The sequence below is a fragment of the Stenella coeruleoalba genome, assembly GCF_951394435.1.
Source record: "Stenella coeruleoalba genome assembly, chromosome: 7".
NCBI classification, from domain to species: domain Eukaryota; kingdom Metazoa; phylum Chordata; class Mammalia; order Artiodactyla; family Delphinidae; genus Stenella; species Stenella coeruleoalba.
The window spans coordinates 117,766,703-118,281,448 of record NC_137153.1 but is presented as its reverse complement, the minus strand read 5'-3'; the positions used below and the strand labels follow the sequence as shown (position 1 = coordinate 118,281,448).

General features: G+C 51.2%; 7 protein-coding genes and 1 pseudogene across 44 annotated transcripts; 3 read left to right on the top strand and 5 right to left on the bottom strand.

The window, feature by feature from the left end:
- Positions 1-41,419: 41,419 nt before the first annotated feature.
- On the bottom strand, positions 41,420-41,781 carry LOC307188932 (elongin-B-like; annotated as a pseudogene). The gene has a single exon. The product of its transcript is annotated as an elongin-B-like (transcript).
- A 50,651-nt stretch (positions 41,782-92,432) lies between these two features.
- Positions 92,433-245,396, top strand: RAPGEF1 (Rap guanine nucleotide exchange factor 1). 7 transcript variants are annotated; one of them, XM_079927718.1, is made up of 26 exons: positions 102,794-103,077; positions 173,119-173,258; positions 173,918-174,031; positions 178,769-178,947; positions 183,099-183,255; positions 195,670-195,758; positions 196,473-196,625; positions 197,063-197,186; positions 197,570-197,753; positions 198,863-199,363; positions 204,704-204,906; positions 207,267-207,422; positions 219,372-219,644; positions 222,255-222,343; positions 227,815-227,923; positions 229,470-229,545; positions 232,399-232,483; positions 234,361-234,453; positions 235,330-235,515; positions 236,305-236,389; positions 236,528-236,622; positions 238,048-238,126; positions 238,213-238,314; positions 239,481-239,578; positions 240,689-240,817; positions 241,237-245,396. In XM_079927718.1, the coding sequence occupies exons 1-26, from the start codon at positions 103,017-103,019 to the stop codon at positions 241,385-241,387; spliced, it is 3,711 nt and encodes a 1,236-aa protein (XP_079783844.1). In that variant the 5' UTR covers positions 102,794-103,016; the 3' UTR covers positions 241,388-245,396. The 7 variants fall into 7 exon arrangements, 6 of the variants coding, with proteins under 6 accessions (XP_079783839.1, XP_079783840.1, XP_079783844.1 ...); XR_013829203.1 differs by lacking the exons at positions 102,794-103,077; positions 207,267-207,422; positions 219,372-219,644 and adding exons at positions 92,433-92,553; positions 98,826-98,941 and having other exon boundaries at positions 240,689-241,139; positions 241,237-241,254; XM_079927713.1 differs by lacking the exons at positions 102,794-103,077; positions 207,267-207,422; positions 219,372-219,644 and adding exons at positions 92,433-92,553; positions 98,826-98,941 and having other exon boundaries at positions 241,237-245,395.
- An 8,663-nt stretch (positions 245,397-254,059) lies between these two features.
- PRRT1B (proline rich transmembrane protein 1B) lies at positions 254,060-280,154 on the bottom strand. Its single transcript, XM_079927143.1, has 4 exons — positions 280,095-280,154; positions 260,096-260,565; positions 259,191-259,334; positions 254,060-258,068 (listed from the first exon to the last, which is right to left on the bottom strand). Exons 1-4 carry the CDS (start codon positions 280,102-280,104, stop codon positions 257,919-257,921), a joined length of 774 nt encoding a protein of 257 aa, XP_079783269.1. The 5' UTR covers positions 280,105-280,154; the 3' UTR covers positions 254,060-257,918.
- Positions 280,155-287,414: 7,260 nt separating this feature from the next.
- Positions 287,415-292,085, top strand: UCK1 (uridine-cytidine kinase 1). 2 transcript variants are annotated; one of them, XM_079925870.1, is made up of 7 exons: positions 287,415-287,633; positions 288,019-288,178; positions 289,047-289,143; positions 289,289-289,431; positions 289,522-289,616; positions 291,324-291,372; positions 291,886-292,085. In XM_079925870.1, the coding sequence occupies exons 1-7, from the start codon at positions 287,526-287,528 to the stop codon at positions 292,065-292,067; spliced, it is 834 nt and encodes a 277-aa protein (XP_079781996.1). In that variant the 5' UTR covers positions 287,415-287,525; the 3' UTR covers positions 292,068-292,085. The 2 variants fall into 2 exon arrangements, with proteins under 2 accessions (XP_079781996.1, XP_079781997.1); XM_079925871.1 differs by having other exon boundaries at positions 287,427-287,633; positions 291,856-292,085.
- A 1,452-nt stretch (positions 292,086-293,537) lies between these two features.
- On the bottom strand, positions 293,538-309,802 carry POMT1 (protein O-mannosyltransferase 1). Of its 4 annotated transcripts, none has more exons than XM_079925869.1 (20): positions 308,417-308,575; positions 307,472-307,623; positions 306,297-306,403; positions 306,077-306,127; positions 305,385-305,531; positions 304,490-304,601; positions 304,065-304,130; positions 303,886-303,979; positions 303,588-303,743; positions 302,658-302,788; positions 302,235-302,330; positions 301,049-301,141; positions 299,430-299,526; positions 297,886-297,978; positions 297,541-297,661; positions 297,135-297,232; positions 296,447-296,560; positions 295,627-295,753; positions 294,644-294,821; positions 293,538-293,591 (listed from the first exon to the last, which is right to left on the bottom strand). In XM_079925869.1, exons 2-20 carry the CDS (start codon positions 307,591-307,593, stop codon positions 293,561-293,563), a joined length of 2,034 nt encoding a protein of 677 aa, XP_079781995.1. In that variant the 5' UTR covers positions 307,594-307,623; positions 308,417-308,575; the 3' UTR covers positions 293,538-293,560. The 4 variants fall into 4 exon arrangements, with proteins under 4 accessions (XP_079781995.1, XP_079781993.1, XP_079781992.1 ...); XM_079925867.1 differs by lacking the exon at positions 293,538-293,591 and adding an exon at positions 293,798-293,978; XM_079925866.1 differs by lacking the exon at positions 293,538-293,591 and having other exon boundaries at positions 293,856-294,821.
- Positions 309,803-313,691: 3,889 nt separating this feature from the next.
- PRRC2B (proline rich coiled-coil 2B) lies at positions 313,692-412,525 on the bottom strand. 23 transcript variants are annotated; one of them, XM_079927891.1, is made up of 34 exons: positions 412,148-412,525; positions 370,307-370,472; positions 369,289-369,466; positions 366,418-366,520; positions 363,869-363,941; positions 359,858-360,001; positions 357,725-357,966; positions 357,140-357,261; positions 356,565-356,707; positions 351,180-351,270; positions 348,512-348,704; positions 348,009-348,041; positions 344,688-344,991; positions 342,909-343,096; positions 340,283-340,478; positions 334,861-335,077; positions 334,381-334,575; positions 332,198-334,249; positions 330,613-330,809; positions 329,910-330,055; positions 329,175-329,316; positions 327,557-327,642; positions 327,021-327,209; positions 326,676-326,873; positions 326,170-326,256; positions 325,396-325,500; positions 325,049-325,241; positions 324,165-324,262; positions 323,095-323,222; positions 322,383-322,623; positions 319,075-319,254; positions 318,400-318,491; positions 315,785-315,866; positions 313,692-314,539 (listed from the first exon to the last, which is right to left on the bottom strand). In XM_079927891.1, the coding sequence occupies exons 2-34, from the start codon at positions 370,419-370,421 to the stop codon at positions 314,405-314,407; spliced, it is 6,888 nt and encodes a 2,295-aa protein (XP_079784017.1). In that variant the 5' UTR covers positions 370,422-370,472; positions 412,148-412,525; the 3' UTR covers positions 313,692-314,404. The 23 variants fall into 23 exon arrangements, with proteins under 23 accessions (XP_079784017.1, XP_079784020.1, XP_079784022.1 ...); XM_079927894.1 differs by lacking the exon at positions 412,148-412,525 and adding an exon at positions 398,616-399,033 and having other exon boundaries at positions 327,021-327,206; positions 370,307-370,476; XM_079927896.1 differs by lacking the exon at positions 412,148-412,525 and adding an exon at positions 398,616-399,033 and having other exon boundaries at positions 327,021-327,206; positions 327,557-327,639; positions 370,307-370,476.
- Positions 412,526-451,323: 38,798 nt separating this feature from the next.
- On the bottom strand, positions 451,324-465,611 carry PLPP7 (phospholipid phosphatase 7 (inactive)). Of its 4 annotated transcripts, XM_079927538.1 has the most exons (3): positions 464,922-465,611; positions 452,704-453,064; positions 451,324-452,503 (listed from the first exon to the last, which is right to left on the bottom strand). In XM_079927538.1, coding segments are annotated over exons 1-3 (813 nt in total). In that variant the 5' UTR covers positions 465,373-465,611; the 3' UTR covers positions 451,324-452,502. The 4 variants fall into 4 exon arrangements, with proteins under 4 accessions (XP_079783664.1, XP_079783663.1, XP_079783666.1 ...); XM_079927537.1 differs by having other exon boundaries at positions 451,324-453,064; XM_079927540.1 differs by lacking the exon at positions 464,922-465,611 and adding an exon at positions 455,627-455,717 and having other exon boundaries at positions 451,324-453,064.
- A 10,575-nt stretch (positions 465,612-476,186) lies between these two features.
- On the top strand, positions 476,187-491,531 carry FAM78A (family with sequence similarity 78 member A). Of its 2 annotated transcripts, XM_079927720.1 has the most exons (3): positions 476,187-476,664; positions 477,283-478,323; positions 490,445-491,531. In XM_079927720.1, the coding sequence occupies exons 2-3, from the start codon at positions 478,001-478,003 to the stop codon at positions 490,971-490,973; spliced, it is 852 nt and encodes a 283-aa protein (XP_079783846.1). In that variant the 5' UTR covers positions 476,187-476,664; positions 477,283-478,000; the 3' UTR covers positions 490,974-491,531. The 2 variants fall into 2 exon arrangements, with proteins under 2 accessions (XP_079783846.1, XP_079783847.1); XM_079927721.1 differs by lacking the exon at positions 476,187-476,664 and having other exon boundaries at positions 477,118-478,323.
- The last annotated feature ends 23,215 nt before the right edge of the window (positions 491,532-514,746 follow it).

The following is a 514,746-nucleotide window of genomic DNA, read 5'->3' as shown; positions in this document are numbered from 1 at the left end:
AGACATTTCAGCGGCTTGAAAAATGGATTGTTCTTTTTGAGGGAAAAAGTGCACAGATGTTTCATTTTACTAAACCGTTCACACGTACATATACCAAAGGGAAAGGACTCTTCCTGTGTTACCAGCCAGAACACGTGTGAGCGGGCGGGACAGGTGTGCCTGGCTTGTTTGTCCCGTTTTGTCCTAAATATTTCCGTGAACAGATTCCAGCCCAGGCTGCTGAGTTTATTCAGGGCCTCGCCCCTGACATTTAAAGCCATAACCTGTTTATATGAAGAAGTGTTGACCTGCTGAAGGTCTTGAGAAGGACAGGGGAGTCCCCAGAGCTTTCCGCAAGCCCAGCTTAGGTGACAAGTAGTGTCCTGTTTGTGGTGAACAGTACCGGAGAGATGCTGCCTTCCGAGGTGTCCAGAAGAACGGGTGGCTCCCACCTGGGTTCTGGTACCACCCAGGTCCTCCACACCTACCCCTGCCAGGCTAAAAAGGCCCAGAGGATAAAGGGGGTTTAGTGATGGGGGAAGCAATAGAACAGTGCCACTCCAAGTATGGTCCAGTAGCTGTGGCATCATGGGAGCTTATTAGGAACACAAATCCTCGGGCCCCACCATGGGCCGGCTGAATCAGTGACTCTGGGGGGTGGGTCTGGCAACCTCGTTGTTAACAAGCCCCGCAGGTGGGTGATACGGGCCCGAGTCTGAGAACCACTGGTCTCTCTAGGAGGCGGCGGTGCTTTCAGGGGCCAGTTTGGGGCAGTAGCGTGAGCGGCAGCGTGGTGTAGCGCAGGAACGCTTCCACACAGCGGGTGATTTTAGATTAAACACCAGGGTTTATCACATTTAAGATGCCATCACTTGTAAGATGCACCCCTATTTCATGATCCCCTAAGAAAAGCGTGCTGCCAGTTAAACAATGCCACACGCTTTAATGCTAATCCTGTGTGACACATGAATCAGTCACACCAGCCTTTCATCGCCCTGAAATCCCTTTCATGTCTTCCAAGGGGGGTTGCAGTCTCTCCTGCCTCAAGTCTTACTGTCTTAACATGTGACAGGCGATCCCTTCCCAGGGCTCCCGGTAACAGAGCATAACACAGCTGCACTGACTTGCGGGTATCTTCCTTTCTTTGGTCTTGTAAGACACTTGTTTGTTGCAAGAAAATCCCGAATTGAGGACATTGGGTGTATAATCACATTTTGTCGCATGGCATTTAAATGGCAAGTAGGCTGACCCCGTGCAGGACATATGGGTACTCAGAGCTCGTGTGAAGTGACGACAAGGTGAGTTGGGGCATGTGCTGATGACAGGTGCATCCTGACTGCCAGCTGGCTGACAGTGCCCATCAGGGAGGTTCACATATGAGGAAACCAGCCCTCTGATGATTGATGGGATTGTGGTAACAGTACACCACGTTGTAAGAGAGCTATTTGGATTTTTAAGTGTTTGCAGCAAATCTGAGAGCGTCCTCGTTGGTCCCAAAGATCCCTCCACCCCCCGCCGAGCTCTGTTTCCAATGGAGAGAGAGCAGACCTTGAGTTCAGAGCCGTGGGCAGGCAGTGGTTTCTACTTAGACTGAGTGACATTATTCCTATCCTCTCTGCGTCATTTTCAGTGATACCTACTCTCCGTGGCCACTGATTCTTGTTCCCCATTTACAGGCATGATAAGAAGCTTCCATGTTAAACTAAGGCACTTAGGCGAAAAAGTGAGACTATTAGAGAAAAATACTAAATAATAGCACACGCCAGAAGCTAACACAGCATCGTAAATGAACTATACTTCAATAAAAAATAAACAAATAAAGGAGAGCACAGGTAGTGTAGCAACAGCAAAAAGTGCGAAGGGCGTGCCTGGGCCAGGGCCTCAACTCTGGCCGCCTACTCTCAGCTGTAGCACTCAGACAAGTCGCTCGTCCTCTATGAGACCTCGTCCCCTCTCCCGCAAGACGCCCGGCTGATGGCCCAGTGATGGCAAGGCAGGAGAGTAGGAGGGGGCGGAGGGCTTGTAGACGAAACATGATTGGCCACGAGCAGATAATGACTGAGGCTGGACATTGGATAGGTGGGTGATGCGTGCTACTCTTCTATTTTTTTTTTTAACTTTCCCTCATTAAAAGGGGAAAAAATATAAGAGTCAGGCTAGTCAACCTTTAGGGCGTTCCCCCCTTTGACCTTCTCCTTCTTCAGTGCCAAGTGGGGGAAGCTGAAAGGGAGGGGGCTGGGCTCTGGAAAGGTGAGAGAGGGGCCGGAGGGTGAGAGACCTGTTCACCAGATCCCCGAACACTCGGTGCCTAACAGACGCCCATGAGAGAGCCTGGCTTTGTGTGTCAGCCGTTCAAATCTAGAGAACATGTTGACCTGAGATGGGCAGCAGTAGAGGCTGGAGGGGGGTTGGGATCAGTTCCACGATGTGGATTGGGGGGAAGCTGGGACCTAATGCTGCTGTGGGCATAGCCACTGGGTCTGGAACCATCCTCTGGTACCCCTTACAGAAAGGAGCATGGCCATCAACGGGTGTGCCAGGCCCCCATTCCTGAGACTGTGCACGAGTGAGCCCCAGCCAGGACGACGAGGTATTTTAGTGACTTAATTACCACCCTGACAGCTCAGCATCTGCTCTGTGCCAGGCGCTTTCCATGTTGTCTGCTTTACTCCCAGGTGGGTTCGTACTGTTCTCTCTGTTGTGTGCTCGAGGCCTGGAAGGCCTGGGTATCCCGCTGCCCGCGTCGTCGAGCTCCATGGCTACTCAACAGCAAAGCTGCCTCCCCAGAAGCAAAGGGACTAACCAGTCCCTGCTCTGCCGAGTGTGTTGTGTCAAGAATTGCCCGAGAAGCACTCGGCCCGAGCTTGGAAACCTCTGTCTTACAGACGCTTCCCTGCCAGGATAAGCAGCGATGCACCTACCCCGTACTTTCTGCCGGCCAGGTTCCTGTTAATCAGCAGGGCGCCCGTTAGGAACTGACAGAATGGAATGAGGAGGGCCGTAAAAGGTTGTCCAGATTTTTTTTCCCGCACTAAATCGGGAATTGGCCTTTTGGTATCGAGTGATGTTTTTACACTTCACACTCCTGACGGAAAGCTGCAGGCACAAAATGATGATCTTTCAGTGTTAATGTGCAAGCTCTCCATCGCATTTAGAGTGTCAGAGTGTGGGCCTGATGCTATATCGAGAGCCTTTTAAGGTCACCCGAGCTGGGAGGAGGAGAAGGGATGGCGACTTCAGCCGCCAGGATTCTCACAAGGTCCCGAACCCCCGCCGACTCGATGGGAGGCGTCTTGGGGCCGTCGGGTCTGCAGACAGAGGACAAAATCTGACGACCCACCTTGCTCATCGGTGCCTCGCAGCGTCTGCATCCCCACTGGCGTGCCGAAGTTGAGCGGTGGGGCTTCCGCTGTCCTGCCTTCGACAGGGAAGGGTGGGCCAATTCCGCTCCACCTGCTTCTTGGGGTGCAGCCGGCAGGGCTGGTCTACCGCAGACAGAGCTCATTCAAGGCCACACCATATGTGCCTCAGAGACGGGCCTGTGCAGGGCGTTCGTGGACAAACCTGTCCTCCAGTTGGTCTGCTCGGGGAATAATTAGGCTTCACTTTCTAGGCCAGGCAGGTTTTTCTCGCCATCTCTGCCATCCTTCCCCCATTCTCATCCCCACCCCCGCTCCTTGAATCCATGGAAGGAACCTCAAAACATCACTCCCAAGTTGCATTTTAAACTGCTGGTTGGCCGTTCCCTATCATTAGTACTCGAAGAGATAAACAAACCTTCAGGTTCACAGGCACATCCCAGGTAGAGCATCATCTTGGTAGCTTTTAGATGATTAGTTACTCAAGAACAGCTTCAGCCTGTCTCTGTGCTAATGAAGTTTGAAATTCCAGCTGCACACTGGCTGTCCTCGGGGACGGTGCGAGCGGTGGCTCGGTGCTAACTGAACAGGTGGGTCCTGCCACCAGTGCACTTCATCTGCATCATGGGTCCCCCAGCTTGATAGAGACAAGAGAGTGAAGTGTCCCTCTGGCCAAGAAGGTACAGGGAAGGTAGGGGACGAGGGGGGCGATGAGGGGAGGGTGGGGGACAGTAAGAGGCCATGAGCTTGCGAGCCAGCCTGGGCCGCCAGCAAGCTCCACCAGCCCCCCACCTGTGGGGTGGGTCGTTACTTAACGCGTTACTCACCCTTGTCTAGTTCTTGGCCGTCATCTCGATCGCAGCCTCGCTTTCTTAATTCCAGAAGGAATACATGTGTTCCTTTTATAGAAAATTAGGTAATGTGGACAAGCAAAGAAGATAATACCCGTCATTCCCACTAGCGAGAGACAATGACCAGAGCGCTTTGGTGTATACCTTTCCAGACCTTCCTGTGGACGTGTTGGTGCGTGCGCATTTTTTGTAAAAAGCAGATCGTACTGCGTACTGTTTTGAAACCTGCTTTTTTCCGTTTAGCAAAGGCTAAGTTACTCCAACACAGAGGCCCCAAAACAGTGGCTTAAAGAGTATAGACACTTACTTGTCTTCCACTTCAGCGCCCCAGAGGAAGGGAGTGCTCCAGACCCCAGGGCTGCTCTCCTCCACGCGGTCACTCAGGGAGCCTGTCCCTCCATCGTCTCACCCACGTGACCTAGGACGTGGTCTGCGTGGTGGAAGCTGAGTCACAGGCACCTTCTGAGTTCACAAAAAGGGGAAAACGCACAGGTGTTGTAAGACCAGACCCAGCACTGGCATGGATCAGTTCCACTTGACCTTCCTTAACAAGAACTTAGTCCCATGGCAGACCTGGCTGCAAGGGCTGCTGGGAGGGTGCAGGCTCCAACTGGGCACCTGTGGGTCCGGCGGAAACCCTTGTCCTGGAAGAGAAGGGAGCAGCCTCCGCCGAACAGCACGCCCTCCTGTGTCAGAAGCGTGAGCGGTGATGCTGCCCTGAGGGTTTTGTGTTCCTTGTCTCATCCGTCCTTGGGTTTTGTGTGGGGGTGGCCTTCCACGCTTTGATGACCATAATTTAGGCAATGAATCTCTCCTGGATGTTTAGGTTTTTATTTTGAAATAATTATGGATTCACAGGAAGTTACCAAGGCACGTATAGGGGGGTCCTGTGTACCCTTCACCGGCCTCCCCCAATGTCAGCGTCTTGCACGACTGTAGTTTCAACACAATGTTCAAACCACGAAGTTGACATTGGTGTGATGCATAGCGCTTGCTTGGGTTTCGCCAGCTGCACGTGCGCTCATTTATGTGTCTGTGTGATTGTGTGTCTGCGTGTAGCTCCGTGCAGTTCTATCGTGTGTGTAGCTTCGCGGAACCACCACCACCATCAAGATATCTAGCCGTACCCTCCCTGCAAGACTCCCTCATGCCACCGTTTTCAAACGACACACGCCTCCTTCCCCATGCCTAACCCCTGGCCACCCCGTAAGCTGTTCTCCGTCTCCAGAATGATTTTATTTCACGAATGTTATATACATGGAATCCTGCCGTATGTATCCTTTTGAGGTTGGCTTTTTTCACTCAGCATAATTTCCTTGAGGCTCATCCCAGTTGCCGTGTGTATCAGTAATCCGTTCCTTTTAGTTGCTGAGTAATATTCCAGTGGTTTCCACACCTTGTTTAACCATTTATCCACTGGAGGACGTTTGGTTGTTTCCAGTTTGTGGCCATTATCAGTAAAGCCGCTGTGGACACTCGTGTACAAATTTCTGCATGAAAATAAGTTTCATTTCTGTGGAATATATATGCCCATGAGCACAATTGCTGGGTCATGTATTAAGTCCATCTTTAGTTTTAAAAGGAAATGCCAAACTGTATCATATTACATGGACACCGGCAGTGTATGAGTAATCCGGTTTCTCCACGTCTTTACCAGCCTTTGGTGGTGTCACTGTTTCTTATTTTGACCATTCTGATAGGTGTGGAGTGACACCTCACTGTGTTTTTCACTTGCATTCCTCCAGTAGCTAATGATGTTGAGCAGCTTCTCATGTGCTTCTGTACCATCTGGGTATTGTCTTAGGTGCACTGTCTGTGCATGTCTTTTGCACATTTTCTAATTAGATTGTTTTTAAATGCTGAGCTCTGAGAGTTCTTTATATATTCTACGTATGAATCCTTGGCAGGCATGTGATTTGCACATATTTTCTCCCAACTGTCACTTGTCTTTTCATCCTCCTAATGGGGTCTTTTGCAAAGCAGATCTATTCAGTTTTGATGAGGTCCAATTTATCAGATTTTTTGATCATGGGTTGTGCTTTTGGTGTTGAGTCTAACCTGCTGGGTTTCAGATGGTTGTTTTGCTGTAGTGATCATTGTTGCTCGCCCTTCCCTCCCCCCTCCCCCCTCCCTGCCTCCCTCCCCCACCCTTCTCTCTCCCTCTCTCCCTCTCTCTCTCTCTCTCTCTCTCTCTCTCTCTGGAGGTCCCCCCCACCCTTCCATCTCTGTCTCTGTCTCTGTCTCTGTCTCTCCCCCTCTCCCAGCAGGGACCTTAGCTGCCTTCTCGTTCAGCCTATTAGACAGTCACTCAGGGCGTCCAAGGCCTGCAACCCTGTTCCTCACTCACCCAGCAGGTCAGTGACAGCGTGAGGACCAGAACGGAACTCCCTCAGTCAATGTGATTTCTGCTTCCCCAAAACTCTTCTCGGGAAAACACTTGAACTGCAGTGTCAAAATGAAATAGATCCTCTACAGCACAGCGTCTTAAAAGAAAGCGTTGGCAGTGACAGACTTGGTTCACCGCTCGGCCTGGGCCCCGGAGAGCAGTGCTCTGATACAGCCCCTCTGCCAGGAGTGATCTCATATCAGGGGTTTTCGCCCTCCCTGTCATGGGATGGCAGTCGGGCAGCATCCTGCGGTCAGATGGGCAGCTGGGGGCCGAGTCCCTAGCACTTACCCAGGCCTGTGTGAGGTTGCTAGGTGAATATGGGAGAGCTTCCCGGGGGTGACGCCCACCCCCATCACAGCTGCCGCCCTCCAGACTGCCGAGCCACCCAGACCGCACACCGATGGCTCTGTTGTGGGAAGGGGGGGGGGGCACAGAGATGTGCCGGGTGCAGGAGCTGTCTGCCTCAGCAGATCGCCCACCCCTTTCCCGTGATGCACTCAGCACCCCTCCCTCTCAGGCAGGACCCCACGTGCCCGAGGACGCCCAGAGTTAGGGTTAGGGTCCCTCCCCCACAGGCTCCTGGGGGCCCACGCTCAGGACAGGGGTTGTCATCACCCCAGCCTCATGCTTGCTGTCACCTCCCTCTGGGAGGACACCATCCTCAAACATGGCAGGGGGAGGGGCACCGGGCTGGGGCGTGGAAAGAGCCTCCAACGTGGAATCCTTTTCAGGAAGCGCCACATGTTCCCCCCTCCTGGCCTCTGGGTTGTTCTCTGCCCAGACATCCTGCCTCCAGAAAGCCCCATGGTTTGCTCTTTTTTTATTTTTCCAGTTATTAATCATATGCTCACCCAACCTATTTCCTCTTCTTAAACACCCAGCCAAACAATTTCCTGGGCCCCTTGCATCTAAGTGGGGCCGTGGGACATGAACAGAAGAGGCAGCTAAAAGAAGATGCACATTCCCCATGCTCTCTCTTCCTTTCCTGAGGCACCATCAGCAGTGACACGTGACAACAGTAGGGTTAGATGATGGAAGGACTCTGAATCCCTGAGTCACTGCCTGGAGGCGAGCTGCCCCAGCGAGCCACCCAGCCAGGAGCTTCTGCGGTGGATTTTGTGTGAGAGAAGTAAACTTCTAAAGCTTTTATTGTGTTACATCACTGAGATTTGGGGTGTTCTTTTTATAATAGCTGCTAGCGTCATTTACCCCACACATCATACAGATACACTGGAAACAATGCCACAGACAGTAAGTTCTTTTTAGACGGTAGAGGTTACTGTTTCTCCTGTTCCTACCTGAGCTTGAGTCCGAGTCATCTTTCACTTCAGTTAGAAGGGGGCACACAGAGTGCCGGCTCAGGCTGTTCTCTTGTTCTCCCAGGAGGAGCAACCTTATTAGACAGGCCTTCCTGGCCGTTCGCTAAATGCGTGGGCATTCCATGCCTCCCTGCCCCTTTCCTCTGCTGTTCAGAGTGCCCACCACACTGGACATTAGTTGTTTGTTTATCTTGTCCACGCCCCCTACAAGAGGGTCCGCTCCATGAAGAAGGAACCGTGTCTGTCTAGGGCACTGCCCTGTCCCCTTGCACACAGTAGGTGCTTAATAAATATTTGCCGAAAGTGGAAAGGAGTAAGAAAGCCAGGCTCAGGTGTCTTCTCTGCTCCTAAGTAGGTGACCGCGGGCCGCCCCTTGATCCCTCTGAGTGTGGGTACTTCATCTGTGAATGGGGCCAGTGACTCTGGCCATCCAGTGCAGAAGTCCTGTGAGCGATCACACCAAATATTTATTGTGCACCTACTGTGTGCAGGTGCTAGGCGCCAGGGATGCCGTTCACATGGCAAACGAGAAAGGGCCCGACAGTGAAGACAGCTTTGTCAGGGACATCCATTGCAGGCGCAGTGAGTTTGTTCTGGGGCAGTGGCCACCCAGGTGGGCCCGTCCCATCTTCTGCCATGGCCTTGGTGTCTCTTTGCTTGCTCTGAAGAAAATATTCAGAGCAAGGAATTCAGAGGGTAGGCGGCAACCCCAAGGGAGGGCTTCCCCTCTGTGAAGCAGCCTCAGCTGTGCATCAAGATCATCTTTTAAGCACAAGAGATTTAAAATGCCATTTGGAAAGCGGAAGTGCTCAGAAGAGAATGTCAGGGTCTCGGGACACCGCCCCGTTTCCCGATCCTATCTGCATTTCTGTGAAACGGGCCGCATCTCCCTGCCTTGATTAGAATCGAGTCCCTTTCTAGCCGTGGCCTTTTGATATTTGACTTTGCACTCGATGCCCCTAAAGCTAACACACACTGGCCTTTCATTTCCAAAGGGTAGTTGGTCGTATTAATGATCGCCCAAAGGCCATAGTTAATTTGCTCTCCTACCTGTTCCTTTCCATTAGTTTGCAAACCAGCAAAGTTCAAGAAAACTTCTGAGCATGAAAGACTAGGGATCTAATTAGGAAGCAGGCAGGTAGTTATAAAACTTTTTAGAACTTAGGGGCCATAGCCGAAGGATGTTTGGGAGATCATACCAGCAAGAGACACTGAATACTGTGTGAGCCAGTCCTAGCCGTGGGCCTGACACACAGGGGCCTGGACAACCTGTAAGTGGGTGAATTGTGACATGTTTAGCCTGTCTTCAGCCTCAGTGAGGGACGCCAGGCCAGGCCATCTGCTCAGGTCAGGGAGTGCCGTACCTGGACTGCAGGGGAAGGGCTGAAGGTGACGAGGGACAAGGGCGGCCCTCCAGCTGCCTCCTTTCTCAGGATGTACATACGCATGATGTGAGGCAAGTGGGATAAGATGAGTCTAGTGCGGTCGCCCACACTGAAGGTGTTTCATTGCTGAACCTTGTACCTGGGCCTGAGCATCTCGAAGTTCAGCACCTCACTGCATAGAGGCTGTGGGTTCTCAGAAGCCACAGCCTGATGACTGAGTGCCCCAGGCAGCCAAGTGCCTGTCAGGGATGCTGTCCTACCACGAGCCGCATTTGTGCGTGGGGAGCACGTGACCACAAGAATCCAGACACCATGGTGGTATCACCCTTCTTGGGATAAAACGGGAGCTCGCCTTGCCTCTGGGGAACCAACCCCTGACGCCTCCCATCAGTCCATGTGCTTCAATTAGATTGTCTCTCATCAGTCTGCCCTTCCCCACCCCCACTCCAGGGGAAGGAAGTCCTGGCCAATCTTAGTATCAGATACACACACAGTCCTACTGTGACTGGTTCAGGGGTGGGCACGTGCTCTAACCCCGCCAAAGACACACAATTATGTCTTGCTGGGGTGCTAAGAGAAAAGTACCACTGGTTTCCATGGAACTTGAACAGAGAGGGTTGAGAAGCTGCTGGAACCGGGAGCTGGAGGGCCCCCTGCAGGAACCTAGCTCACTCCTGTATAGCTTGGGCCAGGTGGGGAAGGGGAAGATCCCTTTACCTGCAGTGTGTGCGGTCAGTGCCTAACATAGGGCCAGCAGGCAAAGAGGAAGTATTCGAAGGGCCCAGATCCACTGTATAGATCAGGCAACGAAGGGTGAATTTGCAGCTGAAAGGCAGTAAATTGGAGACTGGCACTGTGTGTGCGGCCCTGCTCTAGGTGTCTGAGGTATTGCACAAGCCTTCCTGGTTTGATCTTTGCCCAGAGGCCATTTTTTAATTTGAGATTTTTCTTTTTTTTTTTTTTGACCCCCGCCCCCGCCATCTGGAGAGGCTAGGAATGAGAAGCACTTTTATTTTCAAACCCAGCTAGTTACGGCTCCTTTATATTTCCTTTACGTTTAAAAACTGAGAAGTTTCTTTTTAGCGCATAAGAAGCAAGGCAGCTTCTTAGTTTAACAGGGAGCCTGGAAGTATCCTGAAGAGGATGGTTGAGTCCATTGGGCAGGTTTCCTGGCTCGCACTTGATCTACAGGGACAGCGTCGCCCAACTCCCCGCCACTGCCTGACAAGGGTCCCCTTCTCTCCTCACTCCCCTTTCAGCCCTCACCAGTGGCCTCCTTAATCCCCACCTCTAGATAAGAGGTGTGTCAAGAATGTGTGAACTTGTTTAAAAACCAGAATGGGGGCCGCCCTTCTGGTTCCCGTTCATGCTATGGGAGGGGGAGCCGCCCTCTGGGACCAAGGAGGCTGCTGTGCAGAGCAAGTTAGGACAGATGCACCGCAGGGCTCCATGCCAGCCCTCTGCCACCCCCAGCCCTAGAGGTGGAGAGAGAGAAGTCAACGTCTGTTTCAGCCACAGTTACATGTGTCTTCCATCCCTCACAGCCTAATCCGGTCCTAACACGCCCCCTTACTGGCTTTCTTGGCCTTGACTGCGTGGGAAACATTCTATTTGTTCATGGACATCTTTGATCAGTGTCTGACTGTTACCCTGATAGATTGTAAGCACGTCAGTAGGTATATATTAGGAACCTAGGATTTTCTTTTTTCATGGCCTTGTTTCATGGTTAACTGTGCGGATCAAGAAGATTAACTGCAGATCTTTCTCATGCCATGAAGCCCGGGGTCCAGACTGAGGACCTTGCCGTGCCTTAAGTGGGACTAAAATATCGGGTGCTGAGGGCCAGGTGGAGAGCTGAATACGTGGATATGGTCAGGTAGGCTTTGTTTTCTGTCTGGATAAAGTTTACCTTTTCTGTACTATACAGCATGAATAGCATCATGACTTAAATGTCAGTGTTTTCATGACTAATTCCGTGTCCTTTTAACATTCTGGCGCATTACATTTTCCCCCTTCTGTTGGGGGGGGGGACGGCTTATGCTCCGCCTTTGTCGGTCTCCCCTTCTCTTGCATTGCACTCAAGGTCAATGTCTTGTTTTGACGCGAGACATCGTTTTGATTCGGGCTGAACGTATTCTGACTTCAGGACATGGCCAGAGTCTGCTGTTTGCCTTCCCCAGTAGCCACACTTCCATTCTTCCCTTCCTAATAAGGCTCCCAATTTGAGCCTGGAATAAAGACTTCATATCCCAGCTCCTTTACAGTTAAATAACCATTGAGATGTGACTCAGATGATGTCCAGCTGCTGGAGGGGGTTCTTAAGTGGGGGACAAGGGGAGGGAGGCCTTTTCTGCCCCTTCTTTCTTCCTGATGGTGGAAGTGTGGACATGATGGCTGGCCTCAGGCAGCCAAGCTGGACCATGAGGTAGAAGCCACGTGCTGAGGATGCCACAGCAGCAGGATAGAAGGAGCCTGGCTCTCTGGTAACTTTGACATCCACCCCTGCTCTTCTTTTATGTAGGAGAAGAGACTAGAATGTCTTGTTTAAGGCACCATTGTTCTGGATGTACTTTCACTTACGGCTGAGTTTGATCCTATGGGCACAAGGACAACTGGTGAAGTTGGGTTTTTAAAACAATCCTCAGTAGGAGCCTGTTTTCCTCTTTCTCTCTCATCTTACTGGGGAGCTAATTGAGAGTTCCAATTAATTGCCGTTTTCGTTTTTGTTTTGGGGGGGGGTATGCGGGCCTCTCACTGTTGTGGCCCCTCCCATTGCAGAGCGCAGGCTCCGGGCGCTCAGGCTCAGCGGCCATGGCTCACGGGCCCAGCCGCTCCGCGGCACGCGGGATCTTCCCGGACCGGGGCACGAGCCCACGTCCCCTGCATCGGCAGGCGGACTGTCAACCACTGTGCCACCAAGGAAGCCCGAGAATTTCATTTTTTTTAAATAATTTTTGAATTTTATTTTATTTATTTTTTTATACAGCAGGTTCTTATTAGTCATCAATTTTCTTTTTTTTTAATTTTAGAATTACATTTATTTTTTTGTGCAGGTTCTTATTAGTTATCCTTCTTTTTTGGGGGGTACGCGGCCCTCTCACTGCTGTGGCCTCTCCCACCGTGGAGCACAGGCTCCGGACGCGCAGGCTCAGCGGCCATGGCTCACGGGCCCAGCCACTCTGCGGCATGTGGGATCTTCCCGGACCGGGGCACGAGCCCGCGCCCCCAGCATCGGCAGGCGGACTCCCAACCACTGCGCCACCAGGGAAGCCCCCATTGCCGTTTTTTGTTCCTGAATGTGGTGTTTGTCACAGCGACACCCACACCCAAGGCCCTGCCAGTGCTGAGAGCTCTCCTTCTCCTGTGGCACGTTGGCTGCCTTTCTCAAGATCGTTAACACCCCTGTTGCCTCTTTGGAGACCCACACGATTTCGGTTTCTGCTGGTGTTTAACACTGCTAAAGGTTATGGAATCCATCTTTAGTTAAGAAAAGCCACTTAATTAGCATGTCTTGGCCTCCTGAAGATGAAGTGGCTGCACACACGTGTTCTGAGTTGCAGCAGCCCCGCGGCGCCCCGTCTCCTCCTCTCCGATTTAATCTCTTGGCCAGTGTTGGACACATAGAACAGGCTGGGTCTTTCATTCTCTCCTCCCAGGCCCCCGGCCCCTCGTGCATTTTTCATGTCGACTCACTACTCCTGCAACTCCCTCTGCCCTGTAAACGGTATCGATCAGCTGATGAAGGCTTCAGGTAACAGCAGACCACTGATTTTCCAACTCCGGGTCCTCGCTTCTCTTCCTCACCTGGTACCGTGTTCCCCGCTTACATTTCGCCACTAGCAGAGGATTTCTCCACATCCTGCCCACCACTGGCCCCTATCTGGCCCTGCCCTTGTTTTGCGGGTGTTTTGGATAATCAAGAAGATGAGCTTAAAAGAAACCACGTCCGCGATTAGATGCCACTCGGGCCCCAGTTCCTCGCCAGATGGGCACCTCCACAGGGCTTCTTAAGGGTGCTTGCCTGCATGGCGGCAAACCACCACAGAGCAAGAGACCGAGAGAGAGCAAGCAGGAACCCGCAGCGCCTCTTATGACCTAGCCTCCCGTGCCATCTCTTCCGCTTGTTTTCTCTTTGTTAGAAGTGAGTCACTAAGGGAAGCGGAATTAGGCTCCAGCATCGGAGGACATGCCGCACACTCTGTGGACATATTCAAATTATCACACTGTGCCCTCTGGACACAAGTGGACATGCAGACATACTCCCCCCTGCAAAAAGGTCTCAGCCCGTCACAGCGTTGGCTCCAAGTCCTGGTCTCGTCATCCAGGTCGGAGGGAGCTCCTCACGATAGTTCCTTAAGTGCAGCTCCCGGAGTTCACCTCCTTTCCACCTGGAGACCTGCGAGCTAAGAGCCAAGTGATCTGCCCCCACAGACCCGGGTCAGGCATGGGAGAAAACACCTCCCTCGTCCCTAGCTCCTGGGGCAGCGCTGGGCACCGGGGGTGCCTTCACTCCCTAGACAGTGAGTGAGTGAATGAATGAATGAGCGGTCTGAAGCCCCGAGACAAAGCGGCATGGCTGTCCCTGCCTGTCATCCACATCCCAGCCCAGAAGTCACCTCCACACCTGTCGCTCAGCTTACGTGCTTCACTGCCCGTGTCAATCCCCAGGATTGCTCTCTGCTCACTTCCTGCTGACTTTCTCTCCCGACTGGCGGGTGCCCCCACCCCAGGGGCAGGGACCTGGATCCTCTTGTTCACTCTGCGTCGCCTGCACCTAGAACAGGGCCTGGCAAACAGTAACGCTCAGTAAACGTTTGTGGAGTGAAGGAAGGGAGCAGTCAATACTCAGGTGCTGGGCGGGGCGGCCTGACATGTGGTCCCGGGTGCTGGAGAAATCAGAGTGGGGATTGCACAGCAGATCACATGGCATCAGCGTCCGTTTTCTGGGGGCTGATGATGGAATATATCCTGTTCTTAGGAGACACGGTCTGACGTATTGAGGGGAGCAGGTTGGAATGTCTTCAGCTCACCTTCGAGTGGCTCACGAAAACGCATGTATGCGACACCCCAGCCCACCTCGTGCAGGACCTCACAGCAGTGTCCTGTGTCCCCCTGGAGTGAAAGGCAGGGACTGAGTCCTGTGTGTCCCAGCGCCTCATCCGGAGACTTACTGACTGAATGAGGGAGCCCTGAGCTCACCTCTCACTCTAGCCTGAGCGTCCACCCTGTAAAGTCCCCCATTTGTCCCCTTGCTCCTCTGGCGGGTGACTGGTACCAGGCGTGGAGGGATTCAGACAGGGACAAAGAGTTTGTTCCTGAGCGTGGCCTTGAGTGATGTGGTCCGTGTGGACCCAAGCAGGTGCTGCCCAGCTCCCTGGAGAGGCCCAAGGGGGCCAGCATCTCCACCTTGAGCTAATTCTCCCCCAGGGGCAGCCGGAGCCGTCGCTGCCCTCCAGCTCCACGGATGGTTCTCTGACCGTCATCGAGCAAAATCCTTCACAACCGATTTCAAGGGGTTAATGGGAGGGCTGAGTGGAATTTGCTTAAAACCTCAGCCCCACTTAAAATAGCTTTTTAAGGCATTTAGCGGCGAAGTCCTTTGATTTCCCCATCCACATCCTTTCTCGCTGTTATTAAATACCAAGATATTCTGGTCCGAGTTCCGACTCCCCCAAGCCCTGATTCATGCAGTTGTACATGCCGAGGAGTATGAGACATTGTCACCTGCCACCCGTGAACTTGGATGGGCGGTGACACAGGCAAGCGTGCCGGCAGGCGGCTGGCATTTGGGCTTAGAACAGCTCGGTCTGCAGGCGTGGCCAGTACCCCAAGTTAAAACATCAGAAGCCACGCATGTGACCAGTGACAGCATCCCCTGTTGAAATCACTTCTTGGATTTTCTTTTTCTTACCTCGATTTACATGCATTTCTAAATGCTGGCTCCTGGGCCTTTGAGAGTCTCCGCCACTTTGAGGGCAGGTGCTCCAAGCCCCTCTCCCAGACAGGACTTTCTGCCTGCTCTTTGGACGTTTCACTTGGTTTTGGCCACTGGTTTTTCATTTCCACCCAATTTTGAACGTATCTGCTTGTCTTTCAACCTGATATTTGGGTTGGGATAGGCATGATGATGAGGCTGATGGTGGTGGTGGTGGTGGTGATGATGTAACAGGACCAATAGGACACTCAGGGAGGCTCGCCGTGTGCCTAGCGTGGTGCAAAGCCCGACTGTGGCTTGGGTTCTGGAAGCAGGATCTGAGATGGATGCAAGATGTTTATTAGCATCAGCACCTGCGAAGGGGAGAGAGCAGAAGCAGGATTGGGCGGAGGGAGTGGCGGAATGGTGACACTGGCCCTGTGAGGACTCAGCTAGCCCGGGGGGAGCTCAGACGAGCACTGTCTTTCCAAGGGTCCCACGCTGGTCCCAAACAACCAGACCTATACGCCTGCCTCTCTCAGTCACTGGATGCCGACTGTCCCCAAGAACACAGCCTGGGGTGGAGAGGCAGACCTCTGCAGACCAGGCCCCCCCTGAAGGAGCTGAGAGCCGGGCCCTTCTGGTGACCACACTGCAGCAGCTGGGCAGCAGGTCCTTCCTGAAGATGACACGGGCAGCGCCCTTCCATGTCCGCCACAGGCCCTTTGTCTGCGTGATCCAACTTTGCCATCAGAACAGAACCCTGAGGTGCTTTTGCAGATGAGGCAGCAGGCTCAGAGAGGTTAAGTCACTTGCCCAAGGTCACACAGCTCGCATGCTGCCGGACATCTTCCTGGCTGCAGGGCCCAAGTTCATAACCATCATCGCACTACCTCTCAGGCTGAGTAGTAGGATTTTAAAGATGAAATTGAGGGGAGCAGACACCATGCTCTGTCTGACCGCCCGGCTCCCTCCTGGGAAAGGGCTTATTGTGTTCTGGGTTTCCCTTTCCACAGGGTGGCCAGCCGGTGATTCCACCTTTCTTCCTGTGCCACGGCTTCATTCGACAGTGAAGCTGGGATCCTGGCTCCTCCCTGCCAGGGTGACTTCTAGGACAGATGGCACATGGGTCTTTATCTTCTCTCTTGGTTCCAGACCTTGAGAAGGAGCGAAAGGCAGTCATTCAGGCCCTCCTTGGTACCAAGATGTGGGGTTTGCTGCGACCACTGGGAAACATGAGGCCAAAACCATGAGAAACGATCCTGAGACGAAACCCCCAGGGCAGCCGGGGCAGGCAGCACGTTGCAGGCTCTTCTCCTGCCCCTCCAGATAACCGGCTGCTTATCTCAGCGTGTGTATTGTTCTAGTGATGGAAGGAGGTTGTGTCTGGGGAGAAGGGTGTCACGTAAAACTTGGTCCGAGTTGCCCCTCTGGCCTGGGCTGTGGTGAGCCCAGTAGTTGCCTGGGAGCCCGAGTTCACCCATCCTGCTCGGGGTTCCCAGCATGTGAGTCCTAGAAGGACGCCAGCTCTTCCTGTCACCTCCCGCCCCCTCTTCCCCACCTCCCGCCCCACTAACTGCTGGGCCAGGCATGGGCCTGGCTCAACCAGTTGGAGGCTTCGGATTCTGGGAGAACGGAGCGAAGATTCAGGGACAGTTCAGGGCCCATCCGGTGGCCTTGGTGCCAGCCCGGGTGCCGGCAGCAGCAGCCGCCTGCCCAGCTGTGGTTCCGGCTGCGCCGCCAGCCTCGGCTCCTGTCGTTCTCATTGATTCTGGAAGCTTCCGACATCCCTCCATTCCCATGCTTTCCTGTATGAGATGCCTAAGTCCATTTAGCTCTTGCAACCAGGAGCCCTGCTGTCTGAAAGCAGAAGCGTCGCAGCGTCTGCCAGCACCCCCAGAAGGCACTGGGCGCACGCGCCTGGAATCCTCTAAGCTCAGCGGCTCGCGGTAGTAAGTTCCCTCTTGAGAGAGGCAAACAAGCACGGTCGGAGGCCTCCTTGACCCGAATGATACCTCGATTTTGTGCAGATTCAACAGACGTGTTAGATAAAAGTCAGCTGCCGCTGTTGTTCTGTTGTTACTGTTGGTCGTGGCCATGACAGTAATTTGGGATCCGTTTAAAGCAAAGCACTTGGATTCTTAGCCCAGCCCCATGTTTGGTTTCCAGGCTGAAAATGAAACATCCTTCAGAGGGAAAGAAAAGGGTAGGTCTGTCCTTGGCAAAATCAGCCTCATTTTACGCAGTGAGCTGGGACAGTGCCCCAGTGAGTTCGGGACTGGCTCCATCCCAAACGCCAGAGGACCCAGGCTTTTGAGACGTGTGGACGCGCCGTTTGCTTAAAGGAGAGAAAGTGGGGGGAACAGGAAGTGAAATTCCAGATCTGTTTTGGCCCCCAGATCATTAGTTGTAATAAAAGCCGGAATTTTTCATACAGGGAGGGGGATGGTGAGGGGGAGAGCAGCGATACGACCTCTGAGGTCGCAGGTCGAGGGTGCGAAGGAAATGAGACACAGAGTCACCGGGGCCTGACAACTTCCAGTGAGGTGTCATCACCAGAAGCGCCATCCATGGGGAACTAGAAGTGGGGGGCAGGCACCCCAAAGCTGTACCTGTCCTTCCTCCCCAAGCTCAGCTCCAGCCTGGGTCAGGGCAGGATCCCAGGCTCAGCTGCCCACCAGCTTCCCCCTTCCCTCTCTAGGGGGACCTTCCCCCTGCCCACAGTCTCACTGCCCAGATAAGGGACTTGCCCCAGGTCACAAGCTATAAGGTAGAGGAGGTACGGTTTCACCCCAGAGCTGTGCGCACCAGAGCTTTGCCACTTCTGGGGCTCGGGCCCTTCCCTCCAGATGCATGCAGTCCAGTGGGGGTCACAAGGCCCTCAGGAAAGAACAGACAAAGGCTATGGGGAATTGAGAAAAGGGTCCTGGGTATCAAGGAGGGCTTCCTGGAGGTGGTGGCGTTTGAAATGAGCCTGGAAGGACAGGTGGATTTTGAGCAAGAGGTGCTGGGGTTGTGAACATCTGTGGGAAACCTGCAGGCTGGTCCAGAAAACTGGGACAGGAGCTGCCATCACTGAGCGCCTGGCTCACCCAGCACCTCCTACCAGAGGCCGAGTCCCGCAGCTGGAATTCAAAAAGCCCTGCCTTCCCCCTACCCTAGGAGAGAGATAGGGTAGCAGGGAAGCCCAGTGTCCAGGGCCCCGTAGAGTAGGGAGGCCATCTGAATCGGGGATCCATGGACCCCAGGGGTCTCTCCCAGCTCCAGGGCCCCATGACAGGCAAGTTGACTTCATTGGCAAACTTGCACAAGATGGGGGGGAAGGTCTACAGCCTCCATCAGAGGGGGCCAGGACCCAGAAGGTTCTACAGCGCTGGGATGAGAGAAGGGCCCCAGACACTTTGGAGCATCTCCCACTAAAGAGAAAACACAGCTATTGAGCAGAAAGGTTCACTCTCACAATTAGGAAAGCTGGAGGTCGGGAATTGCGAATCCCTTAGTCACCAAGCACTTTCACATGGTCTTCAGAAGCTCTGGGAGGGGACACCACCCCCAGCAGCAGGGGCTCTTCAAGCCTGCGTGGGGCTTCTCCCCTCTTTCCAGCGGAGGCTTGGCCGCGATGAACAACAGGCCCTCTCAGGCCTGACACAACCTTTCTTCCCATAAAATTTCTGGCTGAAAATACCTTCATCTTTAAGGCCTGCCTCTCCCAGTGGAGCCAGGCTCCCTCTGACAAGTCTGCCAGCTGCGTGGTTAGTTTGTATCGATTCTGCTCTGTGCAGGGAGAGGGTGGGGGGCGGGGGGGCGGCACCATTCATCTGCCCCCAGGCCAGTGGGCCAGCGATGGGGAGGGTCAGTCTGGCAGGACTGGAAATCTTCGGTGACCAAAGGCTGCTCACACCTGCCAGGGGGACAGAACAAGCTGAGGGGAAGAAGAGGGCCGCCCGGCCCAGGGGCTTGGGAAGAAGGGTGGTCCAGAGCCCCCAGGGACCGGGTAGAGGACCCACAGCTCACCTCCCCCAGGGGACAAGAGCTCTCAATGTCAAAATGTGGACAGAGGACAAAATACCCACGATGGGCTGAGGCTGTCACACAAGGACTAAAGTATTAGGACTACAGGAGCTCCAGGCGGTTTACCTTTAGCCTAAAGTCGCCTCCTCCTCGTCTGCCCATCCAGCCGGACTTCAGCCTCCTGGGATGCATTGAATCATTGGTCCCGATTCCTCCCCTCCCTACAGCAGTGTGTCCTCACCCCTTGCTGTGGCCTCCCAGTGGGCAAAGTGCACTTCCTCCACCCCTTGACCCTGGGCGTGGCCTTGGGACTGGCTTGAGCCCGTGAAGATAAGCAGATTCACCACAAGCAGTGGCTAGCGTTGTGCGCGCACAGCAGGGCTTGCCTCTTGCGCTCGGGTGACGCACCTCGCAAAGAGCTGCCCCAGAATGAATACGGACAGAGCAGACCTGGATCTACCCAGCAGCCAGGAGCAGAGTCGGCCAACGGAGCCAGCCCAGATCAGCCGGTCCGGAGCCGCTTCCTCGCTGTGCCCCTTACTACCTCTCCATCAGCTTGGGCAGGACATCCTGTGCCTCACCTGGAATGTGGGCCTAATAATAGCATCTCCCAGATTAGTTAAGGGAACACCAGCACCCGCACAAACCCCAAAACGTCAGTGATATAATAGAAATTTATTTCTCGTTCATAGTTCTAGTTATCTACCACTTTATTTAAAACAAAAAAACTACTTTGAAAACTGTGGCTTACGACAGCAACCATTTTATTAAACCTCATGACTTCGGGGGCCAGGGATTCAGGCAAAGCTTGGCTGGGGGAGTTTGTGTTCCATGTGGCATTGACTGAGATCACTGGTGGCTGAGCTTGTCTGGAGGGTTCAAGGTGGCTTCACTTGCCAGCCATCTGGTGCCTTGGCATAGACACCAGAAGCCTGGCCTCTACTGGTCCTCTCCCTCTCCCTGGGGTCTCTCCAGCAGGGTAGACCCTCTTCACACAGCAGCTCAGCCCCGAGAGCCTGTGCTCCAAGAAACAGGATTGGGGCCAGAAATAGACATGGTATCATTTCCACTGTATTCTGTTGGTTGAAGCAGTTAGCAGGCCCACTCATTTCAGGGGAGGGAACATAGACCCCTCCTTTCAATGGGAAAAGTTCACAGAATGTGTGACCATCTTTAATCTACTACATTCGTGAAAAGTGCAGTCAGCAGCCAGGAAGAGCTCTGTTCCAAACAGTGACTCAGGGACCCAGACCAGGAGGGTCTCTGCTCCATACACTGACTCAGGGCCCCAGGCTTAAAGGCACTCTGTCATTTTCTACATGTAGCTTCCAAGGTTGCCCTGGTGTCAACGTCCAGCTGGCAGATCCTGGCAAAGAGAAAGCAGGGAGTTGACACAGGAGGATTTTATGAGCCAGCCCTGGAAGTGGCATCTATCACTTCCACGCATGTTCCATGGCCTGAATTCAGCACATGGTTCCACCAAACTGCAAAGGAAGCTGGGAAATGTCCTCCGGCTATGTGCCTGGGAGGAAAGGGAGACAGGCTTGGCCAGCCCACTGGTCTCCCTCTCAAGGTTATATGAGGAGTAAATGGCCCAGTACATGGAAAGGGTGCCTGGCACCCTCTCAACAGCCCTGCACGGCCCTCCTCCACGCCTCTGAATGCATCACAACGTGTGCAGGATTCGCATCGCTGGTTTGCATCACCCTGTGGTTTCCTTGGACATGGTGGTATCTGCCAACCCCCCCAGCATCTTCAAAGGGAAACATCTCCCTGTGCGTGGGCAGCTGTAGGTGTCCATGCCGTGTATCTCATGGCTCCCCCGCCCCGGCCATGCTGAGGGGACCAAGAGTGGCTAGGCCCTTACTGGTCACTGGCCCACAACGGGACCTGGTGTAAGAAGCTTTGCCTAGATAGGCTGGACCAACCAGAGAGCCGAACTGAGAATGACGCAGGGAGAGAGGGTCACGAGGTGGAGCGAGGGCCTGGAAAGGGCCAGGAGCACGCTGGGACGATGAGGAATCAGAAACTGCGAGAAAGCAAAAACCCAGAGCTACAGAGAAAAGCTCTAGAGAAGACAGTAAAGAAGCAGGTGGGTAGCAGGAGCTCTGATGAGATGCAGGATGAGAAGCAGAGACCAGGAGACACACCTGAGACATGCTCAAAGCAGCTCGGCGTGGGGACCCGGCTCCCGTCTCTGAGAAGCCGTCTTACATCCTGCCTTACATCCTTACACGGAGCCCCAAAAGATCCCTTGGTCTTTACTAATGAGCACAGTGAACAGGGTATGGTTGTGGCTGGAGGCAATCATCGTTCTGGGTCGGGGGTCAGCAAACTTTCTGTAAAGAGCCTGATCTTAAATATTGACAGCTTTGCTCGTCCCTGTTGAAGCTGCCATCATCGTGCAAAAGCAACCATGGACAATATGTGCTGTGGCTGTGTGCCAATAAAGCTTTATAGACACTGAAATTGTACTTCATTACATTGTCACATGTCCAGAATACTATTTTTCTTTTAATTGTTTTTTTACTACTGTATTTAAAAATGTAAAGCAATTCTTAGCCACGAGCTATACAAAAACAGGCTTTGGGCTGGATTCGGCCCACGGACCATAGTTTGCTGACCCTGTTCTTGGTTCATAAGGGCCGAGGATGCCATTCTGTTTGGTCACCAACACCTGAAATGCCTTCCCGGGTCTGCGGAGGCCTCCCCCTTCCACTGTCAAAGCTGACCACGGCGGATGTGCCCCAGACTCAGCCCATCAGTGGCACCCACCCCGACCTTGACCAGAGGCGAGCGGTGAGGACCTTGCGGAATCAGTCCTGGTGACGGGTGATGGCTCCCCGGGCGCAGTGGTAGTCAGAGCCCCCACGGCACCTTGTGCCCAGCGGCAGTGCGGCGTCTTCACTAACCCATCCTGTTGGCTTTGGTTCTTCCCTCCTGGCTTCCGGGGCTCTGAGCTGGGTCCTCAGCCTCTTCTGGAGAGTCTGTGAGCCCTGCACCCTTCTAATGAATCCCTGTTCTGCTTAAATCAGCTAGAAACGAGTTCTATTGCTTACAAATAAGAACACTGTTAGTTGTTGGAATTTCTCTTCGTGATTTTCTCTAGTGAATTCCCAGGGCAATAAAACGTGCTATAACGTTCTTTTTTAATAAGTTTTTTTTTAAGTTATTATGTAAATAATACATGTTCATTATTTTTAAAGGCAAGAAATAGAAAATATCACAAAGAAGAAATAAAAATTCCTCGTAAGCATGACACTCAGAAAGCAGCACAGTTACTGTGGGGATGCAAACCCTTCCAGATACAGATACAGATTTTTTTCTTAACAAATACCAGGTTATACTACTATAGGCCATAGTGTAACTGGCTCTTTTACTCACGAGCCTCTTGTGAGCATCTTTAAACATTAATAAGCATACGTTTCTGTCTTTTCAAATACCTAGTGTTCCATCACATGCGTGCCCCCCAGTTCACTCCACCAATCCCCCATTAGTGGACACATAGGTTGTTTTCAGTTTTTCATTACTAGAGACAATGCTTGGATAAGATGATGTGGGCTGAATTATGTCCCCCCCTCCCCAAATTCATGTGTTGAAATCCTAACCCTCAATACCTTAGGCTATTTGGAGACAGGGCCTTTAAAGAGGTAATTAGGTAAAATGAGGTCACATGGATGGGCTCTAATTCAATGCAAGTGCTGTCCTTATAAAGGGGAGATTGGGACACAAACAACACAGGCTGATGGAGGACCATGTGAGGACACAGCAAGGAAGTGGCCGTCTGCAAGCCAAGGATAGAGGCCTCAGGAGGTACCAATCCTGCCCACACCTTGATCTTGGACTTCCGGCCTCCAGAACTGTGAGAAAATGAATTCATGTTATTAAAGCCACCCAGCCTATGGTTCTTTGTTGTGGTAGCCCTAGCACAAAATATAGTATCCTTTAAACCTTTGAGTACGTTTTAATTTTTTCTTAGGCTGGAATCACAAAGACAGGATTACTAAATCAAAGGGAGTACACTTTTTAAAGACTTTTCATTTTGAAATCATGATGACTCAGAGGAAGTTGCAGAAATAGCAGAGAGAGTCCTGTGTACCCTTCCCCCAGATTCCCACAATGGCGGCGCCTTACATAATTACACTACAATACCCAAACCAGGAAATGGGCTTCAGTACGACGCTGTTAAATAAACTACAGGCTTTATTCAGTATAGTGGCAGGTCTTGTATGTCTTTCCATAGATTGATTCCTCAGTATTTTATTTTTTATTGTATTGTAAATGTTACTTTCCATTTCATTTCTTTTTTGTTTGTTTCTGGAATAAGGAAAGTGAGTATTCTGACATCGTTTCCAGAATCTTGCTAAATTCACTTATGAATTCTGGTAGTTTGTTGTAAATTCTGTTGGAATTTCAGTGTATATGGTGATATCATCTGTAACTGATGACAAGTGTGCACTTTTTTCCTTCACTCCTTATATATTATTTTTTTTCTTGCTTTACTGCCTTCTTAGAATTGCCAGTACAATGTAGAATAAAAGTGATAGTAATGGGAAACTTTGTTTCACTTCCAGTCTCAGGATTGGGGTTAGGGGAAGTGGAAGTTTCTGTAATCTACCATTAAGTATGCTGTTTGCTGTAGATTTTTAATATATATCATTTATCACGTTAAGGACGTCCCCTTCTATTTCTAGTTTGCTAAGAGCTTTCTTTTCGTGGGTGGTATCGAATTCCATCAAATCATTTTTTAGCATCAATGAAGATGATCATGTATTTTTTTCCTTTATTATATTATGATTGATTTTTGAACGTTACGCCAACCTTGCATTCCTAAAATAAATTCTACTTGGTTTTGATATTGTTTTATTTGATACGGTAATATTTTGTAAAGCATTTTTGCATCTATTTTCTTGAAAATAATTGATCCGTAATATTCCTTCATTGTAATGTCCTTGTCAGGATTTAGTATTAAGGTTATGGAAGCCTCATAAAATGACTTGGAAGTATCCCTTCTTTCTGTACTCTTTGGGAGATTTTGTGTAAAACTGGGGTTATTTCTTCCTTAAATGTTTAGTAGAGGGGGCTTCCCTGGTGGCGCAGTGGTTGAGCATCCGCCTGCCGATGCAGGGGACGTGGGTTCGTGCCCCGGTCCGGGAAGATCCCGCATGCCGCGGAGTGGCTGGGCCCACAGACCATGGCCGCTGGGCCTGTGCGTCCGGAGCCTGTGCTCCGCAACGGGAGAGGCCACAACAGTGAGAGGCCCACGTACCGCAAAAAAAAAAAAAAAAAAAAAATGTTTAGTAGAATTCACCAGTGAAGCCATATAGAAATTTCTTTGTCAGAGAGTTTTAATTTTGGATTTAATTTCTTTAATAGATAGGTATTTTTCTTGTGATAGTTTTGATAAGTTGTGTTTTTAAAATATTTTGTCTGTTTCATTCACTTTTCAAATGTATCTGCATAAAGCTCTTCCTGATCTCTTCCCCAAATCAGTTTCAACATTAGATCTCCACGTGATCACAATAGGTTTCTGTGCGATTATCAGTATTACTCCATAATACTCCTATCATAGCACTCACAAGTTATATCTGCATGGTCTGTGCATGTGTCTGTCTTTGTCCCCTTCTTCCCCCACACTGAGCCGTGAGCTGCCCCCTGCCTAGAGCAGGGACCAGACGGAACTCCCTGACTAGACAGGACACATCACAGGCACTGCTGAACTGGGGCCAAAGTGAATGATTGCATTTCAGGGGCAGCCCCCCACTGCTGCTGAAGCAATTGACTGCTATTGAATGAGTCTCAGACGTCTTTGAAATGAAGCTTTCAAATGTTGTTTGCATTGAAATATCTAACGGCTCCCCAGGTCCACCGAGCCGGAGAAAGTCATTGATAGATTAGTCTGAATGAAGATTAATCAATAATTTATGCTGATGGTTTTCCTCCTGCAGCAGGGAGACCTGTTTTGATAGGATTTGACAGGGTCAGGCACACCTTGCTTTAATGAAACCTGATACAGAAAATTAAAAGGAAAAGAAAATGCCCAGCAACCCACCAACAATTGTTTACCCAAGATGGACTCAATCTACAACTGATGAAGAGGGCTGGAGAAGCAGATGGGGATGTGGACAAAAGTCCAGACTCAGCAGATGCTCCTGCGTGGCTGCCCCGTTGGAGCAACGGCAAATGTAAATACGCTTATTGGCATCTTCTCATAATGTGGCCTTTAGGAGGCAAGCCGTTTGCACACAGTGATGGATGACTTTGCTGGCAGGAGTGAACGCCACGTCTAGAAACCAATATCACTTAGTCCTCCCTTGGAGGAGCCAGAATGCTGAAATGGGCATCCTCAGGGCAGAGTCATCAAAAGGATCATGTAGAAATTGATGATCGTCTTCCCAGCAGAAGGGAGACAGTCCTGAAACCTGGTGGAGAAGCGTCATCAGCGTGAGCTTTGGGGTGGGACTTCCCAAGTTTTCTACCCTCCAAGCTCAGCAGGATCTCCTCGCTTTTTGTTTCATTCTGTTAGAGAGATCCCAGTGGAATCTTCCAGTTTTCAACCGTATCCTCCCTGTCCTCTGGACGTGGGTGTGAACCTTTGAGGAGGTAGGCCTAGGGTAAACTCAAGTAACTGTCCAATTCAGAATGGTATCTCCACCAGGGGACACTGAGGTTTGTTTCTCCATCAGGCTAGTCACCCAACGCCCTCTCCCCAGTGGACAGCTTCTCACTCAGGGGTCCTCGGTCCCACCGAACATTTGCTAGACATGGCCAGCCGTGTCTCAGAGCCTGAAGTGGATAAGCCCCAGGTGGCAAATGAGTAGCACACAGACCTGCCTTCTCACTGCCTTGTCCATGGCAGACATTACCAATCCATCCCTGCATGTTCTCTTGATGGAGAGGAAGTGGGAAGCCTGAAGCCCAGCCCTGCCCGCCCATGCAAACTAGAGGAAGTTCCAGGTAGACAGAGAAGGGCAGGAAGTGGAGAAATGCAGAGGAGAGGTAGGAGGGGAGCACATGTGTCCCCGTGCCCCCTCTCCAGACTTTGGCCCAAACGGATGCTACATTGGTCCAGAGGAAAACTGGGAGCAGGGAGGTGTCTGTCCAAGTTCACATTTGAGACTCTGGGAGAAGATCACTTCCCAGGCTGCCCGCAGCCAACCTGGGAAACCTGGCCCCTGCAGCTCCCCTATGGCCTGGATGGCTTGCAGCGACCCCACATGCCTGGAAGCAGCTGACAGTCTGTGGGACCAGCTCGCAAAGCGGTGAGGATCCTGCAGCCGAGGCTGTGGTGGTTGATAAGAGGCCAGGGGTCACTTGGAGCACACGGGGGAGACACAGAGGGGCTGGGAAGGGGGACTGGGCCAGCCAAAGAGCAAGCACCTCAGGGCCCAGGCAAGAGGGACCACCAGGACATTACCTGAAGCTTCACCAGTAGTGCTCAGTCCTGAGGGCTCCTGGGCAGCCACTCCCAGCAGAGAGTGGCGAGGATGGAGCTGCTGTGCACCCACAGACCCCTGCCCTCAGCCGCCATCCCATTTCCTGCACCACAAGCAGCCAGGTTGGGAAGGAGTAGGGCCGTGTGGTACTCGGAAAGTTCGTTTGCCCAAAGCGACTGGTTGGTTGTTGGATGAGGTTGGGTCTATCCGACTGGAACTCCCGATTCCCACTCACGGAGTGAGCAGAGGAGAAGTGTCTCAGTTTCCGTACAGTGGGCAGAGGAGACCAAGTAGGAGGTCCCACCAGCAGCTCGCCCAGCTCCAGCTCCCAGGCAACTCGTGCAGCTGACCTTGCACATGTCCCTGGAGCCCCAGCTGGTGTCCCCGGGCTCAGACTCTGCGGTGGTCGGCAGGCTTCCAAGCACTGCTCGTCCTCTCCCGGCACAGCCCTGCTCGTTTCTGCAGGCCCAGCATCTGTCCCACCTTACTCGGAGGCAGCACTCCGAGGTGACTTTGGGAGCCCCCAACCCAGGCCAGACACACGTCTGCTGTCTTGGAAGGGCTGTCATTGGAGGCGCCCCCTTCCCCTGAACAAGGGATGGACACAAGACCCTCACCAAGCCAGCTGACCCCCGCTCCCTGGGATGCTGAGCCCTGAGCTGAGCTGAGTGATCCGAAGGCTGGACGCCGGCTGGAGCCTCTTCTCCCTCAGAGCCAAGAAGAGCCTGGCCTCGCTCCTGTTCCCCTCGCCCCCGAGCTGCCTCCCACCTGCCCTTTCCGCCACCGACTTCTTCACCTTTGCTTTGTAGTTTTCAGTTTAACTTTTCTTATTGTAGCAAAATATACATAACATGAGATTTACCATTTTAACCATTTTTTTAATTTTTTTAAATTTTTTAATTTTATTTATTCATTTTTGGTTGTGTTGGGTCTTCGTTGCTGCGTGTGGGCTTTCTCTGGTTGCAGTGAGCAGGGGCTACTATTCATTGCAGCGCGTGGGCTTCTCATTGCGGTGGCTTCTCTTGTTGCAGAGCACGGGCTCTAGGCACATGGGTTTCAGTAGTTGTGGCACGTGGGCTTCAGTAGTTGTGGCTCACGGGCTCTAGAGCACAGGCTCAGTAGTTATGGCGCACGGGCTTAGTTGCTCTGTGGCATGTGGGATCTTCCTGGACCAGGGCTCGAACCCATGTCCCCTGCATTGGCAGGAGAATTCTTAATCACCGTACCACCAGGGAAGCCCAATTTTAACCATTTTTAAGTGCACAGTTCAGTGGCATTAAGTACATTCATGGTGCTGTGCAAGCGTCACCACGATACATCCACAGAACTTTCCATCTTCCCAAACTGAAACTCTGCCCCCATGAAACACTAATTCCCCGTCCCCCTCCCCCAGCCCCTGCACCCACCGTTCTACTTCCTGTCTCTGAGAATTGGGCCACTCTCGATACCCCACATCAGTGAAATCACACAGTATTTGTCCTTTTGTGTCTGGCTTACTTCACTTACATAATGTCTTTAAGGTTCATCCACGTTGCAGCTTGTGTTGGGATTTCCTTCCTCTTTAAGACTGAGTAACATTCCGTTGTGTGGACGGACCACGTTTTGTTTATCTGTCATCCGTCAAGGGACATTTACGTCGTGTCCGCCTCTTGGCTGTTGTGAATAATGCTGCTGTGAACACGGGTGGACAAACATCTGTTCAAGTCCCTGTTTTCGATTCTTTTGAGAATATACCCAGGATGGAAGGACTGGATCACGTGGCAATTCTATGTTTAATTTTTTGACGGCCCCTCCACAGTGGCTGCACCATTTTACATTCCCACCAGCAGCGCACAAGGGTCCGTAGCTGTCCACACCCTCACCATACCTGCTGTATTCTGGCTTTTTGATCATTGCCGTCCTGGTGGGTGTGAGACGTTTACTGCTGCTTTTGATTCTGGGAGCCCCATTTCCTTCCACAAATCCTTCTTTATTCTTCCTGATATTAGCCAGAGTCACTTTCTATTGCTTAGATCCCAATAACCCTGACTGATCCAGGAGGGGAGACTGTCACGTGTGTCCGAACCACGGGGCCACGAGAAGCTCATGGAGCCAGCCCCCTCTCCGCTGCAGTAGGACCTCCAGCCCCCTCTCCGCTGCAGTAGGACCTCCTGTGGGCAGGGCCCTGGGGGAGCGGGGAGGGGCTCCGCCCATGCTCTGAGGGCTCCCCTGCTCGACAGGAGTACAAGGCTATTTGGAGGATGAGCTGTGTGCCTGGAAAGCACACCCCCCACTCCCTTCAATCTGAATATCCAGGGTTGGGAACCTGAATGTACAGTAGCGTTGAGAACCACGGACCACAAAGAGGCTGCAGCGGCTGGCCCGGAGGGTGTGGCTGAGGGCGGGCAGACGAGGCTGGGGGATGGGCACAGGTAGAAGCAGCATCCCAGATGATGCCCCCACAGACGACGGAGCACAGAGGGGGCCGGAGCACGGCTGGGCAGCCCAGAACGAGAGAAGGTAGTCCCCAGGTCACCCAGACGCCGACCGTGACCCAGCCGCCACTCCCTGGCCTGGGTCTCCGGGAAAGTCACTTCCTCTGAGTTTCACAGCCCTCGTCTGCTAAGTGATAATGAAACATCCCGTCCCAGCCAGAGCAGCTGGAACCTGGGCGCGGTGGGCTGCCGCCGGGAGCTAGGCCAGCAGCGGCTCCCAGAGGTCTCAGGACCTTTCGGGGTCCTGAGACTCCATCCCAGGCGGGGCTTGGGGCCCAGCTGTGCCCTGAGAGGAGGAGGCCACGGCAACCGTCTGGCCCAGGCGGCTCTGGCCCTGTTGTACCTTGTGCTGCTGTGTCTCCCGCTGAAGTGGGTTGAATGGTGGCCGCCCCCCGCCACAAAGACGTGTCCACCCGGAACCTCAGCTCAACCTTATTTGGAATAAGAGTCTTTCCAGCTGTAATTAAAGTAAGGATCTTGAGATCATCGTGAATTAGGGTGGGCCCTAAATCCAGTGACAGGTGTTCTTATAGAAAGGAGAGACACAGATACAGAAACACAAAGGAGAACACAGCGTGTGAAGATGGAAGCAGAGACCGCAGCGATGTGTCCACAAACCAAGGAAGGCTGGGGCGTGCCGGAGCCTCCAGACGCTAGGGGAGGGGAAGCAACAGATTCTCCCTCGGAGCCTCCGTCTGCTGACACTTTGGACGCTGGCCTCCTGAGCTGTGAGAAGGTACATTTCTGTCGTCTTGAGCCACACGGTCTGTGGGCGTCTGTTACGGATACATCGCCCTCCCAGGTCCATCTCCAGCTTCTCTGAGGGCAGGGGTGCCCAGTGGCCACCCACCCACTCCACTCCCGTGCTCTGGCTCTGCCCTGCCCTCCGCTTATCCAGCTGTTGAGGCCTGGACGGAGCAACTCAGAACCTCCCGTGCAGGAGCCAGACCACCCGCCACTGGAACGGGGGCGTGGGCTGGGAGTGGCCGTCTCGTCAGCTCCACAGGAAGCTTGTGATGTGTCTGAAACTATCCCCACCCAAGGTGACCATCTCATGACAAACCTGGCGCTGGTGTCAATTATTCACAAGGAGCATCTTGGAACGCGCTCAAAACACACGGGCCAGGGTATTTTGTTGTTACCCCCTCCCCTGCCTTTAAAGACATTTGTCAGATCTGCGCCTGGCAGAGAAACAGAGAGACGGGGCATTGGAGAGGGGCGGGGAGCAGAGCGCCCAGGGCTCCGCCAGCACGGGCAAAGGGCTCACACGGCGGCCCCTCGGCGGGCCTTGAAAGCCACGTCGCCGCTTCTCCGCACAGAGAGAGCTGTCGGCCAGCCGCCGGGGCCTTTGATTCCTCTCTGACAGGGTGCTGACAGATGGATCTGGCGCCCGTGCATAATTCATGAGCCCCTGAGCAGCTGTGAATTCTGAGCAGACCTCGTCCACCGCGAAGCTGGGCTGGAGCGAAGGGTTTGGGGAGTGGGTATGGGTGGGGAGACGGGACCCGCCCCTGCCTGTCCCTCTGCTGGTCCCCCCACTGCTGTCGCCCCCACATGCTTCTCCAGGAGGTGGAGAAGAGCTAAAGCGAGGTTCTGGGGCTGGGAGAGAGCGGTCCTCGGAAAAGCGGTCCAGGGTCTGCCGTCTCAGAGACAAGGGCCACGGGGCACAGCCCGCTCCCTCCGTGTCAGCCTGACCGCGCCCTTCCAGAGGGCCTACGGAGTCAGGGCTGCAGGACCCCTCCGTCCTGCAGACCCACGAGCTGGATGACCTTGGACAGGTCACAGGCTGCCTGAGCCCCGCCCTCTCCCTGTAGCATCCCAGTGGCAATGTGGGGTGAGGCGCTCTCCCTGCAGGGCGAGCACCCTGGGCCGTCGCTGTTAGGGGTGATGGATTCTTCTAGCTCATCCCGTCTTTTCCACTTGGCTCCCCGGGGGTGATGGCGCCACTTCCTGGGGTCTGGCCACAGACAGGCTTTAAGGACCCAGTTCACACGCGGATCAGGATCCAAACCAAACAGGAACAGAGCCACAGCAGGCGAAGGAGGCCTCTGCAAGCGCAGTGGCAAGGAACCTAGAGGCAGGGCTTCCCAAGCCCAGTGAACCGTCAGACCACCTGGAATTTTTACCGTGCAGCACCCGGGCCCCTTAGGGATTCCGAGTCAGAGGTCTGGGTGGCCGGGAATCCACGCGGGCCTCCCAGTCATGACCCCGGTGGCCGCTGCCCGGCCAGAAACGGCTTCCTCAGAAGAGGCCCCGGCACAGAGTTCCCCAGAGTATTTTCCAATTGGAGTATGGCTTGCGGTGTTTTTGCAGAACAAGTAGGTTGTCCTTATTTTTCCAATAGTTCCGTTTGGTTGAGGACATTGATATTGTTTTCCCCCTCATCGTATTTATTGTTAATAGAATTTTTTTCCGAATTACAAAAGGAATATGTACATAAATGTTTCTTTTATTTTTCTCCATGCTTTTCTGTATCTGACATTTTTCACATTAAAAAAGCAATATATAGCCCATGCCCAAAAAAAGTGGGACATAGAAAAGCAGAAAGAGAGCTATCTCCCACAGTCCCTTCACCCGGAGGTGACGGCCATGAATGAGCGGGTCGGTCTGTGGCTTTCCAGGACTGTGACCGTGTGAACACAGAGACATCCTATTTTAGTGTATTCCTTTTTTTTTTTTTTTTTTACTGTGGTAAACTATACGTAGCACAAAATTTACCATTCTAACCATTTTTAAGTGTACAGTTCAGGGGCATTAAGTCCATTCACATTGCTGTGCAGCCGTCACCACCATCCATCTCCAGACCTTTTCATCTCCCGAAACTGTAACTCTGCCCCATTGAACACTAATTCCCAGCTTCCCCTCCCCCAGCCCCTGACAACCACCATTCTACTTCCTGTCTGTATGGATTCGATTTCTCTGGGGACCTCATACACGTGGAATCATACGGTGTTTGTCCTTCTGTGTCTGGCTTGTTTCACATAGCAACATATCCTCCAGGTTCATCCAAGCTGTAGCATGAGTCAGGATTTCCTTACTTTTTAATGCTGAGACATCCTATTTATGAAATGAAATTACGTCGTGTGGTACAGACTGCTCTGTACCCACTTCTATTTCGCACAGCGTTAGATTGCAAACATTCTCCCAGCAGGGACACCCTCCTGGAAGCAGCGCTGGCCCAGGAGCAGCAAGCTCTGACCCTCTGGGTCGGGGGGTCCTCAAGACCACCCCCAGGACTGGCGATTCACTGCAAGGCTGGCAGGGCTCAGCATATAGTTGTGTCACAGCTATGACTTATTACAGCAAAAGGACACAAAGCAAAATCAGCAAAGGGGAAGGCGGATGGGACAAAATCCAGGGGAAGCCAGGTGCGGGCTCCCAAGAGTCTTCTCCCAGTGGAGTCAGGCAGGATACTCTTGTAGTGTTGTCCCCCAGGGAAGCTCCTTAGAGACTCAGCGCCCAGGGCTTTTATTGGCAGCTGGTCACGTAGCCACCTTCTGCCCAGCACGTGCCAGAAGTGCAGATTCCCCGGGACTTCCCTGGTGGTCCAGCGGTTAAGACTCCACGCTCCCAGTGCAGGGGGCCCGGGTTCGATCCCTACTCGGGGAACTAGATCCCACATGTTGGTGCAAACCACATGGTTTGCACCAACAATTTGGGCACAGTGAGCCACTCTTATATATTAGGGAGTGGTGGGCCCTCTCCCAAGATCCAAGTTCCCAGATGCCAGTCCAAGGCCCGCCCTGCATGCAGGCCTTTCAAAGGGTAGCTGTCTCAGGCCTGCTACCTCTTTCCTGCACACACACCAAAGTCTAGGGTTTTTAAAGTCCAAGATTTAAAACAAAATTGAAGACCATTTGGCCATGATGGGCCCCTCTCCCACAGGCCGACTCAGCTGGGGCAGAACAGCTGTATCTTTAGGGCAGGTGGGCAAGGTTTAGAATTGCCATTATTGGGCTCCCCTGGTGGCGCAGTGGTTGAGAGTCCGCCTGCCGATGCAGGGGACGCGGGTTCGTGCCCCGGTCTGGGAGGATCCCACATGCCGCGGAGTGGCTGGGCCCGTGAGCCATGGCCGCTGAGCCTGCGTGTCCGGAGCCTGTGCTCCGCAACAGGAGAGGCCACAACAGTGAGAGGCCCGCGTAATGCAAAGAAAAAAAGAAAAAAAAAAAAAGAATTGCCATTATTCTCGTGAATTAGCTGTAAATTTGAAAGTCGGAAGAAGTCTAATGAAGACACCTAAGACCTTTACACTGAAACATACAAAATGTTATTGAGAGAAATTAATGAGGTTATAGAGGAATATACTATGTTCATGGATTGGAAAACTACAATACTGTAAATATGCTTTCCCCCCGATTAATACCTAAACTCAATGCAATGCCGACCAAAATGCCAGTGGTTTCTTTTTGGTAGAAATTGACAAGCTGATGTAAAATTGTATATGGAAAAGCAAAGAGCCAAGAACAAACAAGAAGATCTTGGAAACAGAGCAAGATGGCACTTATTATGAGGCCGTGGTAATTAGGACAGCATGGGATTGGCACAAGGATAGACATTCTGACCAGTGGAACAGAGAGAGATTCCAAAAACAGAAGCTCCCCCCACCCACCCAACACAGTCAGCAGGGGCACCCCTAGAGTATAATGGCAAAAGGAAGTCACCTCAAAAACATACCTCACAAATTACAAAAAACACAGTCCACGTGGATCACAGCTCTACATGTGAAAGGCAAAGCAATAAAGCATTTAGAGGATACATCTTTGTGACCTCAGAATAGGCAAAGATGTCTTAAATATGGCAAAAAAAAAAGCACTAACCATAAATTTTAAAACTTAATAGATTGGACTGTTGTAAGAATATCTACTCAACAGAAGAACCTACTAAGAGAAGGAAAAGGTAATCCACAGAATAGAAGTTATTTGCAATGGAAGGACTTGTATTTAAAACACGCCTATAAACCGGTAAGAAAAAGACAAACATACCAGGAGAAAAAAGGGCCCAGAAAAATGGTCAATAACCATATAACAAGAGGCTCAACCTCATTGGCCATCGGGGAAATGCAAAGAGCAGCCGTGGTGTGATCCCACTACACATGCCCTGGAACAGCTAAAATGAAAAGATGGAGAATACCGAGAAGTTGGCAGGGATGTGGAACAACTGCAGCTGTCATGCATTGCTGGTAGAAGGCAGATTGAAGCAACACTTTGAAAAACTGTGTGGCAAATCTAATACAGCTGAACATATGCATACCCAATGACCCAGCAATTCTGCTCCAACCAGAAACGCATAAACGTGTTCAGGAAAGACATGCCTCAGACCATTTATAGCATGTGTATAATTACCCAGAGGCCCAACAACAGCAGCATGGGTAAAACATCGTATTCTCACCCAAAGGAATACTATACAGCGATGAGAATGAGTCATCTACCATGACAGGCAACAACGTGGGTGTATCTCCCAGGCATGACTTTGAGTGATACGGGCCAGACACAAAGAGGACGTGCTGTACGATTTCACTTACAAGAAATGCACACATAGATGGGAGGGGCCTTCTGGGGTGCTGGTTGCACGGGCGTCCCGTGTGTGTAAATTCATACACTCGTGGGCACTCATTCACGTACTCACATATGCTCTGGGCACTTTTCTATGTGGGTTATACTTAAAGGCAAACAAACAAAAACTTGGGGGGGGGGAAAGTGGGGCATGCCCTGGGTTACCATACCCCACCAGGAGCCTTCTTCCTTATTTGACATTGTGACCTCTGACCTGGGGGGGGAACCTCTGAGGTGCCTTCACCTTGTCCCTGGAGGCCTCCAGTAGAATGTATTTGTTCCCAGCTGCAGTCCAGACTCATGCCAACAAGCCAGTGGATCAAAGTGTCATCATTTTTTGCTACCTTCTAAAGGTTCTGGCAGTCCAGAAAGTTCTAAAACCTCCTGGGTGAGACCCAGCCCTGGCTCAGGGTCCAGTTCCAAGACTAGGAGTCCAAGAGGGACCAAGGGAAGAAATTGGGACGGCCCCACCCATACCTCCCCTGGGATAGAGGCTCCAGCTCCCTCCTGACCCAGGGCTGGCCCTATAGCCTTACACACCAAAGCCAGGGCAGCCCAATTCCACCACAGACGCGTCTAGTAGCAGAGGCTTTAGCGGCCAGTGGCAATAATCCCAGCCCTGCCTCTTACTGACTGTGTGACCCCCGGCAAGTCACGTCCCCTCTCTGGACTTCCATCCCCTCCTCTGTGACTAGTAACACCACCCACTGAGGGGGCTGTTGCAGAAATTAACCTGAATCACTTAGCACAGAGCCTGGCACGAGGTCAGCCCCCCGGCGCGTGGCACCTGGCACGTCACTGTGATTACCGTCACCGTTGCCTTTCTTACGCTCCTGTTCATTTCCACTTCAGATTCCTCTGCTCTGGATGAGGACCCTGAGCTCCCGTTTCCTGAGCCCCGTAAGGTAGGACAAACAAAGGCGGAAAACCAGTTTCCGAGACGAACTCTTTTTAGCCAATATGGTCAGCACAGCTAAGCAGGTCCAGTGCCGTACCTGCACACTGTTCCTTCCTTTCTCTGACACACGTAATATACCCTCGATGTCGCAAGGACCTGCGCTGCCTCCCAACACCCACAGCGGGTCGGGGAAATGCGCCTCTGCGTGCTTCACGGAGGAAGGTTTATTATTGCAGCGCTGGGATGCAGAAGCAGCCCGAGGGCGTGGTTTGGGAGCCAGAGGCAGCTGGAGCTTGAATTTCATTTGGCTTCTTATGAAAATGGTGCAGTAGATTCCGAATGGCCCCCCTCGTCTTCAGATCCCAGGGCAGTTCTTCTATGATAATACAGTCCAGCTCCAAAAGCTGTTCTCTGGAAAGGTTTATTAAAACCCCCAGCATTCTCCCTGCTGTGGTTCAGGCTAAAACCCAAAGTGCAGGAAGCCTTAGGCACCAGGGCATCACCGCTAATGCCCAGTGGATGTACCGGCATCCACTCAGGTTGTCAAAGGCTGTCACAGTCCCCTAAGTCCCTCCGTGAAGCCCCCAGACTATAGCTCTAGGACCGATGGGCTAAGGCCCCCAGGGAAATCAAATTGACTTCTTGACTGCCAGGGTAGGAAGGCGTCCGTCAGCTCAAGGCTAGCAGGATATAATCCAGCAGGGCAACGTGTGACAGGCAGGCCGCTGCGCCCCTGCCCACACCTTGACAGACATTGCTAATCAACCCCAGTGCCCTTTCCCACTGGGCCCAAACATGGCTTCTGGATCCTTCTTAGCCCAGGGCTCCAGGCAACCAGTGAAATGTCTGCCGTCCCCGGTCAGGAGGAAGAACCCCAGGCTCTAGATCTACCCGATTCCCCGTGATACCTCAAGGTGGTCATTGAACTCACTGGCCTCTATTTTCTGGTCTCTAAAAACGGGGATGAATTCAGGGGCGGGGCTGGTCATTCATCTGGCTTCGAATGCTCCCCATTGGCTGAGAGCCACTTCCTGCCATGGCTGTGAGACCCTGGGCCACTTCCAGGCCTCTGTTTAGTAAGGTGGGGACAGTGTCAGGCCCATCTCAGAGGTGCACGCGTAGGAGGCACTTAGCCTGGTCCCTGCAAGTAAGAAGTGCTGAAAAAATGGGGGGCAGCCTTGCTGTTTTCTTACTCAATGTACTGAAGGGCGATCTTGCATCATTCATGCCACTAAATCAGCCGAAGAAAAAGAGTCAAAGTCTCCTCCTCCCTTCCCCCTCCTTCCCCGCCCCCAGTGTGTCAGACACACGCAGAGGAAAGACTGGTCCATCTCAGGATGCTGACCGGGAACTTGGGAAGCTGCTTGGACACCGTCAGGCCCTCAGAACTGGATGGTTCACTGTGAAGGGTCCACTATTCCATGGATATGAAATGACCTGCACCCCCTCCACCCCTCCACCCCTCCATATGCCCCATGGCAACTGCTTAGAGTGTGGCCGGGCCCAGAGGGGTAAAGGTGCTCAGTGGAGCTGAGGGCAATCCAGGAAGGCTTCCTGGGGGAGGAGAGGTGGGCCCCACCTGGGACAGGGTCATAGGATTGTGACCCTTGGAGTGGCCACCATAGTGGCCACTTGGTCACCTAATTACTTCTTCTACCAGGATGGTGTCAAACCCCAGAGGAAGGTGGCATTGAGGGAGGGGAGGAAACCCTGGCCATTTCACGGGCAAAGCACTGCTCCCGGGCCATGACAGCATGTGAGGACATCCATGGGGACACAGCCAGGCCACCTCCCTCACTCCTGCTTAACGGCCAAGAAGGCCCCCCTACCTTGTCTCTCTTTCCCCTCCCCCTCTCCATCTCCCTGCTTTCCCTCCTCGTCTTGCCCTTCTGCTTGTCTGCAGGAAGGGGAGATGGGGACAGAGATGCCTGTCACCCAGCTTTGCCCTATCCATCTCCCTCTCCACGCCAGGCCCTGGTCAGCCTTCCCCCTCCGCCTTCTGGGCGGAGACAGGCGGCTCCCCTCCCGGGGAGCCTGGGCCGCCTCCCAGTGCCCTCCGCCTAAGAATGTTTGGAAGCTGCCTCTGGGTCGGTGCCAGGAGCTCTGCACAGACTGGCAGGTTGGCCAGGGTCGCTGCTCCTGTAGGCAGGTCCTGGAAAATTCCAGCCGTCCCGTGGCCTCAAGATACTGGCTGTCCAGAGCTCCCCCCTCCCCAGTGCTCTCACCGGCCAGGCCCTCAGGAGCACCAACAGCACTGGGAGAAGGCAGCTTGGCTTACGGAGAAACATAGGTTCTGGGGCACAGTGACCTTGGCCGAGTCCCTCGGCCTCACTGGGCCTCCACTCCCTCTACAAGCCAGTCGAGCCGTGAACACGGTTGGCCAGTCCAAGGGCAAAAAGTTAGGTATTTTCTCAAAGCAGCCAGGTTGGTAGGAGTCTGGAAATGTCTGTCCCTCCCCAGGCCTCGAGCTGTATTCCCGTAGCCCTGCTGCTGCTGCTGGGGAGATGAGGTTTTGGGGCTGATGAATTTTTCAAACACTCTACCAGCTCCTGGTATAGAAAGTAAACACAGCAGCAGCAGCAACTAGGGAGGGCAGGGCGAGCCGCATGCCGGGCACCAGCCTAAAGGCTTCACCTACGGAGCCCATGTGGTCCTCAGAGCAGTCCTGGGGGATAGGAATCGGCACCAGTTACCACCCACATTTCACAGAGGGGGAAGCTCAGAGAGGTCAAGAGGCTTATCCAAGGTCACACAGCCAGGGAGTGGAGAAGCTGGGATTTCACGCCTTATCTTTGGGGGACACCAGCCCCTCCTCACTCCCCCTCCTCCCACCCCCTCATTCGTCACATTCAGCCTGAAAATCTCTTGCCCCAAGAGCCAGTCCTGAAATGTCACCGTTACTGCACAGTTCCCATGGCTAATGGCAAAGTCTTTCTCATCAACACTGCCTGCTGCTGGGGAGAAGCCATTCTGTGCCTGAACTCTGCTGTCAGAAGGGGATTGGGATCCTCTCCCAAGACCAGAGAGAAGGACCCTGCTTCTAGGATGGAGGTGAGGGGACAGTGCAGGGAAGTTGTGGGCTGAGAGTCAGGAACCGAGACTATTAAGGACCTATTTCGTGCCAGGCAGTTTTGTGAATGTCTTCTCATTGCACACAGTAGGGATTTCCACCCCCAACCCACAGATGAGGAAACTGAGCCTCCAGAGGTGAAGTGAGCCCCTCGAGATTGTGCTGCTGGCTTCCATCCCAGCTGGGCATCTCCTGGGGTCTGAGCAGCTCTGGGGAAGCCATGGGCTCCCGGGGCAGCGGGTCCGGGCAGGCGTAGGTAGCCGGCTTCCTGCAGGGCGCCCAGCCCCCTTTGTTCTTCCCAAAGGCTCCGCTGGCCCTGGACGCAGAGGGGCGGGTGGTGAGTGCCAGTAGCTCCTCTCAGAGTCATTGGGCTGGACTGGAGCCGCTGCCACCCACTATGCCTGCAGCCCAGAGCCTTCCAGATCTCCACGGGGCCCCGCCTGCCCGGCCAGCTCAGCGCAGCTGCCGCTTTGCATGGCTCCGGGGCAGCCAGAGGAGGTCCCCTGCTCCCACCCCGGGGCGAGAGTAAACAGCAACCGGGCCTGCAGAGAGGGAGGGACAGGCAGGATCGCTGGCCCCACTGGCAGCCAAGCCCGCCCCGCGCCAAGCCCTGCACCCAGGGCTCCTTGGCCTTTACGTTCTCACTGACTCCTCCCACTGCCCTGTTCAGGGAACAGGTGACACCACCTCTCAGAGGTGGTGACTTACCTAAAGCCACCACTGAGTCAGTCAATGGCAGAATGGAAATGCGAACCCAGGGCCGGGTCTAGGAACACTCTCGAAACCACTGAACCCCCTTGTCAGGAGTCCTGGCCACTCCAAGGAGCACAGGCTCCTGCTCTGGTGGCATCACTCCTTTGAGAAAGCCTGGGGGCCAAGCCTGTGCTGGCCTCTGGGGATAAAACAGTGACCAAGTAAGACAGCGTCCCCTCTCCCGGGAATCCTACAGCCAGGCGGGCACATGGCACGTGTTTCAGAGTGTGGCATCAAGCTGGGAGTCCCGCTCGGAGGGAAAGTGGTGAGGTTTGGTGAGAACCCAGGACGAAGGGCCCTGGGCCGGCCTAGGAGTCAGGGAAGGCAGGAAAGGAAGGCTCGATCTGACATCTGATCATGTCGGCATCCAAAGACAGAGGTCGGCAGCTGGGGGAGGGGAGGAGAGAGCCCTGGAGCAGAGGGAGCCGTGTGTGCAAAGGCCCTGTGGTGAGGGGTCGCGGACATGGAGGATTCAGGGGACCACAGGCCAGGGCAGCTGGAGGGCAGGGCCGGGCTCTGATAGAACGTGGTGAGGGTCCTAAAAACAGCAGGGTTTGTCGGGGATTTGTTGAGCACGTTAACAAGTCGACTGTCCTGCGAGGTGTCTCCCCTGCAGAAATGGCCCCCAGTGTAGTGTCCTCTGCCGCTTCCCTTGTTGACAGATGTTGTCTCTCTGCTACTGTGGGCCCCCCGCTCTCACAGGAGCCGAGGCCTTCTCTGCTCAGCTGCGGGCCGGGCACAGACCGCTTCGTGTCTGCCTGTTGCTGGAAGAGCTCTGTCTGAGCAACACGTCTGGTTTTCGCAGCCACTCTTCTGACCCCCGCGAGGGATTCTGCTTACTCTTTGCTGGAGCCTGGCCTCTGGGTGGTGCCTGCCCTCATGAGCTCCCGCCTTTAGGCACACGCCCTCTCACAGAGAAGTCAGGTGACTGCCCAGCAGCAAACATCCCCCTCCCCCGCCCCCTGCCACCGCTCCACACACACCCCCTCCAGTGTCCGGCCTTGGGGAATCCGAGGGCGCTGCCATCAGCCAGCTGCGGTGTGGATGTCCTCCCAGGGTCCCACCAAGAGGTTGAACACCCATAGGTGACCAGTCCTGGTGACGCCCTGGCTCCCTCCCTGGGCGCTTATTCATCATCCCACAATTAATGACAAGTTATTAATTATTAATGACAAGCGTTGAGCACTGTGCTCAAGGGGCCCGTGGGAGAGACATCCAGGTGAAGAGAAGCTCACACTACCATGGACCAGGTGCAACAGGCCCTGAAACAGGCCCAGGGTGCTGTACACCCTCCATTCCAACCTTGAGCACCGCGGTGGAAAACGCCTTCCCTGCATTTAGCTGACAGCCGTCTCCTTGTCGCTTTCCACCTCCTGATACTAATTCAAACGCCACCCAGGCTCCTTGGCTGCAGGATCCTAGATTTATTCTGGAAGCCGGACCCAGAAGGGCAGTCAAGAGGCCTCTCTTCCGCCGAGGGAAAACAGAACACTCACAAAAGTATTTGTCAAGCAGATTCATGCTAAGTTGGTTTGGTGTTTTTAGTTGGCCGGGGGCCTAGAATCCGACTGGCAGCAATGGAGCGGACAGATGGGATCCTATATGAAGCTACTGATGCGTTCAACTTAGAAAGAGAAGAAAACCTTATTAGTCAAGGTTTCAAAGGCTGCGACTTCACAGGAAGCCTTCTCCGGCCCAGCCAGCTGGGCCTGCATCCCTGGCTGGTACCGCCCAGCTTTGCCAGGCCCTGCTCGAGGCTCCCAGCGTCTCAGCCAGGTGCCAGCAGCCGAAAGCCGGCCCCATGCTTGTCCCCCAAGAGCTGCTGCTTCCTGAGTCCCCGGGGGTTTCTGTCTGCCCTCCCGCGGGCTGGACCAGGCAGGAAGCTCTCCAGAGCTACCTCCCTGTCCCATCCTTGCTCTGAGCTCAAAGGGACCTGTTCTAGGTTGAAGTGTGCCCCCCACCCAAATTCATAGTTTTTTGGGGGGGACACCCAAATCTCTTTTATTGCGGGGGGGAGTGGAGTGGTCTCTCACTGCACGGTTCGTTCATTGGCGCGGCCTCCTGAGTCCGGCGGCTTCGTCACAGCCAGAAGCTCGCGTGCGCTAGAGAAGGGCTCGATGCGCAGGGCCTCAAAGGCTTCACGTGCCCTGAAGGCTATAGCCCCACAGTGGCTGGGGCCTGAGGCTGTGCTGTCTGGCTGGTGAAGCCACACTCGCCCAGTGTCTTGCCATCGTCCGGAAGCTGGTCGTCCTAGTACAGCTGCTGCTCCTCCGGCAGCCGCTCGAGGATGCCCTCGACGGTGCGGTTCAGCTCGAACACGGTGCTCCATTCCTCGGCGTCTGTGAAGATGGTGGGCTTGTGGCGCCAGATCACGCGGAACACGTCCGTCATGGCTGCTGCCGCTTCCCCTCGATGCGCCGGCGCGGCCGCACCTCCAGATTCGTATGTTGAGGTCCTAACCCCAAGTATCTCAGAGTGTGACCTTGTTTGGAGACAAGGTCTTTGGAGAGGTCGTAGTTAAAGTGAGGTCCTTAGGGCGGGCTGTACTCCAAGATGATGTCCTTACAAAAGGGGGACACGTGGACACAGACACACGCACAGAGAGAAGAGACTCAGGTAGAAGGCGGCCATCCACAAGCCAAGGAGACAGGCCTGGGGCAGATCCTTTCCTTGGGGCCCTTGGGAGGAGCCAGGCCTGCGGACACACTGATCTCAAGCTTCTGGCCTCCAGACAAATGTCAGTTGTTTAAGCCGCCCGGTTTGCAGTACTGTGTCAGGGCAGCCCTGGCAAAGGAATACATGACCTTACCCAAGAGGCCTCCCATCTCATGGGCTCCACCCCCCAGGATCCCAGCATGGCCTGGACACAGACATCTGCCCGGCCCAGGGGTGCTCACCAGGCCTGCTCTCCTGTCACGCCCACCCGGCCCCCGCCACGGCCATCCCCTGGTCCGTATATCCCCTCGCTGTGGCCAGGTGGAAATCTCCCTTCCGAGGAGCTAGAGGAGTGGTCTGGGCTTGAGTTCATCGTCACCTTCTGAGAGCCCTGGCGGAGGTGTCCCAACCCACAGGGCTGAGCCAGCCACCCTGGGACAGAGCCTGGGAGCACCCTGAGTCCAAGATGCCTCACCTCGCCCGACATCTGCACACCTGCAGTGTCCCAGGCACTGGGCAGCAGCATCGATGACACTAGGATGGATGAGACTGGGCTTCCCTGTGGTTGCAGAGCTCACAGTAATCCTTTACGTATGCTTTCAGGAGGTCAGTAAGCAAAGCGTATTATACAGCGTTGTATCCTCGCTCGCCAGGGTGGAAACCACCAAGTCAGTCCTCCTACGGCTCATCGCGAGTGCCCACTCCACGCCATGCGTCAGCGATCTCACTTAAGCCCTTCAGAGATCCTTCCAGCGTAGTTAACATCATCCCACGTCACAGACGAGGAAGGCGATGCTCAGAGAGGTTGGGAGCTTGCAGAAGGTGACAGAGTTGCTAAGGGACCCATTTGGGGTTCAAACTTGACCCCAAAGTTTGTGCTGAGACCACCCTGGCAGGCTCCCTCTCCAGGCTCGGCCCACACGCGCTGCACAGGGTGTCGTTCTGAGGACCGGGAGGGCAGTTCCGCCAGGCCGTGGGCTCTGGGGTCACCCCCTACCCCCAACCTGTCTCACAGCACCTGGCGTTTCCGAATTTTGCTTTATGAAAAAGTTTCGAGTCGCACGGCCACTGAGCAAACAGAAGAGCGGCTTCGTTCTACAGCGTGTGGAGCTAGTTTTCTGTACTCGTGACAGCGTCAAATCATTCTCCTCTGGGAGTTGGGAGGGCGGACAGGCAGCCCTCGTCCCACCACACAGTGTTTGCGCTGGACCACAGATGTGGATAAACCCGGGACCCCGCCCTCGGCCCCCCGATGGCTGTTTGACAGCCATCACACAAAACTCTCAGGTCCTGTGTGGGTGCATATCAAGGTCTGTGGGCACCCCAGGGGTGGGCCTGGACCTTCCAACCACGCCCGGCTTTTCCGTCGCCCACACCCCAGCAGCTGCTGCCCCCCTCTGCGGGACGATGAGGGTGAAAGTACTTGGAAAGAGGAAGGAGAGCTCAGCTTAAGGGGGCTTCCGGTCCAGGTGGGCAGAGGGGCTGGGAGGGTGGGGGAGATGATGAAGAGTTTGGGGTGGCAAGGGCCCCCCTCTTTTCTGACTCGGACAAAGCTTTCTTAGGAAACACTGCACTTAATCTCCCCATTTCGAAGCGAGGAAAACTGAGGCCCACTGGTCACAGTGGAAGGTCCTGGGCCAAGCCAGGTGAGGGGCCTCCCCCTACACTCCCAGCCCACCTGGGCACCAGGAAGCCTCAGGTCCCCCTGCCCCTTGCCCTGCCCCTCCTCTCCCCAGGTTCCCATTTCCTGTCAGGCTCGCTGATCCATTCAGGTCAGAGCCACGGGCTGGAGGCCAGGCAGAGAGGTCACTGCTAACTGCATGCTAATGACAGCAGGGACCAATCAATCTCCCCCTTAATCAGGCAATCGATGTGCACTGCAGGTGTGTCCGATCCAGGCCTGCAACGGAGGAGTAGGGAAGGAGGAGGGAGGGGGAGAGGAGGCTGGGTAGTGGGGAGCTCGCTCCCAGCCCCGTCCTCTTCTGCATCCCAGAGAGTCAGCTGCAAATTGAAATCACTGCTCAGGAAAGAACTGAGGGGGAAAGAGAAAGGGGAAAAAAGATGGCATCTTTTTAATCAAGGCTCAGAGCTGCCGTCGCTAATGAATTCAAGGTTCTCGGGAACCCCAGGGCAAGTCAGGGAGGATAGAAGCCAAAACACTTCCTCCTTCCCCTCCCCTCCGTCCCCTTAATGGGGGGGGGGGGCGCGTTTAAACCTTCGACTGGAGGACCAGGAGGTTCCCCGCGTCCTCCTGCCTTTTGGAGTTGGAAGGGTCACCCAAGGTCACGGCCAGGCCCCTCCCACCCAGGACTCCTCTGTCAGGGTCCCTCTCAGCCTTGCTTTAAGAGGGACTGTTCTTAGGAGAGGTGCCAACAGGCTGTTTCCTGGTTCTTTCTCTGAATAGCCCTCCTTTGCACCCGCTGGAGTTTTCAACCTTTACCACTGATTGCGTACCTACTGTGTGCCAGCTTTAGAGACAACAGCGCCCTGAGTTCTCACAACCCCCTCATGTATGTAACCTAGTTGCTAAGATTATCCCATTTTACAGATGAGAAAACCAAGGCTCAGTCAGGATCATGGAATCTGCCAACATTTCAGCCAAGGTGGGAGGGCGGGGACACGGCCCCTTGGCCTCCAAATTCTCTTCCCAGGAGCCCCACAGTCACTCCGGCTCCAAGATCCTAGTTAGGATCATGGCACCCCACACACACACACCCCATGCTCTGAGGTGCCCTGATGCTGCCCCCCAGCTCTGCAGCTCCTCAGCCCCCCACCACCTGCCTCAGCTTTTCCCCGTTTACAGATTAGCCTAGGATTCAGATCTAATTGTCTGTGGCGTTCCTTCATTTCCAAAGTGTGAAGGTACCGAGTTATGGCAGTTGGCACTTAGGCTGTGTTTGTTCCTTACCGGCTGTGTGCTCATAAGCAAGTTGCTGGCTGTCTCTGGGCTCAGCAGACAGCGTGTGTGGCGTGACCCAGCTACCAGGCCCTGGCCCACTGTAAGGCCTTCCCTGTGCCTCGCTTCCCCATCTCGACAGATGAGGCACCTGAGACCCAGAGAGGTTAACTAACTTGCCCAGGTTCACCCAGCAAACCCAGGGCAGCACAGGCGCTGAGCACGTCCCTGTGCCCAGAAATCCTGAGAACCTTCCACTCCCACCTCTTCTCCTCGCCGCCCCCAGAGCTGTCAGAGGCAAGAGCAGAATGAAGAGCTGGCCGGAGAAGGAAGCGGGTAAATGATGCTGGTTAAGGAATTCATGGCCTGGGAGATGTATTCCCAGAGCAGCTCACTTCAAAAGTTCTGTCGCTAAGGGCTCTTCGCAGGGAAACTACGCAAAAACTGAGGTTCTAGGCCACGCCCATGGAGGGGAGAAGGTGGGCCTCATCTGCTTCTCCATCAGGCCTGCCTGGCCTGACCTACCTTCCCAAGTGGCATGCTCTCCCACCGTGCATAGACGCTTGCACTCACACACACGCAGCTACAGCCTTGGGAGGCCCCGGCCCCCAGCCTGAGAAACCCCCCCCCGGGGCAGCTTAATCACAGTGGCAGGGGTTGCTCCCGGCCCCTCTACCCAGGAAAGGCCTCGTCCTGGAGGAACGGCAGCGAGGCACCAGAGCTTCGCCGTGCGAGGTGACCGCCAGCTGCCACATTTGAATTAGAGCTAATTTAGCGAAATACATGTGAGCAGAGTTTACGTTTCTCTCGCGTAACTGAAGTTCACTGTCCATTGGCTCCGCTGCACTTGTCACACCTCAGGTGGTCCGTAGCCACACGTTATAACTGAGGCTGAGCCTGAGAGCTGCCGCCCGCCCCGGCCGGCCGTGCGGACACAGCACATCAGAAGGTGCTACTGGACAGACTGTCTCCTAGAGACGTGGGTCTTCCTCTTCCTGGGTCTGCTTCGCTCTTGTCTCTCATTGGGTATTCCTCTGGTTGCTCCTCCGGTACGTGGTCCAGCATGACCGTCATCAGCACTTCATCACGCCCTCTCCTCTAACGCATCATCCCAGTCCCTCCTAGGTCAGAATCCCAGGAGAGAAAGGGGGATGGCTCAGCCCCACCTGCAGATGAGCGCGGCTCCCCAGTGCAGGCAGCAGCGCCCAGGGTGTCAGGGCTGTGCCTGGGAACCCAGCGCTGTGGGCAGGGTATCCTCAGAAGGGATAGGGCTCCAGCGGCCAGAGCACTGAGAGTGCGAGAGAGTGAGCGAGAAGGGACACCATATGTAAATGCCACTGGGGAGGGGGAGGGGGGGACGTGCCTCCCTGCTGAAGGTCCCATATTCCCAGCAACTCTAGGAGAGAGGTCCTCTTGGTCACGTTCTACAGGTAAGAAAACTGAAGCCTGGGGAGGGAGAGCTAAGTAATTTATCCAGCATCACACAGCCAGTAATTGACAAACCCTCAAGGTCACGTTCCCTAAGATGACCGTCCTGAGAACATGGCTGCCTCTCCGAGACCAACAGGCTGGCACCAGTACGGGCTGCCCATGGGCTTCCCTCTCCCCACACTCAGATCTTCTTACTGTTTTATCTCCCATGAGGAGAGAAGGGTCCCCACCACTCTGTAAAAGTAACCTCACCCAGACCACAGTTGAAGGTCACCAGGCCTAAGTGACTGTGGTCCCGCAGGAGCCCTGGCCTGGAGACAAGCCTCCTTACCAGAGTGTGCAGGGCACAGGGTGCGAGGACGAACTGGCAGCCGTGTTTCTGCTGCTGTCAGCATCGGAGCTCTGGGCGGTGTGTATTCACGACCCCCAACCTCAGTAGCTCGACACAATGAAGGTTTCTTTCTTGTTTGTGGCACATTCCAATGAAGCTTATTGCAGGAGGGGAGACTGTGCCCCATGCAGTCATCCAGGGACCCAGGCTTCTTCCAACTCGTGGCTCCACCATCCCCCAGAGCAGGAGCCAGCAAGCTTTTTCTGTAAAGGGCTACATAGCAAGTATTTTAGGCTTTGCAGGGCGTACAGTGGCAACTACTCAATTCTGCCATCATGGTATGAAAGCAGACATAGACAACACAGAAAGGAATGAGCATGACCATGTTCCAATAAAACTTTATTTACAAAAACAGAGGGAGGGCCATAGCTTTCCCACCACTGCCCCAGAGCCTTGGAGTCCCTCATTGGGCCCTCTGTATCTGACGAGGAGACCAAGAAAGAGAAAGCTATGGGGGATCATACAGGAGGCTTTGAGGGCCAGGCCTGGAAGTGGCATACATTACTTCCCCCCACAGAAATAAGTGGTTATTTCTGCATGCCACTGAGATTTGGGGGTTGTTTGTTATGCAGCATTATTGTAGCAATAAACGATACACTCTTTTTTTTTTTTTTTTTTTTTTGGCTGCTTTGGGTCTTCATTGTTGGGTCTTCGTTGCTGCACACGGGCTTTCTCTAGTTGTGGCGAGCGGGGGCTTCTCTTCGTTGCAGTGCACGGGCTTCTCATTGCGGTGGCTTCTCTTGTTTCAGAGCTCGGGCTCTAGGTGCGTGGGCTTCAGTAGTTGTGGCTCACAGACTCAGTAGTTGTGGCTCGCGGACTTCAGCACGCGGGCTCTAGAGCGCAGGCTCAGTAGTTGTGGCGGACAGGCTTAGTTGCTCCACGGCATGGGGGATCTTCCCAGACCAGGGCTTGAACCTGTATTCCCTGCATTGGCAGACGGATTCTTAACCACTGCGCACCAGGGAAGTCCCAACGATACACTCTTGTTCTCTCCATTTTGAAGATGGAAAAAAGGAGGTTATTTGCTCAAGGTCTGACAGCGGGTAAATGGCAAAGCCACTCCAGGAGAGCCAAAGCTTTTGTCTAAAGATTCGACATCTGCTTGATCCCCTCAACTATAATGGTGTCTAGCACACAGTAGGCGCTAATATTTGTGGAGTGATAGAATCCTGCTTTTGAGTGGTCGTGACCGAGAGGCCCTTCTCACTCTCAAGGACAGCATGAGGGCATTGACTTCCCTACAGCGGGGAGAGGGGGAAGCCCCTGAGCCAGCAATCGCAACTCCCCCCATCGACAGGAGCCTGAAATGAAGGCTGACACGAGGGACCCATTCCATTCTCGCTCACTCATGCACTTTGTTCTCTAGCAGACCCGGGGGAAACGGGCAGAATCAAAGGATGAGGAGAGAAAGGCTTTTTTAAAAGCCCTGGGCTTCTGACATGATGACAGCCCCTTTGGGAAAGATACGGAGAAGAGGGTGCAAGGGGCAGGGGCGGCTCAGAGCAGGAAGGAACTGCCCAAGGGCCATGTTGGAGGATAATGGAGGGAGAGAAGCTTGACCAGGCCCCTTCACAAGCATCTTACTGGCCCCTGTTCACCCCAACCCTGCAGCTCCAAGAGCTCCCCAGAGAGCCCCTACTCTTCTCAGCATCAGCTCTGAGAGCAGCGGAAGAGCTTTCCTCATTGGCTGGATATTACACACACACACACACACACACACACACACACACACACACACACACACGGAAGTGATTTCACTTATCTGATTTTCCCCATCATGCACCCATGCTCCAATAACCTTATGATTTCATCGTGTTCCTGCACCTGTTCCTCGGCAGGATGGGTGTACCTCTAATTGAAAAGAAATGCAGAAGTGCACAGGCATGCGTGTGCACCACTCACCCCACAGACCCCCCACACACACAGAATCCCATGCTGACGGACCGGCTTGGCTCCCTGGCTGGTTTGATGTTATCCAACAGCCTGACAATGCAAGGCAGCCACCAGATAAGGCGTATCTCTGGTTCCCTGTCTCCTGAAGACTCCAGAGCCCCAGTCCCAAATGACCCTCTTGTCTCTCCAGGAGTCCATGCAATTTTCAGAATACTCCGAGGTCTTTCTGAAAGCAGAGAAGCTGGTGCCCCCTGTTGGCTGGGCCTCCAGGAGAAAGATGGGGCTGGGCCACCGACTCCTTTACTGATTCTCTAAAATCTTCTGTCGCAGGTTGACAGTGTCAGCATGTGCTGTATTTATGACCATCTGACTCAGTACTCGTCATACTGCATAATGCATGGCATGCAATGGGGACTCCATAAATGTTTGTAGAAATTAATGGAGCTCTTTTTTTTTTTTTAGGTTTTTGGGGTTTTTTTTTTTATTTATTTTATTTATTTATTTTTGGCTGCGTTGGGTCTTCATTGCTGCGCGCGGGCTTTCTCTAGTTGCAGCGAGTGAGGGCTATTCTTCGTTGCGGTGCTCGGGCTTCTCATTGCGGTGGCTTCCGTTGTTGTGGAGCACGGGCTCTAGGCGTGCGGGCTCAGTAGTTGTGGCACGCGGGCTCAGTAGCTGTGGTTCGTGGGCTCTAGAGCGCAGGCTCAGTAGTTGTGACGCACGGGCTTAGTTGCTCCACGACATGTGGGATCTTCCCGGACCAGGGATCGAACCCATGTCCCCTGCATTGGCAGGCGGACTCCCAACCACTGCACCACCAGGGAAGCCCTAGTGCAACTCTCAGAGGTAGGGGAAGATTGCAGTGCTCTGCTCCATCCCGGTAAAAAACCGTACTGTCTCTGATTCTTCTAGCATTGATTCTCTGGGGGGTAGAGTTTCACCGTAAGTAAAGAGCAGAGCTGAGCTGGTTTCAGTGTGTGTTTCAGTTATGGGTCATCGCTATGAATCTGATGGACTGGCGGTTAAGAGCTGGACTCTGAGGTCAGACAGACCTTCTCTTGAACCCCGGCTCTGGTACATCTATGGCTTCGGGCAAGTTACTCAATCCCTCTGAGCCTCCCATTATAATGACGATAATAACCGGACCTGCTTCAAAGAGTTATTCTGAGGTTTCAGTGAGATAAAGCATAAGAAGTGTCAGCACGGCCATCGCACGGTGTTAGCACTCATTCGTGGCGGTCGATGGTCTGCTGATGGTGGTGATGACGAGGGTGTTCTCGCACGGTCCAGGCTCGGCTCTTCTGGACAAGAACCAGGTCCTCTGAGAGCCCACGGCTGGGTGATGAGAAAGAGAAAGCTCACGGGGAACAGCTAGAGAAGCATTGCTTGCTAAACTTGGCTCTAAGTTCAGTAGGAGGTCAGAAGAGCAGCCTGGGCTGAAAGGAACAGAGTGAGTGCAATGGCCTGCAAAGAGCTGGTGGGCAAGGGGAAGGGGTGTGAGCACAGATCCTGGGTCTGGAGACACGGGGTGGGTTTGCTTTCCACCATGAAGGTGTCGTCAGAGCACAGTGGGTGGGGGAGAAGTGCCCAAGTTTCCCACGGTGAGGAGTTATTGCTTAGGGGTTGCAGTAATGTAAAAACAGTCCCACCCTCCAGTAGTCCGGCATTGGTTGTGTCTGACCAGCAGCCTTTGTCTGGTGTCACCTCTCACTCTGTATCCTCCCTTCGCCACCCCGCCACTTCTTGTCTCCCCTGGCTCGGAATTCCTGAAAGAAGGCGGAGAGGCTTCAACTGAGCCCAGGCAGAGGCGAGGCTGCTGGGCCCCTGGTCCAAGATGGTGGTTCAGCACCACGGAGAGTACCCAGGGGGCAAGCCCTGCCTAGACGGTGGGCTCGAAATGCCAGTGATTTCCATGCCCCCATAAAAGCCCCGTCTCCTCTCCTCTGACTGCTGGTCACCGCTCTCCTACTGTGCCCACTCTCAGACCTCCGCTCCTGGCGCGCGCGCGCGCGCGTGTGCGCGCGTGTGTGTGTGTGTGTGTGTGTGTGTGTGTCTCATACTCACAAAGCCTAGTTCTCAGCGTCCCAAGAGGTCAACAAAAACATCTGCCATCCATTCCGCAAGCGTGTGCCGAGTGTACTACGTGTGTCGGGCAATGTACTGATGCGAGGCCCCGGCTAACCTGCCAATGGGAGTGGGCCACAGACGACCTCTCTGGTATCAGCTAATGCGCATTTTCCCCAAAGTCTCTGGAAGCTCCGGGGTGCCTTTGCCAGAAAAGCAACTCTGAAGAAGCGAGTGCTGGGAAAGCTAGCAGAACAGCCACACCCTACCAGTGCCCCTGTGAGTTGCTAGTTAATGCTGAAACAGCTGCTGTTGACTGTGCCCTGGTTCTGCAGTGACCACCGAGGCAGGTAGTGACGCATACGGGTGCAGGGAAGCTGCAGGCCCTCCCTGTGAGGCGGCGCCATGATTACTTGTGCTCAACAGGCAGGTGCAGAGCGATGAGGCCAAGCTCCCTAAGCCGCCCAGCTGACCAGTAGTAGAGCAGGACCGGACCTGGTTTCTGACTCCTTTCTCCTCTTCCTACCCTCCCTCTCTATAGGAGCAACTTAGATGGTCCTATTAGGTTGAAATGCCATTTTCCTGAGTCAACAAATGGCTGAATGTCAGAACTATCATATGATTCATCTTAATATCTTCTCCTTTGAGAACATCCCCCCCCCCCGCCAGCTACCTGCTTCCCTCCACAGATTCCAGGCCACTGGGTCTGGCCGGTACTGACCTTCCAGTCACTCCCCACTCTCCCAGTGGGCAGGCTGGGGAGAGCTTCCCTCCAGGGGGCACTGTCTGCTCAGAGGTGGCCTCTCTGAACCAGCGAAACCGTGTGACCCTTGCAGCAGCTAATGAACACAAGTCACAGAGGAAGGCAGCTTTGTGAAATAATCCTTGATCTGGGAGGCTGCCTGGTGCAAGCACGCGGCTTCATCAGAACGTTTCTGGAGGGGAATTGATCGTGAAACTCACTGGAGTCTCCAGTGGTGGAGAGGGGTGAGGAAGGTGGCAGAGTTTGGGGTGGGGGGCTGTTCCGTCTCAGCAATCAACACTAGAAAGGATTCTGTGAATATCAATTGTCCCAACGCAGTCTGGAGGCTGGTCGAGGACACCAGAAAGCAGGAAAAGCCAGTCGAGTGAGAAATAGCCCGTCGTCCTCTGCAGCTGGAGAACAGAAGGGTTACTGGCATTCATTTATTCATTCATCCAACTTCTAGTCAGTTAAACAGTATTTATGGAGGTCCTTCACACGCTGGAGCCTTGCTGGGTGCTGGGACAGTTACACGGGTGACCGGACAGGCATAGCCCGGTTTTCAAGACTGAATGGAAAAGCCATTTAGAATCTAGCTCGGAGATTTTGAACCTATTTCCAATGGCCTGAGTTGCCCCACGTCTCCCCTGACCTCCGTTGTGTTTCATCATCATGTGTTGGGTCCTTACCCTGTGCCAGGCACAGTGTGGTGCTCTCGGTACATCCTGTCAATGCATTTGGGGAGGAGACACAATTATTCTGGTGTTACAGTTGGGAGAGCAAGGCTCCGAGAGACTAAAGAACGCACCCAAGTTCCCCAAGTTAGCAGGTGGCGACCTGGGTTTCAAACCCAGGCCAGTCTAAGTCCAGAGCCCACTCTCTTAGCCACGCTGACCTGCTGTCCCATGAAGGGAACAAAGCTTTTTAATGCTGTGACCAGACTGTCCATTTCCCTCGGCCTCTGCATCCCCACATCCTCACCTCTTCCAGCTCACAGCCCTGAGGTAAGCTTCTCTTGACCCTCCTTAACCCTTTGTGTCCTCTCACTTACCGTTCACCTGGACGATAATTAAGCAAAATGAAAAGATTTAAAGGAAAACTGAAGTTCTTTGAAGACACGGAGAGGAAACTCCTGATGTCTAAGCATGCGGGAGTGACTCTGGCCTGTGGTACCCTCTCCTTGGCACCCCCAGCTGAGAGCCCCTCGGGGCCCCCCACCTGTGCCCTCCCATCCTGTCCTGAGGACTTGCGGACAGCCAGCCAATCTTCAGGAACCCTTCTAGCTCTTACTATCTGTGGGACCTCCTGGACACTCCTCACCCTGGGATCGGAAGGTGCAGCACAAGGCAGGGGTGGCCCTGGGTGTGCCCTTTCTCACCTCCTTTCCAAGAGCCTGCCAGCCTCAACGTTCATTCTGCAAACAGTCACAGTGTGTCTGCCCTGGCTGGACACTGCAGAGGCAGCAGGAGTAGCCCAGTCCAGTCTTTGTTCTCATAGACCTGAAAGTCCAACAGGAAAGACAGGCATCTAACAGATAATGACCCCAATAACAGATTATTTCCAATTGTGATGAATTTTCTACAGCCAGGGGATGAGTTGAATAGCGTCCTCCCAAAAACCATGTCCACCTGGAACCTCAGAACGTGACCTTATTTGGAATAAGGGCCTTTGCAGATGTAATAGAGTAGGGATCTTGGATTGAGATCACCCTGGATTAGGGTGGGCCCTAAAGCCAATGACAGTGCCCTTCTAAGAGACTGAAAAGAAGACCCAGACACACAGAGGAAAGGGTGATGTGAAGATGGGGGCAGAGATTGGAGTGATTCGGCCAAAAGCCAAGGAATGCCAGTCATTACCAGAAGCCACCAGAAGTGGGAGAGAGGCGTGGAACAGATAAAGTCAGAGCCTCCAGAGGGAACCAACGCTGTAGGGAGTCAGGGGCAGTCCCTCGAGGAGGTGACGTTGGAGCAGAGACCTGAGGTTGTATGGGAGCTAACGGCAGAGAGCGCGCCAGGCAGAAGGAATGGCAGGTGCAAAGACCCGGAGCCCGGAGGGAGGAGCTGAAGGAAGGACCCAGGAGGCCGGTGCCCTGGGGAGGGAGGAGGCCAGGCCAGACGTGTCCGGAGAGGGGGCAGAGACAGCCCCGGAGGAGCGCGGGCTTCCTGCCGAGAGAAGCAGGATGGTGCTTCAAGCTGGGAGTCTGACTCATCTCGGCCCCGTGGGATCCGAGCCTTACTGGTCTCTGCCCTTCGCACACATGAGGTGCTGGGTAAATATTAGCTGACGGGTTTCATCGTGTGTTTGAGTGTGTCTTCAGTGTGCAGGCCACGCCACCTCCCAGGACAGCAACTCGCACCTGCCCCCGAACCCTGGCTTCACCCTGTGGGCTGCAGCTTCATTCCACCCTTTCAAACACATTTCCTGGAAGCCCCCTCCGGGTCCCTGCATCCCTGCATCCACCCTGGGTCCTCTGTCCGTGTTAGACAAGTTCTGAGTTCCTGTCACCCCCTCCAAATTCCTGGCGCCCAAGCTCATCATTTTAACAGGGGACTTTCTCTCCTTTGGTCGTCCTCAGACTGAATTAAAATAGCGTCACCACGGAGCCGAGTCAGATGTGCCCAAGGAATTCCAAGTCTCCGGTGACTTCATTAGCTCCAGTGCCTTGAGAAACTGAGCCACGGTGCTTTCTTGTCCCGGCCCCTCCCTCCTGTAGAGGGGGCCCTCATTAGCTGGGAAAGATGAACCACTTAATAGTTCCATTAACTTGGTGCTTCCAACACGTTTCATCTCTGCCTTTCTTCCCGCTCTGCCCTGTCACCTGTGGTTCTCTGCCTCTCTGCTCATTAGCCAGGGGTGCCTCCGAATGACAACTCCCCCCTCGCTCTCCCTGTCTCTCTCCCCCTTCCCCTCCTGATTCCCCATCCATTTCAAACCTGAACACTTGGACATGTTGAACCAGCACCTTCTCCTGTAGTGAATCTAAAATGCCCACTGGCTGGGGGGTTCAGAGTTTGGGATGTGGGGAGTGGGGTCTGGGTCAGAAAGGCCTCCACTACCGTTTTGTTTCTGCCACTTCCAGGCTGTGTGACCCTGAGTAAGTTGCTTCACCTCTCGGGGCCTCAGTTTTGTCATCTGTCAAGTGGGGGGTAGCAACAACCCCGTGTAGTTGTAACAATGAGATGAGGCGGCTTGTTTAGGACCGCCGCTCAGTGCCCAGCACACAGTTAGACCTCACAAAGGTCTGTTGTGGCCGCTGCCCTCACAAGGGTGGACGTGGACCTGGGAGTAGACGCGTGGACGTGGATGTGAAGGAGGGTAACGTTCTGACCGGCGCTTGAGCTGAGCCTAAGAGGACCCGGACGTTCCATTAGGTGAGAAGCACTTGTGTCCCGGGTCCAGATCAGCCCGGAGGGTCGGCGAGTCTGAGGGCGGCAGCCCGAGCACCCCTCCTCGGTGGCGCATTTACTGAGCTCCTGATTCACGCAGGGACCAGCCCTGCCAAGCTGCACAAGCCCAAGGGGCACCGTTCCCACACAGCCCGAGGTGATGGGCACCCCCTGGGGTTGTGCGACACGGCAGCCCTGCATGGGCTGTGCGGGCAGGGCACTGGGACCCCGGCGATGGGCAGAGCAGCTCCTACGCTCACGAGAGCCAAGGCTATGCGGGAAGGAGACGGGAGACCCGTGACATGGAGCCCCAGCCATGACTCGGAGCTTCCCCACCATTTCCCAGGTGTCGGGCCCCCAGCGTCCCCGCAGAGGTGGCTGCTCTTCCTGCATTTCAGTTGCGTGGTCCCAGTGGGTCAGGAGGGTAGCAAGCAAGCTTGCCATCCCCTCACTTAGCCCACGGCTCTCCGAAGCCAATTAAAGCGCATGCTAATCACCTACACAGGGAAGAGCAGACCTGGGGTCAGATGAAGCAAAAATACCCACATGCTTCATTGTGGGGAGGGGAGCTGTCACCCTAATCCGGCTCTCACACCCGTACCTTCTGGGCAGGTTTCCTTTGCAGGAACTCAGGCAGCTGAGCCTCGCACAGGGTCTCTATGGTGCTGCAGGATGCAAACACCCACCCACCCAGCCAGCCACCCACCCATCCACCCACCCACCCATCCACCCAGCCACCCACACAACCACCCACCCAGCCACCCACCCAGCCACCCAGCCACCCACCCACCCATCCATCCACCCAGCCACCCACCCAGCCACCCAGCCACCCACCCACCTATCCATCCACCCAACCACTCATCCACCCACCCATCCACCATCCATCCATCCATCCACCCACCCTCCCATCCACCCACCCTCCCATCCATCCACCCTCCCATCCATCCACCCATCCACCCACCCATCCATCCACCCAGCTACCCACCCACCCATCCACCCATCCATCCACCCAGCCACCCACCCAGCCACCCAGCCACCCACCCACCTATCCATCCACCCAACCACTCATCCACCCACCCATCCACCATCCATCCATCCATCCACCCACCCTCCCATCCACCCACCCTCCCATCCATCCACCCTCCCATCCATCCACCCATCCACCCACCCATCCATCCACCCAGCTACCCACCCACCCATCCACCCATCCATCCACCCAGCCACCCATCCATCCACCCTTCCACCCATCCACCCGTCCACCCATCCATCCACCCACCCATCCACCCACCCACCCATCCACCCATCCATCCACCCAGCCACCCACCCATCAACCCACCCACCCACCCATCCACCCACCCATCCACCCATCCATCCACCTACCCATCCACCCACCCAGCCACCCAGCCACCCACCCACCCACCCAGCCACCCACCCATCCACCCAGCCACCCTCCCATCCATCCATCCACCCTCCCATCCATCCACCCACCCACCCATCCACCCACCCACCCATCCATCCATCCATCCACCCACCCATCCACCCATCCACCCACCTAGCCACCCACCCATCCACCATCCACCCATCCATCCATCCACCCTCCCATCCATCCACCCTCCCATCCATCCACCCTCATCCACCCACTCAGCCACCCACCCAGCCACCCACCCAGCCACCCACCCAGCCACCATCCACCCATCCATCCATCCACCCTCCCATCCATCCACCCTCCCATCCATCCAACCACCCAGCCACCCACCCACCCAGCCACCCACCCAGCCACCCATCCAACCACCCAGCCACCCACCCAGCCACCCATCCATCCACCCAGCCATTCATTCAGCAGATACTGATGGGGGCTCCTCTGTGCCAGATGCTGGCGACCCAGCCCTGCCACGAGGGCCTCACTCCTAGGAGCAGGCAAGCATCAGTAAGAACATTAGAGAGAATGTTGAGAGATGATTCACTCCAGGGAGAGGAATAAAGCAGGGCCACTGGGTCAGGAGTTGCGGGGTGGGTGCTGTCAAAGAGGTGAGTGGGGAAGGTGTCTGAGAATCGAGGTTCTAGCAAAGTCTTGAAGGAGGCGAGGGAGCTGGCTGGTGGGATCTGGGTTGAAGGCATCAGGCAGAGGCGGCAGTGGCTCTCCTGGCTTCACGTATTCGTGCCCTAGGACCGCTGCGACAAGGTACCACAAACTGGGTAGCTTAACACGACAGAAAATTATCCTCAGTCCCGGAAGCCGGAAGTCCAAAATCAAGGTGTTGGCAGGGTTGGTTCCTCCTGCAGAGTCTCTGAGGGAGGATCTGGTCTAGGCCTCTCTCCTGGCTTCTGGGGGCTCCGGACATCCCGTGTCTTATGGACGCGTCACTCCACTCTAACGCCATCTTCCTGTGGCCTCCCCCACATGGCTCTGTGTCTCTTCTCCTCTTGTTATAAGGATGCCAGTCTTTGGATTTAGGGCCCACCTTCATCCAGCAGGACCTCTTCTGAGCTAACTACATCTGCAAAGACCTTATTTCCAGAAGAGGTCATATCCACGGGTGCCTGGGGGTTAGGACTCAATGCATACCTTTTGGGGGACGCAGTTCAGTCTACAGCACTTTGGTTTTCTTGAGTATGGCTTCAGCCCAGGACTGGCTTTGGACGTACTGAGCATCCTGACCCCGGTCCTGAGGAAATGGTGAGGATGTGAGGATGGTAACAAGTTCCCATACCTGGCACCCTCCCCCCAGGCCAGGCCCTGTGCTAAGCTGCCCACACAGTCTCACCCAGAGTTCACAACAGCCCGTGAGGCAGGGCAGGGGGACCCACTGTACACAGCAGCCCGTTCCTGCACCTGCAGAGCTCGGGGGAGGGGGGTCCCTGCCTTTTCTCCCCTCCACCCCGTGCCCTGTGGTCCCCCTCAGCTAGGGACGGCCTTGGTCTCAGGGGGTCCCAGGGGCCACAGTGCCCAGCGTGGAACCCGCCTCCTCGGGCATCTGTCACGGTTCCCAGTTCGGGTCCCAGGGCGGGTCTCGGTGAGGTGGAAGGAAGCAGCCACTGCTGTCACCTGGGCCTGGTGGCCCTGGGGACAGAGCTGTGAGGGAGGGCTGGGGAGAGCCCTGGCTGACTGCGTGCATTACGGCACTGAATCCTCTCAGTGGCCACGAGTCAGGGATTGGGGTTACCCTGGTCTGCAGAAGAGGGAGCCGAGGCCCAGGGCGGCAGCACCGCACCCCCAGCGTTTCTGCTACCGGCCTGCGGCCACACCCCCTCTGTCATGGTCACAGCCCCCACTTGCACATCAGCCCAGCGCCTGGCACGTAGGACTCAGGTGGTAAACGGAAGCTACGGTTATTACTGTCATCACCTCTGGTTCTCCTTTTCGTTGGTATCCGGTGTTTTAGCTCCCCGGCGGCAGGAGGGCGGATCTGACTGGTCCCCCACCGACTCCCAGTGCCCAGGCCAGGACCTGACGCCTGGTGGGCCCTCGGACACATCTGTCACTGCCCGAATGGTTTCATCTGGGCCTCCTACCTTGTAAGCTCCTAGAGGGCAGGACCCTGGTTCTAGCCTCACCGGTCTCCACAGGGAGCCCAGGACAGTGCGGGGCATTCGGGGAGCCCCAGAGGGTACCACACAGAGCAGGAGGTGCCTCGGCGGGAGCTGCAGAGCTGGTGGCGGCGCCTCCCCTGCACGTGGGGCAGCGTCCCTGCCTGCCCGGCTCGCCTGTGGGGACCAAGTGAAGCAGCAACCTGCCAAACGAGCCCAAACCACTGGGCTGCATCGGGGTCCTGCACGTGGGTAACCACCACAGGTCACAGTCCATGGCCTGGCTGCGCACGAGGCCCTCCTGCGTGCTGATGCCGCCCGCCGGCCCCCACCCGCCTCTACTCCCTGCCTCCCCGGTGGCCTCTGGCGCAGGTGCCACACCCGTCCAGTGTTTCTCGCCTCTGCACCTGCCACGCCCCCCTCCAGCCCCTCTCTGTCTCCTGGGAAACTCCAAGTTGCACTCAGCACCCAGCGGAGTGGCTAAAAGCCAGGAGGCTGACAACACCAAGTGCTGGCGAGGCTGCAGAGCGGCTGAAAGTGGCGTGTGTTCCCACAGGAGCACAAGATGCCTCCTCATGGGAGGACTGACCACCGTTTCCCGTAACGTCCAGCATCCACCTGCCCTGGGACCGGTAGTTAGACTCCTGCGAACTCACCCAAGAGACTGGAAGACACGTGTTCACAAAAGACGTGCTTGAGAGTGTCCACAACAGCCTGATTCATGACGGCCAGAAATGTCCACCAACAGGTGAAAGGCTAGACATCCTTATTACAGGATGCTGCTCAGCTGTGAAAAGGAAGGAACTGCTGGCTCACAAACATCATGGACAGCTCTGGAGACAAGCCCAGCGAGTGTGTGGGGGGTACGTTTAAAGAAACCCTAGATCAGGCAAAAGTGGTTTATGGTGACAAAAATCAGAACAGTGGAGGAGGGGCGTTGACTAGAAGCGGTGATGGGGACGGTTTGTATCTTGCTCTGGCCGCCAGTCACATAGGCATATAAACTTGCCCAAGTGCATGTGTGAGATCTGGTACACTTTATTGTACCTGAATTAGTCCTCACGTATGTATCTGTATGTACTATGTGTGTGTTTGCATGTGTGTGTGAAGGGGTGGAAAGACCTCGCTTCTCAGGCCTTACCCTCCCCCACCTGCTTCCCCTGTGTCCCCCTCCCCCACCGCCAGCCGAGGCAAGAACCCCTCCCTCGTGCTCCCCCGTCGGCATCTCCGTCTCGTCTTTGCTCCACTGTAATCATGGGTCTGGCTGCGCCCCAGCCTTCAGGGCTCCGCTGGTGGGCGCTGGTGGTGCGGCATCCTCTTCATCCGTGTGCCACCCTGAGCCCAGCATCGCTCCTGCCGCCTCTGGGGGCTCAGTAGGCGTTTACCGAACAGACAGATGAGGAAGTGATCGCTCTGTCTTTATATTTATGGTTCCGCTACAGTCTAGATACATGTTTATGTCCATAACCTCCATTTCCCGTTTATATCGATCTCTGTTAAATCCATATAGAGCCGTAAACTCAATTTCCAGTGCCTCTGTGTCACTAACTCTCTCTGTGAACCTAACTAAGCTCCTGGGACGGTACAGGCACCAGTCAACCCACAGGTCCTCAGGGTCCCCGTGGGCTGACAGATCAGCAGCCTCTGCCAGCCCCTCCACCCAGGCTGGCCTGCTTCCAAAGACCCTGTGCCACCTCCCCCTTCTCGCCTTTCTTGTCCCCTGCCAGTGTGGGTGTCTGCCCCCTGCTCTAACGTATCGCATAGAGCTCAGGGGTTCTGAGGTCAGGCTCTGAGCTGAAGAGTGCTCGGTGTGATTTCTGGCTCTGCTGTGTGACCTTGAGCAAGTCACTTATTCTCCAGGCCTCAGTTTACTCATCTGCGAAATAGGACAGTATCAGCACCAGCCTCGTAGGGATGTCAGGGGGACCAGGTGACGTTTTGCTCGTAAAGCTCTGAGCTGGGTGCATGAGGGGAACTGGCCTGCCAGGCACACCCTGTGTGCCCCCCAGGGGTTGTGTGAGGTGAGGGGGGTCTCCAGATGCAAAGTGATGCCAGCCTTGCCCCACCCCTGCACCCGGGCAGCCTCCGGTGGCCTTCTCAGCACAAAGAGCGTTTTCAGCTCAGACCAAATAGCCCTAAGCTAATTTTAAAATAAGGCTCGCATGGCGGCTACAATTAATAATACTGTTATATACTTGAAGGCTGCTGCGAGAGTAGATCTTAAATGTTCTCACCACAAAAAAAAAGATGGCAGTTATGAGAGGTGATGGAGGTGTTAGCTAACGCTATGGTGATAATCATTCTACAATGTGTAAGTGTATCAAATCAACACATTGTATATCTTAAACCTATACAATGTTATGTGTCAATTATATCTCAATAAAGCTGAGGAAAAACATTTTAGTACAAAAAATTAGAAGGACAAAGGTTTTTAATAAGTCTGTCATTTAAATTGAAAGAAAATTAACAAAGGGATTTATATTTTAAAAAGAATCGGGGGACTTCCCTGGTGGTGCAGTGGTTAAGAATCCGCCTGCCAATGCAGGGGACACGGGTTCGAGCCCTGGTCCGGGAAGATCCCACATGCGGCAGAGCAGCTAAGCCCGCGAGCCGCAACTACTGAAGCCCGTGCGCCTAGAACCCGTGCTCAGCAACAAAGACAAGTCACTGCAATGAGAAGCCCGCGCGGCGCAAGGAAGAGTAGCCCCCGCTCGCCGCAACCAGAGAAAGCCCGCACGCAGCAACGAAGACCCAACGCAGCCAAAGTAAAAAAAAAAAATAAAAAATAAATTGGGAATTCCCTGGCAGTCCAGTGGTTAAGACTCTGTGCTTCCACTGCAGGGGGCATGTTGGGTTCAGTCTCTGGTCGGTGAGCTAAGATCCTGTGGGCCATGAGACTCAGTCAAAGAAAAAAAAAAAGAAGGCGGATTGGAGACCACAGACCACCCACCCCCACCCAACTACAAGAGAAAAAGCAGAAATGAAAACTTGGAAAACATAGCAGCCAAACGCTGGTGTGAAACTCGGTTCTGGGCAGAAGGGGGAACCTGTCCTGAACGTGGCAAAGCTCATTTCTCTTTCCTGGTGGAGGCAGCGACCAAAGGCCATTTACCTGAGGAAGGACAGAGAGGCGGGGCCATGTAATCAGCCCACAAAGCTGGGACCTGGGTTGTTGCCCGGGCTCCACCCCTTCCTCAAAGCTGTGTGACCTCTAGTAAGTCACTGAACCTCTCTGAAGTGTTTGTCTGTTTCGGTCCCAGGTCCCTCCGCAGGGCTGGGCATAAGTGGGATGCTTGATACAGACTCGGTAGAGAATGAAGGACAGTCTGAGCTGGGGTGGGGGGGAAACTGAGGCACGGAGGAGTTGCTTAGGGTGACTGCAGAGGAGCACGGAGATGCAATGCCAGATGTCACCCCAGACGCTAAAGGCAAAGTCCCTGTTGGCGTGTGTCTTCCCTCTCCTGTGTACTCTCACAGCCCTGATAATCACACAAGAAATGTATGTCCAGGAGAAATTAGGAACTATAGGAAAATACAAAGAAAAGAAAAACCACCCAAATCCTGCCACCCTGAGCCAGGTAGAGGTGAGACTGCAATGCACCTTCTCGGCCCTTCCACGCACGTGTTCACATATGCCCTGGTGGGCACGATTTTATATACACGGGATCAAGTTCCTCCAGCTTCAGGCCCAGCGCTGTTCACACAATGATAATTGTGCACATCTTTTTACATCAATAAAAACACACCTCTGGGGCTTCCCCGGTGGCACAGCAGTTGAGAGTCCGCCTGCCGATGCAGGGGACACGGGTTCGTGCCCCGGTCCAGGAAGATCCCACATGCCGCGGAGCGGCTGGGCCCGTGAGCCATGGCCACTGAGCCTGCGCATCGGAGCCTGTGCTCCGCAACGGGAGAGGCTGCAGCAGTGAGAGGCCCGCGTACCGCAAAAAGAAAAAACAAACCACCTCTGGCATCATTTTTACTGGCTGTGTGATACTCTGTTGTGTGGACAGATCCTAATTTAATCAGTAAATCCCCAGTTGGGGTAGAGATCCCTTAGTGGTGTTTGTTTGTTTTCAGATATAAACACGGAAGTAGGTGCCCCCGGCAGGTAGACATCCTTCTCTGAATCACCCCAGGTGACAGATGCTTGCTATTCCCAAGGCAGCCTCATTCCATTGTCAGGTGGCCCCAGGGCTGGGGAATCCTTCCTGAAGTGGACCCCGAATCTGTCTCCCAAGCACTTCCACAAGCTGGTGTCAATGCTGCATTGGGGTGACTCGGACTGTCCACCCCTTGGCCTCGGCCTCGGCCTCCCCACCCGAAGACAGCCAGCATTTTCCCAGCTCACCGCACACCCGCCCTTTTCTCTCACTCAGTTCCAGGGAAGGATGCCTTCCCCACAGGCCTTGGGAAGCCTCTCAGGTGAGTGTGAGGTTTGCAGGTTTAGAGGTCCCTGTCTTTAGAGCCAAGCAGAGCTGAATTCAAACCCAGCTCCACCACTTCCTGGCTCTGTGACCTGGGGAAGGCCCTTGACCTGCCTGAGCCTCACTTTCCTCATCTGTAAAATGGGTTTAATAACCGTGCTGACCTCATGGGGCTATTGCAAGGATTTCACAGTGCCATCCTCGTAAACCACTTGGTTTTGGACCAGCTCCTGGTAAGGACTTAATAAACAGTGGATAATGATGCCCTAGACAGCGGGAATTCCTGTTCGCGAGGATCCTGGGGGAGGCGGGCTCAGCTGGGCTGTGGGGTGTCCCCGAGACACGCAGCAGCCCCTTGCCCTCTGGCTGTCAAGTGATGAGCTCATCTCTCTTATTGGGGAGGACCCCAGCGCGGCTCAGGGGCAGGGGAGGGCTGCAGGCACAGAAAGTGATCAATACATTATTTAACAGCAAGAATATGCAAATGAGGAGAAATTAATGAAGGCACTTCCTCCGCCCCCGCCCCCCCAGCCCCCACTCTTCCTCGACTCTGCGATTGCTGACAAATTCTCTAGAAAATATCGAAACAGCCTCCGGCTGGAGCCTGCCACAGCGATGCACCGTTATCTATTATTGATGTAAACCCTGACAAGTTCTCTTTTTGAGGAAGGGGAGCTGCAGAGAGAGCTGCTAATCCGTGTTTAAAGGGAGAGACTCTCGTTTCCCCGTCCCCAGTGCCACAGGAGCAGCTGCAGACTGCAGCCTCCGCCATCTGCCCCTCGTCCTACCCAGGCAGGGAGGGGGAGAGGGCTGGGGACCTGGAGAGAGCAACAGGTAGGGAGCGCTCTTGCCTCTCACCAACTTTCCCTTGGCTGTGCCTCAGTTTCCCTTTGTGTGCATTTGCCAAGGCCAGCAGTTAATGGCATGGCCTGGGGATAGTGGCGGGTGGGGGAGAGCTGCGGGGGTCCTGCCAGAAGCCGGACAGCTCTGACTCTCGCCTCTGGGCAGTGAAGGAGGGGCACGCCCGGGGCAGAGGACTGTCTGCGGTGCTCCAGCATCTCACTCTAAGGACCGAGGACCCTAAGGTCCATTCTGCAAAATGGTGATTTTTACATGTTTAATGTTAGAAATACCTCAGTCATCCAGAAATCGATGGATGGACAACTCGAGTGGCCTGGAATATTGAAAAGAATCCGAAAGGGAAGCTGAAAAATCCTCCAAAGGGGCCACTTCAAGGTTGCAAAACCCAAGAATTCAAGTACGTGCCCTTGACCCACAAGTGAATTCCTCGGGCCCCATCAGCCTTATTTCAGACTCGTTTCTAACAAGCATGGGATTTTCTTCTCGTTTCTTCTGGCGGGTGTGAAATGGCGATACTTGGAAAGGCAGAAGGGGGCCATTGTGGAGATCAGACGCTATAAACAAGCACAACTCGACAAGGGGCAGCCAGACCAGAAGGAGGGGAGAGGGTGTGTAACAGGTGGAGGCCAGAGGTGAAGAGGCAGGGCCAGCCGGGGCCACTTACGGGGGCCAGTGCCCTTGCAGGGACCTCTGGCTTCACAAAGGAGTTGGATATTAAGCAAGTCTGACTTGCTTGAATTTAAAGCAGTTAGGAAAAGGGCTCCAGAGACCTCACTGCTGTCTTACAGCAGAGGGATCACAGGAGGCAAAGATAGAGAATTTGACTCACAAACTCGAGTGCCTTTGTGGGAGCAGCCAGGTCATGTAAGTGAAAGGAACAGGAGGGGTGTGGTCACAGGGAGGAGTGGTGACTGTCGCAAGCTGGGGACCACAGGCCTGGTCTCAAAAGGGCAGCTGGCCCTGAGCTCTGGTCACCCCTGCAGTGGAAGAACTGGACCCATTTCTTCAAAAGAAGGTAGAAATAGAATTTTAAGATGCGAGTCCCAATTTTCAAACCTGGACAACTCATTTTTATTTTCTAAACAGTGAACAGGCTAAACAAAGCCTGTCTGTAGGCTGAGCCCAGCCTGAGAGCCGGGTCTGCAATGTCCCATCTTCACAGACAAGGAAAGTGAGGCCTGGAGAGGGTCGATGACATCTGTGGCCAGTTGCCCAGCCTGGTGCCCTTTAAACAGTTTGGTACCTTTTCCAAATTAAGCGAGAGGAGCTTGGGCCCGGAGCATCTCATGCGAACATCAACGCGTCAGGCCTGTGCTGCAGCCCCTACACATTCGACCTTGTGAAGCCTCCACAAGAGCCCTGTGGGGCGGGGATGACTCTTCTCCTTTTATTGACGAGAAAAACACTCCCAGAGGAGTCAAGCGGCTTCCTAAGGTCACATAGCTACAGGGTATCACTTCACTATAAAATGGAAATCAGGAACTTCCCTGGTGGTCCAGTGGTTAAGGCTCTGCACTCCCAATGCAGGGGGCCCAGGTTCGATCCCTCGTCAGGGAACTAGACCCCGCATGCTGCAACTAAAAGATTCCTCGTGCTGCAACTAAAGATCCCGCATGCCGCAACTGAAGATCCCTCACGCGGCAACAAAGATCCCGTGTGCTGCAGCTAAGACCGGGTGCAGCCCAATAAATAAATAAACATTAAAATGGAGATCAAGGGTGTGGGGGGGCGAATACAAAATTGCATAGTTGTTGTATGTAGTAGTTGCCCGGAGCTGCTCTGACAAATGACCACAGCCGTGGTGGCTTGAAACAACACGTTTGTTGCCCTCCAGCTCTGGAGGTCAGAAGTCCCCACATCACGGCGTCAGCAGGGCTGGTTCCTTCTGGAGACTCCAGAGAGACTCTGTCCCTCGCCTTTGTCAGCTTCTAGAGGCTTCCTCGGCTCCCAGCCCCTTCCTCCACGTTCAAAGTCAGTCTCTGTCTCTGACCTCTGCTTCTGTCCTGTCATCGCATTTTCTTTCTCTGCCTCTGACCCTCCCGCCTCCCTCTTATAAGGACCTTTGTGATCACATCGGGCCTACCCACACGATCCAGGATAATCCTTACCTTAACCCCATCCGCAATGTCCCTTTGCCGTGTTAGGTAACGTACTCACAGGTTCCAGGGACTAGGATGTGGCCTTCTTGGGGGGAGCACCGTTCTGTCCCCCACAACTGTCTTCCCTGCAGAGTAGAGGGGTGGGGAAAGAGACCAACAGTAGAGGGTTCCTTTAGAAAGCTCGGGCTTCAATTCGAGGGCAGACAGATCCCCCTGAGAGGATGTGGGAAGCCCGTGCAGGGGGCCAGTCCCCGGTGACCCCAGGAGCAGCTCAGGGAAAGCTGGGGCAGAGGGGCTGCCACCTCCAGTCCTGCCAACCCCACACCCCAGGTTGGAGCGATAGTTACCCAGTGTCAGGTGCGGCCTTGATCACCTTTCACCCCCTGTCAGCCCTGATGGGGGTTGCTCGCTGGGGAGAGGGGCTGGGACCTGAATCCCACATTCTCTGTTCCAATACCCGCCCTGGGCTCGAGGCCTCATCTGAGCCCGGCGTCATGGTCCTGGAGAGCTCGGGAACTCCCTGGGTGGGCAGGGAGCGCCAGGTCATTTCACGCAGGGATGCGGCTGTAATCGAGGCAGATGGGGCCCAGGCCCATGCAGGGCTGTCGGTTTGATGAGATGGATATTAAGCACGCAGTCATTTAATTGCAGATATGAAAAGGTGGCTGGGGACATGGAGTATTTGAGAAGTGAGAGCCTCCATGTGCGTTTTCTGGAGAACTGGAGGTCCCTCCTTGAAGGAATTATACAGGCAGTTGGAGAAGGAAGAGGAGAAGAAGAGGTGAAATCTCTCTGAGATGCACCCCTCCCCTTCCGCACTGCACAGCTCCCATCCCAGCCAGTACAGCTGTCAGCACTGTGGTCTGGCCTTTACCCTCTGATTCGCGCTCGTTCTGGGCTGTGAGGTGCTGACTCCCTTCTCTCGATTTGGGTTTCTCCAGTTTTTTGCTTCTACGTCCCTTTCCTGACTGCTAACCCCGCTTCTCCCAGGGGGAAGGGGCCTGGCTTTGGGAGCGTCACCTCCACTGCTCTGCTGCTAGTGTCCAGGGGACCAGGTGGGACACCTACATGCAAGTCCCCCCAGCTGGGGTACACCAGGCCCGAGCTTCTCCAGGAGCCCAGGGCCCTGGAACTCACGAAGGCCCCGTATCACTCACAGCCCGAGAGCCGTGTCCCAAGTCTGCCTGGTGGTGGACAATGGCCCTGGGCAAGTCTCACCCCATCTCTGAGCCCCAGGGTCCCCATCTGAAAAATGGGGAAAATGGATCAGACGGTGCCCAGGGCCCCTTGCTGCTCGCCTTGTAGAGCCCTTTCTTGTATCATAAAAGGGACGTCGTGGGTGTCGGGCTGTCTTCCTGGACTGGACTGCAGGCTCTTGGGGCACCGGGTGGCCGCCCCACAGGAACACTGGCGTGAACAGCCTGCGAGCTGCTGCGGGGAGCTCGGCCTCCCGACGTCCGATGATGCTCGTGGTAGGGCTGGCACCGCCCCCGTGGCTTTGGCCCAAGGCTGCAGGCGCCCCGCGGGGATGTACCATCCTGCCACTCCATGGGGAACTGCAGACACTGTGTCCTTGTCTGTGGCAGGGAGAGAGCCGAGGCCAGCGTGGGACTCCCAGGGCTGGCGCCTTCCCTGAATTCCTAAAGGGCCCCCAACCCAGCTGCACGTTCTCACCCGCTCCTGCCCAGAGGAGAGTGGTCTGAGCGGGGCAGCCTTCAAAGAGGGCACTTGGGAATCTAACAGCTCTGGGCTCAAGTCCTGCTCTCTCTCTTGCTAACAAGCAACCTTGGGCAAGTGGCATAACCTCCTACAGCCTCCGTTTTCTCATCTGAGAAAAGAGAGATGAGAACCCCCTTCTCAGGGTCCTTGTGGGGCTAAATGAGATAGTAAGGTGCGGTAGAGTGTTTAGCATGTAGTAAGTGCTCAGTAAGTAAACGGTGCCTATTAAAATGATGAAGTTGATCGATCAGCCTACTGGTTTCAAGGCTAGGCTGCTACTGACTCACTCGGTGACCTTGGGGAAGTCCTTCCTCCTTGGGAAGTGGGAGGGGGGCAGCGGTCCTAACAGTCTCTCCGTCCCTTTCAAGCTCACATTCTGTGACCTGTACCAGCAGTTACTCCCCCGTCACTCCTCTCTAGCACTAGATTGTGGCCTTCGAAGGCCAGGACCGCCTTGCCCCTGGCTGCCCAGCAAACAGTGCCCAGTAAGGACTGGTGGGCAGAAGCAGGAAGAGCCACTGGGGGAAGTGAGCGATGGCTTAGCCGGGGTGGTAGAGGCAGGCGAGGCCACCCACAGCGAAGGGAGGGGGCGGCAGGGGGCAGCCCCACAGCTCCTGAACAAAGGTCACCTTTTCTCCCATCAGAGGTCATCCCTCTCTAAATATCAGAGCCCAACTTTCAGATGAGCCAAGAAAGCTCCCTGGATTTAAGAGCTTATGGAGAGTTTAATTAAAGAACCTCGTTGTTACTTTAAAAAACAAAAAAAAACCCTGCCTGCCTTGATCCTTTTTTGAAAGGTGTTTTCTCCAGCAGAGCATCCGGGGAAGTGGAGGGCGAGAGGAGGAAGGGACTGCCCTTGACCTGCATGGGCAAGAGGCCCGGCTCCCTAGGCGCCCAGGCCCTGCTGTCTGGGAGGGGTTTGCCTCCAGGAAAGATGACTCTGGGTTCAAAGAGGGCTGGAAACCTCCCCGCCCCGCCCCCAGGGCCCGGCTGGCCCGTTGCCATTCTGTCTGTCCTCTCTCCCCTGGAGAGGCTGGGTGTGGCCGCAGTGTCGCAGCCAGCAAACGGCCTGGGCCCTGGGCACGGAGCTCGGGGGCAGCGAGCTCTCTCCAGCGGGGAGTCTCCTGAGACCTCACAGACGACCCCATCTCCCCTCCGCTCGGCCGGAGTCTGGCTCAGCGAGGCCCTGAGTTACTGCAGCCCCTGCCTGACCCCTCCTTTGGAGCCCCTTTCCCCACGGCCACTGGGGCCCCCAAACCCTGGCGCTGGCCGTTAGACCTCTCCGTGTCTCAGGGGATGGAGTCATCTGTAAAATGGGGGCTTTCACAAACCGCGGCAAGAGGCAGCGAGGCACGGGGTACCGCGGAGGCCTTCGCATGCAAAGAGCAGAACCCTTGGGCACCGGGGGATGTTGGGAGTCGCCGCGCGTCTCCGAGAACTCAGGAGCAAGAGGCTGCCAGGCCTGTGGACAGGGCGGAGCCTGAGACCTGGAAACCAGGCCGCCCGCCCACTGGCTCCTTTCTTTGCCGAGCCTCCCTCTGGAAGAGCTGCCCTGTGCCCTCTTGTGTTTTTCAAACCCCAGAGAGGAAAATGGCTGCTCACCAACCCCAAGTGGACCTAGTGCCCTTTCTTGGTCCCGCCTCCAAGCCCCTGGGAAAGCAAATTGGATTGGTCCTCCTTGGGTCACGTGCCCACCTGGCCCAATCAGCCACACACACAGGCTGATTGCTCAGCTGAGAACCCAACCCTGAGATGAGGGAAGAGGGGTTCCCAGAGTCCCTCATCCTCCAGCAGGAAGTCGCTCCCAAGGGGTCCCTGACAAGTGGCCTGTGGCCATGGTCTGGGAGTCTAGAAGAGCTGGGGTGGGGGTCGGGGTGGCGGGGGAGTCTAGCGCAGTTCAGCACCTTGGACAAGACACCCCAGTTTCTTACTTGGCAAAAGAGAGTGTGCTACCACCTGCCCTGCTGCCCTATCTTCCTCACAGTGAGGCCAGCAAGGGGCCACTGAATGGCCAGCAGTAGACTCACCTCATAAACTCCTTACCCAGGGCGTGGACAAGAGCAGACTGTCTATCCAAGGTAGAGACTGACGCAGGCGTTCATGTGGGGAAGTGTTCTAAAATGTAAGTTTCCTGATTATTCAGGTGTGGTTAGGCCAACAGATCAGGAGACAACTGCCATTGAAAAGATGGTTTGTGGGCTTCCCTGGTGGCGCAGTGGTTGAGAGTCCGCCTGCCGATGCAGGGGATGCGGGTTCGTGCCCCGGTGCGGGAAGATCCCACATGCCGCGGAGCGGCTGGGCCCGTGAGCCATGGCCGCTGAGCCTGCGCGTCCGGAGCCTGTGCTCCACAACGGGAGAAGCCACAACAGTGAGAGGCCCGCGTACCGCAAAAAAAAAAAAAAAAAAGATGGTTTGTTATACTCACAGGTGGGAAGAGGAAGGACCTGCCATACCATGCAGGGCCACACCAGGAAGCACCAGCGTTGCTCAGAAGGCAGAAGGAGTGAGGGGAAAACATGGGCAAGGGTCTTTTTGTGGTTTCTATGGGAAGGAACAGGTGAGGCAGCACAAGCAGGCTTAGGATTGGATAGTTTGAATAATTTCAGTATGCGATGGGGCCTGTGGGGCTATGTTAGCTGGCGCCTGGCCCTGGGGGCATTAGGGCAGGTGGACATTGGCCCAGAATATGAGAGCCCCATAAAGGAGGTTGAGGGTGTGGACTCTGCGCTGGGTGGCTGCATATGTAAGGTGTGCTCACAGGTGAGTCCCTTACCGTCTCTAGGAATTGGCTCGCCCTGGAAGGGGCAGTCCCTGCAGAGTCTTCAAGGCCCCAAGATGTCAAAGCATCCAAAATACAGACAATAAAAAGGCATGATTAATACAAAAGTGTGGATGTCTGGGCAGAGACACCCCAGGGTCCAGACTCCTGAGCAGTGACTGGCCCCTCAGAGGGTCCCATCTGCCCAGCTGAGGAAAGACTGAGGTGCCCTGAGGAAGGGTGCTGGCGTGGGATGAGTCAGCCCCGCTGTCCCTCCCCAGGGCCCACGTTATCCTGCCAGACATGCTCTCATTCAACTCTCCACACCCAGCCCTGGTCTTCCTCACCAGAGTGGCCTGGTCCAGCAGCACCCAGTCCAGTGCTAGGTGGGGGCTGTCAGGGGCATCTTTATATAGGCTGGCCGGTGAAAGCAAGGGTTCAGGAGTCAGACTGGGGGTAGAGACTAGGGTGGGGAACCTAACCTCTTCAGACCTCAGTTTCCCATCTGCAAAATGGGACTAATGACATCTAATCACTGAGTACTAGGGGTGTGCTGTGGGTGAAATGAGATGGTGCTTGCAAAACTCTTAGCACAGGGCATGGCACAGAGCAAGCCCTCGGTAAGAGGTAGGTAGTAGTAGGATTATTTTAAAGGCCCTTTATGGCCTGTCTGCCTCAGCAGCCTCATCTCTCTTTGCTGCCCACTCACTCACCCCTCTGCTCACATGGACATCCTAGAGTTTCTTCATGTAATATGCTATCATTTGCCTCCCAACCTTTGCACATGCTGTCCTCTTTGCCCAGAATGCTCTTCCCTCCTCTGCTCCCGACTCCTTCCCTAGCTCACTCCTGCTCTAGCTCAGATATTCTCTTCTTCAGAATGTCTTCTCTGACCCCAATTCCTCACCTTGGGAGATACCCCTCTCACAGGAACCCAGAGCACTCTGTCCTCATCCCCTGACTCGGCACTGACCACACGGGATTGTAACCACCTGCCCTCCTCCTAGACCAACTAGACTGAGAGCTCCCAAATTTGTGTTAGTTTCCTGTGGCTGCCACAACAAATTACTCCAAACTGGGTAGCTTATGATAAACCCACAGCTAATATCATTCTCAATAGTGAAAACCTGAAAGCATTTTCTCTAAGATCAGGAACAAGACAAGGATTCCCACTTTAGCCACTTTTATTCAACATAGTATTGGAAGTCCTAGCCACAGCAATCAGACAAGAAAAAGAAATAAAAGGAATGCAAATTGGAAAGGAAGAAATAAAACTGTTACTGTTTGCAGATGATATGATACTATACATAGAAAATCCTAAAGATGCCACCAAAAAGCTACTACAGCTTGTCAATGAATTTGGTAAATTTTCAGGATACAAAATTAATATATATAAGTCTGTTGCATTTCTATACACTAACCGAAAGGAATCAGAAAGAGAAATTAAGAAAACAGTCCCATCTACCATCGCATCAAAAGGGATAAAACACCTAGGAATAAACCTACCTAAGGAGGTAAAAGATCTGTACTCAGAAAACTATAAAACACTGATGAGAGAAATTGAAAACGGTGCAAATATATGGAAAGATATACCATGTTCATGGGTTGGAAGAATTAATATTGTTCAAATGACCATACCATCCAAGGCAATGTACAGATTCAGTGCAATCCTTATCAAAATATCAACAGCATTTTTCACAGAACTAGAACTACTAATTCTAAAATTTGTATGAAAACCCAGCCAAAACAATTTGAGAAAGAATAACAGAGCTGTAGATATCATTCTCTCTGACTTCAGACTATACTACAAAGCTACAGTAATTAAAACCATATGGTACTGGCACAAAAACAGACACATAGATCAATGGAACAGAATAGAGAAACCAGAAGTAAATCCATGCACTTATAGTCAATTAATCTACAACAAAGGAGGCAAGAATATACAATGGAAAAAAGACAGTCTCTTCAATAAATGGTGCTGGGAAAACTGGACAGCTACATGTAAAAGAATGAAATTAGAATACTTCCTAACGCCATACACAAAAATAAACTCAAAATGGATTAAAGACCTAAATGTAAGGCCAGACACTATAAAACTCTTAGAGGGAAACATAGGCAGAACACTCTGTGACATAAATCACAGCAAGATCCTTTCTGACCCACTTCCTAGAGTAATGGAAATAAAAACAAAAATAAACAAATGGGACCTAATGAAACTTAAAAACTTTTGCACAGCAAAGCTTAAATAAACAAGATGAAAAGACAACCCTCAGAATGGGAGAAAATATTTGCAAACAAATCAACTGACAAAGGATTAAACTCCAAAATATACAAGCAGCTCATGCAGCTCAATATCAGAAAAACAAACAACCCAATCCAAAAATGGGCAGAAGACCTAAATAGACATTTCTCCAAAGAAGACATACAGATTGCCAACAAATACGTGAAAAGGTGCTCAACATCACTAATCGTTAGAGAAATGCAAATCAAAACTTCAATGAGGTATCACCTCGCACCAGTCAGAATGGCCATCATCAAAAAATCTGCAAACAATAAATGCTGGAGAGGGTGTGGAGAAAAGGGAACCTTCCTGCACTGTTGGTGGGAATGTAAATTGATACAGCCACTATGGAGAACAGTATGGAGGTTCCTTAAAAAACTAAAAATAGAATTACCATATGACGCAGCAATCCCACTACTGGGCATATACCGAGAGAAAACCGTAATTCAAAAAGACACATGCACCCCAATGTTCATTGCAGCACTATTTACAATAGCCAGGTCATGGAAGCAACCTAAATGCCCATTGACAGATGAATGGATAAAGAAGATGTGGTACATATATACAATGGAATATTACTCAGCCATTAAAAGGAATGAAATTGGGTCATTTGTAGAGACGTGGATGGCTCTGGAGACTGTCATACAGACTGAAGTAAGTCAGAAAGAGAAAAACAAATATCGTATATTAACACATATATGTGGAACCTAGAAAAATGGTACAGATGAACCGGTTTGCAAGGCAGAAATAGAGACACAGATGTAGAGAACAAACGTGCGGACACCAAGGGGGGAAAGTGGCAGGGGGTGGTGGTGGTGATGGTAGTGCAATGAATTGGGAGATTGGGATCGACATATATACACTAATATGTATAAAATAGATAACTAATAAGAACCTGCTGTATTAAAAAATTAATAAAATAAAATTCAAAAAAACCCCAGGGCTTCGCTGGTGGCGCAGTGGTTGAGAGTCCGCCTGCCAATGCAGGGGACACGGGTTCATGCCCTGGTCCGGGAAGATCCCACATGCTGTGGAGCGGCTGGGCCCATGAGCCATGGCCGCTGAGCCTGTGCATCCGGAGCCTGTGCTCCGCAACAGGAGAGGCCACAACAGTGAGAGGCCCATGTACTGCAAAAACAAATAAACAAACAAAAAACCCCAAAACACTAAAAATAGAACTACCATATGACCCAGCAATCCCACTACTGGGCATCTACCCTGAGAAAACCATAATTCAAAAAGAGACATGGACCACAATGTTCATTGCAGCACTATTTAAAATAGCTAGGACATGGAAGCAACCTAAGTGTCCATTGACAGATGAATGGATAAAGAAGATGTGGCACATATATACAATGGAATATTACTCAGCCATAAAAAAAGAATGAAATTTTGCCATTTACAACAACATGGATAGACCTGGAGGGTATTATGCTAAGTGAAATAAATCAGCTAGAGAAAGACAAATACTGTATGTTATCACTTATATGTGGAATCTAAAAAATAAAACAAACAAATGAATAGAAACAAAAAAGGAAAAAAAAAGGACACGTGATGCATTTAGGGCTCACCTAGAGAGTCCAGGATGACCTCCTCATTTCATGGTCCTTAACTTAATCACATCTACAAAGACCCTTTTCCCCCCAAAAATAGCATTTGCTCTTTTGCCATATAAGGCAATATTCACAGGTCCTGGAGACTGGGAAGTGAATATATCTTTGGGGACCATTTTTCTCACCTGACCACAGGGCCCATGTCTAGTTCACAGCTGCACTGCCAGTGCTTATTCGCAGTGCCTGACACATCGTTGGTGCTCAGTAAACACCCATTGCTGGGACAAGTGGGGTCGGTGGTAGACAGGGTGGAGGAGGGCTTTTTCCCCTTGGTCAGGCTGGACGGGGCAGGACAGGAATCATAGGCTCAAAGCTGGAAAGAGCGTTTGATTCAACCTCTCCATTTTTCTCCTCATGTGAAGCCCAGAGGAGTAGAGACAGGCCAAGGCTGCAGAGCTAATTTGTGCCCTAGACACTGGGGAGCATGTTTCCAATGCCAGGGTCCCCGTCATTGGCACCAGCCTCACAGTTTCGCCAGCCAAAAGTGACACAGGCCTCGTCCACCGGCCCCCAGGGGCACTGGTGGCTGCTGCCTACAGAGGAGGGATGGACAGGGCTTTCCACCACCGCTCATGCTGGCCCCCTGGCCGCCCTGCCTCCTGAACCCCATTTTTGTGGCTTGACTTTGGAATACGGACTGTACGCCCTGCTGGCTTCCCTATTTGTTAGTCAGGCTTTTGGTCGGACACATCCCCCTGGAAGCAGCCTGGGGTCACCTTCACATCCCGCCCGCCCCCACCAGAGGGTCTCCTGGCCACAGAGGAAGACGGGGAAGAAAGGCAGGACCCTGGGGAGACCCCGATCAATGGGGGTCTTTCTTCTGGCGCAGCAGCGGCCCAGCAGTGCCCGGCTTCCAGGCTGCCTGTGTGCAGCTGTGGCTCTGCTGGCTGGAAGAGAAAAGCTGGACCCTGCAGAGGGACTGAGCCATTGTGGAGAGCCTGGGCGGAGCTCAGGGTGCCACAGAAGTTCAGCACAGGCCAAGCTGGTGGGGGAAACAGGCCTGGGCCAGGGGTCCGAAGACTGGGCGTGCAGCCTACAAGGGGAGTACACTTGCTGCCCAGTGCCCTCTGGGTAAAGCCAGGCCCCTGGGACACCAGGCTGCTCTGGAGTCAGGCAGACCTGGGCTAAACCCTTGGGCAAGGTATTCCACCCCTGGGTCTCAGTTACCACATCTGTAAAATGGGGATAATAACAGTGCTTCCTTATAGGCTGCAAGAGGAAGGAATGAGATGAATACACCTGACTCATTTTAAGGGTCCGATTATCAGTCATTCCCATTACAATAACCGCCCCCAGCTTTCTTGCTACTCTCCCACTCCACACTCTAGCCAGACTGAACTGCTTTTTGCTTTTGGAAGCTTCCATGCTCTCTCTCCTCCAGGCTTGTGTATGTGGAATACTCTGCCAGGTCCTCTTACCCAGCTTCTAGGTCTCAATCTCCATGTCACCTCCTCCAGGAAGCCCCTGTGTCAGGCACTCTTGCTGTGTGCCTGTGCTTTCTGCATCCCAGAGCTCCTGACTGTCATGGTGGTGTCTGTTTGATTGCGTCTCCTCCTCTAGGCTGTGAGCCCGCTGGGCTCACATCTGAACTGTGCGCCCCTGTGTCTCCAGCACCAGGTACCTGAATATAGTTACACGTTGCAAATGAACGTGCTTAGCACACCAGGGAGCTCCGTCTCCAGTGTCGGGGGTTGTTACGACCGAGTTGGGCTGACAGGTGATGAAGTAATGGGACTGAAAAGTCCCTGGTGTCTGGGAGGGGTGGAGGGAGTGATGCTACCTTATTTTCTTGGAGTTTTCAGCGGAAGGTGAGATACTTCCTAGGAAATAGGGTCATTCCCCACGAGGCTCGAGAGACCGCCTCGCACATGGGAAAGTTGTGGATTCCAATTCAGATCCCCCCTCTCCCACTTCCTCCTCCAAGGCCGACGGACTCCCCTTTGATAAAAAGCACACACCACAGAGGACTTTGAGAGAGTTAAATGTGATATTCGAGTACCTAGCGCAGAGTCTGGTGTGGAGCAGGTGATCAATTTTTTAAAAGCAACATATGTTAATTTTTTAAAAGACACCATAAGTCACAAACCTGTTTTACATCTTCGCCCTCTGACTTCTTTTCACCTATCCCCAATACGCAGTTCTTAATTCCTTCCCTATGACATTATCTTCAAGATAATGTTTTCAATATATAATTTATTGGGGTTTTTTTTCCCCCTGAGACAGACATCTTCTAGTTTTGATCTAAAGAATACAATCAATGAAATTAATATTTAAATCTAGAAAAAATCTAAATTTAGTGACTGATCTCAGGGATTTGAATTAACAGAAAGATTTTTAGACCTTCCAGGCTCTGCACGTTTCCTGTGATTCTCCTGGGCCAAGGAGGGCAGGAAAACTGCCCCCCTCCCACTGCCCCAACCTCACAGCCAGAAAGCTCCCCAAGGAAAGGGGCTGTTAGTGATTACACTGGGACGACAGCCATGAGCCAGGACAGTTGTGGCAAACAGGGAGCCCTGGTACCTCTCCTGACAGCTGTCATCACTAAGGAGTCACAGTCTCCTCCCCACAGAGCCCCACCAGCCTCAGAATCCTCTCCAATCCCAGGCTGCCTGTCTCAATCCACCTTCCAGACCGCTAGACGGGACGCTCCATGCGGTCAGCAAGTATGTCCGTTTTGTTTGAAGTGTATCCCCAGAACGTGGTCTAGAATGGTGCCTGGATGTGGTCGGTGCTCAGTAAATGCATGTGGAATAAATGAACGAGTCAGGGTTGGCACGCAAGATGAAGCCCTTTGCCGAGCCTGCAGCAAACAGCGGTGACTCCTGCTTTAACATCATCATTACCTCCAATAAACCCTGTATTTCTTCACTTTGGGTCTTCCTACACACGCCTCTGAATTCATTAATGAAAACCGTTGTTTGAAAAAATCCTTAGCAACCAAGAGGCCCTTCAGTAGATGACTGGATGAACAAACTGTGGTACGTCCATACAGTGGAGTATTACGCTGAGCTGTGCAGCCAGGAGAGTTAAAGGCATATCACTCAGTGAAAGAAGCCAATCTGAAAAGGCTACGTATTATATGATTCCAAATAGATGACATTCTGGAAAAGGCAAAACTATGCAGACAGTAAAAAGATCAGTGTTTGCCAGGTGTTGTGCAGAGGAAGGAAGGAATAGGCAGCCACAGGATTTTTAGGGCAGTGAAAATACTCTATACGGGTACATGTCATTATACCTTTGTCCAAACCCACCGACCGTACAACACCAGGCGTGAATCCTCATGTAAACTATGGACTCTGGGTGACAATGATGTGTCAGTGTAGGTTCATTGATTGTAACAAATGTACCAGCTGGTGGGGATGTTGATAGTGGGGAGGAGGTATACAGGAAATCTCTGTACTTTTCTGCTGTTTTACTGTGAACCTAAAACAGCTCTAAAAATATAAAGTCTATTTAAAAAAAAAATTCAGTTCTTACACTTGTTTTCTAGCCAAAATTGGAATGACTGTAAGAACACTTACCACATCTGAACTAATTACTGAAGTCTCCTGGCATTTAGAGAGACCTCTACTCCACTGCCAGGATGCCCTGAGACTGGCCCCTCTCCCCCTTTTAAAGTGCTTCTTATCATTCAAAATATGGAACAATATAAATGCAGAATCATTCTCCAATGTGTGTCTCCAGCTCTGCCCTCTCCCAGGGGGGCTCCCCCATCCTGGCTTCCTTCCAGCTCTTTGCAGCGGGTCCTCACCACCCCTCCTGCCACCCTGCGGGCCCCCCCCCCACTCACGGCACATATCACCCCCCAAGTGTGATGTATTTGTTTACTTGTTTTTCTAACGGCTCTCTGGAGGAGTAATTGACATACACATATTTAAAGCGTTCAATTTGATAGTTTTTTTTTTTTTTTTTTTGCGGTACGCGGGCCTCTCACTGTTGTGGCCTCTCCCATTGCGGAGCACAGGCTCCGGACGCGCAGGCTCAGCGGCCATGGCTCACGGGCCCAGCCGCTCTGCGGTATGTGGGATCTTCCCAGACCGGGGCACGAACCCGTGTCCCCTGCATCGGCAGGCGGACTCTCAACCACTGCGCCACCAGGGAAACCCCCTATTTGATACTTTTTATGCCTGTGAAGTCATCACTACCATAAAGATAGTGACCATACTTGTTATGGGCTGAATTGTGTCCTTCTAAAAATTCATATGTCCGTGTCCTAACCCTCAGGACCTCAGAATGTGACCACATTTGGAGATGGCGTCTTTGTAGAGGTGATTACGTTAAAATGAGGGCACTAGGAAGGGCGCTAATCCAACATGACTGGTGTCCTTACAAGAAGAGGAGATTAGGACACAGACAGGCACAGAGGGGAGACCACGTGAGGACACAGGGAGAAGATGGTTGTCTGCAAGCCAAGGAGAGAGGCCTAGAAGGAAGCAGCCCTGCCAACACCTTGATCAGACTTCTAGCCCCGAAGACAGAAAATAGACTTCTGTTGTTTCAGCCACCCGGCCTGTGGTGCTTTATTCCAGCAGCCCAGCAAACTAATACGCCACCCCTCACCCCCCAAAAGTTCTCTCGTGCCCCTGTGTGGTCCCTCCCAGCCCCCAATGTCCCCACACAACCACTGACCTACTTTCTTTCACCGTCGATTAGTCTGCATTTTCTAGAATTGTATATAATGAAATTCTCTAATAATTTTTTTTTAATCTAACTTCTTTCATTCAGCATCATCGTGCGGTTGTGTGTATCCGTAGTTCCTTCCGTTTGTTTGCTGAGCACTAGTCCTGTGAATTGATGTGCCGTAGCTTTTAAATTCGTGACAGCCAAAAACTGGGGGGAATCCGAATGTCCATTAACAGATGAATGGACATGGACTTGGTTTAATGTCTTCCTCCACTTGGAGTGGACACTCCATGATGTCAGGGACTTGGTTTATCGCTATACCCATAGCACCCAGGAACCCGTGCTGGCACACAGTAGGCGCTCAATAACTAGCAATTGCATTAATCATTTAAAGGCTCGTTCCCATGGAGAGGACACGCCCTCACCCCTACCCCCCGCAGCCGGGCTGACCTCCCTCCCTGCACGACAGCCCCACCGGCACACCGGCCTGAGCCATCTCTGGGCTGCATTGCTCCGTCTCCTGCCCGTGTCCTCATGCCCCAGATGGCAGGTTCGTCTCATCCCCTGCCTGCCCACCATCGCCCCCCACCCCCAGGGGACCTGGTCCTGGGCTAGGCACAGGGTGTAGCCCCCCGGGAAGCATTCCTGTCAGCTCCTGCCCACGAGGTTGCCCCTTTCACTCGTGCTCTGCCCCTGTGGTCCAGCTGTTCAGTTAGCTCATCAGCTGATGTTCGCATTTATTCGACAAACAATCACTGGGCACCTGTTGTGAGGCCGGGGCAGACAGACGCCGAAGTCACGGTCCAGTCTGGGAAGCCAAGATTGAACAAATAACACGTAATCACCCTCTTAGAGCTGCTGTCCTGTGCCACGAAGGGCGGGGGTCCTAAGAGGGGGTGACGGTAGTGGAGGAACTTCATTTCCTTTGGGGGTTCTCTGATTGGTGACGGTCAGGCCAGCGAGTGTTGAGGGGAGACTGGGGGCGTGGGCTCCACGTGGGCAGGGCTGGAGGATACCAGAGGTTGGCCCATTGCTGTCGCTGAAGGAGGGTCCATGTGGCCAGAGAACGGTGAGCAGAGGTGAGGGGGCCCCCAGGGAGGACGGGAGCTCAGGCATGGCCTTGAGGGTTGGGGCAAAGATGTGGCTTTTGTTCTGAGCACCCCCTCTCTTAGCGTTCATGCTGCATTTCATGCTGTGCCGAAAGCCAAGGCCGTGTCCCTCTCAAGCCACAATTCCGTCTTGCATGTCGAGACTCTCAGTTTTCTTACAGCTCCTAACGCTACGAGGTCCACGTGAGGCAGGCCACGTGCACTTCTGGATTGATCAATGGCTGACGCGATTGATCATCTCGTTCTCGTGCTGGGGAAGGGGAGACTGTCGTGAAGGACGCTGTGTCCTTCAGAGGACGGTGGTGTCTGTAGAAAGGGTGAGCCTCTCCTTCAGAGCTGGGCTGTGGGTTAGGCTGGAAGAGAGTTTTTTTACAGGTAAAGTGGGCTTTCTTACCACGTGACTTTATTCCCCAGCAGAATAGGGGCCATTAAAATGCTCTCAGGAGTGCTAGGGTCAAAGGCACCCTCTTTCTCATGTACCCTGAAAACTGCTTAAAATGTGGAATTTATTCAAGTAAAATGGACTCAACTCTGCATTCAAATGAGAAGGTTGGAAGCACAGATCAGAAAATGATGATGAAAAACAATGTGCATGTATATGTGAGCCTCTTCTTCCTTTGTTTCTTTTTCCTTTTTCCTCTTTCCGGTCTCACTTGTTATTAGCAAATTCCCTTCCACCAGACCCTGGTCCCCCGTCCCTGGAACGCCACATGGGCTTCTAGTAGCTGTTCTGTGAGAAATATCGCAGATTTGGGCTAGGAAAGGGCCAGATCGATTATGTTAAAGGGTGGTCTTGTGAAGAACCCCAGAGGGGAAGGTTAGGCTTCCAATCCAGAATGAGAAAACAGGAGGAATGTGGCTGGAGCCAGTGAGGTCCTGAAAATAGAGCCAGAAACAGGGTAGAATAGAGACTTCATAGAAAAGCTGGGGCCTCCAAAACTGGATGTGCAGGTGGGGAGTGCCTGCAACGTGAGAAGGAAAATTTTAAGATTAAAAAAGAACAAAACAAGACAAAAATAAAAGTCTGCACTCAGTAGGGAAAAGGTAAATTGAATTTGCCAGCTAAAAATAGAAATAGGTTCAAGAAAGGAGTTCATAACATATTTAGAACTCAGAGGGACCTCAGGAATTATCTAGTCTAGTAGTTTTAAACATTTTGGGCGTTAATTTTAGCATCAGAGCTCTTTTTCCAGAATTAAAATATACAAAGCCTGTAAGAGCTGCTCTGGCAGGAAGTGGGGAGCAGGGCTCGACACCAGGGGACTCCTCAACTACCCCTGGTCCCTCTGACCTGCAGGACCTTTGGGGCACCTCCAAGGGGCATTGATTGAAAAGCACTGATTCTGGGCTTCCCTGGTGGTGCAGTGGTTAAGAATCTGCCTGCCAATGCAGGGGACACGGGTTCGAGCCCTGGTCTGGGAAGATCCCACGTGCCGCGGAGCAACTAAGCCCATGTGTCACAACTACTGAGCCTGCGCTCTAGAGGCCTCGAGCCACAACTACTGAGGCCCGCGCACCACAACTACTGAAGCCCATGCGCCTAGAGCCCGTGCTCCGCAACAAGAGAGGCCACTGCAATGAGAAGCCCGCGCGCCATAGCAAAGACCACTCACCGCCACTAGAGAAAGCCTGCATGCAGCAGTGAAGACCCAACGCAACCAAAAATAATACATAAATTAAATAAGTAAATTTATTTAAAAAATGGAAAGAAAAGCACTGATTCTGCTCTAGCTCCTCACACTGCGGGGAGAGAAGCAAGGTTGGGGGTTGGGGGGGTGCAGTGAGCCCCGGGAAGCCAGCTCTGGGTTTGCAGCTGCCCTTGCTGCCTGACATCACGATAACAGTAGTACAGATGCCACCTGGGGAGGTGACAGCCACGTATGCACGCGATGCCGCAGGCCTCACAAACGACCCAGCGACTCTGATCAGGGGCTCTGTGGCCAGACTGCGTGGGTGGAGTTGGGGAACCCCAGCCTGGCTCCTGCGACTCGGTGGGTCAGTTTGACCCTCAGTTTCCCCCTCTGTGCAGTGGCGATCGTTACAGCCCCCATCATGGTGGGCTGTGGGGTAAAGGAAGGAGCTGAGTGCATGTCCAGCAAGGAGCAGAGCACCTCGCATGGGCTTGTGGGGGATGGGGAGGTGTATAGATGTGGCTGCTGTCGTGGCTCCTCGGCCCCCTCCCCTCCCAGGTCCTCAGAGGGCAGAGGTGAGGATTCTAGGGGAGAATGCTTCAAAGCACCAGCGCAAAGCTCTGCACAGACTCCAGCTGAGAGTAAGCACCTGACAGATCATAGCAGTCACCAATAATTATTACTGGCACCAAGCCTCACAATAGACCCACAAAGTTAGCAAGACGTTATTATTGCCATTTTACAGGTGTGGAAACTGAGGCACAGAGGAGTTGAATGATCCTCCCAAATCCCAAAGCTGGTGCGGGGCAGGAGCCAAGCGGATCTTGGATCTCCTGCCCAGGGCCCGGCGCACCACCCCAGAGGCGGGGGGCGGGGAGAAAGGCGGGCCCCTGAGGAGTGAGAAGCAAGGTCGGCCACTGCCCGGCCAGCTCCTGTCCTTGTGCCCGGCCGACGCATGGAGCCGGGCCGCACGGTCCTTCTGCGGGGCTGTGTCGCCCCCTAGTGGTTCCACACAGGACTCTGGCCACAGCCAGGCCGTCCAGAGGGACACTCGCCCTTGCCCTTCACACACTAGAGCTGCAGAGGCTCCTCGCGTTGCCCGGTCCTGTGCGGGCAGGACCACTCAGTGACCCCCAACCAGGACATAAGTCGGCCACCCCCGGAGCAGCCTGCAAGACCTCACCAGGCACAGGGAAGAGTGTGTGACTACAAATTGGGCTGGATCAGGTGCCTTGGCTCGGGTGTGCGTGTGTGTGTGCGTGTGTGTGTGTGTGTGTGTGTGTGTGCGTGTGGACCACGTGGAGGAGGTGTACATAGTTGAGAAGGAAAACGGAAAGACAGAACTCCAGTGCATATGGTGTCCACTCTAGTGCATTTAAGGTGTCACCTTAAATGGAGTTTAGGAAAATAGTGGGACTCCTTGCAGGTGTGTGTTTTGCGATTACCTACATCATCATGGCACATTCTAAGAGACAAGAGACAGGCAGGAGTGTAAACTGACGCAACCACTTGGGGAAAATGTTTGGCAGTACCTACTGAAGCTAAGGACACATACACCCTAAGACCCAGCAAAGCCGTTCACTGGGTATATACCTGGACTCAGGAAACACACACACTCTGTCCATCAAAAGACAGGTACAAGGTCCACGACTGCTTTAGTGGTAATGGTCCAAACCTGGAAACAACCCAAATATCCATCAATGGAAAAACAGATGCACAAACTGTGGTAGTTGTACACATTTCCTGTAATGGAATATTAGGCAGCCATGTAAAAGGGCTACACGCACAGCATACATGAATGTCATAGGCATAACGTTAAGCAATGGAAAGACCCAAACTTCCCATTTATATGAAATTCAAACCCAGGCTAAGTGAATCTGCGGTGGGAGAGGCCAAAGCAGTGGCTGCCCCCAGGAGGTTGGTGGGGGACCTGTGTGTGCACTTAAATGTTGTAGATTTCATCCTGGTTGATGGCTATACAGGTGTGAACACATGTGAAAAATCATCAAGCTGTACACTTAAGACCATCCTGCTTTATTGTATGTGTGTTAAACCTTTAAAAACTCTAGCAATAAAATGAAAGCCGAGAGACATGGCGGGAAGGGGGGAGCGCTAAGTACGTGGCAGCGCAGGGCAGTGGTGGGTAGGACTCTGAGGCCTGATGGGCCTGAGGACTGCTCTGGGACCCTTCTGGGACAATCCGTGTGAAGCCGGACAAGTTCCCAGGGATGCTGGCTTTTGTTCACTGTTTTCAAGACCCCAAAGCATCCTGCTAGAGGGCTTCCTTTCCTGAAATGTACTTAGTTGATTTCCTAGTTCAAAGCTATAGGATAGGGTTGTGGCTTTTTGCCCCTTTCTTTTTGCTTCTCTGTATTTTTACCTTTTTTTTATCCCCCTGTAATGAAAGTGTTATAGCTTTTGCAATATGAAAAAAAAAAGCCAATAAAAGCTATTTTAATTAGAGGGGAAAAGCTGTGAGCGCAGATTCACGTTTGTGGGTTTTACACGAAGGCACATTTGGTAGCAGGGCCAGACTCTAAGAGCATTCAAGTCACGTGGGCTGGGAAAAGGGTGGGGGATTTGGAGCCTTTTGGCCAAAGCTGCCTCTACCTGCTTCAGCTGTCTGTGAGGTAGCAGGCTTTCTATGGACACAAATGCAAAAACACGGCATGCCTCCATGGATCGCCGTGCTACGTCGTTTCTTGAGCGCTTACTCAGCTAAGTCACTTTTCCTCCCTTAGGTTTACAACAAGGTAGATGGCTCAGAGTGGCTTTGGTGACAGTGGGCTTTGATGGCCGTGGGTGGGAGCCAGGAGCGCTCTCTTCCAGTCCTGACCTCTCCCTTGACCAGTTGATATTCTGTGAATCATCTCCCTTCCTTGGACCTCCCTGTCTCCATCCTTCCTGTGAAGGCATCGAGCTATAGTATCACTCCCTGCCTTACAAGAATGGTCACTATTATTATATCCATTTTACACTCCAGGACACAGATTTTTTTTTTTAATATTTATTTATTTTCTTGGCTGCATCAGGTCTGAGTTGTGGCACGCGGGATCTTTGTTGGGGTGCTCGGGTTTCTCTCTAGTTGTGGCACACGAACTCAGTAGCTGTGGCGAGAGGGCTTAGGTGCCCTGCAGCATGTGGGATCTTAGTTCCCCAACCAGGGATCGAACCTGCGTCCCCTGCATTGGAAGGCAGATTCTTTACCACTGGACCACCAGGGAAGTCCCCCAGGACACAGATTTTGAAACATTTAAATAACTTGACCAAGACCTCCCAATCCATAAGTGACAGCATAGGGAGTCACAGGTAGAACTCTTTGGCCCGGTACTGACCTCGCCAACCCAAGCTGATGCTCCCTCCAGTTCTAACCTTCGGGTTGTCTTATTCTACCTTTCTGGGTAAGGAAAACTGTGAAAATTAATGTTTTCCCCCCTCTAGCAAATGAGAGGTTACACAGTTTGTTTTTCAGAGCAGCAAAAGTGAGAGTAGAAAGGATTTCAAGAAGACTTCTCAGGTAAAGACTAAAGGAAGTGTTATATCAAAGCTAGCAATGGTGGATTTTTTTTAAACGTCTTTATTGGAATATAATTGCTTTATATTGTTGTGTTAGTTGCTGCTGTATAACAAAGTGAATCATCTATACGTATACTTACATCTCCATATCCCCTCCCTCTTGTTTTCAAAATCTAGAGCATTGTCTTTTCATTTTAAAAAACAATCTAAGTGATGAGCTGGTGCATTTGCCTCGTAGGAATTTGTAAATAAGGAAGGTGTGCCTCTGTTTTTCATTCTGACACCCTGGGTTGTATGTAATATAGAAATAAAGTTTATCCAGGATTTTTATTGGCTATGCCCTTTCTTAATTTAAAGTGTGGATTAGTGAGGAGAGAAAGGGATTGTTAGTCAGAGGATGAATCCATCAGGTGAAAGTATAAATTGATACAGTCTTTCTAGAGGACAATATGGCAACATGTATCAATGTTTCACATATGCACATTTCCTGACCCAGAAATGTCACTTCTAGCAAAGATATATACACAAGGATGCTCATAATAACATGGCTTGTAATGGTAAAAATTAGGAACAATGTAACTCTAACAACGTGGAATTGGTTCAATAAAATATGGCACATCCAGCCGGTGAGATACAGCACAACTTTTAGAAACAGAGGTGCAGAAACTGATCAGTGGGTGTTTCCCGGCGGGGGCGGGGGGGGGCGCCTACTTTTCATTGTCTAAATACCTTTGTGATTTTTTTAATGTTTTATTTTGAGATAACTAGATTCACACATAGTTGTAAGAAATAATACAGAGAGATCCCAGGTATCCTTTATCAAATGGTTAACATCTTGCAAAACTCTTATACGATAGTTCAACTACCATACTGACATCTACACAGCCAAGATACAGGACATCCCCATCACCACAGCTATCCTACCTGTTTTCCATTTATAGTTACACCCGCTTCCCTCCTGCTCCCACCCCCTCTGTAACTGCTGGCAATCACTAATCTGTTCTTCACCCTTATAATTATTTTATTCCGCAAACTTCATATACATGGAATCATACAATATATAGCTTTGCGGACTGGCTTTTTTTAATTCAATGTAGTTCTCTGGAGATCTATCCAGCTGTTGTATCAAGAATTGATTCCTGGGCTTCCCTGGTGGCGCAGTGGTTGAGAGTCCGCCTGCCGATGCAGGGGACACGGGTTCGTGCCCCGGTCCGGGAAGATCCCACATGCCACAGAGCGGCTGGGCCCATGAGCCACGGCCGCTAAGCCTGCGCGTCCGGAGCCTGTACTCCACAATGGGAGACGCCATAACAGTGAGAGGCCCACATACCGCAAAAAAAAAAAAAAAAAAAAGAGTTGATTCCTTTTTATTGCTGAGTTGTGTTCGATGGTGTACAGGTTTTTGTGTGAACACAAGTTTTCATTTTTCTGGGATATATGCCCAGGGGTGTAACTGCTGGATATGACGGTTGCATGTTTAGTTTTCTAAGAAACTGCCCAGCTGTTTTCTAGAGGGCTGTACCCTGTTCCATTCCCACCAGCAATGTATGAGTGAGCCAGTTTCTCTGCATCCTCACCAGAAAAAGTGTTCTCACGTTTTTCATTTTCACCGTTCTGACAGGCATGCTGTGATACCTCACTGTGGTTTTAATTTTCATTTCCCTAATGGCTAATGATGTTGAACATCTTTTCATGTGCGTTCTTGTAAGTTGTGTATCCTCTTCAGTGAAATGTGTTTTCATGTCTTTTGCCCATTTTCTAATTGGATTGTTCAGTTTTAAATTTTTTTAAAAACTTTTAAAAACATTTCTATTTATTTTTTGACTGCGTTGGATCTTTGCTGCTGTGCGCAGGCTTTCTCTAGGTGTGGCGAGAGGGGGCTACTCTTCATTGTGGTGCTTCTCATTCCGTGGCTTCTCTTGTTGTGGAGCACGGGCTCTAGGTGCATGGGCTTCAGTAGTTGCAGCGCGTAGGCTCAGTAGTTGTGGTTCGTGGGCTCTAGAGCGTAGGCTCAGTAGTTGTGGCACACGGGCTTAGATGCTCCACGACATGTGGAATCTTCCTGGACCAGGGATCAAACCCATATCCCCTGCATCCACAGGCGGATTCTTAACTACTGTGTGACCAGGGAAGTCCTGTTCATTTTTTTAAAAATGTTGAGTTTAGAGAGTTGTGTATTCTGTATACTACTCTTTTATCAGATATGTAGTTTGCAAGTATTTTCTCTCAGTGTATAGCTTGTCTTTTCATTCTCTTAAAAGGGCCTTTAGATCCAAATGGTTTTCCCTTTTTTTCCTCTAAAAGTTTTATAGTTTTACATTTTACATTTAAGTCTGAGATTCATTCTGAGCTAATTTTTGTACAAAGTATGAGACTTAAGGTGATGTTCATATTTTTGCATATGGATGGCCACTTGCTCCAGGACTATTTGTTTAAAAGGCTCTATTTCCTCCTCTGAATTCTTTTTTTGCACCTTTGTCAAAAATCAGTTGGGCAGGGACTTCCCTGGTGGCGCAGTGGTTAAGAATCCGCCTGCCAAAGCAGGGGACACAGGTTCGAGCCCTGGTCCGGGAAGATCCCACATGCCACGGAGCAACTAAGCCTGCAGGCCACAGCTACTGAGCCTGCACGCCTAGAGCCCGTGCTCTGCAGCAAGAGAAGCCACCGCGGTGAGAAGTCCGCGTACCACAACGAAGAGTAGCCCCCGCTCTCCGCAACTAGAGAAAGCCCGCGCGCGCAGCAACGAAGACCCAACGCAGCCAAAAATAAATAAGTAAATTTATTTTTTAAAGAAATCAGTTGGACATACTTGTGGGATCTATTTCTGTTGGGTCTATTTCTATTATCTATTGGGTTCTCAATTCATGTGCATTTATCATCTATTAAAATTCATTTTACACTTGCATTGATGATATATCCTTATTAACATGGGAAAATGTAAGATAAAATCTTACAAAAGGGCAATTTAGTATATTCTGATTTTTGTAAAGCTTTTTTTTTAAAGAGTGCTTTAATGCCTGTACATGGGGTCAACTCATTAGAAAGACCCTGAAATAATGTTTTCCAATCTGGGTTCCTGGGGTTACTCTCAAGGGTTTTAAGAAAGCCGGATTCAGTGCCTTTACCTCGCTTATTAGCTGTGATGTTCCGTGAGTATAATGTAGCTCTTCCTGGGGACTTTTGGCTATGGAATCCCTTTCTTTCCCTAAGAAGCTTTTCTCAGGGCTGTTGTTCAAAGGAACACACTTTCAGAAACAGGTCTGAAAGGTTCCCTGCCAAAATATTAATAGTGATTATCACAGAACTGTGGGATTTAGGGTGGTTTTTCCTTTTCCCTTTCTCCTTTCTAAGTTCGGTTAGCTGAAAAAAAAATTACAACAAACGTGTTCATTTTATAAACCAGAAAGATAATAAAGATGTTTGGGGGTGGAGGGGGAGCAACTAGGTGCCAGAGGACTGGAAGGGAAGGCAGCTACGAGCTGGTTTGCAGAAGCAGGAAAGAAAGCCAGGCTGGCAAGAACCCCTGGGAGGATGGGAGAAGCAGAAAACACAGAGGGCACTGCCAGTTCACCTACAGGAGGGAGATGGGGGCTCAAATCCACACAGATCACAGCAGTGCTGCGTGGTGATGGAGAATGTTGTCATACAAAACACTCCCAGCATGCCCTTGGGAAGACCTGGCAGGGGACCGCTGGGAAGGGCTGGTCCTGACGCCACCTGCACCGGCGGGGGTGGGGGGCGGGCATGAGTATGAAGGTACATGTGATGCTGGGGGCTGTTACATCTCTGAGACTTCATAGCAGAGTATTTTGATTAAGTCAGCTTAAAATGAGGCTCCTGCTAATTGTATCCACAGACCACTCTTTTTTCATTTTCTCGTTTATTTATTTATACCCTGCCTTGTTCTGGGGAAAAAAAACAATTAAGAATAGCTCACAGCGTTCATAAAATAAGACTAAATAGTGTAAAATTAAAAGCAGATGGAAGAAGACAGGAGAACAAGGATGGGTGCCAAGAGGATCCAGCAAGGAGGCTTCTTCTTGGTCCTCTTCCCACTGTCCAGGTGGACGAGATGGCGCAGTAGGATTCCTTAGGGTGCAGGCAAGGGGACGGCCAACCTGAGCTGGGGTACCAGGTCCCACCATGGGCCCAGGCCCTGTCCGAGGTATGCTCTCAATACATATCTATTGAATGAATACACACATTTGACATCAAAAAGTCAAAACTGGGCTTCCCTGGTGGTGCAGTGGTTGAGAGTCCGCCTGCCGATGCAGGGGACACGGGTTCGTGCCCCGGTCCGGGAGGATCCCACATGCCGTGGAGCGGCTGGGCCCGTGAGCCATGGCCGCTGAGCCTGCGCGTCCAGAGCCTGTGCTCTGCAACGGGAGAGGCCACGACAGTGAGAGGCCCGCATACCACAAAAAAAAAAAAAAAAAGTCAAAACTGCCTCAGGTTTCCATCGGTGACTCTCAGGTTGTGGAACCACTGTTGGGACAGAGCTGAGATTTCCCAGGATTAAGATTTGCGTGGCTTGGAGACCAGTGTTTTCTCAGGAGAAGACCTTGAAGAGGGAACAAACCAGCCCTCAGAAGCAGACTTTCCCTCATACCCATTAGGATGGCTATTATGAAAAGAAAAAAACAAAACAGAAAATAACAAGTGTTGGCGAGGATGTGGAGAAACGGGAACCGTTGTGCACTGTTGGTGGGGATGCCAAATGGTCCAGCCACTGTGGAAAACAGTATAGAGGTTCCTCAAAAAATTAAAAATAGAATTACCATATGATCCAGCCATTCTACTTCTGGGTATATACCCAAAAGAGTTGAAAGCAGAGACTCTGAGAGATATTTGTACACCCGCGTTCACAGCAGCATTATTCACCATAGCCAAAAGGTAGAAGCAACCCAAGTGTCCATTGATGGATGAATGGATAAACAAACAACAAAGGAACAAAATATATATATATAATTATTATTATTCAACATCAAAAAGGAAGGAAATTTGTTAGATGCTACACATGCTACGACATGGATGAACCAACCTTGAGGACATTACGCTAAGTGAAACAAGCCAGACACAAAAAGACAATACTGTATGATTCCACTTATGTGAGATACCTAGAGTAGTCAAATTCATAGAGACAGAAAGTAGAATGGTGTTTGCCAAGGGCTGGGGGTGGGGGCGGAGGGTGGAATGGGAAGTTAGTGTTTAATAGGTACAGAGTTTCAGTTTTGCAAGATGAAAGAGTTCTGGAAACGGAATGTTGGTGATGGTTGCACAACAAGGTGAACGTACTTAATGCCCCTGAACTGTACACTTAAACGTGGTTAAGACGGTAAATTTTATACTGTGTATATTTTGCCACAAAAACAATTAAAGAAGAAAAGCAGGGGATTTCCAAAAGGAGGCTGTGAGCCGGGAACTATGGGTCTACCAGCTGTCACATCTAGGGGGTATGGGAGAGCAAGGGGTGCCAGAGAAGGCTAGGGACTTCCAAGAAGACAATTTTAGCAAGGCCCCTGCTCTCTTGGTTGGCTAGAGAGACTCAAGGTCTCTCAGATCAGCATAGCTCCTGGGATTTCCCTGGTGGCGCAGTGGATAAAACTGCGCTCCCAAAGCAGGGGGCCCAGGTTCCATCCCTGGTCACGGAACTAAATCCCACATGCATGCCACAACTAAGAGTTTCCATGCCACAACTAAGGAGCCCTGGAGCCATAACTTAAGGAGCCCTGGAGCTGCAACTAAGACCTGGCTCAACCAAATAAATTAAATAAATAAATATTTTTTTTAAAAACAAGCAAACATAGCTCCTGCCCCAGAGAAACTACCTAAGGTCATAGTGTTTATTGATTTAGTCAACAAGTACTCATGGGGCACCTACTATGTGCCAGGCATCATGACACAAACCCTGTCCTTGTGTATATTGCATTCTTTTAGGGGGAGATGCCCCCAAAGCAAACAAGAAAGTATAAAATCGAGATAGGAACCAAAAGTACACACCAGTATGATTCCATTAGATAGCATTCTAGAAAATGCAAAAGAATCTAGAGTGACAGGAAGCAGATCGGTGGTTGCCTGGGGCTGGTGGTGGATGAAGGGGTCAAGTGCCAAGGGCACGAGAAAAGCTTTGGGACTGATGGAAATGTTCTGTATCTTGATTGTTGATGGTGAATTCATGGGTGCGTACATCTGTCCAAACTCATCCCACTGTACACTTTAAATGTATGCTGTTTACTGTGCATACATTCTATTTTGCTTGATAAAATATTGTTTTAGTTGAGTGATAAGCTACAAAGTAGTGGGTTTCTCAAAGGTCACATTTCAAGTGAGGCCTGAAGGAAGAGATGGGGCCATCTCGACAAGGCTGGAGGTGGGGTGGGGAGGAGTGTCCTAGGTGAAGGGAACAGGATTTGCCAAGGTCCAGAGATGTCAGGAGAGCCCAGCACATCCGGAAAGCTCGAGTGGCTGAGGAGGACCAGGGGTCCCGGTTGTGTCTGGTGGGCCTGGTGAAGGAGAGGTGAGGTTGAAGATGAGAGTGGATGGTTGTACTTTGTGCTGAGGGTGATGGGGTGTGGCTGAGGTTTTTTAATTGGGACATTGACACAATCAGGTTAGCATGGGGAAGATTTCTCTGGCCGCAGTGTAGAGAACGAGTTGCCACAAGGGCAAGAATGAAGGTTGGGGCCTATTAGGGCGCTGTTGGCATAACACAGGTGTGAGATGGAGGCCCAGATGAAGAGCAAGGAGAGTGGCGGTGGGGTCGGAGTGGAGAGGAAAGCCTCGAGGCATTTGTAATTGAGTAAATGCGGGTTGAAAGAAGGCAGAGGCAAGATGGACGCCCAGGCTTCTGAACTGGGCAACCCATGGAAGGAGGTGGCATTTCCTGAATAGGAAACCCTGGAGGAGAAACAGGTTTAGGGGCTGAAAGGCTGAGTCCAGGTTTGGACATTTGAGTCTGAGCTGCCTACAAGACAGCCTGGGCAGGTGTTCAGCAGGCCGTGGACACTCAGGACAAAGTCTGAGCTGGAGACTCCAGGAGGCATACACACGGGGTTGGAAGCAGGGGCTAGGGCAGATTAACCTCCCAAAGATGCTCACAACATCATCTTCCATCCCAGGTGGTCCTTTTTAGTGACCTTGGCATCCCCCACAAAGCAGTGCAGTCCATTGCTCCACCCCCTTGAATATGGGCGGATCCTGTGACTGCTTTGACCAATAGGACGTGGGGATGGAAGGTTTGACCAATGGGACATAGGGATGAAAAGTTTGACCAATAGGACATAGGGATGGAAGGCTTGACCAATAGAACGCAGGGATGGAAGGCTTGACCAATAGAATGCAGGGATGGAAGGCATGCCCCGCCAGGTCCAGGAGTGGCCCTTAACTGTCCTGGTAGCTTCTGCTTCGAGGCTCTCAGAGGCCTGCCACCATGTTCCTAGTGCGTGTTTTCCAAGACCGCTGTTCTGTAAGAAACCCAAGCCATGTGGAGACAAAGAGAGTGGTCGAGGAGCACTGAGGCCCAACACGTTCCTGAAGAAGCCACTTTGTAAGTGAATGTTCCAAACCCTGACCCTGACTGATGCCACTGAGATCAGATGCAGGCTGTCTAGGCGAACTCTTGCTGGTACCCAAGAGCTGCACAGATTTAAGCTATTAAATCCGGAGATAGTTTGTTATTCAGCAAGGTAAATAATCAACCAAGACAATAGCAAATGGCCCACTGAGCAAGCGGATCCTGCGACAGGGGGACAGGTAGAGGAACGGAGGGTCCAGACTCACCTCTCAGAATAATCCCAGAGCCAGGAGGAGAGCTTTGAGGTATGCGTGTCGACAGTATAGCTTCTTCTTCATTTCTACACCACTCTTTCCTTCTAGATGGAGAGAGCTCAGATAGCATAATACTCGTAGCCTCTCTCTGCTCCTGCACCGACTCCCACCCCCCACCCCCAGGAGGAGTTGCTCAATTTAGAAGGAGAAAGTGGACACGTGTGACTAAGCCCTTTCCTGCCTCTTCCCCTGCTCTGTTCCCCCCACACCAAGTTTTACAAGGTAGCCCTGCAGTTCCTTGTGCATCTCCCCTCTGTCCTGTGAACTCTGGCTACCTTATTCTCCCCAGACTCTCAGCATTGTTCCTCAACTCAGGGAGTCTGCCAGGCTCTGCCTGGGTCGCCCTTCCCTGCACTGCGGCCTGGAAACTCTCTCCAGGCATTAAGCTGGAACAATCTTAAGGCTCACTTCATTTGTATCCATCCTTCAGGGGTCACTGTCCTTCCTTCCTTCCTTCATCATTGAACCTTGATCAGTTTATGAGGTAGGTACTCATATCCCCATTTTATTATCCCCATTTTACAGATACACCAATATGAGGCAGGCACCAGCATTACCCTCATTTCACAGATGAGTAAACTGAGACTTAGAGAGGTTAAGTGACTTGTACAAGGTTGCTTAGCAAGGAGCAGGACCAGAACTTGGACCTGGTTCTTTCTTTCTTCCAGGATCTGAAACACCGCACTCTACTATCTCTCCAAACGCATGCCATAACCAAATGTAACTATTCCAGGTCATTCTCCACTGCCCAGGTTGTTGTATTTCTGTATCCTTATCTAAAACAATAGGGAATAAGAACCTGCCCTGCAGAAATAATAACATGAATGAGCAAGACATACTGACCTTGATATTTATTGCAGTTTTGTTCATAACTTTAAAAAATTGGAAACAACATGTGCCCATCAAGAAGAGGATGCTTAGGGACTTCCCTGGTGGTCCAGTGGTTAAGACTCCACACTTCCAATGCAAGGGGCATAGGTTTGATCCCTGGTCAGGGAACTAAGATCCCACATGGTGCTGCGGTGCTGCAAAAAAAAAAAAAAGAGAAGAGGATGCTTAATACATGCTGGTACATCCATACAGTGGAGTGCTGCACAGCTGTGAAAAAGTATCAGGAAGATTCATATGTATTGGCATTAAAGATGTTCAATCTCTCTCTCTCTATATATATATATATACACATACATATATATGTAAAATGATAGCACGTTGTTTTTTTTAAAAAATCTATCTATCTATCGATATCTCCAGTCCCATGCAGGTCCATGAGGAGGAGCATTGCTCTGCTCCAGGCAGCCATTCAGGGACCCAGACTCCTTCCATCTTCCATCCTTCATCACAGCAGAAGGAGAAGAGAGAGAGTAGAGGATCAGGTGTGGGAGATTTTTATGGGCTGGGCATGGAAGTGACAATCATTACTTCAACCATATTCCATTGTCCACCCTTGAGCATATGGCCACTCCTCACCACAGGGGAGGCTGGGAGATGTCGTCTAGCTGTACGCCAGTAGGTGGGCTTGGTGAGCATCTAGCCAGCCTCGGCTGCACCAACTGATATGTGCCTTTTAAACTGATGCGTATAAAAAAAAAAAGTATGTGCATGGATATATTTTTAATATGGAAAAGTCTGGAAGGATGTATTAAGCCGTTCCCTCTCATGAGTGAAAGGGAGACTTTCACTTTATATGTCTGTATGTTATTTTTCAAAATGATGGCACGTATTTTCTGTGATTAACACTTAAAGATTTGTATGGGACTTCCCTGGTGCTCTAGTAAGACTTCGTGCCCCCAGTGGAGGGGGCCAGGGTTCGATCCTCGATCGGGGAACTAGATCCCACATGCATGCCACAACTAAGAGGCTGCATGCCGCAACTAAAGATCCCACATGCCACAACTAAGACCAAGCGCAGCCTAAATAAATAAATATTTTTTTAAAAAACCACACTTAAAGATTTGTAAAATAATATTACTTTGCTTTTCTTAAAAATGGCTTTGAGCTACAGTAATCAAGACAGCATGGTACTGGCACAAAAACAGAAATATACATCAATGGAACAAGATAGAGAGCCCAGAGATAAACCCACGCACAAATGGTCACCTTATCTTTGATAAAGGAGACAAGAATATACAATGGAGAAAAGACAGCCTCTTCAATAAGCGGTGCTGGGAAAACTGGACAGCTACATGTAAAAGAATGAAATTAGAACACTTCCTAACACCATACACAAAAATAAACTCAAAATGGATTAAAGACCTAAATGTAAGACTGGATGCTATAAAACTCTTAGAGGAAAACACAGGCAGAACACTCCATGATGTAAATCACAGCAAGATCCTTTCGGACCCACCTCCTAGAGAAATGGAAATAAAAACAAAAATAAACAAATGGGACCTAATGAAACGTAAAAGCTTTTGCACAGCAAAGGAAACCATAAACAAGACGAAACGACAACCCTCAGAATGGGAGACAATATTTGCAAATGAAGCAACAGACAAAGGATTAATCTCCAAAATATACAGGCAGCTCTTGCAGCTCAATATCAAAAAAACAAAAAACCCAATCCAAAAATGGGCAGAAGACCTAAATAGACATTTCTCCAGAGAAGATATACAGATTGCCAACAAAGACATGAAAGGATCCTCAACATCACTAATCATTAGAGAAATACAAATCAAACCTGCAGTGAGGTATCACCTCACACCAGTCAGAATGGCCATCATCAAAAAATCTACAAACAATAAATGCTGGAGAGGGTGTGGAGTAAAGGGAACCCTCTTGCACTGTTGGTGGGAATGTAGATTGGTACAGCCACTATGGAGAACAGTATGGAGGTTCCCCAAAAAACTAAAAATAGAACTACCATACGACCCAGCAATCCCACTACTGGGCATATACCCTGAGAAAACCATAATTCAAAAAGAGACATGTGCCACAATGTTCATTGCAGCTCTGTTTACAGTAGCCAGGACATGGAAGTAACCTAAGTGTCCATCGACAGATGAATGGATAAAGAAGATGTGGCACATATATACAATGGAATATTAGCCATAAAAAGACACAAAATTGAGTTATTTGTAGTGAGGTGGATGGACCTAGAGACTGTCATACAGAGTGAAGCAAGTCAGAAAGAGAAAAACAAATACCGTATGCCGTATGCTAGCACATATATATGGAATCTAAAAAAAAAAAAAGGTTCTGAAGAACCTATGGGTAGGGCAGGAAGAAAGATGCAGACATAAAGAATGGACTTGGGGACACAGGGAGGGGGAAGGGTAAGCTGGGATGAAGTGAGAGAGTGGCATGGACATATATACACTACCAAATGTAAAACAGATAGCTGGTGGGAAGCAGCCGCATAGCACAGGGAGATCAGCTCTGTGCTTTGTGACCACCTAGAGGGGTGGGATAGGGAGGGTGAGAGGGAGACGGAAGAGGGAGGAGATATGGGGATATATGTATATGTATAGCTGATTCATTTTGTTATACAGCAGAAATTAACACACCATTGTAAAGCAATTATACTCCAATAAAGATGTTTTTTAAAAAAATGGCTTTGAACCAACGGAGTTTAGAAATTTAAATGTTCACTAGGGGGCAGGAGAGATGTGTGTTTTGTGTGCTTCTGCTATTTGCTAGTCGCCATTTACTACATTTCTTGCATAATTTCCTCCTTCAGCAGGCCATGTGTAACGTTTGCTGAACTGTTTAAGAAAATGACAGCACGGCTTCCCTGGTGGCGCAGTGGTTAAGAATCCGCCTGCCAATGCAGGGGACAAGGGTTCGAGCCCTGGTCCAGGAAGATCCCACATGCTGCGGAGCAACTAAGCCCGTGCGCCACAGCTACTGAGCCTGCGCTCTAGAGCCCACGAGCCACAACTACTAAGCCTGCGTGCCACAACTACTGAAGGCCGCACACCTAGAGCCCATGCTCCACAAGAGAAGCCACCGCAGTGAGAAGCCCGTGCACCGCAAAGAAGAGTAGCCCCCTCTCGCCACAACTAGAGAAAGCCCGTGTGCAGCAACGAAGACCCAACACAGCCAAAATTAAATAAAATAAATAAATTTTTTTAAAAAAAGAAAGAAAATGACGGCACCCAGGCCTCGCACACTGGCGGGCTTCAGCTGTGGGCTCAACCATCCCATTTTAATCGGATCCTCGAGGCTGTGGTTACCTTATGTGTCAGGATTGAAAATGCGTGTGTTTCATACTAGCTTTCGAGCACCCAGAGCAAGAAGTCTGTTAACTTGCCCGAGAAAAGGCCAAAGTACCGTGAAGCCGATGTACTGCCTGCTCTGCTGGGATCAGTCTGGGAGATACCACATTTAGATCACGGAGTGATGACCCAGACATCTGTCCCCACCTTTTTGAGGGTGTATGTGGACACTTCCCCAGTCTCCCGAGCACGGCAACCAGATCTGGGGTTAAACCATTTGGGGGCATGGGGGAGTGTGGGGGAACTCATGCTCACAGGAATGAATAATGAGCAAAATCTCAATGAAAACAAAATCACTAATGTCCTCTAAAGTCACTAAAACATTTGTCTCCTCTATTTGGACTTTCCTGGTGCTCCGAATCGGGATGAATACCCTCACACCCAGACAACATGGTGGGCACCCCCCACTGGAATGTTCATCATAGCCAGTCTCATAGAAGAGTTTGTTGGGGACTGAGAGTTCCACCCCCAATTCCCATGGAGCTCCTGGAGACCAGGAACCAGATCTTGTTTGTCTTTGTTTTTCTCACGAGGCCAGGACGCTGAGGACATGCCATCTATGTGAATGGAATGGAACTGAACTGAACAAATACGGAGCATCATGTAAAATACTGTGGGGTACCTAAAGAGAAGTCTGGGTTAGGCAAGTTGTAGCACAGTGGTTAAAACATGAGCCTGGGGGGAATAAAGTTAAAAAAAAAAAGTGGAGCAGACTGACTACTTACTAGAAGTGTGTCTCTGTGTAACCCACTCAGCCTAGGGACTGGAGAAGATGGACGTGGCTGCCCTCCTTCACCAGACCAGGAGGGTTAGAGCCTCGCAGCTGTTTGGACTGTGTAACCCTATCCACCTGGCCAGCCCCAATTGGACCGGGGGTGAGCCTCTGACTGGAGCTGGGCCAATCAGATCATCTGTCTTGGAACTCAGGTTTGGGAATGAGCATCCTTCATGGGTCTGGTCTGTTAGCTGAGGTGGGAGAGGAAGGGACCTGGGGGTGGCCGGATAAGGGGCCGTGTGGGCAGTTCAGGTGCCGGTGAGGTATTGCACTTCCTGCCCTTCGGTTCTACCCGTGAGACACCTGCGTGCTTTCTAATAAATTATTTTCGCCGAGCCATTATTAAATTGGTATCTGTAACATATGACCAAACAAATACTCCCTGATCTAGATCCCACCCTCCCAGGATTACTGTGAGGGCTGAAGCAGTGACCAGCCGCAAGCAGCCCTCATACCATTGCTACTATTATTAATGGACTCCACCTCCCCTTCTGATCTGCAATAATGATGTAGTGAAGACATCATCTCTGTCCTCAGGGAACTGACCATGTGGTTGGGGAGTTCAGGCAGGTACGTGTGAAGTGATTGTCAACAATCCAATCTGAGATGAGCCCTGGAGCCACCAGTCTCCTTTGGCTGTTTTTATTTATGTATTTATTTATCTATCTATTTACTTATTTATTTTTGGCTGTGTTGGGTTTTCGCTGCTGCAAGCGGGCTTTGTCTAGTTGCGACGAGTGGGGGCTACTCTTCGTTGCGGTGCGTGGGCTTCTCACTGCGGTGGCTTCTCTTGTTGCGGAGCACAGGCTCTAGGCGTGCAGGCTTCAGTAGGTGTGGCACGTGGGCTCAGTAGTTGTAGCACACGGGCTTAGTTGCTCTGCGGCATGTGGGATCTTCCTGGGCCAGGGATCAAACCAGTGTCCCCTGCATTGGCAGGGGGATTCTTAACCACTGTGCCACCAGGGAAGCCCCAAAAGCCCCTTCTTAAAAAGCCTCTCTTAGCAGGCTCCTGGCCACCTTGCTGTCCCTTCCACCGTGGATTCTGCAGAGCTGTGTAGTGGTCATCTGGTTCATCCTTAGCTGGACTGTTGGGAGAGGGCCCAGAAGCACCCTTGCAGGTACTGATTGAGTTCCTTCCCTGTGTTGCTGTCATGTACATAAGCCAGACATGGTCCTAGTACTAATAGTGTTTTTCATTTTCTGTATCTTATGATGTGGTTTTTTTTTACATTGAAATTTTATTTTTATATTTACTTATTTATTTTTAATTGAAGTATAGGTGATTTACAATGTTGTGTTAGTTTCAGATGTGCAGCAAAGTGATTCAGTTATGCGCGCACACACACACACACACACACACACACACATATATATTGAGTATAGTTCCCTGGGCTATGCAGTAGGTCCTTTTGGTTATTTATTTTATATATAGTAGTGTATATATATTAATCCAAAACTCCTAATTTATCCCTTCCTCTCCCCGTCCTCTTTGGTAACCATAAGTTTGTTTTCCATGTCTGTCTCATGAAGTTTTGACATCTTAAAAGTCTTGCTGGCTTGGGAGAGTCTAGCCAATTCTTAGAGATAGGTGAGGGAGCACACCTTTCATATGCAAACCAACCCATCCCCAGTCACCTTATGAGAGGACATGCCTGCCTTCATATGGTTCTCTAACTTCTTGTATCTGTTATATAACTCTCACACACCACACCAATATTTCCTCTGCCCTAGGTTATCCCAGGGCCAGGCAACTAGAGTGCACCCCTTTTTCCAGAGCCCATTGGAATTATTCACACTAGTCAATCCTAACCTGTTTACCCTGCCCTGCCTTGCCTTTCCTGAAAAAAAACCCAATAAAGACTCTGTCCTAAGCTTTCCCCTCACTCCTGCTTCTGCCTCCTGACCACCCTGGTGCTCCCCATGTGGTCCTGCATGGTGTGGTGTGCCCCCTTCTCTCAGGAAATGTAAGTAATAAATTCTCCTCTCAACGGCGTTGGCCTCTCCTTGTTGTCACTCAGTCACCTCCATAAATTAAAATCCCATGGGTACAAATGAGACAGTCCATGCTTGTAGGAGCTCAGAGTGTCCTGAAGGGGACAGACATTAAACAGATACAAGAAATTAAAGAACTGTATGGAGGTGTGTGCTATCAAGGAGACATATAGGATTCTGCAAGGCTCTTAACCCTCCACGGTGCCAAGATGAATGTCCATGGATTTTGCCTCATCAGCATCTCTTCTCCAGATATTGCTTTGAGAATCACCCGTCCCCACTCCCAGTTGCTGGTTCTGTGGCATCCACTCCCCATGTTTCTTGCATTTGGTGCAATTCTCAGGCCTGGCCGATTTATGCACCCTACTCCCCCACCCCCCACCTGCAGTCATTGGCTCAGCGACAGGCATGTGACTCAAACTAGGCTAAGGAGAGTCAGCTGGTACCCAATTCAGCCACTGCACAGAGAGAGATCAGTTGGGAATAGAGCCAACGCAGAGGAGTGATGTCGTAGTTTCAGAGCCTAGAGGTAGCTGTTGGTCCTGGCTGTAACCCTGGTTTGCTAGTTATGATGTCCAACAAACTCCCTTTTTGCCCTAACTGAGCTTAACTGGGTTTCTGACAGTGAAATCCAGCATCCTGACCAGTACAGGGAACTGGCCCTAATGGGGTTGGGGGGGGGGGTGTCAGGGAAGGGTTTCCCGTAGAAGTGGCAGTTAAACTGAGAAGTGAAAGATGACTAGGAATTAGCCAGGCAGAGAGGAGGGAGAGAGCATATTCTAGACAAAAAGAGCAGCATGAGAGAAGGCTGTAAGGTAGGAAGAACAAAGCTGTACGAATCTGTTTGCTTTCATTACCTTGCATGTGTTCTATTATAGCTATAAACACCTTTGATGAATAACCTTTATTACATAAGCTCCATGACCCTTATTAACAGTAATGTCCATTTATAAAGTACTTTTTAAAAAAATATTATTTTATTTATTTATTTTGGTCATGTTGGGTCTTAGCTGCGGCAGGCAGGCTCCTTAGTTGTAGCTCACCGGCTTCTTAAGTTGCGGCATGTGTGCTCCTTAGCTGCGACTCACCGTCTCCTTTGTGGCATGCGTGTGGGATCTAGTTCCCTGACCAGGGATCGAACCTGCGTCCCCTGCATTGGAAGGTGGATTCTTAACCACTGCGCCACCAGAGAAGTCCCTATAAAGTACTTTATTGTTTGAAAATGTCTCGTCATTTGATATGTCATGATTTATTGAATATATTTGGTTCCACTCTCACGAACCCCTGACTGGGCCTACTATTCAGACTGATTTTCTGCTTTGCACCCAGACTTTTGGACCTAAAAGACTGACTCAGAAGCCTAGAAGAATTGGGGACGGCTTTGGGAGTGGGGTGAGAGGTGGTCTGGGGCCAAGGGCCAGTTTTGCCTGACGATGCAGCTGCCATGAGAGCTGAGCAGTGTGGCTCTGGCTCAGAGCAGCCATTCATCAGCTCGAAAAGAGAGACGAATTTGTCAATCTTTGGCTTTGCCTTTGACCCCTAGAGAGCTGGAACTGAGGACTCTGGAAATTTGGCCGCCACCCAGGGCCAGCTCTCAGTTACAGAATCAGCGGGCCCGCCAGAGTGTGCCGGCAGATGCGAACAGGAATCTCTGCAACGTCAATCACCTTTCCTTCTCCCTCCACCTCTTCCAAACCCTGTTCCCATCACCAGATTATTTATCTGAGGGAAACAGGAGGGAAAACCGAATTTGTTTTGTGTTACTTCTTTGCACTCCATCTTGGGCCAAGAATAGCGAGCAGGGGGCAGGATGTGAACATCCCTTGTGTTACTAAAATTTGTTGTTATTTATACTTGCATTATATGATTTAACTTTGACTCCCCAAGTTACAAACTCTTTGGAGGGAAGAATCGATCGTGCACATTTTTGTAGGACCCATAGCAGCTCACACAGTGCCTAGCCCTAAGTAGGATCTTTGATTCTTAAACCAATGACTTTTTCTGAACTCGTCACCATGCTAGAAAAGGCCCACAGCTGAGACCCAGGCTGGAGGATAGCCTGGTCCCCATTTGGGGGTCAAAAGAGTAGAGCAGGCAGGGGTCGCTGTGTCCTAATGGGTTGGACCCAGACGTTGGCAGGGAGACTCTGGGCCTCTGGGGACACTGAACCTGCAGGGGAGTCTGGCCCTGACCTGGCCAGGTGGCTCCTGCCGTCAGGGGCTGCTGAGTCTCAGGTAAGGGGACAGGTCAGGTCAGTCCCCGGCCTGGAGCCTCTGGGAGGGCAGGGAGCACTGGCCAGGTGACTCAGCAGCAGGGGCTGCCGAGACCCGGATGGAGGGACGGAGCGGGGATTGGTCCCAGGCCTTGCCATGAACTATGGCCCATCAAGGGGCTCTGAATCCTGGGTGGCGTCAGTCATAGGCCTGGCATGGAGGCTAGAGTTTGGGTGGGAGCTCTGTGTTCCAAGTTGTCAGGGGGCATGCCAGGCTCTGGGCAGGGGAGGGCACTGAACCCTGGATTGGGGTGTCAGTCCCAAGCCATGGTATGGAGACTACAGGCCAGCAGCCGGGGGAGAGGGGAGGTGGCTGAGTCTCGGGGGAGTCTCAGTGGCTGGCTTTCAGCCAGCAGGGCAAGCTGAGTCCTGGTTGGGATCAGACTCAGGCTTTGAGCTGGAGACTCGGGTTCCACGGCAGAGGAGGCTGAGTCTGGGGTGGTGTCCAACTCCAGGCCTTGGCATGGAGGCTCCGCGCGGGCAGGGGACGCTGAGTCCCAGGTGCAGGCCGGTTGTGGGGGGTGGGGTCGAGGGGGTGGGTCCCTCGCCCTGGCTTGGAGACTCCGGGCCGGCAGGGGGCGCTGAGCTCGCGGCGGCGCGGCAGCCGCCCGGCAGGTGGCGCTCTGGCCGCGGCCGAGGCCAGAGGGCGGGCGGCGGCGGCGGCGCGGCGCTGCGGCCGGCTCGCGGGCCCGGGGAAGCGGCGGCGGCGGCGGCGACGGCGACGGCGGGAGCGGAGGAGGCGGAGCGGCGGCGGCTGGCGGCGGGAGCGGCGGCGGCCCCGGGCGGGCTGGGGCGCCGCTGGCCGAGCGCACAGGCCGCGGCCCGCGGAGCCCGCCATGCCGGCGCGGGTCTGAGGCGCGGCGAGCCAGGGCCGAGGCGAGCGGCGGCCGCGCCGGCCTGTGGCCCCGCAGCGGCCCGGCGCGGGCCCGATGAGCGGCGGCCTCGGCCTCCGGCGCAGCCCGGAAATGTCCGGCAAGATCGAGAAAGCAGGTGAGGCGCGCGGCCGGCGCGGGGCGGCCCGTGCTCGGGGCGGGCGGCCGGGCGGCCGGGCTCCCGGGGGGCGCGGGCCCGTTGCCGCGCCGGGAGCAGAAGTGAAAGCGCCGCCGGGCCTGCCGGGGCGCGTCTCGGGCGGGCGGCGGGCCGGGCCGCGCGGCGCTTCTCGGGGCGCACGGCCGGCGGGGGCCGGGGTGCCGGCGCAGGGCCCCGCGGCCGGGCCGGTAGGTGCCCGCTGCTCGGCCCGCGGTGTTAACTTTGAGACAACGGATGGGACCGGGGACGGGGCAGGGACCGCGGCCGCGTGCCCGAGTGGCCCGGCGGCGGGCGGTCGTCTTTCAGGCAGTGAACAGAGCAGAGCCATAAAATGTGTCATTTCTGATGAGCCTCGAGTTTATATTTAACCAGAAGTATCCACTTCGGAGGCTTCAAAGGAAGTGGGCAGGATGTGTCTGGGCGTTTTCAGGGCGCGGGGGAGCTCTCCTCTGGTATCAAGCTGAGCCCTGGAAGCGGGGCTTGTGGGGAGCCGGTTGGGTTGGGGGTGGGTTAGAAGTCTTGATGCCAACCCCATCCCTTTGTGTGCTCCTTAGAAATCTCGGAGCCTCGCCTTCCGGTTAGCTGGGTTTTGCTCAGACGGGCAATAAGAGTCTCCAAAGATTCTACTCGGGCCGTGCATCTGAGGCCCAGAGCTTAATTAGCGACACCTTGCAGGGCGCATCCTTGAGTCGCAGGTGAGGGAGGCGGGCGGTCCTGGGCTCCCTAGCGGGGACATCACTGGTTGTCATAACCTGGTACCTTGTCAGCCAAGCTTGGCAGCCAAGCTGTGGAAGGTGGGAGCTTAGGGGGATGGATAGGGGGAAGGTTACACTGATTTTGGAAGTTGCTGGTTTCCCAGGTTGAACCAGGACACTTTTCGGAGAGGCGCCTCGGAAGTGGACCGAGCCGGCCGTGTAACTTGCAGGCTGTGGCTTGAGCACAGGAAGGAAATTTTCGTCGCCTTCTTTGAGGGTTTTCTGTGTATCCGGCTCTGTGCTGAGCACCTTAAACGTATGTCTTATTAAATCTTCGTAGATTCTCTGTGGCAGAGAACGTGGTCCCGGTTTTGACAGGGTTGGGGGCTCAATGGCTTCTCGTAGGCCGCCCAGCCAGAGGACAGCGGGCCGGGCCCTGATGCCCTGCTCTCTGAGTGGAAGCCTGGGTGCCCTCCTTGGGGGCAGGGCCCTTGGCTTCAGGTGCTGCTTCTTGGGTGTTTCTGTCACTGTTCTTCAGGCCCAGGGCCGTGTCCAGTGACCAGGAGTTTCCTCCCAGCACACATGCCGTTCCAGAAATACCTCTGGTTAACGTGTGCAGTGTTTCTCAGGATGCGTCGTGTCTCTGAATGGTATTGATGGGAAACTTGGCTGGTTTATTTTCAACATTAACAGGGTTTTGTCTAATTATAAGGATAATTGAAAAATTTGTAAATCACGAAAAGCCAAAAGAGCACAGTGAAAAGCACCTGCCACCCCACGGGCTGCTTTCCCCAGCTCAGCCCTCTCAGATGAGCTGTCACGTGCATCCTCTACTCCCTGGAGAAAGGAGGCCTGAGGCCAGTTCTTTTTGGCCCAGGTTATCCCTGGGCACCTCCATCTGCCGGGGGCTGTAGTAGATGCAGAAGCCAGGGGTGCCTGCCTTCGGAGAAGCTTGTCTGTGGGTGGGAGAGCTGGCCCCAGCATCACCCCTGGACTGCCAGGCCTCGGGAACTGTGGAGCAGCAGGAGGCGGGGCCCGTGGGCACAGGTGAGGGGTGGCCTGTCTGCTGAGGGCATGGGGAAGGCTCTGGAGGAGGGCGAGTGTGCCCCACTTGGAGGTGGGGGAAGAGGCCAAGCAGGGGTTGTGGAAGTCTCAGGAGGAAGATGCATGTGGTGGGAGGCAGCTGAGCTGAAAGTGCTGAGGTTGGCAAGACCAGAGATGGCACGTCACGTGGAGCTAGCGGGAGGTCTGTCCTTCTAGTGTAAGGTCTTCTGCTGTGATTCACACACAACTGTCAAGGAAGCCTGGGACACTCTGGAATGAGGGATACACCTTCTCAGTGGTTTCTGCTGGTCATTGTGGGTGGCTTTCAACTTTGCGTTTTGATGAGATTTCCCATGCGGTTTCTGTTGGAGTTTTCTAAATGGACCTACTGTGAAGTCACCCGCAAAGTGTTTCTTAAAGGAAGGGTCCTTAGGTGAAGTGGCGCCTCCTGTTAGCAGGTGAGCAGTCTTTGGGAAGTTATAGAGCCTGACACCCAGTCAGTGCTCATTGTTGTCAGGTTTCGCTATTTTCTGTTGACTTGAGCAGAAGAGTTGCTTACATGTGTTCACAATCTCTTCTCTCTGATAATAGGACCAGTGCTTTCACTTCTCAGGGCTTAAGGGAGCCCAGGTTTTTTGAGTGTAAAGGAAAACTTTGTGCATCCCTTACAGCCCTAGACTCTTGCCCATCCTTCCCACCTGATACCTCCCGTGAGCTGCAGCCTCTTCAGCCTCTGGGGGAGATCTTTTTGAATCTGTCGTGCTGCTTTGCAACCTGTTTACTTACTGAGCAGTGCCTGCCTGGGATGGGGGTGTCATACATTACTGCCCTCCTAGGAGGGCCTACCCTTCTGTAGGGACCAGATTGGCTGTCTTCGGTTATCTGCTCTGGGCCCGGTGGGGGATGAAGACAGTCTGGGTTCCAGAGGGTGGCACAGGATCAGCTTGCTAGCTGGTTGGGCCAGTCCAGTTAGGCTTGGTGGAGAAGGGTTGAATTTGGAAGGCCAGGAAGAATGCTGGAGTGGAGGGGGAGGCTCCTTGGTGTCTTCCAGAGATAATGGGGAGGCGGGGAGTGAGTGGAGCCAGACACATTAGGGAGCTCCCGGGGTGAGCTTTCGGGCAGGCCTGGCAAGGAGAAGAGGCGCTTCCCTGGGAACGAAGACGGACTTGCTCTGGAGGACCCACACTGGCGGGAGATGTGTGCAGTGCTGAGGCCACTTTGGGGGACCAGTGAACCTGGTTCTGGCGTGTTCGCAGTTATGGTGGGTCTCAGTGTGCTCATGCTTACTCCCAGTAAATGCACTAAGTGGAGGGAATTGAAGCCTTAATGCTTCTGGAGCTGAAACACCTCTCTTGCCTGGTGAACAGAGGTGACAGACTGGTGGCTGTGGGCTGGGTTCAGGCAATAGATGTGTTGTGTGTGATCCATACATGTTCTTGGAGAAAAAAGAAAGAATTGATGGTCAGTATTTAACAATCAGGAAATGACTCACAAAGCTCAGGTTTCTGGTTCTTTTGGAAAATGAGCAGCTCTAGTAACCCTGGGCGCTTGTTCCTACGAGGCCACTGTGGCGGGGACCTCCCACTCCTGCCAGCCCCAGCGCTGATTCCTGCTTCCCACTTGGACTGTTGACGTTTGAGTTTGCATCCCTCTCCTTGCAGAAATCACTCGTGTTTGGTGTTTGTTTGCTTTTTACCTGGACTTCGAAGTCTTTGCCCCATTCCTTCATGGATTCATTCTTTGATCCCCTTGCTTGGCACTGATCGAGCTCCTGCTGTCCGGTGCTGTGCAAGGCTCTGGGAGCCAGCGGTGAACTTGGCGGGCATCATGCCGCCACACAGGCCCTTACCTCTGGCAGTGTGGGGAGTGCTGGGGGGGTTACAAGGGATCCCATCAGACTCACGGTGGGAGCTGCCTCTGTGAGGGGCTGAGATTTTCAGGTGAGCCGTTAGCTGGGTGCAGCAGGGGGCGTAGGGAAGAAGGTGGCCTCAGTTTCACCGGTTGTACTCATTAGAGAGTCTCAAGTGCTCATTCCTCAGTTCATTTATCAAACAGTTTTTCCAGAACCTCCCAAAGGCCCAGAGTTTCTAGTGTTTGGGATACAAGAAAGATTTGTGCTTCCTGGGCCATACCATCCAACTAGGGCAGACAACAAAAGTAGATGTCATGAAGATATAAATTACACAGGTTTTTCTATTTGTTTGTTTGGGGGCGTTCTTTCCCTGCTGTGTATTTCCAGCAGACCACTGGGAGTCTGTCTAGGAGTTTCATCAATTACCGAACCCTCCGGCCACTCTAGGCCCCCTGTGGCCTCAGGCTACTCTGAGGGGCTGCTGAAGTGGCAGCAGGCTCAGCCAGTGCCCTGCCCAAGGACTGAATAAATACGGTGTCTCAGGCTCAGGTGCTGTGTATTTCAAATGTGTGAAGATGCTTTCATTATAAATTACAATGAAAAATTCACACTGTCTGCTGTCATAGTAACTTTTTGTCATTATGTATTTTCTCAGAACAGATAAAAAGTACAAGTGCAGTCTGTCACACGAGGCTGCACATTTTTGGCCTAGGAAAGAGTCCTTGTAGATCAGCGGTTACTGTATTTTGATCAATTTTAAACTCCTTTCAAATTTTACACTTCCTTTTTTTCCCCCCACAATTATCAGTCTTTGTGCTCAAAATGTATCCAATCAATAAATACAGCATTCTCATGGCACCTGCTAGTCATTCATTCCCTCACTCCTGTGGCACTTACTGCGACCCTCCACCCTCCTCGTTGGCAAACACTGTGCTGCCTTGCGGTGGCCTGGAGCCAGCAGGAGCCTGGTCCTCCTGGGCTCTCGGTCCACTGGTAACATCGAGACGGTCTTGAATATTTGTGCAGTTTCTATAGTTTCCGCCTGGAGTGCATTGACAGATGACGTCATTTCAGTTGATCCCTAAAACAAGTCCTGAGGACTAGAGCAGGGCCAGTTATCCCCGTTTTACCCTGAGGGCAGTTCAGGCCTGGGGAAGGTTGGTGATTTGCCCAGAGTCACACCGCTCTGGTGCGGTGCAAGGCAGCGGGGCACCCACCTCTGCTCCAACTCCGCCAGCCCTTTTCCAGAGCACTGCTTAGAGCTTCCCATGTTGCTGGAGACACAGTAACTTTATCTTAATTACTGTTCATGTTTCTAAGTTTCTTTTCTGGTGTTACAAAAAAAAAAAATGTTAAATTAAGGTAGGCCAAATGCAGTCTTTAGGCTGCGTATGATACTAATATCACCAGCAGTAATGTAAGGAGATTAAAATAGCACAGGTGCAGGCTAAATATGTCTTAAAAAAGCAGCCGCAGCAACCCCAGTGTTTCCTGGTCTCCTGAGCAGCTGTTGGCAGAGGTGGTTTGAATGGGATTCCTTGTAGCCAGCAGACCTGATAGGAGGCCTGTAAAGATGAGTCATGGATGAGTTTGCAGAAAAATCATCTCCCAAACCAGCCCGGATTGGAGAGTGCCTTGAGCACAGGGCCGGCTGGGGCTTACCTCAGTCCAGCTGAGTGTGTTCCCGTTGCCATAAGAAGATGACGCGCTGGAAGGAGTAGCGGCCTGGCCGGCCGCTCCGCTACCGCACCCACGCGGCCCCGACTGGGCGCCTGGCTGCCGGGACAGGTGTTCCTCTGACTTGTCATCCACCTTGCCCCAGAGGCTGTTTTATGATTTAAAAAGAAACAAACAAACAAGAACAGTTTGTGAATTATTAAGGCATCTGTCATCTTAGTTTGTGGTCATTTGTTTTAGACCATTTACGCAATTGTGACCCTGGGAGATTCGTTCCCTTTTCTGGGTCTCATTTTCTCCATCAGTGCCATGAAGCGGGGAGAGGGAGAATCTAAAATTAGTGCTTCCTTGTTTTGTCTTAAAGCATCAGGCCTTTTATAACAAATAGGAAAGCTCTTAACCAACCGTCAATGGGGAGCACTTTGGACACAGCAAGTCCTTACCGCTCAGCTGTGGCCCCTGAGGCCCCTCCTTGGATCCTCCACCAGCACAGTGTGAAGACCCACTTCCTGGATGCACTCAGCCTCCTCTTCCAAATCCGCCTTCCTTTAGGCTCTTCGTGCCTTCTCTTCTTCTAGCAGATAGTGAATTCCGTGCGAAGACCCCAGATAAGCCCTTTGGATAGAACGATATTGTTTAGCTCATTCAGAAACCAAAGCCCCAGTTTCCTTTCCTCAAGTTAAAAATCAACAAATACAGTCTTAAGTAGACCATTAGCCCCTCGAGGGAGTGTGCCTGTCTGGTCCACCACGGGGTTGCCATCACTGTACCTACAACGTAGTAGGTGCTCAGAAACTATTTACTAGTGAATTTAGTTCATGTTGTTAAAGAATGAACTTAGATTTCTGATTCCAAGTCTCAAAATCAACTTTAAATGGAGCTTCTTCTGGGTTTTGAATTGCCAATTGAGATGTTTCTTGGTAAGTTAGTAGGACCAATACTCTGATAAGGGTATGCATTTAGTTGGGGTTCTTTGTTAACCATACACATTGATCAGTGTTCTGGTGTGTTCTTCCGAAAATTGATGAGGGGGCTGAGATGAAATTCCCAGAACACTCTGTGGGGAGAGCTCTAGGGAGTGATGAGAGGCAGAGGCTCGTGCAGCCCAGATAGTCTGGAGCTCCCGTTTGTGGTGACTCTGCGTGGTTCTGGGGGTGCACGGGAGCGAAGTACTCTTAGGCAGTGCTCATTCGCGTCGAGCAGTTGTGATTTTGCCTTTCATTTACAAACCACAGCACATGCCAGCTCTGCTCCGCCTGCCAATGTGACCGGCGCCATGATGGGAGGCCCTGTCCGTACTTGTTACTTTTTTCATTTGGCCTCTGAAAGTTATTTCGGACCAGCTCCCTGCACTGTCAGCTCTCTGTTTATGGGTGGTTGTACAGTACATGCTGTCTTCGAGGGGCTGGAAAGGCAGGCTGTTGGTGTTCTGCTGGCGCCCCCTTTCTTCTGTATCAGGACTCCGTAAGCAGAGTCTCTCTTGCCACTTCTTCCTCTTTGTGAGTGAAGATGCAGTGGAGAGACTTACCTAAATGGATTAGAAATCTGGCATCAGATGGTCACAGTTCCTCTTTCTCCCCACTTTTCTTTTCCAGGCTGTGGTTTGGAAGATAGACGATAGTTCTCTGAACCTGTCCTGTCCTGCAGTCTGGACTGTGTCTTCCTAAAATACTGTTACTATGTTGTAACAGCTCAGACCCTCCGTTCCCATTGGTCCCTTAAAGATCCTCTTTCTCCTTTGCTTTTCATTGGCTTGCTGGCTCCGCACAGTCATTTTACTGCAAATTAAGTTTCATGATCAGGAAACTCTACCTTGCTTTTACAGTGTAGACGAAATGGAGCTGTCAAACCCAGGATGGTGTATGGTGCCTCCTGGGCCGGTCACAAAAGGGCGGAGTTCAGGCATTTGGTGTGGACTTGACTAGACGCACACTGTGCTGTTAAGGATGGGAGCAGCCCATGGTCCCCCTGAGCAGAAGTACGGTGCTTGTAGCCTTTGGAAGAAGGGAGGTGTGGACATGGAATGAGAAGACAGGACAGCGGAAGTCCAGTGGAATGAGATGGCGCCGCATAGCCACTTAGTTGGCCCAAAACAAGCAAACAGAAAAACAAACAAAACCTCTGGCTTGCAAACAATGGTTGTATTTATTTGCTGGGTCTGGATGATCACGTGTGCCCTCTCTTCTTCAAGTGACTGTGAATAAATAGATGGATGGTTATGCATGGGTCATGGATTTAGCTGCTCTCAACCTCTGCTTTCAATAATAAATACAAATAAGAGTAGTAGCTAACATTCATTAAGCACTTACCACGTGCTGGTACCAGGCTCTGTTCTGTGCATTTTACACACATGGTCTCCTTCAGTCCTCACAACAGGAGAAAGGTACTGTTACGTTCTCCTTCTACAGAGGACAAAACTCTGACACAGAGCTTTTCTTTTGTGCGTGGGATCCTGAGATCCAAAATAGCTGAGATTTGCCTGTGGTCATACCAAGTTGGGGCCACGACAGGACTAAAGCCCATTTGATTATGTCCCATTTATCCATATTTTCATTGGCTGTGATGACATTGGACATTGTTCTCTTGGCTTTTGTGACTTGGCTCAAAATGAGCGTCCACATTTCCAGGGACTTCTCCATCACTGAGGTGGCTGCTACACTGAAAGGGCCACCTGATAATGTTGGAGGGGATGCTTGAGATGACGTTCGTCCCCTGGCTATCCTGCTCCAGCTCTCAGGGGGCCAGGAAGCTCTGCTTCTTGCTGGGTGACCTTGGGCAAATTGCTTAATCTTTCTGAGCCTCTGGTGCCTCTGTTGTAACCCGATGCAGTGGGTGGGTGGGGGGGACAAACCCATTTCTAAGCCTTTTCTTATGCTGATTCTTTGTGAGTCTAGTCTGCAGTATAAAGGGTGGTGTGTGTTAGGGCTGTTTTGTTGGTTTTTACTGACACTAGTGTTGCAGGGCATGTAACTATTCATCATCATGGTAAAACTTACATGATCCTTTGTAGCTTTCAAAACACTATTATAGGCATCAGTTTTTTTGCTCTTGTTTTCAGTTTTGTTTGTCTGTTTGTTTTGTTATTAAAAGGTATTAGAGTAACAGCATTTTTCCCAGATGAGAAGGGTGACTGCTTACGATTGTTGAGTACTTCCTATGTCCTTGGGAGTTTTACCTTTTTATTTTTTTTAAATTAATTTATTTGGCTGCAGCAGGATCTAGTTCCTGGACCAGGGATCGAACCTGGGCCCCCTGCATTGGGAGTGGGAGTCGTCTTCTTTTTTAAAGATTTATTTTATTATTTACTTAATTTATTTTTGTCTGCATCGGGTCTTAGTTGCAGCACGCGGGCCCTTCGTTGCAGCACACAGGCTTCTCTCTAGTTGTGGAGTGCGGGTTTTCTCTTCTCTAGTTGTGGTGCACAGGCTCCAGGGCACGTGGGCTCCGTAGTCTGTGGCACGCGAGCTCTAGTTGAGGCGGGCGAGCTCAGGAGTTGTGTCGCGCATGGGTTTAGTTGCCCCGTGGCATGTGGGATCTTAGTTCCCAGACCAGAGATCGAACCCGCATCCCCTGCACTGTAAGGCAGATTTTTTATCACTGGACCACCAGGGAAGTCTCTCAGAGTTTCACCTTGTGATACTTGTATGATTTAATTAGGTCTGTTGTTATAAAGAGAGAAATGGCAAGTATTGTGCCATTTGACAGCTGAAGAAAGGGAGGCAGGTGGCAAGTTGAGTGAGAGGTAGAACTGGTTGGGGAACTTGGGTTTCCTTCATCCCTTCTCTTCCCTGCCTTCGTGTGTGCTCCCCTGGTCCCCCTGAGAGTCTGGATCTGGGGTCTGCTGCTCTTCTACCACAGAGCCACAGGGAGACTGGCTGGAAGGCACTGTCATTGTCTTTGGTTGGAACCTGCTCTGGGGTTCCCCTGGGGCTTTCCAGCCTCTCTGCAGGACTGTTAAGGTGGCTTCACATCTGCCTACAGATTTGCGAAGCAGCTCCTGCTTTTTCCATTATAGAGGTGGCTTAAAAAGTGCATTTGCTGAAAACATTGCAAGGGACTCTACTTTGGATGTAAACCAGTGAGAAGTAGCCCTTAGTAGACATAGCTCTGTCCACCCACCTGCACACTCACCCATCCATACATGCACCCGACACCTCTTCATCCATGCAGCATTGGCTGAATGCTCACCAAGTGTCCAGCAGCCCTCCAAGGCAGTGGGGGTACTGAGAAGTTTGGAGGCATCTGTGCCCTTAGGGAGTTGAGAATCTGGCCACCGCATGTGCTGTGTGCAGGAGACTTTCGATCTAGGGTTTCATACTTTTCTTAACACTCATCCATGTTAGAGGCAGCCTGAGCCTGGGCTGGAGGTCAGGAGACCTGCTTCATGGCCCCTGGGTCTGCAGCAGGGCCTGGATCAGTCCCTCTGAGCCCTCAGTCTCCCCATCTGTGAAATGAGAGGGTGGACTCGTGGAGCAGGGGTGGGGAGCTTCGACTGAGTCCTAAAGCTGTAGGTTTGGATCCCAGCTCTCCCGTGGAACGGTGGAATCCTGGGCAAGTTGCTTTGCATGTCTGAGCCTCAGTTCCTTATCTGTAAAATGGAAAAAAATTATAACAGTGCCTACCTTATGGTGTTGAGAGAGGATTCAACGAGATGATGTACAATAAAGCATGTTAGCAGAGTCTTGACACAATAAACATTAGCTTTTGTTTCTACCTCATGTCCCCTTCTGCTCTAAAATTACCGTTTCCTTTAAAATGGTCATGATAAGTGAAGTTCGGACCTCAGCACTCACAGAAGAAGGGGAGATCTCTGGCTACTGAGGTATTTCCTTGCAGGGTGTCTGTCTGTCTGTCCGTCTCTCTGTCTCTCAAGTTGAATTCCAGGGAATAGGTTTTTAGGACTAAGTAATAAACCTCCAAAGAGATAATTTATGGGAAGAGTTGATGGCATTTCATTTCAGCTACACACGTGGCCCCAGCACGTGCAGCAGATGGAGGAAAAGTCCTGATTATATACTTTTGTAAGTCTGTCTGAAAGGAACGGGCCTGTGCTTGTGGGCAGCGGCTTATCTCAGAGCCAGAGCAGGGCTGAGCATGGTCACCAGCAGGTAGGCTTTTGCTCCATCCCTAGAGACACCACCTCAGTTTCTCCTTGTAGGGGTGACTCTCAGGGTCCACTAAAGCATCTTTGTTCAACACTGAACGTGAAATTATCACGAGATGTTGCTTTTGTTTTGTGACAGGTAAAACACCACAAGCCATTCAAGGGCCTTGTGTACAGGTAACTTACAAATTCCATTGAACGTGGCAAGTGGGGTGGTTTCATACCCTATAGTCCCCTTCCTTGATTAATTTTCACAGTTAAGATAAATGCAGAAATTCTAGTGTATTGTTCTGAGTCTTCCTTAAACCTGTGCTCTCTTGGGCCTTTCTGATAAGTGAAAGTAAATGTGTGTAGTCTGCTTGCAGTTTTGTCAGTTCGTCCAGCTCAAAGCACACAGCTATTTGCAGAGAGACCAAAGCCCAGTCAACCCTTTTCGCTCGCTTCAGTCACTCGTCCCGGGCCTCTCATTTAATTACCATAGCCACACCAATGTGAGCTCTGCCTCAGCTTGTCAGGAGTACCTCGCAAATACTGATTCTCTGAGGCCATCAGAAAACCAAAGGTGCAGATCAAAAGCATGCTTTCCCGCATGAGCTATCCTTGTTTTATTCTGTTTATGGGGAGCTGTCTGTTACTTACCCTAAATGTGCAAGACTGTAAAATGAAGTTTTTATATTTGACCAAGATAGGAATTGGAGTAGGAACCTGGGCTCCATTTCAGGCCTGTGTTGCAGGGAGGCCAAAGTACTGGTCCCAGCTTGGTAGTGAAATGCACCTGCTACTGGGGAAGTTGTGTAGACTAAAATCATCTCGGGGAACATATGAAGTCACTGTCACCAGGAATGCTTGGAACTGTGGCATTTTTTGGATGAGGGAGAGAGAACCAGCCTGAGTGTCTGGAGCCTTCCCTTCTGGCCTGGCACTGTCGCAGATGTGCTGTGTCCTCTGGGGAAGGCCACAGCCCCTCCCTGGACCTTGAACGGGAACAGTGGTTCTTGAGCTTTTTAAGATCCTAAGTGCTGCTAAGGATCTGATAGAAGCCCTGTGGACCCCATCCCCAGGGAGAAAGATTATGTGTGGATGTGGTTCTACCAACACTAAATTCCTCCTACTGTATGACAGATAATAATTTACACACACCCCAGGTCTTGGAAAGATCGAATGGAATCTTGGGTATCTGAATAATCAGGACTTAGTTTCTCCTAGTTCAGTCAGACCTGGGCTCAAGTGACCGTCAATATTTATACATTTCTGAAGTTTTGTAAGGATTCCATGAGATGATGCTTGTAAGCTGCTTAGCATAATGCCTTTGTGGTTAAAAGGAGAACGCTTTCCCCTTCTGCGTGAGAATGTCTTAAAATTTTACATGTAGTAAAACTGACCCTTTTCTGGGTGTACAGGTCTCTGAGTTTTAACTCATGTGTAGATTTGTGTAACCACTACCACAGTCAGGATTGAGAACAATTCCATCACCCCGGCGTGAGGGGGGGGGGGGACTTTTTGCTGACCCTTTGTTGTCAAACCCTTCCTCCACCTCTGGCACCTGGCAACCATTGATCTGTTTTCCATCCCTATAGTTTTGTCTTTTCCAGAATATGATATAGCATGTAACTTTTGGGAATTGGCTTCTTTTACTCAGCATACTGACTTTGAGATTCATGAAGTTATTGTTTTTATGAGTAGTTTATTGCTTTTTATAGCTGAGTAGTATTCCATTGTATGGATATAATCATTGTTTATCTGCATAGAATTTGACTTTGGTTAACTAGCTCTGTTTCCTAGAAATAAAGATGGCATTTGACCAACAAAAAAATCAAACAACTCAATTAAAAAACTTGAGTAGACATCTCCAAAGACATGCAAATGGCCAATAAACACATGAAAAGATGCTCAGCATCACTAACCATGAGTGGTATGCACATCAAAACCACAGTGAGATACCACCTCACACCCATTAGGATGTCTGCTTTCAAAACATCAGACAATAACAAGTGTTGGCAAGGATGTGTAGAAATCGGAATCCTTGTGCATTGTTGGTGAGAACGTAAAATGTTGCAGCCATTATGGAAAACAGTGGCAGTTCTTCAAAAAATTAAAAATAGAATCACCATATGATTCAGCAGTTCTCCTTCTGAGTATATACCCAAAAGAAATGAAAGAAGCGACTCAAAAAGATATTTGTATATGCAGTTTCATAGCAGCATTAGTCACACAATAGCCAAAAGGTACCCATCGTCAGATGATGGATAAACAACAGTGTGGTATGTACACACAATGAAACATTATCCAGCCTTAAAAGGAAGGACATTCTGACACACATTTCAGCATGGATGAACCTTGAGGACGTTATGCTAAGTGGAAGAAGTCTGACACAAAAGGACAAATATCGTATATGCTTCCACTTGTGTGAGATACCCAAGAGTAATCGAATCACAGAGACAAAGTAAGTGGAATGGTGGTTGCCAGGGGCTGGGAGAAGGGAGAATGGGGAATTATTGTTTAACATTTAATTAATGTTTAAATTCAGTTTTACAGGACAAAAAGAGTCCCGTGACCTCAGAAATCCCCAACCTGTTTGGCACCAGGGACAGGTTTTGTGGAAGCCAGTTTTCCCACCAGGGTGGGGGGCGGGGATGGTTCGGGCGGTCACGTGAGTGACGGAGAACGGCGGGTGAAGGTTTGCTCGCCTGCCACTCACCTCCTGCCCTGCTGTGACTGAGTGGTAGCGTGACAGCGTGAATGTACTTATTACCGCTGAACTGTGGTAACACTTAAAAATGGTTAAGGTGGTACATTTTACCACAGTTTGTTAAAAAAAATGCTGTGGATACCAATTATTTTTGAGTATTTGTGCAATAGTTATTTAATCTTAAATGTCTTATAATAAGTTATATTAAAACATTTAAAAAGTGATGGCATAAACCAAGTGTATTACTAGGGAGCAGTGCTTATGGTAAAAATGACCTCTGGTTTAATTAATTACGTCTGGGCTGGGAGGACCTCTAGGTGAACGATAAATACTTGGTGGGATGCAACACCCTGGGCTCCCTGAGTGCAGTGGCTCTCGTAACTGGGTGTGCTTCTTTTTTGGCTGCGTTGGGTCTTCCTTGCTGCGCATGGGTTTTCTCTAGTTGCAGTGGGCGGGGGCTACTCTTCATTGTGGCACGTGCGCTTCTCATTTTGGTGGTGGTGGCTTCTCTTGTTGTGGAGCACAGGCCCTAGGCACGCGGGCTCAGTAGTTGTGGCTTGTGGGCTCTAGGCGTGCGGGCTTCGGTAGTTGTGGCATGCGGGCTCGGTAGTTGTGGCTCGTGGGCTCTAGGCGCATGGGCTTCAGTAGTTGCGGCGCACGGGCTTAGTTGCTCCGTGGCATGTGGGATCATCCCGGACCAGGGCTCGAACCTGTGTCCCCTGCATTGGCAGGCAGACTCTTAGCCACTGCGCCACCAGTGAAGTCCCTGGGCGTGCTTCTTGAGGGAGCCTGTGAGATTATGAGACGTGGGCTCCTGTGGGGTGGGAAGCTTTTAAGCCAGGGTGGATCCCCTCCCCACTGGATGTGGCACTTCTCAGCTGTGCTGGGCTCCTCGAGGACCCTGACAGAGGGGACTTGTCCAGTGCTGCCCTCTGGCAACCTTTGGTTCCCGTCCTTTATTCGTCTGAGTAGAACGTTGCCAGGAGTGGAAGAGAAGTCCAGGGACCTCAACGTCTAGTTGAGCCCCAGAGCCTGGGGGTACTGTAGCCTGGCACACAGTGGGTGCTCAGTGCATGTCAGCTCTTAGTAAAGACCCTCACAAGCCTCTCAGTGGCTTCCATCTGAGACTGCCTGGGTACCATTGTCGGCACTTACTCTGGGTGGACAGCACAGATGGCATTCACTCTAGCACTGTTCGGCAGGATTCCAGGCTGCTGGGCACATTCATGAGAAGGTATCACTGGCTTGGGGGAGGGGAAGAGAGAGGACGATCTATGGAAGCAAGATCAAGGCTTTTCTCTGACAGTTTTAAGGCCAGGAAACTCTGTTAGATGGAATGGTGCCTCCATTTGGGAATTGTCGCCTCGAGATTGTCACAATAAGGTCTCTGGTCCCATGAGTATCATTAACACATCTCGTGAATCTGCGATGATAGGCAGTCGCCGTGTTTTTTGATACTCTGGCACCAACACATGTAAGACATTTTAGTGATATAGTAACACTTCTCAGGAAACAAAGAAAAATAAAATACATTAGCAGGGTTGATTATAAAACAACATATCCTGATTTTAAAAGTTAAACTGTGAAGAAGTATACATTTTAGAATCAAGGAAATACAACAGGAAGCATTGCTTCATTCTTTCAGCTGCTTTCTTGAGCAGCTGCTGTCTTTAGTTCGTGAAGGTAGATGCTGGGGACACAGTGATAAATGAGCCAGGCTGCTCTCATGGAGCTCACTGTGCCTGTCCAGGTCTCCCCTCTAGGCGAGGTCTAGCCTTTGATTGAAGAGTCAGACTCTAGAGTTTTGCTTATAAATGTAGCTCTCATCTAGCCTCACAGTTAGGTGTCTGGACACCAGAGGAAAATTACTTTGAGGATCACTGGGCTCATGCAGACATGACAGATGGGGTAATGATCACACATCTCGGCTTACACCTGCTGTCCTGGCATAATTATTAATAGCGCCGTCCCTGTCACTCCCAAAAGTGTCCTGATTTGGATGGGAAAACACTGAGGGAGGGATCATTTACAGCTACTGAGTTCCACACATTTGTGTTGGAGAGGGTCTTGCTTTTGCAGTGAGAGAACTATTTCAGAAATATGGCCTATTCCAAGGCGGGGCCAGTCCCATGGAGTCCACGGGAGGGCCAGCTGAACTCGGTTTTTGTGCCCTTCTCCCTGTGGGCATCTGCCACTTCGTATGTTCCAATCACTCAACTCATGGAAGCATCAAAATCTGGGACAGTTTGGTTTATAAAAACAATAAACGTGTACATAAAACAACCAGAGCATGTTTTCCTTATGAGAAAAATTAGATTAACCAGATCTTAAATTTATATTCTTTGGAATGGATGGAAAGGATCTTAGTGTTCGTGTCAAGAGAATTGGAAAAATAATTACATAAGTATATACTAATTATATATACAAATGTGTAGTATATAACATATATAATAATACATGTTATTACTTATATATAATAATATATATAAACATATGTAATTATATAATAGTTATATAGGAACAGTAATCTGGGTTAAGTTAGAGATTTTCTTTTCCCTCTTGCTATAGAAAGGAGGGTAGGGATTGAATTTTTGTAAGAAGTTTTTATTTTTATTCAAGTGATATAGTTGATATTTAAAGAAAACAGCCAGAAGGGTAGGAAGCTTTGTGCTTATAACAGATTGGCAGCTTGCAGCCTGTTATATTAGCAGGTATTGATGACAGGATTGTCTGGGTCAGGTGGTCCCTGTCCTGAGGACCTGCTGGGTGTCCCAGAATGCCGCCTGCCTTCTCCAGTAGGTCTCAGACTTTAGCACCTGGAGGCTGCTGTGCTCCAACCCCCGGTTTCTACTCCAGTAGGTCTGGAGTTGGGCTGAGAATTGGCATTTCTAACAAGTTCCCAGATGATGTCGATGTTCCTGGTGGGGTAGGTGTTTGGGGGTGGGGGCACCCTTTGGAATCACTGCTTAAAGTTAAGTATGGAGAGGAACGGAAAAGCTCCTAGGGATTCGACCTGAAAAGTTGCCCTTGGAGGGGGAGGAGGGATATAAAAAACAACTTACATGCATTGATGCCAGGAGCTGTGCTGAATATATTTAATGCCTTCAACAGCGCTGCAGGGAGGTGATAGTGGCTTCATTTTACAGATGAGAAAACTGAGGTTTATATGACTTGCCCAGTTGGCATGTGGAAGAACTGGGTTGAACCATTGCCTGGTACTGAAACAAACCCTTTTTTAAATGGATAAGTGACAAAGACACCACAGATTGAAGAAGATTCTAATAATACAAGCACAGGTGAACAGCAAGAGAATGACGATGTTCACAGTTCTTCTACTTCCAGTACCTGCTTTTGTCAGCAGCTTTGTGAGGTAAAAAACAGCAATCTAATTAGCTCTGACAAGAAAATGGCCAGGAGATTGGCAGCTGGGAAGAAAACTCTTTGATGAATACCACACTAAATGTATATTTTTCCTTGGGATATTAGCTAATTCATTGGTTTGATATATTAGTCGTCATGATTAGCAAGACAATTTAAAACTAAGTATCTAGGACTCAAGAACCGAACTCTAAAATTTAAATTATGTTTAAAGTCAGTACTTTAAAAACATTGTGGTAGGGCTTCCCTGGTGGCGCAGTGGTTGAGAGTCCACCTGCCGATGCAGGGGACACGGGTTCGTGCCCCGGTCCGGGAAGATCCCACATGCCGCGGAGCGGCTGGGCCCGTGAGCCATGGCCGCTAGCCTGTGCTCCACAGCGGGAGAGGCCACAACAGTGAGAGGCCTGCGTACTGCAAAAAAACAAAAACAAAAACATTGTGGTAAATGTTTACAAGCTTCTTCTGAATTGTCTTAATGTGTAAGTGTTCTGGTAGCACGTAGACACATCCATCTCAGCCCTCCTTTTCTGTATCCTCTGCTCTTCCAGACTCTCAATTTTGGAATATCCTAGGGCTGAGTCCTCCAGTCTCTTCCTACGCAATCTAGTCCCATGTCTAAATGCCATCTAAATACTGGTCATTCCCAAGTGTATGTGTCCAGACCCCATCTCTTCCCTGAACTGCAGACTGCCCACTTAACATCGCCACTCGGATGTCTTGTAAGCGTCAGACTTGATGTGCCTGAACCAGGGCTATTGGTTCACCGCCTTACCTCCTGCCCAACTGGCTCCTCCCTGGGTGCGCGTGACGGTAAATAATGCCATTTTTGACCTAGTTGTTCAGGCTCAGAAATCTTGGAGTCCTCCCGACTCCTCGCTCATAGCCCGTATCTGATCCATCAGCAGATCCTCTTGGGCTTGCTTCAGATATATCCGCCTCTGGTCCCTCTTGCCAGCTCCTCTGCTGACTGAGGCTCCAGGCCACCGCCGTCTCTCCCTGTACCGCCGTGGTGCCCGCCTAACTGGCCTCTTGGTTCCCACTTCACCTCACAGCTGTCTAGTCTTCCTTCCTTCATTCAACAGCCAGAGCGTAAATTAGATCAGATCAGGCCTGATCAGGATTGTCCCGTGGCTTCCCTTTACACTGTGAATAAAATCCAAAGTCCTTAGCACAGCCTGCGTGGGGCACCCTGTACTCTGGAGCCTGGCTCGCTCGTGCCACTGTCCCTTGCTGCTCTGTCCCAGACACTCGGGTTTTTGAGCTTTTCCTTCGAGTGTTCTTGGAAGATACCAAGCATACTCCTGCCTCAGAACCTGCACTTGCTCTTCGCTCTGCCTCTTCACCCCCCCACCCCCCGGGCATTGGGGTTAATGGCTGCCGAGAGCCTGTGGTCAGAAGCCGCTTGCTGGTTATGTGACCTTGGGGAAGTCCCTCACGCCTCTTCCTCTTAAAAATCTTCCTCATGGAGAAAATGGAGCCAATGGTGGGGTCCTTATGAGTTCACGCACAGGAAGCGCTTAGGTCCTGAGTCTCGGGAAACGTGAGCTGCCCTTCGGGGTGCATTTGCTCCCTAACTCCTTTCGGCTCTCTGTTCGTGTGTCACCCCGAGCAGCCTCCTCTAGCCACGGGGGTCCAAAGTAGTACTCCCATCACATTACCCCCTCACTGTCCCCTAACCCTGCCTTTGCTTTTTTTTTTTTAATATAGCACTTATTTGCTTCTTTTTTATGATCTCTCTCATTAGGAGGTAAGCTCCTTGTCAGCTGCTGTTTCACCAGAGCTCAGAAGGCACACGGGTGAAGCTCACAAATTCTTGTTGAATGAGTGGATAAAAGCACACGTTGGGTGTGGGCTCAGCTTCGTAGTGGAGAAGGTTGTGCATCTTTAAAAGCCTGGAGAGCGTTAACCAGAGGGCACTGCTGCGACTCCCACGCCGGCCCCGCCCCACGTAGAGGCCTCTTAGTCAAGGTGGAGGACCGCCTCTGCAAGTAGGGTGCTGTAAAGGGCAGGAGGCCACAGACCCTGGGGGCGTAGTGGGCTAGCGGAAGGTGGTGGGAGCCTTTCCCCAATGAGGGCGTTGCCTCTTCTGACCCTGTCATGTTCCAGGCAAAGCAGAGAATGTGCGTCCTCCTTGATGGTTGCCCATTGAGAGTCTGTTGGGTGTTGACTCTTAGGTTTCATCTGCTTTGCTGGGGAGGAAGGAGGTGGGATTCAGTGCAGGCAGGAGCAGGTTCACACAGGGTACTGAGTCTTTAGCCAAAGTAAAGGCCCCTGAGTGGGGATGTGGGAGATGGAGGGGGGAAACATAGTTCAGGGGCTGGATTCCCAAAGGCCTCAAATGGCCGTCTGGGCACTTGACTTCCTCCTTGGGGTATTCCAGGAAGCATCAAGAGCTTAAGAAATGTTCTCCACACATATTTAGACTTTCCCCCGAGTGTTCAAAATAGTACGAAATAAGTGGCAGAGGAGAAAATTACTATTTTTGTTCACTTAAAAAAATAGTTCCTTTCTCTCAATTCCAGGTGGAATTAATAAAATTGAGGGTGTGGGCTTTCTCCCTTTCATATCCTGCAGGCTAGTTCCTGGCCCAGTCCTGACTTTATGTATGTATGTATAGCTGCGTTGGGTCTTCATCGCTGCACGCGGGCTTTCTCTAGTTGCGGCGAGCGGGGGCTACTCTTCGTTGCCGTGTGCGGGCTTCTCATTGCGGTGGCTTCTCTTGTTGCAGAGCACGGGCTTTAGGCGCGTGGGCTTCAGTAGTTGCGGCACGTGAGCTTCAATAGTTGCGGCTCGCGGGCTCCAGAGCACAGGCTTAGTAGTTGTGGTGCACGGGCTTAGTTGCTCTGTGGCATGTGGAATCCTCCCGGACCAGGGCTCGAACCTGTGTCCCCTGCATCGGCCACTGCGCCACCAGGGAAGTCCCCAGTCCTGACTTTAGAAAGTACAACAAATAAGCAGCTTCTTCTTTAAAAGTCTGGATGCTGATTTAGCAGCGAGGACTCTGCCTTAATTGCCCTTCCTTTAGTGAACCAGCATCGTCTGCCAGGGTCCCTGAAAAACCCAGAAGCTTTCTCATGGGGCTGCCTTGGAATTGGAGGTTCTGCCCCCTGTATTTTGCAGGTTAGGTCACACCCCAAGAAAGATGGACTGGCAGACTTTACAGTTCATTCTGTAGAGTGTCAGTTCTGGGCCTGCCTGGACAGAAACAAAGTAGCCTTGTGTGTGATACAGTATCAATATTCAGTGAGGATTAGTACTTTGTTGTTGTTGACACACCCCTGCCAGAAGTAAGGCAGCCCGCGAGCTGTGGAAAAACACCAGACTGGGATCCAGTGATTAGGGTTGTCTGGCTGTCTGTGAAACCGTGGGGAAATGTCTTTCCCTCAGAATGAGGAACCTCAGTTTCCTTGTTTTGGAACGAGAGGGTTGGACTAGCTCTGTGGATCTTAACCTTTTGGAACTCTTTGAGACTGTAATGAAAGCCATGGACTTCTCTTCCCAGAAAAATGAACACACGTGATTTGGTCAACACTTTAGGCGCCCCCTGAAGCCCATGAGATGAAACCCTGGACCTCTAAGGCTCTGCTGCCTCTGACCCGCATCCACCTCCCCCGTTCTCATACCTCCAGCTGCACAGGGCCTTTGCACATGCTGCTCCTGCCCAGAATGCTTTTCACCCATTTGCTTGGTCAGCTCCTGCTCATCCTTTGAGTCTCACCCTTCCCTGACCTCCCAGATTAGATTAGGTTGCCCTGCTAGACATGTTCCCCTCCCGGAACTTCTCAGCATTGATTACAGTGGTAACTAAGTGATTCTTTGCTAATGTTGTTTGATTCTCCCTAAACTCCACGTCGGCATTTGTCGGATGAATCTGAGGCCTCTCAGGCCATGGCATTCTGAGACTGATCTGTGAGTGTGCAAGAGTGTCGTAAGAGAACCCCGGTCTGTGTTTCCTGTGATGCAGTACTCGAGATGTGCCTTCGCCTTCAGTGATTTCCGCAGCGCTGGGCAGGAATGTCACTTCAAAGCAGGGACTAGGGCACCCAGAAGACTGACTCCCAGACTTTTTGCCTCAGTGCTCTGCTGGCCTGACCTCCAGGCTGGTCATTGCCCTTTGTTTATACTCTGGACTGAGCTGGAACTCCCACTTTGGAACATTCCCACAGTGCTTGGTGCTTCCTTGTATTGTTGTATTTTTCTCTGGAGGGGAAGTGACCAACATCAGACTTTCCTCCCAGCACACAAATTCCATGCACAAAGCTTCATGTCAGCTACTGGGCACCGGCTCCAGAGCCCAGCTTCCATCTCCTGCCCGCACACCTGGGGGCGGGGTGGGGAGGAGGTGGTGAAGGTGCACACTACGGCGATCACTGGCCTTCCCCTTCTGAGCAGTGAGCAGTGCCTTGCAGGACTCCCTGACGCAGGTTTCTTCTCAATCCAGTTGCATCTTGCATTGAGGACAGGACTCTGTAAAATGTTTCAAACTTCAGTAACCACAGTGTTACCTCCTTGGTTTATGTCGCTTGCATTCCATAATCAAAAAAGTATTCTGATGATACAAGTGTTTGGAAGTGAAATATTATTTTATTTGCGCTAAGGGAATGAGTTATTTATCAGAATGTTGCAATGGATCTTACTGGGATATTTAAAAAAACAAAAAAATCTCTGTGACGGTAAATAATTTTTCTTTAATGTATTGTCTCTAAAGCTGGATGTTCATAGATAACGAAATTAAAAAGAAAAAAAAACCAGCAACGGTAACTATTCTTTAAGTGTGCCAAGCACCTTTAAAACATTTTATTTAAGCTTTAGACTGCCTATGAAGTAGGCAGCATATTAGTACATACTTTACAGAGGTGAAAAAATCAGGTCCAGGAGGTGAAGTTCCTGTCGCCCTGATGGAAAGTGCCCACATAAAGATTCAAACTGGCTCAGCTCTCCTCCAGAGCCAGCACTTTCCACTCCTCCACCGCCTTGTCCCTCTGGTCAGGAGGAAGAGGTAGGAGGTTTCCCGGCCAAGAATTAAAACTCTTGGGCTGGATCTGGCTCTCTCACTGAGTGTGTAGCCTTGACCCCCGCCCTGCCCTGCCCCAGGCTTTTAGGAGGAGATGATTTTGTCAGTCTGTGTCCTTAGGCCCTACCCTTCTGTGAGTCCGTGATTTGGGGCTTGCAGTAGTAATACCTCAGGAGTAACTTGGTAACACGCGGTCTGACTGAAAGCAGTCCATGTACCCACAGCACCCTCGGAGGATTTGCGTGGAGACACGTGGTGCTGGCCATGCGGTGAGCTTTCCACTTCTGGTGGTCTTTCACTTTTGATTCGTCTCATCTGTTTGAGTCCCATGTTGTCTCCCTAAGGTGTGGACTGGATGGGTCACTTGCCCATCTTGGATGGTGAGCATATTCACCCTTGGGGACAACTCTGGAAGACACTTTTTCTGAGATGAGAATTAGGGAGGAATTCTTAAAAATAGGTGATTCGATTTATCTTCCCCAACCCCCAGCCCCCATCCAGTTCACACAGAATCATTTTGGGAGGCCGTGGTTACCCTAGAAGCAGTTTAACCACAGGGTCCTCACTTCAGAGCTGCTCTCAAGGAAATTTCTAGTTTGTTTGGAAGGTTCATCAGAAAATTAGCTGTTAGAATGTGGCAGCCCCTAGCTGAGAAATGGCAGCGTCGGCCTTGAGCCCAGGTTTCCCTGGTGACCTGTTGTTCTGTGTGCACGCAGGCACATGGGGAACTGACCCAAACCCAGTTCCTGACTTCAAAGGCTTTACAGACTAGTGGGGATAAAAAAGATACGGATGAAACTCCAGGTTGGGGACTTTGCCTGAGCTGAGGGGTGGGGAAGGTGGATGAAACAGCACTCGGCAGGGCCCACACCTCTGGCGCTTGCAGGAAGGAGAGTTCATTTACGGATTAGAAACTCCGTTTGGGCTTCCCTGGTGGAGCAGTGGTTAAGAATCCGCCTGCCAATGCAGGGAACATTGGTTCGAGCCCTGGTCCGGGAAGATCCCACATGCCGCAGAGCAACTAAGCCCATGCATCACAACTACTGAGTCTGCGCTCTAGAGCCCGCGAGCCACAACTACTGAGCCCACGTGCCACAACTACTGAAGCCCTTGTGCCTAGACCCCGTGCTCTGCAACAAAAGAAGCCACCGTGATGAGAAGCCCGCGCACCACAACGAAGAGTAGCCCCCACTCACCGCAACTAGAGAAAGCCCACGCACAGCGACGAAGACCCAACGCAGCCAAAAATAAAATAAAAATAAATAAATTTATTAAAAAAAAAAAAAAGAAACTCCTGTTAACACATTGTAGGGTGTGTTTGCGGGGGAGGGGGGCGGGGAGCCTTCATTTGTTTATTCCTTCATCTGTCTGCCCATTTGTTCAGTAGTTATTAAGCACCTGCTGTGCGTGGGTATTCTGCTGGTGCTGGGCGGCATCGTGTGCAGAGCATTTGACAAGTTAAAACTTTCTTTAGGTGAAAAGAGACATTAAGATGCAGGTTCAAAAGTAGAGCCTTTTTGATCTATTATGCTTTTGTAGCTATTTTGAACTAAATGTCTTCTGGAAGAAATGAGGTCAGATATAATATCTGGCATTGCAGACTTGCCTAAGGAAAATTGTTACGGTTTTTGGAAGGAAACGGAAGTCGCTTCAGAGTGTACCGAAAGGGTGGGGTGTTTGCTGATGGAGTTGGGGTGGGTGCTGAACTTGAATTGGATCTTTTACCAGCTCTTAGGTTTCAGCGGCCCCCTCTGGCACGGTTGGGGTGCGAGCCTTTGCTCTTTTGCAGTTTGTGGTTGCAGTTTGATTGGAAGGTGAGTTCATCGTATGGTGTGAGGGAAGCGGGGTTGGCCGTGGCCTTCACTGAAGCATTTGCTCTCTTTCCTGCCTGTCATTGGAGGAGTGAAACAGACCCGTGCTACTTGCTTTAAGAAGTTTGGAATCTCAGGCTGTGATTTTGTAAAAATGATTTCTGTGTTGGTAGATCAAATAGGAAACCTTAAGATCTTGTAGAGATTTGGATTTGGCTTCATTCATTTTGCATGCATTGGCAGGATTATTTCTGTTTCCCTCAGAATGGGCAGTGGCTGGTGCAGCACGCTGGCCGTGGCCCTGGGAGTGGTAACAGAGCACACTGAACAGTTGGAGCACTAGTGCATTTAGTGCCTCTCGAACTCCATTTCTTTGGTTCTGTGGGTCTTTTTTGGAATACTGTCTTTAAATTTTACTCTGGCTCCCACCTTGTACCCTCCAACCCCAATAGAACGAAATTCACTGTGATTATGTGCCTTTGGCTAAATTGTCTGAAGCCAGATATCGGCCATCTGAGCTAATACAGTTTCACAGTCAAAGAGTATTACGGTGTTGGTGATAACGATTTACCAAGGGATTCCTAAGTGTCCCTTTTATTTGGTCCTCATTATGTTGCAGGAAGGGGGACCCCTTCCAGGGCCCGAGACTGAGCTCTTGTCTAACACTCGGAAATGAACTGTCCGAGGAGACACATGTGCTGACAAAGCAAGGGACTTTATTGGGAAGGGGCGCCTGGGCGGAGAGCAGCAGGGTAAGGGAGCCCAGGAAGACTGCTCTGCCACGTGGCTCGCAGTCTCGGGGTTTATGGTGATGGGGTAAGTTTCCGGGTTGTCTCTGACCAATCATTCTGACTGAGGGTCCTTTCTGGTGGCACGTGCAACCACTCAGCCAAGATGGATTCCAGCGAGGAGGATTCTGGGAGGTTGGTAGGACATGTGGACTGGTGTCTCTTCTCTCTCCTTTTGACCTTTCCCCTATTCTTCTGGTTGGTGGTAGCTTGTTAGTTCCCTGTTCCTTACCAGGATCTCCTGTGGTAAAATAACTTATGCACATTGTTACTGTCTTTGCCTGGCCAGGGCCGGGCAGTTTCAGTCAGTGTTTTCCCCTAACCATTACAGCCGGGGAGGTGGGACTACTGGCATTATGCCCAATTAACAGATGAGAAAACTGAGAAAACTATGCTCTGTTGGCAGAGGCAGAATTTGAACCCAGGTGGTTGGTCCTGCAACCAGTCTCACCCACTGCATGTGCTCCAGGGATTCTTTAAGAGCTTTTCTACCCTCAAACTCTGGTATCTAAATCAATGAAATCTTTCCACGTACCTTGCCATTTTCTTTGTTTTTACCAAAAAGCATATGATTTCATGCCCTTCTTTCTTCCAGGAAACCTGTTGTTCAGAATTTAGGTGGTGCCACATTTTCTCCAGAAAAATTAATTCCAAAATAGAGTGTAAGATTGGAGCTTGAGGTTACAAACTCCTAGCTGCTTGTCCTCTGAGGTCTTTTCTTCTTTGGAAACTAAAGTGCAGTTTGCATTTTGATGTTTGTTTGTTTTTCCCTTGGAAACACAGGATTAATGAAGTCAGCTTGTTTTCTCTCTGATGGAACTTGTCACCTGATGCACACTGGTCTGAGGGCCAGAATCCTTAAATAGAAGGTGTGATGTTAGGGTCTCTGTGAAAATGTTTCTTGGGCTTCCCTGGTGGCGCAGTGGTTGAGAGTCCGCCTGCCGATGCAGGGGACACGGGTTTGTGCCCCGGTCCGGGAGGATCCCACATGCCACCGAGCGGCTGGGCCCGTGAGCCATGGCCGCTGAGCCTGCATGTCCGGAGCCTGTGCTCCGCAGCGGGAGAGGCCACAACAGTGAGAGGCCCGCGTACCGCCAAAAAAAAAAAAAAGTTTCTTGTGGCACCCCCCCAAATTGGTCTATTTTTAACTTTCAGTTTTTTGATCATCTCATTTCCCACTCCTCCCCCAAAGAAAAGCAGTGTCCAAAGTGTTTGGAAATTAATCTGAGGCTGCTGTGCCAATGAGTAACAGACTGTCAAAGGAGGGCGGAGGAAGAGCTTCCTAGTATAGACGTACCGAGACCCACCGCGATAACAAGCCTTTTATTCTGATTTCCTTCCTGGGAGTGAAGGGAGTTTGAAAGGCAGAGGCAAGGACCTTCCAGAGTAGAGTTCAGGTTTTTCTTGTGAGGATTTACCAGGGCTCACCGCTGGGTGATTGGGATGTCTGAGAGATGAATCCCCTTCCAGCTAGTGACTTGGTCCGTATTCGCTGTTCAACAAAGACACCTGGGCTTGGAAGGGCCCTGTGATCCTCTGGCTTTAGAATGGGCAATGCTATTGAAAAACAGAAGCCCCTGAAACGAAGCCATCTGTGCCCCTGGAAACAAGGTAAGAAGGCCCTGTGCTTCATCTCCAGGAGGAAGGAAGGAGGCAGCCTTCTGTTGGGAAACTTTGGTTTAAAACCAGACCTGAAACTGCTTGGGGAAATACCTTTCATCAGAAAATGCTTGCAGTTCAGCATATTTTAAAGAAAATTAACAGGCAGTTCTCCTAAGGAATAAAGCGATTTGCATCTCAATGTGATGGCCTGGCTTGGCTGAGAACTTAGTTCAGTTTGAGATTTTTATTTAGTACAGCATGCGTCCGTTGGTTGAAAATTTTCAGCTTTAAAAAATATCCCAAGGGGCTTCCCTGGTGGCGCAGTGGTTGAGAGTCCACCTGCCGATGCAGGGGATGCGGGTTCATGCCCTGGTCCGGGAGGATCCCACATGCTGCGGAGCGCCTGGGCCCGTGAGCCATGGCCGCTGAGCCTGCGCGTCCGGAGCCTGTGCTCCGCAGCGGGAGAGGCCACACAGTGAGAGGCCTGCGTACCACAAAAAAAAAAAAAAAAAAAAAAAAGATATCCCAAGTAAAAATTTTGATATCCAGGAGTTTGAATCTTTTGTGACAGTTTGGTTTAGAGAATGTTATTAATAGCTTTTAAATATATAGCGCCTTTCTTCCAAAGAGTTCAAAGTACCTTCTATTAAAAAAAAAAACAAGTCTCATATTTATCAATCCTAGATGTCTGTGACACGGGACAGCAACACCTGTTAAAACCTACTCGGTGTCACTCAGGCTTGTGTTAGCGTCAGCTTTGAGGAGGAGAAAGCCAGAGGGGCCACATGGCAGTATGCAGCCCCAGGGCCTTTGGGTCTTCCAGTGCACTCGGCTGCCCTTTTCACTGTTATTAACCTAGCAGACCAGCAGTTCGCAGACCCGGCAGGCACCAGAATACCAAAGATGGTGCCCACAGGACTTCATCAGGTATTGGCTCTTTTATCTCCACTTGCCAAAAAGGGTGGAGATAGCACCTGACCTGTAGCAAGACAGTTTGAGCGCAAGCGTATGTATGGGTGTGTGTTTATGAACAGAAAAAATAAACTGGAAGAAAATGCATGGGAATGTTAATAATAGTTGTCTTTTGTGGTCAGATTATATATAATTTTTTTTCTTCTTAATAGGGAAAAGTAGGTCGGATGCTAATTTACTGTTCGGTTCCAGCCCCTCTGACTTTCCATCAGTCATTCATTCTTTGTCCAACAAGTTACTTTGAAAAAGGTATTCCTTACTGGTCCTTGATCAAATCCTGGTGTGAACAAAACAGTAATAAAAGACATTTGGGGGACAGTTCAGGAAATTTCAGTATGAACTGCGTGGTAGATGATATTTGGGAACTGTTGTCTATGTTATTACGTGTGATTATGGTAATGAGTCATGTAGGAGAATGTCCTTTTTGGGGTTGTCATGCTGAAGTATTCAGGGCTAAAGGGTTATGCTGGCTATAATTTTACTCTAAAATGGTTCAGGTGACTGAATGAACACATACATACAGATAAGAAAAACAGGATCATTTTAACAACTGTTAGAATCCAGGTTATGCATATATGAGGTTTGTTATATTTTCTTTAATGTACTTTACTCATTTGGGGGAGAAAAACATTAAAAAAAAAGCAGTTGCTGCTTACATCATAGTACCTTGTCCTTCAGAAGAATGAATCTTAGCAGACATGGGTATTTACTGGTGGGTCAGGATGTAACACTCTTTCAGTGCCATGTGACCTGGTATCTCCAGCCACCAAGAAGAAAATTGGCATTGATCCAATAACTCAAATCACTTTTATAACAGGAATTTAATATTTTACTTACTTTTAAGTTGTCTCTGGTTTTCCTTAGAAAACGTGTGAGTTAAAACTTCTTAATACTTCCATAGGAAGCAGCTGGGCTTACAGACAAAAATTAAAGCTTTTGTGTTTTGTTGTGTTGTTTAGTTGTGTTCAGAAATTTAAATGAGAGGAGTTGATAGTAGGGATTTCAGGATCCACAGTGAATTGGGGATAAAAAGAAGAGCAATTAATTGCCCCTGATTTCTAAGTCTTCACAGATCCCATTTACCAGGGCCGTGTCTCTGCCAGTGTAGGGATTTGTTGGTTTGAGCAGGGTAGACCCTGGACCCGCAGTTTGTTTTCCAGTCCAAGGATCCACAATAACAATGGTGTGGAGTTTATTTATTCTTCACAGTTTGTCTGTTTGTCTTTAAAGGTTGTTTGTATTTTGGAACTGGGATTTTGGAACAATGGTTAGGAATGATTTAGTGCAGGGGTCCCCAGCCCCTGGGCCACGGACCAGTGTCGGTCCTCGGCCTGTTAGGAACTGGGCCGCACAGCAGGAGGTGAGCGGTAGGCGATTGAAGCTTCATCTGCTCTGCATCGCTCACGTTACTGCCTCAACCATCCCCCCTCACCCCCTACCACCCCCACCCCCACCCCCCACCCCCGCCCAGGTCTGTGGAAAAATTGTCTTCCGCGAAACGGGTCCCTGGTGCCAAAAAGGTTGGGGACCACTGATTTAGTGGATCCCAACCACCACCCTGACCCTGATGGGAGTGCATTTTTCGAAGTCCAAGCTCAGTGGATGACTGATGGCACCAGGCTCTAGAGCAAGCAGCATGATATCCTTGTCTGCTTTAGGGGCAAGTGAAACTGGGGCACGTCCTTGTGTGCATTTGCTGCAGGCAGCTGGAACTGCCCAGCCTGCCCCTGACTTCTGTCCGGTCTGTGTGTTGACCTGCGATGGCAGACTTTAACCAGAGCCAGACAGTCGTGATTAGGAAGGTCAAATGCAGAATAAATTCTGAAGGGACATTTAAAGGAAATCATTATCTGCCTTTTGGATCATTTGTGTTTCTGTTTCCATGTTGTAGACCTGGAAAGTTAAAAAACTGAGGTGACAGAATACTAGTTTGAGAAACATGAATCTCACTTCTGCTTGGTGTCACCCTAAAGAGCATTTTACACCTAATAGAGAAATGTCTAATGATTTTAAACAGTGTGGGACGTGCATCCTTTGAAGGGACCAACATTATACTCACTTATAGTTCTAGTTTTTCTTATAGCTTTCAGAACCCGAAACATAAGAAGGAAACGGTACTGCCTTTATTGGTTTTTACAATAATGAATGCTTGCAGTGGTTGATAAATTTAAGTCATTTGCATTTCCATAGTGAGTTCTAGCAGGCCCTGTCCAAAAAAATAGGATGGGAGGTAGGATAAGGCAGTGGCTTCCTATGATCCCGAGTGGTCCATCCAGCCAGAGCTCTGCTGCCCCTGACTTTCTGTCTGACCTTGAACAAGTGAATTTTGTAATCCCAGATCGTTTCCCCACTGTCCTTACCTCCAGTGGCCTTCAAATGACTACATTCCAGCCCTCACCACAGGGATGGGCCGGTGGAGGGCCGATGGGGGGGGGGGGGAGTCTGTTTACTACAGTACCTGACCAGAAACCTGAGGGCTGTCTCTTGGGATCATTGTTCTGTCCTCCATACTAGCACAGCGTATGGCACTTGGTGCCCTCCGTGAGTGCACTCGGTAACCAAACTGAGTGCTGCCTGGCCTCCAGTGCTACCACGGGTATACATGAGGTCCGAAAGGTGCAGCGTGGTTCCTGGTGCATGGTAGGTGCTCAGTAAATGGTATCTACCAGTGCTGGCGGGTGTGTGGTGGAAACGTTCCTTCTTTGCCTTTCTCTGCCCAAAGTAGAGGCGTCGAGGGATGAAAACAGATACACCCTCCTCTGTCCCACAGCAAGTCTGAATTTACAAAGACTAAGTAAATTTATTGATGATTGTTCACGCTGCAAAAGATTGCTTCACAAAAGGCACTTAAATCACAGTCGGCATTTCGTTATTGACTCATTGACCCAGGCACCTGGGGAAACCTTCAATTGAGAGCTAAATCGAACTGCTCTGAAATATACCTACTATCCCATCCAGTGCTCTCAAAAGAATTCAAGACAAATACCGTATGCTAACACATATATATGGAATCTAAGGGGAAAAAAATGTCATGAAGAACTTAGGGGTAAGACGGGAATAAAGACACAGACCTACTAGAGAATGGACCTGAGGATATGGGGAGGGGGAACGGTGAGCTGGGACTAAGTGAGAGAGTGACATGGACATATATACACTACCAGACGTAAAATAGATAGCTAGTGGGAAGCAGCCGCATAGCACAGGGAGATTAGCTCGGTGGTTTGTGACCACCTAGAGAGGTGGGATAGGGAGGGTGGGAGGGAGGGAGACGCAAGAGGGAAGAGATATGGGAACATATGTATATGTATAACTGATTCACTTTGTTATAAAGCAGAAACTAACACACCGTTGTAAAGCAATTATACTCCAATAAAGATGTTTAAAAGAATTCTTTGTTTCTTCTGGTCTTTTTTTTTCATGAATAACTTGAAGGGTTGCTTACAGTGGTCATTTTGGCTTTTGGGAATATAACACGGGCGAAAGTTTCCTTGGGAATTAAAAATTGCAGCCGTAGTTGCAAATAGAATTGTTATCTCCTTCAGAAATCCCAGCAGCTCAGGGCCATACCGGCCTGGTAAATGGAAACGTTAATGATTTGCATGTTTGTACACAGCTGGGTGTGAGCAAATGAAATTAACACCCTCGGTGGAAGAGCTGAGGCTGAAGTGTCTTTCCCAGGCCTGGGCTGACTGTGGGCTTAGCAAGGCTGGGAAGGAGATTGCCTGGTTGGGTGGGGGTGGGGACTCAAGGATTTGCATAAATTCCACATGCTCTCTGGTTCCTGTGCTGTGGGGGCGGATTTATAATTGTTTGGATTCCAGTCAGCAAGGGCGCTTAGACTTGCCTCTGCAAGCTTGTACCTAGCTAGGTAGTCAAGAAGCATCTGGGGCCGCTGGATGCCTGTGTGCCAGATCATTAATATTGACGGCTTTTCTGGCCAGAGCTGGAGCCGGCCTACCTACCCCCATGCATTATGTGGTCTGATTCCATTGCTGTGGGGCTGCAGTGCTCCAGAATGTGCAAGGGCTGGGGCTGCACGCCAGTCACCTGAATCAGGGCCTTCTAGCTGAGTGAGGCGAGCCACATGACTTCACGTTTCCAAGCTTGTTTCCTAGTCTCCACGTGAGATTAATAATAATGCCTACCTCGAACGACTGTGGCGCGAAATTAAATAATTCACGTGAAGGGTTTATAGCCCTTAGCGTACACAAGCACTTAATGAATCATAGTCTTTCTTGTTATCACATGTTGCATAATAGGAAGAAAGAACCCGGCTTTTACCACATCCGCGGGCATGGATCATGGGCCCAGATCTGTCCCAATCCCAGCTAGCAGCGTGAGTTTGGCTAACTCTACCCATTTCCTTCTCTCAGTTGAAGGGATCACATGCCAGATGATCTCAGAGGTGCCTTGTGGGCTGTGAATCAGGGACCATCAGCACTCATCACTGCTGTTCATATCTGCAAACTCCCCTGCTGTTCAGTACCTGCAGAAAGCATCAGTTCTGCTGAACAGCATGGTCACAGGGGCGTTTTTATGGTGTTGAATTTCTTTGAAAATAGTTACTGCAGGACCAGACATAGCTGAGCTATTCCTAGTTAACTAGAATATTGAACTAAGCAGGACAGTCCATTTTCCCATCCTGAATAATGCTGAAAAGTTTTTTCATTATTACATAGTGGTTAAGAGCCTGTACACTGGAGCCCAGATGCCCCGGTTGACTCCTTGCTTCCCCACTTCTAGCTGGCTAGGTGTGAGGGTCAAGGGGTTTATACATGTAAAGTGCTTAGAACAGTACCTGGCACGTAGTATATGTCCAGTAAGTGTTTATTAGTGTTGTTATTTTTAGGCTAAGTACAGAGAAATTTCATTTTATTTTAGTCAAAAAGATGTTATGTTATTAAAGAAGAAATTGGAAAAAAATTGACAAAATGCGAAGAAGAAAATGCATATTGAGTGACTAGATCTAAAGGGCCTAAAACCTAGTGAGTGAGCAGAAGAATTAGCTGTTACTGTTCATCTTTTCCAGAGCTGCTGCACATGCATGCATATTTTTCATATGTGGTCTTCAGAGCTACTGTAATGACTGTGACATTCTATCATGTTGCTGTCCCATAACTTATTAAATCATTCACCTGCTGGTGGATATTGAAATTATTTCCCCTTTTTGCTGTTACAGGTAGGGTAACAATAAGTAGCTGTATTCATATATATTTGTGATTTGCTGGATGATTTCCTTGGGATAAGTTCCCAAGGTAAAGTTCCCAGTCCAGGAACCTGCCATGGACTATTGCCATGTTGTTTTCCAGAAGGGATGTATCTGTTAACATTTTCTTGAGTGATGCATAAATTTATCAGTTAGCCACAAGCACATCAGTGTTGAGCATTATCATTTTGAACTTGTTTTTCTTGTGAAACTTAAACTGTATTTACTAGTGCCATCGTGATGAGTTACCTAAAGGCATGGGGCTCAGAGAAGGGAAATGGGAAGTTCAAAAACCATTATGAGGGCTGAGAATCTATTTTTGTTTCAAAATTCTATTTTCCCATGGTCTTTTGCATTGGACTTGGCTCAGTCTCTTTCAAGTGCTGAGTTTCACATAAAAAAAGGCATGAGAAGACTTTATTTAAGGATACTCATTTACCATCACAACTTTTTGTCTTCTGTCTCCCAGGGAGCAACGATTATTAAATACTTTAATGTCCTCACATGAAAGGGACAGAGTGAGCCCAGAAGTGTTATTAATATTTTTAGTGTAATGCTTACTGTTCAGCGGCATGACTAATGACCCAGGGTGACTAATGACCCACCTCTTCCTCTTTACTGTGTCTGTTGAGGGATGATTCGTTACCATTTTCCCCAGATGCTTGTACATCATGGGGCACCAACCCAGTTGTTATTAAAATAGATATACTGCTATTAAACAGCTTGCTTCAAACCTCGCTGCGAGGGCGGCGTGAATCAACAAGTGCAGAGCATCAGGATGTTGATGTAATGAACGAAGATGATGTCCATGCCTGTCCGTTGTGCGGTTCCAAGCCGTGATTGGGTGTGCCCATGCATAGGCTTCAGGGTAGGAGAAGAAGTTTTCAAAGGAAAGGTTATTTAGCATGCTTTTGGCATTGGTCTTGAGCTGGAAGAGAGTGGTAAAAATCTAAAATGATTACCTAATTTTACCAATGGAGAATTGAGGCTTAGAAAGAAGTGAAGCAGCTTGTCTGAAGTCTCACAGCTGGTTTGTGGCTTAGTATCCCCTGTGTTAGGATAGTGATATAACAATGATATATAATAATGTGTGTAACAGTGATATAAAACAATACAGCATATTGCATATATAATGATTATATATTTTATATTTATATTATATATTTACATGTTATAGAATATAACATGTTCAATATGTTGTGTTACAGTACATTATATATTGTGTCTACCATACATAAAGTATGCAATGTGATACAATAACAGATGTAGTAATAATACAATAATAATATGTTGGGTATAATGTTAAAAGAATGCTGATAGCTTCCTATATGCCAGGCGTGGTACTAAAAGGTCTGTATACATCATGGGCTTCCATTAATCATTTTTTTTGTTAAGTGAAAGATCAAATGTAGGAAATGGAAACCATAAGTGTGAAGGAATTTTTCTCATGAGAAAGGTAGGGTGTTGTTTTGGGTGTGGTAAGAAAAGGGAAGGAAACTTCTCTTTGTCATCGGATATTTCCAAATTTAGAACAATATCTACCCCTAGCCATTGGTTTTAGGATATGCGTTACCCTGGGAACATGCGTAAGATACATTTCCGTATTTGGCTGTTTCTTTTCCAGCTGTATAGAGGGTGTCACCGCTGTGGAAGATGATAGCAGCGGCCACTGGCCACTTCATAGCTAATTACCTTTTGGCAGTTGCGTATAGGGCACTTGGTTTTGGAAGTCACTTCATGCTGAAATACCCAGATGATTATTTCTGGGGATTTTGTGGTCTGCAGCTGAGGAATGGGCCCCAGGATGGCACATCTGTGTCAGGGGTGGTTACACTTCTTAAAGAGCCAGATAGTGAATATTGTAGGCTTTGGCAGGGCCAGGAGGCACAATCTCTTGATTCCTATTATGTAGGAACTTATATTACCAGCGAAAATGAAACCATTTACAAATGGGAAAACCATCCTTCACTTGCAGGCTCTAAACAAGGAATCTGCACAAGCAGCCAGGAGGCTGGCGGGATTTAGGCTGCAGGCCCAAGTTTGCCAAGCCCTGACCTATGGGGTCTTTTGGGTTTGGTGCTCTCCGCCATCGTTACTTGGGAACTCAGAAGCAGGTCACTCATCAGTTACCAAAAATATTCACATTTTCAAGCCAGAAAAAGGACTTAAATACCACCCTCCAGGTGACTCATTTTAAAAATTGGGATTACTTAAACTGAGCCTTCTGGTTTGTAGTCTGTCACACACCATTCAGGTCTTCATCTGTAAAAATACTTCTCGTCACTACGGTGATAAGAAAGGAGATCATGGAAGGTTTGAAGAACCCGGTGCTTTGCATATAGAGCCTTAAATAGCCTTCCTTTACCACTGAAGGGGGCACTATCCTAAAAACATCCCAAGCTTCTATACTTTCATTCATTCATTGATTGATGGATTTTCATTCGTTCAACAACATTCATTGAATGGGTCCTATGTCAGGCACTGTTCTAGGCACAGGGGGTACCTAATGAAAAATTAAGACATCATTGCCCTCTGAAGTGTATAGTTTAATATAAACAGTAAAATATATAGTCTGTTAGATGACAGGCATCATAGAAAGAGGGCAGGGGAGGGGATAGGAAGTCCAGGACTAGGAGAGGGATTGTTAGTTTTACAGAGGCAGGAAAGGGAGAGTGCTCAGCTGTGAGGAATCGGGGCAGAAGTGCTGAGCCTTCCGGACAAGCGCACTCCAGGAGAAAGGGGAGCTGGTGCAGGGGGCCTGAGCCGACAGGAGGACGTGAGGTCAGCATGGCTGGAGCAGAGGGACTCGGGAGAGACCGGTAACACACGAGGCCAGGGAGAAGCGAATCACGTAGGGCCTTGTAGGTGATGGTAAGGAATTTGAAGGGAGAGCCAGTGGGATTTGCTAAGGGGTAAAGTATCGGGTGTGAGAGAAAAAGAGGTGTTTTGGCCTGAGCATTTTGTTAAAAACGGAAGAGTGCCAGAGGAGCAGATGGGGGCGAGGGGGGAGATGGGGAGTTGTGTTTGGCACAGGTTGAGTTTGAGATGCCTATTAGAGATCTAAAAGGAGGTGGCCGTTAGGCAGGTGAGTGTCACAATCTGGATTTCAGAGAAAACCTAGGCCTTTCTGAGTTTTTGACTTTTGAGACTGGATGAGATTACCAAGGAAGTGAGTTAGAGAAGAGAAGAGGCAAAGGACTGACCCCAGTCAGGGCACTCCAGCATCGGGAGGTTGAGGTGACGAGAAAGGCCCTCTGGTGAGGTAGGAGGAAACTCGGAGACTGGCGCCCCAGGAGCCAGGTGCAGAAAGTGTTAGAGCAGAGGGACCAGCGGTGACAGATGATGCTGATTTGAGCCAAATCACATAAGGACTGAGACTTGACCATGGGATTTAGTAACATGGTGTTCACTGGGGACCTTGACGAGACGTTTCAGTGCAGTGTTGGAGGTGAAAGAGGATGTGAAAGCGAAGGGACAGAGGGGAATTAGACGCAGTGAGCATGCGCGGTTCTTTGAGGAGTTTTGCTGCAAGACAGAGCAAAGACAAGGTGGTAGTTATTGAGGGTAGTGGGGTCAAGGGAGAGCTTTTCTTAAAGGGAGAAGTAATGGCATGATTGAATGCAGATGTGAATGATCCAGTAGAGAAGGAAGAATTGAGGACTGGGGGCATTACTGGCGAAGAGAAGCTCTAATAGCTTTCGTATTGTGAGTACTGCTGTAGCAGTCAGTCAGTGCTAACACATCACCCCAGTATTTAGTGACCTAACAACGGTTAATTTAGTTCACGATTTGCAAGTGCCAGTTTAGGCTGGGGTCCTGGTCTCAGCTGGGGTCCCTCCTGTGTCTGCCGTCAGCTGCCAGGAAGGCTCATCTCTGCCTCTGGCAGGCAGCCGGGATCACTCACCTGGCAGCTGTCGGCTTCCTAGAGAGCGAGGCGCACACGACCTCCCGAGGCCCAGGGTCGGAACTGGCACAGTGTTGCCTCCACTTCATTTCGTTGGTAAAAGCATGTCCCAACCAGATTCAAGACGGGAGAGAGACCCCATCTCTTGATGGAAGGTCCCTGAAGTCAAGGGTCGGGGTGGTTATACTGTGGCCATTTCTGCAGACGGGCAGCCACAGCTGTCTGTGAGCCGAGTGTATTGCGTTTGAGCCTCACAGAAGTTTTGTGTGGTAGGTAGTGTTTTATCTTCATTTCACAGACGGGGAAACGGGGTCAGTGAGGGTCTGGTATCTTGCTCAATGTCACACAGCTAGTCAGTGGCAGAGTTGGGACCCAAACCTTGGTCTCTCTGGTGTCAGAATCCCTTGCGCTCTGTTCTACGTTCCTGAGAGTGTGGGTTTACAAGCAGACCAGAGTGTCGCTTCCTCTCTTTTCTTGTTAGGCAAGGGAATAATATTTTTGAAGATGACTTATCTCATAATTAGAATGGACTGAGGGAGGCGATTATCTTGTGATTTGCATGTTTACTGTGGGGATTGGACAGCTGTATTTATTAGAATCACAGTGAGGTCACAGTTGTGTATGTAATTAGGGCCTTTATTGACACAAATTCATGTCTCCACTGTCAGCTGGACCCTCAGTGCCCTCTGACAGTCTTTGTGCGTGTCCTTGGTCAGGTGACTGTCCTGTTCCTTGTAGCAGCCTGTGCAGATAGTCACCACTGTCTACAAGACCCGATTCAAACCCCCTTTGCCTCCAGGCCTTCTGACTTCCTGTGTCTGCCGTTATCGGTGCCTCTCTCTTTCTGTCCCTGACACAGACACCCTGCCTCTGCTCAGGTCCTCCTCCTTCCAGAACCTGTTGTGATCAACATCTGTCTCCTCAAGCAGCTGGACTTCAAGCTTTCCAAGAGCAGAGTCCAAAAGGTGGAAAAATTAGCCTTAGCATCAGGGAACTTTGGCCCTTCCACTGGTTGTATAGCCTCGGGCAGTCGTTTCCCCTGACGTTCATGAATCTGAGTGGACGAGCTGAGCCATCTTCAGGACCACTCAGGGAGAGTGAGGTCTGCTTATGTTCACATAGAAAGCCCTTGGCCAAGAGCTCCCTTCTCTCTGCAGTGGCTACCAGTGTGTCCCGAGTCCCGTGTGTATCTGACAGCCCTTCTGTTTGCTGCAGGAGCAGCAGCATTCTCTGCCCTGTCATCATTCCAGTGTCAAAACTTTGTTGGCCCCAGGGCTCGAGCAGCTGCCCTCCACTTAGCTCATTAGGGAAGCAGCTGGAGAGATGGCTGGGCTGGGTGCTGATTCCACAGTCTCAGAAAAGATATTTGGTTGGAAAGCAAAGACCATGGTGAAAATATTTTTTAAAGCTCTCTTTGGATAAAGGGAGCAATAAATGAGTAAGTAGGTTAAATCTAGCATTTCAGGTCTCTATAACCTCGCTTATAGGGAGCCCAGGAGCTTTGCTCTTCTCTGAAGTCCTTGGGTTGGGATTCCAGCAAGCTGGGCAGGAGAGAGAGCTTCCCTGGAGGAGAAGCCTGGGGCCAGTGAGGAGGGCTCCGTGTGTTGGCTGTGCTCTCAGCAGGCTGCAGCTGAGGCATGAAGATTCAGGATGAAGTTGGTCTTTATACTTACATACTTTGCTGTAAGAGTAAATCGTCCTGCTGCTTATTTATCATGTAACCTTGGGGAAATTACATAATTTCTGTCAGCTTTCACTTGCTCATCTGTAAAAATGGAGGCAGCTAATAACCCCTACCTCATAGGGCGTGAGGATGCACAAACGGGGGAGTATTTGGCAGGGAGTTAGCTATGATTGTAACTACTATGTAAAATTCACCTTTGGTCTTATGTTATAAATCACTGACTAAAGAGTTTTCATACTTTCATGGTTACTCTATACTTTCAAGATGTGTCCTTATAGTATTTCTTCTTCAGTCATTCATTCACTGAGTTTATATTTATCAACCTTCTACTTATGGGCGAGGTATGGTTGATAGTTTTCTTTCTGCTCAGGTTATGATGAGCTGTTCATTTCTTAGTGGTTGACATTATAGTGACATTCAGAGCTGCAATTTGCAGAGTACCTACTTCAGTAGAGTTGCTTACCTAGGAGTTAGCTTCTAAAGTCAGGGCATAAGGGAAGCATTGCCTGTAGTCAAAATAACCCTTGAAAACCCCTTAAGTCATCTATAATAAACAGTCTGCATTGGGGGAGGGTCATCAAACTTTCTCTGTAAAGAGCCATATAGTAAATAATTTGGGCTTTGCAGGCCATGTATGGTCTCTGTCACATATTCTTCATTTTCTCTTTTACAGCCCTTTAAAATGTAAAAAACCATCTTAGCTCTGGGCCTTTTAAAAACAGGCCTTGGTCTGCATGAATAACTTGTGGTTAGCAGCCTCCAAGATGGCCCCAGAGCGCCCCCCCCCCCCCCCCCGTAGTCACAAGCCCAGGTGCAGCCCCTCCCCTTTTGTATCAGGGTTGGTCACATGACCAGTAGAAGAATCTGGCAGAAGCGATGGATGAGTTGTCACTTCTGACTGTGGGTGGGTTCTGCCTTCCTGCTTCTCTCTTGGATCTGCTGCTCTGGGGAGACCAGCTGCCCTGTTGTGAGGAGAGGCTCACAAGGTGAGGACCTGAGGCCTGCTGCTGACAGCACGGGGAATGAGCTTGGAAATGGCTCCTCCAGCCCTGGTCAAGCCTCAGATGATGCCGCCCTGGCCACACCTGAGACCCTGAGCCAGAACCACCTGGCTCATTTAAATCATTCTGTCTTTAGGTAATTGTAAAATCCTCAGCAGTGCAAGGGGGAACAGTGAGAAATTCTAAAAAATGCCTGCTTGCCTGCAGAGTTTAATCCATTCATTTTTAATATTAAGTGGTTTTTTTTTTACCAATTATCCATGTCAACAAATCTGTTTATGGCTAGGATAGTTAAGTTACCTGAGAGTATGATGAAGCTCCTCTGGTGGGCCAGACATTGAAATGCACCACTTAATCCCCACAACAACTCTTGCTAAGGTCAGTGTTGAGAGCTCAACATCTACTCTGATCTGACCCCTTCTAGGCTTTCTCTGACATTCACGATGGCACTCTGCTATAATACAGCAGTGCTCTTGTGATCTGTGGAGAGCTTGTGCTCCCACAACGAATAGCTCCAGATGGCTTTGCTCTTTTTCAGTTTTGCCCAGAGGACCTTCTGTACTAATGGCTCTTCCACAGGCAGCTGGCCATTGACCTGTGTCATGTGGCCTGCCTTAGAAAGATGAGCCAGGCCAATTGGTTCTGGCTCAGGAATTTGAGCCAGGACTCAGAGAGACAATCTAATCACTGGTGGGCACTGGAGCTAAAGAGTCTTAAAGAACTGCAAGTTAAATAGGGCGGACAGGGGTGGCCTCGTTGGGAAGGCGAGATTTGCGTCAAGACTTGGAGGAAGGGGGTTGGCCCAGCAGGTATCTGAGGGACAGACATTCCAGGAGGTGGAATGTCAGGTAGGTGTGTTCAAGGACTAGTGAGGAGGCTGGGATGACTGGAACAGAGAGAGAAGATCCTATCAGGCCTTGAGAGTCATTATAAGGACTTTGACTTTTATCATGAGAGAAATGGGTAGGTGTTGCAGAGTTTTGAGCCGAGTGAAACCATCTGACTTAAGTTTTCCTAGGATCACTCTATTGTGTGTATAGGGGAACAAAGGGGTGCTGGAGCACAGGTAGGGAGCCCTGCTAGAAGGTGCTGTAGTGATCCAGGGAGGCGCAGTGCAAATGATGGAAAGTGGTTGGATCTGAAGGATTTTGAAGATTAGGGCCAACAGGGTTTCCCGACTGCTTGGATAAGGATCGTAGGAGAAAAAGAGGAGTCAAGGATGACTTCAAGGCTTCTGGCCTGAGCAGAATGGAGTTGCCGTCCACTCAGATGGGGAAGGCTGTGGCAGTGATCAGGAGTTCAGTTAGACGTGCCTTCTAGATCTCCAAATGGAAGTACTGAGTGGACAGTTAAATATATGCCTTGAAAGGAGAAAGATCTGGATTAGACGTATAAACTTGGGAGTCTTGGTATAAAGATTGTATTTAAAGTCGCAAGAGTGGACGAGCTCCCTAAGGGAGTGAGCCTGGATGAGGCATGCAGCCGGCGCAGAGGCACCGAAGCAGAGAGAGATGGAGGATGCTGGTTCTGAGCTGCCTTCTTGGTTCTTACCCTTCCTGACGGTTGGATGTTGAGCTTCCCTTGGGTTCCCAGGAGTCTCCTTACACTCATACTTACCTTAAGCCTTCCTTTTTATTTGAACATGATTCATGAGGCTTCTGTCCCTTGCTACCAAAGAGCCATGGCTGAAATGGTGGTATCAGCCCCCTTTACAGGAAGGAAACAGATTCAGAAGTTAAACTTACTCAAGGTTTTACCCAGTGGCCTAACTGGGATTGGTGTCTACATCCCTCTGGCTCCAGTATGTGCAAAGTGTGTGGGATCCCATTGTGGTTCCCTGGCTGTGGATGGCTATTGGGCTGTAGGCAGTGATTAGTGTAATTTGAATGGTTTAAATTGTCTCGTGCAAATTAAGAGGAAGGGCAAGTCCACCCCCACCCCCCCCAGCCCCTGTGCTGAGACTGTCATTGGCTTGAGTTTTAAATCTCAGGGGTCCCAATGCAGTGAAAGGAATCGAAGCGTGGGTGGGGAGTTCATCGATTAACTTATTTCTTCATTTTCTATCAACGAATATTTGAGCACCTGCTATGTGAGATACTGTTAGGCACAAACCTTTCCAAACCTGAATTTTTCATCTGAACCACAGAACACAGAATTATTTGAGTGACTGTTTTCTCAGATATTCCAGGGTGGTACACAGCTAGAGTCATTCTAGATGAATAGGAGAATTCAGTTCATCCAACATGCCTTAGGGTCTTAGACTTCATTCTCTCCTCTCAGTTGAGAAAGGCAGAAACTAGAATAGTCCCCAGGTAGATACTAATTACAGACTGACAGATACTATGAAAGAGCAGAGCTGAAGTCGGAAGGGTTAAGTCAGAGTTAACCAGCTGAAATGAGGTGGGCCTTTGGGCGGGGGTGAGCGGGGACACACCACTGTCTGATGAGGAAACACCGTGTAAAGGCCCCAAGGACAAGGTCTGGGGGTGGTGAGAGGACCACTCAGTGGTGGATGACATGTACCTATCCAGTCAAAGCCTTGAGTGTAAGAGCACTGGCAAGCTGAAGAGACACTTGGTGTTTTAAGTGGTATGTGTGTGTATTTGCAAAAGAGATTGAGAGAGATGAGATTTGTGCTTTGAAGATTACCCTGACTTCAGTGGGAGAATGTACTGGAAAGGGCAAGAATGGACTCGGAGGCTGAGTTAGTCATCCCTGTGGGTGATGGCTGCATGGATGAGGGTGGTGGCAGTGGGACAGATACGCTGATAATTTGGAAGGTGAAATGGACAGGACTTGGCAATGGAAGGGATTTGGGGATAACAGGGTTGAAGCAGGTCAAAGATGACAACCGGGTTTTTGGCTTAATGTTCACGAGTGGTCACCATCCACTGAAATAAGAAGTACAGGAGGAAACCCATTGCTGTTTATTTGGTTTACATATAAACAGTGAATTGTGGTTCTTTTAGGGCTTTTTCTGTTTTTATTAACCACAGGAGTTAAAACCGTTGGTTGCAGGTGTTTGCAAACTCGGAATAATTGACTGAGTTCTCCCTGAAATTCCTTTATTTATTTTATTTTATTTTATTATTTTTTGGCTGTGTTGGGTCTTCGTTGCTATGCGCAGGCTTTCTCTAGTTGCAGTGAGTGGAGGCTACTCTTCATTGCGGTGCGCGGGCTTCTCATTGCGGTGGCTTCTCTTGTTGCAGAGCACAGGCTCTAGGCGCACAGGCTTCAGTAGTTGTGGCTCGCGAGCTCAGTGGTAGTGGTGTGCGGGCTCAGTAGTTGTGGTGCGCGGGCTTAGTTGCTCCGTGGCATGTGGGATCTTCCCAGACCAGGGCTCGAACCCATGTCCCCTGAATTGGCAGGTGGATTCTTAACCACTGCACCACCAGGAAAGTCCCCTGAAGTTCTTAACTTATGGGATTTGGGAGCTTTCAAAGGGAGTGACTTAGAGGAACAGTGTCCCAAGTCCATCTTGAAAGGTCTTCCTTTTGCCTGGCATGGCATCTCTAGTGCCATCTCCTCAAGGTAACTCTGCCTGGGGAGATAACCGCACACGTCCTGACCTTCAAAAGGGAGAAGAGACCTGGCTGTGGCTCATTTTTATTTCTTTTCATGGGCAGTTGGGCTCCTAATGAGAATGTTTTCCATTAGGAGGTCCCAGGAAACCTCCACGCACGAGTGACTCCCATGATTATTGGGAGAACTGCTGTGTCGGGTGTGCTCTTGTGGGTAGCTAACACTCGTACAAGCAGCCAGAAGGGTGTTGTCGTCCAGCGGTTGGGACCTGTGATGATGGAGTATCAAGATGGACAAGTTAATTTTCTATTTATATGAAAACTCACTTTCTTTTAAGGCTTAGAGAATCCTGGGCTGGATGGCCCGGAGGGAGAGAAGACAGGGTCTCCTACTTGGCATTAAGTATTTGCCAACTACATTTAAGCTTGTTATCCTTGGCACCAACCCGGGGGCTGGGCAAGCTCTGAGTTCTAAATAGGAAGGCGGTTGTGCAAATGGCTGAAGTCTTTCTATGTGTCTCCTTTCCTTCTTCCAATTAAGAAAAATCTGAGGACCGCCTCACTCTTGAGACATCTTAAAAAATGAATTCTGAAGGGAACATACTCAGTTGAGAACAGGCTTGTTGGGGGGGGGGGTGAATAGAATTCCCTCTGTAAGTTACTCAATTGGCCACTCAAAAATAATTGGTTATTAATTGAATCCTTTGTTCGGGCTTGCCTTCTCAAATTTTCCAGTATTGGTAAGAAGCCAGCGGCTAGCAATTTGCTTTAACATAACTGATACTGTTGGTAATTTTATTTTTGTATGATTTTGAACCTCAGCAGTTGAAATGTTCAGTTTATTTTATATCTTCCTTTTCACCCCCATTCATACTCCATTCACACCCCATTCATAGTTCGACTAAATAATTATAGTACAACTATGTAATTACATTCAAGTGCTGTGAATGAAAAGTATCTGGGGCTGAGGAGGCATGTAACGGGTCCTAATCTTTTACTTCATTCAGCGTTTGTTAATGAGGACTTTGCACGTGTCCAGCACTGTGCAGGGCCCTGGGAATACAGTCACGAGCAGGCGAGACACAGCCATGCCTCTCACGGCCTAGTGAAAGAGAGGGGCAGTCAACGTACCCAGCAGTACAGAGCAGTGAGCTTCATGCAGGGCCTCTAACTGAGTCACCTGGTCTAGGAGGTCAAGGAAGGTCAGTGAGAAACAACAATTATTTAAACAGGAGCCGAGCGTATTGTGTGTAGGTAGTCTGGGTGGTGACTTTACTTGGATTTCAGGGCTGATTTGACAGCTCTGTGTGTCGATGCTCAGTTATATAGTGGAGTTGCATTTTATAGAGGAGTTGGGTTTGAATAAAAGTACATAAAACAACAGTTACATATAGCCAAATTACCCTTGAGAATCCCTGTTAGAGACCAACAAAGTGAGCTGTCCTTTCGGCATTGATACAGAATGCTGTTTCTTTAGACCAGGGGTGTGCAAACCACCACCCCTGGGGCCAGATCCACTTGGCTGCCTGTTTCTGTAAATAGTTTTATTGGAACACAGCCACACCCATTCATTTACACATCATCTGTGCTGCTTTCCCATTAAAATGGCAGAGTCAAGTAGTTTGACAGACTGTAATGCCCCACAAAACCAAAAATATTTACTCTACTGCCCTTTAAAGAAAAATGTTGCTGACCCCTGCTTAGAGCAAATGTAGGAATTAGTTTTATATTTGGGCACCACATGGTAAAAAGAAAATTGTTATCTTTAAATACCAGAATTCTGTTAGTGAGGTGAGATGTTCACACCACAGAAGGCATGAAGGAACTGAGGAAACAGTCATTTCACCTCTCCTATCTTACTTTCACCTGGGGTCATGTACTCATTAACAGAAATGGAGAGTGATTTGCCTAAAATACGTATCCTTCTCCTTTTCCCTTCCTCCCTCCCTCTTTCTGTCTGTTTTTCAAGTGTACATAATTGAATTCATCTGAGGTTAATGGAGTCCATCATATTCTCTTTGTGCTTCAGTTGTGCGGGCTGAGGAGAAAAGAACAGGTAGACTTAATATGTAGATGGTGCGTTTCTACGACCTGAAAAGCTAAATGATGTCAAAGCTAAAATGATGTCATCCTGATTTCACTGGAGAAAAGTGGTAAGAATGAGTCATCATTTTGACATAGTTAAGCATCTTGAACCCAAAGCACTATCCTGCAGCTTTCCACACTGTGTCTACATTGTAACTGGTGATGCAGTCTCAAGAAACCATTGTCCATGGGTTTAACCAATATTGTTAAATGTCTTTAATTATAAATTTAATTTGATTTTATAATTGTATGGGAGCTGTAAGCATGTGGCAGACAAACTTTCAGGTGGCCCTCGTGATTGTTACCTCCTGGTGTTCACACCTTTGTCTAATCCCGAAGTGTGGACGGACCTGTGACTCACTTCTGACCGCGAAAATATGGCAGAGGTGATGGGATGTCTCTTCCTGATTATGTTTTGTTATAGCAGACCGTCTTTCTAGCAGACCCACTAGAGGCATCCTCCCTTGCAAGCTTTAGAGAAGTCAGTGGCGATGTGTGTCACGGAGCTGAGGTTGGCCTCCAGCCTACCATCAGTAAGAAGCTGGGGCCCTTAATCTGATGGCTGCAAGGAAATGAAGTCTGCTAGCTGGGCTGCCTGAGGGAGCTTGGACACACAGCCTTCCCGGGTCAGGCCTCTGGATGAGGCCTCAGCCTGCCGACACCTTGGCCACAGCCTTGGCAGAGGGTGCGTCTGAGCCGTGCCTGGGCCCTGCCCAGCAGAGACCTCGTAACAATAACATGCGCATGTTTTTCGTTACACGGCGCTGGAGAACTACGACAAAACATAAGCAGTTTAGAGCAGCGTTTACTGGTTCATACTTAACATTGTAAGAATCCACGCTAACCCTGGGAATCTGCAGTAGGTATTTTCCTCCTCAGAGCTTGTCCTTAAATTATTGGGCCACTTGACAAAATTGCAATATGAATGGTGGCTTAGATAACAGTATTGTATCCGTGTTAAATTTTATGAAGCTGATTACTGCACTGCAGTGATGTAGAGTATCCCTATTCTTAGGAACTACTCAATGAAGTATTTTAGGGAGCCCACTTACTCTCATATGGTTCAGAAAAATTTGCATGTGTGTCAAATAAATCAATGTGTTTGTGTAGTATTTCTCCTCTGCTTTTTAAATGTGAAGTCAGAGAAGGTCTAGAAGGTCTTCCCTCTTAGGGTAGAGCATTTTACCTTTTGCTTTTGCTTTTGCATTTCCTGTATGTAATACCTCCTGAAGCAAAATGGACTGCCAAGAATGTCACTCGGTGTTTGTTATTGTTTTGCCTAAGCAAAAGAGGCTAGCAGTTGTAGGACCTCTATCTGATGTGGTTACTTGTGTAAAAAAGCTTAATTCTCAGGTAAATACATATTCTGTCATTTATTACTCACAGAAGCCCTTTGTAGTGGGTGCTATATTGTTTGTCTCCATTTTGCTAATGAGGATGTTGAATTAATGTCCGAGTTTTCAGAGCTAGTTAGTGGTGGAGCCAGGCTTGACCGCAGCCCTCTCCCTGCCTGGTTAGCACAGAACCTCAGCCCAGGAGTGCTGTTCTGCTCTTGCCCTTGTAAACTGGCCCCGGGAAGAGGTGGACCCCTCACATGATGCTGAGTCTGCAGCAGTTCACCTCCAACAGCACGTCTGATCGCAGCCTGGTGAGCTTTCATTCTTTAGTCCCTTTCTTTCTTTCTTTCTTTTATTTATTTTATTTATTATTTTTGGCTGCGTTGGGTCTTCGTTGCTGCGCACGAGCTTTCTCTAGTTGCAGCGAGCGGGGGCTACTCTTCGTTGACGTGTGCGGGCTTCTCATTGCGGTGGCTTCTCTTGTGGAACATGGGCTCTAGGCATGTGGGCTTCAGTGGTTGTGGCTCGCGGGCTCTACAGCGCAGGCTCAGTGGCTGTGGCGCACGGGCTTGGTTGCTTTGCGGCATGTGGGATCTTCCCGGACCAGGGCTCGAACCCTTGTCCCCTGCATCGGCAGGCGGATTCTTAACCACTGCGCCACCAGGGAAGCCCTAGTCCCTTTCTCATCTCACCCGGCAAATCCGGAAGCGGCTCCTGTGGTCATTTTTACGGCCCTGACAAGGTATTTCTGGCAAGGAGCTAATGAGAGATGCCTTGCTCATGATGTTGCCGTGGTCATGGTGGAGGAGATGGACACCTCACACTGGCTAGCCCAGTGTTCTTCGGCCAGGGGACATATGGAGGATGGGCCTGTCCTCCCCAGAGTCAGTCTCAGCTTCCCAGCTGTTGGCACCTGGAGACTTCATAGTCCATCTTGCACACAGCTGCCTGGGTGCCCCCTTTTTGTCAGTGATGAGGTTTTGGCCTGAATTCTTCCCTTGAGTTTCAGTGGGGCCCCTACTTCCCACACTCGGGGGCCATGTTGGTGATGGCCTTCTTGTTCACCCCTTAACCTCAGTGCCGCTTCTCCAGACTGAAGGATTCCTGACTGCTTGATCTGTCTTATGCTGCTGTCCTCTTTGTCATTCTCCTGCCCTTCTAGACCTTATCCACTTTACTCACAAAAAGCTGGGGGAAATGGTAAAAGCAAACCTTCAGCCTCCCTGTGTAATCTTGGCTGCCTGTCTGAATGCGGGGCTCTTTGAAGAGAGATTCTCTGAGGAGGAAGTGGGCTGCTGGTTCTCCTCCCCCTGGTGGGGGCCGGCTCGCAGGTGCACCATTTGTTTGGTTTTTCTTGTGCACCCAAAGTCCCCGCTAGTGCCAGGAGTGCTTGATAGTCCTGTGGGTGCGGACGTGGGCCAGGTCATCAGTACTTTAACCGCACCGAGTTTAGGCCTCCGACTGACATCGCGTTTCTGCCAAAAATAGGTGGGGAAAGACCACATTTCCATTAAGTTCTTCAAGGGTTATTTCTATATTAAGCCGGAGCTCCTGGAAACAACACACCAGGCTATATTATTAGCTTACATTCCTAAGAAATGGCTTCCCTGATAAAGTTATTGGGTTATTGATTTTTTAGTAGATAGCAGATATTAACTGGTTATATGAAGAACATTGTAGATCTTGTAAAGCCAAGATTGAAGACTCAATTCACAGTGTTACTTCACATCCTACTTGAAATTTCTTTCTAGAATGTTGTATCTGGAAAAGTTTCCCTCTTCTGTTGAGGGAAGAGGGAATATATTTTCTTTGGATGGTCCAAAATTAACCTATCTTTTTGCCCTTTTACCTTTGCTACTAGGAAATTTAAGAACTGAATGATCATGGCTCAGTCACAGTAAATATTGTGTTCCAAGCTTTTGGTTATGTTCTATTTTAAACTGTCTTATTAGTTATGTGTTTAGTGTTGCCTAAATTAATACCTACATAGGGGAAGAGTTGCTTTGTTCCTGCTTCTGAGTAGAAGCAGCTGTGAGGGTGTTACATTAATTATTAGGTACGTGTTTTAACTAATGTAGACAAGAGCTTGTTGACCTGTGCTCTGGGTGAGATCTCTGATTTCTGCTTCTGCTCTAGAGGTCAAATCCCATGATGTAATTTTGCTTGAGGAGAATTCCATTCTGACGTGGAGTGTATCTGTGGGCTTGGTGCAGACCAAGGCTCTCTTCTGCAGCCAGTGTTGAAGACAAGGTCTGCAGCAGCCGGGCTGTTTGTTTGCCTTCTGGCCACGTTTCAATCACCCTCCCTGGTCACTTGGACCGAGGGGGGAGGAGGAAAAGCTCTTGGCTCAAGCTTTTAGCAGGACCCTTAGGCGTAAGGGAGGAAGCTAATTTTAGTTGTTTTTAATGTTATGGTAGTTGGGTTGCGTCTTACCTCTTAGAGTAGAGCATTTTAGCTTTTGTTTTTGCTTTTGCATTTCCTGTGTATACCTCCTGAAGCAAAATGGACTGCTAAAAATGTCACTTGGTGTTTATTTTGTGCCTAGAATAACAGTCAAGAATTGTAAACACTGTGAGTCACTAAAATAGTTTTAGGAGGAAAGAAATGTTATCTGTGTTACTCTTCTCTATATAGAAATTCTCCAGTAGGTTTTTCTATGCTTATTTTAATTGCATAATCTAGTTCTTTCATCAGGAGCCACACAGTAACATTTTATTTGCTGGCACCTTGCATCTCTGCTTGTATGCAAAACACCTTATTTTTAAAAGTGAAGTAAGTTTTGGAGGAAGATCGTGGGTAGAGGGGAAAATTGCTGGAAAACGGGGTCGTGCTGCTGATCCAACAACCAGGAACAAGCCACGTGCACATCTGTTGTGCTCACCCACCTGCTTTCCACAAAGCGCACTTGGCCTTGTTCACCAGGTGTCCCCTAGCACACAGTAGAGGCTTCGTAAGTATTTGTTGGGTAAATGAAGTCAGTAGCACGGCAGGTAGGGAGAGGGTAAAGAATAGTGGACTTATACAACAATGAAGAAGGGAAATCAGCTAGGCCAGTGGTTCTCAAACCTGGTGTGTAACAGGATCACTTGAAAGGAAGGCTGGTTAAAGCAGAGCGCTGGGCCCCAGCCCCAGAGCCTCCCATCCAGTTAGGCGTGGCGCGGGGCCCAAGAGATGGCACTTCCGACCCGTCCCTCCTGGGCGAGGCTGCCGCTGCTGGTGGTTCAGGGCTGCACTCTGAGAGCCAGTGATCTATGCTTATTGCCCTTGTTCTCCAGATGAGACGACAGGCTTGGAGAAGTTGCGCCGGGCCTAACTGACGAAACTCATTAGTGGCAGAACTGACACTAAATGCCGGACCTTTCCTCCCGCTTTCTGGAAAGAGAAATGTACAGGAAGTCCCCTGTATACGAATGAGTTCCGTTCCGAGAGCGCGTTCATGAGTCCAGTTTGTTCGTAAGTCCAGCGAAGTTAGACTTACAAGTAACAAACGAAGTAACAAACAAACACAAAAAATAAAGGAAACATTTTTAATCTTACAGTCCCTTGAAAAGTCCAGTAGTACAGTACAATAGCTGGCATACAGGGGCTGGCACTGAGTGAACAGGCAAGAAGAGTTACTGACTGGAGGAGGGAGAGGAGATGGGAGATGGTAGCGTACTATTGTACTCTATACAGTACTGTACAGTAAAGTACACAAAAGCACAACCACTTGTAGAGGATGCACGCGCGTGACAGTGTATATGCCAGATACGTGAACTAACTTACATGGTTAGACATGCGAACGCACATTCGCATCTTTGAAAGTTCGCAACTTGAAGGTTCGTATGTTCTTATTACTGTATTCTGTTCGTAAGTTCGTATTACTGTATTCTGATGTCTCTAAATTGGCAAACTTCTATGGTAACCACATTCCCCAGTTTCTCTCTTGGGAAGAAAGACAACTTGGGACAGAATAAGAGCATAAGAGGTACTGTTCCATATATTGGTTAGTTACTCCGGCAAAAGTGCCCTGTAGCAGCTGCCCATTTGTGACCAGATGGTATCCGCCACCCAGCAAAGGGAGTGGTTTGTTTGGGAGCTGAGTAGTGTCCTCGCATTGTTGCCACTTCCTCCCTCATGTCTCTTGACTGTCTGGGAGATGTTAGCCCCGCCCTCGTGCTTGGTCAGCTGTGGATGGGACGCTGCCCTGAGGGAAAGTCAGCCACCTGCACAGGTGATTTCCACTCTGTGCTGTTGGTACTGAAGGTGGAGTGGAGGAGCACCCTTTTTTTTCTTTTTGGTAATTTATTTTTTTTGAAGTACAGTTGATTTACAAAGTTGTGTTAATTTCTGCTGTACAGCGAACTGATTCAGTTATACATATTTCTCTTTTTAAAAGATTTTATTTATTTTTTATTTTTGGCTGCATTGGGTCTTACTTGCAGCACGCGGGATCTTTCGTTGTGGTGTGTGGTGCGTGGTGTTGTGGCGTGCCGGTTTTCTCTTCTCTAGTTGTGGCGCGCAGGCTCCAGGGCACACGGGCTCTGTAGTTGTGGTGCGGGGGTTCCAGAGCGCGTGGGCTCTGTAGTTTGCGGCCCACAGGCTCTCTTGTTGAGGCGCACGAGCTCAGTAGTTGTGGCGCACGGGCTTACTTGCCCCACGGCATGCGGGATCTTAGTTCCCTGACCAGGGATTGAACCCGTGTCCCCTGCATTGCAAGGCAGATTCTTTACCACTGGACCACCAGGGAAGTCCCCCATATTTCTTTTGCTGTACATTCTTTTTCATCTTCTTTTCCATTATGGTTTATCAGAAGGTATTGAATATAGTTCTCTGTGCTATACGGTAGGACCTTGTTGTCTATCCATTCTCTGTATAATAGTTTGCATCTGTTAATCCCAAACTCCCAATCCATCCCTCCCTCACCCCCTCCTCCTTGGCAACCACAAGTCTGTTCTCTATTCTGTAAGTCTGTTTCTGTTTCATAGCTAAGTTCATTTCTGTCATATTTTAGATTCCACAAATATGTGGACAAATATGGTATTTGTCTTTCTCTGTCTGATTTACTTCAGTTAGTGTGATCATCTCTAGGACCATCCGTGTTGCTGCAAATGGCGTTATTTCATTCCTTTTATGGTTGAGTGATAACTGCATTGTATATGTGTACCACACTTTCTTTATCCATTCCTCTGTTGATGGGCATTTAGGTTGTTTTCACGTCTTGGCTGTTGTGAATGGTGCTGCTGTGAACATCGGGGTGCACGTATCTTTTCAAAATAATAGTTTTTTCCAGATACATGCCCAGGAATGGGATTGTTGCATCATATGGCAACTCTATTTTTAGTTTCTTGAGGAACCTCCAGACTGTTCTCCATAGTGGCTGCACCAACTTACATTCCCACCGACAGTGTAGGAGGGTTCCCTTTTCTGGAGGAGCACTCCTGATGGACCTGGGAGTTCCATGGCTCTTTGACTCACAGCCCTTCTCTCTTTGCTCTGGCTGGGATGGTGAGGATCCCTGATGGGCAGCCAGGCTTGGAGCAAAAGCTGTTCAGTGTAGGCAGAAGAAGGTTACTGTAGGCGTTTCCTGTGCACACTTTTTCGTTTTCCATCACCCTGGTGCCACCTTCCCAGCACCTTCCCACTTGAAAAGACACAGTCACTGATAATGCTTAAAGAAGACACTTTCATGCATGATTGAGTCAGCTTGCAGCAAGATGAGCAGAGTCTGAGTTCAGGCCATTTCCCCAATTGCTGAGTGACTTTGAGCCTACTTATTTTCTCTGAGCCTTAGTTTCTTCATCTATAAAATGGATTTTACATTAATTTCTGGCATGGTAAGTGCTCAAATTAATTTTACATTAATTTCTGGCATGGTAAGTGCTGTTTTAAGGAGAATGTGTTGTGGAACAGGTTGCGTTATAGGCAATACATGGCTAACATTTGCCTTAAATTCCTGTTTACTCTTCCTGTGGTCTCTGCTGGCCTAAGGACAAGACAGGTGTGCCTGCACACTTGGATTTTGCCTTATGGCAATTTGCGTTAAGACAGGGTTGGGGGAATTCACTTTGTCTAAACAGCAAGACCACCAGTACATTGGTAATGAATCTCCTTGTTGAAAGGAAGATGGCTTCAGAGTGGCTGGCTTCTCACCCTGTTGGGGACCATATTTAGATTTCTGTAGCAAGTGAAGAAAGCACATGCTGGACCCTGTGCTACGTCACCCGCTGTAAAACGCACCTCCCAGCACCCTCAGGGGCTTCAGGCTCCCTAGTCCATCAGGGCCCATCTCCCCAGCATCGGCCGCCATACTGACCTTCTGTCAGGTCTCCTGATTCACCTTGACCCTGGCCTTCTAAACCTGCCCTTCCCTCTGCCAGGAACACTTTTCCGCAATCCACTCCTCTAGCCCCACCAGAAAGAAAATGAAAATCTGGCCAACCGCTGTGAATCTTTCAGGCTTCGGTTTAAACCGGCTTCCTTGCAGGGCTGCGTGTGGTTGCCCACCGTGAAAGAGGGCTTTAAAGCGCGCCTTTTAGTGATGCCTTTCCTTCCCTGTCTCCTGCCCCGCTCCCCTGCCAGCACCTCCCACATAAGCGACTTGAACCTGAACCCTGTGTCAGCCTGCCTCTGGGGAAACCCAGGCCAAGGTTCAGGCACTCACCACCCTCCCCTGATTTGGTTAGTGGGCTTTGGCCCCCCTTTTGTAGCAGTTGTCATCCTTGCAATGGTGTATTTCAGGTCTTCCTTCCCTGTTCCTTTTAAGTATTGGTGCCATGTCTGTCTGACTCACTGCTGCATCCTGGGCACTGAGTACTTAGGGGTTTGAAAAGTGCTCTGTTAACCTCACGCAGTCATCCGTCTCCACAGGGTTCCTTCTCCTCTGAGGAGGAGTGAGGGGAATGTGACAGAGGATCTTCCTTGGCAGGCAGCCAGCTTGGGTTGGACTTTGCTTACAGGGCACTCTCTTCAGCTTGGGGCCTTATGGAACAGGTGGGGCAACGTCAGGGGACATTTACATGCACCAGACAGATGCCGTCAGTTTACACCTCTCCAAGCTCCTGCCACGCCCAAGCCAGCAGAGTTACGTAAGTGCCACGGGCCACGCGTAGCTATAGCCCTGGAAGAGGGAAATCACGCAGGAGAGAAGTTGTTTCCTGAACCAAGTGTGGAGCTCTAGATTTCTTCGTGCCTGGGGAGAGGCCCAGAGTGGGACCTCTCATGCTTTGGGGAATTGGCCCAGGGCCAGTTGTATAGCACAGAGGTGTGAGCTGAGTTTTATGAGGTTGACTTCTTTAAGTAGGAGATCAGAATTTTAAAGCCAAACAGTGCTCCATGAGACTGGATAGAAGAGGCTGCCTGTTTCAGAACTGGCTTCTCCGTGGTTGGTTTTGGTTCATCGCCTCAGAAATGAATGTTGAAGATAAAGTGGGGGAACCCCGTACAGATGGACTTTAACCAAGCTTCAGGACACACAGTTGTGTGCTAATATTTTTGTTTTGGTGAAAAATCTAAAAACACTACTCTCACCTCTCTTGCCTTCTGAGATGGCCCACACTCTGTAGGGTGTGTTTCTCTCTAAATAAATCCACTTCTTACCTATCACTTTGTCTCTCACTGGATTCTTTTTGCAATGAGACATCAAGAACCTGAGCTTTGGGGCTTCCCTGGTGGCGCAGTGGTTAAAAATCTGCGTGCCAATGCAGGGGACATGGATTTGAACCCTAGACTGGGAAGATCCCACGTGCCGTGGAGCAGCTAAGCCTGTCTGCCACAGCTACTGAGCCTGCGCTCTAGAGCCCGAGAGCCACAACTACTGAGCCCACACGCCTAGAGCCTGTGTACTGCAACAAGAGAAGACACTGCAATAATAAACCTGCACACTGCAACAAAGAGTAGCCCCTGCTCGGTGCAACTGGAGAAAGCCTGTGCACAGCAATAAAGACGCAGTGCAGCCAAAAAACAAACAAACAAATAAATAAATAAATAGAATTGAAAATAAAAACACTACTCTCAACCTCTACCACAAAGAATACAGAAATATTATTACAAAGAAACTAAATCTATTTTGATCCCTGCTCTGTGGTGATGTTTCCGTTTGTAAAGAAAGTTCGAACCAAAAATGTTTGAAAAGGTGGCCTTAAAAAAATGTGCCAAGCTTTCTGCAGAACGTAGACCCATTTACAGATTCAATCCACTGATTTTCATGCATTTTTCAAACATCCATGAGCTTTTTGGAAGCTGCGTATTTTATTATTAAGGTACCCTTAGTTCTGAGGACTCCAGTGGCTGGCGGACACCAGTCGCAGAACAAAAACTATCTTTTAGCAGATTTAAGTCATGATGAGTACATGATGGGCCCACGCTTCCTGGAAGAAATGAAGTGACATGTTTTTCTCTATGGCCGCTTAGTGGCTCTTGGAAACTTTGGTTGAATACCACCAGACTTTCTTCTGCCATACCCTCTCCTCCAAGGAAGGGGTCTTTGTAGACCCCACACAGACTGGGTGACAGGAACATACTGCTAGCTGTCACATCTCGGGGGACCTGTGCTTGGGGAGTCTGGGTCCTGGGCAAATTCCTTTCCTTCCCGGTTGATTTTGTTTTCCTCTTTAGGAAATATAAGATTTCCTATCTCGAATGTGAAATGTGGTTTTCATCTTAGAATGTGCTTGAATTTTAAAGATACTTAAAGGACTTTAAAGATACTTCATTTTCCATGGAGGAAACAGTTCATTCATGGTTGGGGTCAGTGTGGTGGCCTCTCACCCCCCCAGCCCTAACTGTGGTCGTTCGGACACCTCAGCCCTTCCACTTCCAGCTTCTGTCTATTTCGTCCAGGTTTGCTTTCTTCTGACTGCAAATGCGAATGTGTTGTATAGGTGTCTTGTTTATGCTTTTTTAGACCAAAACCTTGTCATTACCCACCTCTCTACCCTCTTGAGAATCACTGTCTTAGAGCAGTTACTTGAGGGCAGAAATCACAGATTTTTCTAGCACAAAGCAGATGCCAGGTATCAGTGAGCATGGCACTAAGCAGAAGGAAGAGCAGTGGTTGATCACTTCGGTCACCAGTTCCGCGTGAAACACGTGTCCCGAGAGCTCTGCACACGGTAGGTCCTGTTTTGTTTATCGTCTTACTTGTGCTCTGAGCCTTGTAGCTAAAGAGTCTTGCTTGGGGTGGCTGGTTGGAATTTGTCAGCTGAGACTGGTGGTCACCCCTTTCCCCCAGGCCCCCTGGCTGTGCTAATGCAGGTCTGTTCTAGGTACAGCATTTACAAATCCATCTCCCCATCAGGAGGGGCTTATCCTGAGGAATGTTCTGATCTGAGATGAGACCCTCCCCTTCTGTCAGAGTCAGAGGATCTGCCTGCCTATCACTTCATGTGTGCACTTGGCTCTGCTGGGCTTGCAGTCAGCCCCTCCCCCTCTTTGGCCCAAGATTTGGAGTTTCTTATCAGTTTGACTGCTTTCCCCCAGATCTTTGTCTTCCAAAACAGTGCTTCTCAAACGTGAGTGTGCTGCAGAGTTACCTGGAGGACTAGTTAAAGCCCCAGTTCCGGGGTCCCTTCCGCATAGACCTCCATTCGATAGGTCCAGGTTGGGTGGAGAGCCAGCACTCTGAGCAGCTGCAGGTCACGGTGATGCCACCGCCGCTGGCCGCACGGTTCCTCCCACTGCTCCTTACTCACCATCCGGGGAGGGATTAAAACACTGGTTGTAGAATCGACTCAGTGGATTAAAAAGTGAAAGAGAATTTAAAACCTGTAGATTTTTGATATACTTCGTGTACTTGATTGCAAAATAAAATACATTTCTTACTGTGGTCAGAAAAGGTTTGAAAGCTACTGGTAAGCCTCCACCTTAGAAATGACCCACCTATTGGCGCTACACCTGTGCATGATTCTTAGTTCCAGACCCAGGTCAGGAAGCTCAACCAGTGTCCTGGTGACTTCGGGTACAGACTAGATTTGCAGTCTTGATTGCCCTACAGGACCCCTGACCTGTGGCTCCTCTTTGTCCTAGTGAGAGGGTTTCTCTACCCCGTGCTCCCCAGGGAGAAGGGTCTTTAGCGTGTCAAGTTGGTCGTAAGTGAAATAAGTTCCATGAAATATTTAGCCTTACTATCTGCAGTGCCCTCTGATATTTTGTATTCTGTTTCATGTTTTGATCCAGGAAATTGATTTGGGGACCTACTAGTGGGTTGTGACTTGCAGTAAACATTAGCAGGAAGAGCAGACCACACATCTGCCCCCCTGTGTAGCCAAGGCCCACTCAGCTTCGTCTCTCAAGGATGCCTTTTCACCCAAGTCAACCCTCATCCCTTTGCATTTTTCACAGCTGGATTCTGCAGTGTCTGCTTGACTTAAAACTCCAGGGCTTCCTTCATGAATGTTTTGTGGCTATGTCAGGAAGTAAACCCTTTAATTCTTCAGCAGCTGTCTCGCTCTGCTGTGTTTTGGAGCCCTGGGTGTACAGCTTTACTTCCGTGTTAGCTGATAAACCACTTGAGGGCAGGGCCTACATTCCTGTTCAACCACGGACCCTCTATGGTTCTAAATGCTTAGCATCTGGCTGGTGGAAGGAGCCACGTTGTGCTCCATGGCCAGGGCCTGAGCTCGGTTTTTAATAATGTTCCACTGGAAAAGTGAATTCTGAACGCAGACAGCCGACTTTGAGAAGACATGCCTCTGCCTTCCCCTCGCCATGTGGCCTGTGCGTGTTCTTCCTCCTTGGCTTGCTGAGATGGAGGCCTTTAGACAATCGGCAGGAAGCCGCCTCCTGTGCAAAGATTTGGTCCTTTAAAAAGAACTTCAATTCTAGGACACTTTAAGGATACGGCTGCTGAGGGAGAACAAGGGAAAATGAGATGTCTTCTCAAAAAATGCACACAGTTTCCTGCTCTGAGGATTCTAGAATGAGGCAATTGGATTTTTACGAAAGGCACTCACTGGGGTGGGGTAGGTTTTTGGAGAGTTCTGAACAAGAGAGAGTTAGAGGAATGTTGTTTGGCTGAGTCCAAGATCCAGGAAAGGGGCTGGCCACCACTGAGGAACTGTCTTTTAGAAATACATATTGTGAGGCCATTTGTTATTTATCACAGACTGTAAAGGTATAAATTCCTTGAGAACTGAGAGGCCTCTTTGACTTCAGAAAATCCCCTTTCCAATGCTTTCTAGCCAAATGTTGGCAACTCCAGCAGTCACTAAAATATGTATTCTTCAGCAACCTGTTGTTTAAAAATAGTGTCTCGGTTCCATCCGTAATCCCACCTCCCAAATTGAAAGACTCAGTGTGTAACTTCGGCCTCTCTCCCTTAGGCTAAGGGACTGTGCCTGAGATTTCATCACTGAGGGTATTTTTAGCCCAGGTGCTGGCACGGCCAGGAGGTGGCCACATCTTTGATGTGATGCTGTGCGTGAGCCATCTTGGTCTTGGACTTTTCCAGAAGGGTGTGATTCACCTTTACAAGCAGTACTGGCCTGAAAGTCTTTTCTTCTGCTCTTGTGGTGACTTGCTTCCCTGGTGATCAGAGTTGTGAACACATCTAATACACGGCGTATTTGCTGGGCTCCGGCTTAAAAAAGAGGAAGAGGAGCCCACGCCGAGATGTGCATCTGAGTCGGCCGGGGTGGGGGCAGGGCAGTGGTGCTCGCAGGCGAGCACAGGGCCCTGCACCCATGGGCACTGGATTGTTACAAGTGGGGCACACGAGCCCTCCTTCCTCTGAACCTGTACTCTGCTTCATTTGAGCCATCTTTAGGGTACTTAACTCCCTTCTCTCTCTACTAAGTTTGGAGACTGCGTGCCTGGTGTGTGAAGCTGCACCGGGTTCAGATCCAGTCTGTCCCTTGTTCCTCAGCCTCAGTTTTCCTGCCCTGGAGAGTCACGGTGAGGATTAGCTGAGACAGACCCATAGAGTGCCTGGGTGGTGCTGGGCACTCCCTGCAAGCAATGGACCCAGCTATTGCTGTGTTGCTGTTGCCGGCTTCACGTGGTGTCTGCAGTACCTTGTACACGGGGGCCCATACATCTGACTGGAAACAAATTGGATTGGATTTCAGGCTGGAAGCTAATGAAATTCTGGCTTTAACTAAACCAGCCTGACGTCAGATTTTCGAGGCCGCTCAGAGCCTCTGGTGGGCGGTTAGACCATCTGTGGCTGAAGTAATTCATGAGCAGAGAGTAGGTGGGTGTCCCCAGCACTGGAGCGGCTGTCTCACGTTCTGTCTTCTTTGCATTTTTACTTACTATGCTGAAGTTGTCCCATGAGGAAGAGAAATGACTGGAAGCTGGTTAATACTTCTCAGCCATTACTGAGGAGGGAGCCCTGGACCGGCTTTGTTCAGGAGGCCTGGGTCCTAGGCTGGCGGGAAATCAGTTCCCAGGGCCTCGGCTTCCGCTGTCAGTAGACTCAGATCCTTTCAAGTTCCCACACTTCATGGAAGCTGAGAGCCCACCGCTCACTTGGCATCTGGTGGGGAGTGGGGCCTCTGAAGCAGGGCAACCAGGACCACCTTGGTCCTTACCCCGGAGAGACTGGGATTGATCAGTGCTTGATTCTGAATGTATAGAGCGGAGTGGGGTTTGTTTTTTACCCCATGCGTGTATGAACCGACATGATAAGACGTTCTTGTGAGCACAGAGCCCTGGCCGCAGATGTATTTGAGGCACAGGAGCAGAGGGGCAGGGTCTGTCAAGGAGCAGCCGAGTAGCCTTCGCTCGTTTTGCTCCGGAGAAAATGCGCTGCCTCTGCTTGGGTGAGAGCAAAGGCTGCCTCTCCTGCATACCTGCCCCCTCCCCCTCCCACCCCCACCCCCATGCCTGGGAAGCCAGAAGTGCGTCTTTGGAGAAGTGGTCATTTTCAGATTCCTCTGTGTCCTTCAGAGTTTCTTGCAGCCTTTTCCAAACCAGTTCCTGTTTGCCGACTCTGATGTTTTTCATTGGTCCCCATGTGAAACGTCCAAAGCCTTTAGTTTCAGCCCTTTTTCGTGCCCTGGGGAGCAGGCTGGGTTTTCACTCGAAGCCCGTGGGTTCTAGGGCGCTTCCACCGGCACCAGGAGCCGTCCTCCTCCTGAGCGGGCTGTGAGCAGCTGGAAGGGTCCTGCCTTTACTCTGCACGGCTGCATCCCAGGAGGCCTTGCTGCATCAGGACTGAGGATTTTCCTGGGTCTCCTCCACAAGATTAGGGGCTCCTTGGAGGGAGGAGCTGTGTCCTGCTCCTTTTTCTGACACCAGCACTTTGCAAATGCTTGGCATATCAATATGTATGGAACGAATGAGTGAGTAAATGAATGAGGGCGCCGTTTGTGCCTGCCTTGCATTATCTGATGCACCCTGTTTCTCTGAGGTGATAGGGAAGGGAGGGGAGTTTACAGGTGACCCTTGTCCCTTCTCTTTCTTCGAACTTTGCCCAGCGAGAAATCCCAGCAGTGTCCCAAACTGCTGGGGTTGTGACTCCCAGCTCCTTCTCCCGTTGCCTGGGAAATAAACAAGTGAACATGTGCTCACTGACAAATGCACATGTTGTTTTTCCTCTGGAAGCCCAGAGGGTGGCCTGACAAATCATGAGTTCTCGGGGGTCCCTTAGCTGGGCCTAGAGCAGCTGAAGTGGATGGAGCCACCGTCTGCTGCAGCCGTGGTGCTGCGGTGCCCCGTGCTGGGCCTGGCGCCTCACAGACACGACTTTCTGCCCCCACCTCGGGCTGCTGGGCGGGTGACACCGTGCTACACAGTAGGCTCAGCTGCCCTTGAGGAACGTTGTTTGAATTCTGAACTGGCACCGGTCCTAACATCCAAGTTCCTCTGAGGGACAGAGGCTGCTCCAGACAGCTCCACCTAAAGGACAAAGGTTAGGGTGGACCTGCTTCCTGTCGTAGCTGGGCTCCTGATGATGTGATGTGCTTCGGCCCTGCCTGCTTTCTGCCCAGCGTGTTGGTATGTTTACTCGGAATAAACTGATCTCTCTCCCTCTCTCTCTCCTCTCTCGTCTCTAGAAATAACACTCTGGAGAAATGACTAATTTACATCTCTGGAAGTCTGTGAAGCCTGTGCCCTTAAGAATCTCTGGGTCAATTCCAAACAGTCATAGAAAAAAAATCCTTCCTTGGGAGTAGGCCACCCTGGGGACAGGCTGACCTTGAGTGGTTCACAGCACGTGTTAGGGCTACAGTTGCCTTGTCTGTGATGAGTGTGTGCGTGTTCTGGGGGTGGGAGGTGGGGGATTAGGCCCCTGTGACTTGGTTTCCTCATTTGCCAAAGGGTGGTAAGAATCCTTCCCATCCAGTGTTGATGTGAGCATGGCCCTGGGCAGGGCCTGGCTTCCAATAGGGTGTTTACACACACAAGCTGCTGATTTAGCCACTTGATTGGGCTCCAGGAGGGAAGCAGCTCTCAATCCCAGAGGGTCCCCTTTCGTCTCATGGGATATCTGTTCGTTATTTGACGAATTTTTTATCATAGGAGTAAGTGTTGGGAAAACTCTTTGTTCAGTGCCCTCTCTGACAGGTAGGGGGTGGGGGGCTCCCCAGGAGGTCATCTCCAGGCTTTGTTCACATCAGAAGTTTACCTGGCGGAGGCTGGGCTTCTATTTAAATCCTACAGGGTACTTTAGTTACTGGATTCTCCTCTTTTTCTACTTTTTTCTTTTCTTTTTTTCCAAGTTGCTGGAAGTTGAGAGGCAGTTGAGCCTCAGACAAGTAAAACTGTATCTAACAGCCCAGACAACATCACCAAGAGTCCAGCTCCTCTCGTCTCTGCTCTACCTTTCTTTTTTTTTTACTACAACTTTTTTTAAATTAAAGTAAAACACACATGTAGAAAAATGCTCAAATCATAAGAGCACCGGCTCAATGAATTATCTCCTCTATTTAAAAATTCTACAGTGTTAAAAAATAATAATTGCCCATTCAGAATGGTGACAGTTACCTCAGAACATTTGGGTAACAGCAGATAACATTTATTTAATGTTTGCGAAGTGCCAGTACTATGCTAAGTGACTTTACATGGCGTACTTTATTACATCCTTATAACAGCACCATGAGGTGAGGTAAGGATCATTATTCCCATTTTATAAATGAGAAAAGTGAGGCCCCAGTGGGCAACTTACTCAGAGTGACACACATTGAGAGTGTTTCACTTAGAGCTGCAGGTGGGGTGGGAATGAGTTCACAGGGCTGTCCTTGGCCATGTGTGGAGGTCAGTGTCACTCCTTTTGCCCCCAAATCATAGCAGAGGACATGATGTCACTGCCAGCATGAATGTCCTTGGTCCCTGCTGCCGAAGAAAATCGGTTTGCATTGTTGGGAAGCGATGATTGTCAGAAATTCCTTCTGGTCAAACAAAGTCTACCTCCTTTGCCCTACACCTCCTGCCTTGCACAGCAGGTTTCCTCAGTCTCTGTCCCTGTACCACGTGGTGGGTAGAATGAGATCCTGCAGTACCTCCACGTAGGCAGTGGTTAGTGGAGGGCCTCAGAGCCTGGAACTCACGTGCTGCCCTGGAGCCCAGCCTGGGGGTGAGGGGTCCCCCTGTGGTGGGCCCTTCTGCAGCTGCACACTGTCTGCCTTTCCGGGAGAGGCAAAGCACCCTTAAAGACCTCAGCGGCACAGTCCAGAAGCACTGGAATCCAACCAGCCCAAGGTGCTTTCTTTCAAGAGACCAGTGGACCAGCCTTCCTCACAGGGGTGGGGAGGGCCAGCCACTCCCAGGGCCTTGAGCTGCAGCAGTGCTGGAAATGTGTCTGGTCCAGCTGGAGACTGGATTCTGAAGACTTAGCATGAAAGAAAAAGAAGAGTAAAATGTCTTGTTGATGGTTTTTATTTAATTGCATATATTGAAATTATAATATTATGGATAATTTAGGTTAGTTTAAAATCATATGTGGCTCTTGTTGTATTTCTGTTAGATAGTACTGGCCCAGGGAGTCCATTGTCCTCTGAAGACCTAGATGGGGAGACGGAAAGTTATGGTTTCTCTCTTGTCTTCTCCCTGGAAGTGGCTTGAACAACATTCTCTTAACCCAGATGACCCAAACTGAACCACCACAGCAGAGAAAGTTCTTGATTGAGTTGTCTCTGACTCACGTGTTGGCATTCCTTAGAGAATTGTATTAAAAATCAGTATAAACCGTCCTGTCTACATCACTAATCAGATATTACTCTCTGGTATTGGTTGAATGTAGTAGTTGTTAGTTGTTGCAGAATTCATTCATTGATTCTTTTGTCTTTGTGTTTACTAACAATCATTTATTTATTTTCACTGTGTGCCGGTTTCGGGGCTACGTGCCGGATTCCAAAATGAGTAAGATTTAATCCTGGGCCTCCAGGAAGCGTGTGCTCTGCTCTCGTCCTGCCTTGCCCTCCGCAGCAATGGAGGGAGGGTGCCCGTACCTCTTCATCCTCACCAGTGCTTAGTATTTCCTCTCTTTTTATCCATTCTGGTGTATGTGTGTCGTAGTATTGCTTCATGGTTTTAATTTATTGTTTCCTGATGACAAATAGAACTGAGCACCTTGTCGTGTGTTTATTGGCCATTTGGATTTCATCTTTTGTGAAGTGTCTGTTCAATTCTGAATCTGCTTTTAATCCTTACCTGTTATGCAAGTAAAGCAAAACTGGTAGCTCTGTCGGAGTTGAGCCCAGATCCACGGTGAAGCCTGGGTTCTTCTGTAGGTGGCAGGGGCCCCCAGGCCTGGTCTCTTTCCTGCACCCCACCTCTTCTGCTTGCGCCCCGAGTCTCACTCTTTGGCACAGTCCCTGCTGGCCTGCCTCCAGCTCGAGGCAGCTGCGTGGTCTCTTAGCAGGTTTTCAGTGCTTATGCCCTTTGGCCTAACAGTTCCATTTCTAGGAGCCTATCTCAGACAGGTGCTCAGAGGGCTAAGCCTGAGGGGGTTCTTCCATGTGCTGTTGTTCGAAGGGCAAGGGCTAGGAACCGGAACCATCAGTCAGGAGACTGGTGGCCTGTGTGTGGTTGGCCTTTCAGCAGAACATTATTCACCCGTTAACTGTGCTCACATGGGAAAATGCCCACAGCATATCGCTCAGTTGGAAAAACCAAGTCAGGGAGATATTTCAGCTCTGCCATACGTGGAGTTATGAGGGATTTTCACTTTCTAGATTATATATTTTTACAGTGCTTGGATTTTTATAATGAGGTTGTTTTACTTTTGTTACTGAAAAAAGAAAAAAGGATATGCTTAATATTTCCATCAGCACCCACAGCAGCATCATAGCTATCAGTCGACTTCCTGAACCAATGGGTAACATGAACAGATTTTCATGTCAAAAGAGCCTTTGGTGTTGCAGAACTAGAGAAATTATTTTCCCTGTTTTCCCTAACACGAATAGTTCTATATTAGGTAAGAAAGAGGATCTTTTAATATGGAAGTTGTTGGAAAAAATGAAGCATCAGGTTACTTTGCGCTCTGCTAGGCTGGGATTATTTTTAGCCTTTGCCATACTGAGTGTTGGCAGAGGCTTGGCGGTGTTATCCCGTAACGGCAACGGGTGCCGTGTACTGAGCATTTGCTCTATATCGGGTCCTTTGCTACATGCTTCACATGCAGGTTCACACTTAACCCTCGCAACAACCACCCGGGCAGGTCGGTCCTGTGGTTATGCTTGCTCCACAGGCGAGGCACCTTCAGCTCAGAGAGGCCACGCGGAAGTGAGAACACCAACTGCCTGCTTCCAGAGCCCGCGGGCCGCCTGCTGTGCCCGCGACCCGCTCACTCTCGCTCTGTCTTTGTCTTCACATTACAGTCTGTACGATTCTAGATAAGCAAACACACCTTTAAAAATCTGAAGTCCTTATGTTTAAAATAGTTCTTCCTAATGTCCTCGTGTCACTTCTCCACTCTAGTTGTCCTTTTAACACATTTGGGAAATGGTGTGGATGAAGGAAGCGGAAGTGTGCAACCAGAACTCGTGCGCGGATGAGCGGGCATCCTTGCAGTGCCCAGCTCTGCGCCCTGCACACCGTCGGTACGAAGAACGAGCAGCCACCGTGTCTCCCAAGGAACTGCCTCAAAGTGTTGTCCACCCTGACCCTGACTTTGTGGTCCCTTGTATGGTTGATATGTAGAGACTCCCCCCATCCAAGGCGAAATTAAGCCCTGACAGAAAGCACTGCTAAGTTGGGATCCCAGCTGCTGCTACAAATGACGTCTGAAAGGCCAGTTGATGTGTACATTTGTCAGCACCAAGCAGAGATCGTTGTTAAGCCTGGCCAAGGGGCAAATTGAAAATTTAAGAATGAAATATTGAACACCTGGCAGACTACTTGGAAGAAACTGGTTTGGCTTTGGTGTGTTTTTGGTTTTGCTTCAGACATGATTTTGTGAGCAGGCTACGTGCCTCTCCTCCAGCCTGTTCTCTCTCCCCCTGGGTAGAGAAGGACGTTCATCTGACAGCCTGTCTGCAGCCTGTGATGGTTGCCCAGGAGAGTGCTGCTCTTAGTAACGTCGCGGCCATCTCTACAGAAATTGATTGTGAGGTCATGTAAGCTTTCCTCCTCTGGCAGAAATGACTAGCAGATTGGTCATTGGGAGTTCCAGACCCTCCTTGGTATAAATGCCGTACTAAGTGGTGGTTGAGGGTTTTACTTAAGTTCTGTCCATGAGCTTTGAAGTTGTTCTGGCAGATTTGATAGAACACAGTAAGATACACCAATTTAAAGCATTTCCATGGGAAGGAGGGCTTTTGTTTCCTTTGTTTAGCTATGGCGCTATCGAAAAGTGTGCAAGTCTGGCAAGCCCAGGTGTGGGGAGAGCAGCTGGGACTCAACCTTGCCCTTGGGACTGCAGAGTGGCACAGACCCTTTGGAGAGTCATCTGGCAACATCCATGGAATGAGATGTGGTGTGTACTCTGTAGCCCAGCGGTTCTAGTCACAGAAAGCTCTTGCATGTGCTCCAGAAGGCAAGTATGAGAAGGTCCATTGCTGTGTTGTTTATAAAAGCAAAAACGCTGAAAATGACCCAGTATTCACTGGCAGGGAGGGGGTAAGTAAAACTGCTATATGTGGAACTTCACAGCACTGAAAACAAAAGCACTTATATACACTTCACCTGGCCAAACGTCAGACCTACAACTAAGTGAAAAAGCAAGAACATAGGAGCATTTACAATGAAATACCATTTAAGTTAACTTCACAAACCTATACATTAAACTGTACTTATAGATATAAGCTATGACAAAATATAAGGGATGAGGGACTTCCCTGGTGGTGCAGTGGTTAAGAATCCGACTGCCAGTGTGGGGACACGGGTTCAAGCCCTGGTCCGGGAAGATCCCACATGCCGCGTAGCAGCTAAGCCCATGCACCACAACTACTGAGCCTGCGCTCTACAGCCCATGAGCCACAACTACTGAGCCCATGTGCCACAACGACTGAGCCCACGCTCTAGAGCCTGTGCACCACAACTACTGAGCCCGTGTGCCACAACTACTGAGCCCGTGTGCCACAACTACTGAGCCTGTGCTCTAGAGCCCGTGAGCCACAACTACTGAGCCCACGTGCCACAACTACTGAGCCTGCGCTCTAGAGCCCGCACGCCACAACTAGTGAGCCCACGTGCCACAACTACTGAGCCTGCGCCCTAGAGCCCGCACGCCACAACTAGTGAGCCTGTGTGCCACAACTACTGAGCCTGTGCTCTAGAGCCCACGAGCCATAACTACTGAAGCCTGCGCACCTAGAGCCCGTGCTCCGCAACAAGAGAAGCCACTGCAATGAGAAGCCCGTGCACCACAACAAAGAGTAGCCCCTGCTCACTGTAACTAGAGAAAGCCCCTGCACATCAACGAAGACCCATCGCAACCATAAATCAATAAATAAATTAAATAATAAAATTTTCTAAAAAATAAGGGATGGATAAGCACAAAAATCAAAACCACGGTTACGCATCGTCGGGAAGAAAGATATGATTATGACGGAGCATGTGGTGGCAGCAGTGAGATTGCTAATGTTCTGCTTCTAGAGCCGTGCTGTCCAGTACGGCAGCCACCAGTCTCGTGTGGCTGTTTAATTACATTTCAATAAAAACTCAGTTTCTCAGTCACACTAGGCACATTTCAAGTGCTCAATAGTCCAGTGACTGTCACGTTGGATGGTGCAGATATTCGTCATTGCTCACGCTTTGATCGTCTGGGTTGGTGGATTTGATGAATTCTCTGTAAGTTGTACATGTGTATTATGAAATCTTTCAAAATTTTGTTTTAATTTCAGTACTAGAAAATATCTAAACACATACATTTACAACTTCCCAAGTGAAAAGTCAGAGAGTGGTCATTAAAGTCACCTGAAACTCTGTAGTAGTGTGAGAGTATCTCTTTAGCGTTGCCCTCTACCCAAGATGATTGATACACATGAGGAATGTGAGAAGAGGGGCAGGAAGTGTGTGTGTGTGGGGGTACTGTTGGCAAGATTACCCCAACATAGCTGCCACCTTTGCTTCCTTCCACTCTGCTGTCACTGGTCATTATAGTGCTTTATCAGCACTGAAATGCATAGTTTGAGTGACCTTGCAAGTCTCCTGAAACCTGTGTTGAAATCTGTGTTGCTAAGCTGTTGTTTCAAGGAAAAGGTGACAAGCAGCCTCCAAGTCAAAATCTTCCCTAGTTAGTGCTGTCCTTGATTTCCAGGCTTGAGGAGGTTGGTTGTCGTTACAAAGAACCTGCTTCCTCCACTTGATTTATCACATCTTGTGCTAGAGCTGGCTGCTCTGAGGCTGTTAAATACTACAAGGAGAGAGATTTATTGGTGGATATAACACTTTCTTTAAATGCTGATGTGGATTCCCAGCTGTGCGCCAAGACAGACCAGAGTCTCAGGCTGTGCTTGGCAAAGCAGAGGTTGAGAGAGTATGTTGTGATATACTTCCTGGGCTCTGTTTGCTCTCAGGTGGAGGTGTCCTTACTTGACCCCTGGGTCATGATCAGGGGTTTTGGGGAGCCCCCATACCTTGTTTGCCTACCCTAGTTCCACCCTGGTCATGATGGCAGAGATGTGAATCTGGCCAGTCCCTCAGCCCCCTGCCTACCCATATAGCAACTCGCGGCAGCAGACCAGAGGAGGCGGAAGTTGGCTCGCCCAGCCCATGTCTCTGAACATTTTTGACCACCAAAGAAATCATGCATCCTGCCTTTACTTCCCCATTTGTGTCTCCTTTTCTTGCCCCGCTTTCAGTCTTGCTTGCCAGGGTGGAAGTCACACCCTAACATCTGACTTGGGGAACCTGTCTGGCGAGGGATGTGCTGAGACTTTCGGGATGCTGAGGCCAGCATCCGAAGGAGGGGATGGGGGCAGCAATAAAGGCAATATGGAAGGAGGCACCAGAGAGGGACACAGATGAACTTCTGGTCAGGACTAAAGGAAGAGGAGAGGGGCATGTGTAAGGCCCTCAGTTCCTCGGGATGGTGGGTCAGATGTTCAGTGCTGCAGAGTATCCTGATTCAGATCTGTAAGCAGTTGGGAAGTAAGAATTCAAAGTTTGGTCAGACTTGCTACCCATCCAAATCATATAGTTAGGTTAATTAGCTCCCTGCATTGAGCAGGTACTGTGTGCCCAGCACATGGCTGAGTACCTCACCACGTTGCCCACAAGCAGCATCTCATTTAACCTACATCACATCAGCCGTTTCTAGAACAATGTTATCAGCCCCATTTTCCAGACAAAGAAACTTAAGACTTGGACAGGTGCCGCTGAAGTCTGTTAACTCAAACAGACTGACTGCAAAGCTCACCCTCTTAACTACCACATGAATTATTAGACTGGTCACATCATTTCGAATTATAAAGAAGGAAGTATAAACTGTACATGGGGCCCACCCTGCTTGGGTGGGGAAGGGGAAGAGGGGAGCTGGAGCAATCACACCATCCCAGTTTACCTGCTTGGAATCCCAGGGGTGATGCAGCGTTTGAGGACTGGTGCCGAGAGCCCCTCCGACCCTGCGTTGAGCCGTTCCAGGTGAGGAGAGAGGTGCCTGAGCTTCCTGTGGATTTGTGTCCACACTGGGGCTCTAAGAAGGGCTTTCTGCAGTTCTGGCCAGCAGACAGACAGCTGTGAAGCTGTGTTTGGTTTGACTCCGCTTATGAACGAAGGTCAGGCCCTGGCTTTTTCTCTTTGGTCCAGAGTGCAGTGGATTCCTAGATAATTGCAAAGGGCAGATCGTTTATCTGATCCTGCCTGCCACCTGGAAGGCCTTTGACAAAAGAATTGAACTTTGGCCCTATGAAGTCATATGCAACACTAGTAGACACAGTGACATACCTATAATACAAGGTGCTGTGTCATTTATTTGGAAGGTTTTTTGTTTTTTGGTATTTTCGTACTTAATTGCTGGGACGATTGAAAGGGAGTGTATTTTTTATTTTAAAAATACAGATAGGGGACTTCCCTGGTGGTGCAGTAGTTAAGAATCTGCCTGCCAATGCAGGGAACATGGGTTTGAGCCCTAGTCTGGGAAGATCCACATATCGCGGAGCAGCTAAGCCCGTGAGCCACAACTGCTGAGCCCACACTCCACAACTACTGAGCCCACGCACTGCAACTCCTGAAGCCCACGTGCTGCAACCGCTGAAGCCCACACACCTAGAGCCCACGCTCCACAAGAGAAGCTACTGCAATGAGAAGCCCGCGCACCACAATGAAGAGTAGGCCCCACTCACCACACCTAGAAAAAGCCTGCGCGCAGCAACAAAGACGCAACGCAGCCAAAAAAAAAATACAGATACTTCTTTTTCCATTGCATAGGATCACGTTCTCCCTAATTTTCAATCAATTTCAAGTATTTCCTGTGAATTTCTGACATTGCCTAAAGAAGCAGTCCTTTTTTTGGGGTTTTTTTTTGGGGGCTGCGTTGGGTCCTTGTTGCTGCACGTGGGCTTTCTCTAGTTGCAGCAAGCAGGGACTACTCTTCGTTGTGGTGCCCAGGCTTCTCATTGCAGTGGCTTCTCTTGTTGTGGAGCGCGGGCTCTAGGTGCGTGGGCTTCAGTAGTTGTGGCACACAGGCTTCAGTGTGGCTCGAGGGCTCTAGAGTGCAGGCTCAGTAGTTGTGGCGCATGGGCTTAGTTGCTCCGCAGCATGTGTGATCTTCCCGGACCGGGGCTCGAACCCATGTCCCCTGCATTGGCAGGCGGATTCTTAACGACTGCACCACCAGGGAAGCCCTCGTGGGGTATTTTTTCGTTGGTTGATTTGTTCATTTGTTGAATTAATGTTTCCTGAGCATCTTCTATGGGCCAGGTACCATGTTAGCACTGGAGATGCAGGCTTGAACAAGGCAGGTACAGCCTTCAGTGAGTTTGCATTCTTGTGAGGAGATAAACACATAAGTAAATAATTTAATAAGATGGTTTCAAACACTAGAAAGTGCTATGGTAAATGGCGGGTGGTAAATGAAGGAAGGTTGCTCATTGGGTTAGTTTTTTTTTTAACAGCTTCATTGAGATATAATTCACATAACAGACTCCTTTAAAGGGTAGAACTCAAGTTTTTTTTTATAGTAATTCACTGGATTGTATAATGGTCACCAGATTCTAATTTTAGAACACTTTTAATCCCCCACCAAAAGAAACCTCTTAATCACTAGCAGCCCCTCTCCGTCCCTCTCCACTCTCTTCAGTCTTAGGCAACCATTAATCTACTTTCTATCTCTATAGATTAGCCTGTTCTGGACATTTCAGATATATGGAGTCATACACTGTGTGGTCTTTGTGACTGGCCTCTTTCACTTAGCATAATGTTTTCAAGATTCATCCACGATATAGCATATCAGTACTTCACTTAAGTGTAATTTTATGCCTAAGTATTTTATTCTTTTTGATGATTGTGAATGGAAGCTTTTTAGACATTCGTTTTTTATATGTTCCTTGCTAATGTATAGAAATACTGATTTTCGTATATGATCTTGCATGTGATTTTGTATATCATCTTGTATCCTGGGAGCCCACTAAATTTGTTTATTAGTACTAGTAGTTTCTTAGTGGATTGCTTGGGATTTTTCATATACAAGATTATGTCATCTACAAATAGAGATAGTTTTATATCTTCCTTTCCAATCTGGATGGCTTTTATTGGAGTAAGAGAGTACAAAATTGAATGACAGTGGTAAGAACGGACACCCTCATCTTGTTCCTGATCTTGGCGAGAAACCACTTAGTCTTTCACTGTGTCCCCGAGGGTTTCAAACACCTTAGTTCTGTTTCAGTCTCCACTGCCAGCTCTGAGGCCTTGCCCATGTCACTTGTTGCAGTTCCCTAAACCAGAAAACGAGAAGGTTGATTCAAAAGGGCCTTCCTTTCCAGTTCTTACATCCAGCACTTCTGTGATTCTACTTTGGTATTCTTTCATCTTAGCCGGTTCCCTTGGACATTGGTTAGATCATCAGACAAACTCTATAAGGACACTTGGAAATATTTGCACGTTCGTTTTCCAAAGCCATTTTGACTGCTTTCAACCTAGACTAGATGGAAATTGCAAAAAATTGAAACATGCAAGCAGAAATGGTTAATGGATCCATATTTCCTTTTCTTTGTAACGCTGAACAGCTAGGGGGAAAGATTTGTTTGAGGACGGTGCTCATTTCCACAAAAGGTCAAAGAACCACAGCTTCTTCCCACTGTACCTCTAAAAATCATTACCTTCTTTGTTTTCAGACTCTCAGCGTTCTCATCTCTCCTCCTTCACCATGAAGCTGATGGACAAATTCCACTCACCCAAAATCAAGAGAACGCCATCAAAGAAGGGAAAACCAGCTGAGGTGTCTGTGAAGATTCCAGAGAAGCCTGTGAACAAAGTAAGCTGACTGTCTAGGCGTTTCTCCTGGCCTTCACCTGCTTTGAGCAATGAGTTTGTGCTGTTTTTTAAGTTTATTCCCTGGGGATGGAACTTTCAGTACAGAACACCTATTCCATAGCATTCCACGGCTCCAGGCGGAGCTTTCATTGTCCCTGTGGAATATGAACCTTTAGGATGGTTGAGTGTTTCTCCTGTTAATCAGAGTCAAGCTTGGTTGGCTAGAACAGTTCTTTTCCAGCTGTGTCATCCTCTGGGCATTTAAAACAGCTCAGCTCATCATGTTCACACTCCAGGATGCTGCCTCTGTGCCCCAGAGAGGCCGACGTTGCCCACACATACTCTCTCTCTCACACACACACAGACACACACACACACACACACAGACAGACACACACACACACACACACACACACACACACACACACACACACACAGATTCGTGATGTCCAGAACACCCATCATTCGGCTTTAGGGCCCATGCTCTGAAACTTGCTAAACCCTTGAAACCCAGCCAAAGATGTCCTCAAACACCAGTAACCTCAGCAGGGCCAGTCAAGCCAGATGTGTTGGAACAGCTGTTGGTTTTCATCAACCCCTCCCTTCAGCCTAAAATGGCCATTTCAAGCTCTGTAGGAATCCAGGTTTCCTCTCTTCCAGGAGGCAACAGACAGATTTCTACCAGAGGGCTACCCTATCCCCTTGGATCTGGAGCAGCAGGCAGTAGAATTTATGTCCACCAGTGCTGTGGCTTCCAGGTCTCAAAGGCAGAAGGTCAGTGTGATGTTAAGAACAATTGGGTTTGCCTTGCCCTCTACTGCAGAATCCTGGCCCATGGTTTTGGGGATGGAAAAAAAATCTATTGCAATATCATTGTGTTCAGCTGGGTGGCAACTGTGGGCTTAATTGTTCAGGAAACAGTCCAAGGAGCCTTGGATAAATGTAAGAGTTTATCCAAGCCCCCATGGCCTTTGGAGAGAGCTCAGTACTCCATGGCGAAAGCTCTGGGATTTTGGGGATTGGTTTGGGTGTGCTGCTTGGGTCCAACGGGTTCGGGGGAAGCGGGTGAGTCTCATCTCTTAAGACCAGCTGTTCTTTCCTTGAGTTGCTAAGATGATCTGGATAGTTGAGAAAAGGAAGGGCATCTAAAGTGTAAGGTACTCTGTTAACTATCTCCCGAGACTCGTGAGTGTGATGATACTGTGTGGAACCAGCGCTCTCGGAGCCAGGGACACCTTTTGTGCCGCTAACATGTACCAAGCCTTTTTTAGCCCCATGCTATGTGCTTTACACTCGTTCTCTCACTTAATTCTCATTATAACCCTGGAAGGTGGAAACTTATCTTGCAGAAAAGGAAGCTGGGAGTATGGAGATATTAAACGTTTGGGCAAAGTCACACGAAGAGTAGTGATGCTGAGATTTGAACACAGGTCATCTGACATCAAGTCGAAACTCTCTCGATGCTACAGTTACTCTTTATGAAAGTCAATTTATTTTTTAATATCTAAGAAATCTAATGTTAGCTCCCACACGTAACTGAACATAAAAACAAAATTAAACTCAGCAGTGTAAAATAAAGACAAGCCTTGTAGATAAGTAGATTCTGAACCCTTCAGTGACTGTCCACAGTGTAGTTTGTAGAACTGTTGTCACAGCTGTCAATTTAATGCCACTAGCAAACACTACCCTGTTATATAAACACATAACTCTTGAATTTTGCAGTGTATCTACTTTTGTTTTTATGTTGACCGGCAGAATATCTTAAAAGTCTAGTTAAAAGTGGAGAAAATAGGTTTTAAGTCCAGAGGCTTTGTTGAATAATCGTTTTTCCTGCCCCATCTGTTAAGAAAAAGAGGCTATAGAGAGCAAGAATGAAATATACGGTGTTTGCCAGATTGATCTAAATTCCAGATTGAAGAAGAGTAATAAAGTGGAAGATTTGGTCTGTACCACAATTATTTTTTATTGCAATCTGTTTAGCAACCCCTTGGAACTGGGTTTTATATTAAACGCCAGGAAGAGTGTCACTTGTCATCTGACACTAGTCCAGGCAGCCCGGAGTAAAATGATTTACTAACCACTGTGTTTTGCTAGTGAACTCTGATAAGAAACTGTTTCAGCCGCTCACTTCTTGGAATTTTTCCCCCTTTCTTCATCACTCCAAGAGAGGTCATAGGGGAAATTTGATGCTCAAGTACCCTTTCCTTAGTGGGGGTTTCTGCAAACTCCAGGGGACATTTGGCAATGTCTGGAGACATTTTTGGTTGTCACAACTAGGAGATTGAAGCAGGTGCTACTGGCATCTGTTGGCTGGAGGCCAGGGATGCTGGTAAACATCGTATAATACAGAGCACAGCAACCCTGCCTCCCCCCCCACCCCAACAAAGGATTTTCTGTCCTAAAATGTCAGTGCCATGGCTGAGAAACTGTTCTCTGGGAAGGAGCTATAGATGTGATCTTCACCCAAGGAAGAGTGTTACCCTGGTTTCTGGTCATTGCCCTTTAAGAAGGGTTGAATTACTGTGCTCTGCCCCAGGCCACCTGCATGAGACAAAGTGTGTATAAACCCATGGTGGAGGCCCACAGTCAGAACAGGAAGTGTTGGGAAATCTGCCAGGGTGTGTGAACTTAGCCGACTCTGTCATTTGCCATCATCCTTAATTATCACTTACTAGCTGTGTTACCACTTAGTATTTCCATATATATTCTCATTTTCCCCAGGTTATTACATGGGAAATTGCAACTCAGGTAGACAGAAATAGATTTGGATCCATCTACAACTTACTACAGGTCTCTCTTTGCCCGGGCCCTATCCTGGGTGATTTCACGCGCCATCTTACCTACTCCTCACCTTGACCATGTGCACAAGCTTTCACTCTTCCCAGTATACAGAGAGTGTGGGTTCTGGCCCAAGTTTTCTTAATCAAAATCTCTTCCTTCCTTAATTTTATGAAGTGCTTCCATATGCATTCTCACCCAGCCCCCCACACGAACCTCTTTAGATCACCCAGGGCAGGCGTTATTCTCCCCATTTTGCAGATGAGGAGCCTGAAGCCCCGCAGTGCCTTTGGGTCGAGGCCCTCCCCCAGCACCGCTGGCCTCATGTAGTTTCCAGGTTTGTTTGCACCAGTGGTGGCATCTAACCCCTGACACAGGAGCCGGTGTGCAGGTGGATGCAGCTGACTCTCTGAGGCCTCGGCCTCAGGTTCCCTGTTCCTGGGGGTGTTCGGTCTGGGTGTCTCATTGTAAACTCTTCCGACTGCTGGCTGTGTTTTGCGAGAAGCCATAGTTTAACAGCTGATGGGCTAGGGGAATGCACAGCGTTAGGAGGCCATTAATTCTGGGAGTGGAATTTGCTGGAGAGTTAATGGATGAAACCTGACTCTGCTAGGTTGTCGGCTCCTTTATTAGGAGCCCAGGGCAGCCCGGCTCTTCAGTGGCTCATTTGATCTCTCTGCAAATGACAGGAGAGTTCTCTTTTTTTCTGTGAAGTGCCTTGCCGCTTTTGGACGGCTCCCATCTCCAGATTAGCCCCTTTCTCCCTAGCAAGCCTCGTGACATATTTTCTTACAATGTTTCCTGCTTCCCCCCCACGTTTTGTCACTGCTGGCTCCTTGCGCGTCCTGATGTGCTGAGATGGCAGTGTCGTAGCGAGTCCTCTTGCTCAACTGGCCAGAGTGGTTTTAGTCACATTTGATGTCTGCAAGGCACCATGAGTTCCTTCATACTGAGGTTCCTCTCAGCCCCGTGTAGGCCATGGCGAAGCAGAGCGCTCTGGGCCACGAGGTGGAGAAGCAAGTGCCTGGCTCTTGGAAACACACAGTAAATAAACAAACGTGTCAGGTAGTGAGAAGAGAAAACTAAGTGACAGCAAAGAGGCCACAGTGATGGAGGTGGGGAAGGGGTGTCTTTTTCCTCCCTTGGAGAAGTGTATCATGGTGGCCTGCAGGGTACCTCTTGGGAAGTGCCCCCACTGAGACAGATCAGATCGGGTTTTTGAAAGTTGTCTGATGAAAGGAGCTAATTATTTCCTGATTCCATTTATATATTTTTCCTTTGATATTCCCATAAAATCCACTATTGAAATTTTTTATTTAAAATGACATTCCTCATTATTTTAAAAGAGCTGGTGTTCAGAATCATAATCACTTTTCATTGTGTATCACTTTTTTATATATTTATATAGTTGTGTTTGTTTTTTGGGGGTTTTTTTGCAGTACGTGGGCCTCTCTCTGTTGTGGCCTCTCCCGTTGTGGAGCACAGGCTCCGGACGTAAAGGCTCAGCGACCATGGCTCACGGGCCCAGCCGCTCCGTGGCATGTGGCATCTTCCCAGACCGGGGCATGAACCCGTGTCCCCTGCATCGGCAGGCGGACTCTCAACCACTGCGCCACCAGGGAAGCCCTTATATAGTTTGAAATCTACTTTTTCTAGAAATTATCTTCTTGTTCTCGGTAGTTTTTATTTGGATATTCTCTGGACCTCGAAGAGCCCACAGGCGGCAGTTTTCCTCATGCGTGCCACTCGTAATCTGCCCTGGACGTGTACTCAGTTCTGCTTGAGTAGATTATCCGTTTTTGGATTTATCCATTTTATAGATTATTCTTGATCTCCCTTTCCCTGCCAGCCAGCTGGGACCTGGGTTGTTGACGTTAGGGTCAGTATAAGGAGAGGTTGGAGAAAGAAACCAAAGGGGTGCGTTTACCCACTGTCTGTGCATTCAAGGTATCCCACAGTCAAGGAGAAAAGGTTTGGGTGTGGGAATGTGAGTGCTGGGAAGTACAGGACTCTGTGATTTATTTTCCTCCTAGGCGGGCTTTCCTCAGGGGCAGAGGGACCCTGTGCGCTGTTAGCACATATGCTGCAGGAGCAGTGATTGAATTGTTGCCATCTGTCCAGCTTCTTCACCTTTTCACCCCAGCACGTCCCGCCCCTTCTAACCCTAGGGTTTCCAGGTCCTTCGGGAGAGCCATATCATTTCATTGAGAGGGGCTGCGTCTCTGGTCAAATGTGGGAATCTAGTGAGGAGTCCTGGGAGAGTGGATTCTGAGCACTAATGCCTCTGACCAGTCTTACACAGCCCCTAGGACCTTGAAAGGCCTTGATTTGACTTACTGGATAGATACACACGTTGGGACTTAACTGTTGGTTCTGTAAGCATCCTGCAGCCATCAGCAAATTAGTCCTCACTACGCTTACTGAGTTTAGTGGTGACTTCTCAGTGTGGTTGAGGCGGAGACCCCAGGGCAAATCAGTCTCTGTCCGGGAAGGGAATTAGGAATATCTAAACAACCTTTCTCAGTCAGCCCCTTCTTCTTCCTTCAAGTCTAGCCTCTGTATCCTGATTGCAATCCTTAGAAAAACAATTTGGCTTGCTTTCTGCAGCAAGAAGCCTTTTCCATTGGTGTCAATCTCAAACTAGTTTGCAGGAAATTTTATTTTATTTATTTATTTTAAAATTGCTCCCTTTAATCTCTCTCCTCCCTCCTTACTCTTAACGTTTCCTTTCAGAACCTGAGCTGGCTGGAAGAGAAAGAGAAGGAGGTTGTCAGTGCCTTGCGCTACTTTAAGACCATTGTGGACAAAATGGCTATTGATAAGAAGGTACTGGAGATGCTTCCAGGGTCTGCCAGCAAGGTGCTGGAGGCCATCTTACCCCTGGTGCAGAGCGACCCTCGAATTCAGCACAGGTGAGTTGCTCTGGGCTGTGTCAGAGCAGTGGAGGCCTAGTGGCACCTTGGTTCAGGGGCGTTTCACACTCAGTGTTTCTAGGACCAGTGAGGAGTGCCAGGAGGAGAAGGAGCCCTCCCACGCCCTGCCCCCACCCCTACCCCATGGCTATCGCTTGGTATTCTTCCAAGGTTGAGGTCATCATTGTTACTCATGAGGCCTCAACACTGAGGAAGATCGCCACCATTGCTAGGGATGTAGCCACGCTGTAAGTCTGTGGTTATTTTTTCGTACTAGCCAGCTCATTGGCAATAATCACATTGATTTGGACCCATTTTTCCCAGTACCCTATGTTAACCGTAGTTTATTATGACATTAAATCCTGCCAATATCTAACCTATTGGAGACCTTGGCTGCTTAGATTATTAGGCCAAAAGAGGTAGAGAAGAATCCCATTAGAACATGGATTAGTGAAACATTTAATTGTATCAAGCCAGGTCCTCCCAAACAGCACATGGATTCATTGGAAGCCAGGTATGGAAGTGTAGTCAGCTTTTGTGGGGTAATGCTTTTATTGCTAGAGTTCGTTTTCCTCTGAAAGGTTAGTGAGCCGCTTGCCCCTGTGTTTGTTGTTAAATACAGAAAGGAAAGCAGTATTAAATGTAATCTTCAGCGAGAGCCTATCAGGAGCTTCTTCCTGAGAGGCTGTCAGATGCCTGCTGGCGTTGTTTTTCTTCCCTGGTACCTGTTCAGGATAAACATCTCTCTGTTTCAGTTCCTCAAGATGGTTTAGTGTCCTTGTAGCCCCATGAGGCTAAGCTTTTGTAAACTGCTTTCAGAACTTGACAGTGAAGTGCATAGTTTTCTTCTTCTGGGAGATAAAACAGTATCTTTATTTCCAAGAAGCTCTCTGCCCTGGAGCTTCTGCTGACCCCTGTAGATGGTGGTCTTTTGGCTGGAAGCTCACTGAAGCCACTTGGCGGGGAAGGATAAGGCGTTGGTAGGGCTTTGCTCTGCCCTGTCTTCACTTCCCAGGCCAGGCTGCTGTCATGTACAAGAAGCCTCTGAGGAAGCGAGTCCCTTTGGTGCCTTGTTCAGCTGCTCCATATGGAGGACTCTGTGACCAGCACCATGCTTCTCCAATAGGTAGCCCAGTGCCCAGCTTGTAGACAGGCCCGGGGCTGTTCTCCTTTGAGGAAACGTGCTTAACAGTATGCTGGGTTTCAGACGCACAGGTAGCTTTCATGAAATGCTCTCATACACTTCTCATGGGATGGACCTACCGTGGGAGAGTTCAGATCTGAAAAAATCAACTCCCCTACTGTATGACAGTGCTGATTTGATGGTACCGAGTGGAAGCTCTGTTTGACTTTGAAGGAGGGAGACTTACAAGAGTTGCACTTCCTGGGGGAGGATATGCTGCAGCTGGACCTGAAGGAAGGGCAGGATTTGAATTGGCAGTGGGGGCAGGAGAAGGAGAAGAGCAAAGGAACTGAGGCCAGCGGGCACAGTGTGCCCGGCAGGGACGAGACCAGCCGTCCTGTGAGCAGAGTGTGATCACACCAGGGCGCCGACGGGCGGCGCTGTGGGAAATGAGGGCGGATCCCCTCACGTGCCAGGCCTCTTTGGGAGCGTCCAGGACAGTCACCTTCACTGAGCCCTGTAACAGCGTTGACAGGGCGCTGCTGCTAGGACTGTCGCTTCCTGCAGTGTCAGCCAGCAACTCTGCTTGGGAAGTTACTTTCTAGACATGCAGGCCCTGGAAGAATTGACCACGTAATAGGACAATGGTCTGGGGCATTTTTTGTCCATGGGGGGGTTTTGTAATTACTTTAGAGTTGACAAAAATTACTTGCTGTCTATAACAGTTTTCTAGAGGGGAAAGGAGAAATGCCTGGGTGTGGCCATAAGGAATAATGTTTTCTTTTTTTTTCTTTGTAGTCCTTTGGCTAATACCATTTAAGGGATTTGTTCCTCCTGAAATTCTTCCAAAGCCCGTTGATGATACTTCTATTGATCTCCCTGAGATGATCTAAAATGCTCCTCAAATGTTTCTTTTAGCTTCCTTCCATCATCTCATCCTCCTGTGCATTTGTTAGCTGGGAGGGTGTTTTCCTGCCTCTTCTCTGTGGGTTGGGCCCTAGCAGGTAGGCTCTTCGCCACGCTCCCCTAGCTTCCGAGGGCAGTGGTGACGGACCTGTGAACAAGCGGCTGGCTGTTCAGTGTGGGCAATGAATGGAGGCTTTTCCTAACGGTGGAACATTCAGAGATGTTTGAGAGCAGGATCCCTGCTTGCCCTCACTGCAGACAGCTTTGCTCCATTTCAGAAACAGACCAACGACTGGTCCACTGGACATTTTGATGGTACAAGACCCTCCTTCCTTTTTTAATGTCCTTCCCGTGACATTAAGACACAGGAATATTCTTCTTGCAAGCTCACAATGTGAAGGGTGGACACAATTACCAACATTTTTAGGTGCTTTCAGGGAAATGTTAACATCCAGTGCAGGTAGGAATTAAGTATCACGTAAAAGTGACCCCTCCCACCTCTTTCATTTAATAATTGCGGGTGGGAGGCCACAGTCTTTGTTTCAAGAGGCCTAGCCTGGCCTTGCCAGGGAGGAGGCACAGAGCTGCTAGAAGCACACCCCCCCTTCAGGACGACGCCATCTATGGTCCGGCCCCCCGGCAGGTCTGCAAGATGTGTTTTATTCTCTCAGTCCTCCTTCGGAAGAGAATAGGTCTGACACCAAACACTTTTCATTTGTATCGTCCTCTAAAGCAGCCAAACCCTGGCTTTCTTGGGGTTCCTTTTGTAAAGTTTTCTTGTTTTTAATGGGGCTTGAGGAGCTGCTTTCATTCTTTCTGACTCTTCTTTCCTCCCGCCAGAACATGCACGGAGCCGAGTGAATGGCTAAGTGGAGACTTCAGACCTCCTGGAAATTCTCTTCCTCCTTACCTGATTCTGAAGAGCTTCTCATTAGAGCATTGTTTGGTTCAGGCTTTTTTTTTTTTTAATGTCTTTGTTTTTAGAACCTGTTTTAATCATATCTTACAGTATTATATATTTTTCTCAAAATTATATCTTTGGGGAAAAAGTATATCTTTGGCTCCTAAATGTCTGCCTCATTCTTTTTTTTTTTTAAGTGGAGGAGGTAGCATCCCACATATTTTCTACATTTTTGCTCTACCTCTGTTGTAATACATAATATTTAAAATGGCAAAATAATCCTTTCCATAAATCCTAGGGAAAAGTATCTTTAGTTGTTTAAAAATACGTGGAAGATATAAAACTTCTTCATTTTGGCCTCCACTCTACAGTCGTTGGGGCCTCCAGATGTGCTCAGGGCTTCTGTTTTGAGTTGTTGGCGTCATAGTGAAGTTGGTACCTCCTCCCCCCACCTACCGTCACCACAGGTCACCTCACCTCTGACTTGTCCTCCTTAAAATACTCCTCATTAGTGCATTCCTCTGACATCTCAGCCATGGTTTATTGCAGGGGATGGTGAAGCTGAGCCCATGTTAGAAGGAATTCTAGTAAATTTCAGATCTCTTTGAGCTCATGTTTAAAGACTGTTCCTTGGGACTTCCCTGGCAGTCCAGTGGTTAAGGCTCTGTGCTTCCATGGCAGGGGGTGCAGATTCGACCCCTGGTCAGGGAACTAAGATCCAAAAAAAATTTTTTAATAGAAATAAAGGCTGTTCCTTTAAAGGATCCTGCCCGCTAAAGTTCCACAAACCTGTTGACTCCTTGTGACACAATATAACGTGAATTTTTATCTAATTCAGAACAAGAAGTGTACAACAGTCTGACCTACTAGAAGGAGAGGAAGATGAGGCACTCCTTGAGAGATGTCATCAGAATCTCGTGGAGGATGTGAAGTTTGAAAAAGCATATTAACTATCATGGTGGAATTTTTATACATTATATATGAGAAATGAAAAAAATTTTATAACAGACTAGAAGATAAAGCTCCACAAAATCTTCATGGGATGTAAGGAAATAGATTCAGGGAGGAAAAGTTTATTAAAAGGAGGTGCAGATCTTATAGAAAGAAGGATTGAGAAACCCTAGTCACTGAGAAGCTAGTTCTCTGCTAAACAGATGACGTAAAGTGATGGTCATGCTTTAGATTTTTAATATTCTTTTAAAAATCTTCTTCTACCTCTAGCTCAGCCCTCTCCTCCTGCTATAGCCGAGTGTACCAAAGTCTCGCCAACCTCATTCGTTGGTCTGACCAAGTGATGCTAGAAGGTGTGAACTCAGAAGATAAAGAGATGGTGACAACTGTGAAGGGGGTCATCAAAGCCGTGCTGGACGGAGTGAAGGTACGTGCAGGTTCCAGACGGTCCTCATCAGGGGCTGGGAGCACCCTCCCTGCTGGGTGTTTGTCACATGAGAACTTGTTCCTGAACTTTGTACATTAGAGTGCACGTCTTCCAGTGTTTCTGCTGTTGGGTGCTGCTCTGTCCCACAGCTGTTTCTCCGTGGTACAGGTGACTCTTACAGGAATATAACCTTTGGAGTACTCGTCCTGATAGTTAGAAGAGCTTCCAGAAGCAGTCAGCCTTTACTGGGCCTTGTGTTAAATCTACAGGTAGTCTTTATACTACAGCTCTGGCTGTGCACGCTTGCCGGCTAGATGAAGTCCAGTGGAAATTGCTTTTGCACTGACTTTTAGCAAAACTCCCAGCATGTCAACTGCTACCTTTTCATGTTCTAAGAACTTCTGGGATTCTTAGTAGAAAAGCAGGATTGACGTGAGTAAGAAATGAAACCAACTGTACTTGGAATCCATGATGTGGTCTGTGTATTTACTACCCAGGGAAGTCAGAAATCGCGGAATAGGAAATTATGAATCATCGCTACGGCGGGAAGTGAAGTCCTTGGAGGTTCTGGAATTGAGGTCCAAGGGACAAACCTTAATTGAGAAAATAAGTCCCAGTGGATGAGGAGCAGGGGATGATGTAGGGCGTGAAACAGTGAGATCCTGTGGGTTGGGACGGGGCTGTGAGCGGATAATGTAGTGGAAAGCGGGCTAGACTAGAGTAGAGCCCAGCTAGATTGGAATCCCAGGTTCACCACTTACTAGTCTGTGAACTTGAGCAATTTACTCAAGTGCTCCGTACCTTAGTTAACTCATCTACAAAATACATGCAGTTGTGGTACCCTGTGTCATGGGGTTGTAGGAAGGATTAAATTAGTTAATACATATAAAGCTTTTAGAACTATGCTGGGCATACTAAACACTCAGATCTTAGCTGCTGTTTACTATTAATTATGTGGTGCTAGATGTATGCTTTGCAAACAGGTCTCTTGGCTTGAAAAACTGTGTTCTCTTCCTTTCTAGACCCTCCAGTACAAAACTGTGGCCAAGGTACTTACCCTAGGTCCAAACAATTCCTTCCCCACTCAACCATGCCATTAGACTCCTGAATGCTGCCTCCTTGGATTGACATTCCCCAGAAGCTCTGGAGAGTAGAATAAGGACCCCCAACGGGTAAAAATTACAGATGGGAGGCTAAGAAAGCATTGCTGGACATTACACACTGCTCCGGAATGAACCGCGTTGGCTGGTGCGGTCTGGGCGGCTCCCCACCTCCAATACTGTGTGAACAGGGCTGCTGTGTCTGCTGGGGCTTTATGGAGCTCACGTAGAGGGAGGCTTGACCGGGCGGCATCATAGCGTGTCCTCCGACAGTTCCCCGTTCTCTTCACTCCCCACGGTTACTAGGTTACTAGGTCCTGCACGATCGGTTTTGGCTGGTGAGACTTAAGGATGTAGCCCAGGGTGGCTGCTGTGTGGGACCTGACGTTGCTTTCCAGACCTGGCGCCCAGTCACACATTCTCCCATTCCAGCCTCCCGGCGGCTCTCTGAGGTCAGCAGGGCAAGTGAGACGTGACCTGGGTCCCACTTCACCATGGGGGGGTGTGCGCTTCGGGCTCACCTCACCTGGCTCTTCCTGTCCAGGCTTCTGGAAATGCTGTTATTGGCAAGTGTTATTTTTCAGGTGACATTGTTAAGGCTTCCTTCTACCAAATTGATTATAATTAGATGTTTCGAAACAAGTCAGAACATCCAAAATAGAAGAGAGAGAGTTAAGCGTGAAGCTTTGTGACATTCCCAAGTGCATTTCCTTTATGGAATCATTAACGTGCCACTGTATCAGCTGAAAAATTGTCTAAAAGAAAAGTTTCTCAGATTTTTCAAATTGACCAGGATAAGAGAGGGGGAGGGAGAGAGAAAGCGAGAGACACCTATTGATTATGAACCTGTCAGCGTCTGAACTTTTCCATAATTGTTTTTAAAATATTGTAACCAGAACAAAGATTCTCTAGGTGAGGAGCTCTGTACGTTAAATTTTGTTTCATTTATTCAAGAAGCGTTTATTGAGAAACTCCTGTGTGCGGGGCAGCGTGATAGAATTGGGAATATAGTGATAAACAAAACTGGCACCGTCCCTGACCTGATGGAGCTTAGAATCTAAAGGCGGAAAAGGACAGCAATCAAAAACTTGTAATTGTATAATTATAACCAGGACTGGTGCTATAAAGGAAGAATGGCGTGTGGTCTTACTTGGGTGTAGGGGGGACCTTCAATTTCAGGGTGATCAGAGACACTTCCCCAGGGAGAGACAGGCAGGCTAAAGCCTAAAGGATGAGCAGGAGCTGGCCTGTGTCGCTAGGAGTTTTTCATAGTTGGAGTCAGTCAAGGCCACAGGGACGATTTAGACACTGTAATGCTGGCGTTTGCTGTTAAGGTCTCAACTGTAATCATAGCTAACGTGTATTACCCACTTAATGCTTATAACGACCTCCAAGGTGGGTGTGATCCCCTCCTTCACAGATGTGGAAACAGTCTCAGGCAGACCAGTAGTCAGTGGCAAGGGCATGATTCACACCCAGGCCTGCTGGACCCCAGACCCTGTGTTCTCACCATCACCCTCAGCTGCCACCCACAAGGAGGAAGATTCATGGTTCGGCCCAAGGAATTCAGTGTGTCTCCCCTCCAGGCCAGCTGGCCTCCAGCCGCTCTCACTGTCCCCGTCAGGCTTAGGACACCTTATAAGCTCCTGTCCTCATGGTGTGAGGGAGCTTCAGTGGGCTGGGAGGGACAGGACTGTGCAGAGGCGAGCTACATCCATGAGGCTGTCATCATCCCACTTGGAGGGAAAGTGTTGGCATGTTCCTGTAAACTGACTCACCATCTTCCAAGTTACTCATTCACTTGTTAAATGGAATTTTGCTTTTGAGGGTTGTAAAAGTGTTGTAAAGCAGGATTACTTTGTTTTTGTCCCTGAATGTGCAGTACCATCTATCATTTAAACTCCCATGTAAATGCCACTTGTTAGCTCTGTAACCTTGGGCAACTTAACTCAGGTCGAAGGATGGACCTCTCTTATTATCTAATCTGACCCGGGCAGGTGCTTTACCAATGGGAGCCTGAGACTCAGATGGTCATGACCGTCTGGTAGGAATTCAAAGGCCCTCACTTTCCCTTTGCTATAGGAACCACCTCCAGCCTAGGTCTTGGCTGTTGGAGGATTGAGCTTCTCAAGGTCAGATACACGAGTTTGTCCTTTCAAAACCAAGACCCCAACTCTTCCTAATTTCACCTTTTCTTCTTATCTCAGATGTACAGCTTCTTAACCCATCTCTCTGGACTCTGCTTTACCATCTCTGCAGACCTTCTTGGATCTCCCTTCTAAGACCTCCAGCCTCTTCCCCCACGAGAGAGAGAGAGAGAGAGAGAGAGAGAGAGAGAGAGAGCGGGAGAGAGAGAGACAGACAGACACACACACACACACACACACACACACACACACGTTTTTTCAATTGGAAGAAAAAAAAACACTGACCTGGGGGGAAACTTTGGAATACTTGCAGTTCTGTCATTTAACCATCACCACCCAAAAGATTAGGCTTGTATACCAGATTCACCTTGAATAGCAGGAATATTTTGAAAGAAATATTTTCCTGACTGTATCAGTTAGGGTTAGACTTGACTGCAAGAAAATCCAGAATAATACTGGCTTCAAAAGATAGAACTTTATTTCTCCTTCACGTATAAGAAGCCTACAGATAGGCAGACAGTCCAAGGCTAGCGTGGCATTTTCACAAAATGGCCAGGGATGTGGTCTCCTATCCTGCTTTCCCACCATCTTCACACATGGATTCCACCTCATGGTCCAAAATGGCTGTTACAGTCTCCATGAATTATGACTCCATTCCACCTAGCCAGGAAGAAAAGAGAATAGGAAGTTGTGGCTTCTCCATTTAGGGGTGCTTCCTCAAAGGCCTCACAGAACTTTCACTTAACATTTTATTGGCCAGAACTTGGTCATATGCCCAAGTAAAATTCTGTTAATAAGGAAGAGCAGATACTGTGGGGCAACTAGCTATCTCTACCACACTGACATTTCAGATGAGCCACCTCTTTTATTCCTTGATCAGCCTATTTTAAAATTCTTATTTATGGGCTTCCCTGGTGGCGCAGTGGTTGAGAGTCCGCCTGCTGATGCAGGGGACACGGGTTCGTGCCCCGGTCCGGGGGGATCCCACATGCCGCGGAGCGGCTGGGCCTGTGAGCCATGGCAGCTGGGCCTGCGTGTCTGGAGCCTGTGCTCCGCAGCAGGAGAGGCCACAACAGTGAGAGGCCCACGTACCGCCGAAAAAAAAAAAAAAAAAAAAATTCTTATTTATGATGAATTTCAGACATTTGCAAAAAAGAGAACAGTATAACGTAGCCCCATCACAGAACTTCCACAGTTGGCCAGTCTTGTTTCTTCCAGACCTCTTCCTACTCCCCTGGATTATTTGGAAGCGAATTCCAGGCATCATGCCCATTCACCTGTAAATACCTTAGCGCATATCTCTAGAATAAGGCAAACTTTTTCTGTAAAGGGCCAGGTAGTAAATATTTTAGGCTTCTGGGGCTACACATAGTCTCTACTGCATATTGGTCTGTTGCATATTCTTTGTTTGTTTTAATTTAGATTTTTTTAAGCAAAGCATTCTTACCTTGAGGGCCTTACAGAAGCAAGCCCTGGGCTGGATTTGGCCTTCAGGGTATAGTTTGCTGATTTCAAACAGTTTGGTTTTCAATTTCAGATCCAGATAAACTCCAAACACTATAACTCATTAATATTTGTCTAAAGTTCTCCCTTCTCTGTATTTTTCTCCTTGCAACTTGTTTGTTTTTTTTTTAGGGAAGGATTCTTTCTCTGAGAAGTCTCCCACACTCTGGTTTTGCTGATTACATCTATGCAGTGTTATTTAACATGTTCCTCTGTCCCTTGAATTTCCTGCAAAACTAGGCTGAATCAGGTTCATGTTTTTGTATCTAGAAGAATGTTTCCTAGGTGCTGCCGTGCACTTCCTTCTAGAGGCATCTTTCCTTTTTTGATGTTAATAGCCGTTGATGGTTATTGCCTAGATGGGTTAGTTCCTTGGGAGTTGCAAAATGATGACATTATACTTCTTTCTGCCATCCCTTCCTCATTCCTTAGCTGGAATACACTAAAAGAGACCTCCCCTTGTCAGTCAGGGTTATCCTGTGTTATAATTCTCAGGGGGAAAGGCAGGATCAGTGCTTAATTCCTTCCTTCATTTACCAGTTATCAAAATGAGTGTTTCTTAGTATCATCTAACGTGACCATTGGATTGAGGTTTTGGGGGTTTTTTAAATTTATTTATTTGTATTTATTTATTTTTGGCCGTGTTGGGTCTTCGTTGCTGCGCACAGTCTTTCTCTAGTTGCGTCGAGCGGGGGCTACTCTTCATTGGGGTGCGCGGGCTTCTCATTGCGGTGGCTTCTCTTGTTGCGGAGCACGGGCTCTAGGCACGCAGGCTTCAGTAGTTGTGGCACGCAGGCTTCAGTAGTTGTGGCTCGTGGGCTCTAGAGCGCAGGCTCAGTAGTTGTGGCGCACGGGCTTAGCTGCTCTGCGGCATGTGGGATCTTCCCGGACCAGAGCTCGAACCCGTGTACCCTGCATTGGCAGGCAGATTCTTAACCACTGAACCACCGGGGAAGCCCTGGATTGAGTTTTTTAATATAGCATTCTGAACTCAGGGATGTAAATAAACATAGTTTATATGTCCCGTCCATTGCAGTTATTATCCTTAGTGATGCTCAAGTCCCATCTTTGAACAGTGACAGCTTCTTCAGATTGTTTCCTGAGTTCATTTTGACGTGACCCCAGAAGTCTTTGATCGTTTTCTCACTTTGGGATATGAAAAGGTGTTCCAGGTTCATCTTACTTACTTGTGTGTGTATGTGGTAATAGCTTTATTGAGATATAAAGCCCATACCGTACAGTTCACCCAGTTTAAAACGATTTAGTGATTTTTAGTATATTCACAGAGCTGTGCAGCCCTCACCACAGTCAACTTCAGAACATTTTCATTGCCTCAGAAAGTAACCCCATACCCTTTGTACTCTCCCCATACCCTGCCCCCATTTCTCTCCATTCCCCCAGCCTTAGGCAGCCACTAATCGAACTTTCTGGCTCTATAACTTTGCCCCTTTCTTTTTTTTTGACCATGTCACACAACATGTGGGATCTTAGTTCCCTGACCAGGGATCAAACCCGCGTCCCCTGTAGAAGCGCAGAGTCTTAACCACTGGACCACCAGGGAAGTCCCTAAACTTGCCTCTTCTAGATACTTCATATAAATGGAATCATATACTGTGGGTCCTTTTGTGACTGGCTCCTGTCACTTAGCATAATGTGTTCGAAGTTCATCCGTGTTTTAGCATGTATCAGTACTTCATTTCTTTTTATTGCCAAATAATATTCCATTACATGGATATACCACATGTTATTTATTCATGGACATTTGGACATCTCAGTTGTTTCCAAATTTTGAGTAATGCTGCTGCAAACACTCGGGTACAAGTTTTTGTGTGGGTGTATGTTTTCATTTCTCTTGGTTATACGCCTAGGACTGCAATTGCTGGGTCATATAACATCTCTGTGTTTGATCTCGTAACAAGCTACCAGACTACTTTCTAAAGCAGCTGCACCATTTTACATCCCTACCAGCAGTACATGAGGGTTCCAATTTCTCTACATCCTCACCAGCACTTGTTATCACTGGCTTTTTCTGATGTAGCCGTCCTAGTGGGTGTGAAGTAGTATCTCACTGTGGTTTTTGATTTTCGTTTCCCTGATGGCTAATGATGCTGAGCATCTTTTCATGTGCTTATTGGCCATTTGTATATCTTATTTAGAGAAATATTTATTCAAGTCTTTTGCTTATTTTTAAATTGTGTTATTTATCTTTTTTTAATTATTGAGTTATAATTACCTTGTACATTTCTTACCACCGACCTGGAATCAGCCATTCCTTTAAGGAGCTCTGGTTCCCTTTATTGGGGAATGATGTTTAGAGACCTCACTCCAGGGTTCCTCATTGCTACTCATTGATCACATGTTTAGTTTCTTTAAGAGAAAATACATCTTGAGTTTATACTGGTTTTTACTTAATCTCATCAAGCTTATATCTTAATTTTCTTCCTCCCACACTGAAAATCCCTGTTTTAAAAAATATCAACATTTGTTTTTGACTCGTTTTTTCACAATACAAACACAACAGTCTCAGAATAACACTAACCACCTCCATCAGTATGATTATTAGAAAGTATTAAAGATGTTTCAAAGTTATTTTTGACCTTCAGGTTATCCATCATTTTGCAGTCATTTGAAATAGTTCTTCTTGGTGTGTCTACATGGTCCCTCTTATGTGGCATGTATTTGAGTATTTCCTGTGTGCAGTGGTCTGAGTATTCCACTGCTTTACAAAGGAGGAGAAGGAGAGGGAAGAAGAAAGGGGGGGGCTTCCCTGGTGGCGCAGTGGTTGAGAGTCCACCTGCCGATGCAGGGGACACAGGTTCGTGCCCCGGTCCAGGAAGATCCCACATGCCGCGGAGCGGCTGGGCCCGCGAGCCATGGCCGCTGAGCTTGCGCGTCTGGAGCCTATGCTCCGCAACGGGAGAGGCCACAACAGTGAGAGGCCCACGCACTGCAAAAAAAAAAAAAAAAAAGAAGAAGAAGAAGAAAGGTGGAAGAGACAGCAGGTTATGTGTAGTAGGAAATTGCCATGTAGGAATGTTGTGGATATACTTTCATACGTCAGAGAAATCATCACGCTCCAATTTCAGCTTCATACGCTCAGGGTTTACGGGTACTTTTGTTGTTGTTTTTTCAAAATAATAGGGTGGCTTAGACTAAGATAAGCCTTCCCCAGCCTACTTTCTGAGCAGTTCACTAAGTATTTTTTCGAGTAAATCTGCTAACCTGAAGAACTGCAGGAAACATTTGCTGCTTTTTCATTCTCAAGTGTGTTGGGAGTAGAAGGACATCCTATCCAGCTAGGAGTTGTGGCAGCAGCATCTCCTTTCTGGGCCCACACGTGTTCTACTTAGTTACAAATGTCAAGAGAAGGTCTTTCAATAATCTGTAAGCTTGTTTAGGGCCTTTTTTGGGGGTGAACCCTGAAAACTTTTATTGTTCGAGTTGTAGTGTTTGGCCCCAACTCATTATTTTGAAGACACAAGTGCCCAGTTTTAAAATTATGCCCCTCCCCCCATGCCATCCGGGCCTGGCACTGCTTCTGGGCTGGTCTCTTCAGCATCTTTCAGGGTGGAATTTGAGATCTCCTCTGGCTGCCTTGTTTTCAGGCTGCTGTGAGCCTCCAGAAGCTGACGTGAGGAGTCGCCGCCAGGCCAGTGCACTCTGGCACCTCGTGTGCTTTAGTGTTCTGTCTCCCTGAGCACATGTGAGAAGGAAGACACTTCCTCTGCTCTGTCGCTGCCTCAGCCCCGCTTAGGATGTGGGCAGGGAAGGTCCCTTGTTGTCACCATAAAGGTCATACTGGGGCTGGACAGCCCTGTGACTGCATTATGCCACTTCAGTTACAGGAAACTCCCCACTGGCCTGTACCCAGTGTCTTTGGTGAAGAACTCATCTTAGGACCACTCACCGGTAGAGGGGCCATGTCATGGCCATAAGCACAGGAGCCCATGGTGATAGAGGACAGACAGTGACAGGTCGGGATGCGGCCTGAGCAGGGGCAGCGGGCCCAGGCTGCGGGCGGGGCACTTTCCAGTTAAAGTGCGTGTTCTCTCCACGTGAACCTGGAGGACTTGGGCCTCTCCTCGTGCAGCCCGTGTCCCCTCTGCCGGGCAGGGGCCGAGGAGACAAAAACAGATAGGACTGTTTCTTACCTGAGCACCAAGCTGTGCTTTGACTGGATGAAGGTCATCTAAGATGGAAGTGTCTCTGTGATCACTCTCAATATGAGTAAAATGAGCATGGAAATAAAGTATTGTGTATTTAGAAAGGTGCTCTTCCGGGTACCTTTCGGGCTTTGAAAACTGCTTTTCGGTGAACTGGCGGTTGTCTGGTTTACAGCTGCCGGCTCTGGACACAGCCTCATGTGCCGTCTCTCTCAGTCTTTCCTAACCTGTGCCTCAGGAGGATTGGAAAGTCTGACATCCTCTCAGAAATCTGGCTTCAGTAGGGAGAGTTGAGCTCTGGCCAGGTTACAAACGGTCGGCTCTGAAGGAGATGAGGGTGTTGGCACGGTCGCCGGGTACGTGCACATTCTAAGGGTGCCCTTCTGCCTGTGAGAGAGAAGCCAGGCTGAGAGTGAAAGACCTTCTGACTGGTGTGTTTGTGTTTGGGCTGGAAGGTCGTGGTGAATATGGAAAGCTGCCCCCTCCTGTGATGGTCTTTTGGGCCTGGGGTGAAGGAGGGTGAGTTCTGGGATCTGACTTTGTCTTGGAATTCGGGTGCCCACTTGCACATGTGTGCCTGTCATTGCACGGTTCTTTTGCCATCGTTCTTTAGTTGAGTTCACACAGCTGCCTCTCCAGAAAGATGGCATTCTAATTATAATTGCTCAGGAATCAATGAAGAATTAGTGGAATTTTGTCCTGCCTCAGGAGATGCAAGCGTACAGGCTCCTCCCTTTTCCTTTGCCCTGCTTGTAAAGAGAGTGAGCTTGAGTGTGGCGCTTCCAAGGCACTTTGACTCCCTCTGATGCCGTGATGCTCTTCTGTGTGGCCTGGTGATGGGCTTCTTGGATGAACGGCCTTCCCCACCCTCCTCTAGGCGATGGGGTGCAGGGGGCCTGCCTCCACGCCACTTGCTCTCTCTTCTAATTACGTCATCTCTTGTCTCTCCACCTTGTCTGTAATCACCAGCTAGTTAGCTGTTCCTTAAATATTTGCGAGATTATGTTTAACTCCTAGATGGTGATAACAGGAAAATGCCAACCTTCTCCTTTCTTCTTCCAGTACTTGATTCTTGGCGATCTCAACCCTCCACGTTTCTCCAGGAATAGGCATCGAAACTATTACAGAGTGGGGTGACACTGATTCTGATTATATGGAGTATGCCTTATTTTTCTTTTAATTCGTATTTCAGAAGTAATACATGTTCATTGTAGCAAAGTAAGAAAAAGCAGAGAAGCAAAAACAAGAAAATAAGGGGTGTTTCATAGCCATATTTTTTCCTATACGTGTGTTCTTGGTTTTGTTTTGTTTCCAAAACATACTGTGTATACACCAGTGTACCGTCTGGGCTGTTTCTCCACTTAACATTGTATTGTCTTTCCACGCTATCATATATTCTTGTGAGGTTTTGTTTTGTTTTGTTTTTTTGCCGTGTGTGGGCCTCTCACTCTTGTGGCCTCTCCCGTGGCGGAGCACAGGCTCCGGACGCGCAGGCTTAACGGCCACAGCTCACAGCCACCGGCCCCAGCCACTCCACGGCATGTGGGATCTTCCCGGACCGGGGCACGAACCCGTGTCCCCTGCATCAGCAGGCGGACTCTCAACCACTGCGCCACCAGGGAAGCCCTCTTGTGAGTTTTTTTAATGGTAATATAATGGTCCATTGTTTAAGTCTATCTTAATTTATGTAATCAGTACCTAGTATTGAATATTTAATTATGGAATATTGAGTCGTCTGATTACCTGTTACACAGAATGCTGCAGTGAACGTTCTTTGTGGCTTAATTTTTGTACACATCCGTGTCATTTTCCTTGGGCTAAATTACTATAAAACGTATGCAAATACTTAAAGCTTTTTATGTATACTGACAAGTCATCTTTTAGATAAGCTATCCAAAGCATTACTTCCATCCATCATAGTAACTCTTTGCCTTACCACACTTGTCGGGATTCCTGTGTGGGGTGTTTTGAGTTGGGAGAGGCTTTGCAGTCTGATTTGGGGGCACACTGCTGTATTACCCACCTTCTTCCATTGCTGCCTCCTCTGTAACTTTAGAAATAGATGTTCATACTGAAAGCCTGAACTTCTCATGTGACACAGGTAGGTCCTACCCAGGTGTGTATCAACAGGGCAATGAATGAAGAGATTGTGGGTTTATCCATATACTGGAATACAACTCAGCAACATCAAGGAACACACTACTCATGCACACAGAGACGTGGGTGTCTACACTGAGCAAAAGAGGATCGACGAATAGAGATAGAGAGTGGATTAGTAGTTGTGGGTCCGGGAGGACTGGGGAGACATGAGGAGGGACCACGGAAAGGTCCGGAGTTTGTTTTGGAAGTAATAATGAGTCCTAAAATGGCTTGTGTTGATGGTTGCACAACACTGTGAACAGACTAAAAACCATTGCATTGCACACTTTAAATGGCTGAATTTTGGGCTTCCTTGGTGGCGCAGTGGTTGAGAGTCCGCCTGCCGATGCAGGGGACGCGGGTTCGTGCCCCGGTCCGGGAGGATCCCACATGCCGCGGAGCGGCTGGGCCCGTGAGCCATGGCCGCTGAGCCTGTGTGTCCGGAGCCTGTGCTCCGCAACGGGAGAGGCCACAACAGTGAGAGGCCCGCGTACAGGAAAAAAAAAAAAAAAAAAAAGGCTGAATTTTATGGCCTAAAGCTGTTCAGAAAAAGAAGATGGACACCAAAGAGTACATACTGTATGGTTCCACTTATTTCAAGTTCTAGGCAGAAGTAATCCAAGAAACAGAAGTGAAAAAGTGGTTGCGATGGGGCAGGTTGACTGGAGAGGGTGGTGGGAACGTTCTGTAGTTTTGAGTGATTCTCATATGGTGTATGCAATCACCAAAACTCATCACATTGGAGGAAGATGCATTCTAGTTGAAAAAACCAAGTAGGCCCTAATCACCTTTTTTTTTCCTATTTAAAAAAATATTTTCTAAAGTCATTTCTCTGCTGGGTAATATGCCCTAAACTTTCTGTCCATCGACAAAGATTTCCACCAGTCATTTCAGGATACCAGCTGCTGCCACACCCATGGCCAGCTCACCCTGGGAAACCACCTTCCCCAAGACCAGAGGTTTGATTGTTAGTAAGCAGCGTCCTGCACATCGTATAATGGCTTCAGAGAACTAAAGGGTAGTAGTTCTTCCTCCACAAACCGACTGGCAGTTGTTCTGCCAGGAGTTTGGTCTGTGTGATGAACTTAGTCATTCTGAGACAGTGGGGCTTGTCATTTCCCCCTTCCAAAAGGAAGTGCCTTTATGCACTTGAAGCTTTCGATGTGCTGTGCAGGTATTTTTGGAGGGTAGGAGACGTTTTGGGAAGCCAGGCAGATTACCTAAGTCAAATCATACTCGCACTTATGGTGAGTGAGGAATCTGTGGGCAGTGGAGGACAGACAGCTGACCCACCTGGTTGGGAACATTCACGGTGAGGAACCTTCCTCGTGTCTCACTGCTTTTCTCTTGTGTGGGATGTAGGAGCTTGTCAGACTTACCATCGAGAAGCAGGGGCATCCGTCTCCAACAAGCCCAGTGAAACCCAGTTCCCCAGCCTGCAAACCAGACGGGTGAGTGCTGACCAGACCCTCCAGTATCTGGGGTCACGGTTGATCTACACTTGAGAAAGAAGGAGAGCCAGGTCCGGAACCCACATCAGGCAGGCCCTGTGAGGCCCACATTCCCTTCTCAGTGAATTCTGGGTAAGAGCCTGCATTACTTTAAAGTGTGTGTAGCTCACACCCGTTCTGAAGAATTGCCTGGTCTCCAGGTTAATAGCGTGACCTTTTCTAAGGATAGTGTGTGATGTCAAAACCCACCTATACTTTTCTTGACCAGCTTCCTCCCATAATTAGAAAGAACTTTGAAGGGTTGGGTTTTAGGGGTTTGACTTGAGAGCATTTAACTTTATCAAGAAAGGAAACTGAGGGTAATGTGGACAGTTATAGGGCCTTGCAATAATTTCTACTACAAGCCCCTAGTAAAAATATAAAACCTACACTTGGAGCATTTTAGAACATCATCTAGTCCAGAGATTCCTCTTGCACATGAGGAAACTGAGGTGCAGAGGCAGGGGGACTTGGCCAAGCTTCTGCTGTTTGTGGGTGATCGAACCAGACTTGAAACCCCATCTCTGCCTTGGAGCCCAGGGCACAGTGTCAGCTCTGTGTCCAGGGCACCTCCGTCCCTGTCCCCCCATGACTTCCCTGCCCTGGTCACATCCTCATGCTCTCAGGACCTTCTCTGTGGCCTTCTGTAACCCCGAGTTCTCTTCAACTCTCCAGCCAGTCTGAGCTCCCCTTGACAGATCGAGAGATGGAGATTCTAAACAAGACGACCGGCCTGTCGCAGTCGTCCGAGGGGCTCCCAGATTCCACGGATGAAGAGGTCGCGCCCCCCAAACCCCCCTTACCTGGCATTCGTGTGGTTGATAATAGGTAATTTTCTGTTTTTCTAGCACCCTCCTCTATTTATGTCATAATTTCATGAATGGATGGGTAGGATGAGCCAAAAAGAAGACGGTGCCATTGGGGTCAGAACCTGCTCTTTAGGCACCTTGGCGGTTTGACCTTCCTCTGGAGGGGCGTCTCCAGAGGACGCGAGCCTGGCCCAGCCCTCCCTTGCCCCGCACCCTGAGAACTCCCAACCGCTTGCCTTTTAGCCTTAACCAAGCAAAAACTGGTACCATTTGTTACGAAAAGAAAAGCAAGAACTTTGGATACTAGTTTTTTGGCACTGATGGGATGGGAGTTGAAAGTGTGAAAAGCAGGTGTGAAGTGTCTGATAATGAAAGAACCCACCTCCCATACCCCAGTATCTGTTTAAAGCATTTTGTGGGGTGTCTGGTTTGATAGGGTTCCTTGCTCTGTTTCAGTCCTCCACCAGCATTGCCACCGAAGAAGAGACAGTCGGCTCCATCCCCTACCCGAGTGGCCGTCGTGGCCCCCATGAGTCGAGCCACCAGTGGCTCCAGTTTGCCTGTTGGAATTAATAGGCAGGTAATTAGCTCCATCTAGAAAGGCAGAGGAAGGCTTCAGGTCTGGGGATTTGGTTCCTGAAGCTGAGAGAAACCCAGTGGTCTTCAGTCCCTGGCGTTGGTCAGGAGGAGCTCTCCGCACTGGGGTGGAAGTTCCCTCACGGGGTGGGGAGGCCGAGACCGGCCCCAGGGCCTCCCTCGCACTGAGCTCTGAGCGCTGGCACAGGCCCTCTTTCTCAGGAGGCGCAGAAGTGGCGTTCACAGCCTACAGCAAAGACGGGCCTTTCCAGCAGGTTGCTGAGCCTGCCGGTATCTCCTTCTCCGAGTAAACGTACCGGCTCCCTCCCCTGGTCTCTGCCACCATTTCCCAGGAGTGACTTGGTTTGTTTTCGTTTTTGCCGGGAGGATTTTGACGTGGACTGTTACGCACAGAGACGACTGTCGGGCGGCAGCCACTCATATGGCGGCGAGTCGCCCCGCCTGTCCCCCTGCAGCAGCATAGGCAAGCTCAGCAAGTCGGACGAGCAGCTGTCGTCTCTGGACAGGGACAGCGGGCGGTGCTCCCGGAACACAAGCTGTGAGACTCTAGGTGAGCTGCCGGCGTCGCGGCCACCACTGCTGGCTCATCGTCTCTCCGGGGCTGTTTTGGGCTCAGACAGTGATGCCAGTCATTGGCTCTGTTGACCTTGGCCAAGTCACTCAAAATCCGAGCCTCAGTTTCCTCATCTGCAAAATGAGGATACCAGTGTCTGCCTCTGAAGGGGGTTGAAAGTTTAAATGGAGTAGCAGTGTGAAACCCCATGGGAGATACTGAAGTGGTAGCTGTTACTTCAGTTAGTCTGTCAGTGTGTCATTTGACTCCCTTTGCCAGAGTTCAGAGCCCTCTGTGCTCAGAGCTCCTGCCCACTTCTGACAGAGGGCGAAGGCAAGGGAGCTGGCCTCGGGCGGTGGGGCCCAGTGAGGGTCTGGCGTGCAGTTTGGCAGGAAGCCTACAGAGCACTGAGCTGTCCATGTCCCGCGAACTAGATACTTCACTTCTGAGAGTTTATCTTAAGAACATAATCAGAGATTTATGGCGAGATTTCTGTCCAGGGACATTAATCCCAGCATTATTAAGAGTAATGATGATAAACTGGAAAGAATCTACTACTCAGTGATAGGAAATCAGGAGACTTATGATACATCCATTTGGTGGAATAATACATAGCTGTATTAAAAACCAATTATGATATAGTGATCAGCGGACAAAATCCAAGACCACTTATATAGTGTTTTCTCAGAGTTTAAAAAGGAAAAAAAATCCAAGGGAAAAAAGACTTTTAAGGAAATATATCCAGTGGTAAGCAGAGATTATAGTTAGATTATGGGATTGTGGGTGATTTTTATTTTCTCAATAGGGTTTTTTGGCCACCTTTTCTACAGTGGTCATGCATTTTTCTTTTTTTAAGTAAGAAACTTTTAAAAATCCAGGAAAGTACAAAGAATTGGATAGCAAACAGTCAAATTCCCATCTGGTTTTACTTTTATAAGCAGGAGAAAAATGAAAAATATAAAGTAAAGTGAGAGTCTTTGCGGATGAGATGGGAGATGTGTTTTGGTCACTCTAATGAGCAGCGCTGGGTCAGGGAAGAAGCGTGGGAGCTTTTCTTTCTGTGGGGGCTGGTGGCTCACAGTATGTTTCTCCTGTTGTGAACGCAGATCATTACGACCCTGACTACGAATTCCTCCAGCAAGACCTCTCTAACGCAGACCAGATACCTCAGCAAGTGGCCTGTAACCTCAGCCCGTTGCCAGAGTCCTTGGGGGAGTCTGGGTCTCCGTTTCTCGGCCATCCTTTCCAGTTGCCTCAGGGCAGCTGTCCCCAGCCAGAGGGGCCCTCGGCCCCAGGGCAGCAGATGGATGTGCCGCCTGCTCTTCCCGAGAAGAAGCGCAGGAGCGCGGCCTCCCAGACGGGGGACAGCTCTGGCTGCAGGGCGTCCTACGAGCGGCATCCCTCGCAGTACGACAACATCTCCGAGGAGGACCTGCAGAACCCAGCCTCGGTCCAGTCCGTCCCCTTCACGCCCTTTGCTGCTATTCTTCCCTTTCAGCAAGGAGGTTCCTCAGCCTCTGTTGAATTTGTGGGTGATTTCACTGTTCCTGAATCAACGGGTGACCCAGAAAAACCTCCTCCTCTACCAGAGAAGAAAAACAAACACAGTAAGCTTTTGTTGAGCTATTGTCGGGAAGCACCTTTTGTAACCTAAAATGGTGTTTTATTGAAACATTAGATCAGAATCAAACCAGTGGCCTCGTAATTTCATAAAAGGTAGAACCACAGGTATGTGGACACTTACAGGAGCCTTGCGTTGTCAGTACTGGGGATCATTTTTAAAGCGTGATAAGCTGACATCTCCTTTTGGTCTCGACAGAACCTCAGGTCTGGTCTCCACAAAGTATTTGGCCTCTTGTAGATGGCAGTCAGTTGACCTTCTGGCCCGAACACGTGGTGACAGAGAGAAACAAATATCACGGCATTGCTTCTGGGTAAAGCAGAACAGACATTTGAATTAAAATAGCCCTGATCGCACCCACGGGGGTTTTCTATGGCTCCCTGAAATGCAGGGGGCTGTTTAGAGAGAACCCTGGTACCGCTCTGTGTTCTGTTTGCAGACGCTGAAATGTCACGTCACCACTTGGAATCTGAGATTTGCTTGGTTGGAGTTGCTGAGGACACTTCTTGGACCAGATGATCTGATATATGATGTTATTAGGGCCCAGGGGTAGAGCTGAAATTTCGGATTTTTGTATTTTGAATATTTTCCAAGGTCCTAAGTAGAGTTCTGCAGGGATTTGCTTTTCTGCTGGCTCCCCGACTGCTCTGTGTTGCCTGTCTCTCTGCCCCGCCCTCTCCCCACGTCACCGGCACGGCTCTGCCTCATCTTCCTTGGGCAGACTGGCTGTCAGTGTTTCAATATGTGTGTGGCCGCATCAGCCCACAGCCCCGGGATTCCCTGGCCTCAGTGGAAACATCCGGCAGATGACTTCTGTGACCTGGAAGTTGAGTATCCATTCCAAATTCCCAAGTGAGAGCGTCTGACTGGCCCTGCCGAGAGCGGCCCATTCTCAGAAGGGGAGACCTGGCCTTAGTTACCGCACTGGGTGTCGCCCAGCTTGTATAATGGCCTCGGTGGTATGGTCCCCCAGCTGGAGGGAGAGCTGGCTCTGTAGGGCTAATGATGATGTTCCCGTCTGTCACGTAAGTTCACTCACTAGAAACCAGGCCGCTAGTAGAGGGAGCTGCAGGCGGCAACGCCAGGAACGTCTCCTTCTGCGCCTGTCTACACGCACAGGTGTCTAAAGAGCCATTGCCTCTCCCCTCCACCCACCTGGCCTGACTGAGCAGCGTGCCCTTGAGGGCTCGCACCCTTGCCTGTCCTTTCCTAGGAATCTTCTGGACCCAGACCAAGAACAGGCTTGCATCTGTGCAAACCACAGCAGACTTGTGGTGCCGCCTGGCTGGGGAGCCAGGAGCCTCGCCCTCTGAGCTCTTAGACCAGGTGTGGGCAGCCGGCTTCAGGCAGAGAAGAAAAGGAAAGGGGGAGGCGTCCGTTGTTGCCTTTTGAATAGCCTCAAGTCTCCTGTGGCTGAAAATATTTCCTATTAATTTAGGCATCCATTTCTAGGCTCTATGTCATCTGTAAATGTCTGTAGCTCTTGTGCCTGCAAACCTTTAAAATCTACTGAGCGCTTCCGGTGTGGCACCCTTGACATACTCTGACATACTCTGTCGTATTCGTCCTTACCAACCTCCTGGCTGGCCGGGTGTCATTAGCCCCCTTTTTATAGCTGAAGAAACTGGAGCTCAAAGGAACTGAGCCTCTGCCCAAGATCAGATCAGCAAGGAAGTGGGTGGCAGATGTGGGTTTCTGAGCAGTGTTTTCCTAGCTCAGCTCACTGCCTCCCAGGCTGAGGAGGAAGGCCTCCCCCCACTTCCCTGAGCCCTGTGCCCGCTTACAGTAGGAACCCCTGCGCAGCTGGTGGTCTCCTCGGTGCCCTGTGAAAGGACCCCTGACTTGAGGCTCCCTGAGGCTTAGTCCTAGTCTCAAGTCTGCTCTTCACTTCCCGAGAGGACCCTTGAAGAGTTCCAATCTGCAGCCCCGCAGAAAACTCCTCACAGAGTTGCTCTGAAGGAAAGGAGGAGGTAATCATCACCTTCATACTTGGCTAGCGCTGGACAGAGCTTGTGCACGCGCAGCCTCGGCGTCAGAGAGCATCCCCGTCCTGTGGGTTGCTCCGAGGGTCCCCGGCCCTGGGAGCCCCTTGTGCCAGACAAGCTTCCTCATCGCTGTCTGCCCATAGCCCCAGGTGCCCACTGGGCCTTCCCAGTGATGCCGGCGGCTGTAGTCTCTGGGCCCTTGTGCTGGGCTACCTTTGAAGTGGACTGGTCCTCCTTGATTCTAGAAGGTGGCGACCATCGCTGCTGCTTCTCTGTGCTTGGTTAGCAGCTCTCTACAAGGACCTCAGCATCAAGGAGTTCATGGCGCTCCTGAAAAGATCGCAGCCTTGCTGAAGCTTTCGGTTTGGGTCAGGCAGAGGCGGTTGCATTCAGGCTCCTTAGGGAGAAATTCGTGGGCATTTGGGGTCATCTTCATGGTTTGCATCTTGCCCTGGAACCCAGTGGTATTGCTTGTGCAGTGTTAGCGAAAAGGCGATGTGGGGTTCCAGGGGGACTGCAAGCTGCGCTTCTCTTTGAGAAGCACTGGTTTTATGGGGGAAACCACCTTTTACAGCCAAGCTCCACTCTGTGCTTTCTGGAGCTGAGATGTTCTTACTGATTCCTTTAAATAAAGAAGGTAACTTTGAACCCCTCTTTCAGTGAAGGGTGCTAGAAAGACGTATTTGGAGAAAGGCATTTCCTGTTTACCTTGACCCCCATTGAGGTACAGAGAAGAAAAAGACCATCTCCCTACCTTCACAGCTGCCTTCCCCAGCAAAGTATCTCTGTCCTTTCATTTCTGACTGGTTTAGGTCTCCAGTTAAGCCCAACTTTCTGGTTATTTGAAAATACGAAGTTAAGCCCTGCAAACTTGTTCTTGCCATGGTGTCTTAGTGTCTGAACTTTGGCTTCACCTAGCAGGTGCCCGCATCCCTTCACCTCCCTCTTAGTTCGTGCGCGGTAACTCTGTAAATAAGTTAGTACTTATTTCTGACGCAGGTATTGAGGGGCGCAACGGTGCCTTTCCCTCCAAACACGCGTCTGTATAGAGGATGCCCTAACACCCAGGAGCTTCCTCCGCTACCTAGAGAAGGGGAAGGGCGGAGCAGTTCCGGCCTGCCTTGACCTCGACTTTGCGACAGGGAGTGGAAAGTGCGAGATCCCATCCACAGAGGTAGACTGGGGTTGGAGAAAGGGCTTCTGCTCCAGTCCAGCCTCACAGCTACGGACACCAGATGACGGCTCTGTCAGGTCCAGACTGTCACTTCTCCCAGAACCCTCTGGAGTCTTCAGAAAGGCCTGGCTCAGAAGATGGGCTTGGATCACTAGCCTCCAAAAGTCAGAAATAAAGTATACGCTGATGCCCTCACGGGAGGGCTGAGGGCTTCACACCTGCCGCGGAGCCGCTGCCTGCGGCCAAAGGCTCCGTCGGTGGCGCCACAGTGCCGGTGAGGGAGCCTGCCCGCTGTGCGGGCCCCGCAGGTGCAGGCAGCTGCACCTGAGGCCGCGGCTCCGCGACAGATGGCCGCAGTGGCAAGGGCTAGGGCTGCTTTTTTTTTTTTAGCATCTTTATTGGAGTATACTTGCTTTACAATGGTGTGTTAATTTCTGCTTTATAACAAAGTGAATCAGCTATGCATGTATCCCCATATCCCCTCCTCCTCGCGTCTCCCTCCCACCCTCCCTATCCCACCCCTCTAGGTGGTCACAGAGCACCGGGGCTAGGGCTTCTTAAAGGGCTTGTAGAGAGGAGGATCCTTAGGTTTCAATGTGAGCACTTCTTTTCTCACTGTTCGTCCCTCTGTACAGAGGATGTTCCATAGAACCTCTGGGCTTGGAGGGGGAGAACTGAGCTTAGTGACTGTTATTTCTCGCCTACCCAGCGGGTGCTCTGCAAGACCCGCCCCCGGGGCTGCAGCCTGGTTCAGCAAGTCACTGAGCAGGGACAGATGCGGGGGGGACGTGCGTTCTCTTCATTCGTTCATTCTGTAAATATGTGTGGACGCCTGCTATGTGTTAGGCACCGCTGATACAGCAGCGGACAGGACGGACAAGGTCCCTGCCCTCCTGCAGCTTCAGCTCTTGAGTGAGAGGCAGTAAGTCCTGTTGCACCTGCTTCGGAGATTCTTCCTGAACCAAACCACTCACCCCCACCCCCACCTCCACCGCGGCCTTTCACCTGAGCAAGACAGCCGCCCAGAACCGTCTTCCCAAGACGAAGCGGCTCCGGGCACACCCGGGGTGGGGGTGGGGGGCTTCTGTGGGTTCCCGCCAACTCAGCATCAAGCCCACTTCCTTACCCCGTTCACACAGCCCCATGCAACCTCCTGGGTCATCCCTCTCCTCTCACCAGCTGTGCTCTGCCAACCGGACCCTCGTCCTGGCTGTGGACCTCTGCCTGGCCGGGAAGCCTCTTCCACCCGTCCTCACCCTTATTCTAGAGAAGCACCCCCATCGCCACCCCATTTCACTGTCCTCCATGGGACACGCATACCGCACCTCGGCCTGTTTTCTGTCTCCCTGGGGAGGGTGTGAGCACCACGCAGGCGAAGGATTCGCTTTGCTGGCCCCTGTGTAGTCCCAGCACCTGGGTCAGGGCCCAACACATAGTAGGTGCTCAGAAAAATCAGACGAAGGAGAAAAGCCCAGCTAGCTCGTGATGCGCAGTGGGAAGGCCTCCGACGGAAGGGAACACGGGGCTGAGGAGGGGCTGCTGGGGCAGAGCCGGCGGTGAGAGGCCTCCACGGAAGTCAGGGAACCTGAGCCCGAGGCCCAAAGGAGGGAGAGAGTCGGGCCTGGCAGCGTAGCAGCAGGGTTGCGGGAAGAGCAACTGGAACAGCGCTGTGGAAAGCCCCGAGCATGGTCCGGGAACTGAGAGACCCAGAGGAGCGGGCAGCGTGCACTGGGCACCCGCTGTGCCCTGAGCCCTGCGCTCGGCCCACATCCACGGCCCTGGGGAGGCTGGAAAGCCCCGAGGGCTTCTCAGCACGGAGTGGAGTGCCCCCTACGCCTTTCTAAAAACAGACTCTATTCCCTAGAGCGGTTCTAGGTTCCCAGGGACGTTGAGCGGAAAGTACAGGGAGTTCCCATAGATCCTTGCCCTCCCTCCCCGCACACACGGCTCCCCACCACCACCCCCGCCCCCCGTCACCACCTCCACCGTGACCCCCCGTGACACGCCATGGTCGCCGAGTCAGGGTTCACATCGCCTTGACACGGGTGTCCGCGTGGTAGTGTCGTACAGAGTGGGCTCTCCGGGCCCTCACCCTGGCCGCTGTGAGAGGGTAGGGTGGGGATCTGTGCACGGCGGTCTCCAGCCCAGTGCCCCCCTGTGTCCGCAGTGCTGGCCTACATGCAGCTGCTCGAGGACTACTCGGAGCCGCAGCCCGCCATGTTCTACCGGACGCCGCAGAAGGAGCACATCTACCAGCAGAAGAACAAGCTCCTCATGGAGGTGTATGGCTTCAGCGACTCTTTCAGCGCCGGGGATGCCCCGCAGGAGCTCGCCCCGCCCCCCGCCCTGCCCCCCAAGCAGCGGCAGCTGGTAAGCGGCCCCTCCCCGGTGCCCCTCGCTGTTCCACCCGCAGCAACCAGTCTCTCATCCTGACGAGTCTCTAGGAACTGGGATGGTCCTGGGGCAGGTTTCGGCACCTCTCCTTCCGAGCCAGGGCTCTGGGCCGTGCTCTCGTGCCCTCGCTGCGGCCTGTCTCCTGCTGCACCATCTCCCCACCCTGGGGGGTGGCACCTTTCTTTTCCAGAGCAGCCCCTGCAGCTGGGGCTGGCTTGTACTCAGAATGTTTGCTTTCTCTGTTGACGGTCCTTTTTCTCTCTTCTTTGGCTCCAATATAGACCTCCCAGAAAGGAGGGACTCAATCAGAGCACAGGGCACGGTCTGTGTAGGGCCATCTGTGGACTTGATTTACATAATGGGCCTCACTCTGCCCAGTGGTTTAACACCCCGCCCTGGCCGGGGATGGCCCAGTGAGAACCAGCTCTATTGAAGCAGGATGACTTTGCACAGAGCCGCTTTGTGTTTCAGGCATGGCGCACCGTTCGTCCTTCAAAAACCCCTCCTGTGTAAGGACTCCGTGTAGGTGGCACAGAGGCAGGCTGTCCAGCCGTGGGCAGGCTGTGAAGCTCTGGGACCAGACGAGGGGCACGGCGGGTGCGCCTCTCAACCCTTTTCTCTTTGCCACCAGTTTACTAACTGAGTGGGCTCTGGTCAGGGTGTGGAATCCAAATGTCCCATCCAGCCGTGTTCTCCAGGAGAGGAGACCCGACTTTATCAGAGCTGCATGTGCTGTCTTGCTCTTACGCTGGTCAATCTGGTAGTGATTTAACCAGCGAGGGGCCCAGCGTGGCTGGCCAGGCCGCCTTTTATCCATTGCGAGAGGACGTGAGGTACTGCCCCGACTTTTCTGGGAGGCAGCTGCCGACCGGACGACAAAGGTCCCTGGGTGACTCCTCGAAACTGTCTGGGCCTCAGCAGTGCTGTGATCGGGCCTCGAGCATGCCTGGCCCCAGGCATCCCCGAGCCTGCCTACACTCAGCGGGCTCTGGGGCTGGCCCCGCAGAGCCACAGCCAGCCTCTTGGGGGACAGCCTGGTCTAGTAGAGGAAAGGCCAGGCTCGGGCTGGGAGTCGTGGGTCGCAGCTCTGCCACTAGCTAGCTGTGTTTCAGCAGTTGTGCTCAGGGTCTTAGTTTTTCACCTGTCCTGCTCACCCCACAGACACCTGAACATGCCCGAATAGGAACAGAAATTGAAAATTGATTCTAGGATTTCAAGAAGAAATTGTCACCACAGAAATATAAATGCCTGCCCCCGGGACCTCTGACCTAAAATGTTTGTTGGACAGCTGGGCCAGTTAGGTTGAAATGTGAAGTTCTCTCATCCCCTCCTGCCGGAGTGCACGCGTGCCTGTAGGCTGGCCTTGGGCATCTTCTCTGTACCGTGTAGCCCATAGGCGTCAGAGCACTGGGGAGAGATCCCTAAGGAGCGCACGCGAGTCCCAGCCCGCGTGAGAGAGCTGTCAGACGGCCTCACCTGTGGCAGGGCGGCGGTGAGGGCAGCTCTGGGGAGAGGCCTGCCGGGGGCCCGGGAGGTGGGCCTCCGCCCTGAGTGAGCACCGGGGCTTTCGTATGGTGTCGCACGATTCTCCCCACGGCCCCTGGCACCCCCATTTTAAGTAAACTGAGGCTGAGAGAGCTGGCGAGACTGACTCAAAGCCCACTGCCAGAAGTGGAAGATTTGGGAGCCGTGCCCAGCTCTGACTGAAGCCTGGGCCCACTTGTGCCATGGCCTGTGCCGGCTGCTTGGCATCCCTTCTCCAGGGCAGACGCAAGAAGTGTGACCCCATTTTTCCAGACAGAAGTGAGAGTGCTGGTTACACCTGCTGGCCCGCGTGCGCCGAGGGAGGCTGGTTCTAAGTGCTTTCCGTGCATACCGCCCAGCACCGTGTTCCCCACATCCTACAGATGACAACCTGGGGCACAGAGAGCTTTGAGTAATGCCCAGGGCCAGGCAGGTCATGAATGGCGGGGCTCAGATTAAACCCAGGCAGCCTGGCTCCCCCTCTGCACTCTGCCGGAGCACAGCCACCCCACAGAGGGGGGTCTGGGGCCCGAAATAAGCGGAAGAGCAGGGACTCACCCAGAGGAGTCTGTGTGGCTCCTCCCACCTTACCGCCACTTCCAGCGGACCCAGAAGTGAAGAGGGCGCCCACTCACCCAGGTCACCTTTGGCAGGCATCCTTAACCCCTGAGCTGGGCCGGGAAGCCATCCCTCTCCAGAATGTCCCAGCAGAGTCGGGTAGCAGCCTGTTTAGCCTTTATGTGTACATGCCTGACTGTTCTCTGCTTTTCTCCCTCCTTCCCTGTCTTCTCTCTCCTTCCTCTGTCCAGCAGGCCTCCTATGCTGCTTCTTCCTTCTCCTCTGTCTCCTACTGTGTCCAGCAAACTAAAGTGGCCTTCACTCCCGAGGACGGCAGTGCCACTCAGGGCATCAGTGTGTCCGTCTCTAACTCCTTTCTCAGCCGGCACGGCAACTTACCTGTGCCCTCGGTGAGTCGCTCCCTGCTGCTCGCTACTGGGAAACTGGTGAGCGAGATCTTTCCCTTGTCGCTCCTGCCTCCCGACGTGTGTGCTGCTGCCCATCGCCGGCTCTGTCTCTCCGCAGGCCCCTGCACTAGATGGGAAAGGGTATGCGTGGTTGGCTGGCTGTGGCCCAAAGGACTGTGTGAGCCGGTGGGGCGGGGATCATTAGCGGCCACGCTTGGAACGTCATCACCCAGGCATAAACTGGCAGGGATGTCTTGGCCTTTTTATTCCATTCTCACACTGGGCCTTGGGTCAGCCCTGTAGTGTTCTGTGTTTAAAAAGGAATAGTCCTCACGTAGGAAGCAAAGCCCCAGAGAGCAGGTTATACCCAGCATGACGGAGTTTGAGTTTGAGAGCTGTATCAGTTAGCTTTTGCTAACTCTTGCTACGTAACATACCACCCCAAAACTTTGTGGCTTAAAGCAACAGTAACTGTTTGTCATTGCCTAGGACACAGCTTAGTAGTGTGGCTGTGCTGACGCAATTAATCTGTTCCAATGAAACTCCGGATGTCAGGGGAAAGAACTTGGCAAGGGGGCACATTTGGGCTCCACTTAAAATCGGTTTATCCTCCCCAGGCCTCAATTTCTGTCCCTTGGGATTGTACTTTTCCTTGCCTCTTACAGCAGTTCGTGAATGGGAGGATTAAGTAAAATCACAGGAGACTTCCAGGCACACAGTAAGCCTAGAAAGTTTATTACTATTGCGCTTTCTCTTAGAGGTCTGGACTCTGGTCTTGGCTCTGCTCTGATTCTGTACAGGAGAGCTTGGGCAAGTGGCTTAACCTGCTTGCACTTCCCTTTCCCTCTATGAATGACAAGGTTGACCTGGTGACTTTTGGAGACCTCTCCAAGCTTGGGTTCCCAGTGTGGTCTTGTCCAGTTTCCGTATTTGGGAGCCATCCAGCACCCGGTTTAAGCTGCGCCTGCCCGTTGTGAGGCCCTTGGGGCGCAGTCCTCCCTTCAGTGTGCTAGGGCCTAGCTTTTTAGAGCCGGCACCAACCGTACGTGCTGTAGAAAGGCTAAACACCACTCGCCCCACCCCCAGCCCTGCCCTGGTGCACAGACGCCGTCTGTTTCCTCAGCACGCACCTCTGGCAAGCTCCTTTCACAAATCTTGCTAAACTTGGCTTGTAGACAATCCCAGCTCTTGACAGTTTTCCCCCCCTCTGTGAACAGAAAGTAAGTGTGAGTTTTCCTAAGGGTGTCTACAATATCCCTTTTGAGTAGTTTGGGGTAGAAGACTGTCAATGCATTGGACTGTTTACTACGGAATTAAAGAAAATTTGAGGGCATTTTAATTAAGTTTGGGTATGAGTACGTCATGGTTTTCAGCCCTGGCACGTAGGGGAGTCTTACGGCATCTTGCAGCAGAAATGTTGTGTTCTCAGCGGCAGCTCCACAAAGGAGCCTGAGGGGAGTGAGCTAAGAAAGGTGCTTTATTTCACTTAAAGGAAAGTCCCTCCAGGCCTCAAGAGCTGTTAGTAATGGCCTAAATGTATGCAACACTTGACATTTGAAATGCTGAAACCCCGGAGAAATGATTTAGTGTAATACCAGCGTATTCTTCGCATATTCTCTGCTACGTTCTAAGATGAGCCCCAGACAGAAGGGCTTTGACATGCTCTCAGAGCAGCCCTTTATTCCCGAATGTCCCTGGGCCTGTGTCGTCAGTCCAGCATGGAATTCCCAAGGGCCGCCTCATAGGAATACAGCAGGTGCCAGATCTGAAGACACCGCACACAGTTCTTGGTCCAGTGACCTGTTACTTCTGCCGTGTAACAGGAAGATCGAAAACCTTGCCAAGGGAATTGTAGAGCAGTACACCTGCATTGCTCAATGTAAAAGGAAGTAGGTGCTGAAAAAGCATTCTTGTTCCCTCTTCCCAGGATCCCAGGATAAGTTTAATTCAATAAGCACGGAGCCTCTCCTAGTGCGGGTGAGGCAGCAAGAAGGATCCAGAGCGAGTAGGATGGCCCCATCATCCTTGAGAAGCCCTTGCAATTGAGTAGGCAGAATAAGTTGGGCATAAAAGAGACTCCAGCCCGGGCAGAGTGTGAGTAACAGCGTGAGAGTCGCAGATGGTCTGTGGAGCCAGGACAGTGCCAGGCGGCGCTTCGTGGGGAAGGGGCGCTTGAGTGGTGGTGTGAAGGACAGTTAGGATTTCAGGGAGATAAAGGTCAGGGAAGTCTAGTCAAAGTTGTTCCACACCGAGGGCCCTGCCTGAAGATGAGGCCGGGAAGGCCTGGCATACATTCTGGAAGGAAGATTGTCTCAAGTATAAGCACGCAGGACTGAGGTCCTGGGTGAGTGGGCTGGAGGGTAGTGACAGTAGCCAGCCCTTCCACGTGTCCTGCCCCTTACCCCAGACCAGCTGCTCCCCGAGCTGCCTTGTGGGTGCGGCCCTCCGGGTCTCAGGCCAGTCTTGAGCTCTTTCCCCACTTGTGTGCCAGACACGTTCCTGCTCCCGTTCCTGCCTGGCGCCCACCCTCCTCTTCGCGGTCTCCAGCTGGGTCTGCTTAGCCCCCCCGTCCACAGACTCCCTGTCCTTCCCGCCACGCGCTGTGATCCTAGGAGACACGCAGCCGGACTGACGTGTGGTGTCCAGGGTATTAAGACCAGTTTGATAGGAGAAGGCGTTCAGGGAAACGATGAGTGACCGTGAGACCAGAATGACGTGGAGAGCTAGGCGCAGCCTCCCCCGGGCTGGGAGGCCGACGCCCTCGTTCCTGTTCTGATTGTGCTGGGCCTTGCAATGGGCCTGCCCCTCGGTGACACTGGTAAGGGTTTGAGTGGCGGGCCCTCCTAGAAACAGCTCTCAGACGTGGTGCTGGCGTCTGCTCCTGTCCCTGGATTCTCCTCCATCACTTGTACCCCCTGGGCTGCCTGCCCTGTTCTCACTGCGGCCCAGCCCGTGCTGGCTGCCCGCCTTCCACCTCCACCCGCTTCTCGTCCCTCCAGCACCAGCCCTTCCCCCCCCTCACCCTGAAGTCCCACGTGCCGTTTCCTCACCATCTCCCTCCTCTGGCTTACGTTTTCTGTCATTCTGAACCCTAGTGGTGCCAATCTTGAAAGTTTGGGGTTGGGTCCATATTCACCTTACCTTTGACCAAGGTGTTACTGAGAGTCTGTCAGTAACCGTTGGGGTTGCCAGTGCCCTCCAGGTATTGCAACGGCGACATTAGAAAGCTCCGCCGTCTCCTGAACTATTTTCTGGTACATCCTTTCTTTGCCAACCGATATTTACTATCACCAAGAGATCTATCTGGATGCTAGGAATCTGCTGAAATACTTTCTTTACCATCTTGGCTTCCGAAATGATTCTGGAGAAGTAAAACTACTAGAAGACCCAGGTTTTAAGAAGAACTTCGGAAATACCCGTAATAACTGTCATCTGTTTTTAAAAATCTTTTGGGTAACAGAGTCAAGGGTGTGTCATGTTGAGGACTTCAGTTTAAAGGGGGGAGATGTGTGGAGCTGCTGACAGTGACTCTCTGAGGGCTGGGCGCAGGCTCTCGTGCCGCAGCACGCGTGTCCTTCAGGGCCCAGCCGGGGGAGACTCGCTCTGTCCGGCCCCCTCCTCGACCTCCCGTCACAGGCATCCCGGAGACCGGGGCACTCTGACAGGTCTGGAGGCCAGACGGGGAAGGGGGAGGAGGCGGGAAAGAAGAGACGACGGAGCCGGGTGAGAAAGGGATTGTGGGCCGGAGTCACGAGCGGGCCGGCCGCTCAGCACGGCACAGCACAGCGTGTGCCCTCCTGCTGGGAAAAATGTGTTCCTGCCTCCCGTGCCTGCCTCTTGTTTCTTCCTGCTGCCACCTTCTCCTTATGGCTTCCTGCCCTGCTTAGAGAGAACTCACTCTGAGAGAAGAGGGCGTGTCTGTGGGCAGCACTGGGGCCCAGGGACGGGCAGGTGTGTCCCCGAGCTGACCTCTCCTGGGGGCCGTTGTGCCGTCGGCCTGCCCGACTCTGTGGGCTTTCCTGGAGAGCAGCCCCGGTGCCATCAGCATCGGGCAAGCCAGGGCCATGATGCCGCCCGCCAGAGAGTCTCTGCGGGCGCCTCTGCGGCTCGCTGCGGCCCAGGCAACCCGGGGGCCACTCAGGTGCCCGGAAGCCGTGGACTCTCAGGCTCTGCCCCATTTTGGGGGGCCTCACCACGGAGCGTAGTGGGCAGGTGCTGGTGTCTCCTCGCTAGACTCTGGGCCCCCTGGGATTAGGGATCCACCCCCGCCACACGCCTGCCTCGCGGGATGGGCCAAAGCCCTCGGCCCCCCGTCCCGGTGATTTCTGTGCGTGTTCCCCCATCCACTGAGTTGACCAGGTGAGAACTGAGCTCATCGTGTCCCCCCAGCCCCACGTACGCGCCTCGTTTTCACGGGACACGTGCACACCCAGTCACCAAGCCCTGTGGCCCATCCCGTTGCCCACCCCACGCTGGTCCTTCTCTCCACCCCATCGCCGCCCCCGGTGTGGCCACCGTGGCCTCCTTTCCAGCCTTGCCGCCACAGCCGGCCGCCCTCCTTCCCCGCAAAGCAGCACAGGCAGACCAAAGTGTCACCCCGTCCCCGCAGGGCCAGGCCGCCCACCTGTCCCGGGCCCCGCCTTCCCTCCGCTTTCTCCTGCCCCCCTCCCACCCCACCCCTGGACTTCTCTCCTCTGTCCCGGCCCTTTCCCACTCCCCCGGTCCCTTCCCCACCAGGCTTTGTCCTTACTTGCTGCGTGGACCTGAGCGTGCCACCCCAGCTCCGCTTCCTCCTCTGTCACTGGGGGCGTGAAGTTGTCGGGAGGATTAAAGGGAAAACACACATAAAGAGCATAACGTAGTGCAAGATGCCCGCCGGCATCAGTAAAAAGGGAGGAATTAGCACAGTGCTGCCGCGCTGGGTGGTTTTTCTTTCTTCTGCAGGGCTCAGGCTCTCTTTCTCTGCGAGTAGGGATTGGGCTTTTTATGTTCTTGGACTTTGTACCTGGGTCAGGGCCCAGCAGCAAGTCGCAGGTGCTCTGTGACGCTGACCTGACTAGGAGCGGTGACAGGGAGGCGTCCAGCTCTCCCCCACCCCACCATCCCGGCCGTCTTTCCCTGCTTCCGAGCATTTCATCAGAACAACCTGAGCGGACTCATCACGGGAGAGGCTCTCCGTTCCCACGAATCAGAGGCACTGATCCCAGGCTGTGGCCGAGAACCCTCTTTCTTCCTCTTTTTCCTTCTCTGCTGACCCAGGAGGCCCTGGCTGCTGGCTCTCTGGCCCGAGAGACTCACAGGCACTTCTTGTCTGCTGGGCCCTTGAAATATGATTTGGCTTCTCCGGGAAGTTCACCCCGTGCTTTTCCGCCCTTCCTCAACGAGCCGGGGTGCTTGTGTGGCCATCGCTTCCCCGAAGTGTGACGCCCGAGTTCACTGCCCCTCCGAGCCTAGACACAGCTTCGAGGCAGGAGGCACAGGCAGCCAAGCACCCACCAGGTTTCTGCTGCCCACAGGGGAGCGGAGAAGCCCGGCTCTGTGCCGAGCCCCCACCCTGGAGGAGATGGTCACCGCCTGAGTCCAGGAGTGAGCCTAGCGCACCTGCTGTGGACAGCAAGGGCCGAGCGAGGAGGCGGGACTGGTCGTAGCCCAGAAGCAGGACCGGGGCTTGGGGATCCTTGCCCCAGGGGCTCGCAGCAGCAGCCACTCCACCCAGCTGTTTCTGCCCCTCCTTCTGAAGGCTCCCTGACCCTGTTGTTGGCGCTCACGGCATTGTGGATGGTCAGCGCCCGCAGGCTGCTTCACACACAGGAACTTCCCTGCAGCCCCTCACTGCACGTGTACGTCTGACTCAGTCCGTGACAGTCGACTGGTCGGGTACCAAAAGGAGCCCCTGGTCCTCGTGAAGGTCCTGTGTGATGTGAACCCAAAGGGTGCTGTTCCTACACTGACAGTTGCCTTTACATTCATGTTTTCAAGTTGCTTGTCGACTTGTCAAAGGCCCTTCCTTCCTGCTCTGTGATGGAATGTTTACCCCTGTTCTGGAGATGGAGGCATCAGAATAGAGAAACTGAACCATTTGATCAGAGTTTTAAGTCAGAGCTAAGGTTAGAATCCAGATTCCCACCCTGTGAAATACAGTGTCAAGTTGACATTTATGAATTGCTTAATGGCCAGTAAGCATTGAGACCCGATGAGGCTGAGTAGAAAGAAAAGCCCGTGCACGGGCTGGACGTTGAGAGGCGTGCTTTTGTCCTTTGTGTTCTGACACAGAGTGTAGCTACAGGCTCTAAATAGTGCTAAAGATAAGTATAAATTAGAGCCCTTGTCGTGCTGTTTAAATCCAAACTGAGTACAAAGTAGTTGAGTCAGATTTCTAGAACTAAGTTCAGACCATTTTGGAATCTCTACTAAATTTTCTTATGGAGAGTTGATGTTATTAAGGTTAATATTTAGTGAATATGCAGAGCATCCTGAAACGTATTGGAGGTCCTCACAAGAATGTACTTAGCCACGAAACCGTGGGCCAGAAGCGTAGTGCTTTCGAGGAGGGTCTTGTGATTCAGCTTGCAAAAATATGGAACATGAGAAGAAACATAGTAAATTTCTACTTACATCTGTCCTAAAATTCTCCTGAGCAAAACATTTTTGTTCTTTTACATCCTTTGTTATAAAATTACAGATTAGAATTTTGAAATGAGTTTAAAACATAGACTCCACCAAGACTTTTATTCAAAAAGAGAGAAGGTATTTTTTGAATCCAGCATGAAGCTGATGTTGCCTTTCTTGGGTGAGCTGAGCGCTGTCTCATTGTTCACATGATGGGACCAACAACAGTGTCTGTCCTCGCCTTGAGCAGAGAAATCCCAAGTGCAGAAGGTTGTGGCCTTGGCCTCAGAATCTGCCTCTTGGCTTCGGAAACTCATCTTTGGACATTCTCTAACATGTAGTTGTTATAAATTAACAAGTGCATCAAAGATGGAAGTTCCCTCTGGACCTAGGATAGACCCAAAGGATGACTTTCATAAACACGTAATTAACTGGGACCAGGAAGGAGAGAGAAGACGAGCAGTCTTCCAGCCAGTTTGCCACATGGAGTGACAAGGACCGTTATCAAGAATCCTTCCTGGTGACCTAGGAGTGATCACGTCCCATCTAAGAACCAAATCTGATGTGGTTCTTTCCAGGAGATTCCTCCCCAGGAAATCATGGACATGTGTGTTTTGCAGCGGCTAAAAGCTTTACTTCCTTCCAAGAGAAATAACTGACACCCATATCGTGTCAACACTCGCAGGCCCTGGTTGAAAGAAGCATCCTCAGAGCCCAGGACTGGCCCTGGGCTGTGGTTCCCACTGGCTCTCCATAGGGGAAGGAAGCCCACACCACCCTAGAAAAGCACCTTCCCATGAATATGTTTTCTCACAAATGATGGATAAAAATTTAAGCCCCCAAACAAGCTGACCAGTAGCTTATCTGTTTTGCTAAGTAGCATCCAAAAACACTGAAGTCATAAGCCTTGTTTGAGCCAAGAGGATACAGTAATGACTGATCTCTGGAATTCTCTATACTTCCAAACACTTGCCCGCAACAATACGTCCATTCACTCCGATGAGCGCGTTTTCCCCATGATCGGTAGAGCTGAACGTTCTCCAGAGCTTGCAGCCCAAGTCACCGTGGAGTAGCTGTACCAGTCAAGGTCCTCTGGCCTGTGGCTCCAGCTCTCAGCTGCTGGCTCGCTGGCTGCCCTCTCTGGCTCCCCCAGCTTTCTGCTAATCAATGGAATTAAATGGAACGTCTGTCATATTGAGGAATCAGAATTTTTCATGTGAAGATCTGCTTTCCTGTTTTCTTGCCAACACAACACAGGGCCTGTCCCTAGTCGTTTTTCATGCCAGGATATGATGGAAAGGAAGTGACCCTGAAAACTGGTGCCTGGCCGGCTTCGGGTGGCTTTGCTTTTTAGCATGTGACTGGCCACACATCACATCAGCTTCCCTCATCCTTTACACCCAGAAGACTCTCTCCGCGGTTCTTTCAGGTGTATGTTTTCAAAAGAGTGGGTTGCTAGCTCCTGTGTCTCCCGCGAGGGCAGATCTTTTTGCTGCGTCCCCGGCTGCTATATCAAGCCGTGGCTCACTGCCTTTTGCAGGCTGGTCACCCCTCGGGAGGTCTCCGAGTGGAGTGAGCCGGCAGGATTCTGCAGCGCTGCGGGACCGCGCGCTTAGGGCCTGTCACGTGCCCAGGGCACTCCCTGAGTGTGAGATGGCTGCCCCAGCACCGTCTCTGCTGAGCCGAGCCATGTGTTACTAGGTACGTGGCTTTCCCATGCAGCCCGTTTCTCCATCCCTGTAAGGATCCTAACAGCAGCACTTCGTGTGGAGTAAACGAGGTGATTCAGGTAAAACCTTTAACACCTCACCTGACCAGCAGGAAGCATTCTGTAGGAATAGCTGTCATCGTCGTCGTCACCATCATCATCATGAGATGGTTCTTGCCGGCGCTTTGATTGTGTGATCAGGGCTGGTGTGGGGGCCAGGTGCGCCCCCCTCCTGACTGCTCTCCTCCCCAGCACCTTGCACCAGCAATCCTAGATCTTCTGCAGAGATCTGCCGTCTCCAGACAGGCAGCCCTCACATCATAACTCCTCCTCGGCCCAAACAGCCTTACTCTGGCTATAAATAAAAATCCCTGCCGCGGAGCGCAGCATCAAAGCCGGGCACCAGCCAGACCCTAAGATAATCTCCAGGCTGTGGTGCAGGGGTGTTTCTGCTCAGCGGCCAGCCCTGCTTTCTCCCTGCCCGTGTGAATAAATATGATCTTAAAGGGCCTGGAAACATTTCTCTGGGGAGTCAGTGGAGACCGGGCTTGTTGACCGTGGTATGGGAATGAGTGAGTGTGCAGGGCCGCCGGAGGGACCGCGTCTCCCCGCCCACTGGAAGGTGATTTTCCGCCTTGGCTCCTGTCCCAGCAGGACTGCATAGCTTGAATACCAGAGCTGCTGCAGCCTTGTTGCGGAGGGCGGCCTGGACGCTTTGTCCGAGAGACGGGCATCTTCCTTCCCTTTTCCTTGGTGGCTGCCCGCTCCCCTGCAGTCCGCACCCTTGGTGGCCCCCCCCCCCCGCTTCGGACCCGCACCTGCACAGCGAGGGAAGCTTGTCCACTACTGTCCACACCCGCAGTCGATGCTCTGCTGAGTCAGGTGATAGTCTAGGCACTTTAGTTAATAACATTAGAATCTATTCCTAAGTATTCCCTCATACAGTAAATACGTATTGAATTAATTAATTAAATGCCTTGGCTGTTTTTAGAGGAGTTCCTGAGGGTATTTTGGAGGGCAGGAGAGGCTAGCAGACATTGATGGCTTGTCACACAGCGGGACTTCCGGGGCGTCTCAGTAAATCCACACAGAGACCCTGTAAGAGAAGAACTGTTGTTTCCATCCCCATTTTAAAGAGGAAGTGACTGAGGCTCGAGAACTTACTTCACCTGCCCAAGGTCACACAGGCAGAGAGAGAGCCCAGGACCCAAGCCCAGGTCTGTGTGACTTGAGAACGTGCCCTCTAGGCAATTCTTCCGCCTCCCAGAAAAGGCCCCGCCCTGCGTGTGCGTGTAAGCGGGTGCTTGGTTACTGCGGGGCTCACTTGAGTGCTCGACACATTTACGTGGGGCGTGGACAAGAGGGGGCGCCAGTGAGGACGTGTCGGGACTCCAGAGTTGGCATTTGCCTCACTTCGTTCGGGCTGCTGTAGCAAGATACCAAAGCCTGGATGGCTTATAATAAGAAGTCTATTCCTCACGGTTCTGGAGGCTGGAAGTCCAAGGTCAGGGTGCCAGCATGGTTAGGTGAGGGTCCTCTTCCTGGTCACAGATTTTTCGTGGCATCCCCCTGGAGCCTCTTTTCTGTGGCACAGATCCCATCATCCCTGGGGGTTAGGATTTCAACATAAGAATCTGGGGGGACTCAGACACCCTGACCATAGCGGCATTGACCATGAATCATAAACTAGACGGAGTCACGGCCGAGGGAGAGGTATCTGTTAGCATATCTCACAGCAGCACCTGCGTGCTGGGAGTGAGCATCCCACAGGCCCGGGGACCGGACTCCTGCGTGAGAGAGGCCTCAGCCACGGCCCAAAACAGGCTGGCCTCCCGGGACCGGGCCGTCCCATCCCTCCATCCCTTGGCTGGTGCATTTCACTCAAGGTCTTCTCTGCGCACCTTGCCAGCCAGTGAGAGAGCCTTACTGTGAGCGGAGCATCCTCCAGAGGTGAAATGGAGAGTCCCCAAAGCCAAACCCGTCACCTCTCTGCCATCCCCAGCAAGGCCAGGCCTGGATGGCTGCCCTGAGAGGCCAGGTGAAGCATGGTACCTGCCGGGGGAGGGCACTGTGGATGCTCAGGCCCCACAGCCCTCGGTGGGCAGAGCAGCCGAGCCAGGGGTCCACCACCCCCAGCTTCTCTCAGAAGAAGGGATGTGGACGAATCGGAACTGGTAGGAATCTAAGCCTTCGGTGTCGGTACAGCACTTCCACTAATTCACCTGCCTGGGTCCAAGGGTCGGCCTTGAGTTTGTAAGTTAGATGGGGAATGAAATGTGTAAAGATGAGTCGGTTCCCAGGCAGTATCCTGGGTCTGATATAAACCAGCAGCCAGTGGGGCTCATGGGGTGAGAGGGCCTTGGCCTCACCAAGGAGGGGGGAGGAGCTCTAGACTGATCCACACAGCCTAGGAGGGCAGGGCGGGCAGCAGGGGGACAGAGGGAGGCTGTGCCTGTCCCTTGAGTGGCAGCAGCTCTCGGTCCAGTTAACCTGTAAGCACGTAGCTTCGCAAAAACACTTAAGGGTAGAGTGGCTTTGACCTCTGGCTAGTTTAAAACTTCATTTCTTCTTCCTCCTTCTTGGCCGTGGGTTTCAGAAATCCTGAATTTTGTACCAAAATGCAAAGGACACTTGAGTGAGCAGTGTGCATGTTTGTGCTGGGTGGGCTGTTGTCAAGTTCCAGCACCTGTGGTGGGAGTGAGCCTGGCAGGGACTTCAGATTCAGGCCCTGCCTCACTCTCCTCCACGTTTGGCAGGTGTCGGCAGACCCTTTGCAGGACGTGATGACACTATGGGATTCTTGTCCCAAAGCTCGTCCATCTGTCCTGCCGCAGCAGAGCCCAGGCCCGAGTGCGCTCACGGGCTCTAAGGAGCTGTGGGCATCTGCTGTCGCGCCCCAGCCTGACCTCGGGCTTTTCTCTCACGATGAGAATCTCGAAGAGCGTAGCCTGGTGGTTCTAGGGTAGCGTCAGAGGCATTGCACTTCATTTGTTACAAAAGGAAAGAAAAAAGTTTAGGCAGAAAGGGAGATGAATTCAGAAATTTTTAGCATTTTGGTAGCACAGTTCTTTCAACCATTTTTTAAAGCTTATGCCCTTCCCTTCCAAAAGGATTTGAAGTGATTACAACATTTAAAAGGCTGCAGTGTTTGACTTCCAAGGAATAAAACGAGAGAGATTCAACCAAAAAACTCAAAATAAGTAAACATGACCAGGTGTCTGACTGCACGCACTGAATTTAGCACCAGGTTCCTGGAAGGACAAGAGGCATAGATGGGGTTGCGAGGGTTTCATTTTCTGACAAAGAGGACGGGACCCCCATACGGTGGGGGGAGGCTTGCTCTCCTTTGGGGGTACCCGCATCCTGCCCCTGAGGACAGGGTAGACACTGCCCCTTAGACACTGAGGACAGCACTGGTCAGTCTTCAGGCCCTTCTCAAGGGACCCGTGCCAGGGTGGGGGGACCTCGGGCCAGAGGAGCACGGGGGTGGTTTGGCCTGAGTGGTGGTCCTGGTTAGAATGACTGTGAACGGCCTGTCACGGCTCAGCTGAGTTAATCTAATTACTTTTTCTTTTGTCTGTTTTCTTCTTCCCATCCTCTCGTGTTCGTGTCTGTGTTCCACTCTGACTCTGTAGTATAAATCTGTGTTTAGGTCCTACTCCCAGGATTTCGTGCCTCACAGCCAAGCTTCCATCCAGCCTTTCCTCCCGTCTACCTCCTCTTCCTCTCCACATTTCCCACCTGTCCACCAGTCTCAGAGCTCTGACTTAGCGGTGCCAACCGTAGCCAGTCCGCCTCCCAGCACCCTGGACGGGCCTCTTTCATCTTCTCAGGAGAGCAGCTTTCATGGGAACACTGTCTGCCTTCCTTCCGAAACCTCTTTCACTGACTCGCCCCAGACGCCTTCGGTGAGAACTCAACACACACACGCCTCCCCGTGGGGCTGCGCCTTCTGAAAAAGCCTCCGCCCTCACGAGCGGTCAAGTCTGTTGCTGGCGTGGGCCCAGTCGCGGCGTGGCTGGACTGAGGGGTGCACAGGTCACCAGGTGAAATCGTAGCCCGTCTGTTTCCTTCTCTGCAAAGTTCCCATCAAACTAGGGATCTGATTTTCCACAAATGGGTTAGTGACCATTTAGAGACAACAGGTTGTCATAAGCATAAGATAGCAAATGCTACTGGTTTTCTGTGTGATTGGTTGTTTCTAGAGGAAGGTGCAGAGATCTCCGACAGCTCAGAAGGCAGTTGCGTGTTTAGTTGCCGAGGTGCTGAGGGTGGAGGGCCTCTTTGCTGTGCTGCGAGATGGGCCGCAGCGCTGCATCCGGGCACAGGGAAGTGCTGCCGTGCGCGTGGGCGGGGACACGACAGGCAGAGGGGCAGAGCAAGTGCAGGCACGTGCAGCCAGCGCTGCAGCGTGCAGCTGTCTTGATGTGTTGCCTCCCTCTCTCCATGTTTGGCCCCAGCACGGCAGAGTGGGGAGGTGTACACCTCCACCAGGACAGCCTGAGTGGCCCTTGACGCCTTTGGGGAAGCTCCAGCAGGAAACGTGGGTCCCCTCTGACAGAGGCAGGAGGTGGCAGAAGCAGCTTTGTTCCCCGACCCTGGGAAGGCATCCCCGGAGAACGGAGGGCACGCCGCCGCCGCCGCCGTCCTCTCCTCCGGTCAGGGCCAGCCCCGTGGCGGGGGGCCGTCACATGTGCGTTCCCTCTCGTCCTGTCTCCCCCAGAGCGAACGCGCCAGTGAGGGTGAATCCGTCAGTCTGTATGCCTCTGGCCAGAGCAGCGAGGAGTAAGTAACCGCGGGCTGCCTCGTGCCCGCGGCCTAGCCTGGCAGGGGTCGGGCCCTGCTTCTGTCTGGCTGAGCCTCCCGGTCACCAGCAGCCATCCTGCGTGAGACCTCAGCCACTGCCCGAGCCAGGGGCCGGCTCGGCTCCGCGGGGAGAGGACAGGGCTTCCAGCGGAGCCTCCTTTGCTTTCGCTCCCGCGGTGTGCTGCTCCTGCAGCCTGGCCGGTGGGCCGTCTGGGGATCACGGGAGCAGCCTGGCCTTGGCCCTGGCCACGTGTCCGGTTGCTCTCAGGGATTTCTTTCTACCCCATCTTCTGGTGTTGGGGCCCGTCTTCTGTCCCTCTCCCAGAGGCAGGGACTCCTCTCTCCCACACTGAGCCTTCCAAGCCAACATCCCCCTCCCACCCAGCAAGCTCCAGGCCTACAGTCCCTGCTTCAAGGAACCTGGTGACTCCACCAGGCCTCCCTCCTGTCGTGGTTGCCCTTGTTTTACTGCCCTCCCAGCGCCAGACGGTCAAGGTACAGTGGTTCTGTCGAGCAGTCAGCTTTCCAGGGTTTGCTGCAGCAACACCCGAGCAACTGCAAAACCTTCGAAACGAACCTTCCCACCGTCCCGGGTGGGGGGCCGGGTCCCTGGAGGGGGCACCGTGAGGACTCCGCCCTCCTCAGGGGCCAGCTCAAGGGGCCCAGTCCATTAAAAGCGTGCTCACTCTCGTTAGGATGGCCCCCTAAGGGGGCCCCCAGAGCACCTAGATATCCACGTGAGGCAAGCCCCACTTCAGGTATTAGCATGTTGTAGAACACTGTGGAATTTTCACTCCAGTGGGTTCAGCCCCCTCCTTGGGAGGTAAGCTGTTTGTCGCCTGGTGTTCCCACCTCACCTGTCCCCTCTGGTGACCTCCCCCACCATCATCCAATTCAGCCTCTGCACACGGAGTCCATTCCAGGCTGGCCTTCCAGAGCTCTCCCTCCACCTGTGACCCCATGAGGTGCTGCAGTGTCCTCTATGAGGACGTGCTGCTTCTTCATACTCCCCCCACCCCACCCCGTTCTCTGTTGTGGCCTCAGTGGCAGACCAGGGATGCCGGGGGGCCGTGTCGTCATTGAGTGGGTGGGCCCGGGTTCCTAGGAAGAAGCAAGGCTGCTGGAGGATGGAGGGACTGCCTTTGTGCACTTGAGCAGCTAGGCCCTTGGGAAGCATAGCTGTGGTGCTGAGGGCGTGCTGTGACTGGGAAGCTGGCGGAGGCCTGCTGCACACCTGCAGGGCATAGCGGGCAGGGCCACAGTCTTCCAGCTCAGGGGGTCTGGGGCCGGGCCCTTCACTTCCCACAGCCTCTTTTTCTTTGTGTGACCGGTATGGTGATGTCGGCCAGCAGGTAGGGTGTTGGTCAGGGCCAGGTGAGGAAAGGCACGCGCAGCGCCTCGCGGAGCTTGGCCGAGTGGTAGCTCCTGCGATGGTCCTTTCTTCCAGCAGGTGGTCGGGATGGCTTCCTCTAGGTCGGCAGCTGACAAAGGTTATAAGTAGTGGTGCTTTTCATTCTCCCCAGAGGAAAGATGCTAGTCTGAAGAGGGCCCGTGCTTCCTTTGTAATGGACCGCGGTCACGGTTGACGTGTTTACATCTCAAGTTCCTTAGGAACTTGCACTCAAAAGCCACTTGCAGGCAGGAATGCTGGGAAGCAGAGCAGCCCAGCGGGGGGCACCTGTCACACACCCAGCACTGCCTTCTCTTTTCAGGAATCACCAGCTTCGAAGGACGGACATCCCAGAGATGCCTCGTCAGCCGGCAGTGCACCTGGGAAGGAAAGCAGGGACGGCGGGGACAGGTAGGAAGTTACCCACGTGGAGCCGGGTGCCCTGAAAGCATCACGTCTGCCCGCCCAGTGAGAGCTGCCCCAGCTGCCCCTGCGGCAAGCACGCCAGGCCTGCTGGGGCTGTATGTTTACACTTGCGCTGAGCCAGATGTGTTTTTTACAAAGTGAAGGTTTGTAGCAACCCTGCATCAAGCAAGTCCGTAGGCGTCACCTTTCCAACAGCATTTGTTCGCTTCATGTATCTGGTAATTCTCCCAGGATTTCAAATTTTTTCATTATTACTATATTTGTTATGACAATCGGTGATCTTTGAGGTTATGATTGTGATTGGGGGCACCACAAACCATGCCCATATAAGATGGCAAACAATCGATAAACGTCGTGTGTGTTCTGACTGCTCTACCAAATGGCTGTTACCCCATCTCCCTCCCTCTCAGGCCTCCCTGTTCCCTGAGTATTGAAGTTAGGCTAGTTAATAACCGCACAATGGCCCCTAAGTGTTCAAGCGAAAGGAAGAGTCACACATCTCTCACATTTGTTTTTTGTCTGCATTGGGTCTTCGTTACTGCATGCGGGCTTTCTCTAGTTGTGGCGAGCGGGGACTACTCTTTGTTGCAGTGGGCGGGTTTCTCATTGCCGTGGCATCTCGTTGCGGAGCGTGGGCTCTAGGCACACAGGCTTCAGCAGTTGCAGCACGTGGGCTCTAGAGCTCAGGCTCAGTAGTTGTGGTGCACGGGCTTAGTTGCTCAGCAGCATGTGGGATCTCCCCGGACCAGGGCTCGAACCTGTGTCCCCTGCACTGGCAGGCGGGTTCTCAACCACTGCGCCACCAGGGAAAGTCCCTCTCACTTTAAATCAAAAGCTAGAAATGAAGCTTAGTGAGGAGGGCATGTTGAAAGCCAGGAGAGGCCTAAAGCTAGGCCTCTTGTACCAGCCAAACAAGTTGGTTAGCCAAGGTGTGAAGGCAAAGGAGAAGTTCTTGAAAATTAAAAGTGCTGCTCCAGTGATCACACAAATGATAAGAAAGCAAAACAGCCTTATTGCTGGTATGGAGAAAGTTCGAGTGGCCTGGATAGAAGATCAGAGCAGCCCAACGTTCCCTTAAGCCAAAGCCTCATCCAGAGCAAGGTCCTAACGCTCTTCAATTCTGTGAAGGCTGAGAGAGGCGAGGAAGCTGCAGAAGGAAAGTCTGAAGCGGACAGACGTTGGCTGAAGAGGTTTAAGGAGAGAAGCCGTCTCGTAACGTCGAAGTGCCAGGGGAAGCAGCAAGTGCTGATGGAGAAGCTGCAGCAAGTTATCCAGAAGATCCAGCTGAGATCATTCATGAAGGCGCTACACTACGCAACAGATATTCAGTGTAGACAGAACAGCCTCTACAGGCAAAAGACACCATCCAGGACTTTCATAGCCAGAGAGGAGAAGTCAATGCCTGGCTTCAAAGGACAGGCTGACTCTCTCGTTAGGGGCTAATGCAGCTGGCGACTTTCAGTTGAAGTCAGTGCTCATTTACCATTCCCAGAATCCCAGGGCCCATGAGAATAATGCTAAATCTACTCTGCCTGTGCTCTATACATGGAGCAACAAAGCCTGGATGACAGCACATCCGTTAACTACATGGTTCGCTGAATATTTTAAGCCCACTGTTGAGACCTACTGCTCAGAAAAAAAGATTCCTTTAAAAATAGTACTGCTCATGGTTAATGAACCTGGTCACCCAAGAGCTCTGATGGAGACGATATACAATGAGATCAGTGTTGTTTCCTTGCCTGATAACACAGCATCCGTTCTGCAGCCCCTGGATCAAGGAGTAATTTCAACTCTCAAGTCTTATTACTTAAAAAATACATCTTGTAAGGCTATCGCTACCATAATTTGTGATTCCTCTCATGGATCTGGCAAAGTAAACTGAATCCCTTCCGGAAAGGACTCACCGTTCTATATGCCATTAAGAACATTCATGATTCACGGGAAGAGATCAAAATATCAGCGTTAACAAGAGTTTGGAAGAAGTTGATTCCAACCTTCCTGGATGACTTTGAGGGGTTCAAGACTTTAGTGGAAAAAGTCACTGCAGATGTCGTAGAAACAGCGAGAGAACTAGAATGAGAAGTGGAGCCCGAAGATATGACTGAACTGCTGCAAGCTCATGATAAAACTGTAACAGAGGAGGAGTTGCTTCTTACCGGTGAGCAAAGGAAGTGATGTCTTGAGATGGAATCTACTCCCGGTGAAGAGGCGGTGAAGATTATTGAAATAACAACAACGGATTTAGAATATTAGCGGCAGCGTTTGAGAGGACTGACTCCAATTTTGGAAGAATTTCCACTGTGAGTAAAATGCTAGCAAACAGCATCGCCTGCTCCAGAGAAGAGTGTTTGTGAGAGGAGAGCCCGTCAGTGCGCAGACTCCACTGCGGTCTTGCCTTAAGAAATCGCTGCAGCCCCGGCCTGATCAGTCAGCAGCCACCAGCATCGAGGCAGGCCCTCCACCCCCAGGAAGGTTACAGCTCACCAGTGGCTCAGGCGGGGGTTAGCATTTTTTTAGCAATAAAGTATTTTTTAATTAAGGTGTATGAACACTGTTTTAATTTTTATTGATTGATTGATTTTTAAGATTTAATTTAATTTTTATTTTTGGGGGCTGCGTTGGGTCTCCGTTGCTGCATGCAGGCTTTCTCTAGTTGCGGCGAGCGGGGGGCTACTCTTGGTTGCGGTGCGCGGGCTTCTCATTGCGGTGGCTTCTCTTGTTGCAGAGCACGGGCTCTAGGCACGCGGGTTTCAGTAGGTGTGGCTTGCAGGCTCTAGAGCTCAGGCTCAGAAGTTGTGTCTCGTGGGCTCTAGAGCGCAGGCTCAGTAGTTGTGGCGCACAGGCTTAGTTGCATGTGGGATCTTCCCGGACCAGGGCTCGAACCCGTGTCCCCTGCATTGGCAGATGGATTCTTATCCACTGCGCCACGAGGGATGTCCCTACTGTTTTTTTAGACATAATGCTATTGCACACTTAACAGATTACAGTATAGTATAAGTATGCCTTTTATATGCACTGGGAAACGAAAAAAATTCACGTGAATCACTTTATTGTGTTATTTGCTTTACTGCAGTGGCTGGGAACCGAGTCCACAGTATCTCCGAGATATGTGTGTACACTCTTCCCTTTATTCTGATTCTCAAAATTATGCATGCTCAGGGTAGAGAACATGGAAAGTATAGAAATGTATAAGAAAATAAGAAGGATAACCGCAGCCCTCAGAAGCCCTCCTGCTGGCACCAGCCTGCCTCTGCTTCTTGAGCATCTCCACGCCTACTCTTCACCTCACACGTTACCCACAACACGTTACCCTAGGGTTTCCTTCTCAAACCCTAGGCCAGCCTTCCTTCTGCCTCTTCCAAGTTCAAATGTAATAAAGGAGTGTAAAAGATTCCCCCCACCAAACTTTTTATTGTGAGTTTCTAGAGATAGTGTGTGAATTGTATGTAGTGTGTATTTGAAAGTAAGTCACAGACATGACACTCAGCCCCTAAATATTTCAGCATGCCTCCTAAAAAATTTTAGACGCCTACCTGATTACGATATGATTATCACACCTAAGAAGAGTAATAAATGCTTTACATTATCTGATATGCAAATGATCTTCTATTTCCCTAGTTCTCCCTATGTCTTATAAGGCTTATTTTTTGGAACCAGGGTCAATCAGGAGTCATCTCTGCATTTAGTCATGTGTCTCTTTCATCTTTGGTAACATTTCAACATTAGCATGACTCAAACCTGCCCAGGTTTAGAAATATGTAGTAATTTCTCCAGTCCACACATAGAAAGGATAATGTGCAGGACCTGTGACTCAGCCCTGCCACCTGCGACTTCATGTTGACTTCCCCTTCGTTGTGAAATGCTCCGCAAATTCAAGCTTTTCCTCCCTCTTTAGGCTAAGGTTCGGCTACTTCTGGAGTCCTGGGTACAGAGCTAAGCAATACCCACTTGCTGTTGTCAGGCCTAAACATAAATGGTTAAAGACGTGGTAAAAATAGCAAGAGACAGGAAAAAAAATAGAAAGCAGTCTCTAGGGGCCTGTCGGCAAGGGCTGCCTGCCCAGCCTACTCTGGCCACCCCTCAGTACCGTCCACACGGAGTCTGATTCAGTGGCCCAGGCTCAGGTCTCCCCAAGTGTTAAGGGGTGATGGGTTTTCTAGTCTAACACGTAGTGGCCGTCTGTACCAGACAACAGCAGCTCATGGGCTCCAGCTCCATTGGACCCAGGGGTGCCATTTTTCAGAGTTCAGGTGGCCCCTGCACAAGAAGCAGAGGATGAGCACGCTGACTGGCTAGAAGCGGTCGCTGGGACGTTGTCCTCTTTCCGTGAAGGCCAGGCCACGACTGGACGCTGACGCGCAGCTGAGGCTTCGTCCCAGGACTGCGCGTGGTTTTGCTCTGGCCCATCCACGTTGCCTTACTGAAGGCCCAGGGGTTTTGTTTGTTTGTTTTGTTTTGACTTGGGTTTTTTCGCCCGTACCGTGTGGCTTGTGGGATCTTAGTTCGCCAACCAGGGATTGAACCCAGGCCCTCAGCAGTGAAAGCATGGAGTCTAATCACTGGACTGCCAGGGAATTCCCAAAAGGCCCAGGTTTTAATGTCTCAGATACTTGGGGTTAAAAATGAAGCCTGCGACCACAGGGCCAGTCAGTGGCTCACGGGACTGATCACGAGAATGATGGGAATATGGGAGAAAATGCCGGGGAAAGCGCGGTGCCCGCAGACCCCACATCCATCTGCCTCGTGTCCCCCCTCTGCAGGCTCCCTCTGTGCTTCGCCTCTTGGAGGTTCTCTCCTCCCCCTTCACCCAAACTCCTACTCAGCGCTTCAGTCTCAGCTTGCCTGTCCCATCTTCAAGCCCTCCCTGCCCTTGGCTCAGGCTGGACCCCTGCCCATGCTGCTGCCCACCTGCCCACCGGCACCCGCGGACAAGGGCCTGCTTCATGCTCCTCTTCAGTCCACTAGAGAGGTGGCCCTGGGGAGAGACCTGGGGATGGCACTGAGATCATGCTGGCTTGTTTCCCCATCCCGCTGGCCCTTTGCCATTCTCTCCTTGAGTACTGACAGTCCGGGCGGTCTGTGGGCCTTGACACAGGTGACTGAGACCATTACTTTTTCAAATTGCTCAGGGGAGCCTTCTTGCTCTGCGTGCTTAATCCCTTCCACTTACTGAGGGAGTGTCCGGAGAGAGCAGGGACTGTCCCCAGGTCACACAGCTTATCAGGAGCAGAGCTAGAAACCCAGTCTGCATCCCGGCCTCTTGTCTACCTCCCAGGCCCCCTGTGGAGGGGTGGGAAGCGGGTCTGGGCTTCTCGCTGGAGCCGCAGTCCGGGGAGGACTCATTCAGGGGAGCAGCTGTACCACAAGACCCCGCGCACGGGGCCACGCTACCTTGGCCCCCGGGAGCCGTGGAGCTCAGGGTCTGTTGACACAACACAAACCATTTCTCTCTCCAGGGCCCCAAAGTCACCAGATGCTCCAGAGGCTCAGTCGGAGGAGGAAGTGGACGAGCTGTCCCTCATTGACCACAATGAGATAATGGCAAGGCTGACGCTCAAGCAAGAGGTGGGCTCCTCACAGGCCTTCGTGTGCAGGGTCTGGCCCAGAAAGAGGGTAGGGGGCTTTGAGCAGGGAACCTGGGGGTGTCCCAAACAGAAAGGCCCAAGCCGAGTGCTCACCCCCCCAGGTGGCCCTCCTGGGCGGCGGGCTCTGGCATCCCGCTCGTCCTGGCCCCATGCCTGGGCCACCGTGGGTGCTCTAAGACCCTGGGCACATGGGTGACTTCCAGGAGGAAGTGTGCCGTCCCCTTCTCTGACACCTCTGGAGAGCGATCTTGGGCAAGTGACATGTCCTCTCTAAGCCCCAGATGGCAGGACTCTGGAGGGTGTTGTGAGAACGAAATCCACGAGGGTGCTCAGCACGGAGCCCGTGTGTGGTAAGCCCTCGCTAGTGCAAGGTATTTTTATGTTGTTAATGACAGAATGACCCCAGTGTAGTGTCAGCATGGGAAGCACAGCTAATTAAGAAATTCCAGGCCTGGCCACCGAGGCTGCCTCCATCCCATGTCTTGTCAGGAGAGCCTCATGGGTAAGCGCGGTGCCCGAACCCGGCACAGTAAGAGGAGCTGACCTGAGAGGGCCTCCCGCCCCCTGCTGCCGAGCGGTTCCGGGGACACAGAGGAATGGCTCCCAGCGGTAGCCTTGACCCCCGCCGAGGAGGCGGCCGTACTCTACACACACACGTGGCTAGGCTGCAGCAGAGAGGAACCGGGAAGGCAGGGCTGGCTGATGTTTCATGACTCTTGCCAGAAATTTCTTCTGAAAAATCAGATCCTGGGCGGAGCTGCCCTGTCTTAGCTGGAAATCCAAGACACTTCCAGCGTAAAAACCTTGAAGCTTTGGAGAGGCAGATGCATCTCCAAGAGCTAGAGACACGAGGAAGCTCTCGCGGGGCGTGGTCTCCTTCGGAATTACAGCGTATGGGGCCAGTGGCAGCAGGCCAGGTTAAGGCCTCAGTTTGCTCATGTGAAAACAAGACTTTTCCCTTAACTGGCAGGCCACGGTCAGTGTAAGCAACATTGGATATATTGAGCATCTTTGTGGCACTTTTCACTCCTCTGAGGAGGGCTCCCTGGAGGAACGTGTGACGTGACAAGTGGTTCCCCCCACCTGAGGGAGCAGATGTAGATTTAGGGCAGCTTGCTGCAGCTTTGCGGACGTGCGCATACCTGGAAGTGGTCTGCCGCCTCCACCACCATCCTGGGAAGGGCCAGTGCCAGTCCTGCCTGCCTCCCCGTCGGCTCCCTCCATCCCCTCTTCCGCCCTGAGCCGTGGGTCAGTGAACAGGGAAAGACTGACTGGAGCCATGCCCCCCTGAGCCAGTGATGTCCTCAGAGCGCTGTGCCACGCGGTGGGCGGGCTGGATGGGCGCACCTGACCTCTGCAGCCCGGCCACGCTGCTCCCGGAGTGAGGGAGGGCGGGGCAGGGCAGAGAGGACCTGGCGTCTCTGCAACACCGTGTCTTTGTCATCTCATCCCTGCTTGTGACTCCCTAAGCGGACTTTCTTACGGCTGCGTTCTGCTCCACGCCCTCCTTTGCTGTGGTTTTGCAGGGCGACGACGGACCAGACGTCCGGGGAGGATCTGGTGACATCCTGCTGGTCCACGCTACTGAGACGGACAGGAAAGGTACGGCAGCGCTGGCCGCGGCAGCCTCTGTGCCCAAGCTCCCCGGAGGGGGCTGGTCCCGCTGAACCGAGACGTTGCTCGGCTCCACTGCCCTGCCCTCTCCTCTCCTCCAGCCCTGAGCGGGTCAGAACAGCAGTCCTGGTGCTGCTGGGTCACCGTAGGGAGTGCCGACGTGGGGGACAGGTGACCTGCATTCAGAGCCAGACCCTCCGCTTCCCAACCCCCTCAGAGCGTGTCCTCTGGTGGTGCAGGGTAGTGAGGGCCCCAGGATCATCAAGGGGCAAGTTTCAGGTGCAGAGCCCGGCACCTGGTAGGTGCTCCACAGACGGTACCTTGAGTGGCGACATGTTCAACGATAGTGCTAAAATTACGTTGATGTGCGGGTAGCTTCTTACGCTTTTCCCGATATTTTGCCCATTATATTATTCCAGACCGCTGGATTGGGTTTCCTTTATTCCTCCTCTGGGAGCTTCCTGGGGCAAAGGTCCTGTCAGGAGCATCCAGTCTTCCAGCAGCGTTACCTGCACAGGACGGGGTTCCCCACTCTCAGCGCAGAGACACCCCTTCACGTCCTGATCCTTCGAGAGGGCTGGAAAGGCAGGGCCTGTTTTCTGTTGGGTGGACTCTGCTAGCAGAGGAGCTGTCTTTCCAAGTTGTGTTCTGGAAGGAGGAGGAAAAGGAGGGGCTGTAAGGCCGGTGCCGTGACCTTGGTCAGGTGGGAGGGGCCTGCAGTGCACACGCCCCACAGCTGGGCCTGGCCTCTCCCCACACACACTTCCTTTTTACATTTTTTAAATTATTAAAAAGATGATGGAACAGCAATGGTAAAGTAAGGTGTGTAGGAATTAAAACACCCCGGTCATGAGACCGTAACCCACCAATTTCATTTCTGTAAACAACCTGGTCCCTATGTTTTTACAGCAGATTTCCCGAAGTATGTTACACAGATGATTCTGGGAATTTTTAAATTATGAAAGTAGTACAAAAATAATTGTTTGCATTGCTGAAAATTTGAAAATTAGAGAAAAAGAAGAAATGGTTCCCGCAAACTCACCACAGCCACGCTTTTGCCCTCCGGGTTTCTTCTGATCCAGGCAGAGTGCGGTCCTGGACACTGAGTTTGAATCCTGGCTGTGCGTTCTCAGGCTGGGCCGCTGCTGGGCACGTCCCTTCTCGGCCTCAGCTGACTCAACGTTGTGAAGAGGTTCAAAGTGCCCAGTGGGTGTGAAGACTGAGCGAGTTGGCACATAGGAAGTGCTCGGGGAGTATCTGTTTACATCCCCAGGAACAGCCCGTGCTCTGCCTTCTTCAGTAAACCCTCCTCCGTGCCGGACAGGTCAGAGCTCCAGCCTCAGCCTGGCATGAGAAACAGCTCTCATTTTTGTCCAGTAGTGAAAGGCTGAAGTGGGAGCTGGCCCCAGTCCTCAGCCCTGAGCAGTAAACTGCTGACCTGCCAGGTGCAGCCGGCTGCGGCCCAGGCCAGAGGGAGCCCTGCAGGCAGGGCAACCCGAGGACCTTCCAGTCGGTGCCGACCATGCCTGGGAGAGGAGGCTCTGCTGCCCGCTGGGGCTTCCGCTCGGTTTTATCAGTGGAAAGATGTTGAGGCTGCAGTCATTTGTCCCTGGGATGGGCGGTTGAGGCAGAGGCCCTGGGCCACACAGCAAGCTCCTTGGGCAGGTGGCTTCCTGCAGACCAGAGACCACACCAGTGGCTGGGAGACCCCATGGCTCAGGGGGTGCAGCCTTGGACCCCTTCTTCCAGTGGGCCTTGCCCTCCCCTGGACCCATCTCTGCTTCCTTGCCCCTCTTTGAACAGAAGCCCAAATTTGACAGTGAGCTAGGTGGGCTTGGGGTCCAGGAAGGAGCCTGAGCCCAGCACCACTGGCCCCCTGCTGCACCTCCAGTCCGTAAGCTTCCCTCACGGCACCGCACCGCCAGCCAGATCACCCAAGCACACCCCAGGTGCACGCGCAGGTGTTTCTTCTCCTCTCGTTGTCCAGGGTGTGAGCGGCAGGGGCGGGGGACAGGAGCTGGGCTCTGCAGGGCGGGGCTGCCCAGCCGTAGAAGTGGGGTCCTTGAGGTTCCTCCACCCGATGAGTCGTGGGAGGAATGAGAGAAGACAGGGGAAGGTGGTCTGTGTCCAGAAAAGAATACTTAAGTAATGTGTGTGCATGTGCCCAGCTTCACGGTGAGGGCCACAGACTTTGGAGCCGAATCAGGACTCGAACCTCAGCTCCAGCACAGAATAACTCTGAAGTTCACAAGCCTGGCCAGGTCATTTGTCTCCAGGAGGGACCTGCATTTAAAACATGCCCCCCCCTTTTCCCGGAGACTGTGTGGTTGGGAGGGTGTGTCATAGCCATGAATAAACAGGGGTCTGTTGTGAATGTGGAAAGGTTGGGAATCCCTGGCTAGAACCAGCCCCTGCAAAGGGAAGGAGAGGCGTTGGGTGGGAGCTGCCAGCCCTAATCCCACTTGACTTCCAGGCTGGCCTCCTCCCAGTGGGCCTTGCCCCGCCCCTGACACCAGAGCCCGCACACCTGAGGGTCCAGCAGCGTGAGGCTGAGCCCCTTCGGCCTTCGCTTAGGTCTCTCGCCATGTGGAGATTCCCAAGGTTTTTGTTCCTGGGCTTCTCCACCTAAAGTGTTACCTGTGACTCGCTTCAGAGTCCTGATGATGAGTTTGAATTGTATTCTCTGTGCCCATGATGATTAAGACTCTTTGCATCATCGTCTTCACGCAAACAAGAAGCTCTCTATGTAATCAGAGGTGGCATGTACTTGCAGCAGGTGTGCTGCCTGTCTGTGCCCTGCGCCAGTGGCAGGCCTCACTAATCAACTGCTCTTCCCTCCAGATCTGGTGTTGTACTGCGAGGCCTTCTTGACCACCTACAGGACCTTCATCACCCCTGAGGAGCTCATCAAGAAGCTGCAGTACAGATATCCTTGCCTGTGCCTCAGCCCTGGCGCCACACCTCTCACTGCACAGAGCCTCCTGGAGCCGGGAGAGGGGCCTTCGTGCCCACACAGCCCTCGCGCAGGGAGCTGCGGGTAGGAGTGATGGAGGTGCTCAGCCCCGCTCTGCCATGGCCCAGCTTTGGGACCTCAGGCAAGGCTTCTTTGAGCCTCACTCCTCGTCTGTAAAAGGGCTGAGTGATGTTATATGAAGTGCCTGGAACATAGGGTGCTGCCTAATGGCAGTTGTGATCACTGGGTGATTCTGAGAAAGAATCAGAAAGAACTGGCGCACACTGAGAGGGTGGGAGTGTGCGGGCCCCTGCGGAGACCCAGGTCACTGGCACCTGCGGCTTTGCGGAGCTGAGCCCCAGGGCATTAGGGGTGATGGGTACGAAGTGTGCAGGGTTTGAGGGAATCAGGACTCCAGAGAACCACCTCAGGGGCAGGCACGGCCACTGCCCCAGATGGCAGACCCAGCAGTGGAGCACAGTCGCCTCCTGCCCCTCGACCACATCTACCCAGCGGGCTCACCCTTTCAGATACGACTCCCCACAGCAGTGGCCAAGGAAGATCCCGAGGCCTGGAGGGATGCACTTTCATTGCCTCTTTCTCGGGTCCAAACCTGCCCATCCTGCCAAGGCTAAGGAGCTACTGTTGCAGCCCAGGGTCCCCGCCCCTCAGCGTCCTCCCTCGTCACAGCCCATGACTGCCATCTGCTGGACAGCCGCTGTCCCTTGGGGCAGAAGTCCTGAGCCCTCCCAGCTCTCCCACGCTCTCCCACTCCCTCCCGTGTGCCCGCGCCTCCTCTGCCTCCTGTCCTCCTCTCTCCCCTGCCCCCCCCTTGGGGCCCTGGTCCCTCAGAACTGGACGGCCCCCACGTACAGACTTCGTTCCCTCCCGCCTCACACCTTCAGTGCCTCACAGGCCTCTGGCTCAGCGAATGATAGTAACTCACACTTGTTGAGAACGGCCTGGTGTCGGTTATGATGCTGAGCGATTGCATGGGTAATCTCTCTCCACTATACCATTTCCTACACACATCACTACCATTTGTTATGTGGCGCCATGATGTTATTTCCTACCGTGTAATTAAGGAAACTGAAGTTCAGCGAGGTTAAGTGACGCGCATGGCAGCTTGGAGGGAGAGTGCCCCCCAGGCCTCTCTGACTCGGCGTCTCAGCATCTGCCCTGCTTGGTGCTTCAGGCATGTTAACGGACGTGTTGCAGCATCGAGATCCTGGGCGCAGCTGGCTGGTGGGTGCTGTGTGCTGCCGGCCCTCGGCGCTGTCCCTGGTGCATGGCTCCTTCCTGAGAGCAGGCGGTGTGGAGCCATAGAAGTGTCTGGAGACTTGATGAACACGAGGGCAGCCACGGCCTCAGGGAGGAAGTAGCCAGGTGTTTGAAGGGCAGATGCGCAGGCAGCCTCTGAAGCTGTGGAAGGGTGATGGGAACTCGTGACGGGAGCGGAGGGAGACCTCTCTGGGGGGCTGTGCGCCTTCCCCAGGGACCCGGGGATTTTAGGGCAAGTGCTTTCTGACCACCTTTCTCTGCCTGAGCTCGGCGATGCAGCCTTCAGCGTTTCAGCGGTCACAGGAACCTTGGGTTGATCCCAGCAGAGAGGCAGGCCTGGGAGTGCAGGGAGGAGGTTCTGCAGGCAGGAGAGGTTGGTGGTCGAGAACGGGGTCAAGTCTGGGCTGAACCTCACTTTGCAGTTCCGCCACCCCGCACAGGTCCTCTGCCCTCCCCGTGCCCTCGTTCCCAGGGTTCGCTCAGGGAAGGGGGGCTGGGGCAGGGCGGCCCTCCCGCACACTTCCCCGTCCCTACCCGTGAGGGTGGTTGTTTCTTTAACCTGCGCCCACGTACGAGAAGTTCTCTCCTTTTGCCGACACATTCAAGAAGCGCGTCAGCAAGAACACGTTCTTCGTGCTGGTACGGGTGGTGGACGAGCTCTGGTGAGTCCTTCCACCCCGGGGGACGAAGGGCGGAGGGGCCCAGCAGGCCGCGGGCATCTTGGGGTCCCCGCCGGGGTACAGGCTTCCCCGCAGAGATCTGGGCCTCCCATCACATTTCACCTGCATCTCCTGGGCTCTGTGCCCACAGAGCCCTGCCTAAGGCCCCGGACAGGGCTCACTCCTGCGCGCTTTAACACGACCCCTGGGGAGAATGGCTTGTCCCCTCAGACCCACCCTGGCCCGGCCCGGCCCAGCCCTGATTTCCTTGTGGGGGCCATCCCTCTGGCACGTGGCTTAGACCTTGGCTGCCCTCCTCATCTTTCCACGGTCCCCTGAGTGGCATTTGCCATTTCCAGTCATTGAACAAACACAAAGCACAAGGTCCCTTTCCTAGGTCTAGAGAGCCCTGGGTAAGGAAGCCACCCAGGCCCCGCCCTCAAGGTGTTTACCTTCTGCTGGGCGGTGGCCTTAGCGATTACGGGGTAGGGCTGTGAAACACTGCGTGTGGAGAATACTGTGCAGGGGCGTCCTGGGGCTGTCTGTGGAGCCCAGACCTCATGGTGATTCATCACCCCCGTGGGATCAGGAGCTCCCCTGGGGCAGGATTTGTCTCCATCGCCCAGGCCGCAGCGCGGTCCCTGGTGCTTATCCAGTGCCAGTGACCATCTGCTGAGAGAATGGCAATGGGACCACTCCCGGCACTCTAGGATGCAGACAGCCATCCCAAGACCTTCTCTGGCTCTCTTCCCACGAGAGGTTTCCCAGCTCTGCTGGTGGGTGTCTCAGGTGTCTTGAGGGGGTTCTAGACCCCGTGGCACCAGCCCTCTTCTTATGCTCGCATCCCTGCCCCTCACCGCATGGCCCTTGGCCCTTTAGCCTAGTGGAGTTGACGGAAGAGATCTTGAAGCTGCTGATGGAGCTGGTCTTTCGCCTGGTGTGCAACGGGGAGCTCAGTCTGGCCCGTGTGCTCCGGAAGAACATCCTGGACAAGGTGGACCAGAAGAAGCTGCTCAGGTGTGCCAACTCCGACCAGCCCCTGGCGGCCAGGGGCGTAGCAGCCAGGTGCGCCACCCGCCGTCCATCCTGGGCTTCTCCAGGCCCTGCCTCTGGCGAGAGCCGTACCGGCAGCCGTCTCTCCATTCCACTTCCTTCAGTGCCCCCCTCCCCGCCCCCCGCCTCACAACCTCACCTCCCGGTTCTGCCCGGGCCCTGCGACGAGGTGCCTCAGGGACAGCCCAGGGGTTCCCCCGGGGCTGGGCCTCTTCTCCAGGGTTACGTTGTATGACTGACTGATCACCATTTTAGTAGGAAGTGGGGCAGCAGGGCGTGTAGGGGCTTACCAGGACAGGGGACAGGAATGCCTTTCACGCTGTGATCAGCACTTAATTCTCTTTCCGGCGCTAACGTGGCAACTTAATTCTTGCCACCCCCTGTGCCATCCTGACGGTTCCTGAGAACCTGTGTAGAGGCTCCACTGGCCCTCTCCCGGGGCCACGGAGGTTTGTTGATTTATCACCTCTTTGTTGGTGTCTCAGCTCCATTCACATGGCACCATCTTTGTTCCCACTGGGCCCTGAAGGGCGGTCAGGCTGTGCGTTCTCAGGAGCTGAGCTCGCGGGCTCGCGAGTGGAGCCACCGAGCCTGCCGGGCGGAGGCAGGGGGGAAGGCAGGCCCCGTGGTCCCAGGGAGACGAGTGCAGTCCGGTCCTGACCCGCCCCCGACCCGCTGCGTGGCCTCCGTGCTGCGGTGAAGCAAGTCATGTTCCCTCAGCTCTGAGGCCTGAAGTGCAGCCCCCACCCAGCCCCCACCGTCCCGTCCAATGACCACTCATCTCGTGCCTCTGTCTTCCAGGCCCGGGACCTTGCATGACTTTCACAGTCATGAGATAGCTGAGCAGCTGACACTGCTGGATGCCGAGCTCTTTTATAAGATAGAGGTATGGCCACGCGTGGGGCTGGGGGAGGGCTGTGCCCGGCCCTGGTGAGTGCAGCTGCTTGTCCCCGAGTGAGAGAAGCCACTGCGTCACAGCAGAGCCAGCGGGCCGAGGCTCTATCCAGTCTACCTGCTTTTTCAGATTCCTGAGGTTTTGCTTTGGGCAAAAGAGCAGAACGAGGAGAAGAGCCCCAACTTGACCCAGTTCACGGAGCACTTCAACAACATGTCCTACTGGTAAGAAGGGGCCTCAGTGCAGAGCACTTCTGGATGGGTGCCTTGTGTGTCCTTCGCAGAGAGCGCCCATGGCAAGGACAAAGGGGTGCCCTTTCATTCCTCCCAGCTCCTTCTGGGGCCCTGTGGGCATTCGTTGTGAACCAGAGACAGGACAAGGGCAGGGACAGGACAGGGCGTGTCTTGCATGTTGGAAGGGGCCACCTGGGGCGGGGGGGCGGGTTGAGGAGGACTCAGCCAGGATTTATTAGTAATGCCTGCTATCGATGGCGGCAGAGGAGCGGGTGTTAAACTTGCCACCCTGCACTGGTCGTTGCCAGTCTTCCCACTGCCAGGTGGCCTCAGGACTGGTCCTCACACTGACTCTGTGAGGTAGAGCAAAGGAGTGGCTGTGTTAATACTTCTATTTAGCCTTCAATTCTTAAAGCAGAGTGAAGCCCAGAAGTGCATTTATGTTGTAACATACAGCAGAACTGTTGACTCCTAAAGACGCGACTCAAGGGTGTCCACAGCCTCTCGGCCTCAGTAGAGGATGGCTGGGTGTGGCGGCCAGTGGCAGTCTCATACTGACCCCCGGACACACACACAATCCGTCCCCACCACCAGGGAAACGTCTGATTTGTAAGTGCTCTAAGGATTGCTCTTTGGAGAGTTGGGTCCTCTCCCACTTGCCCTGCGTCTCCCTGCACCACAGGAAGCGTTTCACTCGTCAGCAGCACATGCTTAGCGTAGCAGCCCAGCAGAGGACGAGGTGGTTTCCAGGGCAGACAAGCTGTGCAGCCCTGAGCATGGCCTCCAGCCCCGCCCCTTGCTGGGCGCTGGGGGCTCCAGACACACCCCCTGGGGCCTGCCTAGGAGGAGATGTGGGTGGAGCCCCTTCAGAGCCCCGGTGCTCAAGGTGGACTCGGTGCCAGTGCCCTTTAATGGGTCAGAAGAGGGGCACGTTCTCTGGGTGACGGGCGGTGGCCCCTGTGAAAGCACAGGGGGTCGAGGCCACCGTGAGGTCCTCGTGCAAGGCTGGCCTTTGGCTTTGGTTGCTAAGTTTCTGAGAGGTGCCCTCCCTCATGGCCAGCAAGGTGGCCTCTTAGCCCACACGCCCACTCGTCTCCGAGCTAGTCCTGAGGCCACACTCGCTGAGCGTTTCCAGCCGCCGTGGTGCTCACGGTCAGCGCTCACCGGGAGAGCGTCCATCCGCACAGTCAGAGGTCCCAGCCACTGGATCTCTCTGTGGCCTCTCACCTATCCCTGGGGTGCCATGAGCTCCTTCAGAGCAGAGACGGGGGTACACCTGGTGCCTCGTGAGCCCGGGGCACTCCCTAGGCATGGGCTCCTGGCCAGCTGGTACAGGTGCCCCCGTCCCATTGCCACCAGAGGCCTGAAGAGAGACGGGTCAGCTCAACTGTCTCTTTCTCCCCTTGGTCCGTGCAGGGTTCGGTCAATCATCATGTTACAGGAAAAGGCCCAAGACAGGGAACGGCTGCTCTTGAAGTTCATCAAGATCATGAAGGTAACTGTGGGCACCCTCCCCAGAGCCCGCCACAGGAGCCCCTGCCTGCCTGCCCGCCCATCCCTGCCCCCACCCTCTCTCTGCAGCACTTACGGAAGCTGAACAACTTCAACTCCTACCTGGCCATCCTCTCAGCGCTGGACTCAGCCCCTATCCGCAGGCTGGAGTGGCAGAAGCAGACCTCAGAGGTGGGCGGCTGGGAGGGCAGCCGGGAGGGCAGCCGTGGGACGAGCTCTGCCCCGCCCTGCCCTAGTTTCCTGTCTCTAATCTCCAGTCACTGGGCCCTGCGGGGCTTGGTGTTAGTGAGTGCCGGGGTTGTCACGTCACGTCACATCCTGCTGCCTGTACCGCAGAACCGTGCCTGGGTCCCAGCTTCACCTTCTGCTTCCTGCCCTCGACCCGGGCTTCTAGAGGGGCTCCTTTGGGTGCGGGCCGCACTAGGCATTGGGAGGTACTGTGAACAGGCTAGACCCGTTATTAGGTGGAGCTCCTCAGGGCAGGTACTACAGGGAGAAGGATGGGGATGGGGTGCTGAGCAAGCATGTGAACGAGGCGTCTGGGCCAGCCTGGGGGTCAGGGAGGCGCCCTAAGGAGGTGTCGATCACACCATGACCCGAATAGGAGCTTCCTGGGAAGGGAGGGGAATTCCCATCAGAGGGGACAGAGGCCAGTGTGGCCACATCACTGGGGAGAATGGCTCTGCATCACAGGGGTCTTGGGGGGCCTGGCAAGGAACTGGACCCTTATCTTTGTGTGGGTGCTGTTCCTGGAAGAGAGACAAAGCCCACAGGGTTGAGTGTCGCCAGGGCTACCTGGGGGTCGTCTCGTGGGGCAACATAAAGGGACAGTTACGAGACAGTGGTGTATGGAGAAATGGGACATTCACACCAGCTGCTCCAGGAACACGTAACAGGCCCTGAGGAGGCAGGGAAGGCTTCCTGGAAGAGGTGACACATCAAGGCGAGAGGCACACAACAGGCGAAGGGGCAGGACAGGCAAAACCCCACCCACGCTGCGTGCAGGAGCAGCGAGCTCGCCGCCATCCCTAGTGGACTCTGCCTTGAGTGCGGTGAGGCATGAAGGCAGGCTCGGGGCCGGGAGCGACATGGTCCAGTGTGTGCTTTTGAGGTTCAGGCGGGCTGCAGCGCTGAGCACAGCCAAGCAGGAGCCCAGCCTGAGGTCCACCACATGGGGCGCTGGCTGCTCAGAGACGCGGTTCTTTGTCAGCACCGCGGAAGGCCTGCCTGTGCCTGGGGCAGGGCGGGGTCTGGCTCTGGGTTGGTGGGGGGAGGGGCCGGGGCTCGGTGCCCCAGCGTTGGCACCGTGCTCACGGACTGTGCGTCCCTCCTGCCAGGGCCTGGCGGAGTACTGCACGCTGATTGACAGCTCATCCTCCTTCCGCGCCTACCGGGCCGCCCTCTCGGAGGTGGAGCCGCCGTGCATCCCATACCTGTGAGTACAGCCTCCCAACTGGGTTTGCCCCCCGTGTGCTCTGGGGAAGATACAGTGGGCCCCCATAGAGAAGCCCTCGCTTAAGGGCTTCCAACCCAGACGTTTGTGCTTCTGTTTGAACTTTAAAAGTAAAACGTGCTCCTTGTTAAACAACTTAGATGAAAGAGGGGCCCAGGGAAAATGGTTCAGTCTTCCCCACCGCCCGGCCCTCCCACGCCTCCTCTCTTCCCTCATCTGCCAGCGGACTTGTTTAGGCGCACGTGTGGACAGCCGTGTAGCATCTCTCTTCCCCCACCAGCAGCAGCGTGCTGTAGTCCAGCTGTCCCCAAGCTTAGCTGCACATCACAGCCACCGGAGGGCCCTCCTGTCACCCCAGGAACCCTGAGAGTACTTGGCTTGAGGCAGCTCAGGGAGCGTTTCCCCAAGTGTGGGCCACGGGCTAAATAGGTATCTCACCAAAAAGAATCCCATGTCACGTAAGCTTGGGAAATAGCAGAAAACCTTGAAGCTAAACAGTTTTCTTTGTGCGGGACTCACCAGACCCCTTAATATGCTAGTGGACGGTGGGAATCTCCAAGAGGGACAGGAGACTCAGCGCTGTCCCAGGCTGAGTGTGCGGCGGCATGCCCCTGGCCTCCACGCTCCGAAGTGTACATCTTGCAGCCACCGGCCCTGCCGTGATTCCTAGCCTTCCTGCTCTGGCCAAGCGCGACAGCCCTCCCCAGCCGGGCTGCTTGGGTGGGCGTGGCTGTGCCCCTCGGGCTGGGCTATCCCTGTGCAAGAAGCGCCCCCACTCACCGCGGGGCTGCGCACCCTGTTTGATGACAGCATGTGACCCCCACCCCGCCACTCAAGTTCGGGGTGGTGTCATTCTTTCCTGCTCATCTGTTACCTGTACCGCTCTGCTGGGCTGGGACGGCTGTTGGAGAGGCTCCGTAGCAGGCGGGCCTGAGCCCGCTTTCCGGAGACCAGAACCTGAGTCGAATTCGCGCCGCCCCTCCCCGCAGACGCGCCTGCGGGTTTGGCAGCGGCTCGGGCTCCGGCTCGCCCAGCAACCGATTACCTGCCAGGCCACCCTCCAGAGTCTAACCTGCTTCTCCGTCCTCCCAGGGGGCTCATCCTGCAGGACCTCACCTTCGTTCACCTGGGAAACCCGGACTACATTGACGGGAAGGTGAATTTTTCCAAACGGTGGCAACAGTTCAACATCCTGGACAGCATGCGGTGCTTCCAGCAGGCGTGAGTGCTGCCGCCCTGAGGGACCGGGCGGGCAGCGCGCACTGCGCAGAGGCCCACGGGGATCCAACAGCTGCTCCTTCCAGCGTGGCACAGGGCCTGCACCCAGAGCTGGCCGCCAGCTTGTCCTGCGCGATCCCGTGGGGGGAGGCTGGCGAGCCCTGGCCCTCCTGACTCCGGGGCAGTGGGGACTCCCTGGGACCTCCTGCGGAGGGGAGCCTGGCTACAGGGTGCTGCTCCGGGAGCCCTTGCACAGAGCAGAGCACAGCTCTGGGGTGCAGCTCACGCTCTGAGCGCCAGCGTCACACGTGGACGCCCCTGCCCCGTGAGTCTGCTGAGGCGGCACACGTGGCACCTCCCAGGGGTCTTGGGGCTGTTTGGCCCACACTGGCTCTCACCGGCCACCCTCCTCCCTCCACCAGGCATTATGACATCCGGAGAAACGATGACATCATAAACTTCTTCAACGACTTCAGTGACCACCTGGCGGAGGAGGCGCTATGGGAACTCTCTCTGAAAATCAAACCCAGGAACATAACACGGAGGAAAACAGACCGGGAAGAGAAGACCTAGGAGCGGGTGCCGCAAGCGAGGAGAACGCGAGGCTCAGAGCGCCGCTCCGAGGCCGGAAGGGACTTTGGACCTGTTACGTGGCGGCGGCGCGTGTCCTGGCCTCAGAGCCACCGGGCCCATCCAGGCCGCTGCTGTGCCGGGCAGGCGTCCGGAGCCGCAGCAGCTTCCTGCCCCTCCCCCGCAGGAGCAGACCCCCGGCCCGGGGGGGCCAGCGGGCGGTCTCACTGCTGATTTGTGAACTGGGGGCTGGGGTTTGGGTTTCTGCTTTTGCTCTGTCTTCTGCTCTCCCTCTCTCCCCCTCCCCCCAAGCCTGGGAGCAGCACAGGGACTTCAGCAGCAGCCCGGGAATGGTGGGAGTCTTCTGAATCTCCTGAAATGACAGATGAGTAGAGGCCCAAGGACCCTCGGGGCGGGGGCTGCTCTCCCCGTAGCCTTCAGTTGGGTGGGCAGAAAGTAGAGGAGACCCGGGAAAGACTCCTTTCACTTTCCATGTCCTACTTTTTAAGTGGAGGATGGTGTGAGCGGCTCACCTGGCCCAGAAGGGACAGCAGGTGGCCTTTTCAGCAGCCCTGGGGCTGGTGCTCCCGTCGCGGTCCTGGCCCGCCCTTGCTGGGTCACGAGCAGCAGCCGTGGCCACGTGTTTTCGCCCCTTCACTTCCTCCGCCCCGTCCCACCGGCCCTCGCCATCCTCTGGCACCGTGGGAGCTGGGCAGCAGCAGCTGGAAAGGAAGGACTTGACCATCCAAGAAACACACTTTCTCTGAGTTGGGGCCAGTAGCTCTTGGTGAGTTAACCCAGAGAGAGGGGAGGGGCATTTCTGTTGGGGGGAGGGCCGGCAGCCCCCTCCTCTGTCGCTTGCCGTGTGCCTTAAACCCCTCCCATCCGTCCCGCCCTGCGGGCTCCCCTCCTCCCCGGCGCTGAGCCTGGTGGGCCCAAAGGGGCCCCTCTTTGCTCATCAGACCTTCTGCCAGCCTGACCGGCTCTCCCGCGGGAAGGACAGGGTGTCCCTGAGAGGCAGGGGCCTGGCGCAGAGGCGCCCCCTGGGGTTGACGGCCATGGCTCACCTGCTGGCCGGCAGTGAGGCGCGGCGGCTTCAGAAGCAGGTGCTCTCTCCAGCCTCGCTCTCCAGAGCCAGCCCCGCCGCTGAGGTGGACGAGCTGAGGGGAGGTCTGCAGGGGCTCTCCACACCCCCTGGCCTCCGTGCCAGCCCGACGTGGGCCTGCGGGCAGGCTGCCCCCAGGCCGCCCGCCTCCTGTTTTGTTCGTTTTACATAATTGAGAGCTCCCTGCTCCTGGGTTTGGGACTCGGGCAGGCGAACCCCAGGCTCAGCCCGGGCTTAAACAGAACAGAAGTAGAAAGCAACATCTGTTAACTGTTTAAAGGAACAGCCCCGTCACTTTGAGTCCTTCATGGGCCTTTGAACAGCTTTTATCAAGAAGCTGTCTGTCCTGTGCACAGAGGGGAGGAATCTGTGAAATGTCAGTTACGACCCCTCAGGCAGCGATCCTGCGGCAGCAGGCGGAACGCGTCACTTTATTATTTAAAGAGTGTGTGTATAGAGTCGCTGGTTATGAACAATATTGTGTGTGGGGTTGGGTTTTAGTTTGTTCCCGCTTTTTTAAGTCCTCTCATTTCAGTCTTTCCCTCCTTCCCGTCTTCCTCCTGGCCTGGCCCTGCTCTGCTGCTGCTTTGCGCAGCTGCTGTGTGCTCAGGGCCCACGGGCTGTGTGGACTGCGGTTCCCTGGGGCCTCCCTCCATAGGCGGGCAGCTGTCGACGCCGCGCTTCCGCTTCAGGCTCAGCGTCCCAGCGGCGAGCTGGACGGGGCTCGGGGGCTTCACCGTCCCTCAATTCAGAACAGACCCTACACCCACACCTCCCCTCCTTGCCAGGAGCCCTGGCTCTGAGCCGAGGCACTGGGCAGGCAGCGCAGGTGGACAAGGGGCCGGCGTGGCCAGGTGACCCTGCATGAGGGCAGCAGGTGCAATGTGTGTTTTAACTTATTGGCTGACAGGCTTCCCTACCTTGACCTCATGGAGACACATTCTGGCTCTGGGAGTTGCCAGCCTGGCTGTGGTTTGTCTGTCTCAGGGGCCAGATCAGCTGTACGAATCTGTCTTTACAACAAAGACACCCTCGGGAGGATTCGTTCTCTGCAGAGGCAGTTCTCACCTGCAGGTGTGGGTGGATCAGGGCAAGGGCAGGCACGCGCCAGGGCTGAATTAAAGCCCGATTCTGAGCAGCGCCTCCCTCCCACGGCCCCGCGCCTCCCCAGTGTTGTTACATTGTAATATATCCCCAACTAACCTGGCTGATGGTGGCATCTTCCTGCAGACATTTCAAACCTGTAACTTTTATACGAAAGGAAAATAAACACAGATGAAAGCCGCGGCCACCTGTGTACCACATGCCGCGTGTGTCAAAGTGACAACTGAGCTGTCTCCTTTCTGTGACCTCCTTGTGGGCTGGGCGCCTGGCAGGTGTTGGGGGGGTCTTTTGTCCCCCCCTCTGTGGTCCCTTCTCTGTTCCCCAGTTTCTCCATCTGGAAGTGGGGGTAAGGACAGCTCTACCTTATACAGTCTGTGAAGGCTCAGCAAGTTATACCTGGAACAGTATCTGGTGAGCTATCGCCACTATTATTACTTAGCATATATTGAGTACCAAGCACTTTGCAGGCAGCTCTACCTCACTGAATCCTCTTAATTGAAAAATGATACAAGTGAAATACTGCAACCATAATAAGTACTACAAAGAAGAGGTACTTAACATTCAAGAAATTAAGTTGGATTTGAAATCCACTCACAAACATCAGGTCCAGACAGGCTTAACAGGTAATTTATGCTAAACAGGTAGCTTCAGTCTTAGACGAATGCCCCTGAGAACAGAAGAAGGGAAACACTTCTCAACTTGTTTTATGAGTGGAATACAACCTCGACACCAAATCCAGACAAGGACAAGAAGGAAAATTATAGGCAAAATTACTGATGCAAAAATTATAATCTTAGCAACCCCAAACCAGTGATAACGTAAAACTCAAGACTCCCCATTGGGCACATCCGCAGATGCAAGGATGCAGTGATGATAGTACTTGGTCCCTTTTCTTAGACCCTTATTTGGGCATTCCCATCTGGTACGCCTTTCCTTCCTGGGGAACTGAGAACAGGTGTGCCACCTCCATGTGTACTTTCTCCACCATGGCATACTTAGATTCCAGGTGTTGAGATGGCAGAGCCCTAACTGGAGGGAGCCCAGTCAGGGACTACTCCCACTGTTCCATACTGGGCTTTACACGAATGAAAAATGAATTTGCACTTACTAATAAGCTGCTGAGATTTCAGGGCTTGTAAGTTTTCACAACATGGCCTAGCCTCTCCTGAATAAAATACATTAACAGATTAAAGGAAGAACACCATATAATCACCTCAGTAGTCAGAAAGACCACTGTTAAAAAATTAAAACCCTCATTCATAATTTTTATTTAAAAAATAACTAACAGTCTTAGGTAAGTAGAAATCAAAAACTTCCTTAATCTAATAAATGTTACTTTCTAAAAATCTCATGCAAATGTTATACTTAATGATGAAATATTTAAAGAAGTTCCTTTAAAATAGAACAAGGTAAGGATCCCACTGTCACCTTGTCTTTCACTGTCGTACTGGAGATACTAGCCAATGCAACAAGAAAAGAGATTAGTAAGAAAATCACGATAGTTAACAACGAACTACTAGAAAACATAATTCTTCAAATATCCAGTTTATACTAACATCACAATTCTTAAGGTACTAGGAATAAACCCAATAAGAGATGTATAAGACCTTATAGGAAAAAGGGTGATCCGGCAAGAGAAAATAACACGTAAATATTTACACACCCAAATGCGAGCAACCTAAATATACAAAGCAAATAGTAACAGACCTAAAGGGAGAATACACAGAAATACAGTAATAGTAGGGAACTTTAATACCCCACTTACATCAATGGATAGATCATCCAGACAGAAAATCAATAAGCAAACGTTGGCCTTAAACACATTAGACCAGACGGACTTAAAGATACATACAGAGCATTCCATCCAAAAGCAACAGGGTACACTCTTCTAAGAGCACACGGAACATGCTCCATAAATTTAACCAAGGAGGTGAATGACCCATACACTAAAAATTTTAAGACATTAGTGAAAGAAATTGAAGAAGACAAATAAATGGAAAGATATTCTGTGCTCATGGATTGGAAGAGCTAACGTTGTTAAAATGTCCATACTACCCCAAAGCAATCTACAGATTCAATGCAATTCCTATCAAAATTCCAATGGCATTTTTCACAGAAATAGGAGAAATAATCCTAAGATTTGTGTGGAACCACAAAAGACCTTGAATAGCCAAAGCAATCTTGAGAGAGAAGAACAAAGCTGGAGCCATCATGCTCCCTGGTATCAAACTATATTACAAAGCTATAGTAATCAAAACAGTATGGTATTCACATAAAAACAGACACATAGATCAACGGAACAGAAGAAAGAGCCCAGAAGTAGATCGACACATATATCGTCAATTTATGGCAAAGGAGCCAAGAATACACAATGGGGAAAGGACAGTCTCTTCAATAAATGGTGTTGGGAAAACCACTATCTTACACCATACCCAAAAATTGACTCAACATGGACTAAAGACTTGCATGTAAGACCTGAAACCATAAAACTCCCGAAAGAAAACACAGGCAGTAAGCTCTTTGACATCAGTCTTGACAATGATTTTTTAGATTTGAAGCCAAAAGCAAAGGCAACAAAAGCAAAACAATACAAGATGGGACTACAACAAAGTCAAGTTTCTGTGCACAAAAGAAACCATCAACAAAATGAATTGACAACCTATCAAATGGGAGAAAATATCTGCAAATCATATAGCTAATAAGGGGTTGATATCCAAAATACATGAAAAAACTCATACAACTCAGTAGCAAAAAAAAATACTTTTCGAAAATGGGCAGGATATCTGAACATTTTTCTAATGAAGACATACAGATGGCCAACAGCTACATGAAAAGATGCTTAACATCACTCATCATCAGGGAAATGCAAATCAAAACCACAATGAGATATCACCCCACACCTGTTAGAATGGCCATCATCAAAATGAAAAGAAATAACAAGGATTGGTGAGGAGGTGGAAAAAAGGGAATCCTTGTGCACTGTTGGTGGGAATGTAAATTGGTGCGGCTACTATGGAAAACAGTATGGAGGTTCCTGAAAAAATTAAAAATAGGACTACTGTATGAACCGTCAATTCTACTTCTAGATATTTATCTGAAGAAAACAAAAACACAAACTTAAAAAGCCATATGTAAGTGGTGCTGGGAAAACTGGACGCTACGTGTAAAAGAATGAAATTAGAACACTCCCTAACACCATACACGAAAATAAACTCAGAATGTATTAAAGACCTAAATGTAAGCCCAGACACTATAAAACTCTTATAGGAAAACATAGAACACTCTGACGTAAATCACAGCAACATCTTTTTTGGCCCATCTCCTAGAGTAATGAAAATTTAAACAAGTGGGACCCAGTTAAACTTAAAAGCTTTTGCACAGCAGAGGAAACCATAAACAAGACGAAAAGACAACCCTCAGAATGGGAGAAAATATTTGCAAATGAAGCAACTGACAGGGTTAATCTCCAAAATATACAAGCAGCTCATACAGCTCAATATCAAAAAAACAACCAAGCAAATCAAAAACTGGGCAGAAGACCTAAATAGACATTTCCCCAAAGAAGACATACAGATTGCCAACAAACATATGAAAAGATGCTCAACATCACTAATTATTAGAGAAATGCAAATCAAAACTACGATGAGGTATCACCTTGCACCAGTCAGAATGGCCATCACCAAAAAATCTACAAACGGTAAATGCCAGAGAAAAGGGAACCCTCATACACTGCTGGTGGGAATGTAAATTGATACAGCCACTATGGAAAACAGTCTGGAGGTTCCTTAAAAAACTAAAAATAGAACTACTATATGACCCAGCAATCCCACTACTGGGCATATATACCCAGAGAAAACCATAATTCAAAAAAGCACATGCAACCCAATGTTCATAGCAGCACTATTTACAATAGCCAGGACATGGAAGCAACCTAAATGTTCATCGACAGAGGAATGGATAAAGATGTGGTACGTATATACAATGGAATATTACTCAGCCATAACAAGGGATGAAATTGGGTCATTTGTAGAGACGTGGATGGACCTAGAGAGTGTCATACAGAGTGAAGTAAGTCAAAGAGAAAAGCAAATATCGTATAATAACACGTATATGTGGAATCGAGAAAAATGGTACAGATGATCTTAGCTGCAAAGCAGAGACAGAGACACAGACGTCGAGAACAAATGTACGGATACCAAGGGGGAAAGGGGTGGGGTGGGGTGGGAGGAACCGGGAGACTGGGATTGACACATATACATTATTGATACTATGAATGAAATAGACAACTGATGGGAACATACTGCAGAGCACAGGGAACTCTACCTAAGGCACTGTGGTGACCTAAATGGGAGGGAAGTCCAGAAGGGAGGGGATATCTGTCTGTGTATGGCTGATTCACTTTGTTGTGCAGTGGAGGCTAATACAACATTGTAAAGCAACCATACTCCAATAAAAATTAATTTAAAAATTAAATTTTAAAAAGCTATATGTGGGTGTAGGAGGGGTTATGAAAGCAGATACATTTTTATCTTTCTATAACAACAAACAGAAAAAGCTATATACACCCCAAGGTTCATGGCAGCATTATTTACTATAGCTAAGCCATGGAAGCAACCTAAGAGTCCACCAACGGATGAATGGATAAAGGTGTGGTGTATATATACACAATAGAATATTACTCAGCCAGAAAAAATGAAATTTTGCCGTTTGCAACAGCAAAGATGATCTTGAGGGCATTATGCTAAGTGAAATAAGCCAAAGAAAGACAAATACCATACGGTCTCACTTACATGTGGAATCTGGAGCAAAAAAAAAATGGGACCTAGTTCACAGGTATAGAGAACAGACTGGTGGTTGCCTGAGGTAGGAGAGGTGGGCGAAACGGGTGAAGGGCGTCAAGAGGTATAGATTCTCAGTTGTACAGTAAGTCATGGGGGGGTCATATACAGCATAGTCACTATGGCTAGTAATACTGTACTGCGTATTTGAAAGTTGCTCGTAGGGTAGATATTAAAAGTTGTCATCGCAAGAAAAAAACTTTTGTAACTATGTGATGATGGATGTTAGCTGGGTTTACTGTGGTGATCATTTCGCAAAATATATAAACATCAATCGTTACACTGTACACCTGAAACTAACACTATATGTCAATTATGCCTCAATAAAATTATATATTTTTAAATGAAAAAATAAGGTTTCATTTTAAAATAATAAAGACCTTAATAGTTGAGAGATACACATATTCATGGGTAGGAAGATTAAGTTTCTTAAAGATGTCAATTATCCCCCCATTTTAATGTATATATTTCAAAACTATTCCAAAGAAAATCCCAACAGGATTTTATACGGTTCTTGACAAGTTTATTCTAAAAACGTTTAAGAAGGAATTTTCCACTTCTGGGAATGGCACACTAGGTAATTCAGACCAGCCATCCTGCTAGGAAAGCTACACCAAGTATTTTTAAATCCCTGCCTGCATTCATCAGAGAGCTATCAGGTGAAGGAAGAATTACTGGGCCAGGATTCAGGAGGAGACAGAAATCCAGGGAGGAAGCCTGACATTTGGGGTCACATTCCTGCCAATTCCAGAAGAGGTGTCTGAGAAGCTCAGCAGCACTTCTGAGAAAAGGGAGATTTAAAAAAAAAAAAAGTCCAGAATTCATATTTTGAGACCCCAAAGGAGATAACCTTGCAGCTGTGTGACTACGAGTATACCAGCCCTCACAGCCCTGTACCAAACCAGCTTCAGTCTGGATTCCTAGCGCCCAGGCACCTGCCAGAAGCAAATGCAAAGCCTCCCTGGAGGAGGCTGACATCATCCTAGGCCTCAATATATTTAATTTTTCATATACAACAAAAATTAACCAGGAACACAAAGGGAACAAAGGAGCATGAACAGAAGAAGACCAGAAACAATGGACATAAGCAGACCTGCAGGGGCTGAAAGCGCAACACATACTCTGTCTAGGTGTAAGACAGGACTGAGAATTTCAGCAAGTAATTGGATGTAAGATAGAGGGAAAATGGAAATTCTAGAACCAAAAAATGCATTAACTGATATAAGGAACTCAGTGAATGTTTAACAAAATCGGGACTTCCCTGGTGGTCCAGTGGTAAAGAATCCGCCTTGCAATGCAAGGGACGCGGGTTTGATCCCTGGTCGGGGAACTAAGATCCCACGTGCCGCGGGGCAACTAAGCCCACACGCCATAACTACTGAGCTTGCGCGCCTCAACTAGAGCCCACGTGCCCAAAACTCCAGAGCCCACGCGCCACAGCCAGAGAGGGAAAACACGTGCACCACAACTAGAGAGACACCCGTGCTCCACAATGAAGAGCCTGTGTGCCAACGAAGATTCCGCATGCCTCAACTAAGACCCGATGCAGCCAAAAATAAATAAATAATAAATCTTTAAAAAAACAGAATTAGTGAACTGGAGATAGATTAGGAGCTAGATGTGTAATGAAGCATGAAGAGAGAAAAGTATGGACAAAACACAGGGCAGGAAGAGACAGGATGAGAAGTCCAACTGGAGCACCAACAGAAAAGGAAAAAACACAGTAGAAGCAATGTTCATAGCAATTATTATTCCACAATAGCCCCAAAGTGGAAATAATCCAGATGTCCACCAACTGGTCAAAGGATGAACAAAACATACTTCCATACAACGGAACACCATTTAGCACTGAAGACGAAGGAACTGACACACAACGTGGATGAACCTCAAAAACGTGGGTGTGAAGGATGCCAGACACAAAAGACTGTGTACTTCCTGCTTCTGTTGAAATGAAATGTACAGAAAAGGCAAATCTAGAGACGGAGAGCAGACTGGTGGTTGCCTGTGAGTGGAAAGACTGCAGACGGCATGAGGGATCCTTTGGGGCGATGGAATTGTTTAAAAACTGGTTCATGGCGATAGGTACACAACTTTATAAAGGTACCAAATTTCATGTTATACTCAAAATGATATGTAGATCACACCTCAATAAAGCTGTTTTTAAAGAAGTTTCCAAAACCGATCGTGCCAGTTACCAGTTTCTCATTCCTCATGTCCACGTCTCCCGTTTATCTGGTGCTCTAAAGTGAGCGTTTCCCGTGTGCAGGGAGCACAGGGTTTTGTCCCTGGAGGGGTCCTGCAGCAGGCGCCGGCTCCAGGTGTGGAGACGGCTGTTTTCTTCTCACTCTGACCGCAGGGCTACTAGAGGAACGTGTCGGGAGGCATCCAGCGCATTCTGCCCCAGCCACACCCTCTACCCGCATCTTGCTGCCTCTCGGCAAGCCTGCAGCCCAGCCTGACCTGCTCATCCTCTCACTGTGGCCCCCAGGCCTTGTGCCACCCTGCACGCATGCCCACCTGCCAGCCTCGGCTCACCCAGCTCTGAACCAGCTCTGGCCTGGGTGACCCAGTGTGTTTCTCAGCACCCCTAGTGGACTGTAAGTAACCACACCTTCTCCAACGAGCTCTGAATCCCAGCATAGGGACTTGGGCCCTCCTGAGTTTTGCTTTCCTCGGGCATTCACCTTCACCCTTGGGTAACTTTAGCATTCCCTCTACACCTTCATAGTCGCTTTTCTCTCACAGTTAATAATTCTTTATATTAATCTTTCTCTGTTCAAATTACTCCAGTTTATGCCTTCTGATTGGTCCTTGACTGAAAGACATCAAGCCCTAAATTCAAGAAGCCTTATGAATCCCAAGTAGGATAATTAAAAAGAAATACAGTGGGTCCCTCAGTATCCACAGGGGATTGGTCCCAAGACCCGCTCTGGATACCAAAATCCACCGAAGTTCAGGTCCCAGAGTCAGCCCTCTGTACCCACGGGGTCACCAGCAGAGTCAACCTCAAATCTTAAACAGTATGTGACCCCGCAGCTGGTTGGGCCCACAGATAGGGAGGGCTGACTGTACACATCTAAGCACAGCATGGTTAACCTTCTGAAAGACAAAGACAGAAAGAACATCTTTAAGTGGATAGAGAAGGAAAAAAAAAAGGACACATTACCTTCAAAGGTAACAATGAATGAGACTCCCCAGTAGAAGCACCTGGGGAGACAAGTCGATGGAGTATCTTCAGTACTGAAAGAAAGTCACCAACCACACTTCTATCCTCACTCTAAATCTCTTTCAGGGATGAAGGTAAAAATCACGATATTGTCAGACAAACAGAAACAGAATTCATCACAAGCAGACCTACTCCAAGACAAGACTGAACCCTGTTTTCAGGCCAAAGGGAGATAATCCCAAATGGAAAGTCAGACGTGCAGGAGAGAAGGAAAAAGCCACAAAAACCAGTCAGCATGTGGGTAAACCTAAATGAGCATGAACTGTATAAACAATAACCATGTCTCATGGAGGTTTAAAATATGGAGAATTAAAATACAAACCAACAGTGTGTGATTCAGGAAGGCACATGGAGTTAAGAGTATTCTCGAATTAGTTCTTTTTTTTTTTTTTGCGGTACGCAGGCCTCTCACTGTTGTGGCCTCTTCCGTTGCGGAGCACAGGCTCCGGACGCACAGGCTCCGGACGCACAGGCTCAGCGGCCATGGCTCACGGGCCCAGCCGCTCCGTGGCATGTGGGATCTTCCCGGACCGGGGCATGAACCCGTGTCCCCTGCATCGGCAGGCGGACTCTCAACCACCGCGCCACCAGGGAAGCCCTCTCGAATTAGTTCTTGAATTGTCTAGAAAGGAGAAAAAGTACTAGGCTTTCAGAAGTCAAGAATGCAAGTGTGCAGTCTCTAGGGCACCACTATGGAGTGAAGAATGTGTAACTGTCAAGCCAATAGAGAAAAGATACAAGGTTCACTCATCAAAAAGATTTAACAATTTCTAAATATGTATGCATCTAACTACATAGCCTCAAGATATCTGAAGCAAGGGCCGACATGGAGAAATGGACAAATCTGAGATGCTAATGGGAAGTTTTAACACACCCCTCTGAGGAACACCGTAAGAAATGACTCATCTTACACAGCACTTCCAAAAAGAAAATGAGAATCCCTTCGCAACTCTTGTAAGGAGACCAACATAACCCTGCTACCAAAACCATAAACAAAAATGAAAATTACAGATCAATTTCACTTATGAACACAGATGCCAAAAGCCCTGAACAAAATATCCACAATGTTCGATACAGAAAAAGGATAATACGTCACGGTCAAGACGGGTTTGTTCCACGAATGAAAAGTTACCTTAACATCTGAAAATCGACATTAAGTCACCATATTAACAGAATTAGTCAGATAATTTTCTCAGTGGATATGTAAAAGTAATTAATAAAATTCAATATCCATGCATGATTTTTAAAAACTCTTAGCAGGGCTTCCCCTGGTGGCACAGTGGTTAAGAATCTGCCTGCCAATGCAGGGGACACGGGTTTGAGCCCTGGTCCAGGAAGATCCCACATGCCACGGAGCAACTAAGCCCGTGGGCCACAACTACTGAGCCTGTGCTCTAGAGCTCGGGTGCCACAACTACTGAATCCCGCACACCTAGAGCCCGTGCTCCGCAACAAGAGAAGCCACCGCAATGAGAAGCCCGCGCACCACAACCAGAGGAAGCCAACGCACGGCAACAAAGACCCAACGCAGCCAAAAATAAAAATATAAATAAATAAATTTATTTAAAAAAAAACTCTTAGCAAAACAGAAATAGAAGAGTACTTCCTTAATCTGAAAAAGGATATCTATCTTTTACAAAAAACAGAATGTTGAAGCCTTCCTTTTGAAACAAGGAAAAGGATAAGGTTGCCCACTGTCAGCACCGCTATCCAGCATTGTACTTGGGGGGCCCCAGCCAGTGCAGGAAGGAAAACACACGAAAAGAGTAAGGGCTGGAAAGGAAGATACGAAGCTCATTTATATATAGATGGTAATACTGTGTAAATAGAAAATTCAACAGAATCTCCAGAGAAGTTACCAGAATAAGTGAATTTAGAAAGCGTGCTGGGTTCAAAGTCAATCACCTGGAATCAACTGCATTTTTGTACACTAGCAAGTAACAAAAAAAATATAAAAGTGATCATATTTATAATAGCATCAAAAAATCAAATACCTAGGGATACTAACAAAATGTGCAAACTTTCTGCACACAAAAAAAATCAAGGGAACTGTTTAAACGACCTACTAAACAAATAAGGAGATTCACCATGTTTGTTGGAAAACAGCACTGTTAAGATGTCTGTTGTCCCCAAATTAATCTATAGGTTTAAAGAAGAGTCAAAATCCCAGTTTTTTAGGAGGTGGAAATTGACATATTAATTCTAAAATTTATTATAAATACAAATGATTTTAAATGACCAAGAATCTTAAAGATGGCGGGAGGACCTGACCCACTCAATGTCCAGACTTACTATCAAGTCCCAGGCATGAGGTATGATAGTGGTAACAAGAAGAGACAAATGGATCTCTAGGATCTAGTCCAGGTGGGTGGCAGACCTCAATGTGAAAAAAACCCGAAAAGCTTCTAGATCTTGAAGACAACATAAGAGAACATCTTCATGACCTAGGAGTAGGGAAATTTTTCTTAAGCCTTAAAAAAGCATCATCCTGGGCTCCCCTGGTGGCGCAGTGGCTGAGAGTCCGCCTGCCGATGCAGGGGACGCGGGTTCGTGCCCCGGTCCGGGAAGATCCCACATGCCGCGGAGCGGCTGGGCCCGTGAGCGGTGGCCGCTGGGCCTGCGCGTCTGGAGCCTGTGCTCCGCAACGGGAGAGGCCACAACAGTAAGAGGCCCGCGTACCACAAAAAAAAAAAAAAAAAAAGCATTATCCATAAAGGAAAAGATAAATTTGAATATATATTACAATTGAGAACTTCTTTTCTATCGGATGCACCATTAAGAGAATGAAGAGGGAAGCTACAAAGTAGAAGAGGATATTTGCAATCCCTGAATCTAACATAGGACTCATATCTAGAAAACACTAAAGAACTCCTCTGAACTGATGAAAGACATAAAAACGGGCACAAGACTTAAACAAGTACGTTATAAAAAGAGATCCAAACAGCTGATGAGCATATGATAAAAAGCTCAATAGAATTCGTCAGAAAAATGCAAATTAAAGCCACAATGAAATACCACAGTTTTAACGACCAGAAGCACTCAAATGTAAAAGATTGACAAACACCAGGGATTGATGAGTTTGCGGAACAACTGGACTCCCGTCCGTTGCTGGTGGGAATGCAAAACGATGCAACCACTTTGGAATGGCAGCATCTGATTGAAGCTTTATCTTACACACTCACAACTTCCTCAGGAGAGCCTTTCTTTACCACTCTCCAAGGCCAATCACCTCTAGGCCACACCGGAGTGATTCTAAGACACACATCTGAGCATCTCTGCAATCAGGGTGCGCCCTAATGTAATCAGAGCTCTCATTCCAGATTTGCCCCAGTCACCTCTCCTTCATGGCGCTGTAGCCACAACACTGACACGTGTCTGTCGAAATGGACTTCCTTCTTCACTCCTGGGAATCCTGAAACTGGAATTACTGGGTCAAAAGACATGCACATTTTTTCCAGTTATTTTTTAATTACACAACACATGAATACACCCATATTTTAAAATTCGGCACAAACCCTCCTAGTACCAGTCCTTCCCCAAAGGCAGCCACTCTCAGCAGTTTGCAATATATCCTTCTAGACTCTGTTCTTTGCACTTACATGCATATTAACATATGGTACACATATTACTAGAAGCTACCATTAGCCTACTTTCCATAAAGATGGTAGCAATACACATCTACCAGTAATAAATGAGAGGGTCAGGCCTTTGCCACCTTTAGAATCAATCTTTCTAATTTTTTCCCAATCTGATACGTAAAAATCATCTCATGGTTTAAGTGTGTACTTCCCTTATACACAGAACTCAAATCCATCTCTTCCTCGTATCTGGAATTCCAGATTTTAGGAGGTCTCCCCTTCCATACTGCCTAACACCCTGAAGTTATACAAATATTCCCCTAAGCTTTCATCTACGATTGGTAGAGCTTTATTTCACACTACTTAGCTCTTTAATCCATCTGGCATTTATTTTTACATACAATAGGAGAAGAAGAATTATTTTTCCAACCAGAGCGCCAACTCTGCCCTCCCTGCCTCACTCAATTAAAATGCCATTTTGGTCAGGTATTAATGTCCCATATATACTTGGAATGTTTTCTGGACTTTGTCTCTCACCGATCCATCTCTGTGGCAAAGCCATGCTGTGCCTTGTTTATTGTAGCTTTATCGTAAGTCTCAAAATCTGGTGAAGAAAGTCCTCCCTCATTAAACTTTGAAAAATTATTAGCAGTTTTTGCACATTTTCCTTCCACATTAATGTTTAAAAACATCTTTCTCAGTTTTAAAAGCTTGGCTTTCTTGTTGGAAGTTCATTAAATCTGTTTACTTAAGAAGGCTATAGATAGTTTCATGATGCTACGTCTTCCCATCCAGATATTTTGTTCTTTGCTCTTTTTAGAGAAGTTTGGGCCTTTTTGTGCACTGGCTGTCCCGGACTCCTTGTACCTTACAATACATGCACTTTCCTTCCAAAAAAATAAAATAAAATAAAATTATTCTCTTCATTTGGATCTGGGTCTTTCCTGTTGAGTTTATTCCTAGGTTTTACTGTTTTTATCACTACTGTGAGTGGAATTTTAAAGTTCTTCCACTTGTACCTGAATATTGCTATTGACTATTGTATACTTTGTATCCAGTCACTTCTCTGAGTTCTCTTACTTTGATTTTTTCATTGACTCTTGGATAGTCTAGCTAGAGTATCATTTTGTCTCTTCTAGTTTTCACACTACAAATTTCATTTTGCTGTTTCTTACATTAGCTAGAACCTCAAAACAATGTTGCACAGAGACCCTAGGGGGCACCCATGGCTTGGTCCTGGTTACAGTGGTTTAGTAATTTCCCACTTAACACACCATATGCTGCTGGTGCATCTACCAGCTTCGGCGGCACCTGGGAGCTCATGAGAAATGCAGGCTCTCAGGCCCTACTTACTGAATCAGGATCTGCATTTTAATAAGATTTCCCAGGTGTCTGATAATGTACTTTCAGGTTCAAGGCACACTGGTCTAGATGACTTCTTTCTATTCTGATTTTAGGTAAGAGTTTAGTAACAGGAAGAGCTATGGCAGTTGGGGTCTACCAAGTGCTTCTTGGCATCTACGGACCCCTAAAATACAGCTTCCTCCTTTTTCGCGGCAATCGTGTGTTTTAGGGTTTGATATCCTAATTCTGGGCCGCCCCACGTCCTAGACCGTGAGGCCACCTCTCGGGCTCCAAGCATCATCACTCCTCACCACCTACTCCCGCACCCCCATCTCTCCAGCCCCTGGAGCATTTCGAGGGCCGAGATGGGTTGTCCTGCTTCAGCTCCCAGACCTGGTCAGTGCTCAGAAAACACCTGATTTAACTTGAGCTGTCGATCTTTTACGGCTCAGCCAGGGGGCCCCCTTCCTCCTCTCTAGATGCAGATGGATTTCCTTCCTCTCCCATCACCTTTGGCCCGCGAAAGACCCTACAGAAATTCCCACCATCGGTACCCAGCGGCTCCACCACCACGTGCACAAGACACCGTGCTGCACAGACTGGGCAAACCCCAGCATCTCAGAGGGGCCGGCGTGGGAGCCCCAGGGCCCAGCTGTGGACAGAGGCGTCCCGCTCACCCTAAGGTGACCCAGGGTGAGCAACAGCCCCGACGCGGCAATGAGACGCTCCGCCCAGGGTGTTGCTGTTCGTTCGCGACTGACCGGACGTCGTGGCCTTGGTTTCTGGACACGGGGTCATCAGGAGAGAGCCTGCCCCCCCGGACAGGGCTGGGACGCAGCACGACCGGCCGGGAGCGACCCAGGAGAGAGGAGGCCGCTCCTCTCAACTCCCCAACAGGGAGAAAGCAAGCCCAGCAGCTCTGCCCTGCAATCCCAGGGCTGGGCTGGGCGATGGGGAGGCCGGAGGTGGCAATGTCCTTCCAGATGGCTCCGAGGGCAGTGAGGGCACTGGTCCCTCTGCTGGTCTCTCAGGGGTCAAGTGAAGGCCAGGGGCATGGGGGCACTGCCAGCACAGTGCCAGGAAGACCTCAGGCCCCTGTAGCACAGCTGGGCCTGGGCCCTGGGGCCACCTCAGGCTAGGACACTGCCTGAGGCCACCTGTAGGGGCAGAGGCCCAGCCATGCGTGCGCTGAAGGCTGCAAAGCCCGTCTTCTTCTGAGCCTGCCCAGGTCCCCTCTAGGTGACAGATGGCCACCAGCAGGGATCCAAGTCCGCAGAAAGAGTCTGGCCAGGTCAGGAGTCCCCAGGTGTCCTGACGTCCCCGAAGGAGCCACCCGCCCTCAGGGCAGGTAGAGCGCTACCACCACGTAGATGACCCAGCTGGTGGACACGAAGACCCCAAAAAGCAGGCTGAAGAGTACCAGCGAGCGGGCCTTGCGCGAGGCCTCCTCAGCCTGGGCCAGGTCCCCCCTGCCCAGGGCCGCACGAGTCTGCAACGAGATGGGGGGTGAGCGGACACAGAGTCCCCACTCCCTCCCGGAGGCACCATCGGGCCCGGCCCCAGTGCGCAGACTGGACAGCTGACCCCGTGAGGCGGTCAGGGGCCTTCCCAGCGACGGGGGTGGCGGCTGCCGGCTCCTGGGCTCTGGCCACGGGCCTGACCCAGATCCACACCCTCCGTCCCATTGCCTACAATCCTCACAACCACCCCGAGTTTGGTGTCATCGTTGTCCCCACTTTGAAGATGAGGAAACGAAGGCTCAGAGAGGTTAAGTGACCCACCCTAGGGCCACACAGCTGGTGGTGGAGCCAGAATTGACAGGCAGGCAGCAGCCTCCGGAGTCCCGCCTCTGAGCTGTCCTGAGAGCGTCTTTCTCCCCACAGTCCTGTCCTGCTTATGACGGGGGAGCTTGGCCATGGAGGGAGGTCAGCCTTGAGCAAAAGCCCCAGGGCCTTCCTACTCTGTCTATTAGCATGTCCTCACATTGGCATCATGCTAAGTCCCCAGGGTCTAACCTCTTGCCTGGCCATGGTCAGAAATAATCAGGAGGGAGGGACGGAGGAAGAAGAAAGAGTGTTATCGAGAGGGTGGGGGGGTGGATGGACGGATGGACAGGGACAGGTGGTTGGATGAGTAGACAGATGGGTGCATTAATGGATGAACAGAGGGGGGGGTGGATGGATGAATAGATGGAGACTAGAGAGATGGTGGATGAATGGGTGGGCAGTGGCTGAACAGACAGACGGGTAGCTAGACAGATGGAGGTGGATGGGTAGAAGTGAGTGGCTGGGTGGATGGCAGTCTCCACCTGAGTAAACACAAGCCCCCACCGGATGGGCAGTTCCTTGGGCCTTAATCATCCACACCTTCAGTGTGAATTGTTTCCGTTGAATTTTCTAGGGCAGATCTTGAGTGACGGGGAGCAGAGACAGCCGAGGAGAGGGCGAGGACCGCACAGACAACTGGGCACTGATTTCCCAATCCTGCTCCCCTTCTCAGGGGGAAACACCAGGGGCCCAGTTGCTGGGGAAGGGGCTGTGTGGACCCCACCTGGGCCCTAGTGGCTGCAGGCTGGGAGGGCTGTACCGAGGACCGCCCCACGCCCACCTACCTCGTGGGAGTAGACGACGGCAATGAGCCCGGTGAGCAGGCAGCAGAAGAGGGTCACCAGCACGGACTCGACCATGTAGTCCTTGGGCAGGGGCCTGTGTTCCACCGTGGCCGGGGCTGGCACACCGGCCACGGCGCTGTTGTACTGTGAGGGCAGAGGCCACGGCGTGGTTAGGGAGCACGCAGCCTGCGACAGCCGTGGACCCGTCACTCCACCCACTGCCAAGCCCCACCCAGTGATGCTGCGGGTCGCCCAGGGGTCAAGGCCCCCCTTCTGCCCGCTCCCTCGGCACCCCCAGCCTATCACTCAGCCCCCAGAAGTCTCAGGGTTCTGCCCTCTACAAAGTGCTCAGTCCAGGGTCCAGCCACCAGTGTCTCCATGTCCCCACTGGGTCCCCACCAGGAGGGACCTCGAAGCTATCCTCCACAGGCAGCCAGTGTTTTGTTTTTTCCTAAAAATCTAATCAAGTCATCTCCTACCAAAGGCCCTGGGGACCCTCACGGTGGATCCCACCTTCCTATCCTCCCCTCCCCACTAAGCTGAACCAACCACCGTCATTGCCAGAAGACACGGACCTTGGCCCCCTGCACGCCTGTACTGTGCCCTCCTCTCCTCTGCCTCAACTCTCCTATTCATCCCGTAGAACCCAGCTCAAATGCTCCCACTGCTGGGAAGCCTCCCACTCCCGCCCAATCCCCAAGCTGAGGGAGCCCTTTTCTACTGCTCCCCTGGGCACAGAAGCATCCCCCTGCCGGCCGCTTGTGGTGACCTCTCACCTCCTGTGCGCCAAACTCTCCAGCCCAGGGAGGGAGGGACGGAGGGAGGGGTGTGGGGGAGGAGGGAGGGGGAGTGAACAGGGAGGGGGAGTGAACAGGGAGGGGGGCGGCGCCCGCGGCCTGACTCACCACCGGGAAGGGAGCGAAGAGTGGCTGCGCAGTGGGCCCGGGGAAGAGCGGCGCGGGCGGGGGGTACAGGGCGGAGGCGGAGGGCGCGGGCGGGAAGAGCACGGGCTGCGGGAAGGGCGGCGGCGGGTAGAGCAGGTGCGTGGCCTTGGGGTCGGGCGGCGCGTAGGGCGGGGGCTCGCCCACGAAGCCGATGTTGGGGACCCCGCCGGCCGCCGCCTTGGGCGGCTGCCGGGCGTCGCCCGCGGCCTGGGCCTGGGCCTGGGCCTGGTCAGGGGTCGTCGCGGAGGCCTCGGCCGAGGGGTCGCCGGGGGTGCCCTCCGGCGCCGGGGCGCTGCCTCCGTCCGCAGCCGCTTCCTCGTTGGGCCCTCCGTCCTCCTCCAGGAGCTGCGGGCGGCGAGGGAGCTGCGGGAGCTCTGGGCGCGCGGCGCTCCCGGCGTCCTCGGGGCTGCCGCCCCCTTTCGCGTCCGCTCCTGGGAAGAAATGGCAGGGGTGGTGAGCCCCCAAGAGGCTGCTGGACCAGGTGGGAGTCCTCCCCCCAAACCCCAGAACACAGCGCCTCCAAGGAGAAAGTCACAATGACCGTGCCCATCCTGACCCCTGGTGAACCCCGCACTCAGGCTTCTCTAAGCTGGGCCCTTGAATCTTTACCCAAAGTGCTACAATAGGACAAGAAAACTAAGGCTCAGAGAGGTGAGGTGCCTTCCTGGTGATCACACAGCCAGTACGTATGGCCGGCTGGGATGGAAGGCAGGCCTTGCCCACACCTGCCAGCCCCTCGTCCAGATTGCCCCTGCTGGGAGGTGGCCCTGTCCCCACAGTCCTGCTGCCGCAGCCGTTGGAACCCGGAAGAAGCTTCAGCCCAGGGCAGCCCCCTCATAGGCTGTGCTGAGACACCGTCCAATGGGGGCTGGTCTGAGGAGATTAGCTGAGCCAATCAGGTTCTCGGCTCTGGAGTGGTCGGCCCCCCAGCCAAGCGAGTGACTTCAAAGAGGCAGGAGGTCACTAAGGGCCAAGTGCCTTCTGAGGCAGAGAAGGAACAGAAACAGGAATGGGGTGGGGGAGGGGCAGGGAGAGGCCAGGAGCAGTGGGCGGAGAGCAGCCCACCCAGCAGCTTGGAGGGCGCTCAGAGGCCCTCAGCTGCCCAGCTGCCTTCCCTCCCTGGTCCTGGCCTCCAGCATCCGTACCATAAACTCTGGAGGCACCCCAGCTGGTCCCAGCAACTCCTGAAGGTCCCCCTGCACCTCCTAAGAGCAGTTCTGACCAGCTGAGCACCTCTAGGCCTCAGGTAGGTCCTGGAGGAACAACCTGGAAGGGTCCTGGGGCAGACCCCCTGGACCTGGGTGGGCATTCAAGGACCCACAGCAGGGACAGACAGCCCAGGGCATGGCTTTGGAGGTTCATTTCCTAAGTGTCTTGAAGGGTTATAGAAGGCAGAGAATTAAGTAAATCAGACATGACAGTGACAGTGCTGCTGAGGGTGGAGAAGCCTTGCTGAAATCCCCCTCCCATCCTTCCCCCCACCTCCACCTCCCATACAGCTGGTGGGCGGAGTCAGAGGCTAGGGGTCCTTAGGGGAGAGACCCCCAATGGCAGGGAGTACTGAGCCCCTGAGAGCTCCCCACCCTCTTCCTCCAGCAGGCAGGGTCTCACTCAGGGCATCTCCTACACACCCATCTGGTGTTCGTGCCTCCACACCTCTACCCATGCCGTTCCCTCTATTTCTCTACCCCTTGAACCCGGACTCGGCCACGTGACTTGCTTTGGCCAATGGCTCATTAACAAACATCTTGCACACAGAGGCTTTAAAAACCTACATCTCGGGCAGAAGACCTAAATAGACATTTCTCCAAAGAAGATATACAGACTGCCAACAAACACATGAAAGAATGCTCAACATCACTAATCATTAGAGAAATGCAAATCAAAACTACAATGAGATATCATCTCACGCCGGTCAGAATGGCCATCATCAAAAATTCTAGAAACAATAAATGCTGGAGAGGGTGTGGAGAAAAGGGAACACTCTTGCACTGCTGGTGGGAATGTGAATTGGTTCAGCCACTATGGAGAACAGTATGGAGGTTCCTTAAAAAACTACAAATAGAACTACCATACGAGCCAGCAATCCCACTACTGGGCATATACCCTGAGAAAACCATAATTCAGAAAGAGTCATGAACCAAAATGTTCATTGCAGCACTATTTACAATAGCCAGGACATGGAAGCAACCTAAGTGCCCATCATTGGATGAATGGATAAAGAAGATGTGGCACATATATACAATGGAATATTACTCAGCCATAAAAAGAAACGAAATTGAGCTATTTGTAATGAGGTGGATAGACCTAGAGTCTGTCATACAGAGTGAAGTAAGTCAGAAAGAGAAAGACAAATACCATATGCTAACACATATATATGGAATTTAAGAAAAAAAATGTCATGAAGAACCTAGGGGTAAGACAAGAATAAAGACACAGACCTACTGGAGAACGGACTTGAGGATATGGGGAGGGGGAAGGGTGAGCTGTGACAGGGCGAGAGAGAGGCATGGACATATATACACTGACAAACATAAGGTAGATAGCTAGTGGGAAGCAGCCGCATAGCACAGGGATATCAACTCGGTGCTTTGTGACCGCCTGGAGGGGTGGGATAGGGAGGGTGGGAGGGAGGGAGACGCAAGAGGGAAGAGATATGGGAACATATGTATATGTATAACTGACTCACTTTGTTATAAAGCAGAAACTAACACACCATTGTAAAGCAATTATACCCCAATAAAGATGTTAAATAAAATAAAATAAAAATAAAAAGCTATATCTCTCCACATTACCGGGGCTGGTGAGGGATGAGGAGTTTGTGTTTAATGGGGACAGAGCTTCCGTTTGCAATGATGAAAACATTCCGGAGGTGGACGGTGGTGATGGTTGCACAACAGCATTAATGTACTTAATGCCTCTGAACTGTACACTTATAAACGGTTAAAATGGTAAATCTTACATATATTTTACCAGCTTTTTAAAGCCTCTCTCTCCTGCTGATCACTACTAAAAACGCTAGACAAAATACAGAAGACACTAACCAAAGACCCTGAAAAGTGAACAAAAGCAAGCAGATCGTGGAGTGCAGTCAGAACGCAGAAGTGACCATAAAGGGGGTGAATTTCCCATTTTTTTCCTCTCATTTCCCTTGAAGCTCAAAGCTCCAGTCACAGAGCCACGTGGTAGAGCACCAGAATGAGCAGCTAAAACTCCACTGGAAACTCGGTCATTCTAGCCAGAGGAACCAGGAAAGGGCCCCTGCAGAGTGGAAACAGTGGGGAAATCCTAGAGCGGAAGTAGCTTCAGAGGGGGATCCCCTAGTTTTGTATGTGCACTGGGGTGACCAACGTATATCAGCTTGCCCAGGACTTCCCCGGGTTTACTACTGAAAATCTCGCATCCAGGCAAACCCCTTAGTCCCAGGCAAACTGGAATGGTTAGTCATCTTAGAATGGATCCACAAGTCTTAGACTCACCCCCAAGCTGCATGTGTAGGAGACAGACCTAGACCAGCATAAGAAAAAGAAAGACTATAAAATCTGGACCACTAGGGCTTCCCTGGTGGCGCAGTCGTTGAGAATCTGCCTGCCAATGCAGGGGACACAGGTTCGAGCCCTGGTCTGGGAAGATCCCACGTGCCATGGAGCAACTAGCCCTGTGAGCCACAATTACTGAGCCTGTGCCTCTGGAGCCTGTGCCCCGCAACAAGAGAGGCTGCGATAGTGAGAGGCCTGCACACCGTGATGAGGAGTGGCCCCCACTTGCCGCAACTAGAGAAAACCCTTGCACAGAAACGAGGAGGCATAAATAAATAAATAAATAAATAATTTTTTTAAAGGCAAAATTCCTTTAAAAAAAAAAAAAACTGGACCACTAAAAAAGCCAGAAAACGATGAACAAAATGGCAAAAAGTGCATACCTATCAATTACTTTAAATGTAAATGGACTAAATTCTCCAAAAGACAGAGTGGCTGAATGGATAAAAAGACAAGATCCATCTATATGCCGTCTACGGGAGATTCACTTCATATGTAAGCGCACACACAGACTGAAAATGAAGGAACAGAAAAACATATTCAATGCAAAAGGAAGCCAAAAAGCCTGGGGTAGCTCTACTTATATAACAAAAAGAGACTATAAAACAAAGACTGTAATAAGAGACAAAGAAGAGCATTACAAAATGATAAAGGGGTCAAAGCCAACAAGAAGATATAACATTAGTAAATATTTATGCAACCAACATAGGAGCACCTAAACATAAAAGCAAATAATAACAGACCTAAAGAAAGAAATCGACAGCAATACAATAATAGTGGACTTTAATACCCACCTTACATCAATAGAAAAATCATCCAAACAAAAAAGAAAAAATCAATAAGGAAACAGCAACCTCAAAGGACATGTTAGACCAGATAAACTCAACAGATATATACAGAATATTCGATTCAAAAGAAACAACACACATTCTCATCAAGTGCACATGGAACATTCTCCAGGATAAATAATGGTAGGCCACAAAGTAAGCTTTATAAATTTAAGAAGATTGAAATCATATCAAGCATCTTTGCCAATCACAATTGTATGAAACCAGAAATCAATTACAAAAAGAAAACTGGAAAATTCACAAATACGGAGATTAAACAACATGCTACTGAACAACCAATGCGTCAAAGAAGAAATCAAAAGGGAAATTTTAAAAAATACCTTCAGGGACTTCCCTGGTGGTGCAGTGGTTAGGAGTCCATCTGCCAATGTAGGGGACATGGGTTCAATCCCTGGTCTGGGAGGATCCCACATGCCACAGAGCAGCTGGGCCCATGCACCACAACTACTGAGCCCACACGCCACAACCGCTGAAGCCTGTGTGCTTAGAGCCCATGCTCTGCAACAAGAGAAGCCACAAGAGAGAGCCTGGGCACAGCAATGAAGAGTAGCCCCCACTCACCGCAACTAGAGAAGGCCTGCGCACAGCAACGAAGACCCAGTGCAGCAATAAATAAATAAATAAATAAATAAATAAATAAATACCTCCAGACAAATGAAAATGGATAGAACATACCAAAACCTATGCAATGCATCAAAAGCAGTTCTAGGAGGAAAGTTCATAATAATAAATGCCTATACAACATCAGAAATCTCAAAAAAACACTCTATACCTCAAGGAACTAGAAAAAATGAAGCCCAAAGCTAGGAGAAGTTAGGAAATAACAAAGATCAGAGTGGAGATAAATAAAATAGAGACTAAAAAGACAATAGAAAATATTAAAGAAACTAAGAGCTGGTTCTTTGAAAAGATAAAATGGACAAATCTTTAGTAGACTAAGAAAAAAAGAGAAGATTCAAATAAATAACATAAAAAATGAAAGAGGACACAATACCACCAATACCACAGAAATACAAAGGCTCATAAGAGACTACTATGAAAAATTACATGCCAACAAATTTGCCAACCTAGAAAACATAAATTCCTAGACACATACAATCTGCCAACACTGAATCATAAGAAAGAATATCTGAGCAGACTGATTACTAGGAGACTGAATCAGTAATCAAAAACCTCCCAGCAAACAGAAATCCAGGACCAGATGGCTACCAAACATTCAAAGAATTAATACCAATCCTCAAACTCTACCAAAAATGTAGAAGAGGCAGAAACACTTCCAAACACATTTTATGAAGCCAGCATTACCTTGATATCAAAACCAGAAAAGGATGCCACAAGAAAATTACAGACCAATATCCCTGATAAACATAGACATAAAAATCCTCAACAAAAAATATTAGCAAACAAAACTCAACAATACATTAAAACAGTCATACATCATCATCAAATAGAATTTATTACAGAGATGCAAGGATGATTCAACAACTGCAAAAAAATCAATGTGGTATACCACATAAACAAAATGAAGAACAAACATCATATGATCATCTCAACAGATGTTGATAAAGCATGACAATTCAATATCTATATATGATAAAAACACTCAACAAAGTGGGTATAGCAGAAATGTACCTCAACATAATAATAAAGGTCACGTACGATAAGCTCACAGCCAATATCATATTAATGGTAAAAAAAAAAAACAAACTGAAAAGCTTTTGTTTTAAGATCAGGAACAAGACAAGGGTGCTCACTCTCACCACTTTTATTCAACAGAGTATTGGAAGTCCTAGCCACAGCAATCAGACAAGAAAAGGAAATAGAAGGAATCCAAATTGGAAAAGAAGAAGTAAAACTGTCACTATTTTAGATGACATGATATTATATATAGAAAACCCTAAAAACTCCACGAAAAAACCTTTAGAATTAATAAATGAATTCAGTAAAGTTGCAGAATATGAATTCAATATACAAAACTCTGTTGCATTTCTATACACTAATAGCAAACTACAAGAGAAATTAAGAAAATAATCCCGTTATCAAATAGAATAAAATACCTATCAAATAGAATACTTAGGAATAAATTTAACCAAGCAGATGAAAGATCTGTACACTGAAAACAATAAGCCCTCAGTGAAAGAAATTGAAGAAGACAAATAAAAGATAGTCTGTGCTCATGGATTGGAAGAATTAATGTTGTTAAAATACCCATACTACCCAAAGCAATCTATAGGTTCGATGCAACTCCTATCAAAATTCCAACAGCATTTCTCACAGAAATAGGAGAAACAATCCTAAAATTTGTATGGAACCACAAAAGACCTCAAATAGCCAAAGCAATCTTGAGAAAGAAGAACAAAGCTGGAGGCATCATGCTCCCCAATTTCAAACTATATTACAAAGCTACACTAATCAAAACAGTGTGGTATTGGCATAAAAACAGATACACAGATGAATGTCAAAGAAGAAAAAGCTCAGAAGTAAACCAACATATATATCATGAATTAATTTATGACAAAGGAGCCAAGAATACACAATGGGGAAAGGACAGTCTCTTCAATAAATGGTGTTGGGAAAATTGGACAGTCACATGCAAAAGAATGAAACTGGACCACTATCTTACACCATATCCCCAAATTAACTCAAAATGGTTTAAAGACTTGAGTGTAAGACCTGAAACCATAAAACTCCCAAAAGAAAACATAGGCAGTAAGCTTCTTGACATCAGTCTTGACAATGATTTTTTTAGATTTGAAGCCAAAAGCAAAGGCAACAAAAGCAAAAACACCCAAGTTGGGATTACATCAAACTAAAAAGTTTCTGCACAGCAAAGGAAACCATCAACAAAATGAATTGGCAACCTACTGAATGGGAGAAAATATTTGCAAATCATATATTTGACAACAGGTTGATATCTAAAGTATAAAAAAAACTCAATAGCAAAAAATAAACCCACAATTAAAAATTGGGCAGAGGGGTCTTCCCTGGTGGTCCAGTGGTTAAGATTCCACGCTCCCAATGCAGGGAGCCCAGGTTCGATCCGTGGTCAGGGAACTAGATCCCACAAGCATGCTGCAACTAAGAGCCTGCATGCTGCAACTAAGATCCCGTGTGCCACAACTAAGACCTGGCACAGCCAAATAAATAAATAAATTTTTTTAAAAAACTGGACAGAGGATCTGAGCAGACATTTTTCCAAAGACATAAGGGGGGCCAACAGGTACATGAAGAGATGCTCAATCAGGGAAATGCAAATCAAAACCACAATATCACCCCACACCTGTTAGAATGGCTATCATCAAAAAGAAATAACAAGTGTTGGTGAGGAGGTGGAAAAAATGGAATCCTTGTGCACTGTTGGTGGGGACATAAACTGGCATCACCACTACGGAAAACAGTATGGAGATTCCTGAAAAAATTAAAAATAGAACTACTGTATGACCCAGCAATTCCACTTCTGGGTATTTATCTGAAGGAAACGAAAACACTAACTCAAAAAGCTATATGCACTCACACGTTCATTGCAGCATTATTTTCAATAGCTAAGATGTGGAAACAACCTAAGTGTCCACCGATGGATGAACAGATAAAGAAAATGGTATATATCTAGACACACACACAATAGAATATTATTCAGCAGAATGAAATCTTGCTATTTGCAACAACAGGGATGGACCTCGAGAGCATTACGCTAAGTGAAATAGGTCAGACAGAGAAAGACAAATACTGCATGATCTCACTTACATGTGAAATCTGAAAATAAAATTAAAAAATAAAAAACCTGAGTTCATGGATATAGAGAACAGATTGGTGGTTGCCTGAAGTGGGGATGGAGGTGGGCAAAATGAGTGAAGGGCGTCAAAAGGTACAAACTCAGTTATAAAATAAATAAGTCCTGGGGATGTAGTGTACAGCGTGGTGACTATAGTTAATAATACTGTATTGTTGGGACTTTGCTGGTGACGTGGTGGATAAGAATTTGCCTGCCAATGCAGGGGACACAGGTTCGATCCCTAGTCCAGGAAGATCCCACATGCCGTGGAGCAACTAAGCCCATGTGCCACCACTACTGAGCCTATACTCTAGAGCCCGTGAGCCACAACTACTGAGCCTGTGTGCCACAACTACTGAAGCCCACACGCCTAGAGCCCGTGCTCCACAACAAAGAGAGGCCAGCAATGTCTCAGCCCGCACACTGCAACGAATAGTAGCCCCCGCTCCCCACAACTAGAGAAAGCCTGCACGCAGCAACAAAGACCCAACGCAGCCAAAAAACAAAAAACCTTAAAAAAAAAAATACTGTATTGCATATTTGAAAGTAGCTAGAAGAGTGGTTCTTGAAAGTTCTCATCACCAGAAAACAATTTTTCTAACTATTATGGTGATAGATGTTAACTGGACTTATTGTGGTGATCATTACACAATATATACAAATATCAAATCATTACATTGTACACCTGATATTAATGTAATGTTATGGCAATTGTACCTCAATACAAAAACAGAAAACTGGACCAAGACTGGACATGCTACTCATGCAAGGTGAAACGACTAGTGATCTGAAACTACCAAGGTTGATTGCCTACTGAAACAAAACATATCAAGACTTTCCAGGGAATTATAACAGGACTGAGAACCTACACAACATAATATTCGCAAAGTACAGCACACAATCCCAAAATCATTCACCATACAAAGAACTAGGAAAATGTGACCAGTCCTCAAGGGAAAAGACAATCAACATATGTCCACCTGGAGATGACCTAGACGTTGGAATTATCAGAAAAAACGGCTGTTATAACTAGGCTGAATGAGGAAAGATAAACACACTTGAGAAAAGCTCTCAATAAAGAATTAGAAAGTTTGATGGGAAAAAAAGGAACCAACTGGAAATTTTCAACTAAAACACATAGTATCTGAATTTTTTTAAACATCTTTATTGGGGTATAATTGCTTTACATTGATTTTTTTTTTAATTCACTGATTGGTCTCAATATCAAAATGGAGGTGACAGGGGAAAAAAGTCAGTGAACTTGAAGAAGCACCAATCCAACAGATTAAAGTGAAGAAAAAAAAAAAAAAAGCATAGTGCCTCAGGGACCTGTGTGGTAACACAAGAAGGTCTTCACTCCATGTACCAGTCAAGTCCCAGGACAGATTTTAGGAAAAATATATTTGAAGTAATAATGGCTGAAAGACAAATTCATAAAACTCAGAAAATCCAGAACAGGCACTCTGTGGGAGCAAACCACCCAGATACATCACCGTAACACTTCTCAAAACCAAGGATAACAGCAAAGGCTTGAAAACAGGCAGAGAAAAATGACACGTTATATACAGGGGAACAACAATTTGAATTTCCATAGTCAAGAGACGACCGAGGTCAGAAAACAGTGGATCCACCCAGAAATCGATATCTAAAGGAAATGTCCTTCAAGGACTTCCCTGGTAGTCCAGTGGTTAAGACTCTGTGCTTCCAGAGCAGGGGAGGGCGGGTTTGACCCCTGGTTGGGGAATTAAGGTATCACATGCCACAAGGCCTCAAAAAATAAAAATAAAATAAAACATAAAGGAAATGTCCTTCAGGAATAAAGGCATGTATTCATTTTCTATTGCTGTATAACAAATTATCATAAATATAGTGGCTTACAACACCCATCCACCTCACATCCATATAATGACTACAGTCAAAAAATAAATAAAACCAGGGCTTCCCCTGGTGGCGCAGTGGTTGGGAGTCCGCCTGCCGATGCAGGGGACACGGGTTCGTGCCCCGGTCCGGGAGGATCCCACATGCCGTGGAGCGGCTGGGCCCGTGAGCCATGGCCGCTGAGCCTGCGCGTCCAGAGCCTGTGCTCTGCAACGGGAGAGGCCACAACGGTGAGAGGCCCGTGTACAGCAAAAATAAATAAATAAATAGATAGATAGATAAATAAAACCCAGAGGCTAGGATGTGGAGAAATCAGAGCCCTTGTGCACTGTTAGTGGGAATGTAAAATGATGCAGCCATATGGCAATTCCACAAAAAATTAGAAATAGAATACCAGGGAATTCTCTGGCAGTCCAGTGGTTAGGACCCGGCCCTTTCACTGCTGTGGCCTGAGTTCAATCCCTGGTCGGGAAACTAAAATCCCACAAGCCTCATGGTGCGGCTAAATAAAAAAATAAATGTTTTAAATAAATAAATAAAAATAGAATTTCCACATTAACCAATAATTCCACTTCTGGGTATATACCCAGAAGACCTGAAAGCAGGAGCTTTAAGAGATATTTATACACCCATGTTCATAGCAGCACCATTCACAAAAACTAAAAGGTGGAAGCAACCCAAGCGTCTACCGACAGATGAACGGATAAGCAAAGTCTGGTCTGTCCATACAGTGGAATATTATTCAGCCTTTAAAAGGAAGGAAATTATGACAACAAGGAGGAAACTTAAGGACGTTACTCTAAGTGCAGTAAGCCAGTGACAAAAAGCAAATATTGTATGATTCCACCGTCTGAGGTCCTTAGAGGTGTCCGACTCAGAGACAGACAGGGGAATGGTGGTTACCGGGAACTGGGATAGCGGCGGGGCGGGGGGGGAATGGAGACATTATTTAATGGGTAGAGAGTTTCAGCGTGGAAAGATGAAAGAACTTATGGAGATGGATGGTGGTGACGGTTACACAACAACGTAAATGCATTCACTACCACTGAACTGTACACTTAAAAATTGTTAGGATGATACATTTTATGGTATGTGTCTTTTACAACAATTTTCTTAATGGGGAAAAATTACCAAAATGCTCATGTGCTAACTCACAGTTCTGTAGGTCAGAAGTCCAGGCTGACTGCACTCAGGGTCTTACCAGGCCAACATCAAGGTGTCAGTTGTAGTGGGCTCTTACCTGGAGCTCTAAGGAAGAATCTCTATGCAAGCCCATTCAGGTTGTTGGCAAATTCCAGTTCTGTGGGTCTGAGGTTCTCTGCTCCCAGAGGCTGCCCACCGTCTTTCCCATGTGACTATTTCGATCATTAAAGCCAGGGATGCACATCAGACCCCTCTCATGCTTCAGAATTCCCTGTCTTCCCTTCTACTACCAGGTAGAGAGATAGTTCTGCTTTTAAAGGGCTCGCCTGATTAGGTCAGGCCCACCCAGAAACACTCTCTGTATTTTAAGATCAACTGACTTGAGACTTTAATTCCATCTGTAAAATCCCTTCACAGCAGTACCCATACTAGTGTTTGATTGAATAACTAGGGAAGGGAAACCTGGGTGTCATCTTTAGAGCTCTGCCTACCACAGGTAAAATAAAGTCATTCTCAGATGAAACAAAACTAAGAGAATTCCTTGCCAGAGAACTTCTGTTAACAGAAAGGCTAAAAGAAGTTCTTTGGGCTGAAAAGAAATAATACCAGAGGTAAACCTGAAACTTCAGAAATAAAGGAAGAACCACAGATGTATAATTATGGGGGTGAATATAAAAGATAAGTTTTTCCTCTTAAATCCTCTAATATATGCCGGTGGAAGGCCAAAATTATAACATTTTATGGTGAGTTTGCAATGTGTACAGATGTATTACACATGAAAACTGTAACACTTATTAAGCCTATAAATGGATGGGCATGAGGGTGAAGAGACCTCTAAGGTTACAAGGTTCTACATTTTACTGGAAGTGATACAATACTAACTCTAAGTAGACTATGAAAAGTTAGGTATGTATTTTAACCCCTAGAGCAACCACTAAAACAATAACATGAAGCTATGCAGCCATAACAGCAAGAGATAAAATGGAATACTAGAAAATATTTAAGTCATACCCAAAAAAGGTAGGGAGTGGGGCACAGCACGGGAGTAGAAGAGGTAGAAACCAGAGGAACAAAACAGAGGCAAAGAGAAAACAGCAATAACATTATATACTTAAATGCAACCATATCAATAATTACTTTAAATGTTGATGGTCTAAACTTTCCAGTTAAAATGCAGAGATTGACATAATGAATAAAAACCGAGACTTACAAGCCACCTACAGTAGATACACTTTAAATATGAAGACACAGAGCTGAAAGTAAATGGGTGGAAAAAGAGATGCCAAATAAACAGTAAGCAAAAAAGGCTGGAGTGGCTCTTTTAATATCAAATAAAATAGGCAAAGCCCGGGCGTCTAGAGCCCGTGCTCCGCAGCAAGAGAAGGCACCGCAATGAGAAGCCCACGCACCGCAACGAGAAGCCCACGCACCGCAACGAGGAGTAGCCCCCGCTCGCCGCAACTAGAGAAAGCCCGCGCGCGGCAACAGAGATCCAACACAGCCAAAAAAGAAAAAAAAAAGTTAAAGAAGATGTGGTGTGTATATATGTGTATGTATGTGTAACACACACACACACACACACACACACACAATGGAACACTACTCAACCAAAAAAGAAAGAGAGACAGAATGAAATAATGCCATTTGCTGCAACATGTATGGACCTAGAGATGATCATACTAAGTGAAGTCAGTCAGACAGAAAAAGACAAACATCAGATGATATTTCTTATATGCAGAATCTAAAATATTATACAAAGGAACTTATTTACAAAACAGAAACAGACACATGCATAGAAAACAAACTTATGGTTACCAAAGGGGAAAGGGAGGAGGGAGGGATAAGTAAGGAGTTTGGGATTAGCAGATACAAACTATAATACTATATATAAAAGAGATAAACAAGATCCTACTGTACAGCACAGGGAACTATATTCAATATCTTGTAATAACCTATAATTGAAAAGAATCTGAAAAAGGGTATACATATATATATATCACTTTGCTGTACACTTGAAACTAACACAATATTGTAATGTAACTATACTTCAATTTTTTTTAATGGCTTAAAAAATTTAAGAACAGGGGATTCCCTGGCAGTCCAATGGTTAGGACTCCGTGCTTTCACTGCCAAGGGCGTGGGTTGGATCCCTCGTTGGGGAACTAAGATCCCACAAGCCGCACAGCCAAAATTTTTTTTAAAAAGTACAAATTTCCAGTTATAAGATAAAATTATAATTATAAAAATATTTCCAGTTATAAGACGGGTACTAGAGATGTAACGTACAACATGATAAATTAACACTGCTGAATGTTATGTATGAAAGTTGTTAAAGAGAGGGGATCCTGGGAGTTCTCATCACAAGGAAAAAATATCTGGGGAGTTCCCTGCCAAGGACACGGATTTGATCCCTGGTTGGGAAACTAAGATCCCACAAGCTGCACAGCGCGGCCCAAAAAAAATAAAGGTTTAAAAAAATAAACAAAAAACTCTTTAAAGGATGAAAGAGTATTTTAGGTAGGAAGGATTTGGAGCTGACCACATAATTCTCGATTCCAAGCAGGTGAAAAAATATATATGATGGTGTGAGGAATGGAGGGATTAGTGGGGAAGACTTCTTTTTCCTTAAAATTCTTCTTAAAATGGACATGTGAGAATAATGTTCTCAGTGATTGTAACTATTTGAAGATTTCCAGAAGGTGTGATTCTAACTTTTCAAATATGACGTAGATTATCGAAGTTCAGTAAGAATTAGCATAAAATATTAGCATTATCGTAATATAAGAGGATGAAACACAGGACAGAGTATAATAAATTCATGTAATCCTTTTGAAATAACTGTAAAGAAGTTGGGGAAAGTTTTCTGTCTAAACAGAAAGTGTTCTAGCTGTTGTAAAGCACTAAATTCACTTTAAAAATACTAACCATGGGGCTTCCCTGGTGGCGCAGTGGTTAAGAATCTGCCTGCCAATGCAGGGGACACGGGTTCAAGCCCTGGTCTGGGAAGGTCCCACATGCCGCGGAGCAACTAAGCCCGTGAGCCACAACGACTGAGCCTGCGCATCTGGAGCCTGTGCTCCGCAACGGGAGAGGCCGCGACAGTGAGAGGCCCGCGCACCGCGATAAAGAGTGGCCCCTGCTCGCCGCAACTGGAGAAAGCCCTTGCACAGAAACGAAGACCCAACACAGCCAAAAATAAATATAAATAAATTTTTTAAAAATGGTCCACATCAAAAAAATCTTAAAAAAAATATTAACTATGCATGCTTATTAAAATAAATGCTTGGCTTTTAGAAAAATAAAATAAATAAAAAGGACATTCTTTAAAAAAACAAAACAAAACTGGAGGACTTTACCTGATTTCAAGGCTTATTCTAAATCTACAATAAACGAGACAGTTCATATTAATGAAATGATAGACACGTACATCAATGTAGCACTAAAAGAGTATCAAAACAGACGCACATGTCTATTTGGTCAGTTGATTTTTGCCAAATGGGGAAAGGAAAGTCTTTTTAATAACTGGTGTAAGAGCAACTGGCTATCTTTGTGGGAAAAAAGGGAATATTGACTCTTTCCTCACAACATACACAGAAATTAACTAAAATACATCATAAACCCAAATGTAACACCTAAAACTAGAAAACTTCCGGAAAAAATATAGAATATCTTTGTGACCTTAGACTGGATAAATAAATACTATGTATGACACCAAAAGCATGATCCACAGGAGAAAACAATGCATCTATTGGACTTCAAAGTAAAAAACTTTCTTCAAAAGACATCACTAAGAAATACAAAGTCACATCACAGAGCGGGAGAAAACATAACACATACATCAGACCAAGGAGTTGTACCAACACTGTATAAAGGCCTCTTAAACTCAATACTACGTCAAATATCCCAATAAGAAAGTGGACGGAATACTTGTCTACTTCACCAAAGCAGACACTCAGATGGCCAATAAGCACATAAAAAGATGCCCCGTGTCTTTAGTCCTCAGAAATGCCATGAAAATTAGAAATGCCAATTAAAACGAGATATCGCTACACATCCATTAGAACGGCTGAAATTAAAAACAAAACCAACCGAGCTAACCTTGGCACGTTTGGTAAGGACGTAAACAAACGCTGCAAGTAGGAAAATAAAATAGTAAAAACCACTCTGGGAAACAGTCTGACAATTTCCTAAGAAGTTAAATATACATCTACCGTAAGATTCGGCTATTCCACTCCTAGGTGTTTACTCAAGGGAAATAAAAATATAGAACCACACAAATTTGTATAGAAACTGTTTGCAGGAGACCCAAACTGGAAACAACCTCCAAAGTCCACAACCAGATGAATGGATAAGGCAGTTGTGCCGTATCCACACTGGAATGTGTCTGCAGAGGCGGCTCTATGCTCCCTGCCTCCTGACATGTAATTCTCTCCCCTTGAGTGTCCCGGACTGCATGACTTTTTTACTGCGTGACTTTTCTTTTTCTGGCCATGTTGCTCGGCTTGTGGGATCTCAGTTCCCCGACCAGGGATCAAACCCGCACCCTCGACAGTGAGAGCACAGAGCCCTAACACTGGACCCCCAGGGAATTCCGTGCATGACTTCTAAAGAAGAGACTATGGCAGCAGGTATGGGGTCACTTCTGAGATTAGGTGCTCTTTCTTTTAATATTTTATTTATTTATTCGTTTATTTATTTATTTTGGCTTCACCGGGTCTCAGTTGCCGCATGCGGGATCTAGTTCCCCGACCAGGGATCGAACCCAGGCCCCCTGCGTTGGGAGTGTGGAGGCTTACCCACTGCACCACCAGGGAAGTCCCAAGATTGGGTTTTAAAAAGATCATGGCTTCCTGTCAATTGCTCTGTCTCTGGCAACTCCAGGAGGAAGTGAACCATGGTGGGAGGGGCCCACGTGACGCAACAGGACACTGAGGCCCTAGCCAACAACCCAGGAGGCACCGAAACCTGCCAACAACCAGGTGAGCGCGTTTGCAGGCAGCCTTTCAGCCTCTTCTGAGTCTTGAGGTGACTGCACCCCGGCTGATGACTTGGCTACAACTTCAGGAGAAACTCAAGCCACAGGCACCCAGCCCAGCCACACCAGGCTGTGCAGTAATAAATGGGGGCTGTTTAAAACCTAAGTGTTGAGGGTACAGATCTTCCTCAACTCACGATGGGGTTACCTCCTGAGAAACCCATCAAAAGTTGAAAATATTGGGCTTTCCTCCTGGCGCAGTGGTTAAGAATCCTCCTGCCAATGCAGGGGACGCCGGTTCGAGCCCTGGTCCGGGAAGATCCAACATGCTGCAGAGCAACTAAGCCCGTGCGCCACAACTACTGAGCCCTTGTGCCACAACTAATGAAGCCCAGACGCCTAGAGCCCGTGCTCCGCAACAAGAGAAGCCACCGCAATGAGAAGCCCGCACACCACAACGGAGAGTAGCCCCCGCTCACCACAACTAGAGAAAGCCTGCACGCAGCAATGAAGACCCAACGCAGCCAAAAGGACGGACCTGGGCAGTACGGAGGCGGTGCACTGGGCCTGGCAGCATCCGGGGGGAGGAGGGGAAGGGAGCTGACAAGAGCAACAGGGCAGATCAGATCTCTCTTCTCTCCCCTCTCGGTGCCCAGGGCAGAGCTGGCCTGGTGGATATGGGATGAGGTTCTTTTTGGCCATGCCACGCAGCATGCAGGATCTTAGTTCCCCGACCAGGGATTGAACCCGGGGCCCCAGCAGTGAAAGCACCAAGTCCTAAGCACTGGACCACCAGGGAAGTCCCTGGGCTGAGGTTCTGGGTCATGATCAACGGCTGGAGCTCAGGGGCCAGACTGCCCGGGCTGCTTCCTCACCCTTAAAAGGGGAACATCACTACTTCTCGGGGTTATTGTGGGGATGAAATGAGTGTACGCATGTACAGTGCTTGGGCGCTCCGCTAACCCTGGCTACCGTCATCTGAGGTTAGGAAGCGGCTGGGAGATGAGAAACTGGAAGGGTGTTCCGGCCAGTTTGGGGAATCGGTAAGAAGTGGGGGAAACCAAAGCCAGTGAGGAATGAGATCACACGTAACGTCAGCAAGGTTTGCGACTTCTGAGTTTGATCCAGAGAGCTGGGCTCTTCCAAGAGGACCTCCGTGGGGGGCTTCAGGGTTGCTGATCTATTGGAGAGTGGGTGTGGCCTAAATATCCCTGCGGGAGACACCAGGGCAGCTCCCAACCTCACCGACCCAGCCAAGGGCTGGAGTTTTCAAATAAGGCAGCAAGAACAAAAGGAACATTGTGGGGAAAATGAGACGTTGTGTTTGCTGTCTACGCTAGAGGGCCTTCCTCTAAGCCCAGGGGCCACTGGCTGACCTACTTATGAAGCTCTCAGCCAAAATCTACCACCCTTGGTACACAAAACCCCCAGACCACCCTCTGAATATGCAGCTAGGCAGAGGCACCCAGCCGCCAGCCATTCAATCCCACACGTTTCCACTGAGCAACTCCTGTGGACTAGTGTTCTAGGCTCAGAAATACAATTCTGGACGGACCGAGAGATGATCATACTGAGTGCAGTCAGTCAGACAGAGAAAGACAAGTATCATGTGACATCACTTACAGGTGGCATCTAAAAAACTGATACAGATGAACTTGTTTACAAGACAGTAACAGACTCAGACATAGAAAACACATTTATGGTTACCAGAGGGGAATGGGATGGGGGATAAATTAGGAGCTTGGCATTAACAGCTACAAACGACTATATATAAAATAGATAAACAGCAAGGACCTACTGTAGAGCACAGGGAACTATATTCCATACCTTATAATAACCTATAATGGAAAAGAATCTGAAAAAGAATATATACATAACTGAATCACTTTGCTGTACCCCTGAAACTAACACAACACTGGAAATCAACTATACTTCAAATCAACTATACTTTAAAAAAAAAAAAAGAATTCTCTACACAAACCCCACAAAAATACCATGATTTCAGCAGGGTCAGGTGCCTGTGGGGCTGCTAAGTGGATGAAGCTTTGCCACTAAGATGTCCGAGGGAATAGCAGTGATAGTGCTCGGAACTGCAGCTACCATTTTTAAGCATTTATCGGGTGCCAGGCCCTGAGGAACAGACATGACATCTGCATTAACCCTGAGCCAGCTTTGCCACCCTGTGAACCCTGGCTCTGCGACCTTAGAGACAAACTCTCCACGTCTCCCTTTCCTCATCTGTAAATGAGGATAATAATAGTAACCATCATTTAAAAATAATAACAGGGACTTCCCTGTGGCGCAGTAGTTAAGAATCCGCCTGCCAACGCAGGGGACACGGGTTCGAGCCCTGGACCGGGAAGATCCCACATGCCGCGGAGCAGCTAATCCCGTGCACCACAACTACTGAGCCTGCGCTCTAGAGCCCGCGAGCCACAACTGCTTAAGCCCGCGCGCCTAGAGCCCGTGCTCCGCAGCAAGAGAAGCCACCGCAGTAAGAAGCCTGCGCACCGCAACGAAGAGTAGCCCCCGCTCTAGCGAAAGCCCGCGGGCAGCAACTAAGACCCAAGGCAGCCAAAAATAAATTAATTAAAATAAAATAAGATAATAAAAATAGTAACAGTGGACACATGCTCAGGCTCTGTTCTGAGCTTCCTTACAGTAGCTCAGGTCAGCCTCAGGTGTGTCTTATTATCCCGTTTCACAGGTGAGAGAACTGAGGCTCCCAGCAGGTAACCTGAGCCTAGGAGGCGCTCCCTCGGTTGCTGGCATGGGAGTGCCCCGGGGAGACGCCGAGCCCCTGCCCCAGTTATCATAACAAAAACCACAGCTACCCCGGCCGCCTGGGTAAATACCTGGCCCGATGACGCGGAGATAGGGCTGCAGAATAAATAAATTTGCTGGCGGGTCTGCCCGACCATGGCCTCGGGTTCTCGGGTTCTCGACACCCGAGCCTCGGCGGGACATTCCAGCCGGAAAGGGGGGCCGGGAGCTTGGTGGGAGGTGCTCGAGGGCCCGGGGTGCTGGCGACAGATGAGTCAGGCGGGGCCGGTCCCCATTCGCAGCAGCAACCCCTCGGGAGCCCCTTGCACAAGCAATCTAGGTGCGCCCCGCCCCAGGTTCGCGGGGGCGCTGGGTCAGGCGGACTCCGCACCGCCCGCCGCTCCGGGTCCCGCCGCCGTCACCACCACCCCCTGCCCGGCCAGCCTGGGACTCCCGAGGGCAAGGCCGGGGTCTCAGTTCACCGCCCCCCGCCCCGCCCAGGGCTGGCTGCGCCGCGGGCCGCCGGAGTTGCCGGACTGAGCCTCCCCGCGCCCCGCACCCCGTCTGCCCAGCTACCTAGCACGCCCCCGGCCCCCGCCCCGCCTCTCTCGGTCCCCGATTCAGTCTGCGGGATCTCCTGCCGTCTCTTCCCGGCTCTCTCTCCCTCCCTGGCCCTGTCTCTGCTCCCCTTGCCAGGGTGGCCCCCTTCCCCGCTCCAAGGACTGCAGCCTAGCCCGTTCACCACCTTTGTCCGGTGAACAGTCATTAGAGGAAGGACGGGGCGTGGGGGAGGGAGAGGAACGTGCCCCCCACATCGCCACTGCCGGGCATCTGCTGCCCGCCCGAGGGCTGCCCCTCCCCGGCGGGGGGGGCTGCGGCCAAGGTGCTCGAACTCCCCGCAGCGGCCTCCAGGCCCCTCAGTTCCGGGTGGGAGAGAGAGGCGTCCCAGGGCAGGCCAGCCTCGGGGCCCGGGGCGGGGTCGCCCTCGCCTTCCCCGGAGGACGGGACCCCCGGGAGCGCGCACCGGGCCCGCCGCTCTTACCTGCGTCCATGGCGAGACCAGCTGGGCTGCACGCCTCCCGCGCCCGGCGCCTCCCGCCGCCGCCGTCGGGCCCGGCTCCGCTTTCGCGGGCGGCTCGGGTTTCCTGGTGCCGGCAGCGCGGCCGGTTAATCATTGACCGCCTGGATTGCCCGCGGCTGTGTCAACAGGCGGCTCCGCGCGCGCCCCGGCGCTGGGGCCCGAACCTGCGGGCGCCCGCCAGCCTGGCCGCCTCGGCAGGACCCGCGCCCGGCGGCCCCCCGGGGAGGAAGCCGAGTTGGAGGCGGGTGGGAGGAGGGAAGCAGCCCAGACCCAACTGGGAAAGGGCAGGGGGAGACTGGGGCAAGCCGGAGAGCACGGCTGGATGCATCTGTGGCCAGAAAAGGCCTTGGGGATCCGAGTTGCCGAATCCTCCCTTTTATTTTGCCCAGCAAGACAAGCCAGAAATACAGATTGTCATATGAAATCTCCTGGGTTTTAAAACAATGTGTGTGAGACTTCTAGTCCCTGAAACTTACCAGACTGGAGAACTCAAAGCAGGTCTCACTCCAAACACCGAGAAATGCTAGACTACGTAGGCAAGCCAGACGGCAATTTAAATTAATGGCGGAGCTCCCAAGATAGTACGGGAGTTCCCCAGGGACCAAGGAAGACAGCCTGGAGGGGATGGAGGCGGGTGCCGTCTGTGCATCGTGGTGGGTTAGTGGTCTCTTACGCTGTTCTAGGCTTAAGTTTTACACCCAGACGTGGACAGGAGATGAAACCTTGGGTCTGTGAAGCAGGGATGAAAGCGATGAACACAAAATAAATCTGCCCATGGCTCACGGAGGAGACGAGGAAGCTGGTCTGGAGGAAACAAAGTCTCCCTGGGCATTATAACCACAGGCCTATTGCTCACATGGTCTGGGGTTCAAGTTCAGCCCGTTGTTGTGGTCCAGAAACGCCGACTTTAAAAACTGACATTAAAAAAAAAAAGTGGCTGCAGGAAAGAGCGCTGGGATTTCTCCCAAGCAAAACTACTCTGGTGGGACAACCCCCATCCAAGATGACAAGATTCCCACAGAAAAAGCGCCCTAAACATACGGGCACAACCCCCAAAGGCAAAATGCACAGGCAAACAACTAACTCACCATGAGAGAGAGTCTCCAGGCAAGGAAGCAGGACTTGATTGTGGGGCAATCAGTATCCAACTGGGAAAGCAGAAACACCTGGAGTATTTAAAAGAAACGGGACATTTAACGCAGGGAGCTGGCTTTGGTGATGATGGAAGAGGCAAAAGCTAAGCCTGGAGAGAGTGAAACAACCCAGAGCTTAGCCCGAGGAGGGGGAGGATGTTCCACACCATGGGCAGCAGGGTGGAAGGGGGCCACCCTGGGTGGGTGCAGGCAACAGGGGGGTGCATTGTTTGAAGACAATAATAAAACTGGCTAAAAGCTGCTCTGCTTTTAATCACCATGGGACAGTAGTTCTAAACAATGTCAGTGACAAAATACTCCTCCCTGGAAAGAATATTTTGTTGGTCTCAGTTCTGAAACCATTGCTGTGGTGCTCATTTCCTGTGCTCCCAGAAAGCCAGCAAGGACTTCATTCTTGTGGCAGAAGACTGGAAGCATTCTCTCCTGGGATTAGGACCAGCCCCAGAGAAAAGACCAACAGACGTACAGAAATATCAGGGTTTCCTCAATGAACGTACCCAGGCAAACAAACCTCCCCCACACGCTCAGAACTTGTAACCATCTTTCGAGGCCCCTGCTCTACAGTATCAACGGGGACAGGGATGATCCACCTTAGATGGGAAGAAAAAAATCTCATCGAAAGAGACAGAAATAAACAAATGGGAAGAGTAACCATGAGGAAACAGAGGTGATGCAGGTATTCTGAAGCTCTGATGTCGTCTATCCCTTCCAAGAATCCATAAATTCAATCACACGAGAGAAAACCTCAGACAAACCACAGCTGGGCGGTCGGGGGGGGGGGGGGGGCTCTGCAAAGCATCTTGATGTCTTTACTTTTCACGGTTAAAATTTTCATTTGGTTCTTTTAAAATCTGCATGTTTTTCATAATGTCTTTTCCGTGGTGATGCACTCTATTCCATGTGCTTTCTCTTCAAATGGCTTTTAAAACTTTTTCTTGGAAAATAATTTCAAGCTCAGAGACAAGCTGCAAGAATGGGACAAATGAGCCAACAACGCCTTTTCCAGCACATTTTTTGCCAGGACAGAATCCAGTCCAGGATTATGTGTTGCATTTAGTTGCCATGTTTTCAAACAGTTTTATAGACCTGGTTTTAAATCCTTTTCAAATCACTGTCGTTTCTTAGATGCGATTCAGCCCATTTGCCACACCTGCTGACTGCTGCACAGTAGGGGGGTTTCCTCGTGGCCTTCAGCAACATCATGATTTCATGGTCAGCAGGAGTTAACTGCTAAAGGCACCGTGTGTGTACCGCACGTGTGCCCTGGGGTATGAGGCAGGTGGCTTCTATGGTGGATTCTAAGGAGGTCACTGGCTTGGACCATCTTTTATTTCTCCACTTGGGGTTTCTGCACCATGTAGGTGGCCCACGTGCTGTCAGGCCCAGCGTTCCACTTTCTGGGAGAGGACTCTACTCAGAGCCATTGGGGTAGCAGTTTGCTTCAGTTTCACAAAAGCACAGACCCTTTCAGGCTCGCACGGAACGCAGAGGGCCAGTCCCACAACCCTGCTGCTGTGCGTGGGGCTGTGGCTTTGACTCCCGCCCCCCCAAGGCACAATCTGCTCCCGGCTCCTTTATGGGCACACGGCAACGAGGACCTTCTTCTCTCAAGGGCCTGGATACCATATTTACCTTTCTTGTCTTGGAACGGGACGATGATGCACTCCTCCGTGTCTGGAGCGTGTTATCTGTGCAAATACTCTAGCTCAGCTATCTTGACTGGAGGTCCATTTGCGGCCGCAAGCCTTGGGCGAGCCATGTAATCTCTCTGCTCCTCAATTTCCCCATCAGGAAAATGGGCTTGTTAAAGTAAAAAACAAACGAAGACCAGCCTTGAAAGTTGCCTGAGCAGACAAAACCAGTTTTGTAACCGAGCAGGACCCTACGGGGCCTTCCCGAAGAAGACCACCCCACACACACCCTAACCCCGCCATGTCCTCCACCTGCGTCTTGGCTGTAGAAAAACGTTAGCTTCCTAGGCCTTCCCCAAGTTCCAAAGAGCAAATTTAATCAGAGAAGTGAGAAAATGCAGAAAGGAAAACAGTCAAGCAAAACAAAATAATAGTTTAGCCATTAAACAAAGTCAAGGACCTTTAGTTCCTCCTCAAGGGTTACAGTTAATATTCTGAGCCACGTCCTTCGAGCTGTTTTGCAGATACTGAAAGCCTGACCAGGTGGAAGAAGTTAACTGCATGCTGCCCACAAGCACGTAGACCCCAGACCGGTTGGAACCAGAAGGCTGACGATGTTGACTCCTGATGACCTCACCACTAACCCATCAGAAGAATGTCCACCAGCTGATCACACACCCCACAGCCCCCCTCCCTCACCCTGTCTTTAAAAACCTTCCCTGAAAGCCATTGGAGAGTTTGGGCCTTTGAAGCACTAGCTGCTCTGGACTCCTTGCTTGGCACCTGCAGTAAATAAAGGCTTTATTTTCCTTCACCGCAACCCAGTGTCAGGAGATTGGCTTTACTGTGTGCAGGCAAACAGACCCCGGTTCGGTTCGGTGACGGTTTACCTGTACACATAAAGTTTAATTTAGCTTATTTTGCAAGAGTAACTTGACCGGGGTCATTCCTTCCTTCTGCCTCTGGAAATCATAAGCACAACTGAAACTGTTTCCCCAAACTGGTATGAGGTAACCAATTCCCTATCATTTAAGAAAATCCTAATATTAGAACCAATCATGGTGAAGAATAAACAGTCACTGCCTCCTCACTATACGAACTGCTTTATAACAACGTACCCCGAGGCTTAGTCCATGTTTTGAGAGCTCTTGTTTCAAGAACTGTCTTTTGCACAATCGACTTTCACTAATGGCCACTTTGGTTATTTATGGGTTTACTCCTATTTCTGCCCTTTTGACGGATTGTGTGAGACTTTACTGCTATTCAAGATATGTAACCAAACCTTGTTTAACTTTGCACTATCTAGCCATGGCCATATCAGACCAGAAAAGCAAATACTAGAATACAAAACCACGGTCTTCCCTGGGTGAGGGGTTACAGCTGATTTTAGTTTTATTTGTGTGTGTGTTTGTGCCTACGCATTTTCTGCAATGAGCATGGGTTACACCGTGATTGGGAAAATAGCAACAAATACTCTTAAAACGACGGGCACCTGGTCAGCTCTTTAAGTGCTGAGCGCCAGCTTGTGTTCAACAAAAGCTTAAAGACCTGAGGGGAATGAACGGACATTTTTGCAGGCGGTGGGGCTGGCTAAGGGGATTGGGGGAGGGGGGCCATGTTGGAAAGCTGTGTTGCCTGTGCTCCTGTGAACTTGACCTGGTGGGGGGATGGTACAGATGGGAGCAGAGAATCCCAGCATTCTGCCTCACCTCGTTCTGAGAAAGCCAAACCTATGAGTCTCAACCCCATTGCTCATTCAGCAACAACAGGTGCTTCCTGTGCGTGGCAGAGAGATTCGGCAGCACAAGCCAGCCACCGCCCTGCCCTCATAGCGCTCAGCTCTAGGGACAAACATCAAGCCCATGACTGCAGAATCTGCTACATAATTGCAACTGTGTTCCATGCTTTCCGGGGCTGCAGAGAACACTGACAGGGGCTAGCCTGGTCCAGCTGGGGAGGGGCCGGAGCATCCTCGGGGTAGGGATGGTGGGAAGAGTCAGCCAGGCACAGGGTAGAGTGGAGGGTCTAGGAGGGTGTCTGGGCCTGGGGCCTGGTGGGAGCGTGTAGGGTTAGATGAGAAGGGGTTGGGCATTGGCTGGTGCGCATGGGAAAGATGGGCTCCCTTTGCTATCCCTAAGAAGTGGCAGGCCTTGGGGGGAAGCCCCCAGATGCCACAGCATCAAGAATACAAAAAGTAGGGCTTCCCTGGTGGCGCAGTGGTTGAGAGTCCGCCTGCCGATGCAGGGGACACGGGTTCGTGCCCTGGTCCGGGAAGATCCCACATGCCGCGGAGTGGCTGGAGAGGCCACAACAGTGAGAGGCCCGCATACCGCAAAAAAAAAAAAAGAATACAAAAAATAACGGGAATTCCCTGGTGGTCCAGTGGTTAGGACTCCGCGCTTTCACTGCCGAGGGCCCAGGTTCAATCCCTGGTCGGGGAACTGAGACCCCGTAAGCCGCGTGGCACGGCCCACCCCCAGAAAAAAGTGTCAGCATTAAAAACGAAAAGAATACAGAAAATAAGAAAATATAATTAATATAATTGGCCCCGTGAGGCACGGATGCCAAGTAGACAAATACACAAATGAAGAAAACACGTAGCAGGAACCCAGCACCCGCTCTGGGCCAGGCCTTACACCAGGCCCTTTGCGTGCCTTCCGGCATGGGAGCCTCACCGCGGTATTTCCCTGCTGAGAGTTTAGCTAAGCTACTCCATGGTATTGCCGCCCTGGCATCCAGTTTGTTTGGCGAAGCGGCCTGCAGAAGCCTCACGCTGACAGTACGTCCCTTCATACACGCGCATGCCCTAGACAGCAGCCTGTGGAGTCACCAGCCAACGTATGCGCCTGTGCTCAACGGTCTCCCCTGCCTGTATGCCTTATGCGCCCCTGAGATAAGGCCCCCGTGCAACTTACCAAAACCCCACTCATTCGGCTTGAATTAACCAATCCAGCCCTAGCCTGGGAACCCCAGAGCACTCCACCCACAGACCCTGATAAAGGAATATGCCCCAGGGCCTGCCTCTCTGTCTGCACGCTGCCTTGACCTCTTGTGTGGCCCCTTGAGGCATGCCGTGTACCTCCTCCAAGACCTGTGAGTAATAAACTTCTCTACTTCGGTTTCTCTTGTGGTCTGTTGTTGAATCTCTGCCCACCATCAGATTCCTCAAGCTCTACTCACACGTGTTAATTTCATGAAGTCACAACACTTCCCCCATAACATCTGGGAAGTAAGGAAACACCATGACCACATCACTGCCCGAGGTCACTCGGCAGAGGCAAGGTTTGAACCCAACTCTAAACCCAGAGCCAAGTGCCTAAACTCGCCTCCCCCGAGGTGAATGTGTGAACGGCCCTCCCTATTTTGAGCTTCTGCGTAAGTTCCTCTCAGGCAGGGGGTGGCTTTCTCATGCCCATCCAGCCGCTCCTTCCTCAGCTTCCCTCTGTCCAGGTCCACAGGGCTCAGGAGGCCCAAGTTCCCTTGTACCCTCTCCCCCCCCATCAGAAGAACCATCCTGTAACCCTTCCTGAGGTGGGTTAAGGCCTCTGAAGTGGCGTAAACAGTGACTTCGCCAGACGTCTGCGCATTAGCCTCTCCTGCATCATATTTCAACGTCATCAAATATTCATGGAGTGCTCACGATGCATTAGGAGCTAGACCTGCAAAGAGAGACCTGATGCCTTGGGGAAACATGCAGTTGGAACAGGTCGGTGTTTGCCTCCTCTGTGCCGGGTACTGGGGGTACAGGTGGAATCCAGCAGACAGGGCCTCTGTCTTCTTGGCTCACACCCTGTCTAATGCTGAGTCTAAAAAGTCATTCCATGACTTCTGCCCACCACGTCCTGGGAAGGTTGAGGAGGCCAGGAACTCGTGCTGGAGCCAGCACTGAGGCTCTAGCGGGGAAATGGGTGGGTGACACGGTCAGGGCAGTGTCAGGAAACTCAGGTGGCCAGCGTGGAGGCTGGGCTGGAGTGGGGGTGAGTCGAGGCGGCGCTAAGGTTGTGCCCAGGCAAGAGGCGTGGGAGCCGGGAGGTGGAGGCAGGGGCGGGGCACAAGGGGCAGGTGCATAGGTGACAGCGCGCTCTCGGGGTGACCGCACGCGAGGAGGCTGAACCCGTTCCAGCTTCCGACCCGGGTCACAGGGCTCAGGAGTCTGACTTGCCGGTGCGGGCGCTGGCCCACGTCCCCACCCCGGTCCTGCAGTCCCGGGGGATCATTGCGACAGCCCCAGTCAGAGGAGGTGTATCTGGAGGGAACCTTCCCGGAGGCCGCCCGGCGTCTGGAGACTCCTGCAGCCAGTTGCGATATTGAGTTGTTTCTGTCCTTTGCAGCAAAAAAAAAACCGGGCAGCGCCGCAGCCGGTCCAGCTGCCTCCGCAGCCTCCCGGAGCACCGGCCCAGCCCACGCATGCGCGGCGCCCACAGCCGCCAGGGACTACAACTCTCGCGGTGCCCCGCGCGCGCCTGCACCCCCGCTCCCACCGCGCCGCTCGCCTCCCGGAAGTGGGGCTCCGGGGGGGCGTCTCCGACCTTTGCGCTGGGGCGGGCCGGCAGGTTTGGGGGAGGCTGCGTGAGCTGGGAAGCCGATGCGGGCGAGCGGCGCTGGAGATGGCTTCGGCTGGAGGCGGCGACTGCGAGGGCGCCGCGCACGAGGCCGACCGTCCTCACCAGCGGCCCTTCTTGATCGGGGTGAGCGGCGGTACCGCGAGCGGCAAGGTAAGGGGCTGGGCGGCGAGGCGGGGCCTGAGTGTCACGCTGGCCCCCTGGGACTCCGGCCTCCGTCCGGAGACAGACCCCAGCCCCTGGCTGCCGAGGTGCCCCCTCCCGGGCGTGGGCTGCGGCCACGGCTGGCCAAGCTTAGGCCGGGGTGCAGGCGGGGAGCGGGGAGTGGGGCGCTGGACCTCGGGACCACCCCCGCAAGCCTCCCGCTGGCCTGGCCTCTCGTGGCCTCCAGGTCCGCGCTGCCCCTGCCAGTGCCCCGAGGCCTTCCCGCCAAGCGCAGCCCCACCCGTCACTGGCTGGGCTGTCACTGGCCGGCCCGTTGGAGCTCGGGGGTCAGGGTGAGCGTCTCCAGGCGGGGATCCTGTTTGTGTGTTCCCAGTCAACTGTGTGCGAGAAGATCATGGAGCTGCTGGGACAGAATGAAGTAGACCACCGGCAGCGGAAGTTGGTCATCCTGAGTCAAGACAGGTTCTATAAGGTCCTGACCACGGAACAGAAGGCCAAGGCCTTGAAGGGACAGTACAATTTCGACCATCCAGGTAGAGACCCTGAGGGTGGGGAGGGAGTGGGGAAGGAGGGCAGACCACGGAGACTGGGTCCAGGGTTGGACCTGGACAGCAGGAGACCTAAGCGGTTCCATGAAATCACGCAGATAACCCGCGGTGGAGCGTCTTTCCCGCGCTCTCTGGGCCCTGGGTGGCCCTGCCGGAGCTCCAGGCTCCCCTGGAGCCAGTCAGGGAGTCTGCGCCTCAGAAGGGCCTTCAGAACCACTTCTCTGCCACGACTATGGTCACGGAGAACGCCATGCGTCTTCCCATGTTAAGGGTCCTCTGCACAGACCGCATCCACTGTGGCCTTTCATTCCGCCACCTGCCCTGGGGCAGAGTCCTCGAGAGGCCAGCAGTGGAAGCAGTGGGTAAACAAGAACCAGAGGCCTTGAAGCTCTGTTTCCTGGTCTGGTCGGGGGCCGGGGGAACAGGTGGAGATGGGGTGGATGAGGAGGAACAGCCAGGCTGCCCCTCCCTGCTGCTACTAGAAGATTCCACCCAGTGGCTGGCTCCCATGTTCATTCCTTCCCAGGGGACACATGGGAAGAAGGTCTGAGAAGCGTCAGTCTGTGTTATTTCCCAGAAATAGAGAGAAGCAGACGCCTAGCCCACCTACCTCCCAGGGCTGGCCGATCCCTGGGTGGTGGCACTGCCCAAGGGCAGCGAGGACAGGTCCACCCTGTGGTTTGCAGAGGGCCCTGCAAATGTAAACTGTAGGGGGCAGCTCCCAGTCCAGCTGTTCCTTAGGGTCACTGGTAGCAGCAGCACCCAGCTGTGCTGACCCCAAGGCAGAGCGAGTCCCCTGCGGTCCCCAGCACCAGGACACAGGCTTGTCTTGCCTTTTGTTCCATCCCTGCAGATGCTTTTGATAACGATTTGATGCACAGAACTCTGAAAAACATTGTGGAGGGCAAAACAGTCGAGGTCCCAATCTATGATTTTGTGACCCACTCAAGGTGAGCAGGTGGTTCCTGGGAGGAGAGGGCTGTGCGCTGGGGGCTGGTGAGGACACCCCCCCGCCACCACGATCTGTCCCCAGCACGGAGTCCACACCCGCGGACTGAAGCTGACGGCGGGCCCCTTCCTGGTCTCACCCTGCAGGTTAGCGGAGACCACGGTGGTCTACCCCGCAGACGTGGTCCTGTTCGAGGGCATCCTGGTCTTCTACAGCCAGGAGATCCGGGACATGTTCCACCTGCGACTCTTTGTGGACACTGACCCTGATGTCAGGCTGTCGCGAAGAGGTAAGGCAGACACGGGCCTCTCTGCCCCTGGCCGGCCCGGCCACGGGTCCCGGGGGTCTGAAGGTCCCCACCCTGCTCCTGTCGCCACAGTTCTCCGGGACGTGCACCGTGGCCGGGAGCTGGAGCAGATCCTGACACAGTACACCACCTTCGTCAAGCCGGCCTTCGAGGAGTTCTGCCTGCCGGTACCGCCTTCCGCTTGCTTGGGGACCTCCTTTTCTCCCTTTTCAGAAGGACCCCCGGTGCCCCGTTCTGTGAGAGCCAAGCCATGGATGGACGTGGTCTGCTGTATAAATGGAGAAGTTAGCTTCTTGTACCCACGTTCCCGAGGAGCCGTTCTCAGCTGTGAATGTGTCCTCTGTTCTCCCCATCACCCCTTCCCCACTGCCTCCTCCTCGCCGGCCGGCCCCTCCCCGCAGGCTTCACCCCTGGCACCGGCACCGCCTCCCTCCTGGCCTGTCTGCATTTCTCCAGGGCGCTGCTTCTCCCCTGACCCACACTGTGCATTTCCTCCCCCCCTTAGAACGGTGGCCTCCACAGGGGCAGGGATTTTTGTCTGTTGGCTGCCAAAGTGGTGTCTGGCACACAGTAGGTGCTCAGAAACTTCATCCCTGCCGTGTGTTTCTCTGGGCTGCCTTTGGCTGGCACTGGAAGGCTGGCCGGCCTATAGAGGAGGAATTCACTGCTTGTGGCCATCTGTCTTCCTCCATCTCACAGTCTTCACTGTCACTAGATAGGACTTGCGTAAGGATTTAAAGGGGAATTGAACAATATTTTGCTTCTTAAAGGGAAAAATGAGGCACAAAGGAATTAGAACCAGGATTCCTGCTTTAGATAAACAGGACGAAGGAGTTCTGTTTCTGCTATTTCAAGAAAACCTTTTTTATTTTACATTCATGTTCTCTGAAGTTTCTGGAAAGTGATCAGAAAAGTAAATTGACTGTTTTGCAGTCTCTCTTATTTACAGAAAGACGTTTGGCAAAGTAGGTCGTTTACGGAAAAACTCCAGACTCCAGATGTGACCGGGTGCCCCTGGGTGGAAGCAGGCCCACTCTGGGCCGGACCCTCCGTCGCTCCCTCCCCTTTACCTGTAGCCACACGGCGAGCTGACGAGCTGGCCGTGTGCCCCGCGTCCCCGAAGGGAAGACCTTCCTCAGCTCTGCTGGGCTCCACCCCCCTGCCCCCCGCAGCCCACTGTCCACAGCCCCACGGGAGGCAGCCCTGGCCCTCTCGTGCTCACGTCTCCCGTGGGTCTCCACTGCCTGCAGACACAGCTGCCCCAGGACTTGGCTAATCTGTGTGACAGGCCTCCTTGGCCCACATCCACACGCTGGCGACACTCAGCGGTCTGCAGGGCTGTCTCTGGGCCCAGACCGTTTCCTCCCTTGCCTCCCTCCGCTGCTTCAGATTCGGCGCCCTCAGCAGCATCTGGTCGGGGTCCCTCCTCGGTGGTGCCACAGGGTGCCCAACAGGGAGTGAGTTCCTCGGCGTGGGAGCAGATGAGGGGCGGGGAAGGAAGGGGAGCAGGTCCTCGCGTGCAGCGCAGCCCTGCTGTCACAGGGTCAAGGACCCTGTGTGTAGTGGGAGGGTGCCCCACTTCACTCGGCCCAGAGAACCAGGTGGTCAGCACAGAGAACTGGCCCCTATAGCAGTGCTCATGAGAGACAAGCATCTCAGAGACGCTGGGAGACAAGTGCTGTTAGAGCTTGTCTCAGCTCAGCTTCCCTCACTTCTGGGGTCACCGTCTCTCACCTGGTTGACAGATACCCTGAATCCCTGCCCCCCCATCTGCCATGACGGGCCCGGGCTTGCTTCCCTGCATCTAGCCCCAAGCAAGCTGAAACCATCTGGGGGACAGATCCTTACGAGACTTTCCTTTTCTTGCCTTGCAGACCAAGAAGTACGCTGATGTGATAATCCCTCGAGGGGTTGACAATATGGGTAAGGACCAGGCCTGCCGGCTGCCCCCACTCCTCCCAGGACCAGGAGGCAGGCACTGCCCATCCTGTCGTGGTTACTGAGACACCCCCAGCGCGTGAGGCCTGTCTGTGTACATCTGGGGCACAGGTTTCAAATGTACTTGGAAAAACAGTTAACACATTGTACACGTTAAACTGACACAATGCATTATGTCAATTATATCTCCGGGAAGCTGGTGGGAAAAAAAATATATATATATGGAAAACTGACAGGGAGTCACTCATTAGCAGAAGGTATATTAACCAGAGTTAGTTAACAGAAACCCTCGCCGACCGAGCCAGGTAGGTTTTATTGTGCTCAGGCCCCAGCGTGCACTTGTCTGTCTGCTGAGACTCAGCGCCACACAGATGCTTCAGGGAGGAAAACTGTGTGCTTCACCAGTAACGCCAGGTTGGCGCTGGGCGGGCATCGCTCCCGGCGTGTCGCGATGGAGAGTGGGGGCAGCTGACCCAGCTCTGTCTGTCTCTGCTGCAGTGGCCATCAACCTTATCGTGCAGCACATCCAAGACATCCTCAACGGCGACATCTGCAAGTGGCATCGCGGAGGGTCCAACGGGCGCAGCTACAAGAGGACGTTTCCTGAGCCGGGAGACCACCCCGCAGTGCTGACCTCTGGCAAACGGTCGCACCTGGAGTCCAGCAGCAGGCCCCACTGAGGAGTGGGGTGCTCAGCTCCCGCGGGTCCAGAGATGCCCCCCTGCCCCTAAACACACAACCGTGGCCGGGGTGGTGCTGGAGTCCAGGCGTCCCTCGCTAATTCAGGAAACCTGGACGAGTTATTCAGACTGGGTCTGACAGGATGTCTGCAGGCAGCCCTGACCTTTCCACCCGCTTCCTCACATCACAGAGGCTTAAAGGTCTCTTTAGTTACTGAGAAACGCCACAGAACGTGTGGTGAGCGAGTCACATATTTGGGGAACGTTGAAGAAATAGCCCGGACGCTGTGATTTTGACGGTGAACCCACGGCAAGAGAGACTAGTATGATCTGGTTCACACACGTGTAACTGAAAAGTGTGAAGAGGTAACTCTCTTCCTTTTTATGTGTTGTACAACCACATGTTTTCTGTTGTAGTCCGTCTCCTGACACCATGCTCGCTGTGACCTAGTAACCCAATATCATGACCCACCAGCAGGGTTGTGCTCCTGGTACACACTGACCTGGTACACCAGGGGCCATAGACAGGCTTCCTTCCTTCCGGCCTGTGCTCGGAAGGCAGAGCCAGGAGGGAGCCCTGGGGAGCAAGCTTTTCCTTAACCAGCACCAAGCACAGGCGGGGCCCCCGCTTGCCCAGCCCGAGTCCGCCTGCTTGGGGGTCTGCCTTCCGGCGGGCACAGCGTCCTCACGCAGGCCTACTCAGGGCCCCTGAGCCCAGGCTGCTGTCTGGACAGGTCTTTCCTGGTGTCGCCCTCGGCCAAGTCAAGGGCACGTCACCTCCAGTCAAGGCGTGTGTGGACCAGAGAGGCGTGAGCAGATGCCGCGGCCCAAAGGTGGCCGGTCTCCTGTGCTCACGCAGCGTCCGCGCCTCACAATCAGTCATGGTCTTGTCCTCGTTTGTCCTCCCTCCCACGTGGCTGTTTCTGTAAAAGCCACCAGCTGTCGAGTTCTAACTGTAGTTACACAGAGACATCAGTTGAGCTCAGCTGAGCACGGTGGCTGGTTTCTGATGACTGTGAAAGTTTTGTCAAACTTACTGTGCCCTTTCGGAGAGAGATCCAATAAATAATACCAAATATGAATGTCACTTTGTCCCTTTTTAATTACATTAAGAAAAGGCAAATTCAGGACGAGGAAATGTATGGATGACACAAACCCTGACGGTTAGGAGGCTAGTCGCTCACGCACCTCTCAGCAGGCTCTCCGGGCAGCGGTTAAAGAGTCAGCGATGGCGAGGAGGAACGGCCAGCCTTGCACAACCTCCTCAGGCCGGCGTTGCAATAGCTCGTGTGCCCCTGAACCATGAGGGTGGCTCCCCGCGGCCTCACGGGGTCAGCAGGTCAGCGGGCCAGTCAGCCAAAGCCCACCGCCAGCCTCTGACAGCAAGACCGGGGCCTCGTCTGGTTCGCCCCAAGCCGGCCCCTCCCTGCCTCCATCTAGGCCGACAGGAGCCCCACGCCGGCCGCTCCACACTCAGCTAGTTCACGGGGCTCCTAGGAGTCAGCAGACATGGAGGGCGTTGATCTTTATGGTCCGGGGGAAAACAGACTTTGCTCAAAACGAGGTGCTCGTCAGAGGACTGTTTCAACAGCGAAACCAGAACAGAACCCCTGCCAAGCCTGAGTCCCCACCAAGCTCAGAGCCACTCTGCGTTGTCAGAAGGAAACGTGCTCACAAAAGACGGTTCTACTTTGTCCTGACCTGGCCCTGCCGTCCGTCACTGTGTCCGCATCCTACTAGTTTTTCCGGATCAGGATATCCCAGCTGTCTTTCCAGCGAAGGGCCTTGAGTTCGCTGGGTGAGAGTGACCTGTCCCCGTAGGTTAGCGGGCGCAGCGTGTTGGACACATGACAGGCAGAGGCAAACCATGCCACGACCAGCGCGCCGAAGAGGCTCCTCTGGAGCTGGGACCTGCCGGCCCAGGGCAGAGCACGGGCGTGGGGAGGCCGGCCCGTCCCCACCACGATGTCCTCTGGGCATCCGTCGCCCACGTGGTCACCTACCCCGGCCTTTCCTTCCTCCGGCCACCCCCTGCCTGACCATCAGCCCTCACCACGTCCTGCCCGATGCGCTAAGCCCCACTCTCCTCATTCGCTCTTCTTCCAGAATTCCACAGCTTCTGCTCCATCTAAGGTCGGATGCCGGGGTATTGCCCCCGAACCCCCCGTGAGCAGAGTGCAGCCCTCCTGACGTACTACGAGGCTCCTGGGGACCAAAGAGAGAGGGCTCCCCCTCTGCCCTGGCCTCCCGAACTCGCTCCGGTTTACAAAGCTTCCTGGTTTATCTCTGCCATGCACCACGCAGTCCGGCCACGAACCACCGGCTGCTCCGGGTCACGCCCCATGTTTCCCTGTCCTTCTCTTTGCTCCTGGTGCTCTCCAGGCCCAAAGGGCCTTCCCCATCTCCCGTGCACATCAGCCACCTTCCTCTCCCGGCAGCCTTCGTTAGCTTCATCCTCTGAACCCCTGCAGAGCCTTGCTTGTGATCCTAACCCCATCTGCATCACACTGGAATCACCATTCAAGACACCCCTGGACCCATACCCCCAGGGGGGCGTGGCTGCCAAGGCCCCGTACCTGCACAGGTGGTCGCTGACGTGCTCCAAGACCACAGGAAGCAGCAGGATCTGGAAGGTGAGTGCGGGCAGGTAGTGGTAGAGGAACAGCGTCTTCTCCATCATGAAGAAGGGCACGTAGTTCACGGCCCAGCCCCCAGCGCACAGAGCCCCGGCCAGTGCCCAGCGCAGCCAGCAATCTGTGGGAAAAGGTCATCTCGAGCCGGCGCTGCTGACGGTCCAGCTGGGAAGCTCCCGGCGGTCCAGCAGGCCGGCCTCCTCATCCGCAAGGTACACGCGAGCTCCAGCTCCTGATTTCTCTGTGTCCCCTCCCAGCCTTCCCACATTTCTGGAGGAAGGACAGACTGTGTCCTAAGAACCTCCTGTAACTTCCTGCTGGTACTACCGTCCCCTTCCTGAGAAATGCCAGCTTCCTGGGGGCCAGGCTCAGCTTATTCCCGACTGCCTGCTGGCCTTGGCTCACCCGGAGATTCCGAGCTGGGTCTCACTACTCAGGGAGCAGTGGAGGGGCTGGACCCGTGCACCCGCCCAGGAGAGCCGGGAGTCGGTGGAGAGAATGACCAGCTCGGAGCTGAGCCCAGAGAAGGCGCCTCCCTGCCCCTGACGGCCTTCGGGGCCCGGCCCTGCCCTGGGTGTTTGCTCCTTTCCTGTTTCAGGATGGCCTGAATGGGGTCTCTGTCCTTGCAAACCACCACCCTTGACTAAGTGTCCGCTGGCGCCTCTGTCCCATCAGCCACTTCCAGGGTGTCAGGCAATTCCTGCCCGACACCTGCACGTCCCCGGAGAAGCCTTGAAGGCGATGCGGGGACTGGACTGCAACATGCTGTCTCTGGGGAAGAGACAGAAGTTCCCTCGAGGCAGAAACAAAGAGGTGGCCTCAAGGCCCTGCTTGCTGGTGCGGCCGGGCTGACACCTGAAGCACAAGGATCTCCCGTCAGAACCAGAAAGAGTGGGCATGAGACACGTGTGGGCAGCTGCACGGACCCTCAGGGAGGTCGCAGACTCTTCTTCGGCGTCTGAACAGGTACCAGATGAAGAGCAGGGCGTACACCAGGGTGGCGAGGCTGGCCGAGGCCCAGATCACGATGTTTCCGAGCAGGTGGATCTGTGCCTGCGGGCGCACAGAGAGACCCTGTCACCTCAGCCAAGACGCCACAGCCCAGAGCAGACACGGGCACCACCACACCCTCCGCCCTCGCTGCCAGGACGGACGTGCGAAGGTTCTCAGCTCCGTAAGCTGAAACTGAGAGCCGGGAGTAGACGGGATTCTGTTCTGACAACAGAGCTGCTCCCAGGGGGCTGATGCAGACGCTCATCTCAGACCCCGCTTCCCAGCGAGCCGTGGCCCCCCACTTCCGGGGGGGAGGAAAAGGGTGAGCATCTTGAGCACATACCCCCCCTCAGCAGGTGATTACTGGGCACCCGCTACGTGCTGCGTTTGCTCTCCCAGGTGAAGAGAGACGATGCACAGGGACACAGAGCACTGACCGGCCCAGACGCCATGTGCCACACGGGAAATCAAGCAGGGCTGTTTCAAAAACCACGTCTGCCAGAGAAGGGGAGCCATGCGCTCCCACCGCAGCCACCAAGCCTGGTTTCCCTCGACCTGTGGACAAGCTAGGACCCGACTCCTTGGCATCTCAGGGGAGCTCTGGCCTCGAGCTGCCAAAGCACTAAAAACAGGTCCCAGGCTTTTGTTAGGGAAGCGCAGGAAGGCTGGGACTTGGTCGGATGCAACAGCTGCTCTTAACATCACAGAACTCTCAGGCGCAAGACAGCTCTGCCGCACAGACGCTCTGCTTACACTGGTCCTGGGGTGCAGCCAGTAGGCGATGTTGGTGTCTAGCATGACCCAGTCCAGCGGCGTGGAGCTGTATTTGTGTTCGGAATCGTCGCTTCTCACTGTCAGCATCCGCCACTGCGGAAAGCAGAGGCCGCTGGGAGTCACACGGACAGCCAGCCGCCTTCATCGCTCAGGGATCTGCCAGGGGGCAGAGTAAACCGCTGCCCCTCTCACGTGGGCGTCCGACCTCAAGTTCATCTAGATCATGCCACAGAGGCAGCGCAATGGGCCGATGAGCCCAGGAGGCGCCTACCCCTGGGCTCCGGTCGCCTCGTCTGTTTAAGGGATGGGACTGGGCACTAAGGGTGCTTTTAGATTTGGGACCCTGAGTCCTCTGGGGCTGCACCGTGTTGACCGTGGCCCGTCCTGCCCTGACCTGCGTGCAGTGTCACTCTGCTGCACAGTCTCCTTGGCTCCTGACTGTTCCTGCCGGCAAAGCCACAAGGCAGGACAGCCAGGAGGCAGGGGACCGACAGTGCCAGGCAAGTACTTAGAGTGGACAGAGGGAAATGCTCCCTCCCTGCCGAGTCAGGTCCCGGTTTAAAGGCTGACACTGGGCAGGCGGGAGTTCTACAGACTGCAGTGCCTGCCCTGGCGAGGAGCCAGCACCCAGTGGGCAAGGTCGCCCACCCCCCCGCCCGCCTGTCACCTGCAGCTCCGAGAATCTGGCCATGAAGCTGAGGTTTCTGCTGACGTCCGTCTGCGTAGGGGAGTGCAGCTCCAGTTCCCTCTCCTTCTGCTCCTGGCCTGGCAGACACACCAGAACCCACAAGATACAAGCAGAACCAGGTCAGGGAGCTCCCAGTGGCAGCGCCAGCTGCTTTCCAAACAACCCGCCAGGACTCAGAGTGCGCCTCTCCACGTGGCTCTCCCCACAGCACACAGCCCACCCACCCGCTCAGCACCCTTCAAGTCAGAAAGCTCGGCTTGCCCTGCCTTCCAGGGACACCCGCCCCCACCCCGAGTCCTATCACCGCTCCAGCTACAGGGGGAGGGCGAGGGTCTGCAGCGGAGCACGGAGCGCACGCGGCCCCTCCCACGCGGCCGGGGCTCACTCCTGCCGTAGCGGTGTTCCTCCACGCTCCACACGGTGCTCCCGTGGTAGCCCCGGGACAGCTGCTCCCCGACCACCTCCAGCTGCCGAAAGCCCCAGTCCGGGAGGGGCGCCCCGCTCAGCTGGCGAAGAGAAGTGGGGAGGGTGTGAGGGCGGGCCCGGCTCAGCCTGGCCCCGGGGCACCCCACCCCGGTCACTTGGCCAGCAGCTGACAAGGGCGGCCGGCTCTGCTCTGGGGAGCGTCACGATAGGGTTCGGTTCTGAGCAGTCACAGAGGGCCCTCACCACTCCCGCAACACGTCATTCTGTCCCACCTGGCAGGACCGTGGGAGGCGGCATCACTGACCTTGAGGACGGCTGAGGTGTTCACATGCACAAAGCGGACCTCTGACACGATGGTCTTCCAGACGTCCGTGTCCGACTCTCTGTTCACGATGTCCTGCAAGAGCAGGTCTGGTCCGTTATTTCACTCTTTTTCAAATTTCCTTAAGTGTAAAACCGAAGACCAGTCACCACGGTGAGACTGACATGGTCTGATATGAGGGGACAGTCCCCCAAGGGCAGCTGACGGCTGATCCCAGACGGTACCATCAACTTTATTGCTGACGCCTGTGCAAGGTGCTGGAGGGGGTGGTCGGGGGAGAGGACACTGCCCTCCTCCAGAGACTGCACAGGGCAGCCTTTTCAGTGGGGACTTAAGGACGGACGCTCACCCTTGAGCTTCTGCAACGCCTGATGCTGCGCAAAGATGGCGCAAAGGAAGGTCAGAGACTGTCCCTGAAAAGATGCCCTTACAGGGCACTCCTGACGCTGGGGAATAGAAAACTAACGTCTGAAGAGCTTGGCGCTGCCATGTTTAACTTACTGGAGCCTGGCGATGACCCCGGGAAGTCACGTAGCTACTGACAAGAAAGAACCCGAGGGGCTAAGTGAGGACAGGACGAGGAGGCCAGGCCGGGCCTCACCCTCCGGTCAGCCGTCCTCTCTGCCTGTTCCCGGAGCTTCAGTTCCTGGAAACAGGGGCGTGTGGGGCTCAAAGTGCCACCAGAGGGGCTGAGGAGCAGGAAGGGATCGGCAATGGGCCTTAGCAGCAAGGGGAGTGGGTGAGGAGCAGGAAGGGATCGGCAATGGGCCTTAGCAGCAAGGGGAGTGGGCGTGGCCTCCAGGAGAGTCCTGGTGGTGAGGGGCTGGTGCAACGACTCACATCAGAGGAGCACTGCGGGAGGGGACAGAGGCAGCTGCACAGACACCTACTTGCGGCACAGAGCGCCGGCACAGAGCGCCAGCACAGAGACAGAGGCGGCCTCCCCGGACCCTGGTTTCGCAGAGGGCCAGCAGCGCCTGGCCTCACACCATCGAGAACCCGGCGGGGGGCCAGTGCTATAGGCGTGCAGCCTGTGGGGGCTGAAGGGGAGCCCGGCTCCCCCGGAGGTTAGCCCAGTGCAGCCACTGCACCGCCGCTGCGCTTCTCACGCGTGTCCCTGACTTCAGACGGTCCAGTGACAGAACCTTCCTCCTGCCACTTTGCCCAGGGCACTGCCTGACCACAGGCCCAGGGCCTAGGAGGGCAGTGCCAGGAATCAACCCCCAGATGGCCCTGCCTGTCCCCAGGGAAACCCTTCTTAATCCCTGGTGAGGGTTGACAAAAGAGGCTCCCAGTGTGCTCAGGGCACTGGTTTGGAGGCCAAACAGTGGGAGGGACCTTCTGCCAGCAATGCCACGTGAGCCCCATACAGAGTGCCCACCCGTCCATCGTACCATAAGCTCCTTCCTCTGATAGAAGAAAACTACCCAGCTCCCCCTTTCCGTAGAACAGGCAGTCGCTTGTCCTAAGGGGCGGCTTAGAACGGGCTCGCTGGCAGCGCGCACGGCCGCTGGGGTTAGACTCACCAGCCTCCAGAGGTTCTGGGCGGGCATGGAGACGTTGTAGTCGATGTAGCAGGACACCTCCTGGGAGTGAGGGCTCAGGGGGGCCGCGACGTCGTGCCTGGAAAACCAAACAGCGCTGCCGAGGGGCTTCCCGAGCTCCTCTGAAAGGCGCTCACTGTGCTCTTACGGGAAAAAGAACGCTCTTCAGGAAACAAAGCCAGTCAGCCTTCAAGCACCGCGGCTGCCACTCCGAGGATGCAGCACGTAGGAGCCGGGCGATAAATCAAACACGAGAGGGCGGACTCTGCAGTCATGACATCTCTGGGGGCATCTGGCAGACACCCATCTAAAGCGTGGGGCCTGTCATCCCCCTTTCAGAGGACGGGCTGAGCCTGGGAGCTCACCCGGCCAGCCGGCAGCAGCCTGAGGTCAGTTCTCGGAAATGGCTGGGGCGCCACGACTACTATTGGAGGACAACACGCCCAGAAACCCCGGCTCCCCTCGCCCACGCACTAGGAAACCGCGCTTCACCAGCCTCTGCGCGAGGCCTCGCAGAGGAGCCGGGGACCCTGAAGCGAGCAGGACGTCAGTCACGAGCGCAGGCCCTGGGAGTGCTACGAATGACACCCAGCCAGGGCAGGCACAGCACACGGCAATGCTTTTGCTGCGGCGACATCTCAGCGGACACCTGAATGAAGTGAGCGAGTGGGCCACGGGGTGGGGTGTGTGTGGGGGCACCTGAGTTGAAGAACGTTCCAGGCAGACAGAGCAACTGAAGGCCCCAGGGGGGCTGCACATGGTCATTTTGGGGATAGTGGGGGGCTAGGGTGACTGGAGTCACGGGGCCAGGTCCCGGGGGGCCTGCAGCCAGCGGAGGGGTGGGGTGTGATTCTGAGTGTGACAGTCACACTGGGATCTCCGCAGAGACGTGAGGTCACTGAGTAGAGTGTGTGTTTTTCAGAGGGAGCCATGGCTGCCGCGTGCAGAAGGGGGCAGGCAGTGGGGTTCCCGGCATCGCAGGACAAAGGGAACGGGGCCTGGGCGGGGCTGGGCGTGCAGAGAGAAGGAAGCGACCTTTGTGGATTTCCCGACACAGCGACTACAGGGGTGGCGGAAGAGGATGAGGATTGAGCAACCAGCTCCTTCCCCGGGAAGCAGAAGGGGAGGCAGAGAGCTCAGGCATCCAGCGGGGAGGCCGGGGCTGGGGCGCGAGTGTGGGGTCACTGAGACCCACGAGATGGCCCGAGAGGCCGGGTGGAAGGAGAGCAGAGGTGGCCCGGGCCCGTCAATATGCGGAGGCTGCCCAGAGGTCAAGCCAGGGAGGGTTCCTGACTCCATCCCCGAGCTGAGATCCTTCCTGAACTCACTTCTCCTTCCCACGGGTCCCCCATCTGCAAGGACACCCACACTTCATTCCAGGCAGGACTCTCCTCATCACCCCGGCCCGTCACCCCGGCCCCCCCCTGCAGGACGGGTGAGAGGCTGCTGTCCCACTCAGATCACTAAGGCTCTCCCCCTACCCTGCGACCACCACTAGGGGTCCCCTGCCCCCCCACCCCGACATCGAGGGCAGAGCCAGGCCAGAGGCAGCGGCGCACAGCAGCGGTCACGCTTTGCTCTGAACAGAGGAGGGGACTCACGTGTTGAGGAGGCGGGTGGTCATGCCGTGCGCCAGCTGCACGATGTCGCCGTGCCGCACGGGCCTCGGGGGGTTGTTCACCACCAGCTGGTGCCTGCAAGAAAGTGTAGCTGCGCTCACGGGGCGGCAGGGGCCCCGGTCCTCGCTCGCGCAACGTGGAATCGCACAGCCGCCCGGTCACCGTGTTCCTTGTGTGAGGTGAAAGCGTGTGAAAACACAGCGCGTACGTTTTCTTTAACTCTCTTCTGAGACCTCAGGTCACTTTCCAAGCTTCCTGGCGTGGCCCCACTAGTAGCCGCCTTCACACGGACCGCAACTGCGCCATACCTGCTACGAACGCCCGCACCTGCCCCGAAATCCTTCTAACAGACTGTGGCTCCACGTTCGCTCGGGGAGAGTGGCAAGGGCCTGGCAGACCCCGCCCCACGGCTGGGAGCTGAGCATCTGGCGGAGCCAGACGGACGTGGCCACCGCCCTCAAGTTACTGCACTGAGTGGGAACCAGGGAGCAAACATGTGGGCAGCCGGACAGCGGACACGCGGAAGCCAACGGGATGCTGACAGTGGGGAAGGTGGGGAGCCTGGGAGGCGGCCAGGCAGCGTCCCAGAGGGGCTGACTTTCAGGTGCTGAGTAAGAGGCCCCGGTGGGACCCTTCCAGGCTGTGGGGACAGCGGTGCAGAGCCTGTGGCAGGAGCCTGCCTTCCTGCAGAAATGAGGGGCAGGGTGAGCGCTGCGAGGGGAGTGGGGCTGGAGCCGGAGGGCGCGGCCCTGCAGACCAGTTGGGGACTGGATCCGTTCTAAGGGCCGTGGAGCTCGGAGCTCAGGGAGGTGTTTGAGCAGGAGCCTGACCTGACACCTGGGGGGGCTGTGGGGTATCGGGGAGGCAGGCGTGGAAACAGACCAATGGGGGAGACGGACACCCTGACAGCAGAACCAACAGGACTGGCTGGGACTGGAGGTGGGGATGATGGCAGGAAGGCGGGCGTCTGCAGGGCGGCGGGGAGTGGGGGCAGACCACGGGGTGGGGAGAGTCGGGACACGCCTGGCAACACCTGGAGGAGATGCTGGGCTCCTAAGTCCTGGACCGCGGGCTGGCCGGCACAGAGCCGGTCCCAAGGCTTCGCGGACGGGGCATGGACAGAGAGGAGGCCGGGACCAAGGTGAGGTGTCCCCGGACCTGTACTCACCTCCCGGGGTCCTTTACAATCCACCAGTTGTTGACATCCTTGAAGGGGTAGCAGGTCACCTGCTGCTGGTGGGAGCTGCCGCGGCCATTCTCGTATCTGCGAGAAGAGGGTACATCTGCGGGTGGGGCACCAAGGGGCCCGCGGCCTCCCCCTCCCCCCCACCAAGGTCCCTACAGACACCACCCAGTGAGCTGTCCAGATCCATTCACGTCCCAGTGGGGCTGAAGATGTGAGCCCAGGCAGTGCCAGTCCCTCTAGTGGTTTTACACGCAGAAATAACTAGTCTCGTCGATAATTGGGACCTGAGAGCTCAGTTTTTTTGTCTCGCAAACTTACTCACAGAAAGTGAGAGTTGGTAATAGCAAAAATGTGAAAAAACAAAACACGTTATAATCTTCGCATTAAAAACATCACTTTCCTTACATCACGGGGTAGGTGCTCTGGTGGGAATGAAGCCAGCAGGGCACGGGTTGGCCAAAGGCGTTCTTCAGAGTGACCTGGGAACCGTAGGCCACCTCCAGGGGCTGGCCTTGTGTGATCCGCGCCAGTCCCCCCTGAGACAGGAGCAAAGGGGTGGCCGGTGAGAGGGAGAGAGAAAGCGAGAGCGTGACACCTCCGCCAGCCCCTCCGCCAGCCCCTATGACAGCCGGGGTGTATTCCGGGTGGGGGCAGTTATCACTGTATCTCACAATTAGCTACGACTGCATGTGATATCATTCTGACATGTTACGCTGTATGACCACCGACCGGAGGCTGCCCTGGGCCAGGCGCTCACCTAGCCCCTCCCCGCTCGTCCTTGTGGCTTGCAGGATCTCTGCTCTCCCACTACGGGTTGAACCCGGGCCCCAGCAGTGAAAGCGCAGAGTCCTAATCACTGGACTACCAGGGAATTCTCCCCATTCGTCCGTATTTACTTCTTACAGGCATCCTGTGATAAGAGCAATTATGTCCGTCTAACTCTGGGGTGTGGGTGAGTGAAGAAATTTCCCCAGACACACAGAGCTGGCTGTCAGCAGAGCCGGCCCTTAAGAGCAGTTCTGTCCGACTTCAGAGTCTACCTTGCTGACACCACAATTGGAGCATTTTATTATTTTTGCAAAGTTACTTGAGCGAATGCCAGAGTCGCGTTTGTCCTGTGCAGCCTGGCCCCTGCCCAGCAGGTCACACTGCAGAGAGCGGACCCCTCGTTCCCTCCTACACCGTCAGCATGTTCAGAATTCGTGTAGTAGTAGTGAAGCGATGCCTCACTTCTCGTTTTGGTTTTTCCTCTAAGGCCCACTTGCGGTGTTTCGTAAGAAAACTCTGAGTCTAGTGTGGCCTTCTTTCTAGGATGGCTGGGGGTGTCACTCTTACCTCCAAGCTGGCCTGGAAGGCACTGGACATGATTTGGTCGTGCGGCCCGGAGCGGCAGAGCAGCAGCAGGTGGACATAGAAGAACAGCAGGTACACGAGGACGGGGATGACCAACAGGGCCACCGCTCGGGCGAGCAGGTGACACAGCACACGGACCTGCCAGAGATGGAGGGGACGTCACCCCTGCTTTGGGGAAGGCGGGCCCAGGTCTGTCCCCCTCCGAGGCCTGTCATCAGGCGCTCCCTGCCCCCCGACCCCCCAGGGCCAGCCTCGCCCTGCCCAGGACGTCAGCACCTACGTTTGACAGCGTCTGGTCTCCTATCAGGTGCCAGGCGTGGACAGCGGCAACCCCAAGCACCAGTAAGTATGTGAACACACCCACATACTTGATGCTGAAGGGACACAACAGAGAGAAAGTTAAGACGAGACAAGCACGGAGGACATGGCTGCTGCCCCAGACCCGTGGAGCAAACTCACCCGACCGCACAGGCGCAGGCCACACCCGTCAGTATCAACCAAAACCACCAGCTCGGAGAGAAGGGCCTGGAGCAAAGCACAGAAGCCAAGCTGGGAGATCAGAATGTCTCCCAAAGGCCAGAGAAGGTGCCCCCCTCAGAGATCTCGGGGTCAGCTGGCTGCACCAGGCTCTGGGTGCAAGGAAAGGACTCCTCGTCTCCCCAGGGAGCAGCCAGTCCTGACAGAATTCTCCTTTTTGGCCAGAACATCTTTCCAGTTAGTTTGAGTTACAGAAAGATGAGGATTATTTGTAAAGTCAGCCAAGAGCCAGTCGAGGTGCCTGGAGCGGCTCCCGTGCGTGGAAAGGCATCAGACCTGCTCAGGTCGACCAACCCCCCGGACTCCTCTTTCTTAGTAACTAGGAGAGCACGTCCCATTTTCCATACCCGTGTTTCTGGGAGTTGGAGAACTTCAGGTAAGACAGCACGGCCAACAGGTTGAAAAATATCAACGCTGATTCCAAAAGCATCAGCCTCGACTGAGTGATCAGAGCGTTCTCTGTCGGGGAAATGACACGGGCGTCAGGTGCTGGGCAGCGAGGGCAAACGTCCACAAGAAAGGGCCCTTGTCAAACGTCCCAGAGCGTGAGGGTGGCAAGGTCGGGCTCGGGGTGGCTGGAAGGGGACACGCCCCGGAACCACGAAGGCCACTTCTGAGGTGTGAATCAAGCCTCCCGAGACCTGGGGGACTCTGGGGAAGTCACTGCCCTTCCTGAGCCTTCGTTTTCCTCGTCTGAGAAAAGAAATACAGATTCCGCAGGCCGCCTGGACATTCTAACACTCTGTGGGCACAGGGGCCCAGTTAGGGTCGTCACTCAGCAGACATGAATTCTTTTTATTTTCATCTGACTTAATGTCATTTGTTCATAGACCTGGGCCAAGAGATCCCTTCTGAGGAATACCCACAAATTCCTGAGTCCATCTCCACTGGTCAAGGCCTAGGAGGCGGGAGTACGGGGTAGCTTCTCATTCAAGGACAGACTTGGTTGCAGGGGGAGGTGCTCACGGCGGGCGCGCGCAGGAGTATCGTTTGGGGCAGCCCCGCTACACACGGCTGCACCTCCATGACGTCACAGTCTGCACACACAGCTCCACAGTCCCCCGGCCTGGGAGTGGGGTGACTCCCAGAGTCCAATCTGGACACACTGGATGTGCGTCCTTCCGTCCTGCGAGCGGCAGACACTGCAGGGGGCACGTCTACTAAACCCTGAGCCCTCCGGGGCCGCACAGACATAAACAAGGGCTGGCGCTGGGATCTTCCCTGCGCCCCACCACGCCTTACCGATCAGAATCAGAAGAGCGGCCCCCACGGCGGCACAGTGAGAGAAGCCGAGCTCCCACACGATCTGGTAGGCCATGGGCACCGACAGGGCCCCCGCAAGGGCCGGCAGCAGGCGCAGGGACCACACGGGCACGTTGGTGCTGTATTCTGGAAGAGAACCACAGCGGGGCTGAGAGCACTGCGCACACACCACCTCCCTACACTGCAGTGTCTTTTCACACAGACTCCCAGGCTCACAGACTACAGTGCAAGGCTGGGGGCCCCACCAGGGACGGAGTGTGCAGCCCACGGCAGGGGCCTTGAGAAGCTCCGTGCGGTCAAGGGCCAGTTCTCAGGAAGTACGGGAGTGATGCCGAGGACTCTGAATGAGTTAATCCTTATTTATAAGTTTACCCATCTATTTCCAAAAACACTGTGGCAACACATAACATTCACACGTACAAAAGATAACGGCAATCAGGTGCCACACACGGCGAGCATGCTATGCGTACCAAAAACCAGGGATAAAGTACTTACTGTAACTAAACACTAAGGAACTTACCGGACTCTTTGAAAATCTTTCACTTGTACCCAAACATTTACCATACCCTGGATTCAGATGAATAGACCACAGCTGTTAATCCCTATGAAAGCTACGACCTCTCCAATCTAATATATGCAAGTTAATAAGGGAAACGAAATCGATACTTTACCTGCTCCAATTCTGTTCCACAAAAAGTTACCATCAAATCCTCCTAAATAACCTAAAACAGAAGATTAATCAGTAACTATCCTGTTCAGTAAATATTTCTGAAGCACCAAACCGCGGCAGTCAATAAGGGAACAATAATAAAGAATAAGACACCGCTTCTGCCCTGAAGAAATTTCACCTATAAGTGTTAAAGGGCCACCTCTCTTACTAATGAATCCTACCTCCCAAGGCCAGCAGCATGTGGCCAAACGGTGGTCCGCTGCCATCCAAAAAGAAGATCCGCTTCATGTAAAAAGAGATGTACTGCCCATAATACACTTCATCAAAACTGCAAAGCAAACCCATGTTATAGTCAACTGGAAACCTTAACCGTACACAAAAGGCACGAGGATAAATGCACACCTGTGTCTCCAAAGGACTTTGCAGAGTGACCAGCAAAGGTCAGACTTTTGCCCCAACTATGAAGACACGTGTGCAGCATCACACACCCATAAGGACAGGAAGGGAAACGCCCCACGAAAGTTGGGAATTCAGGAGGCTTTCCTGACACAGGTTCTATTTCTCTCCCTATGTTGGGGTTTAGGGTGTACTGTGAGCCAGTCTCCAAAAGGCCTCCTGAACGCAAAGCTAGTCTGCCTGTCCACCAGCGTGCCTGCAGCTAAGAGACGTGACCCGACAAAACAGGTGTAAAAGGGAGGCATGCAGGCGCCAGCCGCAACAAACCTCTTTCAATCAGGGACTTTCACTGACATTAAGGAACTGCTGGCAACTTGTTAGGTGTGATGATGCTACTGCGGTCACGTGATTTTTAAGAATCCTGATCTTTCAGAGATAGATACTGAATTGTTTACAAATGAAACACAGTGTTTATGATGTGCTTCAAAAAAATCCACTGCAGGGAAGGGGTTGGCTATGAGCTGGTAACTGCTGAAGCTGGGTGACGAATACGCCATTCGCTGTATGTGTGTATCTGTTTGACATCTGCCATAATCAAAAGTTAAGTGAAAAGGAACACATGTATTAATCAGATGATGAACAGCCCTTTAATAATAACAGCAATCATTTCCCATTACGACAAAGAACACACTCTTGTATCAGGGCGGACTCACTTCCAAATTCCTCAATCTTAAGCCCTCCACTCTCCAGACTGTCAAAGGTCACCCAAGGCTACTGCACCCACTCCTGACCTACGGGGCAAGACCAAACAGGTGGCCTCTGCAGGGGCTGTCCTGGGGACAAGCTGGTCTCTCCTCTAACTGCCAAAGACACCCATCACCAGGAAGCCCGGAATTTTACTCTCCCGTTTACGCTGTTCAAAAAGGCACTTCCTGTCACCAATGCACTGAACAAATTACGGTTCCTTCCGATGCACCCAAAATGGAGTTGCCTGGCTTACACCACGGCCCTTGGATAGGCAAGCTGCCATAGTCGGCTCAGCAACCCCACCGCGGTCAGAGCCACGACATTCAAGTTGATGTCAGCTGTCACCACCACAGGGCGCTGCAAAAATCCCAGCATCTCGTAGAAAAGCGGGCCGGGGACGATGCCCTGGAAAAGCAGGGAAGAGCTGTCGTCAGAACACAGCTGGCCCCCTGAAGGCTCGAAAGACGCTGTGACAAGACCCTGCTTTCACGAGCGGTCAACCGAGGTGGGAATCTGAGGACTCAATATTCACTCACTCCACCAACACCTGCTGGGCACTTCCGGTCAATGAGGCGGCCTCCTGGCCCCTCCCAACCGAGGCAGTGTGGCCAGCTTACAGCGCGGTGACCTCCACCCCCTGAGGCTCAGAGCCTCCACCTCTGCGCCAAGATCCTCCCTCCCCTCCCCTCCCGCCGCGGGCCAGCACCGTCCCCTGGGCGCCCCCTTTCTCACCCCGAGGGCGCATCTGCACTGGGCAACCCCGTTTCCTCCCCCGAGGCTCCACTTTTCTTAAGGCTGCATCTGCCTTGGGCACCGCCTTTCCCGCATCAAAGCTGCATCTGGCCTTCGGCGGTCCCCTTCTATTCTCAAGGCTGCATCTGCCCTGGAGGCCCGCTTCTCTCCCTGCAGCTGCATCTGCCCTGAGCACCCCCTTCTCTCCAGAGACCCTGTCTGCCCTGGGAGGCCCCCACTCCTCTTCCCGGAACTCCCCTTTCTCTCCCGCAGGCCGCTATCTTTCCCGAAGGTTTCCCCTGCGCCTCGGACGCCCCCTTCCCCCGGCACACCTGCCCCGGCCCCACCCCCGGGCCAGGCAAGACCTGCCGCCCCCCGCCACAGTGCCCCACAGACCGCGCACGCGCGTTCCGCACTGACTCTCCCGCTTGCGCCTGGGCTCTGGTCCACAGCGCCCCAAACGTACTCGCGTTTCTTCCAGTCTCCTCAGAGCCGCTCCCCGCGCCGGGCCACGCCTCGGACGCCTCAGGGCCGCGGGCTGGGGCGCGGACCGTTGGGGACGAGGCCGCTCGGCACTCTTCGCCGCCCACTAGCCCGCTCGACGCTCGATTCGCCGCGCCTGCGGGGCCCGCCAGAGGTGAAGCGCGCGTGCGCACTGGGCGAGAGTGGCGCGCTTGCGCACTGGGCGAGCCCAGACCCGGACTCGAAGGGTGTGCAGGAGACCGTCAGCTGTCTGTGATTCACGGCTGGGCAACCCAGGGTTCCTGGGCACACTAGACACACGTCTGCCTTTTTAAGACGACACAGTGGGACCGTATGGGCATTTTGCTCAGTGTGGCGCGGACGCCACCCCACCCTCCGGCCCGCGCGGCCCAGCCGAGCCTGCTCTGCAGCGGGACACGGCTCCAGGTCAAGGGAGTGACCCGGACGGTTAACCGGCACGAAGGCAACTCTGCTGCCCAGCCCCACCCCTTCTTCCTCCCCTCGTCTATATGGGAGTTAATGCTCGTGGACAGAAGGGTACTGCAGGTTTAATAACTGGAATTATGGTTCTTTCCTGTTTTCCCATGTCCGTCACCCAGCATTAGCGCAGTGCAGGTGACTCTGACTTACCCGGGTTGTGGGGAGAGAGGGAGCGCGGGCTCACCTGCGCCTGCGGCCAGAGGGCGTCCTGGGCCCGGGCTCTCAGCCTGTGGTCTTTGATACGAAAGCAGGGGCCGTCTGGTCTCGAGTATCCAGAGCTTTCCTCCTGCGGGCCCTCGGGCTCCTTCGCGGTCAGGCCCCTGGAGGTCTGTGGACCGCCGGTCCCCAGGAGCAGGGAATCCAGGGGGTGGGTGTGGCCCTGAGAGCTGCAGGGCGCGCCCTACCCGGGTCCCCTGCTTCCACAGTGGAGAGGCTCAGAAGGAATCAGCCGGCGGGGTTTCCTTTTGGAAAGTGTTGAATTTACTCGGGCATAATTTATAAGTTTCCTACATTCTTACCTGGGACCAGGCACCGGGCTGGGTGCTGCCCATGACCTCTGTGCATGCACACTACCCCACGACGTAGCTACTGTTTACAACCCACGTTTTACAATTATGGAAATTGTGACTCTGAATGAAGTGTCCTTCCCAAGGTCACACAGCACACAGTGGATTGCAGAACCGAGAACTACCACTTGAACCCAAATCCAAGCTCTCCATCCTTCACTGCCCACGCCTGGCTTGCTCTTCGTTCCAAGCCAAGCCCAAGTGCAGCAAAAGAAAAGGGACATCAGAAGTGGCAACAAAACACGACAAATCAAATGCTTAACCTCTGACCCACCCACTTCTCATGGGGAGTTGGGGCGCGTGGGGTGAGGAAGGGCAGGGGGCAGGCAGTGCTAACGCCCACCCACTGGGACGATGCACCTTAACCTCGGGTTTCACCCCCTCCTCGCCCTCACATTGCAGTAGGGCACTTCAGCCCAGTCACTCCTATCTTCCACGTAAAAGGAAAACTCTTCCATCTCTAAGTCTCCAGTCAAATGAGAGAGTCAAGGGACACACAACCTGACAAAGCATGTTCAGTTTCAGTGGGTTTTGTTTTTTTTTTACTTTTTTTTTTTATTTAAATACGGAGAATTCTTTCGTATGGAAAGAGCTAGTACAATCACATATTTGAAAGGAGAAACCGTAGGTACTGAACCGGAGGGAAGGGTGAGGGTTGAGTGTGCCACCATGGCCTGCTGGACCCACGGTTCCATTTCCCACCCAAGGTAGAAGCTCCCCCAAACAACGTAGAAGCAAGCTGCACGTTACACCTTTAGCCATCGTCTGCCCTTTCAAATATCTGGTCTACGTGAAAAGACACAGAGGAAAGGCCAAAATAAGAACAAAAGGAAACAAAACACAACAAAAAAAACCCGAACCCTTATTACTATGCAAGGCATGAGGTCAAAAGCTTGGGAGTACAGGAACCCCTTTACACAATGGAAGAAAGTCATCCACAGAGAGCCTTAACAGAAAGTTCCACCCCGAGGCTTTGTAGCACGCTGAAGACGGGGCCCCGGGGACACTGTACCATCTTGGAGACCACCTAACTGGGATGGAGAAATGGTGAACAGCAGGTTGTAATATCACTAGTCAAATATGCGCTGGTGGTCCCGGTGGAGGGCACGGCTGGGGGACAGAGTGTCTGACCCCAACACTGAGCCACTCCTGTCCGGGTGATCTGCTCGTCTTAGGTCCAGTTCACTTTTCAAACAGGAAGAGCCGGCTTTCTGGAAGTCTGCATTTCCCAGTCATCACAGAACAGTACAAACAAGCACCCTAGTGTCCTTGGTTGCCGAAGGCCATTTCCAACAGACCTTCTAACCCAGGCTAGCTCTGCAGGAGAAATGGGACAAATGCAGATTTGAGAGGCAACATGCAGCTACTTGGTGGAGGGGAAGCACACAGCAGGGAGGGGGCGTCAGCAGTTGGCCACACACTGCCTCGGCAGGCCAGTTCTGGGCGTGGCCATGCCCTCGTGTGCACCCTTGGCCTCCTCGGCCCTTGACCATCAGTCACCAACCTCATCAACCATCCAGAAAGCAGGTCCAGAAGACAGGAGGGCGAGGGCAGAGCCGGAGAGAACTGATGCCCGTTATTTAATGCCAAGATGCCCCAATATCCCCTGGCAGTGGCTGGAATGACCGTGGCTTTGGAACTGGACCAACCAGATTTTCTGAATGTGCAATAGTCGTACTTTAGTTTTCCCCCTGAAGGAACCCAGAGCCAAAAGCGTATGAATCCCATGTTTGAAAACCATAATGATGATGATTAAAACGGGGAAGCAAAGAGAACCGGACCAAATACACATGCCAAAGAAGTCTTCAGTGGGTGGACAAGGACACATGGACCCATGCTCTTGGCTTTTACCCCGCTAACTGATGTTGGACATACTGCAGGACACTGGCTTGCTGAACAACGGGCTGCACCATCAGCGGGCCAGGGCAAAGCGGCCAGCATGGGAAGGGAGGGTAATTTTAGCAGGCAGAGGCTCAGCGAGAAGACCCTGACACCCCACCCCCACCCCCAGAAAAGGTTAAGCGCTAGTCTCCACCTGTTCCCGCCAAAGGCCCAAGGCACTCTGCCAGAGGCCTTGGCATGGACACGCACTCTGAGGATGGGGATTTGAAGGCAAAATAGGACCCTAAGTCCTATTACCTTGAGCTTGGCTCTAAAAGCACATGAGGAGAGGAGAGAGATTGCACCTTAAGACATCTCTGCACTAAAAACTGCATTTCATCAGACCAGGGAAGGGACGGGGTGTTGGTTGGGCCCAAGGCCTGCCCTCTGCCTCCAGAGTTCAATGTAAAATCTGTATCTCAGCGGGGAAGAGACTGCAGCTTGGGCACACGAAGGTGGTAAACGCACGGAACTTCACATGCAATTTCCTGGCCTTTCCTGCACAGAATAATTCAGACATTATATATAAATAGAGCAGTGAAACATTTACTTTTTTTCACCTAGACCTACAACATCAATACATATAAATAAATTCTAGTGTTTTCTGTTTTTATTGGGGGGTGGGGGTGGGGAAATACAGGGGTAGAGAAAAGGGCTGGAGAACAGGTGACCCTTTCGTTTTTATTTTTTCTCAAACAGGAAGTACCGTCACTCCGATGGCAGGTGCACCTGAAGCACACAGCTGGAGAGTTTGTAACAGCGTCCAGGACTGTCCTGTTCCATTTCAAAATGAGAAAGCCTTTTTTCCTTTTGACAAACAATGTGCACTGAAATTAGGTGTGAGGGGTCTGGCCGCGTTTCTAAGAGTGAGTGTGTGGCCTCTGCAGGGGCGACTGGAGCGGAGAGGAGCTCAGTCAGGGCGGCTGGGTGCGGGGACGGCAGCTAGGCACTCGCGGGGGAAGGGAGACAAGAGCAGGTGAGCCAGTGGGCAGCCCTTCAAGAAGGGCCTTCCGAGTAAAGAGTCAGGGGATGAAGGAGGAAAAAAAAAAAAAGCTAGTGAGAAGTAAGGCCTGAGGGTGGAGGCAAGGAGGGGAGCGCTGAACACTATCGATCAAGCAGCGAAGCACCCTTCAGAAAACCGGCCTCCCCGGATGACGCCGGAGGAGCCCTGCACCCTCTGCCAGGAGGCTGTTGCTCCCCCACTTCCTTAAAGCACTGAAGAGCAACAAGTGACTTCGGCGGTTCCCAAGGCGCTTCTTTCCCCGTGTTCCACACTGGACAGAGCTTAGAGCCACTGCCCGAGTGACTGTCACACACCTGTGGCGACACTGCGGGTGGACTCTGTGGGGCACGCCCCCGATCGCCTACTGCCCATTCTCCGAGGCAGGTCTTCCCTGGACCCGCCAGCAACGGCAGGTAGATGGCGCGTTAGTTACTCCCAAGAGCGTGAGCAAAACTTCAAATTTCCCCTCGCCTTTCCTTGGAACGACAGAATTTGGGATGATTTCCTTCTAATTCTTATCTTAAAAACAAAAGCCTAGCATAAAATGCCTCACAGACTCTGACGAAGGCAGCTCTGCAGACTTACGAGGCTACCCAGGCTGTTCTGGGAGTCACCGTCAGCCCTACAACCCATCCTCCCCTTGGACACTGCTCTGTCCTTGAAGAGACCCACTGCCCAGCTCAGGCCTCTCTGTCCCCACAGCCTGGGTCTGCTGCTGGGAGCAGAGAAAAGGAAGCCCTCCCAGCAGCCTCCCAGAGCTCACGCCTCTGTCGCAGACCCAACCAAACCCCCGTCCATGCGCTCACGGCCACGCGGATGAAGTGCACGGTCTCTAGTGACAACTGTCCACGCGTCCGTCACCACAGAGGAAGTGCGTGGCTTCCAGTGACGAGCTGTGAGAGAGGTGGAGGGACAGGAGGACCCAGAGACACGGAGGCAGCTCAGGAAGGACAGCTCAGGAAGGACGAGGGAAGCTCGGAGGGGAGGGAGCGCGTGGGAAAACATCAGGCCCCGCGGGCGCTGGAGTCCCAGAAGCAGACACTGACGGGGGCTGGCGGTGCTGTCAGTTCGCACCGTCCAGGCCAGACTGGAAAATGCCAGGGCCTTCTATCTCCATGATTCACCTCAGATGCCCAGCGGTCAGTGTCCCCACCAGTTTTGAAGAGTTCAAGACAGAAATTCTGTGTAATTCTTATGCTAAAAACGGCGTCAACTTCACCGGGCCGGGCCGCCCATGAAGTCGCTGTGGTCACCAGGCCAGCGGCTTCCCGACTAAAACGCCATCCCCCCTCCCCTCCCTCCCTCCCACCACCGCTTCGCAAGCTCAGGAGCGGTGTCTTAAGTCACCACTTCTTTTTGCAAGTAACCTCAAAGGTTAACCAACCGAGACACAGAGAGCAGGAGAGGAGAGAGGGCACGTTCCTACGCGTCACCTCTTAAGGTATCACAGCAGTGATGTATCAAATGAAACAGGAGAGAGGTTAAAAGGAAACTACCGCAACAGAAGAGGGGTCAGGGAGAGGACGGCAAAGAACATATAAAAGTCCAGCTCTTACAGACGAAGCTTGTGTTTCTCTTTTCCTTTCTCTTTTGTAAAAACCTTTAGCTGCTTTTTAGAACAAAAAGCCTCAACTAAAATGGCCCTGCTGCCAGACCACTGTGCCCGGGGACGGAAAGCGGGGAGGGAAGGAAGCTCGGTGGAGGGCGCCTTGGCCGCCAGAAGCAGGATGAGGAGGGGAGGGCGGGGTTAATCTGCACGGCACGACGGCTCGGTCACTCCACGGTCGTGGCGCAAAGGAGGCGGGAATGGAGTCATTTGCTTTTTTGTTTTTTTCGTGTTAAAGCCAAGCAGGTCAATGCCACGGATCCACGGGTGCAAGCTGGTTGGACAACGGAGCTTTCAGGAGTGGAGGAGAGCAGGGAGATCTCGCAGTCCGGGCCAGGTCGGTGGACGGTGGATCCACCTGGGAGACTCCCCAGCGTCCGGTGGCAGCGAGGTCGAGGGGCGGCAGTCCTTCCGGGCAGGCCAGGCCCAGCATCTTCAGGCCTTGCTCTCCTCCACCTTCACCGCCCGGGGCTTGATCGCTCCAGTTCGCTTCAGCTGGGAAGCAGCTGAGGGGGCCTCCTGCAGCTTCACGGCTCCCAGGCTGGGCTTTTCATCCACTCGTTGTTTTGCCTTTGGACAGACGGATGGGGACAAAGAAAGTTACCCTTACGCAGACACACCTGCCAGGATCCGCGGTCCCACCACCCGCTTCCTGCTCCTGAGTCAGAGGAAAGCCACCCTAAGAAGCCCATCCTCCGGTCGAAGGACCAAACTCAGAAGTGACTGGCCTGGGAAGGACGCTGGCATGAGGCTGCTCTGGTCCCTCCCACGGGCGCTGCGCGCAGTGATTCGGAGCCGTGGGAGGACCCCGGGTCCTCCGGGAAGCACGCTGCACTGCCCAGGGGCCTCTGCAGGCGGCGCACCCAAGGCCGCCTGGAGGGACCTTTTCCAAATCAGTGCACCCCACGCCCCTCAGAGCTCCCGACTGTGCTGAGGGGGCGCAGGGCCTCTCGCCCAACTTGGGCTCCCAGATCTTCCACCCTCCCCGACTCCCACGGTGTGGAAACCTTTCCCCAAGCCCCTAGTTTGACCTCCAGAGCCGCGGTCAGGGTCCCGTCACTCTGCAGCTCTGCACAGTGAGGTGTGTCGCAGAGTGAGCAGCCTGCCTTCGGCCCCTCATACAGTGGGGGGAGCTCTGAAGAAGGCTCTAGAAGCTCAGTCCAAGCAACTCAAAGAGCGACCCTCGGGGAACCACGTTAGGAGATGTGAAATGAACAATCGAGCTTCCAGCTCCACCATCCAGGAGCGCTGTTCTACTAACACCCCCGCCTGACGAGCCTGAGCTCTGGAGCCTGGTCACATTTGAGAGGAGTGAAGAGAACCACGCTGAAGGCCAAGACGCCGAGAGACCCGTCTCGTTATAAAACGGGGAAACGTCATTCCGTCTGGATCCCACCCGGCCAAGACGAGGACGAGACACAGCACTTACGAGGCCAGCACGCGCAGGCACACACGCCAGGCACGCACGCGCACGCACACCCCCGGCTTCTAGAGCTGACCCACGGGCCTAAGCGGGTCCCAGCGCCTTCACAGCCCAATGGCTGCGGAGGGAGAGTCCACCTTCCGGCACCACCTCCTCAGGGGAACCCGCACCCTCCCTTCTCTGCGGACAAGGAAGGACCCAGACGCCCGCCAAGAGGAGAAGTGCCTTCTCCGGGGGGGGCTCGGGCTCCCCGGCTCCCACGCCATGCTCTAAGCGCCAGGGCTCGTCTCTCTAAGAGGAGCACGCAAACGGCTGGACAGTCCCTCCTCTTTTGGCACTTGGAGACGGGCCTAAGCGTCCGGGGCTGGAGGGTCTGGAAAGCCATCTTCTACCTGTTGAACGTAGTGTCCCTGCACAGAGCCCATGTTAACTGCTGATCCAGAGGGCTTCCCACTGGGGCTAGCAGAGCTAGGCCTGAAAAAACCAAAGGAGGGGATGAGAACACACGCGTCACCACAGAAACGGAGTCAAGCCTCCAACAGAGGAAACAGACCCAGACAGCCAGAGCGCAGGGGGCGAGGGGGTCGCCACTGGGCCCTGGCACCTCCAACCCAGCTCATGGGGACACACCTGAGGGGCAGAGGCCAGGTCCCCACCACGGGCAGACACTGACCGGTCAAGACGACAGACGGACACCAACCGTCTCTCAGGTTTGGAGGGTCTAGACCGACATGACGCTCCAGACAAAAGGTCTATTAGCCTGACACGAGGGAATCCCCTGGCGGCCCAGCGGGTACGACTTGGTGCTTTTACTGCCGTGGACCCAGGTTCAGTCTCTGGTGGGAAACCAAGATCCCACAAGCCGTGTGGCACAGCAAAAAAAAAAAAAATTAGAAAAGAAACAAAAATGAACTTAAACTCCAACAGGAGTTTAGACTTCAAAAAGAAAAGGGAATTTCCTAGTGGTCCAGAGGTTAGGTCTTGGCACTTCCACTGCGGGGGCCTAGGTTCGATCCCTGGTCGGGGAGCTAAGAACCTGCGAGCCGCACAGCGCAGCCAAAAAAAAACCCGAACGAACAAACGAACAAACCTGATGCGTGAGTTATGCTGAGTATCTGTCCAGTCTTCTCTTGTGGGGTGGAGGGTAGGGGTGGTAAAGAGAGACACCAAAATAACAAAAATGGAGAGCACCTTTCTAAATGTGCCCCACCGACCAGACAACTAGCTCCCAGGATGTTAACCAGGCGCTACGTGGAAAAAAGATCCTGGGGTCAAAATCGTTAGGTAGTTACGTGTGCGAAGTTCCACAGGACTTTCCCCCGGGGGCCACGGGCCGCTCAGGCCCTGTGCCGAGGTGCACCCCGACTCCCCAGCAAGCCCTCTCGGGCATGCACGCCCCCCGAGTAGCTGACCAGGGAACGCCTTTCTGACAGGGCATGCCTCAGAAGCCCTGTTTCCAGAAAAGTCAGGCAACACTGCACTGTAAAAATATACCAATTTCCCCAACCCCACTAAGACACCAGCAATACAAAGGCTACTAAGTAAGGCTTATATTTTGTAAAGATTCTCCACAGAATAAAACTGCTGCTGCCATTCCTACAGTGAACGGACACAGGCGACTCTTGTTATGTGAGCGTCCCTTTCCGGATTTGCCTCTGAGGAAGGCTCTGCAGCCAGAGGAGGCTAAAACCTGCCTGGGGCAGCAGGGGATCGACAGCCTCTCTCTATGCTTGAAGCTTCCTTTTTCCTTCCAAATCACACCCATGGTTTGGCGCTGCTGTCCATGTATATTTTTCTTACAGGTCTGTTATTTTGGCCTATGTGAAAAATATGGTTGGAAAGCAAAACAAAAGTAAGTCAAGCCAAGAGAGTGGGAATAAGAACAGGAAAGTAACGACACGGGGGGAAATTCACAAAAAGCCCTCTCTCGGGAAATGCAGCTGGAGCACGGACTGACATGACCACGGGGCAGGACTCGGCCTCAACACTCTGAGCGCGACGGGGCAGGGCGGGCGGCCGTGCAGGCAACCTTGCCTTCAGCCACGCCGGCAGCCTCGCGCAGGGCACTGCGGGTCACGCACACCTGTTTTACTCATGTGCAGACAGGAGGAATCTCCAGGAATCTCCCACACGTAACAAGAGTCGACTGTGCCAACCCTCGGGCCAAGCGCCTCCCCAGCCGCACACTTCTCCGCGGGTGGGAGAGCCATCAGAAGCAGACGCTCCCTGACCTTCTAACACGCTAAGCCCTGCTGACCCTTGAGCATCACGGGTTTGAACTGCATGGGTCCACTTACACGTGGATTGTTTTCAGTAAGCACGTACTACACGATCTGCAGTTGGTCGAGTCCTCGGATGTGGAACTGTGGACACGAAGGGCTAAACGTAAAGTTATACTTGAATTTTCAACTGCATGGAGGGTCAGCGCCCCTAACCCCTGCGTTGTTCAAGGGTCAACTGTAACTCAACATCGTGACTGATACAAAGCCCCCCTCTGAATCCAGCCAAGGGACCCGGGACAGTTACTGGAGGCGGAGACAGATCCCGAGAAGGCAAAGAAGGTACAGCTCTCGCCATACGAGCCCAGCAGCAGCAAGCCCTGGTGGGGTCACAAGGCCATTCAAGGGACATGTGGCCCCAGGAGAGGAACCCCCGCCCCCCACTTCCAGGGTATCTGCCCTCTCTGCCAGTGAATCTTTAAAAAAACATCTGGTGAGAAAGCTGTTAGTAGCCAGGGTCTGTCCTGACGCTATTATAACATGAGCCTTTCCTTTCCCTGCCTTTCCAGAAAGTTCTCCCATACCAGAACATTTTATGATGATGATTAAAAGCAAAGCCATGCCCCAGAGTTCCTGAGTCTCCTGTGTCCCAGCACTGGAACTTCACGGTGACACACAGGCTGACAAAGGCGACCCAGCCTCAGTGCCCTCGCGCTGCTCTCCCTGGGCCCGCGATTCCACAGAGAGGCCTCAGCTGTGAGCATCCGACCCCCAGGGCGTCTCTTTACCTGTAGGTCTGCGGTGATGGCATGGAGCCTCCTGAAGAAACATTCTGTTTACTGTCGGCAAAGTGGAAGCCCTTCATCTCCATCTGAGAGGACTAAAGATACCGGGAAGTGATGGGCTGTCACTGGAACGCCCTGGGGACAGCTGCCCCCGCCACCAACCACCCTGGGCAGAGCCAGTGGGGGCCACGAGGGCTTCAGGACAGAGAGGCATCTTGTCAGGGAGCGTGCACGCCTGGCCTTCCAGTGCAGGCTGGAGGCAGGAGCGACCACGTGTGTTTGTTCCCTTGGCACGGGTTGGGAGGGCAGACTGTGCGCCACCCCTGAGCACTGGCCGCAGTCAACGGGCCCTCTCTGCCCCGGAGGCCACCCTCTGCAGCACCCCGGGAGCTGGCAAGGACTTCGGCCCCCCAGACCTCAGCCGCAGGCACCTTCCTCCCTGCCCTGCTCACGCAGGCCTGTTCACGTTGTTAGTAACACGTGACCAGGGCTTCCTGCCACGGGACTGAGAGGACTGGGCAACGAGTGGGCCACCGGCGGTCTGGCGAGGCCCGGAGCCTGCGTCCCAGACCGCCGGCACTCGCCCCCGCAACAGTGGTTCCTGACTGGCCAGAAAGGGTCTCTGAGACGGGAGCCCCACCCCACCCCAGGGCCACAGCAAGACGGAGTCATCCTCACCTCTCTGCTGGTGTTAAGGACCGAAGGCTGGGAGCCAGGTGGGAGCATCCTTCGGGGGGCCCCGACAGAGAGGCTCTGCCCCTGTGACAGCTGGATGGACTGCGGCAGGAGCAGGGGCTGCTGCCCAGAGCCGTACCGAGGCAGGGGCAGCTGGGAGCCAGGCAGCGGCATCGTCAGCTGCTGGACAACAGGGACAGTCAGGGGGAGGAGGCCACAAACCACCACTTACACACGCGTCCAAGAGCAACCGCGCATCCCACCTCACGTTCTCATTGCAGATGAAAGGAAGCAAGGCCTTCCCACAGTAGGACAGATTCTGGATAGAACACAGCAGAGATCACCCTAGACTGCATACTCTCAGTGGTAGGGGGCAAGCCTTAGCTGGTGAGAAAAGAACTCGGACGGCTAGAAAATAAGCAGGACAGCTACGGGTGTCAAGTGCGGAAGGCGGGCGGCAAACCCCGTGTGCGTGTTGGGGGGCGGGGAGAAAGGTCAGGAAGGTCTAGAAGCCTTCTCAGGAAGCAGTGTCCAAGCGAGTCCCCAAAGATGGGAGCTACACAGGAGGGGTATCCTTGTGCCCTTTTTCGCAGCACAAAAAGGCAACACTACTTCATGCTCTGCCTCCGAAGGTGACAGAAAACAACTGGGGTCTGGGGTTTAGGGTTCCTGCAGTCTTGGAGCCTTCTGAAGCCTGTTCTCCTGAAGTCCAGGACGAGGTGCGAGAAGGGAAGGAGGTGGGCCAGGATACCCTCGGGACGGGGCGGGCGGGCCGGCCAACTGTGGTCTCTCGGTCACCTTCCTCTTCATCTCCCTGCTACTGAGTCCACAGTGGAGGGTCGGAAGGACCTATTGGAATGGCATCACTGAGACGTGGGGCAGCCGGACCTCAAGGCCCGGGCCCCTCCTTGCGCACAGCTGGGTGCGGGAAGAAGGTAGGGGTGGCTCAGCGTTTCTGGAGCACTGGCATGGGGCGCGGTGTGTGAGCCGATGTGAGTCTTAAAGAGGCGCCCTGGCTGCTGTGCTGAGAACAAACTGGCAGCCGAGAGCAGCAGCTGGGCGCAGGGGTGGGGGGTGGGGGGTGGGGTGGAGGGGAAGAGAAAGGGCCAGACTCTGAATACTTTTCAAAGGCAGGGCTGCCGGGATGTGACGAATCAGCGGGGGCGTGGCGGAAGCAGGGATCCAGGGATGCCCCATGCCGGACCTGAGCAGAGATGACGGGCAGCCCACTGGGTCTGAGTTCAGGTCCAGGAGACAAATTCGGGAGAACCAGGAAGCGTTGGATTTGGGTCAGGCTTAGAGCCACAGGTCTAGAAAGAGGCCCGAGGATGGCGCCCAGAAGGCACAGTGAGTTACTGCCTGGGGAGGCAACGGGGAAACAGCAAAGGAGACCGCGAAGAGGCCTCAGGGAGGTGGAAGGAAAGCCAGGAGCAGTGTCCTCGGAACCCAGGGAGCGTGGTCCGGGGGAAGGAGTGACCACTGGGTCAAATGCTACTGATGGGTCAGTAAGAGGAGGGTGAAGAACCGCCAGGTTCAGTAACGTGGAATCTGCCGGTGTCCCTAAAGAAGCGCTCTGTTTCTTAAAAAACGAGGAAAGGCTGGGCTGCCTGGGGATGTGGCGGAAGGACCCTCACAGCCGGACGGCAGCACTGCAGCACCTCTACGTGCTGATGGCGGGAAGAGGACGCTAGCTGGAGCAGCTCCCAGGCGGGTGGAGAGGATGGGCTGCCCGCTCTCACCCCAGGGCCCCTCGCAGGCTCGGAGACGTGGCGCTGGGAGCTTGCAGATGTTCTCTTTTCCTCGTTACGACTCATTTCTTTGGCGACACAGGATGCAAAATCACGGTGGGGGAGAAGGCAATGAGGAGGGTGGGGAGGTGCCCAAACGTTGGCTTTCCAGAGGGCGGCTGTATTTAACCTGAATCCAGTCTGACAGGGTCCGTTTCCCGCCAGCCTCAGGAAGCCGGGCAGAGGCGGGCCAGGGTTTAACCCAGGTGAGCACAGGGAGGGAGGGGCGGGGCGGAGCTGAGTGCAAATGACAAGGAGAGGGGGACTCCCCTGGCGGTCCAGCGGTTAGGACTCCACGCTTCCACTGCAGGGGGCACGGGTTCGATCCCTGGTTGGGGAACTAAGATCCTGCGTGCCACGGCGTGGTCAAAAAACCAAAAAAGACTAGGAAGTTGTCTGCGGCTCTGCTGAAGGGGGCGGGGGGCAGGGATGGGGGAGGGAGAATTAAAAGGTGGCTGGACATGGGTCACTAGATGGAGGGAGTGAGAAAAGTCAGAGGTGGTGAGCAGGTAGGACCCTTCGGCCCGAGACCACGGGAGAGGTACAGCGACTGGCAGTGACCAGTCCAGACTGGAGGCAAGCAGGCACTGGTGGTGAGGCCGTGGAACTGGGGGCAGAGACCTGGGGGTGAGGGGTCACCTACAGAGACACCAAAACCCCTGAGAACTACAACGGGAGACGTGCTGGAGACTGAGCCACGGGCCAAAGGAGGGGAGTGACCCTCAGAACCGTCTAATGCACCCACGGGTCGGGGGGAGGAGGATGTGGGACCGGACACGGACTCAGCAACGTGGTGCCCGTGGCACACGGGGGCCAGCGGGGGTACAGTCTACGAGGTGGGCTCCAAAGCCAGGGTGTGAGGGGCAGGCAGGGAGAGTGGCCTCGAAGCACGTGTGTGCACGCAGAGGAGACACGCAGCCACCCCCACGGCCACAGCAGGAGGGCGGAGAGGCTGCAGGAGAAGCGGCGCCCTCGCTCTCGGGGAAAGTCCAGTCTCGGGACTGCTCATAGGAGGCGGAGCAGCTGGCCCTGGTCTGGCAGCCCAAGGACTGGTGGCAGTGGCTACGAGCAGCATGTAAGTCAGTGGGCATCACGAGGCAGATACAAGGGGAAACGATCGTGAAGAAAAGAGACCTAGGGCTTCCCTGGTGGCGCAGTGCTTAAGAATCCGCCTGCCAATGCAGGGGACACAGGTTTGAGCCCTGGTCTGGGAGGAGCCCACATGCCGCGGAGCAACTAAGCCCGTGTGCCACGGCTACTGAGCCTGTGCTCTAGAGCCCGCGTGCCCCAACTACTGAAGCCCACGCACCTAGAGCCTGTGCTCCGCAGCAAGAGAAGCCACCACAATGAGAAGCCCGCACACTGCAACCAAGAGTAGCCCCTGCTCATCGCAACTAAAGAAAGACCACGCGCAGCAATTAGGACCCAACCAGCCAAAAATAAATAAATAAATAAAATTAAGAAAAAAAGAAAAAAAAGAAAAGAGACCTTGTGTTCTGAGGTGGGAGTGAGTGAATTCCTGACCTGCGGGAGCTGGGAGTCCAACATCTGGGAGGCGCCGAGCCCGGCGGCCGGGCCGAGCTGGCCCTCGTAGACCAGGGCTTGGTTTCCACTCATGGGCTGGTAGGGCGAGCCGGACTGGGGCTTCACCATCTCTAAGGGCTGCATGCCTGGGAACGCCGAGTAGGGGGGCTTCAAGGCCGTGCCTCCGGAGAGGATCATGGTGCTGGGCGGCGACAGGCTGGGGTGCATATACACCTGAGATCTGCAAAAGCCAGACAGACGGTCGGGGCAGGTGCACGACTGCACCAGCTGGTCTCACGTGCGGGCACGCCTCAGAATCCCCGCAGGGCTCATCGCTCCAACACAGGCTGTCGGCTCACCCCCAGGGATTCTGACTCAGAAGGTCTGGGATGGGCCCTGAGAACTTGCACTTAAACAAGCTCCTAGACGGTGCTGCTGGTCTCGGGCCCACGGTTTGAGCATCACTGGATTGAACAGCACAGAACAGGAGACACTGCAAGAGTGGGCCAGAGGCGGCAAGGTACGGAGGCGGGAGAGCAGGGAGGGGGCCGGAGCACACAGAGGGCAAGGGCAAGGCCGGGCCACACCCCGCCCACACCCGCCCCCAAGCGGGGCAGCGCAGAGCAGCAGCCGGCCAAGGGAAAAGGCCCACAGGCCGGGAAGGCAGAAAGCCCTGTTGCGAGCTGCCAGCCCCCAAGTCCTGGCGTCTCACCTGAAGGGCTGTAAGGAGCTGAAGATCTCCTGAGACTGGGAGACGGGGAGCCCGCCCCTCAGCCCGAGCTGAGCTTGAGCTTGCAGAGACGTGTGAAGGGAAATCGGGATCTGCTGGGCAGCGGCAGCCTGTGGACGGCGGGCCAGGCCATCATCGCGCTGCCCTCCAGGCTGACGCTCACCCCCGCCTCCCACCCCCTCCCGCCCTTCTCCACGGGCAGCCAACACCGCCCACGATGCAAACTCATGTCCTGCCTGTGCTTCCTTCACTCTTGGGAGAAAGCAGAAAACTGGCAGCAATCCCAAAGCAGGGCACATCCCTATACTGGATTCTGTACAGTGGTGGAAACACTGGCTACACGTATCAACAGAGGTGGGTTTCAGAAATGCATCGGTGGATGGAAAATGTGCGTGAAGAAGAAAAACACGTGCAGTATGATCCAGTTATGCGAAGAGCGAGGTCTTGCAAAACCAAACAACGTAATACTTAAGAATATGCTATGAACAGAGATCAGGACAGGCCAAGTCCTCCGTCCCCAAAACAGCACTTCATCCTGGTCTGTGCGGGCACACGGGTCGGTGGGGCTGCAGGACGATTAGGAAGGCCCAGCACCAGCTTCAGGAGGAAGACTTCCAAAAAGCACCCCCTCGTGGCACAGAAAGTGTGCCAATTCTGCGTAAAAACAAACACCTGCTCGCTTCTACAACTACCTCTTTCTAACGCATCCATGCCTGGGAGTCTAGGCCTTTCTTCTCTTCATCAGAAGGATACCTGATCACCAAAGAGAATTCCGTTTCAGTGAATTCCCCAGCTAGGGCACAGGAGCGCTTCGAGAAGGGAAAGCTAAGCAGAGTCTGGAGCACTCAGCTCCATCCTCCTCCTCGTCTCTCATGTACTCATCCAGTAAATACTGACTGGCTGCCATACGTGCCAGGTACTGAGCGTTAACGCGAGGGGCACAAAAAATGAGACACACCACGAACAAATAAATGAAGAAGGTAGGTAACTACACCGTGTGCTGCACCCCTTCCCCCACCCCCGCGCGGGGCCACCTGGCTCGCTGTCATCACCTGTTGGTAACTCTGCTGCTGAGGTATCGTCTGAGGAACCAACCGGGGCTGACTTGCAAACACATGGCCATCCAGGTAGAGAGGTGGCAGGTGGTTGCCTGGAAACAGAATCCGAGGGGGTGAAACAGGATCAAGTCTCACTGTTCCAGAAGGTGCTGGGAATCAGTGGGAGGAGGGAGTGTGTGCACTGCTGACCCTGTGCTCCTGCGTGGCCCAGGGCCCAGGAAGAGGGGCTGGCTGCAGCCTGCCTTTCCCACCTCACCCATTCACCCACGGCCCCGCACACAGGGGCCAGGGGGGTTCGTTATAAAGGAAGGCTGCCTGGGTCTCTCAGTCGCCTTCCTCTTCATCTCCCTGCTATCGAGTCCACAGTGGAGGGTCAGAAGGATCTATTGGAATTACATCACTGAGACTTTGGCAGCCAGGCCCTCAAAACCCCCACAGGCTCCCTTGGGGCACCAACATAGTGATAAGGATGGTGACAGGATAAAACTGGGCTCAGCTGATACAAAGCACTTCCCAGACGTGAGCTCGTCTCACTGGCGTGGCGACCCCACCCAGGGCCACCATCACCCTGTGTGATGTCGCGGAGGAGGGGGCACAGCTCAGAGAGCTGCTCATGCGGCACGGTCTGACCCAAAGCAAGTCTCTGATCAGTCCCCTCTGCAGGAGATGGAAGAGCCTCACCAAAGTCGCACGGTCCTGCTTCCCAGCCCAGGAGGCAGGTGACCTGAGCACGTGGGAAGCTACGACCCCCAGCCTAGAACACGCCCCCCTCTACACACTCCTTAAGTCAAGGCGGGGGTGGTACTCAGGGCTGAGAATCCAGCCTTTCTCTCGAGTGAATGGAGAAGCCTCCCTGAGCTGGCGCGCGGGGGAGATACCTGGAAGAGACGCAGAAGGTGCGACCGAGGCCACGGGCATGGGGGGCATGGAGACCCCACCGAAGGAGCTGTAGGTGACCCCGCTGGAGGCTCCCCCGGAGGATGGGGGCTGCAGGCCCGAGCCAGTGCCTCCTGGAGAGCTCTGCTCCGGCAAACTGGGTGAGTTCTCCCAAGCCTTGCGCGCAGACTCCATCTTCAGAAGCAAGGAGGTGGGGGAGACGAAAATTACCGTCCGGGAGGCAGCGGACAGCACAAGTTAAGCCCGGGGAGGTGGGCGGGGCCGCCCGCTCCTGCCCCTTCACAAGCCAAGGCACCGGTGGCCCCGCCTTGCTCGGGGCCAGTGTTACCTTCAGAGTGAGGTCAGCGGTGGGGAAGGACATCTGGGAGAGGCCGATGGCCCTCTGGATGTGATGATCGCGCCGGAGGATGGGAATACTCTGTGCCAACCCAGCCTGAAGGGGAAGGAGACCACGGGACACTGACGGGCCCAGAGAAAGCGAGACGACGTGTCCAAACGCGCCTTCCATTTTGGTCGTGTGCACTCGAGACCCCTCCAAATGGCTGCCTCCACCGACTCTCTCGAAAGAAGGCCGTGGAGAGCCTCCCTCATCCCCGCCAACTGCCAGTACGCAGGCACCGCTACGTGGCATGGAGATACCAGGTCCTGTCTCAGCCCCCTCCCCAAAAACTGTGAAAAAGAGGTCCTGGTAACACATGTTCGGAAATGCAACTGCTAGGCCCTCCTCCTGCAGTGCCCAGCGCCCACCAGCACGATACGGGGATTCTGAGAAACCTCAGAGTAAAGAAACCTGTTTAGTGCAGCATTCTCAAACATGTGCGACCACAGAACCTGGGAGGTTTTAAATCACAAAGTGCCAGATAAGCCAGACCTTAGGAGTTACATTCTCCCATTTTAAGTTCACAAAACCAGAGCGTGGAACAACTTGCTCAAGGACGTGTAACTTAGCTAGAGACAGCATCAGGACTCAAACCACGTCCGCCCAACCCCAGAGCCGTGGCCGGTTCGCCCCCTCTGGTTTCGGAACACCTCACGAGGCTCTTTTTGCCCAGGGCCTGCTGGCACGGGGACGACAGACCTGGAGGTGGAAGCACAGACTTACGTTACTGGCCAACGCGTCCTGAAGTTTGACAACTGGATTCCCCGCGGGACCAGAGGCAGAACCGGGCTGCAAGCTGAAATCAGAGTCCTGGAAAAAAAAGGGAACAAAGCCCACAGAAATCACTGTGGCTCACCTTCTGTCAGAGACCCACGTTATTGTGATCCACAGTCTCAGCAACTCAAACACCCACTGAGCAGCGTTCACCACATGACCAAGAGGGCCAGATGTTTCCCGAAGGCCCTAGAAAGGAGGCCGCCCCCTTCTCTCTGCCCGGCTCCCTGCTCGGCCTGAGAACCTGCCTGGTGTCCCAGGGAGACGGAGAACGTAGCTCACAGCACCTCTTCACCTGCAAAGCCACCCGCCACGCTCCCCTGGAGCACTGCCAGCGCCCATGTCCCCGCTCCTTCTAGGAGCCCACCCTAAGCTCCCCCCTTCCTCTCCAAGCACCAAAGGTGCGGGGCGGGGGGGGGGGGGCACAGGTAGAAGAAAACAAATCAAAGCCTCACCTTTGGATTGACTCCAAATTCAATGGGGGGCACTGGCAGCACAGAGTCCACGTGAATCTCCACCCCATTGACAGGGGGGACCACAGCCCCTTGCAGCCGCTCAGCCCCCTCGGAGCCCTTTCTGTTTTTCAGAGACCGCTCATTGCCGATGGGGCCTGGTCTGTGCTCCTTGCTCTGTCCTGAGCCTTGTTCGGAATCCTTGATGGAAAAGCAGAGAAGCTGAGACACACAGCCTGGAAATGACCCTGATCTCCAGCTTCCAAGGGACCAGGAGTCGGGGAAGAAGACAAAAGATACCAGCCCTTCCGCCCAGCCCGGCCCCTGAGAGCCAGACTCCCAGGTTACCTTCGGCTCCGACTGCTTCTGAGTCTGCTCCTTGTGGCCATCGGCCTTGGGCTCCAGGCCAGGCCCGCTCGCCTCCTCCGGTTTCAGAGTGCCGTACGGGGAGCTGCGCTGCGAGGAGGTCGCTGAGGACTCCCGAGACTCGGCGCTCAGGTCAACGCCACTGTCACCCTGGCTGCTCTTAAAGCCCTGCTGTGCAGGACACAGGAGGGTCAGAGCTCAGGCCGCTCGACACGTCTCCCGGCCCGAGCCCACGATCACAGGTACGCGTGGGCCCTGGACAGAGACCACAAACCCACTGCGCGTGTGACCACCGCCAGATGCCGAGGAGAGGCCCTCACGCCGCCTACCCAGGGTGGGTGCCGCTCCCTGGCCATCTCCGCTCTTCCTCCCTCCCACACAGGCCCCTCCCGCAGATCCGAAAGCAAGACTGCAGACCAGTGACGAGCCAGGCTCACTGCCCAGCCAGGGAGAGCACGGGCGGGCCTCTGGGACGGCAGCGGACGTGAGCACGCGCCTGGCGCCCGGCGGCCACTCACCTCGGCAGAGCCGGGCTCGGTGCCGGCAAAGGCAGTGGCGGCTTTGGCCCAGGAGTCGCCGGTCGAGGCCTGAATGGGGAGGGCTGCTAGGGAGGAAGAGACAGAGAGTCAGGACGTCGAAGAGGAACAACCAAGCCAGAAATACAAGCACAGGCGCCGCTCACACAAACCCAAGTCTCTGAGCCGCCCCCGCTCCCACCGCAATCGACCCATTAGCGAAAGAGGAGCTGGTCTGATACCTTCACCCGACTTCCCAACATCCTCAGGCGGATCTCGGTAAACGTGCTTCCTGTGATTTCACTGACAATGTGCCCTACCAAACACACCAGCAACTTTTCACTCACACCAGTTAGAACGCTCTATCACTACCTCTGCTGCAGTGAAGCTTTCTGCCATAAACCACTTATTTCTACACGTTGGCGCCTCTACAAGTCTCTGAAAAATTGAAGCTGATGTTACTCAACTTCTGTTAGCTCACAGACCACCCTGAGAACCCAACAAAAGCCATGGACCCTGTGTGTGCATATGAAATCTCACATGCTCTTCTTAAGATCCAGGGGCCCTCTGAAGTCACCCACAGACCCCTGGTCTGAGCAACCAATGAGATGCTGCGGAATCCTGGAGGGAGAGCGTGACTCCGGAGTTAGCCCACTCTGCTTGAGCAACACGGCGGGTAAGTACCTTTGGACATTTATACCATGACACGCACCACTCTCACAACCAAACTGACCGACCAAGATTTTATTAAAAATTATCGTACTTTCAGTCAGAGTTGCCTATTTCCCTATGTTATTTTGCACTGTGCTGGAAGCAAGCTTTTAACCAGGAACGTGAAGACAGGCCATGAGGTAAAACTGAAAGAACCAGGCCCAGAACCTAGGCTCCTGGGTGTTCGTCACATGGCTCTGAGGTTGTCACTTCACTCTGGAAGCCTCGGCTGCTTGGAATAAAAGAGCTGCAAATGGATGATTTCTCCGAGCTCCCCCTGTACACCCTGCAGGGCCCTGCCGAAAGCAGGCGTTCAAGAAGGATCTGCTCAATTTAAATGGTTTTGTATTATAAAATGAAAAATTACCAGAAAAATAGCACTGGGTAAGAAATTTTTTCAGGGAAACAAATTTTCTAAAAGGTAAAGGCCACCTTAGTCTGGTTTCAAACCTAAGACAGCATTTGGGGAGGAGCTGACAGAAACTTCCTTCTGCTGAGGAAAGAGCACACAGCACAGACAGGAAAGCTTCTGGACTCCTGTTCTGAGCAGTCGTCTGCTGCTCTTCCTCAAGGGAAGAAGGAAGGATAATTGGTGTGGGCAGAGTCAAGCCAACTCCCCGAGCGACCTCAGCTGGGCGGGGGTGGGGGCCATCCTTTCCCATCACTGGATATGGAATGCTCTCCTCTCCACCAAATCTCAGGCAGGGAAAATCTGACATCTGTTCAGAGGCTGCAGCAGCACGTGGTGCTAAGATGGCATCCAACACCCTGACTCAGCAGAGGAAGCCAGGAAACAGGTAATGCTCTGTCTGCGTTCACGGCCCCAAAGCAGGATGCTCCCTAATAAGAGGCCCCGAGCCGGTGAGGCGGCCGTGGGCCAAGCGGCTGGGCCCAGACCCCGAGCTCTTACCCTGGCCGCTGCTCTCCCAGATCTCGGTACCCAGGCTACTGCCAGGCACAGCTCCATCACCTTGCTCCAGGCACAGGTGGTTCTGCTTTTTCGCAAACCGAGGAGGAATACGAGAGGAAAGATTTCGGCCTTTGACAGGTACCTAAGGAGAAGAAAGGTGATGCGGTCCAGCCTCGACCTCAGACGTGAAGGATAACAAGTTCTCCCCAGGAAGACTATCCCAGGCACCAGAACCACACCCCCGGAAACTGCTCCAGTGACGCTACAGCCAGCGGCGCTACAGCCAGACCTCAGCGTCAGCCAAGACTCAACCACGTGGGAACTGCAGTGCCAACCAAACCGCCCCCGGAAGCGACCGGTGGGCTGTGACCTGGGACTGCGGGGCAAGTGAGCAGTGCTCGGCCCCGACTCTGTTTCGAGTACAGAGTCGCCAACCCTCGTGACTCCCAGGGTGATGAGTCTCGTCCCACTCAGGCCGGAGCACAGTGGAAGGAGGATGGACTTCGGGGCTGATGGAGGCCTGCGTCCTGCTCGGCCCTGTTTCGGCGGGTGTCACCCCGGACCAGTCCCCCTCTCGGACAGTAGGGTTAACACCATCTGCTGCCGTGGAGCCACGGGGATAGCGGGCCCTGGAAGGCAGTGCGTGTTTAATAAACATGCCTTCTTCCTCTCCTGTCTTGGGCCTGATTCAGAAGCCCCGTCCGCCCCGGCCCCGCCCACGCCTCGCGCCCTGACCTGCACGGCTGGCTCCTTCCTTCTCCTCTCTTCCTCCAGCACACGGCGCTGCTTCTTGGTCAGGACTTCGATGAAGCCTTCCCCCACCACAGAGCCCACCTCACCCTCCTCTCCGGGGCTGGATCCGCAGTTTTCAACGCCGGCATCTGAACCAAGATTCACAAGGAAAGACAGTGAGTGGTTCCATTTACTGGGAGCCAAGAATAACCCAACCCTACAGACACCTGATCTCTAAGGACCGGCTCAGCTCAGAGGCCAGGCTCTTAGCTGGCTTGGGCCTCAGCATATTCACCAGGGTCTAGGAAACCCAGCTTTGATTTCTACACCCTTCTCACGGCCCCTCTAACACAGTGTTACCTCAAATCAAAGAGGCTACGGTTAAGAAAACAGTCTTCGGAGACAGACATACTTAAGTCCCAGCTCCGCTCCTAACCAGCTGTGTGACCTTGCACAAACCACTCAACTTCTCTGGGCCTCAGCTTCCCCATCTTTAAAACTGGGACACTGCAGGGCTGTTATGGGGGTTCAGCAAGGTTGTGAGCGACATGAAGGCAGGAATCCTTTCTGTTTTGCTCTTAACCCAGTACGTGCCCAGAAGCTAAGATATTCAGTGAAAGGGCAAACCCGGCAACCCACAGAGGTGGCCACGGCTCCCCATGTGGCCCGGATTCTTCTCCCCCTGAAGATGTGAGGTGACACTCACTTCCATAGTTCAGGTCAAACGGTTTCATGGTCTCTCCCTGTTCGCCTGCCCTCTGGGCAGCCAGCTGGGCCTCCTTCTCTGCCTTCTCACAGGAGGCTTCAGGGATGTCAGAGGTGGCATGGGCTGCCCGCTCCAGCGTGTAGTGGCCGCTCCCACTGCTGCAGCCGAGACCTCCAGGCAAGGTGTCATCCGGGGACCTACAAAGGAAGGAGGGTCTCGTTAGCTCAGAAGTGACCAGAGGCTGGGGAAGGAGAGAGAAGGAAAAACTGCACATGCACGCACAGCACGCACACAAGCACAGCGCCCTGATCTTTGTCACTGCCTCTCAGCGTCCCCTCCGCTCAGCAGAAGCCGCTTGCTGGCGGTAGCGCGCTCTGCAAGCCCGTGTGGAGGCTGCCCCAGCACCACTGCTACGGCAGAGCCCACGGGAAAACTGCTCTCTCCCCAGCCCCTTCCCAGGGCTGATACTTCTGTCCTTTCCCACTGTGTGCCAAACCCAGTAGGGCTACAGAAAGGAGAGGGAGAGGGAGAAGGGGGAATGCTTAGAAAGGGGCTGCAGAACTTTCTGCTCCTCTCCTAAGACTGACCAGAGAGGAGCCCAGGCCTCGCCCTACCGCCAGCCCAGCTACTGGGGTAGAAATCAGAAGCAAAGCCAAGTCTTGGCATCTGGGGCCGAGAAAGCTAGTCTAGATGGACACCTAAAAGAACTCGCATTCTTCTGTGCTTCCTTCTTTGGGGGTACGGATTAATTACAGGCCAGGCTTCGGTGCCCTGAATTCTAAGGAGGCTGGGAGGTGGGGAGCGGTCTTCCTCAGCATGCTGGGGCGTGGCCTGTGCACGATGAGGAATGCAGGCTGCACAGCGTCTGCCCGTGCCCTGATCCCGGGCCAGGCTTGGGCACTGAGCCGACACCGAGCAACGATCGTCACCACCCACCAAAGCCTCTAATTCTAAACGAGACGTGCTCAGCAGGCCTCAGGCAGCTCACTCCCTCCGCTTACCGCCTGGCTCTCACCAGGTCGAGGTGGCAATCCCCAAAGCGGCGCTGCTTCTCGTCACTGTCGAGAAGCAAAGCCACTCAGGGAAGAGCGATCTCTGCGGGGGCCAGGAGGCCAGCACTGCCCCACGTGTTCCTGGAGGACGCCGCCTGGCAGCAGCCTGGAGCCAAGGAGCCTGGTGGACTGACTGGTACTCACGAGGGCCGTGAACAGGGAGCGCCCCTCTGTGGCGGTGGCCCCTCGGCTGGACTCCGAGGAGACACACGGGGGCTGAGCTCGTGAGACAGGGACTGGGATGGGCACCACAACCACAGGGGGACCGGCGGGGCAGGGGCTCTAGGCTTAGCTCTGAAGCCACAGCAGCAGCAGCACGCCACAAAAGAAGCAGACAGCAGTGCGAGAGCCAGTGATGGAGACGCTCACGGACAATGGCCTCGGCGGGCAGGCGCCCTCCTGGAGCACAACGAGGGGGAAGGAGTCGGGGCCCTGACACACGGCGGGACACGCATGCATGAAGTGCCGCTGGGACAACCGGCTAACAGAACGACAGCAACAAAAAAGAACCCGGGACTCTGTTTCCGGTTTACCTTTTGGCTTTCAAAGGCGTCCCACTCTGATGGCTCTCATAACGGGGAGAAGTCTCACCGCCACCTGGCCTAACAGGCTTCTCCCCGAACCCTCCCGGCTCCAGCTTCCGGCTCTGTCTGTCAGCGAGGGGTCTCTGGCCGGAGAAGCTCCGCTTGGCCAGCTCCTTCTTCTCGCCCGTGCTCGCCCCGGGCAGGCCGTCGGCCTGGGGGTCCGGCTCGGGCCCGGGCCCGTCCCGCCTCTCCCGCCTCTCGCTGAAGTCGCTGCTCTCGGAGGCCGTCTCCCACTCCTCGTTGGCGTGGTCCGAGGAGTTCTGGTAGGCGAGCTCGGGGGACCTGCGGCCCGTGGTGCCGCTCCTGTCCCCGGGACAGGGTCTGGGCCGGCCCGGCCACTGGCCCGCTGGCAGGGGCTGCTCATCCTCCGGCCCCCACAGGCCCAGGGCCTCCCGCTCCTGCCGAAGGCGCCGGAAGCGGGGGGGCTTGTCCTGGCGCGGGGGCCGTCTTCTCCTGAAGGGCCGGTTCTCGGCATTTTCGGAATCTGCCGTGTGGTCATCTTGGAAGAAGGCCCTCTTGTCCTCCACACGGCCATCCTCGAAGCCCCGGGTGCCCAAGGCGTCGGGGTGTCTGTAGGCGTCCGGGATGTAGTCTCTGTCTGAGGGCCGCCGGGCCCCGCACGTGTCGGGGGGGCCGGACTCCTGCCAGGAGGCGCCCAGACCCCGGCTCGGCCAGGGGGCCGCCTCCTTGGCCGCGAAGGTTCTCCGGCCATATGCGCAGTTGCTCAGCCGCGGGGGGAGGGCGCGCCCGAAGGCCCGCGGGCCTCGGTTCTTGGCCTCTGGCCCGCCGTGTTCCTCGGGGCACATCCTGCCGGACCTCCAGGACTCCCTGAAGTCACCCTTCCTCCCGGCGGCCTCCTCCCTCTCCGGGAGCGCGCCCTCGTCCCCGGTCTCGGCGCCCCGCTGCCGTCGCCGCTTGGGAAGCTCCTCGTACTCAGAGCCCTCGCTGTGGGTCTCACTGGCGATCCTCCGCCGGGGCTTGGCCCGGGGGAAGTCATCTGCCAGCCCGAACTCTCGCGGTCCCCGGCCGCGGCCGCTCCTCTGGCTGCCGCCATAGAGGCCCCGCGCCCCAAGGACGCCCCCGCCACAGAGGCCGCCGCCCGCGGGCCGCCCGCGGAAAGTGAACTCTCGGAACCCGCGGCCGCGGCCCCGGGCCTGCCCCCGGCCCCCAAAGGCCTGCTCCTCATCAATGAAGATCCAGTTATTCCTCCTGGTAGGGGGGGTGTGGCTGGCCGCCCGGGCCCCGTCGGGCTGGCCATCCTCCTCCGGCCGGCTGGCCTCGCGGCCCAAGGCAGCACGGGCCGAGCCCCGGTCCTCTGAGGCGGCCGGGGCCACGCTGGCCAGCGCGGGGGCGTTCTCTTGGTCCTGGTCCTCGGCCGCCTCGCAAACGGGCCCCGTCTCCCGAGCCAGGCGGGCGCTCCCCTCTCCCAGCTCCGGCTTCACCTTGTCGAGCTCCTTCTCCTTGTCTTCCACCTTGAGGGCCTTCAGGACGGGCTTCTTGATGGGGCCGGACCTCCGGGTCCTGCTGGTCTGCTCCGGGTGCTGACTGCCGGTGCCCCGGGCTTCTGGTGTCCACTCGGGCTCCAGGGCCGGCTGTTTGCCAGGGCTCCCTTCCTTCTCCCAGGAGGAGACACTGAAGGACAGCTCCTCCTGGGGCGCCTCTTTCTCGACCCTGGTGTCTGGGTCGGCGGCCTTCGGCTGGCGGCTCACGTCCCAATCGCTATACTCTGGTTTTTTCTCAGCCGGGGCAAAGTCGGGCTCCAGTGTGGAACACCTGAGGTTTGGGGTGTGACTCCCAGGCGCGCCTGCTTCCTGAACATTTTCTTGGGGTGGAAACAAAATCTCCTGGCCTATTCTTTGAGAAGAGACACAGCTGTCAAAGTCTGCTGGGGCCTTCTTGTCAAAAGCACTCAAGTACTCCTCCCCTCTCTCCTCAAGGAGATCGCGCCGGGCACTTACGCCCCCTGACCTTCCAGGTGAGGCAGAGTAAGAGCTTTCATTCCTGAAAAGGAACCAGAAAAATCAGTCAATGTGATTGGAGCCTGGTTCCTGGGTTCCATGCTGAACACAGTTTAGTTTTAAAAAGAAAAAAATTTTTAAAAAAAAGAAAAAGAAAAAAACATAGGCACCAACATTCGCTCTATCTTTAAACAGGTCTCAGAGATGCTGGGCCATGGGCTGGTGGCGGCCCCTGGAGTCCAGAGAGTGAAGAAGTCAGTGGCCGGTGGACTCAGCGAGCAGCCGGGGATCCTCTGGTTCACACAAGCTGGAGCCGGGGCGTCCGCGGAGAGGCTGGGGCGCTGGGCCAGCACAGCCAGCTCGCCTTTACTTTCACAGGAAGGAGCCACGACACACGCACTCAACCCCGCATGCCCTGTGAGGCCCCCACCCCTCGGCCCTGCCCAAGGTTCCACGGGATTTGCCTCTGACGCCAGGATTTCTCCCGGGCCCTCAGCGCCTCTCACACAAAAGCATCCGGCCATCCTTATCTCACTCTCCTTCCCCAGGGGGCACCATCTCCTGGGACAGGGCCTCTTCCCAGAGCCCTATCTCAGTGAGGACCTGGAGACCCCTCCTTCAGTTCCAGGTCAGCAGGACCAAGTTTCGCCTCACCTGACATGCATGTCCGTGGCCAAAGTGTCGCTGGATTTCGGGTGGGGGAGCGAGTAGCCCTTGCTCTGCAACGCCACGTAACCCTCGGGGCTCCACACAGGGGCCGCATCGACGGTGGTCACTCTCCTTTCTGGCAGTGGGGGCACACAGCTCTGATCCTCAGAGCGACAGCCAGTTCCACTGAGAGAATCCTGGGCCATCATGGGTTTCATCAATCCTGAAGAAGGCAAAGAACCAATCAGTCACCTCGTTTAGCAAGCCATGGGTCAACCACAGGCCCAAAGGAGACAAGCTGCCCCAACTCTCACATGGACCCCACCTGTTTAACATCACTGAGGTCCCATCTTTCTGATCACAGAACCTCTGAAGGCATACACACATGCTATCTGAAAGGCCTGTTCAAACACCTGTAAGGTCCAATGCTAGCTCCTGGATGAAGAGCCCCTGTGTTGAAGGCTATAAAAAACTGGCAAATGGGGCTTCCCTGGTGGCGCAGCAGTTGAGAGTCCTCCTGCCGATGCAGGGGACACGGGTTCATGCCCCGGTCCGGGAAGATCCCACATGCCGCGGAGCGGCTGGGCCCATGAGCCATGGCCGCTGAGCCTGCGCTCCGCAACGGGAGAGGCCACAACACAGTGAGAGGCCCACATACAGCAAAAAAGCAAAAAACAAACAAACAAAAAAAACCAAACTGGCAAATGGAAACTGGAACCATCAAACGGGAGAGCTCATGGGTGTCAGCGGAACGCTGGGGGGCCAGTCAGCCAGCAACGCAAGATGCCTGAAGGTCTTCTGCACAGACACAAGGAAGATGAGCTACGCTCCAGGGAGCCTACATGCGACAAGGAGCCAGCGTCTACCTGCTTCCAATCCCCTGCAAGAAGATTCAGAAAAGGATTGGGGCTTTAGCTCCTTTTATTTCTACCCCTAAGCTCGACAGTCACACTCCACATTTTGTACATGGAAGGGCAGTGGGGGATACACAAATGACACTAAACTGTTAGCTGGCCCGAGGAGACTGGGACATGCTGATGTCTCAGTCCTACCAGATATAAACCAGTCAGGGAAATGGCACCCCCGCCCTCCCCGGGCCCCTCTGTCCATGTCTATCAAACAAGGGGGCTGGGCTGCTGCAGACGACATTAAAGGTCTCTCACTGGGCCAGATTCTGTGGAGAAAAGAAGATCTGATTTTTCAAATACTTCACAAAGCTGATTATTGGCCCCCAGTGTTTTTCTGCCCATCTTTTGAGATAATCTGACCAGGAAAATGGTTCTGCGTTAGACCAGCGGCTGTAACCTTTCTTTCAGCTGTGGAGTGCTCTGTTCCAATGCCATCAATAGATGACTCCAGCACAAAGTTAGGCCGAGTCAGGTGATGGTGGGGCCCTCTCTGGAATCCTAGAACCACACACCATTTATTAAGTACTGACTACAAGGTGAGCGGAACTGCTCCACACAGTACATGGACCTATTTTTGACAATATGGCAGCTCATATTACCTGAAAAAACCTCCTGTCACAAAAATGCTGGACAAAACACATGAAACATTTCACTCGCAGAGCTCTGTTCCCCCAAAACCAGGAAACCCCCAGGGAGCTGAAACCACAGCCACGGCCAAAGCCACAAGCTGGTGCTCCCTAGAGGGGAGCCAGGGACACATCCATCAGATTTAGTAACCCACGGGCATGCTCCTAAATGCCCCCCAGGACAGGAGACAGGGCTTTTCCGCACAAGGCAGAGAGCTGCAGCTGAGATGCTGCTTAAACAAAGGCCTCAAAGGGCTATGCCCTCAATTAAAAGGTGCATCAGAAAAATATATGCCCTTTAGTACAGGGAGATGACTGAATTTGTGTCTTGCCCTGGGCTAGGGTAGGGAAAACAGTCCTCCGTGAGGACTGTTTCATACCCACATGCCAGCTTTCATGCAGGTCTGGAGGCAGGAGGGTGAACTTCGGATTTATACCCCTAGAATGTTCCAGAAACTTCCTGAGTTAAAATAAAGGGTAGCTCTAGGCTGGCGGAAGAAAACATAAAACCACACTGGAGGGATATACCCTCAAACCAAGCTACACTAGATCCCCACGATAAATAAAGCTCTGCTGAAAATGAACTCACAATCCAAAATTACCAGAACACTGTGTGGAAAACAATCGCTATGAGTCCATGGTAAGCCCACGGGATTATATACCTTCCTCAAGAACTTCAGGTAACAAATTAAAATGTGAAGCACTAGAAAATTATGTTTTAAATGATTACAAGCATAAAGGAAGGAATTAAAAACTTACGAAAAATATAAGACACAAGAAAAAATGAAAGATTTGAGGAAAAAATTCTGGTAATAAAAATACAGAGTCACTGAAATTAAAAACTCCCTGGACAGTAAAAAAAAAAAAAAAGAAAAAAAAAAAAGCAGATCAGACACAGTTGGAGAGAAAAGAGAACTGGAAAATAGTTGAAGGATTTTCCCAGAAGGCACCACAGAGGTTAGCTCTCTTATATATTTAAGAGACTTGGAAGGCAGAATGAGAAGGCACAAAATAATCTAAGTGGGCGACCTAGGAAGAAAGGATATAAAGAATGAGGAAAAAGCAAAATCTGACATAATTAGAAGAGAATTTTCCAGAAGTGATGAAAGACATACATCCTCAGATTCGAGCACTGTGAGTTCTAAGCAGAATAAGATAAGGATAGATATAGATATATACCTAGACACAGCATACTGAGAAGGAACTACAGGAGACCAAAGACAAAGAGAAGATCTTAAAAGCAGCCAGAAAGAAAACAGTAGATTACCCAGACACGAATCAGACACATGAGCCAGAAAACAAGGAATACTATCTTCACAGTACTAAAAGAAAGTAACTGCCAACCTCGAGCTCTATACCCAGCTACACTATCATTCAAGAGAAAGAGTGACATCAAGACTTTCTCAGGCGAAGACTATCTACTGCCAAAACAACTTTCCTGAAGACCTGGACAGAATGTACTTCATGAAGAAATAAATGGAACCCAGATGGAAGGATAAGCAGCAAAGAAACTAGTAAACATCCAGGCAAGTCTGAAAAAGAACAGGTCGAACAAAACAACAAATAATAGCTGATTTGGTGGGCATAAAAAAAAAGTGGAACTAAAATTCCAGGCAAAAATAACAAGACTGATGAGGAGGTAGTTAGAGCTCAGGTTCAGGGTAAAGATACTGATTAGCTTTTGCGAAGTCAAGGGTGCAGCACTGTTAGAATTTAATGCAACCATTCACACAGTAGAAATAGAATGTAGAAGGAAAACAAAAAGAATAGGAAAACTTATCACCAAAAAAAGAAAAAGAAAAGCACAGAAAAGAGGGATAAACAGAAAGCATAAAATAGGAGAGTAGGAAATCTGAATATAATAATCCCAATAAATCTAAAGGGAACGACTTCGGCAACTGAAGTCACAGAGCTTCAAAGTGGATAAAACCATACACACCTTACACGTACAAAGATATTCTCCTCCAGAAAGGGCTCAGAGAGGCCTGACGGTAAAAAGTTGGGGGAAGATACCACATAAATACTAATCGAAAGAAAACTGGAATAAAATGATTACCAGGTAGAGTAGACATCAAAGGTAGAAAGCACAACTAATGATAACAAAGATGCTATAAGAAGATAAAAGGAACAAGATGAAGTCCGGCTTCCAGACAGATAAAGCAAAAACTGACAGGTTTACAAGATTTGACAAAATCCACATCATGGTGGGAAATGTTCACACACCTCTTAGTAATTGATCAAGGGGATAAAACATTGTGATGATACAGACATTTGTACAGCACAATTAGCAAGCACGATGTAATGGACCACGTCCAACTGGAGAATACATTCTTCTCAAGCCCTTGAGTGAAATTCGACCTGCCACTTCTTTTAAAAATAAAGTTCTACTGGAAAGCAAACACACCCATTCACTCACTATTGTCTACAGCTGCTTTTGCTCTACAACAGCAAAACTGAGTAGCAGTTCAAAGCCTAAAATATTTATTATCTGGCATTAATAGAAAAAGTTAGTGACCGCTGGTCTATATCATACAGACCATGTTAGCCGACCACGCGGCAGCCACATTAGAAATTGACACCATAACACACATAAATAAAGGTATTAAAACTTTACATTTGGAAATTTTACAACATGCCATAAAAAATCACTCAAAAAAAGATAAAATCAGACTAACATTTAGAACTGTACGATAATAAAAATGTATCTTGAAACTCATAGAGGCTCATAGCTCAGGTGAGACTTAAATACATGAGAAAAGTCAGAAACTAATGAGCTCATCAACATAATCAGTTAGAAAAAGAACAAAATACTTTCAATGGAAATAATGAGGGGGAAAAGAAAGCAAAGTTAATGAAATAAAAACCAAATAAAATACAGGAATTAAGAAATCCAAAAGATGCTTTTTAAAAGTAGCTTTAGGGGTTTCCCTGGTGGCGCAGCGGTTGAGAGTCCTCCTGCCGATGCAGGGGACGCGGGTTTGTGTCCCGGTCCGGGAAGATCCCACATGCCGCGGAGTGGCTGGGCCCGTGAGCCATGGCCGCTGAGCCTGCGCTCCGCAACAGGAGAAGACACAACAGTGAGAGGCCCGCGTACCGCAAAAAAAAAAAAATTAAAAAAATAAAATAAAAAATAAATTCAGTTTATTAAAAAAAAAAAACAGCATTAAAAAAATGGCATTAGGACTTCCCTGGTGGCACAGTGGTTAAGAATCCGCCTGCCAATTCAGGGGACACGGGTTCGAGCCCTGGTCCGGGAAGATCCCACATGCCACGGAGCAACTAAGCCTGTGCGCCACAACTACTGAGCCCACACACCACAACTACTGAAGCCTGTGTGCCACAACTACTGAGCCTGCACTCTAGAGCCCGCAAACCACAACTACTTGAAGCCTGCGCACCTAGAGCCCGCAACAAGAGAAGCCACGGCAGTGAGAAGCCTGCACACCACAACAAAGAGTACCCCTGCTCGCCGCCAACTAGAGAAAGCCTGCACGCAGCAACGAACACACTATGCAGCCAAAAATAAATAAATAAATAAATTTTTTTTAAAAAAAGGGCATTAGACAAACCTTGGGAAAGACTAATCAAGGAAAATAAGAGAGAAAACACAAAGAACATTAAAGAATGGAAAGACGGACAAAACAACATGGCAGAGATATAAAAATTAATTAAAGCAATTTACAATGCATAATCTTAAGGTCTCTTCCTGACGATTCTTTGTGCGAGGTACTACCGTACCCTCATTTTGGGAAGTAAAACTCAAGACTGGATATGTGACTTGCAAAGAGGTCAGACTGGAATCCAGGTGGGTCTGTCTACCTCCCAAGGCAATACCCTTAAACACCACACTGTCCTGAGTTCCACAGGGATGGCCCACTGGACCACGGTGCTTACCCGAGGGATGTAGGGCTGAGGGATAGAAATCCACTGGGGTCCGAGTGGGTGGGATTCGTGGGTCCATGTAGGAAGGCATCATCATCCACCTGGGGTCGAAGCCCAGCATCTGAGGATGGTGCGGGTAGAAGGTGCGCTGCGGGTGGGGCGGCGGAGGGCACACCGGCTGCCAGTGCTGCATCCTGTACAGCTGCTCCTGACCAGGGAGAGACACCCAGTTGGGCAGGTGCTGCGGGGCAGAGAGGCAGTGCGTGTGCACGCACACACACTCTTCCAGCTTTCCATCAGGTGGCGGAGACAACCCACCCAGAACAGAAGACCACAGAGGGGAGGCCCCAGGGGCATTACAGCATTCAGGCTCTGGCTCTCTCCCAGGACTGACAGACAGTCGTGCCATCATCGCAACTGGGCCCTTAGGCTCCTCTGCAGGCTGGGCTTTCATTTAGATCAAACACTCTCCTGGAGCTGACATGTGACCGGCACAGCTCCCAGGGCATATCTCCCTGTCGGCAACACCACCAGACGACACTCCTCCGCCTCCCCTCCTTCTGCCCCTTCAATCCACCCTCCTCACTCCGACGCCCTGACCACGTCAGGAGTCTTCAAGGGTCCTCCACAGCTCTGCCTCTAACAGCCCGGGTCCGACAGGGCTGCACATGACCTACAGGGCCCTGCGGGTCCTGCCCCACCCGCCTCTCTAGCATCGCCTCCCACGACTGCCCCGGCCCTCCACTCCACATGCCTGCCTGCCCGCCCGCCCGCTTCCGGTCTTGGAAACACGCCGGGCCCTCTGTTCCCTCCGGCCCCAAACCCGCTCAGCCCTACCCATGCTTCAGGTTTTGGCTTAAAGAGCACTGCCTCTGCGAACCCGCCACAGTTCCTGAGGCAAGACCAGGTCCCCCGTCCTCGGCTCCCACAGCACTGGTGCTTCTCCTGTGTAACTGTTGTTGGTTGTTTCCCTCCCTAAACCAAGAGACTACATGCCAAGTTCACTGCAGTATCCTCACCTCTACCACCAGACTTGGTAGGAAGAAAATTCACTGCACAAAAGGACACACGTAAAGCATCAATAGAGTATTAAAAATCAAGAACCTGGACCCAGTGAGGGTTCATCTCAGACCCTGCTCCGCAGCACCAGTGACCTCCAGGGCTGCCCTCACAACTGCGTCCCGAACCAGCATTCTGGCAGGATGCAGGTGCAGAGCCAGACAAGGAGGACACACCCTTTCCTGCCAGCCGGCTGGCACAATCCCAGCCTGGGCTGGATTCCCTGGAAGGCTCGCCAGGGCTCAAGCACTTCTTCGGAGCACTCAGAACTCAGTAAGCAGAACTCCGCTGGTCTCTGCCCACAGCTCCTCCTCCTGTCTAGACCCCAGCTCCCCAGGGAAGCAGACCAGACAGTCTGCTTTCCAGACTCCTTCAGACACGTCAGACTTCTTTCTAATCTTAAGGACGGGTTTACCTGTCACTGCCCCACAGAAGAGTTACCTAGAGCAACTGTTACTACTGTGTCTGGCTCGAGTTACTCCAGAGATCTCTCCAGTCAGCAGTTAATTCTTCGCCAAGCCCGGGAGTAACTGCACGGCGCCTGCTCACAGCACAATGCTACACGAGCACAAGGAATGTAACTTACTGCTTAGAGCACAGGACATGGTGAGCTTCTGGAATGCTTCCTAGGAGCCCAAGGAAAGCAGGGTCTGGGGGTGAACGTTTTAAAGGCAACTAAAAGAGATTCTGGGGAAAGGCGGAGACTTTGATCTGTGTCTCCAGGGCACCCACGTTCTGAAACTTTTTCGATTATTAACAATAATTTACTGCACACCTAGCTGCTGAACTAAGTAACGTCCACGCGTGATCTGTTTCCCACCCAAATGCATTGTTCATCAGTAATAAGCTTCACCGATTATGCCTGTAAGACAAACAACCGCCGGTGAGTGGTTCCAGCTCAGCAGTATCACCAGGCCTGTAAGAGACTGCTGGAATTACAACCATTACCCATATGATCTTCCTCAGAGCAAAGAGTAGGTCCTTCGTAAGATTCATGGAGCACCATTAAAGATGATATTGATCACACCGGTAAACCAGTTTACAGGCATCACAGAAACCTCACCGCCATGCCGAGAGGCAGGGACTCATTCCTTCCGCTTTACACTGACCCGCCCAAAGCCACACACAGCTGAATAAGCTGCACCAGCAGGACCAGAACCCAAAGCTGTCTTGATTCAAAACCTACAAACCTACATTCTTAACGGAACGCTAACACGCCTCTCTCGGAGGCTCTCCAAGCAGCTCGCAGGCCTTCCCTACTCCTTGGGAGGCACCCAGGGTGCGGCCGCTGTCAGTGTAGGGAGTGGCCACTGTGTGCAACTCTGGATGAAAACCACTCAGGCACCACTACCCAGTCCTTACCGGCATTAGACAACAGGGTCCATGAACTGCCACCAGGGGCTTTCATCCACAGGGGCTGACGCCCCGAGGCCCTCACCCCTGCACCCCTGCTGCTGACTGGCGTATATGAGGGTGGGTTTCTATTGTCTGTTCTACTGGAAGGGGGCGTGGGGAAAGGAGAGGCGACAGCCACTCCACGGGCAGGTCTGTTCACACCTACTGAGCGACTCCTGTTTACCTGCTGCTGCTGCTGGCGCTGGAACCTGGGCGGAAGCGACTTCTGGTACTTGCTGAACTCCTGCGCGGGGGACCCAGGCTCCCTGGCCCGCTCGTCACTGCTGCCGCTCTGAGCCACAGCTGGAGGAGCTGTAGGGGCTTCTTCCGAAAACGTGCTGGGGGCTTCCTGGGCAGAGAACTCGGGGGAGCCTGCGGAACAAAGAAGCAGGGAAACGGCCAGGTGAGCTCACCAAAGCTCAGCTGAGCGATGTCCAGGGCAGACGCTTTTTCCGGTTGGCAGTCCTCAAACCCGGCACTGTGCTACATGGTCCCCACGCACAAGCTCACGGACTCCCCCACATCGTCATCGCTCCAGAGGGGAGAAAACTAAGGGTCGAGAGATCAGAGGAACCGCCTGAGGTCACACAGTCAGCAGGAGAGCCGGGATGTGGTTCCGGGTGGGAGGGGCTCTGTTAAAACAGACCCCAGTAAAGCAGAGCGGTGGGGGCTCAACAAGAGCCCCACATCCACCCTCCACCCAAGGCTGTGTGAGCCGGCCAGCCAGGCAGCCCCGCTGGCCCGTGTCCTCATCTGTTCAATGAGGGCAACAACTGCACCTACCCCACCGGGCCTCCGGAGAATTAATTCGCTGAGACGATCCACGTAATGCACTTGAAATAGTGCCTGACAAGAAGTAAGCCTCCCATATCACTCTTCTCCCTGAAAGTCCCTTCTTTCCTGCCCCATCCCAGCTTTGCATTCTTTCTCTTGTCCAGCTTTATTGAGATACAATTGACATCCTGTGCTCTTAAATCTACCGCAGGAGGCAAACAAACGCCAGTGCAAAGCCTTGGGGACCCAGCGTCCCAGCGGAACACTGACAGGCAGGGCAGGTGCAGAGGGGCTCAGGGCACACCCCACACCCAGGCCCAAGCTCGCTCCCGCCATCTACTTCCTGGACTCTCCACTGCCCCCGCTCAGTGAGTCCCTGACACTGGGCCCAGGCTTCACTCAGACTTCAGTGACAGGACATGTATTTGCAGGAGGACAAGGGCCGATTTCTCTGACTTCCTCGGCCAGAAGGGCTCTGACGGCCATCGTATCACCAATAAGACTTCCCTCGGAGAAGCTCTCAGCGACTGAAACTAACATCAGGCCCCTCTCTACTTGAGAGTTGGTTTTAGTTGATTCAAGAAAGTCACAAAAAACACAGCTGATCCCGTGCTTTAAAACTGCAGCAAGAGACGCCCTCCACCACCTAACGCTATTCAACGTCTCTTGTGCAGCCACGCGATCCACTCCTCTTAGAATAACTGTCGGGGAAAATGTATGCTAACAGCAGGCAGGCTTCTTTCAATGTCCCGAGAGAGATCCCGTGCTCCTACTGAAGTCCTCCGGCACCCGCGTCTTCAGTCGAGCCGGGTGGTAACACCGGCAATGACAAAACCGGTGGCGTTGCCGTGAGTACGTGAGTGCTTTTCTGCATCTAGAAATCGCCAAGTGCTTCGTGCACACGCTCCCCCGTGGGCCCTCAGCATGCGGGGAGGTACAAGCTCTCGTCAACCCACTTCACAGACTCGGGAACGCGCGCCAGAGACGTGAGGCGCCTGGATAGCTGGTTTAAGCGGTAGAAATGGGATGTGAACCCAGGCACCTGGCCCAGGCCGAGGCTCTTAACGACCGGGACTCCCACACGTCAGCTGTGAGCCACGGTGGTGCTAAAAAGCCAGGGAGACGCAGACAACCAACCAGCGACACAGCGTAGGGTTTCCAGGTCATGGGACGGGGCCCTACAGCTCACCTCTGCGGACAGCTGGGCCATTCTCCTGTGGGGCGCCTGGAGATCGGGGCGCCTCCTTCCCCGCCGGCTCCTGGGCCCCGCCCGCCTTCTGAGCCCGCCTGCACTTCTGGTCCAGCTGCTTGAGTTTGGCGGCACAGGCGGCCAACCTCTCCTCCCGGGCCCGGCGCTCCTCCTCTTCCCGGCGCTTTCGGGCTCGCTCCACGGCCTCGGACATCTCCGACTGGACGAACTTCTGCCTCGGGGGTGGCTTGTCCTCTTTGTCCTCGACAGACTGCTGCCGGAACACACTGCCCACGGAGGACTTCTGCCGAGAGGAGACGGTCTCAGATGAAACGCACATCACAACCCGGGCACAGGCGCCCCCAGGATGGGATGGGCTGTCCTTCCCAGGACCCTCACGCACCTTAGAGAGGCGGCGCAGCCCCGCGGCAGGCGGACCTGGGTTTCAATCCTGCTCTGCCCTTTACTATATTTGGAATGAGGCTTGGGTGAGCGCCAGTGTTCTACACCTTAGTTTCTCGTTTTGAACGGTAATAAAGGAAGCCCTCGGGATTGTGAAGGTACATTGAGTCGTTTGCAAAGCACTCAACGCCGTGACAGACACGCAGGAAACACTGAGAAAATGGACGCTCTCACCACCACTACTGAGCACACAAGATTAGGGCCTCGGGCTTCCCCGGCGCCGCAGTGGTTGAGAGTCCGCCTGCCGATGCAGGGGAAACGGGTTTGTGACCCGGTCCGCGAGGATCCCACATGCTGCGGAGCGGCTGGGCCCGTGAGCCATGGCCACTGAGCCTGCGCGTCCGGAGCCTGTGCTCCGCAACGGGAGAGGCCACAACAGTGAGAGGCCCGTGTACCAAGAAGAAAAAAAAAAAAAGATTAGGGCCTCCCCAGCTAAATACCAAGAGCAGGAAAGCACACACTCATCATTTCTTAGCCACAAAACTGCTCTACTGCTTCTCCCACGACAATACATACACCTCTGGATACGAAGGGCCACAAGAAATTGAAATTCACACTCAGACGTAAGGTTTCAAAGTGATTCTTTATATATAAAAATAAATAAGCATCTCTAAAAGCATCCCTTTTGGATATTTCATCCACTTTTGAATCTCCCGCTCGTTGTCAGTTACTGGACAAACAAGCAGGGTGCCACCAATGCAGCGTGAAAAACCACCAACACGGGGAAGATTTCTCACTGATGGGCAGGAAGTGAAGCTGCAGGCAGAACATGCAATAATAGATGACGGGCGTGTTTAACTGGACCCCAGCCACTGGAATTCCAATGAGGTAGGACTAGCATAAAAAAATATACAACTTCCTGTTTTGAGCAGTAGTTACACAGATGTGTATAATTGTCAAAAAGTCATCAAACATAAAAAAACAAGATCTATGCCTTTTTGTGCATGTGAATTACACCTCCATAAAAGCAATATGTCACACAGTGACTGTAGCCAAGGAGTTTTCTCCTAAAAAGTAACTTCTCATAATCCAGAGACAATTGCTACAATCACAAGATTATAAACTTCTAACTTAGAAGCACGAAGGTACTTTTTACCAAAGCGTGCACTCTTCTCCTTTGCCCTTGACCGCTGCCATCTGTCCATGCTCCATAAAGGCTGTGCCCTGTCTCACCCCACGGCTCATCTATCCCATGACCTACCTTATCCCCTGGTGTTCGATACATCCTTGCAGATGATCCTAAGGCCTATCCCTGACTATTATTCCCTTCAGAATTTCCCAGAAATGAAATAGCAGAATCAAAGGCTATACTCTTGAGGCACATCATCAAGACTACAGATGTGCCTTTCAGAGCTGCCCGAAGATGAGCTATCATTTTATAAACTAAATGTTCTGCAAAGTATTTAAAGTGTAAAAATCTTTTCAGAAATTTGGATCCATAAAAGTTATAGAGATTTTATCTTTGTTGACTCTATTCAGATAATTCAGTGTTGTTATAAGCAGATAAAAGTGAAACCTTCTTTTGAACACTGAGCAACCCCAGTATGTGAATGAAATTTGGATTAACGGCAAGGTAATTTACAAGAGTCGTATTGTGTCTATCTTCACTTGTGTCCCCTGTACCGAGCACTGTTACTTTATACCGAGATGCGGAACAGGAGCCCTTTAAATAGCAAAGTGCATCAAAAAGGGCAATTTTGCCAAAGCGTATTTAAATTAACGCCTTCCCATCCCCAGCTCTGCCCCTCCTGCTCAATTCAGTCCGAAAGTCACGCGAGGTGGCAGAACAAGGCAGGCACCTGGTGCCCGGGAGTCAGAGAGCTCAGGGCAGGTGGTCAGAGCCCAGGGCAGGTGACGAGAGTGTGCACATGGAGATGTGGCTGGTGTGGGAGCTGGGGCCCAACCAAGCAGGGTGAAGAAGAAACCCCCAGAAGAGATGGCCCAGCAGGGAAATTCAGAGCCATGTGGAGGTGGGGTGCACTGACATCTGAGTGGCTGAGGAGGGCACCTGTGCAAGGGAGAGAGGGTGGGGGCAGAAACAGGGAGCCTGACCGAATAGGTACAAATACTAGGGACAATGGCAAACAGCTAGAATGACCTCTGTGGAACCTGAGATATCCTTGTGATTCATGTGTGTGTGTCACATACCTACACTTCCTGACTCTGTCCACGGAGAAGGTCCAGGAGCTGTGGCACTCTAACAGCAGTAGTACTCCTGGTGCCCAGATATTAGTTTCTAAATATCATTAAAGGCTGACTCCAGGGCCAAGGTAGCATAAGGACAAAAGGAGCTTAAAAAAATACTTGTTCTATCAGAAAGCAAGGAATTCCTCAAAAAAAGAATGGAGATGTAAAAAGCACACAGCTGCCAGCTTGAAGACGCTCCCAAATCAAAGACAATCTGAACATCAACAGAAACAATGAGAGCAACAGACTATAACCCACTGATATTAATTAATTAAAAATTTGATGAGAAACAGGATATTCGTAGTCTCAGAGTAATTCCCCACAAAATTGCTATCAATTACAAATCTGGAAGAGTGTGTGAAAGTCCCATGGTGTGAAACTTGGTAGCCACCACCTTAATCAAGAGATCAAAGTGAAGGTTGTCAGAGCGGGCAGAGTGGAATCACGGTCACCCAGTAGGATGCAATGAGAAGAGTCAGTGACAGTTTTGAGAGATTCTAGCCAAAAAAATGGAAACCTTGAACCCAATCATGAGGAAGCACCAGACAAACCCGATTTGAAGTGCATTCCACAAAATAGTTGGCTTGTCATCTTCCCAGGTATCAATGTCATGAAGGTTTAGCAAAGGCTGAAAAGCTGCTTCAGACTGAAGGGAACTCAAGAGCAGGATACCTGAGGCAGCGTGTGACTCTGAACTGGATCCTTCTGTATGAAGAACATGAATGGGACAATGGGTAAAAGTGGAATGGAGTCTGAGGATTAGATGGCAGTGATGTGTCAATGCTAGTTTCCTGGATTTGACTGGTTACCTAGAGTGAATGTCATGTTTTGGCAGGAAATAGATACCAAAGTGTTCCGTGGTGACGGCCTGATCAGGCTGGCGACTTACTCTTCAAATGGTTCAGAAAAAATACTCTTTGTATTACACCAACTTTTCTGTAAGTTTGTGACTGTTTTCAAAATTTTAGAAGAAAAATTTTAAATCAAAAAAAAGTGTGTGTGCGCGTGCGTGTGTGTGTGCGCGCGTGTGTGTGCGTGTGCGTGTGCGTGTGCGTGCGTGCGTGTGTGTGTCCGTCCGGCTCGTGTGTGTGTGTGTGTGTGTGTGTGCGCATGTGTGTGCGCGCGCGCGTGTCCCAGCTAACCACAGGCACAGAACCCTGTGGTGCCCACGGTACCTGGTAGTCAGGGCCTGACACCCAGCTGTGAAGCTTCCTAGAAGGCGGCTGAGGTTCTGGCACCTTCCGGACGACACGGGTTCTGCCTCCTGTTTCGCCCCAGTCCTTTCCTTCGTCTTGGGTGCGCTTGGCATCAGCACTGTCTGCAGAGCTCACTGACAATTGCCGCTGCCTCCTGGGGTCCCAACTGTTCCTGCGACAAACCACACAGAGCGTTAGTTCTCCCAGTCGGCCCAAGCATGGTCTGGCCTCACTGGTCAGGCCCTTAGGAATTCCAAAGTTGGCTGTCTACATGCCAATTTCCTTCATGAGAGCAGACCTACCCCGCACCCCCTCTATAGGTGAGAGGATATGCCCAGAGCACCAAAATCAGCACCAATGTTTACCAAGTCAGCCTTACACACACAGCTCCTGGCAGGATGCCTCACACCCATTACTTTATTTACTCCAAAAAAAAAGGTCTCTACTTCCCCCATGTTAAAGAGCTGGTAATTGAGTCTCCGACAGGTTGGGGAGCTGTTTTCACAAGGAGGAGCTAAGAGATCTGAGCCTAGGACTCCCACTGAAGGCCCTTCTCTTTACGCCACAGCTCCCGCCCTGTGCTCTGCATAAAGGAGTTGCTCAATAAATGCTCCTCGCAACAGCACAAGAAGGCTCACTGGCTGGTTCACGATAAAGAGCAGGAGGAACAGAGCAAAGCATACACAGCGTGGAACAGGAGGAGAGATGCCCAGTGGAGGCTACGGGAGGGCTCGAACCGAAGGGAGACCTGTGTAGCGCTCACCTTCACGTGCCCCAGTGTAAACAAAGGCCCTGGGGCAAAACACATGTGCATCTACTCAGCACCTCTTCTCCAGTGGTGCCCACTAAACCCAGCAGGAGCGCAGAGGAAGGCAGGGAGTCAGACCTGGCTAATGTATGTGTCTGCGCAGGTGTGCACGCACGCACGCACGCGCACACACACACACACACACACAAGCACACACACACACACACACAAGCACACACGCACGCACGGGAGGTGGAAGGGAGGTGGGGCAGGCGAGGATCGGGACACCACAGACTAGGCAACAACTGCTAGCGGCTCCGGACTGCAGTCAGAGGCGGGCGCCCACACGAAGCCTCCTGACCCACCAGGAGAGATCGAGTCTGCAGAAGACAACTAAGGAACAGTGTGAGGGTGAGAGGGAAGGAAGGACATGAGCTGGCCAGCCTCTCGATGGTGCAGCAAAGAAAGGATGTGGGTCCCAGTGGCCCCCAGAGACAATGAACAGGAAGGGATGGAACAGGAAAGTTTCAGGAACCCATCGTGGATGGGAAATAAAATGTCAAAGAAGACTGGGGAGCTTGTAGTAGGAGTCTCAACCAGCTCAGGGAACGCACTGAGGTCGTGGCTGGTGGACTCAATTTGATGTGTCCTTGGTCACAGCCAGTGGTGAACTGGGTCCAAAACCCAGGTCTAACTCTTTCAGATGAACATTCAATTCACATCAACTCAAAGAGACAAGAAGAGAGTGGCCTGCTGCTCCAATAAATCTGCAAAACTTTGCTTGCCATTGATTTAAATTCTTGATCACGTCTCCTTCTGAGCTTAGTGTTCCAAAAACTGACCCATAGATATTTATTTCCCAAGTGCATCCAAAGCTTCAGCTGAAATCAAGCAACATTAAAATAAATTACAGAAGCCTCAATTCTTTAATTGTTTGTGTATCATCTGAGAGAGTGGCAGAAGATCATTACCAGCTCCCTGCGCAAGAGGAGCTTTGAAGCGAAAGATGAAATAACAAAGACTTGCAGACCCAACTACATAAACATTCAATTACTGACAATAAAAGAGACAAAGGCAAAAATATTAAAGCACTAATATCTAAACAATATAAAACAGTAATCACATTTTAACGGAAAGCAGAGTAAGTCTAACAGATAAATATACAAAGGAAGCAGGCAATTTCACGCAAAAAGAAGCATTCTTGCCAGTACTGGGGCGGGGGGGAGCAAATTAAAGCAACCATAGGTGCTCTTTTAAAAGTACTAGCCAATACTACTGGTATCATGCTAAAAAACTAGAGGGACTAGATTACAATGAAGTATTTTCCAAAAGGTGTTGTGAGTAAAAATCAGTCCAATGGAATGATCCAAAAAAAAAAAAAAAAAAAAGAGATTAAAGTGGTCAAATAAGTTCAGGAAATGTGGCGTACCCGCCTCCCCCCAGATTCCCAGCACACGGCAGTATGCACACTCTAGGCTCTGGACAACCTTGGAACTATTTATTAGTAAACAGTTAAGTGGAAAGCAAAGTTTCCCAAATCTGCTTGGCCAGAGAAGCCTCCTGGGGCACTACACCCAAAGCAATCTATGAACAAGCAGTCTATAAGACACCCTTGGGAAAATACCGGCACAGTGGTTAAATCACTAGGACTCAGCCAGCCAGCCAGCCACGCCTGGGTGCAAATCCTGGCTGCATCCCTGAACAGCTGTCCTCAAAAGCTATGGCCCTCTCATCTGCAAATGGAAAGAGCATTTGCCCTTGTGAGGTTGCTGGGGTAACCAGGAAATGCACTTGGCATGGTGACAGGCACACGGCAGCACCACGAACACGGGTGCATTTACATCCCGCTAAGGTCACGCTCCTTGGGAGCGGAGCGATCAGCGGCACAGGGACACTTACCGCTTTGGCCTGCCATCCTTCACAACTTCCTCCTCCTCATCATCATCGCTGAACTTCAACTTCTCCGAGTAGTCCACTTCTTCATGGAGGCCTGCAACAGGAGCACGGCCAGGGAAAGTGAGACAAAATGCGAGTCTCAGCAGTGCTAAGGTCGCCACTGGGGAGCTTCCTCCAGTCAGGAACTGCACCAACCCAGCTGGGTAAGGCACACCACCCAGCTGCCACCACCAGAACACACACTGCGGATAAAAATGAAAGACAGGGCTTCCCTGGTGGCGCGGTGGTCGGGAATCTGCCTGCCAAGGCAGGGGACACGGGTTCGAGCCCTGGTCCGGGAAGATCCCACAGGCCACGGAGCAACTAAGCCCGTGCGCCACAACTACTGAGCCTGCGCTCTAGAGCCCGCGAGCCACAACTACTGAAGCCTGCGCGCCCGGAGCCCGTGCTCCGCAACAAGAGAAGCCACTGCAGTGAGAAGCCCGCGCACCGCAGCAAAGAGCAGCCCCCGCTCGATGCAACTAGAGAAAGCCCGCGCAGCAACGAAGACCCGACGCAGCCAAAGATAAGTAAATAAATAATTTATTTAAAAAAAAAAAAAATGAAGGACAGTGCTGGCACAGGTAACAGCAAAGTAGCCTGGTTAGACTAACACCCCCCGGTTAGACTTAAGACAACAGCTCTTAAATCTAGACAAAATACTCTGCAAGTGTATTAGGAGGTGAGGAGAGTGGGCAAAAGCAGGCAGAAGCCAGCCAGGAGGCCACCCTAGCAATACAGACACCTGAACAGTGAGATTCGTGGGTGGCCGTTTTGCCCCAGGGCCCTCCCCTACCCAAGTGGCTCAGGTGGCAGAAAGTCACCATCAACTGATGAGTGGGTACACAAAACGCGGTAGAGCCATACAACGGAAGAGTATTTGGCCACTAAAAAAAGATTTTAAAAGAGTTCAGACACATGCTGCAACATGGTGATCCTTGAAAACATTATGCTAAGTGACAGAGCCAGATGTGAAAAGCCACGTATTCTACTGTGGGATTCCATGGATAGGAAACGTCCAGAACAAGCAAATCCACAGAGACAGAAGGTAGATCCACAGAGACAGAAGGGAGATGAGCGTTTGCCAAAGGGTGTGCGTGGAGGGCAGGTGGGAACTGGGAGTGACTCTGCTGATGGGTATATGGGCGTCTTCCGTGGGAGACAGAAATGCTCTGGAATCAGACAGGGAGGATGACTGCACAAACCTGTTAATATATGAAAAATATCTGAATTTTAGACTTTATAAGGGTAAATTTTACGTAATATGAAAATCTGTCAAGTGAATTATACCGTTAAAAAAAGGAGACGACGACAAAAAGCCCAATCCAATTAAAAGGCAAGTTAGATTTGACGATAAAGCAAGTGCAATTACATGCTGTTTCCCAGAGCATCACTTTATATACAAACACAAGTGGGTTAAAGGGAATGGATGGAAAATATACACCATGACAACAATAAATAATTTAAGTCAGAGCAATGATACTAACATAGGACAAAACAGACTCCAAGACAAGAAGTGTTACGAGAGATAAAAAAGGATATTTGAAAACAATATAAAGGGACAATACGTCAGAATCATAAAAATGATAAATGTGCATAACAGCTTCAAAATAAATGAAGCAAAAACTGACAGAATTAAAGGGAGAAATAGATAAACCCACAGTTATAGCAGAGAGTTTAACACCTCACTTTCAGTAACCGGTAGAACTAGACAAAAATGTAAGTATATAAGATCTGAACAGCACTATCAACCACCTTGACTACACTGATATGTACAGAATGTGATACCCAACTCATAGAACACACATTCTTTTCAAATGCACTTGGAATATTCACCAAGATAGGCCATATATCTTGGTCATAAAACAAGTCTTAATAAGTTGGGAAGAACTGAAGTCATACAGAATATGGTCTCTTGACTACAATGGAATTAAATGAGAACTCTAGAAAGCTCCAATTAAAACGACTGGTGAACTAGAAAACAATCAAACAATGGAGAAAACTAAAGCCAAAAGCTGTCTCTTTGTAAAGATTAATTAAACTACTAAGCCTTTAGCAGAAGTGAACAAGAAAAAGAGAAAAAATACAAATTAGCTAATTATCAGGAATGAAAAAGGGTGATACCTGTATCACTACAGACCCTACAGACATCAGGAAAAAAAAAAAAAAGGAATATTATCAACAACTTTACACCACTAAGTTCAACTCAAAAGAAAGGAACAAATCCCTTGAAAATCACAACTTATGAAATACTGACACAGAAACATCGGAAATCTGAGCAGCCCTATGACTAATCAAAGAAGTTAAATTTATTATCACAAATGTCTTTAGAAAGAAAATTCCAGGGCCAATCGGTTTCACTGGCGAATTTTATCAAGCATTTATGAAAAAACTAATACCAATCTAACAGAAACTCTTTCAGAAAGTAGAGAAGGAACATTTTCCAACACATCTTATGAGCCCAGCAAAACCTGGTATCAAAACCCAAGGGCGATATTAAAAGAAAATTACAGACCAATATCTGCCATGAACACAGGCACCAAGAATCTTAAGAAAATATCAGCAAATTGAATCTAGACGTAGGTGGAATTTATTCTAGGGATGCAAGGTTGGTTAGCATTAAAAAATAAATCAGGGGGACTTCCCCGGTAGTCCAGTGGTTAAGAATCCACCTTCCAATACAGGGGACGCAGGTCTGATCCCTGGTTGGGGAACTGAGATCCCACATGCCACGGGGCAACTAAGTCCGTGCGCCACAACTACTGAGCCTGTGCTCTACAGCCCGTGAGCCACAACTACTGAGCCCGTGTGCCACAACTACTGAAGCCCACGAGCCTAGAGCCCATGCTCTGCAACAAGAGAAGCCACCACAATGAGAAGCCCGCCCACCACAATAAAGAGTAGCCCCCACTCGCCGCCACTAGAGAAAGCCTGCGCACAGCAATGAAGACCCAACGCAGCCATAAATAAATAAATGTATTAAAAAAAATCAGCAAACTAGAAATAGAAAGGAATCTCCACAATCTGATAAAGAACATCTCCAAGAACCTTACAACTATCATCATATTTAATGGTGAAACACTAAACACTTTCTCCCTAAGATCAGGAATACAGAACTTGAATACAACATTGTACTGGAAGTACTACACTGCAATAAGGCAAGAAAAAGAAAAGGCATTTAATCTGTCCCTATTTACAGGCAACATGATGGTTTATGCAGAAAATTCTAAGAAATCAACAAGAGCTAGTAAAACTAATGAATGCATTCAGCAAACTGTCTGGTACAAGGTCCACACACAAAAATCAGCTCTATGTATGTCTATATAATAGCATCAAACACTAAAAAACAAAACTTTTCTTTTTTTTTTTAAAACCAGTACCATTTACGATAGCGTCAAGAAACATACAATACTCAGGAATAAACATAACAAAGATGTTCAAGACCTCTATACTGAAAACTATAAAACACTGCTGAGAGAAATGAAAGCCCTAATAGAGAAAGTTTCACCAAGTTACTGGACAAGAGATTCAAAATTAAGATTTCATTTATCCAGAAATAAATTCAACACAATCTTAACCACAATGCCTGCAGGCTTTTAAAATACTGACCGGTTGATTCTAAATTTACATGAGAATGAAAAGAATTTAGAATAGTCAAATAATCTTAAACATGAACAAAGCTGGAGAACTTACACCACTGAATTTAGAACTTACTATAAAGCTACAGCGTGCTATTGGCATAAGGATGAATAAACAGATCAAAGGAACAAACAGGGTCCAGAAATAGACCCACATTTATACAATCAACTGATTGTTGGCAAAGGTGTCAAAGCAACTCAATAGGGAAAGAAAAGTCTTATCACAAACAGTGCAGAACAATTAGACAAACCAATTTATTAAAATGAACTCCGACCCCTATCCTACACCATATACAAATTAATACAACACGGATCACAGATCCAAAAATAAGTGTTAAAACTATAAAACATAAGGGAGTATCTTTGCCACCAAGGAGAGACAAAGATTTTTTTATAAAGGACACAAAAGTAAAAACCATAAAAAACACAAATTTGTAAGTTAAACTTCATCAAAACTGAAAACTTCTGCTCATCAAAACGCACTGCTAAAAAATGAACAGACAAGGCAGGCAGTTGGAAAAAATATCTGTGAAATGTTAAGTCTCCAAGGACTTGTATCCGAACACACACACACACAGACACACAAAGACACCAGTAGGCAAATCGACATGAAAACGTGTTTATCATCATTAGTCATCAGCAACATGAAAGTTAAAAGCACAACGAGATACCACTACACACCCACTAGAATGGCTAAAAATAAAAAGACTCACATCAAAGTGTTGTGAGGATGCAGAGCAACTAAATTCTCAAAATCGAGGCTGGGAATGGCATCACGAACCACCATGGAAAAAGGCTTGGGTGCTTCTTATAAAACTAATCACACACCTACCCTTTAATTCAACAATTCCACTCCTAGATATTTACCCAAGAGAAATGAACATATCATTCATAATGGAACTTTTGAATGGGTAAACAAATTATAGTATTTGAACAAATGATAGTATTTGATACTATACTGAGGTATACTGAAATATACCTCCGTAATTAAAAGCAACTATCGATATACATAACATGGATGAATCTCACAAACGTCACAGGAGAAGGAAAGCTGTGGGACTCCATTCGTTTGCAGTCTGCAGTTAAGATTCATCGTAAGACAGGGAGGCCTTGGGCGAGTCTTGGACACAGTCCGGGAGGGAGACTGGCTAGGGAGGGGCTGGGTGGTGAGGAAAGTGCTCTGTATCGTGACTGTGACTCGGCTGTGCTACTCAAGCTATACATCTGTCAAAACTGTAAAATTAAATGTGTGCCTTTCAACGCGTTAAAGTTTACTTGAAAACAAACAATCCAAAAGAATTTTAAAAGAAAATAATCAGGTTGGGGGGTGGGGTTGGGTGAAGATAAGAATGCAGAATGTCGGCATTTGCTGAAATGCTGAAACTCGGTGACAGGGAGCTCCCTGGGGTTCATTACACTTGTTTGTTTTAACTTTTCCATTATACAAAGTCTCTTTTCCCCCTCTAAGGTCAAGACCAAAGACAAAAGAAGACACGGCCCTGTCAGGAAGCAACTGCTCGTCTGAGTGCCAACCAATAAGGATCTCTTCAGGGCACCAAGGCTGCTCCCCGCCCCTTGTTTCCATTCCACCTTGCCGAGGAAAACAGTGGGCTTGGTGTCAGAGGACTTCCAACCTTGGTAAGCAGAGACAGACCGCAGTCCTCCCCTCCGAAACCCGCAGCTGTGAGCCCCAGCAAACACCCCCACCCACCTGCCCAGCCGTCGTCAGCATCGGTGTCCAGGTCGTCAAGGCCCCGCAGGTTCTCCGCATTGATGATGGTGGGCCTCGGCGCCCGTTCCACCAGCTGCCTCAGCGGACGGATCGGGCGAGTCATTCCCAGCCTGTTTTCTTTTCTGATGAGAGAGAGAAGGGTAAAGATGCTGGACTCGTGTCAAGTATACATACGGAAGCAAACCCAAGTACTTTTCCAAAACTAAATCCTACACTGCAAAGGTTCATGTGTGCCCTTAATATTAAAACCGTCTCCTTTTTAAAGGACACACAGTGAACAAATACATCCTCGAAAGAAGTTCTGCTTCGTTCTGCAGTTTTATATGCTCAGGCTAATGTCTAGGGTAGCAGCAATAAACACATGCCAAATCTTCACCTGCCAGGAACCTGAAATCTCTTGTCCTGCCCCAGCCTTCTCACACTCCCTGGGTCTTGAGCTGGTTTCTCTGAGGTCTCCAGAAGACTAAGCACTTTCATATGTAAGCCCACTATCTTGTCCAGTATCACCAACCAGGCTAATTTCTACATACGTGACTATAATGCAATAACCTTACCCGTCTTGGTCATTCATCTGGAACTGTCTAAAAGGAACACGGGGTTCAAGACGGAGCTGGGGAAGGGGAAAAGATCCTCGTTCCACTGTACCCTGGTTCTCTGATGACTGTGGCGAACACATCTGAAACATAACATCAATGAACAGGGTTTTCTGGTAATGACCCAGATTCTAAGTTCCACTTGCATTAAAATTTGTTTTGGAAAATGGAAAATGGGAAAAAGAAACAGGAAAGTCTTGGGGTTTTCCAATTAATCCTATCAATCACCATCTCCCCCATTTCTTTCCTGCTGTCAGTATGCAAATCTGGGGACCTGTGCCTTGGGGAATATACCTGCCTCTCCTTCTTCTAAAGAGCTAAGGCTAAGATAACATCCACATCACCAGGGAAAGAAGCCAGAGGCCCTTAAGATTTGAAAAGAAGGAGAGAAAATGCAAAAGTAATGGAAGCCTCCAAAGTAGGGTATCAGGGCAAAGAAACTGGGAGGGAGAACCCAAGGTGGACATTCAACCACGTGAAGTAGGTTCTGCTGGACATGAACAATCGGACCTCATGGGGAAAAAAATGCACACTCCGAAGACTTACAAAAGCAGGAAGCATGTCATGGTAGGTAGGTGGGTGGTATACATTCCCCATGAACTGTGAAGCCCCTTTTCGGACAGGCTGAGCCGGGCGGAGAGAGGGGTCCTTAGAATCGCTGGTACATGACGAGGAGGGGGCTCCGTCTCCCGCACTCGAGTTCCTGCTGCCCAGCTCAGTTGGGGAGGCGCTCAGAGACGTGGCAGAAATTATGTTTCGCCCACCGCCCTCCCTCCAGCTTGTCACATCTGGAAATTGAAAGGGGGCAAAAGGGGAGAGGAAAGAGGAGGGGGAGGAGGGATTGTATGAGGTTCTGAAGGTCAAGGGACCCCCCTCACTCACCAAAAAATTTTAAAAAAATAAAAAAAACAAAAGTGAAGAATCGAGTCGACTGGTCAAGTCTGTCAGGGAAGGTGGGGGGCAGACACCTGGCCAATGAATATGAACTTGCTGAGGGAGTCTGACTGTCAGAGAAACACAAAATAAGGTCCACTCAGAGAGAAGGCAAGTGTCAACGAGACGTGGTCTTCATCGACTCTCAGAAACTACACAACCTCAGACCTGACACTCCAAAGAAACCAAGACGGCCCCAGTGAAAGCAGCCTTGGGTCATTTCTTCCACAATCATGCTGACCCCAACAAGACCAGCACTGTGCTCAGCACTGGACTGGACTTCAGAACCAGAGAGAGTTCCGGACACGTGTTCTAGCTCCATTCAGCAGTGGCACCTCTAGTCAGAGACTCCCCAGCTGTGAAGTAAAGCAGAGCTGCTCTCCCCTCTCCGAGAGGGGGCTGGAAGGGTCTGGGGCCCTACCCACCGGGCCTCACCCCACCAGCTCTGGCAGCGGCCTGTGGGGCCCTCCCACAGGTCACAGATTGAAACCTGCCAACCCTCTGTGACCATCTTTTTAAGACGAGGCTTTCCACTGCAAATGTAGCAAAGCCTGGTGGAATTCAGAGGCCAACGAGGAATCAGACGAGCCAAAAAGACTCCTCTTTCCAGTCAACTTGTAGTTAGGAGTTGAAACAGGTCCCTGAGTACCTGACCCCTAAGAAAATGGAACCCAGGACCGGAGCCACAAGGTCACAGACTGCTCCCAGCTCTTCAGGTGCCTCGTGCGTGATCTTGGCCAAGCCCTGGTCACCCCTCAGGCCATCTGCTTCTTCATCTTCTCAAACGAGGAGATGGGAGTGATCCCAGAAGCTGCTTCTACTTCTAAACGGTTATAATCCTATAGCAGCTCATCTTAGTTAATCCCAGAAAGTTAGAGTTCCTGGCCTAAGGAATTTGATTATGTATTTGGAGCAGCCAAAATACCCCAGCATAGGCCGCTGAAAAGGCCGTATGTTTTATGAGAGCTGCACGGTGATTGTTTCATTTATAGGATATCTGTTCTCGCTTTGGGATACCTTGGGGATTAATCAAAACAAGCAGATAAAAGTCTCTCATATTTCAAAACCTGATCAACTCCCCCCCCCAAGGGCTACTTCAGAATCCGTGATTAGAACAGATGGAAAATCCCATTCCTAAACAACACCTTGAATACTAACCACCCAAGACCACGAAGAAAAAAATAGTACCAGTGAGAATTGCTACACAATCCTGCTGACCCCTTGGCCAGACCCCAGATGAGGGGTCGTGGAGGCTAGTGCTGGGCCGGCTACTCAACCAGGGGAACGTGTTAAAAAAAAAAACAGATTCTAATTTGGCTGGGGATGGGCGAGGGTTGGAAATCAAGACTTTTTAACAAACGCCCCAAGTGATTCTGACAGGATTCAGCCAAGTTTGGGAGCCGCTGGTTAGAAAACAAGCTCCTGAGTCGGGAATCAAGTTAACTGACCCTTGGTCTGTCTGTCCTCGCCGTGACCACCCAGGCACAGCAGAACTAACATCTGATGCCTGCTGGGAAGGCGGACAGGCCTGGCCTAACCCAAAGGACAAGAAAGGAGGAGCGACCTCCAGCCCAGCCCAGGGAATAAGTCCAGCAGACGCATGGATCAGGTGCAGGATCAACGGGCGTGCTTTCCAGCCAGGGAGCCTGGCTCCTCGAGAAACGGCATGCTTCTACGAGGGCAGAAAGACAAGGGGAAATTCTGCTGTTCCCGTGGGTGCCCAGACAGGGGCTGCAGTTCACTTACTCTGAGGGCGGAGGCTTGGTCCTGGCCCATACGACAGATCTAAGACGCCCTTTTCTTTGCCAGCCTTGTCCTGCCCTCCAGCTGCTTTCAGCGTCGGAAATTCCTCGGGAGAGAAGGATAACAGTCGGCTTGAGGCCCTTAAACCTGTCAAGAGAGTTGGGAAGACGTGCGGAGCAGTGAGATGGGCATCAACGGCTCTCTGCTTAACAACGGCACACGCTGGCAGCCACGCTGCCCTGAAGGGAGCTCCTTCCTGGGGCGCCGTCTGCGCTGGCCTTCTGTGCCCGCAGAGTGGCACTAGGGTTCCCTGACAAAGGGAGGCTGCCCGCAGACCGCACCAGGTCCCTCGCCAGCCACCCTGCAGGAGCTGGTCACAAAGGGCAGGGGGTAAGGTATGGCAGCGGTTCCAGCCCAGATCCTTCCCTCCCACTCCTGGAAGAAGGCAGTAAGGTCCTTCCAGTGGCCCTGGGGGGCGGATAAGCACGGTCTTTGGTGAAATCAGCCCAGTGAAGCCAACTGCTTTTGGGTGGAGGTAATGCCCTGGCCCCCAACGCCTCCACCCTAGATTTACACCCTCACCCTAGATTTATGCCTCTTCGTCTGTCCACTCCAGTTGACTATTTTCTACAGAGATCCTCAAGCCCTACAAGACCAAACATTTCACTCTTGCGATCTGGGAACAACTTCTTTGTTCTTTCATTCGTTCCCCTACACTATGAACTCTGCAGAGAAGCCTTTTCTTAACTTTGTTCCAATCACTCACAGCACTTAGCACCGGGAACCTGCAATCGTCTTTTCAATGAATAGATAATAATAAACGATGCATTTTAGGGTCTAGAGTGGGATTTGGTCCCTCTCCTGGAATACACAGCGCATGTCCAGCACCACACAAACTTAATAACAGCAACATCACACAGTAAAATGTCCAACTGTGACATGCTTTGATCCCTAGACAATACAGCCAAATCTGTCCCTAGGTATTACTGATCTGAGGACCTGCTAACTCAGGCAGACTTTGCCGGAAAGATGCAGCAGGGATTAGTGCAGATGCACAAGGCGGTGATTCATCCACCATCCCACTTAGTAAAAAGGTCCAGGGTCAAATGAACATGCCGGGGGGATAACTGGACACATTATTAACCAATGATTAACCTGAGAGATAATCGCCAAGTGTCGCAAAGGAGCACTACTGCTCACATAGTTGCTTCATTATGTTAAAAGGTCATTGGCAAGAATGAAATACGAAAGTCTTGCTTTTAAAATATGGTAGAGGGACTTCCCTGGCGGTTCAGTGGTTAAGACCCCGCGCTTCCACTGTAGGGGGAGCGGGTTCCATCCCTGGTCGGGGAACTAAGATCCTGCATGCCGTGCAGCGCGGCCAAAAGAAAAGAAAAAAAGGAGATAATTTGAAGTTAAAAAACAACAGCAACAACAACAGCAAACGCCTAGTACTTTTTTTTCTGCCTCAACAGTCATGAAGGTATTATTCTAATCATGAATTAAACTTACCCTCCACAGATAAAAAAGATAAAGTGAAGAACTCAAAATCTCAAACCAAAGTAGTAGTATTCCTAAGGTTTGAACACCCTGTAATGTTCACCCACCAATCCCTCCTACCATCTGTTCTCTGCCATGAGAAACTGAGGCAGTGAAATCAGGGGCTTCTCTGAGGCCCCAGATGGAGCCGCCGGTGGTGCTCTGGCAGCAGAGCCCACGAGCCATGTGCCTCTGGCCTCTGCCTGAGGCCACACAAGCAGGCCTCCTGGGCCTGATCCAAGTGAAACAGACCAAACGACCACCTTCTACATGGAGAGAGTCTGTCAACTCAGGAAGAACCCTTCTGAGTTCCAAAGAGTCATGAAAATGTTTGTGGGCCACACCCCCAAATCCCACAGCCCTGGTGGCATCGCGGGCTTGTGACCCCGGCATAGGAGGGGAACCAGAAGCCGGGTTCCCGCCCCGGCCCCACCTGGTCGGCACGTGTCTGTTCTCTCCTCTTGGGCTACTGGGCTCTGCCGTCTCCCAGACGAGCTATCACATGTTTACAGAGTATTTTACTGTGTTTTAGGATTATTTTCTAAATCAAGTTTTCTTTTGATAGGTAATACAATCAAAAGGTTCAAAGGTAAAAAGCCTTAAAAGAGCATAAACAGAAGCCTACCTCCTACCCTCGTGCCCCATCTGCCTACTTCAAACACCCTCACAAAACAGGTAGTCTTCTGTTTCGTTCCTTCTCTCCCTTCCTCTTATGTTTCCTTCCAGAGATTTTTTTTTAATGCGCATACAACATTTTTAGAAGCGTACTTTCCCTCTCCCCAGTTGTTTGCACAAATGGTAATATACTCTGCGTACTATTCCACACTTTTTTTCACTTAAGAATATGTCCTGGAGATCTTGCCAGATCGGTAGAAAACTGCTTTTTTCCCTTACAGCCAAGTAGTATTTCATTAAAGTACCATCCTTTGACGCACATTTCAAGGGACTGTGTCCAACCTTTTGCTATTACAACGTTGCAATGAATAATCTCGTGCATGTCATTTCACACAGCTGTAAGTATCATCTACAGGGTGATTTCCTCCAAGTGGAACCTCCAGGTCAAAGGGTATTCGTGCTGGTGTGTGACGGGCAGTGCCAATTTACACTAGTTTTTTTTAATCTCTGTAAGTTCTTGTTAGATTAAAATGAATATTCCATTTACTTAAGGAAATTGCAACCTTATGGAAATGAAGGCTATAGAAAGCAAAGAACCACTGTTAACAGTCCAGTGAATCATCTCCGTCATGCCTCCGTGAAGACCTTGCTTCCCGTCTGCAGTGCCTTGTTGCATCCCCGCCCCACCTGGCCCCGCTCACCCTCCAGGCTGGGGCAGCCAGCTGAGCTCCCCCTGCCCTTTCTCCTCTAGGCGAGCTGCGGCTCCAAAGCCCCCGGCACACCTTCGGGCTGAGGAAGGGGTGGGCCTTCAACCGCACAGCGACCGGAGGCTAGAGGGGCCCGTCCTTGGGGCATCGGAGTGGCAGGGGTGTGTGGGGAAGGTGGCACACGGAGCTGGTTTTCTACTCTAAGCCATAAAACGTAAAGTCTGGCCAGGCCTTGGCCAGCAGGGATACGCAGAAGACAGAGGGCAGTGCCGGGACAGGAGCCAAGGGTAAAAAAGGCAGCCCGTGCTGGTTTACAGGAAAAAAAGCAACTGCGGTGTAGCCACTCACACCACCGTCCCTCTCCATCCAGCTTGGGGCGCCGCCCAGCGTGCTCTGCACAGTGTGCTAGAAATACGCACGCCTACGCTGGGAAACCAGGAGTTCATGTAGAAGAATCTGGGTTTTTGGCTCCTCTCAAGAACACCCGTGGACCCTGGGCCCACATTCTCAAAGGGCTCCAGATGCTGGAGGGGAGCCAGATTTCCCTCTGCCCCAGCGCCCCTCAGCCATGCCACTCGGGGGCCGCTCTGCTCTGGGCCTGCCTTGGAGCCATTTCAGTCTGTTGCTCGGCATTCACTTAAAACTCGGGATGCTTTCCCCTTCCACTCACCCCACAACGGCTGTGCAGAACCACTGCAGCCGTCTGAGTCCCTGTGTCAGGCGGGACACCAATGGTAACAAATACCACGCAACCTCCGCATGCTCTGGTGTCACTGCCCAAAAGCAAGCAGTTCCCGAGGCTGCTGATGTGCAAACCCAGGTACAAAACCAGTGCCCCGCAGGCAACACCTCCTCCCTGGGGGCTGGGGACTCGCTCCAATGGCGGCTCAGCCGACGAGGGAGCCCAGGGCCAGCGCCCGGTCTCTCCGCACACCTTGGGAGGGCTGTCCTTAGCAATAATGTTCAGTGAAACCAAAGAGCTGACGTGCTCTGCAGAATCAGCACTTCCACCGCCGGGGCAAAGGCAGTAACTCGCTCTGGGAGGAGAGTCCACAAAGCTGCAAGCCGAAGACTGCCTGGACAGAACTGGAGCAGCCCAGAAAAGGCACACCTCCCTCCCACCCGCCCACCGCCACGCCACACACACACTTACCACCTTCGTGTCCTGCTGGCTTTCCATTCAGCTGTGCCCATGACTTTGGTCCACCTGGCGCTGAATTTGTATTCTGAAAGAAGGAAGACAATGAGAACAGGGTCTGCGGTCCACTCCCTGAGCGAGTCAGAACAAGGTGCCCTCAGACCCTCACCTGAGGTCCAGACCCTACACTGATGTACCCTCCACCACCACCAGCGGGGTAAGGTCCAACCACGCGGGCTTTCCACGCAGCCTCCCACTCGGGCAACAGTCCAGGGTCAGGACCCACGGCCACATGACAGACGAGGGGCAGGCCGGAGGGCGAGCGGCCAGCTCAGGGTCCCACGGCAGAGCCAGCGGTGCGCTCGGAACATGCTGCCAGGCTGCCCCTCATGCCCACGCAGAGCTACTCTGTCTTGCTCCAGGGACAAGACCAAACCCCAATTCTAGTGTGTCTGAAAAACTGGGTGGCGCCGCTAACAGAACACGCGCGCGGGAAGGCTCACGTGCCTGACGAGTCGCTGGCCAGGCGGCAGCACCACTTTCCACAATCACTGCCGTGCCACAAGGCACCACTCCCCAGGTGCGCGGCCTTCCGCCTCCACTCATCTGGGCTTGCCCGGCTCGGCTCACCTCTGCTGAAAGCTCACCGCACGCCAGGCACGGTGCTAGGCACACCTGGGTCACTTGGGTTAGACACTCAGCTAGCGAGGCGGGACCAGGACTTGTCCTCACCCTGCCCACGCCCAAAGCCCCTTCAGGTCCCCAACCACTGAACTCAGCTGTCTTCCCAACAACATGCTACTTAACAACCGAAGGTAAAGATACACAAATCCAAGCTGATGCAGCATGACGTTCCATCACTTACTGGACTAGATCCTGGATAAACAGTTACCCCTTCCCATCCTCCCCCTGCCTCTTCCGCCACACACACTCAAGGCAGACGGCTGTCTCTCTTGCCTTCGATGCAGAGCTGAGTAGGCGCAATAACGCCTGTATTTATCACACACTTGCCCTGAGTGCTTGACCTGAGAGGCCTGGAACGCCCAGGGTCCCCCGTGCAGACCACACAAGGGAAATGCCAGCACCGTGACAGGGGCAGGGCAGCCCCTGCTGGGAAGGGCGAGGCTTCAGACCAGCGGGAAGCAGGGGGCCCCAGGGCACTGCCATCCCACAGCCTCCGGCTCGGGGTCTGCAGCCAAGCCTGAAGCCACAGGGATGGCCCCCACCCTCACCCCCGGAAGAGAAGGCCTAGGGGCCACGAAGGCGTTAACAACACTGTGGCAAATCTCACCCCAAAGCTGGGAACCACCGGGGGTCTCCTCCCAACACCGTCCCCGCACGAGAGGAGAGCTGGTAAGCGCCAGGCGGAGGGCCCGCGTGCCAGCTGCAGGACAGGGCCCGACCCGACCGCAGTCCCCGCGGCACCCGTGCTCCACAGGTGCCCAAGCCGCACGCAGGCCCGGCCCAGGCCTGTTTGTCTCTAACAAGCTTGGAAGGTGAGTCTGACGTAGAGCCAGGGCTGTAGAAACAACCAGGGCTCCTTAATCGCACTCAGCTTCAAATTCTGGGAAACAGATACGAACTCCACACTACATGCTCTGACTGATCAGCAGGTCCCAGTGGATTTAGGCCAATGAACATGCAGTCTCGCATGAATGTGGATTTCTTCTTGCTTCTCCTTTAATTTCAAAGCACAGTTCAGTGTTGGGCAGGGAGGGTGTCCCTCTGGTAAAGCCATAAGCTTTCCCCGCAGATGGGGACGGCACCTCGGTCCTTCTACTGCCCAGGCAGCAATGCAAACTGAGTCATTCTTTCAAGGGAGCCAGTGAACGCCAGGCATCTGTCTAGATTTTTTCTGGTCTTCTAAAAGATTCAGACACCTTGCCTAGATTTCTAGCCACCAGATACCGGCCTCTGTACCCACAGACAGACACCAGTGGGCCAAGTAGGATATGAGCTCTTGATTAAATCATGACTCTGTTTAGAGGCGTATGAAGTGCAGCAACAAATAAAGGATCACAGCTTGGTATTTCCCACAGCATGCTCTGAGAGACACTAGTCTCTAGAGACGTTCGACGAAAAGAGGTTTCCAAGGATAAATACATTTCGGGACCGCTGGCCATGATGTCCTTTTCTCGGAGACTCACAGGACACATTAGCATACTGAAGACACCGAGAGAAAGTATGACATTAAGAAAACCAAGCAAAGGAGCTGGCTTCATTTTGTTTTCCAAACTCACCAGACCACTGAACCTTCTGTAGCCTAACACCTGCTGTCTCCTTTTGACACTTGCTTCCGGGGAGACACTGCGGGGGGCCCGATCTAGCCTGTAGCTGCCAGAGTGACTCACCTCAAGCTAAGGCAACTGGAATCAAATTAGGCGTCTATATTCTATTCTGCATCTGGGGTCTCTCTCAAGAGTCACTCATCAGGTTTGCCTCTGGAATGAGCACGTCACGCAGAGCCACGCTTCTCAGCGACAGCTCCCATCGGTCCCCAGCGCCAGGGAGCTCAGAGGCGCCGACGCCTAGGCAAGCATCGGGACCGGGTCCCCAGCACCTACCTCCTGACTGATCGACTGTGTCGGTTTCTGCAAATTGGAGACAGATTTCTGCAAACCCGGCTGCGGCAGCAACTCCGGCGGCTGAGAGGCCGTCGCACTGGAACTAGACAAAGGCAGGACACACACAGGAATTAGACAGGCGCCGGCCAAGCCCACAAGGTCCCTCCACATTCCCGAGAGACACGGCTGCTCGCTGGCTGGGAGCAAGACCTCCTCTGGCCAATAAAGATACCTTCCCCGGCGGACTCCTAGGCTGGCCAAGGCAACGAGAAACTGGACCACCTGTGAGGTCTGCTCACCGACGCCTGATAGGACAGGCCAGCCCTCTGCCTTTCCACAGAGCCTTCTGTCTGCGAAGACTGAAAGCTCACGGCCAACAACGAAGTGATGGAGGACATGTCACGAGGGAGACTGCGTCGGGGCAGGGAATGGGCTCTGAGCTCCCGCCCCTCGCTCCTGACCAAGAGCTCACAGCTCCTCAGGGGCTGATCTCTTTGAAGCATGAGCAGATTTTTTTTTTTAAACCTTCTCCTGGCTTATAAAAGAAATACATGCTCATGATAAAAATAAATAAATACATGTAACACAGAATTTGTCACGATCTCATCCTCCGGAGAGAAACTCAAGCAGATTTTTCTACGTGTATTAGCATAGCATTTTGTAACACAAGTAGGGTAACACCATACACACAGTCCAGCAACTCGTGTTTTACTCAATGCCCTTGACATCTTTTCGTGACAACACACATGGATCTACTGCTTTCTTTTAATGACACAGTACAGGTGGATGGGCCACAATGTGCCAACCTCCAATTTTTCTTCTATTACAGATAAAACTGCAATGAGCATTTTTGTGTACACATCTTGGCACACTTGTGTGTATGCAATTCAGTAGTCTAAGTTCTTAGAAGTGGGACAGCTGGATCAAAAGACGTTTTAAAGTTTAAAAGATACCGTGGAGCTACCCTCCAGCAAAGGTGCGTCTGTCGATCTATACCCCACAAGTCATATTCTGAGAGCAATAAGAAAGGGTTCTGAAGGAAGATTTCTGCCAACTTGCAGCCTTCCAGTCACTCGTTCTGTTCAACCTTCCATGCGACGAGCTTCAAGGAGGACAGCAATCCCCTGGCCAGAATCCACCCAATGCCGGTGGCTCAGCTGAAGGCAAATTCTACACACATCCAAGGCTTACTCAACCGAGTAACTCACCACCTGTGATTATTACACAATGAAGGCCACTGACCCTCCTCTCTCACATCACCTTCTACCTGAAATAGATGCTTCCAGGTGGTGTCACTTCTGTGGTCTCCAAACACTGAGTCCCAGCAGGTGTGGCCCCCCTACTCGGCCAACTCCCTGACAGCCTCGTGAGGATGTGGCCCAGGGGAGGCAGAGAAGCAGCGCCGGGGTCTGCTGCCCCCGCCAACACTCACTCTTCACCTCTGGCTGGCAAACATGCTTCAGCACACTGGCCTCGTTGAAGATGCCTGACGCTTTCGATGCTACTGGTACATAAGACTGGATAAAAGGAGGGAGCAAGGCTTTGTCCTCTCTCTCTAGAACTTTCAGTAGCAGAGGCATTTCAACGCTTACACTGAGCTGTTTGCAGCGTCTACACTTGAACAGAATGAGGACATCCGCCACGTATCACCTCTGTGCCAGGCCCTGTGCTAAACACGTGACTTGGGCCAATCTCATCCATTTCCTGTAGCCACCCCCGGAACCAGGTGTTATTTGTACTTCACAGGAGGACAATGATGCTCAGAAGTCAAATAAACCAGGTCCCATAAATGGCCTGGCTGGAAATCACACACATCTGTCCAGTTCTAAAAGTCACACTATACCGTCAATCAGGATGATCCCTAAGCCAACGGTTAGGAACTGTCTTAAAATTTCAGTTATTACTGATCATCTGAGCGAATTATTGGCTCACTCTCTACATATGGTCTGAAGTAACTACAGAAGTTTTACAGAAGCTATTGGCCACTTCCAATTAGAGAAAAGGACCCTGGCTGGCAGGCTGTGCTCTGGGCCACTTTTACTTTCTGGGTCCTGAGTATCAATCAGCAGCCAGACCACAGGGGAAACACAGGGCAGGAGAGGGTATGAGGCTGGACTGCTCTGTTTTCACGGCCAAGCCCAGCAGCAGGGCTCTGCCTGCCAGCCTCAGAGAGGCCCCGTCCTTCCCCAAACCCCTCCCAGCGCAAACCCCAATCCTCTTTCCTGGACACCCTACCGCTGGCTGGAACGCAGCCGGGCCACGGGCCACGGAAGGAGGAACGAAGGCTCAGGCGGCACACTCGTGCTTTCAGCGCCACCACACAACCTCCCTCTAATGATGATCTCTGTGCCAGATCCCGGGCCTCCTAAGGCTCCCGTAAGTGCTGTGCCGGCAGAGGGTGGGCCTGCAGGGAGGCTGCGCGCTGACCCCGAGTGCCTGGACTGGGGCGGCTGTCCTCGTAACTGAGTCCTACAGAGCATGTGCAGACACCTGTGTGGGGCGCTGCTGCCCCAACAGCTGGGACGGCTCCACCTTCTCTACCTGGGGCCCAGCACCCAGGGACCCCAACCAGGTGAAGCACTCAGCTCTCCCCACAGTGGCTCCTCTGGGAGAGGTGAGCCCTTCTTAACAAGGCACAGGGGACACTGGTCACCAGGGAAAGGCAGCTCACAGAAACACTGTTGCATCGGCTCCCAGAGCCAGGAAAAATGAAGGCAGGGAGCAAGAAACTGCTAAGTAGCAGGAGTCGGGGTGAAAGAAGCTTCCTTTGGAACCTGCCCAGTTCTCCAGAGCTGCCCCTGCAGGAGGAGAGGGGGCCGGCCACGGACGCAGCTCCAGCTCCCGGCCCTCCGCCCGCCCCTCTGCTCTCACCTCTTTGGGTCTTGCTGATCCTGCTTGTTTGCCCATCCCGTCCCGTCCTTGGGTACTATAACGATGTTGGGGTCGTTTCCTTTGTTTTCAGACTTCAAGCTTGGCAGGTTTGCAGGCGGTGGCATACGCCGGGCTGTGGCAACTTTCCCGAGACTCTGTAAGCCATGTCTAGGAATAACTGTGTGGAGGGAGAGGTGGAAAGAGATGTTGCACAGAAAGTCATGGAAGGAAAGATGCCAGGTTCATTCAGCTGCTCTTCCAAACTCTAGAGGATAATGACAGAGGCAACCAAACAACAAACAAGGGACAGACCCGCCACGCAAACACACAAAAAGTGCTTGGTGGTCACTTGTAGTCAGTCCTTTTACAAGCCCTTCACCGAGGACTTCAGAGACACAGGAGCTGCTGAAGTCTGTGCGGAGGCTTCCAGTTTGCTCGTGGGCAGAAGGCTCAGGGCGTTTAGGACATGGGGGAGGGGCCAGGCCTAGAAACCTCCATCCCACAGAATGACTAGCCCTGTGCAGAGGGGAGACTGCTCTGGCCTCGTTACAGCAGGACTGAAGGGACAGCCTCGCCTAGACCCAAGCCAAGCCTGAGCAGGGCCCCCGGCATTCATAAAATTCTCAAGGGGTGTGGACAGAATCAACAGGAACTTTCCCCGCCAAGCTCCGGAATATTAGAACCATGAAACCTAAAGGGGTAACTCTAATGCAAATTAAATTCCATTCTGCCCATCGGGCTCAAAATATCCATGGCTTCAATAAGATAAGACAGAGGAGGAAATAATCCTAGTACAGCAGAGTCAGGATATTCCAGGCTCTGAAATCATACATCAATTAGGAGCAGAGGGTGACGTGTTTCCCCTGAACTACAGGATGACCTCCACGTGCCCAGCAGACTGGTCTGCATGGACCATTCCTGTCTGACCAGACAGGGGACTCTAGGTTTTCCTGATCCTTGACCTGGAGCTTCTCGCTTAAGGGAAAGCATAAGGAACTGGCCTCCAACCCCCTCTTACCTGAGGATCTGATCGAGTCTACTGATTTTCCTTTATACTTATCAAACAGGCTGAGAGTCGAATACTTGCTTTTCCCATCCTTGCCCTTGGTTATTTGCCCCAAACGATCGGACATTGCGATGAAATGTCATCTAGTAAGGAAATTTTTCTCGGCACCGCTCCCGATCTGCCTTTGAAGTGGGGGGAAAAAAAAACAAAAAGTGTTAATCCACCAGAACCTCTGATCCAGTGGACGGAATCGTTCAGGGCTCACGGATCTCCTTAAAGATCTGAAGAACGCTTTGGACGGACTCTGTCCCTAGAAAGTTGCCCTTAGCGCGCACGGGCAGCCTTGCTCACATTTAAAGAGCAACGCTAAGAACCCTCCCTGCCTGAAAAGCAGCTGACTCTTATCACTCACCAACCACACTGAGATGTAAACTTCTGCACACCGAGTCCGCTCCCTGAGTCAAGGACAGCTCCGCAAGGTGGAAAAACAAATGCTCGCCCCTTGTAGCACATCCGCGTCACATCGAAAATAAGGTCGTCCTTATGGAAGGCTACTGTCCATTTCAAGGATGAGCAAACCCAAAGCAAAGGGAAGCACACAGTCAGGAAATCACCCAGGAACAGCGGGGTGCAGGTACCTTTCACACTAAAGGACCAGCACTCCGAGATGCAGACGGGGCAAACAGAGAGCAGGCCTCCCGGTGCAGAGCCCCCGCGGCTTCACCATCCACTCCTGCCTTCCACTCAGAGAACGTCTTGAAAAACCGACCAAGGAAGAAGCTTTTCCCCTCTGCCACCTTCTAACTTTCTACAGGCTCCTCTAGGAGCACTTTCCTCATTCACTTCCTCGCTCATCCATTTCAATACTCAGTAAGGCCACATGCCAGCTCCAGTGCCTTTTATTCCACCCTCACCCTTGGCCTCACTGGCTCTAAACTTGACCATGGAAAACTGAAACTTGTACAAGTGACCATTACCTCCCATTAGAATTAGTGTATGGAAAAGAAAGCTAAAGCACCAGTTTGGGCATGTCGGTAAAATGACAGCACGGAGGTAACTGTGAAAACATCCATGACTCATAACAGGCACTTGGTGCAGCTGCAGCACGAAGGTCTGTCATTTGATCCTATTCTGAAGCCACGCCGGCCAGAAGAGCACATCCAGTGAGCTGGGTACATCCATCCTTTCATTCATTTCACATGAAACCTGATACTCAAGACCCGCTGGTCACTGTCTCAGGTACAGGAACAGATAAGCACGCAATGTGTATCCGGAAACACTCAGGCACCTCAATGGATGCCTAGGGGTGAGCGTCCTGAGCTGCACAGGATGTGCAGGGGTCACCTACCAGGTGCAGCAAGAGCCAGCCAAGGGAGAGGCTCACGTGCAGCACCCAATCCCCAGGAAGCGAACCACACTGCAGTGTCGAGGAGACAGGGCTCCACGAAGAAACAAACCAGCAGAAACGCTCAGGTGCTCGCCAAGTTTACACGTGAGAGCACTCGATGCCAGCCACCCTCCCCAGTGCCTGCCTCACGTACCAGGAGCAAGGAACAGCGATGACAGGGAGGGAAACCAGTCAAAAGTGTCCAAATTCGAGTTCTGATGCCAAGGGTTCCAGGACACACCCCTTTATCTTTAAATCTCCCTCCCCGAAGCTGGATCCAGTGAGTTTCTGCCAAAGTCAGAACTAGTAATAACCTCCCCTGGCTGCTTCCCCCGACTGGGCTGTAAGCCCCTCCTCCAGGAAAGGGACTGTATCGTGTCTGTGTCAGACCAGTAATTAATAGGCTTTCAAATGGAAAACCACCTGAACTTCTCCATTAAGACTAGATGAGATCTTAATTTTAGACACTTGTCATATCAAACCAACAGAAAAGATCACTGGGGTAGGAACATGAATCCCTCTCAATACCCATGGGCACACACACATTCCACTATGAACAAAAGCCCTTGAGACTGCCACCAAGGTGACGGCCACACGTGGCCCCAGCCTGCACAGCTCAGTCTAAAACAGGGGCTGGCAAACACCAGTCAGGGTCCCAGCCAATGGCCTGTTTTGTAAGGCCCTCAAGCTAAAAATTATTTGCTTTTTTACATTTTTCATACTGCTTTTAAAGAAACAAAAAATATGCAACAGGACAAGTGGCCTGCAAACTTGCTGACTCTGGGTGTAAAAGGAAAAGCCTTAAATAAGCACTTTTGCAGGTTTCCAGGTGGGAAATGTATGGGGCAGCCTGAGAGGGCAGCCCTGAAGAGGCCCTACAGCTCCAGCGGGGGTCCAAGGAGGGGCCCCGGCAGAGGGATGGAGTCTTTTATTCATCCATAGGAGACCATTCTATGGGCTATAAATGGGATACTGAGGGACTGCTGGCACTCTTTACAAACTAGTGTGACCTGCTGAATAACAAAAACGTTGACATCCTAATTCCCAGAACCCGAGAATATGTCCCCTTCTCAGGCAAAGGTGTGATGAAATTAAGGATATTGAGCTGGGGAGATTATCCTGGATTACCTGGGTGGGCTCAAGGTAATCACAAGGGTCCTTACAGGAGGGAGGCAGGAGGGTCAGACCCTAAGCGGTTGACAACAGTAGCACAGGCCGGAGGGGTGCTCTTTAAAGTTGGAAGAGGGCCACGAGCAGAGGGATGCAGGCCGCCTCTAGAAGCTGGAAAAGGCCAGGGAACGGATTCTCCCCCAGAGCATCCCCTAGAAGGAGCCCAGCCCAGCCGACACCTCGATTTCAGCCCAGCAAGATTCATTTCAGACTTCTGACCTCCACAACTCGGAAAGAACACATCTGTGCTGTTTTCAGCCACGAGATTTGTGGTAATTTGTCACAGCGACCACAGGAAAGTATTACAATCGTTTATTCAACACGTTTTTACTAGGCAGGCACTGTCATGTGCCCAAGCCCTGAGCTGGGACTGGGATACAGCAGAGGATAAAATGGACACAAGCTCCACCCAAAGTCCAGCCTACAAAGATGACGGGACTCACCCACGGTCACACAGCCGATTAATAAGAAGCACGTTCCAGAATTCCTCACTTCAGCACAATGATGGAAAATGCTAACTTACAGCTACATCTCTGCTGTCTCTGACCACAACTTTCACCTGACCACTGAACCTACAAACACTTCTGAACAAAGCCAGTGATGTCTCCTTCCCAGCCACACAACTTGCAGGACTACAGATGCCGCATCATTCATTTAAATCCAGATAACTAGTTCTTTACTAAATTAAAAACCAAACCAACAAAGAGAAATAAAAATTATTCACCAGACATCCTGGGCCATCAAATTGCTACATTAAATCTTAACATGCTTGATTTTTAAAAATTTTTTTTATTGTATTTATTTATTTTTGGCTGCGTTGGGTCTCTGCTGCTGTGCGCAGGCTTTCTCTAGCTGCAGAGAGCAGGGGCTACTCTTCGCTGCGGTGCGCAGGCTTCTCATTGCAGTGGCTTCTTTTATTGCAGAACGCAGGCTCTAAGCGCGTAGGCTTCAGTAGTTGTGGCACGTGGGCTCAGTAGTTGTGGCTCACGGGCTCCAGAGTGCAAGCTCAGTAGTTGTGGCACACGGTCTTAGTTGCTCTGTGGCATGTGGGATCTTCCCGGACCAGGGCTCGAACCCGTGTCCCCTGCACTGGCAGGCGGATTCTTAACCACTGAGCCACCAGGGAAGCCCAACATGCTTGATTTTAAAAAATCAAATGTCTTATAATTCTGAAACTTGACCAGAAAAATTCTTGTTTCTATAGATACTACTAGAAAGTCTTCTTAAAATCTGTTAATCCGGGCTTCCCTGGTGGCGCAGTGGTTGAGAGTCCGCCTGCCGACGCAGGGGACACGGGTTCGTGCCCCGGTCCGGGAAGATCCCACATGCCGCAGAGCGGCTGGGCCCGTGAGCCGTGGCCGCTGGGTCTGCACGTCCAGAGCCTGTGCTCCACAACGGGAGAGGCCACAGCAGGAGAGGCCCGCGTACTGCAAAAAAAAAAAAAAAAAATCTGTCAATCCACAAGAATGTAAATTGGTGTAGCCACTATGGAAGACTGTATCGAGATTCCTCAAAAACTAAGAACAAAACTACCATATGACCTGGCAATCCCACTTCTGGAAATTTATGCAAAGAATATGAAAATACTAATTTGAAGAGCTACATGCACCCCTATGTTCATCGCAGTATTATTTACAATAGCCTAATGGATGAATGAAGAAGATGTGGTATACACACACAATGGAATACTATTCAGCCATAAAAAAGATGAAACTGCCATTTGTGACAACATGGATGAACCTTGAGGGCATTATGCTAAGTGAAATAAGTCAGACATAGAAAGACAAATACTGTATGATTTCAACTCATATGTGGAATATAAAAAACCAAACCAACAAACAAAAAAAATAAATGAACAGACCAAAGCAAACAAAAACACAGATACAGAGAACAGAGCAATGGTTAGCAGAAAGGAAGGGGTGGGGAGAGGGCGAAATGGGCAAAGGGGATCAACGTATGGTGACGGACAGAGACTACATGGTGGTGGGCACGCACTGGGGCATACAGAAGTAGAAATATAAGGTTGTACACATGGAACATATAATGTTATAAACCAATGTTACCTCAATAAAAAATAAATCTTAAAAAAAAAGCCTGTCAGTCCAAACTTCTGCCAGTTCACTGATACAAACCGATCTTTCTCTGATTCTGTACTTCCTGGGCCCATGGGCAGAGGTTAGAGTAGACACAGAGAGCTCTCAGTGGGTCTTCCCGGTGACACCACGCTTCTCCGAACTGACCAGTCCCCACACTCACCCTCAGGGAGCACTAGGAGACCAGAGCCTGACTGTACCCCCGCTTCCCGCACCCCAGAAAACAATAAAGAAAACCCTGGCCAAGGGGCACTAAGAGGTATCAGTTGGTCAACAGCTGTTGCTTGAACTACGTCCTCTAAATAAATTCAGCCATTCAGCCAACACCTACTGAGCACCTACTATGTTCAGGGAATATGCTTTCTATACCTTTTGAAAAGAGCCCCTCCGTGAAGCCAAAACAGGGAGCACACTGGACTAACGTCTGCAACTAAACCCATACGTGCACTTTTTGGAGGGACCCTTCTCCCACTTTTTAACCAAGTTTTGCACCTGCTGGGCACACTACTGGCCTCTCTAGACCTCAGCTTCCCCACCTACAGAACTGAGGGGCCAAGACAAGATTTCACAAATGCCAGCGGGTTCTAAAATCAAACATGTCAATGTAAACAAAAAAAGATAAAAAAAAAACCCATGTCAATGTTAATAAGCCACAGCCATGGAATCACACGACTTACTGTCAAAGCAGCCATGTCTCGCCACACATCGGACTGGATCCTGTATTTCTATAGCAATCTGGGGTGCTCACAAGCAACGCTACTGAGCCACCATTGCTACGGAGACAACACCTGTGGGGAGGGGGTCTGATGGCCGATGGTCGTTCACTGCAGCGCTCCACAGTCAGACTGCACAGATGAACACCCTTCAGCCCCAGCTCTCTCTTAGAGCAGGGTGGGCAAATTACAGTCAGCCTAAAGAATGTGCAAGAGGCCAGCATGCTCCACAAAGCAACAACTATTTACTACCCGGCCCTTTACAAAGCAAGATTACAGACACCAGCCTCAGGGCATGCAAGGGTTCATTTATTAAGCCAGATTTCACTGGATACAAATCCAAAATACAAATAAGAACACTCTGGTTTCCCCAACGGTATTGCAGGTATGTACCTCCTCCAGCGAATCCGTGTCAGGTTTGGGGCCCAGCTCTGCCCCACACCCATCTGGCTACTCTGCTTGCCCCTCGGTTTTCACAAACATCAGCAGTCTCTGTCTCTGTCTCTCTCTCTCACACACACACACACACACACACACACACACACACACACACACACGCACGCACACGCACACACACGCGCACGCACAGCGTGCGCGCGCTCCGCTAGCCTGTCAGATAACAGAGAGACTTGCAGGCAAACATGGGGGTGTGACTCATGAAGCTGGGGAGGCGAGGGAACACACTTCTGGGTGGGTCAGAGGCGTGTCCATCCCAGCCTGCTTGGGTGCCAGGATCCGGACGAGCCGGCTGAGACACCGGGTTCTGCAGGCAGCACAGACCAAGCCTGGAGCACAGCCACGGCTTTCACGCTGCTTGCTCTTCCTTTTCTAGGCAACAGAATTCATTTCTGTATTTTTTTTTTTCCTAAACAAGATCTAATTTGGAAGCTCGGTATTGCATATAAAGCAGCTACGAGCCAAGGGAGCGCCGTCCCTAGTCCTGCCCCCACTGCTGGAAGCCTGCCTTCCCACGCAGCCACCTGAGGCCCCGCCTGGGCCCCGAGGCTGTGAAAATGGCTCGCCTAAAAGAAACAGGAAAGAAGGACCCCAAATCCGTGTGAAGACAGCTTTGGGGAACGAAGCAAAGGACATTTTAACACAATTCCAAGTCTGCCCGTTTTGGCAAGTCACCTGCAGAAGTGCTGAGAGGCCCAGGCTCTGCTGGAGCAATACAACCAGAAAGATTCACCAACAAGGGCAACTTAGTCACCAGGCGCCGAGCCTCCAGACGGCAGGCCCAGCTGTCCAGCAGGTCACCAGACGCCTGCCCTCGGTCCACCAGAGGGAGGACCTCCCGCCCTCCAGCTTATCAAAAGCCATTTCCGAGTAACAGGATTCATTTCACTCCCACTTGGGTACCAGCCAGCGGCAGACGCCCGCCCAGCCAGGGACTCCCCGGGGAAGCGCTCCACGCTCAAGGCAGGCCGGCATCCTGCTGACACTCACTGCCCTCCATCCTCTCGGGAAGACACTACTGTCATCAGCCTGCTTTACAGAGGAGGACACTAAGTCCCTGCCCAGGGTCACAGGCTGGAGCCTGGGCAGGAACACCAGGCCACAGAGGGGCCCTGATGTCAGGCTGCTGAGGCTCTGTCCATGGGAGGGCGAGTGCACTGGTTCTGACGCAGGGCAGCGCCAGCTCAAGGCTGCCTTCTGGGCGACTGCACGGATGACCGGACCAGACAAGCCGTTCAAAGATGAACCTTTTATACGCGCAGGTGCTGCCCACAGCCAGATTTACACCGGGGCAAACCCCGGCTTTTCACAGGTCTCCCTGAGCCCGGTAACACTTGGTCACATCACCTGCTTTCCTAAGCAGTCCTCAATCCTCAGGACACCTGGAGCCATCACCACCGACAATGAAGGACCCAACGCGAGCTCCAGCCTGGACCCCACCTCTCAGAGCGGAGGTGGTCAGTCACCGGGGAAGACCCACGAGCCACAGAAACAGCACGTTCAGACTAAGTGCCACCGGCTCGAGACACAAGCAGAAGCCCCCGGCCGGCGTGGAGAAAAAGGAAAGCGTAATCAAACAGGAAGGGAAGCTGAGAGCAGCCCGGATAAACAGGTCAGGAAACAAGCACGTGGTCAGTAAAGGACCTGGGCGTCAGACAGTATGCTTGTCCAGTCTCAGTCAGAACATAAAGAACCATCCCCCACAAAATCTGGGTACAAGATGAATAAACAATTCCATCCTTCTCCAACACTGCCAAAAAAAAAGAAAAACACTTCAACACGGGGGACGCCCCACATCACGTAGTTCAAGTTATCAGATGTGTGCTGCCCGCTCTGTGTAGCAGACACGGGGCTACTAGCTGCTGGGGGTGTGGAAGCAACGAGACCCCAGCCTGCCCTCCAGAGCAGGCTCCAGACAGCAGCATCTCCATCACCGCCACTCAACCGCCCAGCGCTGCTGCAACCACAAACATAAACAAAGCAGCAGAGCTGGGTTCCAATAAAACTTTATTTACAACAACAGGAGTGGGGGCTGGATTTGGGGCTGCAGTTGGCTGACTCCTAGTCTAAAGGGAGAATCAGATGTGGAAAAGAATACATCACAGTAAAATGGATTCAACAAAAAGGGGTTCATGTATCCCCCTGGACTATGCCCCAGGACGAGGCAGGAGTGGGGGGTGGGGATGGGGAATCCCACCTGGGTTTGCAGGGAAGCTTCTGCACCCTCACTCAGCAACAGCATGACCAACTCCACACCTCCAGCCTCCAGGGGCTCCCTACAGGGCCCCAGTCAGAAAACCAGGGCGGCCCACCAGAAGCACAGGGCCCCACACCTCTCCAGCCCCTAGGAGGCAGGAGCTGGCCCACCTGCAAAGCTGGAGCCTGGGCCCAGGCAACCCACCTGCAGGAGCCCAGGCAGGTGAGGTTTCTGCGGGACAGGCCAGCACAAACCTCTCCAAGAACAAGCTGCCTGCAAATAAAGGCCTGAGGACCAACAAAGGGCTGGGGTTAAAGGAGACTCGAGCCACCACCCGAAGAGGTCCACACCTCTGAGGGAACAGCAACACCTTAGGAACCTACAGCAATTAAAAATAAGGACGAAGGCCTGAGCTGCAGGGACCAAAGCACTTCCCCGTCCCCAGCTCTCCTGCACACTTCAGGGGCTGCAAGCCCCACCCCTGCTTCCCTGAGCCTCAGAGTCAGCGCTCCCCGTCCTGCCCTAAACCCTTCCACCAGAGCCAAACCAGGTCACAAGCACCTGCTCAGACACCTCCAACCTCATCCCACTGCTCCAGGGTCAAATCCAAACCCTTTGGGCCAGGGGTCCCCAACCCCTGGGCCGTGGACTGGTACCAGACCGCACAGCAGGAGGCGAGCGAAGCTTCATCTGCCACTCCCCCAGTGCTGGCATTACTGCCTGAGCCATCGCCCCCCCACCCCACCCCCCAGACCCCGTCCGTGGGAAAACTGTCTTCCGTGAAACCGGTCCCTGGTGCCAGAAAGGGTGGGGACCGCTGCTCTAAGCCAACACACGGCCCCAAACCACCACCCAGTCTCATCCCGCCCCATCCCCCGCCACTTTCATTTCTCCAAAACAGGGGTTTGCATCTTGCCTCCACACTCGCCTGTTTCTCTGTTGACTTAACGGATATGAATATACTGTTACCCACCTCACAGGTCTGACATCAGGAATAAATGAAAGAACGAACAACACGTGACCCAGTTCTCGCTCGCCCTTAGAAGGCTCTCGACCGTAGGCAGCTACTACCCTGGCTCTGCCCGACCATCAGCCCTGCAACACTCCTTCACCCTTCCAGACTCCTATGCAACCAGCAAAGCCTCCAACTTCCCACCTACCTCTGGGCTCCTGGGCTCCTGGGGCTCCAGGGACCTGACCCCACTTTGCCGTCTCACAGCTTAAGGGCCCTGGTGCAGAGAGCAGACCTTCAAACCACGACTGAAAATTCACGGGTGTTTAGGATCTGCTTGTGGACCCCTTTAATTAATTCTCAGGAGACAGAGACGCTCTCTAATGCTCAGAAGACCCTCGAGATCAACACTCCACTGTGACCCCATTTTAAACAGCACTGAACTGCCCCCGTCTCAAGGTTTCCCATTTGGGGGCGATAAGCAGGGATATGCAACGCAAGCACACGCTGGCGTTAGGACTGACTGCCTCATGGAGGTGGACAACCGCGGTCCTGCTCATTTGTTCACCCATAACGTTTTTACAACAAAAGGAATGTACGCTTGATATAGAAAAACTGCAAAATCTTAAAAAAGTAAAAAGTGGTCACCCGTCGGCCAGCTCCCAGTCACACTGCTGGATGTCTCTTCACCAGCACAAGTCACTTAAATTCAGGGGCCACCATGCTGCAGTGCCAATTATCCTGCCTCCTGCTACTCTATTCTACTGTGGTTTTGTTTCCTATTTCAAGAGTTTAGCAATGAAGGTCATAAGACACTATATAAATTCTAAACAGATTTGCTCTTTGTCTAAAATAATTTTGAAAATGATTTTAAGGAAAGCTTAGGGAGTACCGCAGACAGGCCAAGCAGAAGCACATGCAGGATGCTGTCCCAGCCAGCGGGGACTTTGTTTACACCCAAAACCTTTCCCGTAGGAATGACGTCACCTGTAGCAGCTAGAATCTGGGCTCTAGAAGAGGGAGGACTACTTGGCAGGAAGTACTTTTCTTTAGCCCAGGAGAAAGCATTCCTTCCACCTTCCCAAACCCCAGGTCCTCACAGATTCATTCACTGCTGAAAGAACACAGCGGGGGGGGGGGGGGGGGGGGGGGGGGAGGGAGAGGGAGAGGGAGAGGGAGAGGGAGAGGGAGAGGGAGAGAAGGGGGAGAGGGGGAGAGAGAGAGAGAGACTGACTCCATCATCCACCAAGTTAACAGCCACTGCTGCCTACATGAACTCCCTGACATGAGCCCTCCCCACAAGGATGAATTCCCTCCTCCAGGCAGCAGCTCTCTCTCCACACACACTGCCAGGATGGAAAGAGCCTGTGAGTCCAAATGCCACAGTGGGGACAGCAGCTCTACTCTGGAAGGCTGTTGCGGGAACTGGAGATAACGGCCCCAAGGTGTGAAGAGAAGTCGGTGGCACAGACAAGGGACCCCCCAAACAGGCCCTGTCCCTCCCCCCACCCCTCTACACTCTCTGCACCTTGAGGCTCCCTCCCTTCCCAAGAAAGCAGGGACTGAGAGCTCACTTTCTGCAAGGAGGTAGTGACCAATGATCAGACATCCCCACCCCCCTTTCTTCAGGGCCTCACAGCACTCTGCAGCCTCTACGGCAAACGCGGCTCTGGACGTTCTGACACAAAACGACAACCACCGCTGATCACGTGGCAGCCGAGCGGTATAACTGACACACACACACACAATTATGCAAACACATATGTACATAAATGTGACTGTGTACTTATCTACATGTGCACACACACCCCAGAAATGACCCTAATTCAGTTCCACTTCATTCACAGAAACTATCTAGAAAACAGGGATGTTCTGTTTAAACACGGCAGAAGGACCACAGGCATTTATAGCTCACCTCTCCAAAACCCTCTAAAATGACAACAAAGAGACCCCCAAAGACAGGGACGACTTTGGCAGAGAACAGACATAAGTAGTCATAGACTTAGGAGATTACAGATCCTAGGAACTGAGGACCCCAGAGAGCTGGGAAGGTCCTAAGAGTAGTGGGTGCCCTGGAAGACTGCGGGGGGGACGGGGGGGTAAAGCTGGGAGCTCTTGCAGAGAGGCTGCATGTGCAAGAGCCTGCCTCCACATCGCCTCCCTGCCCGCCCCTCCCCCCCAGATAAATTAAACAAGAGAAGTCTAGACTTGAGAACACCAGGGTCAAAGGGGGTGGGGGTGAGGAAAGGAGCTAAAAAAAGAAGCTAAGTACAAACCTGAGGAGCAAACCAGAGGCGCCTGAGGCTCCCTCTGCTCTTGGCCTCCCAGAAGAGTTGGTAGACAAACCAATTACCTCCCTCCCTCCACACCCTTGGCAAAGAGGGAGTCTTCTCTCGAAAACCTATAGAGCGGACCTTGGGGCTGGAGAATAAAAGGGTGGCTTCTCACCCACCCACCCCACTCCCAAGAGCCCCCTCTGACCCACCCACCGAGTTTCCAATCAGCTGTGTCTGAGACCTCAAATAAAAGACAGAAACCAAATAAACTACAGAACCTGGAGGGGGGCTTCCCCTCTGGTGGCGCAGTGGTTAAGAATCCGCCTGCCAATGCAGGGGACAGGGGTTCGAGCCCTGGTCTGGGAAGATCCCACATGCCGTGGGGCAACTAAGCCCGTGAGCCACAACTACTGAGCACACGCGCCTAGAGCCCGTGCTCCGCAACAAGAGAAGCCACCGCAATGAGAAGCCCGCACACCACAATGAAGAGTAGCCCCTGCTCACCACAACTAGAGAAAGCCCACGCGCAGCAGCGCAGCAACGAAGACCCAACGCAGCCAAAAATAAACAAATCTTTAAAAAAAAATTTAACTTCAACTTCAATAGAAGAAATGCAAGATAAAGTCAAGGATCTCTCAGAAAACATAACAAGGAGATGAATTAGATTAATCCAGGAATCCAAATCTAACTAGGATTTCTAGAAACACAGAGGCAAAAGGAGGGAAATTATCAAATAAAAATTACAAGAGAAATTCCGAGAGCTGAAGTACCCAAGGCTGCGAGGGCCCGCTCAGTGCTCAGAGTAAGGCGTGTAAAAGGAGCACAAGGTACAACACGAAACTTCAGTGCGCTAGGGATGAAGACAAGAACCCAAAACCTGCTGAAAGCCGACCTTCCCTCCACCCCCACAAAAAAGGTCCCAGGGAGGAAGGAGGGGAACGGCAGTGAGTCCCCAGGAGCATCAGCATGGTTCTCATCAGCATCATCCCCGCCTCCCCCCGCCCCAGAAAACAATTTCCACTCGGAAATCCAGTCCCCAGCTGACCAAGTCAAGTGCAGGGATAGAAAAAGACTTTTTCAGATGCACACAAGAACTCAAAACATTTATTTATCTTCTTAGAAAGTTGCAGAGAAAGATACTCTAATGAACAAGAGAGAATACCAAGACAGAGGTATATGCTGCAGGAGCCATTCCTGCCTGCCTTTCTGGAAGCTAGTTCTCCGTTCTTCCTTTCCAGAGGAAGTGACCTAGTCCTCTCCCAGGCAGACAGCAGCTGGAAGGCTGACCCACACCCAGCTTGGGGGAGGGGCATGCCTGTCTAAGGGAGAAACCCACCCCCCCTTGCCAGTGGCCCACCCAGACTAATAAGATACCTGGTTCCTTAGGGACAACACCTCACACAGGACCAACACCTCACACAGGACCAACCAATCTGGAACCTGCCCACCTCTAGAGTTCTACTTACCTGAACCAATAAATTTCCTTATTGTTGAAAGCAGCTTAAGACAGTTGTTGTTATTTGACGCTCACATTCCCCAGCTGATATACATACACATAGGATCAAAGAAACAAGAGATCCAACACAGAAGGACAAGACCAGAGTGACAACCACAGAAAGCCCAAGATGGCAGCTGCACTACAGAAAGAGAGGAACGGTCCTGATGAGAGCAGGACAGAGGGTTCCAAGGGATAAACGGAACAGGTTATCTAATGTATCTGGGCAATTATAAAACAGTATTTGTTGCATTTTATGGAAGCATTTGTAAAAAGTAGAAGATAGAAGAAGGTTTAAGAGAGTTCAATTTGTCAATCTTTTCTATTTTGGTAGTGCCTTCTGTATCCTATTTAAAGAATTTTGTCCTCTCCAAGATCGAACTCTCCTGTTTTCTTCTAGAAGCTCTGTTTTCTCTTTCATGTTTAGCTCTATAATCTACCTAAAACTGATTCTGGATACGATTTGAGGTAGAAAATTCTTTCCCCGCCCCCCATACAGAGAATCCAATTTTCCCAGTACCTTTTTTTTTGAAAAGGCCACCTTTTCCATCTGTCTAGTGGCACCTTTGTCATAAATTAAGTGACTACTTATGTGCGGTCTGTTTCAAGATCTCTATTCTATTGTATCAGTCTATTTGTCTATCCTTTTGCCAACACTGTGCTGCCTTACTTACGGTAGCTTTTACAAAGTCCTGACATCTAGTCCTTTCAGCTTTGTTCTTCAAGGATGCTTTGATTATTCTTGGCCCTTTGCATTTTCATATACATTTCAGAATCAGTTTGTCAGTTTCTAAACAACCAACAAGGAAAGAAAAGCCTGCTGGGATTTTGGTTGGAATTACATGGAATCTAGAGATCAGTGCAGGGAGAACTGACATCTTTACAACGCCAAGTGCAGGCGAGTGTGTGGAGGTAGGACACGGCTCCTGCACTGCTGGTGGGCGTGCCAATTGGTACCATCTCTGGAAAACAGGCAGCCATCCACTAAAGCTGAACATATGCCTCCCCTGTGACCTGGCAATTCCATTCCTAGGTATGAACCCAACAGAACACATACACACACGCATCGAAAGACGTGTGAGAATGTTAATGGCAGCAGTATTCAGGATAACTCAAAACGGCTGGTAACAAGCTAAAAGTCTATCCCGGCTAGAATGAATAAACATTATATTCACATAACAAAATACTATTTAACAATGAGAAGGAACAGACAGATGGTAACTAGGCTTATCATGGTCATCATTTTGAAATGCACAGAAATAGTGAATCACTATACTGTGTACCAAGAACTAATACAGAGTTGTAGGTCAATTATACTCCAAAAACAAAGTAATTATGTAACTAAGTAACTAACTCATAGAAAAAGAGATCAGATGTGTGGTTACCAGAGGTGGAGGGAGGGGGAAGGGGAATTGGATGAAGGTGGTCAAAAGGTACAAACTCGCAGTCATAAGATAAGTAAGTACAGGGATGTGACGTGCAACATGGAAATATAATTAACACACTGTACGTTATATGTGAAAGCTGTTAGAGAAGAAATCTGAAGAGTTCTCATCACTAGGAAAAAATTTTTTTTCTATTCCTTTAATTTTGTATCCATATATTCAATAAAATGATGTTCACTAAACTTACTGTGGTAATCATTTCATAGTGTATGTAAGTCAAATCATTATCCTGTACAGCTTATCAACTGTATCTCAATAAAACTGGGAAAAAAAAATAAATGAGAAGGAATAAACGCCAGACAACTACATGGGTGAAACTCACAAATATATAACATTGAACAAAAGAAGCCAGACACAAAAAAAGTAAGAAGCAGAACAAAGTCATGGGTCGGGAGACAATCCATGATGAAAATATAACTAGCACGAACCTGTATTTGCAGAGCAATTTTAAAATGAAAAAAAAAAAACATTTTAAATGGAAAACACAGCAATCGCTACATGTTGATAGATCAAAGCCCACTCAAAACAGTAACAGAGACAGTAACAGATGATCTGATCAAGGTAGATCAGCAAACATGTTCAAAAAGTGACTACAAATGAGACTTTAAGGAAAACCCCGAATTCTGAAAAGCAAAAATCTCTGACCACAGCGCAACAGAATAAGATATAATGAAGGCAGAAGAAAAAATAACCCTATCAGTTGGAAAACTCAAACCTCCGTCTTAAAAAACTTTTGACTCAAAGGGGAATTCAAAACCATAGCTGCAGAATACCTTGAAAATAGCACAGATGGAGAAAAGAACACTACACACCAAACTTTTGAAACAGAGACAAATTTGTTCTCAGAGGAAATTCAATCATCTAAAAACTTAAAATTCCTAACAGAAAAGAATGAAATTAAGCATCTGATACGAGGAGTCAGAAAAAAAGACACAACTGAACACGAAGGAAAGCAGAAATAATTCACAAAGAAAAAAGCCAAAAGTAATTTAATGAATACATCTGAATAAAGCTGAATTTTAAAACAGCAGTTCCCTGAAACAAGAAAAAAATAGATAAACCACAATGAGAAAGATATTTGTACCCTCAATTTACAGACAAGACACCAAGGCTCAGTGAGGTTAAATGACTGGCCCAAGGTCACTATCTTCAAGTTAGGGCATAGCAAAGCCTGAACTTGAACCCAGGTCAGTCTGACATCTAGGCACTGGTCCAGAAGTGTTGGCACTCAGAGAAACACCTGCTACTGCGATTATGAGGTCCACGATAGCCACCAAGGGGCCCTGAGGCCCAGAATAAAATATCCGCAGTAGGCCCAGGCTCTGTGTGTACCCCTGGGGCTGTGGTGAACGTGCAGGGCAAGTCTGGCCCGGGGTGCACCGCATCAGGTAGGAACTCTACTCTTAACACAGGGTCCGGTGGGCCCAGGGTGTGCGCAGGCTCCGGGCTCCTCACCCACAGGGGTCTGTCTTGAGTCTCCCTAAGCACAGCACTTGCCTGATGGTTCCAGTGACCAACGTCATCGCTAGTGACCAACTTAAACTGCTACGGCTCCTTCCTTCATGAGCAGTGGGGTCAGTCCCTACCCACCTAGCTCACAGGCACACAGGCTTGAGCTGAAGCCTGAGAGGACTCCAGCTAGAAATCTATTTGCAGTCTGCAAAGAGCTACTGGACTATCTCACCTTTTGAATATGCAGTTAACTTATTAGCAAGTAGAAAAAAATTTTAAATAAAAAACTCAAAAAGGCAATTTCAATATACATACAGCCAGGGATGGACAGCTGGACAGATGTGCCACACATAGGCCTCCCTGCCGAGGGGCAAAATTTACCAAGGACATGGCAAATAAAAGAAACACATGACACATAGCTCTATTTCCGTTTTTCCTTCCTTTTCCACCTACAAATAATGGTGAATTAGCAAGTGAGAAGCACTCTGCAAATGCCATCAAAATCGATGCTCTATGTGGGATCCTGGCTCCCCGAGTAGGGACTGAGCCCATGCCTGCTGCGTTGGAAGCGCGGAGTCTTGACCGCTGGACTACCAGGGAAGTCCCAGGAATACAACTTTTAAAGGAGAAGTTGTAAACCCCTTGGTTATATGAACTGGAGATTTTTAGTAACAAGTCATGTATTTTAAATGACTTGAAGGAAGGAAGGAAGGAAAGAAGGAAGAAAGAAAAAGGGACTTCCTTGGTGGTGCAGTGGATGGGACTCCACACTCCCAATGCAGGGGGCCCCGGGTTCGATCCCTGGTCGGGGAGCTAGATCCCACATGCATGCCTCAACTAAGAGTTTGCATGCCACAACTAAGGAGCACACCAGCTGCAACTAAGATCCGACGCAACCAAATAAATAAATGAATAAATAAAATAAAACAGATATTAAAAAAAAAATCTATGCTCTATATTATAAAATCTGATTCAGGAGAGAACAAAAATTGGAGACAGGATTTGTATTGGATTGTTCCTTCTAACCAGATCAACAAAGCAGTTGCCGGGGACCACTGACACATAAACAGACATGATTGAACTGGTTGGATTCCTGTGAACCATCAGGGTCCCAGCACCAGAAGCCAAGGCACTCGGGGTGGGTCTGAGTAAAACAAGGAGCCGGGAGGAAGCTCTTGCCAGGAAAAAGCCAATAACGCACCAGCCCCTGGGCCTGGCCCACAGGCATGTCTCTTTCTTTACATTTATGAGTTACCTCTGTAATTAGTTATCTCTGTAAGTAATAAGTGTTTCTAATACACATTCACTATAACAAATTCAAATGATATTAAAATATGCAAAACTAGTCAATCCAACTCAAAAGGTAACCAATGTTAACTTGGTGGATATCCTCCACGCCTTTCTTCTCAGCCCACATAAAACTATCAGCAATTTGTGTGTGGTCTTCAATTTTTATTCTACAAATGTGGGTTGTTGCTACATTATGCTGCAACTTGCTTTCTTTTATTAATACACTGTGGTCATCTTTTCAAGAAAACACACACCAATCTGAGACTCTTTAGTGCCTTCCTAGTATTTCACAGCATAGCTGTGCCACATTTTATTTACCCACCTTCTACAGACAGACGTGTAATCATCTCCAGCCGTGTGCTGTGACAGATAACGCTACAACCCAAGTCCCGGTACGTGTAACTTTACGCTTGGGCCAATACTCGTGTACCACCTGACATTTCTACGAAGCATATTTTTAGTTTGTGCCCAGAGAACTGAAGGGCAGACAGAAAGGTAAGGAAGGAGATGAGAACTGCGACCCTGCCCTGAGAAACCAGCAGTGCTGAGACCCCGACTTCTAATCAGGCACCCACCACAGGAGGCAGATGCCCTCCAGGAGCGAAAGCCCACAGGGGTGCAGGACCCAGTTCACTCAAAATAACAGGACCCTGGTGCCTTCCAAGAGCCCTCCTCCACCTGCAGCCTCCCACCTTCAGACTGCACGAGGCAGAAGAGGTGTCCCAAAGGAGACCTCTTATCAACAAACCATTCCGCCTGGACGGTAATGCCTCCCACTAATGGAGTGAGGAAGTACTCCATCAGGCTGGAGGAACAGCAATTCCAGCTGTGCAGAGGATCATGCCAACAACCGCCGGGGTGGCTGTCCTCACTGTCGGCCCCACTTAGTTGGGGAAACGGAGGCTGAGGGGTGAAGTACCAGGCCGCGGTGTCACCCTGCGCCCTTTCTCACTCTATCACGCCATCTCAGAGCTAAGCCACATGCAGGAGGTTCTCTGCTGATACAGAGATGGTTCTTCAACAACTAACCACCACCACCACCACCCCGCAAACCATCTTCTCTTTTAAGAAAATAAAACCAAATACTTATTTTCTTCAGAAAATATACTGAAGGCGGGGGGGCTAAAAGGGCTGGGTTGGTTTAAATGATCTCCAACAAGCCCAAAGGACTACAGCCCCGGAACCCATATGCTATTTATTCTCCAAGCCTCAGACTCTAGAGGAAACCCAGGATGGTGACAGTCCCTGGGCCACCGATCAGGCAAGAGTAGGTCTGAAGTTATGAAAAGGAAGAACCCAAAATTCAGGGCCAAGTGTTGCCCAGGGGCTTTCAGAGGGATGCCAGCCCATCATTTCAGCAAAAGAAAAGAGGAACATGTGCTTTCACCTAAGCACACCAACTTTACTCATTGGTTATTTACGATAAACGGGCATTACAAGACCTTCCCCATCCTGATAGAACTCTGTTCTCACAGCCCCCAGTCCCGTCCCACTCCATCATCTCTCCCCAGTTCCTGAACTATCACAGACTCTGCTGCCCCTTCCCCTACCAAGTCCACATCACAGACCACATGGCCCACCCTGCACCCGTACCCCCAAACTCCCACATCAAAAGCTCATCACATTGCCTTAAGCTCTCTGGAGGGCAGCACTTGGTTACAGCTACTCTCTGCCGCCGCTAATAGGACCAACACAGCGTTAGGATTCATACAGGTGGACAAAGGATTACCACGGCCCTTTCTTTTTTCCTTGAGAAGACAGGAAAGGACTGAAGCGACAGTACTGGGGAACCACATATGAAATGTCTTAAGTAGACCTATAAACATTCCTATCTCCTGTTTTCCGGTGGTCACTTCAGGGATGAAACTCACACGTTCAATTAAAACATTCCCGTTACTGGAAAACGAAACTGTTTTCAAGACAGCACTCATCATATCTCTCAATCTGAAGGACAGCGGCAAGAAGGAATGACTTCTACTTTCTGCTTTGTGTACTTCTGGCGTGTTTGGGTTTTTTGTAACAAGCCTGTATGTTACTGTTACATTGTTTTAAGATCTAGGTAAACTGAGCAATATAGTTGCAACACATCGTCCTGTTTCCGGGCTGACTAGGTGCCATCACCGCAGCAACACGGAGAGGCAGGTCCCATCCCCACCCAGCAGATACAGAAACAGGCTCAAAGGGGTAAAGGAGGCCTGTTCAAGGTCCAGGAAGGTGTAAACAGCAGAAATGAACACTCCTGTCTGCCTGATGCCATGAACTTTAACAAACCTCATCTTCATTCCTCTCAAGACATTTACCTAAAACTCTCCAAGAACAGAACCAACTCAGGGAAGGGCAGCAGCCAGTGATCAAATGCTCCTGCTGGGGGTATTTACCTTAGAGAGAGGTGGACAGCAGAAAGAGCCCGGATGCCCCCGCCCCAAGGGGAGGCCCTTGGTAAGGTGTCTGAGCTCCTGGAGGTGAGGGCAGGGGCTGTTTGACTTGGGTCTAAATCTTCATTCAGCATGTAGCACAGGGCTTAGCACACAATTAGAAATGCCAGCATCTAGTAAACAAAAGAGCCCCAAGTGTATAAGCCTGCCTACTCCAACCCCCCAGGCCCTCAGCTAGTGCTGAATCCAGGAACCATTAATAGCTACTGTTTACTGAGAGCCTGCTCGCCTCGTGCCAGGCACCTTAGAAACACTTCAGCGTAGGACCCACTGAATCCTCCCCCAATTCTAGGAGGCAGGCGTTACTATGATATTTTGCAGAGAAAGAGAACAGAGACTCCAAAAGATTAAATAATCTTAATCACCCAGCTTGCAAGTGGAAGAACCTGGATCTGAAGGCAGCTGACCATCAAAGGCAAGGGCTACTCTCCCTCAGGAAAGGAGCAGAGGAGGGGGGCGAGGCATCCCCAACTCTCCCCACGATTTCTCTCTAGGTTCGCGCTAACAATAACAGCCCACAAGGGCCAGTCGGCACCTCCCCGGGGCACTCACCTCACCAGAGGCCCCAGCCTGATGAAATACCACCCAGGCGTTTCCAGGGGCTTCACTTCCACAGTCACTTCGCCCACTAGGTGTGATCTCCTAGAATAACCAGGCCGGGAAAGTCGGGGCCGGCGGCCAACTGGCTGAGTTGAGAACTGAACACAACAGGCACAGGCCTCCGGATAAATTCCACGGTAAGATGCATTAACAACAAGACTACCAAGGGCTGTAATGCGAGCCTCAGAAATCTCCAGAAGGGCTATGTGAGAACTCCAAACGGAGGAGGCCTCTGAATTCTCTCTGCCAGGTTCTCTGTGCCAAGTACCATCATCTTAGTCGATAAGGAAAATCAAACTAAGATCTGGCTTCCTGTGCCCCTCCCCCCGCCGGTTCCCCCACTGGCCTTACCTAATGAGATGCCCAGGGCCACTTCTGCACTGGGAGTCCACAGCAAACGCCATTTCTGATACACGTGTCCACACCAATCACAGCCTGAGATCCTACACCGACTGCAGGAAGCCTGAAACAGTCACTGCTCTTGATTTGGGAAATGCGCATGCCCAAAATGACCCCCAAAAGCTGTCCATTTAGGAAAGCCCACAGTTCAGAAACACCCGCTCTCATATACTATTGTATATGAACTGGCACAAAGTTTTTTGAAAAAGAGTTTAACAGAATTCTTACCAAAACGCTATTCAACAGGAAGAGTCCACACTACAGGAACATGCTCTCACATGCTATTATATACAAATTACATGTTTTTGAAGAGAAATTTGACTGAATTCTACCAAAATTGTGTAATATCCCAAAATTAGAAACAGCCCAACTGTCCACCAATAGGAAACGGGATAAATCAAGTATATCCACAGACTATTCTCTGTAGTTGCTAAAATAAATGATGTAATACATCTAAAAAGGCCCTCGTGGAGCACACCAGGACATTAATTGAAAAGGGCAACCTGCTTTAAGAATATATATATATATATATATATATATATGGATGAATGATATGCATAATTTTTTTTTCTATTAGGAATCACAAGAAACTTCAAATAATGGTTTCCTTTCAGAGAGACTGGAGAGGAACCCTTATGCATTTCAATACAGATTGAATTTTTCTAACTACTTTTTAAAAAAAGTCAACTGGGAATATCTGGGCCAAGGGATTAAGAACTATTTTTGTTTTCTTCTTCCATACACTTGCATATTTTTTAAAAACCTCCTAAGTATTATTTTTAAAACATTAACAGTATGATAGATCTGTATATGTTAGTACAGAAAAATGCTCATGATAAGTTTAAAAATGAAGAAAGACTAGTATGATCTCATTTTTGCTCTTTAAAAAACCTGCCTACAGTGCTTCCCTGGTGGCGCAGTGGTTGAGAGTCCACCTGCCGATGCAGGGGACACGGGTTCGTGCCCCGGTCCGGGAGGATCCCATATGCCGCGGGGCGGCTGGGCCCGTGAGCCATGGCCGCTGAGCCTGCGCGTCCAGAGCCTGTGCTCCGCAGTGGGAGAGGCTACAGCAGTGAGAGGCCCACGTACCGCAACAACAACAAAAAAACCTGCCTACAAAGGGCCATATTCACATGAAGGATAAACACACCAAACCATAAATAGTGGCTACCACCTGGGAAGACAGAAGGAAGAGCTTTCATTTTTCTATGTACCCTTGCTTTTTCTTTTAATTTTTTTTTCCAGTAAGTATACTTTTGTAATTAATTTTGCATCAGAAAGAATCCCACTTTATGCTTCAGGGCAACGTTCCACTCTCCCCAACTATTTCTGAACACTCAGCCCATTCAGACCCATTGACAGGTCGGCCCTCCCATACTGGCCTGCATGTTCTGCGCGGCCTGGAACAGAGCAGTTCTCTAAGCTCTGAACTGGATGTAAACAACACCTGCCGAAAAAAGCTCTAAAGACACAAAGGAACCGTGGAAAGAGCGCAGGAGATGACCTCCTTTTTCCAGTTGGTCCTGCAGTGAGATTCACCCCCCATTCCACACGGAGATGAGCTCAAAGCACGCTGGGAGAATCAACTCAATGACTGGAGGTGAAGTCCTGCCTGCCTCCTGGGTGGCCCCGGCCCCCGCCCCACCAGAGCACTCCCACCACGTCCGCAGTCGAAGGGCCTGAGACTCTGGAAAGCAAGCTGGCCCGCCAGCGTTCTTCCGTGGCCCACGCATTTCTGATTTCAACGTAGAAACACATTTTTAATACTCCAGGGCTCGCTGACGATTTGCGAGAGGTGCTTGCTTCAAGTCTGCTACGTTCTCCAGAAGGCCTTCCCTGACCACTGGAACCCAGGCTGAGCTGGGCTCGACGTCTCGGTGGGCTCCCACCAGACCCCCTTAAGTAGCCCCATCGCTCATCCTACACGTGCTGACGGAGTGCCCTCTGTGTGAGACACAGAGCACAGGGAGGAACAGAAGCAAAAGAATCTGCTTCATGTGACACTCATTCACTCCACCGGGGCAGAGGGACAATTCAATAAATTTAAAAATAAAATCTATTTCCAAGTTGTCGCCCATCGATAGATGAATGGATAAAGAAAATGTGGAGTGTGTGTGTGTGTAACGAAATATTATTCAGCCTTAAAAAGGAATGGAATCCAGACACACATCACAACACCACAGATAGATGAACTTGAAAAATTATGCTAGGTAAAAGAAGCCTTTCACCAAAGGACAAAGATTGGATAATTCCACTTATCTGAGGGACCCAGACTAATCGAACTCATAGAGACAGAAAGTGAAATGACACTTGCCAGGGCCTAGGGCAGGGGGAATGGGGGGCGGGGGGGGGGGGGGCGGCAGGTATTTAATAGGTGCAGAGTTTCAATTTACTGAGATGATAAAGTTCTGGAGATGGACAGTGGTTGCACAACACTGTGAATGTACTTAATGCCACTGGACTGTACACTTAAAAATGGTTAAAATGATAAATTTTATGTTATGTGTATTTTACCACAATAAAATAATTGTTTAAAAAAACTGTAAAGTTGTGAAAAGAGTTGTAAAGAAAAGCAAGAGGGGGGACTTCCCTGGTGGTCCAGTGGTTAAGACTCCACGCTCCCAATACAGGGGGGCCAGGTTCGATCCCTGGTCAGGGAACTAGATCCCACACGCCACAAGTAAGAGTTCGCATGCCGCAACTAAAGATCCCGCATGCCCGCAACTAAAGATCCCGCATGCCCGCAACTAAGATCCCGCGTGCCGCAACTAAGACCCAATGCAGACAAATAAATAAATAAATATTTTAAAAAAGAAAAAATAGAAAAGCAACAGGGTTAAGAAAGATGATGCAACAGGCGGGTGATGATGCAGTTGGGCTGAGGAGCTCCTGAAGGCCTCTGTAAGGAGGTGCTTGCCTCCCCGCACCGGACCATGAGCTCCTGAGGAACACAAGTGGGGCATCCACATCTGCGTCCCCAGAACAATAAACGTTTAAGTCAAGACACTCGTCCAGACTCATACCAGGAAATGGAGTAAGACCCCAAGCCCCACTCATCAAAAGGCTTGGCCAGGACTGAGACACCCAGAACTCAGTGGTCCACGAAGGAGGCTGCCTTGTGCCCAAGGCTGAAGATGGAGTGACCATGGAGGAAACTGGTGCTGCCCCAGAGAGAGCCAAAGCAGGGGCCTGCACACCCTCCGACCGGGAAATTCCACTTGTGGGAAATAATCAGCAATGTGAACCCCAAGGTTTACGTGCAAGGATGCTCCCTAAAGTTATGTTTATAATAACAAAAAATGGGTAACAACCACCTAAATGTCTAATAACAGAGAATTAAGCAAATCATGGCATATCCATATAATAGCAATTATTAAAAAATCATCTTTCAGTAACTTAGAGAAACATACTATAACGTTAAGAGGAACTATGATCCGTAAATAGTGTATATAGTATATTTTTCTAATTTTGAAAAAAAAAACCCATAAAATCAAAGGAAAGAAATACACCAGTCTTAATGCAGGTATCTCTGGATGGTGAAGTTACAGGTGATTTTTGTTTTTATTTTTGTCTTTATACTTTTCAGTATTTTGCAATTTTTTTTTTCAGTGAAAATGTTCCTTTTATGAATGGGGAAAAACGCACCGTGCCTGGCCGATGTTCGGCAGCGACTTCTAAAAGCAATACATACTGCTTCTGCACCACCACAAGGAGAAAAAGGCTGGTAGTTTTCTTGAAAGGAGGAAGAAAGGATACAGAGCAGAGCTACAAAACCAGCTGTAGAGGTGAGAGCGGAAAGAAGTCATCTGAAAAAGAATGTGAAGGACCAGGACAGCCAGCAACTTCAGACTGCACTTTGCCCACAGACACCTCCTGCTGCACGCACAAGCTTCACAAGCCAACCACGCTGCTGGCACCTTACAGAGCAACCCAGCCCTCAGCTCAGGCCACAGGGAAAAAAATGAAACAAAAAAATCAACAAGTACAGTTAAGAACAAACTCGACCAAGACTTTTGGCTCAAGTCACGAGGGCAGGCCTCCCTCCCCGAGCAGACTCCGACGTGCCACCCACAGAGACTCGGTGATATCACCGACAGCACAGCCCAGGTCTTCCACGCTCCCAGGGGAGGAGGCCGGTCCAAACGGCACTTTGTACACCCAAAAGCTTGTCATAAACAGTTTTATTTCACCAGAAGGCTTACCACCTCTCACCTCGCTCTCATCTCCAGCACCACAGGCCACACCTTTTTTTCTTTGAAATATAGTTGATTTAAAGTATGTGTTAGTTTAAGGGGTAAGGCAAAGTGATGTAGTTATATATATTTTTCTTTTTCAGATTATTTTCCCTTATACACTATTACAAGATATTGAATGAGCTCCCTTTGATATACAGTAAATCCTCGCTGTTTATCTATTTTTTTAATTGAAGTATAGTTGCTTTACAGTATTGTTAGTTTTAGGTGTACAGGAAAATGACTCAGTTATACATACATATATTTTTCAGATTACGCCCTTATTTATTTGTTCAAATGACAGACCCAAGGTTCCCAAGTCTGTACAAGCCCCAGAAAAGGATCTTCAGAAAGAAATCAAGTTATGATTGGAAAAGAAGATAGTCTAGTTCGCCCTGACTAAAATATGAGATTTCAGGACACAAACCCCGACAGATCTCTGCTGGAAATTTTATTCTTCAGAGGGAAACGCATCGCTTTAAAATCTAGTGTAGATGGGTCTATTTAACACCTGCCCACCCATAACAAGATACGCACATTTGAAAGTAGAGAAGCCTCATTATCAAATTTAGAAATACGTGTACTGGCCCAACTGGCCTGTTCTGGTTTGAAACAGAAACAAACATAGAAATGAACAATCCTAAACCAGCAGAATAAAGAGACACACAACCAGCATACAGCCATTAGCAACATGAGTCAGTACTTTGTGCAAGGCAAAAAAAAAAAAAAAAATCCTGAAAGCACAATAAAATAATCCTTCAGGAAAAAAAGAAGTGAAATTTAAAAGGGGGTGGGGGGATGGGCCAACCAAAAGGCATAACAAACATCCCGCTGGGCTCCAGGCAACTACACTGCCTTGGAACTGGTTCTGACTTGCCATTCCTGAAATTCCTCTCTCCCAAGGTCTTCCGGCTCTTCCTTCCCCAGGCTCTCCTTTAACCGTTTGCACTTGAAGGAGCCCGGAGAGGACCCAGAATGTTGCAGGGCATGACAGGCCCCTCCACCATGCAAGCAGCTTTAGGGAGCCAGTGGTAACTGAAATTCACAGGTAATCAAAAAGGCTTGTGGGAGACTGAGCTAATTCATCACCTCCCCTAACCAACCAGCTAACCAACAGTGCAGAGCCAGACTGAAATCACATATAAAGAATGGGCCAAGAGGCAGGAAGCAGGAAAAGGATGACCTGACCCGCTAGAATGTCGCAGTCACACAGCCAGGAGGAGGTTCCAAGGAGGTTTAAAAAACACAACACAACACAACCAAGATGTCTGTGGGAATGCCAAAATGCACCAAAACAAATTTCCCACTAAACTGCAGAACCACCGTGTGTCCAAGCAGAGTTGTCTCCAAGGCCCTTCACAAACAGCTACAGGTTTGGCCCAGAGGTAACCTGGGCCTCAGCCCTCACCCGTGACCAAGGCTGGGTCAGTCTCCCTGAGGATTAGCCTCAGTCCCTCCTATGGTCTCCCATAAACAGCACACAACCCAGAATTGGCTGAGTAGCCTAGCTCCTCTAGGCCATTCTGGTGCTTCCAGGCAAAATCAAAACGTTAGCTGCGGATAGAATTTGAGGTGGTTCCACCAACCAAGGTAACAGGAGAAAAAGATCAGGAACTAGGAGAAAAAACCCAGAAAACTAGGTAACCGAAACCATACATTTTCATCATCCTCCAGTGGACGGAAGTGCTTTGCTGCAAACAGTATGTGAGGCTCCCAAGGGACCCAACAGATACCCAAGGCAAGACTTAATTATTCCCATTTTACAGATGCAGGAGCTGAGACTGAACCTTGTGTACGGTAACCCAAAGAGGACCAGAATCCAGGCTCCAAGAGACACACTTGCCCAAACAAGCAAATGATTTTCTGCCATTCCCAAAGGAAAACAGTTATCCTCAAGAGGCAGAGACTCCCTGGGCCTCTGCTTGTTGTCCTTAGCATCTAGTGTCTTGTACTGTTCTGCTGTGCCTTAACCCCAGCTGCAGGAACAGCCTCAGAAGAGGCAGGCACCTCGGATCCAAAGACAGAGACCTACCACCACACAGCCCAGGTCTATGTAGTCCTTGAGGGCTCCAAATACTGCTCTTTCCCATCCTTGTCTCCCCACAGAGGCCCAGCACGTAATAAGCAGGAACCCAGTGATGTTCTGTGCCCTGAAGTCTTCCCCTGGCCATGCCTTAGCCCAGCACCTGTGGCATCCACCTGACGGCTCAGCACAACGGGTGGCACCACAAGTGGCTAACTTCCACCCTAGGACTTGATGGCAGGCATACAAACAGCCACAGGAGAAGCAACTATTAAGCACCAACTGTGTGGCAGTAGGTCCTTCAACCACCTTCAGGGGGAGGATGCAATGTCCCTACGTATGCCAATGAAGGCTCCGAGAATTCCAGAGCTCTCGACAGAAGCAGGATTTGCACCCCAAAGCCTGGGCCTCCCCAGTCCCTCCTTCCACCACAGCACTGCGCACACTGGGCTAGATGGCTGCAATTGTATTCGGAGAAACCACGCTAAGACTTCAAACGGATGATTACAAAAACCAAAGTAGATTATAATATACAAAGCACTTAAAATGCATACCAAACCTTAAAGGAAAAAAAAAAAAATCTCAGGGGCAATTTAACAATCCTGTAAACCAAAGCCTTCTAAAGGTTTCTCCCGGGCAGCCATTTAGCAAATGACACACTCCGGAGAGCCTCCCCCAGCCCTTCTCCCACTTCCTTCAAGCGAACCATTCCCCTGAAAAACACCTCCTCGGCTTGCCTAAGGTGGGCTCGGACCTCCCACGATATTTAGAAAGAGGGAGAAAAGAAAAGGAAAAAAACGCCTTCCAATTTTATGTAGGCAAATACACTCTTCAGAGACCCGCGATTTCAACAGTGCTAGGTTTTACTCAGAAGGCAGAGGTAGGGAAAAAAAAAAGAAAGGAAAGGAGGAAAAAAAACCCATCTGGCAGGCCCTGAGCAGCGACATCCTGTTTATTATTAAACATTTTCAGCAACAGAGCATTAAGTGTTTTGAAAATAATCCTCTTCTTCCCGCACTCAAACCGCGGCCGTCTGGGCGGCTGTTAACCCCCTGTCCCTGGCACACAGGCCAGCCACCCCTGACCATCAACTTCGGGGACACCCGGGGGGACCCGCAAAGGCTAGGCGACTCCACCCCCGACCGCCGGCCCCGAGGGTCGCCGCGACCCCGGCTCTGCAACCCGGAGCCGCTCTCGCTAGGAAGCAAGATGGGGCCGGGCGGCAGGAAACCAGCCCCGACGCCCCCGACCGCCGAGGCATTCGCGGCCGCCAGAATGAGGGGCGGAAAGGCGACTCCGGGGGCTCCGGGGACCTGTCCGCCCCGACGGCCCCTCCCCCGGAGGCACCCAGCCGCGCTGCGCCCAGGCCCGGCCCCGGGGTGCGGGGGCTGCGGGCCCGGCGGGGGGAGCGGCCCGACCCCGCAGTCAGCCGAGCCCAAGCCGCGCGGCGCCGCCACAACAATGGCGAGCTGGCCACCCGCCGCCCCTCGGCCGCCCCCGGCCCGGCCCCGCGGGCCAACGGCGGCGGCGCGGGGCGGGCCGAGCCCGGTGCTCGCGGACAAAGGTCGGCCGGGCCCGGGCGCCGCTGTCAGTCAGCCGCCGCCGAGACAAAGCCGGCCGGGCCGCGCCGCCTCCATCTTAGCGCCGCGCCCGCCGCCGCCGCCGCCGCCGCCCCGGCCCCGCGCCGCCCCGCGCCCCAGGCCCACCTGGTCTGATTCCGCGGGCGCGACTGGGCCGGGCGATGGCGGTCGGGCGGCGGTCGGGCGCGGAGGCGGCGGGATGGCGGCGGATTGCGAGGCGGCGGCGCGGCTGCTAGCTCGCTCCCTCCCTCCCGGGCTCGCTCGTCGCTCGCTCGCTGGAGCCTCGGAGCCTATGTCTAGCCGCTCGTCTCCCTCTCGCGCTCGGCTCCCCGCCCCCCGCCTGCCACCGCCCCCGCCTCCTCCTGGCGCCGCCGCCGCCGCCCGCAGCCGCGCCTCGGCCAGCGCAGCGCCCCCTGCCGCGCCTCCCGGGATCCGCGACGCCCGCCCCGCCCCCGGGCCCGTGAGGAGGCTGGGGTCCCGGGAGGGGGAGGGGTATGAGAGATGGGAGACCTGGGAGGGGGAGGGGCTCGCGGGAGGGGCCCGGAGGAGGGGCTGGAGGGCCCAGGGGACGGAGCCGGGAAAAGGGGCCTGGGAAGAGGACCCGGGGCGGAGGCCCTAGAAGGGGCCCGCGGAGAGAAGGGGGAGGGATCCGTGGGGTGGGGGGGGCGGGGAAGGGGAGGAGGCCCAGTGAAGGGGGTTGGGGCGAGAGGCAGGGAGAGAGGTCCGGAAGAAGGGGGGCTAGGCTGGAGGGGGCCGGGGCGGGTGAGGCCCTGACGCAGGGAGGGTTGGGAAGGGAGGGGTGAGAGCCTGGATCTCCGCCCCCTCCCCTTGCAGAACCGCAGCGCCTGCTGCCAGACCGTGAGCCCGGATCTTGTTAAAATACGTATTTGATGTAAGCACGGAAAGGAAACTGAAGTAATAATACATTGTTACTTCAAAAGCAAGGTTGTTGCACAGTCTAGATACTTTATTCCATTTTCGTAAGATGAAACGTAATAAACCAATTCCCTTGAGTGTTTGTGTATTTGTGTGAATGCAAGACAAAAGGTCAGGGAGAATGCGCTCTGCTCTTGGTTACCTCTGCGGTGTGAGGTCGCGAGGGCTGAGGGGGATACTCACTTTTTAATTCTAGATGCTTTGGCAATTAGGAAAACAAACGATTTGAAAAAGCAAAGACAAAAAGAAACGTATCTGGAGCCTGGAATCCAAATCATTTCTGGCAATTGTCCATATACACCGTAAACACCAACGGTGAACGCCAGCCGCAGGGGAGTGGTTGGTCTCATTTAATCCCAACTCAGTGGCAGATATTATTGTTCCAGTTCACAGGTGAGGAATGGAGACTCTGAGAGGTTAAGTAACTTGCCTGAGGCCACACAGTCAGACCTGGGAGGAAAGTTAACCCATTTCAGCCTGAGTAGGACTACGGTTAGGGTTATGGTTAGCACTGAGCAAGGTGCCTGGCACACAGTAGGCGCTCAATAAATGTTTGAATGTAGTTGGGGACTTCCCTGGTGGTTCAGTGGTTAAGAATCTACCTTCTAATGCAGGGGACGCGGATTCCATCCCTGGTCTGGGAGCTAAGAGCCCACATGCAGTGGGGCAACTAGAGAAGATCCCGCACGCCGCAACTAAGACCCTACGCAGCCCAATAAATAAATAAATAAAAATGAATAAATAATTTTTTTTAATATTTGAGTATTGTTGAATGGAGGAATGAGTGTCTGGCCCTTGACCTTGTTGGCTGGGAGGTAAGGGACTCAGGAACTCTTTAAGAACCAGGAGGTTACCTCTTTTTATTATCTGGTGAGAGAGAAGCAAAAAAAAGATGAAAAGTTTGGAGGGCTTTGAGTGCTCTGAAAGACAGGTGAGGAAATATTACAGATGGCAAGCAGAGAGAAAGTCAAGTGGACAAGTGTTCTGCTCTGGTGGCAGATCGAGAAGGGGAGTGACGCCCTCTGGGGACAGCAAAGGCTGCTAAGTCCGTGGGATTTAAATGGCAGCGGGTGCTTCACTTGTACCACAAACCCCAGGTTTTGTCACGGATTCAGGAAATCATTCTCATTCTGCACTTCTCTGGGGTGACAACAGCCACGATGATGGGTACTGTTTATTGAGCACTTTTCCCAGCTGGGCAGGCTGCTAGGCACTTTACAAGAGATAATTCAATGCTTGGGAGACAGTTATTGTTCCCACTTTAAGGAAATCGAGGTCACTAATGGCATAGGTGGTGGAGCAAGGATTTGAACCCAGCAGTGCTACTCTGACGTTTGAGCCTTTCCTGGGGAAAACAAGGCTAAGATGCTGGGGCAGGTAGGGGGGCTGTTGTCTGTGACCTGATGCCGTCAACCGGGGCTGGCACCTGGGATTTCTCTAGGACTGTGAAGGTGCCCATCTAAGCTCTCCCAGAACCCAGGACCCAGAGAGGACAGAGATAGGAAAGAGGAGGAAGAGAGCAGAGCATGAAGGCTGGACCAAGGCTGGACCTTGGGGTCATTTAGCTCCAAGAGACTGCCTGCGATGTAGAGAGGGACATTCAAGGAGACGGTTTCATTTCATTAAAGTTATTAAAAAGTAAACAGCACTACCCAGGGTTGGAACACTGAAAGGAGGTATGGAATGAGTGCACTGAGCAGGGCAAAGCTGGGGAGAGCTGGCATGAACCAATGGGCAAGAGTTTGTTCAGTTTAGGCTCTTTTTTTCTTCTGCTGCTTTTACATATCAGGAAACTTGCAGCTCTGCCCGTGAGTGGAGAAATCTCTTTGGACCCCCAAACTGAGCCCAAGGGAGAATTTCATCTACCTCTCACAGCAAATTACAGATTTCTTGAATACATAATTTTATTTGTCCCAAAATGTGATCACTGTTTTTTGTTACATTGAAATTTAATATTTTTGCATAATACTTATAAATATATTTCTTGGGACTTCCCTGTTTGTGGCACAGTGGTTAAGAATCCTCCTGCCAATGCAGGGGACAAGGGTTTGAGCCCTGGTCCAGGAAGATTCCCACATGCCGTGGAACAACTAAGCCCGTGTGCCACAACTACTGAGCCTGCGCTCTAGAGCCCGCGAGCCGCAACTACTGAGCCCGCAAGCCGCAACTACTGAAGCCCGTGCGCCTAGAGCCCGTGCTCCGCAACAAGAGAAGCCACCGCAATGAGAAGCCCGCGCACCGCAACGAAGAGTAGCCCCCGCTCGCCACAACTAGAGAAAGCCCGCGTGCAGCAACGAAGACCCAATGCAGCCAAAAATAAATAAATTAATTAAAAAAATACTTTTAAATATATTTCTTTATTCATGATTTTCTTTTTTAAAACCATGTTATGGCTAGATATGGATCTCCTTTGCATTAATTTCACGTGGAATATGGGAAGCCCTGTCATTGGTCAGATTCAGGTCTTATTTTTCCTTTCACTCCTTTGGAAATTTGCCTCCCTTTATGCTCCCTCCCTTCTCTCTTTCTTTCTCTTTCTCTTTTTTCTTCTCTAGCCCCCACTGGACACTCCGACATTCCCTCGATCACAGCCCCAGTCTTGCCGATGGTCGTCATTTTTATACATATCTGTGTCCCCTACAAGACTAGGAGCTCATCCAAATAGACTCACTGAATTATTCATTTTTTAATTCCCCAGCACCTGGACCACAATCTGTGACACTTCGTAGGTGCTTAACGAAAGATGATTGAACGAAACAAGAAAAAAAATGAAGGGAGAGAGAATCTTGAGACTCTCAGAGAAAGAATTTGACCTCTGCTAGTGCTCTGTCCAGTCCCGGCCTCAAAAGAAAGCCAGAAGAGCTTTCCCTCATCAATCCACTGCCTGGAGAGTCTAAGATTTTGCTGGGTTTCTTTCATCCCTCCATCAAGAATACTCCCCTTTTATTGAGCACTTTCAGGTAAGGAAATGAAAACACAGATTCAGTGATTTGCCTGAGTTCCCACAGGGAGCTGGTGACAGAGCTGAGTAGGAAGGAGAACGCACATTTGTTGAGGGTTTGTTGTGGCTGCACCCACTTTCTGTATATCCCAGGCTCTTCACCATGATTTTGTGAGTTAGGGTCTATCATCAACCCCATTTTACAGATCAATCGGTTGAGGCTACCGGATCTTCACCCACCACCGCCTGGCTGTCAGATGGATAGGAGAGCCTCTCTGGCCATCCAGACCTCAGAAAGCTCTGGCAAATCAGTGTCCAACTGAAGGGAAGGGAAGCGGAGGACCACTAGACACTGACCACAAATAGGGAGCCAGCCTTAAAAGCGCTTGGTCCCGCCCAGAGCCTGGGGGCAGCCCCCGCAGCCTCTCCTGGGGGCCCCATCTAGCTCTGGGAGAAGCTAGAATATTCTCTCTGGGAGAATAATTTCCTAAGACTTCTGGGATGTAGCCTCCCTTCAGCCACTCAGAGCCTGCATCTTGTCCACAGCATGGCCATGCACACCACCCACAGGCTCCAGCAAGCACAGAGGCCCAGCCAGCTCACCTCAGCTCACCTCCTCAGTGGGTGTCCAAGCTAAAGCCAGAATCAGGCACTGGGTCTATGCCTTTCCCCTGGACTTGCCCCCAGCATGGAACCATGGTTTAAAAAAAGTGCGGGAGTTGGAGTCAGACGGACCTGAGTTAGATTCTGTCTCTATCCTCATTTACTGTGTGTCTTTAGACAAGTGCCTCTGATTTGTTGAGCCTCTGAAAATTGGGGAAGAGGTCTGTCGTGAGAAGTTGAATGAGATGACGTATATTGGCTGTTGGCACAAGCTGGCATCTAGTGGGCATTCAGTACATGTTGGTTCTTACTGTTATTCCTTTTTCATCTCAGACACATTGGAGCTTCCCTTGTCAGTGATCACTTGCTGTGTAACGAACAGCCCCGAAACTTAGTGGCTTGAAACAACAAATTGTAATTTCTCACCACTTGGTGGTGTTTTGGAAGGGTCTTCTCTTCCACCTTGTACTGACAGGGGTCACTCATGCTGCTGCACTGTCTCTTCCACCATGAGGTGTCTCATGCTCCAGGATTCTCCTTGTGGCCTCTCTCTCCAGCAGAACAGTCTGGGTTTCCTTATAGCATGGCAACTGGCTTCCAAAGGAGTGTACGTGGAAGCTGACAGGCCTCTTAGGAGTGCATTCTGTCAGTCAAAGTGAGTCACAGGGCTACCTCAGAACTCCCCCACCCCCACTGCCAATGGAGGGAGCAGCATATGTGTACAGAGAGGGGAAGACTGATGGCAGATTATTTGTAGATAATCTTTCTGGTTCTCAGGACCTTCTGTGCTTCCCCACCCCATGTCTTATCCAAACCTCCACTCATTCTGTCTAACGAAGACATTCCATCTGACTGCAAAAAATATTTACTGAGATCTAGTATGGCAAGACCAGTCAGAGTGCTGAGAAATGGCAAGATGAGAAATAAATCATCTGGGACATCCCTAGTGGTCCAGTGGTTAAAAATCCGCCTTCCAATGCAGGGGATGCAGGTTTGATCTCTGGTCAGGGAACTAAAATCACACATGCCGCAGGGCAACTAAGCCCGTGCACTCTAGAGCCCGCATGCCACAACTAGAGAGCCCACACGCTGCAACGAAGATCTCGGTGCCACAACTAAGACCCCATGCAGCCTAATTAATTAATTAATTAAAAATAAATAAATCATCCCTCTGTTCAAGAAACTCTCAAGTTAAGGGGTTTTCAAAAAAAAAAAAACCCAACAATAATAAAAACTGATTCATCAAGCTCTCACTACCTCCAGGTGTTACCAAGTCCAAGCTCCTACTGCTTGTGGCAAGACAGGACGATAAATCAAGACATGAGTTGTTGGGCCAAGAAATAGCGACTTTATCAAGAAAGCCAGCAGACCGAGAAGACGGTGGACTCGTGTCCCAAAGAACCATCTTGCCTGACTTAGAATTCAGGCTTCTTTTATACCGAAAGGGGAAGGAGTAAAGTCAATATTTCCTGGTTCAGGTCAGCCTCCAGGAGGGTTGTGTTAATTTCTTCCTTCCTGCAGTCATTCTCAGGTGGGCCTGATCAGGATGTTTCCTGTGAGCTAAATAAAGATATTTTAGCTTAATGCTCATTACCTGGGAGGCAGGGTTCCCAGAGATGGGCCATGATGTATAATTTAAGCTTATAGGCAACATCCCTTTAGTGATCAACCTGTAATAGAATACGAAGTTTCTTTCCTATTACATAGGCATGGGCCCGAGCTGGGTCTGAATCATTGGAGCCTGGCTCTGAATCGTTGGAGCCTGGCTCTGAGCTGGTCTAGTGCATCCTCCTGGCCCAGAACTGCAGTAACTTGCAGTACAATCTAGGAATGTGAGGCCTACAATTTGTGCAGTGATCGTATGTGCCAGGATTCCTGGATGGGCCCGCTTTCATACTCTCTGCACCTGTTCTCCAAAAGGCAATTGTACTAATGACAGAGAGTGTGAGTCCCAATTACAGTTCAGAAAATGTAGTCATCTTAACTGGAGGGAAAAAAGAATCCTATTCCGGGGAGAAATCGGTTCCAGCTGGGGAGGCTGGGGGAGCCTTCTTGGGACAGGTGTTTTTGACACCAGGCTTTGAAGGAAGACTGGAGTTTCATCAGAGGAGACTGGGGAAGGACATTCCAGATGGAGGGACCAGCTTGAACAAAGGCCTGGAGATGGGAGCATCTGGGCACTGGGAGGGGACCACGGGCTGGCTGCTGGCCATCAGAAAAGTGGCCACATCCCAGGGAATGTGCATTCCAGTAGGAATGGGAGCCTTGAGGTAAAAATACGACACTTGGATCTGAACAGGCAGCAGGGGGCCCAGCACAGACCTTGGCACTCACATCAAGGTGGACAGCATCTGGGTCTCAGCACCTGACACAGGTGGGCTTAAAAGCAAGGTCTCCTCTGCCGGGCTCATGCCAAAGGGAGTTCAGGACAGGGAATGCCAGCAATTTCTTGTCACATCACACCTGAGTCTTAGGAATGTGCCCTCCATTTTCCTCTAAGGAGAAAGACCCAGGAAAAGGAGAGAGCCAAGACTGGGGAATAAAAGAAGTGTGAGGATAAGACTTAAAACTTGGCAACTTCGGGCAAGTAAAAGAAATCACCACCTTACACAGCAGAAGATGTTGGGCACCTCATTCCACTCCTGCTCAGCACTCGGTGTGATTGTTTTTCTGTATTATTTTATTTTGTATTGAAAATTTCGAATGTATATAAAAGTAGAAGGAATATTATTATGTCAGTGCATATCTCTAGAAAGGTAAAGATCTTTTAAATCAGGGGCTTCCCTGGTGGCGCAGTGGTTGAGAGTCCGCCTGCCGATGCAGGGGACGCGGGTTCATGCCCCGGTCCGGGAAGATCCCACATGCCGCGGAGCAGCTGGGCCCGTGAGCCATGGCCGCTGAGCCTGCGCGTCCGGAGCCTGTGCTCCGCAACGGGAGAGGCCACAACAGTGAGAGGCCCGTGTACCGCAAAAAAAAAAAAAAAAAAAAAATTCACAAGACCATGATATCATAATCACACCTAAAACCCCCAGCATTTTTTTAACATTGTCAAATAACTCATGAGAGTTCAAAGTTGCCTGATTATATGGTTTCATGAAAACAAAACTTGGCAACTTCGGCTGAGAAAAGGCAGTGAAAAATTATTGAGGGATATGGCTTGGGAAGCGAAAGGAAAGAAGCAGCTCACTAAGGAGGGTCCTAAATAAAGGATGGGATGGCGAGTACCAGAAAGGCATCCCACCTGCTCCCCTTCTGTACCAATGGCAGAGTTTCCAAATTGTGGACCTCCTTCCCAAGGAACCATGTCAGAATCTTCCTCAACATGGAGCCCCCTGGGAAGCCATACCAACTGAGGGATATGACACGTGATGGGGAGGTGAGGATAAAGGTAGAATAAAGGAAGGTCACTGGCAGGAGAATCTAGGAATCAGGTCTTGCCCTCTGTGTCAGGATCCCAGAAATGTAGGTACTGGAGAAATAATAGATTTCAAAATATAACTTTCTATCATGAAAGGGAGAAGAAAACCCAAAATGGGAAAAAAATATTTGCAAACTATATATCTACATCCAGAATATCTAAAGAACACAACTCACTAACAAAAAGACAAACAACCCCATGAAAAAGTGGATAAAGGACTTGAATAGACATTTCTCCAAAGATAAGCAAATGGCCAATAAGCAGATGAAAAGATGCTCAACGTCATTAGCCATCAGGGAAACGCAAGTCAAAACCACAGTGAGATACAACTTCACACCCACTAGGATGGCTATATGGAAAATAACAAGTGTTGGTGAGGATGGAGAGATACTGGAACCCTCATACATTGCTGGTGGGAATGTAAACTGGTGTGCCTGCTATGTGAAACCGTATGGTGGTTCCTCAAAAAGTTAAACATAGAATTATCACATGACCCAGCAATTCCACTCCTAGGTGTATACCTAAAGGAGTAGAAAACAGAGGTTCAAACAAAAACGTATACAGGAATGTTCATAGCAGCATTATTCACAATAGCCAAAAGATAGAAAGAACCCAGATGTCTGCCAACCGATGAGGGGATAAACAAAATGTGGTAGATTCATATTGAAATATTATTTAACCATTAAAAGGAAAGAAGTACTAGGACTTCCCTTGTGGCACAGTGGTTAAGAATCCACCTGCCAATGCAGGGGACACGGGTTCGAGCCCTGGTCCGGGAAGATCCCACATGCCGCAGAGCAACTAAGCCCATGAGCTACAACTACTGAGCCTGTGATCTACGGCCCACGAGTCACAGCTACTGAGCCCGCGTGCCACAACTAATGAAGCCGCGCTCCTAGAGCCCATGCTCCGCAACAAGAGAAGCCTGCACACTGCAACGAAGAGTAGACCCCGCTCGCCGCAACTAGAGCAAGCCCGCGCGCAGCAACGAAGGCCCAACGCAGCCAAAGATAAATAAATTAATTAATTAATTAATTTTAAAAAAACTTTAAAAAATAAAAAAAGAGGAAAGAAGTTCTGTTACGTGCTATAACATGGATGAACCCTGAAAACTTTACACTAAGAGAAAGAAGCCATATGCAAAAGGCCATATATTATATAATTCCATTTATACGAAACACCCCAGACAGGCAAAGCCGTAGAGACAGGAAGCAGATTAGTGTTTGCCAGGGGCTGGGGGGAGGGGGGATGGGGACTGACCGCTTAATGGCTGTGGGATTTCCTTCTGGGATGATGAAACAGTTCTGGAACTAGAGGGGATGGTTGTACCACATGGCAAGTGTACTGAATGTCACGAAATTGCACACTTTAAAGTAGTTAAAATGGTCAATTTTATGTTATGTCTGTTTTACCACAATAAAAATAATCTCATTGAAATGGCACTTTTGCTGGTATCCTGGTCAGTTACGTTACCGTCATTTGTTCACGTGCGTTACCATTTAGAGTTCCAACCTTCCTGGTGATATTTAGGTTTTAAGGGAGATATACATTTTCTGTTTTTTTTTTTTTTTTTTTTTTTGGCCGCGCTGCAGCTTATGGAATTTTAGTTCCCCAACCAGGGACTGAACCCAGGCCCTCAGCAGTGAGAGCATGGCGTCCTAACCACGGGACCACCAGGGAGTTCCTTCTATTTCTAAAATGCTCACTTGTCTGGGTCCAAGGGGAAGTGGGGTTTGTGGAGCCAGCGACCCTTCATCCTGTGGCATCTGAGGAGGCTCCTGGGTCCCCATGTGGGTTTAGATGTCCCAATGATGACAAGGCTGCCAGGTTGAGGGGCAGTCAAGTGGATGGCAGATCTATTTTATATCTCAGTCTGAACAGCCATAGTTTGTCTTTCAGCTAAAAATGGTGGTCCCGGAGAAAAGCAGCTAGTTCAGCGGGCAACTGAGTCATACAAGTCCTTTTCTTGGAGACAACCATCGTACCTTGGTACACCTCAGAAAAGTGCCTTTTGTGTACTTCCCATTTTGTCGGACAAGATACTAAAAAGGTATGTCCTCAAGGGTTAAGCTTTAATAAAATCATTTTTACTGCTTCATCAGGGACATTCTAAAGTAGAACTGGCCTTCCTTTTTTCCTGCAAGAGCATGGCAATGAAGAATGCAATGGCTGGGGCTTCCCTGATGGTGCAGTGGTTGAGAGGGGTCCGCCTGCTGATGCAGGGGACACGGGTTCGTGCCCCGGTCCGGGAAGATCCCACATGCCGCGGAGTGGCTGGAGAGGCCACAACAGTGAGAGGCCCGCATACCGCAAAAAAAAAAAAAAAAAAAGAACGCCATGGCTAATAGTACCATTTAGAGCCACTGCCTTGATTCATGCTAAGGGGCCAGCAGTTTTACCCACCAACCGTACAAGTGTCTACACAGTGAAAAAGGCAAAGGATGTTTTAGTATTATTACGAAAATGGTTTTGACCCTTGCAGTTCCCTGAGAGGACCCCCCAGGGGTCTGTAGACCACAATTTGGAAATTATCTCCCTAAGCATGTTTCTCTCCTGGTCATTTTTTTTTTCATATTTATTTATTTATTTGGCTGCGCCGGGTCTTAGTTGCTGCACTCGGGATCTTCAGTTGCAGCGTGTGGGATCTTTTAGTTGCAGCATTCGGGATCTAGTTCCCTAAGGGTCAAACCTGGGCCCCCTCCCTGGGGAGCATGGAGTCTTACCCATTGAACCACCAGGGAAGTCCTTCTCCTGGTAATTTAAAAGCAGAACAGAGAAATCTACCCAGAAGAAGCAGGCTCATGTAGAGTTACTTTTTGAGCACATGATTCTTACTAGGTGCTCAATAAACACTTTTTGAATCTTGAGTAGTGGCTGCCACCTACAGGGCTTACTACAGGTGAGGTGTTGTGCTAAACATTTTACAAACATTGTCTCATTGGGTCTAGCATCCCCATTTGACAGATGTGAAAAGCAAGGATCAGAGAGGGTAAGGAACTAGCCAACACAGCTAAAGATGACCAGATCAGGAGTCAAACCCAGTTTTGTCTGACTTCAAACCATTGTGCCATACTAAATCTGTCCGGCAGAAAAATCTTTGGTCAAGAGTTAGATTGAGAAAAAGAGAGGAAAATAATTAGAGGAAAATTTAAGAAAGTTTTGGAAATAAGTTTGAATAACTAGGCTGCCTACATAAATCTATTGGTTATTTCCTAGCCGACAAACTCAATGAAGACATATGTGTCCCATTCGCCTGGGCCAGTGGGTTAGCAGCGAATTGCAAGGCTGGTCTAAAGAGGGTATATTAAGAATGATGGGGTACTTCCCTGGTGGTCCAGTGGTAAAGAATCCGCCTTACAGTGCAGAGGACTTGGGTTCGATCTCTGGTCAGGGAACTAAGATCCCACTTGCCGCGGGGCAGCTAAGCCTGCGTGCCTCAACTGGAGAAGAGAAAACCCGAATGCCACAACTAGAGAGAAGCCCGAGCGCCGCAATGAAGAGCCCTCGCGCCGCAACGAAAAATCCCATGTGCCTCAAGGGAGATCCTGCACGCCGCAACTAAGACCCCAACACAGCCAAAAATAAATTAAATAAATAAATCTTAAAAAAAAAAAAAAGAACGATGGGGAATTCCCTGGCGGCCCAGGGGTTAGGATTTGATGCTTTCACTGCCGTGGCCCGGGTTCAGTCCCTGGTTGGGGAACCAAGATCCCGCACAAGGGCTGGGTGTACAGGCCTTTTTCATGCCAGGGGAGGACTAGACACAAACAACAGCCAGAGGTAGAAAGACATGCCACTGGGGCCCAGGTGTGGAATCCAAAATGCAGCAAAAATAGTGAGACAGTTGGACTGCCCTGGGCTGGGTCCCCACAGGTCAGGGGCCACACCTGCCAAAGTTCTTCTAGAGCAGCTAGGCTGCTCTCAGGCTTTTCCCTGAGAAGCTAAGCTGGATCACTCCTGAGGTTATACCCATTCTTTTCACCAGTGAAACACCAGCTGCTAGTCTTCCCAGGTGTTCGTTAATGCCTCGGGCCGAACTCCTTGGCCTTCTGGAATATGATCTGACCCCTCCTGACCTCTCCAGGCTCATCTCTCACCTCCTCACTTTCCAGAGTCATAGCCTGCAGAATTGGTACCAACAGTTCCCTCTTCCTGGAAGAAACTGTCCCCAGCCCCACACAACCTCCTTTGCTCGGGGGAATCCTACTCAAACCTCAGGACTCAGGTTGGACTTCACCTCTCTCTCTCTTTTTTTTTTAATGTTCCCTGCTAATTATTTATCTATTTATTTATTTTTAAATTTATGTTGTTTCGGCTGTGCTGCGCAGCATACAGGATCTTAGTTCCCTGACCAGGATTGAACCCGTGCCCCCTGCAGTGGAAGAGCAGAGTCCTAACCACCAGACCGCCAGGGAATTCCCATGGACATCACCTTCTTTAAGAGCCCTTTCCTGTTGCTACCCACCTCCAAACACCATATCTCCATTGCTTGTTAGGCACCATTACCAGGGATGTCAAGGCTCACAAGAAAGATATGATGCTCACAGAGCTTATGGACCAGTGTTTTACATTCAAAATACTTGCCCACTAGGCTGTAAGCTCCTCTGGAATGGGATGGCGTTTGCATGTTCACTGCTGTATCCCTGAATCTCACACTGGCACAGAGTACGAAGGAGCTCAATCAACATTTGCTAACTCAATGAGCAAATGAAAAAGGAATCCATAGAGGGTGTGGAGAAAAGGGAACCCTCCTACACTGATGGTGGGAATATAAATTGGTACAGCCACTATCTAGAACAGTATGGAGGTTCCTCAAGAAACTAAAACTAGAGTTGCCATATGATGCAGCAATCCCATTCCTGGGCATGTATCTGGAAAAAACAATTAATTTGAAAAGATATGTGTACCCCGATGGTCACTGTAGCACTATTTACAATAGCCAAGACAGGGACGCAACCTAAGGGTCCATCGACAGATGAATCGGTAAAGAAGATGTGGTAATTACATACAATGGAATATTATTCAGCTGTAAACAAGAATGCAATAATGTTATTTACAGCAAGACAAATGGACCTAGAGATGATCATACTAAGTAAGTTAAACAGAGAAAGACAAATATCATATGACATCACTTATATGTGGAATCTAAAAAAGTGATGCAAATGAACTTATTTACAAAACAGAAAGAGACTCACAGACTTCGAAAACAAATTTATGGTTACTAAAGGGGAAAGGTAGGGGGAGGAGGGATAAATTCAGAGTTTGGGCTTAGCATATACATATTACTATATATAAAATAGATAACCAACAAGGACCTACTGTATAGCACAGGGAACTCTACTCAATATTCTGTAATAACCTAAATGGGAAAAGAATTTGAAAAGGAATAGATATATGTGTATGTATAACTGAATCACTTTGCTGTACACCGGAAGCTAACACAACATTGTAAATCAACTCTATTCCAATATAAAATAAAAATTAAAAAAGAAAAAGGAACCCATGAAAAGGAGAGGAGAGGAGAGGAGAGGAGAAAAACAGGTGAAATAGGAATGTGACGAAGTAGGGAACAACCTTTGCACCCACCTATGGATACTTACACTCTCATCATTCCCCAGGCGGTGCTGGAGGAACTGGCTCTGTGGATATAGGCATAGGGCTGGGGGCAGGGTGCATAAAAGAAAGAGCTCAAGGAGGGGTTTACAAACCTGTTGAGGAGCAGCGTGCACACATTTAAAATGCCATCACCAAACAGCATACCTTCAAAAGGTACAACGAATCTTGTGCCAAGTGAGGTCAGAAGTATTGAGAGATCCAAAAAAAAAAAAAAAAAGTACAATAATAAGAGAAACGGCTATGCGTCAGGTTGGCTAATGGCTGTGACAAGCAACCCCCGCATTTTACCGGTGCATCTCAATTCAAGTTTATTTTTTATTTCTCCCACGTGGGTTTTCTTGATTGAGTCACTCTGTTCCAAGTAGTGCTGTGGGGATTCAGGAACCTTCCATCCGCTATCACTATCACTATTTCCGCTATTACTTGTTCCACTCTCACTCCAGAGAAAGGCAGACCGGGAAGTGTGCGCCATCAGTTCTACCCACATTCCATTGGCTAGAACTCCGTCTTGTGGCCCCACCTACCGGGAGGGGAGGTTGGGGATTGTAGTCTAGCGGAGTGCCCTGGAGGTAAAGGAAGTGAGGACTGCTAAACACATTAGTCTCTGCTATAGCTCTTTTTTTTTTTTTTTTTTTTTTTTTACTGAGAATCTACTAAATGTCAGGCACCGTGATAAGTAAGTTACATTCAGTTGTCATTTTATCCTTACATCACCTCTCATTTACAGAGAGGGAAACAGAGGCTCATAAAGTTTAAGTACATTTTATGAGGCGAAAGGCTCATGCTTGGAGAATCAATGTGGAACCAGATCATTCTAATTCCAAAGCCTGTAACTGAAAAGAAGTAAGGACAGCTTAACACTAGGGAGCTGCTCCGAGACTACACCTACTCATTCGACATCATCATCATGTAAGAGCTTATTAGTGTGCTGGTTAGGCATTGTTCAAAGCACTTTAATATTATATTAACTCACTGGATCCTCCCCAAACGCCTATGAGATAAATCCTGTTAATCCCCCTATTTTATTTATTTATTTATTTTTAATTTTTAATTTTTTTTTTGGCTGCGTTGGGTCTTCGTTGCTGCGCTCCGGCTTGCTCTAGTTGCAGTGAGCGGGGGCTACTACTCTTCGTTGCGGTGTGCGGGCTTCTCATTGCGGTGGCTTCTCTTGTGGCGGAGCATGGGCTCTAGGTGTCCGGGCTTCATTAGTTGTGGCATGAGGGCTCAGTAGTTGTGGCACACGGGCTTAGTTGCTCTGCAGCATGTGGGAGCTTCCCCGCCCAGGGCTGGAACCCGTGTCACCTGCAGGCAGATTCTTAACCACTGTACCACTAGGGAAGTCCCAATCCCCCTATTTTAAGGACGATGAAATTGCACACAGAAGTTAAGTGATTTGCCTGAGGTCATTCTAGGCAGTCTTTCTCCAGAGGCTCCAGCTTTGCCCCGCTCCTGCCTCCGCAAACAAAAGGAATTGTTGTAGGGCACAGTCTCCAAAGTGAGGCACTGGTACCCTGGGGAGGAGTCCAGCTGGTCCAGTGGGGTGTGAGAGGGAACTATGATCCTTCTATTCACCTTTATTTTTATTCTTTAAAAAAAAGAAATCACACAGGGAACTATATTCAACATCCTGTGATAAACCATAATGGAAAAGAATATGAAAAAGTATATGTATAACTGAATCAATTTGCTGTACAGCAGAAATTAAACACAACATTGTAAATCAACTATACTTCTATAAAAATTTAAAAAAAATCAGTGATATTAAACTTTGCTAATATGTATTATACAGCTTGACCCTGTCGCCCTCTCTCAGCTGAGGATCAATCTGCATAATACATACTAGTAAAATTTAATATCACTGATTTTATTTTATTTTATTTTTTTACAATAAACAGAAACAGAAAGTGTCACCTACACACCTTGTGTTTGGATAAATGGATCAGTGTGGTATGTTTAGTTTTAGTTGAGCTAGCTCTCACAGTGTGGACCAATGGTTTTAAAAGATTGCTGTAAAGAATTAACGATGACTAGACGCCCACCTCAGGCACCGCCTCCAACCTACACAACCCAGGCTCCCTCGAGCATGCCCAGAACCCCTACATCGCAGAGTGGGAGGCGGGGCCTTGTGGCCACACCCCTTCACTTTCCACCGCCTTCCTTGTTTCTTCCGGAGGCGTCATTGGGTGCTTCACGTTGCGATTGGGCGAGCCGCGGGTTGTCGGAGGTACACAATTGGGCAGAGTCGCCGCCCCTCGACCGGTGGACAGCCTCGATTGGCCGAGGTGCTGAGAGGGGTTGGCCGAACCTACTCGTCACCCAGGCTGAGACGCTAGGAGTGGGCTTGCGCCGCTCTGGCCGCTCAGTAACGGCTACCTCGATTTGGGAGCGCACGGCGAGCCCAGGGCCCAGGGTGTCAGGGGGCCGGTTAGGAGGTGCGGCCCGAGGTTGGAGGGGCCGGGAGAACCCGGGGCTGCAGGCGAGGCGGGATGGCGGCCGTTGTCCCGGGAAGGACCTGCGTGTATGCCAGTGGGCACCGTGGTGGAGGAGACTGCGATTAAACTAGACGTCGTGGTCTGACACGAGACCCCTAGCAAGACCACCACCTCGCCACCCAGCCTGGGAAGCCCTAAATGGATTGGAACCCAGGACTGGAGGCTTCTGCTCAAGCAGATGGCCACCACCCGTCGGGAGCAGTTACAGGAAAATGAGTCTGACTGAGCTGGTGGAGCTTCCATGGCGGACGAATGACCTGCGTGCCAGTGGCTTATGAGCAAGGGAATTGGAAGAAACAAATCAAAAAGCTAATTGCTAACAGCGAGGCCTCAGCCTACAAACTCATCTCCAGAGCCAAGTCGGGGAATTGAAGACATTTGGCCAGGGGAGAAGGATCCAGGAGAAATATGACCAGAACTCTGTGCACAGCTTCTCCTGTCTGAAGCTCTGCGACGTGGGGGCAAATAAACCCTGTCCTGGACATAATCCTTGCAGAAGAGCAAACATCTGGGGGGAATGAGCTTATCTGCAAAGGTCATAATAAAGTTGTTGAAGAAGTTAAATGGAAGACTCCATCCATCAGTACAAAAAGCCAGATGTTTTTCTGGATCTAGCTTTTTATCTGTGAGATGTCTGACGCTCGAGACAGATCCGATTCACTTTCTGAGAGAAGTGTTTTTGCAAACTTACTCCAAGTTCTCGGTCACTCACAGTGTACTTGCCTGTGTGATTGAAGTGGTAAGAATGGCAACAGCAATGGCCTGAACATAGGGCAAAATTTCCATGTTATCAGAGGTAACAGAAACCAATAATGATAGATCTTGTGATACCACTTGATTACATTTAATAAGCTGAAGCTGACTTTCCCATGAAAGTGAAAATCCCTGCAAAGGGTGCTCCCTGGCCTTGAACCAGCATAACATACCATCAGAAGGACGTAATGATACTAAAAGGTGAGGTCCACTGAGCCAGTCATCTTCATGATAGTATCTCCAAGAGACTTGTGGGAACAGTGAGACTGATGCACATAATGGGGTGCCGTATAAGATAGAACTAAGACAACTTGAGCTTTCTGCTTTACAGTTGTTTTGAAAATGCTCACAAATCAGGTCATTAAGAGCATTCCAGAGCATTAAAGTTTTCTAGGAAGATTAAAAACACCTGAGGACTTCCCTGGTGGCACAGTGGTTAAGAATCCTCTTGCCAATGCAGGGGACGCGGGTTCAAGCCCTGGTCCGGAAAGATCCCACATGCCACAGAGCAACTAAGAGCCTGCACTCTAGAGCCCGCGAGCCACAACTGTTGAGTCCGAGTGCCGCAACTACTGAAGCCCGCGTGCCTAGAGCCCGTGCTCTGTAACAAGAGAAGCCACCACAATGAGAAGCCCATGCACCCCAACAAAGAGCAGCCTCCGTTCGCCACAAGTAGAGAAAGCCCCACGCACAGCAAAAGACCCAATGCAGCCATAAATAAATAAATTTAAATTAAAAAACTAAAAACACTTGAGATTTTTCTGTGAGTACTGTCTAGGACTACTCATATTTTTACTTTTGTCAGATAACCAAAGTTGACAAATCTGTGTGTTCTTCAGAACCAGCAGGGGGCGTATAAGCTGAAACATCAATAATAATAACTAATACTACACAAATAGCCAAGGCTCTCTGTTTGCGTCCAGGCACTGGGCAAGTGCTGTACATGCATTAGTCCATTAGATCCGTACAACAACCCTATGAAGCAGGTACTATTATTACCTCCACTTAGAAATGAGGAAACTGAGGGCTAGAGAATTTAGGCAGTTACTGTGCTACACCACCTCCCCAAGATGGCACACAGGGACATGCTCCGGCAAAGACTGGTGGCCACATTTGGACCAAAGGTTGTAGTTTGCCCAATCCTGCTCTAGCATTTGATAATCTGAAATCTTTTGCAATCAGAAATTTGCAAATTACTTCACATAGTGTAAGATAAATGCCTTCAGATGGGAAAGAACCAACTCTTGGGTAAACTACATGAATACACTGCCAGGGGAAAGAAAAAACTCTGTCCCACGTCAGACAACAATGGGGGCCCCATCCGCCCTGGGCTTGGTAAAAGGTCATTTCTGAAATCCACTCAGGAGGTAAAAAAAAGTTCAGCATTTAATTCCCTAGTGTTGTAGAATAGGCCAAAGCACAGGGATTGGTTCTTATACATTTCATTTTCTATGCAGAGGAATTCTTCCTTTTGTTAAAAATTTAAAGGGTTAAAAATGCACCTTTTGCATGAGTATAGCCGATGAGCAGCAAATCTCCACTGGGTATTAGTATGTTTATTTTGTTAGTTTACACATAAGTACTGCATGTGTTTGGTGCTGTTGTACACAGTACTTTCTAATTTTTATTTATTTATTTATTTGGCCATGCCGTGTGGCTTGTGGGCTGTTAGTTCCCCAACCAGGGATCGAACCCAGGCCCTCGGCAGTGAGAGCAGAGTCCTAACCACTGGACCACCAGGGAACTCCCCTACACAGTACTTTTTATTTTTATTTCCTTTAAAAATTTTTTTATTATAGTTGATATATAGTGTTGCATTAGTTTCTGCTGTACAGCAAAGTGTATCAGTTATACATACATACATATCCACTCTTTTTTAGATTCTTTTCCCATATAGGTTATTACATTAAAAACACTTTTTTTATTGTGGTAAAAGTCATAATATAAAACATACTATTTTAACCCTATTTAACTGTACAGTTCAGTGGCACTAAGTCCATTCACATTGTTGTGCAACTCTCTCCATCATCCATCTCCCGACTTTTCCACCCTCCTAAACTGAAACTCTGTCCCCATGAAACACTAACTAACCATTCCTCCCCCACTACCCCTGACATCGACCAATGTTGGCCCCTGACATCTACCAATGTACTTTGACTCTATGAATTTGACTATTCTAGGTCACAGTACTTTTTAAAATGCCGGTGTCCAGTTGCTCAGTTCTAGCATAGGAACAAGCCTCTATGATGGCCCTCAGTGATTCTCGCCCCCCCATGGCCATTCCCTTGTGCAATTCCCTTACATGCTAAGTAGGACCGATCTATGCAACCAATAGGATAATATAGGAATGACAGATTGTGGTTTCGAGGTTAGATCATAAAACGAAACCGTTTCAGCTTCTGCCTTGCTGTCTCTTGGTTGTGAGGATGCTCAAGCAGCCTTAGGGAGTGGTCCACGTGGCAGGGAACTGAGGCCTCCTGCCAACAGCCAGCACCAACTTGCCAGCTCCACGGAATCATATCCTTCAGTCCCAAACTGTCAGATGTTTGCAGCCCAGCCAACATCCCGACGGCAGCCTCTTGAGAGCACCTGATCCCCATTTCAGCTACTTCCCAATTCCTGACCCATAGAAACTGTGTGAGATAATGAAAGTTTACTATTTTAGGAAGCGGAATTTTGGAGTAATTATGTAGCGAGAGATAACTGATAAGAGCAGTATACAGAAATGCAATTGACTCTTATATACTGACCTTATATTTTTTATTTTTTAATTTTTTGGCTGCGTTGGGTCTTCATTGCCGCACGCGGGCTTTCTCTAGTTATAGCAAGCGGGGGCTACTCTTCATTGCAGTGTGTGGGCTTCTCATTGTGGTGGCTTCTTTCGTTGAAGAGCATGGGCTCTAGGTGCATGGGCTTCAGTAGTTGTGGCTCGCGGGCTCTAGAGCGCGGGCTAAGTAGCTGTGGTGCACAGGCTCAGTTGCTCCGTGGCATGTGGGATCTTCCCAGACCAGGGATCGAACGCATGTCCCCTGCATTGGCAGGTGGATTCTAAACCGCTGTGCCACCAGGGAAGTCCCGGACCCTATTTTGTGACCTTGCTAAGCACACTTATCAGTTCTAGTACCTTTCTCGTATATCTTTGGGATTTTCTATGTAGACAATCGTGCAGTCCGCCAAGAGAGACAGTTTTATTTTTTCCTTTCCAATATGCAGGACTTTTATTGGCTTGCATTATTGCATTGGTGAGAGCAGATATCCTTGCCTTGTTATTTATTTATTTATTTATTTATGGCTGTGTTGGGTCTTTGTTTCTGGGCATGGGCTTTCTCTAGTTGTGGCGAGCGAGGGCTAGTCTTCGTCGCGGTGTGTGGGCTTCTCATTGCGGTGGCTTCTTTTGTTGTGGAGCGTGGGCTCTAGGCACGTGGGCTTCAGGAGTTGTGGCTCATGGGCTTCAGTAGTTGTGGCTCGCAGACTTCAGTAGTTGTGGCTCGCAGGCTCTAGAGCGCAGGCTTAGTAGTTGTGGTGCACGGGCTTAGTTGTTCCATGGCATGTGGGATCTTCCCAAACCAGGACTCGAACCCGTGTCCCCTGCATTGGCAGGTGGATTCTTAACCACTGTGCCACCAGGGAAGCCCCCCCTTGCCTTGTTTTTGATTTTAGGGGAAAACGTTCAATGTTTCAACATTAAGTATGATGTTAGCTGAAAGGTATTTATAGATGCTCTTTATTCAGGTTGAGGAAGTTCCCTTCTATTCCTAGTTTACTGAGAATTGTTTTTGTTTTTTTAAAATTATGAATAAATTGAATTTTTTCCAATGAAAAAGCACAGACTGGGAGAGAATATTTTCAAAACATATATCCAACAAAGAACTCATATCTAAATATATATAAAGGATACAATTAGGTAATAAGACAATTCAGTTTTTTAAATGACAAAAGATTTTGATAGACAATTCATCAGAGAAGATATATGGATGGCAAATAAGCCCATGACAAGATGCTCAACACTATTAGTCACTAAGGAAATGCAAATTAAACCCCTGTGAATTACTACTTCACGCTTACTAAAATGGCTAGAATTATACAACAAAACAAAACAAAAGAAGCTGACCGGGCTTCCCTGGTGGCGCAGTGGTTGAGAGTCCGCCTGCCAATGCAAGGGACGCGGGTTCGTGCCCCGGTCTGGGAAGATCCCCCATGCCGCGGAGCGGCTGAGCCTGTGAGCCACGGCCGTTGAACCTGCGCGTCCGGAGCCTGTGCTCCGCAGCGGGAAAGGCCGCAACAGCGAGAGGCTCGCATACCACAAAAAAAAAAAAAAAAAAGAAGTTGACCATTCCAAGGATGTGGAGCACATCAACTCTCACCCTGGTGGGAATGTGAAGTGGTACAACCACTTTAGAAACCAGTCTCGCAGTTTCTTTCTTTTTTTTTTTTTTAATGTTTGTTTATTTATTTATGGCAGAGTTGGGTGTTTTTTGCTGCGCGTGGCCTTTCTCTAGTTGCGGTGAGCGGGAGCTGCTCTTCATTGCGGTGCGTGGGCTTCTCATTGCGGTGGCTTCTCTTGTTGCAGAGCCCAGGCTCTAGGCGTGCGGGCTTCAGTAGTTGTGGCTCGCAAGCTTAGTTGCTCCACGGCATGTGGGATCTTCCTGGACCAGGGCTTGAACCCGTGTCCCCTGCATTGGCAGGCAGATTCTTAACCACTGCGCCACCAGGGAAGCCTTCGCAGTTTCTTAAAATGTTAAACATACACTTATCTACGGCCCAACTATTCTATTCATAGATAAATGCAAGCATATGTTTACACAAATACTTGTACACAAATGTCCATAGCAGCTGGGACAGAATGGCCCCTAAAGATGTCTATGTCCTGATCCCCAGAACTTATGAATATGTTACCTTACATGATAAAAGAGACTTTGCAGATATGATTAAATTAAGAATCTTGAGATACAGAGATGATCCTGGATGATCAGGTGAGCCCAACTGTAATCACAAGGGTCCTTAGAGGAGGGAGGCAGGAGGGCCAGGGTTGGAGAGGTGTCACAACGGGAGCAGAGGTTGGAGGAAGGGGCCACAAGTCAAGGAAACATAGATACACTCAGTGGTTCTGAATCTCTAAGTAGGCTGAATGAAAGAAGTAAGACAAAGAGCCCATATGGTGTAATACAATTTATATAAAATTCTAGAAAGTGCAAACTGATCTATAGTAACAAATGAGTGGTTGCCTGGGGGTGAGGTGGGGAGGAGGGAAGGATGGATTGCACAGGGACACAAGGAAACTTGTGAGGGAGGTGGAAATATTATATCAGTGTGGCAGCGGGTTCATGGGTGTCTACCTATGTCAAAACTCATCAAATTGTATTCTTTAAGTATGTATAATTTACTGTATGCCATCTAGGAAAAAGAAACGAATAGGTGAGGATAGTACTGATGGTACAAGCAGGAAATACAGGGGCTTCCATGGTGGCACAGTGGTTAAGAATCCGCCTGCCAATGCAGGGGACATGGGTTCAAGCCCTGGTCCGGAAAGATCCCACATGCTGCGGAGCATCTAAGCCCGTGCTCCACAACTACTGAGCCTGTGTGCCACAACTACTGAAGCCTGTGAACCTAGAGCCCATGGTCTGCAACAAGAGAAGCCACCGCAATGAGAAGCCCGTGCACCGCAATGAACAGTAGCCCCCGCTCACCACAACTAGAGAAAGCCCATGTGCAGCAACGAAGACCCAACGCAGCCAAAAAAAAAAAAAGCAGGAGATACAATAAAAATATGTCAGAGCAGACCCTTCTGCTAGTTCCAGGGTTGGAATTAATCCAGAAGACTTTTGAAATGTGGATCGATAGTCAGTCTCTTTGTTATTTTGGGGTTTTTTTTTGGCCATGCTGCATGGTTTGCAGGATCTTAGTTCCCTGACCAGGGATCAAACCCTGGCCCTGACAGTGAGAGTGCAGAGTCCTAACCACTGGACTGCCAGGGAATTCCTGATAGCAAGTCTCTTTAAATGAAGAACCTCACATGTAAAAGTCAAACGTTCAGACAGACCTCAAGTTTTTCCAGTGATGTTTAAAGTTGTGTCATACTCAATCCAGTAACTTCCAAAATTTCTTTAAACTTAATAAGTGTTTTGAAGCCTTTGTTGAGGTTTCTTAATAGCCAAAGCAGACATTTCAGAACCATTGGAAATCGTTTGTTCTTCCTGCTGTGGTAAAAATGTCTGCAGTAAAAACTGTAACAAAAATAAAAAACAATCTGGCAAAGAACTAAAATGTATTTCTCCAGCAAATATTATTGGAAGGAAGATGGCAGAAAGCACGGCTGAGGGAACACATATCGGGGCGAAATATGCAGGGTACCATACAGTCAGATGGATTTTACAGATGTTTTTAGGGTGTCTCTGCAGGTGACATTTGCTAGATTCTGCTTCTATAATGAAAGATCAAAGCAGTACTTAATTTTCGTGAGTCCCCAAAACAAAGATGAACTAGAGGAGATATAGCCTCAGCAGCAAGTGACTCATTTAATTAAAACTATGCTTCACAGGAAAAGTATAATTATTGATGGAGCAGTTGCTTTGGACTAGAGTAAAGCAAGGATCCTGGGGTGTGGTTACTGAGGTGGCAGCAACATGCAAGTCACTCAATGTCTCATTCCTGGGAAAGAAATGAAGCCAGGAGGGCACAAATTACACTTGAAATTGTAGACTCTTTCTTTTTTTTTTTTTTTTTGCGGTACGCGGGCCTCTCACTGTTGTGGCCTCTCCCGCTGTGGAGCACAGGCTCCGGACACGCAGGCTCAGCGGCCATGGCTCACGGGCCCAGCCGCTCCGTGGCACGTGGGATCTTCCCAGACCGGGGCACGAACCCGCGTCCCCTGCATCGGCAGGTGGACTCTCAACCACTGCGCCACCAGGGAAGCCCTAGACTCTTTCAATACTTTTCAAAGAGGAGGGGAGTGACCATAGCAATTTTTGTACCACAGAAAAGCTCATTGGTCATCTCAAGGTAAAGACTCTACAAGGACTCTCTAACTTCAACATGAGTTTTGCATTTTTCTTTTACAAAAAATTGTGTGTTTCAAGTTTACTGGTCTTTTCAATGATGACATGTAGATGTCAGGAGTGTGCTATTCAATAGAAACTTCACAATAAACATATAGACAAACAAATATGCTGTCTGAAATTTAATGGGCCATTTTAGCACAGAATGGTACAAAAACTGCTTTCTGACAGAAATTTTTGCTATTCAGAGGGCATGGTGAAAAATGGATGTTTGGGAATGTTTCTTTTATTATATGATTTGGTCACATATAAAAGCTCTTTTATCTGCAAGCTTAAAGAACTCGAAAATGGAATTTCCTAATTTGTTTAAAAATCTTCCAAACAATTTAAGGGGATTCTCAATCCATTTATTAATAACATAGGAATGTGACACCTTTTTAGTTTGTCAGGACAGCTAGCTGACATCATGGAAGATGAATCTTTATTAGTCAAAACTAGGTATTCAACATCAACATCTGCTAATCTCACAAAAAGAAAGACAAACCAGACATCATGTGTCTCTTGATGCAATAAAACTACATCTCCTAGTAAATAGCTTCACAAGCAGAAAAACCAAGCCTGAATCTCAGGACTTCCCTAGTGGTCCAGTTGTTAAGACTCCATGCTTCCATAGCAGGGGGCATGGGTTCAAGCCCCTGTCAGGGAACTAAGATCCTGAACCTGAATCTCATCGACGCCTCTAGATGCAGCTCTCAAGTTATAGGAGTGGTAGAGGACAAAGGAACATGCTAAAGTTTCAAGGGGATGATGTCAGCATAATCCAAAGTGTGGGAAACTCTTCAGGACAAATGATCACATTTCTCTAACAAATTGCAAAGGTGGGCAGTGGGGGGGGGGGTGTTACCAACTGAATTTTGTCCCCCGGCAATTCATATGTAGAAGCCCTAACCCCTAATGTGACTATATTAGGATACGGGGCCTTTTAAAAGAGGTGATTAAGGTTAAATGAAGTCATAGGTTAGGGCCCTAATCTGATAGTGAGGAGGGGCTGTCTGACAGCCAGGAAGAGAGGCCTCACCTGAAACCAACCGTGCTGGCCCTTGATCTTGGACTTCCAACTTCCAGAACGGTCAGAAAATACATTTCTGTGGTTTAAGCCATTCGATCTGTGGTATTCTGTTATGGCAGCCTGAGCCGACTAACACAGGAGGGGACAGAGGGGAAGAGGGAGGGAGGGAATATGAATGGGAAACCTATAGACTAAAAGTCACTTAAAACCGTATCAATCAGTTACGTGTATGTTACCACACACAAAAAAGTAAACCCACCACCATATCAATCAACCACCTTGTGACCTTATTTGTATCCTTATTAATAATAATCATCATCTTATGCAATTATGATATTTGTGAGACGACAAGGAATTTGAACAGACTGGATATTGGATAATATTAAGGAATTATTATTTGAAGTGTGATATGGGTGGTGGTGTGTTTTCTTAAAACATTTTTGAGAGCTACATATAGAATTATTTGTGGATGAAATGATACAATGTTTGGCTTTTAAACAAAATAACATGGGAGCCAGGGAGTGGATGGGGCAGGCTTGGTTGAGGACGGATGGAGCTGGGTATTAGGTTTGATGGAGGCTTACTATACTACTATGTCTACTCTTGAATATATTCACAATTCTGCATAATGCAGAGTTTAAAAAAAAGAAAGTTAACAAGCTGAGGTTAACAACCAAGAACTTTTGTGTAATTGGTAGATGGAACTGAAAAAAAAATAGTGGCATGATTTTCTGGGCATGGCAAGGGGGCTCTTCTTCCTTTCAGACCTAGTATGTGTCCTGATGTCTTGTTTGTTTTTTGGGGGGGGAGGTACGCGGGCCTCTCACTGTCGTGGCCTCCCCCGCTGCGGAGCACAGGCTCCGGACGCGCAGGCTCAGCGGCCATGGCTCATGGGCCCAGCCGCTCCGCGGCATGTGGGATCCTCCCGGACCGGGGCACGAACCCGCGTCCCCTGCATCGGCAGGCGGACTCTCAACCACTGTGTCACCAGGGAAGCCCCTGATGAGTGTCTTTTCCAGTTGTCATGGACATTAGGGCCAAGTGTTGAACTGAATTTGGGGGTCTAGCTCTATGAAAGCATTAAACCAAGACTTAAGAAAATAAAGTATATTATTATAGCTATCTTATTAAATATTATAAGTCCTATTTAAATGTGAGAGCTGAAATGTTTTTGTATGTTAAAAAGAAAATAAAGTGCAAATCCTTTAAAAATACTATTTATTTTATTCCACCCTTTAAACTTCATTTTCTTGTGGGTTGTTCAATATATTATATTAATGTGGTCAAGGGTTTCCTCCAAGACACACCCCCGGAAGAGCAGGGGCTCACAGTGCCACTGCACCGTCACAGCTCCCCTGGGCCCGTCAGGCGGCCAGGCTGTCCTCCATCAGTGACTCAGCCTTCAAGGGCAAAGGCTTTGGGGCACTTGTCCAAAATCCAACTTCATTCCACAGCTGAGACCAGCACTGCCTCTCACCCCTCCATTAGGGCATTTGGGTGGGACAAAAATACCACAAGCCTACACAGCTGGTTAATGGACTGGCTTCTTCCCTTTCCACCTGTTCCTTTAGCATTAGAAGCACACACTTTAATCTCCTGCCTGAACCGAGAATCAGGTTGAACTAGAAGAGAGAGTCTGGCATAGGTTTAAGGCTCAGGTTCTGCAGAAACGAGGCAAGGATGCCGCTTTTGCCATTTCTACTCAACGTTGTACTGGAAATTCTAGCCAGAGCAGTTAGGCAAAAGCACAAAAAGTAAAAGGAATCCCAATTGGAAAAGAAGAAGTGAAATTATCTCTATTCGCAGATGACATGATCTTATACCTAGAAAATCCTAGAAGGGTCTACAATAAACCTATTCGAGCTATAAATGAATTCAGCAAAGTTGTAGGATACAAAATCATCATTCAGACATCAGTTGTATTTCTGTATGCTGAAATGATCAATCCGAAAATGAAATGAAGAGAACAATTATGAATTTATAATCACATAGAGAAAGAATAAAATACTTAGGAATAAATTCAGTGAAGGAAGTGTAAGGCTTGTACACTGCAAACTGCAAAATATTGCTGAAAGAAATGAAAGGAGATCTACGTAATTGGAAGGACATGTCGTGTGACTGGATTGGAAGACAGTATTGTTAAGGTGACAACACTACCCAAAGACATGTACAGATTCAATGCAATCTCTACCGAAATGTCAATGGTGCTTCTGCAGAAATGGAAAATTCCATCCTAAAATTCATATTTCATTTTAAGGGACCCAGAATGGCCGAAACAATCTTGAAAAAGAAGAACGAATTTGGAGGACTCACACTTTCCGATTTCAAAACTTACTACAAAGCGACAGTAATCAAATAGGTGGTACTGGTATAAGGCTAGACACACAGATCAAGGGAACAGAGAGAACCCAGAGCTAAACAGTCACATCTATGGTCAACTGATGTTCAGCAAGGATGCTGAGACCCTTTGTTGGGAAAGAAGTTTCTCCAATAAAAGGTGCTGGGAAAACTGAATATCCACATGTAAAAGGCTGAAGTCGGCCATTTATCTTACACTACCTACAAAAATTAACTCAAAATGGATCAAAGACCTGAATTTAAGAGGAAAAACTATAAAAGTCTTAGAAGAAAACACAAGAGAAAATCTGCCTGAGCTGGATTTGGCAATGATTTCTTGGATTTGGCAGTGACACCAAAAGCACAGGCAACAAAACAAAAAATAGATAAATTGGACTTCATTAACATTAAAAACTTTTGTGCATCACATATGGTCACCTTATTTTTGATAAAGGAGGCAAGAATATACAATGGAGAAAAGACAGCCTCTTCAATAAGAGGTGCTGGGAAAACTGGACAGCTACATGTAAAAGAATGAAGTTAGAACACTCCCTAACACCATACACAAAAATAAACTCAAAATGGATTAAAGACCTAAATGTAAGGCCAGACACTATAAAACTCTTAGAGGAAAACATAGGCAGAACACTCTATGACATAAATCACAGCAAGATCCTTTTTGACCCACCTCCTAGAAGAATGGAATAAAAACAAAAATAAACAAATGGGACCTAATGAAACTTCAAAGCTTTTGTACAGCAAAGGAAACCATAAACAAGATGAAAAGACAACCCTCAGAATGGGAGAAAATATTTGCAAATGAAGCAACTGACAAAGGATTAATTTCCAAAATTTACAAGCAGCTCATGCAGCTCAATATCAAAAAAACAAACAACCCAATCCAAAAATGGGCAGAAGACCTAAATAGACATTTCTCCAAAGAAGATATACAGACTGCCAACAAACGCATGAAAGGATGCTCAACATCACTAATCATTAGAGAAATGCAAATCAAAACTACAATGAGATATCATCTCACACCGGTCAGAATGGCCATTATCAAAAAATCTACAAACAATAAATGCTGGAGAGGGTGTGGAGAAAAGGGAACCCTCTTGCACTGCTGGTGGGAATGTAGATTGGTACAGCCACTATGGAGAACAGTATGGAGGTTCCTTAGAAAACTAAAAATAGAACTACCATGTGACCCAGAAATCCCACTACTGGGCATATACCCTGAGAAAACCATAATTCAACAAGAGTCATGTACCACAATGTTCACTGCAGCTCTATTTACAATAGCCAGGAGATAGATGGAAGCAACCTAAGTGTCCATCATCGGATGAATGGATAAAGAAGATGTGGCACATGTATACAATGGAATATTACTCAGCCATATAAAGGAACAAAAATGAGTTATTTGTAGTGAGGTGGGTGGACCTAGAATCTGTCATACAGAGTGAAGTAAGTCAGAAAGAGAAAAATAACATATGCTAACACGTATATATGGAATCTAAAAAAAATTGGTTCTCATGAACCTAGGGGCAAGACAGGAATAAAGTCGCAGACGTAGAGAATGGACTTGAGGACACGGGGAGGGGGAAGGGGAAGTTGGAACGAAGTGAGAGAGTGTCATGGACATATATACACTACCAAATGTAAAACAGATAGCTGGTGGGAAGCAGCCACATAGCACAGGGAGATCAGCTCAGTGCTTTGTGACCACCTAGAGGGGTGGGATAGGGAGGGTGGCAGGGAGACGCAAGAGAGAGGAGATATGGGGATATATGTATAGCTGATTCACTTTGTTATAAAGCAGAAACTAACACACCATTGTAAAGCAATTATACTTCAATAAAGATGTTAAAAAAAAAACAACAAAAACTTCTGTGCATCAAAAGATAGTATCGAGGGCTTCCCTGGTGGCCCAGTGGTTGAGAGTCCGCCTGCCGATGCAGGGGACACGGGTTCGTGCCCTGGTCTGGGAAGATCCCACATGCCGCGGAGCGGCTAGGCCCATGAGCCATGGCTGCTGAGCCTGCGCGTCCAGAGCCTGTGCTCCGCAACGGGAGAGGCCACAGCAGTGAGAGGCCCGCGTACCGCAAAAAAAAAAAAAAAAAAAAAAAAAAAAGATACTATCGAGAGAGTGAAAAGATAACCCATAGAAGAAAATATTTGTAAATCATATCTGATGAGGGTTTAATATCCAGAATATAGAAAGAACGCTTACAACTCAACAACAAAATGATAATCCAATGAAAAAGTGGGCAAAGGACTTGAATAGACATTTCTCCAAAAAATATATACAATAGTGCTATAGTATGTAGTTATTGAAAAAAATCTGCTGGGCTTCCCTGGTGGCGCAGTGGTTGAGAGTCCACCTGCCGATGCAGGGGACACGGGTTCGTGCCCCGGTCCGGGAAGATCCCACATGCCGCGGAGTGGCTGGGCCCGTGAGCCATGGCCGCTGAGCCTGCACGTGCGGAGCCTGTGCTCCGCAACGGGAGAGGCCACAACAGTGAGAGGCCCACGTACTGCAAAAAAAAAAAAAAAAAAAAAAAAAAAAAAAAATCTGCCTATAAGTGGACGCACTCAGTTCAAATCTTTGTTGTTCAAGGGTCAGCTGTAGTTGACAAAATCAGAATGAAGTCATTACAGCAATCAATTACTACTGCTTCAGTTATTCTTGATCTGTGAGAACACTGTTCTTCCTAACTATACAAACTAACGTTTAAGTGACTATAATAAAAATCACTCAACTGCTAAAAAAAATTTTAAAAAGATACGCAAATAGCCAATAAGTACATGAAAAGATGCTCAACGTCATTCATCTAGAGAAATGTAAATCAAAACCATAATGAGAATCGTCATCTGACCATGCAGGGTTGCCAAAGACCTTCAACTGGTAAAAAGTGCAACGTCCAAGAAGCTTAAAAAAGCAAAATTCAATAAACTGAGGGATGCCTGTATACTTAAAGTCATTGAGATGTACACTTAAAAATGGTTAAGGGCTTCCCTGGTGGCGCAGTGGTTGAGAGTCCGCCTGCCGATGCAGGGGACGTGGGTTCGCGCCCAGGTCTGGGAAGATCCCACATGCCGCGGAGCAACTAAGCCCATGCACCACAACTACTGAGCCTGCGCTCTAGAGCCCACGAGCCACAACTACTGAAGCCCACTTGCCACAACTACTGAAGCCCATGCACCTAGAGCCCGTGCTCTGCAACAAAAGAAACCACTGCAATGAGAAGCCTGTGCACCGCAACGAAGAGTAGACCCCGCTCGCCGCAACTAGAGAAAGCCTGTGTGCAGCAACGAAGACCCAACGCAGCTGAAAATAAATAAATTTAAAAAATAATAATAAATAAAATGTATGTGGAAAGGCAAAGGAACTACAATAACTAAAACAATTTTAAAAATAAAATAAAATAAAAAATAAAAGTGCAGGCCTCCTCCTGGTTCTTCTGAGCCCCTCTCCACAGCACTTACTGTTGGAAAGCAGGCTCCAGCCCTGGGAGGAGAGCGGGCAGCAGGCCCTGGAGGAACAGGAGGCTGGCTGGTGGGAGAGGAAGGCCTCCTCGGGAGAAATGGACCACTGGTGCGTGTGTGGAAACTCCCCAAGAGACATGTGACAGTGGGGTCAGAACCGTGGGGACATGCTCATGTTATACAAGATATTTCGAACTAAGGAAAGGCAAGAAAAAAAAAAGAAAATACGGGGCTTCCCTGGTGGTGCAGTGGTTGAGAGTCCGCCTGCCGATGCAGGGGACACGGGTTTGTGCCCCGGTCCGGGAAGATCCCACATGCCGTGGAGCGGCTGGCCCTGTGAGCCGTGGCCGCTGAGCCTGCGTGTCCGGAGCCTGTGCTCCGCAACGGGAGAGGCCACAGCAGTGAGAGGCCCGCGTACCGCAAAAAAAAAAAAAGAAAAAAAAGAAAAGGAAAAGTCCATTCAAGGAAAAGTCCAGTTAAATGTTAAATAGGATGGAACCCTCTCATGTGGCCTAAAATAGCATATCTGTCACTTTTCACCCTCCCTTAACCCCTTTTACTTTTCTTTACACAATTCATCACATGAAATGTTACATATTTATTTGTTTACATATATATCACCACCACCCCTCTCCCCATTGTAAAGCAAGCACATGCTTGGTTTGGTTCACTGCCGAGTCCCCAGTGGGAAGCACATAATATGTGCTCGGTAAAAACCTGTAGCCTTTTTTAGGACTTCCCTGGTGGTCCAGTGGTTAAGACTTGTCTTCCAATGCAGGGGGTGTGGTTTCGATCCCTGGTCGGGGAGCTAAGATCCCACACGCCGCCTCGCGGCCAAAAAACCAAAACATAAAAGAGAAGCAATATTGTAACAAACTCAATAAGGACTTTAAAAGTGATCCACGTCAAAAAAAATCTTAAAAAAAAAGTTTTTAAAAAAATCTGTAGCCTTTTCACTAGATCTTAGTGAAATACTTGATTCAGCAGGGAAGAATACTTGCATAATCATGATAAACTCTGGTTATTACCAGACCTGTGAAGAAACCATTTTGGGGGGTGGGTTGTAGCATTTGGTGGGGGGGATACAGGGAAGGTCAGCAGTGGGGGTAGGGGGTAGGTGAGAAAGTTAAGTCCTTAGGTGTCATGATGGGAAGTTAACAGGTAAGGTTGGAAACTGATAAATCAAGAAAGAGCTGGATAAACGTTATTAGGAAAGATGGAGGAAAATACTCAGGGAAACAGCTGGAAACCTGATGGTTGTGCCTCTGGGGAACCAGCTGGGGGAGATGGAGAAGTGGGGCGGTTCTTTTTCATTATGTCTTTTATGCATATGTTTCTTTTTTTAAAATTGAAATATAGTTGATTTACAATATTGTGTTAGTTTCAAGTGTAAAGCAAAGTGATTCAGTTATACTTATATATATGTATATATATATATGTTTTTTCAATTCTTTTCCCTAAGGTTATTATAAGATATTGAATACAGTTCCCTGTGAGATACAGTAAATCCTTGTTGTTTACCTATTTTATATATAGTAGTTTGCATTTGCTGATTCTAAATTCCTAATTTATACTTCCCCACCCCAGCTTCCCCCTTGGTAACCACAAGTTTATTTTCTATGTCTGTGAGTCTGTTTCTGTTTTGAAAATAAGTTCATTTGTACTATTTTTTAGATTCCACATATAAGTGATATCATATAATATTGGTCTTTTTCTGACTTACTTCACTTAGTGTGATAATTTCCAGGTCCATCCATGTTGCTGCAAATGGCATTGTTTTATTCTCTTTAGTGGCTGAGTAATATTCCAGTGTATATATGTACCACATCTTCTTTACCCATTCATCTGTCGATGGACCCTCAGGTTGCTTCCATGTCTTGGCTATTGTAAATAGTGCTGCAGTGAACATTGGGGTGCCACATTTTTCTTTTTTAAAAAAATTACTTATTTATTTATTTTTGGCTGTGTTGGGTCCTCTTTGCTGCGCATGGCCTTTCTGTAGTTGTGGCGAGCGGGGGCTACTCTTTGTTGCGGTGCGCAGGCTTCTCATTGCAGTGGCTTCTCTTGTTGAGGAGCACGGGCTCTAGGCGTGTGAGCTTCAGTAGTTATGGCACGCAGGCTCAGTAGTTGTGGCACACAGGCTCAGTAGTTGTGGCACGCAGGCCCAGTTGTTCTGCGGCATGTGAGATCTTCCTGGACCAGGGCTCGAACCCGTGTCCCCTGCATTGGCAGGCGGATTCTTAACCACTGTGCCACCAGGGAAGCCCCACATTTTTCTTTTTGAACTCCATTCTTTTATTACTTTGGTAAAAAAATAAGTTAGTAGAAATTAATTTTGAAGAAAACAGAGACCCTCTGGGTTGGAAGAGGCCCCTGAGTTCAGCTCGTTCAGCTCGTTCAGCTCTCCAGAAGTGGGCTCAGCTCTCTGACACGCTGGTCACGTGGTCGACTGCTCGGCATAAACACCTCCAAAGAGGGGAACTCACTGCCTGCCCTGTGGGGTCACCAGGACCTGCCATGCGGCCCCGAGCTCTGTTCCCTGGCTGCCTGTGCTCACCGGCCTGATTCTGCCCTCGGCAGCTCCAGAGATGGAAAGAGTTTTATCGGGGTGGGGAACAGAAGAGACCTAGAAAGTACCCTAGGTGGGGGCGAGGGAGGCGGGAGGGTTTCCCTGGGGACCCTTGGCAAGCGGATGACTGTTTAAGCGCACAGGGTGCTCAGCCTGGGGAGCGGCAGGGCTAGGAGGCAGCGAGAAGACACGCTGGTTCTGCTGTTGGCAAATGTTCCACTGGGGCAGCCTTGGAAAGGGACCCCCAGAAACCCAGGCCTCGTGCTCTCTGAATCCACCCACATCAGGGCCTCTGGCTGGAGTGAATCACACAGCCCCTAAGTGCCGGTGTGCAGGCACCTGTCCACTGCCACCTGAGTGTCCAGCTCCTGGGCATGGCACTCAAGTCTTCGTGTTCCCGTTTGTAGATGATGTCTGTGAGGATCAGGGAGGTTGGGGCTTGTCCAGGCTGGAGGGGGCACGACCCAGGACAGGACTTAGATAGGTCCTTGACGCCAAACCAGGCTGTCGTGTACTTTGAACTTCAAAGGGAAGGGAGCGGGTCTTCTTCCTCTTTGCCGGCCCTGCCAGTGCATCACAGGGGCCATGAACTTGAGTCAATCAGAAAGGGCACCTCTTGGACCTTTTGGGGCTGAGAAGCAGCAAAGCCCACACAACCTGTAGGGAACCTCTGCAATAATCACCTTTTCCCACTAGAGAGCGCTGTGGGACAGAAACCCGATCCGGAATGGACCAATCAGTTCGTCAGCTGAGACCAGCAGTGGTGACAGGTGAGAAACAGCTGTCATTCCCGAGACTTGCCCTTTGTGACAACCACCTCATTGGGTCCTCGCAGTAAATCCAGGACTAGGTACTGTTAGGAACCCCGCTTCACAGATTAAGAAACAGGCTCAGCGTTGTTAAACAATTTGTCCCAAGTCTCCAAGTTAGCAGTGGGAGAGCTAAAGCTTGAACTTGACTCTGACCCCAGAACCCGAAGCGTTGACCACATGCCCCCCGCTCCCCCATGCTGTTTGCCTCTCTCTCCTCCTGGGTCCCTTTTAGATGGTTCCCTTTAACTCAGTGAGGTTTACCCAGGTCTACTGAGCAGTGGGGAGGGGTCTCCCTACCTAGAGAGGCTGGGATATGGGGTCACCAGGGGGTCCCGGGGAAGGAGCTGGTGCTGTGGAGCCAGCTGTGGATGAGGGGAGGGAGATCCCAGGTCACAGCGCTGGGAGCAGTCCTTCCGCTTTTGCCCCTGACAGAGCTGGCCCCCTGGGAGCCCGCCAGGCTTATTAATATCCTGCTGAGTCAGGGGCTCTTGAGTTTCGGCATCACAAGACCCAGAGGCTGAGCACGACAGGGATATTCTTGACTCTCCAGCATCCTTTCTCCCCCTGACCTTCCCACCTCAGGCTGGGGGCCCTGTGCTCTGAGTGGTCATGTGGCCTGGGGGCAAGTCACTTCACCTGACTACGTACGAAGTGGAGGCAGGGAGCCCGTTCAGACACTGCTCCTCCGTGGCCTGGCACACAGGAGGAGCTAAGAGGCAGGAGATGCTCTTCCAGAAAAGGCCCTTTCCGGAGGCCCTGCTGTGGGCCAGCCCTGTCCTTGTGGCTGGGCGTCCTGCAGTGGGGGCAGCTCGGTCCGGTTCTCACAGAGCTCACTGTCTGCCCAGTGTGGGCCCCCAGACAGCAGCCACAGCTGATTGGGCTCGGCCGGGGACCCCTCCGATGGCCAAACGGATCAGCTCTCCCAGACATTTGGAATTGGGTCTTGGGGACTCTGGTCGTGTGGGGTGGGCACTGGCTGAAGGGAAGAGCATCTGGACTCAGGGAGGGAGGTGGTGAGGGACCCATGTGGGGGTGTCCATGGCAACAGAGGGGGCTAGACTGCAGAGGGTGAAATGAGGCAGATGCATCAGAAGACAATTGACGCAGGAGAGAGGCCTCCCAGCCCCTGGTTCCCAGCCCTCTGTACCCACTTCCTGCCCCAGGCTCCAGGAGGCTGCCTTGCATCCCCCGTGCAACACCCTTCTTGCTGCCGCAGACTTCCTCATAGCCCTGTAAAGGCGGGGGGAGGTGGGATCATTTCTTGACCACCCAGCCCTTGGAGTTCTGCAATCATGGTCTAAAACTATTTACTGAGGACCTCCCAGGTGCCAGAGCCCGGCCTGAGTGAGATACACATGTCATCTCCTCCAAGCCTCACAAGATGCCTGTTCTCCCCATTCTACAGATGAAGAAACTGAGGCCCACAAGGCAAAGTCAACTGCCACTAGGTGATAAAGCTAGGACTCAAACCCAGGTCTGGATGAGTCCAGAGCCCTTACTCTTAACCTTGATTCTAAACACATACATTCAGCTCAGCATTTGTTGACGGAATGAATGAGTGAATAAAAATCTCATCCCTAGAGAATTCCTCTATTTGTGTCCTTATCCTCAGGCCCCTGCACTGGGTCCTCTCTGTCCCGACCCCCCTTGCTCATTTGGCCTCCCAAGTTTGTGCCCCCTGCACTCCGATGGACGGAAGGAATTCTATGAATACCGGACCCTCCTTAGACGCTACTCACAGCTTGTCCGAAGGGGGCTTTGGCTCTGAAGGCTCTCCAGAGCCCTTATCAGCCAGCCCCACACATCGGGCAGCCTGCCCCGCCCCAGCCCCTCACAACCCGTTATCAGGAAACACATTCCAAGCCAGCCGCCCCTTGTAAGGAGGGGAAGATAAAGCCTGCCACCTTCCGGCCCCTCTTCTGAGTTTTGCCAAGTGGGGAAGGGGCGCTCCAGGGGCAGGAAGGGGGTTATCACAACAGGAAGCCTTGGAACTGGCTTGGTTCTTCAGCCAGTGTGAGAAAGCCCCGGAGGCTGGAGCGTGACCCTTCAGAGGAGGTGACCCTGTTGGGTGGGGCTGGGGGAGGGACAGCTGCTTCTTTGGAGGCCTGATGTTTGCTCCGGGAACCAGGATGCGGCTGGTGAGGAGGGCGGGGCTTTCAGCCAGAGGCTGGGGGTCCCTCTGGGCAGGGTCTCAAAGTACTGCTGTCCTCACACACCTGTCTGTCCAACCCATTAAGGATAAGAGAATCAAAGCTCCAATTACAGAGAATGGCAGTTCTTACCTCTCAGGGCTGTGAGCTGGATGCTTGCAGAGGGCCAAGTGTGGAGCTGGTGCCCGGAAGGCACCCCTGGAAACCTCTCTCTGTGGGTCGCAGGCGTGCACACACGTTGATTCAGCACTAACTACACGGCAGGTGTACGCCCGCCTCTTCACGTGCACGAGCAACGTTAACAGTCCCCAGCCTCTCTGATCAGGAGACTGACGTGATTCTCATCGTATGGACAAAGAAACTGCGGCTTACAGAGTGCCCTGGTGGTCCAGTGGTTAAGACTCCGTGCTTCCAATGCAGGGGGCGTGGGTTTGATCCCTGGTCAAGGAACTAAGATCTCACATGCCACGTGGCAGAGTCAGAAAAAAAAGAAAAGAAAAGAAAAAAGAAACTGAGGCTTAGATGGATGAGGTTACTAGCCCAGGGTCACCCAGGTCTAAGCGGAAGAGCCAGGGTTGGGTCCCAGTCTGTCTGACCTCAACATGCTGGCTCTCCATGGCCACAGTCCCAGGCCTTCAAATGAATTCACTTATCACCTTGTCCACACAGCAGTTTCCTACTCCAGCGGTCTCACCCCAACCGTGGCCAAGAAAATATGCAGAAAAAGGCCTGCACAAAGTCAGCACAGAAAGGTTGGCGCTTTGATCCTGGGTTGCGCTTTGCACAAACGGCAGCGAGCCTGGACCCAAAGGTGAGGCAGACTCGGCCACAGCACCAAGTGCCCCCGGAGGGTCTGGCAGCAAGGCAGGTGCAGGAAAGCTTTCGAAGGGAGGCGTGAGAACTCTACAAGCAAAGGAGGCTGGCCGTTCAGCATGGGGCACATAGCCCGTGACAAGGCGTCAGCCCTCCAGGGGGTCACGGCAGAGTCACCGACCATGAAAAGCCTGAGACACAGCAGAGGGTGGCGGTTTCCAGCTGCACGTGAGCAGGCTCAAATGTCAGCTCTTGAGAGCCTCAGCTTTTAAAATAAAAATTTATTTATTTAATTTATTTTAATTTTATTTTTTATTTTTGGCTGTGTCGAGTCTTAGTTGTGGCACGCGGGCTCTCTAGTTGTGGCACGTGGGCTCAGTAGTTGTGGCGCATGGGCTTAGTTGCCCCGTGGCATGTGGGATCTTAGTTCCCCGATCAGGGATTGAACCCGCGTCCCCTGCATTGGAAGGCAGATTCTTTACCACTGGCCCACCAGGGAAGTCTGAGGTCCTCAGGTTTTGAATTATGACTCTCGGAGCTCTAAGGAATATACCTTCCCCACACTGGCCCTAGATGGAGAATATTTTTGGAAGCATTGCAGGTCTCATAAAAAGGAGAAAATTCCATGGAACTCCAACCCCCCAAAAAAGACATGTAAGCACATGTGATCTGGGTCGTCAGTGACTGAAGAGTGACCGGTAGCCAGGTACTGGGGTCATAAGGATGGGAGCTGGAAAGAGTCCCAAAATGGTCCAGCCTAGTGAGCACCCAGGCAGGCAGGGGTGCCCGGAGGCCATATTTCTATGGCAACACGGCTGTGGGGTACCTAAGCCAGTCCAACGGCAAGGGATGCAGGTAGTGGTGGGCTAAGCTGGGGCTCCAGCTCTGAGCCCGGAGTGGACATCCAGGCTACGAGCAGAAGCAAAGCCAATCTTCTCTGAAGGAAAATGCCATGGCCCAATGAGGCCCCCGGGATGCTCACAGATTATTCATAAACTCATGGCTTGATCTTAAACAGTAATGACACACGAAGCAAGTCAGTAGAAACAAGAGTGTTCAAGGACAGTGGCTGTTGGGATGGTCAGACCCAGAATGCAGAGCAGCAGATGTGTTACCAAGGTAAAGAGACCAAGGATGCAAGTGATAAGGCAGACACAAAGGTACCACCAGGGATGGATGGGCAGATGGTCTTTGTTTTTGGCCGCACTAAGCGGCTTGAGGGATCTTAGTTCCCTGACTGGGGATCGAACCCGTGCCCCCTGTAATGGAAGTGCGGAGTCCTAACGACTGGACCGCCAGCGAATTCCCATGGGTGGGCAGATTTAAGAAACAAACAGAGATGCTACTTCTAGGAGTGAAGAGTAGATTTAGGACACAATAACTGTAAATTGACTAAAGAGACACAACTGGAACAAAAACAAGTGGAGTAGAAAATATTTTTGAATTCCTTCTCAGAATGCAAGAAAAAATAGAGAAGAATGGGAAAACACGAAAGAGCCGAGACACGAAGGCCAGAATGAGAATGAAGACATTTGCATTTATACATAAACACAGTTGCAAGGTCTGCTGCCTCCTGCTCTAGAGGATGTGCTTGGAGTACACTTTCAGGAAGAAGGGTAATGATGGGGTGACTGAGGGCCTGAGAAGGAAGCGTAAATAGTAAAGGGCTAACTGTGGAGGTCACACAAAACCAATACTGCGTGGAGTAACGGGGGTCTCCTCAGGGGTGGGTAACAAAAGGACACACTCGGCTTACTTGGTGATCTATACGAACCAGATGGAGGTGGTTTGAAGCTAAAGGCCTGTGTTGTTTGGGAAGGAGGGTAAGACCTGTAACCTTTAGACTTGAAGCTAAATTTACCAACCTTCTGACAGTGACAAAGCAATAGAAATCAGTAGAGAGAAAAGTGAAAAGAAAAAGCCAGCTAAAAACTCAGTTCCGGAAAGGGCAAGAAAAGGAGAAGAGAGAAACAGGGAAGGTAGAACACATAGAAAATGGGAAAAAAAAGATGGTAGAAACAAGTGTAAATATATCCATAATATGAATAGCCGTAATAGACTCAACTCACCAGTTAAGAGACCGTCAGGCTGAGCGGGAAAAAGAAGATCCAGACTGAGGTAGTTGAGAAGAGATGTGCTGAAAACATAAAGATCCAGAAAGTTTAAACATAAAAGGATGGTTAAACATAAACACACACACACACACACACACACACGTACACACACATATATACATACATATGAAAACATGTATTTTGATATCAGGCAAATTTGTCTTGTACTTTAAAAGCATCATCAAGAATAGAGAGGGTCAGTACATGATGAAAAAGGTTCAAGTTATCCACAAGTTGTAATAAACCTAAATACCTTTACTTATGTTTATTTTTTTAAATTTTATTTTGATCTGTCTGGTTTTTTTTTTGTTTCTGTTTTTGTGTTTTAAATTTTTTTCTTTTTTTTTTTTTTTTTGCGGTACGCGGGCCTCTCACTGTTGTGGCCTCTCCTGTCGTGGTGCACAGGCTCTGGACGCGCAGGCTCAGCGGCCATGGCTCACGGGCCCAGCCGCTCCGCGGCATGTGGGATCTTCCCGGACCGGGGCACGAACCTGTGTCCCCTGCGTTGGCAGGTGGACTCTCAACCACTGCGCCACCAGGGAAGCCCTGTGTTTAAAATTTTTATTGGAGTATAGTTGATTTACAATGCTGTGTTAGTTTCAGGTGTACAGCAAAGTGAATTAGTTATACATATATCCACTCTTTTTTTTTAAGATTCTTTTCCCATATAGGCCATCACAGAGTAGTCAGTAAAATTCCCCGTGCTATACAGCAGGTTCTTTTTTTTTTTTTTAAAAATAAATTTATTTATTTATTTATTTTCATTTTTGGCTGCGTTGGGTCTTTGTAGCTGTGCACGGGCTTTCTCTAGTTGTGGCGAGTGGGGGCTACTCTTCGTTGTGGTGTGTAGGCTTCTCTTGTTGCGGAGCGTGGGCTCTAGGTGTGCGGGCTTCAGTAGTTGTGGCACACGGGCTCTAGAGCACTGGCTCAGTAGTTGTGGTGCACGGGCTTAGTTGCTCTACGGCATGTGGATCTCCCCGGATCAGGGATCGAACCCGTGTTCCCTGCATTGGCAGGCAGATTCTTAACTACTGCACCACCAGGGAAGTCACTACAGCAGGTTCTTATTATTTATCTATTTTACATAGAGTAGTGTGTATATGTCAATCCCTAAATATATATATTTATATATAGATATGTTAATCTTAATATATATATTGAAATAAACTCAAAATACCTAAGGCAAAACCTAACAGACCACCAAGGAAAAACAGACAAGTTCACTTTCACAGGGATTCAACACATCCCTCTCAATCACTTTACCACAAAAGTAAAATAAAAATAAAATAACTCAGCAAATACATAGACGATCTGATCAGCTCAGATAACAAGATGGATGTAGTTGACATATATAGAATTCTCTATCTAATTACTAGAGAAATTACTTTCTTTACAGGTGGAACGTTTACAACAATCAATCGAAATTAGACCCTAAACATTTCAAAAAAATTTAAGATACTGTTCTTCTAAAAAACTCTCTCGCCACGGGGGACTTCCCTGGTGGTCCAGTGGGTAAGACTCCACATCCCCAATGGAGGGGGCCTGGGTTCGATCCCTGGTTGGGGAACTAGATCCCACATGCATGCCACAACTAAGAGTCCACATGCTGCAACTAAGAAGTCCACAAGCCGCAATGAAGATCCCACATGCCTCAACGAGGACCTAGCGCAGCCTAAATAAATAAATAAATAAATAAATAATTCTCTCACCACAATTCATATGTGTTAATAACAAAAAGATATCTTATAAAATCTGCCTATATTGGAAAATTGACTAAAAGACTTCCAAGTAACTCATGGATAAAAGAACCAGTCGTAATGAAAATATAAAAATACATAGAACTGAAAAAAAGCGAAAAATAATGCCTATCAAAATGTGTGGGACGGGGCTTCCCTGGTGGCGCAGTGGTTGAGAGTCCGCCTGCCGATGCAGGGGATGTGGGTTCGTGCCCCGGTCCGGGAAGATCCCACATGCCGCGGAGCGGCTGGGCCCGTGAGCCATGACCGCTGAGCCTGCGCGTCCGGAGCCTGTGCTCCGCAACGGGAGAGACCATAGCAGTGAGAGGCCTGCGTACCGCAAAAAAAAAAAAAAAAAAAAAAATGTGTGGGACGCACAAAAATGATCCCTCAAGGAAACTTTAAAGTTTAAATGTTTATATGACAAAGAAAGGCTGAAAAGTAAAAAAGTGCCCCCACTTAAAAGCTAAGCAAAGAGAAACAGACTAATCCTAACCAAAGTAGAAGGAAGAAGATATTAATGATAGAGTGGAGATTAAAAGAAAATAATATTATAGAGAAGATTAACCAGGAAGGGAGAGAGACACAGGCACAACATTATGGCTGTAAAGACGGGTATAACTACAAAGAACAGAGAATAAAAAGATAGTACGAGAATACGACCAATAACTTTATGTCAATAAATTTGAAAATGTAGATGGAATGGTCCAAAACTTGGAAAAAATATAACCTACCGAAATGGACCCAAGAAGTAGAACACTTGAATATAACTATTAAAGAGAATTAAATATTCTTTTAAGTATCATGTTAAAGAATAAAAGAGTGAAAGAAAACACCAGGAGTCAGTGATCTACAGGTGAGTTCTATCGAACATCTAAGGAACAGATCCTTCTAATATCACACACAGTTTCCAAGGGAAGAGATGATGGAGAGTCACACTACGTGGCTGATATAACCCGGAACACTAAACCAGACAAGAACAGTACAAGAAAGGAAAATTATGGACACATGCCACTCATGAACATAAGGGTAAAACTACTAACTAACACATTAGCAAGCTGAATAGAATAGTATATAAAAAAGTATAATATACATGATGGAATTAGCTCTATCCCACGATTGCAAGAGATGGTTTAATATTAGAAAAATCAATGTCATTTAACACATTAACTGATTAAAGGAGGAAAAACTACAGGATTATCTTAATAGATGCTGAAGAAGTATTTTAAAAAGTTCAACATAAATTTGTGATAGACGCTTCTCAGTAATTCAGAAATAGAAGGGAACGTCCTTGGCCTGATAAATGGGGAAAGATTAGCAGCATTCCCTCTGAGATTAGAACTAAGAAATGTTATGTTTCCCACTATTGCTCTTGTTTAACACTGAGTACTGGAAATCCTCCCCTAACTGTAAGACTATAAGAAATAAATTAAAAAACACAAGGATTGGGAAAGAGAAAACAAAACACATTATTTCAGATATGCTCAACGACATAGAAAACCAAAAAGGAGAGTTTAGCAAGATACCTAGAGATAAGAACAGTACACGAAAGTTAACTACATTTCTAGATACCAGGACCAAGCAAATGGAAAATGTACTTTAAAAAAGGGGGTGGGGCCAGTCTGAAGAGTGTGAAAATTTTAAGTATCTAAGAATAAGTCTAAAATTTCATTAGTCTAATATTTCATTAGTGGTAAGAATTAGGCAGAAAATTATACTAGTTCATGGAAAGAAGTTAAACAAGACTAAAACAAAAGGACAGATAACCCATGCTTACGGACAGGAGGGTCAGATAGCATAAAAATGACAGTTCTCGGGCTTCCCTGGTGGCACAGTGGTTGAGAGTCCGCCTGCCGATGCAGGGGACGCGGGTTCGTGCACCGGTCCGGGAGGATCCCACATGCCGCGGAGCGGCTGGGCCCGTGAGCCATGGCCGCTGAGCCTGTGCATCCGGAGCCTGTGCTCCACAACGGGAGAGGTCACAACAGTGAGAGGCCTGCGTGCCGCAAAAAAAACAAAAAACAAACAAACAAAAAAACCCAAAACTCCCTACAAACAAAAGTCCAGGACCAGATGGCTTCACAGGCGAATTTGCCAAACATACAAAGAAGAACTTATACCAATCCTTCTCAAACTCTTCCAAAAGATTAAAGAGGAGGGAACACTCCCAGAGACATTCTTGAAGGCATCAGCACCCTGATACTAAAACCAGACAAAGACACCACCAAAAAGAAAATGACAGACCAATAACTTTAATGAATATAGATGTAAAAATTCTCAACAAATACTAGCAAACCGAATCCAACAACACATTAAAAAGATCATACACACCACGACCAAGTGGGATTCATCCCAAGTTCACAAGGATGGTTCAACATACGCTAATTGATCAATGGGATACACCACATCAACAAAAGATAAAAATCACGTGATCATCTCAATAGATGCAGAAAAAGCATTTGATAAAATTCAACATCCATTCATGATAAAAACTCTTACCAAAGTGGGTATAGAGGGAACATATCTCGACATAATAAAAGCTATTTATGACAAACCTACAGCCAATGTAATACTCAATGGTGAAAAGCTGAACGCCTTCTTGCTAAAACCTGGAACAAGACAAGGATGCCCACTCTCACCACTTCTGTTCAGCATAGTATTGGAAGTCCTAGCTACAGCAAATCAGACTAGAAAAAGAAATAAACGTTTTCTAAACTGGAAAGGAAGAGGTAAAGTTGTCATTATGTGCAGATGACGTGATACTATATATAGAAAACCGTAAAGACTACACAAAAACTACTAGAACTGATAAACAAATTCAGCAAGGTAGCAGGATACAAAATTAACATACAGAAATCGGTTGAGTTTCTTTACACTAACGATGAAATATCAGAAAGGGAATGTAAAAAAACCAATCTCTTTTAAAGTCACAGCCAAAAAATTAAATACTTAGGAATAAACCTAACCAAGGAGGTTAAAGACATATGCTGAGGACTAGAAATCATTAATAAAGGAAATTGAAGAGACTTGATCTGCTTACCCACCTGAGATGTCCAAGAGTTATGTCCAAGGGTGGAGACTCTGGGGCAGCCGATTCTCAAAGCAACCCCGTTCCCCCCATTTTAGGGATGCAAAAACTGAGGATCTGAGCCGTCAAGAGACTTGCCCAAAGTCGCGCAGACACTGGTGGGAAGTCAGTGCTGCAGCCCATACCTGCTGACCCAAAGCCGGTGTTTAGGTTCATCTGCAGGAGCAAACACGACTGAACTAATAGCCCAGCGCCTCTGGCAGTAGCATGTCTTCCACAAGCAGGATACACACAAACCAGTTTCCGGGGGGGATCCTTCCCTCCTTCTCATGCACAGTGAGGACGGTAGAGTTAGGTGCCCAGACCTTCCGAAACCTGAGACTAAAGTCTCAGAGGCTCAGGCCATGCCCGAGATGGACGCCATTGGCTTTTCCAGCTGAGGGTCCTGGAGGTCAGGGTTGATGGTTCTCAACTTTGCCTGTAAGTGGAATCACCTGGGGAGCTTGAAAAAAAATGTCCTGTCTGGAGACCACACCCCAGACCAATTACATCCAACCCTCTGCAGGTGGGACCTGGGCTTCCTTATTTTTCTAATAATTGGAAAGCCCGTGCTCCGCCCTGTTCTTCACGTTCCAGGAGAAGCCAGCTCCCTCCAGGGACTTCTAATTTTGTTCACCAGTGTGACCTCGCTCTCAGCGTGGCAGGCGGCTGACCTGCCCAGGTGAGGGCCCTTCAACACACTTTAGACTCCTTAACAAGGGAAGGGCACGTGACGGGGTGGGCAATTCACAAGGAACAAATACAAACGGTTAACAAGCTTAAGAGAAAAGGTTTAGTCTTTGTATGAGTTTGCCAGGGCCGCCATCACAAGATGCCACAGACCGGGTGCCTTAAAGAACGGAATTTTTGCTTTCTCACCATTCTGGAGGTTGGAAGTGTAAGATCAAGGTGTCAGCAGGTTTGGTTTCTCCTGAGGCCTCGCTCCTCGGCCTGCACGTGGCCTTTGGGTGTGTGCGTGCCTCGCTTATAAGGACACCAGTCACATTGGACGAGGGCCCGCCCTAAATACCTCATTTGAACTTAATCACATGTTAAAAGGTCTTATTTCCAAATACAGTCACATTCTGAGGTCCTGGGAGTTAGGGTTTCAACACGTGAATTTGGGGTAGGGGACACAATTCAGCCTATAGCAGTTTCCTTAGCACAGTGATTGTGAGAGGCAAAAAGAAAACAAGGGAGTATAAACTCTTACAATCAGATTGACGTGGTTATAAAGGTAGAGAACTCTTTGTGTGATCACTTTCTTACCCTACTAGAGAAAGAGTAAGTTGGTGAAACTTTTCTGGTGATCTGTTTGGTAATATCAAAAACCTTTTAAAAAGTTATACACACATACACACACACACACACACACACACACACTGCTGGGTCTAGCAATTCCACTGCCAGAAATTCAACACAAAATAAGGCAGCTGTCCTGTTCGGAGAGGTACAGAGAAGGGTTATACCTGCATTACCCATATTTGCAGAAAATCTGGGGTCCACTTCAATACCCACTAGGAATAGTTATGATGAAAAAACAGATACCAAGTGTGGGCGAGGATGGAGAGAAACAAGAACCCTCATACGCTGCTGGAGGGAATGTAAAATGGCACAGCTACTGTGGAAAACACTTTGGTAGTTCCTCCAAAAATCACACATGGAATTACCAATGACCCAGCAGTTCCACTCTGAGGCATGTGCCAAAAAGAACTGAAGACAGGTTCTCAGCAAATAACCTGTACACAAATGTTCACTGCAGCATTGTTCACCACAGCCAGGAGAGGCAGACAACACAGGTGTCCATCAAGGGAGGAATGGAGAGCCGAATTGTGGTCCATCCACACGATGGGACATTATTCAGTCATAAAAAGGAACAAAGTACGGATACCTGCTACAACATGAATGAACCTTGAAGACATTACACTAATTGAAAGAAGCCAGACACAGGAAGTCACATAGTCTATGATTCCATTCACATGAAATGTCCAGAATAAGCAACTCCATAGAGACAGAGAGCAGACTGATGGCTTCTAGGAGTTGGGGGGAGGGAGGACGGGGGCCAATTGCTTGATGGGTCCTGGATTTCCTTGCGGATGATGAAAATATTTTGGAATTAGACAGAGGTGGTGGTTGCACAACCTTGCAAATGTGCTAAGTGCCACTGAATTGTACACTTTATTTTTTTGGCTGCTCCGGGTCTTAGTTGCAGCACACAGGATCTTCGTTGAGGCATGCGGGATCTCTCGTTGTGGTGTGCGGGCTTCCCTCTAATTGTGGCACACGGGTTTTCTCTTCTCTTCTCTAGTTGTGGCGTGCAGGTTCCAGAGCGCGTGGGCTCTGGGGTTTGCAGCACACGAACTCTGGTTGAGGGGCGCGAGCTCAGGAGTTGTGGCACGTGGGCTTAGTTGCCCAGCGGCAGGTGGGATCTTAGTTCCCCGACCAGGGATAGAACCCGCATCCCCTGCATTGCAAGGCGGATTCTCTACCACTGGACCACCAGGGAAGTCCCCTGTACACTTTAAATTGGTTAATTTTATGTTATGTGAATTGCACTGCAATTAAAGACAAACAAACAAACTGGTAGCAATCTGAATATCAAATAAGAGTCTCTTCCACACAAGGAATCACTTGAGGCTGCTATCAGTCAAGATGGAGATGTTGAATTATTGGTGCAGGAAGATGTTCACAATATGTTAATAAATGATAAAAGCAGGTTACGAAACTATGGCGTATAATGGCTTTTTTGTCAAAATACGTCTCTGTTTTTATGAACGCGAAGAAAAACGTCTGCAAGGAATAAGCAAAACATGTTTGCTTTTGGTTTTCCTGTATTTGTCATGAAATAATGAAAATGTCTTCTTATGTAACCAAAAAGCATGATAACCAGATACTTCCTTAAAGAAATTAATCCTGTTCTCTGCGAGACTCTCAGGGGACTCATCACACATCTGTTGGCCCCGGGCTCAGGACTAGAATTCCTCTCTTGCCAGGGAGGAGGCGGGGAGGCTGCCCAGGTCACGTGTGGAGGGGCAGGTCTGCATCTTCCCCCAGGACCCCCTCTCCCTGAGCTAAGCCCCTCCTACGACCTTGCTGGTCCCTGTCCCTCTACAAAACTTTCTTGAAGGATTTAAGCTGAGGAATCAGGACTTCAAGACACACTTGCCCTGACTTGTCCCCCAGCAATAGAAGCAGCACCGGATGGGGATGAGGCCAAGCTGGCCGCGGGGGCTCAGATTGCATCTCTGACCCCAGCTGGGTGTCCCTCCTTGAGGCCCAGCCCAGGCTTCGGGTCAGGGTGGGGTTTCCCAGGGCTTGGCCGTTGCTGCCACATCTCACGGCTGGGCTGTTGGTGAGAGGAGCTTTCCCAGGGTCCCAGCAAGCCCCCCACTCCTGCCGGAAGCCCTTCCTTTTCCCACCAGCAAGCTGAGTCCTGGGCCAGACTATTGAAAACCGTAACTGGGGGCCTGGAGCTGCGCTGTGGCCAGAGGAGCAGCTGTGGCTCTAATTACCAGATCAAGAGAAGGTCTTAGAAATTCTCCCAGGGAAACAGCATGTCCTGGGCTGGGCCTCATGATGACTTCATGAATTTGTGTCTCTCTGTGTGTGTGTGTGTGTGTGTGTGTACGAATGTATACATGTTATGGTTGCCAGATAAAAGACAGACATCTGGTTAAACGTGAATGTCAGATAAATGAACAGTTTTTTAGTATAAGCAAAGATTGCATCCTGTATTATTTTTATTTTCTCAATCTGGCAAGCCTGATACCTGTAAACATGGGCTTGCAGAGAAGTAGCAAGTGTCTACACTGTGCAAGAACACACACGTGTGTGTATAAACGTAGGCAAGGCCAGGTGTGTGCATAGACGCCGAGGTGCGTGCACACCAGAACGCAGGTGTGTGTGAGCGGTGCATGGCTGTGAAACCTTTGGTATGTTAAGTGAGTGTATAAAAGTATCTGTGTACAAAGATGATCATGTACGTGTTTCCACGTTTGCATCTACGTGTGTGTACACCAAAGCACGTGAAGTGTCGGATGTGGAAGTGTTCACGTACATGCACGTTACAGGACGTTAAAGCTGGAAGGAAGCTTGGAGATCTCGCGCACGTAATTGTAAACGTGAGAACACCGAGGCCGGCCAGCCAGACCACCTGTGTGTGTGCACGCACGCGAGTGTGCCTGAGCTCTGGGGGTGGTGGCAAGCACGGGAGGGCTCTCTGACTGTCACCTCGTGCCAGGCACTGCGGCCCACAATCACCACAGCAGCCGCCTTCTTCTGAGGCCCATTTCCCAAGGGGAAGTTCAGGTGCAGCGTGGCCAGAGCCCCAGCCTCGCCCTGTCTGGCAGACACGTGTGCCTGCACGTGGGTTACGTAAACGCTGGGGCCCGGAGCTGCAGCCAGATGTTCTGTCTCCTCCTGGAGCCAGATGGCGGCTGATCTGGGAGTTTCTGCATTTTTCTAGCTCCTGCCGTCCCCTTCTCCTGCCCTTTCTGGACTTTTCCCCAGGCAGGGCAGGGGCTGGGGACACAGGGACCTTGAAGTGGACCAATTGCCTCATCTGGGAAGTGGCTTCCCCCAGGCAGGGGCTCGGTGATGGTGTCTTGGTAGATGCCCATGCCCCCAGGGCAGATCTTAGCTCAGTGGTCTCCCTACGTCGCCCCAGAGCAGACCTGCCCCCAACTCACCTGGCCTGTGTCCCATTCTCCCCTGAGCTTTTCCCTCTTCCAGATGACAGGCGATAGCCAGCTGACCTAATAAACCCACGTATTAGTTTCCCAGGGCTGTCACCATGAGGGACCACAGACTGGGTGGCTTTAACAACAGACACGTCTTTCCTCACTGTTCTGGAAGCTGGAAGTCCGAGATCGAGGCCTCTCTCCTTGGCTCGCAGAGGGCCGTCCTCTCCCTGTGTCTTCACACGGTCTTCCCTCTGTGTGTCTGTGTCCAGCTTTGCTTCTTATAAGGACACCTGTGCTGTTGGATGAGGGCCCATCCTAATGAGCTCAGTTTAACTTCATTGCCTCTTTAAAGGTCCTATCTTCAAATACAGTCACATTCTGAGGTCCTGGCGGTTGAGATTTCGATATACGAATGTTCTGGTGGGGGTGAGGGCACAAGGCAGCCAGTTAGCACCCACGGTAGTGTGTTCTGGGGAGCGGGCTTCTCCCAGCTGCACCAGCGCCAGGCAATGGCTGTTGGGGGTCTTCAGAACCCCAATTTCCTGCTTTTTATTTTGACAACTGAGAACTTTACTGGGGGCCAAACAGACACACTACAAAGATGCAGAGGTGACCTCCTCAGCCCTGAGCCCCAGCTCTGTGGGAAGGACGGTTTGGACAGCATGGAGGGGAAACATGACAGCTCAGGGTGGGAGGGGTCGGTTCACACCCCCTTTGCCCACCCTCCCTGAAGCCAGGGAGCGCGGGGTTGAGGGGGGGTGTTCAGGGCAGGCTCCACAGTGCCTGGGGCACTTGGTATGGCCCGGACACACTTCCTGGGCCTCAGTGTCTCCATGTGTGAAAAGAGGCCGCTGGGCCCACCATGACCTGGGTAGGTGCCCATCTCCAGGTTCCAGTCCCCACTGACCCCTGCCCATCCAAGCCCCGAAGCATCCTGTCCTGTCCCAAGTGCCCAGCGGGGACTCATGGTCCTTTGGGGGTATGTGTGGCCTGAGCAGCTCTGCCTTCTGCCCTCTCAACCCTTCTGTGAGACGGGCCCAGGGCTGGGTGCTCTGGGTGCTCTAGTTTTAATCCTCACACCTGCGCAAGGTAAGCATCATCCCCATTTTATAGAGGGGGAAACTGAGGCTCAGAAGGGTTCAGCGACTTGTCAGTGCCGGAATTTGAACCCGGGGATCTGACTCCCATGTGTGTGCTCCTCCCTCGAGACCACCCTGCTCAAACCGCCACCCCAGCCTGTCCCTGAGCCCCCTCGGCCCTCCAACCACGTGATCTCGACAGAGGAAACGCAGGGAGGCTTCTGTGTTTTGGGAAGTGATCGCACTGGCCATGGCAGCTGGGGGTGGTGCCAGGAGGCAGGAGAGCACTGGGCAAGTTCAGGACCAACTCCAGGCTCCAGGAGGAGCAGGTGGGTTGGAGCAAGGAAGTGGGGGAGGACACCTCACGTTGAGGGAGAGCTTTGGGGGCTACTCAGGGGCTCGGGGGGGGCCTTGTTCCCACCATACCCAACATCCGGGTCAGGCGGGACCCACGGAGTCCGGCCGAGGTGGACCTCAGACAACACAGGCTGCCGTCCAGCACAGTGGGATTTGACTCTGTTAAAAAAAGAAAAAAGCTGGGCTTCCCTGGTGGCGCAGTGGTTGAGAGTCCGCCTGCCGATGCAGGGGACACGGGTTCGTGCCCCGGTCCGGGAAGATCCCACATGCCGCGGAGCGGCTGGGCCCGTGAGCCATGGCCGCTGAGCCTGCGTGTCCGGAGCCTGTGCTCCGCAACGGGAGAGGCCACGGCAATGAGAGGCCCGCGTACCGCAAAAAAAAAAGAAAAAAAATGGAAAAAAGCCAACCCATCCCTGTGCTGCCGCTTCACCAGTCCAGCCTCCCTTCAACGTTGGTGCGTGCCCTGCGCTTCTGTTTTCCAGAGGGTTCTCTGCTCTGAGGCCACTGCAGCCTGGGTTCCAATCCTGACTCTGCCACGTCCTACCTGAGTGACCTTGGAGAAATGACTTTTGCTCCCTGAGCCTCAGTCTCCCCACCTGTAAAATAGGGGTAAGGTCGTCATAAGGATTCAGCGAGATGAGGCAGGTGGAGGATTTAGGAAGTCGTGACCCCCCGCACCCCACCCCCAACCCAAGTCATGAGTCGGACGTCAGTTCCATGGAGAGGCTGGTCTCTGAGAGGTCAGGAATGATAGACAGAAATCGAGGGGTAAAAAAAGAGATGATACGGATTCTATACAAACCCCTCCAGAAAAACAGAAGAGGGCAGCTTCACCCTGACAACCGAAGCGGACACAGACAGATCGAGGAAACAACACAAACACCCGCCATGGATAGAGAGGCAAAGATCCTTAACAAAACCTTTATCCAACGCAAAGCAGTGATATTTAGAAAAGGCAGCGCATCTTGACCACTTGGGGTTTACCCCAGGTACGCAGAATAGGTTTACCATTGAGAACCAAATATTATAATTGACCGTAAAAAAGGGGGAGTGGCTGCTGGCTTCGATCACCAAAGCGCATTAACCATGTCTGAGGGAGCACTCACTCCGCGTCTCCGGTTCCATCACTGGGGCCCTCTCGGCTGTCACCCCACCTCCCGCCGCCTGCCCGCCTCCGCCCAGGGTCTCTCCAGGAACGGGTGTGACGGCGAGTTCCCCCCTCCCTCCCCGGCTCTGCTCTTGAGGGCTCCCCCAGGGGGTCCGTCCAGGATGGCAGGGTGGACCCTGCGCCAGGTGCCCAGGTAGGGAGTATCCCTGAGTCATACATGACCCGACAGGGACCACTGTCATCCCTGTCTGACAGATTAGGACACCAGGCTTGGAGAGGGCATGTGACTGCTGTGTCAGTGCTGGCGCTGAGCCCAGGGCTCCAGCACCTGGTGTTGCTGACACCTCACAGGACAGGATGCCCACCGCCTCTCCAGGGAGACTTTTCTCCTAATCGGTTGTTAGGCACTTGGATTCCACTGCCCACCCTGAGCTTAGGGGGTCTGCTGAGAGCCCTCCATTCTTCAGAAACCCCCTCCTCATCTTAAAGACTCCAGAGACCACCATCCACCCCTGCAGAGACAGAGGCCCTGGGGACCCGCTGGGGATGTGGGCCTTGGAGGGCAGCAGCCCGTCCCCAGCCCAAAGCTGGAGCCGGATTCGCCCTGGATGACGGGTTCCCGGATTCCCGAGGGTCACCCCTCCTGCTCAGCGTCTCATGGACGCGCTGCCCGGGAGCATCTATGGGAACGGGCAGAATGTATTTTGAAGACTCTGCAACCAGCCCGTGTTCAAGGTTGGAGGTTGGGGGGTCTTCATTGTGGTGGCCCAGCCGGGTCTGGCATCCCCGAGCTCCTTTAGGGAAAAGACAAGGTGCAGATCTCCTGCACCCCCAGCAGGGCTGGACGCGAAGGAGGCTCCAGAGAGGAGCCTTGGGAGGGCGAGCAGGGGCGGCTTGGGTCCTACCTGCAGGGCCATCGGTCTTGGGGGACCATGATCCCTGAGGGTGTGGGATCTGCAGCGGGAGGGGAAGGTATTCAGGCCTGAGGGCTGGGCCTGCAGAGGGCTCTGGGCCCAGGAGATCCGATGCCCTTCATCGTCAGCAGCAGCTGGACCTTCGGATGGGACTGCGCTATACCCCTGTCCTGTCCCAGTGGGGCGGCTGGGAGAGGAAGTTGTCTTTCCCCCCAAAGGATCCTGCGTGTTATGGGTTGAATTGTGTCCCCGCAAAAGATGTTGGAGTCCTCACTCCCAGTATCTACGGACGTGACCTTGTTTGGAAGGTCCTTTGCAGATGTGATTAAGATGTTAAGATGAGGTCATTCTGAGTAGGGTGGGCCCTAATCCAATAGGACTGCTGTCATCGTAAGAAGAGAAGATGGGGACTTCCCTGGTAGCCGAGTGCTAAGTGCTAAGACTCCGTGCTCCCAGTGCAGGGGGCACGGGTTCGATCCCTGGCCGGGGAACTAAGTCTCACATGCCGCACCGTGTAGCCAAAAAAAAAAAAGAGGAGGAAGACACAGACGCAGGCAGCATGCCCTGTGACGACAGAGGCAGAGGTGGGAGTGACGTGGCCACAGCCAGGATTGCCGGCCACCACCGGAAGCTGGACGAGGCGGGGAAGGATTCTACCCAGAGTCTCAGAGGCAGCGTGGCCCTGCAGACACCTTGAATTTGGACTTCTAACCTCCAGAACTGAGAGAGAACACACTCCTGTTGTTTTAAGCCACGCGGTTGGCTGTGGTCACTCCTTATGGTAGACAGGAAACGAACCCACCCTCTGTCGTTGCTAATGTCTACCTCGCCCTGAGCCCACTTGTCCTGGTAGCGACCACTTCCTTGGGGGCAGGGTCTGGGTCAGCGGGGAGTGAGAGGGTCTTGGCCCCCAGGGGAGAGCCCCTCAGCACCACAGTGAGGGCTTTTTCCAAACGAATCACGACCCAGGCCCTGGGCAGGGTGGCCAGTGCAGGGCCCGGGGATGGAGGGAGCCCCAGCAGGGCTTCTCAGGGAGAAGGGACCAGGCAGCCCGGAAACGCCTAGGAGCCCATTGCCCCCTGACCACCTGACACCGTGGCCTGACTGGGGGTAAACACTCCTCACCCCCATGTTAACAGGGACTCTCCCACCTGGAATCTTGCATCAAACGAGGAAAAAAAAACACACAGGAGAGGGCCTGTTTGCACATCATCTGTATTGTAACATGAAGTGCACGTCCAGAACGGCTGACTTGGAAACGACCTATTAGGTCACACGGAGTCCGGCCCCTGGGGGCCAAAGTGGCACCGATGCCCGTGGGCCCTGGGCTTTCCACAGGCGGTGGCACAGACACCCGGTCTCCCCGGGCTCTGGGGCCCAGCGCTGGGAGAGGCCAGCTCACGCCTCAGGCCCTTCCGCTCCTGGGCTGCATCTCCCAAAATGCGTCTGGGGAAATGCGGTTCCCTGGGGGGGGGGTTAATAGCTGTTCCTTGAGAAAAGGGTTCTGTAGTCAGATAAGTTTAGGAAACATGGATTAAACAAGATTCCACGGAAGCTCTTCTACAGGACTTTTGCCTTTACGACAATCCCAGCCCTCGTGAATGTCCAACAGAGTGTGTAGCATTTCCCAAAGTTATTTGACCACAAGACCATTTCTCTTCCCAACGTGTCTTGCAGGCTGGTGTCTGGTGGGGCACCCTTTGGAAAGCACTGCCCTAAGCTATCGATGACCATTAATGGCAATGGCACCTGTGCTGGGTGGTGGGTTGTGGGCATTTCGCTGGGCGGTGTGCTGTGGTCAGGTGGGCACAGCCAGGAACTCAACAGTCGTGATGGTGAAAGGACAAGATGAGACTCGGCCCCTCTCCCGCCATCCCGGTTCTCACCTGGTACCTCCAGAGCAGAAGCGGAGCAGGGCTATCCGCACGGCTGGGCCCCAGCCCGTCCACAGAGGGACTCAGGGTCTGATTGAAGGAGCAGGGGGCACCCAGCGTGATGGGAGGGACGTGCCAGTCACTGGTGGGCCCACCTGAGGTCACCAGCCTCCACCGGCCCACGGGGAGATGGGCTGGGGCTGCCTGGTCCCCCCTCCCCTGCCAGCCCTATGTCCTCCTGCTGCCCCTCGGGCCACCCCCGGCCCCGGAGCCGCAGATGAACGGCTCACCAGGCGGAGATGAGCATCTGACAGGTGTTGGAGGACATCCAGACCAGCTCGACCAGGCGGAACTGGAAGTAGCCGATGACGAAGCCGGAGAGGACGTCGGTGATGTGGTGGCGGCCGATCATGACCCGAGACAGGCCCACGCAGAGGGCCCAGAGCACCAGCAAGACGCGCAGGGGCACCGCCAGCACCAGGTGGCTGAGGAAGAACTTGGAGACCATGGCCGCGCGGCTGGCGTGGCCGGCGGGGAAGGCGTAGATATCCATGGTGAGGTAGTCCAGGAGGCCGGGGCTCGTCTCAAACGGGCCGCGTCGCTTGATGAGCTTCTGCACGCCAGCCACCGTCATGATGTCCAGGAGCAGGGCTGCAGGCAGGAGAGAGAGGCCCCGAAGGCCGTCAGCGCCGCCTCCGCGTGCTCTCCCCCCACTGCGCCCGGGCTTCCTTCACTTGAACCACGCGGGCCTCTGGGCAGGTTCCCACCTCGGGGCCTTTGCTTGTGCTGTTCCCTCTACCTGGAAGGCCCTTCCCTGGGATATCCGGACAGATAAAAGTGCTGAATGAGAGAGTGGCGATCAGGGGTTTTGTGGGCCACTGGGGGCCCGTCGGAGGATCTCATCCTGACAAATGGGGCCCTGGGCTGGTGGTTTTTCTCAAAGGACTTCACTGAAGCCCCCGCCAGTCCCCAGAACAGGGTGTTACCATCGCCATCTTTTTTAAGTTGAACTGAAATTCACATAACACACAATTAACTTTTTTTTTTTTTTTTTTTGGCGGTACGCGGGCCTCTCACTGTTGTGGCCTCTCCCGTTGCGGAGCACAGGCTCCGGGCGTGCAGGCTCAGCGGCCATGGCTCACGGGCCCAGCCGCTCCGCGGCATGTGGGATCCTCCCGGGCCGGGGCACGAACCCGCGTCCCCTGCATCGGCAGGCGGACTCTCAACCACTGCGCCACCAGGGAAGCCCCACCATTAACTATTTTTAAGTGTACAGTTCAGCGGCCTTTAGTATATTCACAATGCTGTGCAACCGTCACCTCTATCGAGCTCCAAAAAGAAACCCAGTTCCCATCAGGCAGGTGGTCCCTGTCCCCCCTTCTCCCAGCCCCTGGCAACCACCAGGCTGCTTCCCGTTTCTATGGATCCGCCTCTTCTAGACGTTTCATGTAAGTGGAATCAGACAACACGTGACCTTCTGCGTCAGGCTTCTTTCACGTACCGTAATGTTTTTGAGGCCCATCTATGTTGTAGCAGGTATCAAAACTTCATTCCTTTTTTTAGGGCTGACTATTATTCCATTGTCTGGACCTGCCACAATTTGTGTATCCATTCACTGCTGATGGAATCTGGGTTGTCTGTACATATTGGCTGCTGTGAATAATGCTGCTATGAACATCTGTGTACGAGTATTTGTGGAGAACCCGTTTTCTGTTCTTTTGGGCACATCCCTACGGGCGGAATTGCTCCATCACGTGTTAACTACGTATAATTTGTTTTTTCTTTTGGCTGCGCCTCGTGGCTTGCAGGATCTCAGTTCCCCGACCAGGAATTAATTGAATCCGGGCCCTCAGCCGCGAAAGCTCCGTGTCTTAACCACTGGACCGCCAGGGAATTCCCTATGTAAAGTCTTTTGAGGAGCCACCAGACCGTTTTCCATGGCAGCTGTACCATATTGTCCTCATTTTACAGAAGACGAGACGAAGCCCTGGAGGTTGGAGCACCCCTGCCTGCTCCTCCTTCTTTCTGGATGTTTCCCTTTCCCTCCCTCTGACTTCTCCGTCATTGCCGGGCCTCAGCCTAAACGTCACACCCCCAGCGAGGCCTTCCCTGCCCTCCAGACAACCTATGCTCTCTTCATAGCACTTACCCAGCTGCAACTAAGGAACCCGCTGGGTGGTGAGAGGTTTGGGGTTAACGCCTCACTTCCTCCCCACCACCATCACTTCACAGAAGGGGGGTCAAGCCAAATCTATTCTGTTCGTAGGCGTATGCCCAGGGCCAGACACAGGACGGCAGTCTCCAAATGTTAGCTGAGTCGCCGGCCTGGGGTGCGGAGCCAGAGGGGCGGGCTCCTTTCCCATTTGGGGAGCTTGGGGGAGAACTGGATCTCTGTCCGTCCTGTTCACCACCACCCCGCTGTGTGGCCTTGGAGAGGCTGCTCTGCCTCTCTGTGCCGTTAGACGAAGGCCCACGCCAAGGGCCCACTTTCATCCAGCTGATCACAGTGGCACCCGGTCAGCCAAAGTGGGGGCTTGCGAGTGCCACAGAGACCTGGGTTCGAGTCCCAGCCTCGGAGCCTCCTGACTGTGACCTTGGACAAGTCGTCTAACTTCCCTCACCTGTAACAAGGTATCCCAAACACCTGCCTCTCAGACGGGGTTTGACACAGTGCCTACAGGGTGACTGACTGTCCTGGGTTTGCCTGGGACACAGGGGTTTCTAGGACATAAGAAGTTCAGGGCTAAAACAGGGAAGTCCCAGTAAAGGAGAGGAGGTGGTCCCCCCGGGTGCCTGGCGTACCAGGAGGGCCAGAGAAGGGGGGAGGATTATGACCAAATGCCAGTTCAGTGCAGCCTGGCTCTGGGAACTTCCCTGGAAACTTTACAGGAGATACCGAAACTCTTACTGCAACCCCTGCTGCTCAGAAATGAAAAAAAAACCCCAAAAAACAAAAAAAATGACACGATAGATGTTCACTGTGGAAAATTTACAAAACAGAAGATAAAAATAAGATTTTTAAATCACCTGTAATCCTGCCACCCAGAGGCAGCCACCTTTCCAGAACCTTCTCTCCATCTATAGAGCGTAGATTTAATAAAAGCTGTAACGAGCTCTACACACAACGTTCTGTAACCTGCTTTTGAAAGATGCCGGGTCACACCCCCCGGGACACCCATGGCTGCAGCGTCCGAGGTGCCCTGGCTTATTTACCTGACGGTCCCAGCGTTGGATGTCTACACTGCTCCCGGGTAACACTGCGCTCCCTGGTCGGTGCAGAACTCTCTTCCTGCCCTCTGCAGGGCTGCTGCTCGCAGTCTGGGCTCTTGGTTTGGGATTTGAAGCCCTGGCCTCCCCAGGGCCTGCCCCTCTCACTAGCCATAGGGCCAGCTGACGTTTGCCCACCCTGGGATGTGCCGGAGCAGCCAGGGAAGGGGCAGAAGCAGGAAATGGTGGATGCAGAGGCTGCCAGGCCATGAGGGGAGGAGCCTCAGGGAGGGAGGGAACCTTGTTCCACACCCCGCCCCGTATTTCCACGGCAACTGGTTCCCGGGAGCCAGGCCTCCCAGCCTGCATGCTGCTGACCCAGGTGGAGGCCAGGCCCAGGCTGGGAGCCATCTGGAGCCCGTGGGGGGGTGGGGGGGCCGTCACAGTCCCAGCAGGAGGGAGGGACCAACAGGGCAGGTGGGAGCTGGAGGGAGGCGGCTGCACCTGACCCCAGGGACCCTGAGGCTGACGGAGCAGCCCAGGCAGGAGGCCAGGCTTTTGAAAGTTGCCCCTCCCTCACCTTGTGACAGGCTCTCTCCACCTGGGGAGGAGGCAGTTCACAGGTGGGGGGGTTAAACTTGCAGGTTTCAGAGTCACAGGTGGGGTTCAAGTTCCTCTGCTCATTAAGAACAAGTCCCTTCACCTGTCAGAGCCTCCGTCTACCCACCTGTAACAGGGGTTATCACAGGATGAAATGAGCTCCTTAGTGTCTGCGAAGTATTTCGAACAGCCTGGTATGGGGCGTTTGATGCCATAGCTGCTGTTATTACTCCTAAGCCCCAGCCTGGCCTGACCCAGGTAAGCAACTTAAGGCTTTCAGACCCTGCAGGCTGGGTGTCATCAAGCAGGGGCATTGGTGAGAGGGTTTCCCTCTCTGAGGTCTCACCAGCATCAAAATGATGTGGCCCAGGGCTTCCCTGGTGGCGCAGTGGTTGAGAATCTGCCTGCCAATGCAGGGGACACGGGTTCGAGCCCTGGTCTGGGAAGATCCCACATGCCGCGGAGCAGCTAAGCCCGTGAGCCACAACTACTGAGCCTGCGCGTCTGGAGCTTGTGCTCCGCAGCAAGAGAGGCCACGACAGTGAAAGGCCCGCGCACCGCGATGAAGAGTGGCCCCCGCTCGCCGCAAGTGGAGAAAGCCCACGCACAGAAACGAAGACCCAACACAGCCATAAATAAATAAATAAAAATTAAAAAAAAATGATGTGGCCCAAATTCCGAGACCCTCAACACCTGGAGGAAAGTCAGAGCCTCCTGGGCCAGGGTCTGGAGCGGGCTAATGGGGGCCAGGCTCAGGTCCTAAGGCAGATCAAACCATGACACTAGCCACAGGGAGGTGTGGGTCATCTATCTAATTGGTGACCAAGTTTCTCAGCTGAAAACCAGGGCTCAGCAAGTTGGCAAGTTCTTGTCGATTTAAATCTGCCTTCCCAGACGAGTGTAAACCACAGCAGAGGTGCCCAGAGAAAGCTGCTGGGTTCAGGAGGAAGGCGGGAGGGAGGGGCAGCATCGTGCGTCCACGGGCTGCCCAGGGGGGAAGCCATGCTCAGGGCCTCGCTCCCGCGTGGTGTCTGAAGGCAAGGCGGGCTTGTACCTTGGCCTCCCCAGGTGTCCCACTGCTCCTCGTGGGCTGTCAAGACCCACAGGCCAAGAAGGAGCAAGACCCACACCTCTCAAACTGTTTTAGCAGCAAAACATGTTTCCCCAACGTAAGTACACACAGAGACTCCGTATGTGAGCAGATGAAAGAGGCCGCCGCGTGGCTGAAGCTGGGGTGGGGGGGACCCTCCCCTGCCCCCTCGAGAGGCTTCTGGGGCTGGCTGTGTGCCGTGACTTGAGAACCCCACATCTGGGCCTTTGGGAATCTGCTATTCCTGGCTGGCTCTGTCCCTCGCGGCCATAATGAGGTGGGGACGGCCCCACTGACCTGGGCCTCTGGGGACCACCGGGTCAGCCTGGCTGTCCAGCTGGCCCGGCCCAGCCTGTGCTTAGTTCATTCATTCACTTGAGCTGCAGGTCTTGGGTCTCGCTGGTTCCTGAGTATGGCAGGCGAGGGCCAGGCCTGGGGCTGGTGAACCAGGCTGGCAGGGTGCCAGGTGGCTTGGGCGGTGAGGGTGGGGAAGATGTGCAGTCGTCAACACAGGGGCTCCTTTCAAGGTGTGGCACGCCCACAGCCTCTCCCCACATCACACTGCTGCTCCCTGGTTCTGAGAGTTGGGTGTAGAAGAGGCCATGGGGGGACGGCTCTCCAGCAGAGCTGGTGGCCCCCGGGGCCTCGCCGCTCCACTCACAGCCCCTCCCCCCACTCCCGCAGGCTGCTCGCACCCCCTCCAGCACCATGGCCATCCCTCGTGTGACTCTGATTCTGACACTGTCAGCGCATAATCTGGGGCCCAGAAATAGAAGCAAATGGCCCCGTCACTCAAGGCTCCGTGAATTCCACTCACACGGCCTGTTGAGCTCCCTGACCTACATTCCCTCCTGGAATGGGAGGGGGGCAGGGGGCCCCTGTGGGGAAAGGTCCTCTTGGCAGCAAGCTCAGGGGCCAGAGTCAGGAGGGGCCGAAGCCGCGCCACCTGCCCCGACTTGCTGTGTGACCCGGGCTGCTCACCTACCCTCCCTGGGCCTCAGGGCAGAGGCTGCACACCTGGGCTCCAGGATCAGAGACCGGCCTCAAGGTCGACTGCTTGTGAATTTCATGACCTTGGCACGTCTCTCCCGCTGAGCTTTCTCCCTTGGTTGATAAAATGGGGATCATTCCAGAAGCTACTCTGAGGGCCGCCTGGGCTGCAGGGCTGGGCCCCATCACCTCTCACGCCTTCCCTCCCAATAATCTCCGCTCTCCACCCCTCTCACGGAGCAGGGGGCTGAGAGAGCCTGAACCCTCCTTGCAGGAAGCACACCCATTCTCAAGGCCCTGCTGTGCTGCCTTGGTGGCCACTATTCTCTCTCAGCCTGGCTGGGGGGCTGCCAGGACGACCCCTCATGGCCCCTCACGCTCAGCTGCTTCCCCTGAGATGTGCTCCATGGGACCAGCTCGGCAGCAATAAGGCTGGGCTAGGGGTGGGGGAGGGGTAGCTATGGACCCTGCAAAGAGCAACGACAGAGCCGATACCTCTTACTGGCTGGGGCTGGGAGGAGGGGGTCCCAGCTCTTCTGGCCTCTGATCCCCCATTCTGGCCTCTCCGGGAGCTGGGGAACCGGGTCTGGTAGTGCTGTGGGGGTGCTGTAAATCGGTCTAAACTTTCTGAAGGGCATCTGGCTTCAGACTCAGAAGTCTTTCCAACAGGCCTCCCTTGACTCAGGCCTTCCATCTGTAAGACTATCTCCTTGGGAAGTAATTACGGATGTGCCCCACATCAAGGATGTCCACTGCAGCGTTTTTTGTAACACTGAAAACCCCAAACCAACCCAATGCCCTTGAGTCGGAGACAGACGGGAGAAACCGCGGTGGAGCTCTCTGGGGCCACTCTGGGGCGAATGATGAAGCTGACGTGTATTTATAGCCACCGAAGGATAGCTACAGGGTTTAAGTGGAAAAGGCCAACGACCAAACTGGATTTACAGTACGATGCCGTTTTTGTAAAATAAGATGTTAATGTGTTTATACAGAGAAAAAAGTCTGGAAGGTACCACGCTAAGTGTTAACAGCGCTTCTAGCTGGGTGGGTTGATGAGGGCGATTTTTGGTGTCTTTCTGTAATTCTGCATTAAAATTCTTCTTACCATGAAGGTGCATGACTTGTGCACATTTAAAAAGAGTTATTTTGGGCTTTCTTGGTGGCGCAGTGGTTAAGAATCCGCCTGCCAGTGCAGGGGACACGGGTTCAAGCCCTGGTCCAGGAAGATCCCACATGCCACAGAGCAACTAAGCCCGTGCGCCACAACTACTGAGCCTGCGTGCCACAACTACTGAAGCCCGCACACCTAGAGCCCGTGCTCCGCCGCAAGAGAAGCCACTGCAATGAGAAGCCCGCACACTGCAACGAAGAGTAGCCCCCACTCGCTGCAACTAGAGAAAGCCCGGGTGCAGCAACGAAGACCCAACACAGCCAAAAATAAATAAAATAAGTTAAAAAAAAAAAAGAGTTATTTTTACAAAAAGACAAGTATTGCATGATTCTGCTTTTATGAGGTCCCTAAAGTAGGCAGATTCATAGAGACAGAAAGTAGATTAGAGGTTGCCAGAGGCTGGGGAGGGGGGCTGGGGAGTTAGTGTTTAACGGGTGCAGAGTTTCAGTTGGGGAAGATGAAAGAAATTCTGGAGATAGATGGTGGGGACAACTGCACAACGATGTAAATGTACTTAATGCCACTGAACTGGACACTTAAAAATGGTGAAAATGGTGAATTTTATGTCATGTGTATTTTAGCCTGGAAGGACCATTTCGCTGAGCCCCGCTGAGATGATGAGAAGTGAAGCTGGGGGCAGGGTGGAGAACGTCCTACCTCTGCGGAGCTGCGCTGGTGTCTCCAGCAGGAGGGCTCCTGACCGTGAAGGTTTGGGATCAGAGTCTAAAGGTCCATCAGCTAGGGACAGGCTATGCAGACCTCCTGGAGGGCTTGTCACCTGAGCTGTGCCCAAGAGCAGGGGCCGGTGGGCTGGGATGAGACAGCTGACACAAGAGATTATATGGAGGGTGGGTGAGCAGGGGCTGGGGGGGAGGGGATGCTGTGAGATGCTTGGGGCGGGTGGGGGCGGCGCTGCCAGGCTGAGGGTGCAGGTTCTGGTTTCTGAACCCCTCGTGCTTGGTGTGAAGGGAGGAGCGGGGCCGAGATGGGAGGTTCATAGCCAAGAAGGCCCAGTAGGGCCATGAGAATGAGGCCAAGCCGGGCAAAACGCCACAGGAGGTCATTTTAGAAGCATATGATATGCTAGTTTCGGCGCAGAGAAAAATCCAGAGACCCATGACCCAAACTGCAACGGAGGTTATTCCTGGGGAAAGGGCTTAAGGGAAACAGTCACTTTCTTCATCACCTGCCGTCGTCTGAATTTTCCTTACCGTGAGGATGTGCAGTGAAAAGGTGCTCAACATCACTCCTCATTAAGGAAGCACAAATCAAAACCACAATGAGATGCCACGTTTCACACCCATCAGGACGGCTGTTATATAAAAAGAAAAGTGCTGGCAAAGAACACTTGTGGAGAAACCGGAGCCCTTTTGCACTGCTGGTGGGAATGTAAAATGGTGTAGCTGCTGTGGGAGATAGTCTGGGGGTTCCTCAAAAAATTAAACATAGGATCCAGCAATTCCATCCTGCTTCTATACCCAAAAGAAGTGAGAGCACGGACTTGAACAGATATTTGTACACCCATGTTCATAGCAGCATTATTCACAATAGCCAGAAGGTAGATGATGGATAAACAAAATGTGGTCTGTCCATACCATGGAGTATTATGCAGCCTTAAAAAAGAAGGAGATGCTGACACCTGCTACGACATGGATGAACCTTGAGGACGGGCTGCTAAGTGAAATAAGTCAGATATTAAAAGACAAATACTGTATAATGCTATTGATATGAGGTCCCTAGACTCGTCAGATTCATAGAAACAGAAAGCAGAATGGTGGGTGTTGGGGGCTGTGGGGAGAGGGATGGGGATTTAGTGTTTAATGGGAGCCGAGTTTCAGTCTGGGAAGATGGAAAAGCTCTGGCAATGTGAATGTACTTAATGCTAGTATACACTTAAAAATGGTGAAAATGGTAAGTTTTATGTTATGCCTATTTAACCAAAATTTAAAAAATGACATAGAAAAAAAAAGAATGTATAGTTTTTATAATCAGGGACATTTCAATAAAGATTCTTTTATAGATCATGGAAATAAGACATGGAAGGCATTTTCCACCAAGGACAGGCCCATGGGGGAACCAGGATGGGCTTGGTGAACGGGGATGGCCTGGGTCCCCTGTCACCTGGCCCCCTTTGGGATCATCAAGTCGGGTGTTGCAGGGGAAGGACAAAGGAGGGGATCAGGTCATCTCACAGGTGTCTAGAGCTTGGAGGGGACCTGGAGGGACCCTGGACCTGGGACTTCTTTTGATGCTGGCAATGGCGATGAGGATGGTGATCACTGATGCCCAAGCATCAACTGGCATTCGTATGAGCCATGCACTTTCGTGTAATGCTTCAGGGAAGTGTCCCAGCAGCCCACTAGACAGATGAGGAAAATGAGACTCAGAGAGGCAAAGTCATTTGCCCCGGTTCCCATTTGCACCCAGGTCTGGCCAACTCTGGAGCCAAGCTTGTGCCAGCTGCCAAGATCCCTTCTGGCTTTGACATTTCCAGTCTAGGCAGCACCGCACACTCTTGGGGAGGAACGCAGGGACCAGAGCAGAGAACTTCCTCCCGGCCCAGCGGGGACTCTTCCCGGGTCCGGTGTCTGGAGCTCCATTTCCCGAGGCTCCTGAGTTTTCCGCTTTGGGGCCAAGGAGAGCCCAAGTGCCAATTGTAGAGGGGAAGGGCTCTGCCCTCAGGACGCTGCTGGGTGCCCTGGTGCTCAGAGCAGGGCGGGCGGGACCAGGCAGGGCCCCCTCATCCCTCAGGGCCCTGAAGCTTCCAGGTCTGCCTGCCACCCACTGTGCTAAGGGCTGTACCAGCTCCCCTTGAATCCCCACCACAGTCCTGAAGCCCCATGTACAGATGAGGAAACTGAAGCTCGGGGATGGGAACGGACTTGAGCAGATCGAGTAAGGGTCAGAGTGAGGACCCGGACAAAGTCCATTTCAACCTCAGAGCTCCAGGATTGAAAGGCCGCCCAGGCCCCCAAAGACGAAAGCAAAGACAGATCTGTGCACAGTTTGTGCTCCACGGATGGTCTTTCTTCCCTGGGCAGAGAGTGGAGTGGGCAGCTCTTCTTGGCGGGTCAGGTCAGAGCTGTGGGATTAACCCGCCTTGGCTATCTGCTGCAGTTTACAGGGTCCACATCCCCACGAGATGCCCCAGGCCCACAGACCACCCTGTCCGTTCTGAGCAGCTGCTCTGTGCCGGGCTCTCATCTCTCTGTCATGTCGGTACCTGGATGTACCAGCAAAGGTGCTGGTAAAAGAGAAAACTCTTCCCAGGCGCCTCCTCGCTACTCACAAGCTTCAGCGTGGACTGCGTGGTAAGCCCGACCCGCAGACGGATGCTGAGGGGGGTGGGGGGCAAGGGGTTTGCAGCCTGGAGGACTTGGATTTGCTTCCCAGATCTACCACTTACGGGCACGTGGGGGCGGGCAAGTCCCTTGACCCCTCTGAGCCTCAGTTAACTCTGTGAAGTGGGTGTATTAATATTTACATTACACGGTCATTAAAAAGATTTTAAAATCATGAAATACAGGACATTCAGGGCATAGTACTTGGTGCATAGTGAAGCTCAATACATGATGATTTTAAAAACTTAGAAATGACTGTCCTTCTTATTCAAGAAGGGAGGCACCTCGAACTTTGCTCTTCACCCTATGAAGCAAACTCCTTTGTGTCCCCAGAATCTGGTTGCTGGAAAGAGGCAGAAGCCGCATCTCAACAAACTGTTAAGATGTTAAGAGTTGTTCCCAGCTCCAGTCCTGGCCCCATCAATGACTAGCTACGTGGCTGTGGACAAACCATCTCCCTGTAGAAGTGATGATGTGGTTTATGCAAAACCGGGCACGGAGCAAGCGCTGAGCAAATTATGAACACAGCTTCACCACCTCCATCATCTTACGCGGGAGGAATGTGCAGACAAGGTCTGGGGAGCAGGTTTGAGGGGTGGCTCAAGGATGCTTTCCCACCCCCATCCTTGGACACCTGACCCCCAACACAGTTTTCTTGAGCTACTGCTCTGTGTCAGGCTGCAGCGGGCACCGGGGAAACTGTGGGTAATGAGACCAGGGTTCTGCCCCCCGCAAACACCCGGCCCAGCCCCTGGGCCACCTTGCTCTGTCCCTCTGTCCCAAGCCCAGGGCACGTTGCCTGAAAAGAGCACAGGCCTGGATGTCAGGTGCAGATCTTCAGACCTGGTGCAAATCTCCCGCTCTGAAGCTCTGGTCAGGTTGCTTTATTTACAGGAGCCTCAGTTTCCTAATCTGTAAAGTGGGCATGGTAATAGCACCAGTCCCATGGGACTGTTTGGCATAGGAACAAGTAATGTAAATCATTTAGGAATAAGAACAAGAAAACGTTGATGGTACCAGACCCAGCCATCTCCTGCACGAGCAACTGCTGTTCTCCCCTCCCTACATCCCACCCACAGAGTGTCCACCCCAGATGCTCTGAGACCTGAGTGGGGAGCCACACTGTATTGCAACTTCCCCTGGGATGGCAGTTCTCAGTGGCCCAACACACACCCCTTTGGAAGTGGGACCCCTTGTCAGTGTCTGCTTAGCCTGAGCCATTCCCCCCCGCCCCCGACTTGTGCCCCAGATCGTGGCTGTGCTGGGAAGGGCCAGGAGATCAACATGGCCCACCGTGGAGGGTGGCAGCATTGGGTCCCCGAGCACCTGGGGGATCTGGAGGTGGCTGCAGGGTGGGCCGCGTGGGGGCTGGGCATCACCTCCTGGAGAGAGGGGAAGGCCTGCTTTCCACATGGCGCCCACGTGGCACCTGGCACAGGGCAGAGCTCAACTGAAAGACGCTGGTGACAAAGACTTTGCAAAAACAAACCAAAGCTCACCAGGCCCTCCTCTCCTCCAGCGACTCACCCAGGGAAGCGGTACGTAAGGACTCCAGGAGGCCATGAGTGGGTGGGAGCCCCAGACTGGACCCCTGCACCCCCAGGCCCTGTGGGAGGATCCCGGGTGGCTTGCAGGGTCCCTGAGCCAAGCAGCGGGTTGATGGGAGCAGCTCACAAGTGCTGCCTGCAAGCAGCCTAGGAACTCAAGGACCCCAGCCTATGGGATGGGGTGTTACAGGGTTAGACACCTCACTGCAGAGCACCCGCCAGACTCCTGGCCACTTCCCTCGAGGCCACGGCCTCCAGCACCCCTGTTCAAGCTGCTTCTGGGGCGGCGGTTCAAGCTACTCCCTCCCCAGAGCAGGGCCCTTCCTCAGAAGTTCCCGCTGGGGCCCCGCATTCTCAAGGCCCTCACTTTGCAGGGGGCTGTCATCTGGGCATCCTCAGCTCTCTCTTCCCCAAGCCGGAGGCTTGCCTGTTTCTGGGGCACCCGCCCTGCCTAACCTCATTAAATTGTTCCAGTCAGTTTCTGAGGGCCCCGCTGGTCCTGCTGGGGTGGGCTCCCTCCCCGGGCCTGGCGGGGTGGGTGGTGGACGGCGGGCACACTCACCCAGAAGTAGGTTCATGAGCACCTCCTGGCCGGCCAGCGTGCTGCTTTTCACCAGGCAGAGGATGGTACCCCCGATCCAGGGGATGCCGTGGCCTGTGATGCCAATGAGCTTGACCATGGAGCGGGCGCTGGCCCAGGACGCAGCCCGGCCGGCGCACACCCCCAGGCGCTTGGACATGCAGATATCAATGGCCAGCAGGGAGTTGAAGGCGATGCCCTTGAAGGAGGGGTTCAGCTGCATGCAGTCCTCCTCGGGCAGCTGCTGAGACTGGCGCCGCTCGCGGGCCCCATCGCCAGGGCACGAGGGCTGTGCCGAGGGGCCCGAGGCCTTCCTGCCCGAGCTGCGGGGCTCCGGCGCCCCCTTCGGGGGCTGGTTCAGCGACAGGAACTCGGCCCGGTTGAGGACGTTGTTGCGGTCCCGGGCCCGGGCCCGGCTCTGGGAGGCAGGCATGGTGACAGTCACCCAGCGAGGGCCGGTGCCAGCCTGGCTGTGAGGCCCTTCTCTCCAAAGACGGAAGCCTGGAGCCTCCGTTGCTCCCGGCCTCCCCTCCTGCTCTGCGGCAGCTGTTAAATATAGAGTGCGGGACTGCACATGGCTGCTTACCTCCGGCTGCCACCAGGCTCCCAGGGAATGTCAGTGCCAGCTGGGCAGCCAATCGAGCCCCCCAGTGCGGGCCAGCGCCAATGGAGCCACCCAGGAGGTGGACACGTCCACAGCTGCAGCCTGGCTGCCTCGGGCCTGGGCTATTTAAATCTTCCAATGGCTCGCTCCCGGGGTTTGGGGGACTCTGGGAAATGTAGTCCTCCTGCTGCTCTGGCCTCGGCTGTGCCCCAGGCCAGAGGCCTAGATGGGGGCCCCCGACTCAGTCCTGCTTTGACCAGCTTCCCTCTGAGCAGGCCAGACCCCTGTGAGCCAGGCCCGCCTGACCCACTGGCCTGGACAGCTTGGACCTGGTCCCGTGGACTAGACAGTGGAGTCCAGGCCAAAGGCCTCTCCGGACACCAGATGGAGTGAATGACGTCACTGAAAGCATCACCTTGGGTCCACTGGGGCTGGGCCCAGCCCCTCCCCTCTGTGACAGCATTTCATTAAGCTGGCAGGCTGGGCTTTTCTATTTTCAATCAGTCTTGAATCGGGCTTCAGTGCATGACCGTTCAATCAAATGGCAATCTGTAAGATTCGATTTCCATTAGAGGGAGGAGTAATTAATTGGTTGGTAATGGATCTGCCCCTTGGAGGTGGCCTCCACTGCCCGGAAGCTTTGCGAAGGACAGGATCACTTAAAGCAGCTTCAGGCAACCCCGTAACTAGTTCCCGAGCTCCTGGACCTGTGCTAGGTGCCTGGAACACTGCAGCGAGTGGAACACATCGCATGCGTCCCCGTCCCCAGGAAGCTCACAGTTCAGAGGGGATTAAACGAATGACACGTGTGAATAATTGCAAGCGTGCAGATGTGTTGCAGGATCATAGAACAGGGCTCCGGGCCTGGCCTGGGAGTTGTGGAGGGCTTTCCCCCGGAAGGAAAGGCAGGTGAGAGGCCCTGGGCGAGGGAGAGCCTACCTCCTGCCCTCCTGCGAGGTCTGGGGGCCCGTGTGGCAGTACATGGACCGAGGGGGCAAGAGAGGCTGCAGACCCAGAGAGGGGCAGACCACGAGGGCCCAGCCGAGGATTTGGGGTTTGAGTCTGGCCTCCCTGACTGCAGGAACCCAAAGTCTCCACAGCCCTTTTAGGGCTGACTGGGCCCGGCCTCAAGGGGAAGCCACTGGTTTAGGGCAAGCAGCAGAGTCAGGGGTGAACGCCCTGGTCTCATGATTCGCGGCACCCAAGGCCTGTCTGCCCAGCGGGGATGAAGGCGGGAGTCCTTCCAAGCGTGGAGACCCCCGTGAAGCCCCAGGCCCACCCCCACAGCCTCCCAGGGACCAGGGCCAGAGCCTCCCAAGGACAGGAAGCTGCCTGGGGTGGAAGTGAGTGCTCTGTGGTCACGGGGCACCAGCCTGGGGTCTCCAGAGTCAGACAGATGAGGAATAACCTGGGGCTCTGCCACCAACTAGCTGTGGGAACTCAAGCAAGTCACTTGGCCTCTCTGGGCCTAGTTTTCTCCTCTTGTAACATGGGGACACTAGTGCCCACTTTCCAAGAGCTGTTGTGAAGTCAATGAGATGATGTTTGTAAACTGCTGAGAAGGGTCCCTGCCTCACAGTGAGCCTTCAAGCCTGTGGGTCAGGAATTGGTCCTGTTTAACAAACAAGGCAAAGTCCTCTCTCCCTCTGAGCGCCCCCTTCAGAAGGACTCACCCCCAAGGTCTGGCCCCCACTCCGTACCTGGCTGGGAAGCCAGACACCAAGAACCCTCAGTCTGGGGCTCCTCGTGGACTCCCCGGCACCTCTCTTGCAGAGTGTTCCCCTCAGAACACGCACCACAGAGAAGGACGTCCCAGGCTGTGTCACATCCCTCCCTCTTGGGTGTGGCCAAAATGACCTGTGCCGTCTCATCCCGGACCCTGGACAGATGCACATGAAGATGTGCACAGAATGCATGGGTAGTGGGCAGCGTACTGTGCTCTCTATTTGCTTTAGTTTATTGACACCATATAACCAACCTTCCTGTGAAGTCAAGACATCATCCCCACTTTACAGACAAGGAAGCTGAGGCTCAGAGGGGTGAGACCCAAAAGAGGTGAGGCCCAACTCCCAAGAAGTCCCTGGGGTGGGATACAAGGGCCTCCAGACTCAGATGCCTCAGACCACAGGGACCTGGATGTGCCCACTTAGCTGTCCACCAGGGCACTCACCCCACTGTCCCTGGGTGGGGCCCATGACCTGGGCTGACCTCAGGAGGGGAGGAGGAGCCCAGCCCAGAAAGAGGCTATTAATACCCAGAGGCCTGTGTCAGCACTTTGGCCTGGAAAGAGCTGCTGGCAGGTTCTGAGGGCTACAATGGGCTCCATGCTGGGGAGGGCCATGGAGTCTGACTGGACTTTGGCCCAGGAGTGGTGAAAAGTGGGCTCTGGGCTGGGACAACCCTGGGTTCAAACCCCTCAGCAACCTCTACCTTAGTGACTGCAGGCAAGTCCTGCTAGCACTCCTGGCCTCTGTTTCCCCCTCAGGGGGCTGGTGAGAGCCACTCACTCAGACTGAGACCTTCTCCTCCATCTGTAAGTTAGGGTGACCTAGTTCACACTCTCAGACAGCTGAGAAGCAGGCACCATCCCTTTATGAGCACCTACCATAGCCCACACAGTCCCACTTCTCAAGAGTCTTAGAATTCATTCATTCATTGAATTGATGCTTTCATTGATCTCTTCCTTCAGTTTAGTTGGGGAGATAGGATAAACATCCGTGAAATAGCTAGCCAGCTTATAAAACAATATACTTTTACTGATAGCCTTATTTTTTTCTTACTGTCAAAATGTTATGGTCTTACTGCAATAAATTCAATAAATACAGATGATCTAGATATAATCCTACTGCCTGGAGACCACCACTGTTAACATGAGGGTGGTCAGGTTATAAAGGGATTCTCACTTGTCTCATTTCCAATGATTGAAATGTTTTATGACAACCAAGTATTACTTTAATAATCAGAAAGAATATCTATTAAACAAACTATACCTATATATATTATATATATAAAGATATATGCTTTTAAAATATGATTGTATTATATATCCTTTAAAAAATAAACTCCGCTTTTCACTTAACAATATAAACCTGCTGGGACTTCCCTGGTGGCGCAGTGGTTAAGAATCTGCCTGCCAATGCAGGGGACATGGGTTCGATCCCTGGTCCTGGAAGACCCCACATGCTGGGGAGCAACTAAGCCCGTGCGCCACAACTACTGAGCCTGCGCTCTAGAGCCCGTGAGCCACGACTCCTGAGCCCGTGAGCCACAACTACTGAAGCCCACGTGCCTAGAGCCCGTGCTCTGTCACAAGAGAAGCCACCACAATGAGAAGCCCACGCACCACAACGAAGAGTAGCCCCCGCTCGCCGCCACTAGAGAAAGCCTGCGTGCAGCAACGAAGACGCAACGCAGCCAAAACTAAATAAATAAAATAAATAAATTTATGAAAAGGAAAAAAAGAGACCCAATGCAGCCAAAAATAAATAAACAAAAAATATATATATAAACCTGGCAATGTCTCCATGACAACCCATCATTTTTTGATGGCTCCTTGGCATTTTGTCATGTGGATGGGCCATCCTTTATGTAAGCCATTCCCTATTATTAGACACGTAGGTTGTTTGCATTTTGTGACTATTTGAAACTATTATGGCCTAGCTATCCTTCTATATACACCCCTGTGCACTAAAGCAGGAGATAAATAAGTGGTTAAAGTGGCAAGTACCAAATAAAAGTGTGTTCAGACGCAACCCCATGAAGTCCAGTGGGTCATCCTGAGCCACCTACTGCAGCGCCCAGACCTGGAAGAGCAGCACAGGGTCGGAGACACTTCCAGCCAACATGGCAAGTCTAACCACACTTTTCCTGGGTTTGTTAGAGTTGAAGAAGAGAAGGTTAGAGTGGTGACATCACCTGTGAGGCCCCAGAGCTGGTCAGACAAGGCCAGAGTTAGGATGTGGGCTGGCTGGTCCCTGTAACTCTGAGCCTGTGGGCTGTCTTCCTGGCCAGGTATCCCACAGCTTCTCCGTTCCCTGTCTGCTTGACCTCATCTTTCACTCACTCATTCGCTCGCTCACTCCTGGAACACTTTTTTAAAAACATTATTTTTATTTATTTATTGGCCATGCAGCACGTGGGGTCTTATTTCCCCGACCAGGGATCGAACCCATGCCCCCTGCACTGAGTCTTAACCACCGGACCACTGGAGGTCCCTGGAATACTTTTTGAGGTCTGCTGTGTGTCAGGCCCTCTCCCCACGCAAGGACCAGTGGGAAGTACAAAGATGGCTCTGAGGTGGCCCCACGCGTGCAGACCACCTGGCCTGCCCAGAATCACTGCCCCACCTGGCCCTAGGTCCACATCACCTCCCTATTGTAGCACTGTCCATTGTTGAGAGAGGGGTGTGGTATGCAGTGAAGTGACTCAGGCCTCAGTCCAAAGCCCTTGCCCCAAGCATTTGGACACACCGCCTGTCACCTGAAAGCAGGAGAGGTTTTCTGGCAGCATCCTGGGACCTAGAGCCACTTGGACACTGTAGTCACTTGTTATTTGTGGTCTTTAAATGTTTAAGATAGGCTGACGACTACTACTGAGTGTATTCATCATTAACTTGTACTTAACTCTGCTCCGTGCCAGACTCAGAGATACGTGTGTGTCAACAGTCCCTGCAACTTCATAAACAGGCTCTTAGTCCCCATGGTGCACATGAGAACACCAAAGCTCAGAGGTTAACGGACTCTCTCTGGACCACGGAGTCAGCCAGCGAGGTACCCCGGGATTCAGACATCACCCCAACCCCCCTTCCCCTCTCCCTCTCTTTTCCTTTTTCCTTGGCCAGTTTCTTTTCTCACATGCCATACACTTATTTATTCTGTGTGTGCCCAGGGTCTGTGTCCTCCTAGCAGAGTGTCAGCCCACGAGGCAGGGTCTGTTGTCTATCTGTTCCTTTGTGGGGCAAGGTGCCCAAGGAGTGCGTGGCACCTAGCAGGCATTCAATAAATATGTATTGAATGAATGGCTGTCTGATTCTGAAGGCTGGACTCTGATCTACTACAAACCTTGCCATCAAAGACGATGGCCAAGAGGAGTCGGGTTATTTAGGGTAATGACCCCAAAACAGGAGGGGAAGGGGTGTGAAGCTCCACTCTGGGGAGACGCACAGCTGGAGGGGAGAGCAGGGAGGGGCAGCGGCGGGGGGTCCCTGCCAGGACGGCGAAGCAGCCCAGAGAAAAGCATTTTTCGTCACCGCCTCCCCGCCCCGCCGGCTCCCGCCCCGGATCGCTTTGTCAGTTCGCATTTCTAAGGCCGCTCCTGGGTTATTTCGGTCGGGAAACCTGATCCTTCTCCGGGTTTATTTTAGCACCTTGGAGAACTCCCAGCGCCGCACCCGATCCCGGGCCGCACCCAGCCTGCTGACGCCGCCTCCGTCCCCGTTCTGCCCGGGCGGCGGGGCGCGCGGGGGGCCCCGCCGGAGCGCGGCGCCCGCGTCCTCCCGCATCTGCGGCGCGCGGGACAGTGATGGGGGGCCCGAGGATGCTGCGGGCGGCGCGGGGGCGCGGAGGGGCGGCGCCAGGTGACCGGGGTGGGCGGCGGGAGGGCGGGCACCTGCTCTCACTGCCCCCGCCGCCGCCGGACCCGGGGCGCCGCTGAGCCTCCGCTCCTCGCCTGGGGGGACGGTGGTGCGTTCAAGAGGCCGTCCCGGGAGGAGCAGGCGTTTCTCGCTCAGAACTGTGGCTCCGACGGGGAAGCGGGGCCAGAGGGACCGCCCTTGTGAGCCAGGCTGGGAGAAGCAACCCCTCCCCCGCCCGTCCTGACCCCGATTTGGCCCTGGATCTCCATCCCCCAGGCACATTAACGATCGCCTCCAGCCCCAAAATAACATCCAACACACCCGCGTGCACTGACATGCACACTCACACACGCTCCTACATCCCACCCACTCACACCCACAAACGTGCTCACCTCCACTCACAATCACACACACATCCATACATCTGCACGGACACACACTCACCCACAGACACACGCGCTCGCATCCACCCTCACAGACACACGTGAACACGCACCATCGGGCACACTCACACAGACATGCACTCGCACAACCAGAACACAAACGTGTCCTTCTGTACTCACACACACTCTCACATAAACCCTCACACAAGGCACACACTGCCATACACAATATACACACACTCCCTCATCTACACCCACACCACTTGTGGTCACTCACACCATTACACACCTCATACACACACCCACATGGACACACGTACATACACCTTCCCAGATACATAGACACCACCACCCCCAAGCAGTCACACACAACTGCCGCATGTACCCTCACACACAGACACGCACAAACTCACACTGTCACACACACTCACATCATCACACACTCATCTACACACACGTTCACCAACACACTCTAACTGCCTCACACACCGTCACACCCCTCACACCCCTGGAACACATGTCCTTCACCCTCCCCTCCCCAAGCTCAGTACTGGACACACACACATCAAAACAACTTACCCATCTACGTCCTGATTTATAGCAATCGTTTTGAGCATGAAGTTGTACCCATTTATTATTCGTGTTAATTAACATCTCCGTTCATCATTCTCGGAGTTATCCCTTGGCATCTCTCTGGCCCACAGGGATGTGAGTGCTGAGAAGACCATGCCTCCTGTGTGTCCAGGCCCTGGCTGTGTTCCCTCGTGTCTCTGAGCGGCCAGCCCAGGTGCCCAGTCAATACTGGGGAAGGAATGCACGGGCGTGAGGTGGTGGGGAGGCCAGCTGGTCAGTCCCAAACCTAACACGACCTACAAGAATGTGGCCACCCCAGGCACTGGTTTTGCTCAGGGCCCCATACCACACCTCTGCTCCTCTGTGGAGAGTGAGCTTATCAGGGACCTGGGGGCCAGGAGCCCTGGAATCTAGTTCTGGAGCCCTCCCTGTATGACCCTGCCAGCCCGTGTTCCCCACCTGTAGGGAGGCTGTGGGACCAGCCCTCTCGGAGACCCTGGATGCGCTAGCTTGGCCAGGCTGAGCCCACTCTCTGCAGAGGTGAGGTGCCTCAGTGGTGCCAGGTGGGCCCTGCAGCCTCCTTGCCTCTTTTTTTTTTTTTTTTTTTTTTTTGCGGTACGAGGGCCTCTCACTGTTGTGGCCTCTCCCGTGGCGGAGCACAGGCTCCGGACGCGCAGGCTCAGCGGCCATGGCTCACGGGCCCAGGTGCTCCGCGGCATGTGGGATCTTCCCGGACCGGGGCATGAACCCGTGTCCCCTGCATCGGCAGACGGACTCTCAACCTCTGCGCCACCAGGGAAGCCCCTCCTTGCCCCTTGATGCACCATCCCCTCCAGCCACCTACCTGGCCCTCCAACCCTGCCCCCGCGTCTCCCAGGCGGACATTTCAAGCCTCACCATTGGCTTCCGGCCTGGTCCTAAACAGTTAAGGAGATAACCCTGTCTCCCAGGGCAACAGAATCCCAGCACATAGCATTTCCATCTGCAGAACAAAGGGATTTTCCCACCTGAGAAGTGCCTTTCCGGTCTCCTGATGACTGCACCCTTGGAGGCTGAGAGCTCTTGGAGGATCAGCTGTGGCCCTGAGATCTTGGTCCCTACAACTGCAGGGAACGCTGGTGAGAGCGCCTGCTAGATCAAATCCTCCGGCCTCCAGGTCTCAGAGCCAGGGGGCGGGTTCCATCCACACCTCCCTCTTCACCAGGCCTCAGTAACCTCACCTGTGGAATGGGATGGTAACGGGACTGGCTCACGGGGTCCTCGTGGAGAGCCACGAAGGTGATGCATGCAAACGCCCTGGCCGCAGCGATGCTCAGTGAGGAGACCCTGCATCCGGCTCTTTCTGCTGACCTGGGAGGACTCTGGACTCACTGGGGCTGTGTGTTAAAACCCAGCTGGGTGAGGTCAGGTTGTTTCTTCCTCTGGTTTGCTGTGTGACTTCGGGTTTTCACGGCCTTTCCGGGCCAACATGCTGGGAACTGAGGGACCTTGTCTTCCCACCGACAGCACTTGGCACCCCCAAGTTGCCACACCGGGGGGTTCACCATCCCCGAGGAGGGTGGCGGCTGAGCCTCCAGAGCCCTGCTCCTTCCCATTCACTGGCGACATCAAGGCAGAGGAGGCTGGGGAGACTGAGGTCTGAGGGAGGGGGAGAGGTTTGGGGCGCCGTGCGGGTGTCCCCGTGGTGTTGGGCACGTCACAAACAGATGTCCCCTTCCTTGCTTCTGCAGACGCCAGCGCTTCCCTCTCGTGTGGCTGTATCACGGGCCTTCACATATGCTGAGACAGCCGTGGGTCTGTGCCCAACACCCACAGACTCCAGAAAACGCTGAGCAGGAAGCAGGGCTGCAGGAGGGCTGGAGGGGCTGAGAGCTGGGGGAGCAGCTGGAACCTTGGAGGGCCAGTGGGGAGCCAGGACAGGGGATGCTGGCGTGGGCCAAGACCTTTCAGACCCTCCGTCCGTCAGAGCTGGCCCCGGGGGGTCCCATCCTCAGCTCAGAGCCTGGCAAAAAGACGCCGCCTGGGCCCTCCCTCTGCAGAACTGGCCCTCGAACCAGCCCAGGATGAAGTACTGCATAGGAGGTGACGTAGCAGAGGAGACAGCTCTGGGGCCGAGGGACAGGGGTTTTCTATTTTGCTCACCCCGTGGGCACCCAAGCAGTCTTCTGGTGGGACTTACCGGACACAGGGCTTTCTAACGTCACTTCCATCCGGGCTCGGAGGGGCTGGCCCCCAGGCAAGGGCGGCGTGCCTGGAGGAGGAAATAAGTGGGCTTTGAACTTGGCCAGATCTGAGTGTGCGTCCAAGACTCCGGAAAGCCACTGTCACGTGACCCCTGGGTCTCTCTGTCCAGCCCTCCTCCTGGGGTCAAGGAGGATAGCGGAGACAATACTCACTCAGCAGTGCAGACCACACAGTGAGCGCTTTATCATCGTCACAAACCCAGGCCAACCAAGCCCAGGGCTGCAGGGCGTCACCTCACTTCCAACAGGCATCAAGGACTCCAGGAAATCACCTCCCGTCTGGCCGCTTAGTGAGCAGGTAGGGCTCCGGCCTCTGCTCTTGTCACGTCAGATGAGCAAGTGCAGCTCAGCACATGTGCACGGGGCGCTCATGTCCTTGTGGCCAGGACAGTGTCCCTGCCCTCAGGGGGCACCCCAGCCAGGGGGGTCTTCTCTGTTCCAGGAACCGGGGGTGATGGTGTGGGCAGATGAGATGGACACCCCCAAGGTTATTAGCATAATAATTATGTGAAGGCTGAAGTGCGTCAAAGAGGGGCAGAATGCTTTGTGGAGGCCGTGAGTTCACAGCAGGGAGAGGACGCTGTGGGTTATAGGCCAGGGAAGGCTTCTTCCTGGAAATGGAAATTTACACGGGGTCCTTCGGAGACCCGTGCTCTTCCCATCTTCTGGCTGTAAGCAGACCATGAGGCCACCCCACCTTGGTCTCAGTCAGCAGGGCTAGGAATAAACTACTTACTAGCTGACCTGGAAAGGGATGACCCCTCATTAGGCTGAGGGCGAGGGCAGGGGTGCAGCTGGCCAAGGGGCAGTGGCCACCTCAACAGGCCACTTCCTGCCTGTGGCCTGAACTGGTGCTGGTACAGATGGGTCATTTGGCTGGCTGATCGCCCCTCAGAGAAAACACCTCAAAGTGGCCATAACCTTCTGCTCCTCCGATCTCTGCCCTCACTGGCACTCAAGATTCTCTGGCTTGCGAGTGGCGGTGGGTAGTTACCAGGTGCGGGGGGGGCTACTGGCTTGAAGATGCTTAGAGAGGTGAACAGCGATCCCCCCTCTCCTCCCCCATCCAGGGTCAAACCCCTTTGAACCTCTGTACACAGATCTCCCGGGTCTCAGCTGGGATACCCGTCTGGGGGAGGCCTTGGGCAGGTCTTGGGAATCTCCCAGCTCTGGAGTCCTGCTCTGTGAGATACACACCCCAGGCTTCCTACCCAGGGGTGTGGTGGTGGGTGAAGTGATCAAGCTTGTACAGTGCTTATCACAGTTGGGGCCCGACTGGCCTGACCACCTGTCAGGGCGCCCAGAAGCCCAGCACAGAGCAAGAAACACGGGGACCCTTTTCCTAGAACTTCTCTCCCCACCCCCAAACTTCCCAGCCTTGGAACCTCCAGAGCCCTGCACTGTTTCCACCCAGCCAGGCCAGGAATGCCAGGGCAACAGCAACCCTTTCCCGCCTACCCTGAGCCCTGGAAAGCCAGCTGAGTTCAAAGGGCACGAGGAGCAGCCCACCTGGACCCGAGACAGAAGCCGAACTACACTACCCAGAATTCCCGCGGCTAGCCGAAAAGGAAATGTCGTTTCTGCGAGGAGAGGCTCAGCTCCCCCCCCGCAGCTGCAAAAAGAGAGAGAGAGAGACAGAGACAGAGAGAGAGACAGAGAGACAGAGACAGAGAGAGAGACAGAGAGACAGAGAGAGAGAGAGAGGGAGGGGGGGAAGAGGGAGAGAGGATTACCAGGGGGAGGCGGGCTGTGTTCGGGGAGCGAGGGTGGAGAGCAGGGCGGGCGGCGAGGAGGAGGCGGCGCCCGCCCGCCGCCGCCGCCGCCGCCGCCGCAGCCGCCGCCGCCGCCGCCGCCGCCGCCGCCGCCTGCGGACCTGCATCCCCGCGGGGCCGGCGAGCGGGCGGCGGTCTTTGCGTGCGCTGCGCTCCGGCCGGCGGCTACGGGCGGACACGGGGCCAGGCCGGCGCAGGGGCTGAGTTTCTGCAAAGTTTGACCTGGTTGCCTTTCCGATGCTGCAGCAGAGCGAGGCAACGCGGGGCGCGCCAGGCGGCTGCGGCGCGGCGGCGGGGCTGAGCGGCTACAGCACGCTCACAATGATCATAAAATAAAGCAGGCGCGCGGGGTGGGGGCGAGAGAGCCCCGAGCCTCACCCCTCCGCCCCCGGCCACCCCCTAGCAGCCCCGAGCTAGGAGGACGTGGGGGCCGGGGGCGCCCACTCCGGCGCCAGACCCCAGTAGAGCTAAAGGACACTGCTTGGGGAAGTGGGGGGGCGCCCCGAGGACGTGCCCGCGGCGGGTTCAGGGCGTCCGGAGGGCGGCAGCCCGGGCACGCGGAGCGGCCCGAGGGGCAGGTGAGTCGGCGGCGCCCGGGTGGGGGTGTGCGCGCCAAAGTTCCCGGCAGCGGCGAGCGCGCCGGACGCGCGGGTATCGGGGGCCGCTTGGGGCTGGCGAGGGGAGCACAGAGGCCCCGGACGCGGCGGGGCTGGAGCATTGCGCCCTCCGGGAGTCGGGGGACCCCGGCCCGGGAAGGGGCGTGCGCCCGATCAGACCGGCCTGCGGGGTGGCACTGCGCCCCCCGGGGGCCGAAGGGACCCGTTCGGGGAAGGGGCGCCGGCGGCGAGGCGGTGGGGGTAGTGCCAGGACCCGAAAGTCCACGAGGCCCACTGCAGTGCCAGCCAGTCGCCCCCCGCCCCACCCCGCCTACGGGCCGGGAGGGGTCAGCGGAGATGTCACCGGCGGCGATTATTCGCTGGTGCGCGCGGTCGTGCGGCCGCCGCTGACGGGTTGGGCGGGGGGGGGGGGGGGGGGGGGCGGGCCGCCGCCTCCGGGCAGACCTCACAGAGCTGCGCCGTCAGCTCCGCAGCCCGCGCCCCGCGCAGACTCGTCGCCGCCCCGCGCGCCCCCCGCAGCAAAGTTCGGCTCAACTTTGAGGCGGGCCTTGACGTCCTGTCCCTTCCACCTCCCACCAGGTCCTCGGCGGTCGCGGCGAACCAGGCGGCGGCCCGAGCGCAGCCCTGGGGCCCCGCACGGCGACAGTGACAGCGGCGAGGGGACGCGGCGTGCCCGCGAGTGGTCGCCGACGGGGATCCGCGCCGCGCTCCTCGGGGACCCCGCGGGAGCCGGGCGCTCGCCTCCTGGAAGCCACCGAGGGCGCCCAGACCTTGGCGGATTGAACAGAAACTGCTCTTCCATTGATTCGGCCGGGCTGGGCGAGCGGCCGGGCGCGTGTGCCCCGAGCGCGTGCGGAAGGCAGAAGGGCAGGAAGTCGGTCTTCTGCAGCGAGGGTGGCGGCACCGCGCAGGCGACGGAGCCTTCCTTATTTATGTGCCTGCCGGCATTTGCCTTCTTCGCCTCAAGACTTCAGGGAGCGTCTCTGAGCTGCGTTCCCCGCGTGTGAGGCACAGAAGGAAGGGCTGGATGTCTGAACAACATGATTATCCATTAACCTCCAAACTTTTCTTTTTTTAACCCAAAGAATATCGGTGATTTTTGTCCACTGCTAGCAGAAGAAGAGAGAACCCAGGGCCCTTGAAATGCAGCAAAATCCTTATTTATAATCAGGCCCGAGGTAGTGATATGCAAACCCCCTCTACTCAGTGAATTTTCTATCCTATGGATATCAGTCTTGAGATTTGAGATTGGAGAGCTGTACCGTCTGCACTGGGTCCGGCAGCCTCCATCCTTTCAATGCCCGATTTTCTCTGGGACTGCTGGCCTTCCCTGGAGATCAGACTCGTACTGTGTGCCATGGGCTGCATTCAGAGCATCGGGGGCAAAGCCAGAGTCTTCCGGGAAGGCATCACGGTGATCGACGTCAAGGCCTCTATCGATCCCGTCCCCACCAGCATCGATGAGTCCTCCAGCGTGGTGCTCCGCTACCGGACACCCCACTTCCGTGCCTCGGCCCAGGTGGTCATGCCGCCCATCCCCAAGAAGGAGACCTGGATAGTGGGCTGGATTCAGGCGTGCAGACACATGGAGTTCTACAACCAGTATGGGGAGCAGGGCATGTGAGTACTGCTCAGGAGCAAGCTTCGGGGGGCCCCTGGGATGGGGGAGCGCGGCGGGGTTAGAGAGGGGTCCCATCAGGGCCAGAGGGAAGTGTTAGGCAGACATGGAAGGGGCCTCTGATTCCTCCTTGGCCAGGTGACCTAGAGGGCTCGCCTGTTGATTCAGATTGGGGTCACGGCTCTAGGACCGTCCCTTCCACTGTCCCTGGCCCCCTGCGGTTCCCGTACCCTCCCTGCAAGACGCCCAGAAAGCAGAGGGACATTCCACCAGGTTCCTCTTTGGCAAAGCACGCATGCTGTCCCGGGTCACTAGAGAGGCTGCGGCTTGGCCCGGCTCAGACCTGCACACGCGGCAGGTACTCAGGGAAGGAGAGCTGGGCCTCTGCAGCCTCCAGATTTAGTGTGCAGGGCTCTGTGTTGGACCTGAATTCGTCCCCTGGTGTTTTCAGAGGCACATCAGGACCTGGGGGAACACTCTGCTCTGTTCCGGACGGAGTTTTGTTTGAGAGGGTTTTAGAAACCCGGTGTGCTTTTCAGTGCAGTGTTTTCTCTCTCCACAGCAGAAGGCCACTTTATGTGGACAGCCAGTGTCTGTGTCCAGAAGGCTCCAGTGGGCCCCTAAGAGCTGAGAGGAGCCCACAGACCTCTTCTGTCCAGCCCAGTCCCCAGAATGTCCCGAGGAGGGTGTACCTCTCGGTGCGGCACCCTGAGCCCCTGGCATGTTCTCTGACCCTAGAGATGGTCATCCTGCGTGTGGCAAGAGCAGCTGTAGACAGACGGGGAGGTGACTTAACTTGAAGGGCCGCCTAAGACAGGGTGGTGACAATAGCTGTTTCTGAGCACGAGGACGCTTCTGAGAGCACCAGGCAGGCCCCAAGGGCAGCCCCCCAACTTGACCCCTGTGACTCCCATGGCTGGCCATGGACACTCGCCCACAGCCTGTCTCTCGGGGTCTCTACCCTGTGCAGCATCCCTTCCCGGTCCCGCAGGTGAGGAATGGAGGAGACTTTCCCCAGGACTTGGAACTCTTCACTGATTTAAGAATATCCTGGGCTTCCCTGGTGGCGCAGTGGTTGAGAGTCTGCCTGCCGATGCAGGGGACACGGGTTCGTGCCCTGGTCCGGGAAGATCCCACATGCCGCGGACTGGCTGGGCCCGTGAGCCATGGCCGCTGAGCCTGCGCGTCCGGAGCCTGTGCTCCGCAACGGGAGAGGCCACAACAGTGAGAGGCCCGCGTACCACAAAAAAAAAAGAATATTCTGGGCCAGCTGAAATTAGAGAGGGTGGGGAGGGGACACCAAATCTTGTGGCTTCTCCACTAGATGACTGAAGTTGCAAGGGCAACAGGAGGATCATGGAAAAAATTAAAGCTAGGTGTAACCATGACCGCCCCAGAGGTGCACATGGCGCGTATCTGGACACTCATCGGCTCCCCTCTGTCCACCCGACGTCTACATCCAAGTCTAATTCTCCAAGTGGCTCTTAAACCAGGCTGGGGGCTGACTTTCCATCCCAAGAAGGGAAACATGGTTCTTAGTTATTTGCTGTGGACCTTCCCTAAGAAGCCTTAAACCCAAAACCTTCTCAGGCTTTGCAAGGCTTCTGGGGCAACTGGCAAGACACACAGGTTTTCCTAGGGCTTTTGGGCTCCACTTGTTTTCTTCCCTAGAAAGGGTAAGGAAGCCAGAGGTCCTTCTGAACTTGGAAAGATGCAAGCTCCAAGAGGAAGAACATTGGGGAAAGCTAAAGGGACTGAGTTCTGCAGAGACGGACGTGGTGTGCGGTGGGGAGGGAGTGGGCCTGGCTTGGAGGCTCAGCTTCCCCATCTGTGCACGGGGGTGGGCGGGTGGGGGATGTTTACAGAGTCTTCAAGGCCCTGTGCTCCCTTTGTTGGCTCTGAGTCCATCCAAGCGCCATGGCTGGAGACAGGCGTGCATCGGGAGACCTGAGGTGACCTTTCTCTGTCTGTGCCAGTCCTTGGTTCCCGGTTAGAGGAACCCAGTGCACATCTAGACTGCAGTCAAGCAGACCTGGGCTTGAGTCCAGGTTCTGCCACTTTCCAGGGTGTGACCTGAGCCACTCTGACCCTCGGTTTCCTCGTCTGCAAATTGGGGCCAGTCACAGTCCTTGCACCACGGCTTATTGAATTACGGGAGATGACATTGGTCAAGCAGCCGGCACTCCGCCAAGCCCACGGTCAACAGTTACTGCATGTGACTGTCGTCCTTAACAGTGTTATTACCGTTCTGATTCTTCTATCGGATGCGAAGTGGGTGATGGGATATGTAACGAGTTGAGAATCAGGGCCGAAACGACAGAATTTGGACAGATGTAAATTACTCTTTGTGTGGAATTTTCTCCCCAGCCCAGGTCTTCCTCTTTCACAGAGGGCCCACTCCCTGACTTTTAAGAATTTAATAATAGTGTAAGTCATGGACGATTTGAGTTTTCAAGTGGTTGAAGGCTGTTTTCCTTGAGTTCCATGTGTTCCCTTTTGTTCCCTCCCCTTCTCGGGACACGCCTTCAGCGCAGGGACCCCTGTGTCCCGCATACCTCGTTCTCCTGGGTCCACTGGACTCCTGGTTGGGATAGGACCAGCCCTGGAGAAAGGGCAGAGTTCGAGGCTCCCTGGAGGGGCAGGATGGACTGGTCATTAATGGGCTCAGGCCCCGGGGTCAGAATTACGGCCCAGTACTGGCTCTGGGGCCTCGGCAGGTCACCTCTTGGAGGTTTGCTTTTGCCATCTGTGAACAGGGTAAGAACCCCCCTTAGGCTGCTGGGAGGATTCGGGGAGAGGACAGGTGTAGGTCACCCGTGGCTGAAATGCTGAGTTGGAAACTGCTCGATTGATTATTAATCAACAAAATTACATTAAGAAACTGAATTACCAAATACCATGGTTCCTCCGGCCCATGGGGAGGCTCTGTATTCAACTGGCGCCCTCCGGAATAAGCCTGGACAGCTGCACCTGCTCGAATGTAAACGGAAGCATTTTGATGTGATGAAAATACCCTTCCCATCTCCCCTACCCCAAACCTCCTGTGGTAACTAAGCTTCTTCATATTTTTAAGACCCGTGACGTGAAAGAAAGTGAGGGATGGTGAGCGCTGGGATGACCAGCGGCCTCAGGCTGCCCGGAACCGTCCCCTAACTTTGCCGGGACCAGGCTGTCCTGTGCACTGCAGGGTGTTGGGCAGCGTCCCTGGTCTCTACCCACTCAATGCCAGCAGCCTCCCTCCCCCTGTTCTGACAACCAAACGTGTCTCCAGACACTGCCCCATGTCCCCGGGAGGGGTGTGAAGTCACCCCTGGTTGAGAACTACTGGGCTAGACCCAGACAATTTGAAGGCTTAAAACGAAACCCACATGGGCACTGGGCTTTAATGGCCTGGGGAGGGAACGGCAATGTGGCAAAGGTTAGGTTAGGGCTTCTGTTCTTGCCAAATGGGCTTGTATTAAAAATATTAATTCCAAATACTTCAGCAAAACCCATAATACCCCCAAACATTATCCCTGCTTGAAATTAATCTCTAATCCAGGAGGAGAACCCTTTTGAATGTCGTGGGTTGGAAATATTTGCAGTGGAACAATGCCACACGCCACCCCAGTAATACCCGACTTACAGACGAGAGCTAGAAGATGGCAAGTTTCTTGTGCCAGCTTGAGAGGATTCTATATGGTTTGGGGTCCAACCCACATAGCTTTCAAAGCCACCCCCCCCCAGAACACTGTTGAATCCGCCTGCATCCACCACCCCATCCTCCACAATCCTTAGCTGCCACCTGTCAGCTGGCACAGTCTTCCGAGTGACGAGTCACAGCTTCTCCCCTGTGTGGGAGATGCTTCACGTTATCCCTAGTTTGCCCTCTTCTGGAGCCCCCAGAGAATCTGGCCCACGGCCAAGGTCAAGGTTGGTTCTGTCTCAGGGTTCTGCCACAGGTCAGGCTTGGGGTGAGGGGAGGAGAGCAGCTCAGGAGACGGGGTCTCTCTGGGTTGGCAGTGCCACCCGCCTGTGCCCTTGTCCAGCCAGGCGTGGCTCCAGCTCCACCGTCCACGGGTGTGGCGAGCTTGCGCCAGGCTCTCAACCTTTCTGAGCCTCACTGTTCCCTCCTATGAAATGGGGAGAACAGTCCCTCATCGCAGGGTTGTTTGAGGGATTAAATGAGATAGTATATGTGTTCGCTCTCCATACCGTAACTAGTAATAATTCATCATCAATTACACAGTGCCTGGCAGAGAGTCAGCACAGAGACTGCCGTGTTGGAGTCATTACTGTTCTTTCTTCTCCTGGGTTGGGTTTCACATACCCGCCTACAGTATGAGAATCTCGGGCGACGAGACCTCTGAGGGTCTTTCCAGCCAGAACCTGTGGTGACATCTGCTGTCACAGGATTATGAGGCTGGTGGGAAAGGGCTGGGCAGGGGTGGGGGGGCCTGAGGCCTCTGGCCAGGGGATGCTGGAGCTGGGGTGATGCTGTGTGGCTGCCCCAGCTCCCCGTTCACTCTCTGGTCTCCCAAGGACCCCGTGAGGTCCCGATTTTATGGTGAGGCCAGGGCCGCTGAGACCTGAGGCCACTTGCCCCAGGAGGCTTGCTCTGCCCCAGTGGTCAGGGGCCGGGTCAGGAGGAATGGCCCTTGTGACCATGTGGCCTCTTCCTGCAGCCTGGGCCCGTGCAGAACAATTGAGGACGATGCTTCCTCTCTGCGAGCGGAAGACAGCCTCCCCCATCTGCAGGGCCCTGGCGGAGGCAAGAGAGGGAAGTTCTCGTTTCCAGGCTTTGGGGTGGGAGGAAGTTTGGGGGGATGGCCTGGCCCCAATAGAACTCCCCCTGGACCGGCCCCGGCCAAGCGATCGCACCCACCCTCACCTTCTGAGGGCTGAAGACAAAAGCTGGCAGCTTCCAGAGACATGTGAGGAGGCTCTGACAGCACAGCGATCAGGGAACCAGCAATGACATACGGAGATGCTTTTTGTTTCTGCTGATCGGATCTGGGTAAAAATACAAAAGATCAGTAATGCCTGCTGTGGGGCGGGGGGAGTAGACAGCCTCCGGTGCTGCTCCTGGGGGTACAATTTACGCAGCTTCCGGAAGGTGAGCTTGGCTCTGTCCACTACAATTTCAAGCACACGTGCCCTTCAACTCTCTTGTCCTACTTTTAGAGTCTGTCTTAGAGAAACTGAGCCCCTGGCCTGGTGCCTGGAGTATGGCAGGCACACACAGAAATCTCCCGAGCAAGTGAATTAACGAATACGTGAATGCAGGAAGCAGGGCAGAAGGACGTATGTGTGGGGACAGAGACTCCAGCCCTGTCCATCACTGAAGAGCCATGAGCACCCCAAGTGTCCATCAGTAGGGGGGTGAAACTATGGTCTGTCTCCAGGGCAGAATAGGCCTTACACATGAGGAAGAGAAGCTAGAGATTCCCTATCATATTATCATCGTTGCATTAAAAGAAGTTGTAAAAGATGTAGGGTAGGAATCCATTTCTGTTAAAAGCGCTAGAAACGGGAACATCTACTGTGTGTGTGTGTGCAGGGAGGATGCTCTAGAAGGATGTTTATCAGAGTGTATGTGGTGAGTAACCTCAGCGAGGGAGGCGGAAGCACGGAAGACAGGACTTTCGTTTCTCACTTTTTTTTTTTTTTTTGCGGTACGCGGGCCTCTCACTGCTGGGGCCCCTCCCGTTGCGGAGCACAGGCTCCGGATGTGCAGGCCCAGCGGCCATGGCTCACGGGCCCAGCCACTCTGCGGCATGTGGGATCTTCCCAGACCGGGGCATGAACCCGTGTCCCCTGCATCGGCAGGCGGACTCTCAACCACTGCGCCACCAGGGGAGCCCCATCGTTTCTCACATTTTGTACTTCTCGATGGCTTGCTTTTTTTTTTTTTTTTAAACAAAAACGCAGCTTTTATAACTAAAAACTAAAACGCTGTTGGCCCTTTCCCCCTCGTGTTAGGCCCTGGGAGTGTGGCCTGGGCGAGGAAGGGTAAGGTGGGAAGAAAAAGTGGTGTTTGTTGTTTGCGGGAACCCTAGGGGCAGGCGGGGAGGGGACACCTCCAGCTCCTCCCCCAGGGAAGGGGCTTCTGGTGACCTGTCTGGTGGGCAAGGGCCAGCACAGTGGGCGGCCGCCCAGGGCAGGAGTCAGGAAACCAGGGTCCCAGTCTGGTTTGGAAGGGGGCTCTTGGGCCTTATTTCTCGTAAAATTGCAAACATTTTACAAAATTGGAACTTTTTGCAAATTGCAAAAAAACAGTAAGCTCTGTAAAATTGGGGACCAGGTGAGAAAATACCTAAGCGCCCATCTGGCCCCCAGGAGGGCACTGAAACCAGCACTGGGCAGAAGAACCTTGTGCCCTGGGCAGCCCTCTTGCCCTCGAGCCCCAAGTCGCCATCTGTAAATGTGTTTCTTAGAGTGCCCAACGGTGCCACTTGTGGGAAGTGAAATAATATTTAGGAGAACTCGTTTCAGCTTAAGTATGATTGTAATTTAAAGCCACATATTTATTCTAATGTGTATTAGAAAATATATATATATACCCAATATATCCGACCTGTTATTTCAAAGGTGTTCCATAGGAAAAGCTAAATTTAGTTGAGTTTTTTTAAAAAGTGATTAATTTCAAGGAAAAACAATTAAGTGAATAATAGCACAGGAGATATGTAAACAGGACCAAAATGAGGAAAGAGATGTGAAGTTTGGGAACTCTGCTCTGAGACCAGGTGCTCTGTTGTCCAGAATTCAAAATGCAGTCAGAGAGCTGGGAGAGACGAGGGCCCATGGGGGCACAAGGGTCCACCCATGCCTAGGAGAGAGCTCAGGCCCAGGCTTGCCACCCTGCCTGGCACAAAGTAGCTGGGAAAGGTGTGCTCCCAGGGCCCTCAGACTTACACTTTAGGTCATGTTGCTCAGAGCCGTGTGTGTGTGTATTTCAGGTGAGGGTCTGCTGGAAGCCAGATGGGTAAGAACCCGTATGTGCGTGTCTACGTGTGCGTGCACACACGTATGTGTGTGCGTGCATATGCATGTATGCGTGTGTGTGCTGGGTGAGGGGCCGTTGGAGGCCATGGGTTAGAGCTCGCTCGGGCTGTGGGTCCTGCCTGGTGGCTTCCCCGGGTCAGGCCTCTGATGTCCCCAAGTATCCTCTATAAAACACCCTCAGTTGCAGCCCTGGGGTAACTGAGGAGAAGCCTGTGTGGATGTATGTACGCAGGGCGCCCAGCACGTCTGATGCGTTCAGGGAACGTGACCCCTGTTACCAGTGTTGCAGTGGGGACGACCTGTGCTGGGCATGGCTGTCCCAGCCGCAGCTGCTCCAGGTAAGAAAGTACACAAGCAGAGGCAGCTTTGGGCACCCTAAACTCATCACTGGGACCCCTTTGTGGGGCTCAGGCCCTGAAGGAGAAACGGGGCAGGTTGCCCACCGCCACTGATCCAGGCCACCTGCCTCTATTGTGTCTGACTCTAGGCCGGGCACCAGGATAGATTCTGGAGGCCTGGCCCCTGCTTCTCGGCCCCTGTGGTCTGTCTGGGAGTGAGGTCGTCAACAAAGGGTGGCATGATTATTAAATCCCCCCCCGTGCGTGTCCCAGGAAGCAGCGGGACAAAGGTTGAATATGGGGGCGCCAGGCCTCGTGTGAAGGGTCCAGGTGAGCTTCCCTGGGGGCTCCAGAGATGAGCCGTAGGTACCACTGGCTAGGACAGGAGGGGGCGGGGGATGCTGCTCGTGGCCAAAGACGCTGAGTCGGGAGGGCACAGCCCATTAGGGGGATGGCTGGTGGGTCTGGAGCCTGGGGAGGGAGGGAGGGAGGGAGGGAGGGAGGGCGGGAGTGTGTGTGTGTGTGTGTGTGTGTATGTGTGTGTGTGTGTGTGTGTTTGCGTGCAAGACCCTTGGCCTCACCTGCATCTGGCTTTCAGGGCCTTGGGGAGTCATGGCAGGCTTAACAGGGTTGGAGGGAGGAACAGTGCCATCAGATCTCTGTTTTAAAGATCACTCAGGCTTCAGGGAGGAGAGCATGGCAGGTGGCAAGAGGAGGCTGGGAGAGGTGAGGGGTCGTGGCCAGCGCGAAGGCAGAGCAGAAGCGGGGCAGTCTGGAGGCGAGAGGGAGTCAGGGATGGTACTGGGCGCCCAGAGGGTGCAGGCCCCCCTGGCATCACTGATGACCAGGTCAGCAGCTCTGTCTCCCTTTCACAGCATCGTGACCAGCGTCAGTGGCAGGTCCCTGCAAACATCTGTTGAGTGCATGGTGGATGGGGCTGCAGAAGGAATGGGCATTGAGGGACGCTGAGGAGTCTGTCTCAGATGTGCTGCAAGGGGGCCCCAGAAAGCATTCTGAGGTCCAGCTTCAAGCCTGGACTTGCCTGCTATCCGCTGGGTTCCCACACCTCTGGGATGAGGGTGGGAGTGTGACGGGGCCCACGGAAGCAGGCCAGTTTCCCGGGCGTGGGGACTGCACCGTCCCACTGGGCCCCGTGCTCAGAAGGGCCCCTTGCGTGGTTCCATGCTCTGCTGTCACCACGTGGCAATTCTTGATTTTTGAACAAGGGGCCTCCTATTTTCACTTCACCCCCTGGTCCCACAAATTCTGTAGCCAGTGTTGCCCTGAAGACCAGCCCAGGCCAGTGAGCAAAGGGGGAGGACACGGGGGAGACCAGGGCCTCCTGCTGGCCTGTAGGAGGCCTGACACGACCTGCCCTGAGGTCTGGAGAGAAGGTGCTGGGGCAGAAATGGGCGTTTGCTCGTGTTCACAAGATGCCCCTCCTCCACCTAAACCTGCTGGTTGGGCCTCCGTGTGCCGGGCACGGAGCTGGGAGCCTTGCCTCCACCTTTCGTTGGCCTGTGCACCTGTATTGTCCCTGCTGTGCAAACAGGAAGGCTCAGGGTGTGCAGGACCAGGGTCCAAACTCACCCCTCCACCCAGAAGCTGGAAAACCGAGGGTCTGCCTTGAAGCCCAAGGTCATTCCAGAACAAACAGGAAGTCTTAGAGGCAGGAGCTGTACGGAATCATTCCTTTCAGAGCGTGGATAATCTGAAAACATAAACGAGGTCAGAAGGCTTCAGGTCACATCAGGGCTGGCAAATCCATTAGTGTCAGAGGCAAGCCTCACTCCAGTGTCTCCGGAAGTTTCCACGTATCGCTGTTTACTGTGTACCAGGTAGTATATATTGCCGCATTTAATCATCTCAAAAACCTGGAAGGTGGGTGCGGTTATCCACAGTGAACCAATGTGGGGCTCAGAGATTTGTGACTAGTAGCCGGGGGGAGACTGGACCCGGGCTGGTCCACGTCCCTCAGGAGCTGTGCCCTTAACCATGCTCCCTCCACCACCCTGACGGGGAGACTGGACCACAGGGCCCAGAGCCAGCCCAGCTGGTTTGTGATGATTTGAAAACAGACGCCCTTGGCCCTGGTTCTGAGTAATACCCCACATGAGACACGGCTGTCTGCCAGCTCATGGGGACTGTCACCCATCTGTGACTGAGCCAGCACCTGGGCATTTGGGGGCTGGGAGGCGGAAAAGGAAACCTGAAGCTGGGGGTCAGAGGCTGAGAGAGAGAGGCCATTCTGGTGGCAACCCCGCGTCCCACAACAAGCCAGCTCTTAGGAAGTGAAAGAGGGCAAAGGCAAGAGAAAAGGTCTTTTGGCAAGACGGCTTTCTGCCTTAAAAACAAAACAAAACGAAAGCCACTTTTATAAGCAAGTGTAACCACTGTGAGAAGACAGAGTGGGTGCCTTCCACCACAGGAGGCTGGGCACGGGTGGGGCACAGGCTTCTGAGAAATTCGGGACAGGGACCCTGACCCCCTTCTCTGGTCCATGGCGGCCACCCCCGGGGCAGCCGAATCTGCCGGCTCACGACTGTGACCTCCTCCTTGGCGTTTGATGAGCTCAGGGCCCCGGGCAGGAGATGGCCTACTAGGCAGGTGTTACCCTAATTTTGTGACCTTTTTAATGAAATAAACAGACAAATTAGCAAAATCACATTCCTGATCATCCCTCCTGTAGTGGCCCCAAATTTGCTAACTGCTAACATTAAGCGATGCATTTCAGTAGGGGAATGCACTTTTTACATTGTGATTAGATACACATAAAATTTACCATCTTAACCATTTTTAAGTTTGGCAGCATTAAGTACATCCACATTGTTGTGTGTCTATTTCCAGAACATTTTCATCTTCCCCAACTGAAACTCCGCACTCATGAAATGCTGACTCCCCCGTTTCCCTCTCCCAGCCCCTGGCAACCGCCATTCTACTTTCTGTTTCTATGAATTTGACTCTTCTAGGGACCTCATATATGTGGAATCATACAGTATTTGTCCTTTTGTGTCTGACTTATTTCACTTGGCATAATGTCTTCAAGGTTCATCCATGTTGTAGCATGTGTCAGAATTTCCTTTTTAAGGATGAATAATATTCCATTGCATGGACAGACCACTCTATCCATCATCCGTTGACAGACGCTTCAGTTGTTTCCACCTTTTGGCTATTGTGAATAATGCTGCTATGAACAGGAATGCATTCTGTAAAGGAGTATTTCTGGAGAGCACCGCTGGTGTACACAGGTGTGCGGAATTCTGGGGGCAAAGTGTCCTGAGCTTTGGTATGGCAGGTGCCCAGGCCTGACTGCTTAGCTAAATCAACTTGGGAAAAAGACCCCCCCCTCAGCTGTCGTTACTTTATCTGTCTGGTGGGGTGGATGTGATTGTTGATGAGTTTCTAAGGGGTGGGCTCCCCAGACGCTGCTGTGCCCCCAGCCACATGTCCTCAGAGCAACACAGGACAGTCCTCTTCTGTCAGAGAGTTATTATTATAGTAACAATAGTGACAGCAATGGTGCTAGCAGGCACCAATCACTGGCATTTGTCTTGTGCCCTGCCCTGGACTGGCATGTTCCTGTCTGTGTCCTTCCATGACCTCAGGTGGGAAGTGGGTGATGAGTCTGGGGTCCAGGGAGGGCTGGGATTTTGCCCAGGGTCTCACACCAGTGAGAGGGTGGCTGAGACTTTCAGCAAGGTCACTAGGTTTCCTGAGTCCGAGCTCTGGACAGCCCGGCTGCCAGGAGGCTGAGCCCCCTGCAAGCAAGTCGGGCTGACCAAGTGCTGCTGGTTCTCAGCCCGGCCCGAAGCTGCAAGTGCAGGTTCCCTGGCAGCTGCAGCAAGTCCAGGAGGCATTGATTGTAAAGCTGGCCCCGAGACTGGGACTGAGAGCAGAGTTTTGAGACTGGCTGGTTAGGTTTTCTTGGTTCTACTGCTCCGAAGACAGGGGCCAGCCAGGTGGGAGCCATTCTGGCTGAGCTGTGCTTCCTATTCTAGGCAGGCATGAGCAGAAACAAGGCGGGGACAGGGTGGGTGGTGGGGAGAAGAGGGCACCGCCCACGGTGTTGGCCTTGCTGGGCGGAGGGCCAGGGAGCCCAGGCGCACGTGTGGTGGAGGAGATGTGGAGGGGAGGGGCCAGAGCCTTGGCGAGGGCCCTGAGCACTGGTTCCCACGCCCCGGCCCCGGTGCTGGACACCAAAGCTCGGGGGCAGGCGGGCGCTTGACCCCGGTCACACGCTGGCCAAGGAGGGGCTGAAATCACTCCTAGATGTGCCGACCCCACGGCCCTTGGGGGCCCCTAAAGCAAGAGGAAGAAACTCCCTGCCACCTGCACTCCTACCCAGGCCGCCCTGACGCGCTGTGTGGCCAGGAGAGTAGCCCCACCCCAGCCTCTCGGCGCCAGTGGCCTCCGCCCTAACCAAGGTCACGGGGTCGCATGTGGCCATCCCACCAGCCGCTGGGACATGGGATGGGGGGGCACAGCGCAGGTTAGGGCCCCCCATGACTGTGTGCTGCCCCCAGGCCCCTCCCTTGAGGGCAGGGGCAGTTAGGGCTTCCCGAAGCCCAGCCAGAATCCAGCCCTGTCTACAGGGGTTTCTGGGGGAGACCAATTTGAGATGATGCAAGAGAACAGGATGTGGCTTTTGAGGGGGGCCATGTCTAGGGGAGCCCCAGTTCCCTGACATGATGTTGGGTGTCTGTTTACTGTCTGGCCCCCTGGGGAGGTAAGCCCCAGGGACAAGGGGATGCAGACGAGCCTGTGCATGGCTGGCTGAGTAAACTGGCCTTCCCACCCTCAGGTCTAGCTGGGAGCTCCCAGACCTCCAGGAGGGCAAGATTGAGGCCATCAGCGACTCGGACGGGGTGAACTACCCCTGGTACGGGAACACCACGGAGACCTGCACCATCGTGGGCCCCACCAAGAGAGACTCCAAGTTCATCATCAGCATGAATGACAACTTTTACCCCAGCGTCACGTGGGCCGTGCCCGTCAGCGAGAGCAATGTGGCCAAGCTGACCAACGTCTACCGGGACCAGAGCTTCATCACGTGGCTGGTAGCCACCAACACCTCGACCAACGACATGATCATTCTGCAGACGCTGCACTGGCGCATGCAGCTCAGCATCGAGGTGAACCCCAACCGGCCCCTGGGCCAGCGCGCCCGGCTGCGGGAGCCCATCGCCCAGGACCAGCCCAAAATCCTGAGCAAGAATGAGCCCATCCCGCCCAGCGCCCTGGTCAAGCCCAATGCCAACGACGCTCAGGTCCTCATGTGGCGGCCCAAGTACGGGCCGGCGCTGGTGGTGATCCCGCCCAAGCACCGGTAACAGTCAGGGCACCCGCGAGGTGACCCCCAAATAATAACACCACGCAAACACCCCGCACGGACTCTGCAGTCCTTCAGCAAAATACAACCTTTCTACCTTCTCCAGCGGGCGGATCTCACTGTGCGAACGCGCGGCGATGGCCCCCCGCCCTCCTGGGACCTGCTTCCCTGGCGGAGGGGGGAGACCCAGGCGGGACCGACCACTCCACGTGCGCCCTGTCACCTTGGGTCTCCTTTCCTCTCCTCGCAATTTCCGTCATTCACTTGCAACAGACTCCCTGAAACAACTGCTTTTTCTGTTCCTTTTTTTTTTAACGCCTCTTTAAGAGGTTCAGGGGTGGGACGAGGAGGAGCTGGCGAGGAGCCTGGTCGCACCGCACCGGGGCTGATCCCACGGGGGCTGATCCCACTGGGGCTGATGCCACCGGGGCTGATGCCACCGGGGCTGATCCGCGGCGGCCCCGCCCCGCCCGGGCAGCTCCCCTCATCCTCTGTCACGCGGCCTTATGTAGACTTGCTTTGCCAAACTTTTGCCTTAAGCCGATTTTAAAGGAAAAAACCGGAAACAAAGAGAGCCGTTTGTCTTTTCTGCTGGACTTTGCATCTTCCGCCAGAGGTGAGGGAGGAGGGGGATGGGCTAGAGATCTAGATCTAAAACCGGCCGCTCATTCTTCCGTTTTAGCTGAGCCGAAACCACAGGCAGATTCTGCCCCCAAAGTCCCTTCTCTCCACCCCAGGGAGAACCCTTACCCTACTCCGTGCCTGCAGAGACAAGCTGTGAGCTCGGGCTCAGGGTAGATCTGCGGGGGGCTTCTCTCTCCTCTCTCCTCTGCAGCCGGAACTTGCCTTGGGTGGGCCTAGGAGCAGAGAGGGAGGGTCCCGTGAGTTATAGGTTGAGCCCAGGGAATTCCCACCGTCTCGGTCCTCAGCGCCCATCGCCAGCTGGCTCTGTCGGCACATCTCAGTGGGCAGCTTTTCTGTTTCCCTCCACACTGTCCCAAACGCCTGGAGGGCCAGCCACCTTACCCAGCTGTAGTTAGTTCAAAGGTAAGAAGGCCTGCCCTTGCCGCCCAGCACCTTCTCGGGGACGCCCCTCCCGGGCTCTCCGGGGGGTGCCTGCAGATGGGCTCCAAGCACCGCGGTGCTGCAGGTGAGGGCACCCACAGATGGGCATGCCTGGACCTGGTAAGGCTGGGGAGGCGGGAGGCAAGGGGCGGACCCCCTGCTGCCGGCCCTCACAGAAGCGAGCCAGCACCCACGGCCAGGGTGATGAAGTGAGCCTGGGGTTGAGGCTGGTCCTTGAGGTCACCCTCCTTCGGGTCCTGGGCCCTCTGGAGCCCCAGGACCTGGTCCTGAGTGTTGCCAAGCTTTTTTAGCAATGCCTGCCTTGAAGGCTGCTTGCAGGAGCTGAGGGGACACCCTGCTGAGGGAGGCCCCCTTCCCCCAAGCTTGACAAACCCACAGCTACATCGCCTGGGTTCCTCATTCGGACCGATAATGATCGAGCCCAGAAAAGTGTCAGATGAGAGAAATAATCCATCTCTGCTGCAGATGAGCCGTATGTAGGAGCCCCAGGGACAGCGTGGGCGGGCGTGGTTCACGGAGTCCTTGCTCTGCTCCTCTACCCACGGGCTACTGTATTTATTCGAGGGGTGCTTAACGTCCAGCCATCGCCCGAGCGCCCCGCTCCTGACGGGACGCGTGCGGCTCTCCTGGCACCTCTGGACGGGAAACAGCTTTGTGCGGCCGGCTGCCGGCCTGGCGCTTCGGGAACCCGTCAGGACTGGGACCTTCCCCCTGGAAAATGCCAGTTCCCCCTGGTGTGTTCGGAGGGAGGCCTGCCACCCAGAGAGGCCACAGCCTCAAGTGAGGGGCATGATGGGTCCCAGCTCCCCCTCTGGGCACAGGCTGCGGAGGGGTCAGGGTGGCAGTGGCCGGCTGCCGTGGACGGGACCTGGCCTCCTGACGGCACGGCCCTTCTCTGCACTCAGGTCTTTCTTGCACTACAAAGGAGAAAGGGCCCTGGGCGAGGGGTCAGGGACCGGAGTGCTGGTTCTGGGCTGGGTCATCGCTAAGGAGTTCTTACTAGGGTAGGGGTGGGAGTAGGAACCAACAGTAAGTGGTGGTCCTGAGCTGTCTGGGGGCAGAGTCCCCCAAGCCCGCGCTTCCTGCGTGTGAGCAGGCCCTGGGCAGGGGCCCACGGCTGGGCCCATTGGGAGGAGCCCTGCTGCCCCGCCCCGCCCCTCACTGCCCGGCCCCTTGCTCTCTGCCCCTCCTAGGCTTTCGGAAGACAGGGCTGGGAGGGCCCTGGGGAGGCTCCAGGTCCCGCTGAGGAAGCTCGGCTTAGCTTGGGTCTGGTCCCTCGGCTTCTCATGTCAGGAACGCAGAGCGCAGGCTTCTCACCTGGGTCCCCGATCCCTCTGGTGTCCCCCTCCCCAGCGTGGACACACTCCTCCAGCAATAAGGACCGTCTGTGGTCGTGGAGAGTACTGTGAAAACAGACCAATGCACTTACTAGGAGGCACAAGACTCTTGAAGAAAATGTAAAATGAACCTTTTTAAAACAACAACAAATATTCACAAAGAGAAATAAAATGTAATTTTCAAGTAGGCCTGGCCAGGAGCTAGATGCTTCTGAAGTGGCGGTTCATTTGGGGGTTGACGGCCCTGGATCTCTGGCCTGGGGAGTGAATGTATCGGGGGGGGGTGGGTATACAGCTGGAGCCTGGGGGTTCTGGTGCTAAGGGCCTTGGAGGAACCCAAGAGGAGGTGGGCCACTTCACAGATGGCATCCTCTGCTCTCCACAGCTCTGGACCTCAGTCCCCACCAAAGTGCCCCCTGGTTGGGGTCCTGTGTGGAGGAGGGGCAGGAGACTTGGATGTGCAGTTAGGACTGGGGGGCAGCTTGGCTTTTGGCAAACAGTAGAAACCTGTGTGACAAGAGGGGTTAGTGTTTAGACTGGGTCCTTACCCACAGACTTGCAAACCCGTCTTCACATGGAGACGCGGCTGCTAAGTCAAGGTCAACCTAGGCCGTGGCCCTGCACCTGCCCTCGCCTGTAGCTGCTGAAAGGGGTTGTGTGGCCAGAGCACTGACAGTAAATATCTCCTCCTCCTATTGGAACCTCCTTATGGAAGGATGAGAGGTGGGGCAGCCCAGAGGTCTGGAGTGGGTGTGGGCTCTGAAGGTGGACCATGGATTCAAGGTCATTGTTGTGAGTCTGGGCAAGACACTGAGCCCCTCTGACTCCGTTTACCTTGTATGGAAGATGGCGGTTCTCTGAGTAGCCGCCTCCTACCTGACACAGTGAGAACACCCTACTCTACTCGGTTTCTGGGTGTTAACTCACCAAATCCTCACAACACCCCAGATGTTATCCCGATCCCCATTTCACAGATGAGGAAACTGAGGGAGAGCCGAAGTCGAGAAGCTGCCCAAGGCCACGCACCTGGGAAGATGCAGAGTCAGGATTTGAACCCCGGCCCCAGGGCCCAAACCTTCCCCTGTGTGCTCTCAACCTCAGCGAGTCATTGTGGAGCACACATTCTGGGCTCAATAATTAACAGCACCTATTAATAAGAAGAACCCCCCGCCTGCGGCTCACTCCATCCTGGGTTCCCCAGGCAGGAAGTGCCTTCCTCCCCCGCCACAGGAAGTCTGTGCTGTCAGTTCTCCGTGGCCCACGGTGAGCCCGCTCGGTCCCTGCCTGTGAGGGGCTGCCTGGTCAGTTGCAGGCCCCGGGCTCGTCGGCTGGGTGGGCGGTGGCCTCTCAACATCGCCACCGAGCACGAGGGGCCCCGTTCACTCTGGGCGTCGGGGAGCTGGTTTCTTCCCTGGGCTTCCCACACTGCAGCAACCCAACGGCATTCTGCATCCTGTCTCCTGGGTGTCTCCTCTGAGACACCAAAGCAGGAAATTGCATAATAGGCTCCACTGGCCGCCCTCCACCCAGATGGCTTATGGGTGGTGCAGCTCACTGTCGTGGTTTGGCTTTCGATTGTGGATTCAGCTCCTGCGCTCTGCCTGTGAGACCATGGTGTGTGCGTGTGCGTGTGCGTGCGTGTGAACAGAGAACGGGGTGCAGCCCCGGCCAATGGCAGGAGGGAGCTGAGCCGGATCCCATCAGGGTTCAGAGTTGCTCAGGCAATCGAACCTTCACACTGACATGGCAGGACGCTCAGACGGCTGCCTGCGTTTGGGGGTAACATTTGGGAGGGGAATGCGCAGGGGGAGTGGTTACGAGTAAAATGGATTCCAAGTGGCATTTCGTCACACAGTGGAAGCCTCCAACCTCTCAAGCTGATAGCAGGTTAAATTTAGAAGTCCCAGACTGGGATGAGACACAGACACCAGGCTCCAGCCAGCTGTTGCAGCGTTCTCCCCACCCCCGCCAGGAGCCAAGGCCTGGGGAGCCGGCTGTCCAGGCTGGGCCAGGCCGACCTGCCCCAAGACGCCCGGAGAAACAGGCTCACTGCAACCTCACACCCAGCCTGCCTTCTACCAGTAAAGTCACTTCTGGGTAGAGCCCAACCTCTGCTCTGGACAAAGAGTCCCTGTAGGTTCGGCCCTGAGGCCTAGAGGAAAACCCCATTTGGGTCCAAGAGGGAGACAGCTTGCTGCCAACTGCAGAAAGGCGAAGGCGGGTGGCGCTCTCAGGTCCCTGGACATTTCTAATGGCCCAGGCACTCTCTCGCACCTGCGGCTTGAGCTGTCTCTTGGTCCTCATCTATCCTGCCTGAATGGCCCCAAAGAGACCGTTTCCCACCTGGTTGGGGTCCGGGCCCTCAATTAAGGCAAACGTTGTGGGGAGCGACAGACCCCAGTGCCCACACACCATCCACTAAGGACACATCCGAATCATCGACACGACGAAATCCCCCAAGACCAAGCGCGTGCAAAGGGCGAGCGCTTGCCTCTTCCACGGCCCCTTTCTGTCCCCAAACCTCATCGAATGGTACCCCGTTTACAGATGAGGAAACTGACCCTCCCAGAGGGCCGAGGGTCCTGCTAAAGATGCCTCAGCTGGGAAGTCACAGAGCTGGGCTGCTTTCCAATAGCTGTCTTTTGACGCGGCTCTGTCACTGCTCTTTAGGCTACACCATCCCCAGCTCTTCCACACCCCGATTCTACCACACCGCCCTTAACCATTCCTTCATTAACTGGCACAGAAGGTCCCTGAGCACGAGGCTTCACAGGAGTCGTCAGCAGCCCCGCTGGCACCGGAAGAAGGAAATTACTGAATGCAAAAAACATATCTGAGTGATGAGCTCCACCTCTGCGCCCGTGTCTAGAGAGGCACATGCACACAGTTGACACCGGTCCTGGCAGAAGCCGGCCCAGCTCCGACCCGGCGGGCCTTCCCCACTTGTCCCTGCAGACTGGAACGCAGAGACGGGATTAGTTCCTCCAGCGGCTCGAGCCCGACTTCGGTTTCGGGGCCGCTGCTACGAGGCTCCTATGTTATGGCTCCTTTTAAAATCAGACACGTGAAGGGGGGCGCGGCTCGGTGTTTACAGCAAGCGGGACGCAGTTCGAAGCCCTGCGCTATTCCTGGCTGCCACTTGTCCTGCTGAGTGAGGTCGGGCTGGTCGCCAGACCTCCCATGCCTGTTTCCCAATCTGCAAGCTGGGACACGCACCCCGAGCCTCCCCTCCCCTGTCGGGACCCAGCCAAGCGTAGGGGTGTGGTGCTCGGTATTGAATGTGCAGGAGGGGCTGCCTGAAAACAGTCACGCTGGACCCTGGTTTATATTAGAGACCAGAGACGTCTCTCCTTCAATGTGGCTAAAAGTCACGGCAACATCCCGATGACAGGACTTGGTTATTCAGGACCCTGGGCATCCTCAACACACACACACCGAATGCCAGCCCGTCAGCCAGACAGGTGTGTTAGAAAAACTTTTTTCACGGCTTTAGTGAGATATGATTCACATACCACATGATCCACCCATTTAAAGTGTATAATTCTACGGTTTTTAGTATCTTTACAGAGTTGTGTAGCCATCACCAGTCAATCTGGGGGTATTTTCATCTCAAAAAGAAACCCTGTACCTGTTAGCTATCACCCACGGCCCCTCTCCCCAACAACCCAGACCTAAGCAGCCACTCATGTACTTTCTGTCTCTATAGATGTCCCTCTTCTGGACATTTCATGCAGATGGAATCACGTGACGGGTGGTCTCCTGTGCCTGGCTTCCGCACCGAGCACGTTTTCAGGTTCACCGTGCCACGGCACGCACCAGCACCTCCTTTTTGACAAACGCACTTTTGATCATCTCCCGTGAACGAGGTACTTTGCTGGGTGCCTGAGAAGCAGCAGCCTGGAGCATACAGTCCCGAGGGGAAGACAAATGAAATGTCACAAAGGACTAGCGCGATGCTGACAGTCAGCAGGGGCTGCGAAGGGAGGCGGGGAAGGCTTCCCCGGGGAAGAGGCCTTCTCGAGGAGACTTGGAGAATGGACTGGAGAGTCTGGGCCTTGTGAGCGCGGGGAGAGGAGGCAGGGCTGCCTGGAGAGTCTCTGAGTTAGGAGAGCGCCCTGGGGGCTGCAGACCAACTGGAGACACAGCAGCTGGGTGCAGAGCCAGGCCTGGTGAAGGAGCTCCTGTGATTTTAGGAGCAGTGAGGGAAGGGGGTGCCGGGTTACGCCCGGGGTAAGCGTGGTGCCCATCACTTGTGAATGACTGAGAAACGATTCCGTGAAGGAGAGGACGATGGAGGCCACGTGCAGGAGCCCCTGCCTGCCAAGGGGAGCTCTCAGGCCTCCCCAGATGGCAGCTCCTGCTCCCTCTGACACAGCCGGCTGCACAGGCAGGAGAGGGTCACGGCAACCTCAGCGGGGTTTGCAGGCCTGCTCCACCCCTCCCTGGCCATGTGACCTTGAGCAAGATATATGGATACGGTTACGGAGAATGGGGATAAACATGGTTGCTTAATGAGGTTCTGGTCCAAGATGGTGGCGTAGGAGGACCCTGAGCTCACCTCCTACCACAGGTACACCAGAATTTCAACTATTTACGGAAAAACTATTCAAGAGAAAGACCAGAATCTAGCAGAAAAGATCTATGACTAAACGTATAAAGTGGGGGGACTTCCCTGGTGGTCCAGTGGTTAAGTCTCTGCCTTCCAATGCAGGGGTCCCGGGTTCGATCCCTGGTCAGGGAACTAAGATCCCACATGATGCACGGTGCGGTCAAAAATTTTAAAAAGTAAAAAAAATTTTAAAAAAAGGATATAAAAGCGGGAATCACAACGAGACGGGCAGAGGAGGCAGAGTCGTAGTATAGGAAAGACACACACCACTGGGTGGGTGACCCACAAACGAGAAAATAATTACAATTGCAGAGGTTCCCCTCAAGGAATGAGGGGTCTGAGCCCCACATCAGGCTCCCAGCTCTGGGGTCCTGCAATGGGAAGATGAGCCCCCAGAACATCTGTCCTTGAAGGCCAGCAGGGCTTACATTCAGGAGGCCCAGAGGACTGTGGGGAATATAGGAACTCCACTCTTAAAGGGTGCGCACAAAACCTCACACACTCTGAGACCCAGAGCAGAAGCAGAAATTTGAAAGGAGCCTGGATCAGACCCACCTGCTAACCCTGGAGAGCCTCCCAGAGAGGCAGGAGGCAACTGGAGTTCCCCCTGGGGACACATGCCAGCAGCAACCACTTCTGGGAGCTCCTTCTACCATGTGGATGACGTGGGCCATTTTGGAATCGTCCCTCGAGCTTATTAGTGCCAGGACCTGCCCCTGCCCACCAGCCTGTCGGCGCCTGTTCTGGGACACCTCAGGCCAAGCTGCTAGCTGGGCAGGAACACGGCCTCACCCACCAGTGGGCAGGCTGCCTTAAGATCCCCTGAGACTACAGCTGCTGTCCCTGGACATGGTCCTGTTCACCTGAAGGCCCAGGACTCGGCCCCCCACACCAACGGATGGGCACTAGACCTAGGATTCCTAGGGCCCTGCAGCCAGAGATTCCAGGACCCAGCTCCACACACCAGTGGGCAGGTACCAGTCCCGGAATCCCTTAGGCCCTGGCTCTGCCCATAAGTGAGCCAGATCTAGCTACAGGACCAGCTTCACAGACACGTGGGCAAGTATCAGACTCAGGAAACCCTGGGCCCTGGCCTGCCCACTGCTGAGAGGACCCCAGTCCCAGGACCACTACAGCCCTGCAACCTGCCATAGCAGGACCCAGTCTACCTACTGGCAGGCTGGCACCAGCTCTGGGACCCACTGAGCCTTGGCCCTCCCTACCAGCAGGCCACCACCAGCTCTGAGACACCTTGGGCCCCTCAGTCAGTTGCCCTGGGATTTCACCCCACTCACCAGTGGGCCAACACAAGCTCTGGGACCCCTGGGCCCTGCGGCCAGAGACTCTAGGACCAGACTTTGCCCACCAGTAGTCTGGTACTAGCCCTGAAATCTCCTGGGCCCCAAATCCACCCACTATCAGTGGTCACCAGCCCCAGGACCACTGCAGCCCTGTGGTCTGCCTTGTCAGGACCCAGATAACACATCAGCAGGCTGGCACCAGCCTGGGACCCTGCAGGCCTGGGCCCCACCCACCAGTAGGCCAACACCATCTGTGAGATACCTTGGACTCTTCAGCAAGCCACCCTGGGATCTAGCCCCACTCACCAGTGAGCCAGCACCAGCTTTGGGACACCCCAGAACCTGAATCCAGCTGTGTCATGAATTGCCCCCCCCCCCCCCGCCTCCACCAGCAGGGTGACAATAGCTCTAGGAACTCTGACCTTACAACCACCCACCTCAGAACCTGGTTCTGCCCACTAGTGAGCCAGCACTAACCCCAGGACTCACTTCAGATCTAAAGACACACACAGACTGAAAGTGACGGGATAGAAAACAGTATCCCATGCAAATGGAAATCAAAAGAATGCTGGGGTAGCAATACTTATATCAGACAGAATAGACTTTAAAACAAAGACTGTAACAAGAGACAAAGAAGGACATTACATAATGATCAACGGATCAACCCAAGAAGATATAACAAATTGTAAATATATATGCACCCAAAAAAGGAGCACCAAATAAAGTAAATATTAACAGACATAAAGGGAGAAACTGACAGCAACACAATAATAGTAGGGAATGTTAATTCCCCACTTAAACCAACGGACAGATCATCCAGACAGAAAATCAATAAGTAAACACTGGCCTTAAATGACACATTAGACCGGATGGACGTAATAGATACATATAGACCATTCCATCTAAAAGCAGCAGAATACACATTCAAGTGCACATGGAACATTCTGCAGGACAGATCACAAGCTAGGCCACAAAACAAGTCCTGGAAAATTTAAGAAAAGTGAAATCATATCAAGCATCTTTTCCGACCATAATGCTAGAAGACTAGAAACCAAGTATAAGAAAAACTGCCCCCCAAAACCCCCCAAAACAAAGACATGTGGAGGCTAAATAACATGCTACTAAACAACCAATGGGTGACTGAAGAAATGAAAGGAGAAACAAAAACACCTGGAGACAAATGAAAATGAAAACACAATGTTCCAAAATCTATGGGATGCAGCAAAAGCAGTTCTAAGAGGGAAGTTTATAGTGATACAAGCCTACCTCAGGAAACAAGAAAAATCTCAAATAAACAACCAAACTTTACACCCGAAGGAACTGGAATAACAAACAAATAAAACCCATAGTTAGTAGAAGGAAAGAAATCATAAAGATTGGAGCAGAAATAAATGAAATAGAGCCAAAAAAAATAGAAAAATCAATGAAACTTAAGAGCTGGTTCTTTGAAAAGATAAACAAAATTGATAAACCTTTAGCCAGACTGATCAAGAATAAAAGAGAGGGCCCAAATCAATAAAATCAGAAATGAAAGAGGAGAAGCTACAGCTGACACCATGGGAATACAAAGGATCATAAGAGACTACTATGAACACCTATATGCCAATAAAATGGAAAATCTAGAAGAAATGGACAAATTTCTAGAAATGTACAATCTCTCAAGACTGAACCAGGAAGAAATATGAAACGTGAACAGACCAATTATCAGTAACGAAATTAAATCAGCAATTTAAAAAACTCCCAATAAACACAAAGTCCAGGACCAGATGGCTTCACAGGTGAATTCTACCAAACATTTAGAGACGAGTTAACACTTATTTTCTCAAACTACTGAAAAAACAAATTGCAGAGGAAGGAAATTCTGAAGCCATTGACAAAACGAAAAGAAAACCTACTGACTGGGAGAAAATATTTGCAAATGATATGACTGATAAGGGATTAATAGCCAACATATATAAACAGCTCATACAACTCATTTTCAAAAAAACAAACCACCTGAATAAAAAATGGGCAGGACAACTGAACAGACATTTTTCCAAAGTGGAAATGCAGATGCCAACAGGCACAGGAAAGATGCTGAGCATCACTAATCATCAGAGAAAGGCAAATCAGAACCACAATGAGATATCACTTCACACCTGTCAGAATGGCTCTCACCAGAAAAACCACAAATAATAAATGTTGCCAAGGATGTGGAGAACAGGGATCCTTGTACACTGTTGGTAGGAATGTAAATTGGTGCAGCCATTATGGAAAACAGTACAGAGGTTCCTCAAAAAACTGAAAATAGAACTACCATATGATCCAGCAATTCCACTCCTGAGTATATATCCAAAGAAAACAAAAACACTAATTCAAAAAGATACATGTGTAACCAAGCAGAACCCTATGGGGCCTTCCTGGGACGGACACCTGCCACCCCCACCCCCCGCCATGTCCTCTGCCTGCCTCTTTTTTTTAAAATAAATTTATTTATTTTATATATTTATTTATTTTTGGCTGCGTTGGGTCTTTGTTGCTGCGCGTGGGCTTTCTCTGATTGCGGTGAGTGGGGGCTACTCTTCATTGCAGTGCACGGGCTTCTCACTGCAGTGGCTTCTCTTGTTGAGGAGCACGGGCTCTAGGCAAGTGGGCTTCAGTAATTGTGGCTCGTGGGCTCTAGAACACAGGCAGTAGTTGTGGTGCACAGGCTTAGTTGCTCCACGGCATGTGGGATCTTCCTGGGCCAGGGCTCGAACCCGTGTCCCCTGCATTGGCAGACGGATTCTTAACCACTGCGCCACCCTGCCTACCTCTTGTCTATAGACAAACTTTAGCCTCCCAGGCCTTCCCTACATTTCAAATAACACGTTTAATCAGAGAAGTGAGAAAATGCAGAAACAAATGAAACAAATAAGACAAAATAATAAGTTTAGCTGTTAAACAAAGTCAAGGACTTTTAGTTCCTTCTCAGGGGCTACATAGTATTCTGAGCTATATCCTTTGAGCTGTTTTTCAGATACTGAAACCCCAACCAGGTGGAAGAAGTTAACAGTCTAGTGCCCACAAGCACACAGACCCCAGACTGGCTGGAATCAGAAGGTTGATGATGTTAACTCCTTATTAACTCAACACTAACCAATCCCAAGAATGTCCACGAGCTGATCACACACCCTGCAACCCTCTCCTTCACCCTGTCTTTAAAAAGCCTTTCCCTGAAAGCCATTGGTGAGTTCAGATCTTTTGAGCATTAGCTGCCTGGACTCCTTGTTTGGTGTCTGCAATAAATGCTGCAATTTCCTTCACCACAACCCAGTGTCAACAGGTTGGCTTTACTGCACACAGTCAAAGAGACCCAAGTTTGGTTCAGTAACACATGCACTCCAATGTTCATAGCAGCATTATTTACAGTAGCCAAGATATGGAAGCAACCTAAGTGTCCATCAATAGACGAATGGATAAAGAAGATGTGGTGTTATATATACACACACACACACACACACACACACACACACATACATACACACACACACAATGGAATACTACTCAGCCATAAAAAAATAAAATTTTTGCCATTTGCAACAACATGGATGGATCTGAAATGTTTATTCTTACTGAAATAGGTCAGAGAAAGACAAATACCGTATGTTAACGCTTATATACGGAATCTAAAAAATAAAACAAATGAGTGAATATAACAAAACAGAAACAGACTGAGAGATATAGAGAACAAACTAGTGGTTACCAGTGGGGAGAGGGAAGAGGGAAGGGGCAGGTCAGGGGTAGGGGATTAAGAGGTACAGGCTACTATGTATAAAATAAATAAGTTACAAGGATATATTGTACAGCACAGGGAATATAGCCGAAATTTCATAGTAACTTTAAATGGAGTAAAATCTATAAACATTTTGAATCACTATGTTGTATATCTGAAACCAATATAATATTGTAAATCAACTATACCTTAATAAAAAAATCTATCATTCAAAATACACAAACCTAAGTAAGTGTAGAAGAACTGTAAATACTTAAACAGTCAAATTTTTATTAAGCTTGTAGAATTTATGGTTCTGAAATTATTAAACTTTAAAATTGCATGAAGGAAAAGAAAAAGGTAGCTTACCCCAGGATTGTGGTGGGTGTTCAAAGGTCAATGGATACAAGGCATGTGAAACAGTACCTGACACATAGTAAGTGCTCAGGGCATTTGAGCTATTAATATGGGTAAGCCCCCGAGCCTCAGTTTCCTCATCTGCAAGATGGGGCTAAGGGGCTCTCTTCATGGGGAAGGACTCAGTGGGATCAGTAAGCACAGCCTTACTGTGCTCACATGTAGCCAGGTGCCCAACTGGCATTAGCTGACACTGACCTTGTAACCCGGACGTTAAAATGGTTTTCTTTTCTGCCCCAATTTCAGCTGAGACATACATGGAAGGTAAAATACAATACAAGCAGTACTGCTCCTCTGTGCTGGATGTGCTGAGGGACCAAGGATCACTTTGGCCAGTATTTGTCCAGTCACGCTCAGGGGCGTAAATGAGGCAGAATAAAGGCTGTCCTGGAGAGAGCCAGTGGTGAACCGTGTGTCCTTTGGGATGCAGCGTGTTTACTTCACTCCAGCACCCCTCCTCGTGGCAGCCTCCCCGAGATGGGCAGCCAGGCCTCCCTGCAGCCATGCCAGCCTGTGTCTTTGGGCTTTGCCCTGTGCCCACCAGGTGCTTAAGGCTCAGTTAATGTTTACCACTGTCCTGAGCTCAGATGCGTGTGGCCGTGGAGTCAGACTGCTGGCTCCACCGTCTGCCATCCTGGCTTGTGGGTTACCCTCCCTGAACGTCGTTGGCATCCTTAGCTGAGAATGTGGATGGTATATTGTTTATTATTATTATTGTGGTAACATACAATTTACCACCTTAACCACTTTTTAGGCGTACAGTTCTGTGCCATTAACACTGCACAACACCCACATTGCTGTGCAACCATCATTGCCATCTATCTCCAGAACTTTTTCATCTTGCGCAACAGAAACTCTATACTCATTCTACAACTCCCGGGGCTTCCCTGGTGGTGCAGTGGTTAAGAATCTGCCTGCCAATGCAAGGGACACGGGTTCAAGCCCTGGTCCGGGAAGATCCCACATGCCGCGGAGCAACTAAGCCCATGTGCCACAACTACTGAGCCTGTGCTCTAGAGCCCGCAAGCCACAAGTACTGAGCCCGCGTGCCTAGAGCCCGTGCTCCGCAACAAGAAGCTTGTACACTGCGATGAAGAGTAGCCCCTGCTCGCTGCAACCAGAGAAAGGCTGTGCGCAGCAACGAAGACCCAACGCAGCCAAAATAAATAAAATAAATTAAAAAAACAAAACAAAAAAACATAACTTCCCATCCCCCTCTCCCCAGTCCCACTCGCAACCACCACTGTACTCTCTGCCTCTATGAATCTGACTAGTCTAGGGACCCCCTATGCGTGGAATCATACACTTTTTTCTTTTTGTGTCTGTTTTATTACACTTAGCATCCTGTCCTCAAGGCTCATTCACATGGTAGCAGGTGTCAGCATTTCTTTCCTTTTTAAGGCATTTCTCTCTGACCCATTCTTCCATGGGTCCTGACTACCCAGAGGTTTCCCAGAATTACAGCCCCGTCCCTGCTGCTCACGGCGAGTCATCAACACATGGGTAAATTCTAGAGCTGTGCAAGGACGTCCATGTGTGGTCCACTCTGGAAGATTTCCCTCCAACTGGTTAAAATAATAAGATACAAAGTGCTTAAAGAGAGAAATTTTTCTCATCTAGAAAACATTTATAAAAGGCTATTCTCCATGAAATGAAATTATTAGCTCTACGCATGAAGAAGGTAAGAGTATGAGGAAGCATTTTCCGAAATGCCATAGTGAATCTGGACTTCAGGGTGACCTTTGATAAGGTCCTTTATTATATCCTCAGGGGCAGGTGTTTACAGGTATAACCTTGGGCTTCCCTGATTCTTTTAATCTGGATAAAGCCCATCACAAGATGTGGTGGAGACAGGAGGGGGACCCAGAGGCTGTGGGTTAGTGGCAGGGGCATCTGCCCTGATTTTCAGCGATCACTTGGTTTTGGCGGCAGATCTGGCTGTCAGCAATGGAAAATGAGCTCCCTTTGGGACTTCTTCTGGTGCCTCTGATCAGTTAGGAGCTCTGCACTGCGGGGTCTCAGAGAATAAGTATGGCAGCTGGCAAGGTGGACTGAGTGATTAACGCAGCACTTAGGTTGTTACCTGCAAGGCGAAGGGATTGCCCTGTAAACAGCCTGACAATTCCTGTAAAGGTAAATGAGGGGCGGCTGACTAGGCTTCTTCAGCTGTCCTCCTAACACATGGCTCCACACTGTGTGGCACAGTAATTCTGCCACGTGGACACATTCCTTCACCCTCTGATGGTGACGGAGGAGGAGAATCCAACTCCTCCCACCCCATGACATGAAGCTGATGCTCCTATAGGAACCACAGATGTGGGAAATGGTGGTAGGGTTGGCAGAATTGATGGGTTTGATGGTCAGGGAACCCAGAAAGGCCTGAATCCTGCCCACAATCCATCTTCCTTCCCTGGGGGGTCTGAGGGAGATGGACACCCTAGGAAGAAGCACCTCTTCTTTGTTAGCTGGACAGGGGTCCTGAAAATCCAGCCTGAGAATCCAGAAAGCTGGGTGTTACAGAAAACCCCTCTGGGTACTAGTTTCATCCCACCCCACACTCTCCATCGCCAAGGCTCAGCAATACGGCACACCACTGTGGCTGCCTGGAGGGCAGGTAGGAGAAACAAGATAAGGATGGCCACTCTTACCACTTCCGTTCTACCTTGTGCACAGAGCAAGACAGAAAGAAAAATAAAATGCGTAAAGAATTGTTAAGGAAAAAGAATACTATTCGCAGTGAAACAAAATGTCTCTGTGTGCAGATAATCCAAAGAAATCTACACATACACACACACATTAATAAGCAAATTTATCACAGTTACAGAGCACACAGTCAATTAATATAAATCAATTACATTTCTATATACCCTCAATTGTTCAGCACCATTTGCTGAAGACTACCCTTCCTCCACTGAATTGCCTTTTCACCTTTGTCAAAAATCAATTGATCATATGTGTGCATCTATTTCTGAATCTTCTATTCTGTATAATTTATCTATTTGCTTATCTTGACACCAGTATTGCATGGTTTTAAATATCATAACTTTGTAAGTTTAGAAGTCAAATAGCTTAAGTTCTCTTTTTCTTTTTTAATGTTGTTTTGGCTATTATAGGTTCTTTTCATTTCCATAAGAATTTTAGAATCAGCTACACACACACACACAAAAGCCTATTGGAATTTTCATGGGATTGCACTGAATCTATAGATCAGTTTGGAGAGAACTGACATCTTAACAATATCAAGTCTTCTTATTCATAAGTATATATTTCTCCTTTTATTTGGGTGTTCTTTAAATTCAGTCAGCATTATTTTATAGTTTTCAGTGTACAGGTCTTGTACATCTTGTCAGATTTATACTTAATAGGTATTTGATGTTACTGTAAATGGTATTTGCTTTTTAAATTTCAAGTTTTGATTATTCATTGCTAGTATGTGGAAATACAATTGGTTTTTTTTATATTGACCTTATATCCTGCAACCTTGCTAAAATCACTTACTGGTTTTAGTAGTTTTATAGATTTTATAGAATTTTCTATATAGATGATCATGTTATTTGCAAACAAAGCTTAACTTCTTCCTTTCTAATCTGGATCCCTATATTTCTTTTTCTTGCCTTAGTGCATTGGCTAGAACTTCCTGTACAATGTAGGACAGAAGAGGTAATGAATATTCTTGCCTTGTTCCAAATCTGATGTGAAAGCATTCTTTCCATTAAGCATGATATTAAAAGTAGGTTTTTCCTAGATGCCCTTTATCAGGTCAAGGAAATTCCTTTTTATTTCTATTTCACTGAGAATTTTTGTCAGAGATGGACAGTGGATTTTATCAAATGCTTTTTCTGTATCTATTGAGATGATCATATGGTTTTTATTTTTGACTCTGTTACTTGTATTGATTGGTTTTCAAATGTTTAACCATTAATTGCTAGAACAAACCCCACTTGGTCATTATGCATTATCTTTTTAAATATATTATATAAAATATATTTTATATATTTTAATATAATATTATTTAGGATTTGATGCCTAAACTTTGTTAAAAATTTTTACATCTATCTAAATGAGTGATATTTGTCATTTTCATTTATATTATATATCTTTGTTGGGTTTTGGTATAAAAGTAATGCTAGCCTCATAGAACGAATTGGGATGCATTCCATTCTTTTCAATGTTTTTGGAAGAGTTTGTATATAACTGGCATTATTTCTTCTTTAAGTATTTGCTGGAACTCACCAGGAAAGCCATTTGGACCTGCAATTTTCTTTATGGAAAAATTCTGGATAATAAATTCAATCTCTTTAGTAGCTGTAAGGCTATTCAGATTATCTATTTCTTCTTGACTGAGCTTTGATAATTTGTTTTTCAAAGACTATTTCATCTAAGTTGAATTTATTGACATAGGATATTTGTAATATTACCTGTCTTCTTAATATCTGAAGAATCTGTAGTGACGTCACCTTTCTCATTCTTGACATTGGTAATTTGTTGTTATTTATTTTTTTCTTGATCAGTCTGGCTAGAGGCTTATCAACTTAATTGATTTTTCTCAAAGAACCAGTTTTTGGTTTCATTGATTTTTCTCCTTTTTGTCCTGTTTTGTTTTCTATTTTATTCATTTTTGCTCTGATCCTTATTTCCTGTCTTCTGCCTATCTTGCGTCTCATTTACTTTTCTTTTTCTAGTTTCCTAGTTTTCTTCATTTTTAAACATAGGCATTTAGTATTATAAATTTCCCTCTAAGTACTTCCTTAGCACCACAAATTGTGATTGGTTGTGTTTTCATTTTTCATTCAGTTATAAACATTTTCTAATTTCCTTTTAAATTTCTTCTTTGAATAATGGGTTATTTTAAAATGTGTTATTTAGCTTCCAAATATTTAGGGATTTTCCAGATATCTTTCTGTTATTGATTTCTAATTTAATTTCATACACTAGAGAACATATTTTCTATGATTTGATTCCTTTTGAATTGACTGAGACTTGTTTTATGACTTGGAATATGGTCTATCTTGGTACATTTGAGAAGAACATATATTCTACTGATGTTGGGTGGAGTGTTCTATAAATGTCAATTAGGTCCAAGTTGGTTGATAGTGTTGTTCAACTCTTCTGAAGACTTACTGATTTTCTGTTTAGTTCTATCAATTACTGAGAGTGTTGTTGAACCCGTTGACTAGAATTCTGGATTTATCTATTTCTCCTTGCAGTTCTAATGGTTTTGCTTTATGTATCCTAAAGCTGTTATTAGGTACAGAAACATTCAGGACTCATGTCCTCTTCATGAACTGACATATTATGAAATGACCGTGTTTATCCCTGATAATATTCTTTGCCCTGAAATCTTCTTTAACTGATATAAATACAGCTACTCCAGCTTTTCAGAAAAATCTATGTTGGCATGATATCTTCGTCCCTCTTTTTCTTTTTAACCTACTTGTGTCTTATACTTAAAGTTGGTTTCTTCCAACAAGCACCTACTGTATAGCACAGGGAACTCTGTTCAATATTATGTAACAACCTAAATGGGAAAAGTATTTGAAAAAGAATAGATACATGTGTATGTATAACTGAATCACTTTGCTGTACACCTGAAACACAACATTGTTAATTACCTATACTCCAATATAAAATAAAAAGTTAAAAAAAAAAGTTGGTTTCTTACGGGCAGCAAGCATGTAGTAGTTGGATCTTGCTTTTTTATCCGATCTGACAATCTTGAGATTTTAATTGGGGAATTAGACCATTTACATTGAATGTGATTATTGATATGGCTGGGTTTACATCAACTATCTTGTTGTTCGTTTTCCTTTTGTTACTTTCCTTCTTTTTTTGCCTTCTTTTGGATTAGTTTTAATGATTCCATTTTATCCCCTTTGTTGGTTTATGAGCTATAACTCTTTGTTGTGCTATTTTGGTGGTTGCTTTAGGATTTACCAATACATCTTTAACCTACCATAATCTGTCTTTAACTAACATAGTGCTTCAGGGGTAGTTGATGAACCCTACAACAGTGTATTTTCATTTCTTCTCTCCCAGCCTTTCTGTTACTGTTGTCATAAATTTTTTCCTACATGTTATAAAACCCTTAATACGTTATTATTTTCGCTTTAAACAGTTATCTTTTAGAGACTTGAAAAATACCCCCCCTCCCAATTTTTATATTTACTCATGTAGTTACCATTTCTGATGTCTTTCGTATTTTCCCCCCCATCTCTCCTCCCTTTTCAGGGACTCTCATTACACACATCTCAGGCTGCCTGAAGTTGTTCTTCAGTTTACTGATGCTCTATTCCAATTTTTTCTCAGGCTTCTTTGTGTGGTTCATTTTGGGTCGTTCCTATTGCTATGTCTTCAAGTTCACTAATCTTCCTCTGAAGTGTATACTATTGTGTTAATCCCATACAGGATATTCTCATTTCAGACATTACAGTTCTCATCTCTAGTTTGATTTGGGTCTCTTCCATGCCTCTATTTAACATGTTCAGTCTTTTTTTTTTTTTTTTTTTTTAGCTTCTTAAACATATACAGTTTTAATAATGATTGAAAAATTCTCGGCCACTAATTTTATCATCTGGGTCACTTCTGGATTAGTTTCAATTGATTTTTCTCATTACAGATACTTCTCCTTTTGCACATTTGGTAATTTTTGATTGGATGCTGGAAATTATGAAGTTTATTTTGTTGGGTACTGGGTACTTTTGTATTCCTGTAAGTTTCTTGAGCTTAGTTCTGGGATCTTACTTGGAAACGATCTTATTCATTTGGGCTTTGCTTCTAAGCTTTGTTAGATAAGACTGGCATCTTGTTATGACTGATTTTCCCCTACTACTGAAGTAAAACCCTTCTGAGTACTCTATCTAGTGCTAAGTGAATAATGTGGTTTTCCACTTTGGTTGATAGGAACCAAAAGTTCCTATGCCCTAAGTTTATGCCCTAAAGTTCTTAGGATTTTGCCTCTAATCCTTTCATGTTGCTTTTTCTCCAGACATGGGATTTCCTCACATGCATGCGCTGATCAGTACTTCGTACCTGAGACAGTCCCTCTGCAGAGTCCAGAGCTCTCTCTGTGCAGCCCTGTCCTCTCTGATACTTTGACGTATGAACTCAGAAAGACCACTGGGCTCTACTTGGATGCTTCTTCCCAATGCTGTGACCTGGAAATCTTCCCTAGGCAGGAAACTAGGGCAATTGTAGGGCTCACCTCATTTGTTTCTTGAATCCCAGGGGTCACTGCTGTTTGCTGTTTGATGTCAAACTGTTTTGAAAACTGACTGGTATTTTAGTTGTTTCAGAAAGAAGGTAAATCTGGTACCTACTAACTCATTTTGCTGGAAACAAAGTTACCTTACTTGGAAATAAAAGAATCTGTAGGCCAGGGTCACGCATTTCCACAATTTCTGGAGGAAAAGAACTCTGAAATAATCAAGAATTAGAGGGACTGATTTTTTTTTTTAAAGGTTATTACTGCAGCAATTTTACAAGAACACAATGATCTACCAAAAGGGAAAACCACAGTAACCCTAAAATTTATGAATTCATCCATAAGCAGCAACTGAAAACCATGACCAATTCAAGGCAACGCTGCTCGCTGAAAAACATCTGGCCCTCCCCCAAACTGCAAGAATTCCCACCCTCTTGACAGGCGCTCGTGCAGTGGAGAGTTGCACGACAGCTAGACATCGCAACAGGGAACTAGAGTTCTCTGCAGACTTTCCCCATGCTTTCAACCTGTGAATACCTAATACGGGTAACCTTTTCTAACTCAGTAAGTCATTTTCCTTGCATGTGAAGGAAACCTAAGGAGTTCTGTGTTGAAGAACAGACTTCCATTTTAGATCCACAGGCCCTTCTAAAGGATGTTGCCTAGAGGTTTGGGCACTTGGTCCATAGCTCTGGTGTCAGTAGCCAAGATACAGATTGAAGGAACTTTACTTTAAGGATGAGCAGTGTAAATTTTGTCTTCCTCTCTAGCCCTCTGGCCTCTCTTACCTCTCCAATCTGATATTAGTGCTAGGAAATAAACAGGAGTCACTCACTATTTGATAGTATTAATCAACTTACAAATGGCAATGGATCACCATAACATAGGTCCCCATGGTCCTGTTTCCTGTTACTAGGCAGCTAAGTCAAGTATACTTTGACTGTTCTATTTGTTCTTGATAGAAGTTTAGCTTTAAGATAAAATAAACATCTTTGATTAAGAATCCAACTGGAAATTAAATTGACTTTCGGACAGAATAACTCTATCTACTCAGGCAAGTTGCTCTGATGCCCTGATCAGCATTAAATGATGAGCAGAGCTGGGGCCCCTTCTCATTCCAGATACCCCAATCCAATCACTGTGACACAAAATACTCCTTTATAGGTAAGATGAGCCACTGGAAATAAAAATGAGTTTGAGAGAAGCCCAAGGTACATTCTGATTTTATATCCAAGAGGCAGTGGATGGACACCATCATGAAAAGGCTCATCTGTACAGTAAAAATCAGACTAGAAGCTTCTTCAAAGGCAGGGTTTTAATTTCTGTGTATTTGCAGGTTCCAGTTTCAGGCCCAGAGCATTTTGAGAGACCTCACTTTAACATGGACTACTGGAAAGTGAAATCTCACCTTCATGGGTGCCATTCCATTGGGGAAAATTGTGCAGAGGGCATTTAGGGACACCCAAGAGCGATGAGGGACAGCTCTGGGTGAACTGCCAAAAGTGGGAGGAGGCAGGGCCCACTGGTTTGTACCTTTGAGCGACAGGCACCCGTGGACAAGCCAAAGTCTCAAATGGACCACGTGTTCCTGCCACCCCTTAGTCCTTCAGAGACCACAGGGACCCACGTTATAGCTAGATTCCCATGATGAGACTTTTTTTTTTTTTTTTTTTGCGGTACGCGGGCCTCTCACCGCTGTGGCCTCTCCCGCTGCGGAGCACAGGCTCCGGATGCGCAGGCTCAGTGGCCATGGCTCACGGGCCCAGCTGCTCCGCGGCACGTGGGATCCTCCCAGACCGGGGCACGAACCCGGATCCCCTGCATCGGCAGGCAGACCCTCAACCGCTGCGCCACCAGGGAAGCCCGAGACTTTTTTTAAAAAATAAATTTATTTATTTTTAAATTTTGGCTGTGTTGGGTCTTCGTTGCTGCGCACAGGCTTTCTCTAGTTGCGGCGAGCGGGGGCTACTCTTTGTTGCGGTACGCTGGCTTCTCATTGCAGTGGCTTCTCTTGTTGCGGAGCACAGGCTCTAGGCACACGGGCTTCAGTAGTTGTGGCACATGGGCTCAGTAGTTGTGGCTTGCGGGCTCTAGAGCGCAGGCTCAGTAGTTGTGGCACATGGGCTTAGTTGCTCCACAGCATGTGGGATCTTCCCGGACCAGGGCTCGAACCCATGTCCCCTGCATTGGCAGGCGGATTCTTAACCACTGTGCCATCAGGGAATTCCCGTGACTTTCAATAATTGATTTTTATTGCATGGCTGAAAACATGAAAATAAAATGTTCACCACGAGTTTAACTGTGGATACTTTTCTTATCCAGGGAACATCTATTGCACAAACTGAGCCATCATGTGTATCTTTAAGTTGTAATGCTCTGAGCAAGATTTTACCTCTGGACAGTTGAGCTCATTTGTTTTGGAGTATAAACAGCTAAGAGAGCAAGCGACTCAGATCTTGCAGCAGACTCATTTTAGCTCTTTGATTACTGCCATTATACTGAGTGCCGTAAATGAGAAGTGGGTCAGGAATGGGGAACTTAGCCTTCTGCTCTCACTCTAATAAATGATGATGATAATAATAATAACACCAGCTTTATATATAATGTCTCATTTAATCGTCAACAAACCTAGACAAATATATTATCATTCCCCCTTTTTACAGATGATAAAACGGGGGCTCAGAGAGGTTAAGTGACTTGCCTTAAGTCACACAGCTAGGATGGGATTCGAGCCCAGACACACACATGACCTTAAGCAATAAACTCTACTTGCTGGATTGAGTCACTTTCTTCCCTGTTTTGGGTCTGAATTCCCTTCTGTATTGAGGATAGAATCGAACAGGATCATCTTCGGCCCCCAGATGCCGGCTTCTTTGATTCCCGCTTGGGCCAGCGGGAGCGGAGGTGGAGGGAGGCCGGGAGGAGCGATGAGCTGGACTCGCCGCGACGTGCGGTCCGGGCCTGCCCCGCGCCCCCATCACCACACTGACTCACTCTCTGCAGCTGGCGGGCTAGGGTCGCGAACGACGTGGAGAATCTCTGGCCAGGGCTGTGGAATGGACGGGACTCCACTCATGAGCAGAGAGGGGCGGAACAATGGAGTAACTGCCGCCTCGGTGGGTCTGTGGCCGACCGCCTGTGGGACTCTGGAAAGCCTCAAAGCCAGAGCCCGGAGGAAACGGCGGAGGAAGGAGGGGCCTGGACAGCCAGAGGGCGTGGGGCCAGCTGCTTCATCCGGGATCTGATCGCCTTCCTCCTCCGGAAGCGGACGCGAGCCCCCATCTGTACATGGTGTGCGCCAACGCCGGCACCACAGACTCAGCCCCGCCCCCGTCCCGCCCCGCCCCGCTGGGGTTTTGGTTCAGTCGGTCGATCACGCGCAAGTTGGAGCAGCAGAACGGCGGCAACCGACTACACAACGGGCAGCGCGTTTACCGTGGTCCACACCCAATGTCAGCTCCTTTCCGTGGGGGTAGACACGACAGGCATGTGAGGGGCTCGGCAGTGCCCCTGGCACAACTGGGCAGGTACTGCCTCTAGAATGAACGACCACCTTGAGGGAGGACGATCACGAGAGCCAGCGGTGGACGGCCAGGGCCCAGCCGAGGGCAGGCGGGCGCGGTGCGGGGCAGGGCAGCAGGCACTGTCCCGGTTCCTTCTGGCTCCACCGCTGCCCGGCTTAGGACTCAGCAAACTGCTTACTCTCTTGGTCTCACTCTCATCTGGAAGATGTTAAGTTAAACATGCAGACAGTAATCATTCAACGAACTATCACTACTATTATCACTGAATACGAGAGAGAGGAACGTGTACTGGAAACACAACCTGCAGGAAGTAAATAAGCTATGCTTTTGTCCAGCGACACCGACGATGAAGCGAGGATGAGTTTCAAGGAAGCTGGCTCCAGCAGAAAGGTTCCACGGTAAAAGTATTTGGGAAATGGCAGACTATTGCATCTTACTGATTTACAAAGCAAATTTGCGTACTAAAGGCTCAAAAGAGTCCGATAAAAAGACGTGTTACATTTCATTCTGTTCATTCTTTCCCCCAACTTATCTGACCGTGGGACCATTCTTATTTTGGCTGAGTA

Excerpts from the sequence above, each read along its gene's own strand:
- RAPGEF1 (XM_079927718.1), top strand. The coding sequence starts at position 103,017 with ATGAGCGGCGGCCTCGGCCTCCGGCGCAGCCCGGAAATGTCCGGCAAG. Across the intron at positions 173,259-173,917 it reads CAGAGAAGCCTGTGAACAAA|GAGGCAACAGACAGATTTCT; the intron begins GTAAGCTGACTG and ends CCTCTCTTCCAG. Across the intron at positions 197,187-197,569 it reads CTGTTGGAATTAATAGGCAG|GATTTTGACGTGGACTGTTA; the intron begins GTAATTAGCTCC and ends TTTTGCCGGGAG.
- PRRT1B (XM_079927143.1), bottom strand. Across the intron at positions 259,335-260,095 it reads TCTTCGCTCCCTTCCCGGTG|TACAACAGCGCCGTGGCCGG; the intron begins GTGAGTCAGGCC and ends CTGCCCTCACAG. Across the intron at positions 258,069-259,190 it reads CCGTCGTCTACTCCCACGAG|ACTCGTGCGGCCCTGGGCAG; the intron begins GTAGGTGGGCGT and ends ATCTCGTTGCAG.
- UCK1 (XM_079925871.1), top strand. The coding sequence starts at position 287,526 with ATGGCTTCGGCTGGAGGCGGCGACTGCGAGGGCGCCGCGCACGAGGCC. Across the intron at positions 287,634-288,018 it reads GCGGTACCGCGAGCGGCAAG|TCAACTGTGTGCGAGAAGAT; the intron begins GTAAGGGGCTGG and ends GTGTGTTCCCAG. Across the intron at positions 288,179-289,046 it reads GTACAATTTCGACCATCCAG|ATGCTTTTGATAACGATTTG; the intron begins GTAGAGACCCTG and ends CCATCCCTGCAG.
- POMT1 (XM_079925866.1), bottom strand. The coding sequence starts at position 307,593 with ATGCTGGGATTTTTGCAGCGCCCTGTGGTGGTGACAGCTGACATCAAC. Across the intron at positions 305,532-306,076 it reads GTGGAACAGAATTGGAGCAG|AATACAGCACCAACGTGCCC; the intron begins GTAAAGTATCGA and ends GTTCTCTTCCAG. Across the intron at positions 303,744-303,885 it reads GAGACCAGACGCTGTCAAAC|GTCCGTGTGCTGTGTCACCT; the intron begins GTAGGTGCTGAC and ends CATCTCTGGCAG.
- PRRC2B (XM_079927891.1), bottom strand. The coding sequence starts at position 370,421 with ATGTCCGATCGTTTGGGGCAAATAACCAAGGGCAAGGATGGGAAAAGC. Across the intron at positions 343,097-344,687 it reads TGGCCCAGCTGTCCGCAGAG|GCTCCCCCGAGTTCTCTGCC; the intron begins GTGAGCTGTAGG and ends TTTGTTCCGCAG. Across the intron at positions 327,643-329,174 it reads CTGGGAGAGCAGCGGCCAGG|CAGCCCTCCCCATTCAGGCC; the intron begins GTAAGAGCTCGG and ends CTTCCTCCCTAG.
- PLPP7 (XM_079927537.1), bottom strand. The coding sequence starts at position 465,372 with ATGCCTGCCTCCCAGAGCCGGGCCCGGGCCCGGGACCGCAACAACGTC. Across the intron at positions 453,065-464,921 it reads GCTCATGAACCTACTTCTGG|CCCTGCTCCTGGACATCATG; the intron begins GTGAGTGTGCCC and ends TCCTGCCTGCAG.
- FAM78A (XM_079927720.1), top strand. The coding sequence starts at position 478,001 with ATGCCCGATTTTCTCTGGGACTGCTGGCCTTCCCTGGAGATCAGACTC. Across the intron at positions 478,324-490,444 it reads CAGTATGGGGAGCAGGGCAT|GTCTAGCTGGGAGCTCCCAG; the intron begins GTGAGTACTGCT and ends TCCCACCCTCAG.